The sequence below is a fragment of the Ornithorhynchus anatinus genome, chromosome 11 (genome assembly GCF_004115215.2).
Source record: "Ornithorhynchus anatinus isolate Pmale09 chromosome 11, mOrnAna1.pri.v4, whole genome shotgun sequence".
Lineage (NCBI taxonomy): Eukaryota > Metazoa > Chordata > Mammalia > Monotremata > Ornithorhynchidae > Ornithorhynchus > Ornithorhynchus anatinus.
Genome location: NC_041738.1, coordinates 11,745,876 through 12,311,293, shown reverse-complemented (window position 1 = coordinate 12,311,293; position 565,418 = coordinate 11,745,876). Strand labels below are relative to the sequence as shown.

The window sequence follows — 565,418 nt, the reverse complement described above, 5'->3', positions numbered from 1 at the left end:
AGCACTGGGGTAGAGACAAGATAATCAGGTTTGAATGCAGTCCTTGTCCCACATAGGGCTCACAGCCTTAATCCCCATTTTACAGATGAACTATTTGAGGCACAGAGAGGTGAAGTGACTTACTCAAGGGTACTCAAGACAGGTGGCGGAGCCGGGATTAGAACTCAGGTCCTGAATTTCCATGAGTGAGAGAGATAGAGAGACTCTGTGTGTGTGTGTGCACGCACGTGCATGTGTGTGTGCATGTGTGTGAAGTGAGTCTCTGTGGCTGGTGTCTTCCCTCAGTCTGACTAGGGCCCTGAGGACTCTTACAGGACACTCACGACTCAGGGAAACCAATCAATCGATTGTATTTATCGAGCGTTCACTGTGTGCACAGCACTGTACTAAGTGCTTGGGAGAATGCAAAACCACAGTGTTGGCAAACACATTCCCTGCCCAAAATGAGCTCACAGTCTAGAGGGGAAGACAGATATTAATAGATATAAGTAAATAAACGGTGGCTGCTTCCTGGTCGTGGGCAGGGAATGTGTCTGCTTATTGTTAGATTGTACTCTCCCAAGTGATTAGTACAGTGTTCTGCAGACAGTAAGAGCTCAATAAATATGATTGAATGAATGAATGAATGAATGAGTGGCACTCGGGGCTCTCCCATCAACGCAGGTCAGTTTCTTCTTCAGGAAGATTTGGGGAGATGGCTCCCCTTTCAACCTGGTCTCCTATCTAGAGCTTCCTGCTTTGAACTCAGAAGGCCGGTGCAGGTTGGCTTTTTCTGGAGGGGGGCAAGGGGGAGAAAAATGAGGCGGGGGACTCTCTGTCCTAGCCGCTACTCTCCAGACACGTGTTTTGGCAAAGCCCAAATGAAAGTGGCCTTCAGGGAACGGGCTTGGCCCATCTGTTTGGACTGATTGATGAGAGATTGGCACCGCGTTTAGGCCCGAACAGCAGTCGTGTGCCCGCTTTGTTCGGTGCCCGGGGAGTGGGGAGGGGGAAGGAAGGGAAGCGGGGGTGGTGGTGGTGCACATTCCCAACATAAACCCAATCCCATCAGGCCCCAGGAGGCTCCATCTCCCGGTGACAGGGATTGTATCAGAAGTGGGTGGCCCCTTCAGTCAATTTGGCATGTGATAGCTGATAGGCGGTGCAAAGAGCATAGTAAATATTTGGTGAAGTTTGCAGCCCAGACGGGGAAGAGAACATGGCCGCCTCTCCCGTGGCTGAGGAAACTGGGTGGCACTATTTTTACCCGGCTCCGGGTCCTCGTGTACCCCGGGGTGCCGCAGAGAGGTGGGAAAATCTGTGGACGGCGACATGCGGCCGCCCCTTCGCCGCCCCCGACCTGGAGAACTTGGGGGGAGCCGAATCCGCCGCCCTGATTCTGCCCTTTCTGTGGAGAGCTGAAGTTTTGGGGGAGGGATAATGATGCGCTTCTCCCCAACGCAGCGATTGTTCATGTTGTTGTTGTTCTTGTTGAGGTTTGGCTCTGAGACAGGGCCTCTGACGCCCCCAGCAGCCAAACCCAGGCTCTGGGGAGCACTGGCTGCACCTATATTGTGGAGCAGAAACTCTCTGGAGCCTCCAACCCACCCTCCTCCTCTTCCCTGACTCCCCGCCCCCTCTACCCGTAAGTCAGGATGCCTCTCGGGCCCTGTTGTATTCATGGAAATGGCAAGGGCACATCCGCTCCTCGTGCTTGAGCGTCAGCAACTTGTTGCTTGCCCCTTAATAACCCTCAGTTACTGAGCCGCCCCCCGCCAAGATTTGTCCAGCATGATTTTCAAGAAGAAGGGCAGCCTCCCTTTCCAACCACAGGGGTGTCGCTCCTCATCAAAAAAAAAAAACCTCTCAGAAGGTCTGCAGGGACACCTCCACACACACAAACACAGACCTCCCTAGGATAGGTGGTTCTGCTGCAAGAGTGCAGAGTGCACTCTTGTGCCCCTTTTGCAAGATGGGGTGTAGAGGTCCAGCCCGGAATTTGCGTCCGGCGGCTATGAATTACTCATCCCGACGCTGCCCCTCTGGACCAGTCTGCAGACACAGGCCCAGAGCCGGTCTGCAACTCCGTACAAGGAGCAGTTTAGGGAGCCCGCGGGACACCTCCCCCTGATCCCATCGGAGCAGCGGTCTCAGGCTCCGGGAGCCCCGGGGAGGAGTAGACGTTTACGGATGGCCAGATATTTCTTCCATTTCCGAAATCCACCCCCCACCCCGAAATTTGTATATAGCAAAGCTGGGTTTGCTTTAGGCACGACATATGTTTCATATTCATCCCAGTGAGCTTTTTCATTCTTTAGCATTCTGTTCCCTGAGACTCCGTCTGTTATAAATATCGCCGCTTCCTCTCCTCCACCTCTCCCCACCCCCAATCCAAACTCACTCACAGGCTGCCGCACTTTTCCTCTTCAGGTTTTCTGAGAAGAAACCGAAGCCCTGCTCACCAGAGCCGGAAGGAGACTTGTCTGTCTCGAAGGCCCCTGCTATGACTCCTCTGTGCTTTTCCAGGAATGAGAACTCTTGAATGGGTCAATCAATCAATTAGTGGTATTTACTGAATGCTTACTATGTGCAGAGCACTGTACTAAGCTCTTGGGAGAGTATTACAGAATTGAACGCTTTCGTTCTGATGTTCACTGAGCACCTACTGAGTGTAGAGCACTGTGCATCAGATACAAGCAAGGGCACTGCCCTCCAGGGGCTCACAATATAATGGGGGATTCAAGCTGACTTAAATTATATATCAATCAATCTAGCAGTGGTATTTTTGAGCCCTCTACACTATAAGCTCATTGTGGGCAGGGAACAACTCTACCAAATCTGTTATAGTGTTACTCTCCCAAGTGCCTTGTACATTGACCTGCACACAGTGCTCAATAAATGTGATTGATTGGTAGATTGATTATTGAGCGATTACTCCGTGCAGAGCGCTGTACTAAATGCTGAGAAGAGTACAATACAGCAGAGTTGGTATACACGTTCTCTGCCCGCAAGGAACTTACAAATAATGGGAGCAGGAAGAAGATCTAAGTTAATCAGTCCATCATATTTACTGAGCACTTATTGTGTACAGAGCACTGTACTAAGTGCTTGAGAGAGTACAATATAAAAGCTGGTAGACACGTTCCCTGCCCACAAGCTTCCAGTAGAGAGGCTATAATGGATGATAGCACCAGTGTACGTCAAGATGAGATAGAAGAATATCCAATTGAAAATGCATATGTCCGCAAGTGGATGGATGGATAAAAATACACAAGTGCTAAGTGTGGTTGTTGGGTTGTTGCGACTCGTGGTGTTGGGAATTCATGGGGAAAGTTTCCTTGGAGGAGGTGGTGGAATTTCAGGAGGGCTTTGAAGATGAGGAGAACAACAGCCTCATGTATTTGAAAGCGGGAGAGTTCCCAGCAGGGATGGTAGTGTAAGCATAGGATAAGAGGTGGCTAAACACAGTAAAAGGCAAAGTCGGATAATAATAATAATAATAGGAGGATTGTGCGATCAACCAGCAGCCTAGTGGGTAACATGGCTCCACTCTAAAGTTTTTCATCCTTCCTTCTGCAACGTGATTCTTGGTCTCTGCTCTGAACCCACATAGAGCTTAGTAGGAAGAGCCCAGGCCTGGTAGTCAGAGGACCTGGGTTCTAATCCCAGTTTTACCACTTGTCTGCTGTGTGACCTTGGGCAAATCACTTAATTACTTTGTGCCTCAGTTTCCTCATCCATCAGATGGGGATTAAATCCTACTCCCTCCTACTTAGACTATGAGCCCAATGTGGGGCAGGGACTGGGTCTGGCCTGGTTATCTTGTATCTATCCCATTTCTTAGAATAGTGTTTGGCACATAGCAAGTGCTTAACAAATTGAATGATAATAACGATGATGATGATGATGATGATAACGATGATTTATTCAGTTATTTCATCCTGATATGTGCTCTATATCCTGGTTTTCCTCCTGCCCCAATTATTCATAAATAGTTTTGGTGTTTATTATTTTCTGCTTCCCATTAGAATGGAAGCTTTTGTCAGACACTCCCAAACACTTAGTAGGTGCTTAGTCCTCAAAAAGTACTCAATGAATAGTTTTAGTTGACTGATAGATCACAGAAGCCCTGTAAGGAGAGGGGACAAGCAGCAGAAAGGCTTATAAACAGATTTTTTTTAAATGGTATTTGTTAAGTGTTTACTATGTGTCAAACTGGGGAAGGTACAAGTTAATTAGGTTGGACACAGTCAGTATCCCATATGGTTCTAAGTAGGAGAGAGAACAGGTATAGAATCCCCATTTTACAGTTGAGAGAACTGAGGCTCAGAGAAGTGACTTACCCAAGATCACACAGCAAGCAATTAGCAGAACTGGAATTAGAACCTAGGTCCTCTGACTCCCAGGCCTAGGCTCTTTCAATTAATCAGTGCTAGGGATTGAGCACTTACTACGTTACTCCTCTTCTAGACTGTAAGCTCTCTGTGGGCAGGGAATGTGTCTGAATATTGTACTCTCCCAAGAGCTTAGTATAGTGCTCTGCACACAGTAAGCACTTAAAAAATGTATATAACTGACTGACCATGTGAAGATCACTGTACTAAACCCATGGGAGAGTACAGTACAACCGAATTAGCAGATACGGTCCTGCCCATAACACCTCTTTCCACTCAGCCATGCCTCTTCTCCTCTTGCTGATTCACCTCATTCTCCCTAAGTATAATGGTTTGCCCAAGGGGTCTGGCCTAAGAACCACCCGGGGGAACTGTTAAGTGCCACAAGGGGGGATGGAACGCCCTCTCTCCTTGCATTCGACAATTACTCTCATCCCCTTCATGGTCTTACTGAAACCACATCTCCTTCCAGAGACCTTCCCTAAATCCTCCTTTCTTCTTCTCCCTCTCCCTTCTGTGTTGCCCTGACTTGCTCCCTTCATTCATCCCCTCCGCCCCACCCCATACCACTTTTGTACACATCAGTAATGTATTTATTTGTTTTAATGTCTGTCTCCCCCTCTAGACTGTAAGCTCACTGTGAATAGGGAATGTGTCTGTTAATTGTTGTATTGTCCTCTCCCAACTGCTAGGTTCAGCGCTCTGCACACAGTAAGTGCTCAATAAATTCAATCGAATGAACGAATGATTGAATGAACGAGTGTTGAGCCACAATGACTGAAAAGCAAAGGGTCAGATGGTTTTCCAGCCCCTCCTGGGGGAGAAAAGAGACTCCAGATCTGCCTGAACCAATATTTTTCTCTACCCGACAAGGGCTACCAGACAAACTGCCTCCTCCCAGGCAGTCAATTATATTTATTGAGTGCTGAGCTGAGCACTGTACTAAGCGCTTGGGAGAGTGCAATATGACAATAAACTGACACATTCCCTGCTCACATTGACCTTACAGTCTAGAAAGGGAGGCAGATATTAATATAAATAGATATATGACAGACATGTACATAAAGGCTGTGGGGGTGGGAAAGAAGATGAATAAAGGGAGCAAGTCAGGGCGATGCAGAAGGGAGTTGAAGAAAAGGAAAAGAGGGCTTAGTCAGGAAAGGCCCCCCAGAGGAGATGTGCCTTAATAGTAATAATAATAATAATGATGGTATTTGTTAAGTGTTTACTATGTGCCAAGCACTGTACTAAGTGCTAGGGTGGATACAAGCAAATCAGGTCAGGCACAGTCCCTGTCATTCATTCATTCAATCATATTTATTGAGCATTTACTGTGTGCAGAGCACTGTACTAAATGCTTGGGGGAGTACATTACAACAATAAACAGACACATTCCCTGCCCATAACAAGCTTACAGTCTAGAGCAGGGGAGACAGACATCAATACAAATAAGTTAGGGATATGTACATAAGTGGTGTGGGGCTGGGAGGGGGGAAGAACCAAGGAGCAAGTCAGGGTGATGCAGAAGGGAGTGGGAGAAGAGGAAAGGAGGGGTTTAGTCAGGGAAGGTCTAATGGAGGAGATTTGCCTTCAATAAGGCTTTGAAGTGGGGGAGAATAACTGTCTGTCAGATTTGAGAAGGGAAGGCGTTCGGGCCAGAGGCAGGACTGGACTAGGGCTCACAGTCTCAATCCCCATTTTCAGATGAGGCAACAGAGGCCCAAGAAGTGAAGCCACTTGCCCAAGGCTACACAGCAGACAAGTGGCAGAGCTGGGATTAGAACCCAGGTCCCTCTGACTCCCCGGATTGTGCTCTATCCACTAGGCCATGCTGCCTTCTGGTGCTGCTGCCCGGAAAGGGATCGGGCCGTGGTGGAGCTCGCGGCGCGCTCAGCTTCCCAGGCTCTGTCTCCCCCAGGATCTCGGGCTCCGGCTCCGGCTCCGGCATCCGTGGGAGGCGTTGGCAGAGTGCTCCCCGTGGGAGCCAGACGGTGAGTAATGGAGCGGCTGCCTTACATAAGCGGAGATCGGGGCTGAAGAGGACAGCCCCGGCCCTGCGCTGACAGCCGGGGCCTCTGGGCCCCCTTTGACCGTTCCCTGGAGGGGATGCTGCCCCCCTGCCGGGCCTTGGTTTCCCCCACAGTGACCTCCAGGCATCTCCTCTCACCTCAGATGACCCATCCCCGCTGGCAGGTAGGGCCACAGATCAAGGATTTATTGCTAATAATAATAATAATTATGGTATTTGTTAAGCGCTTACTATGTGCCAGGCCTTGTACTAAGCAATGGGGTAGATACAAGCAAACTGTGTTGGACACAGTCCCCTGTCCCACCTGGGGCTCTCAGATTCAATCTCCATTTTACAAATGTGGTAACTGAGACCCAGGGAAGTAAAGTGACTTGCCCAAGGTCACACAGCAGACAAGTGGCAGGGACTCCCAGGATCATGCTCTATCCACTTATGCCGTGCTTCTACTAAATCATGGCCTAGCATGAGCAGTGGAGTCAGAGGACCTGGGTTCTAATCCTGAATCCGTTGGGTGACCTTGAGCAGGTCACTTCACTTCTCTGGATCTCTGTTACCTCGGTTACCAGTACTTTGCACTTAGGTACATCTCTTTAAGGTCTATTACTTCCTCCTATCTACAACTGATTTTAGTGCCTATCTTTTCTCCTGGACTGAACATTCCTTGAGGGCAGGGATCGTATACTCTCCCAAGTGCCGCTCTGCAATCAGTCAATGCTACTGACTGATTCATTACAATTGAATAAGAGAGCCAGTCCCTGTCCCCAGTGGACTTACAATTCCAGCATCGTGGGCAAGGATGATGGCAGTTTGAGGCGCCATTAAAGACAAAGACAAAATTGTGACCTCGTGACTCCCAAACCTCCTCACCTCCCAGCTTGTGGGGTTCCTGGGCGGTGATCTGATGACCAGGAGGGACCCTACCATCCTACGGGAAAAGAGGTAGGAGGAAGCCACTGGCACAGCAGTGTAGCTTAGTGGATAGAGCATGGGCCTGGGAGTCAGAAGGACCTGGATTCTAATCCCAGCTCTGCTTATGACAGTGGGCAAGTCACATCACTTCTCTGGCTCTAAATTGCCTCATCTGTAAAATGGGGATTAAGAACATGAGCCCCATATGGGACAGGGATTGTGTCTAACCTGACTAACTTGTATCTATCCCCGTGCTTAGAACAGTGCTTGGCACATAGTAAGCACTTAACAAGTACCAATATTCTTATTGTAACAACAGTGCAAACCCAGGGAATCTTATAGGCTTGTCTGGAGGGTGTGGGGAGCCCCAGGAAACTTCCCACTCAGCCCTGATGAATTTTTCGATTGTTGTTTTTGAATGGTGGGGCTTAGTTTGCTATTTTGAAATCTCAGTAGACTTTTCCCTGGGTGCCTGAACCTTCTCCTCTAGTTCATAAACCGGGGGCCCCGTCCGAATCAAAGTCCACAAACACTTCCCAGCACCACTTGTTAAGGGCGCTTAATAAGCGACACTGAATTATCACCACCATCTTGGGGGAACGGCACTGGGCTCACTCCCTTCACCAACAGTCCCTCTTCCTCTGGGGCTAAGGTGGGGCCGGAAGAGGCTGTCACAGCCCCATTTCACAGATGGGGAAAGCTGAGGCCAGAGAAGGGAAAGAACTCTGCCCGGCTGCTCTCAAACTGGAAAGGAACCAGGCTATCTCTTACCACCGCCCACCTCCACGGGGTCCACGGCCTGTAGGGTAACTTGCCCTTTTGTGAGGGAGTTGGGGAGAAGGGCCAGTAGTCCCACCTTCCCCTCCACCTCAATCCCACCACCAGGGCCATCCTGCAGGGAAAATCACTTTTTCATGGTATTTATTAGGCGCCTACTGCGTTACAAGTTAATCAAGTTGGATACAGTCCATGTCCCACGTGAGGCTCGCAGTCTTAATCCCCGTTTTACAGATGAAGGAACCAAGACACAGAGAAGTGAGTGATTTGCCCAAGGTCATGCAGTGGACGAGTGTTGGAGCCAGAATTAGAACCCAGGTCCTTCTGACTCCTGGGCCTGGGCTCTATCCATTAGGCCAGGCTGTTTCTCTCCAAGTCTTGCCCTCTCTTCCTCTGCCCAACCACAAAGCTTCGCTCAACACCTTGGATGCAAGACAGCAGACCCTGGTGTGTTACCTAGATGAACACACAAACACACACACACGCGCGCATATGCATCTGGGCAGAGAAGGTGGTAATCTCACACATACAGGAGCCAGGATGATCATAATTATTATATTTTTAAGCACTTAATATGTGGACTGTTCTAAGCGCTAAGGTAGTTACTAGAAAATCAGGCCAGACACGGTCCCTGTCCTATTTGGGACTCACAGTCTAAGTAGGAGGGAGAAGGAGTTAATCCCCATTTCATAGATGAGGAAACTGAGGCACAGAGAAGTTTAGTGACTTGCCTGAGGATACGCAGTAAGCAATCAGCAGAGCCGGGATTAGAAACCAGGTCTTCTGACTCCCAGGTCCATGTTCTTGACACTAGGCCACACCGCTTCTCACACCATACCTGATTCCACGCCACAGGAATCTGGCCATTCCCAAATCTGAGATTCCGTGGGCTCTCCCAATTCCCCGCATCTCAAAGTGCTGCCCACTCGGGAGATGGGGCTGCCCTGTCTTCCCCGGCCCAGTCCGGCCCTCCGGCTTTCTGGCCCTTCATCCGATGAGGCAGGGCAGCCGTGCGGGACCTGAGGTCACCATCTCAGGCCAGGGGCCGGGGAGGCCGGAGCACGCTGGCTCCCGTTGCTAGGAGACCCTGAACATTTGCAGTTCCTGCCGTTTTGGATTTTAGACTGCAGCCTGGCTGCTGCAAGAACACGGGGAGTTTAAGATCGAGAGGGAGGGGGGAAGGCGAGAAGTGACAACTCTATCCCAGAGAGGCCTGGGGAGCAATTGGGAAGGACTCCCTCAATGATCTGACCCCCACATTGTATCCTGTCCTACCTCCTCTCCTCCCAGCCCCCTGCACCTGACTCCCATGACCCAGGGGGAGCCGGCCAGTACTGCAAACGAGCCGGGTGGTGCCCACCCCCTTCTTCAGGCATGGGCTTGGCAGTCCCACCCCCTGGCAGCCATATTTTGAACCCCACCCTCCCCACCCCCACCATTTTTTCCCAAAGCCCTCAGCTTGCCGCACAGCTGGCCCCCCCAGCAGCTCTGATTTTCTCCCTCCCTCTGGCTCTCTCCCTGCTCAGATCTACTCAGATCTACTCTCTCCTCCATCAGGAAAGGAATATAAAGCAATGCTGAGGATAATAATAATAATTATGATGGTGCCTGTTAAGCACTTACCATGTACCAAGCACTGTTCTAAGTGCTGGGGAAGATACAAGTTAATCGGGTTGGACACAGTCCTTGTTCAGCATGGGGCTCACAGTCTTAATCCTAGAACGAGTCGTCTACAATCGATGCTTAGAATTCCTTAACTCCCATTCTCTCCTAGACCCCCTCCAATCTGGCTTCCGTCCCCTCCACTCTACCGAGACTGCTCTCTCTAAGGTCACCCATGACCTCCTTCTTGCCAAATCCAATGGCTCCTACTCCATTCTAATCCTCCTTGACCTCTCTGCTGCCTTTGACACTGTCGACCATCCCCTTCTCCTCCATACCTTATCTCACCTTGGCTTCACGGACTCCGTCCTCTCCTGGTTCTCCTCTTACCTCTCTGGCCGGTCATTCTCGGTCTCCTTCGCTGGAGCCTCCTCCCCCTCCCATCCTTTAACTGTTGGAGTTCCTCAAGGGTCAGTTCTTGGCCCTCTTCTGTTCTCCATTTACACTCACTCCCTCGGTGAACTCATTCGCTCTCACGGCTTTGACTACCATCTCTACGCAGATGACACGCAGATCTACATCTCCGCCCCTGTCCTCTCCCCCTCCCTTCGGGCTCGCATTTCCTCCTGCCTCCGGAACGTCTCCACCTGGATGTCGGCCTGTCACCTAAAACTCAACATGAGCGAGACTGAGCTCCTCATCTTCCCTCCCAAACCCGGTCCTCTCCCAGACTTCTCTATCACCGTCGATGGCACGACCATCCTTCCCGTCTCTCGGGCCCGCGATCTCGGTGTCATCCTTGACTCGTCTCTCTCGTTCACCCCACACATCCTATCCGTTACCGAGACCTGCCGGTTTCACCTCTACAGTATCGCCAAGATCCGCCCTTTCCTCTCCACCCAAACAGCTACATTACTGTTACAGGCTCTCGTTATATCCCGGCTAGACTACTGGGTCAGCCTTCTCTCTGACCTCCCTTCCTCCTCTCTCGCCCCGCTCTGGTCTATTCTTCACTCCGCTGCCCGCTCATCTTCCCGCAGAAACGATCTGGGCATGTCACTCCCCTTCTTAAACAACTCCAGTGGTTACCTATCAACCTCCGCTCCAAACAAAAACTCCTCACTCTAGGCTTCAAGGCTCTCCATCACCTTGCCCCCTCCTACCTCTCCTCCCTTCTCTCTTTCTACCACCCACCCTGCACGCTCCGCTCCTCTGCCGCCCACCTCCTCACCGTCCCTCGGTCTAGCCTATCCCGCCGTCGACCCCTGGGTCACGTCCTCCCGCGGTCCTGGAACGGCCTCCCTCCTCACCTCCGCCAAACTGATTCTCTTTCCCTCTTCAAAACCCTACTTAAAACTCACCTCCTCCAAGAGGCCTTCCCAGACTGAGCTCCTCTTCTCCCTCTACTCCCTCTGCCACCCCCCCTTTACCTCTCCGCAGCTAAACCCTCTTTTTCCCCCTTTCCCTCTGCTCCTCCACCTCTCCCTTCCCATCCCCACAGCACTGTACTAGTCCGCTCAACTGTATATATTTTCATTACCCTATTTATTTTGTTAATGAATTGTACGTCGCCTTGATTCTATTTAGTTGCCATTGTTTTTACGAGATGTTCTTCCCCTCGACTCTATTTATTGCCATCGTTCTCGTCCGTCCGTCTCCCCCGATTAGACTGTAAACCCGTCAAACGGCAGGGACCGTCTCTATCTGTTGCCGACTTGTTCATCCCAAGCGCTTAGTAGAGTGCTCTGCACATAATAAGCGCTCAATAAATACTATTGAATGAATGAATGAATAATCCCGATTTTAGAGGTGAGTTAACTGAGAGCCTGCCCTCCGGATCCGGTCCCTCCCTGGCTCAGCTTCACCAAAGCTGGGGCCCTGCAGCCGGGCCCCATGGGCTTCCAGAGGTTGCCAGTTGACATCACCACATTGAAACCCAAGAACCCCCAGGGAATGGTGCATCAACCTTGATCCAAGAGCCTGGAGCACCCAGAAGTGGGTCTAAAACCCTGATTCTGGATCCCATAACTGAGTCCAGAATCCAGGAATGGGCCCCTAGTACCCTGAGACCAGAGTCTGGGGCCAGAATCCAGAATCTGCGCCTGAAAATCGAAACCCAGTGATCAAAACCCAAGGTCCAGAAGATGGATCTCAGTCTAGAATCCGGAGCCTAGAACCCTGAGTCCCGAAGTTGAGACTGGGAATGTGTCTGCTAATTCTGTTACAGTGTACGCTCCCAAGAGCTCAGTATTCTGTACATAGTTAGTGCTCAGTAATTACCAGTGATTGATTGGAAAGTGGAACTGATGCCCATCTACTTGTTTTGTTTTGTTGTCTGTCTCCCCCCTTCTAGACTGTGAGTCTGTTGTTGGGTAGGAATTGTCTCTATCTTTGCCGAATTGTACTCTCCAAACTCTTAGTACAGTTCTCTGCAATCAGTAAGATCTCAATAAATATGACTGAATGAATGATTGAATGAATGAACTGAGGGTCTGGAATCCAGAGCCTAGAACCCTGAGTCCACCGCTAATTCTGCTGTAGTGCACTCTCCCAAGTGCTTAGTACGTAGCTCTGCACACAGTAAGCTCTCAAAAAATACCATTGACTGATTGAAAAGTGGAAGGGAGAACCTGGAATCCAGAACCTAGAACCCCAAGTGAGGAAGCCAGGGAATGTGTCTGCTAATTCTCTGGTATCATACTGCCCCAAGCACTTAGTAGGGTGCTCTGCACGCAGTAAGCGCTTAATACACACCATTGATCGATTGACTAATTAACTGGAAAGTGGAAGGGAGAGTCTGGAATCCAGAGCCTAGAACTCTGAGTCCCAAAGCTGCAGCTGAAACCCGGAACCCAGAGTCCGGAAGCCAGGGCCTAGAAGGCAGGAAGCTGGCCTGCAGCCCGAACCCTGCCAGGGAGGCAGGAAGATGGCTCTGCCAGCACACCCTCTGGGGGATTATATTTAACCTGCTATTTTTAGTTTCCATGATCCCTCTGGGATGCCAAGGGGAGGTTGCATCCCTGCTGAGCTCCCCAGGGGAGGGGAGTGACGGGTGGTGATGTCAGCCCTCCCGCCCACCGGACCGGACTCACGGCAGGGCCAGGGGGCCCCCCTGCTGCCTGGATCTGTGTGGGGACAGTGGACAGTTAACCCTTCAGGCAGGGCCCCCGGGGGCAGCCTTCCCTCCCTCTGGCCTGGCTCTGGGCCTAGGCCGTGAGCGTCGGGGGAAGGGGCTGGAGCCTCGGGTCAGAGTCCCCTGCGGCCGCCGTAGTCTTTGCCAACATCGGGTTTGAGAGCAAAAGGCTCTCTCTGCCGCCCTTCTGTGAGCGACCTAGGGGAGCTGGGGCCGGGAGAGGGACCGGAGGGTGGCAAGATGTAAACAGTTTCACTCCTACCCACACTGAAGCCTCAGGAGCACTCGGGGGGTGGGGATAAGGGGGGACGGGCTGCCCGGTGATCCGGGAGGAAGCTGTGGAGCTGAGAGGAGCTTTGAGGGCAGAGGCTGGGGTGGAGCAGAGGCTAGCACAGGCTGCGGAAGGGCTGGTAAGGCTGCAGCTGAGGCTGGCAAGGCAGAACAGGGTGGCCTGAGGGTGTGGCACACCTGGCATTTCCACATCTGCCACCCTCTCAAGAGTTGGGGTAGAAGCAGCGCGGCTTAATGGATAGAGCACAGGCCTGGGAGTCAGAAGGACCTGGGTTCTAATCTCAGCTCCGCCACATGCCTGCTGTGTGACCTCGGACAAGTCACTTAACTTCTCTGGGTCTCAATTACCTCATCTGTAAATTGGGGATTAAGAGTATGAGTCCCACGTGGTCTGTGTCCAACTTGATTAATTCTACCCCAGCGCTTAGACTAGTGCTTGGCACATAGTAAGCACTTAACAAGTACCATGATAATAATGATTATTATTATAAGGCCCTCCATTCTGTACCTGCAGGGAAACGAGGTGGGATAAGGGCTGGAGGGCACCTCGAGGAGGAGCCATGGGAGTTGGGGCATGGGCAGGTGAGCAGTGTGATACCAGTGCTTAGTACAGTGCTCTGCACATAGTAAGCGCTCAATAAATACTATTGAATGAATCAGTATCCCAACAGGAGAGGAAATCGTGACCTCTGGGGAGGGGAATATGTGGTGCGACGGAGAGGAGGCAAAAATACAAGGACAGACTTCCAGAGGTTTCCCTGTCACTTATTAATCAGCCAGTCAACCGGTGGTATTTACTGAGGGCCTGTACTAAGCGCTTGTGTCAATACACTGGTGCAAGCAGGTTCCCTGTCCTAAAGGAGTTTACAATCTAATGGAGGAAACAAAGTCCTGACCTGTCTCCTCTGCAGTCTCTTATTTCCTTCTGCCTTCAGGAGATCCCTACCTGGGTGACTCGCTGACACCTCAAACTAAACATGTCCAGAAAAGAAATGCTCATCTTCTCACCCAAATCCTGTCCTCCCACTGTCTTTCCCTTCCCTGTTGATAATACCACTAACCTCCCTACCTCACAAGCCCGTAGCCTTGGCGTTGTCCTCGGCTCATCTCTCTCATTCAACCCACATATTCAATCCGTCACCAAATCCTGTAGGTTCTACCTCCACAACATCGCTAAAATCCACCCTTTTTTCTTCTCCTTCCAAACTGCTACTGAACTGATCCAAGCACTTATCCTATCCTGCCTTGTTTCACTGCATCAACCTCCTTGCCGACCTCCCTTCCCTTCTGTCTCTTCCTGCTCTAGTCCGTTAACCAGATCATTTTCCAAAAAAAACACCAAACCAACAAAAAACGTTCAGTCCATGTCTCCCCACTCCTCAAAATCTCCAGTGGCTGCCCATCCACATCTTTGTCGGACAGAAACTCCTTTCCATTGGCTTCAAAGCACTTAATCAGTTCACCCCCTCCAAAGCATACCTACCTGATCTCCTACACCCCAGCACGCACACTTTGCCCCCTTGGCAACAGCTTGCACACTGTGCTCCGATCTCGTCTATCTCGCCACTGACCGCTTTCCCACGTCCTCCCTCTGGCCTAGAACCCCCTCCCCCTCCATATATACCAGACCACCACTCTCCCCACCTTCAAAGCCTTGTTAGGGTCACATCACTAACGAGAGGCCTTACTTGATTAAGGCCTCTTTTCCCTGGCTCCCTCTCCCTTCTGCGTCATCTATGCACTTGGATCTGTGACTTTGGGGTATTTGGTATTTGCCCCACCCTCAGTGCCATAGCATTTACGTACGTGTCTTTAAATTCTATATTATACATTATTTATTTACTGTAATGTCTGTCTCTCACCCTAGAGTGAAGCTCACTGAAGGCAGGGAACATGTCTACCAAATCTGTTGTACTGTACTCTCCCAAGAACTTAATATAGTGCTCTGCACAGAGTAAGCGCTCAATAAATACCACTGATTGATTAATCGATAAGAGCTTCAGATCCTTCCCCTCTGTCCTTCTGGGGACTGAAATCCAGGCTTATCCACCCACCAGCCTGTCACCCCTGTGATTCTCCCCCTCTAGAATGTAAGCATGTCGTAGTCAGGAACTGTGTCAGTTTATTTTTATACTGTACTCTCCCAAGTGCTTAGTTCAGTGCTCCGCATGCAGTAAGCGCTCAATAAATAACAATTGCCCGAATGAATGAATCCTCACTCTAGGTTCTGGGGTGATCTGGGCCAGACTGGATCTCCAGGAGCTCTGGTCCCATTCTCACCCAAGCCGGTAGATTCAGGAGGAGCTACTTATATCTTCCCACCCAAACCCTCTCCTCCGCCTGACTTTCCCATCACTGTAGACAGCACCACCACCTTTCCTGTCTCGCAAGCCCTTAACCGTGGCATTACCCTCGACTCAGCTCTCTCGTTCAACCCACATAGTCAATCTGTCACTAAATCCTGTCGGTTCAACCTTCACAACTTTGCTAAAATCCTCCCATTCCTCTTCAACAGAACTGCTGCCACGTTAACACAAGCGCTTATCCTACCCCACCTTAATTACCGCATCAGCCTCCTTGCATCTCCCTGCTTCCTGTCTCTCTCCACTCCAATCCATCTTTCACTCCGCTGGCCAGATCATCTTTCCACAAAAACATTCAGTCCACTCCTCAAGAACCTCCGGCACAAAACAGAAATTCTTTAGCATCAGCCTTAAAGCACTCAGTCACTTTGCCCCCTCCTACCTCACCTCGCCGCTGTCCTACTACAGTCCAGCCCGCACACTTCGCTCCCCTAATGCCAACCTACTCACTGTACCACCATCTCCTCTTTCTCGCCGCCGACCTCTCGCCCACGTCCTGCCTCTGGCCTGGAACGCCCTCCCTCTTCATATCCGACAGACGATCCCTCTCCCCATCTTCAAAGCCTTATTGAAAAAGGACAAACCACACCTCCTCCAAGAGGCCTTTCTCGACTAGACCCTCATTTCCTCTTCTCCCACTCCCTTCTGCGTCGCTCTTGCACTTGTACTCCTTATTCGCCTCTCCCTCAGCCCCAAGTCAGTTGTGTACGTATCTATAATTTGGAATGTGTCTGTTTATTGTTGCATTGTACTCTCTCAAGCGCTTAATATGGTGCTTTGCACACAATGAGGGCTCAATAAATATGATTGATTGAATTAATTAATTAATCGTCTCCCCCTCTAGACTGTAAGTTCATTTTGGGCGGGGAACGTGTCTACCAACTCTGTAATACTATACACTCCCAAGTACTTAGTACCGTGCCCTGCGTACAGTAAGTGCTCAATAAATATGATTGATTGATTTACTCTAATGTTTAGTACAATTGTCGGCGTAGTAAGCATTAACAAATACCATGATCATTGCTATTATTATTATTTATTATTATTATTATTAACTGGACCCCTAAGATCATCAGCAGTGCCAATGGGCCAAACTAGTGGTCCATCTAGTCACATGGGAGGGGCCGGGGAAGGGGCTGTTATCCTGGAACACCAAAAGGCAGCATCTAAAACAGAGTCAGGCATGGTTACCGGCAAACAGATTGATGTAGCAAAGGGCAATTTTTACGTCGTCACGGGTAATCCCACATCAGTCTTTTCAGCAAAACCTGTGAATCTTACTGTCTGTAGTTGGGAGGGGGAGGGGTGTGGGGGGGTTGGGAAGGGGGTGTCCTCAGCCCTGCTTAGTCAATATCTATTAGAGGTGATAACCAATCAGCTCACTAATCAATAGCATTTATTAAACACTTATTCTGTGATGAACACTGTACTGAATGCCTGGGGGGAGTACAACAGTTAGTAGATATGACCCCCCTGCCCCCAAGGAGCTCACTATTTAGATGGGAAGACAGATAGTAAAATAAACTTCAGGTGGGGGAGCGAACAAGGGACTTTAAAGATACCAATCAGTGGTATTTATTGAACGCTTCCTATGTACAGAGCACTGTATTAGTCGCTTGGGGGAGTACATGCAACAGAACTAACAGACTCGTACCCTGCCGGCAACGAGTTTACTGGAAGCGTAACGACGGGGGGGGGGGGGGGGGGGGGGGCGGCTCTACCCAATTGTTCAGTACCCTAGTGGTGGTGATGAGGGTCGAAGCAGCGTGGCTCAGTGGAAAAAGTCCCGTCTTGGGAATCAGAGAATGTGGATTCTAATCCCAGCTCCTCCGCCTGTCTGCTGTGTGACCTTGGGCAAGCCATTTCACTTCTCTGTGCCTCAGTTACTTCATCTATAAAATGGGGATGAAGAGCGTGAGCTCCATGCGGGACAACTTGCTTACCTGGTAAGCAGTGCTTAGAACAACACTTGGCACATAGTAAGTGCTTAACAAATACCAACATTATCATTATTATTATTAGTGATGGGAGTGATGAGGATGATCGTGATGATGAACAGTTGAGGGTTAAAGGGACCAAACTACCCTGAACCACATGCCAAGAATGAACCCAGCCCGGAGTGCTGTTTTTGGACCTTTTCTTCAGAGAGGGCAGAGTGGGAAGGGGGCGGTGGAAGGGTGTGTCTTGCTGGGGTGGGTGCTGGAGGGGTGGGCCTGGTTGGGGTGGGTGCTGGAGAGGTGGGTACTATAGGGGTGTGTGCTGGATGAGGGTGTGCTTTAGGAGTAGGTGTTAGAAGGGGTGGTGCTATAGAGGTGTGTGGTGGAGGGATGTGTGCTATGGGGGTAGGTGTTAGAAGGGGTGGGTGCTGGAGGGGGTGGGCGTTTGAGGAGTTTGAGGGCTCCAGCCCGGAAGAAACCCTTTTAAACATATCCCCAGGCTCCGTCTCTGCCAGCAGCTGCTAAAAATACCGCCACAGCGAGAAGCTGAGATATTTGCAGTGAGAACAGGATCGGCTGCTCCCCCGAGGTGGGCAGAAGCCCCAGGCTCCCCCCTCCCACTAAGTGACCTCACCACAGGGCACAACCTCCGTCTCTCCCCCCCTCCCCCCCAAGAAGGACTCCCCTTTCCTTCCCCCCACTGCTAGGGCACTTGCTAAACGCAACTAGAAGCACAGTGCAGCCCACTCTAGATTCTTGAGACATCTCCTGTCCCTTCTCCTTTCAAACCCTCGCTCAGAGGCTCAGCTGGACCACAAGCCCCTCCAACCCTGCCCCTGGAGAGCTGTCCAGCCAGAGAGAATCATCATGATAATAACTGTGGTACTTATTAAGTGCTTACTAAGTGCCCAGCACTGTTCTAAGCCCTGGGGTAGATATAAATCAGTCAGGTCGGGCAGAGTCCCTGTCCCACATGGGGCTCCCAATCTCACTCCCCACATTACGGATGAGGTAACTGAGGTCCAGAGAAGTGACTTGCCCAAGGTCACACAGCAGATGTCTGGAGGATTTGGGATTAGAACCCAGGTCCCTCTGACTCCCAGGCCCTGGCTCTAGCCACTTTAGGAGAGGACCTGGGATAAGCCTCCCTCTTCCCCCTACCATCCCCACATCTTTGGCCGCTCCAAATTCCCAGCTTCCCTCCCTCTTCCCGGCTCCCTGTCTGCAAGGGAGGAATCTGAGTCTGCGTTTGAGGCCCTGAGGGTAAGCTCTGGACCCACATCTCCTTCTCTCCCCATCTCTTCACAATCACCCCAGTCCGTGCCCTGCCGCTGCCCTGGTTGCTGCCCCCTCCCTCAATTCCTTTAGATTCAGTCAGTCAACTGTATTTATTGAGTGCTTACTGTGTGCAGAGCACTGTACTAAGAGCTTGGGAAAATAGAGAAGAGGTGTGGCTCAGTGGATAGAGCCAAAAGTACCTTGGTTTCTAATCCTGGCTCCACCATATGTCTGCTGTATGACCTTGGACAAGTCCCTTCACTTCTCATCTGTAAAATGGGGTTTAATAATAGTAATAGAGAAGTAATAGAGAAGCAGTGTGGCTCAGGGGAAAGAGCCCGGGCTTGGGAATCAAAGGTCGTGGGTTCTAATCCCGGGTCTGCCACTTGTCTGCTGTGTGACTCTGGGCAAGACACTTAACTTCTCTGGGCCTCAGTTTGCTTATCTGTAAAATGGGGATTAAGACTGTGAGCCCCAAGTGGGACAACCTGATTACCTTGTATCTATCCCAGTGCTTAGAACAGTGCTTGGCACATAATAAGCACTTAACAAATGTCATCATTATTATTATTATTAATTATGGTGTTTGTTAAGCACTTACTATGTGCCAGGCACTCTATTCAGCTCTGGGTTGGATACAAGCAGATCAGGTTAGACACCGTACCTGTCCCAAACAGGGCTCACAGTCTCAATCCCCATTTTAGAGGTGTGGTAACTGAGGTCCAGAGAAGTGAAGTGACTTGCCCAAGGACATACAGCAGACATGTGGCGGAGCCAGGATTGGAACCCATGATATTCTGACTCCTAGGCCTGTGCTCTATCCATTATGCCATGCTTTCTCAGAGTGTGAACCCCATGTGGGATGGGGACTGTGTCCAACCTGTTTAGCTTGTACCTACCCCAGCGCTTAGAATAGTGCTTGCACGTAGTAAGTGCTTAACAAGATTGTTATTATTATTATTTCAATATAACAGACACATTCCCTGCCCACAACGAGCTTATGGTCTAGAGAGGGGGGACACTGACATTAATATAAATTAATAAATTGCAGATATGAACATAAGGGCAATGGGGCTTGCCTGCACTTTCCCCTGCCCTGCCCAGGCCAGTGTCTGGGTGAAGGTGAAGGTATCCAAGGGGAAATTCACCAGCCACGGATAAATGATCTCCCACCCTCCACTACAAAGTTCCCAACTCCCCATGGGGGATGCTGACGTGCAGCAGGAGTTCTGTGGTGGAGGGAAACTGATGCCTGCCTTCCTCAATTCTGACAGTTACTCTCCCTCCCTTCAAAATCTTATTGAAGGCTCATCTCCTCCAGGAGGCCTTCCCTGACTAAGCCCCCCTTTTCTCCCACTTCCTTCTGCATCACCCTGACTTGCTCCCTCTGCTCTTCGCCCATCCCAGCCCCATAGCACTTAAGTACATATCTTTTTTTTATAAATATATATTAATGTCTGTCTCCCCCACTCTAGACTGTAAACTCAGGGATTGTAACTGTTTATTGTTGTATCCTCCCAAGTGCTGAGTACAGTGCTCTGAATGCTGTCAGTAAGCACACAACAAATACGATTGAATGAATGAATGAACTACATATATTGGGGGGATAGCCTCTGGAGGGGCCTGGCTTTTGGGGAAATAAAGGACCCTTCTACAGTCTGATTAAGACTGTAAACCCCTTGTGGGGCAGGGATTCTGTGCCACTCAATTTGCTTGTATTCACCCCAGCGCTTAGTACAGCACCTGGTACATAGTAAGCACTTAACAAACACCACAGTTATTATTAATTATTAATTAACTTAGTACAATGCTCTGCCCATAGTAAGCACTCGATAAATACCATTGATTGATTAAATGGTTTATTCCTCCCCACCTCTGCCTCTCGGCAGTAGAGGAATTAGCTGACAGCTGGGAAACCAGACCTCTTGCCTGGGCTAATGGTGGTGGCTGTGGGTGAGAGATTGTGTGTGTGTAATTGTGGGGTTATTTAGGACTGTGCCTGCTGTTATATTGTACTCTCCAAAGCACTTAGTACAGTGCTTTGCACACAGTAAGCTCTCAATAAATACGATCGAATGAATGACTGGACTGGATGCGTGCTCTCCTGTAAGCAGCTGACTGTGGGTCTCTGTGGTTGTATTTGTGTCTGTGTGTCCACACGCGTGTCCGTGGGTGTGACTGTGGATCTCTCTGGGTCCCTGCCTCTATGGCCTCATCCCAGAGCCCCCCGCCCCCTTCCTGGGGCCAGATTGGCTGTCTCTGGCCCTGCGTGGGCACGGAATTGCGGGGCTGCTGTGGCTGTTGCTATGTCAGCGGCAGGACCGATGGACTCGGGGGGCCTCCCAGCTGCCAGCCCTGGGAGCCCGGGGAAGCTTCCCCCGGACTCTTCCCTTGGGGGTGGGTGTTGGGGGGCAGGGAGGGCTCCCTGGTTTTGGTGGGGCCGGGGGAAGGTCTCAGGTCTGGGGGAGACTCTACTCTGGCCAGCCGACGGGAGGCCGAGAGGCAGCGCAGCCGGCATAGGGAGGTTGCCTAGCAACTTGGAAGACTTTTTCCTGCAAACTCACCAAATCCCGAAACTCTTCTGCTCTAATTTGGGAAGAGAGCTGCGGCGGCGGCGGTGGTAGCACGGAGACCGGGGGATGCCAGCTCCCCTCCTCCCCTCACCCTCCCACGTCAGCTTCCCCAACCCTGTGCCCACCCATGCCACCGGGTCCTGCTGACCCTCGGCGGGGGGCTCGCCAGGGGGGCCCTGGGGAGGCTCCGGGGAAGAGGCCCAGGATCTGTGCCAGGGCCAGATTGGGGAACAGATTTCCAGGAAGGTGGGCGGGCAGGCGTCCCTCCTGGCAGGCGGGCAGGCCGAGGACACAAGCAGTCCGGAGAGCCAGCGGCCCGCTTGCTTCTGCAGAACAGATGTGAGACGCACCATGGCCTAGTGGAGAGACCCTGGGCCTGGGTATCAGAAGGACTTGGGTTCTAATCCCGACGCAGTTACTTGTCCGCTGCGTAACCTGGGGCAAGTTGCTTCACTGCTCTGGGCCTCATCTGGAAAATGGGGATTAAGACTGTGAGCCCCTTGTGAGACAAGGACTGTGTCCAACCCGATTATCTTGTATCTACCTCAGTGTTTAGTACGGTACCTGGCACATAGTAAGCACAAACACTATTATTATTATTATTGTAGTGAATTGTACTTTCCAAGCGCTTAGTACAGTGCTCTGCACACAGTAAGCACTCAATAGATACGATTGAATGAATGAATGTGGAAGCCAATTGGCCAAGTCTGGACCCTGACTTCCTGGCAGGGGGTGCTGTGGCCGGGGGATGAGGGGGGATGGAGGGAGGGGTGTTGCAGTATGGGGGAGGTGCCGCAGAATGGGGGGGCTGCAGCAAGGGGCAGCAGTGTGGCCTAGTAGATAGGGCCAGGGCCTGAGAGTCAGAAGGACCTGGGTTCTAATCCTAGCTCCCCCGTTTGTCTGCTGTGCGACCTTGGGCAAATCGCTTCACTTCTCTGGTCCTCCACCTCATCTGTAAGATGGGGATTGAGACTGTGAGCTCCATGTGGGACAGGGACTATGCCCCACCTGATTCGCTTGTATCCACCTCAGCGCTTAGTATAGTGCCTGGCACTTAGCAAGTGCTTGATGAATGTCACAATTATTATTATTAAGGGGCGCGGGGGCAGGGGGCGCTGCGGCAAGGGGCGGGGTGGACCGACGGGGAAAGGTATAGTGGGGTGCTCACCGGGCCCCTTGGTTCGGACCAAAGGTCACCCGCTAACCTGGGGAGGGTTTGACCTCAGCCCTCCGCCTCCCCAGACCCAATCCTGGTGTTTCTGGCCCCCTTTCCCTGTGTCCCTGAGCCCACCCCGCCCTATCTCTAAGGGCCAAACCCCTCCCTCAAGTCTAGACCCTTGCCCAGTTCTTGGGCCCTTTTCTGCAGGTGCCTTAATGTGTCTTCCACCTTCCCCTGCGATCCATTTCTGGCTAAGTTACCAGTGTGGGACTCCTCCAGAGGGAAAGAGGGAGATTTTGCCTTCATTCCTGCCTTCCTGCCTTCCTTCCTGCCTTCCTACCTGCCTGCCTTCCTTCCTTCCTGCTTTCCTTCCATCCCGCCTTCCTTCCTTCCATCGTATTTATTGAGCGCTTGCTGTGTGCAGAGCACTGTCCTGAGCGCTTGGGAGAGTACACTACAACAACAAACAGACACATCCCCTGCCCGCAACGAGCTTACAATCTAGGGGGAGGGGGAGAGGAGCCGCTCCAGTCTCTACCCCCCTCCCCATCTCCACCTCCCCCCCCCTCCCCAGACCCGCCTGAGACATTTTTCCTCTTTGGAGAGCAATAGGAAGGGGAGAAAGGGTGAGGGAGGTAAAGGAGCTGGGGTTGCTGTCTGGGGTCCTGTCTGGTGCGTCTGTCCTGCTGAGAGTTGAGGCAGGGATGCTGGGGACCCTCTCCTTCCTCTTCTGTGTGCCCAAAGTGTATGTGAGTGTGCAAGCTGAGTCGTGTGTGTGTAACGGAGAAAGGGCGCACATGTGTATATAAACCCGTCTCTGTATGCAGGGAGGCAGTGTGTGGGTGTGCAGGATGGGAGGGTATCTGTGTGGATCTGTGTGTGTGTGTGTGTGTGTGTGTGTGTGTGGAGTGTGTGTGTGAGAGTGGGTGCTGGAGGAGGTTATGACAGCTTCTGTTTCTGGGGTGTGAGGGAGGGCGAGGGGATGGGGGCTGCCGCCCCCGGGGAAGAGGGGGCTCGCAGAGGGGGCGGAGACCCAAGAGGTGGGATCCCCCCCCCTGCACCCAGCCCCTCCCCGCCCCCCACCCCCACCCCCAGGCTCCTCCTAATTGGCTGCCCAATCTCGGGGTTCGCCTTTACATCCTCCAGCGGCGCCGAGCGCGGGAGACACAGAGACACACACACACACAGACACGAGGCCAGGAGACCCACAGGAGCCCAGAGGACCCAGGACCCCGGACACCCCGCCGCCCCCTCCCAGATCCCCCGACCCCCGACCCTGCCGCCAGCATGGACTGCTGCACCGTACGTACACAGACCGATCCCCGACCCTCGGGACCCCTGCCCACCTTGGGGGCCAGCAAGAGGGTGCAGGAGGAGGAGGGGGATGAAGAGGAGGAGGGGGATGCAGAGGGGGAGGGGGTCGCCCCCCCCAAGGTCCGACCTCTTTCCGATTCCAAGGACCGGCTCCGGGGCGGCTTGGGTGGGCAGAGCGTGGGTGGGCAGAGCGTGGGTGGGCAGAGCGTGGGCAGAGCGTGGGCCCGAGGCTGGGGAGGCGGAATGGCTGCAGCATGAGGGACGGAGGTTAGACAGCAGAAGGAACTTTCTGGGGGCGAGACGCGGGAAAGGCTGGCCGAAGGAGGAGGCGGGGGACGGGGGACGCGGGGGAGATTGAAGGGCCGGAGCTCGCCCCCCGGAAGGTAGTGGATCAATTTGATCGATACCGGGATGGAGAGGAGCGGGGTGAGCTCCTGGGGAGGCAGGAGGGGACCGACAGGGCTTGGGAGGGCCGGGGAAATCAGGCAATTTGGGGTAGCGGGGGCGGCCCCTGATCCCCCACCCCCACCCCGGCTCTTGCCGCACCAAACAGATCGGACGATAATGATGATGGTATTTGTTAAGCGCTTACTATGTGCCAAGCCTGATCTAAGCGCTGAGGACTGTTGAATATAAAACCTTTCCCGGGACCAGAGGGGTCTGCTGCTGGAGTCCCCCTCTCCCTCCGAGGTTGAACCTTACCTTCAGCTCCCGCTACGGAAAGGGCAGGGGAGGAAGAGAGGGTGAATTGGAACCCCGAAATCTGGGGAGGGGGCGGCCATTGGAAGGAAGGGTCCGTCAGTCAACAGGTGTTTATTGAGCGCCCCCGAGGAGGCGTTGCGCTGTTTTCCAGGAGTTTTTCCATGACAAAAAGAGGAGGAGGAGGAGGAGGTGGGTGGCGAGTTGTTGCACGAGGGGGCTGCCAAGGAGAAGAGTCCCCCTTCCAGGTGTGTGGAGCCGGGCAAGGAAGCTCGAAGGTTTGAGGTGGGAAAAAGCCTTGAGAAATGGCTCTTGCAGGTCAGCTAAGGGTGAAAGGGGGGAATCATGTATTCCCTCTCTCATCTGCTCGTTGTGGGCAGGGATTGTCACTCTTTATTGCTGTACTGTACTCCCCAGGGCTTAGTACAGTGCTCTGCACACAGTAAGTGCTCAATAAGGAGGATCGGATGAATGAATGAATCTCTCCAGTCCTCCTCTTTCTCCCCCTCTCCCCCCGAAAATCAGGCGCCCTATTGGGGCTGAGAGGGAGAGGAGTTCAGAGGGGTTGGGAGAACCCACAGAGGGGAGTGGAGAGGTGTGAGAGGGGACGGGGAGAGAGGGATGGAAAAAGGGGAAGGGGAAAGGGTAGGCGTGACATTCGGGAAGGGGATTCAGAACCAGATCTGCCTCCACCTCAATCTCACCTGCCTGTTATGTGTGTAGTGGGGGAGGGAGGGCTTCTGCCTGGGATAGTGGACGGGGGTCTTTCATCTCCAGGCCGAAGAGGAGGGAGGTTGAGTTTGCCGAGAAGAGCCGATCTGAGGGAGAGTCTGAGGCTGAGTCCGGTGTGGAAGGGAGGCCCAGAGATGAAGAGGCTGGACTCCGGGCAAGGAGGTTGGAGGCCTGGAGGCCCGTGGAGGCCACTGAGGGAGCCCCAGCCCAGCACCCATGAGGGATGATGACTTCCAGGCGGAAGGAGGGACAGGGGAGCTTTTCCTCTTGTTGCTTGCAGGGACCAAGCCTGGTACAGCTTCTGAAAACAACCTCCTCCCACCCTCCTCCACCCCCAACTGCTCTGCAGTTTATAGAGGAATGAACCCCAAAGATGGGAGAAATGAAGAAGGTGGAGGGACAGTTTGGGCCAGGGCTGGGCCGGAACAGTTGAGAAGGGATCCCGGAATGGGAGAATGGAGTGGGTACAGATTCTAGTGGCTTAATGATAATAATAATAATGATAACTGTGGCATTTGTTAAGCACCTACTATGTGCCAGGACCTATACCAAGCACTGGGATGGATACAAGCAAATTGGGTTGGACACAGTCCCTGTCCCACAGGGGGCTCACGGTCTTAATTCCCATTTTACAGATGAGGTACTGAGGACAGAGAAGTGAAGTGACCAGCCTAAGGCCATATGACAGACAAGTGGCAGAAAAGGGATTAGAACCTATGACCTTCTGATTCCTAGGCCTGTGCTCTATCCATTACATCATGGGTTGAGAAGCATCGGGGCCTAGTGGATAGAGCCAGGCCTGGGTTCTCAATTTAGTTCTGTAGTTCATCTGCTGTGTAACCTTGGGCAAGCCACTTCACTTCTCCATTCCTCAATTACTTCATCTGTAAAATGGGGATTGAGACTGTGAGCCCCATGTGGGTATGGAACTATGTTCAATGTGATTAGCTTGTATCCACCCCAGCGTTTAGTACAGTGCCTGGGACATAGTAAGTGTTTAACAAACAAATGCCATTAGGAAAAACAGAGAGACTAACATTTGAGATTCTCCTCAGAGCCGTCATGCCCTTCCCTCTGTCCGCTGCTAGATGGGATGGAGGGGTCTCCCAGAGAATTGAGATGTTAGTCTGAAGATAAGAGGAGAGAGCTCAGCAATCAATCAATCAATCAATCATTAGTTATTGATCATCGTCTCTGTGGAGAGCACAGTACTAAGAGGAAAGTACAGTTAGCAGACATGATCCCTGTTCTCAAGTTTACAGTTTAGCAAAGAACACAGGTATTATGAGGAGAATGCAGTTGATAGACACAGTCTCTCCTCTTTAGGAGTTTGTAATCTAGAGGAGGATACAGATACTAAGAAGAGAATACAGTTAATAGACAAGATCGCTGCTCTCAATTTGCTTACAATCTAGTGAGGAATACGGACATGTAATTATTGCAGATTGGAGGAAGAGGAGGCTGAAGAAGTGGCCGTGAGCCAAAACTTGGGGCTGGAAGTTCCAACCTCCTGAACCCCAAATACTATCCTGGACCAGATCCTCTCCAAGTAGGAGGTGGGGGTGAGGGCTGGGAGCCCCCCTACTGGCTCGGACTTGGGCATTTTGAGCAAAACCCATCTCTGCCCTGTGCCTCTGTTTTCCTGTGGGCCAGAAGATGTGGTTAGGGAAGCAGTGTGGCCTAGTAAAAGGAACACAGTCCCGGGAGTCAGAGGACCTGGGTTCTGATCCTAGCTCTGCCACCTGCCTGCCGTGGGATCTAGGGCAAATCACTAAACTACTCTATGCTTCAGTTTCTTCACCTATAAAATGGGGAAGCCATATCTGTTCTCCCTCCCCTTAGGCTGTGAGCCCCATGTAGAGCAAGAACTGTGTCCAACCTGATTCACTTGCATCTACCCACCCCAGCACTCAGTAATAATAATACTAACTGTGATAATTATTAAGTGCTTACTATGTGCCAGGCACTGTTCTAAATACTGGGGTGGATATAAACAAATCAGACTGGACACAGTCCCTGTCCCATATGGGGCTCACAGTCCTAGTCACCATTTTACAGATGAGGTAACTGAAGCACAGAGTAGTGAAGTGATTTATTCAAGGTCACACAGCAGACAAATGGGGGAATTGGAATTAGAACCCAGGTCCTTCTGACTCCCAGTCCCATGTTTTATCCATTAGGCCATGCTGTTCCTCTAACACATAATACAGTGCTTGGCTCATAATACATGGCTCAGTGGAAAGAGCATGGGCTTTGGAGTCAGAGGTCATGAGTTCGAATCCCAGCTCTGCCACTTGTCAGCTGTGTGACTGTGGGCAAGTCACTTAACTTCTCTGTGCCTCAGTTCCCTCATCTGTAAAATGGGGATGAAGACTGTGAGCCCCACATGGGACAACCTGATTGCCCTGTGTCTACCCCAGCGCTTAGAACAGTGCTCTGCACATAGTAAGCGCTTAACAAATACCAACATTATTTATTTATTATTATAATAAGCTTATACCAAATACCACAATTAATATTATTACTGCCCAATGGCATATAATAATAATGATATTAATTATGTTAGTAGTTAAGCTCTTACCCTGTGCCAGGCACCGTACTAAGTTTTGGATATCGGGGTCCAGGAAAAAAAAATCACCGAAATGAGGTGAGTGTGAGGATTGGATTACATCAGGCCCAGTAGTGCTCAGGCATGGTCCTCAAGAAGACGTACTGAACCAAAATGCAAGTCTGGGATAAAAGAGGAAACAGTGTGGCTTAGTGGATAGAGCATGGGCCTGGGAGTCAGAAGAACCAGGCTTCTAATCCTGGCTCTGCCATATTTCTGCTGTGAGACCCTGGGCGAGTCACTTAACTTCTCTGTACCACATTTACTTCTCTAAAATGGGGATTAGAGTGTGAGCCCCATGTGGAACAGGGACTGTGTCCAACCTGATTAACTTGTATCATCCCTGGTGCTTAGAACAGTGTTTGACATATAGTAACGCTTAACAGGTACCATTATTATTATTATTTCTATGTGCCTGAGCTGTTAACTCAAAGGTAATACTGTGTTTGCTGGTTTACATTTTGGTTTGTACACAATTCGGGTGAGATTCATTTGGTGTGGAAAAGCCTAACTGCCTCTCAGTTTCCTCTAGGACCTATTCCTTCCCTTCTACTGCCCCTAGCTTGGCCAAATTCCTGGTTGGCTGGGTTTCACCTGCCAGAGGTGTTCTCCCCTTGCTCCTCCCAGTTCCAGCAAACAGTTCTTGGGACCTGAGGAGGGAAGAGGAAGAGTTGAAGCTTTTTAAATGGGAGAGGAGGGCACAAGGCTGAGGCGGGGAGTAGGAGGTGGGGAACAAATTGGATTTGTAGCTCCAGCTCCAGTCTAAATCCAACCTACGGGGGGGCCGTGGGAGTGGAGGGGGTGAGGTCAGAAGTAAGGGCCTCAGTCTCACTGGGGCAAGATCACCTCAGCCAACGCTGTCTCTGACTGCAGGAAGCCAGAAGCAGAGTGGCCTAGTGGAAAGACCATGGGTCAGGGAGTCAGAGCACTGGGTTCTAATCCCATATCTGCCACTCATCTGCTGTATGTCAATTCACTTCTCTGTCCCTCTGATAGCTCATCTGAAAAATGGGGATTAAGACTGTGAGCTCCATGTTGATCATCGACTATGTTCAACCTGATGATCTTGTATCTACCCCAGTGCTTGGTATTCATTCGTTCATTCAATCGTATTTATTGACCGCTTACTGTGTGTGGAGCACTGTATTAAGAGCTTGGGAGAGTATAATACAACAATAAACAGACAAATTCCCTCCCACAGCGACCTTACAGTCTAGAGGGGGATCATAACAAGCGCTTAAACAAATGCCCTAAAAAAAAAAAGCCCTACAGTCTTTGCATCACAATCATTCAGTCAATCAATCAATGGTATTTATTGATCACTTACTGTGAGCAGTGCAGCGTGGTGGTATGTGCTTGGGAGACTACAATACAATAGAATTGGTAGGCACTTTCCCTGCCCTCAAGGGCTTTATGGTCTAGAGAAGCTCCCAGAGGAGAGTTTGGCTCCCCCGAACCTCTCCCGTGGGTATCAGCTGGTGTAAACCCTAGCCAGCACTCCCAAGGAATTCAAAGTGGGTTTAGGGGGGACTAGGAGGTCTTCATCCTTTGATAGCTTCACGGAGGAAAAACCCTTTCAAGGTACATTGGCCTCCCGGGGAATGCTGAGTTATACAAGTGGCTGAGGGAGGGGCAAGTTGGGCACTGCCCTCTCCTCAGCTACCAGGACAAGTGCCTGGAAGGACACTTGACCACCCTTCGAGCTCTTGCTTGTGAGAGGGTCCAGGTTTGCCCCAGTAGGGCGGGGCAAAGGGATCCCAGTCCCCATTATCCTCAGCTGCCTGGATCTCCTTCAGTCCCAGCTCCCAGAGGTACCCACTCCAGCCCTCACCAGCCTGCACTCTGCTCCCACCTCTCTCTTCCTCTTTTTATATGTGTATGAGGTGGGTCGTGGGTGGTGGGTTACAGTTTGTTTCCTCCTGGTTCTCCACCCCCAAGAATCTAGGCTGGGATGTGCAGGGGTGGAGGCTGAGGGTGGGATAGGCAGAGATGCTTCATCGGAGTCACCTCCCTTTCCGCCTCCCCCTTCTCCTCCAGACTCAGGGAGGGCAAGGGAAGGGTGGATCACTTGGCTAAACTGGAGTTGGGAGGTTGTCTCCCCGCCACCAGGAAATTATCATTGCTATTTATTGAGCGCTTACTATGTGCAGAGCACTAGTATAGTACAATATAAGCGCTTGGGAGAGAACAGTACAAGAAAATTGGCAGACATGTTAACTGCCTGGAACGAGCTTACCATCTAGAGGGAGAAATGGGAAACAGGAGAAATGGGGTGGCGGGTGGAAGGCTCTCAGGATCCAGGATAATAATAATGATATTTGTGTTGTTAAGCACTTACTAGGTGCCAAGCACTGTGTTAAGCACCGGGACTGATACAATACAATCAGATCAGTCACAATCCCTGTCCCCATCCTGCCATCTCCAGTGGGATGGGTGGGGAGGGTGTCGGGGTGAGGGGGAGGCAGAGCAGAGATCAAGGACCAGGGGGTCCCCTGGGTTTGGGATCCTCCACCCACCTCTGCTCTGCGGCCCTAGCTGTGTGGGGGTTTTGAGATTCCCCCAGGAGAGGACTTTGAATCCCCCAAAGAGTCAGGTTTGCACTGGTGTCCCCCCATCCCTTGGCTCCCTGGCCCTGTAGATTCAAACTTCATTCTGCCCCTCTTCTGCCCAAGACTCAGCCATGGGTGCCCACATGCCATCCTTGGCATCCTTGCTGCTCCCCTTCCATCCTGCTCCTTGGTCCACAGCAGGCAGAGCTCTGGGGTAGAGCAGCGAATTGAACTCCGGGGATTATGAGCCCAGTTATATCTTGATTACCCCTGATCATTCATTCATTCATTCATTCATTCAATTGTATTAATTGAGCACTTCCTATGTGCAGAGCACTGTACTAAGCACTTGGAAAGTACAATACAACAATAGAGAGCCCATCCCTGCCCAAAACAAGCTCACAGTCTGGGGGGAGGGGGAGAAGAGACATTAATCCAAGTAAACAGGCATCAGTATAAAGAAATAAAATGACAGATATGACATAAGTGCTGTGGGGTGGGGTGGGGGGGAAGAGCAAAGGGAGCGAGTCAGGTTGACAGGGAAGGGAGTGGGAGATGAGGAAAAGTGGGGCTTAGCCTGAGAAGGCCTCTTGGAGGAGATGGGCCTCCAGTAGGGGTTTGAAGGGGGGGTGGAGTGATTCCCATCCCCATCCTCGGGCCCCCCGCAGCCTCTCCACCACCCGGGGGATTTAAAGAGGGGGAGAGGGGCAGGCGGAGGCTAGGGAGTGGGGAGTTGGAGCCTGAGGTGGTCCCGAGGGGGTGAGGTGGGGGGCTACCTCATCCCACTCCTCCTCCCACTCCGGGGCGGGGGGTGGGGGACAGGGGCTGCCTCTCTCTCCCCTGGTCCGCTGGGGGTCGGCTCCAGGGCAAGGGGAGGCTGGGGTGATCCCCCGGACCCCCTTCCTCTCCCTCCACCACCGCAGGAAAGCGCCTGCTCCAAGCCGGACGACGACATCCTGGACATCCCCCTGGACGACCCCGGCGCCAACGCGGCCGCCGCCAAAATCCAGGCGAGTTTCCGGGGCCACATGGCGAGGAAGAAGATCAAGAGCGGCGAGCGCGGGCGGCAGGGCCCGGGCCCGCGGGGGGCGGGCGGAGCGGGGGGCGGCTCCGGGGGCGCGGGCGGAGGCCCCAGCGGAGACTAAGACAGGTAAGGGCCCTCACTGCCTCACCCTCCCCCTGCCCTGGGGTCTCCAGCCGGGTGGGGGGTAATAGGTGGGGAGGTGGGCTGCCTAAGGTCGTGACCTCTACGGAACCTGAGGGGCGGGCCTTTGGTACCTGGCTCCCTATAGTAATAATAATAATAGTGGTATTTGCTAAGTGCTTACTATGTGCCAAGCACAGTTCTAAGCACTGGGTTAGATACCACTTGTTTTGTTTTGCCTCGCTGTCTGTCTCCTCCGTTTAGACTGTGAGCCCGTTGTTGGGCAGGGATTATCTCTATCTGTTGCCGAATTGTCCATTCCAAGCGCTTAGTACAATGCTCTGCACATAGTAAGCGCTCAATAAATACGATTGAATGAATGAATGAATAGCAGGTAATCGGGCTGTCCCATGTGGGGCTCACCGTCTGAATCCCCATTTTACAGATGAGGGAAATGAGGTCCAGAGAAGTGAAGTGATGACCAAAATCACACAGCTGACATGTGGCACGCTGCCTAGGAGGGTGAAGGGGAGGGTCTTTGGTTACCTGGTTGCCTAGGAGAGTGGAGGGGCGGGTCTTTGGTACCTGATTGCCCAGGAGCGAAGGTGCAGAGAAGCAGCGTGGCTTAGTGGCAAGAGCACGGTCTTGGGAGTCAGAGGTCGTGGGTTCTACTCCCGACTCCGCCACTTAGCAGCTGTGTGACTTTGGGCAAATCACTTCACATCTCTGTGCCTCAGTTACCTCATCTGGAAAATGGGGATTAAGCCTGTGAGCCCCACGTGGGACAATCTGATTACCGTGGATCTACCCCAGTGCTCAGATCGGTGCTTGGCACATAGTAAGCGTCTAACAAATGTCATCATTATTATTAGGAGGGTGAAGGGCCAGGGCTTCGGTACCTGGTTGCCTAGGAGGGTGGAGGGCCGGCCAACAGCTGAGCGACGTCCCGGGAAAGGGGCAGGTCATTCATTCATTCATTCATTAAATCGTATTTACTGAGCGCTTACTGTGTGCAGAGCTGTGTACTAAGCGCTTGGGAGGTACAATTCAGCAACAGATAGAGACCACCCCAACCCAAACAACGAGCTCACAGTCTAGAAGGGGCAGACAGACAGCAAAACAAAACAAGTAGATGGGCATCACTACCATCAAAATAGATAAATAGAACCATAGATGAATGCACATCATTAATAAAATAGAGCAATAAATATGTACAAATATATACATGTGCTGTGGGGAGAGGAAAGGGGTAGAGCAGAGAGAGGGAGTAGGGGGAATGGGGAGGGGAGGAGGAGCAGAGGGAAAGGGATATGCATGTGCTGTGGGGAGGGGAAGGGGGTAGAGCAGAGGGAGGGAGAAGGGGGAATGGGGAGGGGAGGAGGAGCAGAGGGAAAGGGAGGGCTCAGTCTGGGAAGGCCTCCTGGAGGAGGTGAGCTCTCAGTTGATCCTGCTCGCCTGGGTCCTGGTGGGGAAGGGCCCCGCGGAGGAGTCAGTGAACCCACATGACCCTCCTCTCTCTCTCTCTCTCTCTCCCTGCCCCCTCGTCCACCCTCCACGTTGTTCGGTCACCTTCGGTTGAAGATGAATGAGCCTTTTCTAAGGTAACTAATGACCGCCCGGTCGGGGCTGGAGCCGAGTGTGCGCGTCCATGTGTGTGGACTGTGTTTGCACGCTCTTTTGGGTCTCCTTCGCCTGGGGTTCGGGGGTCGGGGAGCTGGGAGCTACTCTTGGAGTCGAGACCCCCCTGACTGCCGCCCTCGCACACTCATTCATTCGATCGTATTTATTGAGCGTTTACTGTGTGCAGAGCACTGTCCTAAGCGCTTGGTAAGTACAAGACAGCAATAGAGACGATCCCTGCCCCCAGTGGGCTTACAGTCTTGTGGGCGGGTGGGGGAGAGGGAGAAGCAGACATCAAAACAAGGAAACAGGCATCAATATAAATAGAATGCTTGGTACATAGTAAGCGCTTATTATTATATACATATATACGTAACTGCTGTGGGGCGGGGTGGGGGTGGAAGGGCAAAGAGAGAGAGTCGAGGTGACGCTCACATACACACATACACACTCTGCAGTGCGGCATTTGTGAAGATCGTTGCGGGCCCTAAATACCTGGGGGGCCCGAGGTCAGGTCCTCCCTCGGGCCTGCTGGTCTCCCCAGCATCCCAGGCCCGGGGAGGAAGTGGACCCAATATGGGGAGGTTGGAAAGGGGGGAGAAAGAGGGGCGCTCTCAGGACCCCTTTCCCTGTAGTTCCCGAGGAGAGAGACGGAGGCCGCGTCCCCCCGCCCCCCGCAGTGACAAGACCATCCTGCCGTGTTTGTGACCCCCCCCTCGCCCTCCCCACGGCCCCCGCGCGCTTCTGGAGACCCCGGAGCCGCTCCCCGCGGGCGGACCCTGCTCGAGACGCTCCGTCTGACCCCGGCTGGGCTCCGGACCGGATTTGGGGTTGGCTTCCCTTTTTTTTCCCGCCCCCCGCCCTTGACAGCTTCTGCGCGCCTCGCCCCCCGCCCCCTTCCCCATCCATCCGCAGCCCGCATGCAGTCACAGCACTGATTCTCAGCTGAGCGCCACCTCCCCCTCGGATTCCCTCGCCCTCCACTCTCGGGACCCCGGACCCCAATCCGGGCCGGCCCGAGAGAGCCCCTCTTGGAGGCGTCTGCAGGACGAGGGGGCCGCCCCTTCCCCCGCCACCCCCCCCAATCTGCATGAACTGCCCTGAACGCTGCATGACCCTTTCCCTCTAAACTCTAGGATTTTGGTTCTGTCCCTTCCACTTTGCAGTCTCTCCAGGGGCTGCGCAACCCACCTTCCCCACCGCCCCCCTCCCTCCCCAATACTCTCGACCCCCCTCCTCCCACGCCATCTCTGTAAGGGGCGGGGGCGTTCGGCCAGTCCCATCTTCCTCCCCCTCTCCCCACCTCGAACCCTGTCCTCGGGCCCCAAGGAGGACGGGATCCCTTCTCAGCTCCCGCCTGCGCTCCTCGTTCTTCCCGGGAGCTGCCTCTCTGCCCCTCTCTTCTGTTATGCAAACTCCTGGGCGGGACGTGGGCCGAGAAGAAATGGGGGTGGGAGTGGGGTGGGGGGGAAGGGGGACACGTCTGACCACCGCCCCGACTCGCCCAACTCTCCCCGGGGGCGGGGGCGTGGGGGTTTTTAATCTCCGTGTGTGCATGTGACTGCGCCGGGTGGAATGTCAACAATAAAGAGGAATGTCCAAGTGTCCACCCGCCCGGCCCGGCGCGCGGGGAGGGAAAAGGGGGTAGGGGGAGGTGGGGAGCAGCTCCCGGCCGGAGATCTCACCAGAAGCCATTTGGAATCCTGGCCTCTCCTTCTGGGCGGTGGCCGCCCCTCTCCCGCCCGATGGGGATGCCGGGCCCTCGCCCCTCGCACCTCGAAGAGGTAGGACACCCTGCCCACTCCCGGTTTTGTCCCATGCCTCTTACCATAAGGAAGTCCGAGGGGCGGATGCCAGCAGGGGATCAAGAGCTTGATCTTGGCGACACCATGATGTACCAGCCTTGGCCTCTCCGGGACCAGGATTGTGCAGGTCCTACCGATCAGCGATGCCCACTAAATCTGGGGAAACTGGGTGAGAGTCCCAACCCTGGACCTGCTCTTGTCCCCAACCTCGGGGCAGCAGAGTGACCAATTGCCGCCCCCCCCCCCCAAGCCATCAGCTCTTAGTGCACGGGACCCTACAGTGCCCTAGTGAGTTTGTTGATCGACTGACCCCTCCCGACCCTCTGACCTACATGGAGCGCGTAGGTCAGCTCCCTCCTCGGGCATCCACACCTGCTTGAGCCTCCCCTCAACCACAACAACCGCCCCCCACTCCCCATTTCCAGCTCACTGTTCATTCATTCAATCGTATTTATTGAGACTCACTGTGTGCGGAGCACTGTACTAAACTCTTAGTTTAGTACAGTACGTTACGACAATAAACAGGCACGTTCCCTGCCAACAACGAGCTCAACCTTACTCCTCAGCTGCCTGAACCTCAGCAGGCAGAGCGACCCACCTTGAAGATGCCAGCATGATTGCTCCCTGCCCACACAACCCATGCATCTCCATCCACTGCCTAGTCCATAAGGCCCTGGGGCATCAGAGTCCCCACTGCCAGCCCTGGAGGCTTCAAATGGGCTTCAGCGAAGGTCCTGAGGGTGAACCCCATTAATCTGCAACTCCCTCCCTGGGTCTGGATTAGCAAAGCCCTTCTGAGGTCATTTTATCCATCCTCCTGCCCCCAGTCAGGGGAGGGCAGAGAAAGAGATACTTTGTTGGCATGGTATTGGAAGTTCTTCCTAGTGTGTAGTCTTCATCTGCCCTGTTGCAGTCTTCAATCCCGTCTCTCCCTTCTCCTTCCGTGGAACCCAGGTCAGGCTGTCCCTGGATAATAACGTCACTGATCTGCAGCCCAAATTAATTGTTCTGCAACCCTTCCTTCTTGAACGTGAACATTCCGCTTCCTTTCAACCCTTCCACCAACTTGGAAATGATACACACCACACACCTCTCTGCAAGACTGACAAACAGCATGGCCTAGTGGTCAGAGCATGGACCTGGGAATCAGAGGCCGTGGGTTCTAATTCCAGCTCTAATCCCTCAACTCCTTGGACAAGTCACTTCACATCTCTGGACCTCAGAGACCTCATCTCTAAAATGGGGATTAAGACTGTGAGCTTCAAGTGGGACATGGATGGCATCCAATCTGATTAGTTTGTCTCTATCCCAGCACTTAGAACGGTACACTAGTACACATAGTAAGCACTTTAGAAATACCATAAAAAAAGATTCCTGGCTCTAAGTTCCACCTTTGCCCCATACCTGATGCAGGTATGGATAGTTTCCAAGCCCCTATGGGTCCTCCTACCTCAGCTGGCCCTGGTCCTCTTTTCCTGTCTCCTGTGGAAGGGCCTGGTCCAGAGTGAGGGGGGTGGGAGGGAGGAGGGGTGAAGGATGTGGCTTGATGGTCGGTGCGGGGTGTCCTGGAGGGAGGAGAAGTGTGTGTGGGTGTGTGTGTGAAACTCCACCCCTGCATCACCCCAGGGCTGACAAGACAGTTTCAGAACAGAACGTGTTGGGGGGAGGAATAGGGGGCAGAGGCCAAGCCCCTAGATTGGCCCTAGCCCCTCTCTAAATAGCTTTATATTCAGATGAAAAACCCTTCGAGGGGAGGGAGAATGGGGAAGGCTCACTCCCTGTGTTTGAGTCCAGGTGGCCCCAAGGGCTCTTGGGGGCTGGAACCCCCTTCCCAGTCATACCTATGTCCTGGGGACCTCAGTCCCTCTCAGAGAGCAGGCCAGGAGAGAGTGAGAAGGAGCCGGCCCCCCAGGGCCCTCCCCTCACCACACTCCCGCTGCACCAGCTGAGGGATGGGCGGGCCAGGGAGCTTCCTCCAAGGAGCTACAGCTCAGACCCCCACGCGATCCCCACCTCGGAGATCTGCCCAGCTGGGGGTTGGGGGTGTTGGAAGGATGGCTGGAAGTGAGGGCAGGAAGCTGGGCCGGTAGGGGATGGCCAGGCCATCCTGACTGACAGCACAGAGCGGGGGCTCATCACCATCCCCGAGGCCTCTACACACACCCCCGCCAGGCCTGGGAGTCTGGACCCCAAAAGGGGAGAGGGGTGGCCACTTTGAGAGCTTGGTCAGCTCCAGACCTTTGGCGATGGAGGGTTTTTTAGTCAGCTGGCACCCCCCACCCCCACCCTGTTACCCCCGCCCCCCGCAGGAACAGGTCCCCAACTGGGAAATACAAGGTGGCAGGGTGGGGGACAGGGCTCTGTTGGGGTCAGAGACTCCACGGGGTTGGTTGATCCCCAAACTCTCCCCAGAAGTCAGCCCAGAGCGTCTGATTTGGGGGAAAGAGAGGTGAGACCCCTGGCAGAGGGTAAACAGGGGGGTTCAGGCATCTGGTTCTCGGGGGGTGGGGGCTCGGGGGTGTGAGCAAGGGCTGGGAGTCCCCCTGTTCCACCCCATTCCTTTCCCTCCTCACAGCTCCCGGTTCCTTGATGAACAGGTCAGGAGGGCAGGTGGCCTGGCCACAGAGCCGCGAGTGAAGAGACCCAGAGTGACTCTCCGTGACCCGCCCCACCCCCCCCAGCCCGGTCAGCGGGAACAGCAGAAATCCAGTCCGGCCTTGGGGCAGGAGAGGTCACCCACCCTTGACCCTCAGCCTTCTCGGGACCTGATCGGCATGGGGGGATAATAATAATTACGGTATTTGTTAAGCACTTACTATGTGATAAGCACTGTTCTAAGCGCTGGGGTAGATACAGGTTGTCCCACGTGAGGCTCAAAGTCTTAATCTCCATTTGACAGATGAGGAAACTGAGGCACAGAGAAGTTAAGCTACTTGACCAAGGTCACACAGCAGACAAGTGGGGTACAAAGAAGATTTGGCGTGCTTTTTCCACTGAATACATTCCCTGTGGGTTATGGGTTTCCTGTCTTCCCCCAGGCTCCGGACACCAGTCCCCACCCCCTCCCACCGTCTTGGCCCTCTCCTCTTCTCCGACTTCAACAGTAGCTTCCCCCAATGGACCCCCAGTCCATGGCGACCCCATCAGTAACTGAGGCGAGCAGCTTCCGTGATTCCGTCCTACTTCTAATACCCACCTGCACTCCCGGGCCCCTCTCCCCAGATAGGACAAGCCCCCAAGGTGGGAGAAGAGCTCTCTGCCAACTCTCCACCCCTACCTCAGTCACCAACAGCCTCGACGGGTCTCCCCCTTCCTCTTCTCGGACTGGCCGCTGCCCTCCGACTGCAGACCCCCTCTTCTTCCTGGGATCTTACCTGCTCCGGATCTCAGTTTCCCCCTGGGGATAGAGAGGAGGAGGAACCCATCCCCCGGAGGAGCCCAGCTGGGCGGAGGTACCGCGCAGGTGGGCTGGCAGTTGTTAACAACTGCCACCCCCACCCGATCGGGGTCCATCCAGATCCTCCGGATCCCTGCCCCTCTAGCCCCAGCGTCAGAGGCGGAGCCAGAACCCCAGAATTCCGAGACGGCCCCCTCCGAACCTCAATTTCCCTTATTAATAATAATAAGAAGAAGAAGAATGATGTGATATTTGTTAAACGCTTAATATGCACACTGTTCTAAGTGCTAGAGTAAATACAAAATGATTGGGTTGGATGCAGTCCCTGTGCCGCATAGGGCTCACAGTCTTCATCCCCACACTATAGGAAAATGAAAAGCGACTTGCCCAAGGTCATATAGCAGACAAGTGGTGGAGTCGGGACTAGGACCCATGACCTTCTGACTCCCAGGCCCTTGCTCTAGCCACTAACCTACGCAGCTTCTATTAAGGGGTGGCCGTTTTCCTGCCGGGAGAAGCCCCTCTGGATGGGGTGGGGAGGGAACAGGTCGGGAAGAGGCGGCCTCTATGGAGAGGTGATGACGATGGTGATGATGGTATTCGTTCAGCGCTTACTATTTGCCAAACACTGTTCCAAGCGCTCGGTTAGATACTAGGTGATCAGGTTGTTCCACAGGCTTAATCCCCATTTTACAGAGGAGGTAACTGAGGCCCAGAGAAGTGAACTGACTTGCTCAAGGTCACCCAGCAGACAAGTGGCGGAGTTGGGATTAGAACCCACGTCCTCTGACTCCCAAGCCCGGCCTCTTGCCACTAAATCACGCTCTCCGCCTGGGGTCTATGCCCATCCCTCCTCCCCACCGAGGGACCCGGCTGGGGGAGGGGTGGGGGAGAGGGGCGACGACTCTCATTCCAGGACCCCCAAAACGGGGAAGGGGACGGAGAGCTCAGCCTGTGTCTATCACTTGCCATACAAACCCGACTCGTGTCTTTATTGACTTTTACCAAAAAAAAAAACAATTCAATTTTATACATAAACCACCCCTCACCACTTGCCCGGCTACCCACAACCGAGAAACACCAGGGCCCCAAGCCAACAGGAAAGGGCGGGAAGGGAGTGGGAGACCAGTGAGGGTGGGCTCGCCGGCCGTGGGTCAGCCCCCAGCCCTGCTCTTTCCATCCCAGCGGCGTTTCAGCTTCAGCCCCACGGAGCCCCCGGGCCCCCGCTGCTGACCCCTACTGACCCCTGGCGACCCCTTTCCTGGGGGAGAGGGGCAGCGGGGCTGGAAGGGAGGGTCACACCAAGGAGCCCGCCTGGCTTTGGGTGGGCACAATGACGGCCACGGCGCCCATGCCGGGAAGGGCGGAGGCTGGGGTTGGGGCAGGGGCGGGGGCCGCAGCCGGGGCGGGGGCCTGGGCCGGGGGAGAGGCGGGGGTCACCGGCGGGGACCGTGCCCCGACTGTCCTGGGTGGCCTGGGGGGCATCAGGGCTTGGCTGGAGAGACTGGGCGTGGGGGTGAACGCGCCGGGTCGGGGGGCGGCGGGTCCGTGGGGAGGCCGGAGGGCGCGGGCGGAGGTCACGGACGACAGGGTCCCATTCTTGGACAGCGTGTCCGAGCCCTTGGGCCAGGGCAGTGTCCGTGGCGCTGACGCATCCTCCCTGCGGGGCCAGCGCATCTGAGCATCAACCCGCCCCCTGCCCACCCCGGCTGTGACCCTTCCCAATCCAGCGTCTCCCACCCTCTCACCCCCTGCCCACCCCGGCCTTGCCCCTTCCCAATCCAACTCCTCCCACCTCCCACCACCTGCTCAACCAGGCCCTTTCCCCTGTCAGCCTGGCTTCTCCCACTCCCCATGCCCCCAGCGCTTTAACGAAGAGGGCATCTGGTCCTCCCATCGCCCCACTCCCTCGGATCTGCTGGAAAGGGGTCAGGGGGATCATGGGACTCACTTGATGTCATTGGCCTGCTCGTCCTGACCCTTCTTCCGCCGTCCATACAGGAGGGCCAGTCCGGCCAGCAGACCCAGCCCGATGGCCGTACCCACAACGGCGCCGGTCACCATGGCCACCCCCGGCTCTGGAAGGACTACGGGATCAGGTCGGGCCACCCTGGACACCCCAGGGGCCCCGGGACGAGGAGGGGAGTGGGGTCTTCACTCAGGAACGCAGGGGCCCACAGTCTGTGCCCCTACCCTCAGCCACCCCAAGACAGAGGAGGAGGAAACTCTCTTCATTCAGTGTCCAGCCCTTCCCGGCCTCATGCAGGGTTTCACGGCCACCCAGCCCCACCCACCGGTCCCTCGCCATCCCGCAGGGTCACCCCCATCCCACTCGGGGACCTCCAGATGCCCCGGGCCCTCCGGGCTTTCCCAGGCCATGCTCTTGGCCCGCTCCCTTCACTGACCTGGGATGACCTCCAGCGTCAAGTTACACCGGGCACTGCCCACCTGGTTGGATGCAGTGCAGACGTAGACTCCGGACATGGCAGCAGTGAGGTTGGTGAGGGTCAGGGAGCCGTGGGTAGGGTCTGCGGACACGGACAAGGAGGACAGTCACCTGCCGGCCCAAACGGTCCCATCCCACGGGCCGCCCCACCCTCTACTCTCAGGGGAAGAGTGGGCAGGAGTTGGGATTCCTGCCCCCACCCCTATCTCTGCCTTTCCCTTCTCCGGACCTCAGTTTCTCTCTGAACCATGCGGAGGGAGATATGGGTCCCTGCTGGTGTCCTGGACAGGGATGAGGGAGGTCTTCCCTGACTAGGCCCCCACTACCTCTTCTCTGACTCCTTTCTGCATCACCCTTGCACTTGGATTTACTCCCTTTATTCACTCCACCCTCAGCCACCCCGCACTTATGCACATATCGGTAATTTATTTCTATTCCTGTCTGTCTCCCCCTCTAGGCTGTAAGCTCCTTGTGGGCCAGGAACATGCCTACCAACTTAGTTGTACTGCTCTCCCAAGCGCCTCAAGTATGGTGGTCTGCACACAGTGAGAGCTCAATAAATACGATCGATTGATTGAGGAGAGGGTTATTGAGGCGGGAGGCTCCCTTGGTGCCCCCCCCCCGTGTCTCCCCCAGGTGCCCCAGACCCCCTACCTTGGGCAGGCGGGAAGAAGACTTGGTGAGCCGGTGGGGTGCGCTCCCATTGGTAAGAAGGGCTTGGTTTGCTTCTGGACGACGAGCAGTTCAGAGTCACGTTGGTGCCCAAGCGGGGGGTGCTAAGGAGTTGGCACGAGGGCGAGGTCGGGGGCACTGGCGAGGGGGGAGGGGGAGGTCAGGCGACCAGCGGTTCTGCCCCCGGGGTTCCAGCCCCCCCACCCACCCAGGGGATGGAGAGGAGGCTACGGGGGAGGGATGGTCACTCACCCCGCACGTTGAGTTTCAGGGTGCTGATTCCCTTCAGCGCCTCGACCCCTGGCAGGTTGACGGAGCAGCCGTACTCCCCCGAGTCATACTCCTGCAGGTCTTTCAGTTTCAAGGACACGTTTCGGGAGGGCATGGGGTGGGCCAGCGAGACGCGGGCGTCGAAGGGGGTCAACACCTTGTTAATGTAGGTCAGCAGCTGGGGGAAGGGGCGACCCGTCGTGAGCTTCTCGCACACCCTCCCCAACGCCCCCAACCTCCCCTGGCCGCTTTTTCCCCCTCTCCCGGCCTGGGCTCACCATCCCCTTCTCACCTGCAAGGAACCGTTGTCCGGGCGCTGGAGGAACCAGATGACTACAGGCACTTCCTCCCCACCGGGGGCCGGGCCGCCGCTCAGGGTGTACCAGGCGGGGAGCACCGCCCCCTGACCCTCCACCGCCTCTACCAGGGAGCGCCCCATGTGTATTTTCATCTTCGTCCCTTCCGAGGGAGCTGGGAGTGGGTGGTACGAGGGAGGGAGGAATAATAATAATAATTGTGGTATTTGTTAAGTGCTTACTATGTGCCAAGCACAGTTCTAAGCTCTGGGGGTACTTTCCAAGCGCTTAGTACAGTGCTCTGCACACCGTAAGCACTCAATAAATTCGATCGAATGAACGAATGGGGTAGATACAAAGTAATCAGGTTGGACACAGTCCATGCCGCTCATGGGGCTCACAATCTTGATCCCCATTTTCCAGAGGAGGTCACTGAGGCCCAGAGAAGTGAAGCGACTTGCTCAAAGTCACACAGTAGGCAGGCGGCGGAATCCCCTGGGCTGGGGGCTGGGTCTGGGGGCCGGCTCAGGTTCTGGCCTCTCCCAGCCACCCCCCGCCCTCGAAGGGCGCAGGAGTGAGGATCCGGGGCAGAGCTGCGGTTACCGATTAACGCTCCGGTTTCGGTTACCGCTCCCCTCTGGGGGAGGGGGTGGGGCGAAGGAGAAGAGGGACGGCGGGGAAGGGGGCAGCCGAGGAAGGGGTTCACCTCCACTTTCGCCGGACCGCCTCGGCCCTTAAATGTTCGGTTCTCCACAGGCCAAGCCAGGAATAAAATCAGGGTGATCGGGATCAAACTGGGCCGTGGAGACCCGGTGGGGGAAGAGGACCGGGGCCGGGAGTTGGGGGTCTAGGACCTCTTCTGCAGCCCCCCGATAGTGCCCTCCTCCTGCCCCCCACTCTCCTCCTTCGATTAGCCCCCACCCAAGCCTCCCTGGCCAAAGGCAGAGATTTAGGGGCTGGGTGTAAGCCGGGGAAAGGGCATCCAGGGCCAGTTTTTGGTGGGATCCTCTCCAAGGGCTTCGCCTGGACTAATTCGGGGCTGGATCCCCCCAGGATTTTAGGATAGAGCCTGGGAGTCAAAAGGACCCGAGTTCTAATCCCACTCCTCCACTCGTCTGCTGTGGAATCTTAGACAATCACTTCACTTCTCTGGGCCTCAGTTTCCTCATCTGTAAAATGGGGATTGAGACTTTTAGCCCCACGTGAGACAGTGCGCTTAGTACAGTGCCGGGCGCATAATAAGTGCTTAACAAATACCATAGTTATTACGATTATTCTCTGTGCCCCAGTCTCTTAATTTGTAAAATGGGGATTGAGACTTTTAGCCCCATGTGGGACAGGGACTGTGTCCAACCCGACTGGCTTGTATCCACCCCAGCGCTTAGTACAGTGCCTGGTGCATAGCAAGGGCTTAACAAATACCATCGTTATTTCATCATTAGTATTTTCGGGATTGGATTTGCTTTCGCAGCGGCCAGGCCCTGGGCAGTGGCAGTTGGGGAAGGGTATCCCGGGCGAGGCGATCCGGGAGTTCTGACCCCACCATGAGGAGATGGACAGGGTGGGTCTAGAAGTCAGGACCCTCCCCGCCGTGGGCCTCGGTTTCTCGGCCGCCTCTTCCCTGTTTGGGCAAAGTGGCCGCTGGGATGGAGTTGGTGGCAAGGCCGGATACTCCCGTTTTATCTGGACCCCAGAGGGCTCTGAAGGGAGGGAAGGAAGGGGAGAGAGCGGATACTCGCTCCCCCCACCCTTGTTTTCAGTGGCCCCCACCCCTTCCTCAGCATCCCTAACCTCCCCCTCCTCCGCTTCCTGAAGGCGTCTAGGCAGGAGGGGCAGGAAGCCAAGGCCGGGGCGATAACTCCTAAGACAATGGGGTAGGGGGAAACAAGACGTGACAGGAGAACCCTCCTGACTCCCGGGCCGGAAGCATTCTCTGCCTCAAGGAACTCAGCCCCCCCGGTCCGTCCCCCCCCCCCCCCCTCCAGCCCAATCCCGGCCTCTCCCTGGTAGGCCTCATCTAGCCTTGCTGGGATGGGGAGGGGCTTCCCCCAGATTGTTCCAGGATCCGGGCAGGATGGGGGGTAGAGGTCTTATGACCGGGATGGAGGAGGTGAGGGTTCACCCCAACTCACAGTTTCCCTTCTTTGTCCTCTGGAGAGGGGCAGTGTCAGGGAGCGGGGGCCGTCTTTCTTGCCCTCCTCCCCTTACTCTGCGGGCAAAAAGGCCTGCGGCCTTCTCCCGTTCTTGCCCTCTCACCCCCAGGCAGCAGGGCCTCAGTGTCCCCTCATGAAGAGTGGGCAGTTCGGATGGGGGCAGGGGGTGGCACCCGGCTGTCACCCCCGGGACCCCTCTTCCCTGGGGGATGGGGGTCGCGAGAGGGGCTAGGGTTATACGTGCGGCCCCCAACCCGCTGCCCTCAGGATCACCAGGAGCTGGAGAAGGGGGTTCTGATCCCAGGTGCAGGGGATCACCGCACCCTTCGGCAGCAAGGAGGGGAGAGGGGCTTCGAGGCCTCGGTGTTGGGGGAGGGACGGGGGCTCAATGCTCCGACCCCCCCCCCCCCCGGCCTCTGATCCCAGGGGGACCTGGCCGGGAAAGCGCAGCCCCCACCCCCCACCCGGCTATTTTTAGTCTCTGCTTTGCTCTGGGAACCCGCCGCTTCTCACGCCCCGAGGGCAGCGCCGCTAGAGTCCCAGCGGGGGGGTGGGTGGGTGGGGACAACGGGGGCCATTCGGGCGGAGCCGAACCGAACCGGGCCATGAGCCCCACCTCACCCCCCACTTTTGCTGGCCAGCAGGGGGTCTTTAACTCCCCCCCCCCTCCCCGACCACCACCACAACGCATCCATCCATCCCTTCCGGTCAGGGTGGTAATAATAATAATAATTATGGTTATTCGTTAAGCGCTTAGTATGTGTCAAGCACTCTTCTAAGCGCTGGGGTAGATACAAGGTAATCAGGTTGGACACCTGATTAAGGCTCACACTCTTAATAGTCCCCTCCTCTCGGTTTATGGGGACTTGCGAAGTCAGGGGGGTGGGAGCTCTTAGGGGAGCCCTTAGGGGAGGGGTGGGGTCTGAGGATGAGTTGGGTCGGGGGCTAGGGGGTCAGGGGCCCGGGAAACAGGTGAAGAAGCAGCGTGGCTTAGTGGCAAGAGCACGGCCTTGGGAGTCAGAGGTCGTGGGTTCTAATTCCGACTCTGCCACTTGTCAGCTGGGTGACTTTGGGCAAATCACTTCACTTCTCTGTGCCTCAGTTCCCTCCTCTGTAAAATGGGGATGAAGACTGTGAGCCCCACGTGGGAGCACCTGATAACCTTGTTTCTACCCCAGGGTTTAGAACAGTGCTTGGCACATAATAATAATCGGCGGCCGGGAAACCGGTCTGTCATCCTTAGGCCGGGAGCCGCCCCTAAGGCGAAGGTGGGGAGTACTGGGGAGGGGACGAGGTGTGGAGAAAGGACCCAGCAGGTCGAGATGCCCTGGCCCAACCTGCCCACCGACTCCAGGGCTTCAGAGCTGGGGCGGAGGGCGACGGGATGGAGGGAAAAAGGGGGCGCATTCCCCCCATCACCAGCCTCCCTTCTCCACGCCTCAGCTCAGGACCCCTAACCGAGTTAGGCGGGGCAGAGCACCCCCCTCCCCTCCCACTCCCACTCCCCGAGAACAGCAGGGACGGACAAGGGGCGGCTAGTCTAGTCCTCTATCTCCAGGCCTCACACCTCCGTCCATCGAGAAGGAAGTGGGGTAGGAGAAGGGGCGACCCTGGGGAGAAGCGAAACCTTCCTCTTGTGCGAAAGCCCCGGGAATTCCCGGTGTGTGTGTGGGGGGGGGTCTCTCCCGGCCCCCACCCCTCCAGCCCCCCTGGGGTGGGGTTAAGCCCTTAAGCTCTTTATCTGGTTTCTCATCCCGGAGGCTCAGCTCATCAGACCCGCCTCGAGGCAGGGGGGCTTTTAACTCGGGAGCTGCCGGACACCCCAAAATCCCGGCCCCCCGAGCCAGTCCTCCCCTCGTGCTCCTAAAACGGGACGCTTTGGGGAAACTGAGGCGCTGGCCGGCCAAAAGGAGTAAATCTCAAGCAGCTGACACCCTACTCCCGGCCCAGTGAATACCCCCGACCCCGGGCTGAATCCTGAGCCCCCTGAGCCCCTCTCCCCAGGGTCCTGAGCCCCCTCACCCTCCTCCCCACAAAGTCTGAGGTCCCTGACCCCTCTCCCCCCGCGGGTCCGGGATTCCAGGGATCCGGAGCCTCCTCCCATCCCACCTCTCCGAGGGTCCCGAGCCCGGAGCCCACCTCGGCCGGACTCACCCAGCAGGGTCAACCCCAGACCCAAGAGCGGGAACAGGAACGGAGGCGTCTGAGGCCGAGGGGGTCTGGGAGGGGGGTCCATGGGGCGGGGAGGGGGGCAGGGAAGGGTGCAGGGGAGTCACAGCTCGGGGCGCATCCGGGGGGCGCCGAGGTCAGGGGCCCCTATCCGGGATGGCGCGGTCCTGGACCCCGGAGTCCGAGTGGTGGACACTGACCCTGCCGGCTGCGGCGGCTCAGCCCCGGGCAGGGCGGGGCCTAGGAGAGAGGGGGCGGGTCTGCATAATAAGGGAGGCGGGTCTGCATAATTGGGGGGCGTCAATCTCCCTGACTACCAAGGGGACACGATCCCCCCCAGGCTCCTGCCTGGGGAGTCCCGGACCCCCTGGGAGACGGACAGACGGACCCGTGGGGCCTTAATCGGGGAGGACTTCCCGGGGGAGGAAGCCAAGCAGCCTGGCATGGTGGTTAGATCACGGGCCTGGGAATCAGAAGGTCATGGGTTCTAATCCCGACTCCGCCACTGGTCTGCTCTCTGACCGTGGGCGAGTCACTTCACTTCACTGGGCCTCAGTTCCCTCATCTGTAAAATGGGGGTTGAGACTCTGAGCCCCACGTGGGACAGGGACTGTGTCCAACCTGATTAGCTTGTATCCACCCCAGCGCTTAGTACAGTGCCTGGCACATAGTAAGGGCTTAAAAAATCATTATTATTATTATTAGTGTTTGAGCTTGGGGAAATCGCGGTCAGAGAAGCCCACGAGACCTGCCGCAAATTAGCGCCCCGACCCATTCTCGCGCCAGGCACGGGCAGCATGGTCTAATGGAAAGATCCTGAGCTTGGGAGTTAGAGTATAATTACCTGGTATCTACCCCAGCGCTTAGAACAGTGTTTGGCACATAGTAAGCGCTTATCATCATTATTATTAATAGCCCCCCCCAATCCTCCTCCAAAGACCCCCAAACCCACGATTTTCCATCAGGAGAGGGGAGGAGCTGCGAGGAGAGGCTGAGAGCGGGAGGCGGGGGGGAGGGCGGAACAATAATAATAATAATAATAATGCTTGTATTTGTTAAGCGGGGGAAAGAAGGTAATCAGGTAATCGGTCAGTCTTAATCCCCATTTTACAGATGAGGGAACTGAGGCACAGAGAAATTAAGTGACTTGCCCAAAGTCTCCCAGGAGCCCGGGCGCCGCGCCCTCCAGCCAACCGGGAGGACAGAGGTTGCCCTGGCTGTGTCCCCGACTTTTCCCCCGACTCCGCGCTGCCCTGCTAAACTCTACTCCCTCCCTCTTCTCTACCCACTTCCCCTCCCCACAGCATTTGTGTCTATTTGTATATATTTATAACTATTTTATTAATGATGTGCATATATCATGGTAGAGAAGCAGCGTGGCTTAGTGGAAAAAGCCGGGCTTGGGAGTCAGAGGTCGCGGGTTCTAATCCCGCCTCCGCCACTTGTCAGCTATGTGGCTTTGGGTCAGTCACTTCACTTCTCTGGGCCTCAGTTACCTCATCTGTAAAACGGGGATGAAGGCTGCGAGCCCCATGTGGGACAACCTGATTACCTCGTATCTACCCCAGCGCTTGGAACAGTGCTTAACAAATACCACAGTTATTATTATCTTTGATTCTATCTATTCTGATGATATTGATGCCTGCCTGCTTGCTTTGTTTTGCTGTCCCCCCCTTTTAGACCGTTGTTGGGCAGGGATTGTCTCTGTTGCCGAACTGTACATTCCAAGCGCTCAGTACACTGCTCTGTCCACAGGAAGCCCTCTATAAATAAGTCCATAAGTAACTATGAATGAATGAATGAACAAAAGGGAGGGGCGGCTGGCGTTGAGCGAAAATGGAATTAGGAGGGCAAGGGTGCGGGCCGCTGGCGGGGCGCCCCCTGCCGGCCTCGCTCGGCCCACCCCCTCCTCTCGCCCCGGGATTCCTCGGATCTCGGGGTACCCCGGGGGGACCGGGCCCATTCCCGGACGAATCCCACTTCGGGGAGGCGGCCAGGAGAGCGAAGCTCGTCCCTTCTACCTCCCGCTCACCCTCTGACCACTCAAACGGCTCTCGTCTTCGTACATAGCCACGCTCCGCCTCCCACTACACCCCAGCTTGCACTCCTCATTCCTTTCAAGCCAACCCTGGGCCTCTTACTCCCTCCCGCTTCACGTCTGACAGAACGCCGCTCTTTCCCTCCTAATAATAATAATTATGGCACTCGATAAGCGTTTACTATGTGCCAGGCACCGTACTAAGCGCTGGGGTGGATATAAACAAATCGGGTTGGACAGTCTCTATCCCACGAGGGGCTCACAATCTCAATCCGCATTTTACAGACGTGGTAACTGGGGCTCTGATAAATTAAGTGACTTGGCCAAGGTCTCACAGCAGATAAGTGGCAGAGCAGGGCTTAGGACCCTTGACTTTCTGACTCCCAGACCCATGATCTATCCAGTAGGCCACGTTGCTTCTCTCCAGAGGTCTACCCTGATGACATTTTTTTCTCTCTCAACTAAGTCCTTCCCCTCCACTTAGGTTCTTTCCACCTCTGCCACCTTTCTGAACATACCTCTGCACTCCATTACTTCATCCTATCTGTAATTTTTTGTGTGATCTGTTTCATCCACTGGACTGTAATCTCCTTGAGGGCAGGGATCCAGTCTACAAACTCTCCAAAGTGCCTAGTACAGCGCTCTGCTCATAGTAGAGCTAATGAATATTGCTGAGGTGAATGCTAGATGCAGGGGAGCAGAGGGGTGGTGGTGGAGAGGAGAGTTAAGGTCAGCCCCTATCTCCATCTGGATTTCCAACCCAGACACTGCATGGGCTCCTCCTCTCCCGGACCTCAACTCTTCCATTTGAAAAATAGGAGCTGAGGATGTCAGGAGACAGCTGAGCCATCGGGGCAATCTTTAGTTGAGGAGAGAGGTTGCTGATGGTGACCTTAGCATCCCTTCTGATATCAACCAATCAATGATATTTATTGAGCACTTACTGTGTACAGAGTATTGTACTGCCTGGGAGAGAGCCCAGAGTGGGCAGGGATTGTCTTCCTTTATTGCTGAATTGTACTTTCCAAGTGCTTCGTACAGTGCTCTACACACAGTGAGTGCTCAATACATACAATTGATTGAATGAATGAATACAGAGAAGCAGTGTGGTCTAGTAGGTAAAGCAAGGGACTGGGAGTCAGAAGCACCTGGGATCTAATCCTGACTCTTTACCACTCGTCTGCTGTGTGACCTTGGACAGTTCACAATTTTTCTGAGCCTCAGTTCCCTCATCTTTCATTCAATAGTATTTATTGAGCGCTTACTATGTGCAGAGCACTGTACTAAGCGCTTGGGATGAACAAGTCGGCAACAGATAGAGACAGTCCCTGCCGTTTGACGGGCTTACAGTCTAATCGGGGGAGACGGACAGACAAGAACAATGGCACTAAACAGCGTCAAGGGGAAGAACATCTCGTAAAAACCGATGGCAAATAAATAGAATCAAGGCGATGTACAATTCATTAACAAAAGAAATAGGGTAACGAAAATATATACAGTTGAGCGGACGAGTACAGTGCTGTGGGGATGGGAAGGGAGAGGTGGAGGAGCGGAGGGAAAAGGGGAAAATGAGGCTTTAGCTGCGGAGAGGTAAAGGGGGGATGGCAGAGGGAGTAGAGGGGGAAGAGGAGCTCAGTCTGGGAACGCCTCTAGGAGGAGGTGATTTTTAAGTAAGGTTTTGAAGAGGGAAAGAGAATCAGTTTGGCGGAGGTGAGGAGGGAGGGCGTTCCGGGACCGCGGGAGGACGTGACCCGGGGGTCGACGGCGGGATAGGCGAGACCGAGGGACGGCGAGGAGGTGGGCGGCAGAGGAGCGGAGCGTGCGGGGTGGGCGGTAGAAAGAGAGAAGGGAGGAGAGGTAGGAAGGGGCAAGGTGATGGAGAGCCTCGAAGCCTAGAGTGAGGAGTTTTTGTTTGGAGCGGAGGTCGATGGACAACCACTGGAGTTGTTTAAGAAGGGGAGTGACACGCCCAGATCGTTTCTGCAGGAAGATGAGCCGGGCAGCGGAGTGAAGAATAGACCGGAGCGGGGCGAGAGAGGAGGAAGGGAGGTCAGAGAGAAGGCTGACACAGTAGTCTAGCCGGGATATAACGAGAGCCCGTAACAGTAAGGTAGCCGTCTGGGTGGAGAGGAAAGGGCGGATCTTGGCGATATTGTAGAGGTGAAACCGGCAGGTCTCGGTAACGGATAGGATGTGTGGGGTGAACGAGAGAGACGAGTCAAGGATGACACCGAGATCGCGGGCCCGAGAGACGGGAAGGATGGTCGTGCCATCGACGGTGATAGAGAAGTCTGGGAGAGGACCGGGTTTGGGAGGGAAGATGAGGAGCTCAGTCTCGCTCATGTTGAGTTTTAGGTGGCGGGCCGACATCCAGGTGGAGACGTCCCGGAGGCGGGAGGAGATGCGAGCCCGAAGGGAGGGGGAGAGGACAGGGGCGGAGATGTAGATCTGCGTGTCATCTGCGTAGAGATGGTAGTCAAAGCCGTGAGAGCGGATGAGTTCACCGAGGGAGTGAGTGTAAATGGAGAACAGAAGAGGGCCAAGAACTGACCCTTGAGGAACTCCAACAGTTAAAGGATGGGAGGGGGAGGAGGCTCCAGCGTAGGAGACCGAGAATGATCGGCCAGAGAGGTAAGAGGAGAACCAGGAGAGGACAGAGTCCGTGAAGCCAAGGTGAGATAAGGTATGGAGGAGGAGGGGATGGTCGACAGTGTCAAAGGCAGCAGAGAGGTCAAGGAGGATCAGAATGGAGTAGGAAATGGAGATTAAAACTGAGCGCCCCATGTGGGACAAGGACTGTATTCAGCTCAATTATCTTGTACCCACCCAAGCTTTTTGAACAGTGGTTGGCACTTTTTCATTCATTCATTTATTCAGTTGTATTTATTGAGTGCTTATCCTGTGCAGAGCACTGTATTGGGAGAGTACAGTATCACAATAAACTGGCATATTCCCAGCCCACAGAGAGTTTACAGTCTAGAGGGAGCTTCCAGACTCTCCCACTCCACACTCCCTCTTCAAAACCCTACTTAAAACTCACCTCCTCCAAGAGGCCTTCCCAGATTGAGCTCCCCTTCTCCTTCTACTCCCTCTACCGCCCCCCCTTCACCTCTCCGCAGCTTAGCCCTCTTTTCCCATTTCCCTCTGCCTTCCCATCCCCTCAGCACTGTACTCATCTGCTCAACTGTATATATTTTCATTACCCTATTTATTTTGTTAATGAAATGTACATCGCGTTGATTCTGTTTAGTTGCCATTGTTTTTACGAGATGTTCTTCCCCTTGACTCTATTTATTGCCATCGTTCTTGTCTGTCCGTCTCCCCCAATTAGACCGTAAGCCCGTCAAATGGCAGTGACTGTCTCTATCTGTGCCGACTTGTTCATTCCAAGCGCTTAGTACAGTGCTCTGCACATAGTAAGCGCTCAATAAATACTATTGAATGAATGAACTGGCTCCCACCAGCTGGCGGACCTGGCTGTTGTCGCCTGGCCTGGGTCCACTCCCCTGGCTGGATCCTTGTCTTGTCTCCCCCAGACCCTTCTCAGTGAATACAAACATCCTCTGCTTGTTTCCCTTCTTGTTGGTAGAGGGCATAACATCACCACAATACCCCCAACCTCACCCCACTACCACCAACACCCCAGAACCACAGAGATACCAAAGCCTGGGGTCTGGAGGAACATAGAACAATCACTAGTCTCAGCTCTGACCCCTGCAGCCTCCAGAAAGCTCTGGACCTAGGAGAACCAGGAGAGCTGCTGTCACTGCTAGACAGAACACATCTCTTCCAAGAGGCCTTCCCTGATTAAGCCCTCTTTTCTTTTTCTTCGACTTCCTTTTGCATTGCCCTGACTTGCTCCTTTTATTCACTGCCCCCCCAAGTCCCACAGCACTTATCTCCACATCTGTCATTTATTTATATTAATACCTGTCTTTCCCTCTAGACTGGAAGCTCACTGTGGGCAGGGAATGCATCTTTATTGTTATAGCGTACTCTTCCCAAGTACTCAGTAGAGTGCTCTGCACAGAGCAAGTGCTCAATAAATGACTGCAGAACAAGAGCCGGGTCTCCCAGGGCCTGATCTGGCCCCTTCTAGCTCCTTGTAGGACCGTGTCCCAGTCCTTCCCCAGATCTAACTTGGGTTTCTCCCTACTGGTAGCCACTGGCCCCAACCTCCTGGAGTTTAACGAGGACGCTTCCATCAGCTCACATTTCCACAGCACTGGGTTTGGGGGCCTTCAGGTTGCCCAAGCAAGGACTGAGATAGTGTCACCTAGGAGCTGAGCTCGCAGCCAACCTCTTGTCTGCATCCTTCCTCTGGCCTGTAATGTCCTCCCTCTTCCTATCCGATAGATAATTACTCTCCCCACCTTCAAAGCCTTTTTGAAATCACATCTCCAAGAGGTATTTCCACTTTTTCCACTCCTTTCTGCATTGTCCTGACTTGCTCCCTTTATACACCCCCCCCCCAACCCCTTAGCACTTAACATTACATTTATTTATATTAATGTCAGTCTGCAAGCTTGAGGTGGGAACGGAATGTGTGTTATATTGTGCACACTCTCCCTAGCACTTAGTACAATGCCGTTCCCTGTAAGCGCTCAATAAATACATCTGATTGAGTCCACTGAACTTGCCTACACATGCAGAGAACAGGAGAGAGGAGATCTGCAGAAATATCAACTCTGGCCCCAAGGACCTTGTGTGGCTCATGATGGGAAATGCCTATTAACCATTTTCCCCCAAACTTTGCCCAAATCAGCGAGGCCTAATGGATAGATTGTGGGCCTGGGAGTCAGAAAGAGCTGGGCTCTAGTCTTGGCTCTGCCATCTGTCTGCGGTGTGACCTTGGGCAAGTCACTTCACTTCTCTGAGCCTCAGCTACCTCATCTGTAACATGGAGATTAAAAATGTGAGATGTGGGATACGGACTATGTCCAACCTTTTATCTACTCCAGGGCTTAGTACAGTGCCTACCACATAGTAAGTACTTGAACACACACACAAAAAAACAAAAAACTGCAGCCCTGATGGATGCTAAGACTCTTCTCTGGGTCCTTCTGGCTGCCCAATCCAAGTTCAATCAATCAACAGTATTTGAGTGCTTACTCTAAGGGCTCGGGAGTATGGGTTTGGGAGAACAAGAGTTGTTAGACACAATTCCTGCCATCAAGGAGCTTTCAGATGAGCTACAATTTAGCACCCAACCCCTGGCCCAACCCATTCCCCGCAACCCCCACCCCTACAGTCACATCACAGTGCCCGTTCTGAACTCACATCACAGCTTCCTCACAGGAGCCTGGAGGCTGGGATCCCCCATCTGTCGCACCTGCAGCTTCATCCAGTCCAGCGCTGGTCTTCAGTAGAATGGAAGGGGACTGGGGGGAAGGAAGCAAGGAAGGAAGAAGCTCTCACCTGTGGGGTCCTGGATTCCCAATCTCCTCAGTCATTTGGGGGGGGGGGGGGTCCCCAAACCTGGCAGAGGCAGGCAAGTGAGCTGGGAAATCAACCCTCTAGAGATGCTCACCTCACAGTAGAGCAACCAAAGCTGCCATCTTGCGCACCACGTCACTCGGAGCGAATCAGACACAAAAAGCTTCCCGAACCTCCCCACCGCAACTCATGCTACAAAAAAACACATTCCCTCGGCAGACTCCCTGCTCTCCCCCTTGAGCCACGCAAAGCTTTGATGCCTACAGAGAGCAGAGAGAGATTCCCCCCAGCTAGTTGCCTGAGGTCAGAAGGAAAGGTTTTTAGGGTAAAAATCTGAGCCTCCCCCTCCCCTTTTTGGTTTCAAGTGCCCCTCCCGAGGCTGACGGGGCAGGTTTCTCAGTGCTCTCTGCGGACGATTAACCCTGCTGGCTTGCGGGGGTGGGAGCGATATCTCTGCCACAAAAAGCCCAGTTAAAACTCCGAGAGGCCAGGAATTTCTTTAATGTTAAAAAAGAATAAAAAAAAATTTTAAAAAAAGACGACCTGATATGGCAACGGAACTGGCAAAGTGGGTACACCACAGAAACAAAGGTCTTTGCAGGCAACACTGGTTTGAAATCGTAAAACACTTGATGGGTGAAAAAAGTGAGATTCTAAATTTTATATATATATATACACATATATATACACAATCATAGCTAAGGGTGGTACTGAAAAACAGTCTCTTTTAATGTGATTCAAGGTTTAACTTGTCATTATCTATTGCTTATTTATTCAGGGCTGTAAATAACACTTATAAGCGACAAAGAGATGTGTAAAAATGAAACATCGTGAAAAAAATACAGTTTTTCATTTCCATATGAAACTCAAAGTATAAGAGTCTGGTCCAATGTGGAATGTACCTACTGTTGTTTATAGTGGGGCTCTAAAATCCATTTTTTTATTTTTGTTTTGTTTCTTTTTTTAAAAAAAAACCCGGCTGCCCCGCCCCACAAGTTCACTTAAGGGGAGCGGACGGAGTGGGAGGGGGACGACAGGACGGGAGGACAGTGGGGGAAGTGGGATGGGAGGAACGTGTCTTCCTTGATCAGGACGACTCTGTCAACCAGGGTGGCGAAGGGGGTCTGTTGGCTTCTTTCTTGCTGAAGTCCGCTTTGATATCCATAAAAGTTGGATTGGTCCAACTGGAGAGAAAAGTGTGTGTGTGTGTGTGTGTGTGTGTGTGTTGGGGGAGGGGTCTGAAGGCAGGGAGGAACAAAAATGGGAGGGGAATCAGGGGGGAATAGGGGTCGGGACGACGCAAGAACCCGGATCCTTATGAAGGATGAGATTTAGTTGTTGAACTTCAAGGGGTACCCAATGGCTTTCTCCAGGCACTCGACTAGCGAGCCCGCGGAGAGAAAATCCCTTTCCACCTCCACAAATTTGATGTAGATGGACTTGGGGGACACGCCGGGCTGGACGAGGCAGTTCTGGGACAGGAAGCCATTGATGCCCAGCCAATCCTTGCTGAAGGTCTTGGTGTTAGCCTGAAAGTGGAGGAACAGGCACTGCTGCAGAGTCCGCACCTCGGCGATGCCCAGGTAGCAGTAGGTGATGCGGGCGGCCTCCAGCTCCGCCACCTCCTCCCGGCCCTCGGGCCCCAGGTCCCGGCCCCCACCCCGCTCCGGGGACGGGGGCCTCTCGCCGCACTCTTCGTAGCCGATGGCGTACAGGCCCGGGCTCTTGGGGATGCCCCCGGGCAATAAATACTGGACGACGTTGCCGCCGGTGGGCTTGGAATGGGCGATGGGGATCCAGTCCACTTCCATGTGCAGCTCCAGGCAGCGGGCCTCGCTGATGGTGATCTCCAGGAACTTGTAGTAGACGTTTTTCCAGTTCATCTTCTGCACGCGTGTCATGATGACCCGGCCCTCAGGCTTCTCCGAGTTGAAGTACTCACGCAGGCGCTTGCCCAGGGGCACCTGGGAGCTGATCTCGGCGTAGTGGTAGCGGATGTCTTCTTTCCAGCGGGTGTTGTAGCCGATCCCGAAGATGGCCAGTTTGTTGGACAGGTGGAGCCGCGAGAAGTCGGCCCAGCTCTGGAACAGCTCCCACTTCAGCTGGACCGACTCCAGGATCTGCACGATGTTCTGCATGCTGTCTCGCTTCCTGCGGAGAGCCGCCGCCGCGGCGGGGGGAGAGAGAGGGGGATACCGTCAGGGACCGAGACCTTTGGAGGTGTGGGCCTCCCCCTCCCCTGGAAAGCTCAGCCGGGGTCCGGACCTAGGGTCTGGACAGTGACCTGAATTGTTCCAGGGGTGCTCGAGAAGCTCTCCTAGAGGGGGAAGGGGTACCCATCCCAGCCCACCCGTAGCCAGAAAGAATCTTCTCCCTGAATGGCCCCCGGTTCTCCCTTCTTTGGGGATCTCCACTGTTTGACTCTGGCTGTCAGTTTCCAGGTCTCCCTGAGTCCCCGCCAGCGGCTTCCTTCCTCTTTACTGATCAAATTGATCGCATTTATTGAGCACTGACTGTGTGCAGATCACTGAACTAAGCCCTTGGGAGAGTACAAAATTGCAAGAGCTGGTAGACCTGTTCCCTGCTCACAACATGCTAGCTGCCCCTTCCTCCCGCTAGACTCCAGCTTCTGCTTTCTAATAATAACTGTGGTATTTGTTAAGTGCTTACTGTGTGCCAAGCATTGTTATAAGCACTGGAGTAGATATGAGGTACTCAGGTTGGACATAGTCCCTATCTCTCATGCGGCTTACAGTCTTGACCCCGTTTTTCAGATGAGGTAACAGGCACAGAGAAGTTAAGCGACTTGTCCTAGCTCACACCGCAAACATGAGATCTTAGCTCCTCAGCTTCAACCAATCGCGTTCTCCTCAAAGCTCCGGACTGCTGCCTCCATGAAGCCTGCCCTGGCTAACTCCATTCCGACCGGCCATACTTTCTCTTGGTCAACTCAGTACTTGGTTCACAGCAAAATGGCCTAGTGGACAGAGCATGGGATTGGGAGTGAGAAGATCTGGCCTCTAATCCCGGTTCTTCCGTGTCTGTTATATGACTTTGGGCAAGTCACTTCACTTCTCAGTGCTTCAGTTACCTCCTTCGCCTTCTTAGACTGTGAGATCCATATGGGACAGGCACCGTGTCCAACCTAACCTGTATCTACCCAAATGCTTAGAATAGTACTTGGCACATAGCAAAAGCTAATCTAGTACCACAGTTATTAATATGATCCCATTAATATTTCCTCAGCCAACCCATCAATCAATGGCATTTACTGAGCGCCTACTGAATACTAGGCACTGTATTAAGTACTTGGGTGAATACAACAGGTGCAACGGTATTATTTCTTAATTCCGTCTTTGTTACTTTCAACTCACATGCTAGTTTCTTTCCATTCCTTCTTATCTATGTTTGTCTTCTGTTTACATGTCAGATTGGCAGCTCCTTGTAGGCAGGGAATACGTCTCAAGCCTCTTTTGGATTTTCCAAGTGCTTAGCACAGTGCACTGCACCCAGAAGGCACTCCAAGAATACCATGATTATTACGCCTGTGAATCTTGATTGGGCAGGGGTGTTTGGACACAGCCTTTTCCCTCCTTTAATTTCCTTAGTGCCCTGTGCAGTGCTTTGCACATGGTGGGTGCTCAATACGCTCTGTCGCTGCAGATGAGCTGCGGCCGTGAGGGGGAAGCCCGTGACTGGGAGTCAAGAGAACTGGGCGAGGCCCAACTCTGCCCCTTGACTGCAGTGTGATCCGGGGTAAAGTCACTTAATCTCTCTGGGCCTCGGTTTCCTAATCTGTAAAATGGGGATAAGATCTCTACTCGCCTTTCCTCAGTCTCGGGTGGGGCGGGGACCGTGTCTGATCTGATTCCCTTGTGTTTCTCACAGTGTTCAGCACAGAGGAAGCGCCTAATGCATGCCGTGATGACGACGCTAGGAAGCCACGGAGTTGAGCAGCACAGCTTAGTTCATTCATTCAATCATATTTACTGAGCACTAACTGTGTGCAGAGCACTGTACTAAGCACTTGGGAGAGTACAATATAACAATATACCAGACATATTCCCTGCCCACAAGGAGCTTAAAGTCTAGAGAGGGAGAGAGACATTAACATAAATGAATAAATGACAGATATGGACAAAAGTGCTGTGGGACTGGGAGCGGAGACAAATAAGGGAGCAAGCCAGGGTGACGCAAAAGGGAGAGGGAGAAGAGGAGGGGGGGCTTAGTCAGGGAAGGCCTCTTGGAGGAGATGTGCCTTTGATAAGACTTTGAAGGTGAGGGAAGAGTCATTCTTAGTCAGATTTGAGGAGGGAGGGCGTTTCAGGCCAGAGGCAGGACGTGGGCGAGAGTTCAGTGGTGAGATAGGCGAGATAGAGGCACAGTGGGAAAGAAGGTTGGCATTAGGATGTGTGTGTGCACGGGTGACACCTCTGTGCTATGAAAAGGGGCAGACTGGCTCCATAGCGAAGAAGGACTAAAAGTTTGTTGCAGGCAGGAAATGTGTCTATTATTCTTCTGTTCTCTCCCAAGCGCTTAGTACAATGCTCTGCACACAGTAAGTGCTCAATACGACTGAATGACTCCTCCTTGTAATTATTTTAATTGTCTGTTTCTCCTGCAAGACTGGAAGTTCCTCAAGAGCAAGGAGTGTGTCTTCTAAATCTACCGTACTCCCCCAAGTGCTTAGTCCAGTGTTCTGCCCATGATAGGCACCTAATACCAACCCGATTGGCCTGTATCAACCCAGCACTAAGTACAATGCCTAGCACAAAGTGCTTAACAAATGCCATTTACAAAAAGGAGAGATGGCCACGACTTACTGTGCCTCTTCAGAAGACTCTTGCTTGATTTTTAATGTTCTTTTTGTGGCAGGCATTTCATCTGAAAGACATTTGGAAAAAGAATTATATTTGGCTAAGACAACACCCTTATACATAAGTCACGGTCTTTGCCAGCCATCCGGCCGCTATGGCTTCCCTCCTGGGCCCCAAAAACAAGGCGCCTCTCGATGCCTGATTTCGAAATCTAGCTCATGAATAATGAGGCATCAGCAGTTGACATGCAAGATCAGGGCCGCCGCAAGATGCCTCAAGGTCATCAGTGGATTTCCAGCTGGCAGATTAAAGTCTCATTTTGTGGAAAACATGATTTTTTAAAGCCCGGGGAATGAAGCGGCCGTTTTCATTTCCCTGGTTCACTTTTCAGGATGATACTCCCCAGAGTTGTTGGCGTTTCTAGTTGACTTACACCATGTGGGTGAGGTATGTGTGGGTGGGGGAGCGGAAGTGGGGTGTGTGTGGGTGTGTATGTATGTGTGTCACCGGATGCCAAGTTGTTTAAACTTTATCAATGGGTGACTGAGGCACTACACTGTAATCTCGTCTCTCTACTGTAAGCTTGTTGTGGGCAGGGAATGCGTCTATTTAGTGGACTCTTAGTGGAGATTGGACTCTTCTAAGCACTTAGTACAGTGCTCTGCGCACGGTGAGCACTCAGAAAATACAACCGAGTCTCCATTCTGGAAATGGTGAAGTCCCAGAGGTTTGATGAACCCCTCTCCCTCAGCCACCCTTGCCATTTTGAAGTTTAAAACATTCGCTTTGCAGCGAACGCCCATCGTTCCTTTTACATGCCTGGCTCTCCCCGCACAACAACTTGATCTCTTGGGGATTTCTGTCTGGGCTGCATCGAGCCTGTTACTGTTACCGTTTTGAATTTATTTCTGAACTCTGTAGCTCATTGTCCTGTGGCTGCACTCGGACCAAAGTTTGAGCTCGAGTTAGACTCCTGGAAGGGAATGGATTCCATCTGTGACGTCTCCCAGTTCTCGCTCACAGTCCAACATTCATAAGAAACATGGCACTGGCCCTTCTGATTTGATCCCGGGGATCGAGACTAAATTGAGGTGGTGGGATGGAGTTTTCTGCTTTTGTTTCCCAGGAGCAGCCAGAAGGTCTTAGATTAACGGCAGTGAGGCCTAGTGGATAGAGTATGGGCTTGGGAGGCCAAAGGATGGGGGTTCTAACCCCGGTTCCACCATTTGTCTGTCTGACCTTGGGCAAATCATTTGACTTCTCTGTGCCTCAGTTACCTCATCTGTAAAACGGAGATTAAGACTGTGAGCAACACAATTAGCTTGTATCTATCTCAGCGTTTAGTACAATGTCAGGCTTAATAAATTTTTTTTTTAAAAAAAAAAGAGGGGACACAATGTCTGGACCTCTGGGCGACGGGGTACACTGAAGGAGTGGGTCCAGGCTGTCCCGCTTGGCCAGATCTCCGCTACAGCTGAACTGCGGAGCTCAAATCTCCCGACTGGGACAAAGCCAGATGGGGATGCAGAGTCCACTTCCCATTCACGCATTCCCACAATTCCCCATCCTGCTGGGAATGCACCCGACTTTGGTGGGCCGGCCGGAGGAGGAAGAAGAAAATCCCTTGCCCAGAGCCACCGGGAGGGCTTATTGGGGGGGAAAGCCCACCCACTGGTGCCAAGGGTCCACCCTGGTGCCACTGCCTTGGGGGAGCCCACAACCTGAAACGTCCTTGGCAGTGGGGTGGGCCGACCGGCTGATCGGCTGTAGCAACTCGGCGAGCTCTCCAGGGCGGTGGGTGGGTGCGCGGGTACGACCAGCGGAGGAGGTGGCTCTCTTACCCAATTCCTGATCAGTCGGGTAGCCATGGAGCTCCTGACTGTGGTTTCCCCAGTCGTCCTGTGAATAATCTTCCATGGTGCTGCCGTCTGATTCCAGCTCCTGGTACAAGCCACTACTGTTAATAAGTACAGGCTGGCAGGGCTGAGAATCCCATCCTCCCTGACCAAACACCTGTTCCAACTGTTCAAATGTGTAACTGCTCTTTCTTTTCCCAACACCATGTTCTTTCACCCGACTGTAACACCTGCGGAGGGTCTAAGACACAAAGTCTTTTGTTATTCCTTTAAATCTGCACTTCCTCTTCCAGGTATGGACCACAGATATTAATCACTTTCAGACAGACACAGACGGACAGACACACAGACACATTGTTACAAGAATGCGCCATTTCATTTTCATTCATTATATTAGAAAAAAATAAATCGATAAATTCAACATTTATTCAAACGCATTACAATTTAAACAACAGTTTGGCAGTTAATAATCCATTGTCAAACAGATAACATTACAGCATTGCATATTTCCAACAATACACACATTCCACCACCCCCCCCCCGCCTCCACCCCCGCCCATCCCTCCGCCTCCCCGCAACAAGATCCCTCCCCCAAAAGCACCAGCCAGCCACTAGGGAGGGATACCTGCCACAGAGGAGAGGGGGCCAGCTGCCATTTGTGCCCAGAATTTAGGACAGGTGAGAGAGAAAGAGAGAGAGAGACAGAGAGGGGGAGGACAGAGAAAGGAATCCTCAGAAGCAAAGTGCTAAACCTTCCTTTCTTTACACTAAGGGGGAAATACGCTAAACTAGCCTACAACAATTAACTGGTTAAAATCTTTTACTTACATAGTCTGTCTTCCTTACTAACTCACTGCCTCTTGGGAAGCTGCTGCAATTTAAAATAGAAGGCGAATCAATAATGCGCTCCATTCTCCAACTGCAAAGATCAACTATCCCGAAAGCAGCAGTTGGCTCCCAGGCCTTTCGGCACTTCGGACTAAGCCGGCTCCCCATACCGCCACCAAAACGGGCCAACAGTCAGAGATGCTGAATTGCTTTTGGGGTGGGGAGGGTGGTGTGTATGTGCTGTCCATCCCTCGAACCCTGCCCTCCCACTCAGGTTCGGAGAGAAAAGCCAGCTTGCATATCCATAGATAAAATTCACACCTCTTCCTTCGTCCTCACCCCCTTCCACCATGGTCCATTCTAATCCTTGCCTCTCAGGACCCAGTGCACTACCCATCGCCCGCTTTCCCCACCAAACCATTTAGAGGGAGAAAAGCAGGACACCCACCTCGGCCTCATCCATCAGTTTGGCTGGACCTCGGCCCCTGGAGGGAAAGATGTCCCCTCCGGGGGCTGGGGGGAAGACTGAGGGAGAGGCTGACACTCCCTGCACCTCCTCCACCCCCGGGACCAGGGCGACCAACCTCGGACTTGACGAGGGCATGCTCGGGGCCGTCTAGACTGGAGTGGGTGGGTGGATCTGAATTCCAGAAATTGAGAGAGCACTGACTAACAAAATATGTGGGAACCTTCCGGATAAGACCCTCGGCAGATTTATTATTTATAAATAACGGTCTGACTGATTACTTTGGGAGGCTTGACTGTTAGCCGTACAAATCTGTCCCTTGAGACTGGAGATAACAGAGAGGCAACTCTAAACATCAAGGCGTCATTATTATCATTAGTGTTGTTATAATTATTAATTACTATTATTGTGATGATGATTATGATGCTGAAAAAGTGCTCAGGACTTTGAAATGCGTGGAACCTCCTGGGCCCTAAAAAGCACCTCATTCTCTCCTTGGTCACCACTTGTCGCTTTTCGTCAGTGAAATGATTTCTCCGATAAAATGATGTCTGGCTCCTCAAGCCCTTGCCCACCTGGGTCTCCCATATCCCTTCTGCTTCTTCCTCCCATCTAATTTATTTAATGTCCACCTTCCCTGCAAGCTTCTTGAGGGCAGGGATCCCATCCACTAACCTTACTGTACTCTCTCTGGTGCTCAGTATAGTCCTCTGCACACAGTAGATGCCCACAATACTATCCGTTGGGGCTCATCTTCCCTGCAAGACTGTCAGCTTCTTGAGGGCAGGGATCGTGTCCACTAACTCTACAGTAGTCTTCCCGGTGCCTAGTCCACACAATAGGGGTTCAGTCAATATAACTGATCGATGGATACAAATGACCAGGCGGGGATGACTTGCTGTGGCACCTCAGAAGAGCGGGAATCTCTGGAGTCCACTACTGTCCTGCTATTGGATCGACTTTCCTCTGGGTCTCCTCGGTAGCCCAAGGAGGGGCTTCAGGGCTGGAAGTGGCCAGCCAGAACCCTTGGCTGCTGAAGCCTCTTTGTTAATAATGTTAATAATAATAATCAAGGATTTGCTAAGTGCTCACTATGTGCCAGGCACTGTACTAAGCACTGGGGTGGATACGGGCAAATCGGGTTAGACACAGTCCCTATCCCACATGGGGTTCACAGTCTCTATCCCCATTTTACAGATGAGGTAATGAGGCATAGAGAAGCAAAGGGACTTGCCGGAGGTCACACAGCAGATAGCGGAGCCGGGAATAGAGCCCAGGTGCTTCTGACTCCCAGGCCCATGCTCTATCCACTAGGTCACGCTGCTTCTCAGGTTCACTTTGGCAAGTTGATGCGCCCCCCCCCCCCAACCCCCCGAAAATGGATCACCCCCGTACAACTCTCACCCTGCTAAACTGGAAGCTCCTTGAGGGCAGGGATCATGTCTATTTATTCTACTGCACTCTCTTAAGCGCTTAGTGCCAGGCTCTGCCCACAGCAGCTGCTTGGGGAAGATTTCTGATTGACTGACAGCCATTCATCAATGGTATTTATTGAGCACTTACTATGTGCACAGCACTGTACTAAGCCTTTGGGAGAGTATACTACAAAGAATTAGTTGAATCAGCAGAGATGGCCCCAGGGTAAGTGAGCTGCCTCTTCTTGAGACCCCCCTGGTCTGAGTGCCCCCTTTCCCCTCCACACACACACACCATCCCCGGTTTTCTTCCTCTGTCCTCCCCACCAACATTCTTATAAATCTTACAGAGGCTTGGTCTCTGCTGCTGAGAACCCTCCTCCTACCCCCCGGCCATTTCACCCCTACCACTCTCCGAACGGCCAGTGACCCTCAGTCCTCGGCTCTTCTGGACTCTCGGGCCTGGCCCGTTAGTGGGAGACTCTTGGGCAGACTGGAAAAATCCCCAGATAGTTACCGGCAGTTTGTTTTCTCGCCACATGAATGACGAAAGGAGAAGGGTGGTAGGGGAGCAGAAGCCCACCATTTCCACCCGCTGCTCACATTCCTCGTGGGCTCCGAATGGCTCTTTATTCATTGCCGGCTCTGAGCAAGATGCCTCTCAAGGCTAAGCGTGGCCCTGACGGACCCTGCAACATGCTGGGCACCAGGATCTCCCCACTAGAGTGTGAGCTCCTCCATTAGAGTGGAAGCTCCTTGTGGGCAGGCAATAATAGTAATTAAGAATAATTATGGTATTCGTCAAGCACTTCCTATACGTCAGGCACCATTCCAAGCCAGGGCAATTACAAATTTATCAGGTTGCACACAGTCTCTGGGGCTCGCAGTTTAAGTAGGAGGAAGAACCCCCATTTTACAGAAGGGGAAACTGAAACACAGAGAAAGTAACTTGCCCAAGGTCACACAGGTGGCAAGTGGCAAAGCTGGGATTAGAACCCAGGTCCTCCGATTCCTAGGCCTGTGCTCATTCCATTAGGCCTTGCTTCGATGTGTCACTTGCTTGGTTTGCACTTCCCTGATATGTACTTCAGGGCACCCAGTGGGTGCTTAATAAATGCTGCCACTCTCCACTACCACCACCACCAGTCCGGTCTTGGTTCTGGAGGTCTGGGCAGCTTCAAAGTCCTGGGAAACCCCCAGGAGTTCAAATCGTTAATTCACAGCCCCAGGACTCCTCCAGCTCTGCTTAGGCAAGTGGCACCTAAGCCAAAATCCCCAAGGGGCCCCTAAATGATACTAATTTCCCCCTGGGGCCTTGGGGGTGGTCTGGCCCTAGCTTAGACAACAGAGGCTGCCTCAAACTTGAACCAAATTGACTCTGGGGAAATTGGGCCCACACAGAGAACTGCTGGGAGCTAAAGAATGGGTAAAAGCCAGTCACCTCCCTGCTGACCAAAGAGTCCTTCCACCCCAAGGAAGGGGCTGAAGGTGGGGATGCTAGTGGCATCACTTTCTGTCAGCCAACCGGAGAAGTTCAGAGCCGTCATCGATCCTGACTCCAGGAACATCACCCAATGGTTTCCCCGTAGTGAAGGGGGACTCTGGGGCCAGCAGGCTTCCTCGCCCATCCCCCAACCTTAGCCACAGAACTATATCACAGAAAGCCACCGAACACGTGTCCTGCCTCAGCTGAGGAACCACCGAGTGGCAGCCAAATGGAGGCGGTGTGTGATAACAATGAATAATTAGGGTACTTGTTAATGCTAATTTACTATGTGCCGAGCACTGTTCTAAGAGCTGAGTTAGTCACGAGTTTACAAGGTTGGACACAGTCCCTGTCGGTAGACACGTGGTGGAGCCAGGATGAGAACCCAGGTCCTCTGACTCCCAGGCCCGTGCTCTTTTCACTAGTCTACGCTGGGTAATGGGGGGAGGTCGCTGGGTTCCAGCCCCTGCTCTGTCCTCAGGCCAGGGTCCCGGAACCTGTCTGCAAATCAGTGTCTCCATCTGCCTCAGAAGGCGAACGTTTTCCGCCTGCCTGCTTTGAGTCTGAGCGTCCCAACATTTAGTAGAGAGATTTAAATGACTGTTTTCAGTGGGAAGAATGTGACATTCGTAATCAGGCCGTTGCCCCCGGTTGCTAACTTGGTTTGCATTCCCCGATGGGCCCGCTCGATCCTCAGTATCGAGGCCCAAAGGCCTGGCCAGGCACCGGGCCCAGAGAGGGCGGAGGGAGCGTCTCCCTCTCCATCTTACTCTAACCTGGCTTTTAGTTTTGGAAGACAGAGAAGCCCACCACCAGAGGACCCGGGAGATGGCTCAGGGGGCTTCCCGCTGGGTTTGCGCCCCGTCCCACTCCCCATCAAGAAAACTGAGCCTTCTGCCTACCACTTCAAGACCGAGCTAGCCGGGACCCATAGTCAGCATCCCCGAATCCCTGTTTTGGGCTTCATTCATTCATTCATTAGTATTTATTGAGTGCTTACTGTGTGCAGAGCACTGCACTAAGAGCTCGGGAGAATACACTATAATAAAAATAATAATTGTGGAATTTGTTAAGCGCTATGTGCCAGGTACTGTACTGAGCACCGAGATGGATACAAGCAAATCGGGTTGGACACAGTCCCTGTCCCACTTGGGGCTCAGTCTTTAAGCCCCCATTTTACAGATGAGGTAACTGAGGCATGGAGACGTGAAGTGACTTGCTCAAAGTGTCACAGCAGATCTGGGATTAGAACACAGGTTTTTCTGACTCCCAGGCCTGTACTTTATCCACTAGGCCATGCTGTTTCTCAGTAGACACATTCCCTACCCACAACTAGCTTACAGTTTAGACATCACCGACTCTGGTTGTCCCTGGGGACGGTGTCCTTTCCGAGGACCGGATCTCCGAGCAGCACCAGGCCCGGTCCTGGGTCGGGATGCAGGCCATGACTCATCACCGCTCTTGCTATCAGCCCAGTCAAACCCAACCATCTCTAGACTGTAAGCTCTCTTAGGATGGGGAACATGTCTGTGTATTGTTACCCTGCACTCTCCCAAGCACTCAGTACTGCACTCTCCCAAGCACTCAGTACAGTGCTCTGCACACAGGAAGTGCTCAATAAATACCACTGATTGACTGAAGAGACCTATCTCTGGCTGGCTCATGGGAGGCTCCGCATTCTAGGATTTCGGGAAGAGGTTGCAAGCTTGAACTATAGGAGTTGATTCCCTCCAAGCACGCAACACACTCTCTCATGTCTGACTTGTTAAAAATTCCCGGCAACATGGGGACGGGAGACGGAAGCTGCCGGGCGATCCCATTTAAAACTGCACACCTATTACTGCTCCCTTGGGAAGAAGCTACAATTATCACTTCGCGGGTCTTTCAAAAGGGCTCACTCCCAACTCCCAAAAATGATGGGCAAGGGGAGGCCGATTAGAGCAGCTAGCCAAATCACAGGTATCTGTGCCAAGCATGGAAGAAACACCTTGCAAACAGTGCCAGGATCCACCCTGTCGAATCCCGGATGGCCGCCAAGAGGGAAATCGCAGAGAAAGCACTGGATGAACACAGAGGAAAAGTCCTAACCTTCTTCAGAGCCTCACCCGGTTTTTAAGATTAGTGGGGCAGAAAAAACAAGAGTTTGAGATGACATTCACTGGGGGAGGGAGGGTGACTGCAAAGCGGTCTTTTTTTTGGGGGGTCAGGGGGGTGAAGACAGAGGCAGGAGTTTAGAGGGGTCTGAAATGGGACTATGGGACACGTACCATGAAATTCAGTGCGCGATGGAATCCCCTTGCCCCAAGAGCCCCCCAAAACCCCAAAGTCAATCCAGTATTGGGTAGGACAAGCAGAGGAATCCCATGTAAGCTATGAAGGTGGTTCTTCCTGTCTATTCAGCACCGGTGAGGCAACAGTTGGAGAGCACAGCATTCAGTTCTGGGCATCGCGCCGGCTACAAGAGAGGGAAATTGGAGAGTTCAGAAAAGGGCAAATTCCATAATGAAAGGTTCGGAAATAAGAACGACACGTGAGGGCGGGGGATTCTTCACAGCCCCCCCCCCCGATCTTACCCACTGATTGGTTTTGGGGGCAGGCGGGGGGGGGGGGTGTCATGAGACCATCTCCCCCGGCCACAAGATGCACAGGGACCTTTTCCCTTGCGCTCGGGAAGCGGAAAGAGGGTCTGTTCTCTGAGAGGGCACGTGGAGAAGTGAAGAGATACGTGGGCTTGGGATCCTGAACCTGCTTCCGCCGAGGTCTGCCCTATCCTCCGGACGACCTCGTGGTCATCGTCAGGGCAAAACCCTGCTTCCATCAGAAATGGCTGCAGGCGAGTCAGGGCATAAGGCAAGAGAGTGCGAGGAGGCAAGGCAGGGCTCTCGGCCAGATGCTGGGAAGCAGTATGGCCTAGTGGAAAAAGAACAGGCCTGGGAGCCAGAGGACTTGGGGCTAGTCATTCACTTCTCTGGGCCTCAGTTTCCTCAAATGCAAGGTGGGGATTCAGTACCTGTTCTTCCTCCTGCTTAGTCTGTGAGCCCCGTGTGGGGCAGGGACTGTATGGGCCTGATTAGCTTGCGTCTATCCCACTGGTTAGGACAGTGCTTGACATGCAGTAAGTGCTTAACAAATGCCATTAAAAAAAAGAATGGGACAGAGATGGGAGGGAAGAAGGGGCATAAGAGGCTGTGCTAACCACTGACGTTAACGTGAGACAGGAGTTCTCCAGGGTGGGGACAAAGAGGGCTTGGGAACCAGCAGCCGGACGAGAACCAGACAAGTGAGAGGCAGCGAGGCCTAGTGGAAAGACCACGGGCCTAGAAGTAGAGATCATGAGTTGTAATCCCAGCTCCGTCACAGGCCTGCTGCGTGAGCTTGGGCAAGTTACTTAACTTCTCTGTTCCTGCTACCTCATCTGTAAAATGGGACAAAGACTGTCGGCCTTAACTGGGACAGGGACTGTGTCCAATCTGATTACCTTTTACCCACCCCAGCACTTAGAACAGTGTTTGGAACATCGTAAGCGCTTAACAAATACCATAATTAATAATTATTATTATTCAGGGTCAGGCTGGCGGCTTCTTTACCTCCGGCCGGACCCCACAATCGGATCAGTGATATTCACTGAGTGCTTACTGTGTGCAGAACACTGCACTAAGCGCTTGGGAGAGTCTGATATAAACGAGTTGGTAGTCACGTTCCCCGCCCACAGCGAACTTACAGTCTAGGAAGGGAAGGCAGGCATTAATATAGATAAATGACCGCTTTGTGTAAAAATGCCGTGGGGCTGAGGGAGGGGTGAATAGAGGGTGCAAATCAGGGTGACGTAAAAGGGAGTGGGAGAAGAAGAGATGAGGGCTTTGTTGGGGAACGTCTGTTCCCCTGATGGGCGGCTGGCATATCTTTCTTTGTGATGATGATGATGAGCAGCATTAATTGCACTGACTGGGCACCTACTGTGTGCAGTGCACTCTGATAAAATAAGGGAGGAGGGTGAGGGGAGCAGCTGTGGATCTAAGCAGCTGCTTTGATTTTGGGTTACTCTAAAGCTGCAGTGGGAAAGGCTAAAAGGGGCTGAAGAAAAATCACAAGTTGGCTTGGGTCAAGGGTGTTTGCAAATCTCTACTACATTACATCGTGCCAACAGGGGCGATGAGCAAAACATTGTTCACTGATGTTTATAAACTGGTCGGGCGTAAGTTGGAGATGTGGGGAAAACTCTGAGTTTTCCAAACAATTCCCCACTTGAAAATTTGTTTGGGAAAAGTGTTGCTTGGAATAAGTCTCAATCACAACATGACATTTAAAATCTGCCACACTGAAAATACACAAACACAAACACACACACATACTTTTGCCAAAGCAAAAGTAGTTTAGGGTGCCTCCAGCCGAAAAAGTTTGGTCCAAGATGCCACGTGAAAAATGCAACCGTCAAATGCCGAGAGGAAGACTTAGCTGTACTAGCAGTAGGTCAGGGCTCTGACTGCTGGACTCTAATCCGTGAGGAGCCTGAAATTCTGCTCCTCTCCCCATAACGCCCTCTCCCTCTTAGTAGATAGGGTATTGTCCTTGGGACCTATTTGTGCTTTTATGGTTTCACCCATCTTATGGGGCTGTTGCCCACCCCCTCATTCTTAGATGGTCAGAATTCGAAGACCAGAGACTGTGTCTAATACTGTGCAATTTTTCCCAGCACGGCGGAGCTGGGATTAGAATCCGTGATCTGCTGACTCCCAGGCCCATGCTCTATCCGCTAGGCCATGCTGCTTCTCGATGGTCCTTGGGGTTATCCAGTTTTGCAGATTCATCTCGCCCCAGAGGGAGGGAATGAAGTCTAGTGTGTGAAAACTGAGAATGGCCCAGGCAACCACTGGGTACTGGCCAACAGCCTGGCCTAACCAGGCCTGCCAACCCCGCTCACCTCTCTTTACTCTTCAAGGTCCTTCCCTGATGCCAGTCAGAAAATCCCGTCCTAGCTCATAACTTCTGCTGATTTAAAGCTCTTCTCTCTGCAGCCTCTAGAACTGGAATGAAGAAGGTGGGGCAGGAGGAAGAGAGAGAGCCCCTTTGCTTATTGACAAGCCAATTCGGTATATGTCTCTGGCCCACACTTTCTCCCCCATCACCTGCACTCCTGGTTCACGCCATTCCCTTCCCGCATATTTTCACTCACTTCCCCTTCCGAAGCAGAGACCCGATTCTCACAGCAGTAACCCACTGTCGATACGTAGCAGCAGTACTTATTGAGCACCTTCTGGGAGCAATGTGTTGTACCAAGCGCTCGGAAGGTTCGATTCAATTCAATTGTCTTTATTGAGCGCTTTCTATATGTAGACCACTATACTAAGTGCTTGGGAGAGTACAATATAACAGTATAAAAGACTCACTCCCTGCCCACATCGAGCTTACAGTCAAGAGGGCAGACCCAAGTTGTGCAAAAGGGGCCAGCCAATGAGGTAGGTAGTCCCCTCTAGGGCATTCTGGTCCTTTCTGAAAGGCAGGAAGTCAGTTAATGCCTGGCACATAGTAAGCGCTTAACAAATACCATAATTATTATTATTAATGGTGAGAGAGAGGCAGTGAGCACATTACCTTGCCTCCCAGGGTCCCTGGAGCCATGTGCCTACAACCTCATCCTTCTCGTGACTTGCCCAAGCTCACAAAGCAGACACATGGTACTGCTGGAATTAGAACCCCGGTCCTCTGACTCCTAGACCCGGGCTCTTCCACTCAGATTGAACAAGCCCTGTCCCATGCAGGGTGCGTTGTCTAAGAGGAAGAAAAGACATTTGATCCCCATTTTATAGATGAAGAAACTGGGGCACTGAGAGGGTAAGGGAGTTGCACAAGGTCACCCAGCAGGCCAGGGGTGGAACAAAGATTGGAACTCGGGTCGGTTGACTCTCAGTCCCGTGCATTTTCCGCAGTTTAACCGTTTCAATTTAGCCATTTTCTCTGTTCCCCCTGGAAGATCTTTTCCAACGACCTCTCCTGCAACCTTTACTCTAGGGAGGGCCTCAAGGGTAGGGGAGGAAGGGGAGATGGAAAACAAGGAAGAGGAGGAGGAGGAGGAGGAAGGAGAGCATGTCCCGGTTTTTGTATGACACGCTGAGAATTACAGAACGAGAGGGCACTGCATCAGTAAAACTGCAGGCTTCAAACTCTTTTTAGAGACTGGGATCTTGGTTCCCCTTTTCCCCTTCCAGAGATAAGGTGGTGAATTAAAACTACTTAGGAAAGGGATCAGCAGACTCAGTCTCACCTTACTGACCAACCAAGGTTACCCCAAGGACTGTCTCATCAATCAATCAATAGCAATTACAGAGCATCTAAGGGCTTGGGTGAGTACAACATAGTAGACAAAATTCCTGCCCTCAAGGAACTTTCTGCCTAGCAGGGGAGACAGAAACAAAAACAAATTACAGGGAGGGCATTTAAAGAGCATCTAAGATCCGTACATAAGTGCTGTGGGGGTCAATCAGTCAAGTGTATTTATTGAGCGCTTACTGTATATACAGCACTGTACTAGGAGCTAGGGAGAGTACAATATAACAATAAACAGACACATTCCCTGCCCGCAATGAGCTGCTTAGCTTTCCAAGAGGCAGGAGGGGGGAGGAATAGGAATGACCACAGATTCGTGACTCCTAGAAGTCTGCAAAGCTCTAACTCCAGACCCCAGCAGAGAGCAAGGACACACGGGCTGCTCACTTCTTGCCCCTTGCAGATTTCTTGGCATTCATATCAGACACTTCCTTAAGCAGCTTTGCTTAGTGGAAAGAGCACGGACTTGGGAGTCAGAGAACGTGGGTTCTAATTCAGGCTTCACCACTTGACTGCTGTGACCTTGGGCAAGCCACTTCACTTCTCCATGCCTCAGTTACCTCATCTGTAAAATGGGGATAAAGACTGTGAGCCCCACGTGGGACAACCTGATTACCTTTTATCTTTCCTAGGGCTTAGAACAGTGCTTGGCACATAGTAAGCACTTAACAAATACCATCATTATTACTGGAAGGTCACTCTCTCTCACACACACAAACCCACCCACCCACACACACTGCTTTCAGCATTACTGCGGTCAGCGGGAACCAAGGGCTACCTGGATGGGAGTCTTGGTTGTTTTTTTGACAGGGATGTTCACTCACTCAACCGGTCAATGGCATTTACTGAGCACCTGATGAAGGCGGAGCATAGTACTAAGTGCTTGGGAGAGTCCAACAGAAGCAAGACACATTCCCTGCCCTCAAGGAGCTTCCCTTCTAATGGGGAGGACGGGCTGACAGAAATTATTTACCAATTGGAGGGAGCAAGAGAAACACCAAGGATAAACTAAGAAGTCGTGTGCAGCCCATTTCTCTGGGATAGATACCAGAAGTCTCTTTCACGGAATCCTCTTCTTCTTGCAGCTCCCTAACTGTGGGGGTCCTTCAAGGTTCAGTTCGGAGTTCCCGTCTATTCTCCATCTACACCCACTCACTCGGAGGACTCATTTGCTCCCATGGCTTCAACTACCACCTCTTTGCGGACAATTCCCAACTCTACATCTCCAGCCCTCATCTCTCTCCCTCTCTGCAGTCTCACATTTCCTCCTGCCTTCAAGACATCTTTACTTCGATGTCTGCCGTCACCTCAAACATGTCCAAAAAACTACTTATGTTCCTGCCCAAACTCTGCTGACAGCACCACCATCCTTCCTGTCTCACAAGGCTGTAAACTTAGCACTATCCTTGACCCCCCTCTCTCAATCCACATAATCAATCCATCACTAAATCCTGTTGGTTCAATCTACACAACACTGCGAAAATCCACTATCCTCTTGATTCAAACTGCTGCCACATTAATCCAAGCACTTATTTTATCCCATTTTGATGACCGTATCAACTGCCTCGCTGACCTCTCTGCCTCCTGTCTCTTCCCACTCCAGTTCACGCTTCACTCTGTTGTCTGGATCATTTTTCTACCAAAAAGCTCAAAACTTGGTTCTCCACTCCTCAAGAACTTCCAGTGGTTGCCCACCCACCTCCGCATCAAACAGAAACTCCATACCATTGGCTTTAAAGCTGTCAATCACCTTGCCCTCTCCTACCTCACCTCGCCCCTTTCCTGCTATACCCCAGCCCACACATTTTGCTCTTCTAATGCCAACTACTCACTGTACTTTAACCTTGTCTATTTCTCTGTCGACTTCTCGCCCACGTCCTGCCTCTGGTCTGGAACGCCCTCTCTCTCCATATCCGATGTAGAATTAATCTCCCTCATATTAATGTGTGTCTCGCCCTCTAGACTGTAAGCTCACCGTGGACAGGGAATGTCTCTGGAATTTTGTACAGTAAATGCTCAATAAATGTGATTGATTGATATGCCAAGCTGAGGCAGAGTGAATTCTATAGATTCTATAGATTGATGGCCAGAATCATGTCTACTAACTCCATTATACTGTACTTTCCCAAGCGCCGAGTGTAGTTCTCTGCACACAGTAAGAGCTCAATAAATATCACTGACTGATTGAATCACTGGATGCATAATTGATTACACACCCCCAAGAACTGAGAGAGTATACATGTGTAGTGTTAAAGGTCACTGCTAGGTTGCCATGCCTGGGGCGGGGGTGGGGGAGGGAGGAGGCATGGGAGGGGGGCGCCCTGGGAATTTAATCAGGGAAGACTTATTGAAGGAGGTGGGATTTTAAGGGGTTTGTGGGATTTTTTTTTTTTTTAAGGGCTTTGCAGGTGGGGAGGGCTGAGATCTGGTGAATTGTAATAATGATGATGGTACCTTATAAGCGCTTACTATGTGCCAGACACTGTACTAAGCGCTGGGATGGATAGAAGTAAATCGGGTTGGACACAGCCCCTTGTCCCATATGGGGTTCACAGTCTCAATCCCCATTTTACAGATGGGGAAACTGAGGCACAGAAGTCAAAGTGACTTGTCCAAAGTCATACACCAGACAAGTAGAGGAGCCAGGATTAGAATCCATGACCTTCTGACTCCCAGGACCATTTTGCCATGCTGCTTGGGAGGGGGTGTTAGGTGAGGAGAAGAGCATCAAGGACGGTTGAATTTAAAAATGGGGCTTGGGAGGAATGGAGTGTGAGCTGGGGAGCAACAGGGAAAGAGAGTGGATAGGTATGATAAGGAAAGCTGGTTGGCAGGGAATGTGTCTATTTATTGTTATTTTGTACTCTCCCAAGTGCTTAGTACAGTGCACACAGTAAGCGTGCAATAAATATGACAATGAATGAATGGTGGGCAGCCTTGACTCTTAATGATCCAGAGCTCTTTGCCGGTGTGGAGGGAGAAGGGTAGCCTTGGGGCCAATTTTTAGTCAGCTAATTGTATTAATTGAGCGCTTACTGTTTGCAGAGCACTGTACTAAGCACTTAGAAGAGTACAATATAACAATAAACAGACATTCCCTGTTCACAAAGAGCTTACAGTCTAGAAGGGTAATCTAAGGAGTGGGAAGACATAGGTCAAGTGAGGTTTTGAGAAGATGTCTGGGCAGCAATGTGGGGGATGGACTGAAGCGGGGAGAGGCTATCGGCTGGGAAATCGGCGAAGAGGCTGATGCAGCAGTTCAGCTGGAAAAGATGAGAACTTGCTCCAGGATGGTGGCCATTTGGGGAAGCAGTGTGGTCTAGTAGAAAGAGCACAGGCCTGGGAATCGGAAGACCTTGGATCCAATCCCAGATCTACCCTTTGCCTGCTGTGTGGCCTCAGCGGAGTCACTTTACTTCCCTCGGGCCTCCACTTCCTCATTGGTACTTCGGGTATTTAATTCCCGCTCTCCTTCCTACTTAGACTGTGAGGCTAATGAGGGATGGGAATTGTGCCCAACCTGATTATCTTCTGTCTACCCCAGGGTTTAGTACAGTGCTTAACATACAGTGTCCCAAGTATTATCATCATCATTGATCAAGGAGAAAAGGGTGGCTTGGGGGAATGTTGTGGAGGAAGAACAGCTAAACTGATTAGGAGGGAGAGCCAGAAGATGAAGAAGGAGTTAAGGATGATGCTAAACTTGTGGACCTCTGGGACGGGGAGGAGGATGACGGGAGATTCAGGAGGGGAGATGAGGAGTTCAGATTCAGACACTGAGCTGAAGCTGCCGGTGGGACAACCACATGGAACTCTCTCGGATGCCAGAGGAAATGTGAGTTTGAAAGTCTAGGGAAAGACTGGGGCTACAGAATCAGTGGCTGACGCTCGGTCAGTGCAGACGAAGTGGAGAGAGAAAAGAGTAGGAGACCTAGAACGGGGAGTGGCCTAGTGTCTGTGGGACCTTGGGCAAGCCTCTTCACTTCTCTGGGCCTCAGTTCCCTCATCCGTAAAATGGGGATTAAGACTGTGAGCCCCACGTGGGACATGGACTGTGTCCAACCTGATTAGCTTGTATCTAGCCCAGTGCTTAGTACAATGCCTGGTACATAGTAAGTACTTAGCAAATACCATAAAGAAAGTACCACAGGGGAAAAAGCATGGGTCTGGGAGTTGAAGGACATGGGTTCTAATCTTGGCGCAGCCACTTGTCTGCTGCATGACCATGGGCAAAATCACCTCACATCTCTGTGCCTCAGGTCATCTGTAAAATGGGGATGAAGACTTGGAAGCCCCATGTGGGACATGGACTTTTCCGACCCGATTAGCTTGTATCTATGCCAGTGCTTAATACGGTGCCCGGCACATAGTAAGCGCATAACAAATAACATAAAAAACGTAACAACAACGGGGCCTTGTGGGATCACCACAGTCAGGAAATAGGAGGACAGGCCGGGTGACCAAGCCACTTTACCTCTCTGGGCCTCAGTTCTCCCATCTGTAAAATGGGAAGGAGCTCCCTGTTTTCCCTCCCTCTGAGAATCTAAGCCCCGGGGGAGATCGGGACTGTGTCCAATCTGATTATCTTGTATCTACCGCAGTGCTTAGCTCTGAAGTAAGCGCTTTGTAAATACCATAATGATAATTACCATCATTATAAACGCAGTAATCATTCCATGGAAATATAACAGAGCACACCGAGCTGACAACCCATAAAAGAATTACAAGATTGGTCTGGGAATCCTAACCTTTTTACTTACACATTTTACATATTATGCAAACATACCATCTCACAGGGCTGTTTTCCTGCTCTAGAAAGCCAAGAAAAGCACCTTCACAACTGAAATGATGGCTACAATCTCACCAGCAGCAGTGTTGTCTTTGAACTGAAGGATGATCTCCAACTACTAGAGGTTGGGATTGAATGAGTAAAACAGTGGTTTTACCGTCTCGGTCTTCTCCGCCTCAGATGCCGAAGCTAACTTGAGACGGTAAGCGTCTCAAAGCTAGGGACCTTGTTCTATTTTACGCCCATAGTAATAATAATAATGATGATGGTATCTGTTAAGTGCTTACTATGAGCTAGGCACTGTACTAAACGCTGGGGTGGATACAAGCAAATCAAGTTGGACACAGTCCCTGTCCCAGGTGGGGCTCAGAGTCTCAATCCCTATTTTACAGATGAAGGAACTGAGGCACAGAGAAGTGAAGTGACTTGCCCAAGGTCATCCAGCAGACAAGTGGCGGAGCCAGAATTAGAACCCAGGACCTTCCGATTCCCAGCCCCATGCTCTATCCGTTAGGCCATGCTACTTCTCCCTGCGCTGGAGTGTAAGGTCCTTGCCGGCAGGGAATGGGTCTCATGTTTCAGTTATACTTTCCTAAGCGTTTAGTACAACAAGCTGCACTCAGGAGATGCTCAATAACTATCACTTCTACCCAAAATGGGGCTTGCAAATGGAACTTGCTGTGAGACTGACTGACGGGAAGAGAGAACGCACCACCTGTCTCATTCAATCATATTTATTGAGCACTTACTGTGTGCAGAGCACTGTACTAAGCCCTTGGAAAGTACATTTCAGCAACAGATAGAGACAATCCCTACCCAACAACAGGTGCACGGTCTAGAAGGGAGGGGGGGAAACGCTCGCACGGCCACAACATGAGTGGGGGGTGAGCACATTTGGGTCAGAGGGTGGAAATCGGGGCGTCCTGGGGACCACCTGATTTTTCAACCTGACCTCCGAATCCAGGCCATTTGGAAACAAAGCTGCCTTCTGGGCGTAAAGATATCCAAGTGGACACTGAGGCTCTCTCAGATGCCCTCAAGCCGGATCAAAAAGGAGGGTAATAATAATAATAGTAATAATAATAACACTATTAATAATTATGGCACTTGCTGTAGGCCAAGCACTGTTCTAAGCACTGGGGTAGACACAATTTATCAGGTTGGACCCACTCCATGGAGTTCAGAGTCTTACTCCCCATCTTCCAGGTGAGGGAACCGAGACCCGAAGAAGTGAAGTCCGAGGTCCCACAGCAGAAAAGTGGGGGAGCCAGGATTAGAGCTCAGGCCCGGGCTCTATCCACTAGCACCAGAGCAGGGAAGCAAAGCCGGGCAAGCGCCCGCGGCAAGAGGACACAGTAGACCACCACAGGCACAGATTCCGACGGCCTTGGGGGGACCGACCCCATGCTGAACCGAGCTTGCCAGACTCCCATGGAAGAAGGGTCTTCCAGAAATGGAAAAAAAGTCCCATGAGCACAAGAGAGAAAGGAATTCAACCTCGGTATTCTGCAGGCAAAGGCTGCTAAAACAACTCCGGCAAACGGTGGGCATTTCTACGGCAATGGGTTTTCCAGTTGGAAATGTGGCCTGGGGGTATGAATCGTGCAGATTTTCGCTTTTCCTGACTCGCTTTCTTCCTTCTTGTTCTGTCATGGGAGGTGTTTTCTTCTCTTTTATTTGCGGGGTGGCAAGGCCTAGCGGGCAGATCCCGGGACAGAGGGTCAGGGAACCTGGGTTTGAGTCCCAGCTTCACCACTGGCCTGCTGTGACCCTGGGCAAGTCACTTCACTTCAATGGCCCTCTGATTCATCTATACAACAAGCCCGCTAGGTGAGAGGCAAGAACTGCATCTACATTTATTTATATTAATGTCTGTCTCTCAGCTAGACTGTAAGCTCATTGTGGGCAGGAAATGTGTCTGTTCATTGTTGTATGGTACTCTCCCAAGCGCTTAGTAACTTGCTTTGCACACATAAGGACTTAATAAATACGAAGGAATGAACTGAATGATCTCATTACCCTGAAGCTATCCCAGGGCTTAGTACATAGTAAGTACTTGATAAATGCCACCGTGGTCATCATGACTAGCCCACGACAATCAACAGGGCAGGCTGTAAGACAACCCAGTTACTTCTTTGTCCCACTGACCAAAAACTGCTTCCAATGGGAGTCCAACCTTTATACGCCCGTGTGGGCAGGGAATGCGTCTGTTATACCGTCCAAGCGCTTGTACAGTGCTCCGCACACAGTAAGTGCTCAAAAAATACGATCGACTGCCTGACTGACTCAGCTGAAATATTTATCAACCTCCTTCCCGTCCCAAATCCCTTCCTTTGGCCAGTCTAACTGCAGACAGTTCCCATGTCACTCCTGGGCAGCTTGGCCCAGTGGGTCGGGCAGGGGTCTGGGAGTCAAGAGGACCTAGGTTCTAGTCCCAGTGCTGCCACTTGTCTGCTGTGTGACCTTGGGCAAGTACCTTCACTTCTCTGTGCCTCAGTTATGTCCTCTGCAAAATGGGGATTACAACAGAGAGCCCCACATGGGGCTGTATCCAATCTGATTACCTTGTATCTACCCCCCACTAAGCAGCGTGGCTCGGTGGAAAGAGCACGGGCTTTGGAGTCAGGGCTCATGAGTTCGAATCCCAGCTCTGCCACTCGTCGGCTGTGTGACTGTGGGCAAGTCACTTCACTTCTCTGTGCCTCAGTTCCCTCATCTGTAAAATGGGGAGTAAGACTGTGAGCCCCACGTGGGACAACCTGATTCCCCTATGTCTACCCCAGCGCTTAGAATAGTGCTCGGCATATAGTAAGCGCTTAACAAATACCAACATACACCTGGCATAGAGTAAGCGCTTTTAACAAACACCATTAAAAAAAAAAGTTAGAGCAGCACAGTCCGCAGCATCTCTTGATCGAATCCTCTCATCTGCCCCATCTCAAAGACTGGACCGGGTCGGGCTGTGCTCGTTTCTGAATGGGGATGGTGCGCTAGGATTCCTCAAAGCTTGGAAGGGATCACGTTATTTGTCTATATTGAGCCCTGTGTGCAAAGCACCGTCCTAAGCACTTGGGAGGGTACAATCAGCTGTGTGACAGTCATTTAACTTCTCTCTGCCTCAATTACCTCATCTGTAAAATGGGGAATAAGCCACGTGGGACGACCTAATCACCTTGTACCTACCCCAGTGCTTGGCACATAGAAAGTGCTTAACAAACACCATCGTTATTATTATATAACAACAAACAGACACAATCCTTCCCACAATGAACTCAGAGTCTAGAGGAATAGAAACAGTCTGGAGGGGGAATTGACAGAAATTCCTCTTTTCTGGGTTTCTGGTACACCCAGACTCGAGGGCTTCCCCCCCTCCCCACCCAGTCCAAGATTCCCAAAGGCAACTTTCCTCATCCTGCTCAATAACTGCTATTTGGGAGCTGACTAGGCTAAGCTCACCCAAACTTGAGGTTGTCATTAGGGTTAGAGGATTCTAGTCCTGATGGTTGAATGACCAGTCAGTCCTCTGTTTCCTCCGGGGAAGATGATTTAGCTGCTTCCCCTGCAGGGCTTGGGGCTCTCCCATGTTGTCCCAAAATGGGCTGCATCCCGAGGGAGGTTGAGGCCAGGAATAAGAGCAGGAGGAGGCCCCTCAAGTAGAAACTGGTAGGGCACGTTTCCCTTCATCTGAGGCAGAAAGCCATCCCTTTGAGAAGGGCAGAAGTGGAGTCGGCTTTAACTGGCCAGGCTGGTCCCAGGGGCCAGTGCCCCACAGCTCCAGGGAGGGAAGTGTCCTCCCATAGCTTTGGGGCAGTGAATTACCTAACAGCGAAGAACACCCGATTATCAAAAACCCATCCCTTGGGGAAACATCAAGGAAGAAAGTGAGTCACAGGTACAATGCTCATTAATGACTTAATGATAATCTCATAAAAAACAACCAAGACACTAGCCCTAAATGTTCAAAGCCTTGGGAGGCTTCAATGACCCCGGCTCTTTAAAAGCACCTTCATGCACTCAATTTCCAGAAATAATCCTCTGATTTCTACCAACCGTGGCCAAAATCCTCTTACTGCCCCTCTCTAGAGAAACCGGGACCCCCTACAATCTCCAGTACCATTTCATCCCCTACAATCTCTAGTATCATTTGCCCCGGGCCCTCGTGGCCAGCAAATCCTGGCGGCCTGACCACCTCGGACTCGGGAGGGAAGAAGTGCTCGGCAGAGCGGGACTTTTGAGCGAGCGGGTCCGGGGGCAAGTGCGGAAGAGAAAAAGCAAAGAGTCCCAAGTGGGGAAAGCCAAATTCGAGAAGGATCCGATGCCACGTCCATCGGAAAGATGCCAGGGGCACTTGAAAGCGGGCGCAGCTGCCCTCCTGCATCCCCTGCAGCAGGTTGGGAGGTTGGATTTTGCAACCGGGGATGGGGAGGGGGCTAGTGGGGTGTGGGGCTTGTGGACCCCCACCCCGGGCCTCTACGGAGCTTCCAGGGAGGGGATGGGAGAGGGATGGGAGAAGGGGAGTCGCCCGGGCGGGTGGGGAGAGAAAAGGAGGCCTCCGGGCGCCAGTGAGCCCGGGCCGCGGGAACAAAGCCCGGGCGGCCTGGGTCCCCTCCGGAGCATCTTCCTCGCGGGTGGCGCCGGAGACAAAGGCCGGGCGGCCGTGAGCGCTTTCTTGGCGGCTCCCCCGCTCCCCGGGAGCCCGGGCTGGCCGCGACGCCCCTCCGCCTCCCCCTCCCCCGGCGACCCCGCCCCCGGCCGGGGAAGCCCCTCCGCCTCGAACAAAGCCAGGGGCCGCCGCTCGGCGCACAATAAGAACGGCGGGACACTAAAGGCCCGGCTAGGCAAGGGGCAGGACCGGGTGGGCAAGGAGCAAGGGGCGGGACCCGCCCGGGGTGGGCAAGGACCGGCCTGGGGGGGGGGGGGGGGGGGGGCAAGGAACAGGACCGGAGCCTGGTGGTGGGAAAGGGGCAGGGCTGGCCTCGGGTGGGCAAGGAGCCGGGCCCGCACCGAGTGAACAAGTGACAAGGGCCGGCCTCGGGTGGGCAAGAAGCAGAACCGGCTTCGGGTGGGCAAAGAACAGGGCCAGCCTCGGGTGGGCAAGAAGCAGAACCCGGCTCTGGTGGGCAAGGAGCAGGATCAGCCCCTGGTGGGTAACAGGACCGGTCTCGGGTGGGCAAGGAACAGGCTCGGCCTCGAGTGGAGAAGGGACCGGCTCCAGGTGGACAAGGGACAAGGACCGGCCTCGGGTGGACAAGGGACAGGACCAGCCTCGGGTGGGCAAGAAACAGAACCGGCCTCTGGTGGGCAAGGAGGACAGACACCGAATGGGAAAGAAGCCGAACCGGCCTCGGGTGGGCAAGGAGCAGGACCGGCCTCGGGTGGGCAAGGAGCAGGACCGGCCTCGGGTGGGCAAGGAGCAGGACCGGCCTCGGGTGGGCAAGGGATAGGGACCGGCCTCGGGTGGGCAAGGGATAGGGACCGGCCTCGGGTGGGCAAGGGATAGGGACCGGCCTCGGGTGGGCAAGGGATAGGGACCGGCCTCGGGTGGGCAAGGGATAGGGACCGGCCTCGGGTGGGCAAGGGATAGGGACCTGCCCCGGGTGGGCAAGGGATAGGGACCGGCCTCGGGTGGGCAAGGGATAGGGACCTGCCCCGGGTGGGCAAGGGATAGGGACCTGCCCCGGGTGGGCAAGGGGCAAGGACCGGCCCCAGGTGGGCAAGGGACAAGGACCGGCCCCAGGTGGATAAGGGACAAGGACCGGCCCCAGGTGGACAAATAGCCGGACCGGTCCCGGGTGGATAGGGGACAAGGACCGGCCTCGGGTGGACAAGTAGCAGGACCGGTCCCGGGTAGACAAGGGACAAGGACCGACCCCGGGTGGACAAGTAGCAGGACCGGTCCCGGGTGGACAAGGGGCAGGACAGACCTCAGGTGGGCAAGGAGCAGAACCAGTCCCGGGTGGACAAGGGGCGGGAGCGACCTCGGGTGGGCCAGGAACAAGGACCGGCCTCGTGTGGACAAGTAGCGGGAACGACCCCAGGTGGGCAAGGAGCGGGACCGACCTCGGATGGGCAAGGGGCGGGACCGGTCCCGGGTGGCCAGGGGACAAGGGCCGACGGTCCCGGGTGGCCAGGGGACAAGGGCCGACGGTCCCGGGTGGCCAGGGGACAAGGGCCGACGGTCCCGGGTGGCCAGGGGACAAGGGCCGACGTCGGGTGTCCAAGGGACAAGGACCGACCCCGCGTGCACAAGTAGCAGGAGCGGCCCCGGGTGGCCAAGGGACGAGGACCGGCCTCGGGTGGACACAAGTAGCAGGACGGGCCGCGGGCGTCCGAGGGAGCGGGACCGAGCCCGAGCGCGTGTCCCTGGCGTCCCGGGGCCGCCCCCCGGGCCGGGCGTTCCCCGGGGGGTTTGGGTGCGGGTGTGTGTCCCCCCCGGGGAGGGGCCGGGCCGGCGTGGCGGGCCCCGTGGGCGGCCGCAGGCCCGGGCCGGGCGGCCGGTTACCTTGATGCGCTCCCGGCACTGGGACGGGGTCCGCTCGTAGCCCAGCTCGGCCAGGGCCCGGGACACGCGCTCGTACATGGCGGGCCCCGGGGCCTTGCTGCCGAACACGGTGCCGGCTCCCTCCAGCTGCTGGTAGCGCGCCTCCACCAGCCGCTCGTTGCCCCACACGGCGATCAGCGCGTTGGTCTCGGCCGGGGTCCACGACATGCCCCGGCAGGCGGCGGCCGCGGCGGCCGCGGACCCGGCCCCGCCGCCGGGGGAGAAAGACACGGACGACGAGGACGCGGCCATGGCGGCGGCGGCGGCGGCGGCGGCGGCGGAGGAGGACGACGACGAGGTGGGGGCGGCGCGGACCCCCGGCCCCGCCGCCGCCCCCGTCCCCAGCGGAGACGCCCCGCTGGGCGTCGACGGGTCGGACAGGGACGGGTTTCCGTCGCTGAGGCCGCCCGGGGAGGCCGGGGACAGCACCTCCATCTTCGGGATCTTCAGCGGCGAGTCGGCCGCCGCCGCCAGCTCCGACCCACAGGGCGCCGCCATCTTCCCGCGCCGCTGCCGCACCGCCCGGAAGTGACGCACGCGCGCTTCCGGCCAGGCCCCGACGACGCGGCGCCCCCCTCCGGCCGGGCGACGCAAACGCCCCGCTACCCCCGGGACCGACCGGGCGGGAAGTGGTCGGCGCTCAATAAATACCAGGGCGTTCACTTACGCATGCATTCATTCGTCCGTTCGTTCATTCATTCATTCAGTAGTACTTATTGAGCGCTTCCTACGTGCGGAGCACTGGACTAAGCGCTTGGAATGGACAATTCGGCAACAGATAGAGACAATCCCTGCCATCCATTCAGTCGTATTTATTGAGCACTTACTGTCTGCAGACCATTCATTCATTCAGTCGTACGTATTGAGCGCTTACTGTGTGCAGACCATTCATTCATTCATTCAATCGTACTTATTGAGCGCTTACAGTGTGCAGACTATTAATTCATTCAATCATACTTATTGAGCGCTTACTGTGTGCAGAGCACTGGACTAAGCGCTTGGAATGTACTATTCAGCAACAGATAGAGACAATCCCTGCCATTCATTCAGTCGTACTTATTGAGCACTTATTGTGTGCAGACCATTCATTCATTCATTCAATCTTACTCATTGAGCACTTACTGTGTGGAGGCCATTCATTCAATCGTCCTTATTGAGCGCTTACTATGTGCAGAGCACTGGACTAAGCGCTTGGAATGTACTATTCGGCAACAGATAGAGATCATCCCTGCCCAACGACGGGCTTACATTCATTCCTTCAATCGTACTTATGGAGTGCCTACGGTGTGCGGGACACTGGACTAAGCGCCTCGAATGTACAATCCGGCAACAGATAGAGACCATCCCTGCCAATCGTTCATTCAGTGGTATTTATTGAGTGCCTACTATGTGCAGAGCACTGGACTAAGCGCTTGGAATGTACAATTTGATAACAGATAGAGACAATCCTTGTCATTTATTCATTCATTCATGAATGAATTCAATCGTACTTATTGAGTGTCTACGGTGTGCGCAACACTGGACTAAGCGCTTCAAATGTACAATCCGGCAACAGATAGAGACCATCCCTGCCATTCAGTCATTCATTCTGTTGAATGAATGAATGAATTCAATTGTACTTATTGAGCACCTACGGTGTGTGGAGCACTGGACTAAGCACTTGGAATGTACACTTCGGTAACAGAGACAATCCCTGCCAGGATGAATAAATGAATTAATTCATTCTAATGAATGAATGAATGAATGAATGAATGAATGAATTCAATCATATTTATTGAGCACCTACTGTGTGCAGAGCACAGGACTAAGCACTTGGAATGTACAATTTGACAATAGATAGAGACAATCCCTGCCATTCATTCATTCAATGGTACTTATTGAGCACCTACTGTGTGCAGGCCATTCATTCATTCATTCATTCATTCATTCAATTGTATTTATTAAGTGCTTACTGTGTGCAGAGCACTGGACTAAGTGCTTGGGAAAGTACATTACAGCAACAGATAGAAACAATCCCTGCCATTCAGTCATTCATTCATTCAATCAATCGTATTTCTTGAGCGCTTACTGTGTGCAGAGCACTGGACTAAACGCTTGGAATGTACTATTCCTCAACAGATAGAGACAATCCCTGCCATTCATTCATTCAATCGTATTTCTTGAGCATTTACTGTGTGCAGAGCACTGGACTAAACACTTGGAAAGTATAATTCAGCAACAGACAAACCCTACCCAACAACGGGCTCGCAGCCTAGAAGGGGGGAGACAGACAACAAAACAATTAGATAGGCATCACTACCATCAAAATGGATAAATAGAACCATAGATAAAAGTCCATCATTAATAAAATAAATAGAGCAATAAATATGTACCAATATATACCAGTGCTATGGGGAGGGGAAGGGGGTAGGGCAGAAGGAGGGAGTAGGGGCAGAGGGAAAGGGAGGGCTCAGTCTGGGAAGGCCTCCTGGAGGAGGTGAGCTCTCCTCCAGGAATGAATGCATGAGAGCAGGGAAATCCCGAGTGGGGATGGGGGGAGCGGAGAGGGGAGGTTCGGGATGGGGATTAGGGGGAGAGGGGAGACCCCAGGTGGGAATTAGGGGGAGAGAGGAGGGCGGGGAGACCCCGGTGGGGATGAGGAGAGGGAGGGGACCCCGCATGGGGATTGCCTGTTTCCTTGTTTTTGCTGACTGGCTCCCCCCTTCCAGACTGTGAGCCCATTGTTGGGCAGGGATTATCTCTCTGTTGCTGAATTGTACTTGCTCTGCATACAGTCGGTGCTCAATAAATATGATTGAATGAGTGAATGAATGATTGGGGGGAGGGGAGGGCGGGGAGACCCCGGGTGGGGATGGGGTGAGGCGGGACCCCGGGTGGGGATCGCCTGTTAACTTGTTTTGCTGTCTCTCTTCCTCCTTTTAGACTGTGAGCCCGTTGAGCCAGGGATTGTTTCTACTTGTTGCTGAATTGTACTTTCCAAGCGCTTAGTACAGTGCTCTGCACACAGTAAGCCCTCAATAAATACGATTGAATGAGGGAGAGGTGAATGCAAGGGGTTGCTTGGCAGCAACTGCTCAAGAAGAAATTTGGGATTCACCTCAGGTTTTAGGGGCAGCAGAGCTGGATGGAGCTGGGGGTCATGGGAGGCCCCCCTCCCAGGCCTTCCTGAGCCGGCCGGCTGGGGTGCCATCAATCAATCGATTGCATTTATTGAGCGCTTACTGTATGCAGAGCACCATACTATGTGCTCGGGAGAGGACCGTAAAACAGTAGACACGTTCCCTGCCCACAGTGAACTGATGGTCTAGAGGGGGAGACAGACATTCATAAAAATAAATACCAAAAAAAAAAAATTGAATAATATCAATAAACTACAGATTAGTACATAAGAGCTGTGGGGCTGAGGGAGGGGTGAAGAGAGGGTGCAAATCCAAGTGCAAGGGATGGCCCAGAAGGGAATGGGAGAAGAGGAAATGAAGGCCTAGTCAGGGAAGGTTTCTTGGAGGAGATGGGCCTTCAGTAAGGCTTTGAAAGTGGGGATAATAATAATAATGTTGGTATTTGTTAAGCGCTTACTATGTGCAAAACACTGTTCTAAGCACTAGGGGGATACAAGGTGATCAGGTTGTTCCTCATGGGGCTCACAGTCTTCATCCCCATTTTACAGATGAGGTAACTGAGGCCCAGAGAAGTTAAGTGACTTGCCCAAAGTCACCCAGCTGACACGTGGCAGAGCCAGGATTAGAACCCATGACCTCTTACTCCCAAGCCCCTGCTCTTTCCACTGAGCCATGCTGCTTCTCTAACCCAATTAAGACTAGCAAGGTGGGCCTTCCCGGGGGGCTCAGGAGGGGCCAGGAGCTAGAGGACAGTCTCACACTCACCTGGGTGGTGAGAGTTGGGAGGGGGACAAGACCCCGGGGTTGTCTGCTGTCTACTAGGGAGCTGGGTGGATCTGGTCACCGTACCTGGGGGCTGGGGCAACCGGCTTTCCTTTCCAGAGGCCCCAGGTGGGGTTCGGCAGTCCTCCCTACCAAAAGGTCCAGAGGCGGTGGTCCAGGGCTGGAGACACAAACTACCAAAATACAGACATGCTGCCCACCTCTCTCCCACATCCCGCCTCTAGCCTGGAACACCCTCCTTACTCAAATCCTTCAATTTCTCTCTCCCCTTTCAAAGCCTATTGAAGGCCCGTCTCCTCCAAGCGGCCTTCCCTGTCTAAACCCTCTTTTCCACTAATAATAATGTTGGTATTTGTTAAGCGCTTACTATATGCAGAGCACTGTTCTAAGCGCTGGGGTAGATAGAGGGTAATCAGGTTGTCCCACGTGAGGCTCACAGTCTTCATCCCCATTTTTACAGATGAGGTAACTGAGGCACAGAGAAGTTAAGTGATTTGCCCAAGGTCACACAGCAGACAAGTGGCGGAACCGGGATTAGAACCCATCCCCTCTGATTCCCAAGCCCGTGCTCTTTCCACTAAGCCACGCCGCTTCACAATGACTCTCCCTGCTTTTCGAAGCCTAATCGAAGGCACCTCTCCTCCAAGAGGCCTTCCCAGACCTAGCCCCCCTTTCCACCTCGCCCTCTTCTTCTCCCCTCCAAGCTCCACAACACTTATCCACACTTATCCACTTAACACTTAGTCCACATCTGGTAATGTATTTAATTGTATTAATGTCTGTATCCCCCCCATTTGGACTTTAAGCTCGTTGGAGGCAGGGAATGTGTCTGCTTATTGTTGTATTATACTCTCCCAAGCACTTAGTACAGTGCTCTGCACACAGAAAGCGCTCAGTAAATACGATCAATGAACGAATGAATGACAACGGAACTTCTGCCCGGAAGCACTCTCTCCTCCCTGAGTGCAACCCAGTATTACAAGGCAGGCTAAGCCGAGCCAAAATTTGGCCTTAGAGCAGACGATCGGTACAATTTATTTAGAGTATTCGCATTGTTCTCCTGGGTGAGAAACAAGACCTCGAGGTAGGCAGAACTGAAAGGAGAGCCTGCCAATTCTATGGTTGCTTTTGTGACCTCCAGGAATAAATTAGCATATTACTCACCTGTGAACACACCTCACTACTTTGGAACTGGGTAGTATCTGGTTACTTCACAAGCCGTCTTTCCACCGTAATCAAATCTTGAAAGTGAACACGCTGGAAAGGTTGAAAGGATACAGCCAGGTTGACGCCGCCAGATATTTCAGAATTTCCTCAATAGGGACCTCCCTCCCCTTTCCCCCATTCTTCTGCCCCCCCCCCCCAGCTTTCTTCAGTCAAGCAAAACCATTCCAAGTACCTTATTTCTACCTCTCAGTCTCTTCACCTTATTATTTATGGTATTTGTTAAGCGCTTACTATGTGTCAAGCGCTGTTCTAAGCACAGAGCACCTTAAACATTTTTAGACGTTGAGAAGCAGTATTGGCTTAGTGGATAGAGTACGGCCCTGGGAGTCAGAGGTACTGGGTTCTCATCCCGGCTCTTCCATATGTCTGCTGTGTGTCCTTGGGCAAGTCACTTAACTATTCTGGGCCTCAGGTTCCTCATCTGTAAAGTGGAGATTAAGAGTTTGAGCCCCATGCTGCCCGGATCATTTTTCTACAAAAACGTTTAGGACATGTCACCCCGCTCCTCAGAAAAGTCCTGCGGTTGCCCATCCAAGTCCGTATCAGACAAAAACTCTTCACCATTGGCTTTAAAGCACTCCATTCCCTTGCCCCCTCCTACCTCACCTCACTTCTCTTCTACAACCCAGCCCACACACTTGGCTCCTCTAGTGCCAACCTTCTCACTGTGCCTCCATCTCACCTGTCTTGCCTCGGACCCCTAGCCAGGACCTCTGGCCAGGAACGCCCTCCCTCCTCAAATCTGACAGATGATTACTCTCCTCTCCTTCGAACCCTTATTGAAGGCACATCTCCTCCAAGAGGCGTACCCAGACTAAGCCCCGCTTTTCCTCATCTCCCACTCCCTTCTGCATCACCCTGACTTGCTCCTTTTGCTCATCCCCATCCCACCTCCAGAGCACTTATGTGCACACCTGTAGCTTTATTTATTTGTATCAATGTCTGTTTGTCCCCTGCCCCCTCCAGACTGTAAGCTCATTGTGGGCAGGGAATGTCACTATTCATTGTATTTACTCTCCCAAGCACTGACTCTGCACACAGTTAGAGCTCAATAAATATGATTGAATGAATGAATGGAGTCCCTGAGGGGTCCTTGAAGGGGCCAACAGGCAGGAAAGCCTGAAGCCATTGTGACCCTCCCTGCAGAGGAGAGATTGACCCCTCTTCCCCCCAAAAAAGATGTGAAGGTGAAGTGTAACTGCATATCAAAAACGGGGTGGATGAAGGTTAGAGGCAAAGTCAGATCTTGGTGTTTGCCCTCTTCTGGATGCCGTTGAGGCTTTTTCAACCAATTAACCAATTAGTTAACAGAGCACTATACTAAGCTTTTGGGGAAACTCCATAACAATAGCACTATTATTATTATCACCAGTGTATTCATTAAGGGCTTACTACGAACCAAGCACTGTTTTAATGATAATAATAATAATGTTGGTATTTGTTAAGCGCTTACTATGTGCAGAGCACTGTTCTAAGCGCTGGGGTAAACACAGGGGAATCAGGTTGTCCCACGTGGGGCTCACAGTCTTAATCCCCATTTTACAGATGAGGGAACTGAGGCACAGAGAAGTGAAGTGACTTGCCCACAGTCACACAGCTGACAAGTGGCAGAGCTGGGATTCGAACTCATGAGCCCTGACTCCAAAGCCCGTGCTCTTTCCACTGCGCCACGCTGCTTCTCAGTGCTGGGGTTGATACAGGTTCCACAAGAAACTCTCAGTCTAAGAAGGGGAGGAGAAGAAGCGTTGAATCCCCTTCTTACAGATGAGGAAACTGAGGCTTGGGATAGTTAAGTAGTAATAATAATAATGGTATTTGTGTCAGGCACTGTTCTAAGCACTGGGGTGGATACAGGCAAATCAGGTTGGATAGAGTCCCTGTCCCACATGAGGCTCACAATCTTAATCTTCATTTGACAGATGAAGTAACCGAGGCACAGAGAAGTTAAGTGACTCGCCCAAGTTCACGCAGCAGACAAGTGGCAGAGCAGGGATTAGAATGACTGACTTTTTCATTCATTCAATCGTATTTATTAAGCGCTTACTGTGTGCAGAGCACTGTACTAAGTGCTTGGGAAAGTACAATACAGCAATTAAGAATGACAACCCCGGCCCATAATGCTCTTACAGTCAGGGTGGGGTGGGGAGACATATATCAGTACAAATAAACAGACATTAATATCTATAAATAAAATGACAGATATATACCTAAGTGCTGTGGTGCTGGGATGGGGAGAGAGCAAAGTCAGGGCGATGCAGATGGGAGTGGGAAATGAGGAAAAGTGGGGTTTAATCTGGGAGGGCCTCTTGGAGGAGATGGGCCTTCAGTAAGGCTTTGAAGGAGGTGAGAGTCATTGGCTGGTGGATTTGAGGAGGGAGGGCATTCCAGGACTGAGGCAGGACATGGGACGGGGGTCAGCGGTGAGACAGGAGGGTTGGAGGCACAGTGAAAAGGTTAGCACCAGAGGAGCGAAGCGTGCGGGCTGGGTTGTAGAAGGGAAGAAGCGAGGAGAGGTAGGAGGGACCTTCTGATTCCCAAGCCCAGGCTTTATCCACTATGCCATGCCATGACGTGCCCACGGTCATCCAGCAGGCAAGTGAAAGAGCTGGGATTAGAACTCAGGTCCCCCAACTCCCAGGCCTTTCTTCTTTCCACTAGGCAATGCTTCTCCTGTAAGAGTTGGTAGACTCGATGCCTGCCCACAAGGAACTTAGAGTTAAAAGTTTGTAAGAATTTGGGGTGTCTCCTTCTCTGGGAGATTCTCTCCTTGGCCCAGGGCTCATTTGTAACCTGAGTTCTAATCCTGGCTCCTCAATTTGTCTGCTGTGTGTCCTCAGGCAAATCATTTAATTTTCTGTGCTCTCAGTTACCTCACCTCTAAAATCGGGATTACGACTGTGAGCTCTTTGTGGGACATGGACTGTGTCCAACCTAATTCTCTTGTATCTACTCCAGTGCTTAGGGTAGTTCCTGGTATATAATAAGCATTTAAGTACCACTAAAACTGAAATAAAATGGGGATTAAGACTGTGAACCCTCTGTGGGACAGGGACTGTGTCAAACCTAATTATCTTGTATCTACTCCAGCATTTAGAACAGTGCTTGGCACATAGTAAGTACTTAACAAATACCAGAAAAAAAAAAGAAATTGGTAAAGCTGGTATTAGAACCCAGGTCCTCTGCTTCCAGCCCCAGGCTCTTTCCCCTAGGGCATGCTGCACCTTCCCTCATCTGTGTAATTTGACTTTCTGAGACATTAGAGAAACAAGATTTGCTCACTGTCTTTGAGAAGCTGAGAGCTTCCTCAATCAATCAATGGTATTCATTCATTCATTCATTCATTCATTCATTCATTCAACCAAATTTATTTACTGCACTTACTGTACTAAGTGCTTGGGTCAATACAGAACAACAATAAACGGACGCATTCTCTGCCCACAGTGAGCTTACGGTCTAGAGAGAAAAGGATCTTGCATTTTCCAGGAAATGAACCCTTGTTTCCCATGTGGGAAGTGAGAATTCTGTCACTGAATCACCAATGCAAGTTTAGGATAGAGAACGGGCCTGGGAATCAGAAGGACCTGGGTACTAATTCCGGCTATGCCACATGTCTGCTGTGTGACCCCGCAGGACATTTAACTTCTCTGGGCCTTAATTACCTCATCTGTAAAATGGGGACTAAGAGTATGAGCCCTATGTGGAACAGGGACTGTGTCCAACCTGATTAACTTGTATCTACCCCAGCACTTAGAACAGTGCTTGGCACATAGTAAGTGCTTAACATGTACCATTATTGTTATTATTATTACTATTAATAATAATAAGTTTATACACAGGATCCACAGGGGCAGCCATAAGAAGGAAAGAGGGAGTGGAGTAATTTTAATGGTCAGGGTTGGTGGAGCAGTTCATTTGAGGAGACTTCATGGAGGTGGTTGGGAAGGACAAAATAATAATAACGATGGTATTTGTTAAGTGCTTACTATGTGCCAAGCACTGTTCTAAGCACTAGGGTGGATACAAGGTTATCAGGTTGTCCCATGTGGGGCTCACAATCTTAGTCCCCATTTTACAGATGAGGTAACTGAAGCACAGAAAAGTAAAGTGACATGCCCAAAGTCACACATCTGGCAAGTGGCAGAGTCAGGATTTGAGCCCATGAGACGGGGGGGGGGGCATTCCATGTAAGTGGGGAATTGGGGAGGGGGAGAGAGGGAAGGGAGTAGTGAGCAGGTTTGTTTAGCTCCCAGGGAGGCCAAGAGAGGGGATGGAGAGAGAAGAGGATAGAAAGGAGCAGGCAGTTCAAGACAGTCTTGAAGCCATTAATAGGTATGCCCTTGCACAGTGCTCTGCACACAATACACTTGTCTACTCTGTAACCTTGGGCAAATTTCTTCACTTTTCTGGGCTTCAGTTCCCTCATCTGTAAAATGGGGATTGAGACTGTGAGCCCCACATGGGACAGGGATTATGTCCAACCAGATTTGTTTCTATCCGCCCCAGGGCTTAGGATGGTGCCTGGCACATAGTAAGTGCTTAACAAATACCATCATTATTATTAGTAGCAGTAGTAAGTGCTCAATAAATACCATTGACTGATCTCTTGCTTGATTGTCTAAGGACAAGGGCTTTGATTTCCACTGCTCCTCCAAAGTTACCATGCAGTCGCTGGGTGAGAAGCAGTGGTCCGCCATCGGGGGTGGACAGCAAAGGTCAGCTAGGGTTCTGGAGAGACCAAGAGGGTGAGCAAGGAGAATTCTTTCGGGAGAAAGGCTAGAAATGTGTGACCCTGGTCATTGTTTAAATGGATTTTCAATGAAGTGTGAAGACCAGCAGGCTGCACTCATTGGGTGCAATAAATACTTTTTGACAGATGACTGACTGACTAGCCCTAGATCTGGAATGTTCTTTAGTCTGGAAGCTCTTTATGGGCAGGGAAAGTGGCCGCTAGCGGGGACTCAGAGACACAATAGCTAACAAACAAACCACTGGAGGTAGAGGAGGAGTGGAAAAATATTCTCCCAGTAGATTCTCCCACCTCCAGCCCCTTGCTCACTCTGTTCTTCAGACTGGAGCTCTCTCCAACTCTTTTCAACCACATAGAGCACAGACTTGGGAGTCAGAAGGACCTGGGTTTTAATCCTGCATCCACCACTTCTGTGCTGTGTGTGATCCTGAGCAACACTTCACTTCTCTGTGTCTGTTACCTCATCTGTAAGATGGGGTTGTGAGACTGTGAGCTCCATGTGGTGCCGGGACTGTATCCAACCCCATTTCCTTGTATTCACCCCAGAGTTTAGTACGGTGCCTGGCACATAGTAAATACTTAACAAATACCACAATTATTATTATGATTATCATTCAAGTAGAGTGAGGGGAAATTCTAGGGAAATTCTAGTGACTTCGTGGTGTGGAGGTAGGAGGAGGGAGGAGGAGGAAAAGGTTTCCTAGTGAGGGAAGCGGCTTCCATGTTAGGAAATGGGCAGAGAAGTTGGAAGGCGACATTCTGGGGCTAATTTTAACCCAAAGGAGCAGGTGCGACGGCTTCTTCCTCCCTGTCCTGCTCCCGGGAGGGTAGAGGACTCTGTACTAGACGGGAGAGGGATGCAGGGCCGGCGGCCCATTTAGGAAGGAGAAAGGCCGCCACCTGGTGGTAGGAAATGAAATGTCCCTTTCCGGGAGCCGATCCCCCATCCGTCTTTCCATCAAAAGCGAAAGAATATTGATAAAAATAATAACAATAATGGTATTTGCTAAGCGCTTACTATGTGCCAAGCACTGCTCTGAGCGCTGGGGTAGATACATGGTCATCAGGTTGTCCCACTTGGGGCTCACAGTCTTATTGTTACAGATGAGGTAACTGGGGCACAGAGAAGTTAAAGTGGTTTGCCCAAGGTCGCACAGCAGAAAAGTAGGAAATGGGGAGGCGGGGGGCGGGGAGGCCGCGCCGTCTAGGTGTCGATTTCCAGCTCCGGGCCTGGGCACCCCTGGGCACTCCTCGGGCACGCTTAGAGATCACCCCGATAACCAGTCAGCGAGTGGGCCCCGGATTGAGCTGGGTGTTCTGGCTGGTAACCCCTGAACTTCATCCAGATTTAACGTCACCCCTTGCAGCTGCTACTGGGGAAATTTAGGAGGAGGGATGGGGGGGGGATGGGGAGAATAATAATAATAATAAAAATTATAATTATGGTATTTGTTAAGCACTTACTACATGCCGGGCACTGTACTAAGCACTGGGGTAGCTACAAGCAAATAGGGATGGACATAGTCCCTGTTCCATGTGGGCCTCTCAGTCTTAATCCCCATTTTACAGATGAGGATACTAAAGTCCAGAGAAGTAAAGTGACTTACCCAAGGTGAAACAGCCGACAAATGGCGGAGCCAGAATTAGAACCCATATCACTTTGGACAAGTCACTTAACTTCTCTGTGCCTCAGTGACCTCATCTATAAAATGGGGATTAAGACTGTGAGTCCCACATGTGACAACCTGATTACCTTGAATCTACCCCAGCGCTATGTGCTTGTCACTTAACAAATACCATCGTCATTATTATTATTATTCTCAGGGCCTCAGTTACCTCATCTGTAAAATGGGGATTAAGACTGTGAGCCTCCATGTGGGACAGAGACTCCGTTCAATCCGATTTGCTCGTGTCCACCCTTGTGCTTGGTACTGTGCCTGGCATATAGTAAGCCCCTAAGAAATATCACAATGATTATTATTATCACCTTCAGCGTGGGCTGGACCGGGCCATTCCTTGGTGACCCCCGCCGGAAGAAGCCGGCAGCTGGGGAAGAGGTGAGGGTGTTGGGGGTGGTGAGAATGGATACGGATTGTGTTCGACTGGGTTTGCTTGTATTCACCCCAGTGCTCAGTATAGCGCCTGGCTCAGAGTAAGCACTTTACAAATGTTATTATTATTAGTCTCTCCCTTCCCTTTTTTCTTCCCTCCCATCTCCTCCCCCTCCCTTTCCCTCCCTCTCCCTCTCCCCACCCCCGGCCCGGGGTTAGATGACTGCTGGGCCGCATCTGCTCCAAATTTATGTCCTCTCTTGGGCGGCTTGGCCTCTCCAAGGCCTCTTTACCAAGTGCAGCCCCAGCTGAGCCCCTCCCGCGGGGTGGGCATAGATGCGGGGTGGTGGGCGAAGCAGGTGTGGAGCGGGGGGCTCAGTCACTCTCCACTGCACCGCGGAGACCCCCCGAAACTTCTCTCCCCATGCAGGAGGGTGAGGGGGGCTTGGGCCGGGCTTGAAGGTGGGGGCCCAGCATGGTGGAGTGGCTAGAGCTCGGGCCTAGGAGTCAGAAGGACCTGGGTTCTAATCCCCACTCTACGACTTGTCTGTTGTGTGGCCTCAGGCAAGTCACTTCACTTGTCTGGGCCTCAGTTACCTCATATGTTAAATGGGGATTAAAACTGTGAGCCCTCTGCGGGACAGGAACTATGTCCAACTCGATTTGCTTCTATCCACCCCAGCGCTTAGTATAGTGCCTGGAACATATTAAGCATTTAAGAAATACCAAAACTGTTAACCCCCCCCGGCCCCATCCCCCGGATTGTGAACTTGTTGTGGGCAGGGATTGTCACTCTTTATTGCTGTACTGTGTTAGTACAGTGTTTAGTACAATGCTAGTACAGTGTTCTGCACACAGTAAGCGCTTAATAAATATGACTGAATCAACGAATGCTTGAATGTCCAGCCAGTGTGAGGGGGGAAGGGGATGGGGGTGGAGATGGGGTGACTGAGGGGACAATTCTCCCAGACCGGTCCCTCCTCAAGACCCCTGGGGCCCCCCTTCTGTCCCTCAATGGGCAGAGAGAATAAAGTGGTGTCTCAGAGGAATGGGGAAACTGAGGCACACCAGGAGGGGTGGAAGGCACCGTCTAGAAAGGAAGACCTATCCCTCTAGACTGTCAGCTCGTCGAGGGCAGGGAATATGTCTACCAACTCTCTTACACTGTACTCTCCCAAGCACTTAGTTCAGTGCTCTACACACAGTAAGCATTCAGTAAATGTGATTGATTGAGGATAATAATAGTAAAAATAATAAGTTATGGTACTTTTTAAGCACGTGCTATGGGCCAACCACCGTTCTAAGCATGGATACAAGTTAATCAGGTTGGACACAGTCCCAGTCCCACATGGGGCTCACAATCTTAATCCCCATTTTACAGATGAGGTAACTGAGGCCCAGAGAAATGAAGTGACTTGCCCAGAGGTCACACAGCAGATATGTGGCAGAGCCGGGATTAGAACCCAGGTCCTCTGACTCCCAGGCCCGTGCTCTCTCGATTCGGTCACGCTGCCACCTGCTCAGGTACAACGCGATCCACATGATTCCTACAGCACTCTCTGTTGCAACACGAGCTGCAACTTGGCACAGAAGGATTCGGCGCAAGACTGAACAGATGTGCATTTTTGCATGGCGAAGGCGGAGAGGTCTCAGTTTCTGCCTCAGCGTGGCTGGACTCGCCCATTTAGGACTCCATCTTTCTACAACTTTCCAGGATTAAAGGCAGCCTGCGGCTTCCCCCACACCGCCCTGCCCCCTGACCCGACGGAGAAATAATGAATAAGAGAAAGGTATGTGCAGGAACCACAAGGAAGGTGAAGAAGAGTTGGCTGGTTGCAGTTCAGCCGGCTCTGGTGTAAACTGTTCTGCTTAGGCAGATGGCTACTTGGGGTGCTAACGGGACTGTGGGTCTCTAGAGCAGGGAAACAGTGTGACCTAGGGGAAAGAACACCGACCCGGGAGTCAGAGGATGTGGGTTCTAATCCCAGTTCTGCCACTTGCCTGCTGCATGACCTTGGATAAGTCACTTTTTTGCCCCTCAGTTTCCTCATCTAATAATAATAATAATAATAATAAAAATAATGGTATTTGTTAAGCACTTACTATGTGCCAAGCATTGTTCTAAGTGCTGGGGTAGTTTCAAGGTAATCAGGTTGTACCACGTGGGCTCACAGTCTTAATCCCCATTTTACAGATGAGGTCACTGAGGCACAGAGAAGTTAAGTGACTTGCCCAAAGTCATTATAAAATGGGGATTCAATACCTGTCCTCCCTCCTACTTAGAGTGTGAGTTCAATGAGGGACATTCATTCATTCGATCATAATTATTGAACACTTATTGTGTGCAGAGCACTGTGCTAAGCACTTGGATGAATACAATAAAACAATGAACAGATACATTCCCTGCCCACAAAGAGCTTCCTTCTAGATGGTGAGCCCGTTGTTGGGAAGGGATTGTCTCTATCTGTTGCCAAATTGCACTTTCCAAGTGCATAGTACAGTGCTCAACACACAGTAAGTGCTCAATAATTATGATTGAATGAATGAGTGAGCTTACAGGGACTGATCATTTTGGGGAAATAACATACCCTAGAGGAAAGATCATGGGCTTAGGATTCAGAGGACTTGGGTTCTAATTCCAGATCTCCTACTTCCTTGCTGTGTGACCTTGGGCAAGTCACTTAACTCTTCTGTGCCTCAGCTATAAAATGGGGATTCAATACCTGTTCTCCTTCCTACTTAGATTGGGAGCCCTGTTTGGGACAGGAAATGTGTCTGACCTGATTTTTGTGTCTTCCCCAGTGCATAGAACTTTGCTTGGCACATGGTAAACACTTCGCAAATACCACAAATATTATCTTTTATCTATCCCAGTGCTAACAAATAATAACTGCTTAACAAATACCACAATCATTATTCTCTTTTATCTACCCCAGTGCTGACACATAATAAGCACTAACAAACTCCACAATTATCAGTACCGGTCCCTTCGGGCCCACATACACTCAGGTGAGTTTTATAGTGGCAGGCAACTGTATGCATACGAACATAACAATAATAAAGCAATTGCTATCCAAAAATGTCCATCTTGTAGCATCTTCAAATCGTCTATCACCAATGGTTATGCTGAGGAGATTTCCCCAGGGCTTGGGATTTTTCAAGAACACGACTCAGGGTTTCTAGAACTGGGCATCTCCTTCAAGAAGCCTTCCCTAACTAAGCCCTTCCTTCCTCTTCTCCCATTCCCTTCTGTGTTTCCCCGACTTGCCCCCTTTGTACTTCCCCCTTCCCAACCCCACAGCCCTTTTGTACATATCTGTAATTTATTTATGTCTCTCCCTCTAGGCTGTAAGCTCATTGTGGGCAGGGAATATATCTGTTTATTGGTATAGTGCACTCTCCCAAGCGCTTAGTGCATTGTGACCTTGGACAAGCCACTTCTCTGTGCCTCAGTTACCTCATCTGTAAAATAGGGATTAAGACTGTGAGTCCCACATGGGACAACCTGATTACCTTGTATCTACCCCAGGGTTTAGAACAGTGCTTGGTACATAGTAAGCGCTTAACAAGTACCAGTATTACTGTTATTATTTCAGTTCTCTGCATACAATAAGCGCTCAATAAATATGAATGAATGAATTGAATGAATGAATGAAGGGGCATAGTGGCAGGATTGATCCCCAGGTGCAGTAGTGACTTGCATTCGTTCAAATAGAAGCTCCTCTGCAGTTTCCTCTGCTCCATGCAGTACTTTCCCATTTCCCCCACCCTAAGAGCCCAGTGCCATCTGCAGATTTAGAGTTTTCACTGTGCACTCCCTTGCTCAGGGCATATGTAATAATTGTGGCAATAATAATTGTGGTATTTGTTAAGCGCTTACTGTGTGCCAGGCACCGGACTAAGCGCTGGGGTGGCTACAAGCAAATAGGGAATATATGAAGAAGCAGGGTAAGCCGTGTGGCCTACAGGAAAAAGCAGGAGACCAGAAGCCAGGAGTCTTGGGTTCTAGTTTTAGTGTTGCCACCGGCCTGTTGTGGGATCTTGGGCAAGTCACTTAACCTCCTCTGGGCTTCTGTTTCCTCATCTGTAAAATGCAGAGGAGATCTGTGCTTTCTCTGCTTACAAAATTTTGAGCCACGGGTGAAAGATCCTCTGTGTTCGATCTGGTTATCTTGTCTGGTCGCCAGCGCTTGTTGTGTAGTAAGCACTTTAAAATGACCGCTGTTCATTCAGTCATATTTACTGAGCGCTTACTGTATGCAGAACACTGTACTAAGGGCTTGGAAAGTACAGTTCAGGAACAAATAGAGACACTCCCTACCCCAAAATGGGCTCCTCTCCCAGCAGGGCTCTGCAGCCAGTAAGTGGTTAATAAATACTATTACTTCTTTAGCTAGCTCCCTCCAGCCAACCTTAAAGTACTGGAAGAAGCGGTGAGCAGGGACAAGGCCAGGAGGTGACAAATAATAATAATGATAGCGATGGTATCTGTTACTGTTCCCACGTGGAACAAAACCGGTTATTCCCTCAGGACCCAAGATTACAGTTTGTTCAAGTAATATAGGAATCGCTAACCAAAAATGTTCCGGCTTCTCTCCTCGTTCCCAGACCTCCTCCTCTCCCCTAATCCGTTTCATCCCCTCATCTCATCTCCGCTTTCTTCCCTCATTCCCTCTTCGTGTTTCCCTCCCCCATCGGGTGATGGAGAATACTGGGGGTGGGAGATGGGTGGCGAAAGGGGAGAGATTGCCCACCGGTGTGTGTGTGGGGGAGATGAAAAGGGGTCTCCATCCAGAGTGCTGAGCCAGCACCGCCCCCCGCCCCCCGGCTCATGGATGCCCTCTGCCCCCTTCCTGTTGCACTGATTGCGCTATTGTGCGGCCCCATGGTGGCAATCACTGAAGAGCAGAGAAACCTAAATGAGGTTTCCTAAATGAGCGGTTGAAGCCGGAAGACACGAGCAGCGGGGAAAGGGTCAGAGCCTGGGGGGAAGAGGAGACTGAGATGGCTCGGGCCCTAACTGTAGGGACCCACTTTGCTCCCTCCCCTTGTCTGTCTGGCGCCGGATTCGGGGGGGGAATTGGGGGGAGCAGGAGGACTCTCCCCCACCACTCCACTATTCCCCATGCGTTGCTTTCAGAACTTCACCCCTCCTCCCCACTCCAGGGAGAGAAGAGTCTCATAACTCATAACCTAACTCCCTCCAGCCCAGATTCTAAGCCCGTTGCGGGCAGGGATTGTCTCTATTGCTGTATCGTACTTTCCAATCGCTTAGTACAGTGCTCTGCATCACAGTAAGCACTCAGTAAATACGATTGAATGAATTGAATGAATGAATGAATTCTGGAGTCCTGAGCCCAGCCCAGCCCCTCCCTCAGAACCCCGTTGCTTTCCCCCCTAATTGAAGGCCCATCTCCTCAGAGAGGTCTTCCCTGACTAAGCCCTCCTTTCTTCTTCTCCCACTCCCTTCTCCGTCGCCCCGACTTGCTCTCTTTATTTATCCCCCTTCCAGCCCCACAGAACTAATGTCCATATTCGTCCTTTATCTAAATTATCTGTCTCCCCCTCTAGACCGCAAGCTCGTAGTGAGCGGGAAATGCTTCCATTTATTGTTATGTTGTCCTCTCCCAATCGCTTAGTACAGTGCTCTGCACAGTGTAAATACTCATTAAACATGATTGACTGATTGGTCCTCCTCCCCATCCTCACCCTCTCTCTCCTGATTGCCCCCCTGAGCCCCCCTCCAGGGGAGAGACTGGGAAACTGAGTCAGAGGGGTCAGCGAGCCAGATTGGGGGAGGGACAAGAGGGCAGGGGCCTGGGTCCCGCAGCCCACTGTCCTGGCGCATTCATTCATTCAATCGTATTTATTGAACGCTTACTGTGTGCAGAGCACTGTACTAAGCCCTTGGAATGTACAATTCGGCAACAGATAGAGACAATCCCAAATCAACAGAACAAAACAAGTAGTCTGGAGTAGATATTATCAAGATAAATGGAATCATAGATATAGACATATCATTAACAAAATAAATAAAGCAATAAATAATATACACAAATATGCACAGTGCTGTGGGGAGGAGAAAGGGGAAGAGCAGAGGGCTGGAGAAGGGGGAATGGGGAAGGGAGGAGGAGCAGAGGGGAAGGGAGGAGGAGCAGAGGGAAAGGCAGGGCTCAGTCTGGGAAGGCCTCCTGGAGAAGGTGAGCACATGGTCACTGACTGGAGGGGCAGGGGCCTTCCTAGACCGGACGGCCTCCTGGGTCGGTCTTGGACAGGCGCTGGCCGGTCACGACCTTATGATGAACGTTCCCTCGGGAGAGTGTGTGTGTGTGTGTGTGGTGCCCAGCCCTCCCGCCGGGAGGATAATTAAAGCGCCTGGCGACGGAGGGGTCGGGAAGGATTCCCGGGGGCGCGTTTCATCGGGGCTGATTAATGAGGCCGCAGAGTTAATGAACAGAGAGCTAAACGGAAGAAAACAGGCCGGGGGGGAGGGGCGGGGGGCGCTCTCCGAAGGCATCTCCTTCCCCGGCCGAAGCTGCTGGGGACCGGGATCCCCTCCCCCCACCTTCTCCCACATCCCCCCGGTCCCTCTCCCTTCCCCACTCTTCCCTTTTCTTCCCTTCACCCCCTCCCCAGTCCTCCAGGGCTCCCCGGCCGGGAAGGTCTCCGCTGAGATCAGGCCCCTTTCCAACAGAGGATCATTCGTTCATTCATTCAGCCGTATTTATTGAGGGCTTACTGTGTGCAGAGCACTGGACCAAGCTCTTGGAAAGTGCACTTCAGCAACAGAGACAATCCCTGACGAACAACCTTGCCCCCTCCTATCTCACCTCACTACTCTCCTGCTACAACCCGGCCTGCACACTTGACTCCTCGATTGCTAGACTTCTCACGCTACCTCGATTTCATTTATCTCGCCCCCGACCTCCCGCCCATGTCCTGCTTCTTGCCTGGGACGCCTCCCCCGCTTCATACCCGACAGACAATTACTCTCTCCCCCCTTAAAGTCTTATTGAAGGTACATCTCCTCCAAGAGGCCTTCCCAGACTAAGCCCCATTTTTCCTCATCTCCTAAATGGTGGTGGTGGGGTTGGGGGGTGAGGGGGAGGTGGGCAAACAAGATGTACTGAATACCCCCAGATCTTCCCTCAGCCTCGCTGCCAAGGTCAGCTTGCCCAGCCACTGCCTCCATGTGGGGTCATTTGCACCTAGCCCGGGCAGACGGACTTTCTACCCTCTTCTTAAAGATCTCCAAGGGAGGGAGATTCTACCACTTCATTCAATCACCAGTGACCCAATGTCCAACCTCCTTCCCTATCGGAAGATCTTCCTGGTACCTAACTATAGTCCCCCTCCCTGCTGAGCAAGGAATGTGTCTGTTTATTGTTGTATTGTACTCTCCTTAGAGCTTAGTACAGTGGACCGGACACAGTAAGTGCTCAGTAAATACGGATGAATGAATGAATTAAATGCAGCTTCAACTCACACCCTCCACCCACGTCAAGAGTTTCCTTCTGGAGTAATCCTCCTCCTCCTCCCCTTGGGTGTGTAGGGTTGGTATATGTTCCCTGTGAGGGAAGGGGGTCTCTGCTTCCTGCTCTCTGTCCTCCTTCCTCCTTCCGGTCCTCCCCAGCCCCCGGGGCTCAGCAGCTGTGTTAGAGACAGCACCTTTCTCACTGCCATCTCTCCCCTTGTCATCTCTGGGACCCACAACCTCCCTGGGGGTCAGAGGACTGCATGTCCAAGGGATATATTGATGCCCGCTTACTTGTTCTGAAGTCTGTCTCCCCCTTCTAGAATGTAAGCCCGTTGTGGGCAAGGATTTCTCTACTGCTGTATTGTACTTTCCAAGAGCTTAGTACAGTGCTCTGCACAAAGTAAGCGCTTAATAAATACAGTTGAGTGAATGAATGAAAGAAACGCCTGGCCCCAGCTCAGGACGATGGGTAGGGGGTTGGGGGAAAGTCTGGGACCATTAATTCAATCGTATTTATGGACCACCATTTAAGGGAGTTTTGAAGGTAGATGGGCAAAGGAAAGGCCACGTGGGCAGGGCAGATCTGGAGATTCCAGTCCTTGGCGATTCCTGGAGGGTTGGGACAGTCCTCGACCCTGAATCCCTCTCCCACCTATCCCAACTCCAAGATGTCCCCTTGTCCTCTCCCCCCGCTGGCCCCGGGCACCTCTTCTCCCCAACCCGGCTCCCCTTCGAAGGCCCTGACCCTGAAAGCAGAGAGAGAGGGGGTGGCTGGGTGAGGACGACGTGGGCCAGAGAGGATCGTGGTCCTGCGGAAGCCAATATTTAACATTCCATTTACATAGGAAGCGTGAGTCCGATTATGAGATGGTAATGAAGGGATTAAGCTGGAGAAGAACCCTCCCCCCCCAGCCCCCCACCCGTGGGCTCACTTGGGGAGAGGGGTCTGGGGAGCTGCAGGGAATGGGGGGAGGGCCGGGAGACTCCTGCTGGAGGAGCTGCGGATTTCTAGGGGCAGGGGGTCCCCCTCAACCCCTTCCCCCAACCCTCTCCTCGCAGCCGAGGACAAAGTGGCTCTGAATAGCCGGTTCTATCCCAAGTCACGGCTGAAGGTAGGGCTGCTTTTCTCCTAAGGGAGAAATGTCTTTCCTCTATCTCTGCTCCTTCTCCTCAGACCCCCGCCTGAATCTCCCGCCCTTTTCCTCTCGCCTCTGCCCCTTCCCCCCAGGTCCCTGCCTGCATCCATTCATCCAATTCATTCAATCGTATTTACGGAGCACTTGGTGTGTGAAGAACACTGTGCTAAGGGCTTGGGAGAGTACCATATAACAATAAGCAGACACATTCCCTTTCCACAACGAGCTTACAGTCTAGAGGGGGAGGTAGACATTAATAGAAACAAATACATTACAGATATGTACACAACCCCCTCCCCTTTCCCCTGCCTCTGTCCCTTTCCCCCTCAGAGCCCTGCTTGCGACTCCCACCCCTTTCCCCTGCCTCTGTCCCCTTCTCCCTCAGACCCCCGCCTGCATCTCCCGCCCCTTTCCCCCTTCTGCAGTCCCTTCTCCTCCCCCCTCCTCCAAGCCCCTTAACCAGTCTACAGAGCGGTCCACTTCCCCGCCTCTTTCTCCATCTCTGCCTTGTGAGGGCAGGGGGGAGGGGGCCGGGGGCTGGCCCGGGGGGGGGGGTCACCCATCCCGCGGTCCCGCTTGTCGAGCGGACAATGGCGCTCAGGCGGGATAATTTGGTGTGTGATTGTGGACACGCCTCCCCCCTTTGTGCCCCTTTCAGAGCCAATCTCCTGGCCCCAGATGGGTTAATCCATAATGCAGACGAGCGAATAATTGGCTGTCAGCCCGGCCCGGGCGCCCCCTCCCCTATTAGTGGCGAGGCCCTAATGAAGCCCAGCTTGGTGGAGCCCCTTCCCAATGAGGCGCCGGGCCCAGGCCGGCCATGCACACATGCGCCTCGGCCTGTTCCGCCCGCAGCCCAGCTCCCGTTGGGGACCCCCAGCCCGGTCTCCCCGGGGTGACCCAGCTGCTGGGGCTGCGGCGGGCCTGGGGGGAGCTGGTGATGGATGGAGGGGTTATTAGATCTCAGCACACATGGGCCCCAGCCCCCTTGTCCCATCCCCCCCACCCCTCCAGTACCCTTCACCAACCCCTATCGTCTTCCCAGCCTCCCCCCCCCACCCCGCCCCAAAGCTCTTGCCAGTCTCCCTGGCTTCTAGATGATGTCTCCGAGGCTCCAGAAAGCAGCTAAGATGCCTAGGATGAGGGGAAACAAGGCAGAGGGGAAGGGAGAGGCCGCGGATGGTGGGGATCGTCACCAGCCCGGCATTGGGCTCTGGACGCCGCACCCCCGGGTTCCCGGGTTTAGACAGGGACGGGCTTGAGAGGAGAAAGATCTTAGTGACCCATCCCCAGCCCCTGGCCCGGATCAAACTCTGAGGGACTGGGGAAATGAGGGGCACAGGACCCACTTGTCTCTTCTCTGACTCCTTCCCAGTTTCGTTTTCCCTTTCCAGCTTTCCCTGTGCCCCTCTCCCCTCTCTGGCCCCTAGCCTGGGCTGAAGCTTGTTTCTGGGCTGGAGGTTGCAGGGTTGGGGGGGCACTAGATGTGTGGGGGAACCAGAGATGAGTTGGGGTTAGACCTTGGAGCTCAAGGAGGGAGAGAGGGAGGGGAGAGGGTTAGAGCCCCAGATTCTCCAGGAAAACGTTAGGGAGAGGCTCAGCTTGGACTCCCTTTGGGGGCCTCTCCAGCTTCACCCCCATCCCATTGTCCCCAGAGGGGGAAACTGAGGCAGGAAAGATAGGTGATCTGAAGGAGAGAGGGAGATAAACCACAGAATATGTCTCACGAGCAGCCCGAAAGAAACATAGAGAAGAAAAAGGTTAATGTATCTCTGCTTTCTAAACATCCTTTATCCCAAGGGACCAGACCTTCTGGATGCTGGGTCTCTCTTGAGCTCACAGCAAGCTGCCCCAAGCCCATTTCACGGGTTGGGAGACTGAGGCAGAGACTGGGGAGGGGCTGGATTTGCCTGTAACATCTCCTCTGGGGAGAGATCAGAGATCGAGCTCAGAGGAGCACCAGGAGTTCAGGTTCTCAGTCGTGAGTGGACATCTAGCCTGGGGCAAGTCCTGAATTTGCAACCTAAGAATCCGGATTGCTTGGAGTGGGATTTTCCAAGATTATAGGGGGACTTAGCACCACCCACCCTGTCCCCTGAGCTTCCTTCTTCCCGGACTGGGATCCGGCCCCTCTCCACCCATCTCCATAGGGAAGCTGCTCCATGCCCATGCTTCCCTCCTGGCAGCAGTCCTCTGTCGAGTCCCAGCCCCAAACTTTCAGCGTCTCACTAGAAGAGAGACAGCACGTAGGCACATTTCCTCCAAGAGGCCTTCCCTGACTACAATACAACAATTAACAGTCACATTTCCTGCCCAGGAGCTCACAGTCTAGAGGAGGAGACAGACACCAATATAGATAAATTGATGACAGATATGTAGATAAGTGCTGTGCTGCTGGGAGTGGGGATGAATGAAGGGAACAAGTCAGGGTGATGCAGAAGGGAGAGGGAGAAGAAGAAAGGAGGGCTTAGCAAGGCTTAGTGAAAGTGCATGGGCCTAGGAGTCTGAAGGACCTGGATTCGAATCCTGACTCTGCCACTTATCTGCTGTGTGCCCTTGACCTCAGTTCTTCTTTGTGCCTCAGTTACCTCATCTGTAAAATGGGGATTAACCCTGTGAACCCCATGTGGGACAGTGACTGTGTCCAATGTGATGAGCTTGTATCTGCCCCACTATTTAGTACAGTGCCTGGCACATAGTAAGCACTGAACAAATACCATACAAAAAGTTCCAGGCTTCCCGGACATGGTAGATTAAATTCTATAGGGTTAAGTGCATTTAGGGTCCTCCAGACCATCACCCTCTCCACCTTCAAAACCCTATATTTAATCCTAATCCTATGCCGGGTGGGAGTGGTGCAGAGTTGAGAGGGGAAAGTGGAGGAGGGGTGGAGGTGTCCCAAGGGGCAGGGAAGGGCCTTGGCAAATTCCACCACCTCCATTGGCACCCATGGGGAACGGGCACAGCCCTGCACTTATTTATGGTATTTGTTAAGCACTTACCATGTGCGAAGCACTGTTCTAAACAATGGGGTAGATACAAGGTAATCAGGTTGGACACCGTCCCTGTCCCTCGTGGGTCTCAGAGTTTTAATCCCATTTGCAGATTAGGTAACTGAGCCTGAGAGCAAGATCACACAGCAGACAAGTGGTGGGGCTGGGATTCGAACTCAGGTCCGTGCCTTATCTACTAGGCCTTGCTGCTTCCGAGACACAGCTCAGACACACACCTCTGGGTGGGGCTGGCCAGTGCCCCAACCCCAAAACCGGAGGTGAGAGGGGCAAGGGGAAGGACCATCCCCCCGCTTCCAGCTCACCACTTTTTCACTGCTCAATCAATCAGTCAATCAATTAAATTTATTAAGTGATTTTTGTGCTCAGAACACTGTACTAAGTAAGCACTTGGGAGTGGACAATACAACAGAATTGGAAGACATATTCCCTACCCTCACGGAGTTTACCGTCTAGAGGGGGAGACAGACATTAAAATAAATGAATTCTCTGGGGACGGGGTCGGGGGTGTGGGAAAGAGGGCCGGAGGAGGCAAAGTTGTTTTTTTTTTTAATAGTATTTTTTAAGCGCTTACTCTGTATCAGGCAGTTTTCTTAGCACTGGCTTAGAGATACCAGATAATCAGGTTGGACACAGTCCCTGTTCCACATAGGCCTCACAGTCTTAATCCCCATTTTACAGATGAGGTGCCCGAGGCACAGAGAAGCAAAGTGACTTACCCAAGGTCACACGGAAGACACGTGGCAGAGCTGGGACTAGAACCCAGGTCCTTCTGACTCCCAAGACGTGCTCCACCCACTATGCCATGCTGCTCTTTGTGTGTGTGGTGGGGAGAGATAGCAGATAAAGCCCTCCCCTACCTCCCAGCCCCCAGGTTTTTTCTCCCGCTAAGGCCTTAAGGCCTGCAGGGTCGGAGGAGGGGGCCAGAGGGCAGCGAGCCACGGGTCAGAAATGGGCAGGGAGCAGGGGGCTGCCCGGGCAGGGGTCCCGGTTCATTATCTCGGTAGCCACGGGGTAGAGGCAACCGGCCCAGCTCCCGCAGTGGTGCTGGCTTCTGCTGCCGGCTTCCCAGCTGTTGCCTGCTCTTTGGTCTCTGATCCTCCCCCTCCCAGCCCCCGGCCCAGCCCCCAGTTCCTGCGACCCGCCTCTCTGCTCCCTCCCCACCCTCCGGGAACCTCGTTCTGAACCCTGGAGACCTGCTGCTACCTGGCAGGGAAGGGGAAGTGGAAGGGGAATGGCGTTTCCAGCCCCAGGTGGCTCTCAGTACTTTGGCCAGTGCTGTCTTCTCGTCCCACCCTCCGTCCCTTTGCCCTGCCCTGCCCTGCCCTCCCCTGCCAGCCAGAGCCAAGGCTCTTTGCCAGTCCTGGCCAAGCCCCAGTCCAGCTCCCGGCCCAGTGCCCACCGCCTGACCCGAGTAGCCTGAGTGGAAGTGAGGCTGACTGAAGCTGGGCAGTATTGTGACTAGGGCTGAGGCCCGGTTGGCAGCTATCAGGCCTGGGCTCTGGGCGATGGTTGGCAGCTACCTGACCCCACCAGGACTTCTCACCCACACCGGGCCTGGCTGCTGTGTCCCTCCCTCCCGCCCCCCCTGCCCCAGGCCCCAGCTGCTGGGCTTCCTTTCCCAATAAGCCACCAGATGGGAACAAGCTGTACTGACCACGGGATTCCGGCCTCCCCTCCGGCCTGAGGGCTGGTCTGGCTTTGCCTGGCGATACCCCCAAGAGCCCTGGAGCCCTGACCAGTTGGGACCCAGGGGACTCCAGGAGGGCAGCGCTCCTGGGCCCTGCTGCCAACTCCCAGCCCTGTCCCCCTGGGAATCTCTAAACCCCTGCCCCAGTGATTTGGGGGACAGGGAGACCCCTGGGCAGATACAAGCTAATCAGTTTGGTTACAGTATCTGTCTCACATGGGGCTCACACTCTTAATCCCTAATTTACAGATAAGGTAACTAAGGCCCAGAGAAGTGAAATGACTTGGTCAAGGTCACCCAGCAGATATATGGTAGAGTTGGAATTAGAATCCAGGTCCTTCTGACTCCCAGGCCCCTACTCTATCCACTTAGCCACGCTGCTTCTCTGCCTGCACCATGACCCAAACCTGAGCTCTGACCCTTACCATTAGGAGCTGGTGTGTCTTTGGGACAACAGCCAGGCTCCTAGACACCCTGGAGTGAGGTTCTGGTGGCCCAAAGGTTTCTGCCCTGCGGACCCCTCCCCCACAATCCCTTCTCTGCTCTTTCCCAGAGCCCCCCAAATCCAGAGATCTCCAGGTCGCTCAGACCCTCCTCTCTGCGTTCATTTTTGTCTCTCAGTTTTGCCCAACTCTGCCCACCAACTCACTGTCCCTGTCCCTGTCCTGCCCATAGTTCCCTCACCTCGGGCTCACAGGCTCCATTTGTCAGGAGAGTCCCTTCTTAGTTGTAGTGTCCCCCATCAGACCTCCCTCCCTCTCTGTCTCTGTCTCTCACTCTTTTTCTCTTTCTCCCTGCCTGGGCTGCCTACAATCTCTGCTTGTCTGACCCCCGCTGTCCGCTGCCCCAGCTGCTGGCTTCCTTTCCCAATAAGTCACCAGATGGGAACACACTGTGGAGATTCTGGGTTTCATGGATGTCTCATCGGCCTCGGGGCCAGTTTGGCATGTGCCAGGGGTCCCAGTGTGCATATGCGTGAGTGCGTGTATGTGGTGTGTGTGTGTGTGAGAGAGAGAGATAGATAGGTAGATTAGATTAGATAGATAGATAGATAGATAGATAGATAGATAGATAGAAAGATAGATAGAGACCACTCAGGGCCTAGAGAAGTTGGCCCAGGAGACTCTAGGAGGATTCAGAACACTGCATCGGTCCTTAGTAATAATAATAATAATTGTGGTATTTGTTAAGCGCTCACTCCGTACCAGGCACTGTACTAAGCACTGGGGTGGATGAAAGCAAATCGGGTTGGATATAGTCCCTGTCCCACGTGGGGCTAATCAATCCCCATTTTACAGATGAGGTAACTGAGGCCCAGAGAAGTGAAGTGGCTTGCCCAGGGTTACAGAACAGACTAGTGGCAGAGCTGGGATTAGAACCCACAAGTGAACTGGTTGTGGGCAGGGACTATCACTCTTTATTGCTGTAAGGTACTTTCCCAAGCGCTTAGTATACAGTAAGAGCTTAATAAATAAAATTAAATGAATGAATGAATGAACCTTCTGACTCCCAGGCCTGTGCTCTATCCACTATGCCACACTACTTCCCTTGCCCTTGCAGGACTAAGCCCTGCCCCTCAGGTATCAGTCAGCCAATCAATCATCAATCATTGGTATTTACTGAGCACCACCTGCGTGCAAAACACTCTATGAAGCGTAGTAAGGGAGTTAGGGTTCTCAAGTTAAAGACTCTAATAAAGATCTCAGAACTCTGCACAACCTCCCTCCTATAGTGGGGACCCCAGAATCATTCAATCATATTTACTGAGCGCTTATTGTGTGCAGAGCACTGTTCTAAGCGTTTGGGAGGATACAATACAACAATAAGGCAGTCCATGTTCCACACGGGGCTTACGGTCTTAATTCCATTTTACAGATGAGGATACTGAGGCCCAGCGAAGTGAGTGACTTGCCCAAGGCCACCCGGCAGACAAGTGGCAGAGCCAGGACTAGAGCCGGGATTCTCAGGCCCGTGCTTTGTGCCCAACCTGATTAGCTTGTATCTACCCCTGCGCCTAGTACAGTGCTTGGCACATAGTAAGAGCTTAACAAATACCACAATTATTAGTAGGCTCCGCTGCTTCCCCACAGCACGTGGGAGATGATAGTACAACAGAGTTGGCAGACACGTTCCCTAACCACAACGAGCTTTCATTCAGTCATTCAATCGTATTTATTGAACGTTTAACCGGATCCCTGGGATATTGGGGAAGGGGTCGGGCCGGGCTGGGGCAGGGGGAAGTGGAGAGAGACATTTTGCAGTTAGACTCTGTAAGGTTGAGGCTTGCTTTTGCTGGGCCGGTACCCCAGGGGTCCCTGGGGGGCATAAATTGGAGCGGGGACAGAGACGGAGATCCAGAGTGGAGAAAAAGAAGAAAGAAAGGAAAGAGAGAGTGTGAGAGAGAGAAGGGAGGGAGGAGGGAGAACGGAGAAAAGAGGAGAGATCGAGGGGAGGGAGAAAGAAGAGAGAAAGGAGAGAGGAAAGAAAGAGTGAGCGATAGAAGGGAGAGGGAAATCCAAGGTAGGGAGAAGGAAGAGAGAAGGAGAGAGGAAAGAGAGTGAGAGATAGAAGGGAGAAAGAGAGAGAACGGAGAATGGAGAGGAAGATCCAGGGTAGGGAGAAAGAAGAGAGAAAGAAGAGAGGAAAGAGAGCATGAGAGATAGAAAGGAGAGAGGAGAGAACGGAGAAAAGAGGAGAGGGAGATCCAAGGTAGGGAGAAAGAAGAGAGAAAGGAGAGGAAAGAAAGAGTGAGAGACGGAAGGGAGAGAGGAGAAAGAACGGAGAAAGGAGGCGAGGAAGTCAGGGCGGGGAGATTTCGGGGTCACAGGCTTGAGGGGGGAGAGGAAGAAAGGATAGGAAGGAGGACAGGGGAGAGATAGGGGAGAGATAGGGGAAATACGGGGGAGAAAGCAGGGCCTTCCCGTCCCCCTCCCCACTTTAGTATGTGGGATTAGGGACCCCCCGAGGCCGGGACTGTGCCAGCAGCCGGCGCTGAGCCCTCGGCCCTGTCCTGGGAGCGCTGAGCAAATAAGGCTGATCCCCGGATAAAGGGACAATTAGCCGCGCTGTCTCGGGGACAAATCTGCTAAAAGGCGACAACCCCCCAGACACCGGGCGGCTCCGTGTTTGCAGAGAGGCCAAACGGGAACGAATCCCCGGAAACGTCCGGCGGCGAGCCAACCTTCACCCTCACCCCATCTTCTCCGGACCCTCTCCCTCTGCAGAGAAGAGGTGTCCCTGGGTGTCAGAGTGGGGCACCGGGGATCTGGGGTAATAACAATACTAACAATAATTGTGGTATTTGTTAAGCGCTTACTACGTGCCAGGTACCTTACTAGCGTTGGGGAGGACACAGTCAAGCCGGATTGGATACTGTCCCTGTCCCACGTGAAGCTCATAATCTCAATCCCCATTTTACAGACGAAGGAACTGAGTGAAGTGACTTGCCCAAAGTCACATAGCAGACAAGTGCCAGAGCCAGGACTAGAACCCAGGTCCTGCTGACTTTCAGGCCTGTGCTCTAGCCACTAAACCACGTTGCTTCTCTGAAGGAGGATGGCTCCCAGGTCTTCTCGAGGACCAGACAACCAATCTCGGAGGAGAGGATGGGCATGGGAAGTGGATCCCTGGCTCTGCCCTCCTCGCCCTGGTTCTGCTCTGTTCTGTCGGGCTCTCCTCAGTTCTGCTCTGGTTTTTCCCTTTCTTCCCCGCTCTCCCGGCTCTTTTCTGCCCTCCCTGACTCTTTTCAATTAATAATAATAATAATGATATCAGTGGTATTTGTTAAGCTCTTACAACGTGCCAGTCACTTGTATTAAGAGCCGGGGTGGGTGCAAGTCCCTGTCCCACATGGGGCTCACAATCTTAATCCCCATTTTACAGACGAGGTAATTGAGGCCCAGAGAAGTGAAGTGACTTGCCCAAGACCACACAGCAGACAAGCGGTGGAGCCGGGATTAGAACTCATGACCTTTCGACTCCCAGGCCCTTGCTCTATCCACTACGCCATGGTGCTTCAGTTTGGCTTTCCTCAGTTCTCCCAGGTCAGCTTTCCTAGCCCTCCCTGGCTTTGTTCAGTTCTGTCTCGTTCTCTCCAGTTCTCCCAGTCGGACTTTCCCCAGCTCCACTGGGTCTTCCCTGTTCTCCCAGCTCTCCCCTGCTTTTCTCGGTTGGTCTCCCGGAGGCGGTGCTGAAAGAACAGTTCCCAGGCCGGCCGCGTCGCCCGCCCCTCTATCCAGATTTCCTCCTCCCTCCGAGAAGCCTCGGGCCCATCTGTCAATCACTGAGATCGTTTCAGCGCTTACTGTGTGCAGAGCACCCTACTAAGGACTTGGGAGAGTACAGGACTCGGGGTGCCTTGCATAATTCGCTCTGGCTGTGAAGCGCACCCGTCTAGGGGCTGAAGCTCCTCTGGGGACGTGACACTTCACATCTTACCGTAGCTGCCGTCTCATGCTCTGTCTCGGTGTGCGTTTCTGCCTGTGTCTCTCGCTGTCTCGGCGTCTCTGTTCATCTCTGTCCCCCGTCGCTGTTTTTCCCCCCAACCCAATGCGCAGAGACTCTCCTCTGCAACCCTTCTGTTGCCACCCCCTGCCCAACCCTGACTTCCAGGCTTCCAGAGTGGTAGGATGGTCCACTAGAGCAACCACGGACGGGGCAGTCAAGAGAGTTGGGCTTTAGCCTCGGCTCGGCCACTGGCCTGCTGTGTGATCTTGAACAAATCACGTAACCTCTCTGGGCTTGTTTCCTCATCTGGAAAATGGGAATGACAGACCCGGTCTTTCTCCCTAGATCGTGAGCCCCGGGTGGGACGGTATGAGATCCTCTTATCTGTATCTGCCTCGGGGTTTGGCACGTGGCTTGGGAATGTAGGAAGCACTTAAGGATGCGGGGTCGGGGAAAGAGGTAGGGAGGAGGAGAGGGTAGGAGAATAAAGGAGAGGAAAGGAGCAGAAAGAAAAGGGGCGGGGGGCGGGAAGAAGGGGTCAGAAAGAAGGAGAGTGAGGGAAAAAGAGGAAGTAGAGAGAAGGAAAGCGAGGGAGGAAGAGGACAAGTTCTTCCCACTGGGCCACTTCTTCAAAGAGGCCAGAATCTCTCCTTTCGCGACCTCTGGCCCTCTCCATCCCTCTCCGCCTCCCTTACTACATGCCACACTACTAGATTTGAGAAGCAGCATGGCCTAGTGGGTAGAGCACGGGCCTGGAAGTCAGAGGACCGGGGTTCTACTCCCAGTTCCGCCATTTGTCTCCTGTGTGACCTTGGGCAAACCACTTCACTTCTCTGGGACTCAGTTTCCTCATCTTTAAAATGGGGATTAAGACTGTGAGACGTGGATTTTGTCCAACCCGATTATCTTGTATCTACCCCACCGCTTAGTACAGCGATTAACCATTGGAGTCGACGACCATTGTAAGCGTCTAACACATACTGTATACATAAAACCTCATCGTGTCTCATGGTGAAACGCACGAGAAGAGTGCAGACGGAGGCATGGCGTATCCAAATAGAGTGGTACAAGTCTCGTGGAAAATTGGAGGGAGCCTGAAATGGCTTCAGACAGGACTTCTGGGTCCTCTTCCTGACTGGTTCATTCCTCTCCGGTCCTCAATTTACCTTCTGGGATTGAGGAAGAGGAAGTGGGGGAGCGCTGCCTGCAGGACCGTCTAGAGAAGAGTAGAATAATAATAATGATGATGATGATGATGGTATTTGTTAAGCGCTTACTGTGTGCCAAGAACTGTTCTAGGCTCTGAGCACTGTTCTAAGCGCTGAATTATGGTATTTGTAAAGTGCTTACTATATGCCAAGCACTGTTCTAAGCGCTGGGTTAGATACAAGGTCATCAGGTTGTCCCACGTGGGGCTCCCAGTCTTAATTCCCCAATTTAGAGACGAGGTAAGTGAGGCACAGAGAAGTTAAGTGGCTTGCCCAAGATCACACAGCGGGATTAGACCCCAGGACCTCTGACTTCCACGGCCCGGGATGCGGGGCCACTGTCCACTAGGCCACGCTGCTTCTCTCCTGGGGGGCGGTGCCCCGCTCTCCCCTTCCCTCCCCTCCCCCCTAACTCTCCCCGCCATCCACGGCGGCTCAGTCCCCCCCGTCCGAGGTGGAGGGAGTAGCGGGGAGGTGGGCGGCGGCGGGGAGGGGGGAGAATTAATCCCTTAATTACGGCGCGATGGTCGCAGCACCTGCTTTCGGCGGCTCCTCTCCCAGGGGAGCTTCGGCTGGAGGGGCGGGGGGTCGGACAGGAGGAGGCCCGGGACGAGGCGGGAAGAGGAGGGGGCGTTGGGGACGGGGACGGGAGGGAGGGAGGGAAGCCGGGAGAGGCGTCGAGGCCGGGGTGGCACCCAGAGGCAGTGGAGGAGCGCCGAGCTCCGGGAAGGAGCGGCTCCCTCGCCGACCCCCGCCTCCGCCCCCGGCCCCGACCATGCTGCGTTACTTGCTCAAAACGCTGCTGCAGATGAACCTCTTCGCCGACTCTCTGGCCGGGGACGTCTCCAACTCCAGCGAGCTACTGTTTGGCCTCAACTCCTCGCTGGCGGCCCTCAATCAGAGCCTGCTGCCGTCGGGAGACCCTGGGGGCTTCAATGGTGAGACCCCCGGCAGAGGGGCTGGGGGCTGCGGGAGGACTGAGAGATTGGGGGGGGGGCGGGGGAGTCTGGAGGCTAGGAGGTTGGCAGGGGGTGGGAGGATGGGGGATTGGAAACCAGGGGGATTAGGGGGGTCGGGGGGATCCAGGATTGAGGGGTTTGGGGGTCGGGGGGGCTTGAAGCTTGCGGATGGGGGCCGGAGGCCAGGGGGACTGAAGGGACTGGGGGGTGGGTGGGAGGAGGGGGGATTTGAGTTTGGAGAGCTGGGGCAGGCTGGTGGGTTGGAAGGTCGGGTTTGCTGGAGGCTGGGGAAATTGGGAGGATGGGGGATCGGGAGGTCAGGGAATGTTGAAATTGGGGGTCGGGGGAGTTGGGGATCTGGAAGATTGGGGGATTGAGGGCAGTGGTACTGGGGTTGCGGGTGGGAGTGAGTGTATGTGTGTGTATGTGTGTGTTGAGGTGCTTAGTGTTCCCCCCCCCCCCATGCGTGTAGTTTGGGACTGAACTTTCAGTTGAGGGGTCGAGGGCGGAGAGGGCCCGGCTGACAAGCTGGGGTCCGAAGCCGGGACAAGGGCACGGGACCCCGGAGGGGGCACTGACCCACTCCCCGGTACGAAAGCCTCGGAGAGCGGCTGCTGAGGGCAAGTCGCAGCCGGTCTGGGGAGGGGGGAACGGGTGGGCGTCCAGAACTAGGTTTGGGTGATGTTCTCTAGAGAAGCAGCGTGGCTCAGTGGAAAGAGCACCGGCTGGGGAGTCAGAGATCATGGGTTCAAATCCCGCCTCCGCCACTTGTCAGCTGTGTGACTTTGGGCAGGTCACTTAACTTCTCTGTGCCTCAGTTTCCTCATCTGTAATCTGTAAAAAGACTGTGAGTCCCGCTTGGGACAACCTGATTGCTTTGTATCCTCCCCAGTGCTTAAAACAGTGCTTTGCACATAGTAAGCGCTTAACAAATGCCATTATTATTATTATTGTTCTCGGCGTCATTCCCCGTGATTAAAAGGGGCAGGGACAGGCAGCGTCCGGAGAGGGCAGGCGGAGAGGCCGGGGCTGTCGGGTCGGCTTCGCGCCAAGCAGCGTGGCTTACTGGCAAGAGCACGGGCTTGGGACGTGGGATCTAATCCCGACTCCTCCACTTATCAGCTGTGTGACCGCTCCGCCACTTCATTAATTGTGGTATTTGTTAAGCGCTTACTATGGGCCGAGCAGTGTGCTAAGCACTGGAGTAGATACAAGGTAATCAGTTTGTCCCACCTGGGGCTTACAATCTTCATCCCCATTTTACAGATGAGGGAACTGAAGCCCAGAGAAGTTAAGTGGCTTGCCCAAGGTCACACAGCAGACAAGTGGCGGAGGCGGGATTAGAACCCACATCCTCTGAATCCCAAGCCCGGGCTCTTGCCACTAAGCCACGCTGCTTGCTGTGTGACCTTGGGCAAGTCACTTCACTGCTCTGGGGCTCGGTTACCTCATTTGTAAAGCGGGGATTTGTAAAGTGTGAGCCCCTCGGGGGACAACCTGATTACCCCGTATGTTCCTCAGCTCTTAGAACAGTGCTTGGCACATAGTAAGGGCTTAACAGATGCAATTAATTATGATTATTATGCCCTCGGTCCCGTTCGGGCCCGCTGCCCCTCGGTGTCCCGGTGTGGCCCCGTGTAGCCCCTTTGCCGGTCGGAGTTTCCTTTGGCCCAACGCCCAGGTTGGCAGAGGCTGGCAGAGGCGGGAGGTGCCAGTGGGCGTGAGCATGGAGCACAGCTGGGAAGCAGAGGGGCCGACGGAACTCAGGGCTCTATTGGCATGACCGGACCCCCCTCCTCCGCCCCCCTCTGCCTGGCGCTCATTAGCATGACCATCGGCTATTCATTAGGCTAATTGGGAAACTTCTCTGGAGACGGGGAGGGGGAGATGACTGGAGGGGACATTCCAGGGCCCGCGGTCCTGCAGCGGCAGCTGGAGGCCGGAATACGGGCCCGGGGAAGACGAAGCCTGGAAGCTGGCTCCTTCCCGCCCTCCTCCCTCCTCCCGGGGAAGGGGCTCCACCTCCCCCTCCCACCTGGGATAGCAAAGAGCCGAATAATAATGATGGCGTTTGTTGAGCGCTTACTATGTGCCAAACACTGTTCTAAGAGCTGGGGGGATACAAGGTAATCCGTTTGTCCCACGTGGGGCTCACAGTCTTCATTCCCATTTTCCAGATGAGGTAACTGAGGCCCAGAGAAGTGAAGTGACTTGCCCAAAGCCAGCTGACAAGTGGCGGAGCCGGGATCAGAAGCCATGACCCCTGACTCCCAGGCCCGTGCTCTTTCCACTGAGCCAAGCTGCTTCTCAAGTCTCCGGCTCGCCCCGGCCCCATTCCCATTCTGGGGGCTTACCTGGAGTCCGGTCCGAGGGGAGCTTCATTCATTCATTCAATCGTATTTATTGAGCGCTTACTGGATGCGGAGCATTATACTAAGCGCTTGGGAAAGCCATTTGTCTGCTGTGTGGCCTTGGACGGGTCACTTAACTTCTCTGTGCTTCAGTTACCTCATCTGTAAAATGGGGATGAAGACTGGGACCCCTTTGCGGGACAGGGTCTGTGTCCAACTCTGCTTGTATCCATCCCAACGCTTAGTACAGTGCCTGGCATATAGTAAGCGCTTAACAAATACCATAATAATTATAATTATTACAATACATCAATAAAGAGAGACAATCACTGCCCACAATGAGCTCACATTCTAGAGAGGGGGAGACAGACAACCATACAAGTAAACAGACATAAATATAAATAAATAAAAGTGCAGATCTATGCATAGGTTCTGAGGGGAGAAGGGAGGGAGGAAGAGCAAAGGGAGCAAGTCAGGGTGACACGGAAGGGAGTGGGAGATGAGGAAAAGTGGGGCTTAGTCTGGGAAGGCCTCTTGGAGGAGATGGGCCTTCAGGGAGCTTACAGGGGCTCTGGCACCAGGAAGGTGTTTTAGGAGAGGATTTGGGGACTAAGTGGTGAAGTGGTCACTCGGAGGTGAAGTCCCAAGGCCCGGAGCATACCTCTCCTCACCACGTGTGGGGGTCTCCCATCCCCGCCCCTGAACCACATGATCGCTTCAGTGTCTCGGTTTGCGCTTAGTACAGTGGTCTGCACACAGTTAGCTCTCAATAAATGCGATTGAATGAATGAATGGGCACAGGAAGAGCTCTAATTCAGATTCCGTTTGACTCTGAAAAATCGGGGACTGCCGCGACTGGGGGTGAGGGGCGAGGGGATAGGGTTTTTTTCCATGGTATTTGTTAAGCACTCATTCTGTGCTAGGCACTCTTCTAAGCCCGGGGGCAGATACGAGCTAATCAGGTTTGGCACGGTCCATGTTCCAGGTGGATTTCAGAGACTTAATCCCCATTTCACAGGTGGGGTAACTGAGGCGCAGAGAAGTGAAGTGATTTACCCAAAATCACACAGCGGACACGTAGCGGATCCGGGATTAGAACCCAGGACCTCCGCCCCCTCCCTCCCCCCCCCCCCAGGCCCGGGCTCTTTCCATCAGGCCACGCTCCTTCAGTGCCTGCTTTATCCCTGAATCTCTGAGCTCAGTGGGATTGGGGGGGGGGGAATCTCAGGGATCGCGGGGGTCTGCGAGGGCGGGGGCTGCTCTTTCTATAGGGAGGTCCCGGGGGGAAAAGGAACGACTTCTCGACTCTGCATTCCTCGCTCCCATGTGCAAATCCCATGTCCGCCCGGCGAGCTTCTCCAGTGCCGAGTCATGCCACCTCTCACGGTGTAAGAACCAGGGAGCTGGGCTGGTCCTGCCCGTGCCACAGCTTGGGCCCTGCGTGCCCAAGAATAAGAGCTGGGGCAGATTGTAGGCGACTGCGGACTGTAATAATAATAATGGTATTTGTTAAGAGCTTACTATGTGCCAAGCACTGTTCTAAGCGCTGGGGTAGATACAAGGTAATGAGGTTGTCCCACGTGGGGCTCACAGTCTTCATCCCCATGAGGTAACTGAGACACAGAGAAGTCAAGTGACTTGCCCAAAGTCACACAGCTGACAAGTGGCAAAACCGGGATTAGAACCCACAGCGTTTGACTCCCAAGCCCGGCTCTTTCCACTAAGCCTCGCTGCTTCTACACTTCAGGCGGTAGTCCTCTAGACTCTAAGCTCGTTGTGGCCAGGGAACGTGTCCATCAACTCTGTTGCATTGTACTCTTCCAAGCACTTAGTGCAGTGCTCTGCACACAGTAAGTACTCAACCAATACTACTGATTTACTTATATAAGAAAATCAGGTGGGGCATGGTCCAGCCCACACGGGGCTCACGATCTAAGGGAGAGGAAGAGCCGATATTGAATCATTAGTTTAAAGATGGTGAAACTGAGGCAAAGAGAAGTTGAATGACTTGCCCAAGGTCCCACAGCAGGCAAGTGGAGGAGTAGGGATTAGAACTCAGGTCCTTCCAGGCCAGCGCTCTTTCCATTAGGCCACGCTGTTTCTCCGGGAGCCAAATGGGCCCAGCCAAGAGCCTCGGGTGCCCTGTGGATCTCACATGATCGGCGGGGGAGATCCCCGACCCTGAGGGCCACCTTATATGCGGGCGGAGTCGCCCTTGGCACCGCACGGGAGGGGGAAGGGGCGGCTACTTGCTGGGCACACGGACCGTCTACTTGCCTATTTGTTTTGTTTTGCTGTCCGTCTCCCCCTTTTAGACTGTGAGCCCGTTGTCGGGCAGGGATTGCCTCTCTCTGTTGCCGAATTGTACATTCCAAGCGTTTAGTACAGTGCTCTGCACACGCTAAGCGCTCAATAAATACGATTAAATGAATGAATGAATGACCGACGGCCCCGCAGTGACCCCTAGTGGCCAAGCGTGGGAAAGACAACATCCCGTCTGTGAGCGAGTTCGGGTGTTTGCCTTCGTATCACCGCGTGTGTAGGTCACAGTGTGAGTGTGTCACGGTGTATGTCTGTGACTCGAGTGAGTGTGTCACTGTGTGTATTCGTTTATTCATTCATTCAATCGCATTTATTGAACGTTTACTGTGTGCAGAGCACTGGACTAAGCGCTTGGAAAGTACAATTCGGCAACAGAGACAATGCCTACCCAACAACGGGCTCACAGTCTAGAAGCGGGAGACAGTAAAACAAAACAAAACAAGTAGGCAGGCATCAATACCATTAAAATAGATAAATAGAATCATAGATATATGCACATCATTAATAAAATAAGTAGAGTAATAAATATGTACAAATATACACAAGTGCTGTTGGGGAGGGGAAGAGGGTAGAGCAGAGGGAGGGAGTAGGGGCGATGGGGAGGGAGGAGGAGCAGAGAGAAATTATGTCATTGTGCGGCTGTGTCACAGTGTACGTAAGTCTGTGACTTCAGTGAGTGTATCATTGTGTGACTGTGAGCCCGTTGTTGGGTAGGGATTGTCTCCATCTGTTGCCGAATTGTACTTTCCAAGCACCTAGTCCAGTGCTCTGCACACAGTAAGCGCTCAATAAATACGATTGAATGAATGACTGTGTCACGGTGTACGTTTGTGCCTTGCTTGAATGACTCTGTGGTTATTAATGGTATTTGTTAAGCGCTTACTAGGTGCCAGGCACTGATCTAAGCGCGATATGTGTACGTGTCTGCGAGTGTAGTACCGTGGGTGTTTTTTCCTGCCTGTGGATGTGACTGTGGGTAGGGAACGGGTCCCCCAACTCTGCCGTGCTGAACTCTCCTAAGCGCTTAGTATAGTGGTCTGCTCATAACCGTGGCTCAGTGGAAAGAGCCCGGGCTTGGGAGTCAGAGGTCATGGCTTCTAATCCCGCCTCCGACGCTCGCCAGCTGTGGGACTTTGGCCAAGTCACTTAACTTCTCTGGGTCTCCGTTACCTCATCTGTAAAATGGGGATTAAGATTGTGAGCGCTTAGAACAGGGCTCTGCCACATAGTAAGCGTTTAACAAATACCACCATTAGTATTACGATTATTGTTATAAGCGCTCCATCATTGGATTGATTGGTACTGTGTCAGTGTGCGACACTGACTGCATCCACTTGGGCTTACGTGCGTGTGTGTGTGTGTATGGTTAGCGGGGGGCGTGGGTGGGCAGGAGAGGGGTCGCCCTTTGAGATGCCGTATGGTGGGCACTGCCCGGGTAGGCCCAAACTCGGGCCGAGCCCACCTTTCGGGACCCCGCCAGCCGGGCCCGGGCCCAGGCCTCAGCCGGGGTCCGAGCCCACCCTCGACCCCCTGCCCTCCCACCCCGTGCCCCTCTGCCGCCCCCAGGGTCGCGGGCCGGGCCGGAAGACGCGGTGCCCCGCATAGTGGAGCAGCCGCCCGACCTGCTGGTGTCCCGCGGGGAGCCGGCCACGCTGCCCTGCCGGGCCGAGGGCAGGCCGCGCCCGCACATCGAGTGGTACAAAGACGGCGTGCGGGTGGCCACGGCCCGCGAGGACCCGCGGGCCCACCGCCTGCTGCTGCCCAGCGGAGCGCTCTTCTTCCCCCGCATCGTGCACGGGCGCCGGGCGCGGCCGGACGAGGGCATCTACACCTGCGTGGCGCGAAACTACCTGGGCACCGCCGCCAGCCGCAACGCGTCGCTGGAGGTGGCTGGTGCGTGGTCCCCCCCCCACCCCCGCCCCGACTCTTCCTAAGCTTTCCTGAGCGCTTAGGGTGTGCGGAGCACTGGACGGAGCGTCCGCACAGCACCACCCTCTCTGGTTGGCGCCCCCACCTCCCCGCGGCTGCCGTTTCCTCCCGGGACCCCCTTCCCGTCCCCTCCCACGGGGCCACCTCTCACGGGGCACCCGCCCGGCCTGTGCCCCCAGTTCTGCGGGACGATTTCCGCCAGCCTCCGGGAGACGTGGTGGTGGCAGCGGGGGAGCCGGCCGTGCTGGAGTGTGTGCCCCCGAGGGGGCACCCGGAGCCCTCCGTGTCCTGGAAGAAGGACAGCGTGCCGCTCAGCGTGCAGGCCGGGCGCATCGCGGTGAGGGGGCGCGGGCACCCACGGGGGCGGGGGTCTCCGGGTCGCAGGTGGGAACGGGCACGACGACGACCACCACCAGGAACCCGGGGGGGCGGGACCGGATTCATTCATTCAATCGGATGATGATGATGGTGTTTGTTAAGCGCTTACTATGTGCAAAGCACTGTTCTAAGCGCTGGGGGGGATACAAGGTGATCAGGTTGTCCCACGTGGGGATCACAGTCTTCATCCCCATTTTACAGAGGAGGGAACTGAGGCACAGAGAAAGTACCAAATTCTACTTTCCAAGCGCTTAGTACAGTGCTCTGCACACAGTAAGCGCTCAATAAATACGATTGAATGAACGAATACGTGCCAAGCACTGTTCTAAGCGCTGGGGTAGGTACAAGGTTCTCAGGTTGTCCCACGTGGGGCTCACGGTCTTCATCCCCATTTAACAGAGGAGGTAACTGAGGTACAGAGAAGTTAACTGACTTGTCCAAAGTCACACAGCTGACAAGTGGCAGAGTCGGGATTAGAACCCATGACCTCTGACTCCCGAGCTCGGGCCTTTTCCACTGAGCCAAGGGTTTAATAATAATAATAATGCTGGTATTTATTAAGCGCTTACTGTGTGCCAAGCACTGTTCTAAGCGCTGGGGGGGCGGGATACAAGGTGATCAGGTTGTCCCACGTGAGGCCCACAGTCTTCATCCCCTTTTTACAGAAGAGGTCACTGAGGCACAGAGAAGTGAAGTGACTTGCTCAAGGACACACAGCTGACAAGTGGTGGAGCCGGGATGAGAACCCACGACCTCTGACTTCCAAGCCCGTGCTCTTTCCGCTAAGCCACGCTGCTTCTTATTTATTGAGCGCGCAATCTGTGCAGAGCACTGGACTAAGCGCTTGGAATGGACAATTCGGCAACAGAGACCACCCCTGCCCAACGACGGGCGCACGGTCTAAACGGGGGAGACAGACCACGAAACAAAAAAAGCAGGCAGGCATCATGACTGTGAGCTGGTGGTGGGCAGGAATGTGTCTGTTCGTGTACTGAACTCTCCCAGTCGCTTGACCGGAGAAGCAGCGTGGCTCAGTGGAAAGAGCCTGGGCTTGGGAGTCAGAGGTCATGGGTTCTAATCCCGGCTCCGCCGCTAGTCAGTTGCGTAACCTTGGACGAGTCACTTAACTTCTCTGGGCCCCACTTACCTCGCCTGTAAAATGGGGACTAAGATTGTGAGCCCCACGTGGGACAACCTGATAACCTTGTGTCTCCCCCAGCGCTTAGAACAGTGCTTAGCACATAGTAAGCGCTTAACAAATACCAACGTTCTTATTACGACTACCCCGCAGATCCGCGGGGGGAAGCTGATGATGTCCCACACGTTGAAGAGTGACGCCGGGATGTACGTTTGTGTGGCTTCCAATGTGGCCGGAGAGCGGGACAGCGGGGCCGCCAAGCTCGTGGTCTTTGGTGGGTAGCCGGGGGGTGGGCGTGAGGTGATATTAAAGGCTGAAGGCCAAGGTGGTGGACCCCCAGGAGGGAGGGGGCTTTACCTGCTCAAGCAGCTGACTTGACCTCCCCAATCCACCACACTTCCAACTTTTCTCCCTGCTCCAGATCCCCTCTCTTGGTCTCCTTGGTCCTTCCCCGAATGACCCCAAGACCTCTTATAATGCCCCCCTCCTCCACACACACACCTCCCCTCCTCAACTGACCCTTGATCTCTCCCCTGACCCTCGTCCCCCCCCCCCCCGACCCCTTCAACGCAGAGCGCCCCTCCTTCCTGCGCAGACCCACGAACCAGGTGGTGTTGGCCGACACGCCCGCTGACTTTCCTTGCGAGGTGCAGGGGGACCCTCTGCCCCGTCTGCGCTGGCGTAAGGAAGAGGGGGAACTCCCCCCCGGAAGGTGAGAGATTCCTCCTCCCTCTCCTCCTCCTCCTCGTCAGCAGAAGGCTCCCAGCTCCCTCCTCCCCTGCCCAGGCAGGGACGTGTCTAATAGTAATAACAATATTAATAACTGTGGTATTTGTTAAGCGCTTACTATGTGCCAGGCTCTGTACTGCAGGCTCTGTACTAAGCGCTGGGGTGGATACAAGCAGATCGGGATGGACACAGTCTCCATCCCACGTGGGGTTCACAGTCTCCATCCCCGTTTTACAGATGAGGGAACTGAGGCCCAGGGAAGAGAAATAGCTTGCCCAAGGTCACACAGCGGACAAGTGGTGGAGCTGGGATTAGAACCCACGACCTCGACCTTCTGACTCCTAGTCACATGCTCCATTCACTAGGCCATGCTGCTTCTCTAATACTTATGCTATTTCTTAAGCACTTACTATGTGCCTGGCACTGTACTAAGCGCTGGGGTGGGTACAGGCAAATCGGGTTGTCCTACGGAGGTCTCACAGTCTCAATCCCCATTTTACAGAAGAGGTAATTGAGGCACAGAGAAGTAAAGTAACTTGCCCAAAGTCACACAGCAGATGTGGTGGAGTCGGGATTAGAACCCAGGCCCGGACTTTAACTACTAGGCCCTGCTGGGGCAGGGGAACTCGGGGCCCCGTGAGGGTCCTTGTGCCGGGCCAAGTTGGTGGGCCGGTGTGTGTCCGGGGGCGGAGCTGGCCTCAGGGCTCTGACCAGCCCCTGCGCATGGGGTGGGGGGGCCGCGGGGGGCCCGCAGATACGAGATCGGGAGTGACCACAGCCTGCGGATTGGGCGGGCCAGCGCCGAGGACGAGGGCACCTACACCTGCGTGGCCGAGAACAGCGTGGGCCGGGCCGAAGCTTCCGGCTCCCTCAGTGTCCATGGTGAGGTCCGGGGCCTGGGATCAGGGGGACCAGGGGGACCAGGGGGACCAGGGGGACCAGGAGGACCAGGGGGACCGGGAGGACCAGGGGGACCAGGGGGACCAGGGGGACCAGGGGGGCCGAGGGGACAGAAGCCTTGGGAGGGAGAGGGGAGATGGAGGAACTAGCCAGAGTGCGTGGAGGTGTGTGTGTGGGGGGGTACTTGGGGTCATTCGGGGAAGGACCAAGGACCAAATCTGGGGATCTGGAGCAGGGAGTGGAAGTGTGGTGGGTTGGGGAGAAATGGGGCTAGGGGATCGTGTGTGTGTGGGTGAAAATAAGAGGAAGGGTCTAGAAGCCAACGAATTAGACTTGGGGGGGGTCACCTCTTTCCTGAAATTCAGGGTCCCCAAGACTCCCCTTTCCCACCTCCGTGCTCCCAGTTCTCCTGCCCCGCCTCCCTTTGCCAATCCCACCCCTTCTCCCCGCCCTCATGCCCCCGAGATCCCGTTAGCTCCGTGTCTGTGCCCGGCTTGACCCCAGAGGGGTCTCAGCCCGCACCCCCTCCCCACCCAGTCCCTCCGCAGCTGGTGACGAAGCCCCAGGACCAGACGGTAACCCCGGGCCGGACGGTAACCTTCCAGTGTGAGACCAAGGGGAACCCCCCACCTGCCGTCTTCTGGCAGAAGGAGGGCAGTCAGGTAAAGTAGCCTCCTCTCCCCTCCTGGGCGGGGGACTTCTCTCAGCCCGGGCCCCCTCCCCAGCCCCAGGGTCTCTCCTCTAACCCCTCCATCCCCTGAGGTCAGCAGTGCCTGCCCTGTCCACCCGGGGAGGATGCGCTTTCCTCCGGAGGACAGGGTCCCCCGTGACTCTGAGGGATGGGCAGTGTAGCTCAGTGGAAAGAGCCCGGGTTTGGGAGTCAGAGGTCGTGGATTTTAATCCCGCCTCTGCTACTTGTCAGCTGGGTGACTTTGGCTAAGTCACTTCACTTCTCTGTGCCTCAGTCACCTCCTCTGTAAAATGAGGATGAAGACCGTGAGCCCCACGTGGGACAACCCGAGAACGTTCTACCTACTCCAGCGCTTAGGACAGTGCTTGGCCCATATTCATTCATTCAATCGTATTTATTGAGCGCTTATTGTGTTCAGAGCACTGTACTAAGGGCTTGGAAAGTACAATTTGGTAACAGACAATCCCTACCCAACGAAGGGCTCAGGGTCTAGAAGGGGAAGAGAGACAACAAACCAAAACTAATAGACAGGCTTCAATAGGCATAGTTAAACGCTTAACAAATACCATTATTATTATTATTATGGGGGTGGGGGTGGAGGTCTGAGGTCCCTGCCTCCTCCATGGAATTGCCGTGCCCGGTCGTCTCTGCCCCCTCCTCTGTCTCGGCCCCTGTCCTCGCCCCCCGCAGATCCTGCTCTTCCCCAGCCAGCCCCCGGCACCTCTGGGCCGCTTCTCGGTGTCCTCCAGTGGTCAGCTCAGCATCGCGGCCGTGCAGAGTGGCGACGCCGGCTACTACGTGTGCCAAGGGGTCAGCGTGGCCGGCAGCATCCTGGCCAGGGCCCTGCTGGAAGTAGAGGATGGTGGGTGCTCACCGGGGGTCGGCCACGGATTGCGGGGGTGGTGGACAGGCAGCATGGACTAGTGTCAAGAGCGCGGATTCCAATCCCGGTTCCGCCACTTGTCTGCTGGGTGACTTTGGGCCAGTCACTTCACTTCTCCGTGCCTCAGTTCCCTCATCTGTAAAATGGAGATTAAGACTGTGAGCCCCACGTGGGACAACCTGATGACCTCGTATCTACCCCGGCGCTTAGAACAGCGCTTGGCACATAGTAACGCTTAACAAATGAGCATATCCCGAACCTGACTTCTTGATTCTATTTATTGCTATTGTTCTTGTCTATCCGTCTCCCCCGATTAGACTGTAAGCTCGTCAAAGGGCAGGGAATGTCTCTATCTGTTACCGATTTGTACATTCCATGCGCTTAGTACAGGGCTGTGCACATAGTAAGCGCTCAATAAATACTATTGAATGAACAAATACCATAATTATTACAAAAATGGAGGTTAAGACTGTGAGCCCCGCGTGGAACAACCTGATGATCTTGTACCTACCCCGGCGCTTAGAACAGTGCTTGGCACATAGTGAGTGCTTAAAAAACCCCTAATTTTTATTAAAGTGGAGGTTAAGACTGTGAGCCCCACGTGGGACAACCCGATTATCTTGTACCTATCCTAGCGCTTAGAAGAGCGTTTGGCACATAGTAAGCGCTTAACAAACACCATAATAGTAATAATAATATTAGTAACTCCTGGCCAGGTGGGGGTAGAGCCGGAATTCCGAGCACAAGACCCCTGTCCTTCGATCGGGCAGAGGATCCTGAGGGGTGGGAGCGGGTGGGGCTGGGTGGGAGGGGGGATATGGGACTGTTGGACCCAGGAATCCCCTCCCCTTCCCCTCGTGCTGCCCAGCCCTCCTGAGTCCTGCTTCTTCCAGCTTCCTCAGAGAAGATCCCGCCCATCATCCGCCGCGGGCCAACTAATCAGACCCTGACCCCCGGGGCCACCGCCCTGCTGCCGTGCCTGGTGGCCGCAGACTCCCAGCCCACTGTCCAGTGGCTGAAGGATGGGCAGCAGCTGGAGGACGGTGACCCTCGGCTCAGCGTGCTGGACAACGGGACCCTGCAGATCCGCCTCCTGCAGGTGAAGGGCCTGGGGGCACTGCCCCTTCCCACCGCTATCCCTTTCCCCACGGACCATGGCTAGGCCCCCTCTGCTGACCAGCCCCCTCCCTGGCGAGGTACGGCCTCTCCTTCGCCTTCCTCGCCCCCTCTCCAGAGACCCTTCTCCCCATCCCTCCAGGATCCTCCCTTCTCTTGCAGGAAGCTGATTCGGGTCTCTACGGGTGTGTGGCCACGAGTTCCACGGGGGAGGCCTCGTGGAGTGGCTTGTTGCAGGTGCAGGGTGAGTTGCCGGCCTTATCTTCCGGGTAGTCCCGGCTACAGAGGCCTCCGCCTCCACCCAGAGCCTCTCTACTCCCCTACGGCCCACTTCACCAGCCCCAGGTCCAGAGACTCCAGGGAGAGGGCATTCCGTATCCCCTTGGCTCAGGGGAGACCCCCGTGCAGAGAAGATGAGGTCACGCACCCTCCTGAGGCCCCCTCCCCACCACCCACCCATCCCCAGCCATCCAGCCGGCTAGCCAGCCAGCCAGCCAGCCAGCTAGCCAACCTCCCCACCCCCCTGCTCCTGGAGCTCTTCCTGCGATGTCCTCCTGCAGCGGGCAGGGCAGACCCTCCGAGATCTCCGCCTGGGGCTCCCACCCAGCCTCGGGTGACTGACATCACCCAGACCAGCGCCACCCTGGCCTGGCAGCCCAGCGCCGATATCGGGGCCCCGGACGCCTCCACTTACGTGATAGAGGCCTTCAGGTATTCATTCATTCATTCATTCAATCGTATTTACTGAGCGCTTACTGTGTGTAGAGCACTGCACACAGGTTTTGGAGAATTCAATACAGCAACTAAAGAGAGACAGTCCCTGCCCACAACGGGCTCACAGTCTGGGGTGGGGGAGACAGACATCAATACAAGTAAACAGACATCAATATAAATACATAGAATTATAGATATATACCTAAGTGCTGTGGAGCGGGGAGAGGGGGGAAGAGCAAAGGGAGAGAGTTAGGGTGACACGGAAGTGGGGGAGCTGAGGGAAAGTGGGGCTTAACCTGGGAAGGCCTCCTGGAGGAGATGGGCCTTCAGTAGGGCTTTGAAGTGGGGGGAGAGTCATTGTCCGGCGGATTTGAGAAGGGAAGGCGTTCCAGGCCAGAGGTAGGATGTGGGCTAGGGGTCAGCGGCAAAAAAGATGAGATCGAGGCACAGTGAGAAGGTGAATGGGGTGTGGTATGGGATATGAGATGTATGTGTGTGTGTGTGGGGGGGGTCTCTGCTGAGCCCTGCCCACCCCACCGGCCTCCTCCCGGCAGCCCGGCGGCAGGCAGCACGTGGCGGACAGTGGCCGAAGGCGTGCAGCAGGAGACGCACACGGTGGGCGGCCTGCAGCCCGACACCATCTACCTCTTCCTGGTCCGAGCGGCCAGTGAGCAAGGCCTCAGCGAACCCAGCCCCGTCTCCGAGGCCATCCGCACCCGAGGTGGGGGGCAGGAGGGGGGCCAGGGAGTGGGGGGCAGGAGAAGGGGCCAGGGACCCACGCAACTCTTCCTCCTCCCCTTCCTCTTTCTCCCCCTCCTCCTCCAGAGTAGCAGCGGGGCTTAGTGGAAAGGGCAAGGGCTTGGGAGTCAGAGGTCGTGGGTTCGAATCGCAGATCTGACACTCGTCAGCTGTGTGACTTTGGGCAAGTCACTTCACTTCTCGGTGCCCTCAGTGACCTCATCTGTAAAATGGAGATGAAGACTGTGAGCCCCATTTGTGACAACCTGATAACCCTGTACCTACCCCAGCGCTTAGAACAGTGCTTGGCACATAGTAAGTACTTAACAAATAACCATTATTATTATTCCTCATCCTCAATCAATCGTATTTATTGAGTGCTTACTGAATGCAGACCACTGTACTAAGGGCTTGAGAGAGCACAACATAAAGTGTAGACAGTCCCCTGCCCACAAGAAGTTTCCTCTCCCTCTTCTTCCTTCTCCTCTTCCTCCTCTTCCTCTTTCCTCCCCTCCTCCTCTTCCTCCTTTTCCAGAGAAAGCTTGGGCTGCCCTCCCACCTGCTGCCCTCTGGCAACAGGGGACCCCTTGTCGGGGAGCTGGGGGAGCTCAAGGGTTATGGCAGCTTGCTTCTTTCCCAGGAAATTCAGCCCAGGAATTGTCGGGGGTGAGGGGAAGTTGTGTATATTGGGAGTTAAGGCCCCTATCCCCTCCCACCCTGGAATTCCCAGACTGCAGCACTGATTGTTACAGACCCTCTTGTTCTTCCCAGGGGTTGGCATACATTCCCTGTCCCCTCTACCTCCGGACCCTTCCCCAATAGCTCCCTGTGGGGCACTAGGTGGAGAAACTCCCCCATTCCCCACCTCAGGACTCGAGAAGCTTTGCAAAGAAATGGAGAGCCACAATCTTTACCGAGAGCAATAATAAAAGAAGCAAAATTAATAAAATAATTATTTTAACCGAGAATAATAAAATAAACAAAATCAATAGAATTATTAACAACCAATTAATCGATAATTAACAGAATATATCCTTATTTAATAAGTGCTTTTTCGTGCCAAGCACTGTACTAAGGATCGGGTAGACACAATACATGCAGCTCGGACTCAGTCTCCGCCCTACATGGGGCTCGTGGTCGAAGGGAGAGGGAGAACAGGTATTTATTCCCATTTTGCAGATGAGGAAACAGAGACACTGGAGAATTAAGTGATAATCTGAGGTCACCCAGAAGGCTAGTGCAGGAGCGGGGATTAGAACCCAGGTCTCCCGTCTCCCTCGTCAGTACGCTCTCTAATGGGCCATGGTGCTTCCAGGAATAATGCCTTGATTTTATGCAGTGCCTAGGTATTACTTAAGTCATTTCTGTCTTCACAATATTGTCAGGTAGGGCAGGTATCATTATGTCCTTTTCTCAGATGGCGTCACTGAGACAGCAAGAGGTCAAGTGGCTTGCCCTAAATCAGCCAGCGGGCAAGCAGTACAGCCAGGATTTGAGCCCCGGTCCTCGGCCCCTAAAAGTCGTTTCGATTCCATTGCATCAAGAGGCCACAGCCTCCTCTCCCTGAAGCGCCCCTCCCCTCGTCCCCCACCCCACCCCATCCCATCCCAATCTCCATTCTTGCTGCCTTCCTGTCTACAGAAGCCGATGCTCTGGGCCCGGGCGAGGATCGGTGGCGACAGGGCCAGCGGGAGCTGAGCGAGGTAGCCTTGCGCCTGCAAAAAACCGAAGTCCTGGGCCCCACCACCCTGCAGGTGTCCTGGACCGTGAGTGGGGCTGGGGGCTGAGGCGGGAGAGAGTCAAGGGAGTAGGGGTGGAGGGCTAGGCCGCAGTTGGAGTCCGGGTCCTGGGTGGGGTCACAAGGTCGAGGTTTGAAGGGTCTGGCGTCCCCCCGGCCCCTCCTCTCCCGTGCTCCTTTCCCCTGCAGGTGGAGCGGCCGTCCCCGGCCGTGCAAGGTTTCCGGGTGCTGTGGCGGGTGGCCGGCTCGGGGGACTGGGCGGCCCTGGATGTGGGGTCTCCGAGCCAGCGCAGCGCCGTGCTCAGGGGGCTGCCCCCTGGAGGGAGGATCCAGACCAAGGTGCAGCCCTACGGCAGCGAGGGGCTCGGACCCGACAGCCCCGTCCTGGACACCAGCATCCCGGAGGAGGGTGAGAATGGCCCGGGGCTGGCACGGCGTCCCGGGCCTGGGGCTCGGGTTGGGGCCGGGGCCGCAGCCCAGAGCCGGTCCACAGGCTATGGAGCCGTTGGAAAGGCCCCTCCCTGCAAGGATCTCTGAAGCAGCGTGGCCTAGTGGATAGACCACCGACCTAGGAGTCGGAAGGTCACGGGATCTAACCCTACCCTGGCCACTTGTCTGCTCTGTGACCTTGGGCAAGTCACCTCTCTGGGCCTCGGTTCCCTCGGCTGGAAAATGGGGATGAAGACTGTGATCACCTTGTATCCCCCCAGCGCTTAGAACAGTGCTTTGCACATAGTAAGCGCTTAACAAATATCAACATTATTATTATATCAATGCAAATGAGGAAAATTACAGATATATACATGTGCTGTGGGGAGGGGAGAGGGGATAAGAGCCAAGGGAGCAAGTCAGGGCGATGCAGAAGGGAGTGGGAGATGAGGAAGGGAGGCCTTAGTTAGGGAGGACCTCTTGGAGGAGGCTTTGAAGTCGAGGGGTGGTGGGGATTAGCCTGGGAAGACCTGATTGGCGATGCGGCCTTCTCGCCAGCCCCCAGCGCCCCTCCTCAAGCAGTGACCGTGACCCTCGGGGGCGACGGCAACGGCAGCATCACCGTGTCCTGGGCGCCGCCGCCCCCCGCCCAGCGCAACGGGATCATCCTGGAATACCGGGTAGGGGCCGCGGCCGCCACCAACGGGGAGCCCCCGGGAGGGACAAGGCGGGAAAGGACAAGGTTCCCGGCAAAGGGGGAGGGAGGGGATGGGGGGTGTTTCGGACCGCAGCCACCCCCAGGGGGACGGGCGGGCCAAACCACCCCCTCGCAAGTATGCGGGGCCACAGCGCGGCCAACCCCACCCCCACGGGATGAGCGTGACCGGTCCTCGGCCACACCCACGGGATGGACGAGGTCGGACCCGTCACCTCCACGGGATGGGCGTGACCGGTCCTCGGCCACACCCACGGGATGGATTTGGTCGCACCTGTCACCCCCGCGGGATGACAGCTACAGCCACGTGGTGGGCGCGGTGGGACCTGAGTCCCGGCCCCGTGGTGGGCGGGTCCCTGAGGCCTCCCCCGTCCCCATCAGGTGTGGTGCCTGGCCAACGACAGCCGCTTCCACATCAACCAGTCGGCGGCGGGCTGGGCGCGCTCGGCCGTGCTGCGGGGCCTCCTGCCGGGCCTGCCCTACCGGACCCAGGTGGCCGCGGCCACCAGCGCCGGCGTGGGAGTGGCCAGCGCCCCCGTGACCGTGCGGCTCCGTGAGTGCGGGGGCCGGGCGGCGGGCGAAGGGCCCCGCCGACGGCCGCGGGTCCCCCAGACGCACCCCTCTCTCCCCGCAGGGGCCCCGCGGGCGGCGGAGGCGGAGGCGGGGCTGTGGGAGCGCCTGGCCCGCCTGCTGCGGGAGCCCGCCTGCATCGCCGCCGCGGGGGCGGCCGGAGGGGCGCTGCTCCTCGGACTCAGCGCCGCCCTTTACCGGCGACGGAGGCAACGCAAGGAGCTCAGCCACTACACGTGTGAGGGGGCGGGGCGGGGCCCCGATGATGACACGCCCAATCTCGGGGGGAGGGGCGGGGCCTGGGCGACCGCACCCACCTGGTGGGCGGGGTCGGATCGCACCCACACCCACGTGATGGGCGGGGGGCAGACCGCAGCCCCTCCCACCTGACGGGTGGGGCCAGACCATAGCCGCCTCTATATGCGGGGAGGGGCCAGAAGGTAGCCACCCCCCACGTGACGGGCGGGGCCAGACCACAGCCGTCTCCATCTGGAGGGCGGGGCCCCGCGCGCAGAGACCGCCCGCCTGAGAGGGCGGGGTCTGGCGGGACCTCGAACTCTGCTCCCTCTCGTGGGAGGGAGCGGGACCGCGAAGGCCGCAAAGTGCTCCTGCAAGGGTACGGAGCGTGGCGGACGGTGCTCTGCACACAGTCAGTGCTCAGTAAATACCATTAATTGCCAGGTTGATGGGAGCCCGGGAAAGAGGGAGTAGAACCGGGGAGGGAGAGGGAGGTGCGTAGTCTTCCCGCTCCAGGGATTCCGGGATAGGGAAGGTGGCAAGGTGTGCCTGTCACCTGCTTCATCCTTTACCAGGGTCCCCTCTCACCCCTGCCCTCTCTCTCTAGCCTCCTTCGCCTACACCCCGGCAGGTAAGGTGGCTCTCATTCATCCATCCATCCATTCATTCATTCGTATTTATTGAGCGCTTACTGTGTGCGGAGTACTGTAGTAAGCGCTTAGGGAAGAAGTGTGGCTTAGTGGCATGAGCACGGGCTTGGGAGTCAGAGGACGTGGGTCCAACCCCGGCTTCGCCACTTGTCTGCTGTGTGACCTTGGGCAAGCTACTTATCTTCTCTGTGCCTCAGTTATCCCATCTGTACAATGGGGATAAAGACTGTGACCCCCCACGTGGGACAACCAGATCACCCCAGCGCGTGGAACAGTGCTTGGCACATAGAAAGCGCTTAACAAGTACCATTATTATTATTATTGTGATTGGGAGAGTACAAGATAACAATGAACAGACACAGGGAAGGGTCTAGGGAAGGGTCCAGGTTGCGGGGAGACCTTCACTCTTTCTCTCTCTCCCTGTCTCTCCAGTTTCATTTCCTCATGCCGAAGGCCTCTCCAGAGCCAATGCAGGTAACCTAGCTCTTCTCCCCGGCTGGAAAGCAGGGGCTGGATCAAATGACTTCTTGAGGTCCCCTCCCTGTTCTGAGTTTCTATGAAACCTCAAGTCCGGAAATCTCGATTAGTTCCCCTTTCCTTTCGCCCCCTTCTCTCCTCCCCTCCTCAGGGGAGATCCCATTCCCGGTCCCCCAGTCCCCTGCCCTGCTTCCCCATCCCAACTGCGAGACTCTCAAACTCACCTTCAGGTGGCTGTCCACTCTGGCGTGGACCTAGAGACCGGTTCATCCATTCCGTTGTATTTGTCGAGCGTTGTGTGCGAGCGTTGTAGGAAGCGCTCAGGAGAGTACACGTTAAAGGGACACATTCTGGTTCAGTTCAGTGCGGTTCAGTTTATGGCTGGACAACAGCCTCCTCCTCCGGGCTGATCTGGAGCTAAACCGGCCTCCGAGCCTGGAAGAGGGGGTGTGGGGCCGGGGCAGGGGCGGAGAGTTGGTCCCTCACTCCTCAGAGCCGGTCCCGGGTCGTCTCTGGCCTTCCTCCAGCCCACTCGGGACCAGGACTCGTGGTCGGGCAGTCGGGACCCCTCGTCTCAGATGGTATTTGTTAAGCGCTTACTATGTGCATAGCACTGTTCTAAGCGCTGGGGTAGATACAGGGTAATCAGGTTGTTCCAACTGAGGCTCACAGTCTTAATCCCCATTTCACAGATGAGGTAACTGAGGCTCAGAGAAGTGAAGCGACTTGCTCACAGTCACACAGCTGCCGAGTGGCAGAGTCGGGATTCGAACCCATGACCTCTGACTCCCAAGCCCGTGCTCTTTCCACTGAGCTGCTCACTTGCATGGGTCAGTTCTGACTCCTGCCCGGGGAAGAGGCATAGCCCTTGCCCGCCCACCCTCCCCACCCCCAAGCCTCTTTTCGCTTTTTTGAAGCCCCCCTGCCCATCTTTCACTTCCATAGTCGCCCACAGGCCTCGCACTCTCTTCCAGGCAGCCGGTGGGCCTGGGCGCGGCTCCCTACCCGTGGCTAGCCGACTCGTGGCCCCACCCGCCCCGCAGCCCCACGGTCCCGGAGCCCAGAGGGAGCCGCTGCCCCAGCAACCCTGACCCCGATGACCGATACTACAACGGTGAGGACCCTTCTGCTCCCTCTCACCTCCTCTCCCGCTCGATCTTCCCAGGAAAGTCAACACCCCTTAGATCCAGGCCTCGGTATTTCTCCAGGCGGGCTCAGGCCTTGGGGGAGTGAGGGGAGAGGGGCAGAAGGTTTGGGGAGGGGGTTCTCTTGGGCCCGGTCTCTGCATGGACCCCCAGCATGGGCTTCGGAGTGCTAAGGGGGTGGGGGAGAAAGTCATCATCTGTCCCCTCCATCCTCCCATCTCCCTTCCCACCCTGTGCCTAGAGGCTGGCATCTCCCTGTACCTGGCCCAGATGGTCCGGGGGGCAACGGCGGCGGCCCCCCCGGGGGACGGCCCCATCTACAGCACCATCGACCCCGAGGGCGAGGAGCTCCGCACCTTCCACGGGGGGGGGTTTCCCCCCGCAGCCCCCCGGAGACCCCGGCCACTGGCCCAGTTCCTCCCACAGTCAGTCCGCCCAGGCCGAGTGGAGCCAGGACAGCGGTAGGATCCCCAGACCTCTACCTGCGTGTCCCCTCCCCTCTTCTCTCCCCTCGCCCCCAAAGGCTCCTGCCGCCCCTCTGACTCTGTCCCCGAGACCCCGGCCCACCCTTCTCCCTCCCCACGCCCCCCACGGATCTCTGCCCTCCTTCACCCCAGGCCCAAGCGCGGGGAAAGGGAAGCTGGGGAAGCCCGTGCAGACCCCGTCTCTGAGTTGGTCCGAACCGCTGCCTCCCCCGCCTCCTTCCTGCGAGCTGAGTCGCCTGGGGGAGGCCCAGAGCGGGGTGGAGGAGGAGGAAGAAGAGGAGGAAGAGCTGCACCGCAGGTCAAAGAAGGGGACCTCCCCCCAGCCCCCCTCCCCCTCCCCCAGATCCCCGCCCATGAGCGTTCCCCGAGGGTGCAGAGGGCGGGGGGCGGGAGGAGGATGGAGGGGGTGGAACTTTGGTCAAGCCACTTAACTTCTCTGTGCCTCAGTCTCCCCAACTGGGGATTAAAACTGTGAGCCCCAGGTGGGACAACCTGATTACCCTGTATCTATCCCAGCGCTTAGAAGAGTGCTTGGCACGTAGTAAGTAAGCGCTTTAACGAATACCATAATGATAATAATGAGAGCGACCGAGAATGGAGCCTCCACGCCCTTCCGTCCCACCCCTGCCAGCGTGGCTTAGTGGAAGGAGCACGGATTTGGGAGTCAGAGGTTGTGGGTGCTAATCCCGCCTCCGCCACTTGTCAGCTGGGTGACTTTGGGCAAGTCACTTCACTTCTCTGGGCCTCCTCTGTGAAATGGGCATTCAGACTGTGAGCCCCACGTGGGACAACCTGATGACCTTGTGTCTACCCCTAGCGCATACAACAATGCTTGGCACATAGTAAACGCTGAACAAATATTATTGTTATTATTATTATTATTATATTCCCCCAGGGTGGAGGGAGAGGGGAGGGGAGGAGGATGGTGTTAGCCTCATCCTGTCGCTCCGTCCCCGTCCCCCAACTTCAACTCAATGAGCGATGTCCAAGGTGGAGGGGCGGGCTCCGTTTGATGGGGCGGGGGGCGACAGAGTGAGGCTTCTCCCTCCCCCCGCCAACTCCTTCCCCCTCCTCCTCAGCTCGGAGCCCGAGGAGTGGTGCCCCTCGCTGCCCCAGAGGAGCCATCTGACCGAGCCCGGCCCACCGCCCCCGGCCCGCGGAGAGAGTCCCAGTCCCACCCCATCCTTTGGGCAGCAGTCCACTGCCACCCTCACCCCTTCGCCCCCTGAACCTCCCCGACCCCACCAGGCGCCTAGGTAGGAGATTTCGGGAGGGCCGGGATGGGGGGGGGGCGTCGGGGAGAGGGGTCCTCGTGGCTGGGTGGGTGGGGGGTGCTCAGAGCGTGGGCCTCCCTTGAGGGAGAAGTCTCTATGCGGGAGGGGGGCTCCAACGGAGTCCAGGGGCCCCCTGGGGGGCTCTCTGATTGCAGGCAGATGTCTCCCAGGACGAGCCCCCCTCTCAGCTTGTCCCAGCCCAGCCTGAGCAGCTTGGAGAGGGGGGGTCCGCCCCCTCCCCGACACCTCAGCCCCAGCCCCGCTCCCGGCAGCACCAGCGGGGCTCCAGGTGAGTGGAAGGTACCTGTCCCCCCCCCCCCCCGCTCCATTCCCACCCCCCCATCCCCGCTGTCCTCCCAGACCCCAGACCCCAGCCCGCCTCCTCTTCCCGGTCTTCCCAGCCCTTGGCCCCAGCCCCCTCACCTCCCCCCACCTGAGCCCCTCGGTGCCCTTCATCCCCCCCTCACCCCGCAGGAAGAGTCCGGCTGGTGCCCGGGGAGACGACGCCCCCGCCCCAAGGACCCCGAGCCCGCTCCAGGAAGAAACCGAAAGCCCCTCCCTACCGGAGAGGGTGGAGCCCAGGGGGTGAGGGGCTGCAGACCGTGTGGGGGGGTGAGGGGGGAAGTGGGTGGGGGGTATTGGGGGCGTGATGCACGCAGGGGGTGAAGATGAGTGGTGGCCTTGGGAGACTTGTTCACAGCATGGCCTGGTAGAGCACGGGCCTGGGAGTCAAAGGTCATGGGTTCTAGTCCATCACTTGTCTGCCGTGTGACATTGGGTAAGTCACTTCACTTCTCTGTGCCTCGGTTCCCTCATCTAGAAGAAGGGGATTAAGACTGTGAGTGGGACAGGGACTGTTTCTAACCCGATTATCTTGCTTCGAACGGTGCCGGGCGCATAATAAGTGCTTAACAAATAACATTATTATTATTCTTCACCAGAGGACTGGGGAAGGGATGTTGGGAGGTGACCCCCTCCCCGGCCCATTTAGTGCTGAAAGTCCCCTCCCCACAGACCTGCCACCCCCGCCCCTGCCCCCGCCAGAAGGAGAAGCCGAATGGACCATGGGGCTGCGGGCGGCGGGCAGTGTCCCCTCCCTGGAGCGCGACCGGGGTCGAGAAAGGAAAATCGCCCGGGCAGCCCCCCCCGGGGGGCATCAGCACCCCCATTCTGACGGTAAGGAAGCCCGGGGGCGGGGAGGGCCCAGGGCCGCCAGCGGGGGGAGATGGGGACGCCCCTGATCTGACCGATTTCTAGATTTCCCCATTTTCCCCAAGAGACCGGTTTCGGGGTCTCCCCACTTTCCCCCCTCCCGCCGGCCCCTTACCTTCTCTGGTTGGTCAAACGGATTGATTTCCACTTCGAGTTCCCTTGATTATTCAGGTGAGGCCTGGAATCTCCACCCCTCATCCCAGCTAGGCCGGGTCAGCTTCAGGGCCGACAGAGCCGGCCCATCCCCCGCCACTGAGGCAGGAGAGGAGAGCCCGAGACCCCCCCACCCTCTACCCTTTCCTTTCCTAGCCGGAGTGTCCCCTTCCTCCCCGCAAGTCCCCCCCGCGTCCCTGTCCATCAGGTCCTCACCCTGCCCTTCCTCCCCCATCAGAAGGCCCCTGGCCATTGTACAGCAAGCCCAGTTTCCTGCAGCCGAGGACCCAGGTGGCCGGAACCTGCTCCACTACGGACAGCAACTCCTCCCGCGGCTCGGGAAGCTCCCGGGGAACGGCCTGGAGCCGCCGGCCGGAGCGACGAGAGGTGAGCAGGCTGCCCAAGACGCTGGGTTCGGCGGCGGGACGTCGATTTCCCCCCGGCCAGTCCTCTTTTCTCACCCACGCGAGTCTCCTCTTTCCTTGGACCTAGCTAGGGGCCTTGGCCCACCTCGCCTCCAGCCCCGGAGCCTGCCGGGAGGCGAAAGGGAGGGTCTGGGTGAGAACGAAGCAGCTTGGTTTAGTGGAAAGAGCACGGGTTTGGGAGTCAGGGGACCTGGGTTCTAATCCCGGCTCTGCCACTTGTCTGTTGGGTGACCGTGGGCAAGCCACTTAACTTCTCTGGGCCTCGGTTACCTCATCTGTAAAACGGGGTTTAAGATTGTGAGCCCAAGTGGGACAACCTGATTACTTTGTATCTAGGCTTGGGAGTCAGAGGTCGTGGGTTCTAATCCCAGCTCCGCCACTTGTCAGCCACGTGACTTTGGGCAAACCACTTAGCTTCTCTGGGCCTCGGTCACCTCATATGTTAAATGAGGATTAAGACTGTGAGCCCCAAGTGGGACAATTTGATTACTCTGTACCTACCCCAATGCTTAGAACAGTGCTCGGCACATAGCGCTTAACAAATACCCTCATTATTATCTACCCCAGCGTTTAGAACAGTGCTTGGCCCATAGGAAGGGCTTAACAAATACCATAATAATAATAATAATTATTATTATTATGAGTGTGTGAACTGGGACAGGATCCAGGAGTCCAGGCTCCCGGCTTGGGGCGCTGCGATTTTCCCTTCCTCCCGGGTTCCTTTTGTTCGTCCCCGCCCCGCCCCGACCACCGTTCCCGGTCCCTTCGTGCTTCCAGGCCCAGGCTGTGTTCGTCCCGCTTCAGGAGCTGAGATGAGATCGTCTCTGGCGGCGAGTATGGCGGGAACCTTCGCCCGAGCCGAGGGGCGTCAGAGAGTCAGAGCCCTCGGCTGACCCAGTCCGGAGCTGGCGGGGGGTGGGGGGTCTCGGGGTCGGAGCCAGAACCCCACCTCCCCCCAGTCGGGGGAAGGAAGAGGGGTGTCACTTAGGGACGATGTGGGGTTGGTCGGAGGACGGAGAGGCCCCCCCCCCACCCCGCCACAAGAGGGTCTGGTCAGTTTGTGGGTTCCTCCCTCCGTGCCCTTGCCCTGCCCCTTTATAGCTGAGTCATTTGTAAAATAGGAAATAAAAGCCTTGAACTTTATCCATCCTCTTTCTGGGCTTGGGTGAGGGGATCGGTCCGGTTCAATCCCCTCCTTCCTCAGTCTTGCCCGCTCCTGGTATGGAGTGGGGGGGGGGGGGGCAGTGCGGCTCAGGCCCCCCTGGTCCTCAGGGCTACCTTTTCCTGGGGCGGGTAGGGGTCAGTTAGCCTCAGTCAGCCCCCTTGTCCTCAGGTCTGTTTGTTCCTGGTGGGGAGCGGGGCATCACTCTTGCTCAGTTTCCCCTAATCCTCAGTCCTGCCTGTTCCTGGTGTGGAGTGTGTATGGGTGTGTATGTATGTGTGTTTGGGGTGGGGGTGGTGGGATCAGTCCTTCTCAGTCTCCCCTGGCTCTCCGTCCTCCCTGTTCCTGTGTGAAGCGGGGCCAGTTCTCCCCCACAGGGATGACCTCCAGGATTGGAACGACCCTGACTCCTCGCTGACCCGGACCAACTAATCGAGAGTAAAAACTGTTTTCAAGTAATGAGTGGCTTGTCGCCGGGAGCGGGAGATGACAGGGGCAGATCCTTCTCACCCCCAGGTTCTTGGGTGAGGAGGGAGAGGGACGAGACAGACAGACTTACCTTTTCCCCGCTGAAAGTTTGCCTCCCTCGTTAGCTGGGCTCTAACTCTGCTCCTTTTACGAACTGGTTCCCCAAAGGGGTCCCTCTGTGACCAACAGGGTAGTTTCATCCTACACTATTTATTTTCAATCCCCACCTCGGGCTTCGCAGCCGGCGAGGCCCCTCTTCGGTCCCGTGTTCCTCACCCCCAGATTGTCTCCAGGGGTCAACCTCATCCTTTTGATCTGGCTTGGAGCTTCTTTTAGCCTAAGGTCCAGGCAGGGACGGTGAGGGAGGGGGCTGGGGAACTGAGGGTTTGGCACCGCCCAGGAGACAGGGGAGGGGCCAAATTTCCACGGGTACCCCCCCTTCAGGTGGGCAGTGTGGGGTTCCCAGCCCCATGACTCTGTTGGGCAAACATTTTAGGTGGGCAGAGTAGGTTTCCATGCCATAAACCGTCCCACTCCAATCTGAGGGAAGTAGCCCTGGAGTCTGGAGGGGTGGAGGTACCCCACCCTCAACCAGACCCCAACTGGCGCCAGAAGGACATCCCATAGGCAAAAGTGCAGATCCAGGGGAAGGCCCAGCTGGGCGTGACTATGCCCGTTTCCATGGGAACCCGATTCATGAGGACTCCCGCCTCTGCAGAGCCTGGTCCCCAAATAGTTTATCAATTTCCCTCAACACCCCTCCTCACTCCCCGCCTCCAGACACAAATGGTTATAAAGCCCACTGCTTCTTCCCTTTCCCCTCCGGAAATTCCTTCCCATTGTCTGCTCCCTCCTCCATTAGAAAGTCCCTTGATCCCGACTCCGGGCTGGCTCCAAACCCCCAGCTGCCTCATTGTCTCTCGGACGTTTCCGCCCCATTTCCCTTCTCCACCCCTATCTCTCTCTCCCAGTCCGCCTTTAATCTCCCAGCTTCTGGACTCTGGCAAGGAAAGCGAAGCAGCGTTGCCTAGTGGAAAGAGCACTGGAAGTTAGAGGACCTGGGTAATCCCGATTCCGCCACTTATCTCTTGTATGACTTTAGGCAAGTCACTTCTCATGAATTGCCCCTTAGTTCATCTGGAAAACGGAGATTAAAACTTCGGGTCCCATGCGGTACAGTGACTATGTCCAACCTGATTTGCTTGTGCCTACTCCAACGTTCAGTATAGTGCCTGGCACTTGGTAAGCGCTTATACTATTTTTTGAAAAAGGGTAAGTAAGGAAATAAGGGATCCTGGTTAGTCTAGTGCGAAGTCCTGCTTCAGCACTACGGTGTGAGGCCAGCGTCCAGCCACAGTCTGGTTGTGCTCGGCCTGGCGTCCCCTCTCCTCCAAGAGTCCCCAGCTGCTTCGGCTCCTCTGCCCAGCTCCCCTTCTGCTGCCTCTCCCCGGTCTCGGCTGAAGCGGCGGGATCGTTGGAGCGGTGCCCACTTGTCTGTGCCCATTGGCGAAACAGCCGGGGGCAGCTGCCTCCCTTCTCTCTGCCCATAGTGGCGGGGGAGGAGGCCGATCCCTCGCGAGCCCTGGCGCTGGCATCCTCTGCCAACAGCAGCTGCTCCCCAGTCCACCTTGGGCGTGGAATGGGCATCCACTCCTTTCGCTCCGTGTGGAAGCTGAGACCCTGGAGATGTGGCCTGGAGGAGCAACTTTCTGGGGCCTCTGGGCGGACTTCAGGGTGGACCACTGGGGAGACCTTATTTTAAAATGGTATTTGTAAAGCGCTTACTATATACTAGATACTGTCCTAAATGCTGGGGAAGATACAAGATAATCAGGTTGGATACAGTCCCTCCTCTATATGGGGCTCACAGTCTTAATCTCCATTTTACACATGAGATAAATGAGGCACAGAGAAATTAAGTGACTTGGCCAAAGTCACACAGCAGATAAACGGCAGAGCTGGGATTAGAAACCCAGTCCTTCTAACTCCCAGGGCTGGGCTCTATCCACACTGGGTCATGCTACCACTCTAGGTTAGCCCTCTGGGTGAACCTCTAGGGTGGACCTTTAAGGTGGACTTCTAGGGTGCACTTCTAGGGTGGACTTCTTGAGGGACCGCTAGAATGGAATCCCCCCCCCCCCCCCCGCACCCAGACTGTGAGCCCGTTGTGGGCAGGGATTGTCTCTCTTTGTTACTGAATTGTACTTCCCAAGTGCTTAGTACAGTGCTCTGCACACAGTAAGCCTTCAATAAATACGATTGAATGAATGAACTCTAGGGTGGACCTCTGGGAGGACCCTAATGGTGGACCTTTAGGGGGAACACCTGGGGGAGCGGCCTCCGGGGAGAAATCTAAGGTGGACCTCTGGGGGGGACTACTAGGATGACCTCTGGTGTGGAACTCTGGATGGACCTTTATGTGGACCTCTAGGGGACTCCTCTAGGGTGAAATTCTAGGGGCACTTCTGAGATGACCTCTGGGGAGAACTCCAAGGGGACCCTCCAAAGTGGACCTCTGGGGAGAACTCTAGGGCGGACCTCTCGGGGGGAACCACTAGGATGGACTCTGGGGAGACCACTAGGGCGGACCTCTAGGGTGGACCTCTGGGATGGACCTCTGGCTGGACTTCTGGTATGGACTTCTAGGATGCACATCTGCGGTAACTTCTAGGGTGGACCGCTGTGGTGAACCTTTAGCGGAGGGACCGCCGGGGTGAACCTCTGGGGAGGACCTCTCGCTCTCTGCAGGCAGAAGACCTCAAAGGTAACACATAAGGGAACATCAGGAGGGAGGGGAAAGATGACCAGCGAACAAATCCTTTATCCTGGAGACCCCGGCCAAGGTGGTAGCTCTCACGGTCTCTTGAGTAGATCTGCTAATTCTGTTGTATTCTCCCAAGCGCTTAGTACAGTGCTCTGCACATAGCAAGCGCTCAATAAATACGATCGATTGAATCGATAGCACCCCCCCCACCCCGCCCCTTCTCCTCCCCCCTAAGTGCACGATCCCCTCATACCTCTTTCCAGAGTGCACGCCCAGTACCTCTCCCCCGCAACGCAACGACTCCAAATCTGCTTCTTTGGACCACTCCCCCGGGGGCTCACCCCCGATCTTCCCCCCGCCGGCAGCCGATCCCAGTCCCCCGCCTCTTCTCCGGGACCGCTCCCCCCAGGGCGCCCGCCCCCTAAAATACATTTCCCTCCCCCTTCCCAAAGAACCTCTCGAGGGCCCCAGGGAGGAGCGTTGACACCTCATGTATTAACTCCAGTTGTGCTACGGCGGGGTGGGGACGGGGGCACACAAAGCGGCGGGGGAGGGGCTCCGCGGCAGGGCTGAGCGGGGGCCGAGCGTGGGCGGTGAAGTCCCTCGGCACGCCCAGGCGCCCTCCCGGCGTCACCAATGTCCGACCGGACAGTCCCGGGGAGGGGCCGGTCCTTCCGGCGCGGCCGGGGAAGGTTTCGGTCCAAAGACAGAAGGGCAATAGGTCGGGGCACGAAACACCAAACGGAAAGAGGGGGACCCTCCAGCCTGGGCCCGGGGGCACGGTCTCGGGGGGCTCTGGGCGGCTGGGCCCGGGGCCGCCCCCTCCCCCGCGCTCCCGGCTCTGCGGGCGGCGGGGCCCGGGGTGACGGTTGGAGGGCGAGGGATCTGGGTGCCCTCTCGGCGTCGGCAGAGCCGCCCGCTCACCTCGGAAGGCAGAAGGGCCAGGGCAGGCGCGGGCATCCGGCGGGCACCGCTTCCGGCTCAGACCGGGCGGCAGTTTCATGAAAGCAGAGTGGCACGGCCCGCGGGCCAGGCGGGAGAGGGGCTGGGGTCCCCGGGGAGCAAAGGGCAGGTCCTGCAGGGGGGTGAGGGGGAGCGTGTGTGTGTGAGCGGAGGGGGTGGACCTCCCCTCGCCCCTCAGTCTCGAGTCCTGTTCCATCCTCAGGCCCCGGCGCGGCCTGTCCGGGGAAACAGGTTTGTGCTTGGAGCGGGCACCGGCTTGCGAGGCCTGGCGGGTCTTGGGGTGGGGGTGGGGGGAGAGGGGGGGACCCCTCCCCTCCCCGACGGCCCCTCAGACGTGAGTCTGCATCCTCCGCTGGAGGGGCCGGCTGGGGTCGGAGTTCTGCGAGGAAGACTGGGAGGGGTGGGAGGAGGAGGCCGAAGCCTTGCTGGCCTTATCGAACTGCGCGTAGCCGTCCTGCTTGCCGCTGCTGCTGACGCTGCTGTCGCACTGCGTGTCCAGGAAAGAGCTGCTGTCGCTCAGGGAGCCCCTCTGGAACTCCCTTTCGCACAGCTCGATGGACGAGCTGCCCGTGCCCAGCACGAAGCGCTGCCCGTAGTCGTACAGGCGGCCCTGCCCGCTCAGGGTGCTGTATAGGTTAGTGAAGGACACGCCCGTGGGCACCCGCTGCTTGCCGGCCGGCCGGTCGGGCTGGCAGCTGGACAGTGAGATGGTGGGAGTCGAGTGGTGCTCCTTGAAGGTGTTGACGCTGTAGTAGCCGTTGGTCGGGTCCTGCGAGGGGGTGGGGGAGGGGGGGAGGTCGGGGGGAGGGAGAGGGCAGAGCTGCAGCCTGGAGCCAGGGCCGGGCGGGTGGCCGTATCTTCTTCACTCATGGGTTCGTTCGATCGTATTTACTGAGCGCTTACTACTACTGCTGGTGACGGTGCTATTTGTTAAGCGCCTACTGTGTGCCGAGCACTCGTTCGAAGCCCCGGGGTAGATACGAGGTCATCAGGTTGTCCCACGTGGGGCTCACAGACTTAACCCCCGTTTTACCGATGAGGTGACCGAGGCCCAGGGAAGTGAAGTGACTTGCCCAAAGTCACACAGCTCATAAATGACGGAGCCGGGATTAGAACCCACGACCTCTGACTCCCAAACCCGGGCTCTAAGCGCACGAGGCCGGGCTGGCTGGGACGGGGGAGGGGGGTGGGGGACCGGGGTGGGACGGGGAGGTCTTCCCCCCACGCGCTAAGAATAATCATAGGACAACTACAAGCCATATTCAAACGATTTCATTTAGGATATTGCAGTGCTCCCTCGATGCTTACTCCATGCCAAGCCCTGGGGGTGGGGGTGGGGAGGGGTGTGTGGTGTGTGTGTGTGTGTGTGTGTGTGTGAGGTGCGGGGGTAGGGGGAGCGATACGATATGATCAGAATGGACACGGCCCGTATCCCAGTCGGGGCTCCCAGGCTGAGGGAGGGCCAGCAGGAATCATATTCCCCCCAAGTCACACAGTGGCAGGCCGGTGGCAGAGTTGAAACTCGAAGCCGGGCCTCCTGGCTCTCTGTCCATGCTCTCTCCTCTCGCCTGTGCTGCCTTCTTCCCTACCCTTCCCACCTCCGGCCCCCTGTTCTCTGGGCAGCCCCCTCTCCGGCCTGCCCCTCCCCGCCCCGGGCCTCACCTTTAGGTTCTGGAACTCTTTCTCCTCTTCCTTGAGCACTTCCAGCTGCTTCAGCACCGAGTCCTGCTGGAACTCGCCCCGGTCCATCTGCAAGCCAAGGGGGCCATCAGTAGGACCACTGACCCGTTCCCCAGGGAGAAGGACCGAAACCCCTACTGGTTGCTTCCAGGGGTTTGAGCCGGTGTGAGGTTCTGTCTTAGGGGGCAGGGCTGGGAGGGACTATGGGAGGATTCCATCCTGGGGTATGGGGTTATAGTGGGGTCCTATCCTGGAGTTAGGATGACAATCTGTCCAGGGGGTTAGGCTATGGAGAGGTCCTGTCCTGGGGGTGGGGCTATGGGGAAATCTAACTCTCGGGGAGGGGCTGTGGCTGTTCTGGGGTAGGCAGCAGGAAGGGGCCAGACAGTGCCCCAGACACCCCCCAGCAGGTGCCCGAGGCCAGTTTTCACCCCATCGATCGGCCTCCTCGTGCTTGGCAGGAAGCTCTGATCACATTTCTTGCCACCCGGCAGGCCCAGGCTGGCTTCTTGCCTCCCACCGTGCCCCCTCAGTTTCCCTTCCCTTAACCTTTTGGGAGAGAGCTGCCTTTACACACCGATCACCCCACAGGGGGCAGCATGGGAGCCTCTCTGTGCCGGAGGTCCAGAGGGCAAGGGGCGGGGGGTGGGGTGGATAGATGTGCTCACCATCAGCTGCTTGATGGCGGGGTGCTCCTCGGGGTCCCGCCCCGCGGCCGGCTCCTTGTGGACGATCTCCACGCGGATGTCGTTCTTGGCAGACACTACGCCTTTCAGATCTGGTGGGCGAGACCCCAGAATTGGTGGGAAGTTGCTGAGGCCTCCGCCCCCAGCCCTCCCACACAACCTGTGACCAACTGGGAGAGGGAACAGACCTCTGAACACTCTCCCCTTGCCGTCTTGGCCCAGGGTCTCAATCAATCAATCGACCAATCAGTAGTATCGATGGAGGACCTACTCGATGGTGTACTAAGTGTTTGGGAGAGTCGAGTAGAGTTAGTTAACATCATCCTATATCCTCAAGGAGTTTACAATCTAGAAGACATAGACACTGAAAGACATTACAGGAGAGGTGTGGCCTAATGGAACGAGCTAGGGCCTGGGAGCCAGGGGGCTGGGGTTCTAAACCGAGCTTTACCACTTGTCTGCTGTGTGACCTTGGGTAAGTCACTTAACGTCTCTGTGCCTCAGTTCCTTCATCTGCAGAATGAGGATTCAATACCTGCTCTCGCTCCTAAGGACTGTGAGCCCCATGTGGGACCTGATAATCATGTATCTACCCCAGTGTTTAGCACAGTGCTTGATACACAGTAAGCGCTTAATGAATAGCATTATTATTATTGTTGTAGGTAGGACAAGCTAACAGAGAGTACAGATATGGTCATAGAGATACAGGGATGTTAGTACCCAAGTGTTGAGGTGTGGAAGGACTGAAGTGTCAATGGAGACATAGAGCGGAAAGGTGAGAGAAGAATCAGGGAAGGCCTCCTGGAGGAGGTATGACTTCAGAGGGCCTTGAGTATGGGAAGAGCGGAGGTCCACTGGAGGAGAGTTCCTGATTGAAGGGAGGTGTGAGCAAGAGGTGGAGAGCAGGAGAGACAAGAATGAGGCCCAGTGAGTAGGTTGGGTGGAGGAGCAAAGTGTGTGAGCTGAGGTGTTGTGGGAGGGGAGGGAGGATAAGTAGAAGGGGGAAAGCTGGTCGAGCGTGATGGCCAGGAGTTTCTGCTTCACGCAGGGAGGAATGGGAAACTACCGGAAATTTTAGAGGTGTGAGGAGAGGTGCACAGAATAATGTTTTAGAAAAATGATCCAGGTAGTGAAGTGGAGGATGGACTGGAGAGGGGAGAGACCAGTGGGCAAGGAGGTCAGTGAGGAGGCTGATTCATAAGACTGTAAGCTCCTCGAAGGCAGATATCACGTCTTCTTCCTCTATTACATTCTCCCAAGCACTTAATACAGGGTTCTGCCCACAGTAGATGCTCGATAAATTCCACTGACCGACGGACTGACAAGCAGCTAGCAATGCTACAGGATTACTTTGCTGCTTTCTGGATATCTGTTCCCAGCTAGGCTATGTCCTTAAGTCTAATTCCCAGGAAACCAAGAGAGCCCTAAGGGACCTCTTGGGCCTCCTGGGTCCTCCTTATATACAGCCTGCTGGGCAGTGGTGGTTACCCTGGATGGCCCCTGGCAATTCCTTACTTAGGCCCTGTTCACCGCCCCCAGGGGGAAGGTGTTGGTGGTCAGAGGAATCTGTGAGGATGTCCTTTGGAGGCGGGGGGGGGGGGGGGGGGGGGGGAGCATTCTTGGAACCACAGGGACAGCTCAGAACTGGTTAAGGGGGGAACAGAGAGTGGCAGATCGGGGGGGTGTCACCCGAAGAAAGGGGAGGACTGCACCCCATAATGCATGAGGAGCAGACCCTGGCGGGGGGTGGACACAGAGGATTGGAACACCCTTGCTTGTCCCAGGCTCAGTTCCTAAATGTGCCCCCACTGGTGGGTCCTGCCCCATCTGAATCCTTTGCTGCAAAAATAGTAATTATATTAGTGGTGTTTGTTAAGCATTTACTTCATGTCAGGCACTGCGCGAAGAACTGGGGTGGATACAGTTAAATCGGGTTGGTCCCTGTCTCATGAGGAGCTCCATAGTCTCAATCCCCATTTTACAGGTGAGATAACTGAGGCACAGAGAAGTGAAGTGACTTGCCCAAGGTCACAGAGCTGACAAGTGGTGGAACCAGGATTAGAACCCATGAACCTTCTGACCTCTGGGCCCATGCTCTACCCACTATGCTGTACTGCTTCTCAACCAGCAGGCAGCAGGGAGGCTGGGACCTGGAGAAACTGGCTTTGGAACTCCTGCCTCACCGGATCTCCAAACCCTTCTCCCAGACCCGCTTCTGGCTGGCTGGGGGGCCGCCGGGGCACGTGGGAGGAGGTCTCCTGGGTTCTAGTCCCTGGTGGCCTGGGGCCATGGCCCAGTGCTTCCTCTTGTCAAGCAGAAATGTGTGAGAGTCTGCCCTCTGGAGAGGTCCTCCAGGGAGGGAGAGGATGGTCAGGCGGGGACACACTGTCCAAAGCAGCCAAGATGCCTGGTTTGCCTCCTGCTCTGAAGGCCTCGGGGAACGGGTGAAGGTGGTTCTGCTCTTGCATTTGATGGCTTGACCCTTTCGATCCCACTGCCACTGGTCCCAGAAATGCATGCCCCCCGGCAGACCTCTGGGCAAAGAGACAATCTTCCTTCTAGACTGTAAATTCATTTTGAGCAGGGAGCAGGTCCACCGACTTTTTTTTATGGTATTTGTTATTAAGAATAATAATAGCAGTAATAATAATAGCACTTGTTAAATGCTACATAGCAAGCACTGTTCTAAGTGCCACAGTAGTTACAAGTTAATCAGATTGGACAGAGTCCCTCACAATCTTAATCCCCATTTTATGGATGAGGCATCTGAGGCCCAGAGAAGTTAAGTAACTTGTCCGAGGTCATATAACGGATAAGAGGTGGAGCCGGGTTTGGAACCTAGGTTCTTCTGACTTCCAGGCCCAGGCTCTATCCACTAGGCCACGGCATCTCCGTTATATTGTACTCTCCCAAGTGCTTAGCAGAGGGCTCGGCAACACAGTAAGCGCTCAAAAAATACCACTGAGGGATTACGGGATTACTCAATGTCTCCCTGCCCCAGACCCACCCCTTGTCCCCCCACCCCCAACTCAGTGTCATCCCCCCGCCCTTCCTCCGCCGGCCTGGACATACTTCTCTGGGAACGGGCACAGCAGAAGGCCACGATAGTGGCCATGAGGACAAGGAAGGCCACCCCGGCTCCCACGGCGACCCCGATGATGACGGCCATCGGCACGGACTCTGCAGGACACAGTGGGTTGGTCAGGGGGTGGGGGCAAAGGTTGGGGTGATAGTCCCCACTTTCTGCCCCAGCCCCTCCCCTCGCCGTTCCCCGGGGTCCCTTCCCCTGTCCCTCCCATGACTGCTGCCTCTGTAGCTCCCCTTGTGGCTTCCCTCTATTACTCCTTAGGGTCTTCCCCTGTTGCCTCCCATCGTCCCTCCTGCTCCTCCTACAGCTCCCTCTGCGCTCCCTCTGCAGCTCCCCCTTCCACGCCTTCTGACCTTCCTCTCCTTGCTACTCCCCCATCCCTTCTGATCCTACTGTGGCTCCACCTGCAGGTCCCCCTACCACTTCTTCTGAACTTCCTCCCCTTACTGCTCCTCCTGTCCCTCCTGATCCTCCTGTGGTTCCCTGTATAGCTTCCCCCGAGGCTCCCTCTACCTCTCCTTCTGATCTTCCTCCTCTTGCTGCTCTCCCATTCCTCCTGATCTTCCTGTGGCTCTCCCTGCAGCTCCCCCTGAGGCTCTCCCTACCACTTCTTCTGACCTTCCTTCCCTTGCTGCTCCCTCTACCACTCTTTCTGACCTTTCCCTATCCCTCATGGTCCTTCTAGAGCTCTCCCTCACCCTCCTCCGGGTGGAATCAGCCCAAACTGGTCCTGCCGCCACCCCTCAGTCCCCTCTGTCTTCCCTAGGTCTCCCCTCAAAAACCACAGTCCAAGGCCACCTCCTCCAGGAAGCTTTTCCACATTAACCGCATCCTCTCTCCCACCTGCCATCACAACCGAGGACCCATGCTTCTTGTGGTTACTACATTTCTCCTAACAGTCTCCTGGGGACTGTGTGCTTGTGGCCTCAGACTGTAAACTCCTTGAGGGCAGGCACCATGGCCATCCTCTAACCTGGAGTCCCAGGCTAGGCTTCTTGTCCCAGAGCGCTCAGCAGAGACTGGCTGACTGACACCGACTGACCCCATGGGGCTGTGAGTGGTGGAGGAAAAGGAGCAGAAGAGGTGGGGGCGCTGAGGGTTTGAAGAAAAGGAGGGGGTGGGGCACCTATGCAGGGAGAGGGCTCGTAGATGCATTTTGACATTAGATGAATATCATGCAAACCATATGTAAAACAACATGCAAAGAAGCATCCGTCATTTTTGAGTCAACAGCTCAGGCACGTGGGGCAATGGAGCTGCAGCATTGTGCCAGATGCTGTACTGGGAATCGACCTCTGGGTAGCTCACTACAATGCACAAACCCTGGAAGCCTTCCTGGAGGAGGTGTCCTTGCCTCACCAAGGGGAGGTGTCCTTGCCTCACGCTCTGCATCCCTCCCCCAAGGTGTTTTCAGAGCTGATCAGGGGAGATGGGGGAGGAGGAGGAGAGGAGAGGGAGTAGGTGAGCAGGCCCAGACCAACATGACCAGGCTCTCTTTTGCTGACCCTGACCCCTCTGCGCTGTCCCTGGGTCCCTCCTTGGCCCCCAAGCTCTCTCCCTGCCTCCTTCAGTGCCCCATCTTGGGGGAGAGAGAAACCCTGCTTGCTCCCGACAGGTGCCCAGGCTAGGACTGGGTTGGCATCCCTCCCCGGCCCATGGTCAACCAGCCCTGTCAGGAACCCCTGGGCTTCTTGCTGGGCCTTGAGGGGTTGGTGAAAATGGTTCAGGGTGAACTCCAGGCCTGGTCTGCCCCAGTTCGGGGACTCCGACCACTGCCTGCCTGGCACAGCCCGAGCCCACTAGCCGGAAGCACCAGGGCCCTCCCAAGCCTCCCAGCCGGGGATGACCGGCCTGCTGGGGACCCTTCCCCATCTGCTCTCCCTCCTCATTTCCCCTTTGGCTGAGGGGCTTTTGTGCCACCAGAAGAGAGTGGTGGCCGAGGAGGGGCCCCCGAAGCAGATTTGGGGTGAGGACCTCCCCGAGGTGGTCTGCTGGGGACCAGGTTTGATACTGTAGCTTTTACTTGAGCTGAGAGAAGCGATCTCTCCGCAGTCCCCCATCTAACCCTCCCTGCCTGGGGTCTGGGGCCACTCTGGGCTGGACAGTGCCCGACCTGAGGCCTGCTAGCCCGGGGGGTTTTCAGCAGGGTAGCTTTTCAGGGGGCCAGTTTGGCCTTTATAACAGTAGAGTCGAGGGGTGGGGAGGGGTCTTGGCCTGAGAAGTTGAGCGTTCAGCCCTGCCCTAGGCTGGGAGTGGGCCCTGGGGGCGGGACTGGTGCTCTGGTGCTCTGGCTGCTGGTGTGTGTATCTCTGTGTGCGTGTGTGTGGCCCAGGCAGCAACTGTGGGAGTCCTGCCTGCCCCCACAGGGCCTCCATTTCCCTGACCCCCTGCCTCAGCCTGGCTAGGCTCCTGGGGACCCCATTTGATCCTGCAGCTCAGGACACCATACCTGCTTCCTGCCCAGGTCCTGACTTCATCCCCGGACCTGTTTGGAGATAAAGCAAGCATCCTCAGCAGGCTGGAGGCCGGCCGAGGGGCGGGGGGAATCTCTGCTGAGCCTTTCTGACCCCCTACCCACCTCCAGTCTGGGAGCAGGGACAGAGCCCAACCGGGACCTTTCCAGGTGGAGAGAAACCACGCAGGGACTGGGGGGACACTGGGGGGAAGGGGCAGAGGAGGGGAGAGCAAGGGTGGGTGGGGAGGAGGAGTGGGAAAGGTCTTGGCATTATATGAGTGATATGCTAATCATAAGCAAGAGCATGCAAGTCACCAAAAGGTTGCCGGGACATGATGGATAATGGGATAAGGAAGATGGGGGAAGCCTTGAATGTGCGGCTGAGCACTGCAGCTGAGCACTGCGGCTGAACTAGGGGGAGTCTCGGTGGGGTCTTGGGTCTGTTCTGGTCTGACCCCTCAGGGTTTCACACGGTCCAGGATCCATCAGTCGACTGGTTCCCTAGGCGAGCACTGGAGAACACCGTTCTTGAAGCCCCCTCCCCCCGCCATCTCGTGCCCCTGTCCGCTGATCCCTGTTGCTGCTGGGTGTGGCCTGGGGCTCCTGGGACTTGCCCGGCCCGAGACTGACCAGGCAGTGAAGACCGGACCACAGGCCCTGCAGAACGAGGACCCTCATCTTGCTGCCCGTCCCCCTCCCCTGGGGAGGTTATCCCGGGCCTCTCCCCCAGCACGGCCCCCATCCTTCCAGCTGTCCCCAGGAGGAGCTCTGGGATGTGGGGAGCACGATGATAGGGGCTGTGGCACTGTCACTGGCAAATCACGGGCCAGGTCCTTTCCCTCTGCGGACCCCTCGGCCTAGAGTAGCACTCTTTTCTACCTCCCACCCGTCGGCCAACCTCCTCTCTGGGGTGATAGAGCCAGGCTCAGTCCCTGCTGCCCTGTCTCCTGGTGCCCTGGGGCCACTGGGGCCACTCTGACCCCTGATTTCTGACCCCATACAGGAGCTGGCTGCCTGACCAACCCCTCCCTACTCCTGACTGCCACTTCCACCAGAACCTTGGGCTGCCCCCTCTGCTTGTCCTCCACAGGGATAGAGGAGAAAACAAGCTCAGAGAGGGTGAGTGATTGGTTCGAGCTCACTCAGCATCTCAGGAACAGAGGCAGGAAGAGAATCCAGAAATTGGAATGCTCCTCTCTGCTTCCTGCCCCAATTGTGGTGCTTCCCCGGCCAACAGTCCCTGCTTGGAGATCCCTCCAGCCCGTGGCCCCCATTCCTGAGCTCCCCTGGCCCTATTCTTCCCCTGAGCCCCCATCTCGGTGCTCCCCTGGTCCCCCTTCTGGAGCTCCCCCTGTCCCGTGGCTCCTGTCTTCACACTCCTTCTTGTCCCGGAGCTCCCCATGGTCTCCACCCTGGAGCTCCTTTTGTCCTGCAGCCCCATCTACCTGCTAACCCCAGTCCCTTGTATTCCCCCCAGGCCCCCGTCTCAGAGCTCCCTCGGTCTTTGTGCTTCCCTACATGCCCCCATCCCGGCGTTCTCCCTGATCCCCTTACTGGAGCTCTCCTTGTCCTGCGACCCCTGACCTTGTGCTCCCCCTGTCTCGGAGCTCTTCCTGGCCGAGCTCCTCCTGGGACCCCATCCCGGTGCTTCCCCTAGGTCCTGGTCCTGGATCTCCCCCTGCCCTGTGGCTCCTGTCCTTGGCACGCTCCCTGTCCTGGAGCTCCCCACGGTCCACACCCTGGAGCTCCCCTTGTCCAATCACCCCATCTGCATGCTACCCCCAAACCCAGAGCTCTCCCTGGTCCCCGCCTTGGAACTCCTCCTGTCCTTCTGCCCTGTCTGTGTGCTCCCCGTGTCCCGGAGCTCCCCCTGGCCCAGAGCTCTTCCTGGGACCACGACCTAGTGCTCCGCCTAGGTCCTAGTCCTGGAGCTCCCCCGTCCTGCAGCCCCTATCCTCGTGCTCCCTCTGTCCCAGAGGTCCCCCTATCCCGGAGCCCCTTGCTGCTCCCCCTAGGTCCCCATCCTGGAGGCCCCCCGGCCCCATGGCTCTCATCCTCGTGCTCCCTCATCCTCGAGCCCCCTCATCCTCGAGCCCCTGGCCCGGAGCTTCTTCCCCCATTCAGGATGTTCCCCTGTCCCACGGCTGCAGCCCCCAAGCTGCCCTCTCCCGTGTTCTGACCCGGCTCTCCCCAGCCCAGGTCCCGGAGGTCTCCTCATCAAGGCTGCCCCTCCCCCGGGGCTCACCTTGCTCCTTGAGTCGGATGATCTCGGTGTCGGAGCCGAAGCTGTTCCAGGCCGTGCAGTTGTAGATGGTCTGGAAGTCGGCCCGCACGATGTTACTGATGGTCAGCGTGGAGATGACGCCCTCGTCGGTGCTGACCGTCTCCACCGTGTAGCGGCCGGAAGTCCCCGACTCCAGCACGTTTTCCTTCCAGGACCAGGCCTGGCCGGCAGGACAGACAGAGTGGGGAGGTCTGGTGCCGGACCCCCACCTCTCTCCACCCGCTCTGACCTCTTGCAGTGGAGAGCTAGGTCGGACGCCTCTCTGGAAACACTCATTCAATCATTCATTCGATCGTATTTATTGAACACTTACTGTGTGCAGAGCACTGTACTAAGCGCTTGGGAAAGTACAATACAGCAGTAAAGAGTGACAATCCCTGCCCACGACGAGCTCACAGGTTAGAGACACACACATACACACAACAGATGATCTTCCAGCAGGCCCAGAGCTGACCTCCCCCATCGCCCAACACACACACACACACCGCACCCCGACTTGGTTGTGTGTGAATTCTATAGGGGGCGAGGGGAGTTAGCCCGTGAGGGTCAGCGGGGATGGATGAGGTCACATACGGATGCAGCGGGTCCCTGCCTACTGGGGTCTAGGTACAGAGGCAAGCTGGAAAGGGGTGACCGAGGGTTGGCTTTGCCGAGGAATCAATCCATCCATGAGTATTATTTATTGAGACCCGGGGTGGCCAAGGGCTACTCACAATGCGGTCGGGCGGGGGCGTGCTGCGGATGAAGCACTTGATCTGGCCTTTCTCCCCGTGCAGAGCGTGCTGCGTCTGGGTGCTGGAGATGATGGGGGGGCCTGGAGGAGCAATGAGTTGGGATGGGTGGGGGGCAGGTTGGGGAGTCTGGGAGGCCGACCAGGGGTCAGTTGACGCCTTCGCAAAGTAGGGCCCTGGTAAACCCTGCACACACACGGCAGGCGCCATCCCTTCTTTGGACACAAGAGGGCGCGCCAGCCCAAGCAAACGGACGCCCTCCCGGCGGCGCAGTCAGCCCTGATTAATAATAATAATAATGATGGCATTTGTTAAGCGCTTACTATGTGCAAAGCACTGTTCTAAGCGCTGGGGGGATACAAGGTGATCAGGTTGTCCCACGTGGGGCTCACAGCCTTCATCCCCATTTTACAAATGAGGTAACTGAGGCACAGAGAAGTGAAGTGACTTGTCCTAAGTCACACGGCTGACAAGTGGTGGAGTTGGGATTTGAACCCATGACTTCTGACTCCCTAGGCCGTGCTCTTTCCACTGAGCCACGCTGCTTTGGCCGGGCTTTCGGCGCGCGACCCCAGGGCCAAGCCTGGCCTAGGCGCCCCTTGTCAGGCTGGAGGGACGTCGAAAGACCTGGCTATAGCCCACCTTCGTGCACCTAAACCAGCTCAGGGATGTTCAGAGAGGGTTAGTTTTCCTCCTCCCTCCGGCGGGGTCCTCCAGCCCTCCTCCTCTTTCCGGCTGTTCTGGGGGTTTCTAAACTTCGAACCCAAGGCAAAGCAGGGAGCCGATTCCTCAGAGCGTGGCCAGGCCCTGGTCTGAGCTGAGCGTTGGGGGCTGCTGACAGCCGTGTGGGGAGGGGTCTCCTTGCCTCCTCCCCCTACGGACACACCCAGGGCTCCCTGTTCCAGCCCCAGGGGTATTTTTCTTCTCCCCATCCCGGTAGGGACCTCAGGAGATGGGGAGCAGTGCCAGAGTCTTTGGAAAGGGAAATGGGGACCCAGCCAGAGTCCCCCTCCTCTACCTTTCTTCAACCTGAATGGGGGGATTTCTCTTCCCTCACCGTGCCCAGTCTGCCTCTTCAGCAGGAGGATGGCGGGTGACAGGATTTGGGGCATGGGGCAGCAAAGGGTGGGCCAGACTGAGCGAAGGAGAACCCAGAGTTCTCCCCTCCCTTGCCCTTCCCCACCAGACTGAGTGCCCCCTTGGGGGAAGGGTTCTGAGAACACTGTCTTCCCCTCTAGTCTGCATGCTCACTGTGGGCAGGGAATGTGTCTATCATTATACTGTACACTCCCAAGTGCTTAGTATAGTGCTCTGCACACAGCTAGTGCTCAACAAATGCAATGGACTGATTGAGTGGTGGGCTGACTGAGGGCTCGCTCCATTGCTCCAGTGGGCCTAAATGGGTCTGCCCAGATCCCAGAACCAGGGAGCTGTGAGGAAGAGCTGATGGCAGCTGAAGGTCCTGGTCAGGATCAGGAGAGCTGGTTGGGGGTTTTGAGTTCATCCTGCTAACTTGGGAGAGAGCAGTCAGGAGCAGACCCCTGCCCCCTGCCATCCTCTTCCATCTCCTGGCCAGGGTTCTTCCCCCACCCATCCGCTGGCTGCCTGAAACTGTAGGGCGAACAGTGGTCCAGTTTGAAACTGGACAGACTAGTTCTCAGCCGGCTTGTCCCTTGTCCAAGCAGATCAGGCACAGGATGCCCATGGAGGCTAATGTTTTTAGATAATAATAATAATGGTACTTGTTAAGCACTTACTATGTGCCAAGGACTATTCTAAGCACGGGGTTAGGTACAAGTTAATCAGGTTGGACCCAGTCCCTGTCCTACATGGGACTCAGACTCTTAATCCCCATTTTTTACAGATGACGTAACTGAGGCACAGAGAAGTTAAAGTGACTTGCCCAAGGTCACAGAGTAGACATGTGGCAAAGTCAGGATTAGAACCCCGGTCCTTCTGACTCCGAGGCCAGTGCTCTTTGTGTGTGGTGGGGGGAGATAGAAAATAAAGCCCTTCCTGACCTATCCACTATCCACTAGTGGCCCGCCTCCCTCCACCACTATGGCTCCTGCCACCAAGTTCCAGGGCTCAGAAGTGGTGCCCCTGTGCCTGGGGCTCGGGGAGGGGAATACAGTGGCGGTTCTGGATTCAGTGGGGGTCCAGGAGTCCCCCTGGGAAATGCTCTGGTTTCTGTGGATTTTCTCAAAAGGTTCCAACTACCATCATGATGTACCACTGAGCAGCCTTCGTGTCACACTCTAGCAGTTCATTCAAGTGGCACTTTTGGCCAGCAGTGGTCATGGTCTCCCCAGGAAATGGCTAGGCAAAGAAGGCCATACACTGGACTCAAGGGCTGAGAGAAATCCGGCAGACAAAAGACAAATCAGGCCATGGGCAAAAGAGTGATTCTAGGGAGAAAGAGAAGTATGGTTGGCCTGTCCCTTCGGGGTCTCTGGTCCTGAAGGGGCAGTGAGTGGTCACTCATGATTTTCAAGTTGAACTTGAGAAGCTGTGTAGCCTAGTGGAAAGAGCACACACCTAGAAGTCAGGAGATGTGGGTTCTAATTCCAGCTCTGCCACTTGCCTGCTGCTTCACTTCTCTGTGCATGTTTCCTCATCCGTAAATGGGGGATGCAATACCTGTTCTCTATCCTATTTAGACTGTGAGTCCTATGTGGGAAAGGTACTGCATCTGTTCTGATTATCTTGTATCTGCCCCAGTGCTTGCCACATATTAAGAGCTTAATTAATGAGGCTAATATTATTTTTATATCTATTTTACAAATGAGAAAACCTAGAACCAGTGAAGTAAAGTGACTTACCCAAAGTCATGGAGTGGGCCACTGGGAGGACTGGGGCTGGAGCTTTGGGCTTCCCCACCATGGGGCATTTCTTGGTCTATAGGGAATCCCTAGATATATAGGCTGGAGGGTTCATCCTCCCCTCCAGGACCCTGGTTCCAGTGGTCCCGCCCCTGGGATGGCCAATCGGGGGGTGGCTTTAACCTGGACAGGGGCAGTGGCTGGGCAGCAGAGCAGGGCAGGGCAGGACTCAGGGCTTCATTGGCCAAGACCCACAAAGGCCCCAGTGGGCACAGTTTTTCTGGAAAGTGGCTCTTGTCCTTGGGTGGGTGAGGGCTGCCAGCCTGCTGTGGCTGGGTCTGGGGTGCCCAGTCCCACAGGTCTGCAGAGAGTTGTCATGGAGACCTGCGTGGTGCCCTCCCAGGCTATTTTTAGTGCCTGAGGCCAATATCTCATTGCCTTCTGGGGGATCCATGCTAGGCAGGTGGGAGGAAGCCAGACTAGCCTGAGGGCAGGCTGAGCTCCCTCCCCTTCTTCTGGGTCCTCGGGGCTGGCAGAGATGAGGGCTGCTGGGGGTCCAGGGCACCAGAAGTCTAGGGGTCCAGCACCCCTGAAAAGTCTGTCACAGTGGGAAGGCCCTTATACCCAGTAGTGAGGTGCCCCTAGCACTAGGTGTAGGGTTGGACATGATGAGGAGCAGGCAGGGTGAGAGACACAGGGCAAGGCCCAGGGCAAATGGAGCAGGTGCAATGGGTTGGGGGTGAGGGGAGAGGCCCACCCCACTCCCCGGACAGGAGAGGCAGATCTTACCATTGACGGTCAGAGACACTTCCCGTTCTCCGGCCCCGACACGGGGCACTACGGCTCGGCACACGTACTTCCCAGCATCTTCCTGGCTGACGGCCTTCAGGGTCAGGACATTCTCGTTGCTCAGAACCTGGTTGGGTGTGGGAGTGGCAGAGAGGCTCAGGCCAAGGCTGGAGGACTCTGGGGGTCCCAGCCTATGCCGGGTGGTGGGGGGCAGGTGGACTGCACCAGCAGCCCAATGGGCCCTAGGACAGGCTCCTTTTGGGGGAGGGGGCGAAGGGGGTGCTCCCACCCCATTCCTGGGACCCCCAACCCCACCTCACTCCTCAGCCCCACCGACTCTATTCCCTCTTCCTCCACAGCCCAGCCTCTCCTGAACATGGTTCCTGGATATCTCAGGAAGCCTCTGAGCGTCAGTTTCCTCATCTGTAAAATGAGGATAAGATCAGTCCTCTTCCTACCATTTAGACTGTGAGTCCTGTGTGGGTCAGGGACTGATCTTTGTGACCTTGACTGAGTCATTTAACAGGGTGTCTAACCTGATCATCCTGTGACCCAGCTAGGGGAACAACTTCCAGGTGGCTGGGGGATGCTGGAGGCGAGAGGAGTGGGGGCTCCTGGGTTCTGAGTCCTGGACGAACGGTGGCAGGAGAGTGCCAGCCAGGACTCCTTGAGGCTCCCAACTCCTCCCAGCTTCCACAGGCGGTGGCAGGACATTTAGCTGTCTACAGGCTGATCCATCCCACCCCACCTGGCAGAGGCTTCTCCTCCCCTGGCCTAGCAGAAGCCCCCTCCTCTTCCCTCACCTGGCAGAGACCTCTCCTCGCCCTGGCTTTGTAGAGACCCCTCCCACCCCGTCACCGCCGGGTAGAGACCCCCACAGCCGTGGCCCCCAGCTACCTACCACCCCGGAGCCGCGCTTCATCCAGACGATGGTGAGAGATGGGTTCCCCGTCCAGGCACAGTTGAAGACGGCATCTGAGCCCAGGTCCACCAGCAGGGACTGAGGTTCTGTGGTCATTCGAGGCCCAACTGCACGGGGGTCCGGAAGAGGGAGAACACCCAGGTAAGTGGGGCAGGGGAAGGGGTGGTTAGGCCCAGTGCCCCCCAAAACCCCATCCCTTCCTGGAAGGTGGAAGGGGGAGGCTAGGGGTGCCAGGTACCCCTATGCCACCCTTAGATTAGGCCTTCAGGCCCTGAACACCTCTGGCTGGAGCCTGCCCCTCCAGCAGCCTAGATCTGCAGAGGCGGGGGTCTGAGGGGATGGGTACACTCAATAAGTATCCTTTGGGCACTGGATATTCTGCCACCTCCAACTCCACAGCACATATATCTTTAAATTATATATTATAAACTACTTAGTTATTCACATTAATGTCTGTCTCCCCTTCTAGACTATAAACTCTTTATGGGCAGGGACCATATCTGTTAATTTTGTTGTAGTGTTTTCTCCCAAGGACTTTGTACCATGCTCCACACATAGTAAGTGCTCAATAAATACCATTCATTGACTGATTGATATTTGGGGGGTGTTAGATGGAGTTAACTGGGAAGCAGCATGTCCTTTTGGATAAAACAAGGGCCTGGGAGACAGAAGGACCTGGATTCTAGTCCCAGCTCTGCCATTTGTCTGCTGTGTGACCTTGGGCAAGTCACTTAAATTCTCCATTCGGCAGTTACCTTATCTGTAAAATGGGGATTAAGACTGGGAGCCCCAGGTGGGACAGGGACTGTGTCCAATGCAATTATCTCATATCTACCCCGGAGCTCAGAACAGTGTCTGGCACATAGTAACTGCTTAACAAATACAATACAAATACAATAAAAAAAGCTCCGGAAGTTGGCAGCAGAGCTTGGGGTGCGGAGGGCCTAGGCCCGGGAGCCAGGCAGGGGTTGGGCCCTGGAAAATGGGGAGCGGCTGGACCTCAGGGTGGTGGGGAGAGGCAGGGACTGGACCTGGAAGAGGGGGGAGGGCTGGATCCGAGGGCACGATTGGTCCCAGGGTGGGGGCAGCGGGAGTGGGTGGGCCCGGGGGTGGGACACTCACAGTAAACATCCACTGTGCGGCTGATGTTGGTGCTGCCCAGGGCGTTGGTCACCTCGCAGGACACGGGCTCAGAGAAGAAGGTGTGATCCACCACTGTCTCATACCAATCACTGGATGCTTCCTTGATGACCTGGCCCCGCTTGGCCCACCTGGGACACAGGGAAGCCAGCATGCTGGGATCGCTGGGGAGACCACCTGTGCCCCACTCCCTTGTATCCACTGAGGGAGAGGTCCCACACTCCACTCTCCTCCTTCCCTAAAGGGAGAGCACCCCCTCCCAACTCCCCTGCATCTCCTGAGGGAGAGGTCCACCTTCTACTCCCCTCCTTCCTTGGAGGGACGGCCCCCTCAACCCACTCCTCTCCATTCTCTGGGGGAGAGGCCCCCACCCCACTCCCCATCCCTTCATTTGCTGAGGGAGACGGCCCTATCCCACTCCCCTCCAACCCTTAGGGAAGAGGTCCTATCCCGATCTACTCAATCCCCTGGGGGAGAGGATCCTATCCCACTCTTCTGCATGGCTCCTCTGCATCCACCATGGGGAAGCCCCTGTCCACTCCCTCCACTGCGGTGAGGAAAGTGTTCACAAATCTGTCAGCTTCCCGTCATCCTGACAGAGAAGTGGTTCCCTTTTAATCTACCCCAACCCCACCTCCAAAACCAGGCCCCTCCCATCTGCCGATGTAATTCCCAGGTTTAGCCCTGCCAGATTCTAGCTGCATGCCGGTGTCTGCCTTGCTGGCCTATGTTCTACTCTCCGCTGACTTCCTGTCTCCACAACTCCAGGTTCAGAGCTCTTCTCCCCAGGCCCCACTGCCTGAGCCACAGAGCAGGAGTGGGGCCACCCAGCAGGGCATTTCTTCCCCCTCCCTGGCTCAGACTGGCAGGTCACCCTTGCACTTGCACCTTGCACTTTATTCCCCTCTCCCTCAACCCTACAGCACTCTTTACATATCCATAATTTATTTACTTATATTAATGTCTGCATCCCTCTCCAGACTGTAAACTCGTTTTGGGCAGGGAACATGTCTACCAGGTCCGTTTCACTGCTATACTGTACTCTCCTAGGTGCCTAGTATAGTGCTCTACACACAGTAAGCATTCAATAAATACCACTAATTGATTGGTTGATATCATCTCTTGGCCCACTTCCAGGACTTCTCAGCCCCAAACCAACCCAGGCCTCCCCACCCCTCACAGATCTCCAGAGAAGGAAGCTGTCCTGTCGCTGTCTCCTCGGGCACCCTTCCCAACCCTACCGACCCCTCGCGTCAGGAAGGTCTTCCGGCCGTCTCATCTAAATCGCTCTTGCTGCAGCATAGAGCCATTTCTTCTTCCTCTATTCACTGATAATTTTTTCTGGCTTCCATTTAGAGTAGAAGCTGCTGGCAGGCAGGGCATGTCTCTTCATTCTCTTGTACTCTCCCAAGAGTTCGTTATACTGCACTGTACCCAGTAAGTGCTCAATAAATACCATTTTTTCTACTCCTACTTCTGGGTCTGCTACTACTTCTGGGGCTGCTACTGCTGAGAAGCAGGATGGCTTAATGGGTAGAGAACAGACCTGGGGGTCAGAAGGTCATGAGTTCTAAGTCTTTTACCACTCCCATGGCTGTTATTATTCTTGCTATTTTTACTATTCTGCTATTATTACTTCTGCTGTTGCTACAACTATTACTGCTCCTATTTCTGCTACCGCTTTTCCTTCTACTACTACTCATGATGACATTCATTAAGCACTTACTATGCGCCAGACACCGTATTAAGCACCGGAGTAGATACAAGAAAATAGGGTTGGACACAGTCCCTGTCCCTCATAAGGCTCACAGTCTTAATCCCCATTTTACAGATGTGATAACTGAGGCGCAGAAAAAATGAAGTAGTTTGCCCGAGGACACACAGCAGACGAGTGGCAGAACAGCCATGACCTTCTGACTGGCAGGCCCATGCTTTATTCACTAGGCCATGCTGCTTTCCAACTACTACTACTACTAATCCAACGATTACTCCTACTGTACTGCTGGTCTTTCCTCAGTACATTGGGTGAGCAGTGGGGTCCCATTCCTCCTAGAATAATCTGAACGCCACCACTCAGCCTCCCTCTTGGCCCTTCTCCTCTCCCGGTTCAAGAACCCAGTCCCTGGTCCCCACTGCCCAGCCTCTGGCTGGCTTTCCTGCTCTGCTCAGGACCGCCTCCAGATCCTCTGCTGCCCTCTGGGCAGCCGCGCATCTGCCCTGGGCCAACCGGGCCTGGCACAGCTCCGCTTGTTGGCTGTGGAGCGGTAATTATTCAGAGCCCAGAAACAATAGCCTGGAAAACTGAGCCATGTGGAGCAGAATGGACCCACTCAAACATTTCCCACCCACTGTGAGATGAGTAACTATCGAGTCATTCCCACAGCCATTTTTCCTTAAATGGTGAAATAACCCAGCCTAGGCCCAAATAGTCCTGGGTCAGGCCTGATTTGATGCCTCCTAGAGGAAGAGTTGGGACACAGAGAGGGGAGAGAGGGTGGGAGACCACCAGAACTGAGCCTTCCAACTCTGCCCATGTCTCTGCTCCACAAGGGAGATGGGGGTCCAGCTAGGGGCATGCCCAGTGGCCAAAACGGGGTTTGGGCAACGTTGGTAATAGGAGTAGGAGGAGTAGGAGGAGTAGATTTCAAGCTTCTTGTGGGCAGGGATTGTGTCTGCCAACTCTATTGTATTGAACTCTCCCAAGCCCCTAGCACAGTGTTGTCCACACAGTAAACTCTCAATAAGCATGACTGATTGAGTGATTGGCAGTAGTGGTAGCATTTACAGAACACCCAGTGGCTGTTCTGTTCCCAACTGTGCTTAGTACCCACTAAGCAACATGGCTTAATGTAAAGAGCACGGGTTTGGGAGTCAGAGGTTGTGAGTTCTAATCTCGGCTCTGCCACTTGTCAGCTGGGTGAGTTTGGGCAAGTCACTTCACTTCTCGGTGCCTCAGTTACATCACTTGTAAAATGGGGATTAAGTCTGTGAGCCCCACATGCGACAACCTGATTACCTTGCATCTACTTCAACGTTTAGAACAGTGCTTGGCTCATAGTAGTGCTTAACAAACACCATCATTATTATTAGTGCACTTGGGAAGATGCATGGGTAGTTCCAAACAAACAAAACACAGCCTTCAAGGGGCTTCCACTCTAATGCGGGGGAGACAGGCATAAAAATAGTTATAGTAGAGTGATGTCTATGTCTCTTGAGACCCAGTAGGGACTCAAAGTCCTTCCTTGGTACTATAATATAAAAGCCACCTGTTCCACTGACTTTCAAGCCTCAGGAAGTTCCTCCTGGTGTCTTATCCAAAATCCTCTTGCTGCTGTTTAAATCCAGAACTTGGTTTTGGCCTTCTGTTGTCTTGAGTTTGGGAGTGGAGGCGCCTCCCCTCCAGGGGGATAGAGGATCCATGTGAACAGTGGGCTAGTAGGGGAAACCAGAGCCTGGGCCCCCATATTGTGGCATGGTGCCAGTGCAAAAAACGTGCCCAGGAGAATGGTCATCGATTGGCTTCTGGGGCCAAAGCTGAGGCTGCCAGGAGGGTCCCTCGTGACTGGTTTGAGAGTCAGCTGGGCTAGACCCCAGAACTCCAGGGGGAGTGGGCGAGGTCTGAGGGAAGAGTGAGGGCAAGAAGCGAGGGAGGCTGGGGGCACCCGGCCTTGGCTTCCCTCCAGGCAGTGGGTCGTGTAGCCACAGTCAATAGTTGCTGGTCATATGACTGGAACCCCTCAACCAGCTGGACCCTGGGCAGCTTTGGGGAGACCAGCTCTGAATTTGGCTCCACAACCTCTCATCTCTTGGCTGTTTGGTAGGGGAACGTTGCAGGGGGAATGGGCAGGAGCTCGCTGCTGGATACCAACAGGGGCAAGTTTGGTGGCTTCCTCATCCTCTGTCTCTGCGACTTTCCTTCCTCTCTCTACTCTCCTCCCTCTTCTACCCCTCCCCTTCCCCAGTGGCATCATAAACACCATCACCACAGTCATCATTCTGGCCCACACCATCACTCCCACCAGGGCCAGCCTATCAATCAATCACTGGCCTAGTGGTGCAGACCACTGTACTAAATGCTTGAGAGAGCACAATAAGGATATATTGTACTCTCCCACGTGCTTAGTACAGTGATCGGCACACAGTAAGTCCACAATAAATATGAATGATTAATTGATAAAAGACAGGAATCCTGCCCTTAAGAAACTTCCAGTCTAATGAGGAAAAAAGGCACAAATTTAGACAGGAAGAAGAGAATGGAAAGATGTATCACAGTGGATAAAATAAGTGTTTGTGAAGTAAAGTTTGATTGACTCTGGTGGTAGTAATTAAGGAGTCATCGGTATCATTGTCATCCTCACCATCCTTGGTTCATCATCCTTGATCGTGACCTTATTAGAGTCACCGCAATCCCCTTCATCCCCATAATGATCATCCCTGTCCCGCCCCCAAGATCACTATCCTTGTCACCTCCATCAACATCAACAAAGAGAACGTGTTAGCCCCCCTATCCGGTGCTTAGCCCTTTGCTAGACCTTCCAAAGGAGCAGTGCCTGCCTTCTAGGGGCTTATAAGCCAAGACGACAAAAGAGAGGATTAGAAACTATTAGAAACACCAAGAGTCTTGTCTGAAAGTTGATGAATCCTTTCTCTCTCCAAACCTTGGTTTCTCCTCCTTTCTCTCCACAAGTTCTGACTTTTTTTTTCTCCCCAAGCCTTGGCTTCTCCTTCTCTGTTCCCAAGCTCTGGCTTCTCCTCTCTCTTCCCAAGCCCTGGCTTCTCTCTCTCTCAAACTCTGGCTTCGCCTCCTTCTCTCTCTTCTCAAACCCTGGCTTCTCCTTCTCTCTTCCCAAGCCCTGGCTTCTTCTCTCTGCACAAGCCCTGGCTTCTCCTCCTTCCCTTTCCCCAAGTCCTGGCTTCTCTTTCCTTCTCCCTAACAATAATAAAAATTATGGTATTTGTTAAGTACTTACTATGTGCCAGACACTGTACTAAGCGCTGGTGTAGATATAAGCAAATTGGGTTGGATACAGTCTCTGTCCCACGTGGGGCTCCCAATCTCAATCCCCATCTTGCAGATGAGGTAGCTGAGGCACAGAGAAGTAAAGTGACTTGCCTAAGTTCACTCAGCCAATAAGTGGAGGAGCAGGAAATAGAACTCATGACCTTCTGACTCCTAAGATCTGGCTTCTTCTTTTCACTCCCCAAGTCCTGTCTTTTCCTTCTCTCTTCATTCATTCATTCAATCGTATTTATTGAGAGTTTACTGTGTGCAGAGCAGTGTACTAAGCACTTGGAAAGCGCAATACAGCAATAAAGACAGGCAATCCCTGCCCACAATAAGCTCACAGTCTAGGGTTGGGGGGAGACAGACATCAGTCAATACAAGCAAACAAGCAACAACATGAATAAATAGAATTATAGATATATGCATATATACATAAGTGCTCTGGGATGGGGAGAGGGGGAAGAGCAAAGGGAGTAGTCAGGGTGATGCAGAGAGGGTGGGAGCTGAGGAAAAGAGGACTTAGTTTGTAAAGGCCTCTTGGAGGAGGTGTGCCTTCAGTAGGGCTTTGAAAGGGGGAGAGTGATTGTCTGGCAGATTTGAGGAGGGCGGTGTTACAGGCCAGATGTAGGATGTGGGCCAGGGGTCAGCAGGATTGAGGCCCAGTGAGAAGGTCAACACCAGAGGAGTGGAGTGTGTGGGCTGGGATGTAGAAGGAGAGAAGCGAGATGAGGTAGGAGGCAGCAAGGTGATGTACAGCTTTAAAGCCAATAGCGAGGAGTTTTTGTCTGATATAGAGGTGGATAGGCAAACACTGGAGATTTTTGAGGAGCCCCAACCTTTGGCTTATTCTCCTTCTCTCTCCCCACTTTCTGCTTCTCCCTCCTCATTCTCCTTGCCCCCACTTTCTTTTTTCCTCCCCTTTGGCCCTCAGAAAATGACTCAGTTATGTCACTGGAGATCAATGTCTAATTTCTTTGGAGCAAATGTGGGCAGTTTCATGAGTGGTCAGTGACCAAGCCCGGCCTGGGGAAAACCTTCTGGATAGCCTCAGACCTTTCCGAGGCTGGTCTGGGGATTCCTGCAGGAGCCACACAGACCTGGGGCAGAGAGGGATCAGACCTGGGAGTGGAATGGGGAGGGCTCAGAAAGGTGGGACTGGCAGGGTCTGGGACCAGGATCCAGGATGGGTGGGGTTAAGGGCACCAACTCTTCTACCTGAGGGAGGAGGCAGTGAGAGAGGGGCAGGAAATACAGCATCTCCTGAGTATCCCTGACGTACCATGTCTTCCTGCCTGTACATTAGCCCTTGGATGGTGGTGGGGCCCTGCCCCCTGCTCCCCTTCCCTAACTCCAGCTGGACACTGCTGTGTCCCTCAAGCCTGGTCCAGGGACCCAACTATGAGCAGCTAACACTGCCCCTTCTGGCTTAGAGACCACAAGCTTCCTGTAGGCTGTGCCAAGACTGTCAGCACCAAGCCAGGGCACCTGTCTGCTGGGGGTCCCCATCTTGTGAGAGACCCCCCTCGGTCTCTCAGGACCCAGAGGAATTTATGGTGACTCAGTTGCTCCTTCCACCACTCCACTACCCACTCACTCTTCCCGCCTGAATCCCTGTGAACAGAGGCTCCCATCGGCCAGTCCAGCCCGGTGTCCACCTGATGCCCTCAGCCGTGCCCGTGGAAGAATGCCTCTTTCTGCCACATCTCTGTCGCATCCTTCCCTGGCTCTGATTTCTGATCAGAGCCTACTCTGTGGCAGGGAGGGAGCGATAGAGAAGAATGGATGAAAGAACATGCTATAATCTTGTAAGAGGCAGTTTGGGAAAATCAATTTCCTTGTGGGACGAGATTGGCTTAAGGCTCTTTGCTCACGGAGCCCAGAGCTCAGAACCTGGACACTGAGCAGCTCAAGGAAAGTCAGTGAGGGGGTCCCGTCTCTTTGCAGGAGAAGACCCCCTTCCCGAGCCCTGGTGTTGTGTTAAGATGATATTTTTTGGTGTCCCATCACCCTATCCTGCCCAGGGGAACTCTCGTTGGCTCAGGGGGCAGAGAGGCTCCAGTCCAACATGACCTGGGGGCTTGAGTACAAGGAGCTACCAAGGCAGGGGTGGGAGAGGCTGCTGATTGCCTTCATTTTTTTACTTTTCTCTTTCTGCCGATCCACTAGGTCATCTGACGTTAATTGATTTTGCAAATTAATAACTGATGTAGGAGGTAGGGAAGGCAGGAAACCACTTTTCTAGGCTGATTGTCGGTAGGGGGTGGGAGGATGCTGGACCAGTTGCTGAGGAGCAAGAGGACAGGTCGGGCAGGGGGGTAATAAGAAGGCAAGCCTTGGAGAAGGGGAGGGGAATGGGAGGGTAAGTCCTGCGACTAATTAAGTGGGAAAGATAGCCAGAAGTCAGGCACTGCCAGGTCTATGAGGAAGTTACCTTTCCAAAGTATGTGTGCATGTCTTTTCCCTTTGGGAGTGAGGGTGGGGGCTGGAGGAGGGAATCAGGGAAGGATAAATGGGTTCTAGCTGAGCTGTTTTCCTTCCCCCAACCCTATCCCCGCCCCCATCCACCAATCCCAGTATCAGGGCTAGACCATGGACTGGCAGTGGCCTGGTGCGTAGTTGGGGGCTTGGAGCTGAGCCCCTGTAGGCCTCTGCCTCCCCAACTGCATCCTCGATCAATCATCATTGACTGAGACCCTTCAGAGTGCAGAGCACTGTTCTAAGCCCTGGACAGAGCACAGTCGAGTTAGAGGACAGGATCCCTGACTGCAAAGAGCTTCATATCTAGAGGAGGAGGCAGGACACAACACAATTTATGAGGGGATACCTGGCCCCAGGGTTCTTACTGGTACTGGGCCCACCAGTGGGGTGGGGTCGGCTGTTACTCATAATATGCCCAGTGATGGGGGCGAGAATGGAAGTTACCCATACTGATATAGGTAGCAGCATGACACAGTGGATAGAGCACAGGTCTGGGAGTCAGAAGGTTGTGGGTTCTAATCCTGTCTCCACCACTTGTCTCTGTGACGTTGGGCAAGTCACTTAACTTCTCTGTGTCTCAGTTACCTCATCTATAAAATGGGGATCGAGACTGCAAAACCCATGTGAGACAGGGAGTGTGTCCAACCCAATTTGCTTTTATCCATCCCAGTGCTTAGAGCTTGGTGCATAGTAAGCACTTAACCAGTACTATATTGTTGTTATTAATACTGGGGCCTCTGGTGGGCATGGGGTTAGCCATTATCCATACTGGAGCCTCCAGTGGTGTTGAGGTGGGCGTTGGCCCCTGCCCGTACTGGGCCTTGGAGGAGAGGAGTCGGGTCTTACCTGTACTGGGTCACGGCTGGATTGGCCTTGGCCGCGCAGTGGAACCTGACCGTGTGGCCCTCCAGCACCGGCTGCGGCTCCAGTGACAGGTTGACGAGCGGCGGGTCTGCAGGAGACAGGGTGATCAGCCAGGGAGGTCGGCGTGGGGCTGGTGGGGTGGTGGTGGGGGATGGGGAGGACAGTTGGCCTGGGGCCAGTGGCAGGGGCTGGGGGGTGGTCAACTGGAGGCCATTGGGATGGTCAGCCTGGGGCCAGCAGGGAGGTGCCGGGGGATGGTCAGCCAGGAGCTGCGGCGGTGGTCAGCTGGGGCTGGTGGGGTGGACAGCCTGAGACCAGTGGGACAGCGCTGGGGACCGGGAGGTTAGTTAGCTGGAGATGGGTGAGGGGGTCAGCCCGGGGCTGGTGAGGCAGTCAGCCTGGGTCCAGTGGGGATGTGGTGGGAGCTGTGGGTAGGTGTTTCCATGAGAGGAGCTTTGACTCTGACCCTCCAGAGGAGAGGGGAGGGGGTTAAATCTCAGGGGAGCAGAGATTGGAGTGAGGGGCCTTTACTCATTTTGTGGCTTCCCTGCCTTGCACAAGCCCTCTCAGACCCCATGGACACTCTCGGGTGGGCACCACTGTCCTTTCTTGTCCCCACTCTGGCCCCTAGTGTTCCCCAATTCTCCTCCTTGTCCCCGCTCCACCCCCTAGCGTCCTTCTGACCCCTTATGATCTTACTGTTCTCATCTGGCATCTCTGTCCGCAAGTGCTCTTTCTGCCTCATAGGACTAGTTCTGCTTCCCCATCCAGCAGGACGAAGTGGGTCAGGCATGCTACCCAGCTTGTTGGCAGATTCACCACCAGGTCAGAGCCTCCAGGGCCTTTGGAGGCTGCAGACACCCAGCTTCTGCGGTCACGCAGACCTGGCTCCACCTCGAGGGAAGCTGGGCCGGTCAGCACCTGTCCGCCTCCCAGGACTGGGGGCAGAATTAGCCTCACCCTGGCTGGAGGCCCAGCTCTCCTGAGTCCATTTCCCCGGGGCCCAGCTGGACAGTATCCTCAGCCTGCAGGTTCAAGGTGGCATTTGGCAGGAGTTCTAGCACCTGTTATTTTAGGAGGCATCACTGACTGATAAATGAGGAACACCCCACTAAAACCACATGCTTGGGGGACAGGAGGCTGGGCTGGGGTTCAGAATCCTTCTAAAGTGAAGCTTCCTGGCCAGGTCTCAGAGAGCACTAGACTGTCAGACAGATCTCAGAGAGGTCTGGACTGTCTCCTGCTTCCTGCTCCTGGCCTCAGTTCACCCACTGCAGTAGGGACAGGTGAGGACTGAGGCACCTCAAAAATGCCAGGGAAATGTTTAAACACTCAATCAATAGTATTTATCATGCATTTACTCTGTGTGAAGTGCCTGGGAGAGTACAATAGAGTTAGGAGATGCCATCCCTGCCTTGGAGGTGCTTACAACCTAGCAGGGGAGACTGATGGGAAAATAAATGACATTTAGGGAGAAACAGCTGAGCATAAAGATATGTACCTAACTGCTGGAAGCGGGATGGGGGTGGGGTGTGAACAGGGGTGAGTACTTCAGTGTTTAGGGGGGTGAGGCCTCAAGGCGATAATAATAATAATTAATAATTATATTTGTTAAGCACTTACTATGTGCCAAGCACCATACTAAGTGCTGTGGTGGATATAAGCAAAGTGGGTTGGATACAGTCCCTGTTCCACATAGGGCTCACACTCTTAACTCCCATTTTACAGTTGAGGTCACTGAGGCCCAGAGAAGTTAAGTGACTTGCTCAAGGTCACTTGCCAAAGGTGATCTTGGCAAAGACTAGTCTTCATGTCCACCAAGGCCAGGACAAGCAGAAACAAGATTAGGTGGTAGAAGGAAGGATTGAGGTTAGGCAGCAGTGGGCAGTGTTGAAGTTAGGTGGCAGCAGGCCAGGTTGAGGTTAGATGGCAGGGGGAGGGTATCGATGGCAGCAGGAAAGGTTGGTGGTGAGACGGCAGCAGGAGGGATTGAGGTTAAACAGCTGATGTTAGGTGGCAGCAGGAGGAACTGACATTAGATGGCAGTGGGAGGGTTTGAGGTTAGACGGAAATGGGAGAGGTGGGACAGCAGAGGTTAGATGAGTGGGAGAGGTTGAGGTTGGTGGCAGGAGGGGCAGAGGTTAGACGGCAATGGGAAGGGTTGAGGTTAGACATTCAGGGGGCCTGCAGAGTCCACTTTCCTCTAGTTTTTCATAGCCAGCCAGCTAGAAATGGTGGTGCATCCCTGCCTTGGGACTCATTTAAGTTCAGTCTTGCTAGAAGACAGGGACCTGGATCCTTTGACTTCTCAGTGCTCAGAGGTCTTGGAGACTTTTGCAGAAATACATCCTCCTCATCCCCTTCAGAATAATCTACAGGAAAGAGCATGGGGCTGGGAGTCAGGAGACCTGGGTTCCATTCCCACTTTGGACACTGGTTTGCTGTGACCTTGGGCTAGTCACTTAACTTCTCTGAGCTTCAATTCCCCTCTCTGGAAAATGGGGATAAGATCTCCCAGCTCTCCCTCTCTCTCAGTCTGTGGGCCCTGGGGTAGATAGGGACTGTGTCCGATCTGATTGCCATATGTTTCCCCTAAAAAGTGGCAGTCAGGAGCATTTGATAAATATGACAACCAACCAGTCTCCCCCAGTCCCCACCAGCTCTCTGCTGGGTCCATTGATGCTCCTCTTATACCGAAGACCAACCTCCGTCCCTCCCGCAAGGGGCGGTAGATCGGTGCAGCCTTGGTAGCATCCCAGCCCCTCTCCCCTTCCCCTTCCTTCCTGCCGGATATGGGGTTTTCTAGCAGCCCCTTGGCTCTGGTAGTATAAATAACTTCCGGCACATCCAACCATCACATACGAGTTTAATCCCACTTGTGTTGTTGCCTGTCGAACTCAAGGGAGGGCAGCTTGGATGGAGATGGAGGAACGGAAATCATTTGGAACAATGTTCTAGCAGCAAGTGGGTTGGCATTCCTGACTGCAGCCTGGGCTGGGGGTGCCATAGCACTGCTTTTGGGTTGTGTCAGGGCTGGGTGTGTTGGGAAAGATGGGCTGCACCGTGGAGGCTGGAGCCAGACTTGTGGGGGTGTGTCAGGGTGGGGGAAGGAGAGAGAGAGATGATGGCGTGGGGTTAAACCTTCCATTTGGATGTTGAGGCTGGGGAGAGATGCTTAAATTAAGAGCCCTTTTGCCCTCTGACCTCCCAGCCCCACACTTGTGCTCCTGAGATGGCTTGTTTGCTGACACCTGGAGCCCCTCAGAAGATGTGGGAGGAGGGGAGTTGGGGGCAAGGGGAGCATATCTCCTTGCCAGATGGAATGAGGCTGGGCACCAGGGGTACATACACACACGCTCTCTCTCTCTCTCTCTCTCTCTCTCTCTCTCTCTCTCTCTCTATCTCAGGACTTCAGTGGGGTGGGGACTGTGCTAAGCGGGTTGGATCAGGCAGCCTGACAGAGCAGAGGCTGAGGGACACTGGAGGGAGAAGTGCAAGATCTGGGTGTAACTTGTCGCACCTGGAGATTTAGTAAATTATGTAAATCACATGCAAAACAATGCATAGCTGCAGCTATTCTCTGAGTCTCAGTGGTCTTCCTCTGCCAGCTCCAGGCTTGATATTTTCTAGGCTAATGCTGGGCACTACCTGAGGCAAGACTTTGCCTCCCCCTAACCACCGCTCCTTCCCCACCCACCCCATGATGGGGCTGACTGGACATTTCTCAGGCAGATCCCGAGGCTGAAAAGCATCTCATCATTCCCATCTCTCCCCGTGTGGCCTGGGATGAGATACCTACCCTCTCTGGTTACGTGAGAAGCAGCATGGCCCAGTCAAAAGAGCAGGGGCCTGGGAGTCAGGGGGCCTGAGTTTTAATTCTAGCTCTGTCCCTTGTTTCTTTTGTGGCCTTGGGCAACTCACAATTCCTCTGGGGCTCAATATCCTCATCTGTAAAATGGGTATCTGATCTTTATTCTCCCTCTCCCTTAGACTGTTAAGCTCCTTATTTTATAGGGACTTTGTCCTCTCTATCTTGTGCCATTCCCAGTGCTTGGCACATAGTAAGAGCTTAACAAATGCACAGTGATTATTACTAGAATTCCTGAAAAAATGGACAACTACACCCAATGGGCACCACTCTCTGGTGGCCAAATGCCCCCCACCCAAGAATCCCATTTTTTTGATAGTTGCCCTCCCACTGAACTCACTCCCCACCCTGCCATGTCCCACCTCCTTCACTGTATATCAACTCTTGTACTTTGATTGTTTTAACAGTTGTAGCATGATGGAGCTCTCAGCTGCTACCGCTGTTTCCCCCAGTCACGTTCGCTCTGCACCTGGTTGAGCTTCCCATCCTGGGGGTTCACGGTGGCCGGGAAGAGGAGTCAGGCTGGCAGGTGGCCCCAGGATGGCCAGGAGGGGCAAAGGACAGCTATAGGCACGGGCAGGTACTCACGTTGGATGTCGATAGTGACTGATGTCTCCTTTCCATTGGGAGCGGCCTTGTTGGTGGCCCTGCAGACGATGCGCTGCCCATTCTCCACGTCAGCGGGTGACACGAAGAGCGTGCTGATGATGCTCTCCCGTTTCCCATCCCGCACGAGCGTCTGTGGGGCGACAGGAGAGGGGCTGTCCTCGTCATTCCTGGCAGAAAGCCAGGAACCGGGATGTAATAATAATAATAATAATGGTGGTATTTATTTAGCACTTACTACTTGCCAAGCACTGTACTAAGTGCTGGGGTACATACAAGGTAATTGAGTTGGACCTAGTCCCTATCCCATATAAGGCTCACATCTTTCTCTTTTTACAGACTAGGTAACTGAGGCACAGAGAAGTGAAATGACTTGTGCAATGCCACACAGCAGACAAGTGGTAGAGCTGGGATTAGAACCGATTAGACTGTAAACCCGTCAATGGGCAGAGATTGTCTCTATCTGTTGCCGAATTGTACGGTCCAAGTGCTTAGTACAGTGCTCTGTACATAGTAAGAGCTCAATAAATGCTATTTAAAAAAACCACCTATGACCTTCTGACTCTTGGGCCCACGCTCTATCCACTACACTGTGCTGGGATGTGGTCACCGGGGGTGCAGACAGGGAAGTGGAGACTGAAGAGAGAGGGGAATGTGGGCAGCAAAGTGAGGAAAACCCAGGTATGAGGGCCAGTCAGATTTTTCTGACTCCTCTTCTCAATCTGGTCCTGGGGTTTAGTTTGCGTGGGGCTGGGCCTGGGGTGGGCAAGCCGAGTTGTGGAGCAGGAAGAAGAGGGCTTTGAGGAGTAGGGGGAGGTCAGCTTCCCTGGCAGGATCTGGCAGGAATCAGGTCCCAACTTGATTCCACGCATTTTTTTCCAGAGGCTACTGGGAGTTGAAGTGGTACCACTACTCCCTAGAGGAGACAGGGACAAATGAGACTCCCCATGGTTCTCCACAAACCCTCTTGCCTCGCTGGCTACTTTTCTTTATCGCTGACCTCCGTGCCTCCTCCTGCAGTTCCCTTCCATGCCCTCGGCCCCCCTCACCTTGGAGAGAGACCCCAGATCTGATCATCCTCCCTAATGAGGGGAACCCCTCGGGGTGGCGCGATTCCACAGGAGGCCAGCAGGGGGCGCGACGCCCCCGCACCGGGGACATCGACTGAGCGGGGTGGTGGCTCCCAGCATCCCCCGCGGGGACTCCCAGTAGCCAAGCGATAATAAAGACAATTTCCTGGCCGGAAATCAGACCCAGCATGTGGGGGTTCACTAACTCGCATTTCTTTGTTGAAATTTTGCACACTGTACCAGCCATGCGCTCCCTTGTCCTAGGGCTGGGCGTCCACTCTGCCGCAGAGAAAAAGGGAGGGATGTGAGGTGGGGGGCTCTGGGCTGAGGGTTTAGGGCTGGAAAATGATTACCATTATTAAGTTGGAACCATGAGCCTCTGGATCTCAGGCCCCTCACACCCTCTTCTCTCCACTGTTCCCAAGCCCCCAGTGATGCTCTCCGCTCCAATGGTGGCCAATAACTCACTTACCGCACTGGGCAGCCTTCTCTGCCCAGACCCCAAATCTGGATCAGGGATCCGAAGAGTAAAACACTTGGGACCCGGCCCTCCCCACCAAATGTAGGCAGGCCTGAGGCGGGCCCCTCGACCTCTGCTGTCCCCGCAGGAGCAGGGCAGGCTGCCCGGGGCAGGGGCTATTTAACCCAGCAGGGGCTGGATCAGGGAGGGTTTCTGGATGGTTCTGCAAATTGCCAGCCATTAAACTCCCAACAGCTGGGCCTTGGACCTAGAGAAGAGCTCAGAAAAGAGTCAGGGAAGGCACTGGGGCAGGTCAGTGTGAGGCAGGGGTATCATCTCATTCATTCAATCGTATTTATTGAGAGCTTACCTTGTGCAGAGCACCATACTAAGCACTTGGGAAAGTACAATACAGCAATAAAGTCCTGTAGACTAGCTCTGTAGGAATAGAGTCCTCACACAGGGCTGATCCCTCAGTCCTCCCTCCCTTCTCTCCTTCCATTGTCTGACTTCCCCAGCATCCTCTCCTGGGTGACTTCTCCCTGCTCTCCTTCCTTGCTCTCCCGCCATTCTCTTCTCTCCCACCCTGCTTTCCCTCCCTGTCCTGACCTCCCTCCCCGTTTTCCCTCCCTGCCCTGCTCTTCCTCCCAGCTTTTCCATCCTGGTCTTTCTCGTTGCTTTCCCAGTTTTCCAGGGGGGTAAGTCTGCTGGAAAAGCTCTCTGGGATCGTCAAGTCCTGGAGAAGGGATGGTTGACAGGCTCAGTTCCACCATCCTCCTGTTGGGGGAAGAGGGCAGCCTGGGGTTGGCGACTGGCTCTGGGGAGACTTGGAGGCTTCCTGACCTCTCCCCATCTCTATTTGTCCTTAATTAGTCACATCGAAGCAGCACCCCCCAGAGACTTCCCTACCCCGGGGAAGGAAGGGCAGAGTCCCACTGGGCTTGGAATAACTAGGGCCAGGTTCTGGGGGACCAGGCAAAGAGAGTGTGGGTGGCTCAGTGCAACTCATCATCACTACTGCAAAAATAACCAGTGTTTGTCCTGCTGGCAGTGGGGCATGCCTTTCCCCTCTTCACCTCTAAAGCTTGAACAACACTGGCCCGGATGGCGAGAGACCAGAGAGCTGTGCTACTAATAAACTCCCTTCTCCCCACCTCTCCCCCCCTCTTCCTTTCATTCCTTTGTCCCTTTATTGGCTTTTTGGAGGGGACCAACAGTCAATTTCACAGTCAGGGAACCACAGCAGGGAGCCAAGCGTTCAAACCGGCAACTGATAAGGCATGTGCCCAGCCTCGGGGCGTCCCTCCGGGGCTGGGCCGGGGGAGGGAAGGGAGCAGGTAAAGGAGGTGATCTTCAGTCCTGCTCTGGGCCGGGGAAGAAACACTCTTGTAACTACTGTATCGTCTCCTTCGGCTGCAGCAGGCAAGAGCTCAGTCTCCAGAGCTGGGACCGGTCATGCAGGATATTTAATCCCCAGAATGGTTGCTGAGCCTGCTGCTGGTGTGTGCACACAGACACACACACTATCTCTCTCATACCGCCAACACACACACACACACACACACACACACACACACACACACACACACACACACACACACACACCCATCCCCATACAAAAACACACGCATCCTGTCTCATACCACCCACCCCTACACACACTCCTATCATCCGCATACAAACCATTCATTCAACTGTATTTATTGAGCACTTACGTGTGCAAAGCACTGTACAACCCCTTGGAAAGTACAATTTGGCAACAGATAGGGACAATTTCCACCCAACAACAGGCTCACAGTTTACTCAACAGCAGCCCTGTTCATGACCTCCCCCAGCTCTGCCCTGCCTGGTCAAGCCCTTCACCACCTGGGTCCACCCTCACGCCTCACCTTGGAGTAGGCGGCTCCATTCATGACCTCTCCTTGGCGCAGCCAGATGATGGTGGCCGCAGGCTTGGCGTTGTCTGCGTGGCAGGTGAGGTTCAGGGGGTCTCCGGCACGCAGGCTGATCACCGGCCCCCCCATGATGACAGGGTCGTCCGGGGGCACTGCAGACAAATACAGGGTCAGGCTGATTGCACTGGGGGCTGGGGCTGGGGGTCGAGGGGGCAAGGAGTGGGGCTCTGAGGTGGAAGAGTGCAAGTTAAATCTCCATACTGGGCATCTTCCTACCTGTTGAATCATTCACCCTTCCTAACCGCCCCCCACCCTTCCTCTGAAATAGCAAGGTTGCCGGGCTAGGGGTCCCATCTCCCCTACTCTCCCTCGGACTGTGCCCCGGCCACCTGACCTCTTTCCTGCTTCCCAGACCAAGCAGGGAAAAGCAGCCACAATCCTGTCCTTCTTGCTGGTGGCACACTGGGCTATCCCGGGCAGAGGTTAGAGGTAGGACAGGGGAGTGGGGCAGTTAGTTGGTTGGATCAGGCAGGAACCCTCAGGAAAGTTGAGGATAAGCAATCTGAGAATACAAAATAGTAGTAAACTGGGCTGGGTAGTGAGAGCCCACTCTCTCAGTTGCACACACACATGCATGCTCACATATACACATACAAGTTTGCAAATGTGCTTATCATATGCACTCTCACATGTACACATGAAAGCAGGCTTAGCCACTGACAGACTAATCTGCACACACCCCAGCCAATGTACACACACACACACACACACTCCACAGAGAATGGGCACTGATTAGCTCTCCCTAAATATGTAGTTACCCTGCCAGTTATTTCAGGAATCATACATTATTGATTAGCTCTTGGTTCATTACCCTTCCGGATGGGGGTGGGAGAAAGATTGAGTGGTGGGGGTGGGGGTTGGATAGGGAGGGAGAAGGGGGTGGGTGGGAGGGAGACACGGGCCCCAAGAGAAATCCCAGCAGCTCCCAACAATTGTGTCTTTTGCTAAAAGGAGTCTCTCTCTCAACACCCCTCCATTCATACTGGAGTGGGGTGTGTGTGGGTGTGTGTGTGGGGTGAGCGGAGCTGGTGGCGTGGGAAGGGGAGAGGAAGAGAGAAGCAGGCAGAGAGGAGTGAGGCCGAGATCTATTATTCATTTGGCACTCTCCCTGGATTGGCTGTTAAGAATGCCCCACGATAGAATCTGGGCTCCTAATGTTTAATTGCAGGGAAGGGGGAGTCTGTGGTGATTAATCCAGGATAAAAATAGACAGCTGTTTGGGGGGTTTGCCCTTAACAGATGGGTGGCAGGGGGTGGGGGAGGGAGACCCCTCCCTCTTTCAAGGCATGTGAGGATAGGGACATTTTACCCCCACCCTCTCATTGCCCCCCACCTGACGAGATCCAGGGGACACCCTCCCCCACCTCTGGACTGATTTACAGAGACTGTCCTCTTCTGGTTTTCTTCCTACCTCTCTGGCTGCTCATTCACAGTCTCTTTCATGGGCTACTCCTCTGCCTCCCACCCCATAACTGTGGGGGTACCTCAAGGTTCAGTTCTGTGTCCTCTTCTATTCTCCATCTACACCCACTCTTTTGGAGAACTCATTCTCTCTCATGGTTTCAACTACCACCCCTATGCAGATGATGCCCAGATCTACATCTCCAGCCCTGATCTCTCTCCCTCTCTGCAGTTTCCCATTTCTTCCTGCTTTAAAGACATCTCTACTTGGAAGTCCTCCTGTAGACTTAATGTGTCTAAAAGAGAACTTTTTATTGTCCTACTCACACACTGTCCTCCCCCTGACCTTCCCCTCTCAGTAGATGGTACCACCATCCTTTCTTTGTCACAGCCCATAACCTCAGTGTTATCCTTAACTTCTCTCTCTCATTCAACCCACTTGTTCAATACATCACTAAATCCTGTCGGTTCAACCTTCACAACATCACTAAAATCCGTCCTTTCCTCTCCATCCAAGCTGTTATCACGTTAATCCAATTACTTATCATATCGTGCCTTGATTACTGTATCGGTCTCCTTGCAGGCCTCCCAGCCTCCTGACTCTGCCCACTCATTCATTCATTCATTAAATCATATTTATTGAGCACTTACTGTGTGCAGAGCACTGTACTAAGTGCTTGGAATGTACAGTTCGGCAAGAGACAATCCCTGCCCAACAATGGGCTTACAGTCTAAAAGGGGAAGACTGACAGTAAAACAAAACATTCCAATCCATACTTCACCTTGGTGCACAGATCATTTTTCTACAAAAATGTTCAGGACATGTCTCCCCTCTCCTCAAGAACCTCCAGCAGTTGCCCATCCACCACTGCATCAAACAGAAACTCCTCACTACTGGCTTTGAAGCATTCAATCACCTTGTCCCCTCCTACCTCACCTCACTACTCTCTTACTATAACCCAGGCCTCACGCTTGGCTCCTCTAATGCTAACCTTCTCCCTTGATCTCATCTATCTTGCTGCCAAACTCTCACCCACATCCTGCCTCTGGCCTGTAATATCCTTCTGACTCATATCTGACAGACAATGACTCTCGTCCCCTTCAAAGCCTCATTGGAGGCACATCTCCTCCAAGAGGCCTTCCGTGACTAAGCCTGCCTTTCCTCTTTTTCCACTCCCTTCACCCTGACTTACTCCATTCTTGCATTCATTCAGTGGCAATTATTGAGTGCTTACTGTGTGCAGGGCACTGTACTAAGCACTTAGGAGAGTACAATATAACAATAAACAGACACATTCCCTGCCCACAACGAGCTTACAGTCTACAGGGGGAGACAGACATTGATATAAATTACAGATGAGTACATAAATGCTGTGGGGCTGGAAGCTCAGAGGAGGGATGAATGATGCCCCGATCTGGTTCCTAAACAATGGGGATCAGGGGAGTCTTGGAGAGAAAGCCGGGGGAAAGCTTTCTACCAATCTTAATGCCTCTGTAGCCTAAGGATCCCGAGGATCCTGAGGATCCAGTCATTCTCTAATTTCACCAAGGGTGAAAGAGTTGAGTGCCAAATTGGGAAACAGGGTGGTCTAATAGAAGGTGCATGGGACTAGGAGTCAGGAGACCAGGGTTCGAGTCCCAGCTCCTCACTGACTTGTTGGGTGACCTTGGTCAAGACTCTTTACCTCTTTGGGCCTCCTCTGAAACATAGAGATGATGCCCCACACTCCTTACCTCTTAGGCCTTGAGTCCCGCGTGGGACAGGGAATGGATTTGATCTCATTATTTTGCACCTTCCCCAGCGTTATGCACAATGCTTACTTCATGCCATTATGTTTCAGTGGAAAATCAGCTTCATCTGCAGCATGAGGGCTGTAAATAGGCATAAAGTAGAACTTCCTGGCCTGAGATTGCTAGATCCTAGAGTGGGGACCTGAAGATGACTGCAGGGGGCCTTTAAGCAGCCTGCAGAATCCCACCTGTCTGTAGGGTCAGTCCTGTGTCCAGTCAGGGGAATGGACTAGATGACTCTGCAAGGATTTTATCGGGGGATGAGAATGGGGAGGGATCTGGCTTTATCAATCAATCATTCAAGCAAGCAAACATATTTATTGATCACTTACTAAATTCAGAGCACTGTACTAAGCGCTTGGGAGAGTACAATACTACATAATTAGCAGACATGTTCCCTGCCCGTGATGTTTACAGTCTAGAGGGGGAGACAGACATTAATATGAATAAATAAGAAATTTATAATATATAATTTAAAATTATGTATGTAAGTGCTGTGGGGTTGGGGGGGTGGGGTGAATATCAAGTGTCTAAAGGTCACAGATTGAAGTGCATAGGTGATGCAGAAGGGAGAGTGAGCTGGGAGCTACTGGAGTTAATAGGGCCCAAAGCCACCATTTTGAGTCTTTTTCAGCTCTCACTGGAGATTCCATGTCCTGTCCCAGCCCAGGGATGAGCAAGACTAAGAGACTAGTTCAGAAATGGAAATGTAATAATAATAACAATGATTATAATAATAACGATAATAATAAGAATTGTGGTATTTGTTAAGTGCTTATTATATGGAGAAGGAGCATGGCCTCATAGAAAGAGCACTGACCTGGGAGTCAGGTGATCTGGGTTCTAATCCCAGCTCTTACATATGTGTGTCCATGGACAAGTCACTTAACTCCTCTGTGCCTTAGTTATCTCACCTGTAAATGGGGATTAAAGCTGTGAGCCCCATATGGGACATGGACTGTGTCCAACCTGATGATCTCAAAGGCTTAGCACAGTGCCTGGCTCATAGTAAGTCCTTAAAATATATTATAAAAAAACAAAACAAAACAAAATTGTAGGTGCACAATAATCCCATTAGAGGCAGTCTCTGTCCCATATGGGGCTCACAGTCTAAGAAGGAGGGAGAACAGGTATTGAATCCCCAAGAGGTAATTGAGGCCCAGGGAAGTGGTGATCTTCCCATGGTCACACAGCAGGCAAGTGGTGGAGCTGGGATTAAAACCCAGATCCTCTGACTCCCAGGCCTGTGCTCTTTCTACGAGGCCGTGCTGTTTGGTCATCTCATGGAGTGGTACTCCTATTGTTGGGGTGTCATGGGGCCACAGACAGTGGTATGGATGAAGAGGGGAGCCCAGAAGTGGTGGTGAGGGATCGAAGATGGAGGTGAAGAGGATGGTTACTGCTGGTCCTGTTAATTGCTACCTGTCAGGCTACAGACTCTGTCTTTCTGGCCCAGATCCCACTGCCAGAGGTTGTCAGCTTGGGGAGAGGGAGAAAGTACTTTATAGTTTCCTATCAAGCTGTGACGAATTAGATCTGAAACGGCCTTTCTTTCTAGCGGTTGGCGGCTGTTAAGGGTAAAATGTTGGAAGGCAGCAGGGACTCTGGGTTAGGTTGGCGCCACTCTAGACTGTAAGCTTCTTGTGGATAGGTAATGTACTCAGTAAGTGCTCAAAGTGCCATGGATGATTGACTGGGGCCCGCTCTCGTGGGTTGGCCAGCTGCCAGAGACGGTGAGACTTCTGGTAGCCTACCCAGAGATCTTCTAGGGGGCCGGAAAAGAGGACTGTGGAGTTGGGGGCTGAGGGAGGTCGTGGGATTCCCTGGTCAAAGGTAGAATAATAACAATAATAGTAATTGTAGTATTTGTTAAGCGCTTACTATGTCTCAGTCACTGTACCAAGCACTGGGGTGGATACAAGCAAATCAGGTTGGACATAGTCCCTGTCCCGCATGGGGCTCATGGTCTTAATCCCCATTTTAGAGATGAGGTAACTGAGGCTCAGAAAAGTTAAGTGACTTGCCCAAGGACACAAAGCAGAAAAGTGGAGGAGCCGGGATTAGAATCCATGATCCTCTGACTCCCAAACCCCGGCCCTATCCACTGAGCCATTTAGTCTGGGCTGGCTTGGGTGGAGTCCTGACCAGAGGCAGAGGGATGGATGAAATGACCTCTTAATGTCTGATCTGGTTTTCAAGTGTTACCAGCCCGGGGCCTAAATAAGAATAATAATGATAGTATTTGTTAAGAGCTTCCTGTGTGTCAAGCACTGTTCTAAACTCTGGGGGAGTTACAAGCTAATCAGGTTGGACACAGTTCTGTCCCACATGGGCTCACAGTCTTAATCCCCATTTTACAGATGAGATAACTGAGGCCCAGAGAAGTGAATTGACTTGTCCAAGATCACACAGCAGACAAGTGGCTATGCAGGGATCAAGACACAGGTCCTTTTGACTACAGGCTCATGCTCTATCCACTATACCATGCTGCTGTGACACCGAAGCCTGCCTTGTGATGTGGGTGGAAGCAGAGGGGAGAAGCAGCCGGGCTCAACCTGCCCTGGATGGAAAGGGATGGGCTTTCTGCCCAACCTCAAGCCACTGCAAACAATTGAACCCTGGAGTGAACCTAATTTTGTACCCCAAGTGGTCTTGAAGCCAAGGGTTGCTCCTCAAGGGCATCAGTCATGTCAGGCTGCCCCACGGACAATCTGGAAGAGACCAAAGAGGTCATCTGTTCCACCCCCCTGCCTCCATGCAGGAGGGCAACCAAACCACCTCTGATGGTGGTATGTATCTGTTCTTATGTCCATATCTGTAATTTATTTATTTATGTATATTAATGTCCATCTCCCCCTTTAGACTGTAAGCTCGCTGTGAGCAGCTAATGTGTCTGCTTAGTGTTAACAATATTGTTATATTGTACTCTCCCAAGCACTGACTACAGTACTCTGCACATAGTAAGCACTCAATACATATGACTGAATGAATTAAATGGGCAAGACTCTTGGTTGTTTTACTGACCTCCAGGGTAGGGGTGGGAGGTCTCAGTTCTTCCTGATATCTTCCTTAAAAGGCTGAGGCTTCAACTTAATTACAAATCCCTTTCCTTCCTCCCTCCCTGTTTCTCCCAGCCTCCAGCAGCTGGCTTTTGGAGCCCTAGGAACCGGAGTCAGGTGCTGCTAACTGTTTTTAAGCCCAGACTGATCACTGCCGAGAGTCCCCGATGACATTAGAGGAGCAGGCTGGCGGCGAGAAGATGGATTTCCTGGGGAGGCTGTGCAGATAGAGATACTCCTGGCATTAGCCAGCCCATCTATCACGCTTCCCGGTCTGCCTTCCAGGTCCCGATCCCTCTGGGTGGTCCATTCTGTGGGGCCAGTGGGGATCAGAGTGGCTCCATTGTTGAAAAAACAAAGCTAGGCGAGGTGGGGGCTTGGGGGGTCCGTGGAGAGAAAAAGAATAATTGCAGTAGTCCCTCGGACCTTGCTCAGCTGTGTCCTCAGTGACTTGGTCACAGTGTGGCGTATTGGGTAGAGCACAGAAGGACCTGGGTTCTAGTCCCGGCTCTGCCACATGTCTGCCGTGTGACCTTGGTCAAGTTGCTTCACTTCTCTGGGCCTCAGTTCCCTTATCTGTAAAATGAAAATTACAACTCTGAGCCCCATGTAGGTCATGGACTGTGTCCCACCTGATTACCTGAGCATCTAGAACGGTGCCTGCACATAGTAACTGCTTAACAAATACTACACAAAAACCAAACAAAACCTGCACTGTGGGCCAGGACCTGGAGCCCCTGCTGTATCTGTAGCTGGTACAGGTGAGAGGGAGGGAGGAGATTGGGAGATGAGGATCCAGGCCTGAGGGAAGGTTTTGACGTACCTCCTGGGAGGGGATCTACAGCTTCATTCATTCATTCATTCATTCATTCATATTTATTAATAATAATTTGTGTAATTGTTAAAGCAATTACTATATGCCAAGCACTATTCTAAGTGTTGAGGTAGATTCAAGTTAATCAGGTTGGACACAGTCCCTTTCCCACATAGGGCTCACACTCTTAAATCCCCATTTTACAGCTGAGGTGACTGAAGCCCAGAGAAGTGAAGTGACTTGCCCAAGGTCACACAGCTGATATGCGGTGGAGCCAGGATTAGAACCCATGACCTTCTGACTCCCAGGCCTACGCTCTATTCACTAAGCCCTGCGTCTTTATTGAACATTTACTTGTGTTCAGAGCCCTGAACTAAGCACTTGGGAGAGTACAGTATAACAGACACATTCTCTGCCCATACTGAGCTTCTAGATCTGCTGCACCTTTCCTCGCTTCAGCCCTTGGACCAGTGGTACCCAGCTCCCCCCAAATGAGGCTGGGGGAAAGGGGTGTAGATTGGGTGGTTTGGGATGGATACAGGGAATGTGAAGGGGTTGGGAGGGGAGAAGAATGAACCTGGCACAGCAGTGTTGGCAGTGAGCGGGCAGGAGGCAGGTGAGGCGGTAAGGGAGTGAGTGTTTCAGAGAACGGGGAGCAGGGAGAGAGAAAAGAGCCTGGGGGAGAAGCTTCCCGAAGTTTCTCAACTTTTGATAAAGGATCACAACTTCTCCCCTGCATGCTGAGATGGCACCCAGACTAAGGGATGAAGCCTTCTGACCCCCTCCCTCTCCTCGGAGGCCAGGCCCTGACTTCTTATGTACCTATGTACTCATGCATATAGACACAGCATGTATACCATGTGCCAGGCACTGTTCTAAGTGCTGGTGTAGATGCAAGTTAGGTTAGACAAAGTCCCTTTCCCACACAGGGCTCACACTTTTAATCCCCACTTTATAGATGAGGCTCAATAAATATGATTCAGTGAATTTTGGGAAAGTCACTTAACTCCTCTGTGCCTCAGTCCCTCCACCTGCAAAATGGTATTTCAATATTCTGTGAGCTCCATGTGGGACCTGATTATCCTGTATCTACCCCAGCACTTAGAAAGACTAAGCCCCACTTTTCCTCATCTCTCATTGCCTTCTGCATTGCCCTGACTTACTCCCTTTGTTCTTCCCCACCACCCAGCTCCAAAGCACTTATGTCCATATCTGCCATTTTATTTAGTTGCATTGATATCTGTTTCCCTCACTCTAGATGGTGAGCTCATTGTGGGCAGGGACTATCACTGCTTATTGTTGAACTGTACTTTCCCAAGCACTTAGTACAGTGTTCTGCTCTCAGTAAATGCTCAATGCGATTGATTGCTTGACTGAACAGTGCTTGATGTATAATAAGCACTTACCAAATACCACAATTATTATCTTCACCATCATCATCAGTAGTGGGAGTAATAGTAGCAGTAAGTGCTCAATAAATATTATTGATGATGATGAGGTTAACGGGGATGTCCCATGGAAGGCTCAGTGGGCCAAAGGAAAGCCACGCAGGGCTCCTATCCCACGGGGCACCACCACAATCTCATGTCCATCCAGGGTGCTGCACCCCAACTGGATTCCTGTCTGATGCAGCCAGAGGGGAAAATGAAGTTCTGTCCTATCCCTGAAAACACCAACTCTCAGGCCACAGGGAGGCCAGGAAAATCGAAAGTGCCACTGGGTCCCTAATGAGATTTTCTTCCCGGCTCTGCATGCAAAGAAATACCATTATAGGGTCGAATTCACTCACATCTGCTTGATGTGAGAGGGAGCAGGTTAGAGAAGCATCATGGCCTAGTGGAAGGAGTATGGGCTGGGGAATCAGAGGAGCTGGGTTCTAATCTTAGCTCCCCCACTTGTCTGCTTTGTGATCAGGGACAAGTCACTTCACTTCTCTGTCCCTCACTTGCCTCATCTGTAAAATGAGGATTAAGACTGGGTACCCCATGTGGGACAGGGACTGTGTCCAACCTGATTTGCTTGTATCCACACCATCACTTAGTACAGTGACTGGCACAAAGCAAGTGCTTAACCAATACTTCAGTTATTATTCTTAAAATGGGGATTAAGACTGTGATCCCCATGTGGGATATGGACTCTGTCCAACATGGTTAGTGTGTATCTATCCTAGTGCTTAGTGTAGTACCTGATACATAGTAGGTACTTAACAAATACCTTTTTAAAAAATCAGTCAGCAAAATAGTCCATGGGAGAAATTAGGGAGGGGGAAACACATCTCCACCCACTGGGGAGTGAATTCAAGGAACCATTCACAGAGGAAGCTGGGTAGCTGGGTATACAAACAGGTATCAGGAGCGTTTGGATAGACTCGTGGTTGGATGGTCCATACTTGTTTCTGGGAGGAGTTGGGATGGTGAGGGAAGAGCTAGAGGAGTTGATTAGTCCATACTGGGTCACTGGAGGGAGAGGCAAGGAAGAAGAGGGGAGAGTTAGAGGTGTTGGATAATCTGTGCTGGGTCTCTGGGGAGAGTCAGGGATGTAGAGGGGAGAGTTAGGGGTGTTAGATGGTCTACACTGTGTCATTGGAGGGAGAGTAAGGGATGGAGAGAGCAGAGTTAGTTGTGTCACATGGTCCATGCTTGGTCCTTGGGTGAGAATCAAGGATGGAGATTAGAAAGTTAGGGGTGTTGGATGGATCATTCTGGATTGGGAGCCGTGTAAGGGTCAGGATCTTGCTCAATTTGATATACCCGTATCTACTTTAATTGTTACCACATAGTAAACACTTAATAAAGACCTTAATTATTACCACCTTGTAGGAGTGCAGTAGGGGGGAAGGAGTCAAGACAGCGGTAGGGTATGAGGTAGCAGGACAGGATGCTGGGGGCTCACTGCCCTGGACCTCAGATGGCCAAAAGGACATAGGGTCAATGATGGAGAAATTCTCCCTGAGGTGGGGGATGAGGAAATTGGGATAGTGGGGTCCCAGTGAATGTACTGAAGGGGAAGGGGGGGCACAAGCCATCAAGACTGAGCCCAGGGGGGCTTTGGGAGGGAGGGGGCAGGGAATCTGGAATGAAAAAAGAATGGGAGGGTGAGAGAAGGTCTTACTGCTACCCCACAGCTTTCCGAGGAGGCTCCTAAAAGTCTGTCCAGGCTCTAAATAGGTCTCTGTTATACTCAGCCTCTTTTGAATCCTAACTTTCTCCCCCCATAAAAATAGGAGGAGGATAGGTACTTTGCATTTACCTCCTGCTGGGTGGTGGGGAGGGAAGGGGTGGATATGAAATGGGGAGAGGTGTAGGAGTAGATGAAAAGGAAAAGGGGGAAAAATGGGAGGGAATAAGGGGAGAAGAAGGAAGAAGTGGGGAAGGGAGAAAGGGAGGAGGAAGAGGGAGAAGGAAAAAGGGAGAGGAGAAAGGGGGAGAAGGAGGAGAAAGGAAAAGGGGGAGAAGGGAGAAGGGGGAGAAAGGAAAAGGGGGAGAAGGGAGAAGGAGGAGATGGGGAGAAGGAGGAGATGGGGGAGAAGGGAGAAGGAGATGGAGGAGAAAGAGGGAGAAGGTAGAAGGGGGAGAAGGGAGAAAGAGGGAGAATGAGGAGGAAGGCGGAGGAGGAGGGAGGATGGTGAGAAGGGAGAAAGATGGGGGAGAAGGAAGAAGGATGGGGAGAAGGGAGGAGGAAGGAGAGAAGGGAGGAGGAGAAGGGAGACGGGAGAGGGAGGAAGGAAGGGAAGAGAGGGAAAGGGACGGGAGGAGGGGGTTAGTTGGGGAGAAGGGGAGGGCGGATCCCTGGGCGGCTTGCCGTTCCGTCCCAGGCTGTAACGGAGGGACTCATCATTTGAACAGTCAGTTCCCAGCGGGCGCTAAAGCGAGCCCCCGTGGAGAGCATTTTCTGGCTGGATGTGTCAGTCCGCGGGGCGGGCGCGGAGGAGAAGCGTCCTCTCTTTCTCCTTCCCGTGCGCCTTGCCTCCAGTCCATGAATAAGTGGGAAATAAAGAACTGGGGAGAAAAGAGCCTGCAGTCAAAAGGTAAACTGTGGGCTTAAAAGCCCCTCAGGGACGGGTTCCAGGCAGAAACAACCAACCCACGAAGCCTTGGCCTGCCTGGTGCTGGCTTTCGGCGAGGTCGTTGGCATCTCTGGAAGGAAATTTTTTAAACCTGATTTCCCTCCCGATTCAGTTTCATCGTGAGGGAGAGAAACAGCCGGCTGCATTACAGGAATAAGAGCTACATCTCAGATACCCACCGTCTCCTTAATTATTTTTCTGTCTTGCCAACAGGACCCGTTTAACGAGATTTATAGGAGATGGGGAAGAAGGGTGAGCGGGTGTGGGGCTCAGATAATCTGCGCAGTGGATTCCCCTTTGCCTGTCACCCAGATAAAAAAACATAAACCTACAGCTTTGCAGCCTTTAAGTAATAATAATGTCCACACATCACCCCTCTCTCCCTTAATTCTCTCTCTCTCTCTCCCATCTGCACACACTAGTGCCACCTGAACGGATTTAGATAAGATTGCTCCAGGAGGTAAATAGAGGACTCTGAGGGCCCTCTCCTGATAAACTGTTTTTGGGGTGGGAAGGGAACAGAAATGGTGGGGCTATGGGACAACATTTGTTGTACTTTGCCAAGCTCTTAGTACAGTGGTCTGTACACAATAAGTGCTCAATAGAAACCATAGATTGGTAATAGGGGGAAAGGTGGATATTGAGCCTGGGAATTCTGGCTCCTCCACAGGAAACAATGGGATGGGAGCAAGAAGGAATAATAATAATAATGTTGGTATTTGTTAAGCACTTACTATGTGCAGAGCACTGTTCTAAGCGCTGGGGTAGATACAGGATAATCAGATTGTCCCACGTGAGGCTCACAGTTAATCCCCATTTTACAGATGAGGTAACTGAGGCACAGAGAAGTTAAGTGACTTGCCCACAGTCACACAGCTAACAAGTGGCAGAGCCTGGATTCGAACCCATGACCTCTGACACCCAAGCCCAGGCTCTTTCCACTGAGCCATGCTGCTTCTCAAGGATGGCTGCAGCCAGAAGGGTTGGTTTTGCTGAGTTGAGGCGTGGGTGGGACGTGGTCAGCAGGACTTTCTCTGGGCCTGATCTTTTGGTATTTTTCCCCTTCAATGGAGTGGGTGGTCACAGGGGGATCGCGTTCCCTGTTTTGGGTTGGGGTAGGTTTCTTGAGGCTTGTTTCCCCATCTGTCAAATAGATTCATCATTCAATCAATCATATGTATTGAAGATTTGCAGAGCATTGTACTAAGAGCACTGTACTAAGAGCTTGGGAGAGTACAATATAATAGAGTTGGTAGACAAGTTCCCTGCCCATAAGGACCTTTCAGTCTAGAGGGGGAGACAGATATTAAAATTAAAATTAGAGATGCAGAGCGGCTTAGTGAAAATGGCACAGGGTTGGGAATCAGAGGAGGTGGGTTCTAATCCCTTCCCCACCACTTGTCTGTGTGGCTGTGGGCAAGTCACTTAACTTCTCTATGCCTCAGTTAACTCATCTATAAAATGGGGATTAAAGCTGTGAGCCCTATGTGGAACAACCTGATTACCTTGCAACTATCCCAGTGATTAGAACAGTGCTTGGCACATACTAAGCGCTGCACAAATTACCATTATCATCATTAAAATAAATTACAGATATATACATAAGTGCTGTCCTCAGCAAATGACACCTTGATAGGAGAGTGAAGAAGTGTTGGAGAAGCAGGGTGGCTTAGTGGAAAGAGTACAGGCCTGGAAGTCAGAGGCACTGGTTCTAATCTGGCATCGGCCACTTATCTGCTGTGTGAACTTGAGCAAGCCACTTAACTTCTCTGTGCCTCAGTTATCTCCTCTATAAAATGGGGATTAAGACTGTGAGCCCTCTGTGGGGCAGGGACCGTGTTCAACCTGATTATATTGTATTTTACCCAAGTGCTCTATATAGTGCCGGGAACACAGTACGCACTTAACAAATATCATTAAAAAGAGGGTGTCTGACATCTGCCCCTCCCTCTCTCTGGGCTTCTTGTGGGGTTGAAGGGGCAGGGGAATGGGGGGCTTGGGTGGTAACTGTCAAACTTGTTGGGAAGACAGGCAGGCTCTCCTCTCCCCTTTCCCCCCTCCCTCCCCACCCCCTTCTCTTTGCCTTTCCAGCTGTAGAGCTCGTCTTCGGAATCCTGGCAGCCGGAGCCCTCTCAGATGCCAGAGCGTTTTTTGACATATTTGCATATGGAAGACTCTTGCTTTTACATAAACATTTACAAACACCTTGATCGACGTGTGAAAGTGTGACATTTTTGGGGAAGCTGGTCTTCCCAAGCGGTGGCAGGCTCAGTTTTGATGGAGAAAGAAGCAGAGCTCCGTGGGGTTATGAGTTTTCCGTGGTGCAGATTCTGGTGGTTGTGGCGGAAGAGGGAGGACCCTCGAGGGTCCCTGGAGAGGTCGTGAGCAGGAGTGGGGGGCACAGGGAGAGACGATGGGGAGTGAGGATGGGGGGTGAAGAGCCAAGAGGCTGAACCCCCTGGAGGCATCGGGGGGCAGGGAGAGACTGGTCATCTGAAGCAGCATGGCCTAGTGGATAGAACATGGGCCTGGGAGTCAGAAGGTCATGGGTTCTAATCCTGGCTCTGCCACTTGTCTACGTATGACCTTGGACAAGTGACTTCACTTCTCTGGGCCTCAGTTACCTCAGCTGTAAAATGGGGATTGAGAGTGTGAGCCCCACGTGGGACAAGGTACTGTGCCCAACCCGATTTGCTTGTTTCCCTCCCAGTGGTTAGTACCATGCCTGACACATAGTGCTTAACAAATACCATAATTATTATTATCCATCCACAGCCAAGATTGATCAATCAATGTATTTATTGAGTGCTTATTGTGTGCAGAGCACTGTATTAAGGGCTTGAGGGAGTTTCTTCTCTGCCCCACTGGCCTAAGCCCAGATTCCAGGTCCCCTGGTGATGCAATCAATAATAAGAATGATATTTGTTAAGCGCTTACTATGTGCTAAGCACTGTTCTAGCACTGGGGTAGATACAGGTTATCAGGTTAACCAAAGTGGGGCTCACAGTCTTAATCCCCATTTCACAGATTAGGTAACTTGAGGCACAGAGAAGTTAAGTGATTTGCCCAATGTCACACAACTGATGAGTGGTGGAGCTGGGATTAGAACCCATGGCCTCTGACTCCCAAGCCCGTGTTTTTTTCCACTAAACCATGCTGCTTCTCAGTGAACAGCTGGACCCACGTTCCACACCGGGGGGAGCCTCACTCCCCACCTCCCTTCCTCTTCTTCCTCTGGGGAGGGTCTACACGCTGATTTGCTTCCTTTATTCACTTCCCACCCTGCACCCTCCCCCAACAGCCACTTCTGCACTTCCAAGCCTCCGCCACACTTTAAGCACCCCCAGCACTTACATACAGTTGAGAAGCAATGTGGCCTAGTGGAAGAGCACAAGATGGGGTATCAGGGAACCCAGGTTTTATTCCCAGCTCCATCACTTGCCTGCCTTGTGACCTTGGGAAATCAATCAATGAATGGTATTTATTGAACACTTACTGGGTGCAGAATGCTATGCAGAGCAATTAACTAAACTCTGTGCTTCAGTTTCCTCATATGTAATTTGTGGATGTCACCTGTTTTTCTTCCCCTTTAGACTGTGAACCTCATGTTGGGCAGGTACTGTGTCTAATCTGGTTGTATTGTATTTGTCCCAGCCCTAGGCACATAGTAAGAGCTTAACAATTAATCAAGAAATCAATCAATCATATTTGTTGTGCTCTTGGGATGGTACAATATAATAGAGTTGGTAGACAAGTTCCTTACCCACAAGGAATTTACAGTCTAGAGGGATAGAATTACCAAATAATAATAATAATAATAATAGTGGTATTTGTCAAGCACTTACTATGTGTCAGGCACTGTACAAAGTATCTAGTTAAAGAAGCAGCGTGGCTTAGTGGAAAGAGCATGGACTTGGGAGTCAGAGGTCATGGGTTCTAATCCCAGCTCTCCACTCATCTTCTGTGTGACCTCAGGCAAGTCGCTTAACTTCTCTGTGCCTCAGTTATCTCATCTGTAAAATGGGGATTAAGACTGTAAGCCCCATGTGGGACAACCTTGTATCTCCCCCAGTGCTTAGAACTTGCTTGGCACATAGTAAGCACTTAACAAATACCATCATTATTATATGAGATAATAGAATTAGACACAGTCCCCATCCCACATGGGACTCATGGTCTTAATCCCTATTTTACAGATAAGGAAACTGAGGTCCAGAAAAGTTAAGTGATTTGCCCAAGATCACACAGCAGACAAGTGTTGGAGAGGGGATTAGAACCCAGGTCCTCTGACTCCCAGGTCTGTTAAAATTTATACTCTATTGCTTCCTCCTGCTGCTAAATTCTTCCCCAGATGGATAATAAGGACATCCAGGGCAGGGATCAATTCTGCTCTTTCCTTTGTACCCTCCCAAATGCCTTGTACTGTGCTCTACACATATTTGGCTATAAACGCCTTTAGACTGTAAGGTCATTGGAGGCAAAGAACATGACTACCGAAACTCTGTTGTGTTGTACCCTCCCAAGCACTTAGTATACTGCTCTGCACACAGTAAGTGCCAGATAAATACCATTGCTTGATTCATTAGGCATTCAGTAAATAGGATTGATGGACTGAGGCTCATTAGAAGGCCTGAGAGCCCATAGCGGAGACTCTGGGGATCATTCCCCTCACCCATCTTCCTCCTCCTCCCTCCTGGGCAAGAGGGGAGGCACACCCTCTTGCCTCCCCCTCCCATACCCACCCAGTGGGGAGTCCGGGCAGGCTCAGTCCCTGCCTTTCCCTTTCCTTTCATCTGTCATTAGCCAGATCAATAGTGAAGCCAGGCTTCAAGCCTCTCATTCTTCTCTGCCAGCTGGCAGGGGGGAAGAGTCAATATTTTTGTCAGGTCACTAACAACCCACCAAGTTCTCCAGTGACTGATTTCCACACCACAGCCCATGCGCCTGGCGCTGCGGCGAAAGCTGCGCTGTGCTGAGCGCTAATTAGGGGAGAGGGAAGGGGTGGGGCCGGGCCTGAAGAGGGAAGGGGAGGAGCACGTGGTGCGTCAGAAGTGTGAAGGGATCTACCTATTTGTGTGAATGTAGCAAGGAATCTGGGTTCTGTCTCTGCCGAGTGACCGTGGGCAAGTCATTAGCCTCTCTGAGCCTCGGTTTCTTCATCTGCCAAATGGAGATTAAATACACATTATCCTTCCAGTCTCTCAAAGGAGAGGCCAAAGTCAGTGACGGTGGTGGCAGCTGGAGGTCATCCCAGGACTCCAGCTGAAAGGGGGCTCTAGAGGTCATCAAGTCCATCCCCCTGCCTTTAAGCAAGGCCCTCACAGGCTAGGACCTCTCCTGCTTCTAACAGCTCCAAAGAGAATCCACCCATTCTGATGGCAAGTCAATCCAGCATTGTGTCACACTCTGGTTTGACATCCTTCCCTGAGCAGGGATGGACTGCCCTCATCTGGAGCACTGTTTCTCCCCCAGAATCCCAGAATCCCAGCTCCCATCCTCTGTTTCCCTGCTAAAAGATGCATCTGGGCTTGAAGACAGCTTGGGGATCGAGAGGCCTACTGGCAGGGAGCAAAGAACAACGAGGAGGTGGCAGTCTACTACTGAGGTTGCCATGTTAATCACTAAAACACAATCCATTTCCTGCCCAAGCCCCCTCCCCAGCAGACCTTCCCCACCTGTCCTAATATTAACTCTGCCTCCTTGCAACTCCCACTAGACAGAAAGCTTTCTTAAGCTAGCATGAATTATTTAATGATTGAGAAGTCACGTCGAGCTGAGAGGGAGCATCTCTGTTCCCTCTCCAAATGATATCGAGCCCCAGAGGATGACTGAGGGGTCTACTGTCTGTCAGTCAGCCAGTCATATTTACTGAGTGCTTACTATGTGCAGAGCATAGTAATAAATGCTTGGGAGAGTATAATACACTAAACAGTCACGTTCCCTGCCCACAGTGAGATTGTAGTATAGGGGGGAGACGGACAGAACCGTACATAAATATACATAAGTATACATAAATTACAGATATGTACATAAGTGCTGTGGGGCTGGGGTGGGTGAATAAAGAGAGCAAGTCAGGGTGTCGCAGAGGGCGTGGGAGAAGAGGAAAGGAGGGCTTAGTCACGGAAAGCCTCTTGGAGGAGATGAGCCTTCTGTAAGGCTTTGAAAGGGGAGAGAGACATTGTCAGCTATGAGGAAGGAGGGAGGTGTTACAGGTCAGAGTCAGGATATGGATAATAATAATAATAACAATGGTATTTGTTAAGCGCTTTCTATATGCCAGGCACTACACTAAGCTCTGGAGTGGATTCAAGAGAAGCAAGTTGGATAAAGTCCCTGTCCCATGTGGGGCTCACACCCTCAATCCCCATTTTACAGATGAGGTAACTAAGGCACAGAGAAGTGAAGTAATGTACCCAAAGTCACACAGTGGATGAGAGGCAGTCTCCAACACTCAGACACAAACTTGTCCGTGCTTTGTAAATGCGAGCCCCACATGGGTCAACCTAATTACCTTGTATCTACCCCATTACTTACAACAGTGCTTGGCACATAGTAAGCAACAAATTCCATCATTTATTTATTTTTCCCTTCCAGTCTATGAGTCCGTTGTGGGCAGGGATTGTCGCTATTGTTTGCTGAATTGTACTTCCCAAGTGCTTAGTACAGTACTCTGCACCCAGTAAGTGCTCAGTAAGTAGAATTGATCGATTGATTAATTCTCTCTCCCTCTTAGATGTTGAATCTCATGCAAGCCAATGCCTATATGATCTGATTGTATTGTGTCTACCCCAATGTTTGGCACCTTGTAGGTGCTTAACAAATACTATCATTTTTACTAAATAATTTGCAAATATGGGAGCAGGAGAAAGAACAATGATATAACAGTTCAAATGCAGCAAGGTGAAACAGTAGAATAAACAAATAAAAGGCAAACTCTACCTAGGTGGTAAGGATGAGAATAAAATACATCAGTGCTAAACATGGAGGTGGGTTGGGGCAGCTGGGTTCTGTCAGTTTGCAGGGAAGGCTTTCTGGAGGAGATGGGCTCTCAGAAGAGCTTTGAAGGTGGGGCGAGCTGTGGTCAGGGTAGGGAGCGGATTTTGAAGGGGAGGGAGTTCCAGGTTGGGGGAACAGCAGGAGTGGGGGGGGCGGGAGTGGAACAAAGTCCTGGTATCTGAGCGTGGCCGAGCCCCGTGGCCCAGTGGAAGGAGACACCAGAGGAGCCCAGATGTTGGCTTAGACATGCAGGAGATTTGCAAATGCAAATGGCGGCCCCTTCCTGAGCCAGCTCCTGCGGCTTCAGAGGGGTTGGCAGCCGCCGACTTGGCACGGAACAGGCAGTTTCTGGCCACCCGTGAAATCTGAACAAGTCAGCTGTGACCTCCCAGGCGAGGCTGTGTGGGAGGAGGCCTGCACATACACCTGCGCCCTCAGCACATGTCTTTGAACACCGGTGCCTCCTCCCACTGCACCCATGGCTACTGCGAGGCATGCTGGGAATCTCCCTGCAGCCCTGACTTCTGCTGCCGCTGTTCAGAGAGATACTGGGTTGGGGTGAAGGGGAGGGTCATCAAAGAGACACCGGAGGTGGGGTGAGGGGGGCACATCCGGGAGGTCTCAGTCTCAATCCAGAGTCGCTCCCACAGTCGGACTCCAAGGTCAACCCCCATCCAGAACTTGGAGATGGCTCTCTAGGCCTGCTAGTAGGTCTGCTTGGAAAACTCCCCATCCCTGAGGGCAGGAGTAGATTACTTCAAAAGCACTTGCATTTATAGAGTAGTTTTCTCTATTCTAAAGCACTTTTGCGCCAATCTCCCAACATCCCTGTGAGGTGGGGTGAGACGGATATTGTTATTCCCATTTTATAGGAGAAGAAACAGAGGCAGAGAGGGGTTAACTGAGTTGCCCAAGAACACACAGCAGGTTGGTGGCAGAACTGAGACTAGAAGCCAGATCCCATCATCATCAGAGAAGCAGGGCAGAGAAGAAGAGCTCTTCTCAGAGCTTCAACAGAGCTGTTTCTTATCAGAAAAGCAGCGTGGCCTAGTGAATAAACTGCAAGCCTGGAAGGACCTGGGCTCTAGTCCTGGCTCCCCCACTTGTCTGCTGTGTGATCTTGGGCAAATCACTTTACTTTTCTTTGCCTCAGTTACTTCATCTGTAAAATGTGGATGAAGATTGTGAGCCCCATGCGGGTCATGGACTGTGTTCAACCTGATTGTCTTGTATCTACCCCAGTGTTTAAAACAATGCCTGGCACATAGTAAGGGCTTAACAAATACCATAAAACCAATCTCCTGACTCTCATACTCTGGTTCTTTCTCCTAGGCCACCCCACCACCCACATCCACCCATCATCCCCTTCCCTGCATCTTATCTCCCTTCCCTTCTTTATCCTTTCTGTCACCTCTCTGTCCTTCCCTTGCTCAATCAGTACCCAAGACCAGCCAGCTGTCCCAGGTTTGCTCCAACTTTCCCTTCCACCCAGACACAAAAAAGAATGAAATCAACATGGCCTGTCATCTTCCCAGTTTTCCTGTCACTGATTTGTGCACCAGAATCAATCAGGGGGCAGATTTCAAGGTTGCCCCATGTAGCGAGGTGTGTGCATGCATGCATATCCAGGCAGATACAAACAGGCTGGAGTACTTGCAGACACATTGCACAAGTGACCATTCACATCTATGATGATAGGTAGGTGTACAAGAATTCATGGGTCTGCAATGGGCACGCAAGACATGCCCCCCCGCCATGGAGCCCCACTACCTCCAATGGTGGCCAGACCAGTCTGCCCAGGGGCCAGTTGGTGGGGTGGACGGGAACAGAGGCAGGGTGGCAGGGTGGGATGCTGCGGGCCTCTTACCTAGGACGGTGAGCCGGGCACGGCGTGAGCGGATGGCCGCTTGGATGGCCTGACACTCATACACGGCATCGTCCTTGAGCTCAGCACTGAGGATCTTCAGGTGATGCTCCCCGGACAGGTGGTTCCCCACCACCAGGTATTCGGGGTAACCTGCGGAGAGAGCACACAGTCAGACCTGGGTCTGGTGGGGTGGGGGACATGGGGGTGTTGACCGGGCTCCTGCAAACTCTGTGTGGGACAGGGACTGCGATTGACTTGATTGCCTTATCCTGTAGACTATAAGCTTGTTGTGTGCAGGGAACATGTCTACCAAATTGGTCATACTGGACTCTCTCAAGCACTTAGTATAGGATTCTGCAAACAGTAAGTGCTCAATAAATATGCCTAATTCTACTGTCTCCATCTCTGACTCTCCCCCAGATTGATTGATTGATGGATTGAATGACCACCTGACACTCGTAACTCTCCCCTCTCCATCCCTAACTTTCCTTTCTCCACCTCTGACTCTCCCCCAGTGACCCAGTGTAGACCATCCAACACCTCTCATCCTCCCTTCTCCATCCTTGACTCTCCCCCTGTGTCCTCCTTCTTCTCCTTTTCCTCCTCCTCCTCCTCCTTTTTCTCCTTTTCCCCTTCCTCTTTCTCCTCCTTTCTTCCTTCTTCCCTTCCTCTTCCTCCTTTTTCTCTTCCTTCTCCCTTTCTTCTTCCTCCTCATTCTTCCCTTCCTCTTCTTCTTCCTCCCCCTCCTCTTCTTCTTCCTTCTCCTCCCCCACATTACTCTGGTCCCATTCCTGACAAGCCCAAAAGGGTTGAAAGTGGGGGAAAAGGGAAAACATAACAAGGTCTGTTTCCTACTTTCCATGTGCATCGGCCTCACCTACCCGCTGAAACACTCGATCACCTTGTACAGTGGTTACTTGCTGGGTGGGGTCAGAGGTGAGTGTGCTGTGGCAGTGGGCAGAAAGGGGACATCCAGGCTCACACCAATAGCTTTTGGCCAGGCACTGCTATTTGTTCATGCCGCCCCAGGACCCTAGCACTGGGGGGGCACATAAGGGGCCTGGAGGGATGACTACCCCCCACCCTGGACCCTGTCCTAGACTCTCTCAACCTGTTTGTTCTGGAAACTTGACTGAAGAATCCTGGAGGCTGGAACCCAGGATCCATATCCTCATCTCAGCAGGTCTGACCTAGCATGCCCTCCCCAGTCCAAACTTCACTCCGATGCCCGGATCAGCATTCTGAGTCATCGACGGGAGGGACAGGGACTGTGTCTGTTCTGATTATCTTGTACCCAGTACTTAATATTGTACTTGGCACATAGTAAGTGCGTAACAAATACCATCTCCCCGCTCTTTGAAAACTTCCAACGGTTGCCCATCCATCTCTCTATCTATCAGAAATTCCCGGCCATCAGCTATAATATACTCAACTACCTCTCCCCTATTATCTAATCTTGCTCCTCTCCCACTACAGCTCAGCCAGCACACTTCACTCCCTTAAATCCAACCTATTCACTGTGCCTTGTTTTCTTCTCTCCCAACACCGGCCTCTTGTTCACAGTCTCCTTCCATCTATCTGGAATTCATTCATTCAATCGTATTTATTGAGCATTTACTGAGTGCAGAGCACTGTACTAAGTGCTTGGGAGGGAACAATACAACAATAAACAGACACAGTCCCTGGAAAGCTCCTTGTGGGCAAGGAACCTATCTATCAAATCTGCTATACTGAACTCTCCCAAGCTCTTAGTATACTGGTTTGCACACAGCACTCAACAAATACGACTGATTGATTTACTTACATAAATATCTTTACTGTCTATTGATTCCTCTTACCAGTAATTTAGTTTAATGCCTGTCTCTCCAACTAGATCCTTGAGGGCAGGGAACCTGCCTGCTACTTCTATTATACTCCGCCCTGTGCTATCTATGTACAGTGCTCTGCACACAGTGGGTACCCAATCAATACTTCTGATTGATCCACTGGGTCTTCATGGGAGGAATTACTTCCTGTTCCTAGGTAGCTTGAATTACCCAGATTTTGACACCTGTGGAGACTCAGTCTAAGGATGCTTGAAAAGCATAGAAGTTTCTTCTCCACTTTTCTTTCCCACTGCAGCCTATTGGTTTCCCTTGTGCTCTCCCTGATTCACCCCCTTCTCCCCTCTGCAATTCTCTGTCTTAGAAGACCAGGTGAGCAAATTTGGCAGCCTAGTGGGGGATCGTTGTTATTCTAATCCATCTTTGCAGCTGTTCTCCCTTCAGCAATCGCACAGCTCCCCTTTTCTCTCCCCCCCACCCCCTCCCTTTGGTGCCCCCACTCCATCCCAGACCCCATACCAGTATCTTGGCACCTCTCCCTGATCTTGTTGTTTTGCAAGCTATCAACAGCAGGATTTGCTCTCGTGAGCCAGAGAGAACTCCAGTGATGGGTTTGTTTGTACTCTGTTAATTAGGAGACTAGCTGAGCTGCGATCCCCAGAACTGGCAGTCACTCTCACTAATATGGGATCTCGAAGCACATTCGTGGCTGAAGAATTTCCCACCTGCCAAACCCTCCAGCAAGTTGTCTAATCCCCGTCTGGACACCAGAAGGTGCATTGCAGAGGTGCGGACACCACCAATCAATCAATTATATTTATTACTATCATTAATAAAAACAATAATTATCATATGTGTTAAGAGCTTACTATATGCCAGGAACTGTACTAAGTGGTGGGTGGATACAAGCAAATAAGTTTGGACACAGTCCTGCCCCACATGGGGCTCACAGTCTCAATCCCCATTTTACAGATAAGGGAGCTGAGGCACAGAAAAGTGAAGTGACTTTCCAAGGTCACACAGCAGACAAGTGGTGGAGTCGGAATTAGAACCCATGACCTTCTGACTCCCAGGCTTGTGCTCTATCCACTATGCCATTTATTGAGTGCTTACTGTGAACAGAGCACTATATGAAGCACTTGGGAGAGAAACAGAGTTGGCAGGTCACTTTTAAAAAAAAACTGTATTTAAGTGCTTAGTATGCACCAGGCACTGTACTAAACACTGGGGTAGATACAAGATAATCCAATTAGGCACAGATCATTTCCCACATGGTGTTCACAGTCTTAATACCCATTTTGCAGTTGAGGTAACTGAGGTACAGAGAAGTAAAATGGCTTATCCAAGGTTGCACAGCAAACAACTGGTGGAGCTGGGATTAGAGCCCAGGTCCTCTATGATTTCCAGGACCATGCTGTATCCACTAGTCCAAATCATAATATATCAGTCATCTTCCCTCTAATCCTCTCTTGACCAAATGGGAAATGGAGACCCAAAGAGGTGAAGTGACCCACCCAAGGTCATTCTGCATGCTTGGGGTAGAGTAAAGGCAGGAACCCTGGACTGCCAATGATCTGCCTTGGCCTCTTGCCTCTTCACTACACAGCCCAGGAAGAGTGTTGGTTCTTCGATATCCACTTTAGCCATAAGAAGGGGGTGCTACCGGGACCCCACATGACCAGCAGCCTAAAATTTCAAAGCGATCTGGGGAAATGACACCCATCTTGTGACCCCATCCCATCTCCTAATTAGCAAAGCCCAAGTCGGGCCAACTCTCTGAGTAAAGGATTCAAGGATGAGAAGGACAGGGAGTCTTCCCTGAGTTTTTCCTGCAGAAGAGCAAAAATCATACTTGGGGTATCTGTTGAATGCTTACTATGTGCCAGGCACTGTACTACACAGTGGGTGGATGCAGGAAAATTGGGTTGGACACATTCCCTGTCCCACATGGGGCTCACAGTCTTAATCCCCATTTTAGAGATGAGGGAACTGAGGCCCAGAGAAGTGAAGTGACTTGCCCAAAGTCACAAAACAGACTGGGGCAGACCTGGGATTAGAACCTATGTTCTTCTGACTCCCAGGATTGCTCTATCCACTAGGCCATGCTGCTTTTCCAGTTATCCACACACACCAGAATTGGCCACTTTTCATTAACATTTAAACTTTAGAGCCAGGCCCAGTATATTTCAAGGATATTATTATATATTTTATCCACGCTCGGCTGGACCGTGACACTTTAGCATAGCGAATATTCTGACCAGCGCTATAATGTTTTAATACACATTTTGAGCAAGTCATAACTCACATTTTTGAATATGAATTTCTCAGCCTTGTTCCAGTGTGCACTTCTAATTTTATTTTCTGCCACGGTACACATGCTAGTGGCAGAGAGCTCTTGTGACCCAACAGCATCTCCCTGCTCTTGTCCATCCGCCTCCAGATGAGACCATCACTGCCATTACCTGGTAGTGCAGATGAAAGCTTTATACTAGCCTTGCAAAAAGCCCCTTGTCAACTCGCCCAGGGTCAGTGGAAACACTGTGAACCTCTTTAATTCTATTTTTGAATGCTTTTTGAGGGGGAGGATGGCTGGCAGATGTTCTGGGTGTGTTACACAAGCTGCTTCCTGGGTGCTTGAAGACTCTCAAGTCTTTGACTGACTCCCTTGTGAGGTTGCTAGAAAGGGGCTTTGTGGGCAGAGAATTTGTCTGTTTTTTGTTATATTGTACTCTCCCAAGTGCTTATTACACACAGTATGTGCTCAATAAATAGAGTGAATGAGTGATTGAATAAAAAGTGGCCAGTGGGAGATGTAGATAGGCTCAGGCGAGATGAGTGGGGGATGCTGGAGGGGGAGACCAGAAGGGAAGGTCGGTGGGGAAGTTTGGCAGGAGAGAACAGATGGGGAGGTTCGCAGTAGGGGAAATTGGTGGGGGAAAGTGGGGGCTGGTGCAGGAAGCTAAAAGAGGAAGCTGGCGGGGCAGGCTGAAAGAAGTGGCTGGTGAGGAAGCCTGAAGAAGGAGGCTGTGGGGGAGGTATGTTGGGAGGGCAGGCTGGCAGGGGAGGCTGAAGGATGAGGCCGGTAGGGGATGCTGGATGGGAAGGTTAAAGGATGAGGGTGAAGGAGGTTGATGAGAGAAACTGAAAAAGAGGAGGCTGGTGGGGGAGGCGGGACAGACAGGTTGGCAGGGGAGACTGAAGGATGAGGCTGATGGGGGCGTTGAAGGAGGAGGCTGAAGGAGGAGACTGACGGGAGAGGCTGAAGGGAGATGCCAGTAACGGAAGCAGGTGGACCTGGCTGGCAGGGCAGGTTGAAAGATTAGGTTGGCAGGGGAGGTTGGAGGGGAAGGCTGAAGAAGAAAACTGAAGGAGGTTGACTGGGGAGGCTGAAGAAGGAGGGTGGCAGGGGAGGCCATCTGAGGAGAGGAGAGTCCTTTGCCAGCTGAGCCGGAGAGAGCACTTACGCGAGAGGTCACGGCCCACGCCCAGGGCCAGGCCGTCCTTTATCCAGAGCACGAAACCGTCATAGTCGGGGATGGTGCAGAGCAGGGTCACTGGTTGGCCCGATACCACCACCTGGTCCTGCGGCTCCTGCTGGAAGCTGTACACCTGACCTGATGGTGAAACAAAAAGCAGGGGTCATGGGATGACCGTGTAGCAGAGGGCCCCTGTGACCTCCTGACAGTTATCAAGGTAGTTGTAGTACTCCAGATATGTACTGAGAGCACCCTGGGGGCAACATACTGTACTAAGTGCTTGGAAAAGCCCAAATCTGAGCCATGGTTCCCAGCCCACAAGGAGCTCACACTCTACTGGTAGGTCATCTAATCCAACTCGCCTAGGTCCAAGCACCCAAGTCAGGTAGTCAGTCACCAGTCTGCCCTGAAGTCGGCCGAGGGCCGAACCCTGTCCTAGAGCACTTTGGGAAGGAGAAGACCCCGTCCCTGGTGAGAGCAAGACTGACACCAATACCTCCCTAGAGACTTACCCATAATTCCACAGGGGTCTCTTGGCCCCTGTGGCCCCTGCCCAGCACACTTAGGGGAGGGCAGGTGAGAGTGGGAGCTGGGCTCTGAAAATCAATGCCACCACAGTCCCTCCAAGTGCCCTTACTGTTGGCGGGCACCGTGCTAGCCCCCCCGCACCCCCCCCACCCCGTTCCTGATACAGCTTCTGAAGAGGTAGAGTTGGGGAGCTCTGGGGCAGGGAGAAACCAATCAAGAATCCCTGAGGTCGCTAAGGGGTCATGTCACAGGAAAGAGGAGTTGGGGGGCAGAGTGGGGCCCCTGCCAGCTGGATTGGCAGAAGGGTCACTACGACTCTTGACCCTCTGAAATCTGGGCTCAGCCTCTGAGAAGTCTCATTAAACATCAATTTGGACTGGAATGCTGGAGTCACACATCAGATTTTAATGGCTGGTTTCTTCAGCTCTTCTTCCTCCTTACTCTCCCCTAGTAATTGTGATATTTGTTAAGCCCTTACTAGGTATCAAGCACTGTGCTAAGCACTGGAGTAGATATGAGATCATCAGGTCAGACATAGTCTCTGTCCCACATGAGACTCACAAGCTAAGGGAGAGGGAAAATCCTCATTTTACAGATGAGGAAACCGAGGTCCAGAAAAGTGAAGTGATTTTCCCAAGGTGACACAGCAGGCAAGCAGTGGAGCTGGGCTTAAAACCCAAGTCCCCTGATTCCCAGGCCTGTGGTCTATCCACTAGGCCACCTTCCTTTCTCTAAGTTCTGGGGGTGAAGAGCCCGGGCTCCCAGCACCAGGATAAACACAGAAAGCGACAGAAAAGAGCCTTCGGGGATTGTCTTCTCTCTTCGTCCTGACCGACGATTTCACAGCTCTCTGCTTCGCCTCCACGGCTCTCGAGGGGAGAGGATGCAGTGGGCCTGACCGCTGAAGATTGTGTTTCCGGAAAGAATTATCGGGCTGTCAGCTGAGAGCGGCGGGAGTCGTTAGGAGAACGCAGGGAGCAAAGTGGAGGCTCCTCTCACTGAAAATGTCCACGGGGAGGGATGTCGACGGGTAGTTACTGTTAGAAATAAGACTCACCCTGCCTCCACTGCTTAGGCTGGGAGTGCCGGGGAGGGAACGAGTTCAGGGGTCTGGGTGTGGGGAAAAGACAGCAGCTCTGATGGCTGATGCTTCTCTCTGCTCAGTGGCCAAGAACCCAGTCCCAGCTCTAGTTCATGCCTTTGTTGACCCATCACCCCACGTCCTCTGTCTAGCCTGGAACTCCTTCCCCGTTCATATCCGACAGATTGCCACTCTCCCCACCTTCAAAGTCCTCCCCAAATCACATCTCCAAGGGGCCTTTCCTAAGGCCTCATTTCCCCAATTACTTTTCCCTTCTGCATCATCCTGCCACTTGGATTTGTACCCTTTATTCACCCCACTCTCAGTCCCACAGCACTTATGTTCATTATCTATAATTTATTTTAATGTCTGTCTCCTCCAATAAGGTCCAGTGGGCAGGGATCATGTCTACCAAATGTCTTTCATTGTAGTTGTCCAACCACTTAGTACAGTGCTGCACTAAGCCCTTCCCAGCACCACAGCACTTATGCATGTATTATCATTATTTATTCATTATTTATCTATTTATCTGTATCCTCACTCGCCCCCCCCCCCCCCCCGCCCCTGAGATTGTAAACTCGCTGTGGACAGGAAATTTATCTGTTTATTATTGTATTCTACTCTCCCAAGCACTTAGTACCGTGCTCCGCACACAGTAAGCTCTCAGTAAATACGACTGAATGAATTGAATGAGGATGATGCTCTGCGCACAGTGAGCACTCAGTAAATACCACTGACTGAAAATTGATAGTCCTGAAGTGTTATGGGACCTTGGGCAAATCACTTTTCCTCTCCAGGAGACCAGAGATGCCAAACCTATCATGACGTGGGAAGGTCAACTGAGGCAATGGTGGGGGACCTCCTGAGGAGGAACTCATGGGAAGAGGGATTTTAACTTAGTTTAGTTTAAATTATTTATTTATTCATATTTATATCTGACTCCCCCTCTAGACTAAACTCACTCTGGAAGAAAATTAGAAGAAATCTTCTAATTTTGTTGTATTGTGCTCTCCCACCCACTTAGTAAAGTGCTCTGAACATAGTAAGTGCTCAATAAATACGATTGTTTGATTGAATGATTTAGCTGACAACTCAGTGGTCCATCCATCCTCCCTCAGCTAATGCCTGGTCTACTAGTGGATCCCAGTGGAACTCTTCTGTGCCCTATGGGAGACACCCAGGGCTGTGCTCTGATGTCTTCCTGAGCAGAGCTTAGTACAGTCCCTGGCAGTTAGTGCTTAACAAAAGTCACAATTATTATTATGGTCTAGTAGATAGAGCATGGTCTGAGGAAGAGGGAGGAGGAAGAAGGAGGAAGGAAGAGGAGGGAAAGGGAGAGAGGAGGAGGGAGGAGGAGGAAGAGGGGGAGGAAGGAGAAGGAGGAGGGAGGAGGAGCATGGCATAATGGATAGAGGACAGGGCTGGAAGTCAGAAGGACCTAGGTTCTAATACTGGCTCCTCCACTTGTCTGCTGTGTGACCATGGGCAAATCACTTCACTTCTCTGGGCCTCAGTTCCCTCATCTGTAAAATGGGGATTAAGACTATGAGCCCCACATGGTACAGATATTAAGTCCAACTGATTACCCTCTATCTACCCCAACACATAGAACAATGCTTGATATATAGTATGCCCTTAACAAATACCATCTTTATTATTATGCTTAATGTGTGCAGAGTGCTGCACTAATCTCTGGGAAAGAGTATAATTATGGTATTTGTTAAGCACTTGTTATGTGCCAAAGCCCTGGGGTAGATTCAAGACAATTAGTTTGAACATGGTCCATGTCTCACATGGGGCTCACAGTCTAAGTAGGAGGGAGAACAGGTATTGACTCTACATTTTAAATTGATTCTACATTTTACAGATCAGGAAACTGAGGCCCAGAGAAATTAAGTCACCTGTCCAAGGTCACACAAGAGACATGGGACAGATCTGGGATTAGAACACAGGTCTTCTAACTCCCAGGCCCATGTTATTTCTACTAAGTCATGCTGCTACCTCCAATGTTGAAAGAAAAAAAAATTTAAAAAAATCTAATGAGACTCCAGCAGTCATCCCCACTGCTACAAACCACTCTCTCTAGCCCGCCCCTGCTCCCGATCAACTGTTCTGGGATGTTCGGAGTCAGAAGGTCATGGATTCTAATCTTTCTATGTGATCTTGGGTGAGTCACTTCATTTCTCTGTGCCTCAGTTACCTCACCTGTAAAATGGGGATTGAGACTGTGACCCCCAGGTGGGGGTCCTGATTTGGTCTGTATTAATCCCAGCACCTAGTTCAGTGCCTGGCACATAGTAAGCGCTTAACAAATACCATAGTTATTCATTAAAATTATTATTACCAGTGCCAACTCTGGCTAGATCTGGCTCAGTTCCAACGCTGGAGGATGTGTTCTCCCATTTGTCAGATGAGGGGGTGATTCGGGCCCAGAGAAGTTAAATGTCTTGCCCCGGGTCACCCAGCAGGGTACAGTTGGAACTGAAATCCAGGCCCCAGCCTCTTTTCCAGAGCCTGTTTGGCTCCAGTTTCTGAGTATTAGCACCTCAAATCTGCCGAGGGCTCTTATTTTTCTGAAGTGCTTTCACACCAATTATCTCACTCTGTCTCTACATCCCTGAAGTAGGTGGAAGGTAGAAATACAGAAAAAAGAAGGTTCATTATTTCCTCGAGACCCTAGACCCCTGCCCCGGCCTCTCCCTCCAAGACTCCAGGACCCCTCAGTGGGGGGATGAGAGGGACAGCTGGCCCTGATAGCCCCCAACAACTCTCTTCCTCGCCGCAGTTCTGGCGTTGGGCCCCCTAGGCTGAGCATGGAGACAGGGGACCGTGACCTCAAATGCCAGATGACTTGGTATTGACTGGAAAGAGAGAGAGGAACGCGCTTGTAATTAGTAACAAATTACTTATCGAAGAGACAATTTCTCACTCAAGACAAGGACAAAACGCTCCTTTCCCCCGAGAGGCAATGGAATTGAGTTGGCTTTGTGGTTTCAGATCTGCTGCAAAAACAGTTGGGATATATATATATATATAGATATAGATATAGATATAGATATAGATATAGATATATGTGTGTGTGTGTGTATGTGTGTGCGCGTGTGCACCTCTGTAGGGGTGATTTTTTTGTTTTAAATGGTATTTGTTAAGCATTTACTATGTTCCAGGCACTGTACTAAGCGCTGGGGTAGATACAAGCTAATCAGGTTGGACACAGTCCCTGTCTCACATAGGACTCACGGTCTTAATCCCTGTTTTATAGATGAGGTAGCTGAGGCCCAGAGAAGAGAAGTGACTTGCCCAAGATCACACAGCAGGCAAGTGACAGAGCTGGGATTAGAACCCAGGTCCTTCTGACCCCCAGACCATGCTCTATCCATCAGGACATCAGAACAAGCTCTCCCTCGAAAGTGGAGACAGTAGAGTAGAAACTCCTTAAGTCAACTGCACCCTCCCAAACAGTACAGTTTTCCGTACACAGAAGTAGATGCTTAATAAATACTGTTGACTAATGGACTGGATGAATAGGGGTGTTGGGAGTGAGCTGGGAGGGTAAGGGCTGGGGTTTAGGCGGGGACCCGGCAGTGGCTCGGAGGGGACACGCTCTACGGTCAGACTCTGAAGAGTCGTGAGAGCATTTACTGAGCCCCTACTTGGGGTGGTACACTATACTAGGCTCTTGGCAAATGCAGAAGGGGAAGTACCCCAAGGGAATTGGATTGGTAGGAGAAAGGGTGACCAGCCCTCTCATGGCTTGCGTAGGTGGGAACGGCACTGGGATCTCAGCCCAGGGGCTAGGCGGTGGGGGCAAGAGCCCTGATTAAGGTCTGAGATCTGCCTCAGTTGGTCCACAACACTGCCTCTTCAGTCCCATTGGGAACTTCTGGGCTGGATTCCTGCTCCCTGAGGGGAAGACCCCTGGCCGGCAGTCAGGAAAGACCCCTCACCCTCTCCCTGAAACACCTCCCCACCTCAAGGTTGCCAGACCACCACCACCCTCCCATGCTTCAAAGTCCTCCTAAAAGCCACCTCCTCTAGGAAGCCTTCCCTAATCCTCACCATCCTGTCATGTGTATAGGGTAATTTATTAATTCTTTTTTTTTGCTTTTATTGTTACCATTTGCATTGCTGGTTTTCCTTTGTTTATTCAATCATTCATTCATTCAATAAATGGGCCACCACTGGAGTTTTTTGAGGAGTGGGGTGACATGTCCTGAACATTTTTGTAGAAAGATGATCCGGACAGCAGAGTGAAGTTTGGACTGGAGTGGGGAGAGTCAGGAGATTGGAAGGTCAGCAAGGAGGCTGCTGTAGTAATCCAGGCGGGATAGGATGACTGATTATATTAGCGTGGTAGCAGTTTAGATGGAGTGGAAAGGGCAGATTTTAACGATGTTGTGAAGGTGGGACCGGCAGGATTTAGTGATGGGTTGAATATGTGGGTTGAATGAGAAAGAGGAGTCAAGGATGATGCCGAGGTTATGGGCTTGTAAAACAGGAAGTACGGTGGTACTGTCTACAGTGATGGGAAAGTCAGGGAGAGAACAGGGACGGGGGAGGACTTTGTATGGCTCTTCTCTTTGTCACCTGTTTTCCTAAGCTCTCATAGTCTTGTATCTACCCCAGTGCTTAATATAGTGTTTGGCACATAGTGCTTAACAGAGATCACAATTAGCAGCGTGGCCTAGTGGAATGAGCATGGACCTGGAAATCAGAAAATTGGGAGTTCTAATTCTGGCTCCACCACATGGCTGCTGTGTTACCTTGGGCAAATCACTTCACTTCTCTTTGCCTCAGTTTCCTCATCTGTAAAATGGGGAGTAAGACTGCGAGCCTAGTGTAAGACAGGGACTGTGTCCAACTTGATTAGCTTGTATCTACCCCAGCGCTTAGAATAGTGCCTGGCACAAAGTGAGCACATAACAAATACCGCAGTTATTATAAGCACTTGATAATCCCCCCCCACCCTCAGCTCCGCAAGCTTTGTAGACATATCCTTATTTTCTCTCATTCCTGGCTGTAATTTATTTTAATGTCTGTCTCCCCCTCTAGACTGTAAGCTACTTGTGAGTTGGGATCATACCTATCATCTTTGTTGTACTGTACTCTCCCAAGTGTTTAGTACAGTGCTCTGCACACAGTAAGCACTCAATACAACTTACTGACCTAGTTGCCATTCTAAGAATTGGCTACCAGGCCCGCTTGTCGGCCTGACTCAAAGCCGTACCCGAGACTGCTGTGGCAGAGAAAATCACTTGCAATTATTGTGCCGCTCTTTGTTTTGATCGCTGGAAACAGAAATGTTTGTAAATAAGGGATTACAGGTGGGGAAACACTTTATGAAGAAGAGGATTGAAAGAGCGGAGGCTGGTCAGAGTGAGAATTGGGATCTAAGATTCTGGCTTCTCCTGGCTCTTCATTCTCATTCCTCCTCAGTCAACTAGTTAGTCATTCATTTGCATTTATTGAGTGTTTACTGTGTGCAGAGCACTTTACCAAACGCTTGGAAGAGTACAATACAACAAATTGGTAGACATGTTTCTGCTCACAATGAGCTTCCTTTTCTTCTTTCTCCCTCCCATCTTCCCCTTCCTCCTCTTTTTCAATCTTCTTCTCCTCTTCATTCTCCTCCTCCTCTTTTAGCTCCTTATGCTCCTTATTGCACCTTCTCCTCCTCCTCTCCCTCTCCATCATCTCTTCTTTCTTCTACCCCTCTTCCTTTCCCTCATTCTCCTTCTCCTCCATTTTCTCTTCTCCACCCTTTTCCTCTTCCTCGTCTTCTCCTTTTCCTCAAGAACCTCAAATGGCTGCCCATCTACCACCACAACAAACATAAACTCCCCAGGAGGAGGGAAAGGAGGCAAAGGAGGAGGAGAAAGGAGAGAAGGAGAAGAAATGGAGTGGGGAGGAGGAGGAGGACAGATTTTAGAAGAGTTTAGAGGAGTGAGCACTTTACTAATACCCCAATTATCTGAACTAAAGCTTCCTCCATTCCTCCACTTCCTAGCCCTGGACAGAGGTGGTTGCCTCAGGACCATGGGTTGGCCCCTCCACTCTCAGAAACGGGCTCCCGAAAGCCTGAGCCTCAGCTGAGTTCCAGGTTCTGGAGCTGGCACCAGTGTCTGCCACCCTCAGTGGCTGAGAGGGAACGCTCCCCCATTCTCCCAGGGAAGCTGATCCTCACATCCAAGTGTGCCTTGGCCCCTGGACTCCTCTCAGACGAAGCCCCCTTGCCATTTGCCAAAGGGAGAGATGCCCTCCGCTTCACTCAGAGAGCACAGAGATGCCTTGTGAGGCCCCGCTGGGCTCGGGGGAGAGAATTCATGGCCGCAATTAGTTCCTGCAGGCCCCAGTGAGCGTCACGGGCGGACGCCGTTTAACTGCACAATCACTACAGGCTCTTGTTGCTTAACGGGTAATTTAGGGAGGCTGGGAGAACCGAGCCAGCCCGGGCCAGCGAATCCCCTTGAATCAAACTTTATGAGCACGGGCTTGGTAGAGAGAATGCTTAGCAGTCCCAGCCCCCCAGCCCCGAGGGCTTCGATGCACCAAGCCCTGGGATAGATCCAATACAATTACATTTGTCCCTGTCCCACATGGGGCCCATGACCTAGGGAGGAGGGAAGGGCAGGTATTGAATCCCCATTTTACAGATGAGAAAACTGAGGCCCAGAGAAGTGAAGTGACTCTCCCAAGCCATCGTTTCCCCTACTGCTTTTCAATTCTGTGTCACTAATGCACTTGCATCTCTCTCTTTTACACACTTGGTAGTTATCCCTCAGCCCCACAGCACTTATGTACATAACCATAATTTATTTTATTGTCTGTTTCCCCCTCTAGACTGCTAGCTTCTTAAGGGCAGAGAACATGCCTACCAACTCTGTTATATCATACTCTCCCAAGCACTTAGTACAATGCTCTGCCTGCAGTAAACGCTCAATAAATACCACTAATTGATTGACTGACGGATTGCCCAACATCACACAGCAGGCAAGCGGCCAAGCTGGGATTAGAACCCAGGTCCTCCTGGTTCCTAGTCCTGTGAGTTTGCCACTAGACCATCCTGCCTCACCCTCCTCCTCTTTACCCTCTAAATTCCCCATCTTTCTGGGGTTCCATGTTCCTGTCCAGGAATGTAGGGCAGTGGTTCTGGGTGGGAGGAGAAGGGGCAAGGGGAGAGAAGAAGGGAATAGGGTGGTGAAGGGAGGGAGGAAAGTTGGAAACACTTAACTATCCCTGGCTGAAGACTTGAGATAATTGCAAAACCCATTATCCTCTTATGGGGACGCGGCTGGTCGTAAAACAGCGTTTTCTGGACACTTGGCAGGCACAGTCAGCCGCATCTGCTTGAGCAAAGTCCGTCTTTGTTTGGGACCGGCTCCGTTCTAACTCCTCTAACCCGTTTAGGCCTCGGAGAGAGAAAGAGACACAATAATGAAAAACCCACCGTGCAACATTGCCTTACGCAATCCAATAAATTACTCGAGACCCGGCTGCCAGAGCAGGCTAAGCCCAATATTGCCTGCAGTAATTATTTGGATCAAATGCAGTTTATCTGCTTCATATTTGTGTTTCTGTGCTCTGTGGTAACTTATAAATGTCAGTGCGGTGTTTATTTGTTCTAATGAAAGTTAATGGCATTGGGAGGCAGGAGCCGACGGGGGGCTCTAGGTTTGCCAGTTGTCTCTCCATCTCTGGAGTCGGAGGGGCAGATGTGGCCTGCCATTTCCCGGGAGGGAGGCAGTGCTGATACGCTGTGGGCATCCTGGGGAGGGGCCTGGGGGAGGAGCTCACCCCATCTGGGGAGGGGGTGCTCTGGGGAGCTGGTGCGGCATGAGCTGGGACATTTTTCCTTCTGTTCTTGCTCCACTTTGGGATCTCTGAGTCCCCCATGGGGGCTTCCAGCAGGTACCTTGGGCTGGCACAACCCTTGACATGACCCTTGCCACATCAGGGAACACTCTGGAGCTGGATCGAGGAAAAATAACAATAATAATGATAGTATTTGTTATGCGATTACTCTGTGTCTGGAACTCTTCTAACCGCTAGTGTAGATACAAGCTAAGAATGTTGGACACAGTCCCTGTCCCACGTGGTGCTCTCAGTCTTAATCTCCATTTTACAGATAAGGGAACTGAGGCACAAAGAAGTGAAGTGACTTGTCCAAGGTCACACAGCAGACAGTGGTGGAGCTGGGATTAGAAACCAGGTCCTTCTGACTCCCAGGCCCAAGCTCTATCCACCAGAAGCTGAGGGGGTGTGGGGAGGACGGGTGGAGGGCTTGGGAAGGCAGCTTCTTAGATGTGGAGGAGGACTGCTGGGAGTGGTGAGGCCATCTAAACCGTGCTGGTGAAGGGTCAGCAAGAAGGGTCATTTTTGCATTGAATGCAAGACAGAGAAACAGCGTGGCCTATTGGGAAGAGCAAAGGCCCAGGAGTCAGAAGACCTGGCTTTAAACCCAGCTCTGCCAATTGCTTGCTGTATGACTTGGGCAAGTCATTTAGCTTCTCTGTGCCTCAGGTCCCTCAACTGTAAAATGAGGATTCAATACCTGTTCTCCCTCCTACTTAGACTGTGAGCCCCACGTGGGACAAGGACTGTGTCCAACCTAATTAACTTAGAATGTTGTTTGACCCAGAGTAAGTGCTTAACAAATACCATAAAGAAAGACTGCTCAGGGTATGGGGCTGAATGTTAATAATCCTGATGATAATAATGATAAAGGAAAAGCCTCAGGTAATGTTCTAGCTTAGGTGAAAACTTGGAGTTAATTGCTGAGGACAGACTTGCATAGCTCACTGCCAGAAAGAAGGGAGTTCTCTTTGAGCAAAAGCTTCCCATGGAAAAAGTCCCGAGGAGGTAAGAGAAGGCAGTGAGGAGGCTGCCAAGGAGATCCAGGGCAGGGGCCACCTAGGGTTCTCCTTCCTCAGGAAAGGACAGCACGAGAAACAGTGTAATTAATTAATTAATGTTGGTATTTGTTAAGCGCTTACTATGTGCCGAGCACTGTTCTAAGCGCTGGGGTAGATACAGGGGAATCAGGTTGTCCCACGTGGGGCTCACAGTCTTAATCTCCATTTTACAGATGAGGGAACTGAGGCACCGAGAAGTTAAGTGACTTGCCCACAGTCACACAGCTGACAAGTGGCCGAGCCGGGATTCGAACCCATGACCTCTGACTCCAAAGCCCGGGCTCTTGCCACTGAGCCACGCTGCTTCTCTAGTGTAGCCTAGTGGATATAGCCCCAGGCCTGGGAGTCAGAAGAACCTTGGTTCTAATCTCGGTTCCGCCACTTGTCTACCGTGTGATCTATGGCAAGTCATTCATTCATTCATTCAATTGTATTTATTGAGTGCTTACTGTGTGCAAAGCACTGCACTAAACACTTGGGAGTACAATACAACAACAGACACATTCCCTGTATATAGCAAACTCACAGTCCAGAGTCACTTCACTTCTCTGTGCCTCAGTTCCCTCATTTGTAAAATAGGGATAAGACTGTGAGCTCCATGTGGGACACAGACTGTGTCCAACCTGATTAGCTGGTACCTACTCCAGCGCTTAGTACAGTACCTTGCACATAGTAAGTGCTTAACAAATACCATAAAAAAAGAGAACACAGTGCCAAGCACTATAAACATTAGCATAACAAGGTCAACCATTTTTGTATGCCCATTGTGCCTGGAATTGTGGATCCTGTATTGGGCTTTTCAGCCTCACAGGTGTCTTCAAATGCAATCAGAAACAGTCCCAGTCACACATGGGGCTCACAGTCTATGAGGCAGGGACAACAAGTCCCCATTTTACAGATGAGGAAGTGGAGGCACAGAGAAGTTATGTGAAAGGCCCCAGGCAACCCAGCAGGCAAGTGGTAGAGGCAGGATTAGAACTCAGGTCTCCTACATCTCAAGCCCAAACTCTTTCCACTAGGCCACACTGCTTCTCATGTAGCAGGTGATTCTAAGAGATGACAGCAGTGGTGTGGTAGGAGAAGAGTCATACCCTCCCTCCCATTCTTCCCTGGTATTCTCCCATCTATGGGATGAGAAGAGATCTTGAATGGTGTTGAGGCTCCACCCCTGAGCCCATATGACTCCCTTATCCTCTCTCCTTCCGAGCCCTGGTCATGAACCTGGAGGTTGGGTCATGTAATAATAATAATTAAGTGCTTACTATGTGTCAAACACTGTACTAAGTGCTGGGATAGGGGATAGGTACAAGCTAATCAGGGCAAACACAATTCAGGTCCCACATGAGACTCTCAGGCTGTAGGCCAGATATTCAATCCCCATTTTCCAGATGAGAAAACTGAAGCACAGAGGAGTAAAGTGATTTGCTCAAAGTCACACAGCAGATAAGTAGCAAAGCCGGAATTAGAACCCAGGCCCCTTGACACCCAAGCCCACATTTTATCTGTAAGGCCTCACTGCTTTCATGCGACCCATTTCCTGCCAGCCTGGTGGCCTTCAGGGCCCAGGAGGGTGTAGGGGGACAAAAGGGGAACCTAGCACACCCCTTGCCTGCTGGCAACCAGTTCTAGGATCAGGAAAACCCAGCAACCAGGAACATTCACCCCAACCCCTCTAGATTGTAAACTCCTTATAGGCAGGGAATGTGTCTGTTTATTGTTGCACTACACTCTCCCAAGAACTTATACTGTGAGAAGCACTCAATAAATACGATTGAATGAACCCCAGCAAGCCTGCCCCCTGCGGCTTACCCATTTATCCTTTCTCCTCTTTCATCTGGAAATTATCTTGCATCATTGTCCTCGATTTATCCTTTCTCCGCTTTCATCTGGAAATTATCCTGCATCCATTTTCCTCTCTAGACTGTAAGAACCTTGAGAGAAAGCAATTTTTTCTTCTAACTCTATTGCACTCTCTCTCCCAAGGGTTTGGCACAGGGCTCTGCACGCAGTAGATATTCAATAAATACCGCAGATTGATAGAAGTGTGCAAAGTGAGCAAAAACCGTCCTTCCTAGGAAATAGAATCTCTCTCCTGATGTGTTTTTGACAGAAGCAGTTCCAGGCTATCATTGACTTTGATGCATTTCTTGCTTTTCCTCAGTGTCTTGGTGCTTTGTTTCTTTGGATCCCCAGTAAAATGGTTTAAAACGTGAACCACAGATGCAGGGTCTCTTCATTTTGTACTCACGGTTAAATAATTTCTTGCTAGACCCTGCTGTGGGTCCAGGGGAAAGAGCACTAGAGAAGCAGCTTGGCCTAGTGGAAAAAACAAGGACCTGGGTGTCAGAGGATCTGAGTTCTAATCTCACCTCCTCTACTTGCCTGCTGTATGACCTTGGGCAACTCAGTCAGTCAGTCAATCGTATTTATTGAGCTCTTACTGTGAGCAGAGGACTGTACTAAGCGCTTGGGAGAGTACAGTGTAACCGACACATTCCTTCTCCAGGCCTCAGTTCCCTCACCTGTAAAATGGGGATTCAATACCAATTTTCCCTCCCACTTAGGCTGTGAGCTCTATGGGAACAGGGACTGCATCTGACCAGATTATCTTGCCCCATTGCCTACTACAGTGCTTAGCAAGTACCATTAATATCATCCCTTCTCTGGGAATCAGGAGCCCTGGGTCCTGGCTCTGCCTAGAACTGTCTAACTTGGGGAAGATCATACCCACACTCGGTGCCTCCCACTTCACATGCTCATCACACCCCTGGTACCAGCGAACATGACGGGCAGGGATAAGAGAGTGCAAGGGGAACCACACAAGCCACTAATATTAGAATCAACTCCTCCAAGCGGGTCCACAGTCCTGGAGAATCAGAACCAAGGTTCGTCTGCGATTCTGGAAGGGAGACTCCATTAATTTCCCACCACCTTTTCCCAGGCCAATCTACTCCTGATCTGAGGCAGAGCTTCTCTCATGGCTTAGTGAAAAGAGCCTGGGCTTGGGAGTTAGAGGTCATAGGTTCTAATCCTGGATGCAACACTTGTCAGCTGTGTGACTTTGGGCAGGTCACTTACCTCTCTATACCCTCAGTTACCTCATCTGTAAAATGGGGATTAAGACTGTAAGTCACTCATGAGACAACCTGATAACGTTGTACCTACCCCAGCGCTTAGAACAGTGCTTGGCACATAGTAAGCGCTTAACAAATATCATCATAATAATAATTATTATCTGTTCACAAGCTCCCATGGGCGACAGTGAGTCACAAGACCATGTCTTCCTCTGTCATGCTGTGTGGGCTTGAGAAATCCCCTTTCCCTCTCTGGGCTCCAGTGCCACCATTCCCCAGCCCACTGCCCTAGAAAAAGGGGAGTCACAGCCCAGGGTGTCAGCAGATGATGGGAGCTCAGTGAACTGAGATCTCCAAATGAACAAAACCTCCCAAGTGCTCCTTCAAGCTATTACTGTGCCGTCTGACTCTAGGATATGTAAGCCTGCTATCAAGTAAAGCACTGGCTTATTTATCCCACTTTATGGTGGTGGTTGCCAGTGCTGCCACCGAGGTATAGACTTCAAATGCCATTATATGTATTTCACACCTCTCTATGCATTGACTTTATTCATTGCTTTTGAATGTCATTAAACTCCACCCAGGCCAGTAACAATACTGTTTCCATAGAAACTAACACACTTCAAAAGGGAAGAGTCAAGAGGGACCAAAGGAACCGGGAAGCAGGCAAACAGAATGGGAGAAAAACATGATTACCACTTATGGATTATTGGCTAGAAAGATACCACCTCGGCCATACAATCTAAGAATGGTGGCACTTTCAAGTTTTTATTGCTTCTTCTTTGAACACCATCCTGCCTAATTCATCTCAGTTGGAAACTGCCAATTACAATTCACAGCGCTAAAAACTTGATGGGCTTTTAGGTCATCAGCTATTCCCTATGTTACAAACAATGCCTTGTGCAGGTTGGGTCTGTGAGGAAAATGGGCATCCAGGTTCTGGTCTGTGAGTGGACAACTGAGACTGATGGAAAAGCTGGGGGGGAGGGGGTGGTCAGTGGGTGTGGATGGATGGAGGGGTTCCTGGGTGTAGGTGGAGGGGTGGGGTGGGGAGATCCTCTGTCTGGGAGGATTGGTGGTCCCTGGGGTTGAATGGGTGGATGGAGAGATCCCTGGGTGTGGATGATTGGGAGGAGCGGTCCCTGGGCGTGGACAGATTGTTGGGGTGGTAGCTGGGTAAGAATGGGAGAGTGGAGCAGTCCCTGTAAGGTCTTTGTGGTCAGGGAATGTATCTACCAACTCTGTTATATTGTACTTTCCCAAGCGCTTAGTACAGTGCTCTGCACGCAGTAAATTATCAATAAATGAGATTGATTGATTACAGGCCTAAGTGCATAAGTAATACAGAAATGAGGGAGAATAGGGAGGGGAGATTTGTTAGGGAAGGCCTGTTAGAGGATATGTGATTTCAGAAGGGCTTTGAAAATGAGGAGACCAGTGGTTTGCTGTGTGTGAAGTGGGAGGGAGTCCCAGGCAGGGGGGAGGATTGAACAAGAGTCAGCGGGATAGGAGAGACGAGAATGAGCCACAGTGAGTAAATTGGTGTTGTAGGAGGCAGCTGAATGGGCTGGCTTACAGTGGGAGAGGAGCAAAGTTAGGTGGGAGGGAGAGAGTTGTGGAGTGCCTTAAAGCTGATGGTCAGTAGTTTCTGCTTGATGTGTCCACATCTGCCCTATTCTGCCTCCCAGATGCAAATCTGCTTGCTTTGGTCATAAAATCCTCCAGGTTCACCTTCAAGGAACTCTGGAATAATTGCCCACTGAATCCTTGTGGCAGGAAACATAGGCAGAAAGAAGCTGAGGAGACCGTCTAATGGGATTGGTGGGGAAGGTACTGGCTCATTAGATTGAAAGCTCCTGGAGGGCAGCAATCGGGTATCTCGGTGTCATCCTTGACTCGTCCCTCTCGTTCACCCCACACATCCTATCCGTTACCAAGACCTGCCGGTTTCACCTCTACAATATCGCCAAGATCCGCCCTTTCCTCTCCACCCAAACGGCTACCTTACTGTTACGGGCTCTCGTTATATCCCGGCTAGACTACTGTGTCAGCCTTCTCTCTGACCTCCCTTCCTCCTCTCTCGCCCCGCTCCGGTCTATTCTTCACTCCGCTGCCCGGCTCATCTTCCTGCAGAAACGATCTGGGCATGTCACTCCCCTTCTTAAACAACTCCAGTGGTTGCCTATCGACCTCCGCTCCAAACAAAAACTCCTCACTCTAGGCTTCGAGGCTCTCCATCACCTTGCCCCTTCCTACCTCTCCTCCCTTCTCTCTTTCTACCGCCCACCCCGCACGCTCCGCTCCTCTGCCGCCCACCTCCTCACCGTCCCTCGGTCTCGCCTATCCCGCCGTCGACCCCTGGGTCACGTCCTCCCGCGGTCCTGGAACGCCCTCCCTCCTCACCTCCGCCAAACTGATTCTCTTTCCCTCTTCAAAACCCTACTTAAAAATCACCTCCTCCAAGAGGCGTTCCCAGACTGAGCTCCTCTTCCCCCTCTACTCCCTCTGCCATCCCCCCTTTACCTCTCCACAGCTAAACCCTCTTTTTCCCCTTTTCCCTCTGCTCCTCCACCTCTCCCTTCCCATCCCCACAGCACTGTACTCGTCCGCTCAACTGTATATATTTTCGTTACCCTATTTATTTTGTTAATGAATTGTACATCGCCTTGATTCTATTTAGTTGCCATTGTTTTTACGAGATGTTCTTCCCCTTGACGCTGTTTATTGCCATTGTTCTTGTCTGTCCGTCTCCCCCGATTAGACTGTAAGCCCGTCAAACGGCAGGGACTGTCTCTATCTGTTGCCGACTTGTTCATCCCAAGCGCTTAGTACAGTGCTCTGCACATAGTAAGCGCTCAATAAATACTATTGAATGAATGAATGAATGAAAGGGTATCTTCCTTCTGTTAAACTCTCCCAAATGCTTAGTAATAATGTTGGTATTTGTTAAGCGCTTACTATGTGCAGAGCACTGTTCTAAGCGCTGGGGTAAACACAGGGGAATCAGGTTGTCCCACGTGGGGCTCACAGTCTTAATCCCCATTTTACAGATGAGGGAACTGAGGCACAGAGAAGTTAAGTGACTTGCCCACAGTCACACAGCTGACAAGTGGCAGAGCTGGGATTTGAACTCATGAGCCCTGACTCCAAAGCCCGTGCTCTTTCCACTGCTCCTCTGTATGCTGCTCATATGTACAGATGCTGCTCCTCTGTATGCTCTGTATGCTCTGTATGCTCCGTATGCTCCTCTAGTACAGTGTTTCACAGTAGGTGTCTAATTAATACTATTGATGATAATGAAAAAAGGGTCTCTGAACATTTTTCTCCTTAGTTCCCGGCAATTAGGAAAAATTCCTGTTGATCCATTCCAACCAATTCCATTCCATCCATTCACTCTCATCCTCTTCTCCCGTCTCCCCTCCCCTCTTCTATTCTATTCCATTCCATTCCTTTCCATTCTATTCCAGCTAGAGGGTGGGGATTATGTCTATCATTGACCTCTCCGGAGTGTAGGCAGGGAATGTGCCCATTATATTGTACTCTCCTAAGTGCTTAGTATAGTGATGATGATGATGATAGCATTTGTTAAGCGCTTACTATGTGGCAAGCACTGTTCTAAGCTCTGAGGTAGATACAAAGAAATCAGGTTGTCCCACTTGCAGCTCCCAGTTTTAATCCCCATTTTACAGTTGAAGTAACTGAGGCACAGAGAAGTGAAGTGATTTGCCCTAAGTCACAAAACTGATAAGCAGTGGATCCAGGATTAGAACTCACCACCTCTGACTCCCAAGCCCATGCTCTTTCCATTAAGCCACACTGCTCCTCTACAGTTCTCTGCACACAGTAAGTGCCCAATAAATACTACTGACCCAGTGACTGGCTGCTTAGTAGAGTGCTCTGCATACAGAAAGCACTCAATAAAGATCACTGATCAGTTGACTAGAGGTCAGGAGACCTGTGTTCTAATCCTGGCTCTACCACACTTTTGCATGACCTCAGGCAAGACACTTAAACTTTTGGGTTCCCCTTTTTCCTCAACTGTAAAATGGGGAAAAAATATCTACCCTCTCTCCATCTTAGACTATGAGCCCCAAGTGGGACAGGAGCCGTGACTGATCTGACAATCTTGTCCCTACCCCAGTACTTAGTACAATGTTTGGCATGTAGTAAGTAGTTAAGAAAGACATTTATTATTGTTATTATTATTAATAGTAATAAATTGGCCCATGAAATGCTGATGTCCACTTGGCTCTGCTATGGATATGGTGGTGCTCAGCGAGCTCCCTTGCTCCATCACATTCAGCTGTCAGAGTACTCAAACCACAGTCTCTCCTGACCCCCTCCCTCACCCCTCAAGTCTCAGGAGTGGGTGGACAGACCATCCCATTTTATAGGTGAGAAAAGGATGGTCCAGGGACCTTTTGACCCACCCACCTCCAGGGACCTTTCTACCCACCCACCTGTGGACTGTGGACTATCATCTAGACTGTAAGCCCATTGTGGGCAGGGATTGTCTCTCTTTATTGCTGTATTGTATTTTCCAAGTGCTTAGTACAGTGCTCTGCATACAGTAAGCACTCTATAAATACAAATGAATGAATGAATGGACCCATAGCTCACACCATCCCCCTGTGCCTGGATGTCCCTCTCCTCACAAATCCACCAGACCTCAGCCTTTCACATCTTCAAAGCCCATCCCCTCCACCAGATCTCACCTCCTCTAGGAAGCCTTACCTGATTAATCCTCTCCACACAGAATTGAATTAATATATCAGCCACCCCAAGACTTAACGTTTTCACCCATCTTCAGTATATATATTGTGTTGACACACATACATTTACACATATGACAATTTAATTGTATATTTAATTTTGATTTATTTGGATATTCCATCCTTAGTCTTCCTACTCTCATTCTTTGTAAAGGTTTTGAATGTGAATTGTAAACTTCTTACAGGTAGGGAACATGTATTTTGTTTCTGTTACACACTTTCAAGCATTTAATACAATGCATCTCTACTCAGCTGGCCATCAGTAAATATCGGGATTATTCATTCAATCGTATTTACTGAGCGCTTAGTATGTGCAGAGCACTGTACTAAGCACTTGGAATGAACAATTCGGCAACACTGGCCAACACCGGGCTCCCACTATCATTCTACACGGCGGCTGCTGCTGCTACTACAATGGTTGTGCATCTCTGTATCGACCAGACGTTCCTTGAGTGTACACTGTACTAAGCACTGGTTTCAAGGAACTTAATCAGCTCATCCTTCCTACCTTATCTTCCTAATTTTCAATCAGTCATATTTTCCTACTAGAATACAACCTGCATACTTTGCTCCTCAGTGCAAACTTACTAACTCTACCAAATCTTGTCTCTCTCATCGCTTGACCCCCTTTGCCCACATCCCACTTCTGGCCTGGAACTCCTTCCCCCTTTATATCTGACAGACCACTACTCTCCCTACCTTCAAAGCCCTGCTAAAATCTCTCCCCCAAAAGGCCTTATCTTATTACGCCCTCACTTCCCCTATTATTTGCCCTCACTTCTGTGTCACCCATGTCCTTGGGTCTGTACTTCTTACACACTTGATAGTCACCCCAGCCCCACAGCATTTATAATACGTATCCTTATACTCTCCCAAATCCTGCATCTGTAATTTAATTTTACATCTGAATCCCTTTGGACAAGGATGGTGATGACCAACTTCATTGTACTGCATTCTCTCAAAGTGCTTCATACAGTAGTCTGCACACAGTAAGAACTCAATAAACACCATTGATTGATTGATAGATTGAAGGTCACTTGCCTGCTGTGTGACCTTGGGCAAATCACTTAAGAGCTCTGTGCCTCATCTGTAAAATGGGGATTCAATAGCTGTTCTCCTTCACCCCTAGGCTGTGAGTCTCATGTTGTATAGAGTCTGTGTCAGACTCGATTATCTTGTTTCTACCCCAGTGGTTAGTACAGTGCCTGGCACATAGTAAATGCTTAACCAATCCCATAATTATTATTATCTCCTCACACACGTTCCTTCCTCTCCCATCTCTCACCCCCTCCCAGCTCTGCAGCAGAAAGTGGACTCTAGCAGAGAGAGGTTTATTCAATTCATTCAATAGTATTTATTGAGCGCTTACTATGTGCAGAGCACTGTACTAAGTGCTTGGAATGTACAAATCGGTAACAGAGACAGTCCCTGCCCTTAGACGGGCTTACAGTCTAATCAGGGGAGACAGACAGACAAGAACAATGGCAATAAATAGAATCAAGGGGAAGAACATCTCATTAAAACAATAGCAAATAAACAGAATCAAGGTGATGTACATCTCATTAACAAAATAAATAGGGTGATGAAGATATATACAGTTGAGCGGAAGAGTACAGTGCTGAGGGGATGGGACGGGAGAAGGGGAGGAGCAGAGGGAAAGGGGGGAGAAGAGGGTTTAGCTGCGGAGAGGTGAAGGGGGCGGTAGAGGGAGCAGAGGGAAAAAGGGGGGAGCTCAGTCTGGGAAGGCCTCTTGGAGGAGGTGAGCTTTAAGTAGGGTTTTGAAGAGGGGAAGAGAATTAGTTTGGCGGTGGTGAGGAAGGAGGGCATTCCAGGACCACAGGAGGACGTGGCCCACAGGTCGACGGCGGGATAGGCGAGAATGGGGAACGGTGAGGAGGTGGGTGGCAGAGGAGCAGAGCGTGCGGGGTGGGCAGTAGAAAGAGAGAAGGGAGGAAAGGTAGGAAGGGGCAAGATGATGGAGAGGTGTAGTTGAGAAAGCAGGGGTGGGCTTGGGCTTCCACTAAAGCTGGGGTAGAAGGGGGTCGACCAGGAGTGAGTGGTCTGGGTGGACTGTGAGCTTAATCTGACTCCCCTTGCCTCTCCTGCCCTCTGGCCCTGTCTCATTTTCTTTCTTAGGTCCCAATTTTCCCAGTTTTTCTCTGTCTATATCTGTTCAGAGTTCTGGATCCAGACTTCAAAATACACCTATACACACATACACACCTACACATATGCACAACCACTCAACACACCCATATGCCCTCCCATGAGCACAAACATCCTTGTGCACCTCCCACATGCAGGTACACACCCCAACGCATACACATGGCTGTACCCAATACACACCTGCATAGACCCCATATATACACGTGCACTCCCCCCACCACAGTATGCATATACCCCTCCTCCCAAGCATGCATACATTTTCCATGCACACACTCACTCACTCATCCACACATGCGTACACACCCAGTACCCAAGTGCATAGACCCCCTACACACACTCACCCTCCACATATGCCCCCTCCTCATACCCCCACATTCACGGCCAGCAGTGCATTCCCTCAAACTCCAGGCCCCTCCCCAGCAATGCCCACGTATCCTCAACCTCCACAACACTAGGAAGCCTCCAACCCCATCCCCGGAGTGGTTAAACACTTCCCTGGCAGAAAAAAAAACCCGTTCCTGGATGGCCACATGCCTTCTTAAATGGTCTTTGAATAGCATTTTCATTTTATTGCTTTGTGTAGTTTAACAGCTTCAATTGCGATGACTTCAGTTTATGATAAACCCCGGATCTATAAAGTTCCCGTTCATTCATCACTGCCCTCCTGCTCCTTCGCAACTTGTTATTTTTCGATACGAAAAATGTGGGGGGAGGGTGATGAGAAAAAAAAAAGCGATCAAATTAACGGGAAGACAAATGAAAACCAAGATCGATTCTCACGCCGGTGACAGACACCGTATTAGATACTGTTAAGCCAAACAAATAAGCTTTAATGCAGCACAAGTGGGGCTTTTACATTTATTTTAAATTGGAAACAAAATGATCACAGCCTTATCTTTAATGGAAGCAGCAGCTAATTGTTCTAATACCTCACGAATCCCAGCATCAGGGTGAAAAAAAGAATTTGACTATTGCGCCGATGGTTCAATTTATTCGGAGGAGGGGGAAGTGGCTTGGCGGGAGTCCCTGCACATTTTGCTCTTGTGATCTATGGGCTGGAGCTACTCTGCTTCAATTATTAATAGGCGGGAGTTATAATTATTCCGGGTATCGGTACGAGATAATTATGAACCATAAAAGCAGCTTTCGCCTGCCTGCAGACAGACCTCTTGTCTTCTTTGCAAATAGGCTGATGATGGGGCTCCCAGGTTTTGGAGAGGAGGAAAGAAAGGTGGGAATTGGGTGGGGAGCGCTTGGAAAATAAGGGTGGGACAGAATGGGGTGGTCAGAGCAGAACGGAAGGGGCTAGGGAGTGTTGAGAAGCAGCGTGACCTATTGGATAGAGCACAGGCCTGAGAGTTAGAAACATGAACTCTTATCCCAGCTCTGCCACTTGTGTACTGTGACCTTGAGCGAGTCACTTCATTTCTCTGGGCCTCAGTTGCCTCATCTGTAAAATGGGGACTAAGACCGCAGTCCTGTGTGGGACAGGAACTGAGTCCAACCTGATTATCTTGTATCTACCCCAGTGCTTAGTACAGTCCTTGGCTCATAGTAAGCACTAAATACCATTAAAAAAATCTTTCTAAACATCCATGCTCAGCTCCTTGTTCCTCCCAACCTTGGCAAAAATGGTCCCCTCCCATCTCCAGGCCTTCAGTCCGGGCCTCGTCTAGAAGCACAGTTTCCCATCAGGGTTGAAAAGACCCAAAATGGCAGCTTTCTGGCCTTTAGGTTCTTGGTGGTCTGTGCCCCAAGGACAAAATGCCTGTCCCCTTCTCACCTCCACACTGACAAAGAAAAGTTGGCAGTCATGCCTAGCAGCAGGAGGAGGAAGAGGAGGGTAATGGTGCCTACCTAGCATGTCCTGGAAACTTCAGTACCACCTGGCCCTCCCAGCATATGGTTTCTTTAAAATGGTATTTGTTAAGTGCTTATTATATGCCAGATGCTGTACTAAGTGCTGGGGTAGATACAAGATCATCAGGTTGGACAGAGTCCATGTCCCAAATGGGGTTTACAGTCTTAATCCCCATTTTACACAAGGTAATCGAGGCCCAGAGTAGTTAAGTGATTTGTCCAAGGTCACACAGCAGACAAGTGGTGGAGCCGGGATTAGAACCTAGGTCCCTCTGACTCCCAGGCCTGTGCTCTCTCCACTAGGCCACACTGCTTCTCTACCCTTCCAGAATGGTTGTTCCACTTCTGCCAAGCCAACTCCTGGTCTTTGTACTGCTGTGAATCCAGTGCACTTTGACCTCCACAGGCACCGTACATGAGTCAATCCCTGCACCAGGGCCTCCCAGGGACACGCTTGAGAGGCCACCCAGCCGACCAGGCTCTCCATCCGTGCATCGGTCCATCTGTTCCCTCAAACCTGTCTTCTCCCACACTGATCTGACTTCTCCTCTGGGCTCCATCCTCCGAGCCAACAGCCTCCTTCCTCCAAGCCAGGGCTCTGTCCCTGGGGGTGCTCAATTCAGCGCGAGGTACATACACATTAAGTGCTCAATATGTGCTACTGATTGATCAACCAGTGCTTATTCTTGCCAGCTGTGTGACTGTGGGCAAGTCACTTCACTTCTCTGGGCCTCAGTTCCCTCATCCGTAAAATGGGGATTAAGACTGTGAGCCCCACGTGGGACAACCTGATCACCTTGTATCCCCCCAGTGCTTAGAACAGTGCTTTGCACATAGTAAGCGCTTAACAAATACCACCATTATTATTAGTTACTGGGGCAGAAAATTGGCTGAGACGCTCAGTATAGTGCTCTGAGTACAGTAGGCTCTCAGTATAGTGCCCTGCAAATGGTTGTGTGCTCTCCAGGCAGCCGGTGCTCAGCACAGTGTTACACACATAGAGGTTCTTGACCCATCCTGGGATCATGGTGCTGATGATGAAGACAATGATTTTGTTGGCCAGACTGAGCGGTGAGCTCTGGGATTTTGCCCCTTCTGGGGTGTCAGTGCTCTCCCTGGTCTTTCCAATCCCCTGGGCCCCACCGACCTCCCTGGTCCCCCTGATCCCCCCACTTTCCCAGCCTTCCCGGTCTCTCAGCCCCTTGATTTCTGGTCGTCCCGGCCTTCTCAGGTCCCTTGGCCCCCCAACCTCCCCAGCCCCAGGACCCTTGGGTTCCTCGGGCCCTCAGCCCTCTGGCGTTCCCTGCCTTGGGTCCCTTGGATTTCAGACCTCCTGGTCCCCCTAGTTCCCTGGCCCAGGGCAAGCGCGTGACTTCGCTGACCTTCATTGATCCTCCGGAACTTGTCCTTGGACAGGTACCCCAGAACCAGGCAGCATCCTCTCCTCGGAAGCCCGAGCTCTGGAAGAGAAACACGCAGAGGTGAGATCATGGTGTCTGGGCAGACAGGGTGACACATGGGGCAGCCTGCCAGGTCTGCCCTGGGTAGAGGAGGTGTCGGGGAGGAGGGAGGGTGAAGGACAGGAGCCCTCAACACTCACGTGGAGAATTGGAGGGACTCTTTGTGCTCACATGGAGAAGGACAGGCCCAGGCTGGGATTGTTGGGACAGGGGATCCAGTGGGGGGATGGAGGCAGCTTGGGGTTACGTAGGAGCAAGGGGCTGGGGCTGAGGTGGGAGAGAAGAGCAGGGCAGGGGGAATGAAAGTGTGAGGGAGGGGTGGGGAAGAGGATGGGGAGGCAACAGAGTTATTATTATTACTGGGGGAAAGGAGCAGGGTGAGAGGCAGCTGAGGACACACAATAGGGAAGGAAGCGAAGCAGGGGTCGGGCAGGATGAAGAAGGGAAAGGGTATGAGGCAGTATGAGGAGGCAAGGCATGGAAGGAGGGAAATGAGGAGGGGGCAGGGCGGGAGGCAGTATGAGGAGCCACGTGGTTTAGTGAATAGAGCCCAGGGCTGGGAGTCAGAAGGACCTGGATTCTAAGCCCGGGTCCACCACATGTCTACTTTGTGACCTTGGGCAACTCACTTCACTTCTCTGGGCCTCGGTTCCTTCATCTGTAAAATGGGGATTAAGAGTGTCAGCCCTAGGTGGGACTGTGTTCAACCTGAATACCCCAGCGCTTAGAACAGGGTTTGGCACATAGCAAGTGCTTAATAAGTAGCATAATCAGTATTATTATCATTATGAGGAGGGAGCAGGGGGTGGACACAGTAGGGAAGGATGGAAGCAGGGGTGGGCAGGATAATAATAATAGTAATATTTATAGTATTTATTAAGCTCTTATTAGGTGCCAGAAACTGTTCTAAGCACCGGGGTGGATACAAGCAAACCGGATCGGACACAGTTTCTTTCCCACTTGGGGCTCACAGTCTCAATTCCCATTTTACAGATGAGGTAACTGAGGCACAGAGAAGTGCCGTGACTTGCCCAAGATCACACAGCAGACAAGTGGCGGAGCTGGGATTAGAACCCATGATCTTCTGACTCTCAGGCCCATATTTTAAGCACTATGCCATGCTGTTTCTATTATGCCATGCAGAGGGGACAGGCTGGGAAGCAGTATGAGACGGCCCATTAGGGAAGGAAGGGAAATGGGAGTGGGGTAGGATGGGGAGGGGGGCAGGTGCAGGTCGGAAATCTTGCAACTTGGGTGAGTTCTGGGCCCTATGAGATCCAAAGGTCCGGGCCACGTTCCAGATAGAGCCAAAGTCAACGCATGCTCCCTTGCCTCCCTCTATCATTCATTCATTCATTCATTCATTCATTCATTCATTCATTCATTCATTCAATCGTATTTATTAAGCACTTAATGTGTGCTGAGCACCGTACTAAGCACTTGGGAAAGTAGGATACAACAATAAAGAGTGACAATCCCTGACCACAGCTTGCTCACCGTCCCTCTGGCGCAGATGCTTTTTAGAAAAGAACTGCAGCTGCAGATTAAAGCGCTTGGTGGTCCTCCCTCCCCAGACCTGGCACTCATCTTTTTGTCCACGGGGTGATGCCCCCTGCCCGGCTCCTGGGGGACCTGATCTATGGTCTAGGTGAGTACCCTAGGGGATCTGGGGCCCTTATGTCCCGTCCCACATTTCCCCTGCCTTCATGATCCCCACCTCTTCCATAATGCTCCCCTCTCTGTGCCCATATAAATCTCCCTGCCCCTCCATCGCCCTCCTGCCTCCCACCCCCCCAGCTACTACCCCCAATCCCTCCACCGCCCCTCACCTTCCACGGCTCGACACGCCCACCCCCGGCCACTAACCAAAACCCCCGCACTTCAAACTGACTCAAAGCTCCTTGGCCTCCTCACCCTCCTCTCCGGGGTGCCGAGCTGTACTGAGCTGGCCGGCCAGATCCAAGTGGCTTCTTTGTCCGTGGGGACACAAGGTTGGCTGACAGCCGCCACTGGGCTCTTCGCCTCCGGGAATGCCGGCTGAGGTCAGAGCATCACTCCAGGTAAAGGGTGCTCCCAGCACCCTTGCCTGTGGCCTTCCCAGCTGACCATCCCCATAGCAGCTGAGCCCCATGCTGTCAACTGAGTTTTCTTCCAATGGCATTTTAGGATCATTTGGGCATTTGGGGAAGCAATATGGCCTGATGGATAGAGCATGGGTCTGGGAATCAGGAGGACCTGGGTTCTAATCCCAGGTCTGCCACTTGTCTGCTGTGAGAATTTGGGCAAGTCACTTCACTGCTCTGGTCCTAGTTACCTCATCTGTAAAATGGGGATCAAGACTGTGAGCCCCATGTGGAACAGGGACTGGTTCCATCTGATTAATTTGAATCTACCTCAGCACTTAGAAGAGTGCTTGCCACATAGTAAGCACTTAACAAATACCATCATTATTGTTTTAGGACAGACTTAGACTATGACACAGATGTATCTGCTTCCTGAAGCGGGACTTCCTAGAGTCACTGGATTCTACTTTGAGTCAATGTCTCAGCCTCCACCCAGAGTGAAGAAATTAACCAGGTCACTCTGGCCAGGTAGACGGTCCAATTGAAACTGAAGGGGGTCGTTTAGATGCCTAGATCTTATGTCTACACTGCTGGGATTCCCCAGTTTTTCACCCCCCACCCCCTTTGTTTTCTTGCCCATGGCTTTGTGTCCCAGCATTCTGATAAGATCTCTTTTGATAAGATCTCTTTTTGTACTAGAAATCTCACCTCCAAAGCCTGAGTCTGGCAGATGACCAGGAAAAGAGAATAAAAAACCCCAAATGATTCACAAAAGAAATAGAGGATGCTGTGATTTCTCAATGCTTTGGGCTCCTTTAATTCACCACGTGTGGCTTGGTTTAAATTATTTAGGCTGTAGCGTTACAAGGAGTTAATGCATCCACTGAAGAGGGCTAGTAAAACCCAGCAGGAAAACTTCCCCATCCCTTCAATCAACCAATCAATGATATTTATTGAGCACTTACTGTGTGCAGAGCAGTGTACTAAGCACTTGGGAGAGTACAATATAACAGAGATGGTAGATGTGATCTCTGCCCATGTAATTTACAGTCTGGAAGAGGAGACAGATGTTAAAATACATTATGGCTATGTCCGTAAGTGCTGTGGGGCTGAAGGAGGGGTAAAGATCAAGTGCTTAATGGGTACAAATCCAAGTGCAAGGATAGTGAGGAATGAGGGCATAGTCTGTGACTTTGGGCAAGTCACTAAACGTCTCTTCTGGTGTAAAACACTTTTTCTCCCTCCCTCTTAGGCTGTGAGGCTCATGTGGGACAGGACCTCGGTCTGCTCTGATCCTCTTGTATCTACCCCAACATTTAACACAGAACTTGACACATCATCTTGTTTTATGCCGTCAAGTTGTTTCCGACCCACAGTGACACCATGGACACATCTCTCCCAGAATGTCCCGCTCTCCATCTGCAATTGTTCTGGTAGTGGATCCATAGTTTTCTTGCTAAAAAATACAGAAGTTATCATTGCCGCCTTCCAAGCAGTAAATTTGAGTCTCCACCCTCGACTCTCTCCCACGCTGCTTCTGCCCAGCATGGGTGAGTTTTGACTTGTAGCAGATCGCCTTCCACTCGCTAGCCACTGACCAAGCTAGGAATAGAGTGAGTAGGTCTCTGCTTGATTCTTCCTCCCACAGCTGAGACTGGTAGAGTACTGGAAACTCTCCAGGTGCCACCCCGAGAGGGATTGACACATCGTAAGCACCAGTTAAATAGCAGAACTAACTAAACCCGATCTACAGCATCTAAATGGTAATAATATAGTAACTGTGGTATTTGTTAAGTGCTTACCATGTGCCAGGCACTGTTCTAAGTGTTGGGGTAGATACAGAAAATCAGGTTGGACACAGTCTCGGCCCCACATGGGGCTCACAGTCTCAACCCCCATTTTACAGATGAGGTAACTGAGGTACAGAGAAGCGAAGTGACTTGCCCAAAGTCTCACAGCAGACCAGGGGCAGAGCCGAGATTAGAACTCACGACCCTCTGGCTCCCAGGCCCCGCTGAGCTCTAGCCGCTAATTTGGAGGTCACAGCCAACGACCCCTGCCTGGGGTCGTTCCCAGCTCCTTGAGGGAGGGGATTGTTTCCACCAGCTTCATTGCACTGTAGTCTCCCAATAACGTAGTCCAGTACTCTCAGATGGAAAGAGCACGGGCTTGGGAGCCAGAGGTCATGGGTTCGAATCCCGGCTCTGCCACTTGGCAGCTGTGTGACTGTGGGCAAGTCACTTAACTTCTCTGTGCCTCAGTTACCTCATCTGTAAAATGGGGATTAAGACTGTGATCCTCACGTGGGACAACCTGATTATCCTGTATCTACCTCAGCGCTTAGAACAGTGCTCTGCACATAGTAAGCGCTTAACAAATACCAACATTATTATTATTATAGTAGGTGCTCAATAAACGGAGAAGCAGCGTAGTCTACTGGATAGAGCACAGGCCTGGGAGTCAGAAGGATCTGGATTCTAATCCCATCTCCTTCACTTATCTGCTGTGGGTCCTTGGGCAAATCACTTGACTTCTCTGTGCCTCAGTTACTTCATCTGTAAAATGGGGATGAAGACTGTGAGGCCTTTGTGGGACAGGGATTGTGTCCAACCCGATTATCTTGTATCTACCCCAGCTCTTAGTACAGTGCCTGGCTCTGAGTAAGTGCTGAACAGAGCCCGTTGTTGGCTAGGGATGGTTTCTATTTGTTGCCAAATTCTACTTTCCAAGCGCTTAGTACACTGTTCTGCACACAGTAAGCTCTCAATAAATTTGATTGAATGAACGAATGAATGAATGAAATACCATAGTTATCAGTATTATACCACTGAATCACTGATCGGCTGGTGGAACAGCATCATGCTTATCACCATCATCCCTGTTCCCTCTTTGGCATTGGTCTGCCGGAAGGGAAGCAGGGACAAGGATGATCACCTGCAAACCTGACAGGATGCTCAAGGCTGGACCATGGCTAGGGAGAGTGGGAGGGTGGCCAGTGTCTGATTCCCTTTTCTAATCCAGTGTGCTTTTGGTACCAGGTGACTGAAACCTGATGTTCTGATTCTCAATCAATTAAATTGTTTTTATTGAGCATTTACTGTGCATAGGTCACTGTATTCAGGGCTTGGGAGAGTACAAGATAACAGAGTTGGTAGACACGTTCTGCTTCCACCATCAAGTCCTGTGACCCAGAAGCAGACCTCATGTTCACATGGAGCCAGGGATGGGGGGAACACAGTGGCTCTGGACCAAGTGGGGAAATGCTCAAGGATTGGGGGGATTCAAGGGGGCTTCTGTCCACCACGCTATTTACTCTAACTACTTGATTTTATTGGACTCTCCCAAGTGTTTAGTATAATGCTCTGCTCACAGGAAGTGCTCAATAAACGCCACTTATTGATTGACTGATGCTTTGTGCCCAGAATGGCATGTGACATTCTGAGTATCTATGTGGCTGTGTTCATGTTCCCCATCAGTGGCCTTCTTAGGGACTGGTGTTAGTCCCGGGCTGGGCTGCTGAGAAAGTTGACATTGATGATAATAATAATAAATAACAATAAAATTACGGTATTTTGTTAAGTACTTACTATGTGCCAAGAACTGGGGGAGATGCAAGTTAATCAGGATGGACACACCCCCTGTACCACTTGGGCCTCACAGTCTAAGGGAGAGGGAGAATGTTCATTTGTTAATTCATTCAATCATCTTTATTGAGCACTTACTGTGTGCAAAGCATTTGGGAGAGTACAATATAACAGTAAACAGACACATTCCCTGCCCACTATGAGCTTACAGTCTAGAAAGGGAGATCGGGCATTGAATCCCTATTTTACAGATGAGGAAACTGAGGCCCAGAGAAGTTGAGTGACTTGACCAAGGTCACACAGCAGGCAAGTGACAAAGCTGGAACTAGAATCCAGGTCCTCTGACTCCCAGGCCATGCCCTTTCAGTTAGACCAAGCAAGCTGACAGCAGTTTATGCTTCCCCTTCCATCAGGCAAAGATCAAGATTGCAGAGTCTCCTCATTACAACCCCAATGCCCAAACCCAAAGGAGTAAAGGTGATTAATTCAGACCAGAGCACTATCCGGTCCCACAGGGGCTGCTAATAAATGTTTAATAGCCCGATGATACATGCTTAATAATTTTTGGAGCTCACACTCCAACTCCCTACAACTTCATTAAAGAACCATAAACTTTACGTTGCTGTAAAGACATAATTGGACTTTCATTGCTTATTTAATATCGAGATAATTATATTACAGCTAAGTTATTTTTTCCCATTCATATTAAGTATCAATTAGTTGTTCTAAACTATTGATTTGTATTTAATTAACCATGCTATTATATACCAATTAAATTGGGATAAGAGATTGAAGCAGCTGGGTTCTTAAATTAAGTTTGAAAACCAATAGATTAAAAAAAAATCTTCATGAACTTTGGCGGGGTGTAACTTTGTTCGGGAAGAGACGGGTAAGGGATCTAGAAAGAACTTACGTGTCAAAACATCCAACGCTGTTATTTTCTCCAGGCTCACTTTTGTGAGTTGGGGAGGCCAGATGGAAGTGGGTTTGAGTGGCAGAGGTGATACCTGGAGTTTGAGTCTTTTGCCTTTCCACATGGCGGCCTGTTTCCAAGCCTCAATCAATTGATCAGTGGTATTATTGGGTGTTTACTCCGTGCAGAGCGCTGTTCTAAGCGCTTGGGAGAGTACAGTACAACAGAATTAGAGGACATGTTCCCTGTCCATAATGAGCTTACAGTCTAGGGTGGGGAGAGAGACACTAAAATGAATGAATGAGGAATTTATCATATATAATTTAAAGCCTCCTATCAAGTCTGGGCTCTACCCATCCCCAAATCCAAGGGCTGCAACAGCAAGAAGTTGGGGTCTCCTCCTCTAGACTATAGGATCGTTGTCGACAGGGAATGTGTCTATTGTTATAGTGTACTCTCCCAAGCGCTTAGTACAGTGCTTTGCTCGGAGTAACTGCTCAATAAATATGACTGAATGAAAAAATGAATGAATGGAGGAGTGCCTGTTAGGGCTATTTCATCAGAGGGGAAAATTTCTGACCCAAGTACCTACTAGGATATTTCCCAGAGGAAGTCCGACTCTGCAGGAAGCCTGAAAAATAGCCAGCTAACTGACAGGGAAGGGAGTAGTGGCTACTGAGGGGCCCCCTTTGGTGGCTACTCACTGTGCTTGGGTGTTAAGGCCCAGTGCTGGCACTGTGCAGTGATCTCTTCAGCTGTAAATTTGTCCTGCCCATCCAAAACCTGTGCCCGCCTTTCACCCCTTGCTACATACCCAACTGCCTATTAGCTCATTATGTTCCCTGCCTCGGCAGGGAAAGTGACTGGCAGGGCCAGAGAGTGTGAGTGGGGCTAGGAGAGCCACAGGTACTATCATCAACTCCTCTATATTGAGTGTCCTCTTCTAGAATCTTCTCCCCTGCTAGACTGTAAGCTCTCTGTGAACACAGAACTGTCCACCAACTGTTTTATTGTAATAAAAATAAATGTGGCATTGCAAACGTATTTATTGAGCACTTACTGTGTGCAGAGCACTGTATTAAGTGTGTGAGAGAGCCCAGTAAACAACAGACACATTCCCTGACCGCAGTGAGTTTATAGTCTAGATGATAAGCTACAGTCTATTCCTTAAGTGCTTACTATGTGCCAAGCACTGTACTCTGGGGGTAGAATTAAGATATTCAGGTCCCACAAGAGGCTCCCAATCGAAGTAGGAGGTAGAACAGGCATTGAATCCCCATTTTGCAGATGAGGGAACTGAAGTCCAGGGACATTAAGTGATTTGCCCAAAGTCACGTAGCAGGTAGTGTTGGAGCAGAGATTAGGACCCAGGTTCTCTGACTCCCAAGCCCATGCTTTATCCACTAAGCTATGCTGCTGCTCTCAAGCCCTTAGTACAATGCACTGAACAAATAAGTACTCAATAAATACCTTTGATTGATAGATGGGAGAACACCAATAACATCATCACCACCATTAGGCCCTTTGATACTCACCCCAGCCCCAATTACTTATATAAAGATATCTCATATTCTACTATTTCCCGCTATCCCCAATCCATTTTAGTGTCTGTCTCTCCCTATAGACTGTATCCTCCTTGTGGGCAGGGATTGTGTCAACTCTGCTGTATTCCATTTTCCCAAGCACTTAGTTTAGTGCTCTGTCCACAGTAAGTGATCAATAAGTAACATTGATTAATTGATTGTCATCATCAAGCTGACAAGTGGCGGAGCCAGGATTAGAACCCACAACCTCTGACTCCCAAGCCCATGCTCTTTCCATTAAGCCACACTTCTTCCCCTTTATTGTTGTACTGTACTCTCCCAAACGCTTAGTACGGTGTACACAGTAGGTGCTCAATAAATATGACTGATTGAATGAATGAATAATGGGTGCTGATGCTTGATCAGGCCATCATCAATGAGTAGACTGTACTGAGCCGCTACTCTGTGCAGAGCACACCTTGCTAAGTAGTTGTGAGATTGCAATAGATGAAGAAGAGTTCCTAAGGCCTGTCAACAGGGAGCTTAGGGTCTAGCTAAGGAGCATATGGAGTTGGGTCCTAGGGTTGGAAGGGGAGAGGTCCAGGAGAGACCATTCCAGGGACTGTCAGCTCCACAGCCTTCCATTCAGGCACCCCAAAACCCAGTCTACACGGCAACCCCCAACATTAGAAAATCATTCAGTGAGGTGCCCCGACAACCCCCAACATTAGAAAATCATTCAGTGAGGTGGCCCCAAGCCCTTACTACAGTGTTCTGCACACCACAAGTGCTCAATAAATTCGATCAAATGATTGATTGATTCACTGGGCGGGTCAGGTCTGCACAGCAGGTGAAGGTCAGAATTACAGACCCTCTCAGATCTCTTAATTACAACCTCTCCTGGGGTCCCCGAGCCCCAGCCGGGTTTCCCATGACTTTGATTAAGGTAGCGACCAGAGGCAGTTCCGGGCGAGGGCTCTGAATCACCAGCCGTCAATTAAGAAGGACACAGAGGTTGAATGAGCCCAGGGCGGGCACTGCAGGATGCTGATTACTAAAATGCAGAGCAGGAACTGCACGAACTATACATCAATAGAACAGTGCCCAGAGGAGAAATGCCACTCTGGCTGCTGACTTCCATGGCTTTACTGGGATGAGGGGGGTCATGGGGTGGAGAGGCAGTGGGGTCTGAACAGGTCCAGCTGACACCTGAGAGTCGAAGCTTCACAGGGTGGAGGATCTTGGCTGGGGCACAGTTATAGATGCTCAGTGGATCTCAGAGCAGGAGCGGGCAATGGTGGTTGGTGGTTTCTCAGCACTGCATTCTAGGAGTTGGGGAAGGGAGAGACTATCAGCTTCTCCCCAGGAAACAGTCTGGCTCTTAAGGCTTTTGGGACTTCTTGGTTTGGAATTGGATGCCTGGGGATTGTGTTGGGAGGGGGTGGGGCGGTGGGAGAAGACAGAGAGAGAATACACAAGCACACTATGGACTTGTTAGTTCTGGCACTTGCAAAGTCAAGCACTGTGCTAAGCACTGGGCTAGCTGACTGTCTAGTCTGTAAGCTCATTATGGGCAGGGAAGATGTTTACCAACTCTGTTATATTGCTTAGTGCAGAGCTCTGCACTCAGTAAGTGTTCAGAAAATACTATTGATTGATCAATAGATCCAAGATCATCAGATCGGACTCAATTCTTGGCCGACATGAGGTTTGCAATCTAGAGAAGAGGGAGAGCAGAGATCTAATCCCCATTTTGCAGATGAGGTGACTGAGGCCAAGAGAGGCTAAGTGACCTGGCTGAGCCGAGCCTCGAACCTGGGTTGCCTGACACACTGGCCTAGGTTCTCTCCCCTGGGCCCCGCTGCCCCTCTTGACTGATGTATCTGAGGCAGGGTGGGAAGCTCTGGACATTGGAAGTGACCTTGAGGCCATGTCTAAGGGGAAAAAGATAAAGAAGGATGTCACTGTAGCAAAGCCTTCTTCCGATAAAAAGGCTGGCTTGGTGCTTGTCTCGGCAGAGTTTCCTATCGATCTGGTGTGTGGTGCTGGATTAGGGAACACCGTCAGATGGTCTTTGAAGGGATCAGCATCTTATCTGTAATCAATGAGGCAAGAGAAGTTCAGGGCGAACTTCATCAAAACGTCAGCTGAGATGAACCACTCCGGAGTGGGGCTGTGGTAGTCAATTATCCAGATAATTCTGCTTCTGCATCACAGTCGGACGTTCAGGCTCCAGTTATTTGGGGGGAAAGGGTTTTCTTCATTATTATCCAGATCCTTGAGGCCAGGGTGTGTTATGGGCCCTGAAACATCCAGACTATTCACCTAGGTGGACCCAGCCTTAGTATGGAATGACGGTGCACACTGCAGAAAGCATTCCGGCAAGCTGGGGCCTGGGGGAGGGGTGGTTGGGGCAGTGACAGAGGACAGGAATTTCCCACCTTTGCTATGTGGTTTCTGGCAGGACCAGCGATGTCACCTTTCTGGGTAGGAAACACGATTGGCTTGACTTACCCCATTTTACAGATGAGGAAACTGAGGCCCAGAGAGGTTAAGCGATATGCCCAAGGCCACACAGCAGGCCAGTAGCAGAGCTGAGACCAGCACCTGGGTCTCTTGTCTCCTATTGCTGGGTCTTGTCGACCAGGCCCTGCTGCCTCTTCCCATGTAGGTTCACAAGACCCCTGTCCAAGGGTATGCTTTCAAACCCTCAAAAGGACAGCAGCTCAGAGGGCCAGGTGTGATGGAGGAAGACTTCCCTGACTCCAGGGGGGAGATGAGTCCCTAGAGCAGGCTGAGAGAGCGTCCCCCCCACCCCACCTCGGAGAGCTCCAAGACTAAGCTAGGTGGGCTAGAGGGCCCAGTTGGGTTAGTTATTCTTTTCAGGAAGCGGGGCTTGACCAGGTAACTTCTTGGGGTCAGTAGATGAATCCAACAATGGAATTTATTGAGTGCTTACTATGTGCAAAGCACTGTTCTAAGCACTTGGCAGAGTACGAGACAACAGAATTAGCAGACATGTTCCTTGCCCATACCGAGTTTACAGTCTAGATGGGCAGGGGGAGGGATAGTTCCTGCCAGCTCCAGGATTTTATGGTGTTTTTAAACTGGCTTTCCCTACCCAAGGCTGATTTCCAAGATGCCGCCTGTGGGGTCAACATGGATGCTGGGTAGGATCGACCAGGCAACTCCGCCGAGATGGGATGAGGGGAGTGACCGGCAGTGACTGGCGGAAGGGGTGAGAACTCTCACCTGCCATTAGTTGCAGTTGGCTTCTCAGGTGCCCAGGGCCTGCAGCTCCTTAGCTGTCTAAATCCATCCGTGAATTGGTGAGGTTTTTATTGATCCAATTTATTGAATTCTTTAGATTTTCAATGGCATTTTTCCTCTCAAGAGCACAGAGGACTGTGAAGATAACTTGTCGATTCCATAAATGACTTTCAAAGAAAGTATTTCTAATGCGCTTGAGCATTCAGCCTGGTTTTGCTGCCTGTTGTCATTTCCCCATTCCTACAACTGGTTATCCTCCCCTATCCTCACTCCCCCCTTCCCCGTCCCCAATCCCCACTCCCCTGTCCCCCCGCTTCCCTATCTCCATCCTGGTCCCCCTTATCTTGTCCCCATTCTCAGTCTTCCCTTCCCCAGTGCTATATCGCTGGTCCCCCCTTCCCCATCTTCATCTTGGTCCCCCTTCTCCAGTCCCCCCTACCCTATCCCCATCCTGGTGTCCCCATTCTTTGTCCTCATTCTCAGTCTCCCTTTCCCCAGTCCCATCCTGGTCCCGACTTCCCTGTTCTCTTTCCTGTTCCACCTTCCCCAGTCCCCCCCCATTCCCTATCCCCATCCCTGGTTCCTCCTTCTCTGTCCCCAGCCCTGATCCCATCCTTGTCACCGTCCTGATCCCCCTGTCCCTATTCTTGGTCCCACCCTCCGTGACCCCATGTCTCCATGCTGCTAGAGAAGCAGCATGGCCTAGGGGCAAGAGCACGGGCTTGGGAGTCAGACGCTGTGGGCTCTAATCCCTGATCTGCCACTTGTCTGCTGTATGACCTTGGGCAAGTCACAACTTCTCTGTACCTCAGTTGTCTCATCTGTAAAATGGGGATTGAGACTTTAAGCCCCACCTGGGACAACCTGATCACCTTGTATCTACCCCAGAGCTTAGAACAGTGCTTGGCACACAGTAAGCACTTGACAAATACCATAATAATTATGTCCCCATCCCTGGTCCCACCCCTTTCCCATTGCCATCCTGGTCCTCATTTCTCAGTCCCCACCCCTACCCAATTCCTGGCACTGGGACTATTCCCTTAAGTACTAAGGCCATCTCAAACCCAGGAAGCAGGGATTGAAGGCAGTGTGACTTGGAGGCAAGACAGGAGAGGGGAGGGCTGGGCTCCAGGGTTATCTGGAAATACCACTCTCCTCGCCTCTGTGCATGTGCAGACTCCCACTCTGGCCAAACCATGTGAACAGTGGAGGCAGTGAAGAAGCGGCATGGAGAAGCAGCATGGCCTAGAGGAAGGAGCACAGGTCTGGGAGTCAGAGGACCTGCATTCTAATCTTGACTCTGGCTCTTGTCTGCTGTGTGACCTTGGGCAAGTCACTTCTCTGGGCCTCAGTTACCTCGTCTGGAAAATGGGGATTAAGACTGTGAGCATCATGTGGGACATGGACTGTGTCCAGCCTGATTACTTGTATCTCCCCCAGTGCTCAAAACAATGCTTGGCACATTGCACAAGTGCTTAGTAAATACCATTAAAAAAAGATGAGAGACCATTATCAGCAATAGAAGTGAAGACAGTGTCACTACCATTTACCTAGCATAAATGGTTATTCTGCCTGGGTCAGTAGTTGTTCGCAAAAGCATACAGCATGCATCCTTCAGGATATGGACAAAAGCAGGGATCTCAGCTCATTGGAGTGGGGAGGTAATAAGGATGTTGAGGTGGGAGTGGGGAATCAGGGAACCATAGAACAGTGCTCTGCACACAGTAAGCGCTCAATAAATGATTGAATGAATATGGTATGTGACAAGCAATGTGGCCTAGTGGAAAGAGCAGCAGCCTGGGAGTCAGAGGAGATGGGTTCTAATCCAGCCTCCAGCACCTGTCTGCCATGTGACCTTTGCAAATCACTTCACTTCTAAGTGCCTCTGTTGGTTCAATCAGTCAAGAGCATTTATTGAGTGCTCACTATGTGCAGAGCACTGTACTAAGCACTTGGGAGAGTACAAACTCAACTGTATAAAGGGGATCGAATATCTGTTCTCCCTCCTATGTGAATGGTGAGTCCCATGTGGGACCTGATCGGCTCACATCTACCCTAGCGCTTAGAACAGTGCTTGAAAGTACTTAACACATACTCTTAAAAAAACTCCTTTGACGCATAACAAATACCATTAAATGAAATAATCTCCTAGGCTGTTTGGACATCACATTCCATGATCTCAGAGCCTTCCCAACCCCACCAAAGTGGAGAGACTGGAAGAATAAGCATCTTGACCAATGAGGTCTCAGAAGAGATATCATGGAATCAGAGAACTGTATGATGGAAAGAGGCCTTTTGTGGAGAAGTCCAGCCCACCACCTCTTGCACGGAAGAGGTGAAGCAGCATGGTGTAGTGGATAGAGCATGGACCTGGGAGTCAGAAGGTCATGGGTTCTAATCCTGCCTCCTCCACTGGTCTGCTGTGGGGCCTTGGGCAAATCATTGCACTTCTCTGGGCCTCAGTCACCTCATCTTTAAAATGGGGATTGAGTCTGTGAGCCCCAAATGGGACTCTGTCCAACCCAATATGCTTCTATCCACTCAAGCACTTAGTATAGTGCCTGGCACATAGCAAACACTTAACAAATGCCACAATTATTATTATTATTGTTACCCACAAAACCCCCTGGAGACCCATATTGGTTTATCTTGCTCCTAAAAATCTCTACAGAAGGGGACCCCATCACTTCTCAGAGATACCCAGCCAGGAACTCAGCAGGCAGGGGGCTACCTGGTGGTTTTGAGGCAAGGGAGAATTCACCACCCCCTCCTGCTCAGCTTGCTGTTTTAGGCTACACTATGCACACAGGCTCTCCTGAAGGAGCACAGGGCACAACTCCTGCTTCCTAAGCATTGATGGGAAGGACAGGCTGATGTTAGTTGATATGTCTGCCACTGTTAAGGATGTGGGGGGAATAGAAATAAAGTGGACCCCTGAGTAGATCCCCACAAGAAAACTGTTAAATGTGGGACCTAGTGGAAAGAGAACTGGTTTGGGAGTCAGAGGACTTGGGTTCTAATCCTGGCTCTGCCACTTGCCTGCTGTATGACCTTGGGCAAGTTGCTTCACTTCTCTGGGTCACTGTAAGATGGGGATTCAGTAGCTGTTCTCCACCATATCGTGAGCCCCATGTGGGCTAGGGGCTGTGTCTGACCTGAATACTTTGTATCTACCTCAGTGCTTAATTCAGTGCCAGGCACATAGTAAGCACCTAACAAATATCACAGTTATTATAAATATGATGATTATTATTATGCACACATGTAGAGGGGATGGTATCACAGAGTCAGAGGGTGAGACGGTAGCTTCCTGGAAATGCTTTCTCTATAGACTGTAATCTCATTCTAGGCGTGGAATGTGTCTAAAACCTCTGTTACATATATTGTACTCTCCCAAGCACTTAGTGCTATACAACAGTAAGCGCTCAATAAATACGATTGACTGATTATTTGGAGGAAGGGAGGGAAGCTCATTACCTTTAAAATCTGCCTTCTAGTGAGGAGAGGATGCGTGTTGGTAAACTAAAAGTCAGCCCTGTGGCTGCCACAAAGGCAGCCTTGCTTGGGATACTGGAAAAATGAAACCTAAAGGAAAGAGGGAGTGAGAGAGTAAGAGATAGAGAGAGAGAGAGAGAGAGAGAGAGAGAGAGAGAGAGAGAGAGAGCGTGTGTGCACACATGTGAATGCTAATGGGAAACTAAAGTAGGAAAGGGAAAAAGGGATGGTGTAAGTTTCCTAGAACATAAGCTCTTTGGGGGCAGCCACCAAGTCACTTCTCTATGTTTTACATTCCCAAGTGGCACTTAGTCCAGGCTTTTGAATCCAAGGGTTGGATCTGCACTTGAATCTGCATCCATCAGGCATCTATTATTCACCCCACCCTCAGCACCAGAACTTATGTAAATATCTGTAAATTCAATTATTTATTTCTATCACTGTCTATCTCCCCCGTGGACTGTAACCACATCGTAGGCAGGGGTGGATCTACCAACTCTGTGCTCTAGTACTCTCCTAGCAGCCACCAAGCCCAGAGAGGGAGTCACCTGCCCTGACTAATCCTGAGTCTTAGGCAAGGAGAAGAAGAGGTTTTTTTTGCCATATTTGAAAAAAACCCAGGGAAGGGGGTGCCTCCTCTCAATAACGTCAGATGAAACTTCAGGCCCGAGGCCCAGTGCAGAAGTGGTGATGACAGGGATGGCACTTTGCAAGGTGCCACCTGCACTCTCTAGCTCCCACCCACTCTGTTTCCAGGGGGGAACAAGTGCAACAAGTGAGGAGGGGGGCAGGGGTGCAGCAGGGGTGCAGCATATGGCAAGGTTCCCAACAAGTTTTTTTTAATGATATTTGTTAAGGATTATGTTCCAGGCACAGTAATGAGTGCTACGGTAGATACAAGTTAATGGAGTTGGGCATAGACCTGTCCCAGGTGGGGCTCACAATTTTATCCCCCACTTTTAACACACCAAAGGCCCTCGGGACAGCAGTACAGTGTTGACGCTAGGCTGGAGCAGTGTGCTGTAGCAGGTGTTATTATTTCATCTTTATGTTATTTTATCAGGGGTTATGATGTGCCAAGCTCTGTTTTAAGTGCCCCGGGAGATGCAAAAAAGTCAGGTCCTACCCAATCCCCATCCCCTATGGGACTCCCAGTTGGACCACTAACAATGAGCACTAAAATCAACTCCTTCATGCAGATTCTCAGTTCTGGAGTCTCATTCTGATGGGTTGAGATTCCATCGCCATCATCTGGGTGAATGAATCCCTCTCCCCATCTTAGAAAAGTGAATGGTGAGGGGCGTCACCTGAGGCAGTTTAAGAGGATGCAGAAGGTCTCATCCCAAGCCCCATGTCCATCCATCTAATGACCTTCTCCCTCCTCTCCACCAGAGACCATCAAGGGTCTTTCCATTACCCAATCTCCTCTTACCACAGGGTCCCTCACCCAGCCCCTGGAGGCAGCACTGAATCTTGGGAAAATTAGATTCAGTGGTCACACCTGGCCCAGAACACCCCATCCAAACCACTGGCTCTTCCTGCTGTGTAATAATAATAATAATTTTTGTATTTCTTAAGTGCTTTCTATGTGTCAAGCACTGTACTAAGCACTGGGGTAATTACAAGGTAATAAGGTCCCACACGGGGCTCCCAGTCCCCAGGTGAACAGGTATTGAATCCTCATTTTACAGATGAGGGAATGGGAGCACAGAGAAGTTAAGTGACTTGCCCAAGGTCACACATTAGGCAAGTGGAGGAGATGGGATTAGAACCCATATACTCTGACTCCCAGACCTGTGCTCTTTCTATTAGGCCACGCTGCTCCTCAAGGCAGTCTGAAGGCCTGTAATTGGAGAACCCCATTGAACATATTTCTGCCTTCTGAATAGCTTTTACTTTTCACTAAATTGAAAGCGCAGTGCAATATATGTGAAAGATTAGAGACTGTAATATATTCCTGCAAATTTAGATTAGGAATGATTATGAGTGAAATAAAAGAGCCCAACACAATTCGTGGTACTATCTGTCTTCCGGCCGCTTGCTGACAGCCGGAGGAAGACAGTGGGGGGTGGGGCAGGGAAAGGAGGACTGGAGGGAAGTTGGGATAGTAGTTGAAGTAGTCATAGTATTCATTAAACATTTACTGTGTGCAGGACATTGTGCTGAATGAGAATACACAGGGGCGATTAGACATAGTCCCTGTAGCTCCGCAGGCTCGTGATCTAAGAGCGTAAGTGGGGAGAAGGACCTGAAGACAGGCACATCAGGAATGATGAAACAATAAAACATTAGGGAAGCAGTGTGATCTAGTGGAAAGGGCACGGGATGGGGAGTCAGATGGGTTTGCACCAAAGGGCTGTGTGTTTCTCTATGGCTAGCCGGGTCAGGGTCCTCTTAGTCCTCTTCCTGTTCTCTGTATTTTCCCACTCAGAACTGCATGGCAGGGGGGAGAAAGTTGGGACCAGGAGGGCGAAGGGGCTTCTGTCTGTTTGTCAGGGGAGGTACCCAGGCCTGGTTCTTCAGCAGGAGCTGGGGTTTGCCGGTTGGTGGGATCAACTGCTGGGGGAGGCTGGACTCCTGGGTATTGGCTTGGACCAAGGTGGACAACGTCCTCTAGACTGTAAGCTTGTTGTGGGCAGGGAATGTGTCTATTATTATATTTTACTCTCCCATGCCCTAAGTACAGTGTTCTGCCCACAGTAAGTGCTCAGTAAATACGACTGAATGAATGATTGAATTGAAAGGTAGGACTTGAACTTCGGCTCTTTCTGGGCGGGGTGACTTCCTCGATTGATTTCTCCTGGGTTGTCTCAGCCTGGCTCTGGATACTGTTATGTATTATAAGCTATTTCTATTAGTGTCTGTCTCCCCCTCTAGACTCTGAGCTCCTTATGGGCGAGAAACATGTCTGTCACCTCTGTTGCACTATCCTCTCCCAAGCACTTAGTACAGTGTTCTGCACACAGTGAGCATTCAATAAATACCAATTTTAATAATATTTATGGTACTTGTGAAGTACTCACTATATGCCAAGCACGGTTCTATCCACTAGGTAGATACAAGTTAAGCAGGTTGGACTGTCCCACATAGGACTTACACCCTTTCATCCCCATTTTACAGATGAAGTAACTGAGGCCCACAGAAGGTAAGTGCCTTGCCCAAGGTCACACAGCTGACAAGTGGCAGAGCTGGGATTAGAACCCAGGTCCTTCTGACTCCCAGGACTGTGCAATATCCATTAGACCGTACAGCTTCTTGAAATTTGGGAGGGTTAGAAGCAGAGTGGGGACTTCTGGGTATCCAGGCCCGAGGGCCTGGGCCCTGCTTCCTGCTCAGGGCCTCTCACTACTAGTGCATCCTGGGGCCTCCACAATTCCTTCAGTTCCCATCTGCTGCCTGTGACAGGCACTGTGTGTTTCTCCACAAGGACCAGAAGGATCACCCGGGAGGCGTGAATGAAGTTTCCTTTGCTGGCTTCTCTCCTCCTGCCGGACTCCACACTACTCATTCTCCCCAGCCTCCTCCTCCCGGTAGGGGTCTCTGTTTGGCCGGCCATGTGTCCTCCACCCCTCCGGGCCAGGTGGACCCTGTGACAACATGGGAGCGAGGGCTGCAGTGGAGGGGCATTGGGGGCATGGAGGTGACAAGCCAGAATGCCTGTCTGTGCCAAAAAGCCGACAGGTTTGTCTGGATTAAGTGCCCGTGTTCAGTTTTTAATTAAGCCCCCGCGGTCTCTGGAAAAGGTCATCGATGACACCGTCTCTGGGAAGGCAGGCTGCGGGGACATTTGCCGTCAGAGTTCTGAAATGCGAGTCTCGTTCCTTGAAATGTCACCGGAAGAAATCCTCAGGTTGGGGGCAGTGGCTGTCAAAACTTTCCTCCAGGGCCGCAGAGTTTTCTAGTTCCAAAGAGGGTCTATCCCCACTCCACCCACTCAGGTGCCTTTTCCCTCCACTTGCCACCAGGGCCTGGTGGCTTCTGGGTAAAGAATCCTGCCCCCACAGAGTGCCTGCTGCTGCTGTTGCTGAGATCTTGGTGTCATTTTGTTCCATGACCACAGACCATGCTTTTCTCCCTCTCAACTGCCTTGCTGTGTGTGCCTCTGGGTGCAGGAGTCCAAGGGAGTGTGGATGACTCAGTACAAACCTTCACCATTACCACATTATAATAATAAAAATAATAATAAAAATGACAGTATTTGTTAAGCGTTTACTATGTGCCAAGCACCATTCTAAGCACTGGGGTAGTTACAAGGTAATCAGGTTATGTGGGGCTAACAGACTTAATCCCCATTTTACAGATGAGGTAACTGAGGCCCAAAGTAGTTAAGTGACTTGCCCAAAGACACACAGCTGACAAGTGGCAGGGCCGGGATTAGAACCCATGACCTCTGGCTCCCAAGTCCATGCTCTTTCCACTAAGCCATGCTGCTTCTTGAGCCCATATTCTGCTGCTGGTAAGACATCCTTTTCACCTCTCACTCCCCAATAGCACCTGACCAATGCTCCCCCGAATAGCCAGAGGCCAGAAAAGGGGTCCGAACTACATCTTCAAGGACACAGTGTGCGTGTGTGTGAGGGAGTTTCAGGATGACCCGCAACTCATGGTTACAATCTCACCATCAGCAGTGTCATCTTCGAACTGATGAACAACCTGGGCAGTCTTCCCTAGTGCTGGGGGCCCAGGAAGGAGCTAGGGGGAGGTCAAGGGACATGCACTATCCCCAGATCCCCGGAAGGATCACAAAAGTCTCATATCTGGGCTATCTCCCCTCTGCCAATCCCTATGATCACTTCACCTCACAACCTGATCAATATATTGCCTATGCTAGAATTGGATCATTTTTCCTGATTGTGTATGGTTGAACTGTGTTCCAGCCAGGGGAGGAGGAGGAGGGGAGAAGGAGGAAGAGGAGGATGACCACATCCCATGTCCTGGTGATTTTCCATCACCCCATGGAAGCTGGCAGGAGTCAGCAGAAACCATGGAGTGGAGTGAAAGGGATGGAGCCTGGCGTCCATCAATCCTTCTTTGGCCCTGACTCCCAGAGCGGAATCTCACTGATTGGTCAGCATTAATCTCTGGTGCCCTATTCCACCCCCCAGCCCTGAGAAAGCCTCTCCGTATCACCATCTCCGAGCTATTCACTGGTCTCCTTGGTCTCTCTCTCGCTCTCTCCCTCCCCATCTTGTTCCCTGTTCCTGGCAGCCTCATCTCAACTCTGGTAGCTCTTCCCAGTCACACCTTTCCCCTCACACCTGCTCATTCCTCCATTTTCCTTCCCTTTCATTTTTAAAATGAAAAGGGATGAGGCTCCTTTGGAGGTGCTTGTTCTCAGTCGGGCTGACCCGTTGCCCCAGGGCTCCAGCTCTGGACACATAGCAGACAAGTGGCAGAGCTGGGATTAGAACCCAGGACCTTCTAACTCCCAGCTCCGTGCTCTTGATTGACAGATTGGAAGAGGCAGAGCAGAAGGATATGTGCATAAGTGCTGTGGGATTATGGTAGGATATCAAAGTGTGTGAGGGTTACAGGCCCAAGTGCCTAGGTGATGCAGAAGGGAAGGTGAATGAGAGGGAGTGTGAAATGAGAAGGACTGAACAGAGAGCCCTGGGGAATTTTCATCTGGACTCTTGGGCTGTTCCTGGTTCAAATGCCATGCCTTTCCTGGACTCTCTTGCAACTCTTTTGGGGTTCACCCCTTCCCAGAACCCCAGGGATGGAGGGATGGAACCTCCTCTGGTTGACTGGCCCCTCCTCCCAAATCAAAGGTGATTATCCCAAAGGACCTGAACCCATGTTAGTCATCACAACTCCGATAGAGAGGAATCATTCAATGAATCGATCAGTGGTATTTACAGAGCACCTACTGGGAGGGAGACACTTTCATTCATTCATTCAATCGGATTTATTGAGAGCTTATTGTGTGCAGAGCACAGTACTAAGCACTCAGAAAGTACAATTTGGCAATAGAGACAATCCCTACCCAACAGTGGGCTCACAGTCTAGAAGGGGGAGACAGAGAACAAAACAAGTTGACATGCATCAGTATTGAAAGCTTGGCCTCTACCCCATCCTAATCCTCCTCGACCTCTCAGCTGCCTTCAACACTGTTGTCCATCTCCTTCTCCTGGGGATAATGTCCTTTCTCCGGTTCGCTGACACTGTCCTCTCCCGGTTTTCATCCTATTTCTCTGGCTGCTCATCCTCAGTCTTTTTGGTGGGGTCCTCCTCTGCCTCCCATCCCCTATCTGTAGGTTACCCTCAAGGTTCAGTTCTGGGGTCCCTTCATTCTCCATCTTCACCCACTGCCTTGGAGAACTCATTTGCTCCCATGGCTTCAACTACCATCTCTATGCAGATTATTCCCAAATCTACTCCCAGCCCTGATCTCTCTTCCTCTCTTCAGTTTTGTAATTCCTCCTGCCTTCAAGACATCTCTACTTGGATGTTCCATCATCTCAAATTTAGCATGTCTAAAATTATGTCCTTTACCTGACTTACCCATCACTGTAGACAACACCATGATCCTTCTTGTCTCACAAGCCCCTAACCTTGCTGTTATCTTTGACTCCTCTCTCTCATTCAACCCACATATTCAATCTATTTCTAAATCCTGTCAGTTTGACCTTCACAACATTGCTAAAATCCACCCTTTCCTCTCCAAACTGCTTCCACCTTAGCCCAAGCACTTATCCTATCCCACCTTTATTAGTGTATCAGCCTCCTTGCTGACTTCCCTGCTTCCTGTCTCTCCCCTCTCCAGTCCATACTTCACTCTGCTAGATCATTCTTCTACAGAATCATTCAGGCCATGTTTCCCCACTCCTCAAGTGGTTTCCCATCCACCTCCACATCAAACAGAATCTCCTTACCATTGGCTTTAAAGCACTCACTCACCATGCCTCCTCCTACTCACATTTTGCTATTCTCCTACTTTAACCCAGTCCAAAACTTTGTTTCTCTAATGGTAACCTTCTCAGTGTACCTTGATCTCATCTATCTCACCACCAATCTCTTGCCCAAATCCTGCTTCTGGCCTGGAATGCTCTTACTCTTCATATGCAATAGACAAAGCCTTATTGAAAGCACATCTCCACCAAGAAGCCTTCTACGACTAAGCCTCATTGTTTTTTGTCAACTTCCTTCTGTGTCTCCCTGACTTGCTCCCTTTATGCATCCCCAATCTGAGCCCCACGTACAGCACTTATGTACATATCTATAATTTTTTATATTAATGTCTGTCTCCCCATCTAGACTGTAAACTCGTTGCTGGAAGGGAATGGGTCTGTTATAGTGTGCTCTCCCAAGTGCTTAGTATAGTGCTCTGTGCAAAGTAAGCCCTCAATTAATGCAATTAATTGACTGGGGCTCACAGTCAAGGTAGGAGGGAGTAGGATTTATTCCCTACTTTACAGATGAGGAAGTTGAGGTCCGGAGAAGTTAAATGAATTGCCCAAGGTCACACAGAAGAAAAGTGGTAGAGTCAGGATTAGAACCCAGGCCCTCTGACTCCTAAGCCTGTGCTCTATCTACTAGGCTAAACTGCTTCTCAAAAATCCTGCTAAAGATTGCTGGCTTTAGTCTCCACTCCTGAGCCCCAGCTCTGTCAGAGAGCACACACGAGCCGATTTCTCCAATCGAGGAAACCATAAAAAAATGTATTTATGTAGTGCTCCCTTTCTAAAGGGAGGGAATTTATGTCTACTCATGCTCCTGCCAACAACGGTAACTGATGGCGGCGTTGGTGGAATACCACATCATTTAGTACCCCCGACAGAACTGGGAGCACCAGGAATGAGCCATGGAGAAAGCGAGGGGGAGGGGTCACCTAAAGATCAGCCAGGAGACCCTACTAATGTCTTGAAGTCGTGGGCGAGCTGCTCTCACGCCACCTTGCAGCGCTGTTCCTTCCCGACCCTAGCTCAGGGGAGAAAAGCCAATTTGTTTGCTCTCTTCCTTGAAAGAGCAACTTCCTGTGCTCAATCAAACATTATTATTCCAATGTAAGTCAATTTACCTTTGAATTTGAAGGCTATTTTCTTCCTAAATGGCTAATTATGGGAGATGGATGTCTGCAAATAGAGTCTTCTACTTCACAACTCATCTAGATGTCTTTGCTTCAGTTCCCAGAGAGAGGCCGATAAAGGAAGATGTGGGGATCTACTTTTTCCTCCAGAAACCTCTAGCTCTCTCTCCCCTTTTTCTCATAAGAACAAATTGCTGCTGTTTTTTGGGGGGGTGGGGTTTGACTGAGAAAGACACCGGTGTCAACCTCTCCTTCCCATACAACAGTGCCCTTTGACCTCTTGGAGCCAGCATCCCCTGTGGGATCCATTCCACCAAAAGCTCCCCGTTCTCCCTAAGATGCTGGATGCCCAAGGAAAGATTGGGCTACCGCCTATGGGCAGAGGGGGAAAAGTCCCAGGGTGCAAAGCCACTTCCAGAGAGTTTTTTGGGGTTGGAGAGGGGCGCTGGGGCCGGGGTGGGTGGGGGATTTCCTGTGGGGAAGGATCCAGGGACTGTGATTTCTGAGGCGAAAGAGGAGGAGAGACTAGGAGCCAAGGGAAGCCGAGTAGAAAAGAGCACAATCTTGGGGGTGGGGGCATCTGGATCCTAACTTGAGCTCCACCACTTGGATGCTGTATGACCTTGGGTGCCTCACTTGACTTCTCTGTGCCTCAATTTCTTCATCTGCCAAATGAAAATTCAATGCTGGTTCTCCCTCCCCCTTATATTGTAAGCCCCATGTGGGACAGGGCCTATACCTGACTTGGTTATCCTGTATATCTCCCAGCACTTAGGAAGTTCTTGGCACATAAGTGTTTAAAAAATGCTCCTATTTTTTTTTGTGGTATTTGTTAAGTGCTTTCTGTGTGTCAAACACTTTTCTAAATGCTGGGTTAGGTTCAAGTTCCCCTCTCAGGGTCGACTTGAAGAGTTTCCAGTACTCTACCCCAGTCTCGACTACGAAAGGGAGAGTCAAGCAGAGGCATACCCATTCCATTCCTGGCTTGGGCAGTGCCTAGTGAGTGGAAGGCAATCGACCAGAAGTCAAAACTCACCCATACTGGGCATCAGTGGCATGGGAAAGAGTCAAGGGCTCAGACTCAGGTTTACTGCATAGAAGGAGGTGATGGTAAACCACTTCCATAACTTTACCAAGAAGACTCTATGGATACACTCCTAGAATGACTGCAGATAGAGGTGGGGCATTCTGGGAGAGATGGGTCCATGGTATCGCTATGGGTCGGAGATGACTCAACAGCATAAGACAAGACAAGGAGGATGGGAATGAGATGGAAGTGTGGCCTAGTGGAAGAAGCACAGCTCTGGGAATCAGTAGACTGGGGTCTAATCCCAGCTCTGCCATTGGCCTGTGTAACCTTGGCCAAATCACTTAGCCTCTCTGGGCCTCAGCTTCCTCATGTAGTTGTAGTAGTAGTAGTAGTAGTAATAGTATGTATTGAATCCCTACTGGGTACAGTGCACTGTTCTAAGAATTTGGGAAATGAAAATCCAGTGACAAGACAAGAGGTGCAAGTTGATTAGGTTGGACACTGTTCCCGTCCCACATGGGGCTCATGGACTAAGTAAGAGGGAGATCAGGTATTTAATCCCCATTTTACAGCTGAGGGAACTAAGGCACAGAGAAGTTAAGTCACACAGGAAGCAATTGGCAGACCTGGGATTAGAATCAGGTCCTCTGACTCCTAGGCCTGTGCTCTTTCCCAGTCCATGCTGCTACTCTATTTGGCCTGAACCCCCTGCCTCTTCATATCCAATAGACAATTACACTCCCCACTTCCAAAGCTTTACTGAAGGCACATCTCTTCCAAGAAGCCTTCCCTGACTAAGCCCTCATTCCCTTTTCTCCCACTCCCTTCTGTGTCACTCTGTCTTGGTCCCTTTAATAAAAAAATAATAATAATAGTGGTATTGGTTAAGTGTTTAGGAACCCCACCTCCACCAAACTAACTCTCTTCCCCTCTTGAAAACCCTACTGAGAGCTCACTTCCTCCAAGAGGCCTTCCCAGACTGAGCTTCCCCTTTTCCCTCTGCTGCCTCTCTGCCCCACCTCACCTCAGCTAAGCCTCTTTTCCTCCCTTTCCTTCTGTTACTCCCCCTCTCCCTTACCCTCCCGTCAGCACTGTGCTCATTTTTATTACCCTATTTATTTTATTAATGAGGTGTACATCCCCTTGATTCTATTTATTGCGATTAAGTTGTCTTGTTTTTGTCCATCTGTCTCCCCCAGTTAGACTGTAAGCCTGTCGATGGGCAGTGATTGTCTCTATCTGTTGCCAAATTGTACATTCCAAGTGCATAGTACAGTGCTCTGCACATAGTAAGCGCTTAATAAATACTATTGAATGAATACTAAAGACTAGGGTGGATACAAGCAGATCAGTTTGGACACAGTCCCTGTTCCACATGGGGCTCAGTCTTAATCCCCATTTTGCAGATGAGGTAAGTGAGACCCAGAGAAGTGAGGTAACTTGCCCAAGGCCACATAGCATACAAGTGGCAGAGTCAGGATTAGAACCCATGACCTTCTGATTCCCAGGCCCGGGCTGTATCTACTAGGCCATGCTGCTGGTCATGTGAGACAGGGAGATTAATAATAACAACAACAACAACAGTGGTATTTGTTAAGTGATAATAATAATAATAATGTTGGTATTTGTTAAGCGCTTACTATGTGCCGAGCACTGTTCTAAGCGCTGGGGTAGACATAGGGGAATCAGGTTGTCCCATGTGGGGCTCACAGTCTTACTATGTGCCAGCCACTATACTAAGAACTAGGGTAGATAAAAACTAATCAGGTTGGACACAATCTCTGTCCCACATGGGGCTCAATCAATCAATCAGTGGTGTTAACTGAATGCTTGCTATGCGCAGAGCACTCTACTAAGCACTTGGGAGGGGACAGTAAAACAGAATTAGCAGACACGTTCTCTGCCCAGCATAATCTGCCTAGACTGATAATTGCCCTACCCCACTTTAAAGATTTATTGAAGGCACTTCTCCTCCAAGAAGCCTCCCCTTACCAAGCCCTCCTCTCCTCTTCTCCCACTCCCTCCTGTGCCGCTCTTACTTTCTCCTTCATTCATCCTCCCACCCATCCCCACAGCACATATGTACAAGTCTTTATATATCCATAATTATTTATCTATATTAATGTCTGCCTCCCCCTCTAGACTGTGAGCTCATTGTGGACAGGAATGTGTCTGTTGGTTGTTATACTGCATTCTCCCAATCGCTTAGTGCAGTTCTGTGCACACAGTAAGCACTTAATAAAAACGATTGAATGAATGAATAATCTCAATCCCCATTTCACAGAGGAGGTAACTGAGGTCCAGAGAAGTGAAAGGTCTGTCTCACTTTGCTGGTGACCCCCAACTTTGCATGCCATCTGTCTCACTTTGATGGTGACCCCCAACTTCGCATGCCACCCCCCCCTTCAGCCTTGAGGCAGGCTCCATCCTGGCCCCCAGGGCTGCCACTTTAATGGGGGAGATGGACCTAGGTACTCAATCAGCTCTCCCTCTACTACAACCCAGCCTGCATACACACCTCCTCTAACACCAATCTACTCACTGTACCTTGATCTCATCTATCCCACCTCCGACCTCTGACATCCTCCTTCAGTTCTGGGACTACGTCCCCCTTTAGATCTGAATGTCCACCAATCTCCCCATCTTAAAACCCTTTTAAAAATCACATCTCCTCTAATAGAACTTCCCTGATTAAATTCTCGTTTCCTCTTGGTCCTCTGCATCAGCCAAGTTGGCTGTTTAACCCTCAAGCACTTGGATACTCGTGCCAGATCCAAAGCACTTATAATCTATTTCTCCTATCTGTAAGTCATTTTAAGGCACGTCTCCCTCCTTAGACTTAACCTCTTTGTGGGCAGGGATCACACTGTGCTTTCCCAAACACTTAGTATAGTGCTCTTCACACAGTAAATGCTCAATAATATTCAAAGAACCATTGTCAACCTATTGACATATTTGAAGTTCACTCCACCACCACAGCACTAATGTACATACCTTTAAATTATATATTATTACCTATATATTCATTTAAATGCCTGTCTGCCCCTCTAGCTTGTAAGCTTGTTATCATCAGGGAATACATTAACTAATTTTGTTGTATTGTACTCTCCCAAGTGCTTAGTAAGTTGCTCTGCACATAGTAGGTGCTCAGTAAATACAATTGATTGATTGATGGTAAGGTCTGATAAGCAATGGTAAGGTCTGATGGGCCGATGATTAGTCAGGGAAGTCTAGAGGAGGGAGACAGGATGGAGGAGAGCTTCCTGAAGGTGGAGGGGCTGGTTTGGACATGAATCCTCCCATTCTGGGGGGTGACGAGGGGTGGTAAATCTTGGATGCTCAAACTCCAGTCCCCTGGATGACAGAGCTCAGATGGGTGCTAACATTCCCTAAGGACTGGGGGAAAAGAGGGTAGCACGCACCTCAACCCTTCACAACAGTGTGGGAGACACTTCCATCTGCCAGACTCCAGGGCCCATCTCCATCATCATCAGTGGTATTTACTGAGTGTTTACTATGTGCAGAACACTGTAGTAAGTGCTCGGGAGAGTACGATACAGAGTTGGCCATCCTTAACACTCCCCAAATGAGTCTGGTGAGGTCTCAGCAGGAGAATTCCATTTTTTGGAACCTGATGTTCTCTTGGTCCTATATGGGGATTAGGGAATGGCTAATCCGACTGTCAAGGCCCCATCCACTTTTCGATTTCAGGCCCGGATCAGAGCGTTCGGCCGCCAATCAGGCGTCTTAATTTTTTCCACCCACTTTGCAATCATCTGATGGATGTGCAATTATCTCTGTAGGCCTGACGCTCATCCCCCCTCTTCTGCCTGCCATCCTCTGCCAGATCACCTTCTTCTTTTCCATTTATTTCGGGCGTGTTAGCTGCCGTTTGATATAATTATTTTTGCAATCATCTTCCATTAGGCAGAAGACGCCGACAGAAGAGGAAAAAGAAAAAAAGAGAGAAGAGGAAAATAGATGCCTTCCTGACAACTTCTAATATTTTATGTTCACAAACAATCTCCCAATATCAGAACTATAATTTTATTTTCTCAAAATGTGCATTTATTAAAATGTAAAGCAGCCCGATCACATTGGAAGTGGAAAAACCTGGCATTAGTGTAGCCAGGGAGTATCACATATTTATTTCATATTATTTTTCTGGAATTTTATACCACCTTCTTTTTCTTCTCTCTCCCCCCCCCTTCTCCTCTAGCTAGCAGGGGAACTACCTGTAGGGGTGATTTTGGAACAGCACTCCACACTGTGCTCAGGGCTTTAATTTAGTTTTAGGAACTGCTTTTGGCTCTTGATTTACAAGGAGGAATGTCTGCGGTATAATTTCCAGGGCTGGAAATGGCACGTAATTTTCCTGTCTCAGTGGAGCTCTGGGGCCGGGGGGAGGGGTCGTTTGCTGAGGTGAATGGGGAAGGGGTTCACCTTGGGTCTGGGGGCTGTGGGTGCTGCTAAGGAACTACCTACATTATTTATTGGGCTCCCACTGTGGGCAATATAAGCATGGTTCCAAACTCCTAGGAGAGGAGGACAGAGGTAGGAGACTCAATCCCTGCCCTCAAGAGGCTTTCAATTTAATTGGCGAGACAGTCCCAAGCATGATTTACGAATGGGAGGAAGCACACAAAGGGAATCGTTATTATTAGTTTTGGGGCTCTCCTGTGGGTTGGGGTTGGAAACCTGGCTGATGGCATGTAGGTCAGAGAGGGCATGAAAAAAACCTCTGGATGCTGGGAATTGAGAAACAGCATGGCCTAGGATTGAGCTTGGGCCTAGAAGTCAGAAGGATCTGGTTTCTAAACCTGGCTCCTCCACTTGTCTACTGGGGGGATTTGGACAAGTCACTTCACTTCCCTGTGCCTCAGTTCCCTCATCTGTCAAATGGGGATTAAAACTGTGAGCTCGGTTTGGGGCAGGGATGGTGTCCAACCTTATTAGCTTGTATCTTCCCCAGCACTTAGTACATTACCTGGCACATAGTAAGTGCTTAACAAATGGTATTTATTTAAAAAAAAACAAAAAAACTGGGATGCCCAGGTTCTGGGTGGAGACCTAGGGTGTCTTTTGCTCCCAAGTGGCTTCTTTTCCTCTGAGGTGCTGTCATCTAGGCTGCTAAGGAGATGGAAAGAAGACCCCTGGGGTGGTTCTTGGGTCCTCTGGAGGCAGGACCCAGGGAGTGGACTGACACTGGAGAGGAACTGATGTCCCTCATGACAGCAAACACCAGGGGTTGGGTGGTCCCCAACTCACAAATCCAGGTTCTTGCCCAATGAAGCCCTCTTTTCCCCAGCTCACGCTCTCTGAGTCATCTATGCATTTGGATCTCTGACCACTGGGCATTTGATATTCATCTCACCCTCAATCCCACAGCATTTATGCACATTTCTTTAAGATATATTATAGATTATATTAATTTCTGTCTCCCCCTCTATACTGAAAGCTTACTGTGGGCAGCGAACATATCCGCCAACTCTGTTGTACTGTTCTCTCCCAAGCACTTAGTACAAGGTTCTGCACATAATGACTGCTCAATAAATATTGTTGATGATGACCTGCATCCCACGGTGCAATGTGATGTCATAGATGTTATTTTTGCGGCAGTCCGCCCCATCCTGCTTCATCCCTTTTGTTCCTAGAACACTTCCCCGCGGGGAACCCCTTTCCCCCAACTTGCTGCAGAACTACCACATTCACCTCCTGGGTCCCTGGGAGGATGGGCACCTCCTCTGAACCCGGCACAGTGCTGGAGGGAGACTCAGTGCTGAGGATAAAGGGACCAGCTAAACAGGTACTCGGTGTCGGATCAGTACTGAACTGGGGACGGTCCCCTCAAACAAGACAAAAAGCCACCCTAATTGGAATCCCAGTCTCAAAGTCTTCTACCAGGGGCTGGGGGTAAGTTGAAGGCAAGGGAGAGCAAGAGAAGAAGGAAGGTGTGTTTTCTCCTCTTCCCTCCAAAGGGTTGTCAGGAGTCAGAAGCAGCAGCATGGATAGAGCCTAGGCCTGGGAATCAGAAGGACCTGTGTTCTAATCCCAGCTCCACCTCATGTCTGCTGTGTGACCTCGGGCAGGTCACTTCACTTCTCTATGCCTCAGTTATCTCATCTGTAAAATGGGGATTAAGACTGTGAGCCCCATGGACACAGGGACTGTGTCCAACGTGATTAAAATGTATCTACCCCAGTGCTTGGCACACAGTAAGGACTTAACAAGTACCATTATTATTAGCCAACCCAAGGCCAGCCTGACCTGAACCTTTTCCCTTAAGATAGGAGTCCAGGCTCAGGTACCTTTCTCTCTCTCTTCATCACAGCCTCTCTAACTCTTGGGTCAAATTGGCCGTGACTCTCACTCCACTGGGGAGAGATGGGGTGGAGTTGAGCTCCAGCCCCTCCTGCAACAATCTCTGATGTTTTGGGGCCTTAGCTCCGAGCACTTGTGTGGGGCATTGCTTCGCAGATGCTCAGTAATTCCATGAACATGTGAGGGGCTAGACACATGCACCTAGGAAATAGGGCTTTTATCCACTGCAGTCCTGTACTCTGGGCAGAAATACAAAAACAAGTAAAGCTGCACTTTCAAGCAGAGTTCAGAGGAGACAGAAAGCAGATCCTGGGTCACGTACCATTCTTCTCCCCTGAGAGTTGACATTCCTTACCAGTCCTTTATTTTATGTGTCACCTTCTTATTTACAGGCGATGAAGTAAATGCAACCGTATTTCATAGAAAAACTCAATTAGCCTGAATATTGGTGAGTCCAGACAGTCCTCCGTCTGGGTATGCTGGATAATTGAATTTTTATTGCCCTATGTCAGCCCTTAGCAATTCTCTCCTCCAAGCCACACAAACTGGCTCCTAGAACCTTTATTCATGAGGCTCATTTTTCATCTTTTGGCGGGGTTCTTCCTAGACATGATCCAGCTCTCTTCAACCCTCAGAGATAATAACGATGGTGTTAAGCTTTTACTATGTGCCAAGCACTATGCTAAGTGCTTGGGTGGACACAAGATAGAGAAGCAACATGGCCTAGTGGATAGAGCATGGGCCTGGGAGTCAGAAGGACCTGGGTTCTAATCCCAGATCTGCCATTTGTCTGACTGTGGGCAAGTCACTTCCCTTCTCTGTGCCTTGGCTACCTCATCTGTAAAAAAGGGATTAAGACTGTGAGCCCCATGTTGGGCAGGGACTATGTCCAACCTGATTAACGTGTATCTACCCCAACGCTTAATTAATACCATACCTGGAACATAGTAAGCCCTTAATAAATACTATTATTATTATGATCAGAACAGACCCACTCCATTCTCACATGATGCTAACAGTCTACCTAGGAGACAACAGGTATAGAATCCCCATTTTAAAGATGAAGAAAATGACTCAGAGGGTAAGTGACTTGTCCAAGGTCACACAGCTGGTATGTGGTGGAGCTGGGATTAGTACCGGTGTCGTTTGACTCCCAGGCCCATGCTCTTTCCACTGGCCCACAATCTTCTCTAGAAGTAATTAATCAGTGGTATTTATTAGGGCTTACTGTACACAGTAAGCTGTGCTTCAGTTTACTGTACTAAATGCTTGGGAAATAGAGTTGGTAGACATGATCCCACCCCTCACGGAGCTTACAGTTTAAATAGGTAGACAGACAAAATAAATTACTAAGAGGGGAAGTGGCAGAGGAGAGGGATATGTACAAAAATGCTGTGGGGAGGGGTGAGTATCAGAGTATTCACAGGGAACAGACCCAAGTGCAAGGAAAGCAGTGTGGCCTAGTAGGTTTAAATTTTTTTCTTGAATATGTTTCAAATGAGCACTACCTGGTGGCCATAAAGTGCAGTAAAATATTTTCCTGCTAAAATAGCGCATCTTTCCTTTTCTAAAAAACTGAAACACTCTATAAACCCTGAGTTTATCCCTGTGGTTAGGTAACCTTGTGAAAACTAGTCTTTCAATGCACCAGAGATCAACAGATTAAAAACTCTGGAACGCCCCCTCTCACAGTCACTGAACTGTTGTATTCCTTGGATACTGTTTAGAAAAGTCCCCGAAGTTTATATTTGAGATTCATTAGAAAGTACACAATTGATCTCAGATGATGTAGGTATTGTGAACTTGGGTGACTTTCTCTCATGACCATGATCTAAGCTATTGTTTAGCATTTTTGATTTTTGGATTTGAAAGTCAAATGCATTTTTGAGTGGTGGGGATAGCAGGAAAGAGGGGATGTTCAAAGTCATATTTGATCCGAGAAGGAGAATGGCCTAGTGGATAGAGCATGGACCTGGGAGGCAGAAGATCATGGGCTCTAATTCTGTCTCTGTCAGGTGTCTGCTGTGAGACCTTGGGCGAGTCACTTAACCTCTCTGGGCCTCAGTTCCCTCATCTATAAAATGAAGATTAAGACTGTTAGCTCCATGTGGGACACGGATGTGTCCTACTTGATTAACTTCTATCTACCGCAGCACTTAGAACAGTGTTTGGCACATAGTACGCACTTAAATGTCATAATTATTATTATTATTAAGGCACGTGCCTGGGAGACAGAAGGACTTGGGTTCTAGTCCCAGCTCTGTGAATCATCTGCGTGACCTTGGGTATGTCATTTCACTTCTCTGGTCCTCAGTTACTTCATCTGAAATTGGGGATTAAGACTGAGAGACCCATGTGGGACTTGGACTGTTGTCCAACCTGATTACCTTGCATCTACCCCAGAGATTACAACAGTGCTTTCACATAGTAAGTGCTTAAATTGACAATAGACAAACGATACACTCACACCCTTGACTTCAACTATCATCTCTATGTAGATGACACCCAAATCTATATCTTCTCCCCGGTTCTCTCTCCCTCCCTCCCGGCTCACATCTCCTCCTGCCTTCAGGACATCTCCACCTAGATATCTGCCCGCCACCTAAAACTCAACATATCCAACTCTGAGCTCCTTATCTTCCCTTCCAAACCCTGTCCTCTCCCAAAAACTTTCCCGCCACTGTAGATGGCACAACCATCCTTCCTGTCTCACCAGCCCACAACTTTGGTGTCATCTTTGACTCCGCTCTCTCATTCACCCCACATATCCAATTCAGCACCAAATCCTGCGGCTCTCACCTTCACAACACTTCTAAGATCCACCCTTTTCTCTCCATCCAAACTGCTACCACGTTAGTATAATCACTCATTTTATTCCAACTGCATTACTCCATCAGCCTCCTTTCTGACCTCCCAACCTCCTGCCTCTCCCCACTTCAGTCCATACTTCACTACCTGCATTATCTCTCTACAAAAAAATGTTCAGGGCATGTCACCTCCCTTCTCAAAAATCTTCAGTGGTTGTCTATCAACCTCCGTATCAAACAAAAACTCCTCACTATTGGCTTTAAAGCTTTCCACCACCTTGCCCCGTTTTATTCTCCTCTGGCGCTAACCTTCTCAGTGTGCCTCCATCTCACTTGTCCCGCTGCCCACCCCTGGCCCACATCCCACCTCTGACCTGGAATGCCCTCCCTCCTCCAGTCCTCTAAAACAAATCACACTTCACCCCTTCAAAGCTCTACTGAAGGTGTACCTCCTCCAAGAGGTCTTCCCAGACTAAGCCTCCTTTTCCTCAGCTCCCCCTCAACTCGTCCCTTTGCTCTTCCCCCTTCTCCCCGCTTCAAAACACTTAAGTATATATGTATATAATTCTGTTTATATTGATGCCTGTTTACTTGTTTTGATGTCTGTCTCCCCCCTTCTAGACTGTAAGCCCATTGTGGGCAGGAATTGTCTCTCTCTATTGTTGTACTGTACTTTCCAAGTGCTTAGTACAGTGCTGTGCACACAGTAGGCAGTCAATAAATACGACTGAATGAACAAATACCATATTAAAAAAGGTGCCTAGGTGAATCAGAAAGGAAGAAGGATTGAGTGGGGAGAGGGGAGGTTAATTAGGGAAGGCCTCCTGGAGGAAATGGTGATTTAACAGGTCTCAATACTACTTGGGCCTCTTCTGCCCTCCCCTCCTTGACTCTCCGCACTGCAGTTCCCAACAGCTGCATTTCCTGTGAGATCTCTTCCCTCCACTGGTCTGAGACCAAGAAATGAGGAAAATGAGTGAAACGCCTGGCTGCCTTCCTCGGGGAGGGTGGTGGGGGCAGATGAAAGCCTTGGACGGGGACGGGGGAGGTGTGTCAGCAGGAGGCGGAGGAATGGGAAGAGGTGAAGGAGGAATACATCCAGAGGATGATGTATTGAAAGCCCAGTCTGTTCCACTAATGATCACTGGAATAGGATGTTCTCAGCTGGGAATTTATGTGAGGAATAAGGGGGAAACTTCGGGAAGCCGCAGAGAGGATCAGTGGAAATGCCCTTCCCTAGGGGAAATCTTTAAAGGTGGGGTACCTTTGTGTAGTGATCCTAAGGATTTCTGGTGGAAGATTGGGAGCTGGGCTTGAGGGTCTCTTTCCTGGTGGGCAAATAGTGGCTCTTTATGGCTCCAACCCTCTCACCAGGCCCTGTGTGAGAATTGTGGTCCCCTTGAAAGCTCCTTTTGGGCAGGGAATGCGTTTGCTAATTCTCTTGTATTGTACTCTCCCTAGCACTTAGTACAGTACTTTGCACATTGTAAGCACTCAAAAATATGACTGATTGATTGATTGCTTTAAGCTGGAGAGGAGAGTCCTGCCTCTCCCTCCATGCCTCCTACCAGTCACTGTTCTCCTCTTCCTCGATGGAAAACAATTACTCTCCCCATTTCAAAGCCTTACTGAAGGCATACCTCCTTCAAGAGGCCTTCCCTGATTAAGGCCCACCCTTTCTTTCTATTCCCTTCCACCTAGATTGTGAGCCCCAAGTGAGACAGGGACTGTGTCTAAACTGACAACCTTGTAGCTAACCCAGGGCTTAGAACAGTGCTTGACATATAGAATATCATTGTTATTATTTAATAGCTTACTATATGCCAATTGCTGTTCTAAGCGCTGGGGTAGCTTCAAATTATCAGGTTGGACACAGTTGCTGCCCACATGGGGCTTGCAGTCTTAGGGGGAGGGAGAATAGATGCTATCCCCATTTTACAGATGAGGAAACAGGTACAGAGAGGCTTAGTAACTTGCTTAAGATCACACAGCAGGCAAGTGGTAGAGCTGGGATTAGAACCCAGGTCCGCTGACTCTCAGGCCTGTGCTTTGTCCATTAGGCCACAGTGCTTCTGTTTGCTACACTCCCCTCAACATTCATATATCCATATTGGCTCCGCTTATTTATTTTGAAAGTGCTGAAAATATTTTTATGTCTGTTTCCCTCAGAGCATAAACTTCTTGTAGGCAGGGATTAGGTCACTTTGTTTATCCCAAGTGCTTAGAACAGTGCATTATGCCAACTGGGTGTTCACTAAATGCTACCATTACTAAGTCCACAACACTTATGCACTTATCTATTTTTTATTAATGTCTGTCTCCCCCTCTAGACTGTAAGCTCCTTATGGGCAGGGACCATGTCTACCAACTCTGTTGTATTGTACTCTTCCAAGCAGTTAGTATAAAGCTTTGCATATGGTAAGTGCTCAGTAAATACCACTGATTCATTACTAGAGAAGCAGCGTGGCTCAGTGGAAAGAGCCCGGGCTTGGGAGTCAGAGGTCATGGGTTCTAGTCCCAGCTCAGCTGCTTGCCAGCTGTGTGACCTTGGTCAAGTCACTTAACTTCTCTGTGCCTCAGTTACCTCATCTGTAAAATGGGGATTAAAACTGTGAGCCCCACGTGGGACAACCTGATCACCTTTATCCGCCCCCAGCACTTAAAACAGTGCTTTGCACATAGTAAGGGCTTAACAAATACCACCATTATTACTACTAGAGAAGCGGAGTGGCCTAGTGGAAAGAGCAGGGGCCTGGGAATCAGTTCCAATCCTTGCTCACTGCACGATAGGTGCGTGACCTTAAGCAAGACAACTTTTGTCTCCGTTCTCTCATCTGCAAAATAGGGATTCGGAACCTGTTGTCTCTCTCCTACTTAGATTCTGAGCCCCATGTGGGATGGATATTCTGTATCTCCCTCAGCATTTAGTATAGTGATAGTAAGTACTTAAATGCAATAATTTACTAAGATTACCTGTCCAATACACCAAGAGCTCAATAAATGCTGCTGCTACTTGTGTAAACATCAAGAGGATTAAGCCCCTATTATAAGGAAAATCACTTCAATTTAAACTTTAATGAGAGAGGCGATGTGGCCTACTGCATAAAGCATGGAACCGGAGTCAGTAGGACCTGGGTTGCAGTCCTAATAATAATAATGTTGGTATTTGTTAAGCACTTACTATGTGCCAAGCACTGTTCTAAGCGCTGGGGTAGACATAGAGGAATCAGGTTGTCCCACATGGGGCTCACAGTCTTAATCCCCATTTTACAGATGAGGGAAGTGAGGCACAGAGAAGTTAAGTGACTTGCCCACAGTCACACAGCCGACAAGTGGCAGAGCTGGGATTCGAACTCATGAGCCCTGACTCCAAAGCCCGTGCTCTTTCCACTGAGCCACGCTGCTTCTCCTACCTCTGCCACTTGTCTGTTGTCTGACCTTGGACAAGTCACTTAACCTCTCTGTGCCTCAGTTACCTAATCTGTAAAATGGGAATTAAGATTGTGAACCCCATGTGGGACATGAACAGTGTCCAACCTGATTTGCTCCCCAGTGCTTAAGAGAGTGCCTGGTATATAGTAAGTGCTTGTCTTGTCTCATGCCATCGAATCATTTCCAACCCGTAGCGACAGCACAGACACATCTCTCCCAGAATGCCCCGCTCTCCATCTGCAATCCTTCTGGTAGGGTATCTAGAGAGTTTGCCTGGTAAAAATACATAAGTGATTTACCATTGCCTCTTTCTGTGCGGTAAACTTGAGTCTCCACCCTCAACCCTCTCCTGTGCCGTTGCTGCCCAGCACAGTTGAGTTTTGACTTGCAGTAGTTTGCCTTACACCTTACTAGCCATTGCCCAAGCTAGGAATGGAATGGACAGGCCTCTGCTTGACTCTCCCTCTCGTAGCTGAGACTGGTAGAGTACTGGAAACTCTCCAGGCGTGACCCCGAGAGGGTTAGTAAGCACTTAAAGACCATAAAAAATCCCCCCAAAAACCAGAACTCACCCCCAAAACTGACCTGGACTGTATGCAGGTAAAAATTGATCATTCCCTCTTGATTATTTAAAACAAAATTCAATCTCACTGTTGTGAGCTCTTCATTTAACTGTTGGGAACGGATCAGAATGGAGGGGAAGAATCCTCTGGAGTTCTTAAACAAGCGATTATGAACCTGCTAAACCTTTGTTGTGATACCTTGCAATGAAGTCCCAAGTAATGAAGATGTTATTAGCTCAGAGCCCCTCTCGGCATTTCTAAGTGCTTGCTTGTGCTGTGGGGTAGGAGATGGTCCAGAATAATATAATTCCGTTTGTTCAAAGACTCGAGAGTCTGCAGAGTGAAAACTGAATGGTAAGTGATATCTTAAAAGCATGTGAGGTACTCCAAAAGTGGATCCATATAGAAAATAATATACTATTATTTAAAAGAGTAAATTGTCGAAAATGACACTTCTGTAGGATGCACTCTTCCACAGAATCATCCTGGAGGAATCCTTAATGTGCATTTTTTTTTTTACAGCGACACTATAAAATCCTCAGAAATACCAAGTGATTAAACCATAGTCATTTATTATGGTTTTACTAGAACATTGTTTTCTTGGATCGTAGAGGTTTTATAGCCTCAGATATTACACTTTTCTCCTAATAATCCCTATTGATTTTACTACATTACCTTATATTTTTAGATTTGTTTTAGTGCTTGGCACTCAATCCCCATCTTAATGAGGTTTTATAAAATGAGATCCATCGGCACGTGTCTCAGACCTCATGAAGGGAATTATCTCTTCCATTTGGTTGGGAAACATCCAAGGAAGAGCTGCCTCGAGGGATGGTTTGGGGACCTGAGATTGGTCGTCATTTATTGTCTAGAAACGTGGCCACAAACTCCCAGGGAGAGGAGAGGAGCATGTTAGGAAGGCTGGGGAAGGAGGGGGGAGAGAGAGGGAAAGAAGCAGCCAAGCTTAGTGGATAGAACATGAGTCTGAGAATCAGAAGGACCTGGGTTTTAACCAACTTGTCTGCTTTGTACCCGTGGGCGGCAAGTCACTTAACTTCTCTGGGCCTCGGTTACCTAGCGTGTAAAATGGGAACTAAGAGTGTGAGCCCCATGTGGGACAGGACTGTGTCCAACCTGATTAACTTGTATTTAACCCCAGTGCTTAGAACAGTGCTTGGCACATAGTGAGCACTTAACAAGTATCATTATTATTATTAAGGAAAGAGGAAAGCAGAGAATTAGAAAAGGAGGAAGGATAGAGGGAGAGAGAGAAGCTTTACTGACATCTGTCCTCATTAGGGTCTCCTCCTATTTAACTGACTGCTTCTTAGTATCTTTCAGGAGATCCTCCTCTGCCTCCCACTTTTAACTATGGGAGCTCCTTAAGGTTCAGTTCTGGGTCCTCTTCTATTTTCCACATAGTCTCCCTTGCCACACTCATTTGCTCCTATGTCTTCAACTACCATCTCTACATAGATGATTCCCAAATCTACCTCTCCAGGCCTGACCTCTCTCCTCTGCAGTCTCACATTTCCTCCTTCCTTCAGGACATTGCTCCTCGGACATCTCACTGACATCTCAAACTTAATATGTCCAAAACAGAAGTCCTCATCTTCCCACCTAAATCCTGTCTTCCCCTTGCCTTTCCCATTACTGTAGACATACTCCATCACCTCCATCCTCCGTATCTCACAAACCCATAATCTTGGCGTTATCCTCGACTCATCTCTCTCATTCAACCCAAACAATCAATCTGTCACCAAATCCTGTTGGTTCTACCTTCACAGTATCACAAAAAAATCCATCCCTTGTTCTCCAGCCAAACTGTTAATCCAAGCATTTATCATATCCCACCTTGACTGACTGCATCAGCCTCCTTGATCACCTCCCAGCTTCCTATCTCTCCCCAATCCAGTCCATATTTCACTCCTTTGCCCGGATTTTTCTTAAAAAACGTTCAGTTTATATTTCCCCACTCCTCAAGAACATCCAGTGATTGCCTGTCCAACTCCACATCAAACAGAAACTCCTTATTTCAAAGCACTTTTAAGGCTCTGAAGCACTCAATCTTTTTCCCCCATCCTATTTTACCTCAAGACTTCCTACTACTACAATCCAGCCCACATGCAGCACTCCTCTAACACCAACCTACTCACTGTCCTTCAGTCTCATCTACCTCACTGCCAAGCCCCTGCCCATTGTCGTCCCTATGGCCTGGCATTTCCTCTTCCTTCATGTTTGACCGGTCACCATTTTCCTCACCTTCAAAGTCTTGTTGAAGTCACATCTCCTCCAAGAGGCCTTCCCTAACTAAACTCTCATTTCTCCTACTCCGTCTTCCTTCTGAATCACTTATGCACTTGGACCTGTACCGCTCTACTTAAGACTGTGAGCTCCATGTGGGACAGGCACTGTGTCTGACCTAATTGACTTGTACCTACCCCAGCTCTTAAAACAGTGTTTGACACGCAAGCACTCAACAAGTACCATAAACGGAAACAGATAAACTTGATATTCAGCCCACCCTCAGTCCCACTGCACTTCTGTACATATGCATAATGTATTTTAATGTTTGTTTCTCCTTCTAAACTGCAAGCTCCTGGTGGGGAGGAAACAGAGTTAGTCTGCTAACTCTGTTGTATTGTACTTTCTCAAGTGCTTAGACTAGTGCTATGCACACAGTAAGTGCTGATTGAGGGAGGCTGCTTTATTGTTTCTCCAATGAGGGGCAGAGCACTGTGTCATTGGTAATCTCTCTTCCCAGTTCTATATCACTTTCCAGCTCCAAAGCACTTCAAATACAATCCATCACTTGATAAAGCAGCATATGAGGAAAATTCCAGACATTGGAGCGCTAATGGAAGATTTCACAGCTTTGGGTGTCATTTTTGTACTCCCTTCTGAATACACCATCCCCTTTGCTGTTAGGAATAGTGACATTCTATACTGTATATGTTTTTTCCCCCCCATTCACAGATATACCTACATGTGTCTTGTTAAATACAGAATATCTTATACATTTATACACATACCAACATCTTGTTATATCTATGTGTCACAGATACATATAGATATGCATTGCTATATGTACACAGATAATCATCCTTTTTATGGTATTTAAGCACCTACTATGTGTCAAACAGTTTTAAGCACTGGGATAGCTACAAGTTTGTCAGGCTGGATAGAATGCTCATGGCACATGGGTCCTACAGTCTAAGCAGGCAGGGGAAAAGGTATTGAATCCCCATTTTGCAGTTGAAGAAACTGAGGTACAGAGAAGTGAAGTGACTTGTTAAAAGTCCCACAGCAAAGCTGCAATTAGAAGTACCCCTGATCCTTAGTTTTGCTAGTGACAGCAAGCCCCTTTATCTTGAGGCAAGTGAGGCCAAGACAACTACTATTTGACCAACATTCCCAGCTACCTTGTTTGCACTTCAGGGTAGACTCTATTGGACTTTCCCCAGTATTTAGTATAGTGCTTTTCACACACTAAATGCTCAAGAAACACTGCTAATTGATTGATTCCGAACAGATCCTGTGTCGGTTTTTAAGTTTGTCCCTGACACCTCACTTTTTATGACGACTTTGATCTAGGAAAGGCTACCTGAATAGCTCACTCATAATAACGTCTGTTTTCCCCTCTAGACTAAGTTCCTGTGGACAAGAGTCATGTATACCAGCTCTACTGTATTGCACTCTTCAAGCACTCAGTACAGTGTTCTGCACACATTAAGTGCTCAGTAAATTCAACTGATTGCTTGTTTGAGGGTAACCCCTCTCCCAAGTGCTGCCCATCTGGTTTGTTTGCTTCAGTAGTCTCCCATCAATCCACTGTTATTTCAACTTGTTTGAGATTGGCCTTCACCTTGTCTATCATATTTCTATGTTATTTGACTTTATGTTGACACTATATGTCAAACAATGTTCTAGGCTCTGAGATAAGTACAAGTTAATTAAAAAGGACACAGTCCCTGTCCCACATGGGGCTCACAGTCTAAGTAGGATGGAGAACAGGATAACTGAGGTACAGAGAAGTTAAGTGACTTGCCTAAGGTCACACAGCAGAGCGGTGGTGGAGCCAGGATAAGAACCCAGGTTCTTCTGACTCCCAGGTTTGTGCTCTATCTCTTAGGCCATGCCGCTTCTCTAGTAAGTTCTTAATACCGTGTCTAGCACTCAATAGATGCTCGATAAATGCCAATGACTGAGCAGGTAGGGGGTTACTAGCCTAGTTTAGCAGTCTGGCCCCTGTCTGACCCAGATATGGCACTAAGGCCTTTGGGTCCAGTGGTTTTGGGGTCAGTGCCCAACCTCTTTCCGCAGCGGCTCCTGCCGCCAAGTTCCAGGGTTCAGAAGCAGCACCCGTGTTCACATAGACCCGGGAGGGGGACGCAGAGGCAGCGCTGGGGTGACTCGGGGACCAGGTCCCCACACCCGCTGAAGATACATTCTGCATTCAGGTGAACTCAGAATGCTTTTGCTAAATGGCATGATATCATTCATTCATATTTATTGCTCTCTTGCTGTATACTAAGTGCTTGGGAGAGTACAATATAACAATAAACAGACATTCCTTTCCCACAAATTTACAGTCTAGAGGGCGACATCACACTGTGCTGCATGCACGCATTATAACATGTGGTACCCACTGCATTTCTCTGCCCGGGGGTCCACAAGCATGGTCAGTGTTCAGTGTAGTGGAATGATCCATGAGAAAGTAGGACTCAGATATTGGGAGATGCACATCTGTCTATAGAAGGATTTGTACTTAATCAATTTATGGTATTTCCCGAGGGCTTACTGTAAGCAGAGAGCTGTACTGAGCACTTGAATTTTAGATCTTGCTGGCTGACAAGGGTGGACAAAAGGCTGAAGGAGAGTATATCCCCTCCATGGGTTGAAGAGTATTAATAATAGTAACTGTGGTACTCATGTGCCAACCACTGTACTAAGTACTGAGGTAGAGAGAAGATAACCAAGACTTACACAGTCCCTGTTCCCCATGGGGCTTCCAGTGTAAAATGGGAATTAAGACTGTAAGCCCCACGTGAGACAGGGATTGTGTCCAATCTGATTAACTTGTATCTACCCCAGTGCTTAGTACAGTGCCTGGCACATAGTAAGCACCTAACAAACACCCTTTAAAAAATAGGAGGGAGAACAGGTATTGCACTCCCATTTTACAGATGAGAAAACGGAGGCACAGAGAAATGCCCAAGGTCACAGCAGACAAGTGGCCAAGCCGGGATTAGGACCCACGTCCTCTGACTCCCAGTCCTGAGGGGATCTTTCCGCTAGGCCGTGCTGCTTTTCACAGCCGGACTTTCTGGCCCCTGCCACTCCCAGTGAAGGAAATCGGATCTTGTTTCGGCTAGGTCCTCCTGCCCACTGACCCTCAGCAGACCCTCAAGGCCACAGGGTGGCTCAGCCAAAGAAGGGTCACCACCCCGTCAGAACTGGTTTTCTCTAGTCAGAAACGCCACGCCTGGCTCTCTTACTCCACGGTGACTGACACCGCCAGTTCTGCTGTGCTTTCAACATGTCAGACCCTGGTACATCATCTCCTAATTAACACATCTTGTCAGGTCCGGCAGTTGGCTTCAGTAAACATGTTTCTAGCATCTGTCACTGGGCCCCAGCAGAGGGCTGGCTTGCCTTGTTAGATCAGGAGAAACTAGGCAGGAGTTTGCAGTAGGGCAGCAGGGCTTGGGGGAAGACACAGGAAGAGGTTCATTTCTGTATCAAGCATATTCTTTGGGTTCTGCTGGGCATGGACTACTATACTGAGCACCTATAAGCGGGCCAGCATACTTCCCTCTAGATTGTAAGCTCACTGTGGGAGTGAAAGTGTCCACGATATTGTTGGATCGTACCCTCCCAACTGCTTAGTACAGTGCTGTGCACACAGTAAGCATTCAATAAATGCAATTAACTGATTGAGTAGTGTGCAGAGAGTTTCACTTAGCACTGTGTGCGGAGCACTGTCCTCAGTACTTATTCTTTGCAGAGCACTCTGAGGGTATACTGGGGACAGGGAACTGTCCTGAACTCCTACTCCCTGCAGAGCACTGTACTGTGCATGGAGTTTTTTTTTTTAATGGTAGTGCTAGGCACTATAATAAATATGGGGATAGATACAACCTAATCAGGTGGGATGTCCCACATGGGGCTCACAGCCTTAATCCCCATTATACAGGTGAGGTAACTAAGGCACAGAGAAGTGAAATGATTTGTTCTGTATTGAGAGTCTATTCAATGCAGAGCACTGTACTAGGCATCTGGGAACACACTAAAGAAGATACAACCCTGACCCTTGATAAGTTTACAAGGTACTGGGAGAGACTATAGATATAAACTAGTAAGTACACCATAACAAATAATAAATCCAATGAATGAGGAAATAAAGTTAATCACATCAAACACAAAAATCTGTACCAAATGGGACTCACACTATCCCCATTTTACTGATGAGGAAATTGAAGAGAGACAGAGAGGAGGCTGGCCAAGGTTACGGCCTGTACTAACGGCAGAGTTGGGACTAAAACCCAGAATCCTCATCTGTTCTCTTTTCCCTTTTGTGGGGCAGGGACTGTCAGATCAGTCAATGATATTTGAGCCCTCAGTGTGTGAAGAGAACTGTACTAAGTGCTTGTGAGAGTGTGACTGAGTTGGCAGGCATTCCCTGCCCACAAGGAGATTATAGTCTCGAGGGAGAGACAGATAATAAATTACAGACATGTATCTTTGTGCTATGGGGTGAATATCAAGGGTTTAAAGGGTACAACGCCAAGTACATAGGTGACACAGAAAGGAGAGGGAGTAGGGAAAATGAGAGCTTAGTTGGGGTTTGTCTCTTGGAGGAGATGTGATTTTACGAGGGTTTTGAAGCAGGGAAGAGTGGTGGCCTGTCCTACACAAAGCAGGGAGGGAATTCCAGGCCAGAGGGTGGGTGAGGAAAAGTGTTCAGCAGCAAGATAGAGGAGATAGAGGCACAATGAGTAGGTTGACATTAGAAGAGTGAAGGTGCAGTCTTGGTTGCATAGAAAGCAAAATAAGGTAAGACGGGGAGAGATGATCGAGTGCCTTAGAGTCAACAGTAAGAAGTTTGAGGCAGAGGTGGATGGGCAATCACTGGAGGTTCTTGAGGAGTGGGTAAATGTGGATGCAACCTTTTTTTTTTTTTTAAAAAAAAAAAGAAGAGTGATCCAGGCAGCAGAGTGGTCTATCTTGAATTAACCTTTGTGTTCAGTAAAGGTCTTGACGCAGGCTTGGGTGGGAATACATTCTATTTGTTTCCTAACCTCTGGATGAAGAAGTGTTTTCTTCTGTTTGCTCTGAACATACCATCTGCTGGTTTCAGTGCGTATCCCCCTCGTACCGATGTTATGGGGTTAGATGTACGGCAATTCCATGTCTGTCCTGCTCATTTTCCCGACCCTTTTCCTCTTCTCAAATGGGAACTTTTTCATCCTTCTGATCATTGTTTCTTTTTTTAATGGTATTTGTTAAGCAAGTACTATGTGCCAGACACTGTACTACATGTTGGGGTAAATACGAAATAATTAGGTTGAACAGTCCTTGTCAATCATTTATTGAATCCTTACTTTGTGCAGAAGAGTGTACTTAAGCACTTGGGAGAGTACAATACAAAAACAGACATATTCCCTGCCACAGCAAACAGGACTCAGAATCCTAATCCCCATTTTACAGATGAGATAACAGGCACAGAGAAGTGAAATGACTTGCTCAAGGTCAACTAGTAGACAGGTGGCAGAAGCAGATTAGAACCCAGGTCCTCCTGCCTCCCAGCCCTGTGCTTAGCCAATAGGTCATGCTGCTTCTCAAAATCTTCTTCAATCTCAGTGTTTGGCTTTATGACGCCACTCCCAGAACCATGATGAAGCAAACACCCAGAGATAAGGACAGGCTTCCACTTCGTTGGGACACCCACACCTCTGGGCAAGAATCCAGTTCAGCCAGACATGCTCACTTCATCTCAGATGATTTGGATTGGCTGTCTACACTGCCTGACCTCCAAGAATAAATAGCCCCAATCCCTCACCCCCAGGCACTTAGACATGCACTGCCCATGGAGGCATCTGTATGTAAACCCACATCTGTCAGGAAGACTGCCCGAGGCAGGCCCAGATCAGAGAGCAGCAGACATTCAATCTTATTTATTGAGCTCTTTTACTCTGTGCAGAGCACTGTACTAAGTACCTGGGAAAGTACAATAAGCAGACATTTCCTACCCACAGCAAGCTTACATTCTAGAGACGAAGGAAGCTGGTGCTTGAGAGGATGGGATCCAGATTCTTTGATGGTGGCCTCACTCACCCACCATGTGCTCCTCCTGCTCCATGCCCACACAGACATTACCCCACTCCTTTTTGCTGGGGGCAGCTGGATCCCTACTAGCCCATAGCCTCATCCTTCTGGTCAGAATGGACAGAGCCCTGCAGGATAAGCTCCCCTCCCCAATCCCTGACTCCTGGCCAGCCCAGGAGCCAGGGGGCAGGGGCTGGGGGCGAGTCACTCAGGGTCCAGGTGGTCTCCGCTCAGCAGGTTACACCTCCCATTGAGCAGGTCCAAGGATTACAGGCAATATGGTACCAGCCCCTCACTCATCCTGACCTTGAGGAAGCGGACCCTCTCCCCATTTTTCCCCCCTTACCTCCCACATCCACAGATCAGGCAGAGACCCTGGGGTCAATGGGAGAGGTGAATTGGGATCATATCTCACCCCTTTGCCTCCCCATGCAGGCTTTGGGTGTGGTTGGCAGGGAGCCAGCTACTAATCACTCGACCAATTGATAGCACTAATTGAGTACCCACTATATGCAGGGCAGCATATCCAGTGCTTGGGAGAATACACTAGTGTAAGTAGACAGGCACCTGAAAAATTAACCTCCTCCAGGAAGCCTTCCTTAATATCCTTCCTAGGTCAGGCCAATGGCCTCCCTTGGTATCCATATCCAGACAATTATTCATTCATATTGAATTTACACTTCCTTATTTATCTCCCTCTCACCAAATTCCTGTTAACAGCTACATCACTGGTCTTCCTCCTGCTCTTTCTAGTTGTAAATAGTTGGAGGCATTCTCCCTTCCTTGTTAGATTGAAAACTCCTTGAGAACAATAATGTTCAACTCCAACTACTCTTCCAAGCACACTGGACAGTGTCTAATGCCAAGGTGGCACCGGGCCCAGATCCTGGCCCAATAGCTTCCTCTAAACCCCCTGTGCTCCTCTGCTGAGGTATGGGCCGCTCCTCTCCATATGGATACTGAAGGAATAATTTGGAAATTCAGTAATTAGCACTTGAGTAGCATAGAGTGATCTGACTTACTCCTCGCCAGCCACACAGATTCTCACTTCTCTTTCCCTTCTGTCTCCTCCAAAGCTGGCATCAATGCTGCTTTTTCTCCTCCCCACCTCCCCCAATCCCCATGCCCTCACAGCCTGATTCTCCCCAAACCCCTACACTCCCTCACAACCCACTCCCCCTGGCCAGCTGAATCTAATTCCAGACCCCATCCAATCTCACTTTCTGAGAGGGGCCTGCTCTTCCTCACTCTCCCTCCCTCCTGCCTCTCCTTTACAAATAAAATCAGCGTAACCCTCACTGTCCTCCAACTGTGAGAACATAAACCAAAACAGCAACAGAAATTAGACCAGAGAGACCTTAGAAACAAAATGCCAGCTTACCTGCAGCTGTCCCCAGTCAACTGTTAAACCTCATTTTCAAAGATAGCAGCACCCACTTAACAGGATTTTTTTTCCACACAGAAACTTTCAGCTAAGCTTTTATTGCTTAGGTTCTGGATACTTCTAGGTCACAGATTCAACTTCATAGGAGAGCAGCAACCAGGATACCATCTCTGAGCTGATCCTTTAAACCCTTTCCCACCCCACCCCCTTTTTTTCATTCAATAGTATTTATTGAGCGCTTACTATGTGCAGAGCACTGTACTAAGCGCTTGGGATGAACAAGTAGGCAACAGATAGAGACAGTCCCTGCCGTTTGACGGGCTTACAGTCTAATCGGGGGAGACGGACAGACAAGAACAATGGCAATAAACAGCGTCAAGGGGAAGAACATCTCGTAAAAACAATGGCAACTAAATAGAATCAAGGCGATGTACAATTCATTAACAAAATAAATAGGGTAACGAAAATATATACAGTTGAGCGGACGAGTACAGTGCTGTGGGGATGGGAAGGGAGAGGTGGAGGAGCAGAGGGAAAGGGGGAAAAAGAGGGTTTAGCTGCGGAGAGGTAAAGGGGGGATGGCAGAGGGAGTAGAGGGGGAAGAGGAGCTCAGTCTGGGAACGCCTCTTGGAGGAGGTGATTTTTAAGTAGGGTTTTGAAGAGGGAAAGAGAATCAGTTTGGCGGAGGTGAGGAGGGAGGGCGTTCCGGGACCGCGGGAGGACGTGACCCAGGGGTCGACGGTGGGATAGGCGAGACCGAGGGACGGTGAGGAGGTGGGCGGCAGAGGAGCGGAGCGTGCGGGGTGGGTGGTAGAAAGAGAGAAGGGAGGAGAGGTAGGAAGGGGCAAGGTGATGGAGAGCCTTGAAGCCTAGAGTGAGGAGTTTTTGTTTGGAGCGGAGGTCGATAGGCAACCACTGGAGTTGTTTAAGAAGGGGAGTGACATGCCCAGATCGTTTCTGCAGGAAGATGAGCCGGGCAGCGGAGTGAAGAATAGACCGGAGCGGGGTGAGAGAGATCCTGTCTCGCAATTGGCCCAGTTCCAGATGATGCCATCACCCCTTAATTAATCAATCAATTGTATCTGTTGAGCATTTACCATGTGCAGAGCCCTACTAAGAGCTTGAGAGAATGTGATAGGTTTGGTAGATGTGAACAGCATAGTGGGGAAAACAGACGTTAAAATAAATTACAGAGAGGGGAAATGGTAGATTATTAGGAGATGGACAGAAGTGCTTTGGGGTTGGGTAAGCATCAGGGTGCTTAAGAGAGATGAGGGGGTAGGATAGGGAGGAACCCAAAGTGATTAGACCCCTCTAGACTGTAAGGTCATTATGGGCAGGGGACATGTCTGCTAATTCTGTCATATTGTACTTTTCCAAGTGACTAGTACAGTGCTCTGCCCATAGTAAGCATTCAATAAATATGATTGATTGCCTTAAGGGATTGACTTCAGAGAAGCGGCATGGCTTAGTGGCAAGAGCACAGGCTTGGGAGTCAGAGGTTGTGGGTTCTAAACCCGGCTCTGCCACTTATCAGCTATGCGACTTTGGGCAAGTCACTTAACTTCTCTGTGCCTCAACTCCTTCATCTGTAAAATGGAGATTAAGACCGTGAGTCCCACGTGAGACAACCTGATTACCTCGCATCTACGCCAGTGCTTAGAACAGTGCTTGGCACATAGTAAGTGCTTAACAAAATACCATCATCATTATTATTATTAAGGGATACAGACTCAAGTGCATGGGTGATGCAAAACGGAAGGCGAGTCAGTGGTGAAATGGGAGGTGAGTCAGGGAAATACTCTAGGAGAAGATGAGATTTTAGTCAGGCTTTGAAGATAGGGAGAGAGGTGGTCTGTCAGATATGAAGGGGGAAGGATGTCATCATGTGATACCCTAGTAAACGGCTCTTACCATCTGACCTCATCACCTGGCACCCGGGTGAGCCGGCCCTCCCAGTTGATGTCATCATGGCTCCTCCTGGGCAATGCCATCATGTTTGTGTGCCTTAGGTTCCTCATCTGTAAAATGAGCTCCCTGAGGGACAGAGACTGTGTCTGATATGATTGTATTTACCCTAGTAAAATGCTTGACACATAGTAAACTAATAACAGTTATTACAATTGTTATTATAAAGGCAGCATTTCTTAGTGGATAGAGCATGGGCGTGGAAGTCAGAAGGACCTGTGTTCTAATCTTGGCTCCAGCACATGTCTGCTGGGAGAAAAGTGCAAGTCATTTCACTTCTCTGTGCCTCAGTTCCCTCGTCTATAAAATCGGGGTTAAGATGGGGAGCCCCATGTGGGACAGGGACTGTGTCCAACCTGATTAACTTGTATCTAGAACAGTGCTTGGCACATAGTAAGTGCTTTAACAAGTGCTATAATTTTTATTATTATTATTATCATCAGTAATAGTAACAGAGTGCATTGAGCACCTAATGGGTGCAAAGTATTGTACTAAGTGCTCAGGAAGTATGAAATAAAGAAGGAACATATTCCCTGTCCTCTAGGAGCTTCAACTCCAATGGGAGAGATGGACATAAAAGTAGTTACAAACAGAGGTAATCAAAATCAGTATTCAAATGTGTGGTTGAATAATAATAATAATAATAATAATAATAATAATGATGATGGCACTTGTTCAGCACTGACTGTGCCAAGCACTGGGGTAACTCTAAGTTAATCAGGTTGGACACAGTCCCTGTCCCACATGGGGTTTACACTCAATCCCCATTTTACAGATGAGGTAACTGAGACCCAGAGAAGTTAAATGACTTTTCCAGGGTCACACAGCAAACAGGTGATGGAGCTAAGCACTGGGGGGAATACAAGTTTGGACATGGGTGGGTTCAACAGGTTGCTGGTACCATCATACCTTTGGGGTATGAAAGCAACTGTCCCTGAGGGCTCCGTCCATCCAATCGGGCAGGAGAAATCATAGTGGGGATGGGCTGTCTTTAAGGGATTTTCCAGGGGAGCAGTTGGATGGCTGAAATAACCCCCAGCCTCCGGTTCTCATCAAGCACCCCCAGATCCCAGGGCAGGAGGCAGGAGACGGAGAAGCAGCGTGGCTCAGTGGAAAGAGCACGGGCTTTGGAGTCAGGGCTCATGAGTTCGAATCCCAGCTCTGCCACTTGTCAGCTGTGTGACTTTGGGCAAGTCACTTCACTTCTCTGCGCCTCAGTTCCCTCATCTGTAAAATGGGGATTAAGACTGTGAGCCCCACGTGGGACAACCTGATTCCCCTATGTCTACCCCAGCGCTTAGAACAGTGCTCGGCACATAGTAAGCGCTTAACAAATACCAACATTATTAGGAGAGGCCGGCCGCCATGCACCCTCAGTGCTTGGGTCTGATGACTCCTCCTGGAAAAGCTGAGGTTTTCCCAGAATGTGCTTTGTGCTGATGTCCCCCGCAGAGCAGCATTTCTGCCTGAATGTAGTGAGGAACCTCGGCCGGCTAAATCAGATGAGGCAGCATCAGAGTAGGGCCTAGATTCCAACCTCAAGGTTGTTTCCACATCTTAAGCAGCCTCAGGTACTGTCCCTCTGGGTCCTATCCCAGATAAAACCTTCGGCAGTCACACCGCTTCCTGTTTGACATTTTAAATCTTTCTCTTCTCCTGTGGCTGCTTAAAGAAAAAGCCCCCTTGTTCGATCAAAACCTATTTAAGAGTGGTTTGTGTTTTTATTGTTTTAATGGGACTCTTTCCCTTATGTCTTTCAAAGCTGACCTGATCGTTTCCACCACATCCGTTTCTAATCTTGGCCGGGTTTCAGAAATCCAAAGCGGTGAAACGTAGAGTTACCCCTCCAGTTGGCTGTCTGGAGGTCTCAGGGGTTGAAACACATGAAGGATTAACTCGGTTAATCTAGAATCTATTTTCCACGTCCAATCCATGAACCTGCCAGCCCTGTGTAATTAGCCTTCTCCCCCGTGTTGATGTTGTTCAGACATATTGAGCCCATCAATCACCTGCTTCCAAGTCATCCAGACCAGTTAATTACAAAGTTATTTTTAAGCTGTAACTAGCCCTGGGATATGGTGACCGCTGATTTATTCATATCAATGTCTTTTTCCCCCTCTAGATCGCAAGTTCCTTGTGGGCAGGGAATGTGTCTACCAACTCTGTAAAACTGTACTCTCCCAAGCGCTTAGTCCACGGTAAGTGCTCAATAAATAAGCTTGACTGGTCGATTGACTGATTGACCTCATCAACAATATGCTCAGGAGAGAGACCTTGTTCTCAATGTCCACGGCCTTCGGTCTTGTCGTTTGAGTGGGAAGATCAGGCTTCTTGCTTAATTGAGAACGTCTCATTACAGAGATCCATAAACTTCTGCTAAATTATGGTAAAGCATCTAATGAAGAACATGAGGTGACACGTACACCAATGGTCAAATCAATTCGTTACAACCGGTACTGTGATGATGAATTTGAAATGATGGTGCTGTGAAAAGACAGTTACGATCTCCTACCTTCCCGAGCCACTTTTCTGTCTTAGTTCCCTATGCAATATCATTGATAATCAGGCTCAGAGTTCTGCTCTTTTTAGAGTCAATCAAATCCCTCCAGTGGTGGGAGGCTGGAGGGTCCTAGACTGCTTTCGGGGGATGGAATGACTTGGGAGACTCTGGGGAACGAGTGAGGATCAAAAGACTGGGATGTCTGGCTTGTGGCACTAGTTAAGCACATACGATATGCCCAGGTTGGACACAGTTTCTACCCCATGCGGGGCTCACAGTCTAAGGGGGAGGGAGAGCAGACACTGAATTCCCATTTTATAGGTGAGAAAACTGAGGCATAGAGAAATAAAGTTAGTTGTCCAAGGTTACCCAGCAGGCAACTGATGGAAACTGGAACAGAACCCAGGTATCTGGGCTCCCTGGCCTGTGCCTTTTCTACTATGTCAGCCTGCTTCCTTGGGAGCAAGATGAAAGGACTTCATGTTTGATTATTTATTAAGTGCTTATTATGTGCCAGGCACTACTAAGTGCTGGGGTAGAAACAAGCTAATCAGGTTGGACACAGTCCCTGTCCCACACGGGGTTCACAGTCTTAATTCCCATTTTACAGATGAGGTAACTGAGGCACAGAGAAGTAAAGTGGTTTGCCCAACGCACACAACAGACAAGTGGTGGAGCTGGGATTAGAACCCAGGTCTCTCTGACTAGGTCCATACTCTAGGCCATGCTGCTTCAGTTCTAAGCACAGATAGATTGTAAGGTCCTCCAGGTGGTCTTGGGATCCTGTCTTCTAAAACTATTGTACTCTTCTAAGCTTTTAATACATAGCTCTGCTACTAAGTGCGTAGTAGAGTACAATATAATAATAAACCTATCCACAGCCCGTGTGTCCATCATATGATGCCGGGGTAGTTGTCTTGGTAACGAGGTTAGGGGCCAGGGTGACACTGTGGACCAGGTCAGTTTGCAACAGTTTCAACTTCTGTCCCTAAGTTTCTGGGCCTTAGAACTGGGTTTCCCGATTGTTGCTCTTCTCTTAGCATTTGTTAAGGTCTCAGCCCTTTGTGGTTGTGTGGCTAGGGTGGCCACGGGTGGCTCTCAGGGACTCCCTAAATGATTCCTGCATTACCCCAGGTGCCTTAGAGTAATGTCATGACATCTCCTGCCCTATATTACAGAGCAGAATGGCTCAGAGGAAAGAACATGGCTTGGGAATCAGAGTACATGGGTTCTAATTCCGATCCGCCACTTGTCGCTATGTGACCTTGGGCAAGCTACGTAACTTCTCCATGCCTTAGTTATCTCATCTGTAAAATGGAGATTAAGACTGTGAGTCCCACGTGGGACAACCTGATTACCTTGTATCGACCCTAGCGCTTAGAAGAGTGCTTGGCATATAGGAAGTGCCTTTAGGGATTGTCTCTATCTGATGCTGAATTGTACTTTCCAAGGGCTTAGTACAGTGCTCTGCACACAGTAAGCTCTCAATAAATACGATTGAATGAATTATCATTATTATTACTGTTTTGCTAGATCATCCGATCTTGAAAAGGGCCTACTGGGGGAGCTGCTATCAGAAGCAGTTATGGCGTAGTGGGTAGAGCATGTCTGGGAGTCAGAAGGTTATGGGTTCTAATCCTGCTTCTGCCACTTGTTTACTATGTGATCTTGGGCAAGTCACTTCACTTCCCTAGGTCTCATCTGTCCCACATGGGACAGGGACAATGTCCAACTCGATTTCTGGTATCCATTCCAGCACTTAGTACAGTGACTAGCACATAGGAAGTGCTTAACAAATACCGTTATTATCATTATTCCCCCCTACTCACTCCAGAGCTGTCGCTGAGTTCCCCTCCCAGTTCCCCATGGACGCAGGTACTGCTTCTGAGCCGTGGAACGTGGTGGTGCAGGGAATATGTCTGTTAAATTGTTGTGTTGTAGTCTGCCAAGCCCTTAGTAGTGTCCTGCACACAGTAAGCACTCAATAAATAGTACTGATTAATTGAGTCACGGAAGTGGAGGAGGCCGGACGTTGAGAATTAAAACACAGGACTTAAATGCATCCGGTGCCTTCTCCGTATTGGACAGAGGACAGAACAGCTGAGAGCTGGACTCTCCGGCATCAACCTGGAAGACTGATCATCCTACCTGTAGTCCTTTGGAAAGCCATTAAACACATCTTGGCAAAATCAACTAACTCTCTCCAAATTCTTGTCTAACTGCAAAATCAATTTATTTTCCCGCACATTAGGCTCTGTGTCTGTAGTGTTTAAAATCACGATTTACATTGTCGATTTGAATTTCAATCCCTCAGTGCCTTCCGACGAAGCCGCATGAGTTATCTGCAGTTCCCCTTTCATTCTTGGTGCCGTAGCCACCCTCTTCTCCACCGGCTTCTGTAGACAGATTTCATGTCTTATTATTGATGATCCGATTATTTCAACTGTGGCCCCGTGTTCGGAAGGTAGTTGAAACTGAATTCTTATTTCGTCTGCAATTTAGAGTTGATGATGATGACCCACGAGCACTTAGTCTTTTTCAGCTTCAAAACCCTTGAATACATCCAAGGCTAGAATTTCCCCTGAGGTGCCTTCACGTACGGACAGACTAACTGAGGATTTCATTGTTATCATTAAAGAGCAGTAGTAGGTGCACTAGTATAGTAGGAATAATAATTATAGTATTTAAGCGCTTACTATGTGCCAAGCTCTGTTCTAAGCGCTGGGGTAGATACAGGGTAAACAGCTTGTCCCACATGGGGCTCACAGTATTAATCCCCATTTTACAGAGGAGGTAACAGGCACAGTTAAGTCAAGTGACTTGCTCAACATCACCCACCAGACGAGTGGCAGAGCTGGGATTAGAACCCACGACCTCTGACTCCCAAGCTCAGGCTCTTTCCACTAAGCCACATGCTTCTCATTAGTAGTAATAATGGTAGGAGTAGTAGAATAGTACTAATAATAGCTGCGGTAGAATAGTAATAATAATGGTCTTAGCAGTAGTATAGTATTAATAGTGATACTAATAGTAGATTCCCAGACCCATATTCTATCTACTTTACAATACTGCTTTTGATAGTGGCTCCCCCGGTAGGCCCTTTCCAAGTTCGGATGAGCCTGCAAAATAACAATAATAATAATAATGGTACTTGTTAAGCGCTTACTATGTGCTAAGCTCGCCATTCTGCTTCTGATAGTGGCTCCCCCGGTAGGCTCTTTCCAAGTTCAGATGATCTTGCAAAATAATAATAATGGTATTTGGTAAGTGCTTACTATGTGCAAAGCAATGTTCTAAACGAGGGGGTAGATACAAGGTTGTCCCATGTGGGGCTTACAGTTTTGCCAAAAAGTGTTAATAATAGTAGCAGTAAATAGAGTAGTAATAATGGTAAAGCAGTAGTATAGTAGTGATAATACTACTGAGAAGAGGCATGGCTAAGTGGTTAGCGTCAGAAGGACCTGGGTTCTAATCCTGGCTCTGCCACTGCTCTAACATCCCTGAGGGGTGTCATTTTGCTTCTCTGTGCCTCAGTTACCCCATCTGTAAAATGGGGATTAAGATGTGAACCCCAAGTGGGACAGGGATTATATCTAACCCAATCACCGTATATCTATCCAGAGTTTAGGACAATGCCTGGCACAGAGTAAGCTCTTAATAAAGAAACGAAGTAGTAGCAGTGGAGTAATAGTAATAACGAGTCTTTTGCCGAATTGTACATTTCAAGCACTTAGTACAGTGATCTGCACATAGTAAGCACTCAATAAATACTATTGAATGAATGAATGAATGAATAGTAGTAGCAGTAGTAGCTTGATGTCATCTATCTCACCGTCAACTTCTTACCCACATCCTTCCTCAGGGCTGGAACTCCCTCCCCCTTCATATCTGACAGTCCACCACTCTTCAAATGTTCAAAAACCTTTCCAAATCACATCTCCTCCAAGAGACCTTCCTTGACTGAGCCCTCATGTCCCCTATTTGTCAACTATTATGTCAACTATTCACTTGGCTTTGTACCCCTTAAGCATTTTGATATTCACCCCAGCCTCACCATTGCTGCTGACCATATCCTTTTATTCCTCTGTTACTCCTCTCTCTAATTTATTTACAGTCCGTCTCTCCCCTGTAGACTGTAAACTCCTTGTGGGCAGGGATCACATCTACCAAATCTATTATATCGTATTTTCCCAAGCGCTTAATACAGTGCTCTGCACACTATGTGTGCTCTAGAAATACCACGGATTGATTGATGGATGCCAGTAATAGTAGGAGTTGTTGTAATAGTAGCAGCAGTAGCAGTGTGAATGCAAAGGTATTTATTGAGTACCCACTGGGTACAATGCACTGTTCTAAGTGCTGGGGTTCCAAGCCCACAAGCAGCTTCCCCTCTGCTGGGGGCATCAAGTACACAGCCAACAGAAGCCTCCTGGAATCAGACACAGAATGGAAATGCAGAGAGACTGTCTCCTTGTGCCAAGGGGACAGTGTTGGAACCTTACAGAAGCAGCATGGCCTAATGCTTGGCACAGAACAGTGCTTGGCACACAGTAAGCGCTTAACAAGTACCATATTACTGTTATTAATATTGTCTGTACCCATCCCCAAATGCCATGCCTATGGCATGTCTGGGCCCAGGATCAATTGTTATGCACCATTATGTCCACATCTGTAATTTATTTATTTACATTCATATCTGTCTCCCCCTCTAGGCTGTAAACTCACTGTGGGCAGGTAATATGCCTGCTTATTAATAATAATAATAATAATAATAACAATGATGGTATTTGGTGCTTACTATGTGCCAAGCACTGTTCTAAGCGCTGGGGTAGATGCAAGGTAATCACGTTGCCCCACTTGGGGCTCACAATCTTAATCCCCATTTTACAGATGAGGTAACTGAGGCACAGAGAAGTGAAGTGACTTGCCTAAAGTCACACACCTGACAAGTGGTGGAGCTGGGATTAGAACCTACGACCTCTGGCTCCAAAGCCTGGGCTCTTTCCACTAGACCATACTGCTTCTCATTGCTTCTCACACCGCTTCTCACGCTGCTGTTTATTGTTGTATTGTACTCTCTCAAGTGCTTAGTACAGTGCTCCACACAGAGTAAGAACTCAATAAATAAGATTGAATGAATGAATGAACACCATTAACCTTGGTATACCTTGGCCCAACTCTACCAGTCAAGGGACCCTTGGGTGATTCAGCATATTCATCGCCAACTCTGTAATCAATTCGTCTGTTTTACTCCACCAAGTGCCTTCGTATCCAAGAAATTACCCCATTCCAAGAGAAGATTTTCCCAGGAATCGTGGCAGACCTTTTGCAGCTGCAGGATGGGGAAGCTAGCACGATTTCCAGTGGCTGATTTTACGAGCCCCGCCAAAGCAGGTGCCCGCAAATTCGGGGAGTCTAATCGAGTCTTTGCAATAACTCCCACTCTTCCGGTATCAGCTTAAAATAAGTGTCAGTAGTTCATGCATAATTACTCCTGAATTATCTAGGCGATTCATCAGGTTTGATTACGGACGCATAATGGGCTCGCCGAATTTGGGTGTTTTAGGGCACTATTAATTTCATATGAAATCTCACAAACCATTCACCTGCCATTTGTTTTCCTGCCTTTTTAAAAAAAAGAAACTAGCAAATTAGTTTAAATGATTTGTTCTTGTATGAGGTCTGGAAACACATATAAAGAATGATTATCCCATAGAACGCAGTAAGTGGGGAAATATTGAGACTTCATTAATTGTGATGGAGGGTTCATAAAGTATTCATATCTCTCAAACATCTCTGAGAGGCCTAGTGAAAATGGCACTAATCGCTACTCATCTATAAAGCTAATTGAAGCGGCAAACTAATGCAGCCGAACACGCTTGGCCAATGAGAGGTGGGGAAAGAGCGGAGTGTCCATCTATGTGACACCAGCAGACTCAAGGGGAAAGAACAGATTACTTTTGGCTAGGGAGCAGATGGAAAGATAATAATTATGCTACTTTTTAAGTACTTACTCTGTGCCAAGCACTGTGTTAGATGTAAGTCAATCTGACACAGTCCCTGACCCCTATGGGGCTCATTCTCTAAGAGGGAGGACAGTTGTCCTATCCCCAATTTATAGTTGAATAAACAGAGAGGTAAATGACTTACCCAGTGTCACACAGCGAGTCAGTGACAGAGCAGGGAGAAGGAGCCTGGACTCCTGACTCCCAGATCCCTGCTGTTTCCACTAGGCCACACTGCCTCTCTGAATCCATCACTAAATCCTTCCGCTTCCACCTTCACATCACTAGAGTCCGCCCTTTCCTCTCCATCCAAACTGCTACCACGTTAATCCAAGCACTCATCCTATCCCGCCTTAATTTCTGCATGAGCCTTCTTGCTGACCTTCATCCCCATTTTACAGATGAGGCAACTGAGGCACAGATAAGTTAAGCGGCTTGCCCAAGGTGACACAGCAGACAGGTGGCGGAGCCTGGATTTGTCATCTGTTAAGCAATTACTACGTATCAAACCCTATACTAAGCCCTGAGGTAGATACAATTTAATTTAGTAGGACCCTGACCCTTCCCACTCCGGGCTCACAGTCTAAGTCTGTTTGTTCTGTTTATTTGTTTCTCCCTCTCCTATCTGACTTCTTGCCATCCTTCCTTCTGCCTCCCAGATCATTTTTCTGGGATCATTTTTCTAAACACTGGGCATGTTTCTCCCCACTTCTCAAACCCTTTAACGGCTGCCCATCCCTCTTGGCATCAAGCAAAAGTTCCTCAACAGGGGCTTTAAAGCACTCAGTCAGTTCTCTCCCCACTATTTACCCTCACTCATCTCCCACTACAACCAAGAGTCACACTCTGCTGCTGTAATACCAACTGACTCTCTGAGCCTCGTTGTCCCATCTCCCTCCATCGGCCACTCGCTCACGTTCTTCCTCCTGTCTGGGATTCCCTCCCTCCTCACATCTGGCAGACTACGCTCTCTCCATCTTCAAAGCCCTTTTACATCTCCCCAGGAAGGCTTCTCTCACTAAGCTCTCTCCTCCCCACCCCACTTTCCCTCCTCAACTGCCTCCCCGGAACTCCCTCACCAGATAGGCACCTTTCAACCATAGCACTTTTTTTCCACAATTTATAACAAAGAAGAAGTGGATCCTAGTGGATCGTGTACTGGCCTAGGAGTCAGGAGGTCCTGGGTCTTGATCCCAACTCCTCCCTTGTTTGCTGTGTGACCCCGGGCAACTTACTTCTCTGTGCCTCAGTTCTCTCATCTGTAAAATGGGGATCAAGACTGTGAGCCCCATGTGGGACAGGGACTATGTCCAGCCTGCTTTGCTTATATCTACCCCAGCATTTATTCATTCAATAGTATTTATTTAGTACATTTAGTACATTTAGTACATTTAGTACAGTGCCTGGTAGTAAGCACTTAAATCCAATAAAAACAAAACCAAGTCTAAACCAAAACAAAACCAGTGTGCTTCACCCTGCCAGCCTACTTGATTGCTGCACCCCAAGTTCTAGTGGGCACTTGACTAGCTGGGATGAGAGAGACAGAGAGGCTGTGCATGTAATTATAATAATTATATTAATAATTATGTTAATAATTATTTAAGTGCTTATTACATGCCAAGCATTGTTGTAAGTGCTGGGGTAGATACAAGGGATCAAGGTTGCCCCACGTGGGACTCACACCCTCTTCAAAGCCCTACTGAGAGCTCACCTCCTCCAGGAGGCCTTTCCAGACTGAGCCCTCCCTTTCCCTCTGCTCCTCCTCCCCTCCCCACTGTCCTGATCCCTCCCTCTGCTCTACCCCCTTTCTCTCCCGAAAGCACTTGTGTATATTTGTATGTATTTATTACTCTATTTTATTAAAGATGTGTATATACCTATGATTTTATTTATCTATTTTGATGGTATTGATGCCTGTCTACTTCTTTTGTTTTGTTTTATTGACTGTGTCCCCCTTTTAGACTGTGAGCCCATTGTTGGGTAGGGATTGTCTCTGTTGCCGAATTGTACTTTCCAAGCACTTAGTACTCTGCACACAGTAAGCGCTCAATAAATACGATTGAATGAATGAATGAATCCCCATTTTACAGATGAAGTAACTGAGGCATAGTGAAGTGAATTGACTTGTCCAAGGTCACACAGCAGACAAGTGGCAGAGCCGGGGTTAGAACTCACGTCCTCTGACTCCCAAGCCTGGGCTCTTGCCTCAAGGCCACGCTTCATGCTACTGGTACTAGACTTATTTCTGTTACACAGGGTTTCAGGCCTGAAGTTTCAGGGCTGAGTTGCTCACAACAGGAGACTCCATCACCATCATCAGCAACACCAACATCATCATTACGATTATCAACACCTCCATCACCACTATCACCGTCCTAGATCATCAGTCATCATCGATCATCGCTGTACTCATCATCACCAACACTTCAATCACCACTGTCAACACTTCCATCATCAGCATCATCACCAGTCAGTCAATTGTATTTCTTGAGTGCTTACTCTGTGCTGAGCACTGTACTAACTGCTTGGGAAAGTACACTATTACAGACATATTCCTCACCCACAGTGAGTTTCCATTCTAGGGGGACCACCATCACCAGGGTAATAATAATAATTGTGGTATTTGTTAAGCGCTTACTATGTGCCAAGCACTGTTCTAAGTACTGAGGTAAATACCAGGTAATCAGTTTGTCCCACAAGGGGCTCACAGTCACAATCCCTGTTTTACATATGAGGTAACTAAGGCACAGAGAAGTTAAGTGGCTTGCCCAAGGTCACACAGCAGAGAAGTAGAGGAACCGGAATTAGAACCCACGACCTCTGACTCCCAAGCCCATGCTCTAGCCACTAGGCCATGCCGTTCCTCAACAATAATGATAGTATTTGTGAAGCGCTTACTATGTGCCAAGCACTGTTGTAAGTGCTGGGGTAGATCCAAGGTAATCAAGTTGTCCCACGTGGGGCTCATGGTCTTAATCCCCATTTTAGAGATGAGGTAACTGAGACACAGAGAGGTTAAGCAGCTTGCCCAAGGTCACACAGCTACAAGTGGTGGAGACGGGATTAGAACTCACATCCTCTGACTCCCAAGCCTGTGGTCTTTCCACTAAACCACACTGCTTCTCTTCTTAAGGTCATCCACATCATCATCAGCATCAACAATAATATTTCCTGTGGTCAGAATGGGAGCAGAGCACTGTATGAAACACTTGAGAGACATGGTCTCTGCCCCTAGGGGAATTATACTCTAATCTAAAATCCCTCCACCTCCCCCAGTGAATCTTTCCCACTGAATTCCCGATTCTCCAAGTTGTATCAACCCAAATCACATCTAGCATTTATATATTTATCTCTGCCCACGCCCAACATCTGTATATAAGTATAACAAATGTCTATCAGTTGAACATTCAATTTATTCTGATTCCACCATCTATAATTTGTGTCTGTTCACCCTGTTACAGTGGAATTTCCTTGTGGGCAGGGAATTTTTCTGGAGCTTCTGTTGTCCTTTCCCTAGTGCTTAATAAATGCCTTTACTAAGATGAGCCCCTCTCAGGGTCACAGCTGGAAAGTTTCCAGTACTCTACAAGTCTCGACCACGGGAGGGTGAGTCAAACAGAGACCTGTCCATACCATCCCATTCCTAGCTTGAGCAGTGGCTAGCGAGCGGAAGGCAATCTGCTATAAATCAAAACACCTGAGATGAGCAGCAGCGGCACAGGAGAGAGTCGAGGGCAGAGACTCAAGTTTACCATGCAGAAGGAGGCAATGGTAAACCGCTTATGTATTTTTACCAAGAAAACTCTGTGAATACACTTACAGAATGATTGCTGATGGAGGTGAAGTGTTCTGGGAGGGATGTGTCCATAGTGTCGCTATGGGTGTCGGAGATGACTTGATGGAATAAGAAAAGACTATGGCGAGCACTAATGGGGGAATAAAGCAAACAAATTATTTACAAATAGTTGGGGGAGGTGGGAGAACGAGATCTAACAGATGGAAGCTGGAATATTGTCAGGATGAATAAATTATTGAGTGTACAAGTGTGACTACATATGTACATAGTGCTGGGATAGGGTTGGTTACTACCTAAGTGCTCAAGGTGGCTGTTGGGTTGCTGTGACAGAGTGAACAGAGAGGACAGACAGCCATGACCATAGCAATGTAATAAAATCAGAGTTTTTCTAGAGCACTTTGATGTTCTAAAATGCTTTCATATCAACTATCTCATTTCATCCTCACAGGATTCCTGCAAGGTAGGGAGAGGCAAACGTCACCACCTCCATTTTACAGATGTGGAAAGATGAGGCCCAGAGCAGTCAAATGACTTGCCTAAGGTCACCCAGAGGGGCCTGGGACTAGAACTCAGATCTCCTGAATCCCAGACTCAGGCTTTCTAGACCTCTCTCCCTATTTTCAATACCTTATTAAAATCACATCTCTTCCAAGGGGTCTTCCCCAACTTAGCCCTCATTTCTCATACTTCCTCTCCCTCTGTTTTGCCCTTGATAAATCAGCTCCACAGAACATGTAAATATCAATCAATTGGATTTATTGAGCGCTTTCTCTGTACAGAGCACTGTACTAAGCACTTGGAAAAATATAATATAACAATAAAACAGACATATTCCCTGCCTGCATTGAGTTTACAGACTAGAGGGGAGACAGACATCGATATGAAAAAATGAATCACAGATATATATATAAGTACTGTGGGGATGAGGGGGATATAAACTACATATCTGTAATTTATTTTATTATCTGTCTCTGTTCAAGACTGTAAGGTCATTCATTCAATCATATTTATTGAGTGCTTATTGTGTGCAGAGCACTGTACAAAGCACTTGGAAAGTACAATTCAACAATTAAGAGAGACAATCCCTGTCTAAACTGGGTTTACAATCTAGAAGGGGGGAGAGAGACATCAAAACTAAATAAACAGGCATCAATATGAATAAATATACTTATAGACATATACATATCAAAGCAAGTAAACAGGCAATAATATAGATAAATATAATTATAGACATATACATATCAAAACAAGTAAACAGGCAATAATATAGATAAATATAATTATAGATATGCACCTATAAACACAAGTGTTGTGGGGCGGAGAGGGTGGGTAGAGGAAAGGGAGCTAGTAGGGGCTGAGGGGGTGCTGAGGGAAAGGGAGTCAGTCTGGGAAGCCCTCTTGGAGGAGGTGAGCCTTCAGTAGAGCTCTGAAGGGGGGAATTGTTGTTTGGTGGATGTGAAGAGGGAGGACATGGGCCAGGGGTCGACAGCGGGACAGGCGAGAATGAGGCACAGTGAAAACGTTAGCACCAGAGGGGTTAAGTGTGTGGATTGGGATGTTGAAGGAGAAAAGGGAGGTGAGGTTAGAGGGTACAAGTTGATGGAGAGCTTTGAATCCAATAGTGAGGAGTTTTTGCTTGATATGGAGGTAATGTGTCTAATCACTCTGTTGTAATGTACTCGCCCAAGCACTTAGTACAGTGCTCTGCACACAGTCAGTGCTCAATAAATAGGATCGACTGTGGGCAGGGAATTTGTCTGTTATATTGCTATAGTGTAGTTTCCTAGGAGCTTAGTACAGTGCTCTGCACAAGGTAAGTGCTCAATAAATACAATTGACTGAATGATAGTTGAGGCTGACTCCACAGCAAGGGAGGTCTAGAGGAATGCTTAGGTGGAGTTGAGGGAGGGCTGAAGGGCTTGGTGACAGGAGCATCACAGAAAACTGGCCCAAAAGCACTGCCCAAAAAAGGACTGGACTGGACCTCTGACTGAAAGAGAGCTGCTGACTCAGTGTCAACTGACCAACATGTAAAACACCAATCAATCCTATTTATTGAGCATTTTCCATGTTCAGAGGTGTGCTAAGCTCTTGGAAGAGTATAGTACATATGCATATATTATATATTTACACATATACTGAGGATGGGCAGAGATAAGTATATAATAGTTGAGACTGTTAGCTCACTGTAGGCAGGGGACGTATCTACCAATTTTGCCGTGTTGTACTCTCCCGAGCGCTTAGTACAGTGCTCTGCACACGATAAGTGCACAATAAATACTATTGTTTGGTTGACTGATATAAAGTGACTTAGGTTGTTACGATTCGGGGTTTTGGGAAGTAGCTGGGGAAAATTAATAGTAGTGGGGGAAGGGTGATGTGTGGCCAACACAGAGGGGTGGGAGTAGGTGGGTTTGAATTCCTCCCACATAACTCCAGTCAGAAACGCTGCTCTTCCTCTCCAGACCCCTTCAGAGTCGAACGTACAATCCCCCACAATGGAAAGCGGTCTGACGCTTTGGACACGATTGTCAGGAGCCGCAGGGGATGGATTCCAAAGACGTCAGTGGATTCTTTCAGGCGTTTCCCACGCTTGGAATGCTGTGGACACAGCAAGGGGCCCTTTCCACCCTTCCATCAAACATCACTGGTGCCTGTCTGAGCCTCCGCTCCCAGCCGGGCACACCACACTCCCCCACACTTCTCCCTCCAAATATTCCAATTCCTTTCCATTGTTCAAGAGCAGTCTGGTTGTTGGGCACTCATTATGCTATTGTCAAGAGTTGGGGGGGGGGGGGGGGGTGGATGGGAGAATGTTGTACTGGAAAAGAGGCTGGAGAGCAGCAGGGAATCCAGGACTTAGCAGGTAGGGCTGGGGACCCAGAGTTCACAGGCAAGGATTCTTGAACTTGGGTTCTAATCCTGACTTTGCCACTTGTCTGCTGTGTGACCTTCAGCATGTCACTTCACTTCTCAGTGCCTCAGTTACCTCAACTGTAAAATGGGGAATAAGATTGTGAGCCCCATATGGGACATGGACTGTGTCCAATCTGATTGGCTTGTATCTACCCTAGCGCTTAGTACAGTGCCTGGAACATAGTAAGTGCTTAACAAATGCCATAAAAAAAAGACCAAGGAGCAAGCTGGGAAAGTGGAATTTTGTCTGATGGTACCCGTCCCCAGATGGAAGATCCTAGGAAAGATTCTGGTAATTTTCCAGAGGCTGGTGGCTGTATCTTTTCAGAGTAGGAGTGGGACACAGCACCTTTGACCTCATCTTAGTTCCACCTCCTTGTGACATCACACCGGATGTGGCCAATCCTCATGGCTTCACCCCTCTGGTGCTAATGTTTTCACTGTGCCTCATTCTCGCCTGTCCCGCTGTCATCCCCTGGCCCATGTCCTCCCTCTTCACATCCACCAAACAACAATTCCCCCCTTCAGAGCTCTACTGAAGGCTCACCTCCTCCAAGAGGGCTTCCCAGACTAAGACTCCGGCCATCCCGGAATCTTGCCTGTTCGACTGGGAAGACGTAGTCCTAATTCTTATTTAAAATTGCTTAAAACTATCTCCCTAGAGCCCCCCAAATCCATCATCCCCAGGAAAGAGGAAGCAGAATACATTTTCCTTCTTTGTTGAACTTTCTCCATCCCTTATGCTGGTGTAAACCTGGTAGTGATGAAGGCAAAATTGGATTTCCAGGCACTTGGGCTGAAAATGTTTTAAATGTAGGTATGGCAGGGGAATGACATATTTAAACCAGGAACTAAATCATCTGGTTCATTTGTTTAAGCGGACCCAGATCCTGTCGAGGGCAGGAAGCATGCCTATTGCATATTGCCAAGTGCTTAGTATAGTGTGCTGGACACAGTAAGGTGCTCAATCATTACTACCCCTCGATTCAAGTCTTGGGTTTTGCCCATAGATTGTAAGATTCTCATTAGATTGTAAACTACTTGAGGGTGGGGATTCATGTGTTTATTGTACACTCCCTTGTGCTTAGAACAGGACTCTGCATCTAAAAGGCACTCAGTAAATGCTATTAATTGGTGGATTGACTGATTGATTCAAGCCTCCTGTTGTGCCTAGAGATTATAAACTCCCCATTAAATGTAGGTTCCTTGAGGGCAAGCCTTCCCAAACTGTCTTGACACCCTCCTTGCTGACCTCCTTGCCTCCAGCCTCTCGCCTCTCCAGTCTTCACTTCGTCCTGCTGCCTGAATCACTTTATTAAAACATAGTTCTGCTCCTGTCTCCCCATTCCTCAGAAACCTCCAACCGCTGCCCATCCATCTCTGCATCAAGGAGGGACTCTTATTCGTCAGCTTTTAGGCACTCAATCAGCTCTCTCCCCCATACTTATCCTCTTTCCTCTCTACTTATACTCACTCCTATTCCACTACACCTGGCCTTGTGAAATTGGTTCCTCTCAAGCCAACCTATTCACTAGGCTTTGATCTCATCTCTCTCGCCACTGATCCCTTGCTCACCCTCTCCCTGCTGCCTGGAACTCCCTCCCACTTCACATCCGGCAGACCATTGCTGCAGCCTTCTTCAAAACCCTTCTGACAGCACATCTCCTCCAAGAAGATTTCTCTGCTTCATCTCTCATCTCCCAGTCCTATTCCCCACTTTATTGCCGCTTTAGCACTTCCACTTGGGTACAAATTCCATTCCCCCCATTAACCCTTTATGACCATAGCTTTATACTCTATTGCTTCTTTCTACCTGTAATATATTTTGGTGTTTGTCTCCCTTGCTAGACTGTAAGCTCCTTGAGGGTAAGGATCATGTCTTCTGGAAGTGGAAGCAGGAAGCTAGCCTTGGGAGGGCTCTAGCTCTCCTGCAGGACAAAGGACCTGCAGTGAGGGCAGAATGGAAGGATGCAGTGTCAGGGGAGGGTAGAAGGATGAGGCATACTGGAGAATAGGCAGATATGAAGTAGGGGGAGAATGGGCAGATGCGACATGGAGGGAGAATGGAGGAGATGGTGTTGGGAGAGAATGGGAGGACACAGTGTGAGCAGAGAATGGGCAGATGTGGCATGAAAGGAGAATCAGAGGACATGGCATGGGGAGAATGTGAGGATATGTCATAGGGGGAGAATGGGAGGATGAGGTGTGGAGGGGGAAATGAGAGGACGTGCCATGAAGGGAGAATGGGAGGATATGACTTTGGGGGAGAATGGCTAGATGTGGAGTTAGGGGAGAATGGGCAGACATGGCAGGGAGGGAGAATGGAGGATATGGAGCTGGAGAAAGAATGGGAAGATATGGCATCAGGGGAGAATGGGAGGATATGGTGTTGGGGAAGAATGGACAGATGCAGCATGGAGGGAGAATGGGAAGATACGGCACTAGGGGAGAATAGATAGATGTGGAGTTGGATAAGAATAGGCAGACGTGGAACGAAGTGAGAATGGAGGATATGGCATTGGGGGAGAATGGAGGACACGGTGTTGGGGGAGAATGGGAGCATGTTGCATGGGAGGAAAACAGAAGGATATGACGTGGAGGGGTCTGGCACTGGGGGAGAATGGACAGATGCAGAGTTGGGCAACAATGCGGGGGTGTGGAATCAGGGGAGAATGGGAGGACACGGTGTGGGAGAGAGAATGGGTGGATGTGGTGAGGGGAGGAAAATGGGTGTATGCAGGTTGGGCGGCAGGATCCTGTCTTTCCACCCATCCTAGCGGTCCAGCAGTGGTCCGGCAGCCTCCAACCGCTGCTATGAGAGGTTTGGCAAGAGAAAGGGGACAGTAAGATGAAGATGATCTTTTGCCAGGATAATGTTTCTGGGGAACTTCTAGGCTGACTCGCTTTTATCTGAAACAGAATCTGAGTGGCAGTTCTCAGAATTGGGTCAGCGACCGCAGGGCCTACCAAGGTTCTAAATGCTCGAATCCCACAGGGGGTTCATACAGCCTTCCACGTTGACAATTGCCGGCTTTTGTTCCGCGCAAGCTTTGACTTTGCTGCAGAATTTTCATCGGCTTTTCCTGCCCCTTCCCCCAACCCCGGCCTCTCCCTTTACCCAACTGAATCACAAAGGTCAAAACTGCTTTGCCTGCCAAGCCAGATGAGGGCTCCTATCCACTACCACCCAGTACTGGGGAAAGAACTGGAATAATAATAATAATAATAATGATAGTGTCGTTTGTCAAGTGCTTACTATGTACCAGGTACTGTTCTAAGCACTGGGGTAGATACAAGATAATTGGGTTGGACACAGTCCCTGTCCCACGTAGGGTTCACGGTCTTAATCCCCATTTTACAGATGAGGTAAAGGAGGCCCAGAGAAGTGAAGTGATTTTTCCAAGGTCACACAGTAGGCAAGTGATGGAGTCCGGATTAGTGCCCAGGTCCTTCTGACTGCCAGACTGGTACTCTATCTACTAAGCTATGCTGCTTCCTTAGGAACCCGGTACCCTGATCCCCATGCCAGGGCTTTTTCTGCTAGGGCACGCTAATTCTGGCCTCTTGCTCCCGGAAGTATGGCGCTCACCCTTATCTTTTTTCTTTTTAATGGCATTTGTTAAGCCATTACTATGGGCCAGGCATTGTTCTAAGAAGTGGGATAGATTCAAGTGTCTCAGGTAGGACACAGTCCCTTTCCCACATGGGGCTCACAGTCTAAGTAGGAGGGAGTAGGGTTTAATTCCCATATTACTGTTGAGGAAACTGAGGCATAGAGAAGTGAAGTGACTTGTCCAAAGTTACACAGTAGACAGTGGAGGAGCTGGGATTAGAAACCAGGTTCTGTGGCTCCCAGGCCCACAATCTTTCCACTAGGCCAGGCTGCTTCCCAATCTTGGCCCCACTTTGAGGCCTCAACAGCCATTTTGCTGCCTCCCCATCCGATGGAATTCCCAGCAGGCCCTGCCACTGGCTCCCTTAATTTGCTTGATAATGATGGTGGTGTAATATTTGATTTGTGCTAAGTATCCGATGAAGCAACATAAAGCACTTAACCTATTGATCTTTCACACCTCACCAGCCTGACATTCCCCGGGAAGCTTTAATTACCAGCTGACAGGATGTTGCATCTTGTTAAGGCCTCACGGGGCTCTCCTCTCCTTTGGGCTCATCAAAGGCTATGGACCTTTCCTGCCTTTTCCCTGCCCATGTTGGCACAGTTATTTTGCCTTCTGCCCAGGAAGGTGAAATGACTGCTAAAGAGCTCAGTTCCGGTGCATAGGTGAGGCCACAGAGGAGTAGAATTGGTTCCCTAGCTGGACCTCTACTTCAGGGATCGTGAGTTCTAGTGGAAAGAGCCCGGGTCTGGGAGGCAGAGGATCTGGTTCTAATCCCAGTTCTGCGATTTGCTTGCTGAGTGATCACAGACAAGTCACTTCACTTCTCTGGGCCTCAATTTTCTCTTCTGTAAAATAGCTGTTCTCCCCAGTATGTAATAATAATAATAAGATGTTATTTATAAATATATAAGTATATAAGGCTAGACACAGTCCATGTCCCACACGGGGCTCACAGAATCAATCCCTATTTTTGCAGATGAAGTAACTGAGGTACTGAGAAATTAAGTAACTTGCCCAAGATCACACAGCATATAAGTGGCTGAGTCCTTCTGACTCCCAGGACCGTGCTCTATCCTATAGGCCACACTACTCCTCATGGCATCTAGCCAAAGGGTTAATGAGATGGAATCATTTGGGCATGCCAATTAACCGGCTAATTGATCTATTCTGAATCTCCTCCTAGATCATCACTGCAAAGCAGATTGCCTCTTCTGCCCGCAGGGCAGGTGAAATGTAGCGTTCACTGTGTGCTTAGTCACCACCATCTCCAAACTGGACAACAAACAGCTCCAGACAGGCTGAGTGCAGTTTTATTCCCAATCAATCAATAGATTGACCTCTAAACAGTAAGGAAGTTGAGTGTTCTAGTGAGAAGACCTGGGTTCACTCATTCATTCAATCGTATTTATTGAGTGCTTACTTTGTGCAGAACACTCTACTAAGCACTCAGGAAAGTACAATACAACAATAAACAGTAATCCCAGCTCTGTCATTTGCCAGTTGGGTGACCTTGGGTAAATTGCTTTACTTCTCTCTAGATTGTACGCTTCGTTGTGGGCAGGGAACGTGTCTGTTTATTGCTCTGTTGTACTCTCCCAAACGCTTACTTCAGTGCTCTGCGCACAGTAAGCACTCAAAAAATACAATTGAATGAAAGACTTCTCTCTGCACCTTCATCTGCAAAATGAGGATTAAATGCCTTTTAAATGGCCCTACACCACCCTGTTGGAAAATGAGCCCCAGGTAGGACAGGGAGTCTGTCTGACCTGATTATCTTGAACCTGATTATCTTGTAGTATGGTTCTTAGCACATAGTAAACACTTTAACAAATACCAGAATTATCATTATTAATAGCAGTAGTAGAAATTTAACTCCACTACCGCTAAACTCTTGGGAGAGGACAATAGGATAAGTAAGCCAGATCTCTCTCTTGAAGGAACTTACAGTTTCGAAGGGGAGTCAGGTCCTGAAATAAATTACAGATAGGTGGAAGTAATAGGGAACATGAAATGGGTTTCTAGCAGCTAGAGGGGAGTGGTAGGGGAAATCAGGTGGAGAAGTTATGTGCTTAGGTAAGCCCGGGAGCTGTATCAGACTGGAGCTTCCTCACCACTGCACATGCTTTTTCAACCTGGAGTCATCTCCTTGATTACTCCCTCCAAATGGAGCGGCCCCTGGTCTCTCAAACTGGAGCTGTCTCACCTCTGTACCAGCCCTCTTAAACTGGGCATGTTTTTGCATCAACCCTGGAAGCAGCAGAGAATTGGGCAATGGAGAACATCACAGGAGGATCAAAAGGAACATCGAGGATAAAGATGCCATTAGCAGCACAAACCTGAGCCTTGAAACAGCATTTTACTTTGGGAAATCTCCCTGTTGAATATCAAAGGGCCTGGAAAACAGAATATTCAAAGGCTCCAAACACCTGTGTGACTAAGTCAGAGAGGACAAAGCAGAGCTTGGGTTTGGGAGGGCAGGGCCTGGAAGGGAGGGAGGAAGGAGTTCAGGTGAAATGGGATATTATCTAGTTAATCCCTCAAGCCTCCCAGTGAACCGGAATTGCCCCCAAACTGAATTGCCCCAAACTGTGGTTTAATTCCATTTCGGGAGTTAATAATAACAATGGCATTTGTTAAGCGCTTACTATGTTCCAAGCACTGTTCCCTGCCCCTAGTTCCCCTAGGCTACTCTGAAGTGAAGTAGCAGCTGTGATCTTGAAGGAAGGAGTTCTGGAGACCTGGGTTCTAATTCCAGTTCTGGCCCACTGTGTGACCTTGGTCAAGTCCCTTAAACTCTCTGCCTTTTTTTCTTCATCTGTAAAAAGGGGATAACATACCTGTAACATAACATAGACTGTAAGCTCATTGTGGCAAGGGAAGATATCTGTTTATTGTTATATTGTACACTCCCAAGTGCTTAGTACAGTGATTAATAAATATGATTGAATGAATACCTACTCTTCCTCCCTCTTAGATGGTGAACAGTGACAGTGTGTGATCTGATTATCTTGAATTTACCCCTGTGCTTTGCACTTAATAAGGGCTTAGTACATACCATAACTAAAAATGCAGAGAAGCAACATGGCCTAATGGATAGACCACAGGCCTGGGAGTCAGAAGGATCTGAGTTCTAATTCTCGCTCTGCCACTTATCTGCTGGGTGGCTTTGGGCAAATCATTTAACGTCTCTGTGCCTCAGTTACCTGATCTGTAAAATGGGGATTAAGTCTGTGAATCCCATTTGGGACATGGATTGTGTCCAACATGATTAGCTTGTATCTAGCCCAGGCTTTAGTTCAGTGGCTGGCATTTAGTAAGTGTTTAACCAATACCATAATACAAAAACGAAAAAGAAACCCAGGAGTTCCCTTTTCTCAGTCCCTTGGGGATGAGGTGTCTATGACATATTGGCCAATGGGATATTGATTTTTGCTCTTTGTTTGTGGGTAAGGGCTCCTTATGGACAGGGAACTTGACTGATTCTCTTCTTTTGTACTATCCCAAGCTCTTAGCACCTAGTAAAGTCCTCAATAAATGCCACTGATTGATTGGGGGAAGGAGGGATAGAAGCATAATTATTTCCCCATGCAATAGGTCTGCTCCTTATATAGTCCTCCTGGGACAGAGCCTGTGAGCTGGTGGTTCCAGGGACTGATTTGGTCCCAGAATGACTGGGGTCTCCTGGACCAAGTGGCCTTGTTGGTCAAACGTCTGGGGCAGAGCCCCCAGACAACCTCCTCTACCCTTCAGAAAGCCTGAGCCCTCTCCTTTAACAATAACAATTGTAGTATTTTTTAAGCACTTACTAAGTACTGTACTAAGCGCTGGGGTAGGTATAAGGTCATCAGGTCCTATATGGGGTTCACAGTCTAAATAGGAGGAAGAGCGGATATTGAATCCTCAGTTTGCAGATGAAGGAACTGAGGCACAGAAAAGTGAAGTGACTTGCTCAAGGTCACAGGAGGTACAAGGCAGATCCGGGATTAGAACTCTGGTGCTCTGACTAGCAAGCCCATGCTCTTTCCACTAGGCCACGCTACTTCTCTAGAGAATCCCAAACCCACTACTCTGGGAAGTCCGGGACAAAGCAGATCCTCAGATTCTTATCACCTCTTCACTGGTCCTCTGTGCAGGTTGTACAAGAAATTAATAATAATAATAATAATGTTGATATTTGTTAAGCGCTTACTATGTGCCGAGCACTGTTCTAAGCGCTGGGGTAGACACAGGGGAATCAGGTTGTCCCACGTGGGGCTCACAGTCTTAATCCCCATTTTACAGATGAGGTAACTGAGGCACCGAGAAGTTAAGTGATTTGCCCAAAGTCACACACCTGTCCCGCCCACTCCCTTTTCCCAATTCTAACCTCCTCCCTAATTGTAATGGGAGCTGGGCTTTGGGGGACCCATCAGGATCTGTGACCGAGATAAACTCTGCTTATTATCTCCAGGCACATTAAACAAATACTTATCAATCAATCAGTCATATTTATTGAGCGCTTACTGTGTACAGAGTACAATATTACAATGTAATACAATATAATGGAGTTGTAGACCTATTCCTTGCCCACAGTGAGTTTACATTCTAGAGGGGGAGTCAGACATATGTATCTAAATGCTGTGAGCCTGATGGAGGGGTTAATAAAGGGAGCAAATCCAAGTGCCAGGGCAATGAGGAAGGTAGTGAGAAGCGGAAATAAGGTTTAGGGAAGCCCACTTGGAGAAGATGTGCCTCTCATAAAGCTTTGAAGGGGGGAGAGTGTGTGTTGACCCCACTGTTGGGCAGGGATTGTCTCTATATGCTGCCAAATTGTACATTCCAAGCACTCAGTACTTGAATATGAAGAGGGAGAGTGTTCCAGAAGAGAGACAGGACATGGGTGACTCTTTTGGAGAGGTCAATTTCTCCTTCCTCCTTTAATCTGTAAATTATTCCACCCTCTGTTCCCCCTGCTATACTCTAAACTCTCTGGGGGCAGGGATTGTATCACTGTACTCTCCTGAGTTCTTAGCGCAGTGCTCGTCACACAGTAATGATGACATTTATTAAACACTAAGCACCAAACCGTGGGGCTGGTACCAGATAATTAGATTGAACACAGTCTCTGTCCCACGTGGGGTTTAGCGTCTAAAAGGGAGTGAGGTCAGGTATTTTAACAACATTTTTAAAGATGAGGAAATAGAAGCCCAGAAAAATTAAGTGATTTCCCCAAGGTCACACAGCAGGCAAATGGCGAAATTGGGACTAGAACCCCTATCTTCCTATTCCTAGGCCAGAGATCTTTCCACTAGGTAATAAATACCCTTGATTGACTGAACTCCATGCAGGGTAGAAGCACTTTGGGGCACTCTCTGCTTTTTCAGTGAGACCTTACAGGGTGTATTTAGTATTAGTATTGTGTTATTTATTCAGTGCATACTCGGTGCTAAATAATGGGGTAGATACAAGATAATCAGATTGTATGCAATCCTTGTCCAACCCCCAAGGACATAATCCAAGAGGGAGGGAGAACAGGCATTTTATCTCCATTTTCCAGATAAAGAAAGTGAGGCCCAGAAAGGTTAAGCGACTTGCCCAAGATCAACCAGCAGGCCAGTGGTCCAGCTGGGGATAGAACCCCCATCTCCTGCCTCCTAATCCTACACTCTTTCACTAGTCATTGCTGATTTATCTCTTTTTAATGGTATTTGTTAAGCATTTATTATATGCCAGGCACTCTATTAAGCACTGGGGTAGATACAAGGTAGATACTGGGTTGGACACAGTCCCTGTCCCACATGGTTCTGATAGTCTTAATCCCTTAATCCCCATTTTACAGAAGAGGTAACTGAGGCACAGAGAAACAAAGCGGCCTGGCCAAAGTCACACAGCAGAGAAGTGGCACAGTCCGCATTAGAACCCAGGTCCTTCTGACTCCCAGGCCCGGACTCTATCCAATAGGCTTCTAACGCTGCTGATCTGAATTTAGGGTCAAGATTCTCAGCGGAGGAATGGAAGAAAGGACACAAGAAGATGCTGATCAACTGGCATTTGTGTTCCAGGACCATTTATTTTGGGTTTGATCCCGGGAAAATGCTTGCAAAAAACTTCCTGGATCTATTGCAGATATGACTGTCTCTCTCCACCTGATAACCCTAAACCAACGTGACTCACGACCCAAGGAGCATTCTGCGAGATGGTGCAGGTAGGGCACAATGCTGTTTGGGAAACATTGGAGTGCTGCTGTGATGGCGTGAACAACGTGATTTAATTGGTCAATATCTCTGGGCTTCTGTTCCGCTGCCTTCAAATCCAGCCAAGATACCACCTCGCTTAATGATGTTTGGACAAAGGACTTCCAGAAAATAACTTTGCCAGTGGACGGTGAAAGAAAATCAAAAGCAATCAGCGGCCACACAGCTCGCAAACTCAATCGCAACACAGCGCCCGTTTCCATTTGATGGGGTTGGCATTTCTAAAAACAATTTCCAGTAGCAAGTGTCTTAGGGAGGTACTGTCTGCACAATGTCAGATAGTAAACTGCTTGACAAACAATTCAGCATCAAAACCCAAAAGCCGGGAAGCGTCTCGTGGCATGATGAGGCGGTTTGGAGGAGAGGGAGCACGACAGGGATAATGATAATGATGATATTTGTTAAGCATTTACTATGTACAAAGTACTCTTCTAAGTGCTGGAAGCCTGCCTGGTAAAGGAATCTGCCGAGGAGACCAAGGAATACTGAGGAAGAATATGACCCATTTGTTAAGGATGTGCTTAAGCAATTTACCCTGCTTTTTTTCTTATGGCATTTATAAAGTGCTTACTCAGTGTCAGGCACTGTACTAAGCACAGGGGTAGATATAAGCTAAACAGGTTGGACACAATCCCTGTCCCACATGGAGTTCACAGTCTAAAAGGGAGGGAGAAGCAGCATGACTTAGTGGAGAGAGCATGTGCCTGGGAGTCAGAAGGACCTGAGTTCTAATCCTGGTTCCCCACTTGTCTTCTGCTTGGGCAAGTCACTTAACTTCTCTGTGCCCCAGTTACCTCATCTATAAAAATGGGGATTAAAACTATGAGTCCCATGTGGGACCTGATTATTTTATAACTACCCCAGTGCTTCAAACAGTGGCTGACAAAGTGTAAGTGCTTAACAAATATAAAAAGCAACAACTAACCAACCCCCCCCCCCCGCCAAAAGAGGTATTGAATCCCTATTTTATAGATGAGGAAACTTAGGCTCAGAGAAGTTCAGTGACTTGTCCATGGTCACCCAGCAGGCAAGTGTTAGACCTGGGATTAGAACGGAAGTCTCTTGACTTCCAGTCCTGGGCTGTTTCCACTAGACCAGGCTTCTGAAGCATCCTGAAGGGCTGCAGAAGTGGGAAGGAGAAGCAGCTTAGCCTAGTGGATAGAGCACGGGCCTGGACATCAGAAGGACCTGGGTACTAGTTCGGCTCTGCCACCTGTCTGCTTCACTTCTCTGTTGCCTCAGTTGCCTCATCTGTAGGTTAGGGATTAAGTCTGTGATCCCCTTGGGGGACATGGACTGTGTGCAATCTGATTAGCTTGTATCTACCCCAGCGTTTTGCACAGTGCCTGGCACACAGTAACAAATACCCTAAGAAGAGAAGAAATGGACCTGGATAAATAAGAGCTAAAAAACCGCCCCCAAAATAATGCAAAAGCCAGAACATCAGTCCCAGAATAATCAGGTGTTGGCTGCCTTTGTCTCTTCTGTGGAGCCAGACACATCCATTATCTAGAACGGAAGCAAACGAAACCAGAGGAGGCCCCCCAATCCTAGCCTTGGCAAGGAGGCCCTCCAGACAAGACAAGTTCAGTCAGCAGAAATCTGGGCTTCCCTCGTCCCATCAGAAGTCCAGGCCAGGGAGACGGAATCAAAGATTTATGGACGGACCTTCGGCCCGCTCGGCCTCGAAGCCCAGTGGTCCTGAAAATTAGGTCCCGAAAGATCGCGCCTTGATAGCGACTCGCATCTGTATAACTTGACGGGAGATCCAGCATCCTGCTGGGAGGAAGGGCCCTGCTACGGAAGGCGAGGACATCATAATTGCTTTTTAATATATTCTCCAAACTCATCTGCCTTGCACTAGGTACCGGAGACAGAGTGGAAGAGATAGAGAGAGAGGAGGCTGATGTCTTTGGGGCTGGGCTTTGTCCAGGCTTTGTTAGACTTGTTTTCAATTGAGGAACAGTACGATAAACAGTTTGGGAGGAAGGCCCCTAAGATAAGAAAATAATTCAAACTGCAGGGCTGGAAAGTCTCTTTCCACTGGGGTATCTCATTAATCATGGCCAGGCTCTGTTTATTCACTTAAAGAGGCCCTAAATGAAGGGGGAGATTTTCTCCTCACGGTTTAACTCCCAGGAGAAGTTGGAGGAGAGTTGCAGAACTGTGGCTTTTAATAATAATAATGGTATTTGTTAAGCACTTATTACATGCCAGGCACTGTTCTATGCGCTAGGGAGCATACAAATTGGGTTGGACATAGTCTCTCTCCCACATGGGGCTTACAGACTTAATCCCCATTTTACAGATGAGGTAACTGAGGCTCAGAGAAGTGAAATGAGTTGCCCAAGGTCACACAAAAGACAAGTGGTGGAGCTGGGTTTAGAACCTATGGTCTTCTGACTCCCAGGCCCATGATCCGTCCACGGCCCTATGCTGCTTTTGCAGGTAAAACCTGTGGCTACTCCTTAGGTTCTAAGCTCTTCCTCTATACTGTAAACTCCTTGTGGGCAGAGAATGTGTCTTCCCACTACATTGTATTGTACTCCTCCAAGTGCTCAGCACAGTTAATACTGATTTAAGGTCATATCTTCAACAGGCCTTAAGCCCTCTTTTCCCTGGCTCCCTCTCCCTCTGCATCATCTATCTATGCACTTGGATATGTGACCTTTGGGCACTTGATATTTGCCTCACCCTCAACCCCACAAGGTCAATCAGTCAATCATATTTATTAAGCGCTTACTGTGTCCAGAACACTGTACTAAGTGCTTGGGAGAGTATAATATATTAGACATACAATAATAATAATGGTATTGGTTAAACATTTACTATGTGGCAGGCCCTGCGCACAATGAGTGTTGGTAACTATGGTCCCCACAACTGTGAGAGCTGGACCCCAAGTTTTGCTTATCCCAGGACTCTGACAAGACCTACGTGTTTTCCATCAGGCCCGAAAAAAGCCAAAATGGGGGTTTTCCGGAAGGCTGTGCCCTCTTCCAGCTCACATCTCCCCTAAAATCCCTCCCCTAGCTTGTTCCCCCCCTCAAAATGTAAAGGTGGAAACTCTGCCTAAAACAAATTTATACACAAACTTTTATGTTACTAGACAATAAGCGCCTTGAGAGCAGGGTCTGTACCTAGCCTCCAACTTAGCTCCATAGTCCTAGGAAAAGCCATGTCCCTTGTGGAGACTAAGTATGCCCACTTGAGTGTGGCCTGCTGCCAAGTCAGTCACCTCAGTTACCTCATCTGTAAAATGGGGATTAAGGCTGTGGCCCCTATGTGGGTCAGGGACTATATCCAACCTGATTTGCTTGTTTTTAATAACAGAGCATAAGACAACAACAACAATTTATTAAACACTTACTATGTGTCAAGCACTGTTCTAAGTCCCGGGGTAGATACAGGCCTATTATGTTGGACAGTCCCTATCCCACATAGGAGTCACAGTCTTAATCTACCCCAGTGGTTAGTAAAGTGCCTGGCATAAAGTAAGGGCTTAACAGATCCTTATAATACATAACAAATGTTTAATAATGGTATTTGTTAAGTGCTTACTATGTGACAAGCATTGTTCTAGGCACTGGGTTGGTTACAAGGTAATCAGGTTGCATACAGCCCCTGTCCTACATAGGGCTCGCAGTCTTAATCTACTCCAGTAGTTAGTATGGTGCCTGGCACATAGTAAGTGCTTAACAATACCATAAAAACAAGACAAATCAACAACAAAAAAACTGGAGTTTACCATCTAGAATCACCCCACCATTTTTCAGTCACTTCACCCCACCCAACCTTGAGGAAGGGACTTTGACTCCAGCCAATGTGTAATGGCCACAACTGCCACTGAAGAATTCCACCTCTGCCATTTCTCTGCTGTGTAACCTTGGCCAAGTCACTTCACTTCTCTGTACCTCAGTTATCTCATCTGTAAAATGGGGATTGAGACCGTGAGCCCCAGATGACACTGTGTCCAGCCCAATTTGCTTGTAACCACCTCAGGACTTAAAACAGTGCCTGGCACATAGTAAGCGCTTAACAAATACCTCAGTTATTAAGTTGCCAGGATCTGGGAGGGCTGGGCTCAGCCCCAACCCCACACTAATTTCTGCAGGGTTGAGTGGTTAGCCGTGTTTCTGTCTATTTAGGGAAACTTTATCATCTCTTTCTAAAGGATAAAACATATTTTTTTTCAGTGTGGTTGCATGCGGTAATGAGGCATGCAGAAAACCTCACAAGATAGATGGTGGCTTTCACCAGTGAAGCCGAAAACTTGGTTAACTTAATAGTCTATTTATTACCTCCACTCCCCGAGCATGCAGTTCCTGATTAATATATCCCATCTTCTCCCTGGATATACAATTAAAACTAGTAATATGTGATTGTAGGCTCAGACGCAGATGAACTCAGCCTTTGAGTTTCAAAAAGAGGGGGAAGAGAAGAGAGGAGGAGGAAGTGTTACTTACAGTTATGTGAGCGGGTAAGAGTTTGAAAAACAAGCTAGGTCAAGTATGACTTTGTCTGGATGAATTGCCTTGATTACAGTCCCCCAGGGCTGGAAAGGATACTGTAAAGTCATTTTGTCCATTCCCCTGCCTTGGCGTGGCACCCCAGTCACTTCTGGGAAGGACGAACAAGTGACCACTGGAAGGAGGTGGTGGCTTTGGTTCAAGTAGAGAAACTAGGGAAACACTGCTAGGAGATATTTTGGATTCTCATTTCCAGTTACTGATGTTTTGATGTTTTCCTCTTTGTAGTCTAGTCTATCTTTATAATCTATCTATCCATCTATCCTTACAGTAATCCATTCATCCATCTGTCCATCCATTCATATATCCATCCATCATCCACCTGTCTATCCATCATCCTTCCAACCATCCATCCATCCATCCATCTGTGGAACTTACTGAGTGTTTACTGTGTGTAGAACACTGTACTGAATGCTTGGGAAAATACAACAGAATTGGTAGATACATTCCCTGCCCACAAGTAACTTACAGTTTAGAGAAGGAGATAGAAATGAAAATAAATTATGGATAAGTGCTGTGGGGCTGAAGGTCGGGTGATTATGAAGTGCTTAATGGGTACAGAGCCAAGTGCAGAGGAAAAAGGAAGGGAGAGTAGGGGAAATGAGGGGCTTAGTTGAGGAAGATCTGTTGGAGGAAATGTGATTTTAGATCCATCCATCCATCCATCCATCCACCCATCCCTTGTTTTCAAAGATAATGCTCCTAACGGTGAGATCCTATCGAGAGCTGTGAGGGTGGCTGAAAATATCAATGGGGACTGACACTCCCTTCCAGATTGTTTGCCCATAAGGCCAGATCCTTACTGCTTTAATTAGTTGATCCAAGCTAAAAACCAAGGCTAGATAAGGCTTAGATCTTTACTGCTTTAATTAGTTTATCCTTCACTAGACTTGTCTGTGTTTTCCAGCGCGCTTCTTGGAATCCTGATCTTCACAAAGTCTCTGTTCACAGAGAGCAACCCTTCTCCTGACTGCTGTCTGTTTGGTTGTCTTCCTGCTGCAGTGGTCTCCCAGCAGTCCACTGTTCTGTTTCTTTGACCTATTCAGCGGGGAGACTGGGGTCAGAAGAAGCTTCACCCCAAAGAAGTGCCTCTTTAACCCATCAGTGGCTTTAGAGACAATCACCCTGAGTCAGTCAAGCTAATGGGGATTTGCCCAGGACACTAGCCATCCCATGAGAGGATGGTCCAGGGCACAATGGACCCTACAATACTAATCCACAGCCTGGGATGGCTCGTCCTTAAAGCTCTGACCCGGCTCTCAAATTGACAAGTTAGTTAGGGTATTTATAAAGCCCTTATTATGTGCCCAGCACCGGGGTGGATACAAAGTTATGAGATTGGACACAGTCGCTGCCCTTTGTGGGACTCAAGGTCTACCCATTCTACAGTGGTGAAAACTGAGGTTCAATGCCTTGCACAAGGCCCCATAGCAGGCCAGAGCCAGGATTAGAATCCAAGTTTCCAGGCTCCCGTTTCCATTCTCTTTCATTCATTTACTTATTAATTCTTTCAATTGTATTTATTGAGCACTTACTGTGTGCAAAGCACAGTACTAAGCACTTGGGAGAGTAAGATATAACCGTAAAGAGACACATTCTCTGCCCTCAACTTTCCACCAGATCATGTCACTTCCCTGTCAAATTATTCTTCTTTTCTCCTTGCTTTACAGTATTTATGTGCTTACTATATGCTAAGCGCTGGGGTAGGTACAAACTTATCAGGTTGGACAGAGTCCCTGTCCCTCATGAGGCTCATAGTCTTAATCCCCAATTTACAGATGAGGAAACTGGAGGCACAAGGAAGTGAAGTGACTTGCCCAACGTCACCCAGTGAACAAATGAAGGAGCTGGAATTAGGACCCAGGTCCTTCTGACTCCCAGGCTCATGCTCTATCCATTAGACCACACTGTTTTTCTGCCTCTGGATCTCTGTCAAAAGCCAGGATAACGGGGTTGAGTGCCTCCAGGCTGGAGCTCCTCGGAGGGGACAAGGGAGTCGAGGGTGGTGGGACCGCGGGGGCTCTGAGAGAATGTGGCTTCGGCTGGCCATCCGGGAGAGAAGCTTCCTGGATCGTTTCATGAATCCAGAAGGAAAAAGAAAAATTGGAGCTGAAAAATGGGAGCAGGTTCAAGGCAGCCCTGTATCTCTCTGAAATGACTCTCTCTCTCTTCCCTAGCAGGGGGGCGGGGGGCGATCAATTTAGGCAGAAGAATGGAGGGAAAAGTGTTCTCATAATGAAGCATGATTCTTCCTTCCTCTCCCCAGTGGAAAAGGGAACATTAGTGGTTCCCAAGATAGCATTTGCAGACGAGGAAGCTATTTATAGTCCGCGAGCCAGTTATTGATCTGGCTTCTTTTTTGCGAGTTCACCAGCCCAGTGTTTTGAGTGCAAGCAGGGGGTCCACGGCAGAAATGTGGCTACAGCAGATTCTCCTTCTCCCCTCTGTCCTCCTGGTGTGGAGATTCAGTCAGTCAGTTGTATTTACTGAGCGCTTACTGTGTGCAGAGCACTGTACTAAGCACTTGGGAGAGTAGAGTATAACAATATAACAGACACATTCCCTGATCACATTGAGCTTGTAGTCTAGAGGGGGAGACAGACATTAATATAAATAAATAAATTGCAGATATGGACATAAGTGCTGTGCGCTGGGAGTGGGGATGAACAAAGAGAGCAAGTCAGGGTGTTGCATAAGGGAGTGGGAGAAGAGGAAAGGAAGGCTCAGTCAGGGAAAGCCTCTTGGAGGAGATGTGCCTTCAAAAAGAGTTTAAGTTGGGGGAGGTAGCCGGAGATGGGAAACTGGAAGACCTGGGTTCTAATCCCAGCTCTACACCTGCTCTGCTCTCCCCACCTTCAGTGCCTTATTAAAAGCACATCTCCTCCAAAAGGCCTTCCCCGACTGATCCCTCATTTCCTCTTCTCCCACATCCTTCCGCTTCATCCTTGCACTCAAATTTGCACTCTTTATTCACCCCTCCCTCAGCCCCACAGCACTTAAGTTCATATCCTTAATTTATGTACTTAGATTCATGTCTATGTCCTCTTTAGTCTGTAAGCTCGTGGTGTGCAGGGAATGAGTCTACCAACCCTGTCATATTGTATTCTCCCAAGTGCTTAGTACAGTGCTCTGCACAGAGTAAACAATAAATACGATTGACTGACCTGTTGATTGAATCCTGTGGGACTTTAACGTCTCAGTTTCCTCATCTGGAAAATGGGGGTAAGAGATATTGTGAGAAGGGGTGGGACGACGACTGGGTCTGATCTCATATCCTTACATTTTACTCAGCGTCTAGCACATAGAGAGAACTTGGTGAATGCCATAATTACTATTCTCATTCATTCTTTCTTTCATTCAATTCAATCACATTTATTGAACCCTTACTGTACTAAGCATTTGGGAGAGTACAAAACAACAAAAAACGGATCCATTCCCTACCCACAACAAGCTTACATTCTAGAGGGGGGAGACAGACATTATCTACCCTGAATACAAAAAAACCTCCTCTCCAGCTCACCGCAGGGTGTAGATTGTCTGAAGAGCAAAATAATCTGATAAATAAACATATGCAAGATTTGGGGTTGAAATATCCCATGAAGATTAAGGTATCTGCTGTAATTGACTTAAGTAGGGATTTTTAATGCTTTTCAAGGTTTTTTAGGAGGATGAAAAACACACACCAAGTGTGACTTGTAGCAGCCAACAGAAAAGCTCCGAAGGAAAAGAAAAAGTTGCTTCCAGGGGAAGCAGGGAGCGAGGAATTTCTAAGGCACAGATTCTAGGGGATTTAATAAGGATGTAATTTGTATAATTAACCATTCATCAATGTCAATTTCATTAAATGAATGCCAGAAATATTACCTTCAGCAGCATCATCTAACAGGATTGGAATATATTATATGAAAAATGAACACTTAGTGGATTTTGTGGGGGGACTCTGTCTATCATACCTAGATTTTTTCACATGGAGAAATCATTTAGAAGGGGATAAATGAGAGAGAGCAAGGTAAATGCAGAGGTTTATGACAGAAGGCACTGTAGCCTAATGGAGACCAAATGAGACTGGGAGTCAGATCTGGGTTCTAATTCCGGCTCCAACACATGTCTGCTGCGTGACCTTGGGTAAGTCACTTAACTTCTCTGGGCCTCAGTTACCTCACCTATAAAACGAGGATTAAGCGTGTGAGTCCCATGTGGGTCAGGGAGTGTGTCCACAGAATGGTAAACTTCTATTTATCCCAGTTCTTAGAACAGTGCTTGGCACATAGAGAAGCAGTGTGGCTCAGTGGAAAGGGCACAGGCTTGGGAGTCAGAGATCATGGGTTCTAAACCCGGCTCTGTCACTTGTCAGCTGTGTGACTTTGGGCAAGACACTTCACTTCTCTGTGCCTCAGTTACCTCATCTGTAAAATGGGGATCAAGACTGGGAGCCCCACGTGGGACAACCCGATCACCTTGTATCCCCCCAGCGCTTAGAACAGTGCTTTGCACATAGTAAGCACTTAACAAATACCATCATCATCATTATCACATAGTAAAAGCTTAACAAGTACCATTATTATTATTATTCCCAGACCAACCACTGACCTACAATGTGAAGATAGCAAAGTCACGTATTCTCTCTGGACCTCAGTTTCCTCATCTGTAATATGGGGATAAGATAGATCGTGACCCCATTGTGGGAAAAGGATCACATCCAATCTGACAGCTTTGTGGTCCAGTGGCAAAGGTCGTGTGTCTGGGAGTGAAATATCCAATCCAGTGGATTGGAAACAATTATGGCATTTAAAGCAGTTACTCAGTGCTAAGCCTGGGGAAAACACAAGATGGATACCAGACACTGAGATGCATATGAGGTCACACCTGTTGTACAGGGCATGCAGGATAGAGCAATGGCATCATTTGTGCAGTTTTGCACAACTATACCTACCCCACATGACCCTCCCTCCACTTAGTTCAAAGCCCTGCTGTGTCCTCCTCCAGCTCTCCGTGAAGACAGGTGCCGCTTCCAAGCCATAATAATAATGATGATGATTATGGTATTTGTTAAGTGCTTCCTATTGCCAGGCGCTGTACTAACCACTGGGGTGGGTAGAACCAAATCGGGTTAATAATAATAATAATAATAATGTTGGTATTTGTTAAGCGCTTACTATGTGCAGAGCACTGTTCTAAGCACTGGGGGAGATACAGGGTCATCAGGTTGTCTCACGTGAGGCTCACAGTTAATCCCCATTTTACAGATGAGGTCACTGAGGCACAGAGAAGTGAAGTGACTTGCCCACAGTCACACAGCTGACAAGCGGCAGAGCTGGGAGTCGAACCCATGACCTCTGACTCCAAAGCCCAGGCTCTTTCCACTGAGCCATGCTGCTTCCCGTTGGACGCAGTCCCTGTCCCATGTGAGGTTCACAGTCTCACAGCAGACAAGTGATAGACATGGGATTAGAACCCATGACCTTCTGACTCCCAGGCCCGGGCTCTATCCACTACGCCATACCATTTCATCATGGAAGTAGGAAGTCGGAGTCGTGGCAGAGGGAGATATGGAGCTCAAATAAAATCGGGGACGTAAAGACATCCGGTGTCGAGTCCTTCCAATAATAACAGTAATTATGGTACTTGGCGCTTAGTACAGTGCCTAGCACGTAGTAAGTGCTTACAAATATCATAATAATAATAATATAATGGGGATTCAATACCTGTTCTTCCTTCCCCTTGGACTGTGAGCCCAGTGTAGGGCAGGGACTGTATCTGATTGCCTTGTATCTACCTTAGTACACTAGTACACTTAGTGCACTATTTGACACATAGTAAGCACGTAACAAATACCACAATTATTATTAGACTGCAGCTCCTTGAGGGCAGAGGTTGAGCCTACTGACTTTAATGTATTATACTTTCCCGAGCACTTAGTACGGTGTTCTGCATACAGTAAGCACTCAATAAATACTACTAAGTGATTGATAGTGTTGTTTGGAGTAGTATAGAATCTTTTAGGTAGAATTCACATTTCAGTCTACTGCAGCGGCTAAGACCAATATTGGAGAAAGACTCTCCTCCAAGCCTCTAATAATAGCAGTGATTACTAGTAATATATGCAATTAAAATTAATAATTGTTTGAACGATGACATTCTGATCCCTCCTCCCACAGTAGGACAGGGTCAGGCTTCATACCCACTGAGCGCAATAATCATGGTAATAGATAAACCTTAATTAAGACTTCCCCAAAGACAATGGCTGAATGAAAATGCCTCTGCAAGCAGTTTCCATTTCAGTTTGAAATCTCTTTTAAGAGGGAGGATGTGTGCCGTTCCTCCCCCACCCCTGGCCAGGGTTGGGGGCTATCCCCTCTGACAGCAAGTCTCCAGTAGTTGCCCCCAGTCAATTAGTCATATTTATTAAGTGCTTACTGTGTGTAGAACACTGTACTAAGCGCCTGGGAGAGTACCACATGCACATTTCCTGTCTACCACAAGCTTACCAGCCCCCAGCCACGAGCATCTTTACAGTAGCAGAACTGAACTTTAGTCTAGTGGGAAGAGTTCAGGCTAGGAGTCAGGAGACCCGGGTTTTAGTCCTGACTCTGCCACCTGCCTGCTCTGTGACCTTGAGCAAGTCACTGAACTTCTCTGGGCCTCAGTCACCTCATCTGCGAAATGGGGATTCAGTACCTTTTCTCCCTCCGTACGCCCCATATAGGACAGGGACCGTGTCCAATCTATCTGTCTTGTGAGAAGCAGTGTGGCTTAGTGGAAAGAGTACGAGCTTGGAAGTCAGAAGTCATGGATTCTAATCCCTGCTCTGCCACTTGTCAGCTTGTGACTTTGGGCAAGTCACTTAAGTTCTGTGGGCCTCAGTTACCTCATCTGGAAAATGGGGATTAAGACTGTGAGCCTCACATGGGACAAACTGATAACCTTGCATCTATTCCAGTGCTTAGAACAGTGCTTGGCACTTAGTAAGCACTTAGCAAATACCACCATTATTATTTTATTATTATTATTATGATGATGAACCCTAGTGCTTAGCAAATTCAATACTTATTAAATACCATTATTGTCATTATAATTATTATTTTCATTAAGACATAATAATAATACTAAATGTGGTATTTGTTAAACTCATTCTTTGTGCCAAGCCCTATACTAAGCACTGGGGTAGATACAAGATAATCAGATAAAACACAATATATGTACAGGTACACGTCTCCATAATGTACATATGTATATAGGTAGCAGCGTGGCCTAGTGGAAATAGCATGGGCCTGGGAGTCAGAGGACCTGAGTTCTAATCCCAGCTCTGCCGCTTGTTTGCTGTGTGATCTTGGACAAGTTACTGAACTTCTCTGTGCCTCAGTTCCCTCATCTGTAAAATGGGGATTAAGACTATGAGCCCCATGTGAGACAAGGACTGTGACCAACCTGGTTATCTTGTATCTATCAAGTGATTAATCAATCGCATTTATTGAGCGCTTACTATGTGCAGAGCACTGTCCTAAGCACTTGGGAGAGACCAATACAACAGAGTTAGCAGGCACGTTCCCTGCCCATAAGAAGCTTGAAGTCTAGAAGGGGAGAATCTACCCCAGCACTTAAAATAGTGTCTGGCACATAGGAAGCTCTTAACAAATACCATTAAAAAAAAGTGAAGCAACCCCAATCAAGCCTTCCATGGAGTAGCATGGCCTTCATTCACTCATTCATTCTTATTTATTGAGCAATTACTGTGTGCAAAGCAGAAGCACTGTACTACGCGCTTGGGAGAGTACAGTGTAGGAATAAACACTGGCAAGAGCACAGGCCTGGGAGTCAGAAGACGTAGGTTCTAATCCCTGCTCTGCCACACGTCTGCTGGGTGACCTTGGACCAGTCGCTTAACTTCCCTATGCTTCAGTTACCTCATCTGCAAAATGGGGATCAAGACTGTGAGCCCTAGGTGGGACAGGGACTGAGTCCAATCTAATTACCCTGCATCTACCCCAGCATTTAGAAGAGTGCTTGGCACATAGTAAGCGCTTAACAAATATCACTGTTATTATTATTATTACTGGGGCATAGGCCAATTGTACCCATCTCCTGTGGACTGAATGATTCAGAGAACCTCCGTCTCCAACCCTCAGGGCAGATGGAAGAAGAATGCCCTTTGTAAAAAGGTCTGACAAGTTTACGGCCACAAGCGAGGAGTTCAGCGGCACCGCTCAATTTGAGAGGTAAATAATTTTATTTATGACAACGTCAGGGCCACGAGATACATAACTTCCTTAAGACAAACTCCCATCCAGGAGCGCATCAATACTCAGAGGGCTGTAATGATTTTTTGCCTTAAGATGAATGCGGCTAAATGGTGTCGTAGAGTCGTCGCCATAAATTAGCCTGAATAAAAGACCGGCCTCTGTCTCTGCTGTCTCTCCCTGCCTCTGTCTGCTTCTTCCCATCTCCACCCATTTCTCCCGCCAACCTCTTCTTCCCCAACGACCCTGTCCAACACTCCTCCGTCTCCATTTTGAACACGATCGTGTGTGAGTGTTGTACATAAAGGGTATCGATTGTAAATTTGCTTCTGACTGGGATACATGTCTCTGTGGAAATGTTCGGGAAGGGGAAAAAAATACAATTAAAAAAGAGACGGAGGAGCACGGATAAAGACCACCCCCTCCCCCCAACAAGCCTGCCTGTGCCACTGTTCTTTTTTCCGGAGGCCCTAAATGCCAATATTGCATCTATCACCGAGCAACCCGAAATCACAACAAATATAATCAAAGGAGAGAATAAACTGTGGCTTGCCTCTGAGAAATGATCGGCGCTTTTTATGTTCCCGGTGGCTTTGCTCAATACTTCTGCCGCCGCAGCTCGTAATTAAATTGTAAAAGAGGAAATTGTTCTCTGCTCTATAAAAAATATATATATTTTGGGAGAAATCAGTCATCCGAATGGGGAGGAAAAAGCATATATTTGGCCTGGGATGCGGCTGTCGTTTCTAATCTCAATTGAACGGCTCAGAAATGTCAGAAGCGATGTTGGAGGGAATTTCCGCTTAATAAAACCGAGCACAAATGACCCAGAGCAGTTTAGGCCCTAAAGAAAAGAGGGGGGGAAAAGGAGAAAGCCAGAAGGAGAAGGTTGGATGGATAGATACATTTCTTTCCGCTTAATAGTTCGTGTTCTTTGCTTTCTTTCCTGCTGCTTGATCTTCAAGGATTTGCGTATTGGGGTGGGTTTGTAAGTGCAGAGAGGGGTGGTGTCGGTGTGCGTTCAACTCCTTGGAGTTAGTGTATTCTTGTGGGCTTGAGTGTATCACTGGGTGTTGGGAGAATAATAATTACTGTGGTACTTAAGTGCTTATTATGTGCCAAGCACTGTGCTAAGTGCTGGGGTAGATACAAGTGAATCAGTTTGTTCACAGTCGCTGTTCCACCTTGGACTCACAGTCTAAGTGGGAGAGAGTGGGATTTAATCCCCATTTAACAGATGAGGAAACACAGAGAAATTAAGTGACTAGCTCAAGGTCCTCTAGACTGAAAGCTCACTTTGGGCAGAGAATGTGAATGTGTCTACCAACTCTGTTGTACCCTCCTACCGCTTATTACAGTGCTCTGCTCACAGTAAACACTCAGTAAATATCACTGATAATAATAATAATAATGATAATGTTGGTATTTTTTAAGCATTTACTATGTGCAGAACACTGTTCTAAGCGCTGGAAGAGATATAGGGTCATCAAGTTGACCCAAGTGAGGCTCACAGTCTTAATCCCCATTTTACAGAGGAGGGAACTGAGGCACAGAGAAGTGAAGTGACTTGCCCACAGTCACACAGCTGACAAGTGGCAGAGCCTGGATTCAAACTCATGATCTCTGACTCCTAATCCCGGGCTCTTTCCACTGAGCAACGCTGCTTCTCTAAGCATTGATGATTATGATGGTGATGACTGACTCACAGCAGACAAATGGCAGAGCTGGGATTAGAACCCAGGTGCTCTGACTCCCATTCCTGTGATCTTGCCACTAACCACACTGCTTGTGGTGGTACAGCAATCACTAGAGGTTTTGCTCTCCTTGGAATTTGTATTAAAGCAATAATAATTGCAGTACTTGTCGAGTGCTTAATATGTGTCAAGCACTGTGGTAGATCCAATACAATCAGTCCCTGTCCCACACGGGGCTCACAGTCTCAAGAGAGAGGGAGCACAGTTATTGAATCTCCATTTTACAGTGGAGGTAACTGAGGCACAGAGTAGTAAAGGCCAGGGTCACACAGCAGAAAAGTGGCAGAGCTGAGATGAGAACCCGGGTCCTTCTGACTCCTCGGCCTGGACTCTTTCTGGTGGGCCATGTCACATTTGTGTGGTGAGGTGGGAGTTGTGGAAACTTCCTGGGCTGTGAAAGGTATCTGAGAATCTCTGCTCCAGGAAGGGACTGCCTAATTATTGAAGGTGTGTCTCCTTCAAGAGGCCTTCCCTAAGCCCTCCCTTCCTCTTCTCTCACTCCCTTCTGTGTTGCCCTGACTTGCTCTCTTTATTCACCCCCCACCCAGCCCCACAACACTTATGTCCCTACCTGTAATTTATTTGTTTATATTAACATCTGTCTCCCTGCTAGATTGTGAGGTCGTTGCGGGCAGGGAATGTATCTGTTATATTGTTGTATGGTACTCTCTCAAGTGCTTAGTACAGTGCTCTGCATACGGTATTGGACTGACCATCTAATAACAGAGCATCTTGGTGTTTCTCAGGAGGGAGATGGAGGCGGCAGAAGAGGGAGTTTTTAGAAATGCGGGCCAAGGAGTCACGGGAGTGTTGGATGCTGAGTGCCGCCGGGCTTTCGGGGCATTCTGGGTTGGGGGAGCAAGTGAGCACCTGTGGGGGGATTCCCCCACTGTCAGTCAATTATATTTATCGCGTGCTTACCGTATGCAGTGAGTACTTAGTACAAGCTTGTACATAGTACAGTGGCTTGCACATATTAAGCGTTCAATAAATACGATTGATTTAATGAATGAATGCAGAGCACAGAGCGTATAGTTTCCCATTGCCAAGTATAGTGCCAGCGCCTGGCATATAGTAAGTGCTTAAAAAATACCATCATCACTATTATCATCACAATATGACAATAAAATCATTCCCTGCCCACAGTGAGTTTACATTCTCAAAGGAGCTTCGTTGGTAGAAGCTGCTGCCTGAGACAAAATGAGGATTCAGGAATCCAGAACAAGCCCCTCTCCCCCCAGCACTCCTCGCACCCCTATGTCAGGCCTTTGTAACTCCCACAACTCCTTGATTTACTTCCAGGGCACAGGAAGGATCGAATCCTGCAAACTCTCAGGGCCCCATTAATGCTAATCATGGTATTTGGGAAGCTGTTACTGCACATCAAACACTGTACTGAGCACCGGGGTATATCCAATACAGAGTCTTCAGGCATATCCTTGTCCCATAGCTTAAGGGGAGGGCAAGGCATCGAATCCTCATTTTGCAGATGACGAAACTGAGGTCCCGAGAAGTGGGGTGACTTGCCCAAGGTCCCACAGCTGGTCAGTGGTAGACCTGGGAGGAGAACCCAGGCCATTTTTAAAAATTCATTTTTATGGTACTTGTTGAGTGCTTACTATATGCCAGTTATTGTACTAAGTGTTGGGGTAGAGGCAAGCTAATCATATTGGACACAGTCCCTGTCCCACATAGGGCTCACAGTCTTAATCCCTACTTTACAGACGGGGTAACTGAGGTCCAGAGAAGTGAAATGACTTTCCCAAGTCACACAGCAGACAAGTGGCAGACCTGGGATTAGAATCCAGGTTCTTCTGACTCCCAAGACTGAGCTCTATCCACTAGGCTATGCTGCTTCTTCTGATTCTCAGTCTCAGACTCTTTCCCCTAGGTCACTGTGTTTCTTGGCCTAGTTTCTGGCTGTTGGGCCTCATTCCAGGCCCAGAGATGGAGAAAGAGATAGAGAGAGAGAGAACCCTGCCCTCGTAGGATGATGGCTTCCTTTTTGGCCATTTGGTCCCATTTCCCAGGGTAACCATTGGGCAGCATAAGTTGGCAGCTGAACCACAAGAACCTCTCCAGAAAAACTTAAGGCTACTACCAGGCTAGGTTCCCTGGGGTCTATGGACACTCTGTCAAATCTTGATGATGGTGGAGGTGGAGGTGGTGGCGGTGGTGATGGGGTTGACAGGGGTAGGAATGGTGGTGATGGTGATGATGGATGGTAGTGGTAGGAGTTGAGAAGATAGTGGTGATTTTGGTGGAGAGGGTAGTGACATTGTTGAAGATGGTGTTAATGATGATGGTGATGATGAAAGTACAGATGGTGATGGAGATAGTGAATGATGGAGGAAAGCAATTATAGCTCCCTCTTCCCCTATCCCTGCTCCTCTTGCCTCAGGGTCCAAACTACTTCAGTACTGGCATGGCACTGGTGTCGGGGATGGAGGGGTCGGAAAGAGTCTGAGCAGCCTATCTTTCTGGTACCATCATTTTCTTAAAAATTCCATTCTCAGAATCCCCATAAAGTTTCAGTGGGGAATTTGGGTACACACACGTGTGTTATATGCACAACCATACCCATATGTACTAGTATGCATACCCAACCCGACCTTTATCAATCCGGGAGTCTCGACCTGGCATGAATCATATAAACCACTGTACTAGACACTTGAGAAGTTCAAAACAAAGAAGTGACCCACTCCCTGGCCACAAGGGGCTTCTATTTCTCCCTCTTCCCTGCTAGATTCTCAGCTCCTTGAGGGGAAGGATTGTCTCTTCTAAACCTAGTGTACTCTCCCAAGGGCTTGGCACCACGCTCTGCCCGCAACAGTCATTCAATGAACACTATAGGTTGATGGATGGAGGCCAAAGCCTGGATGAAACAGGGGCGAGGGTACAGCATCAGTGAAGACAGAGTCCAGACTCTCCTGAAGACAATTCAGAAGCCGGGTTTCCCACTGATGTGAAAAGGATCCTGTTGACAAGCCGAGTTTTCCCTTTCAAAACCATCAGGCTGTAAGAAGGAGATTGCAGGAATGGTGAAATGATGAAAAAGGTGCTTTGTTTTCCCTTCAGTCTGAACTCTTCGCTCATGACACGCTGCAAGTTCTCTCTGTGAAGGCCCCGTCCTGTTCTATTGTTTAGTGACGGGTGTCTATTGAGAGCAAATGGCACTTTTCGGCTGCCTTCCAGGAAGTCCTAACCGAGGCCGTCCTGGCCTGACCAGTATGGACTGCAGATTCTGTCTGTCTGGCTCAGTGTCAAGGACCTGGAGAGGAAGTCTTTTTTTAATGGTATTTGTTAAGCTCTTACTATGTGCCAGGCATAGCTGGGTAGATACACTGTTATCAGCTGGACACAGTGGCATCACATGGTATCATGTGCTTTACTTTTTTTTTAAGGTATTTGTTAAGCACTTACCATGTGCCAGACACTGTACTAAGCACTTACTAAGCACTGGGGTAGATACAAGCTAATCAGGTTGGACACAGTCTGATAGGCCACATGTTTCTATCCTTGTACCTCCCTCCCTGTGGTTTTGTCTCTGACCTCTGCTCTGCCAGGTTCTGGGGTCACAGCAGAGCTACAGACTCATTCCCTGTCCTTCCTCTCCCTCCTCTTCTTCCTCCACACTCCGTGACATCACACACGGTGACCAGTCAGCGGCTGGAAACCTCACAGGCAACCCAGAGCCTCTGTGAGAAAGCAGTGGCTTTGAGAGAGAGGGGCAGGGGCAGAGAGACAGAAAGAGAAAAAGACAGAGAAAGAAGGAGGCAGAGACAAAGTGGCAGAGACAGAGAGAAAAAGAGAGAGAAAGAGAGGGGCAGAGAGAGAGTCAAAGCAAGAGACAGAGAGTCAGACATAGAGAAAGGGAAAAAGAGTCAGAGATAAAGTGACAGAGAGCCACAGACAGAGAGACAGAGAGAGAAGGAGAATGATAGCAACAGAGACACAGAAAGAAGCTAAGAAAGTGTAGCACAGACAGAGAAAGAGGAACAGAGACAGAGAGACTGAAAGGCAAAGGGACAGAGAAATGGTGACAGAGACATAGAAAAATGTTGATATTTGTTAAGCACTTACTATGTGAAAAGCACTGTTCTAAGCACTGGGGGATACAAGGTGATCAGGTTGTCCCACGTGCGGCTCACAGTTTTAATCCCCATTTTACAGATGAGGTAACTGAGGCACAGAGAAGTGAAGTGACTTGCCCAAAGTCACACAGCTGACAAGGGGCAGAGTCGGGATTAGAACCCATGACCTCTGACTCCCAAGCCCGGGCTCTTTCCATTAAGCCACGCTGCTGACATAGAAAGACAAAGAGACAGAGAGAGAGAGGTGTGTGGAAGGTGGGGGAGCTGAGGGAGAGGCAGAGGGTTCTGGGAAAGTTTGAACAAATGCAAAGTCAAGCACAACACTAATTTGGGTAAAATGGCAAACAGCCCAGCCGAGGAGGAAATAGCATCGCAAATGTAAAAACTCTGAAATGGAGTGCAGATGGGAGGGAAAGTGTAATCTTCCGGAAAAGCCTCTAATTGTCTGCCCACACCAATAATCCTGGCCCAGCTCCCCCTCTCCCTCCCGCTCCTCAGTGTAATTACGCCACGCCATCTGTCTAGCAGCAGGGTTTCCTCGGAGCCGAACGGCCACCACGCTCCCGTCCTTGTGGAAAGATGAGGTTTTCCGAAGATTTAAGAACCTTCTGACACAGATCCTGATGAAGGGAGACTCGGGAGACACTCAGCCCTCTCCCAGGCCCACTCGGAAGTTGGGTAATCGCTCCGAGCTCTGTTAGTGTAGCAAAACAGGGGGGAGGTCCCCGGGCACCCCCGTCTCCCCCGCCACCAGCCGCTGCCCACTCCTCTGCCATGTTATTTTCTTCCTTTTTTGGGGGGGAGGGTGGATGCATCTGGGAACTCTGTGGTTATCCCTCCCACCTCACCTCACTGATCTCTTACTACAGGCCAACCTACACATTTTGCTTCTAAAGCACCAGTTTGCTCAGTGGGCCCCGATCTTGTGAATCTCACCGCCGACCCCTTTACCACATCCTTGCTCTGGTCTGAAACTAACGCCCCCTCCACATACACCAGGCCACACTCTCTCCACCTTCAAAGCCACATTAAGGTCACTTCTCCTCCACCAGGTCTTCCCCAGTTAAGCCCTCTTTTCCCCCGGCTTGCTCTCCCTTCTACGCCGACCATGCATTTGGATCTTTACCCTCTGTCCAGTTGGTATTCACCCCACCCTCAGTCCCACTGCATTTATGTACATAGCCATAAATTATTTATTTATATTAATGTCTGCCTCCCCCTCTAGACTCTAAGTTTGCTGTGGGCAGGGAAGGTATTTACCAACTGTTGTACTCTCCTAAGCACTCAGTACAGTGCTCGGCACACAGTAAGTTCTCAATAAATACCATTGACTGATTGATTGGTTTGCTGGCAAGACTTTAATCAAGATGATATCAGGAAGGCTGGGAGAGCAACGTTCTGGAGCAGAATCTTTAGTGAAGCTCAAGTATTCAGGGGTCAGGGAAGGTGATTTAATTGAATAATCATCATAATGATGGTACATTTACTAAGCCCTTTTTATGGTATTTGTTAAGCACTTACTATGTGTCAGGCCTTGATCTAAGCACTAGGCTAGGCACAAGATAATCAGGTTGGACACAGTCCATGTCCTGCATGGGGCTCACAGTCGAAATCCCCATTTTACAGATGAGTTAACTGAGGCCCAGAGAAGTTAAGTGACTTGTCTAAGGTCACACAGCAGATATGTGGTGGAGCTGGCTTCTGACTCCTAAGCCCATGCTCTATCCACTAGACCATGCTGCTTCTCAGTGATTATTCTATTATTATTCACACCACCTCAACCCCATAGCACTTATGTACATACCTAAAAATGTTTGCATTCTCATCTAGACTGTAACTTCACAGCGGGCAGGGAATGGATCTCCCAACTCTGTAATACCTCCAGTGGTTGCCTATAAACCTCCGCACAAAACAAAAACTTCTCACTCTAGGCTACAAGGCTCTCCATCACCTTGCCCCCTCCTACCTCTCCTCCCTTCTCTCTTTCTACTGCCGACCCCGCACGCTCCGCTCCTCTACCGCCCACTTCCTCACTGTTCCCCTTTCTCGCCTATCCCGCTGTCCACCCCTGGGCCACGTCCTCCCGCTGTCCTGGAATGCACTCCCCCCTCACCTCCGCCAAACTAATTCTCTTCCCCTCTTCAAAGCCCTACTTAGAGCTCACCTCATCCAAGGGGGCTTCCCAGACTGAGCTTCCCCTTTTCCCTCTGCTCCCTCTGCTGCCGCTCTACCCCCCCCATCTCCCCTCAGCTAAGCCCCCTTTTCCCCCTGTTTCCCTCTGCTCCTCCCCCTCTCCCTTCCCCTCCCCTCAGCACTCTGCTCGTCCGCTCATTTGTATATATTTTTATTACCCCATTTATTTTGTTAATGAGACGTACATCACCTTGATTCTATTTATTGCTATTGTTTTAATGAGATGTACATCCCCTCGATTCTATTGATTGCTATTGTTTTTGTCTATCTGTCTCCCCCGATTAGACTGTAAGTCTGTCAATGGGCCGGGACTGTCTCTATCTCTCACCGATTTGTATATTCCAAGTGCTTAGTACAGTGCTCTGCACATAGTAAGCGCTCAATGAATACTATTGAATGAATGAATGACGCCCTCCCAAGCACTTAGTACAGTGCTCTGCACACAGTAACAGCTCAATAAATATGATTGATGGATTGATTGCTTATTCTAATTGTAAATATTTTATTGTGTCTCTCCCAGTTAGAGTTAGAGAGCTCCTTGGGAGAAAACATTAAAATTAGTAGACATGTTCCATATCCTCAGGGAGCTTACAATGCAGTGGGAAGACAGAGAGTATAAGCTATTTGAATGCAGGAAATGGGTTACTAATTTGCTTTGGCTCCAACACTAGCCTGCTGGATGATCTTGGGCAAGTCACTTAACTTCTTCGGATTTCAGTTTCCACATCTGCAAAATGGTAACAAATGCCCATTCTCCCTTCCTCTTTAGAGCTCTGTGTGGGACAGGGATTATGTCCAACCTGATGATCTTGTATCTACCCCAGTGCTTAGAGCAGTGCCTGGCACATGGTAAGTGCTTAACAAATACCATTAAAAAAAATGGGCCAGATTTCACGAAGGCCATCCTGCCCGCATCTTCCTGTCCATCACACTCCGGCCCAGCGGGCAGATCCCTGCGCGGGGGACTCCGGCTTCGTTTCACTTAGCACTAGCCTACAAAAGCTGTCCCCGTGGTCTATTCATCCCAAAATAGCCTCTGAAAGCCTCTGCGGATGTCAGCGGCTCTCGGTCGGCCCTCCCCCTCGCCCCCTGGTCCCCTGCCACCCATCCGTGGGCCACTGCCCCTCTCGCCAAGCTGGACCGGCCTTAAGTCATCTCCGTGCATTTCAATCATGCCCCACCAGCAGGGTTCATTTTTCAATATCACGGTCCTTTTGACAATCAATGAATTGCATGATTTGTGAGTGTTTTCTTAAGCTCCCTTTCATGATGAATTTCTAGATGAACCTGGTCGCAAGTGATTGGGCCATCAATCCATCCGTCGACACCAAACCCTGACAGCAGTATGTCACATGGAGAAAGGTAGGCCGCTTCCCCCTTATTCAAGAGGGCCCCTTCCTGCTGGATTCCCTCATTTGCTATGGGGAGAGTAGGGTGAGGGGTTGAGAAGGTCTTCCCCAGCTCAGGGGAGCAAGAGACTGAAACAACAGCCGCTGATGGTAGAGAGGTCAAGGATAAATAGACAGATACACAAGTAGATGTTAATATAAGTCAAAAGTGAGCAAGAGAAGAAACTAGACTCTAAGGGCAGTTGTTGGATGAACAAGGACTGGGATGATGGCTTTGCAAGGGGGGAAATCTTCCTGGAAGAGGGGAGACTTGAGAGGGCTTTGGAGAAGGGGAGAGTTGTGGCTGGGTGGATTTAATAATAATAATAATAATGATAATAATAATAATAGTAATTGTGGTATTTAAGTGCATACTATGTGCCAGGCACTGTACTAAACATTAGGATAGATGCAAACTAATCAAGTTGCACACAGTCCCTGTCTCACATAGGGCTCACAGTCCTATTCCCCATTTTACAGATGAGGTAACTAAGGCACAGAGAAGTTAAATGACTTACCCAAGGTCATACAGCAGACAAGTGGCAGAGCCAGGATTAGGACACAGGTCCTTCTGACTCCCAGGCCCTGGCTCTATCCACTGGGCCATGCTGAATGGAGAGTCTGTGGCAGGAGGAGGGATGTAAGTTGGTGGTCTGAGGAGGGAGAGTTGAGGACAAAGCCCAGTGAGAAGCTCAGTGAGAAGGCGAGCTTGAGAAATGTGAAGAGTGAGAGCTAGCAGGTAGTGGGAAGCAGTGTGGCCTAGTGGATAACACTCAGGCCTGGGAGCCAGAGGAGTCGGGTTTTAATCCCAACTCTGCCACTTATCTGTTGTGTGATCTTGGGCAAGTCACTTAACTTTTCTGGGACTCTTCCCTTCAATTGCAAAAATGGGACTCAATACCTGTTCTACCTCCTATTTTTTTTTTAAAAATAGTATTTATTAAGTGCTTACTACATGCCAGACACTGTTCTAAGCTTTGGGGTGGATACCAAGTCCGCTAGTCAGTCAGTGGAATTTATTGAGTGCTTACATGTGAAGAGCACTATACTAAACATTTGGGAGAGTACAATACAGCATTAAACAGACACATTGCCTCCTCACAGCGAGCTTACAGTCTAGTTAGGGCCTATTCAGGTAGGATACAGTACATGTCCCACACGGGGCTCAATATCTTAATCCTCATTTTCCGGATGGGGCAATTGAGGCACAGAGAAGTTAAGTGACTTGCCTAAGTCACCCAGCAAACAAGTAGCTGAGCCAGAAATAGAATCCAGGTCCTTCTGACTCCCAGGTCAGTGCTCTATCTACTACGTCACTCTGCTCCTACTTAGGCCTTGAGCCCTATGTGGGACAGAGACTTTGTCTGACCTGATGAATTTGTACCTACCCCAGAGCTTAGAACAGTGCTTTATTCATAGTAAGTGTTTAACAAATACCTTAAAAAAAAAGAGAGGGGGGATAGTAGTAGGGAGAGATTGTTAATGCAGAACCTTAAAGCTGAAGGTCAGGGGGGTTTGCTTGATGCTAAGAGAAATGGGTAACAATTGAAGGTTTTTGAAAAGTGAAGAGATCATGGTGAGTCTGACATTTGTGCTGAACCATGGCAGATTCTGAAGCACTTTAACCCTGCCTGGGGTCAGAGTGAACCCTTCTGCCTGGGAAATGCTGGGAAACATCAGCTCTGGATGGAGAATCACAGACTGGGGCATGGGGGCCCAGGAGCGAGGCAGCACGGCATAGTGGATAGAGCACGGGCCTGGGAGTGAGAAGGTCATGGGTTCTTATCCTGGTTCTGTCTTATGTCTGCTGCAAGTCATTCACTTCTCTGTGCCTCAGTTACCTCATTTGTAAAATGGGGATTTCGATTGTGAACCCACATGGGAGAGGGAATGTGTCCACCCTGATCTGCTCGTATCCAGCCCAGTACTTAGAACAGCGCCTGGCACATAGTAAGCGCTTAACAAATACCAAAATAATAATAATTGTTATTAAAAGTATTTCTCTGGACCTGGATGGAGAAATGGACTTCAGAGGGAAGACTAGGGGCAGGCTAGGACCCTCCCATGGAGTCCTGACAACTCCCCCACAGTCCAGGGACACTCTCCCCAAGAACATGACTACCCACCACCTCTCATTGCATTATCCCATGCCTCAGTTTCCCTATCTGTGAAACGGAGTCCTGTCTTAGGCTAGGCTGGAAAGTTCACAGCTACTTCATGGCTTAATGTATTCATTCATGTGCTTCTTTATTTGTTTGTTTGATTTAGAAAGCGGCACCCTTTGCTGAAGCAGCCTCCGGGTGCCAACACAGTAACACAGGGCTAATTAAAGCATGGAACATCCCAGCCCTGCTGCACAATTAAAGACAGGCCAAGTCGAGGCTCATCTTTTTCCAGAAGTCACAGTGGAGAGCCGGGGCCCTGGAGGAACAGTTCTCTGGGGATCTGAATCTGCGAGGGGAAAATCTTATCCTCGGCCGGATCAATCAGTCAATCGATGGTATTTACTGAGTGCTGACACTGTTCAGAGCTTTGTACTAGGCACTTGGAGGAATACACGGTGCCTGGCCTCAAAGAGGATACAATTTAGCTGAGTGGTCAGAGTTGCCATCCATCTAGGGGGCTGGAGGGAGGGCGCACTTGGACCGTCTAGTGTCCATGCCTCTGTGACCGGCCTTTGTATTTTCATCAGCAAACCAATCTTCACCATGTCTCCCGCTGCTGGGTTCTGCAGCTCTGAGGTGGCATGAAAGTCCACGTGGGCCCAAAATGAGGGTAGCTATTGTTGTGGAGAGAAGCAGCATGGTGTAATGGATAGATCACAGGCCTGGGAGTAGATCATGAGCCTGGGATCAGAAGGACCTGGGTTCTAATCCTGGCTCTGCCACTTGTCTGCTGAAAGACCTTGGGCAAGTTGTCAGCGCTTAGTACAGTGACCGGCACATAGTAAGCACATAAATACCAATGTTATTACTTCTCTGTGCCTCAGTTACCTCATCTGTAAAATGGGGATTGAGACTGTAAACCCTATGTGGGACACGGACCGTGTCCAAACTGATTTGTTTGTTATCCACCTCAGTGCTTAACACGGTACCTGGCACATAGTAAGCGCTTAATTATTATTACTGTGGGGCAATTGGGGCAGTTAGGGGCCTGTCCAGAGAAAAGCTCTAAGATAGGGCCACAAAATGGTACATGACTTCATCAGGCTGTTTGTCACGCTGGGGGTAGTGGCAGTGATGTCATGTGTATCTCATTGTCCGCAATTGGAGAGGAGTTTGGTGCCCCAACCCCAGCTATCAGGATAGCTTAGTGGAAAGAGCATGGGAATGGGAGTCAGAGGTCATGGGTTCTACTCCCGCCTCTGCTACTTGTCAGCTGTGTGACTTTGGGTAAGTCACTTAACTTCTCTGTGCCTCAGCTACCTCATCTGTAAAATGGGGATAAAGACTCTGACCCCCCACGTGGGACAACCTGAATACCTAGTATCTACCCCAGAGCTTAGAACAGAGCTTGGCACATAGTAAGCACTTAACAAATACCATCATTATTACTGACCCAGGGAACGGAATCACAGTCTACCTTGTTTTCCTCAGTATGTCCTCCTTGCACTCCGACACCACCATTCCAATCAATGGACAAATATTACTTTGAGCTTTCCAAGCCCCTGGCTCTGTTGTCAGCCCCCTGATTAGAGAAGGCTCCCAGCAGAAATGGGGTAGGATGTCACAGTGGGTGGGGACTTGGGCAGAGCTCTTAGCGGTCCTATGCACAGCTGTCATTCAGTCTCCACGGCCAAGCAGAGTGCTCTCCTGGCCTGCACAGACTCAGTGCAGCCGCTTCCCATCTAACCTGACAGAGAACTACGAAATGGACTACCTGCCAATCCCCTCGGGAACAACAGGGTATATTTTTAATGGGATTTATTAAGCATTCAATAGTTCAATAGTATTTATTGAGCGCTTACTATGTGCAGAGCACTGTACTAAGCGCTTGGGATGAACAAGTCGGCAACAGATAGAGACAGTCCCTGCCGTTTGACGGGCTTACAGTCTAATCGGGGGAGACGGACAGACAAGAACAATGGCACTAAACAGCGTCAAGGGGAAGAACATCTCGTAAAAACCGATGGCAACTAAATAGAATCAAGGCGATGTACAATTCATTAACAAAATAAATAGGGTAACGAAAATATATATAGTTGAGCGGACGGGTACAGTGCTGTGGGGATGGGAAGGGAGAGGTGGAGGAGCAGAGGGAAAAGGGGAAAATGAGGCTTTAGCTGCGGAGAGGTAAAGGGGGGATGGCAGAGGGAGTAGAGGGGGAAGAGGAGCTCAGTCTGGGAAGGCCTCTTGGAGGAGGTGATTTTTAAGTAAGGTTTTGAAGAGGGAAAGAGAATCAGTTTGGCGGAGGTGAGGAGGGAGGGCGTTCCAGGACCGCGGGAGGACGTGACCCAGGGGTCGACGGCGGGATAGGCGAGACCGAGGGACGGCGAGGAGGTGGGCGGCAGAGGAGCGGAGCGTGCGGGGTGGGCGGTAGAAAGAGAGAAGGGAGGAGAGGTAGGAAGGGGCAAGGTGATGGAGAGCCTTGAAGCCTAGAGTGAGGAGTTTTTGTTTGGAGCGGAGGTCGATAGGCAACCACTGGAGTTGTTTAAGAAGGGGAGTGACATGCCCAGATCGTTTCTGCAGGAAGATGAGCCGGGCAGCGGAGTGAAGAATAGACCGGAGCGGGGCGAGAGAGGAGGAAGGGAGGTCAGAGAGAAGGCTGACACAGTAGTCTAGCCGGGATAAGCACTTACCGTGTGCCAGACACTGTACTGAGTTCTGGAATAGTCACAAGCTACTCAGGTTGGACACAGTCCCTGTCCCACACGGGGCTCACAGTCTTAATCCCCATTTTACAGATGAGGTCACTTGAGGCACAGAGAAGTGAAATGATTTGGCCAAGGACACACAGCAGACAAATGGCAGAGCCAGGTTTAGAATCCAGGACCTTCTGACTCCCAGGTCCATACTCTATCCACTAGGCATTACTGCTTCTCTTCTCTAGGGTTGTGATGCTGGCACTGGACCAGGGTATGCTGGGGAGAGAGCAAGAGAAGCACCTCAGGTTCCCGATCCGATTGGTGTTCCCAAAGCTCGTCCTGATTCCTCTGCCCGCTGGAAATCCGGCCCTGGGCCTCGGACAGAAGCTGACACCCTTGACGGTTTTCCTGATATCCGCTCTGTCTGCCCAGCTCTGACAGAAATCCCCTCCGCCCCGGTGACCTCTCTGCGTCTCCACATTTATATTTCATTATTTTTAAAATACGACACCCCGGGAGCTGGGGGCAGGAGGCGAGAACTCCGATCGAGCAGATAATCTCCTAATGAAAGTCAGACAGGACTTAGCCACCTCTCATGCTCACCGGGCTTGCCAGAGGAAAGAAAAGGCTTTTTGAGGAGAAGAAAGGCCATCTCTCTCTCTTTCTTTCTCTCTCCTTCCCCTCTGTCAGAGACATACCAAGGAAGAGTTTTTAGTCCTGCTGGAGGAATTTGCAGACAATTGTCTCCATTTCCTGCTCTTTGTCCCTCTCTTTCCCTCTAGACATCAGGTGACAAAGAGGACAGACTCCATGGAGCTGCAATGTGGAGAGAAGGCAAAGACAAATGAAGCAGGGGACCAGAAACTTCCTAAGGGCAGGGCCTGTGTGTTCTCTTACTCCCTCCGAAAGGATTAGAGACAGGGGGTGTGGAGTGAACCCCGGTAACTCACTGTCTCTATTTCCTGTGCCTAGACCTTGAGACAAGGAAGCAACAGTAAAAGCAGTGCAGGACACTGCAAACAACAAACACAACAACAGACGACCTTTGTACACAAGATGTCTTCCCTGAAAAGCCCTCATTTCCCCTACTCCTTTTCCCTTCTGCGTTGCCCTTACACTTAGATTTGTACCCTTTATTCATGCCACACTCAGCCCTGCAGCACTTATGTATCTATTCGTCTGTCTCCCGCCTAGACTTCTTGTGGATAGGGAATGTGTCTAATCAACTCTGTTATTTTGAACTCTCCCAAATGCTTAGTGTAGCGCTCTACACACAGTAAACATTCAATAAACACAATCAATTGACTGATTATTTGATTACAGTCTTGCCAGTCCTGTGGCCCCTGCATTGACCTTTTCGGACACAGGCATACCTATAGGTGAATTTCACCATATGTGTTTTTTCTTTGAGTATGAAGGGCGGATATATATGTATAATAATCAAGATGGTATTTATTAAGCTCTTACTATGTGCCAAGCGCTGTTCTAAGTGCTGGGGTAGATACAAGGTAATCAAGTTGCCCCACGTGGGGCTCACAGTCTTAATTTTCATTTTACAGAGGAGGTAATTGAGGCACAGAGAAGTTAAGTGACTTGCCCAAAGTCACACAGCTAAGTGGTGGAGTCGGAATTAGAACCCATGACCTCTGACTCTCAAGCCCATGCTTTTGCCACTAAGCCACGCTGCTTCTCTAAGCATGTTCATATGACACTTATGTACCCAGCACTTAGTACAGCGACTGGCACATAGTAAGTGTTCAACAATTACATAATAATAATAATAATAATAATAATAATAATTATTATGTATTTGTGTATAGATGTATGTACCTGTAATAATAGTGATGGTATTCATTAAGTGCTTGCTACAAGCTAAGGGCTGGGATAAGCAGTAAGATAACCAGATTGGACACAGTCTCTGCCCATAATGGGATCACAGCTTAAAAGCAGGGTGGCCTGATGGAAAGAGCATGGGCTTGGGAGTCAGAGGACATGGGTTCTAATCCCTGCTCTGCCACTTGTCTGCTATGTGATGCTGAGCAAGTCACTTAACTAAGCACTGGGGTAGATGCGAGCCAGTCATGTTGGACACAGTTCCTGCCCAACATGGGGCTCAAATTCTTAATCCCCATTTTACAGATGAGTGCACTGAAGCCCAGAGAAGTTAAGTGACTTGCCCAAGATCACAAATTTCAGGAAAGCTGGGGTGATCCGGCCAGCAGAACCCAACCCTTGGTGTGGAACATAAACCTTCAACTGAATTAGCTGTCTCTGTTTGTCATCAATCAAATTTATTGAGTGCTTACTGTGTGCAGAGTACTATATTAAGTGCTTGGGAGTGTACAGTATATAACACTGTAACACTCACATTCCCAGCCCACAGTGAGTTTACAGTCCAGAGGGCGAGACAGACATCAAGATAAATAAACTGTAGATGGGTACATAATAATAATGGCATTTGTTAAGCACTTACTATGTGCCAGGCACTGTTCAAAGCACCATGGTGATACCAGTAATTCGGGTAGAATATGGCTTCTGCCCCACATGGGGCTTACTCTCTCAATCCCCATTTTAAAGCTGAGGTAACTAAGTCACAAAGAAGAGAATTGACTTGCCCAAGATCACACAGCAGACAAGTGGCAGAGTGGGATTAGAACCCACATCCTTCTGCTTCCCAGGCCAGTGCTCTATCCACTAGGCATCACTGCTTCTCACAGTTCATGTGGGGCTGGGAGCAGGGATGAATGAAAGGAGTAAATCAAGGTGATGCAGAAGGGGGTGGGAGAAGAGGAAGGGAGGGCTTAGTCAAGGAAGACCTCTTGGAGGAGATGTGCCTTCTTTGCTGCATTCTGTATTTATTGTACAAAGCCTGCCATTTTTTATTAACGGTATTTCTTACTATGTGCCAGGCGCTGTACTTAGCATCAGGATAGACATAAGCTAATCAAGTTGGACAGAGTCCATGTCCCACAGCTGACAGCCCTGCCTGGTTTGTTTCCCAGCAAAGACATCCAACACCAAGGAATTCCTCCCTAGTGCCTGCCAACCAATCAGTCAATCAGTTGTATTTACCAAGCACTTGCTGAGGCAGAGCAGAGCACTGAACTAATCTTTTGTGGGCGTAAATAGAAGGAAAAGTTACTGTGCCTGCCCTGAAGGAGCTGACAATCGAAAGGGGGAATGTTGTCAGGTCATCTCTTTATAAGGACCTACAACTGCTTTGCCCAACTTTCTCTTGTTCTCTCTCTCTCTCCCTCTCTCTTTCCCTCTTCTCCTTTGCCCCACCCATTCAACAGCCTCCTGAAACCATCCCTGTGGCTGAAAATAAGCAGTGAAAGAGGACAAAATCCTGGACCTAATCAAGAAAGGCAACAAAAATGAAATCAAAGATAGCATTTTGCTCATCCACAAAGTCAAGGCTGGTCCAACCTGCTCTGCTGAAGTCAGATCTGCCCTCTGTATCTTAGGAGGAACACAAACAGACCTGAAGATGGACAGACCAGAGGAGGACACTCAAGATGATCTCAGGGTCCTGAGGAGGAAGATCGGGGAGAGGATTAAGACTCTTGGATTTGGAAAGTCTTGGGCTGAAAGGGACAAGATTGAAGTTATGAAAAATGAAAAATACTGGGGCATTTGGTAAGCTTATACTATGCACCAAAAATGTGTTAGGTGCTGGGATAGCTACATGATAATCAGGTAGGTCACAGTCCCTGTCTCAAATGAGGCTTACAGTGTAAGTAGGACGGAGATCAGGTTTTGAAAATCCATTTTGTAGGTGAGGAAACTGAGGCATAGAAAAGATAAATGACTTGTCCAAGATCAGAAGATCTAGCAGAGAAGAAGCACAGCCTAGTAGATAGAGCATGGGCCTGGGAGGCAGAAGGAACTGGGTCTAATCCTGGCTCTGTCAGTTGACTGCTGTGTGACCTTGAGCAAGGGGAGGAGGGGAAGGAAATAGTGGGGTTTGTCAAGATGAAGAACCGGGGTAGCCGCCATCTCATAATTGCTGGAGTTAGCAAAGCGGAACTTGGAAGCGCAGGTAAGACACCATCCCTCAATAGAAGCCGTCGGACACCCCAGGCCAGGAATGAGGAAGAAGATATCCCTTGCCCCCATGCCAACCAAATAAAGTATGAAGGAGCGAGGGGGGAGGCAGGAGGAGGGTTCAGAGATTGGACAAGCAGAATCTGGAAGACTGAACTGATCGGAAGGCCAGGTGATAGGTACCTGCTGCCTCTGACATCATGGGCAGCAGAATGAGACTTGCAGCATGTCATCTTTGCTCAGAGTGTGGGATGCCTGCTCTGTATGCACCAAGTGAGGAGCTGTGTGGCAGGTGAGTGTCAAGCTGAGCTCTCGTGGGGCTGGGAGCTAGGTGCTTCACCAAGTGTGTGTAACCACATAAGTGTATTTCTCCCAAGAGGGAAGCTTTCATGGGCAGGAGCTACGTGCTTTCGCCATGTATGACTAGCAAGAAATAATAATAATTACTATGGTACTTCTTAAGTACTTACTCTCAAGCACTGTTCTAAACACTGGGGCAGATACAAGTTAATCAGGTTGGACTCAGTTCCTGGCCCACATGGGGCTCACACTCCTAATCCCCATTTTCCAGATGAGGTAACTGAGGCCCAGAGAAGTGAAGTAACTCGCCCAAAGTCACACAGCAGACATGCGGTGGGGTCTAGTTTAGAACTCAAGTCCTGATTCCCACGCCTGTGCTCTATCCACTAGGCCCTGCTGCTTCAAGGCCATAAGTGTATCCCTCCCGAGTGGGAAGTGTTTATTAGCAGGAATTAGCTGCTTTGCCAGGTACGAGTGATGCATAAGTGTATTCCTCCTGAGAGGAAAGTGTTCATGGGGCTGGGAGCTAGCTGTTTACCATGTGTGAAGAACACATAAGTATATCCCTTTCGAGATAGACGTGTTCATAGCGCATAACTAAATATGTGTATTCCTCCCAATCCATCAATTGAGCACTAGTATTTATTGAGCGCTTACTATGTGCAGAGCACTGTACTAAACACTTGGGAGAGTACAATGCAACAGAATTAGCCCTCGCTTTTCCCATCCATAACAAGCTTACCGTCTAGAGGGGGCGACACATATGATAGTTGAAGTACTGAACAAGGACAAGTGCAGAATCTTGCCTAATTTTGCAATCCATTTTGCCTGGAAAATGGGCAGCTAATTGCAATGAAGGATCCACCTGGAAGCATAAATCATTAAGAAATCCCTCAGTGTGGGCTGATCTCTAAGATCATCTATGGAGAGAGCGTAGTTGCTTGAATCCTATATTCTTGGAGCCTGAATTCGGCCACTCTAATCCCAGTTGCTCCCGAGAGGGAAACTTTCAGTTTGAGTGGACCCAGGGCACAGGATGCCAGCCTAAAATAAGCATATTCCTCCCGAGAGGGAAGTTCAATTCGCCACATGGAATAAAATTTGCATGGCTCAGCATTTCTGACTCTTGGCTCACTCACTCTCGCCATGCTGATCCTCGAACTTGTCCCTGCTTGATGAGTGACTCGAGGGTGTTCAGGAGGGGACTGTCCTCCTGCTTGGCAGGCTTCTTACAGGTGTCAATGCAGATGGGCTGGCCCGACTCTTCCTCTGTGGGTTAATCAAACTCGGAATCGCTGAGACCTTAATGTTCTGGGCCCTGCCAGAGCAGACTGGCCTCTGAAGGAAAGTTTTGTCCCAGTAAGCAGAGATAATAGGCCCTGAGACCCTCAGGTGAAACAGCTACTCTCTGGGATCTATCGCCAGCTCCTCCGGGGCAGAGACCGTGTTTCCGTATGCTGGCTGGAGGAGGCATGTGATGCCACGTGTGTTAACACAGGGTGAACGGCGTAAGTGTGATGTGTGATAAGGGTGATACGGCATAAGGTCCCTGTGAACACGGGGGCCACTTCTGAGCCATGGCACTCAGTGGTGGGACACCGATGCCCTATCCATACAAGATGGGGGACAAGCCAGTTGAAAATCGAACGAGTGGCCACTCTCCCCAGCCCTCCGCTTCTCAGTCAATCATGTTTTTTGAGTGCTTAGTTTCTGTAGACCATTACATTAAGGGCTTGGGAGAGTATAATATATAACAGAAACATTCTCTGCTCACAATGAGCTAAAAGTCTAGCGGGGTCTCACCCTGCAACCAATGATATGAGCGGGAAACTCTATTATTAAAGAGTTATTTAAATTTAGATTTAAATTTAATAGAGGAGCTATTAAATTTAGCTACTTATTAGATGACCTGGGTTCTTATTCCAGCTCTACCACTTGTCTTCTCTGTGACTTTGGGCAAGTGGCTTCACTTCTCTGTTGCCTCAGTTTCCTCATCTGTAAAATGGGGATTAAATCCTACTCCCTTCCACCTAAACTGTGAGCCCCAAGCAGAGCAGGGACTGTGACTGACCTGATAACCTTGTATCTACCCCAGTGCTTAAAGCAGTGCTTGGTGCATAGTTAGTGATTAACAAGTAGAGTAATAATAAGAATAGTGATAATAATAATAATAATTGGCACAGACCATCCTCTGTCCAATCAGCAGAAAGCTAGACTCCCTCTGAAATGCACGGGGCAGAGAGGAGCACTGCTTTTTGCTCGTAAAGCGATTTTTCTTTCTCTCTCTCCCGAGTGAGTCAGAGTTTGTTTGAATGTGAATAATTTGCCATAATAAAAGCGTTACACCAGCTGGCAGCAGCCCAGCCGGAAGCCACCTGCATCTCCAACCAGAGAGGAGGAAGGGGCTGGGGGAGGAATGGGGAGGAGGACATCCTCAGGAAATGATGGCACCTTCGAATGCAGCAGGATGCGGGAGCTTAATTTATTTCTCTATTTGAGCCTCCCAAATCCTTGCCCCCACCAGCTATATCCTTGCTCCTTCTAGCCATAGATCATTTCTGTCTGGTTGTCTCCCTGCTTTGACTAAAAGCTCTTTGAGGGCAGGGACCATGTCCTTATCTTCTATATTCTCTCTCAGATGGTAAATGTTTTTGTCTCTCCTCCTCAACTTTTTACAGGATTAATTAAGCACTTACTATGTGCTGGGCACTGTACTAGGCACTGGGGTAGATAAAAGATAATCAGGTTGGACACAGTCCATGTCTCCCACATGGGGCTCACAGTCTTAGTCCTCACTTTACAGATGAGGTAAATGAGGCCAAGAGAAGAGAAGTGACTTGCCCAAAGTCCCCTGTAAGAGTTCAAGCTTCCTGTGGTCAGAGAATTGGTCATTTTTTTGTTTTTTCCAAGCACCTAGAACTGGGCACCTCCCCAAATGGATGCCTTATAAATGCTACTTACTACAGTGCTTTGTGCTTAATAGATGCTCAAGAAATATCTTTAGTTGGTGTTGGCCAGCTCAGCAGTGTGTCATGTTACTACCCCTGTTCCTGTTGATCCAGTGGCCTTCCATACCAATAAATTCTACTACTTCCAGTACTAATACTACTAATGGTATTTGATAAGCGCTAACTATGTGGCAGGTACTGTTCTAAGCACTGGTGTAGATATAAGTTAATTAGGTAAAACACAGTCCCTGTCCCACATGGGGCTTACAGCCTCTACACCCCATTTTACAGAAGAGGTAACTGAATCACAGAGAAGTGAGGCAACCTGCCCAAGGTCACACAACAGACAAGTGGCAGAGCTGGGATTAGAACCCAGGTCTTCTGACTCCCAGGCCTGTTCTCTATCCACTAAGCCATGCAATAACTGGTCTCTCTCCTCCTTAGACTGTGAGCCCTGTGTGGAACGGAGATAGGGTTTAACCTGATTATACTGTATCTTCGCCACCTCTTGGTCCCTAGTAAGTGCTTAACAAATACTGCCATTATTATTATTGATAGTATTATAATATTATTATCATTCCTGTTTCTTTTATAGCTGAGTCTTGGCCCTCTGGCTGGCCCAGCCTCTGACACGTTCCTCTTCTAATATGCAAGATTTAAGCAAGCATTTGGCTCCATGGGGAGGGCTGACAGTTAAAGTCCGCACGTACTCAGCGGTGGGATCTTAAAGGCAGAAATGATCATGAGAAATGGCTCCAAGTGGAGATGAAAAGGCTTTTATGGTGACAGGGAAGAGAAATGGCCAGTGTGGCCTAGTGGAAAGAGCATGGGCCTGGGAGTCTAAGGATCTGGGTTCTGATATTGGCTCCATCACTCGTCTGTTGTGTGACCTTGGGCAAGTCACTCAACTTCTCTGTGCCTATTACCTCATCTGAAAAAGACTATAAGCCCCATGTGGGAAGTGGACTGGGTCTAACCTGATTAGCTTGTGTTTACTGCAGCGCTTAGTATTCATTCAGTAGTATTTATTGAACGCTTACTATGTGCAGAGCACTGTACTAAGCGCTTGGAATGTACAAATCGGCAACAGTTCCTGGCTACATAGTAAGTGCATAACAAATACCAAACAAACAAAACAAACAACCAGAGCTTGAGGAAAGATCAGGAAACCCAGAGGGATATGGGCGAGTACATAGTTGAGAAACAGGAGGGTGGCAGGCAGAAGCAGAGAGAAAAAGGAGAGAGAGAGAGGAAAGAGGGAGGTGAGAGGAGAGAGAGGAAAAGGAATAGGGCAGAAGGGAGAAGAGATAAAACAGAGATGGGAAAAAGACCAGGAAAGAGCCTGGGAGGAGCAGGGGAAAGAAGGGAGAAGGGGGAAGAGAGTGAGGGAGAGAGGGAAAGAGAGAGAATTGAGAGGAAGGAGAAGAAAAGAGGTCAGAGGGATTGAAAGAGGAGGAGAGAGCAGGGGAGGAAAGGGGAGAAAGGGAGAGAGAAGTCAGCAGGGAAGGGGAAATCAATCAATCATATTTACTGAGCACTTACTGTGTGCAGAACACTGTAACAAAGTGCTTGGGAGAGTACAATATACCAGAGTTGATAGACTCATTTCTTAGCTTACAGTCTAGAAGGGGAGACATTTTGAATATAAATAAATAAATTACAGATTATGTACATTGAGTGCTGTGGGGATGAGGAAGGGGTGAAAAAAGGGAGCAAATACAAGTGCAAGAGTAACATAGAAGGGAGTGGGAGAAGAGGAGATGAGGCCTGAGTCAGAGAAAGGGGAGCAGACAGGGAGAGCGAGAGGAAAAGAGACAGAGAGAAAGCCAGAGAGAAACAGAGACAGAGAGAGAAACAGCGACTGTGCAGGTAGCTGAGGAGATGAAGACAGAAGGGGAGAGAGGACAAGGGTAGAGTTTCCAGTATATTGTTTAAGGAAACACCTCTTTTTCTTCTGACAAATCCAGGAGCAATCACGGGGCTACTGTCTTGTGGTAAAATGGATAAATCACCTCCTTCTCCCTTGATTTATCATAGGTCTCAGTTTTTTCCAGCGAGCACCTTAAGTATTTGAGACCCAAAAATGCCCTGCTGGGATGGGGAGGGGCCAGAGGCCCAGACAGAGAGGATCAACTGGAAACTAAAAGGAGAAGGATGTTTTAAGGTGAGGTTGAGAGTGTTTTCAGGGGTGGGCAGGAGAGAGAAGCTTGTAAGCCCGTAACCTTGGCCCGTTACAAGCCCGTTGGTTACAAGCTCATAATCTTGGCGTTATCCTTGATGCCACTCTCTCATTAAACCCACGTAACCAATCTGTCACCAAATACTGTTGGTCTCACCTTCACAACATTGTTAAAATCTGGCTGCTCCTCTCCATCCAAACTGCTACCATGTTAGTACAATCACTCAACCTATCCCACCTAGATTACTGCATCAGCCTCCCTTCTGACCTCCCAACCTCCTGCCTCTCCCCACTTCAGTCCATACCTCACTCCGCTACCCATATTATCTTTCTACAGAAACATTCAGGACATGTCTTGTTTTTGTTGCTGAATTATACTTTCCAAGCACTTAGTACAGTGCTCTGCACATAGTAAGCACTCAAATATGATTGAATGATTGTCACCCCCACCCCCCCAAATCTCCAGTGGTTGCCCATCCACCTCCATATCAAACAAAAACTCCTCACCATTGACTTTAAAGCAGTCCATCACTTTGTCCCCTCCTATCTCACCTCACTTCTCTCCTTCTACAACCCCAGTCCACACACTGCACTCCTTTGATGCTAACCTTCTTACTGTGCTTCTATCTCGCCTGTCTCACCGCTGACCTACATCTGGCCTTGAACACCCTCCCTCTTCAAATCCGCCAATGAGTCTCCCTGGCTTCAAAGCCTTACTGAGGGCCCATCTCCTCCAAGAGGCCTTCCCAGACTAAGCCCCACCTTTCCTCATCTCCCTCTCCCTTCTGTGTCACCTTGACTTGCTCCCTTTACTCTCCCCACCCCCTTCCACTCCATAGCACTTATCTGTAATTTTGTTTATTTATATTGATGTCTTTTTGTATTGATGTCTGCCTCCTCCCCTGTAGACTGTGAGCTCACTGTGGGCAGGGATTGTCTCTATTGCTGCACTGTACTTTCCCAAGTACAGTGCTCTGCACACAGTAAATGCTCAATAAATGTGATTGAATGAATGAATGAATTAGCCTCTGGGATCAGAGGAGAAGGTAAGCTCTTTGTAGGCAGGGAACACACCCACCAACCCTGCTGTAATGTACTCTCTTAAGTGCTTAATACACCACTCTACAAGTAGTAAATGCCAAAAAGTACTATTAGTAATGATACTCAGTAGGACAAGTGTCTGTTTGATGTTGCATTGTATTCTCCCAAACGCTTAGCACAGTGCTTTGCACAGAGTAAGTCCTCAAAAAATATGATTGAATGAACAAATGAATGCTGAAGCTGAAGATCTAGGCATCTCCTTCCCCTAGTAGCTGAAGGCTTCATAGATCTTCAGTAATTATGGCTTTGCTCTGCCCTAACTTCAGAGCCCTCCCTCATGTCTGCTGGTGAGTGGGTACAGGGTGGTTTCCTCTCCAGAGGCAGATGTAGATATGAAAGGATCAGATCGGACACAGTCCTTGTACCACAAGGGGCTCAAAGTCTAAAGAGAAGAGAGAAAAGGTATTTAATCCTCATTTTAATAATAATAATAATAATGTTGGTATTTGTTAAGCGCTTACTATGTGCCGAGCACTGTTCTAAGCGCTGGGGTAGACATAGGGGAATCAGGTTGTCCCACGTGGGGCTCACAGTCTTAATCCCCATTTTACAGATGAGGGAACTGAGGCACAGAGAAGTGAAATGACTTGCCCACAGTCACACAGCCGACAAGTGGCAGAGCTGGGATTCGAACTCATGAGCCCTGACTCCAAAGCCCGTGCTCTTTCCACTGAGCCACGCTGCTTCTCATTTTACAGATGAAAAAACAGTGGCACAGAGAAGTGAAGTGACTTGCCAAGGTCACACAGCAGATAAGAGGCAGAGCCTGACTCCCAGGCCCACGCTCTTTCCACTAGGCCACGGTGCTCTTTAAGGGGGAGAATTTTACTTTTTATTTTTGTCTGTTCACGCAGGGGCTAGTAGAGTGTTCTGTTCACTGAAGGTATTCAGTAAAATATTGACACTGATAGTGAATGGTGTGGATGAAAGGAGCGGGGAGTAGAGCACAGCATTCTGGGAGGTCTGTCTGGGTGGGAACTTATCACAGATGGGCCTTGAGGCTGATGATATGGGAATTGACTCTCTGTGTAGTCTTGTGATGCCAACACTAAGCAGATGGCAGCACAATAATAATAATCTAATAATCAGGATATTTATTAAGTTCTTCCTATGTGCCAAAGCACGGTTTGCAGGATTGGATAGAAGATGATCAGATCAGACCCAATCACTGTCCCATTCGGAGATCATAGTCCAAGACGGAGGGAGAGCAGGGATCTCATTCCCATTTACCTGGGAGAAGGCTAAGAACCAGAAAGGTTAAGTTATTTACCCAAAGTCACACAGCAGGTCAGTGGGAAAGCTGGGATAACCTGGACTCCAGAATCCAGGACTCACGGTCTTTCCACTTGGTCCTGCTGCCTCCCTCAAAGACAGAAACAGGTCCCCCTGCCCTCTCAGCAAGGCACAATAAGGATTAAAACAACCCATTACTACTGAAGCACTTATTTATTTACTTAATCAACTTTTCAATCTCCTCTTCCTTCTATCTGAGGGCTATGTTATCTATCTCCCTTGTTAAATGGAAATTTCCTTGCAGGTGAGGATCATATGTTTTATCTCTGTTGCCCTCTCCCTAGCCCTTAGGGCAGTGTTTTGCACACAGTAGGTACTCAGTAAATATGACTGATTGATGGATGGATTGGACAGAGAATGCATTCAATCCATCAATCAATTCATGGCAATTTTCTTTAATTGGTATTAGTTGGTATATGTATCAAGTACTGTTCTAACCGCTGGGATAAATACAGTACAAGTGGATCAGACATAGGCCCTGCCCCAGATGGGGCTCACAGTCTACTGAACACTTATTGTCTGCAGAGTGCTGTACCAAGGGTTTGGGGGAAGAAAATCCAATAGAGTCGATAGACATGATTCTTGCCATTTCATAGGGTGGAGTCTAGAACATCTGTTTCCCATCAGTCTAGCTGTCTTCATGCCCTCTTTGTTCCCCTGTTTCCCAACTACCCCTTACCTTCAAACGTTGGGGGGACAAGTGGAAAACAGCTAAAGACTGCAGAAGACTGTGGCCGAAAATACCTCACAGGCCTAGACAGAACTCTAAACATGTTTTTCTCCAAAGGTTTGGGGATGGGAGGCCCTGCCTGAAGAGAGTCAATCCATAGGATCTATTGAACCTTTACTGTGTGCAGAGCACTGTGCCGAGTGCTTGTTCAAGGGCCTTGATCTCTCCAAAATGCTGAGGAATGGGGGACCTTCCAGTCAGCCCGGGCTTGGGAGTCAGAGGGCATGAGTTCGAATCCCAGCTCTGCCCCTTGTCAGGTGTGTGACTTTGGGCAAGTCACTTCACTTCTCCATGCCTCAGTTCCCCCATCTGTAAAATGGGGATGAAGACTGTGAGCCTATCTTGGGACAACCTGATTACCCTGTATCTCCCCCAGCGCTTAGAACAGTGCTCAGCACAGAGTAAGCGCTTAACAAATACCAACATTATTATTATTATTATTTATTGAGAGTTTACTATGTGCCGAGCATTATACTAACCGCTTGGGAGAGTACAATATAACAATAAACAGACATCTTCCCCACAAAAGAAGGCTCTGAGAAGGCTTTTCTTTCTTCCATCACATGCAGGATGACTTATTTCCCACTCTCCCTGGTCCAGATTCCTCCTCTTCCCCAGGCCTTTAGGCTGAATCCATTCCCAGTCCTGTTGTTCTATAGCAGCTTCTATCTTTCATCCTGCATCTGACTTAATAGTATTCGTAAAGCTCTTACTACATTCCAGGCACTGTATGAAGGACTGGGGTAGATACAAGCTAATCAGGTTGGACACAATCCCTGTCCCACATGGGGCTCAGAGTCTTAATCCCCATTCTACAGATGAGGTAACTGAGGCCCAGAGAAGCGAAGTGACTTGAAAAAGGTCACACAGCAGACATGTGGCAAGGCTGAGATTAGAACCCAAGTTCTTCTGCCTGCTAGACCCATGTTCTATCCACTAGACCAGGCTGCTTTGTGGTTGGGACCTTGGTGCCTGGGCCTGGGGGTGAAGTGGGGGTGTGTGTGGCTCTGGCCAGTGCCAGTGAGAGTCGCCCCAGGCTCAGCTTTGCAAGATTCTGCTCTTTGAACATGTTTCAGGGTCAGCCTCGGGGGCGGCGGGTGAAGGGAGCTCCAAAGGGCTGAATAGAAATGAAAAATTACAGCAGGAGGCTAAGTCAACAAACACACAACAGAGCACTGGGAAGAAGTGGGAGGGGAGAGGCCTGTTCTTGAAAAATGCTGCTTCAGCTGGGCGTGGGGTGGGGGGAGCCACCTGCCACCCCCAGCTGAGAATCTCATTCCACATCCCGTCAGCTGCAGCTGGCTTCCTCTGGGACTCCCGATAAGCGAGCGTATCTGGCCACGACGTCAGAGGGGACGGGCTCAGTGAGCATGAATTGAAACCCCCAACCCGGACAGAAGTGATTCCCTCATGAACGGCAATCCAGGAGGGAACAGACTAGCTCCGGAGACAGGGAGGAGATGTGGGCTGGCCCAGGACTGAGCCCATCGGGTGGCAACGATGTCTCTGGCCCACCCTCAGTTTCCCCGGCATGTGCCAATCACGACTTTTGGCAGGATAATGGGAGGACCCTGGAGGGAACCAGGTCACTGAACACTCCTTGGGATCAGTCTCTATCTCGAGTCTCCCTCCCTGAGATTGGTCCTGCAGGACCCTGTCCCTCTAGAATTGTGGACTCTGGGTGGATAAAAAGGAAAAGGAATGGAGACTTGAGTTAGGGCTTATGTATCTCCCTCTTTCTTTTCTTGCTCCTTCTCCTCCTCCTATTTCTCCTTCTCTTCCTCCTCGTTCTCCTTTTCCTATTCCTCCCTCTTCTCCTCTTCCTATCTTCCTCCTCCTATCTGTCTCCCCTTCCTCTTCCTATCCTCCCCATCTTCCCACCCATCAGCTTCCTCTCCTCCTTCCTTTCCCCCTTTCCACCTGAGCACAATTGTGATCTCCCCCTTGAGAAAAAAGGCCGAGCCTGGAAGGCCCCCCTTCCTAAGCCCTTCCAGTGCTGACCACTCCTGGGGTAAGACCGCCCTACCAGCGCCACTGAACTAGATAAGACAGGAATATGGGTAGTAAGCTTGGAGGCTGATGAGTCACCATGGGTGGACTGCAGTTTGTCACTGTCCATGAGCCTGCCGAGGCCACCGTGATCACTTATTCATACTTGGATGGAGGTCAGGGAAGGGGGCAGAGGAGAATTTGCCCAGGTCCAATGGTAACGAGATTCTTTTTCATTAAAGGCACAGAGGATGGGGGAGATTGTGAGGTTTCTTGGCAGCACCCACACGCCCCCCCCCCCCCCGCCACCCTCCAATCCTGGCACGTACCCCTCTGTCCCTCCTCACCCAGATCCCAAACTCCACCTGGAGCAGCGGAACAGATGAAGGATTCTTCACAAAACCACTGGGGCAGGAGCCTTCTGTGAGATGTGACATGGGCTGATGTATGGGAGAGGACAGCTTGGTGCTGAACATGCCAAGAAATATTAATCTCAAGGAGATGCTATTGAACTCAAGAGAGACTTAACATCAGTGCTGAAAGATCAAAGATATGATACCGCTGGTAGAGTGCGCTATCAGGAGTGATCAGAGGGAAACAAAAGAGGAGGGGGGGTGGGTCTTCAGAGCCCCGTGCATTAGCGGACTGACTCATCTACTCCAGGCGAGAGCAAATAGCAATTTTTCATGAACCGTATCACCACACATTGAAGACTTTTTGACATTCCTTTACATCTCATTGTCTCCTGTCCATAAACGAGAGGATCATCAGAATACGCAATGGTTTGCCGCCGATCACCTCCGACCCTGCTCTCTGGTATCTCTCCTTTCCTCTTCGTTTCTCAATAGCTTTGCCGGTTGCCCCGTCACTGCCCACCTGGGCCGCGGAACCTCTTGGGATCCTGCATGGCCACTGTGAGACTGTGAGACTTCAGTTTTCCTCATCTGTAAAATAGGGATTTGATACCTGTTCTCCTTCCTCCTTAGACTATGAGCCCCACGTGAGATGGGGACTGATTGTCTTGCATCTGCCCCAGTGCTCAGTACAGTAGCCGGCACATAAATAAGCATGCAAATACCACAATTATTATTTAAAGAGTAATCTCTCTTGGGGCTGGCCACTCCTCGCCCAATCCCCGAACTCTTTTGACAATGGTGATATTTTTTAAGCATCTACTATATGACAAGCACCTGGAAATCCCTTTCTCCACACATCCTTCAGGTCTTAGCCTTCCCCACCTTCAAAACCTTCCTAAAACCCCACCTCCTCCACAACCCTCCAGGGTGGACTAATGGATAGAGCCCGGAATGGGAATCAGAAGGACCTGGGGATCTAATCCTAAACTCTGAACTTGTCCGATAGGTGACCTTGGGTAAGTCATTTCGCTTTTCTGGGCCTCAGTTACCTCATCTGTAAAATGAGGATTAAGACTGTGAGCCCCATGTGGGATGTGGACTGTATTCAACCTGTTCATCTTGTATCTACCCCAACGCTTAGTACAATGCCCGGCACGTAGTAAATGCTTAACAAATTCCCTAAAAACAAACCCCCCAAAACAAATGAAACACCATTCCCCAGTTTGCTCCCAATATTTCTAAGTCATATCAACACAACAGTTGCCTCTAGCATTTATGGATGTCTCTTTCTGTGCGACTCTATCATTTATTCATCTCTCCATCCATCTTTCCATATACCTATATATAATATATAGTGGAATCAAAACAGATAACTGAAAGTGCAACTGTGCTGACATTATACCTACATATCGCACCCTCAATTACTTATCCCGATTCCACTAGTTGTAAATATTTTATGCTTGTCTCCCCTGCCAGAGTGGCAGTTCCTCGTGGGCAGGGACTGTTTCTCTTGCTTCTGTTGGACTTCCTTAAACCCTCGGTACAGGATAACACACCAGTGGGTGTTCAATAAATAGCATTACCACTACTACTGCTGCTGCTACTACAGTGATTTCTACAGCTACTGGTACTACTACTACATCTGCTACCAGTATTATTACTGGTGCCACCGGCATGGCGTAGTGGATAGAGCATGGGCCTGGAAGTCAGGAGGTCATGGGTTCTGATCCCGGCTCCACCACTTGTCTGCTCTGTGACCTTGAGCAAGTCACTTATCTGGGCCTCAGTTCCCTCATCTGTAAAATGAGGACTGAGACTGTGAGCCCCAGGTGGGGCAACCCTATTTGCTTGAATCCACCCCAGCGCTTAGAACTGGGTTTGGCACATAGTAAGCGCTTAACCAACATTACCAACATTATCATTATTACTACTCTACTCCTACCACTGCTACTGTTCCTCCTGAGATGCAGTTCCCTAACTGTACAGGCTATGCCTTGACCAGGGTTGAAGAGTTGGGGGCCAGCTCTCATAACTGGGGAGTATTGGTATTTTGTTAAGCGCTTACTATATGCTGAGCACTGTTCTAAGCGCTGGGGTAGACACAGGGCATTCAGGTTGTCCCACGTGGGGCTCACAGTCTTCATCCCCATTTTACAGATGAGGTCACTGAGGCACCGAGAAGCTAAGTGACTTGCCCAAAGTCACACAGCTGACAAGTGGCCGAGCCGGGATTCGAAGTGCACTGTTGGGGGAAACCGAGGGAAGGAAGACCAGTGTTTGCCAAAGTTCGTTCAGTCTTGCCTGCCTCCCCGGGCTAGGGCAGGAGCTCCAAGGTGGTCCCTGGGTCCGATCCAGATCCTAGCTCCCGCTGCTAAGTCTTCCCCTCTCCACCCAGGCTGCAGGGACTTTGACACCCACCAGGAGTCAGATACTGAGGACAAAGAGACAGCTTAGTGAAGAGCTAGAAATGACATGGTCCTTACCCAGTAGAAGCTGTCTAATTATAATAATAATAATAACTATGGTATTTGTTAAGTGCTTACTTTGCTAATGAGATGTATATCACCTTGATTCTATTTATTTGTTATTGTTTTAATGAGATGTTCATCCCCTGGATTCTACTTATTGCTATTGTTTTTGTCTGTCTGTCTCCCCCGATTAGACTGTAAGCCCATCAAAGGGCAGCGACTGTCTCTATCTGTTACTGATTTGTACATTCCAAGCACTTAGTTCAGTGCTCTGCACATAGTAAGCACTCAATAAATACTATTGCATGAATGAATGCCAGACACTCATCTAAGCACTGGGGTAGATACGCGACAAATGGGTTGGACACAGTCCCTGTTCCACATAAAGCTCACAGTCTTAACTCCCCATTTTACAGATGAGGGAACTGAGAGCCAGAGAATTGAAATGACTTGCTGAGCCCACAGCGTAGACGAATGGCAGAGCTGGGATTAGAACCCATGACATTCTAACTCCCATGCCCGTGCTCCATCCACTAGGCCAAGAGGGAGACAGACATTACTATAAAGAAATTACCAATTTCTACGTAAGTGTTGTGGGGCTCTAGAGTGGGGTGAATAAAGGGTACAAATCCAAGTGTCAGGCTGACATAGAAGGAAGTGGGAGAAGAGGAAATGAGGGCTTAGTTGGGGAAGACCTGTTGCAGATGTGTTTTTAATTTACAAGGCCTCGAAAGAGTCCTGCACTGTTATTTTTCATCACTACCTCCCCGGGTAGGGAGTGCGAAAGATGTTGGGGGAGAGAAGATACTGCCAGGCACCAAGTTCCTCTCATCTCTTCTCTACCCTGGAGTAACATTAAAACAAGACCAAGGCAGGGCAGGACACAGTGACCTTGCTTAAAGTCTACAATATTGAAATTGTTTGGTTAGATCTCAAAGATAACAATAATAGTAATAATAGTAATAGTAAGTGTTAAACACTGAGATAGATAAAATATAAGCAGAGCAGTTGCCATCCTTGTCCTGCACAGGGCTCACTGTCTAAGGGAAAGGGAAGGTGGGTATCATACTCCCATTGTATGGATGAGGAAACTGAGGCATGGAGAAATGAAGTGACTTCTCTCGCAGCAGGCCAAGAGCACATCTGAGATCGGAACCCAGATCTCCTCACTCCCAGGCCAAATGCCACTGACTGATGGATTGATTCCATTAGGCTAAGCCACTTCCCTCCAGTTTAAGACCCAGGCCAGGCCAGGCCAAGACAAGTGAGTTATCTGGCTAATTCAGATTTCTGCCTGGAATATTCCTATAATCAAGAGTCCAGGGTAGTTTGGGTGCCAGATCATCTGATTAATTTGTTAGGGCAGACCTGACTGGTGCTTAACGAAATGTTTCCCACACCCCAAAGAATAGTAAACTCCTTGAGGGTGGGGGACATTTTTGCTTGTTGCTATTTCTCAAGTACTCAGTATTGCACTCCGGAGGTGCCCAGTAAATATAGTCCATCGCCTGACTGATGGCCTCTTGCCACTTTTGGCCTGCAGACAAATGCTATTCTCATTGAGCCTTTGGTTCTCAGGAGCCCTGTCACCCCTAGGAGGAGAGGGATCAAATCAGCTTGCTTCGAAAAGATCTAGACACTCTCCTCCCTCCCCAGCTGTGGCTTGTTGTGGAAATGGTTCTTGATATCCAGCCATTTTAGTTTCATGATCATTAATATTCTTAAAAGGTTCTTGGAAACACATTTATCCATGACTCCCTGATCAGCTCCTACATTTACTTTCAATTTAAATAATGGTTTTAGTCGGGCTTTTGATGTGCTGTTTACTTTAATTATTGTTCTGACCCTATCTGTGTCTTGACACAGTGTCATTCAATATTTGATGACTTTTCCTTAGTCTTGATGTGGGTGGGCTTTTCTTTGGTGGGGGGGAGTGGGTGGGGGTGGGAGAGCTTGCGCTGTTAACTTTTCCGGGCTTGTTGAAAACAAGATGTGGCATGCCGCTGGCTTCTCATCCCCTGGCACTAGAATGCAGAATAAATAATGCTGAAGAAACAGTTGCTTGACCAAGCTGTCTGAGAGAATGCAGAGAAAAGTGGAGTCTCTGAGGGACAGACTGGGAATTGGGGTGGGCGCGCCCTCTTGGGAGTGGCTGAGATAATGATCTCCTGCCCCTGGGACTGGGGTTTAGAGCCTGGAGGAAAAATGGGATTTGAGGGAGAGAGCATGAAGGGGAAGGAACCATGGAGGAACAGAATTCTGTCTAGGCCATCCTTGTCTTGTTTTAGGCTGTCGAGTCGTTTCCAACCCATAGCAACTCCATAGGGGAGCGGGACCCATCTCTCCCAGAATGCCCCAACTCCATTTGCAATCGTGCTGGTAGTGTATCCATAGAGTTTTCTTGGTAAAAATATTGAAGTGTTTTACCACTGCCTCCTTCCATGCAGGAAACTTTAGTCTCCACCCTCGACCCTCTCCCATGCCGCTGCTGCCCAGCACAGATGAGTTTTGACTTGTAGCAGATTGCCTTCCACTTGCTAACCACTGCCCAAGCTAAGAATGGAATGAGTAGGCCTCTGCTTGACTCTCCCTCCTATAGCTGAGACTGGTGGAGTACTGGAAACTCTCCAGGTTCAATCCCGAGATCCAGGCAATAGTAGAGTCTAATAATAATGTTAATAATTGTGGTATTTGTTAAGTGCTTACTATGCACCTTGCACTGTATCAAGTGCTGGGGTGGATACAAGCAAATTGTGTTCGACACAGTTCCTGTCCATCATGGGACTCACAGTCTTAATCCCCATTTTACAGGAGAGGTAACTGAGGCCTAGAGAAGTGAAGTGACTTGCCCAGCAGACAATGGCAGAGTCAGGAGTTGAATCCAGGTCCTTCTGACTCCCAGGCCTGTGCTCTATCCATTAGACCACTTTGCAGGAAAGCGCTGGCTCAGTGTCACCCTTCCACACCTCTGCCCTGTGGATTGGCAATGGTCAAGCTGTCCAAGGGTCATGGTGGTAGGTCACAGGGGGTGCGGGGTGTGGCCCTGGCAACCAGAATCCCAGAGCCAACCTTGCCCAATCAGGCCTGCTCAATCCTGAACCCCAGGCAGACCCTGTGGCCTCTCCTCAACCCCAGTTTCCTCATCTGCAAAATACTTGTTTTCTTTATGAAGTAGCACTGCCTAGTGGATAGAGCAAGGATCTGGGAGTCATAAGGACCTGGGTTATAATCCTAGCTCCATCGCCTGTCTGCTATGTGACCTTGGGCAAGTCATTCACTTCTCTGGGCCTCAGTTACCTCATCTGTAAAATGGGTTTAAGGCTATGCGCCCCATGTGATACAGGGACTGTGTCCAACTTGATAAGCTTGTATCTTTCCCAGTCCTTAGAACAGTGCTTGACACATAGTAAGTGCTTAACAAATACCATTATTATTATTATTTCCCCCAGTGAGCCTTGTGAGGGACAGGGACTGCATTTGACCTGATTATCTCACTCTAGGCTTCAAGGCTGTCCATCACCTTGCCCCCTCCTACTTCTCCTCCCTTCTCTCTTTCTACTGCCCACCCCGCACACTCCACTCCTCTGCCACCCACCTCCTCACCGTCCACCATTCTCGCCTATCCTGTTGTCGACCCCTGGGCCACGTCCTCCCGCTGTCCTGGAATGCCCTCTCTCCTCACCTCCGCCAAACTAATTCTCTTCCCCTCTTCAAAGCCCTACTGAGAGCTCACCTCCTCCAAGAGGCCTTCCCAGACTGAGCTTCCCCTTTTCCCTCTGCTGCCTCTCTACCCCCCACCCCTTCACCTCCCCTCAGCTAAGTCCCCGTTTCCCCCCCTTTCCCTCTGCTCTTCCCCCTCTCCCTTCCCCTCCCCTCAGCACTGTGCTCATCTGATCATTTGTATATATTTTTATTACCCTATTAATTTTGTTAATGAGATGTTCATCACCTTGATTCTATTTATTGCTATTGTTTTAATGAGATGTACATCCCCTTGATTCTATTTATTGCTATTGTTTTGTGTTTGTCTGTCTCCCCCGATTAGACTGTAAACCCGTCAGTGGGCAGGGACTGTCTCTGTCTGTTGCTGATTTGTACATTCCAAAAGCTTAGTACAGTGCTCTGCACATAGTAAGTGCTCAATAAATACTATTGAATGAATTATCCTGTTTCTACCTCACATAGTAAGTGCTTAACAAATGCTATTATTATTATTACTACTACTACTAATAAAATGACACTACAGATGTGAAAGTACTTTGGCCAAAAAAAATAATGAACATTTGTCATTACAAAGTATTGTCATATTTTATATCTCTGCCTGTATATACAGGCTCTTCTCCTCCCCTTATTTTGTGTCAAGGTAATTGTTGGATTTGGGATGGTGGCAAACTCTAACCCTGGAAAAGTAAATTTTCCTAGAAACAGGAAGAAAACCTGCCCCTATTCAGAGGTGAGGAAATAGAACAGGATCCGTTTTGTGCACTGAAGGATCGGGATGAGAAGAGGGATTTTTGAGACTACGGCATGATCAGTTTGATGGGCTTAATATTATAGAAATGTTTCATTGTTTCAGCAGAGATGCGGAAATCTAATCATCTATCCAGCTGAATTTCAGATTTGTCATGATTCACTGGAGAGCGAGTGAGAGACACAGAGAGAGACAGAGAGAGAGAGAAAACTGATTTAAAACCCAACTTAACCCGAGGTAATTTGGGCCATTAGTTCAAACTGTGTGGTTGTTTCTCTTTTTTTATTTAAGTCATGGCTCTGTTTTCAAGATATTATTTAACAAAAGTGGCATCTAATTATATTTTCTCTCTGCATTCATTTTGAGCAGGTAATGAGGCCTGCAGAGCAGAGTTGTACCAGTGATTAATAGAAGAAAATGCAGATGGGGTTGAGTTGAAGCTACAGAGTAAAATATGTTTTCTTAAGCAGGATTGAAAGGAACTAAAGGATTTTTAAGACCTTTTGGGCAGGGATCATGTCTACCAACTCTGCCACGTTGTACTTTCCCAAAAGCTCAGTGTGGTCTTTTGCACACAGTAAGCACTCAGTAAGTACTAGTGATGGATTAATTGATTGATGGTGGTACTAGGTGGACCTGGTTTTCTTTGGGCAGGACCCTAGCAAGGAAGCGAGGAAGGCAACTGGCTCAGGGTAGAGGCTTTACCAGAGAGGGTGGGGGCACAGGAAAAGTCTTCCACTTCCATCCTCCCTTCCGCACAGGTCTGTTGGAAAAGGGTTCTGGGAGGGGCATGCAATGGTTCTGGAGCCTGTGGCCAGAGATGAGAGGTCAGTAGTCTGAGAGAAATGCCCCAAGTTTAGCGGCCCAAGAGGGTGCAGCTGGACTTCTGCAGGATGCCATTATGTAATGGAATGACTTCCTACAGATCGCAGGGGAGGAGTGGGGGCCGTTTTTCCCCTGGCTCTCAGCTGCCAGATATCTGAATAATAATTGTGGTATTTGTGAAGCGCTTATTACGTGCCAGGCACTGTAGTAGATACAATCAAATCGGTTTGGACACAGTCCTGGTCCCACATGGGGCTCACAGTCTTAATCTCCATTTTACAGATGAGGGAACTGAGGCCCAGAGGAATGACGTGACTTGCGCAGTCACACAACAGACAAGTGCTGGAGAGATTAGAACCCGGGTTCTTCTGACTCCCAGGCCTGTGCTATCCACTCTATCCACTAGGCTATGCTGCTTCTCAAGCAGGCCCTGCAAAAACTTCTCTTTCTGAGCTGAGGTGGTTTGGGAACTGACTAGGATGGCTAACCTCTTCAGAACGCTGGCTCCCTTTTGGGTCCAAAGGGAATGAATGGCATCTGCTGTGTGAAAGATCCAAGTTTGGAAGAAGTCAGTGTCGTTAAAGGAAAATGTCTCCCACTGTCAGTTTGAGTCTCCCTGGGACCTTTACCAACAGATCCATCAGAAGTGGAACATCAGGACTTATTTCAGGCTGCTTGTAGCATGGGATGGAGTTTGGAGTGGGTGATGGGGGACTGATTAGTACAATGCTCTGCACACAGTGAGTGCTCAATAAATTCCACTGATTGATTGTTTGAAAGAAAACCAGTCCATTTCTGGCAGTCTCAGCCCTTTCTCATATCAACCATCAATACAGTCCCGAGAACATTTCAACACCTGACTTCTTCCAGCCAAGAACCAACAACCATCATTTGGGAGGGTCAAGCAAGGCTAACTTAACTACCTTACACGTTCTTAAGCATGTCCAGGTGAAAAGACCCGGCTCTGCCACTGGCTTGCTATATGACATTGGGCAAGTCCCTTCGATTCTCTGGGCCTGTGTCCTCATCTGTAAAATGAAGATGAAATAAATGCATGTTGTCCCTCCTCCTTAATGCATGAGTCCCATATGGGGCAGAGACTGTGTCCGATTTGATGCACCCACTGTGGCCCTTTGCTAGTGGTTGGCACAGAGTTAGTGCTAACAAATATTATCAGTAATGATTATAGCCCAGAACAGACAACACTCATATTGAGCTAGCATGACCCTTGTGTCTTCCAGTCGAGAATGGACAACTATCAAATGTGGACAACGCAATACAGCCCCCGTGTTCTCCAGCCAGTGACAGATTGGCTTCTTCTGTGGACTGTCCTCTCTCTCCCTCCTAAAATCTATTCCCCAAATTCTGTTCCATCCCTGGGGAAACCTCCCCTCCCTTCTTCCACTCTGATGTCACCACCCGTAATACTGATGCCATTACCATCCTTCCTGTCCCAGAAGCCCACAGCTCCAGGCAAACCATTTCTCCGGGCCTTAATTTCCTCCTCTCTAAATTCAATCCCAGTTCTCCCCACTCCTTACAATGGGAACCCCATGTGGAACAGGGACCTTGTCCAACCTGATTAACTTCTACCTACCCCAGTGCTTAGAACCATGCTTGACCACTGTTCTAAGTTAGCACTTAGCAAATACTTCTAATTCCAAGGCCCAGGCTCTTTCCACTAGGCTACACAGCTTCTTAATTATTATTATTATTATTACCTCAAAAGCCACACCACCCTCACTCAGCTCTTATATTTACACTAACCCTCAATTTGTCTGCCTGTATGGAGAGTCAGTTGTCTACCAATTTTTTTTCTCTGATATTTTTTCCTGTTCTTCCTTCTACTCCCATTATATGGAAATTATTTCTGTCTGATTTCTCCATTAGATTGTAAGCTTCTTGAGGGTAGGCTATGTGTTTTTCCTTCTTCTGTATCCTCCCAAACACTTTGTACAGTGCTCTGCACTCAAAAGGCACTCAATAAATGCTCTTCATGACTAGTGGAAGGAGCAGGGGCCTGGGAGTCAGAGGACCTGGATTCTAAGTCCTGTTCCACCATTTATCTGCTGTGTGATCGTGGGCAAATCACTTAACTTCTCTCTGCCCCAGTAACGTCATCTGCAAAATGGGGATTCAATACCTGTTCCTCTTCCAACTTAGACTATGAGCCCCTTATGGACCTCACTATTAGGTAGCTATCCCAGGGCTTAGTACTGTGCTTGCCATATAATAAGTGCTTAACAAATATCACAATTATTTTTTTTCTTTGTGATTGATCGATAAAGCAGAAGCTCTGTGATGGACACTGATCATCAGGAGGGAGAGAATATTTGTCTTTGAAACAAGGAGCAGAGGAAAGAAAGGAAAATCTCCATTAATATATCCAGTAGTAACACCTCACTTTGGTACAGTCTGCCACACAGAGGAATCCCAAGGAGTTGCTGATGTTGGAAAGAAAGGGAAAAACATTTAGAATTCATCCAAACTTCATTAACATTCCACTTCACATGAAACCACGGGTTTTCCAGTTTCCATTTCAAGAAAGCAGCAGTAAAAATCTGGCTCGCTTTCATAAACCTTTAAATAAGCCTCCAGAACAAATGAAAATGGATTTTTCAAAGAACAATATTTTGATGAGATCTGGGCAAATGCTTCAAAGTCCCAGAGCGGCCCATATTTTCCCACAGCCATGAGGGAGCCTAAATTCCGAGCTCTCTGAATGTGTTGCACGTTGTGCTAGCGTTTATCACCCAGCTACTGTGCTTAGGGCTCTGTACTGGGTGCCTATTGGGCAGAAAGACGTACTGAGCACGAACTGTGTGCAGACCACTATACTGGGCACCTACTGGGCGCAGAGCACTGTACTGGGCACTTACTGTGGACAAAACACTGTACTGGGCACCTATTGTGTGCAGAGTGCTAAACTCCCTCTCTTGACTGTGCTCCTTGTGGGCACAGATTATCTGTACTTACTCTTTTGTACTGTGCTCTCCTAAGCTTTCAGTACAGTGCTCTTCAGTCTTTCCTCACTGATTTCCTACTGCAACCCGGTCCACACATTTTGCTCCTCTAACACCCACCTACTCACTGTACCTCAATCTCGTCTATCTCTCTGCTGACCCCTCTCCTGTGTCTTCCTTCTGGCCTGGAACTCCTTTCCCGTTTATATATGACAGTTCACCACTCTCCTCATCATCAAAACTCTCCCAAATCATATCTCCTCCAAGAGGCCTTCCAGGATTAAGCCTCATTTCCCTTATACCCTTCCCCTTCCGCATTAACCTTACACTTGTACCTTTACCTTTAAGCACTTGATAGTCACCCCTCACCCTCAGCCCCACAGCACTTACATATACACACACACACACATATATATATGTTATATATCTATAATTTATTTTCATGTCTGCATCCCCCTCTAGACTTTAAACTTCCAGGCCCGGGCTCTTTTCTCCAGACCACAGGGCCTCTGAGGTGCCTTCAACAGGTTAAAGGATGGTGTGAAGCTGGATCCCTTGACCCCCCTCTACCCCCCCACCCCCACTTCCAGGAACTGTGTGACGAGGGGTCCTCTTTGGGGTGGAGTGGGCAAATTCCCTGTATGGCTGCGGGGCAGGGGGAGCAGGCGGGCTCGGACACTTCAGCCACTAACAAACCCGGACCTCCACCTCTGGGAGCCGGGCAGGTGGATGGGGCCTAGCCGGTCCAAACTTTATCGATCAACTTCCTCTTTAAATTCCCCTGGTTGCCTGGCAACGTGGCCCCCTTTCTGCAGAGAGGCATGAAAGAGATTTGGAAGAAGATGAATTTGCATGAAGCCAAACCTGAATTCAAGGCCCTTTAAGGTCAAAGTCTCAGTGGGGAGACTTTTGATGTGGCAGGCTTTTGGCTGGCTGACCAGGGGCGGGGGGAGGTGAGCTAATTTGCAGTTAGGCTGCAGGACGGCGGTCAGAAAGAGAGTGGACACCCCTCTAACCAACTGGCTTGCTGAGGTGACTCACCTCATAGCTCAGCTCCAAGGGTCAGCAGAACTGGACTCACCTTGGAGAAGAAAAATGGGGCAACGTTCCTCTGATGAGGGGAGCCTGGGACTCTGTTGGCCTGATAGAAGGAGATGAGCACCAGGAGCCAGGAGACTTGGGTTCTAATCCAGACTCGGACACTTCCCCACTGTGGGACCTTGGGCGGGTCACATAACTTCTCTGTGCTTCAGTTTCTTCCTCTGTAAAATGGGGATTAGGTACCTGTTCTCCCTCCTGCTTAAGCTGAGAACCCCGAGTAGGACAGGGATTGGGTCTGATCTGATTTTTACCTCAGTGCTTAGCACACAGTGTTTAACAAATATCACAATCATTATCATTATGCTAGCTCATCTCTAGACTGTCAGATCATCTCTAGATTGTAAGTTCATTGTGGGCAAGGAATGTGTCCGTCCATTGTTGTACTCTCTCAAGCGTACATGAAATTACAGATTACAGTGCTCTGCACATAGTAAGTGCTCATTCAATCTGATTGGATGAATTCTCTATAACTAATAATAATGTTGGTATTTGTTAAGCGCTTACTATGTGCAGAGCACTGTTCTAAGCACTGGGGTAGATACAGGGTAATCAGGTTGTCCCACATGTGGCTCACAGTCTTAATCCCCATTTTACAGATGAGGTAACTGAGGCACAGAGAAGTTAAGTGACCTGCCCACGGTCAGCTGACAAGTGGCAGAGCCATAGTACTGTCCCCATGATGTCAACTCTAGGTCATCTCCTCCAGGAAGGTTTCCCTGATTAAACCTTTCCAAACTGCTACTTGCCTGCACACTCACTCTGCAGCTCACCCCTTCCCATTAACTCCTTCTGAATCTTCCTGTCTTTTTCTCTCTTCTCAGCTCCCATCATTCAGGTCTCATTTCCCTGAAAAAACACCATCCTTTTACACCGTGGTTCACTTAAATATTTAGTTACCTACATCCTCAGCACTCTTAAACATAGGTTTATTTGCATGTCTATTCAATTATTTATTCTGATCACTCTAGTTGAAAATATTTTTATTCCTGTGTCCATTAGAGTGTCAGTTCCTTAATAATCAATCAGTGATATTTATTGAGAGCTTACTGTGTGCAGAGTACTTTATTAGGTGCTTAGGAGAGTACAGTTCAACAGAGTTGGTAGATTTGATCTCTGCCCTCAAGGAGCTTATACTCTTGAAGGGGAGACAGGTATTGAAATCAATTTGGGGCGGGGGAGTGTAAGGATAAGAACCTTATGGGCAAGGAATATGCCATTTGAATTTTCCCAGTTGCTTTCTACAGGGCACTGCACCCTGTGGGCACTCAATAAACCCTCAGCTTCACCTCTTCCTCCTCCTCTCCTTTCTCCTTCCTATCCCTCTCTCCTCCTCCTTCCTTTCTCCCTCCTCCTCCTCTTTCTCCTCCTTCTCTTCCTTCCCTTCTCTTCCTTCTCATCGTCCATCCTCCTCCCCTTTACCTCTTCTCCCTCCTCCTTTCCTTCTTCTTCCTCCTCTTCCTTCGCTTCGATGAAAGCAAAACTACTATAACATTATTGCTAGTGCCACCACCACCACTATTAACTACCATCACCACCACTTCTACTACTACTCAGACTTGAATTCTCTCATGGGTTGGAGGTGGCTGACAAAAGCCCTGTGGAAATTGCAGGCTTTAAGCCAAAGCAGCATCGCACACCCAGAATCTGCTCAAGATAAAAAAAAGAAGCCCAGTCAACGCCTAAGCTTATAAGCAGAAACATTTTGTTTATGTTTCAACATCCAAAAAAAAAAAAGGTCCAAGTGGAATTTTACAATGTATTCACACACTCCTCAATCGGTAAAGAATGCTATACTGACTCAGAACCTCTCATGGTTTTATCAGGAATGATCAATCAAACTAACAAACAGTGGTATTGATTGATCCTGTTCTACATGCAGGGCACTGTACGTTTTTATTAGTAGTGATAATAATAGTAGTAGTATTTAAGTGCATACTATGTGCCAAGCACTGTACTAAGCACTGGAGTAGAGACCAGATAATCAGGTCAGACATGGTCCCCATCCCACATGGGGCTCATGGTCAAAGCGGGAGGGAGAACAGGTATTGAATCCCCATTTTACAGATGAGAAGACTGGGAAACAGAGAAGCTAGGTGACTTGCCCAAGGTCTTGCAACGGTCCTTTCAGTTTGACCATGATGGTGGAGAGGTCCTATCCAATGCAACTGTGGTTAAAAAGACCCAAGGGGGATCGATAGGACCTCCCTTCTCGGGGTTTGCCCCCTATCGGCTGCCCAACATCCGGGCTTTTGGAAAGCCTCTGTCCTAGGAGAGAGGACCCTTCCCCACGTGCCCCATCTCGGCCAAGCTGTTTGCTGGCGTGGGGTCGGGGGGAGAGTGTCTCCCCACCACCTACGTTTAGGGCACATCATCCTCAGTCATCTTTAATGGTATTTATTGAGCACTTACTGTGTGCAGAACACCAAAGTCAGGCAGTCAATCATATTTACTGAGCACTTACTGTTTGCAAAGTACTGTACTAAGCGCTTGGAAGAGTACAAGTTTGCTAATTAAGTATTATTTATTGTTATATTGTACTCGCCCAAGCACTTAGTACAGTGGCCTGTACACAGTACACCCTCAATAGATACAAGTGACTAAATGAATGAATACAACAGAGCTGTAGACATGTTCTTTGCCCACAACGCTTACAGTCTAAGAAGGAGAGACAGACACTAATATCAATAAAACGACAGATATGGATTTAAGTGTTGAGGGGGGAATGAATAAAGGAGCAAGTCAAGGCAACATAGAAGGGAGAGGAAGAAGAGGAGAGGAGGGCTTAGTCAGGGAAGGCCTCTTAGAGATGTTTCTTCAATAGGCTATGAAAGTGGGGAGAAAAATTGTCTGTCATATATGTAGGAGGAGGCATTCCAAGCCAGAGGCAGGACGTAGGCGAGAGGTCGGTGGTGAGATAGACGAGAACGAGGTACAGTGAGACGGTTGGTGGTAGAGGAGCAAAATGTGCGGGCCAGGTTGTAGTAGAAGAGTAATGAGGTGAGGTAGGATGGGGCAAGGTGATTGACGGCTTTAAAGTCAAAGGCGAGGAGTTTCTGTCCGATGCGGAGGTGGATGGGCAATCACTGGAGGTTCTTAAGGAGTGAGGAAACCTGGCCCGAATGTTTCTGTGGAAAAATGATCCAGGTAGCAGATTGAAGTATGGACTGGAGTGGGGAGAGACAAGAGGGCAGGGAGATCAGCAAGGAGGCTGATACAGCAATCAAGGAAAGATAGGATAAATGCATAGGAGCGTATAATACAACACAACAGGGTTGAGAGACATGTTCTCTGCCCCCGACAAGCTAATCGTCTAGAGGGGGAGACGGACATCAATAAAAATGTCTGATTTCTAATATAAAATTATATTATAATTATAGTCATTTGAGACATCATTTGAGATGGGCTTCACTGCATCTTGTATATTTGGCTCCTCTGGGCTAGTGTGTGCCTCCTTTCAGATCTCCATACTGCTGTTGCTTGGCTGTCCTGCTGTCATCCATTCTCCTCCCACATCCTCCCAATCAATCAGTGAATGGTATTTATTGAGGTCTTACTGTGTGCAGACCACTGTACTAAGTGTTTGGGAGAGGACAATACAACAGAGTTGGTAGACGCATTCCCTCAATCGGTCATATTTACTGATTGCCGACTGTATACAAAACACTCAACTAAGGACTTGGGAGAGTAGTTTAATTAATTGTGATATTTGTTAAGCTTTTACTATGTGCCAAGCACTGCTTTAAGCACTTGGATAGATGCGAGGTAATCGGGTTGGACACGCTCCTTATCCTACATGGGACGCACGATCTTATTTTACAGATGAGGTAACTGGGCCCAGAGAAGTGAAATGATTTGCCCAAGCTCACACAGCAGATAATTGGTGGAGCTGGGATTAGAACTCAGGTCCTTCTGACTCACAGGCCCCAGTTCTATCCACTAGGCCATGCTGCTTCTCATGAAGAATTCAGCATACTGGAGTTGGTAGACATATTCCCTCAATCACTGGTATGTACCTAGACTTATTGTGTGCAAAGAACTGTGCTAAGTGCTTGGGAGAGTACAGAATAAAGGAGTTGGTAGACATTCCCTGACAACCATTTGCTCCTCAGTATAGCTGGGACACTCAGAGCATTGCACCAGTGTTATTGGCTGATCGCTCCAGGACCTTATATGGTCATAAGGGTGTCCACTCTCTGACTGGCGTCTTGCAGTCCAACTGCAAATCAGCTCACCTCCCCCTGCCCCCGGTCAGCCAGCCGAAAGCCTGCCACATCAAAATCTCCCCACTGAGACTTCGACCTTAAAGGGACTTTATCCCCCTTATACAGATGAGGAAACTGAGGTTAGGGAAGATGCTCCTTGCCCCAGATCATACAGCAGCCTGGCCTAGAACCCAGGTCCCTCAACTCCCAACTGGGCACCTTCTACCAGGTCCGGCTCATTCACGTCAGAGCCTTCGCCTCCCAGAGCTGTTCTCCTTCTCCTAGCTTCAACCGGTTCCCTCTCAGGATTGGCTGCAGCTGTTCCAAACCAGGAAGCTCACCCAGGAGTAGGGGAGAGGAGGTTAACAGCCCACATTATCCCAGGAAGGGGGACTCCAGGGGGACCATGAACGTTTTTCAGCCCCCACAATGTTTCCTCTTTGGTCTTGTTGCTTCTGTTCCAGGGATGGGGGTACTGCTGCAGGAAGGGAAGAGGCAGAGGGTAGGCAATACTTTTTCTGGGTGGCAATGGAGAAGCAGTGTGGCGCAGTGGAAAGAGCATGGGCCTGGAAGTCAGAAGGAACTAGGTTCTAAACTCTACTCCACCACTTGTTTTCTGTGTGAACTTGGGAAAGTCACTTAACTACTCTGTGCCTCAGTTACCTCACCTGTAAAATGGGAATTAAGGGTGTGGATATGGACTGTGTACAACCTGATTACACTGTATCTACCCCCAGTGCTTAGTACCATGCCTAACATATAAAAAGTGCTTAACAGATAACATTTTTTTTTAAAGATGGCCCCTTCCCACTCCTAATTCTGGCTATCTCCATCTTTATAAGACTATTGATGGGCATTTAATTATTTTTAATGGTATTTGTTAAGTGCTTACTATGTGTCAGACACTGCTCTAAGCACTGGGGTAGATACAAGGTAATCAGGTTGGACACAGTCCATGTCCCACACGGGGCTCACAGCCTTAATCCTCATTTTACAGATGAGGGAACTGAGGCACAGAGAAGTGAAGTGACTTATCTAAGGTCACACAGCAGACAAGTGGCGGAGCCAGGACTACAGCCGGGGCCTTCCAACTCCCAGGCCCATGCTCTAACTACTAGACCATGCTACTTCACAAGTATCATTACGGTTATTAAGGGTCAAAAACATAATCAGATGGGGACACAATCCCTATCCCACAGAGAGTCTCCAAGAAGGAGACCAGATGGTTATTTTAACCTGCATTTTACAGATGCGGAAACTGAGATCCAGAGAGGGTAAGTGTCCTGTCCAAGGTCACACAGCAAGGCAGTGGCAAATCTTGGATCTGGGTCTCCCAACTGCCAGCCCCTTTCTCCTCCCACTAGCTCACACTGCCTCACGCTTTCCACTTGGGGAGGATTTGAATAAGAAGCCCAGAGAATAGTCTCATACTCCAAGGAAGACAGCGCTGTCTGTGGCATCGAGGAACCAAAGATTAATGCCAGCAGTGACTCATGGGTTTGGGGGAGTCTGGGCTTAATGTACTAATGATAATTAATGAGGTTAATAATGCTAACAATAGGGATGATGATTTGGATTTAGAAAGCTTTCATCCCCAGGGAGCACAGGACATTTGCAGAGTTTCACAAATGAAATTAAAAGTTCCCCATCTGATTCAGAACTTGTCTGATGTCTCCATCTGATGTTTTCGGTCCAAGAAAAGTAAGGTCGCTGGTGGTTTGGGGCAGTGCAGACAGTAGTAGAAGTAGCAGCAGTAATAGTTATTGAGTGCTTACTGTGTGCAGAGCACTGTACTAAGCGCTGGGAAAGACAGCACAGGTGTAAATTAGACAATGACCCAGCTGCCCTAGAAAATGTGTCCAACTCGATTTGCTTCTAAGCACTCCAGCACTTAGTAGGGTGCCTGGCATACAGAAAGTACTTAAATACTATGATTTTTAATTTTATTGTTATGAGAGCTCTTCAGAATGAGCGTGATTGCTTTACATTATAAACTCCTGCCTCAAATGGGAGCTCTTCCATTATCTAGTAGAGTATGGGCCTGGGAGGCAGAAGGACCTGAGTTCTAATCCCACCTCCACCACTAATCTGCTGGATGACCTTGGATGAGTCACTTTGCTTCTCTGGGCCTCAGTTACTTCCCCTGTAAAATAAGGATTTCGACTCTAAGCTCCATAAGTACTTGTGGGCAAGGAATGCCACTGCTTATTGTTGTACAGTACTCTCCCAAGTGCTTAGTACAGTGCTCTGCACACCATAAACTCTCAATAAATATGATTGAATGAATGAATATGGACTGTGTCCAAGCTGACTAGCTTGCATCCACCCCAGTGCCTGGCACAAAGTAAGCGCTTAAATTCCATGGCAAGCTCCTTGAGGGCAGGAATCATGGCTTTGGCTTGACGTTGTGCTCCCCCAGGTGCTTATGTAGTGCTCTGCATTCAGCAGGTCCTCAGTCACCCCACAGATGGATTCATTGTGGAGCACTGGAATCCACTGGAATGGTAAAGGTTCCATTTTGATTTGTTTGTGCAGACCTGGCCTCCAGGGGGCAGTAGCGGGGATGGGGGTAGTGGACAAGGGGTCCCGTCTATTTACTCTATTTTCCTCTCCCAATAATAATTAATATTCACTGTGGCATTTAAACGCTTACTTTGCACTAAGCACTGTACTAAACTCTGGAGTACGTACAAGATTATCAGGTTCCATATGGGCTCACAGGCTAGGAGGAGGAAGAACGGGTACTGAACACCCATTTTGCTGATGAGGGAACTGAGGCACAGAGAAGTGAAGTGACTTGCTTGAGGTCACAGAGCAGGTAAGTGGTGGATTCAGGATCAGAATGCAGGTCTTTTGACTCCTGGGCCAGTACTCTTTCCCTTAGGCCATGCTGCTTCTCAAATGCTTAGTATAATCTAAGCAGTGCCTCTTTTCTGCTGAGTGACCTTGGGCAAGTTACTTCACTTCTCTGTCAATTACTTCATCTGTAAAATGAGGATTAAGACTGCGAGCCCCACATGGGACAGGGACTGTGTTCAACCCGATTTGCTTATATCCAACCTGGGCTCTCATATCCCGGCTAGACTACTGTGTCAGCCTTCTCTCTGACCTCCCTTCCTCCTCTCTCGCCCCGCTCCGGTCTATTCTTCACTCCGCTGCCCGGCTCATCTTCCTGCAGAAACGATCTGGGCATGTCACTCCCCTTCTTAAACAACTCCAGTGGTTGCCTATCGACCTCCGCTCCAAACAAAAACTCCTCACTCTAGGCTTCGAGGCTCTCCATCACCTCGCCCCTTCCTACCTCTCCTCCCTTCTCTCTTTCTACCGCCCACCCCGCACGCTCCGCTCCTCCGCCGCCCACCTCCTCACCGTCCCTCGGTCTCGCCTATCCCGCCGTCGACCCCCGGGTCACGTCCTCCCGCGGTCCTGGAACGCCCTCCCTCCTCACCTCCGCCAAACCGATTCTCTTTCCCTCTTCAAAACCCTACTTAAAACTCACCTCCTCCAAGAGGCGTTCCCAGACTGAGCTCCTCTTCCCCCTCTACTCCCTCTGCCATCCCCCCTTTACCTCTCCGCAGCTAAAGCCTCATTTTCCCCTTTTCCCTCTGCTCCTCCACCTCTCCCTTCCCATCCCCACAGCACTGTACTCGTCTGCTCAACTGTATATATTTTCGTTACCCTATTTATTTTGTTAATGAATTGTACATCGCCTCGATTCTATTTAGTTGCCATTGTTTTTACGAGATGTTCTTCCCCTTGACGCTGTTTAGTGCCATTGTTCTCGTCTGTCCGTCTCCCCCGATTAGACTGTAAGCCCGTCAAACGGCAGGGACCGTCTCTATCTGTTGCCGACTTGTTCATCCCAAGCGCTTAGTACAGTGCTCTGCACATAGTAAGCGCTCAATAAATACTATTGAATGAATGAATGAACCCAGTGCTTAGAACAGTGCTTGGCACATAGTAAATGCTTAACAAATACCACAATTATTATTATTAGTGTTTGCATCTCAGTTACCTTATCTGTAAAATGTGGATGAAGACTGTGAGCCCCACATGGGACAGGGACTGTGTTCAACCCAATTTGCTTGTATCCAACCCAGGGCTTAGAACAGTGCTTGGTGCATAGTAAACACTTAAATACCACAATTATTATTATTAGTGCCTGCATCTCAGTTACCTTATCTGTAAAATGGGGATGAAGACTGAGTACCATGCGGGACCTGGACGGAGTCCAACTTGAATAGCTTGTATCTATTCCAGGCTGAGTACAGTGCCTGGCACACAGTATGAGTTTAACAAATACCATTTTAAAAAAGTCCAGTTTCCCTGAACTCTGAGGCTAAGCAATGTCGGTATGTATTTCTAGGAACTTTTGCTGCTATCACCACAGCTGTCCCTTTACCTCTCCCTGGACGAGGTGGGCATCTGATCATTCTTGGACTCCACCATTAGAGTGTAAGCCCTTTATTATTATTTGTGAACAGAGAAGGTGTCATTTCTCCTAGTCGTACTCTCCCAAGGGCTTAGTCCAGGGCACTGCACCCTTTGGAAGCTCAATAAAATATAACAACGATGGTATTGGCTAAGCGCTTACTATGTGCCATGCCTTAATCCCCATTTTACAGATGAGGTGACCGAGGCCCAGAGAAGTGAAGTAACTTGCCCAAGGTCATACAGCAGACAAGTGGCGGAGCAGGGATTAGATCCCAGGTGTTTCTGACTCCCAGGCCAGCGTTCTATCCACTAGGCCATGCTGTTTCAATCACAGTACTTGGCAGCAACCTTCCCCAACCAGCCTTGGGAAGAGAGCTGCTTCAAGCGGCAAGCCTGGTTATGGAAAGGAGGCCCATGCTTGGGAGAAGAGTCACAAAACACAAACACAGTCTCTCTCTCAAAACAGACTACGAGGAGCAGGTGCGAGATCCCCTGTGAGGCCCTGTAATCGCTTGTTAATGCTTAATCCTGTCATCTTCTCTCAAATGGGTTTGCTAGCTCCCACAGAGCTAGAAATGGATTCATGTGTGAACCGTTTAGGGAGGGGTAGACCAACCAGGAGGATGAGTCCAGAGAATCCTCCAAGAATTGCGATGTCAGGGGTCACGCCCACTGGATACCTCTATGACTAAAGAAAGGCCAATGGAATGTGGTTCAGGATGGGAAACCCTTGTGTTCTCATCTTGACTCCTCCTGCTGTGTGACCTTGAGCAAGTCACTTAACTCCTCTGGGCCTCAGTTTCCTCATCTGTAAAATGGGTACTCAATACCAGGTCTCTCTCCCACTTAAACTTTTGAGCACCTTGTAAGACAAGGGCTATATCCTTTCTGATTATATTGCATTTTCCCTAGTGCTTGGCACATAGTAAGTGCTTAATACTGTATTTTTTATTCTTCTTATCACCATCCTCACTAAGACCTGAGTCACCAGGGTGGGATTTGAATTTGCCAGAAAATCAGGATGGTTTGAGTGAGAGAGTGAGTGAGATAGGGAGAGAGAGAGAGTATGTGTGTGTATATGTGTGTTTTCCAGAAGATCTTGTTTGCTTTGCAATTCAGAGCCAAATTCTAGCATAAAAGCATCCCCAAAGCCACACTGCAGCCTCAAAAAAGTCTGGACAAACTTCTTGAATGTGGGTGTGTTTGGGAGTCTGGTGGTTGATTGAGCTAAGAAGTAGCTTCTCTTGTAGGGATCCATCAGTTGGCATCAGAGAGGGACAATTGGATATTCTTTATGCCTGGAAACGGGAGGATGAAGATGAAGACTTTGAACACCTCAAACCACCAATGCAGACTTCCCTCCACCCCGGCCTTTCTCTTCACAGTGGAGGGAAGGTGTTAGCTAATTTAGCAACTCTATCGTTACGGTAATGGGCCTGGCAGGTTCATATTAGAGCCCTGGAGCTGTCAGAAGCAGGTGATATGCTGCCAGTTATGAACTCCTACTGTCCTCTGCCAACTAGAGACACTGAGAAGGGGTGGAAAGCTGGGGGGGGGGGAGAGAGGAGGGAGAAAGAGGCGGGGGGAGAGAGGAGGGGGAGAGAGAAAGAGGAGGGGGAGGGGGGGGAGGGGGAGAGAGGAAAGAGGGAGAGAGAGGAGAAGGGGGAAAGGGGGGGAGAGAGGAGAGGAAGGGGAGAGAGAGAGAGAGGAAGGGGGAGAGAGAGAGAGAGAGGAAGGGGGGAGAGAGAGAGAGAGAGAGGAAGGGGAGAGAGAGAGAGAGAGGAAGGGAGAGAGAGAGAGAGAGGAAGGGGAGAGAGAGAGAGAGAGGAAGGGGAGAGAGAGAGAGAGGAAGGGAGAGAGAGAGAGAGGAAGGGAGAGAGAGAGAGAGAGGAAGGGGAGAGAGAGAGAGAGAGGAAAGGGGAGAGAGAGAGAGAGAGGAAGGGGAGAGAGAGAGAGAGAGGAAGGGGAAGAGAGAGGAGAGAGAGGAAGGGAAGAGAGAGAGAGAGGAAGGAGAGAGAGAGAGAGGAAGGGGAGAGAGAGAGAGAGAGGAAGGGGAGAGAGAGAGAGAGAGGAAGGGGAGAGAGAGAGAGAGAGGAAGGGGAGAGAGAGAGAGAGAGGAAGGGGAGAGAGAGAGAGAGAGGAAGGGGAGAGAGAGAGAGAGAGGAAGGGGAGAGAGAGAGAGAGAGGAGGGGAGAGAGAGAGAGAGGAAGGGGAGAGAGAGAGAGAGAGGAAGGGGAGAGAGAGAGAGAGGAAGGGGAGAGAGAGAGAGAGGAAGGGAGAGAGAGAGAGAGGAAGGGGAGAGAGAGAGGAAGGGGAGAGAGAGAGGAAGGGGAGAGAGAGGGAAGGGGAGAGAGAGAGGGAAAGGGAGAGAGAGAGGAAAGGGAGAGAGAGAGGAAGGGGGGAGAGAGAGAGAGGAGGGGGAGAGAGAGAGGAGGGGGAGAGAGAGAGGAGGGGGAGAGAGAGAGGAGGGGGAGAGAGGGGGAGGGGGAGAGAGAGGAGGGGGGAGGGAGAGAGAGGAGGGGGTGAGAGAGAGAGGAGGGGGTGAGAGAGAGGAGGGGGTGAGAGAGAGGAGGGGGTGAGAGAGGGGGTGAGAGAGAGAGGAGGGGGTGAGAGAGGAGCGGCAGAAAGATAGAGAGGAGGGGGGAGAGACGAGGGGCAAAAAGATAAAGGGGAGGGGGAGGAAATGAGGAAGAAAAAGAAAGGGGGAGAAAGGGGGAAGATAGAGGAGAAAGGGAGGTGGAGAGGAAGTGAGGGAGAAAGAGGAAGGAGGAGGAAGGGGAAAGAAAGAGGGAAGACGGAGAGAGAGTGAAAAATAGGGTAGATAGAGAAGAGAGGGAGGATAGGAAGTAGGAGAAAAGAAGGAAGAGAGGGAAAAATAGGAAGAGGGAGGGGGAAAGGGAAAAATGGATAGCCGAAAAGAGCAGAAGAGAGAATGAGACAGCGAGAATGGAGAGGGAAAGAAGAGAGGGAAAGTAGAAGAAATGAGAGAGAAGGGAGAGGGGAAAAACGACAGAGAAAAAGAGAGCAGTTTTGGTGCCTTAGTAATTGATCACTTTTTACCCACTCAAAATATTAAGGCTGATAGAATACCGGGCACCACCCCGGAGGACTGGAGTGAGCAATGGGCTCTGGAAAATTGGCTATAAACAGCAACTCGAGGAGGTCAATATACTCAGCCAATGCAGCCTTTTAAGGCCGTCTGGCTCAGAATACTGAGGATCAAATCGGGAGAATAAGGGTCCACCAGAAATCACGGAGCCATGGGCGATGGGGGTACCTCACCTCCCCCGCCGGTCGACGCATTGGGAAAAACAGCTTTAATTGGGGGAAGGAATGGCCAACTTTCAACCCTGGGCCACGGCACTTCCTTACCCGGTCCAAGCGTGGATGATGGTCTCCAGACCAATTAGTCGCCGGCTGTGCCATGTGTATTTTTAACTCAGGGCTGGGCTCCGCCATCCCTCCAACCTCCCACTCCTGCCCCATGCCTTCATTAGAGCGAGACGGAGAAGGAAATTACAATATCAGGCTGCTTCAGTGGGCCGGAGGCTGCTTTTAAATACAGTAGTAGAAGAGTAAATAACAGTGACCGAGCAATTATCAAAACATTGTTTATTCCACGACTGAACGCAGAAGCCACAGAGCTGTGAAGATGCAGCCTTACGGAAGAGACCTGTAATGAGGAAGATTAAAGGCTGGAAGTCTCTGGGAGACAGAGCAGGAGGGGGAGGGTGGGGGACATGGTTGGTTAGGGGGTCCCAAGCCTTGCCACCTGCCTGGTTGCTCTCTGCATTCTTGGCCTCTCTGAAAAGACTTTTCTAGGCTACGTCTAATCATTGGAAGCAGCACGGCCTAATGAAAAGCGCGTGGGCCTGGAAGCCAGAAGACTGGGGTTCTAATTCTTGCTCCACTGTTTATCTGCTGCATAACCTTGGGCAAGTCACTTAACTTCTCTGGCCTCAGTTCCCTCATCTGAAAATTGGGGATTCAATACCTGTTCTCCCTCCTACTTAGGCAAGGATCCCCACTTGGGAACTGATGATCGCACATTTACCCCTGTACTTTGTACAGTGCTTGGCATCCAGTAAGTGCTTAATAAAAACCACAATTATTGTTTATTAGTTTGGCTGAGAGATGGGGACATAGCACAGGCAAGGACTCCAGTTATACCCATCCCAAACATCCCTTCTGGTGTGTAATGTATTTATTTACATTCACCCTCAGCTTACTCTCTCAAGTGCTTACCAAAGTACCCTGCATACAGTAATCGCTCAGTAAATACAATGGAATGAATGAGCAAAGGAGTGAGCATCTCCAACTGTAAATACATCTGTCTTCCCCCATTAAAGAGGAAGCTCCTTGTGGGCAAGGAACATGTAGCTTATTGTTTAGTACTTCCTTAGGGTTTAGGTCAGCACATTCTACCCTTTAGATACTTAATAAATCCTGATATTAATCAATAATATTTATTGAGGACTTACTGAAATTACAATAATAATAGTAATTATCTTTTTACAGTGTCTGGTAAGCACTTACAATGTGCCAAGCATTATTCTAAGTGCTGGGATGGACACAAGATCATTGGATTGGCCACAGCTCCTATCACACATGGGATTCACAGTTTTAGGGGGCGGAGGGAGATTGGATACTGAATTCCCATTTTATATATGAGGAAACAGGAGGCCCAAAGAAGGTGAGTGACTTGCCCAAGACCCCTTGGCCTTTACTCTTTCCACTAGCACTGTATTAAGGTTTTGGGAGAATACAGTGGGTTCAGTAAAGTTGATCCCTGCCCTGAAGGAGCTTACATTCTAGTGCAGGAGACAGACAGTGAAATAAATTATAATAATGTTGGTATTTGTTAAGCGCTTACTATGTGCCGAGCACTGTTCTAAGCGCTGGAGGCAAACAAAAATAAAGACAAGTACAAAAGTGCGTAGGGATTCCATACCTGCTCTAAGAGCTTTAAGGGTACAAGCACCACTACTATTATTGCTGCTATTATTCATTCAATCATATTTACTGAACACTTACTGTGTGCAGAGCACTGAACTAAACGCTTGGAAGAGTACAATATAACACGACAGACACAACCCCTGCCCACAACAAGCTTACAGCCTGGAGGGGGGAGGCAGACATCAATATAAATAAATTAGAGATACGTACATAAGTGCCGTGGGGCTGGGATGGGGGAAAAGCAAAGGGAGCAGGTCAGGGCGACCCAGAAAGAAGTGGGAGATGAGGAAAGGTGGGGCTTAGTCTGGGAAGGCCTCTGGGAAGAGATGTGGCTTCAATATGGCTTTGAAAATGGGGGAGATTAATTATCGAATGATGGGGAACAGTGTTCCAGGCCAGAGGCAGGACGTGGGCTAGGGGCTGGCTGTGACATAGATGAGATTGAGGTACAGTGAGAAGGTTAGCACTAAGGAGTGATATTCATTCAATTGTATTTATTGAGCTCTTACTGTGTGCAGATCACTGTACTAAGTGCTAGGGAGAGGACAATACAACAGTAAACAGACACTTTCCCTGCTCTTACTACTAAAGCCTGGTCTAATGGAAAGGAGGACATGGGTTTGGGAGTCAGAGGGCCCAAGTTCTAATCCCAGTTCTGCCACTTACTTGTCTGAGGCTTCTCAGTGGCTCATTTTCCTCATCTGTAAAATGGGGATTCCATACCTGCTCTCATTAGACTGGAAGCCCTATGTGGGACAGGGACCATGTCCGACGTAATTATTGTATATCTACCCCAGCACTTAGTACAATTCTTGGCACATACTGCTTAAATAACATGATGAGTTAATTACTACTTCTATAAGTAAAATAATTTATATTAATACCTGTCTCCCCCTCTAGATTATAAGATCCTTATGGGCAGGGAATATATCTGTTAATTCTGTTGTATTGAACTCTCCCAAGCACTTAATACAGTGCTCTGCACATAGTACACACTCAATAAATAGTACTGATTGATAGATAAATAGGATTGCTGGGAGCCTAGTGTGTATGCAAACATGCCTCCTAAGGGTTGACACCCTTTAGTGAGTGGATGGGAAGTTTATTTATAGACCCAAAGTCAGAATTTACCCCCTGGCCCAGGACCTGCTCTTCATCGAGCCCGAGGCAGTGAAACTAAGGTGGTGGGTGGGCAGAGTCAGAGATCAGAGACGGGCTCCTGGCACCTGCAGTGCCAGCCTGCTGAAGGGGCCGCCCGCAGGGTGCGACAGGGCTTTCTTCCTGCCCTGGGGCCTGCGGGCCAGACAGGAGGGAAGGGAACATTTTATTTGTTCTGATCTGAATACCTTTTAAAGCTCAAATGGCATGAATAATTTTCCCATTAATTAGAGCTTCTGAAATATCACTGGGCTTCAGTTCAACCCCACCTCTCCTCACCCTTTGAAAAGGGTAAAGACGGGGTACTTCAGACAGACGACGGGCCCGGGGAGACGGAGGGGGAGGAGATGAGGAGGAGAGAGAGTGGTGGATGGCTCGGAATTCCAGAGGGAAACTGAGGCGACAGACTGGGCCACACTGGGGCGAGGGAGGAGATGAGAGTCAGTGATGCTACTTCGGACAGGAAGCAGGGTTGTAGCCCTTTCTGGGGTTGGCTGGTTGAGAGACAGTGTGGCCTAGTGGAAAGAAAATAGCCCTGGGAGTCCAGAGCATTGGGATCTAATCTTGGCCTTTCCACTGGCCTGCTGTGTGACCTTGGACAAGTCATTCTAACTTTCTGGGCCTCGGTTTCCTCATCTGTGAAATGGGGGTAAGATACTAGCTCTCCTTTCTGCTTAGGCAGAGCCCTGCATGAGACAGGAACTGGGTCTGATTTGATTATCTTGAGTCTATCCCAGCACTTAACTCAAAGTACTCAATAATTCCTCTAAATAAATGATATGGAACCATTCATTGTGCGGTGCCCAGGCTGACTCCAATGGGACTTTGCCTGGAGGAATTACTAATAATAATGGCATTTGTTAAGCACTTACTATGTGCTGAGAACTGTTCTAAGCACTGTAGGTAGATACAAGGTAATTAGGTTGTCCCACGTGGGGCTCACAATCTTAATCTCCATTTAACAGATGAGGTAACTGAGGCCCAGAGAAGTTAAGTGACTTGCCCAAAGTCACACAGCTGATAAGTAGTGGAGCCGGGACTAGAACCTAGACCTCTGACTCCCAAGCCCGTGCTCTTTCAAAATCCCAGCTGAGCCAGGTGTCGGCCAGGGAATGCTGGGGGTGAATTCTGACAACAGGACTGCCCAAGGCACCTCCCATGCAGCTGCCCTCCTACCCGGGGTCTTCATCGTGGGAACAGGCTGATGATCCATTTGGGCAGCGAGGATGAGTTCCCTGGCCAGTCCTTGAAATATCCGCCACCCTTGGACCACGTGGACCTCACCACTGGCTCTGTGGGAATAGGGTAGCGGACCCTCATTGGCATCTCACACAGGCCGGGAGGGAGAGGCTGAGGCAGCCATGGGGAATTTCATAGCTGGGCTCCAAGAGATGGCGCTGGGGTCCAGGCAGGACATTCCACTTGCGGGGTGATGAAGGGCCTGGGGTGCTGGCCAGGAGCGTGGTCAAGATCACAGACCACCGTTCCAATGGGCAGCCTTCGGAGAAGGGGGAACCAGCTCTCCTGATCAGGCCTTGGTGAGGCAGATATCAGAAAGCGGGACCCATCTTCCCTAGGCTGTGTCCACCCCCCAGGACAGGGACCCCAGCAAGTCTTCCTCTGGTTCCCAGATCTGCGAATACTGAACCTGCATGGTAATTCCATGCCAGAGATTAGTTAGCATTAAGAGTTACTAAGTCCTCAAGTTATAACTCTATAACCTGCTCTAAGAGTGAACCCTTATTTACTTTCTAAATCCTCTTCCCATTTACTAATCTTGTCACTTCGGGGCATTCACATTAAATGGTCAACAGCCAGCCGGATGTACTGGAGAGGGAGGGAAGAGGGAGTCGGGGGGGGGGAGAGTGTGAAGACAGACACACACAGATAGGCACACACACCTACACACCAAACCCACACAGAGACACCCATACACACATCATCACCCATATCCACACACACACACACACACACAGACCCACCTTCATATAGACACACAGTATCACAGATCCACACCATACACTCACACAGACTCATTCATATTCATTCAATTGTACTTATTTAGCACTTACTGTATTAAGAGCACTCTATTAAAAGAAGCAGCGTGGCTCACTGGAAAGAGCCAGGGCTTGGGAGTCAGAGGTCATGGGTTCGAATCCTGGCTCTGCTACTTGTCAGCTGTGTGACTGTGGGCAAGTCACTTCACTTCTCTGTGCCTCACTTCCCTCATCTGTAAAATGGGGATTAACTGTGAGCCTCATGTGGGACAACCTGATTACCCTGTATCTACCCCAGCGCTTAGAACAGTGCTCTGCACATAGTAAGCGCTTAACAAATACCAACTTTATTATTAAGCACTTGGGAGAATACAATACAATAACAAACAGACACATTCTCTGCCCACATTGAGCTTACAGTCTGGGGATGACAGACACACCCTCAAGGAGACATACAGACCCACACTCAGACACACACATGCACACAGTTACACAGACCCACTCATATACAGAAATACCTTCACACAGACCCACAATCTCTCTGCTTGGGCTTCCTCAGAGGACAAAGCTCCTGGCACTGCCTGGGCACAGGTGGGCAATCCACAGCTGTGCAGATGGCCAGGGCAGACCTGTCACACCAGTCCATCACTGGTGAAGCCCTGGGGATGTGGCTTGGTCTCTCTGGAAGAGAGGGACACTTCACTGCTGACCTGTTCCCTGGCAATGTCCAATGGGTCCTGGTGGTCTGACTTAGAAAGATGGCCTCCCTCCCTTCTCACTCCCCTCAGCTCTGCATTGGTCATTTGTCTCATCCCCTTGGTCCCCAGGACCACCCTCCACCCCTCCATCTCCCTGGCCCAAGGAGTAGAGTGGGTACTTGCTTAAAGGGGGCACCTCGAGCAGGAGGGAGCTGGTTGGGCTCCAGGCTAGGAGAAAAGGACAAGGTGGAGAATCCTATATTTCCTCAAACACTTAGCACAGCACTTGAAAACAGAGTAAGCAGTTAATGAATACCATATGATGATGATGATGGAGGGTATGGGGCATGGGAGTGATAGGGTGAGAGAGAGCAGGAGAGTTCTCATCCACCTCTCCCCCCCTGCCCGGTCCAGCTGAGCCAAGGACTCATTGGGGGGGGGGGGGGGCTTTATTTTCAAAGAGCCCAGCGGAAATCATTTTCCTACCTCTCTCTCCACCCTCACAGATGGTGGTGACCAACACTCCTGACTGAGAATGGGGGAGGAAAAAAGACTCTGCCTCTCCAACAGTTGCCACTAACCAGTAGGATCCATTGGGCATCTACTGTGCACAGAGCACTAGGTTAAATGCTGGGGAGAGTACACTAGAAGGAAAAAAGACAGTCTCTACCCTTGGGAGACTTATAATCAAATGGCATTCCATGCTTCCTCTAATAATAATAATGATTGAGTAGGAGGGACACTGGAGAGAATTAATAATAATAATGGCATTTAAGTGCTTTGTGCCAAGCACTATTTTAAGCACTAGGGTGGATACAAGGTAGTCAGATTGGACATAGTCCCTGTCCCACATGGGGCTCACAGTCTTAAGACCCATTTTACAGATGAGGTAACTGAGGCACAGTTTCAGTGAAGTGATTTGCCCAAGGTCACACAGCAGACAAGTGGCAGAGTCAGTATTAGGACCCAGGACCTTCTTATTCCCAGGCCTGTGCTCTATCCACTACACCATGGTGCTTCTCCTGCCCTCAAGAAGCTTACATTCTAATAGAATTGATTTTCTGCAGGCAGAACACTGTACTAAGTGCTAGGGAGATACAGCTTATCAGCAGACATGGCCCCTCCCTGTCAGGAGTTTACAGCCTAACGAGATGATGATTATGATTAAGTCTCCTCTAGACTGTAAGCTCCTTGTGGACAGAGAACATGTCTACTAATTCTTTTATACTGTAGTCTCCTAAGTGCTTAGTACAGTGCCCTGCACACAGTAAGCACTCAGTAAACACCACTGATTGAATTCTGGGTGCTTCGGTTTCTGATCTCATGCAGGCCTCTCAGGAGAAGCCCATATCCATATAGTCAACAAGCACTCTGAAGGGCAAAGTCTAAATGAACAACCTACCTAGAGAATAATCATAATTATTCTCATTATGGCATTTACATCTACTAACTGCTGGGGTAGATATAAGGCTCTCAGAACAGATACAGCCCCTCTCCCACACAGGACTCCCTATCTAACCCCCATTTTACAGAGGAAGAAACTGAAGGCCAGAGAGGTAAAGTGACTGGCCCAAAGTCACACAGCAGGCCAGTGGCAAAGATGGGATTAAAACTGGGGTTTCTTGACTTGGGCTTTCATCACTGGATCTTGATGAGCCGAACAGGGAGGATTATTTATAATCGTGCACTAGCAGAGGGTGGGGGGTGGGGAGTTTCTCTTAGAAAATCCAGAAAACTGTTCCATTTCATTCAGGGTTACGAAATATAACCATCCATGACCATTCATCCCAGTCACAGCGATTTCTGCAATGGAAGCAGTTCTGAAAAAGGGACTCTATCATCTTGCCCTCCAGTTATGCAAATGTGACAGTTATTTCTGACATTGGTAAATAATAGTTTGGTATGCACAGACACTGTTTTCTTACCTTATCATGCAAGGTCTCACACGATCATTTAGCTGATCCTAAGCCATTAGCATTTGGGGATTTTGGCAAGCCCTCGGTGATGCTTCCAATAGAGCTTCAGCCTTGAAAAAATACTCATTATCACTTTGGGGCTGGGGGGAAGGAAGAGTACCTAACAAATCAGTGTTCTGATCAAGGGAGAACCAGCCACCAGATAGGGTGATTGGCTGACTTATATACCAAACCATGCCCCAAGCTAGCCCAGAATCAAAGAGGAATTAACAGCAAATGGCTTTTCCCAGAATTGCACCTGGTTTCTATTGAAATGCTGTGAATAACTTATCCCTGCTACACACCTTTGCCATGAAAACAATTATTATTAATAAGCACAAATAGAATGGGAATGTGAATAGAACGCTATTAAGACAATGATAGAAATATAATGATGTGAAAAATAAGCACAACCACAAAGCCTTTCTATCTCAATGCAATTTGCAAAGAGTAATTAATTAAGTCAGATATCATTACACACATGTTCCCAATGGCCAGAAAAACTCTCTACAAAAATCCATCCGGTTCTGTTTAACTCTTCAAGGTTCTGGGTGGCCAAGATGGGAACTCACTTCTAACCTTGAGCTAGGGAATGATTCCCGAATGGCTGTCGCTGACCTCTGCTAATGAATCAATCACCTCTATTATGCAAATGAGCACCTTCTGACTGGCAGTTGCTGATGCCTGAGGCCTCCCCCACCCCTGCTTCCCTTTACCTGGAAATTCCATTCTCAAAACCTCACACACCCCCATTGCTGGGAAGGTGGGAGGGGAGTGACCGATCAGGAACAAGGGGTGGTCCACCAAACCAATCAGGAACAAGGGGTGTTCCACCCAACCAATCAGGAAAAAAGGGATGGTCCACCTAACCAATCAGAAACAAGGGGATGGACCACCCAACCTGTCAGGAAATAAGAGGTTGTCCACTCAACCAATTAAGGACCAGAGTGGGAACAGGACTCAGAGACTGTCCTTTAGCAATCTTCCCTACCCACCAGGAAGCAACTGGGTGGTTTCTGATGTCACCAATCAGAGGGAGGAAAGGGGAGTTTTTTTTCTAGAAGCATGAAAACTCAGTTTCCAGTCCCTAACATAAATCCCCACTCCTAACCTGACAGCCACAGGTCCAGAGAAAACAATTTTTGTAATGAACCTCTGCACTCCTGAATTGTTGGGGCTGGTTTTTCTTTTTTTTTTTCCCCTCCAATTCCCTTTGTAATAATCTCAAAGCCAAGTGCTCATTTCCACCAGAACTTTAAACATTGGGCCTTTATGTAGCACAGCTTTTAATTTTCCTCCCAACAGAAGTGATTGTTTATGTTGTAAAGGCCACATTAGTCTCCATGAAATGGAGATGGAATTGATTTTCATTTCAGAGATTTCACAGCTTGCCCCAGAACTTTATGCTTGATTGCCAATGCTCAGATACACATGAGTTCAGCGAGGTTCAGAAATGATGTGTGTAACGTGGCATATAAAAATGGGAGAAGTCGAGCCAGATTTACTGGTGGGGGAGGGTGCCTGGGTCCATGGAGTTGTAAACTACCGGGCTTGTAAATGTCCCTCTAGATTGTAAGTTCATTATGGGCAAGGAACGTATCTGCCAATTCGTTTGCACTGTACTCTCCTAAGTACTTAGTACATTGCTCTGCACATAGTAAATGCTCAATAAATACCACTGATTGACTATTTAGGCAGAAAGCTCCTTGTGGAAAGGGATCCAGTGTTTAATCAGTCAATCATATTTATTGTGTTTAACCATTTAAGCACTTGTTTAATCACAAGGGTTTGTTTATTAGAGAAGCAGCATGACTTAATGGATACAGCATGGGCCTGGGAGTCAGAAGGACTTGGGTTCTAATCCCTGCTCTGTCTTTTGTCTGCTCTGTGATTTTGAGAGAATCACTTCTCTAGGCCTCAGTTACCACATCTGTAAAATGGAGATTAAGACAGGACCATATAGGACATGGACTGTGTCTAACCTGAATAGCTTGTATCTACTCCATCGCTTAGTACTGTGCCTGGTACCTAGTAAGCGCTTAACAGTACCATAAAAAAAATGATTGTAACAGGAACCAGTTCACTATTCAGGTGAACTCCTTCCAAGTCACTGGATCTATTCAATTAGTCAATCAATCAGTCAAGCGATCGTATTCATCAAGAACTTACTGTGTGCAGAACCCAGTTCTAACAATTTGGAAGTGGACATGACATGCCAAAGACACAGTTTCTGCCTTCAAGGAAATTTCCTTGGAGAAGCAGCTTGGTCTACTGGATGGAACATGGGCCTGGGAGTCAAAAGGTCACAGGTTCTAATCCCTGCTCCACCAGTTGTCTGCTGTGTGACCTTGGGCAAGTTGCTTCACTTCTCTGGATCTCAGTTCCCTCATCTGTAAAATGGGGATTAAGACTATGAGCTCCATGTGGGACAGGGACTGTGTCCAACCTGATTAATTTATGTCTACCCCAGTGCTTGGCACATAGAATGTGCTTAACACATACCATGACTTTTTTTCCCACCTAGTGGAAGAGATGCACAGAATGATGTCTAGGAAGAAGGAAGAAGAAACTGGAGATGAGCATGTCAAAACATAGATGCTTAAAATGTGGAGGGCAGAAATCAGTATATGCAAATGTCCTTTCCCTTCTTGTGAATGTCCAAGAGCTGGAGTGGTAGTTGAGATAATTTGAAAGTAAGCACTCAGTAAGTAATGATGATGATGATGGTATTAAATGCTTACTACGCATCAAGACTGTTCCAAGTGCTGGGATAGATAAAAGGTAATCAGGTTGGACACAGTCCCTGTTCCACATGGGACTCACCTCCACTACTTACCTGCTGTGAGACACTTCATTTCTCTGGGCCTCGGTTTTCTCATCTGCAAAATAGGACTTACCTGTGAGCCCAAATGGGAGAGGGATGGTGTAATACAGCCAGATTACCTAGGATCTCCTCTAGCACTTAGTACAGTGCCTTGCACATAGTAAGTCCTTAACAAATACCAAAATTATTGTTATTATTCTAATCCTGGCTCCTCTACTTACCTGCTGTGTGACCTTGGGCAAGATACTTGACTTCTCTGGGCCTCAGTTCCTTCATCCTCTACACCATGAGCTCACTGTAGGCAGGAATGTGTCTGTTGTTATACTGTACTCTCCCAAGTGCTTAGTACAGTGCTTTGCACACAGTAAGCGCTCAATAAATACGAATGACTGACTGAATGAATGAATCTGCAAAATGGGGATTTCATCCCTGTTCTCCCTCCTCCTAAGACTGGGAGTCCCATGTAGCACCTGATGATATTATCTCTATCCCAGCCCTTAATACGGGGCTTGACATGTAGCAAGTACTTAACAAATACCACAATTATTAAGGAAGTGGCACAGAAAACAGTACTGAAATGGAGCAAAAGCTACATCCTGACAAGGAGAGAGAGATAACTTTGCCGGGGAAACCATCTCCTCCAGCAGAACTGATGATCGCACCCCAAAACCACACAGTCGTGGTTGGCCTGAAAACCCCGAGGCGACAGATTTTTCATTTTCCTTTTCCTTTTTGTTGTTTTCTCAAAGGAGAGAAGAGGATAAAAAGGCCAGTTTTATCAAGCCTGGGCTTCATCTTGTATCAGAGAGTCCTATTGATTTTTCCAACCCGGCCTGTTGAAAATTAGAATTTCTTCATAAAGCTGAGCTCTTTGCTGGTCATGACCCTTATCTTTTTAAATACGATTACTCACACTTCACCATTTCCTGGTTCAAATCTTCATAAACTCCTCCCTCCAGAAATGTGTCCAGTGATCAGGTGTTTAGCAATCCCCTAGAATCACCACTGTCCTGGTAACTCGGCTGCACTTGTGGCCTTATTGACTTTCTATTAATTTTCTTGTCAGGATCAGTCCTCCAATCAAGATTTAAAACAAACTGGGAGGTTACTAGAGTGTTAGGAGATTAAAGCCTAATGCTCTCTTATTTGATTAAGATCCCCTCTTATCTCACTCTCACTGGCCTAATTTTCCTGGGGAAAAAAGCTTGCTTAAAGGGCCAAAGATGTTTGGTTAGCTGGAAAGGCCTAAATGCACTCTGCATCCTTACTGGGTTTGCACTCGGGAAACAGAAATAAATGACTCTTGGTGCACCAGCTACGGGCGGTGGCCCAGAGCAATATCTTTCCCTGTCCTAATTCATTAATTACTACATTTATTAAGCCCTTTCTACATCCTAAGCACTGAGGTAGGCACAGATAATCAGATTGGACACAGCCTCTTTCCCACATGGGGTTCCCAGTCTAATAATAATAACAATAACAATAATAACAGAAAAGCAGCATGGTCTAGTGGATAAAGCACAGGTCTGGGAGCCAGAACGATCTGGGTTTTAATCCCAGTTCTGTCGCTTGTCTGGCTGTGTGACCTAAAGAAGTCATTTTACTTCTTTGGGCCTCAGTTCCCTCATCTGTGAATAGGGGATTAAGACTGGGGACAAGGACTGTGTCCACCCTAATGAGCTTGTATCACGCTGAGAAGCAGCGTGGCACAGTGGAAAGAGCACGGGCTTTGGAGTCAGGGCTCATGAGTTCGAATCCCAGCTCTGCCACTTGTCAGCTGTGTGACTGTGGGCAAGTCACTTAACTTCTCTGTGTCTCAGTTCCCTCATCTGTAAAATGGGGATTAAGATTGTGAGCCCCATGTGGGACAACCTGATTCCCCTGTGTTTACCCCAGCGCTTAGAACAGTGCTCGGCACATAGTAAGCGCTTAACAAATACCAACATAAATACCTCAGCTTTCAGTATAGTACCTGACACATAGTAAGCGTTTAACAGATACCACAATAATAATACCGTAAATACAAATAAATAAATAATTAGAAGTGTCAGTGTCCGGGCCCACTGTTTTCTCCAGTTTAACAGCTTCATTTTCCATCGAGTTTGCTTCTAATCTCTCTTTCTATTAAAAGTCTTCTCGAAGCTAATGCAATAAATTTAGATCTGTGGCCAGATGCAGAGCAAAACTTTTGGCAGCCCACACTCTATCAAAAGACATGGCAAATGGAAAACACTCTCCCTTGGGGATTATTCTCCAGTTTAATTTAATTTGATATTTCAAATTAAATTAATTCAAATGGTTATGCCATTCCCTGGGAAAACAGACTTCATTTATGATGTTCTGCCACCAAATTGTTGAGTGGTTCTCATACATCTTACATTGTTAACAAAGAATGAAAAATAGTGACAAGGAAAGTGGTTTTCTTCTTGTTGCCCATCTCCTGTCTGAAACAGAGCTTTGGGAATTCATTTTTCTTTGTCGCACTGGGGTAGAAATTTCTTTCGAAGAAAGGTGCTCACTGTGTCAGAGGACCTGGGTTCTAATGCTGGCTCCACCACAGCTCCGCTGCGTGACCTTGGACAAATCACTTAACTTCTCTGGGCCTTAGTTACCTCATCCAAAAATGGGAATTAAGACTCTGAGCCCTATGGGAGACAGGGACTGTGTCTAATCTGATTAGCTTGCATCTACCCCAGTGCTTATTACAGTGACTGTCACATAAGTATCATAAAAAAAAAAGGTAGTATTAGTGATCAGCCCTACCCCCTCACCATTCCAAAACTTGTTAGGAAAATTCAGCCATCTACACCAGGGGAAACTGGCTTTGGGATTCTAATGGTTTAGTTTAAATGACAAGAGGGGCAGTTGGAGATGTGTCATCTTGCTAGTGGTGATATTTATTGAGCACTCTCTGGTTGTAATGCACTGTACTGAATGCAGTAGAGATTTGTGTAACCATGCGAGGAGTGGTATTTATTGAGCAACCTTTGGATGTAATGCCCTGTACTGAGCACAGCGGAGACCTAATTGTGCTCCTGGTGGTATGCATTGAGCATCCTCTGGATGCAGAACAGTTCTCTACAGTTCTCTGAAAGCCCTTAATAAATACAATTGTATAATTGATGGCATTTCGGAACAGTGGCTACCCACTGCAAATCCTGGGGGGTCTGAGGAAACGGAACTGCCTCCATCTGCCTCCTGCTTCTGGCCGCCCCCTGGCCTTGAGAGCGGCTGCCCAGTGCTGACTGTTCTGGACCAGCTTCCTCCTCTCTCCCATCCCGCATCGCCCCCTCCCTCCCCCCAACTCCCTTGACATCCGGGAAAATATTCCTCACCTTCACCCAGGCTCTTTGCTACTTCTCATTACTCCTCGAGGTGCCACCTGTCCCGAGTGGTGGGAAAACCAAGAAGCAGGTGGACAGAATCCCAGGATCTTTCTGCTGTGCCGTGCTCTAAAAAGAAGCACGTGAGCTGTGGGAGTCAGGGGGAAGGAGCTGTTTTTCCAGATGCACCCACTTAGGCTTCAACCGATTTAAGAACTTTCAGATAGCTGCTTTGGGAAGTTGGCTCCAGAAAGACCAATGGAACTCTCCCCAGTCCTGCTGAGTTAAGCACCACATTCCCCATCTTTCTGTCAGGCACAGAAGCCTCCTTTAAGGGGAACATCGTGGCCGGGATAAATGTTGACTGTGACAACGCTTTGGAGGGCCCGAACTGATGATTATGTTTCCCTGGAAAGCCCCTTCTAAACCTCCCTCCCCGCCCCCATGCTGACTTCGGAATAGCAATAGTAGCGATGGTCTTTATTAAGCCCTTACTATGTACCAAATGATGGGGTAGCCACAAGATAAAGCAGAGCAGACTTAGTCCCTGTCCCACACGTGGCTCGCAGTTGAAGAAGGTGGAAGAAAAGCCATTTGTCCTCATTTCACAGAAGAGGAAACTGAGGCACAAGAAGTGACTTGCCCAAGGTCACCAGCCTAGAGGCAGAGCTGGGGCAAGTTTCCTGGTGTTCTCCTTCCAATTCCTGAGCCCATTCTACATGGCCCAGGCCTGGATCTTGCCCTGAACAATGTCTTCTCCACCTCAAGCTCTTCACTGATGATGATGATGGTATTTGTTATGTGCTTATTATGTGTCAAGCACTGTTGTAAATGCTGGGCTAGATAGAAGCTAATAGCAATAGTAATTCTGGTATTTGTTAAGCTCTTACTGTGTGCCAGCCACTATACTAAGCACTGGAGTGGATACAAACAAATCAGGTTGGACACAGTCCGTGTCCCATATGGGGCTCACAGTCTTAATCCCCATTCCACAGATGAGGCAGCTGAGGCACAGAGAAATCAATTGACTTGCCCAAGGTCACACAGCAGGCAGGTTGTGGAGGTGGCATTAGAACCCAGGTCCTTTGGCTCCCAGGCCTGGACTCTTTCCACTAGGTTATGTGACTTGCCATATAGTTTGTAATCTACTTACTTGCTAATTGATTTATATTCAGGTTGGACACAGTCCCTGTCCCACAAGGGGCTCACGGTCTTAACCCCCTTTTTACAGTTGAGGTAACTGAGGCCCAGAGAAGTGAAGTGTCTTGTCCGAGGTCACACAGCAGACACTGGTGGAGCTTGGATTAGAACCCAGGCCCTTCTGACTTCTAGGTTTATGCTCTTCCATTAGGCCATGCTGCTTAATAATGATAATGATAATAATAATAATTGGTATTTGTTAAGTGCTTACTGTATGCCAGGCACTGTACTGAGCCCTGGTGTAAATACAAGTTTATCAGGTTGGTCACAGTTGATGTCCCACATAGGTTTCTCAGTCTTTATCGTCATTTTACATTGAGATAACTGAGGCACAGAGAAGTGAAGTGACACAGATAACACAGCAAGGTCGCATCAGACAAGTCGCAGATTCAGGGTTAGAACCCAAGTCCTTCTGACTCCTAAGCCTGTGCTCTCTCCACTAGGTCACACTGCTTCTGTCTCTAAGGTTCATGCTCTTTTGACTAGGCCACGTTAAGTGAGGCCAGGTCTGCCTCACACAGCTTTGGGGGCCACCATCCCCATTGCCCCTCTAAAATTTGTTCTTATTGTTTATACTGGAGTACCATGAGGGAGTCTGGAACCTGAGAAATGAGTTATTGCTTCATTGTAGACTCAGTCCAAGAGAACTAAACATCTGAATAGGAAACTTCCCAGAAGCTCTGCAAATTTCTGGGACCACAAAGACAGACTTTAGACATGTCCATGTCAGTCCGCAAATTCAGTCAGTCAGTCAATCAATCGTATTTATGGAGAGCTTATAGAGCATATTTATTGAGCATAATTATTGAGCCAGGGTGAGTGGGCCATACATGTACATGTATATTTAAATTTGTGTATTCAATGACTTATTCAGCGATTGCATTTGGACCTACTCTCACTATTTCTTGCTCCAGCCTCATTCTTCTTCCTGCTCTCAATCAATCAATAATATTTATTGAGCACTTACAGTGTGCAGAGCACTGTACTAAGCACTTTGGAGTACAATACAACAGAGTTGACAGACACATTCCCTGCCCACAGTGACCTCACAGTTTAGAGGGGGAGACATGCATTAATATAAATAAATAATGAATATATACAAAAGGGCTGTGGGGCTGAGGGAGGAGGGAATAAAGGGAGCAAGTCAGGGTGAAGAGAAGGAAGTGGGAGAAGAGAAAATGAGGGCTTAGTCAGGGAAGGCCTCTTGGAGATATGCCTTGAATAAGGCTTTGAAAGGTGAGGAGAGTAATTTTCCATTGGATATGAGGAGGGAGGGCATTCCAGGCCAGAGGCAGAATGTGGGCGAGAGGTCGGCGGCGAGACAGGCGAGATCGAGGTAGAGTGAGAAGGTTGGCATTAGAGGAGTGAAGCGTGTGGGCTGGCTTATAGTAAGAGAGCAGCCAGGTGAGGCAGGAGGAGGCAGTGTGATTGATTGTTTTAAATATAAACAAGGGTAAGGAGTTTTTCTCACCACTAAAATGCTTTTCTACTTAATGCTTTTCCCTAAAGTTCACCTCCTCCAAGAGGCCTTCCTAGACTGAGCTCCCCCCCTTTTCCCTCTGCTCCCTCTACCCCCCCTTCACCTCTCCGCAGCTAAACCCTCTTCTGCCCCCTTCCCTCTCCTCCTCCCCCTCTCCCATTACACCCCCTCCCCCTCAGCACTGTACTTGTCCGCTTGACTGTATATATCTTTACCACTCTATTTATTTGGTTTATTTTGTTTAATGAGATGTACATCACCCTGATTCTATCTAGTTGCCATTGTTTTTATGAGATGTTCTTCCCCTTGACTCCATTTATTGCCATTGTTCTTGTCTGCCTGTCTCCCCCAATTAGACTGTAAGCCCGTCAAAGGGCAGGGACTGTCTCTATCTGTTGCCGACTTGTTCATTCCAAGCGCTTAGTACAGTGCTCTGCACATAGTAAGCGCTCAATAAATACTATTGAATGAATTTTCTCTGTTCCATCTCCCCCACAAGACTGGAAGTTCCTTGAGGCCTGCCTTACTTCTGCCATCGTTTTCCAAGCTCTCGGTACGGGTCTTCTCCCTCGGTAGGTGCTCAGAAAATACCATTGATGATGAACAGGAGGAGGAGAAGGAAATGGAAAAGGTGCCAGAGAGGATGAAGAAGGGACCGAAGGAGAGAAGGAAGGAAGAAGAGGAAGATTGGGCGGAGGAGGAAGAGGTGAAGGTGATGGATGTTGGCTCCATCCTCAATCAGTCAATTAACCGGACCTATTTATGGAGTGCTTACTATGTGCAGAGAGGACAATGCAGTAGAGTGGGTAGACATGATCCCTGCCTACATCCGGTGGCCCTAAGCTGCAGTTAGCTCCTAGTGGAGGCTGTCATCCATGGAGGACTGATGACCCAAGGAGCTAAAGATCTGCTTCGGATAAAAAGCATCTAAATGATGACCATTGCTCTCCGCATCTTCAAAGCCCTACTAAAATCATATCTCCTCCAAGAGATATGGGGTGCAGCATGTGGGAAGTGGGAAGAGCATGGGCTATGGAGTCAGAGGACTTGGGTTCTAACTTGCCTGCTGTGTGACCTTGGGCAGTTGCTTCACTTCTCTATGTCTCATGTGACCTTGGGCAGTTGCTTCACTTCTCTATGTCTCAGTTTTCTCAGTGAGGATGGGGATTCAATACCGGTTTTCCCTCCTCCTTTCAATAGTATTTATAATAATAATAATGTGTGTATTTGTTAAGCACTTACCATGTGCAGAGCGTTCTAAGCGCTGGGGGAGATACAGGGTAATCAGGTTGTCCCACATGAGGCTCACAGTCTTAATCCCCATTTTACAGATGAGGTAACTGAGGCACAGAGGAGTTAAGTGACTTGACCAAAGTCACACAGCTGAGAACTGGCAGAACCGGGATTTGAACCCATGACCTCTGACTCCCAAGCCCGGGTTCTTTCCACTGAGCCACGCTCCTCCTTAGATCATGAGTACCATGCAGAACAGGGACTGAGTCCAACCTGATTAACTGATATTTAGCCCAGCACTTAGAACAGTGCTTGATACATAGTAAGTGCAAATTACCCTGTGTCTACCCCAGCGCTTAGAACAGTGCTCTGCACATAGTAAAGCGCTTAACAAATACCAACATTATTATATAATAATAATAACAATAATGTTTTCCTTGGCAAAATCAACACCGCCGCTTCAACTATTCACCCTCTTTTCTGCATCACCTATGCACTTGAGCCTGTACCCCATTAAGGGTGTGGATATTCACCCCCACCCCAGTCCCACAGCTCTTAGGCCATAACCTTATACTCAGACCTTCTCTGCTCTGAAATTTGCTTTAAGGTCTGTCTCCCTGATTAGACTGTACTCTTCTTGAGGTCAGGTCTCATGCCTACCAACTTTATTAAATTGCCCTCTCCCAAGTGCTTAAGTACAGTGCTCCAGATACAACAAGAGCTCAGTAAACCAGTTAGTCATTCAAATTTATTGAGCACTTACTGTGTGCAGAGCACTGTACTAAGCACTTGGGAGAGTACAATTTAACAATAAACAGGCACATTCCCTGTCCACAACGAGCTTACAGTCTAGTAAGTGCCAGTTATGGAATGATTGATGGATTGATATTGTTTCATTGATGAGTCTTGGGTTCCTCCTTCCAGGAGCGTCCACCTGTTGTAGCAGTTCTCTGGGTCGAAGCTGGACAATCGGTCAGATGAGTACATTATAAATTCCAGGGGAGCCGTCTCTCTTAGCACAAGTGCCTGGCACTGGGTATCCCCCTCCCACATTCTCAGAAAAGCCCAGATAGACAGATAGACACGCAGACAGACAGAGAGGGCAGAGGGGCTGGCTCAAATGATAAGCAAGGAAAGCAGCACAGCTTAGTGGAAAGAGCATGGACCTGGGAGTCAGAGGATCTGGGTTCTAATCCCGACTCTGCCAATTGCTTGCTGTGTGACCTTGACTTAACTTCCCTGTGTCTCCGCTCTCCTTTTCTTACTCAGACTGTGACCACAATGAGGGACAGGGATTGTGTCCAATCTAATTAACTTGTAGCTTCCCCAGCAGAAGAGTGTTTGATGCAAAGTTCCCATCCCCCATGGGGCTCAGAGTCTTAGTAGCGCTTGGGCGAGTCCAATATATCAGAGTCGGTAGACACTCTTCCTGCCCACAAAGAACTTACAGTCTAGAAGAGTCAGAGAGGCACAGGGACGGGCAGGTGTAGGAGGCAAGGGGAAGATGGGTCTTGGAGAAACCGAGAGAGGGAAACAGAGGAAACATCAGCACAGGATGGGTGAGCGGGGAGAGGCATGGAGGGAAGGAGAAGGAATGTAGGAGGGAGCCGGCTGGTGGGAGAAGGATGTAATGTAAACGAAGCCGCGTGGGCGGGAGCCCACGAAGGGGTCAGGATACGTCTCACACTGCAGACACGCAGTGCGGGAGATGGCACCGGCTCTTTATTCAATGCCATTAATTACTTTGGGGTTTGGGGAAAAAAAAAAAAACCTAGCTCTTCAAGGGGAAGTTTGACAAGGTTTCTTTTCGCTTACTGTTTGCTGAACCATCCTTTCTATTTCACTTACCTGATGTGGAACATACGCCGGGATCAGAATGACAGTGAATAAATCACCAGATTTGCTTGGCTTCTTTGAAAAATGAATTTGGGGCTGAGACTTCTCATCAGCATATTCATCTCCCTCCAGCGGTCTCCCAATGGGGGTCTCAAATTGGGGGTGGTGAGGGGGATGGAGTAGGGGGCGGGCTTTCCAGAAGTGGTGTGGGTTAAACAGCTGGAAAATCAGCCAGCGTGACGAAGCTCATTCTTCGGAATTAGTTGTGAGGGCAGGGACTATGTCTTGTTATCTCTAGGGTTAAGGATCTGGCACTGGGAGTCAGGACATCTGGATTCTAGCTTCGGCTCCTGCTGTGTGTCCTTGGGCATGGTGATTTACTTCTTTGTGCCATGGTTTCCTCATCTGAAAAATGGGGATTCAACGCCTGTTCCCCCTTCCCCTTTGACAGTGACATCCATGTGTGACAGGGACTAAGGCCGATCCACTTATATTGCATCTGCTCTAGAGCATATCACAGTGCTTGGAGCATAACAGATGCATAACAAATGCCACCTTTATTGTTTATTGTTATTATTTATTGTTGCTCAGTCAATAAATCCCTTGTATTTATTGAGAGCTTACTGTGTGCGGAGCACTGAACTAAGCACTTGGGAGAGAACAACAGAGTTGGTAGACACGTTTCTTTCCCAATGACAGCTTACATTTATTTTTTCAATGAACATATTTATTATTATTAACACTAATATTAATAATAATGATAATTATGGTATTTAAGCCCTTCCTATGTGCCAAGCACTGCTCTACACGCTGGGGTAGATACAAGGTAAGCAGGTTGTCCCACTTGAGGCACACAGTCTTAATTCCCATTTTACAGATAAGGTAACTGAGGCCCAGAGAAGTTAAGTGGCTTGCCCAAGGTTACAAGGCAGACAAGTGGCAGAGCCAGGATTAGAACCCATGACTTCTGACTCCTAAACCCATGATCTTTCCACTAATATGTGCCAGGCAGTGTTCTGAGGTAGAAATAACCTAATCAGACTGGACACAGGCCATGTCCCACATGGGGTTTACAGCCTTAATCTCCATTTTACAGAGTGGTGCTGGGAAAGAAATACATGGATGAGGTATAGGTAGAAACAGCATGGCCAGAGGACGTGGGTTCTAATGCCGGTTCCACCACTTCTCTGCTGTGTGACCTTCGGCAAGTCACGTCACTTATCTGGTCCTCAGTTACCTCATCTGTAAAATGGAGATGAAGACTGTGAGTCCCATGTGGGACAACCTGATTACCTTGTATCTACCCCAGTGCTTAGAACAATGCTTGGCACATAGTAAGCACTTGACAAATACCAACATTATTATTATTATTCCTTGCCCCTGAGGGGCTCACAATGTAAGAAGGAGGAGGGAGGAGGAGGAGGAAGGGGGGTGGGGACATATAGATTAATTTGGATAGTCCTTCAGCCATTCCATTGTGACATATCTGGACAGCCTCCTGTTACACCTTTATTTTCCTTCTGCTCCTTCTCTTTGTAAATGACTCACTCCCACTCCCACCTATATCCCCACTTAGATCGCAAACTCTCAGAGGGCACGGGTTGGTGGGTCTCGAGTCTGATGGTCTCTGCCAAGGGCTGGGCACAGTCCTCTGCACACAGTAGGGGCTCAACGAATGCTATCACTCAGGAAGGTGACACCGGTGATGATGACGCTGATGACGACAGTGGCGATGACAATAATGATGCCAAAGATGATAATAGTAATTATGGTACTTGTTAAGCATTTACTATGTGCAAGCACTGTTCTAAGAACTGGGGTAGATACAAGTTAGTCAGGTTGGACCCAGTCCATGTCACATATGGGGCTCACACTCTCAATCCCCATTTTTTAGATGAGGTAACTGAGGCCTGGAGAAGTGAAGCAACTTGCACAAGGTCCCACAGCAGACATGTGGCAGAGCTGGGATTAGAACCCATGACCTTCTGATTCCTGGGCCTGTTGCTCTATCCACTAGGCCATGAAGATGATGATGATGAATGATGATGGTGGTGGTGATGATGGCCATAATAATGAGAAACTTCAAATCCAGCCTAGACAGGAGATTCTCTTTCCCCCATGGAGGCAACAATATCTCCACCAGCAAGCCTTTGTCATTGGCATCATGTAGGGGGTCTCTGAGAGCTACTGAGTGGTCCTGAGGACATGTGAGACCAGATTTCCGGGTTTCCAGAGAGGGGCTCAAGTAAGGCTTTCCCAGGAAAATGAGAGGCGACGGAGGAAGCCGACCAGGTCTGGTTTTTTTTATGGTATTTGTTAAACGCTTACAGTGTGCCAGGCATTGTTCTAAGAACTGGAGTAGATACAAACTAATCTAGTTGGACACAGGCCCTGTCCCACATTAGGCTCTCAGTCTTAATCCCCATTTTACAGATGAGGTAACTGAGGCCCAGAGAAGTAAAGTGACTTGCCCAAGGTCACACAGCAGACAAGTGGTGGAGCCGGAATTAGAACCCACGTCCTTCTGACTCCTAGGCCCTTGCTATCTCCGCTATGCCATGCTGCTTCACTGACGAACATCCAACAGCTGCCAATGCCCCAGGGAGCAGATCACCGGTGTCCTCGTCCTCTCTGACTCTCCACATCCAGAGAGTCGGGTGTCAGTGCCGAGCACTGGTTTGGGTTCTGGCAGAAGGTCAGCGCCGGACTAATTTTAGCCAGGGAGCGGGACGGTGCCAATATGCGATAACGGAGGGAGGCAAGATGATCAGCAAATGGTCGCATTGTATTTATGGCTCCCCCTGCCAAGCCACCACTCCGGGGCCTGTGGTCTGTGCTGGGATGGGCATCGGTGCGGAACAGACTGGCGCCGAGGGGGCAGTTAGCGGGAACGATGTGAACGCGGCTAATAATAGGCGAGAGAACATTACCATAGTGTTGTTTATTACCCACTGATCTCTGCCACTTGCCAAATGCTCAAAAAAAAAAAGACGGAGCCCATCAACAAAAAAGCCTTCAGAGCTTCCCCACAGAATGTTTTCCGCCTGGGTCCACTAGCTCCGGGGGCGGGTCCAGAGAGACTGCTTCCTGACCAGTGCCTGGTTCCTGGTTGAAAGCCAGTGGGAGGGAGGATGGTAGGACAGCAATCACTCAGAGGATCAGCAGTCGGGGTTGCCGCGGTTTCCTCCTCGGGCCTCAGACCCAGAAGGAAAGACCCCTTGGGCCATAGCCTCCTTCTATTCCCCCTTGGGTCCAATCAATCAGTATTTATTGATTGCTTTCTGTGTGCAGAGCACTGTACTAAGTGCTTGGGAAAGTTCAACATAGTTGGTAGACACATTCCTTGCCCACAGCGACTGACTGTGGGTCGGGCCTGTCCAAGCCAGGCAGCCCAGAGCAGTATTTGACCGAGGTCTTTTTCCCCTTGAGTGCCCTTGAAGCCGGAAGCCTGTGCCACTCCCTGGATTTTGCCAAATTCGCCGTCCGATGAGGAACCATGGAGTAGACTGGTGGCCGATGTGGTGGCCAGAGTCCCAGGACTCCAGGATTCCTTCCCCTGGTGAGGTCACGGGTCCTCTCTGGGAAAGCGGAGAAGCCCCTTGGGCCTCACCTCTAACCAGGGACTTAGCCGGGGCAAGGCAGACTGAGCACCTAGTCACTGGGATGTCTGGACATCTCTAGGGACTGGCTCGTTCCAATAAAAAGAATTGTGGCATTTGTCAAGGTTTACTATGTGCCTCACACTGGAGTAGATACACTACAACCAGATCCGAGTACTAAGCCTACAATACTCTCCTTAGAGACTGCTCCTGCTCCTTAAAACCTTCTGATCCCAGAATTAGGATCCCAGCAGTTTCCCGACAAATAGCGTTGATGGGGAGGAAGATGTTCGAATGAAATCTCAATGCCAGGATGGCAGGGAAAAGAACTTCTCCCCCTCCTGCATCTCCCCAAAATGTGATAGATGTTCTCTTTGTAAAACCGATCCATCCATCAATCAGTGGTATTTGCTGAACCTTCACTGAATGCTAAGCACTGGACTAAGCACTAGGGAAAGGACAACAGGAGCAAAACATATGTTCCCTTGCTTTAAAGGAGTTTCCTCCACTCTAATGGAGGAAACAGACAGAAATGATTTTCAAATAATTGGAGCAATGATTACCTTGTGTCTTCCCCAGTGCTTAGAGCAGTGCTAGACACACAGTAAGCGCTTAACAAATACTATTAATTGAATAAGATCAGACACAGTCCCTGTCCCACATGGGGCTCACAGTCTAAGAGGGAGGGAGGACAGGCATTGATTGCTTTCATTTAACAGATAACAGATAAGGAAACTGAGGCCCAAACACATGAAATGACTTGTTCAAGGTCACTCAGCAGGTAAGTGGCAGAGCCAGAATTAGAATCCAGGTCATCTGATTCTCAGGCCCATGTTTTTTCTAAGCCCCGCTGCTTCTAATGGGCCTCAGGCTCATCTGGGCCTCAGTGTTTGTCAGCTTCAGCAGGGACTTTTACCTCCACTAATAGAGGCCATTAGAATTGTGGCCAGGTACTAATTTCCCTCTGGCCTGCCCCTTGTCCAGCTCCACTGTGGCTCCTACCACTGGATTCCACAGCTCAGACTCTGTGCCAGACTTGTCAAGGGTGTGAGGGGGAGGGAGGGCACAAAATGAAGATCTAGAAGACTGCCATAGGATCTTGTGAAATCCACCAACTTCTGCAAAATGGCATCCACAACATCCCATGCTACCCAGCACACCCCATGTAATGAGTAAGATGTCACTTATGTGGAAAATGAGGGGCTGTCAGTCCCCCTCTCCCAGCTGTTGCTGAAGTCTTCCTTAAGGAATTCAGCATCTGTTTGGGTTTCTTCCTCTGGAGCTCCCAAATTCTCTCTGGACTCCCAACCAGACCCTGGAGAATTTCTCCCTGGCCCAGGAGGCCCTGCATCCTGACTGCAAAGGGCCATGTCTCCACACTGCTGGGAAGGAAGGGCGCAGAGAAGAGTTCTTGAGAGGCAGTATGGGCTAGCGGGAAGAGCACAGATAATTCCTCACAGTCTACAGGGCAGAGGGCTAGCCAGGCAGGCCCAGCACTAGCCAAAGCTCACCTGGTAGGGCTAACACTGGCCAAAGGTCATGAGGCTCACCCCCCACCTTATGCATTTTCCCAGGTTTAACCACCTACTTACAAGGCTTCTCTCAGCAGGGTGTGATACATTAGTGTCAGGAATCCGAACAAAGCCGATTGTACTCTGCTTAGAAACTGCGCTTGCTCCTTAAAACCCTGTGATCCCAGCATTAGGATCCCAGCAGTTTCCTGACAACCCCAGTTGATGGGGAGGAGAAGGTTCAAGTGAGAACTCGACACTGGGATGGCAGAGGAAAGACCTCCTCCTCCTCCCCCTAAATGTGACAGATGTTTTCTGTTCATTGAATTGATCCATCCATTACCCAGTGGCATTTACTGAGCCCTCACTGAGGGCTAAGCACTTTACTAAGCACTTGGAAAAGGGCAACAGGAGAAAAACAAATGTTACCTTGCCCGCAAGGAGCTTCCACTCTAATAGAAGAGACAGACTGAAATGATTTACAAATAGTTGGAGTAAATATACAGTGGGATGTGACTCTACTATATCAGGATGAAATGACTAAGTCTATCACTAAAAGTACAAATATAATCAGTAAATGCATACATAAGGGTAGAGGATAGGAATAAACTACAGACATAGAAGCAATGAGGCCTAGCAGAAAGAACATGGGAACTGGGTTCAGGAGTACTAGGTCCTGATTTTACCTTCACCGCTGGCCGACTGTGTGATTTTTGACAAATTGCTTAACTTCTCTGGGTCTCAGTTTCCTCATCTGTTAAATGGGGAATAAATACTTGCTCTCCCTCCCCTTTAGACTGTGAAATTTATGTGGGACAGGGACTGTGTCTCATCTACTGGCATTATATCTCTCCCTATGCTTAGCATAGTGCCTGGCATATAATGAGCACTTGACAGGGAACGTGTCTACTGTACCCTCCCAAGCAGTTAGTACAGTGTTCTGCTCACAGTAAGTGCACAATAAGTACACTGATTGATTTATTGATTGACAAATACCACAGTTATTTTTACAATTCCATAGATGTTAAGGGAGGGTATTGGGTTGACCTGCCTGGGGAGTGTAAAGGAACTGGGGAATTCCACTGAAAATGGTTCTGTTTCGAAGAGACTTTAAAGCAAGAAAGGAATCGGGCTATAGACCAATGCTTTGGTGGGGAGGGGTCTTCACAGGGAGAAGGCCTTCTGGCAAACAGAACTAATTTTCACTTGCCACAGCCACTTTGGGAGCTCTTTGCTGATCTGATAAGGAGGGAAACATTTTTTATTTTAATTATATTTGTTAAGCTCTTACTATGTACCTTTTATGCACTGTATAAAATGCTGGGATAGATACAAACTAATCATATCCTGTGGGGCTCACAGTTTTAATCACTTTCCAGATTAGGTAACTGAGGCACAGAGTAGCTAAGTGACTTGCCCAAGGTCACACAGCAGACAAGTGGCAGAACCAAGATTAGAACCTACGTCCTCTGACTCCCAAGTCCGTGTTATTTATATTGTCTGTCTCCCCCACAAGGCTGTAAGCTCTTTGTAGGCAAGGAATGAGTCTATCATTATACTGTACTCTCCCAAGTACTCAGTATGGTGCTCTGCTCGCAGTAAGCGCTCATTAATTACAGCTGACTGACTGATTGACTAGGCCATGCTGCTTCTTGGTTCTGAAAGCCTGAAGAGGAGGTGTGGAGGAGGGATGGAGATCATCCCAAACCAGAGACAGGAAACCCAGACCACAGGGAGGAACAGAACTCCCTTCAGGATTTCTAGTGGGCTGTTAGGCACAGGTTTCTCCTAGCTGGTTCTGGGGGTAACCTGGAGATTGGGCCGAGGCCTCAGGAGGGGCTCGGAGACACCCCGCTGCTTAGTACAGCATCTGACATATAGTAGGTGCTTAAAAAATACCATAACTATTATTATTGCCTGCCTGCAGCCCCCGCCATGTGAATCTGGTTTCCCCTTGTGCCTCTTCTTCAGGACAAATGGATAGACTGGAGACTGAGGGAAGCAATTGATCGATGAGCCCACTGGGACGAGGTCCAGGAGGGACATCTGCCAGCATGATAATAATTATGGAATTTGTTAAGTGCTTACTATGTAGCAGGTACTGTACTAAGAGCTGGGGTGGATACAAGCAAATCCGGTTGGACACAGTCCCTGTCCCTCGTGGAGCTCAGAGTTTCAATTCCCATTTTACAGATGAAGTCCCTGAGGCACCGAGAAGTGAAGTGACTTGCCCAAGGTCACACAACAGACAGGTGGCAGAGCCGGGATTAGAACCTATGATCTTCTGACTCCCAGGCTTCTGCTCTATCCACTATACCATGCTGCTTCCATGCTGCATCTTGCCATGCTGCTTCTGTTCGGGTCTCTGAAGGACCCGTCCCCCACTTTCCCAACACTGTAGACGGCACCACCACCCTTCCTGTCTCTCAAGCTCTTAACCTTGGCATTATCCTTGACTTCTCTCTCTCATTCAACCCACATATTCAATCCATCACTAAATCGTGTCAGTTGACCTTCACAACATCGCTAAAATCCACCCTCTCCTCTCCATCCAAACTGCTACCACCTTAGTCCAAGCACTTAATCCTTTCCCGCCTCTATTACTATATCAATTTCCTTGCTGACCTCCCTACTTCCTGTCTCTCTCCTCTCCAGTCCATACTTCACTCTGCTGCCCAGATCATTTTCTACAAAGACTTTCAGGCCATGTTTCCCCACTTGTCAAGAACCTCCAGTGGCTGCCCATCCACCTCTGCCCCAAACAGATAGTCTTTATTATCAGCTTTAAAGCACTCTGTCACCTTGTCCCCTCCTATCTTACCTCCCTGCTTTCCTACTACAGCTCAGCCCACACGTTTTGCTCCTCTAGTGCCAACCTACTCACCGTTACCTCCATCTCGTCTATCTCGCTACCGATCTCTCAGCCACGTCCTGCCTCTGGCTGTAACACCTTCCCTCTTCATACCAACAGAGGATCACTCTCCCCACCTTCAACACTTGATTAAAAACATGCCTCCTCCAAGAGTCCTCCGCCAAATAAGCCTTCATTTCCTCTTCCCCCACTCTCTTCTGCCTCAACCCGCACATGGATTTATACCCTTTATTCACCCCTCCCTCAGCCCCACAAAACTTACATATGTATCTGTAATTTATTCATTTATATGAATATCTGTATCCCCCTCTAGATTGTGAGTTCGTTGTGGGGAGAGAATGTATCTACCAACTCTTTTATTTTATACTCTTCCAAGTGCTTCATACAGTGCTCTGCACACAGGAAGCGCCCAATACATAAGATTGATTGATTGCAGAGTACTTAGTACAGCTACTGTAATGATTGTCGTATTTGTTAAATACTTGCTGTGTTCCAAGAGCTGAGTTAAGTGCTGAGGTAGGTAGCTGGACACAGTCCGTGTCCTACGTAGGGCTCACAGAGGGAAATGCAGGTATTGACACTTGTGCCTCCCCACTTCCCCATCCAGGGGCACAGACAATCTTGCTGAGGCGCAAAGATCCTCCACCTGGACCCCCTCACTTCAAGCTCATCAACTCCCCCCCCCCCCCCCCCCCCCGCCACTGTAGGGCCTCCCTGCTTTCTTGGAGCTGAGATTTCCCAGATTCCAGGCTCATGGAGAGGGGCTGGGAGGAGAAGGAACTGGAGGTCTGGGGGGTGGGGGTCGTGGGGCCAGGAAGGCAGGGGACTTCAGCAGAGCCTCTCTGGTCAAGCAGGAACACAGGACACTGACCAGAGGGCTGCAAAGAAATCAGGCAGCAGGACTACCATGAAGGTTTGGTTTTCTTGGGAATCGTGATTCAGGGGAGATTGAAGGGTAGGGACAAAAGGGGGTGTGGGAGAGGAACTGAGCACTGGCTGTTTCCCAACTTTCCCCTTCTTCCCTCTTGGCCCTTTTCCCTTGTTCCTGTCCAGCTCACACTCTTTGCTCCTCCCAAGCCCTTCTTCTGTCTGTTCTCCTTTCTCAACTCCCAATTCTGACCCTTTCACCCCACTACTCTCCTTGCCTGGACCTCCCTCCCCAGCCCCAAAGCAGCCAGACCCCCAGCTCTTCTTGACTTTAAAAAGCCTTCCTAAAACCTCATCTCCACCAGGAAGCCTTCCCTGATTAATTCACCACACCCTAACCACATCCACCCAGCAGCTGTCCTAACCCTCTAGTATTTAATGCCTATCTTCCACACTTAAGTTCAGTGTTCTGGACTCTATAGATGTTCAATCAGTACTATTGATTAGTTGTTGGATTTGTTGAGTGGCTCTACTTGGCAGAGGAGGAGGGAGCTGGGTGGGCAAGGGGTTCAGGGACATGGGAGGTCACTGCCAAAGACCCATCAGCACTTCTGAGGGTTTATCCACTTGGGGACAATACAAAGCTCTCCCGCAATGCCCACAGCCCACCACCACCTTGTCCTACAACCACACATTCGCCTTTCTCCCCAGTCCATTCCCACCCCCGAACCTTGAAATCTGACTTCTCCCCCCTGAGGTGGCATGTCGAGAATTATGTTTGAACCTCTTCCCTAGCCTTTTATTCTTCCTCTGGGAGAAAGAAAGAAAAAAAAAATACTTCCCAGGGACTCACACCTGCTCCTGAAGGGGCATGAATCAGGAATGACAGCGCATTTTTCTTCCTGAACTACTACCTCGCCCCGTTACTTCTCTATTCATACCAGCTATAATGAGCCGCCCCTGCCACAGCTCCTCTGTTTAATTCAGAATTTAGGCCAGCCTTTCAGGAGACCGTTTTGTGTTCACAGGGGGGTCTGGAGGCCTGGATCTTTGTGGCCAATGTGATAGAGAAGTGGGCACATGTAGCTTGCAGCCTCTGAGGTTGGGGGAAGGATACTGGGCACTGGGGACAGTGACCAGATGAGCACAATGGTAGGGTGGTGGGGTGAAGGGACCAGCAGCCAGAATACATGCAAGGGTAGAAGATGATCAATTTATTACCAGTCAATCAATCGAAAGCTCATACTGACTGGCTTCTGAGAGCTTTCCGCTGTATAACATCTCCTCCAAGAGGCCTTCCCTGACTAAGATCCTAGTTCCCCTACTTGCCCTCCTACTCACCTATGAACTTGGCTGTAAAAATAACTATGGTACTTGGTAAGTGCTTACCAAATGTGCTAAGCACTGTTCTAAACTCTGGGATAGATACAGGTTAATCAGGGTGGACACATCCCTGTCCCACACAGGGCTCAAACTCTTTATCCCCATTTTACAGATAAGGTAACTGAGGTAACCAGAGAAGTGAAGTGACTTGCCAAAGGTCACACGGCAGACATGTGGCAGAGCCAGGATTAAAACCCAAGCCCATGGTCTACCCACTAAACCATGATATTTTATACCCCTGAAGGACTTTGATACTCACCCCAGCCCCACAGAACTTATACCCATTTCCTGATACTCTTCTATTTCCCATCTCTGTAATTTATTTTTTAGTCTTTCTTCTCCTGTAGACTGTAAGCTTGTGGGCAGAGATCATGTCTAACAACTCTGTTGTATTGTACTTTCCTAAGTGCTTTAGTAGAGTACTCTGCACACAGAAAGTGCTCATAAAATATCACTGATTGATCAATTGGTTGCTTGGTAGAGCACAATAGAGTTAGTCAAGATAATAATAATAATAATAATGTTGGTATTTGTTAAGCGCTTACTATGTGCATAGCACTGTTCTAAGCGCTGGGGTAGACACAGGGGAATCAGGTTGTCCCACGTGGGGCTCACAGTCTTAATCCCCATTTTACAGATGAGGTAACTGAGGCACCGAGAAGTTAAGTGACTTGCCCACAGTCACATAGCTGACAAGTGGCAGAGTTGGGATTTGAACTCATGACCTCTGACTCCAAAGCCTGTGTTCTTTCCACTGAGCCACGCTGCTTCTGAAGAGGACCCCTGCTTTGAAAGAGCTTACAGTCTAGAGAGCGAGACCTGAAATGAGGTGCAGATAAAAGGGAAGCTGCATGGCCTAATAGATAGAGCATGGGCCTGGGAGTCAGAAGGACCTGGGTTCTAATCCCGGCTCTGCCTCTTGTCTGCAGTGTGACCTTGGGTAAGTCACTTCAATTTTTTGGGTCTCAGTTACCTCATCTGTAAAATGGGGATGAAAACTGTGAGCCTCATGTGGGACAGGACTGTGTCCAATCTGACTAGTTTGTATCTACCCCAGTGCTTAGAACAGTGACTGGCACATAGTAAGAGATTAACAAACACCATAAAAAAAGAAAAGCATAGATAAGTTTATGTGTTAGTGTTTAAGGAATGGAGTGTGTAGGCTAGTGTCTTCAAAAGTGATACAGATGGTTGTGAGCACACAATTATGTCAGTGGAGCAAAAATGCTGAAAGAGTTGAGAGTATTGAGGAGTTTATCCTCCCTGTGACCTGACCTACTTTCTCTTACACTACTTGTTTGGTATTCAGACCTTCTAGTCAGAAAGGGCAAAGGGGGCACAGTTACCCCCATTTTAAGAGTGACTGTGAGTCCTGTGCCCAGTGCCATAACCTTTTATCTATCCTGGGAGCTAAGCATACAGAGTAAGTGCTTAATAACTCCTGCTGTGAAGGGGTAGGAGAAGGAGGAGGAAAAAGAGGAGGAGGAGGAGGAGGAAGAGGAGGAGGAAGAGGAGGAGGAAGAGGGATAGGAGGAGGGGAGGGTGAGGAAAGGAGAGAGAGGAGGAAGAGGAGGAAGAGGAGAAGTTAGGAGGAGGAGAAGGAGAAGGAGGATGAGGAAGAGGAGGAGGAAGGGGAAGGAAAAGAAGGAGATAGGGGAGGGAGAGGAGGACAAGGAGAAGAGGGAGGAGAAGGAAGAAAGAGAAAAGAGGGAGCAGTAGGAGGAGAAAGAAGAAAAGGAGAAGGAGGGAGAGGAGGAAGAGAGGAGGGAGAAGAGGAAGGGGGAAGAGAAAGAGGAGGAACAGGAGACGAGGAGGAGGAAGATGTCCATCTGTCTTCCCCTCTAGACTATAAACCCATTATGGGCAGGGAAGATGTCTGCTAATTCTGTTATATTTTACTCTCTAAAGCATCTAGTACAGTGCTCTGCACATAGAAAGCGATGAATAAATACAATTGTTTGATTTATAGGAAGAAAGGAAAGAAGAGAAGGAGAAGAGGCAGAAGGGGAAGAGGGTAAGGGGAGGAAGAAGAAGGGCAGGAGGAGGGGGAGACCAGGGTGACTCCCCCCAAACTGACTCACACAACGGGCCTCGGCTGCAGCCTGGGAGGAAAACAGAATCATATGGTTGAAAAGAAGCGTAATTGCAATGGAAATTCCAATCACTTCGCCGAGGCGGCTTTCTGCAGCTCCGTTTTTGTGGTGTAAATCAGGAGCACCGGGACCAATTTATTTCCCCACATCCACAGTTCAGAATGGGAAGGAAAATGAAATAATTGTATTTTGATGCGTTTCAGGCAATCCATCTGCTCCTTCGGTCCAGGAGAATCCGGGGGGAGGGGGCTCGCCACGCGGAGTCAGTAGCACCAGGCAGGGAAGGAGAGACCACCGGGAGGACCGCAGGCAAGGGGAGCCTCGGATTTGTGGGAGAGGCTAGACTAGAGGTATTTGTTGCCCTGCACAGGATGGTCACTGACCTTGAACTTCTCTCCCACTTCTTAGGTGCCCAGGATACTCCTGCAAATACGGGAAACAGTCTCAGGTATCATAAAGAAGCAATGTGGCCTATTGGAAAGAACATGGGCCTGGGAGTCAGAGGACCTGGGACCTAGCTCTGCCACTTGTCTGCTGTGTGACCTTGGAAGATTCATTTACCTTCTCTGTGCCTCAGTTCCCTCATCTGTAAAATGGGGATTAAGACCATGAGCTTCATGTGGAACATGGACTGTCCAACCTGCTTTGCTTATATCTACCCCAGCATTTAGTACAGTACCCGGCATGTAGTAAGCACTTAACAAATATTATCATTATTGCTATTATTATTATTATTCCCATTATTCACATGAGGAAACTGAGACCAAGAGAGGTGAAGAAGATTTCTCGGGCTCACACAGAAGGCCAAAGACAGAGCTGGGGGCTAGAGCCTTGATCTTCTGTCTCGCATGCTCTTTCCACTATTTCACACTACCTAGGAGTTTGTGATCTTATACTCTCAGGTGGATTTGGTCAATCACACTTATTAAGGTTAATCCCCCAAAGTGTGCGGCATTTCCCAGGAAGATACTTGATGATTCTCTTCTGGTTCCAGGCTCGGGTCCCCATGGTTGGTTTGGGGAGGGGGTGATAGGCTGGTACTGTTCCCTAGATCTCCATGGGTAGGTCGAGCACCCAAGAAGTGGGTCAGCAGCTGGCAGTTGACCCTGAGGTGGGAACTGGAGGATCTCTGATGCAGGGAGATGGATAGCCCTAGCCTCGCCTTCTCCCACAAACCCCAGATGAAGGGCAGAAGACAGAGAGTAGAGGATGAAGGGCAAAGAAATGAGAGCAGAGTGAAGGACAGAGGATGGAAAGGAGAGGATGAAGGGTAGAGGATGGAGAGACGAGGGTGAAGGGCAGAGAAAGGAGAGCAGAGGATGAAGGGTAGAGGAAAGGCAGCCTAGAATGTAGGGCAGAGGACAGGGAGCAGAAGATGGAGAACATGGGGATGAGAGCAGAGGTCTGAGACTCCCAGGTACCCCCAACCTCCCCCACCCCAATCCATAGCTGCCTCAATGAGGGGAGCAAGGGCAGATGGGAGGGGATGGGAGGTGAAGCCTGTGAAGGTGGAGCCTGCAGACCCAGCTAGGCAAGGAAATTGAAGAGGTTTTGAAATGCAGCATCCCCTGTATAGCGGGGATTAGAGGAGGTGACATTCATTCTTTCCCACAGTGCCCATGGAGGTCACGTACCCCCAACTGAGAAATGCCAGTCTAGAAGATCCCTTCTACCTACAGAGCAGGGAGAAGTCTGTCAGGAAGCAGTTTGCTTTGCCCTTATAAACGTCCATTTCCCTCTTAAATACACAACAGAAGGAAGTAAGTGACTAAAAGCAGGATTTCACCCACAAATCACATTTCATGCTTGGCTGAGAGGAATGGGGATTCTTGGAAAATTAACCTGATGATCTTGTACCTACCCCAGCATTAGTACAGTGCTTGGCACACAGTAAGTGCTTGACAGATAATATTATTATTTATTATTATCAATCAATGGAATTTATGTGCACATCACTGTACTAAGATCTTGGGAAAGTACAATATGACATTCATTCATTCAATTGTATTTACTGAGTACTTACTGTGTGCACAGCACTCTACTAAGTGCTTGGGGGAGTACAATATAACAGCAAACAGACACATTCCCTGCCCACAACAAGCTCACAGTCTAAAGGGAGAGAGTCTATCAACAGAGTTGATAGATGGGTCCCTGCCCACAGGGAGCTTACAGTCCACATTTCAGATATAAAAGCAATTCTCTTCCCCAACAGCAAGACCCAGGGTTGTGCAATTGGAGTTTCTGCCAGGGAAATGAAAATTACCCAGAACAGTCTGGGGAATGGCAAATCCTCCTCTGGAAGAGGAAGGGAAAGAGGGTTTTTAAAGGGCCTTCTTGACCCTGGTCCCACAAAATCTTGAACCTCCCAAGTTCCAGGGCCTGGATTATCCTCCCAATATCATTATTAATAATACTTTTATTATTCATAGTCATGTCCATTTGGTTCATATTAATGTCTGACTCCCTCTGTAGACTTAAAGCTCATTATGGACAGGGAACATGTCTGCTAATTCTGTTGTTTTGTAATTTCCCACATGCTTAGTACAATGCTCTGCACAGAGTAAGTGCTCAAAAAATATCACTGATTGATTGAACTTCCACCTCTAGCCCTTACCTACTCATCTGTATCCACCCAGCACTTCTGGTCTTATGCAAATTCAACTGCACATTCACTGATTCTTTCTGTTTCTGTGATTTGTTTATGGTTTTCAATCTGTCTCCTCTTAGCGTTAAGCTTCTCTTGGTCAGGGAGTTTGGGTTGGGATCTCCCAAGTGCTTAGTTTACTGTTCTGCAACTAATAGGCGTAATAGTCCAGCGGTTAGGATGCCTGGTTTTCAGTCAGGAGGTCTGGTTTTCACTCCAGGTATAGGAACGATTAATTCTTCCTCTAGACTGTGAGCTTGTTGTGGGCAGGAAACATGTCTACCAATTCTGTTATAATGAACTCTCCCAACCACTTAGTATAGCGTTCTAAACACTGTAAGCACTCAATAAATTCGATCAATTGATTGATTGATTGAGAAGGTGCTCAATTAATACCAATACTATGACTCTAACTACTACAGCTACAGCTGCTACTGCTGCTGCTGCTACTAAAGAATCCTTTTTTTTCTTGTTCCCTCTGCATCGCTCCCCAGACATGAATCCAGAAGCCAAAAGTTACGGAATGAAGCATTGACCCAAACTAGTAGTAAGCCTGACTTTCCCCCTGGACCAATCAATAAATCAATCAGTCAACTGATGGTATTTGTTGAGTGCTTACTCTGTGCAGAATACTGTACTAAGCACTTGGGAGAGCACAGTGTCATTGGTAATTACAATCCCTGACCACATAGCTCTCTGACATGGGGGTAATGCTACTTGCAACACAGATTCCCTAAGAGGGATAGATCTGTTTGGTGACCAGAACAATCCCAGGATTTTTAGAGTCTCTTCTGCTATCAGAAGAAAAAAATGTTTTTTAAAATAAGAAGTTCAGTGGGGTTCAGTGAGAAGGAAGTTCCCTGTGATAACAGCATTTTTTAATGCCTGCCAATCAAGCAATTAATAAATCAATCAATATATTTATTGAATACTTACTGTGTGCAGAACACTGTACTAAGAGCTCAAGGAGTTTACAACTTTGAGTTTTGTCAGAAATTGGCTAATTCCTTCCCATCACATCTCTTTTGGATAGGTCAAGGGCAGGGATTTCCCACCTCATCTCTCAAGGAAAGAAACTTGAGGATCAGAGAGGGAAATCAGCTAACCTAAGGTAACACAACACCTTCCTTTAGGCAGGTCGGTTGACTTCTCTGGACCTCAGTTTCCTCATCTGAAAACTGGGATTTGGTAGACTGTAAGCCCCAGATAGGATAGGAATTGCATCTGACCTCATGGGCTTGTATCTTCCCCAGCACTTAGCACATAGCAAGTGATTAGTAAGTCCCATAATTATTAAGTATGAGGAGAAACAGTGTGGCCTGATGGATAGAGCAGGATCCTGAGAGTTAGAAGGACCTGGGTTCTAATTCCGGTTCTGCCAATTGTCCGCTCTGTGACCTTGGGCAAGTCACTTTGCTTCTCTGAGCCTCAGTTACCTCATCTGTAAAATGGGGATTTGGAGTGGGAGCCCCTTGTGGGACATGGACTGCGACAAGCCTGAGTAGCTTGTATCTACCCCAGTGCCTACTACAGTACTTGGCAAATAGAAAGTGCTTAACAAATACCATTAAAAAAAAAGTCAGTGAAGAAGACACGTACTCAAATCCAGGCTTCCCGACTCCTGATTTTGTGTGTTATTTACTCGACCGTGCTGCCTGTCTGAGATAAAACCTTTCGCTTTTCAACAAGAAGAAGGCTGGAGCCGCCACACTGCTGCTGCTTATATTTTTAGAACATCAATAGCGCGTGGATTTGCCAGATTGCTGGTTGAACTCTGTCTGAATGGGCACGCACGGAAAAGATCCAATGAAAAAAAGATCTCGCTCCCATTGTTGTCGGGTTACGCGGCCTGTCCTTCTTCACTTTTCCTCGTTGCCTCCAGTTTTTTCCAAAATACCAATTCTGGAGATGGTCCAGATGGCTCTCTATGTTGAATCCAGAACTGCAGAGCCTGGGAAAAATCCTCATTCTCTCCCCATTTTCTGCCCTTTTCCTATTCCGGAGGGCCTTCTCTCAGTGCTGCGCCCCTGTCTGCCTCCTTGCTCATTGTTTTCCGGACCCCGGGGGAGGAAAACAATGGGCCTACATAGCTTCTCCCCTCCCGGAGTTGTCACACAAGATAATTATAATAATGATGGTATTTGTTAAGTGCTTACTGTTTGTCAATCACTGTTCTAAGCCCTGGGTTAGATACAAGCTAATCAGGTTGGACACAGTCCCTGTCTCTCATGGAGCTCACAGTCATAATCCCCATTTTACAGATGAGGGACATGAGGCACAGAGAAGTGAAGTGGAGCTGGAATTAGAACACAGGCCTGGACTCTATCAAGTGGGCATACTGCTTCCCCACTCACTCCCCCCAACTCCCTGCTCTGCCCATCGTATTTATTTAGCACTTAATATATGCAGGGCATTGTACTAAGCTTTTGGGAGAGTACAGTCTAATAATATAAGACACATTCTCTGCCCACAGTGAGCTTAAGTAGTAATAAATCAATTACTATGTGTCAGGTACTGTTCTAAGCGCTAGGGTAGATACGAGTTAAATCAAGTTGGACAGAATCCCTATCCCACATGGGGCTCACAGTCTAAGTAGGAGGGAGAACAGGTATTGAATTCCCATTTTGCAGATGAGGGAACTGAGGCACAGAGAGGTTAAAGGAGTTGACCAAGGTCACACAGAATATATGTGGCAGAGCAGGGATTAGACCCTGGGTGTTCTGACTCATAGGTCCATCCTTTTTCCACTAGGCTACACTGCTTCTCCAACTTCAATTAGCTTGACTTCTAAGGAATATCTGCCCTCAGGACCCTAACTAAGGGAAGACGATCAATCAGGTACATGTGTCTTGTCTTATGCCGTTGAGTCGTTTCTGACGCTAGCGACACCACTGACACATCTCTCCCAGAATGCCCCGCTTTCCATCTCCCATCGCTCTGGTAGTATATCCATAGAGTTTTCTTGATAAAAATATGGAAGTGGTTTACCACCACCTCCTTCCGCACAGTAAACTTGAGTCTTCATCCTCGACTCTTTCCCATGCCGCTGCTGCCCAGCACGGGTGAGTTTTGACTTGCAGCAGATTGCCTTCCACTCGCTAGCCACTGCCCAAGCTAGGAATGGAATGGACAGGCCTCTGTTTGACTCTCCCTCGTGTAGCCAGGACTGGTAGAGTACTGCAAACTCTCCAGGTGCGACCTTGAGAAGGGATAATGTGTATTATCCACCAATCAATCAATCAACAGTATTTACTGAGCACTTATTATGTGTAGAACATTATTCAATCAGTGACATTCCCTAAGCAGCTGCGTTAGGCAGAGCTTTCTACTAAGCCCTTCAGAGGGCACATTGGAGAGAGTAGATATGATCCCTACCCTCAAAGAGCTGACAATCCAGTGGGGGAGATGGACACAATAATGAAAGACAGGTTGAGAAAGCAACCCAGGCTAAAGACATGTGCACAAGTGCTGTGGGGGTGAGGAGATGGTGAGACCCTCCCCCCAGTGCAATTTACAGTTCTGTCTGGAAGTCACACTTTGTTCTTTTTTGGGGGCCCTGACCACCTCCATTTATTCTGGAGCCATTTTGTTCCACTCCCCTTCTGGATTGTAAGGTGAGCAGGGAATCTGTTTATTGTTATATTGTACTCTCCCATGTGCTCAGTACAGTACTCGGCACACAGTAAGTGCTCAGTAGATATGATTGACTGATGATTTACTCCCAGGTTCCTGAGGAAACCAGCTGTGGGATTCAGTGGAGGTGGCTGGGAGCAAAAAACAATCAAGCAGCCAATCATTAGGATTTATTGAGAACTTACTGTGTAAAGAAAACTGTACTAAATGTGAAGCCGCATGTCCTAGTGGATAGAGCACGGGCTTGGGAGTCAGAAGGGGCTGGACCTGGGCCAGGGCCTGGGTTCTTGTCTCAACTCTTCCACTTGTCTGCTGTGTGACCTTGGGCAAGTCACTTCACTTCTCTGTGCCCCAGTTATCTTATCTGTAAAATGGGGATTAAGACTATGAGTCTTTTGTGGGACAGGGACTGCATCCAACCCGATTTGCTTGTATCCACCCTGACATTAATAATGTTGTTATTTGTTAAGCACTTACTATGTGCAAACCACTGTTCTAAGTGCTGGAGGATACAAGGTGATCAGGTTGTCCCATGTGGGGCTCACAGTTTTAATCCCCATTTTACAGATGAGGTAACTGAGGCCCGGAGAAGTTAAGTGACTTGCCCAAAGTCACACAGTTGGCAAGCGATGGAGCTGGGATTGGAACCCATGACCTCTGACTTCCAAGCCCGGGCTCTTTGCATTGCACATAGTAAGTGCTTAACAAATAACATAATTATTACTAGTATTATTATCATATAAATAAGTTAGTAGATACATTTGCTGCCCACAACACACTTACAGTCTAGAGGGGCAAAACCACAGGGCAAAACCCCTGCTAGCCCTGAGGATTGGCTCCTTCCATATTTCTCAGGGACCTCTCTTCGCCCTCTTAGTCTCTTGCTAGCTCAGTTAGGAGATAACAAGTCTCAGCCAGCAGAGGTCTCAGATCCCCTGGGGACATATCCATACTGGGTAGCGGGGAGACTGACCGAATGGCGGACTGTCCGGTGGGGAACCAGCCCAATGGTCACTCGGTAATTTTTGGAAATTCTGCCAAGGCTGGGTGGGCCCTGCTCATAAAGTGTTGGTGACTGTTGGGTGGGAGGCATTAAGTGACTCCTTAGTCGGGGGATGGTTTTGGAACTCCCTTCCCCCCTAAATCTCATTGGCCTTGGTACAGTTGGGAAAAATCCTTAGGCTGCTCCCCACTTGTGGAGACATTTTCTTATTTAGAATTGCATGTCTTGCATTCTGATGGCAGGAATTTCTGGGTCATCTTGGTGGCTTTGGTGGGGTTTGGTGGAGGTGGTGATGACGGTGGTGGTGGTGGTGATGGTGGTTGGTGGTAGTGAAGGTGATTGCCAAGGAGGCGATGTAGGTGACGGTGGTGGTGGTTATAATGGTGGTGTTGGGGCTGGGGGAGGCAGTTCTAGCTTGTTCTCTGCAGAAGAGCTTTAGGGTCGGTAGACGGGTTGATTAGGCTGCTGACTGGAGCAGGCCTGCGGACTGAACAGTGAGTGCAGTCATCAAGGTCTTTCAGAAACACTTCTCCAGCCCTTTTTCCCAGGGACCCTTCAACAAAATAATATCCCTCTGGTTCACTCGGGGTTGTAGAAGGAGGTATTTTGCGACCCGTGCCTTATAAATCAGTTTTAATTATAACAACAACAACATCAGCGGACAAAACTGAGCCAGAGCTGAGGCCCCCTCCCAACCCCCCACCCACAAACCCCAACTCCACCCCCAGCTCCCTAACTATCTCAAATTAAATGCTGGATTGTACTGTGGTCCAGGCATTGTCATGCAAATGAAGAAAAACAACTAGCTTTCCAATTTCCACATGCAAATACTGAGCGAATTGTTGAGAGAGGGAATATGTTTTGCCATCTCAGTGGTTCTGGGGAAGATAAGGGGCTTTTGCAAAAAGTTCTGCCATTTGTGGAGCTGGCAGCTTATTAAATTCCCCCAAACAAATGTTTATATAACATTAGAGGGACAACGTCAAGGTCGGTGGGGCCCCAAATGGACCCTCTCCTTTTTTTATTCCGTAACTGTTTGCAAAGTCTCTGTTGTTTTTCTTGTTTTGTTCTTTTCCTCCAAACAAATGCATCAATTTGTTTTCAGCTGCCTGAGGAAAACCAGGCAGAGAGCCAGCAGGCCCGTGAACAGGACAGTAATAACCAAGTGAGGCAGGCAGTGCTGCATTAATGAGCACCCGACAAAAACTCTGCTTTGAACGCCTCCTCCTCTACTCCAGGCCTTGGACCCCCCTTCTCAAAACTCCTACAGTGGAAGCTCCTGGTGTCGAAAATTCACTCTCTTCCCAGACCCTTGCAGGAGGAAAGGGGTTGAGATGGGATATGTTGATTTAAGGAAATCTGAGGCCATTCAGAGGTTCTGAGCCAATGTCAGGGGCTTGAACTGGGGGAGGGAGAGAGACAGGGAGGGCCCATCACACCCCCTGGTTAACTAGGTCAGCCAGTAAAAAGTATCTTATTTTTTTTCTTCCATTGCTCCCTGGGTGGCTGAATGCATTTTTCTTTCATTCATTCATTCATTTCATTCCATCGTATTTATGGAGTGCTTACTGTGTTCAGAGAACTGTACTAAGCACTTGGAAAGTACAATTCAGCAACAGAGACAATCCCTACCCAACAACGGGCTCACAGTCTAGAAGGGGAGAGAAAGACAACAAAACAATTAGATGGGCATCAATAGCATCAATATAAATAGAATTGTAGATATAGACACACCACTAATAAAATAAATAGAACAATAAATATGTACATATATACACAAGTACCGTGGGGCAGGAAGAGGGGTGGAGCAGAGGGAGGGAATTGGGGTGACGGGGATGGGAGGAGGATCAGAGGAAAAGGGGGCCTCAGTCAGGGAAGGCCTCCTGGAGGAGGTGAGCTTCTCTGTAGTCTGTAAGTTCCATGTAGGCAGGGATCGTCTATACCTACTCTTTTGTATCGTACCTTCCTAAGCCCTTAGCACAGTGCTCTGCACACATTCAGTGCTCAGTAAATACAAATGCAAGAGATTAATCCATCATATCTATCGAGTGCTTATTGTGTGCAGAGCACTATAGTAAGTGCTTGGAAGAATAGAGTGTTACAGAGTTGGTAGACATGCTTCCTGTCCACAATGAGCTTACAGTCTAGAGGGGGAGGCAGACAATAATTTAAATAAATAAATAAGGGATATGTACGTAAGTCCTTTGGGGCCGGGGGAGGGGTGAATATTGGGAGCAAATCCAAGAACATGGGTGGTGCAGAAAGGAGTGGAAGAGGAGGAAATAAGGGTTTAGTCAGGGAAGACATCTAGGAGGAGATGTGCTTTCAATATGACTTTATGGGCACCAATCATTCCATCCACTGGGGTATTGACTGAACCCCTATTGAGGGAACAAGGTGGTGAATGGAACACCGGGGAAAGTCCAGCAGAAGAAAGCCACCTCTCCCTGTCTTTAAGGAGCTTACAAGCTCTTCAAGCACTTAGTAAGTGCCATAATACAGTCCTTTAGACCGTAAATTCATTATGGGCAGGGAATATGTTGTACTGTACCCTTCCAAGTGCTCTGCACATACAGTAAGACCTCAATAAATACCTCTAATTAATTGATTGATAATTATTATTAACTCTCACTAAGAATTCATTCATTCAATTGTATTTACTGAGTGCTTACTGTGTGCAGAGCACTGTACTATAAACAGACACATTTCCTGCCCACGACAAGCTTACAGTCTAGAGGAAGAGACAGACATTAATATAAATCAGTCAGTGACAGATATATGGACATAAGCGTTGTGGGGCTGGGATGGGGGATGAATAAAGGGAGCAAGTCAGGGTGACACAGAGGGGAGTGAGAGAAGAAGAGAGGAGGGCTTAGTCAGGGAAGGTCTCTTGGAGAAGATGCGACTTCAGTAAGGCTTTGAAGGAGGGAGAGTCGTTGTCGAAATACCATTGATTGATCGGATTTGAGGGGAGGCCTCTCTTTAGGGACTCACTGGGAGGATGTAAGTCAAAGCCCGGGATATCCCGGCTCCCTTGGTAACTGTTTGGAAAGAAGGACCCAAACAAGCCCTGAGCCAACTTAAAAATAAATAAGCTAGTATCCGTTCCCCCTGACTGCTCCTCTGTCCTCCTTTGCGCGGGGTAAACCCAGTTGGGGGATTTTTCTGATCCTAGCCGCTGACTTGGCAGGAGAGGTCAGGCTTCATTTGTCTTGGTGTGAAAAAGTCAGGCGGTGCTGAAGATAGTTTTCCGTGACCGTTGGACCTTCTGAATTTCATTCCGGTCCTCAGCACTTATGTATATTTAACTAGCCCTCCAGCTGTTAATCTAACCACTTTATTCTGGCTTGTTCCTATTGCTCCCTGTTATTGCCTCCTTACTCCTCCTCTTGCCTTTTTTTTATGGTATTTGTTAAGGACTTACTATGTGTAAAGCTCTGTTATAAGCGCTGAGGCATGTAAAAGGAAATGGGTTATAGACAAGGTAATCAGGTTGGACACAGTCCCTGGCCCACATGGGGATCACAGTCTTAATCCCCATTTTACAGATGAGGTAACTGAGGCACAGAGAAGTGAAGTGACTCACCCAAGCTCACACAGCAGACAAGCGGTGGAGCTAGGATTAGAACTCAGGTCCTTCTGATTCCCAGGTCCATGCTCTATCCACTAGGCCATTTACCATCCATTTGGTCTAGACCTGCTGCCAGTGACCTGCATGAGGAAAATGTAGTGATGGGTTGTCTTTCTCCCAGTGACCTCTAAGAGGTATAATAATGATAATACTACTATTAATAATAATTATGGTAATTGTTAAGTGCTTACTATGTGCTAGGCCTTATACTAAGCGCTGGAATGGATACAAGGGAATCAGGTTGGACTCAGTCCCTGTCCCTCATGGGGATCAATTTCAAACCCCATTTTACAGATGAGGTCATGGAGGACCAGAGAAGTGAAGTGACTTGCCCAAGGTCGCCCAGCAGACAAATGGCAGAGCTGGGATTAGAACCCATGACCTTCTGACTCCCAGGCTTGTGCTCTATCCACCACGCCATGCTGCTTCTGCAAGAAGAGAGAACTAAGGCCTGATAGAGCCAGAGGACCTGGGTGATAATCCTAGCTCTTCTTCCCTGCTGTGTGACCTTGGGCAAGTCACTTAAATTCTCTGTGTTTTAGTTTCCAATTGCAAAATGGGGATTCAATACCTGTTCTCCCTCCTATTTTGACTGTGAGTTCTATGTGGGACAGGGACTACATCTGATCTGATGAACTTGTGGTCTACCCCAGTAATTACATCAGCTCTTGACACATGAAGAGGTAATCAGTGTCATCTTCACCACTGCATATGTCCAGTGGCTCTGGGCCTAGTGTGGGTCAGCTACTGTATGGTCAGTTCCACCTACTTCCCCATGTGCTCCTCATCAATTTCCAGTGGGTGCCGGTAAGTCTCTCAGTTTTGTCTGGAGGTCTCCTCAGATCTTTACACACAACACTTATGTGATCTAGGGGAGCTGGACCCCTAGAAATGGGAAAATTTGCCCATCGGGGGCATCTCAATATTAATCCTTTCACCGCCCCCCAACACACTTGCTTGTGCCATGGCAAAAAACCTCCCATACAATGGCATGATGCCCTTGACTCAGCGGGCAAGGCAGTTTCTAAAGCCCAATCTGACCTATTCTAGCCCATCTTCCTGCCTCTGCTTCACAAACCCTCTGCCCTCCCTCTCCCCATGATTCAATCAGACAATCAATCATGTTTATTGAGCACCTATTGTGTGCAGAGCACTTGGGAGAGTGCAAAATGATAAGAGTTGATAGACACATTCCCTGCCTACAAAAAGCCAACAACCTAGAAGGAGATACAGACATTAATATAAATAAATTACTAATATGACTATAAGTACTGTGGGGTTGAAGGAGGGGTGAATAGAAGGTGCAAATCCAAGCGCAAGGGTGATGTAGAAGGGAGTGGAAGAAGAGGAAATGAGGACCTAATAGGAGAAGGCCTTTTAGAGGAGATATGCCTTAAATAAGGCTTTGAAGCTGGAGAGAGGGATCATCTGTGGGATATGAAGAGGGAGGGCGTTCCAGGCCAGAGGTAGGACCAGGGCGAGAGGTCGGCGGCTAGATAGATGAGATAGAGGTACCGTGAGTAGGTTGACATTAGAGGAGCGAAGTGTGCGGGCTGGATTGTTGGAGAACAGCAAGGTAAGATAGGAGGGGGGGAGTTGATGGAGTGCTTTAAAGTCGAGGGTAAGGAATTTCTCTTTGATGTGGAGGTGGATGGGCAACCCCTGGAGGTTCTGGAAGAGTGGGGAAACATGACCTGAATGATTTTGTAGATAAATGATCCAGGCAGCAGAGTGAAGTATAAACTGGAGGGGGGAGAGACAAGAGGTGGGGAGGTCAGCAAGGAGGCCGATACAGTAATGAAGGTGGAATAGGATGGACGCTTGGATTAATGTGGTAGCAGTTTGGATGAGAAGAAAGGGTTGATTTTAGTGATGAGACGGTTGCACTGACAGGCTTTGGTGACAGTTTGAAAATGTGGGTTGAATGAGAGAGATGAGTCAAGGTTAATGCCAAGGTTATGAGCTTCTGAGACAGGGAGGATGGTGGTGTTGTCTCCAGTGACAGGAAAGTCAGAGGGAGGAGAGGATTTGGATAGGAAGATAAGGAGTTCTGTTTTGGACATGTTAAGTTTGAGGTGTTGATTGGACATACAAGTAGAGATGTCCTGAAGGCAGGAGGAAATATGAGACTGCAGAGAAGGAGAGAGATCAAGGCTGGAGTTGCAGATTTGGGAATTATTCATGTAGAGATGGTAGTTGAAGCCATGGGAGTGAATGAATTCTCCAAGGGAGTGAGTGTAGATGGAGATTAGAAGAGGAACCAGGGCGGAGCCTTGAGGGACACACGTAGCGGGTGGAAGGGAGAGGAGAAGCCCACAAAAGAGACTGAGAATATGCAGCCAGAGAGATGGGAGGAGAATCAGGAGAGGATGGTGTCACTATAGCCAAGGATGGAGAACGTTTCCAGGAGAAGGGGGTGATCATCAACAGTGTTGAAGGCAGCTGACAGATCGAGAAGGATTAGGTTAGCATAGAGGCCACTGGATTTGGCAAGAAGGAGATCATTGGTGACCTTTGAGAGGGCAGTTTCTGTGGAGTGAAGGGGATAGAAGATTGGAGTCTGTTGCCGACTTGTTCATTCCAAGTGCTTAGTACAGTGCTCTGCACATAGTAAGCATTCAATAAATACTATTGAATGAATAAATGAATGAAAGGGGGTGATGAAGAAAACCAGAGGGGAGTAAGTGGAGATAGCAGATGTAGACACCTCACTCTAGGAATTTAGAAAGGAATTTTAGGAGGGTGATGGGGCAATAACTCGAGTGAACCATGGGGTCAAGGGAGGGCTTTTTAGGATAGGGAAGACATAAACATGTTTGGAAGCAGTGGGGCAAAAGCCACTGGAGAGCCAACAGTTGAAGACAGCGGTCAGTGAGGGAAAAAGGGAGGAGGCAGGTGCGAAGGGTTGGTTTCAGAGGTGCAGGTGGAAGGAGTGGATTTTGAGAGAAGGTAGGAGATTGCCTCTTGAGCTACTCCTGGCAAAGATGAAAGAGTCGAAGATGGGGAAGGAGGAGGGAGGGACTGGAGAGGACCCGGAGAGATTTTAGCGCCGTCACACCAGATGGTTTCAATTTTCTTAACAAAGTACCTGGCTGGATGATCAGGGCAAGGGATGAGAGATGCAGGGGGGCAGGGGTTTGTATTCACAACCAATGAAATATTTTTTTCATAAAGACGTTTTAATCACCTCAAACACAGTTCTTGAGATCCCAAACCCTTGTCTGGACCCTAAGAGGAGAGGAAGCACCAGTGTAAGTTTTGCATTTTAATGGATAAATGACCTCCTTCTTTATTATTTATCTGCCTTCAAAATGTCATGGCATGGTCTGGTGATCATTATTGAATTTTCAACATTTACAGAAAAACAGCACATACAATGCGTGCATAATTGCCCCGCTGGGTTCTTAGGAAGGATCCGGTTTTCTATAAATATGGGGATTTGGTAATTACCACTAGAGCTACTTGTTAAAATTAGAAAGGAGGTAAATAACAAATAAGAGCAACATTTATTCATTAAAATTCAAATACACGTTAGCTCAATTATCTTACAATTGCACCGGCTGGCGGTGAATTGTTTGTTCTCTGGTTCTGAGGATTTTCATTTTGTGGCGTGGGGCAAAGGTACGAGAGGGAAGTGGTAACAGAAGCAGAGGTAAAGCTTTGGGTGGGAAATGGACTAAATTACCCATTTTCTGCAGGAGCTTTGATGGAGGGCAGGTGGGGCTTGCTTTTTGCTTGATTGTACTACTGGAAGAGCTCGAATCTTATCCAGTTGAGATGGGAACTGGGATGAAGAGAGGCGACAGAAGGTAGAGATAGCGGAAAGAGATAGCACAGAAAAATTCCTTTATGCTCAGTAGTACCCAGGTTTTTTGTGACAATCAGTCAATGGTATTTATTGAGTACTTACTGTGTGCAGAGCACTGTACTAAGAATTGGAGAGAATGTCTACTGGGTGTTATGCAAGGCTCTAAGCGATTATCAGGTTGAAGAAACCCAACTCTGCATTCCTAAATATGATCGAACGATCAGACAATCATTAGTATTTATTGAGCGCTTACTATGTGCAGAGTCCAGTACTAAGCACTTGAGAGAGTACAATACCACACAGTTGACCAACAAGTTCCCTGCCCCCAAGGAGACTACAAGCAGGAAACCTCAACTCCCAAGAAGACTGGACCAGGTGACCTTTGAGGTCAATTCAATGAATCAATTAAATATATTTATTGAGTGCTTACTGGGTGCAGTACACTGAACTAAGAGCTTGGAAGAGTCCAGTAGGGTTAGTAGATATGATCCCAGCCTTCAAAGAGCTTACAATCCATTCATTAAATCATATTTATTGAATATTTACTGTAAAATTGAGAGAAAGTAAATTAGCGGTCTGGGAAGTAACCAATATAACTATATGTACTTAAATGCTGGTATGGGTAGTGAAACGTCCCCCTTTTCATTAGTTCCCCTTCCCCCCAACATCGCCCTGACTCTCTCCCTTTGCTTACCCCGTCTCCCTGCCCCACAGCACTTGGGTATACATGTAATGTATATATCTATAATTCTATTTATTTATTTTAATGGCTGTTTTACTTGTTCTGATATGTATTTAGAGCTCTAATTTTATTTATTTATTTATATTGAAGCTATTGATTCCCATTTACTTGTTTTTGAGACCTGTCTCCCCTGTTCTAGTCTGTGAGCCTGTTGTGGGAAGGGATTTTCTCTCTTTGTTGATGAACTGTACTTTCCAAATGCTTTGTAGAGTGCTCTGCACACAGTAAGTGCTCAATAAAAATGACTGAATGAATGAATGAATGATGTGGGGAGAATCTAAGTGTTTAGGGGGTATGGATTTAAGTGCGTAGGGAATGCCCCTCTAGACTGTAAGCTCGCTGTGGGCAGGGAATGTGTCTATTATTGTATTGTACTTGTCCAAGCACTTAATACAGTGCTCTGCACACAGTAAGTGCTCAATAAATACTCTTGAATGAATGAGAAGGAAAGAAAACCAATAATCTACAGATGGCTGTGGGAACTTGGTCAAGTCTCCCGAAGCCCTGCAAAAAATTGGCAGTCATATTTATTGAGCACTTACTATGTGCACAGCACTGTACTAAGCACTTGGGAGAGTACAATATAATAGTAAACAGGCATATTCCCTGCCCACAATGATCTTACAGTCTAAAGTTGAGAGCATGGGGAAGCAGGATGGCAAAGGGGAATTGAGCACGGGCCTGGGAATCAGAGGACCTAGTTCTAATCCCAGCTCCACCACTTGTCTGCTGTGGGACCTTGGATGTGTTGGAATTAGAACTCATGACCTGCTGACTTCCAGGCCTGTGCTCTATCCACTATTCCATGCCACGTCTCTAACACTGAGTACTGAGTGCTTCTGAGAGTACAATAGAATTACTATCCTCTGCCTGCAAGGAAATTACAGTCTACTGTTTGCAGAGCACCATTCTGAGTGCTTGGGAGAATACAATCAAATTAGCAACCTCTCCCCTTAAGGAATTTACAAGCTACTATGTGCAGAGCACTAGGCTAAGCACTTGGTGGAGTACCAGAGTTAGAAGTGATGATCCCTGAACTCAAATAGCTTAAAATTTGCTGTATGCTGATCACTGTGTTAAGCCATTAAGACAGTACAAGAGAGCCAATAAACATGATCCCTGCTCTCAAGAAATTTGCAATCTACTGTGCACAGAGCACTGTACTGACTGCTTGGGAGAGTACAAGAGAGTTAATAGACATGAACCTTGCCCCAGGGAGTTACAACCTGCAATGGCAGAGCACTGTGTTAAGCATTTAGGAGTGTAATATAAAGTTAATAGACATGACCTCTGCTCTCAGAGAAGCAGCGTAGTTTAGTGGAAAGTGGAAAACCACTTAACTTCTCTGTGCCTCAGTTATGTCATCTGTAAAATGGGGATTAAGACTGTGAGTCCCACGTGGGACAACCTGATTACCTTGTATCTACCCCAGGGTTTAGAACAGTGCTTGGCACATAGCGTTTAACAGATACCATAGTTATTATTATTATTATTATTTACAATCTCTTGGCAGAGCACCGGTTCTAAGCATTTATCATTATTATTATTACAAATAATAATAATAGTATTTGTTTAGCATTTACTACATGTCAAGCACTGGGATTGATACAAGTTGTCCTGGTAGGACACAGTCCTTGTCCCTCATGGGGTTTGCAGTTTAAGTAAGAACGAGAACAGGAATTGAAGCCCCATTTTTACTGAGAAACTGAAGCACAGAGAAATTAAGTGACTTGCCAAATGTCAAACAACAGACAAGTTACGGATCTGGGATTAGAACCTAGGTTCTCTGACTCCAAGGCCTAGTCTCTTGCCACGAGGCCACAGAGGGTCTGTACAACTGACCCTTCTTCTCAGGGAGCTTACAATCTGCTGTGGCAGAGCACTGTGCTAGGTACTTGGGAGAGTAACAGAGACCTAGGATAGAGCTTTCTCAGAACAGAGGCAGGATACCAGAGAGAGTTGAGGAAGGCGGCTCTCGGTGGGACTGGAGATGTTTGCTTTCTCATTCGACTCCCCAAATGAAGGGAAGATGAGGATTTACCCAAGTCAGGGATCAGGTTTCCGGGGAGAGAGGACGTGCTGGCAGGAAGCGTGGTGGAAACCGGAGAGACGGTCAATAAGGGCTTAGCGGGACTTAACACTGACAAGCAGCTGGAAAGCCGGGAGCGGCAGGCAACCTGGCCGAGGTCTTAGAAGCAGCCGGCTCCGGACAGAGCCCGCTACATCAGGCTAAAGCAGCGAGGCCGGTCTCTGGTGTTCTCAAATACGGGCCTGGGGTCCCAGGCAGGGGCCCCCACCCTCCTCATTTCTCACACAAAGCTAAGGTACTGGCATGACCGAGAAACAGTGCGGCCCAGTGGAAAGAGCAGAGGCTGGGGAGTCAGATGACCTGGGTTCTAATCCCAGCTCCTCTGCTTGCCTGCTGTGTAACCTTTGTCCAGCCACTTCACTTCTCTGGGCCTCAGTTTCCTCATCTGTAAAATGGGGATTCTATATCTCTTCTCCCTCCCCTTCAAATTATGAGCCCACTCTGTGTGGGGCAGGGACTGAATCTGACCTGATTATCTTATGCCTACCCCCGGTGTTCAGTACAGAGTAAGACATTAACAAATTAACAAATACTATAGTTATTATTAAGTAAAATGACTTGCCCAAGTTCACACAGCAGGACAAGGAGCCAGGGTGAGAACACCCCCCCCGACTATTCTGTTTCTGTCATATGTTCTGCTTCTGTCCCTTCATTCATTTGTTTATTCAATTATATTTATTGAGTGCTTACTGTGTGCAGAGTATAGTACTAAGTGCTTGAGAGAGAAGGGTTGGTAGACATGATGATCCCTGCCAACAAAGAGCTTACAGTCTAGTCGGGTAGGCAGGTATCAAAATGAATTACAGAGCGGGAAGAGGCCAAATTCAAAGATCAAGGGCTTCATTCAGTGTGTGTGTTTTCCGTTTGAACCTCGACTTCTCATTCTTTGTAAGGGAGATTTCTTCAGCAAGTCTCACTGTGGCACACAGAACAAGCCAGGCAAAGAGAGGGTTAACTGCCTGCACTAAACTGGGAAATTCAGGGTTTAAGGGCTGCCACACCATCTTTAAATCAAGTTAATGTGTCCATGTGGGGCTGAACACAGACTCTCCTCACTGCTGTTAGCCCCATAATAGGATCATTCAAGTGCTCTTATCAAGTCTTCTAGATGCTCCATCCTGACTCTTTCCAACAGAGGCAATTTGTCACCTAGAAGCACCCTCAAAGAGGACCAAGACACAGCCGTGCACCTTCAATTTCCAGCCCGGAGAATTTCTTTCCCTGTCCACGTGGGTCTGTGCTCTGGAGTGGTGATGGGCCTTTGTTGTATAAGTGTTCCTCTGTGCCCACGCTCCCACTCACCCGCGGGTTTGAGGTAGATTCATCAGACGGTTCGGAATTCCATCCTCGCTGCAGGGAAAAGTGTCCCCTCTAGACTATGTGGGAGGCTTTCACTGATTTCCATGCTGTGACCCAACCATCTGTGCTTCTTTCCAATGTGGGGGTGGCCAGAGTTGTAGCCTAAGCACATTTCACTGTTCCAAAGAAACAGTGTTCCAAGGAAAATCGAATTCCAGGAAAATCGATTTGATATTTGCCAGAGTACACGCAGAGTAACCTAAGCTGGAGGATTCCCCTGACGTCTTCCTTTGGATCCTGACCAGTGGCAGTTGGATAGGCGGGCTCAGACTGTCATCATTCATTCATTCAGTCATATTTACTGAGCGCTTACTGAGTGCAAAACACTGAACTGAGCGCTTAACAATTACACACACCATTTTCTTGGGGAAGACAAATGTTGATAAGTTCCTCTGAGCAGAGTGTGTGCAGGCTCCCTCTGTGGGCAGGGAATGTGCCTGTTACATTGCTGTACTCTCCCAAGTGCTTAGTACAGTGCTCTGCACTCAGTAAGCACTCAATAAATACTACTGATTGACTGGCTGCCCGTCTTCCAGGTGGCTGAAGTCAACTATCGGCCACAGAAGGTGTTCTAGCCATGTCCTGAAACAAATCATTTAGTCACCCCCTGTATCCACCCCAGCGCTTAGAACAGAGCTCTGCACATAGTAAGCGCTTAACAAATACCAACATTATTGTATGTATTGAGCACTTACTGTATGCACAGCACTATACTAAGCGCTTGGGAGAGTACAATATAACAACCCATACTCCAGTTGCCTTGACTCCTCCCAGTCAATCAATCAATGGTATTTATTGAGCACCTCCTGAGTGCAGAACACTGTACTAGACACTTGGGAGAATGCAATACTACAAAGTGAATAGATGCAAACCCTGCCCACATGAGCTTATGATCAAGAGGGGGCTTTTATCCTTATCCAACGGCTCCCTTATCCTCACTATTGATATTACTATGGTCAATCAATGGTATTTATTCATCAATCAATTGTATTTATTGAGTACTTACTATGTGCAGAGCACTATACTAAGTGCTTGGGAGAATACAATATAGCAATATAATACATTCCCTGCCCACAACGAGCTTACAGTCTAGAGGGTAAGACAGACATTAATATATAAGTAGATGAATTATGGATACACACATAAATGCTGTGGACCTGGGAGTGGGGATGTATAAAGTCAGGGTGACCCAGAAACGAGTGGAAGGAAAAGATAAGAGGGAAGGAAAAGAAAAGTCAGGGCTTCTTGGAGGAAATGTGCCTTTACTAAGGTTTTGAAGGGGGAGAGAGTTATTACCATTTGTTGGATACAAAGAAGGAAGACGTTCCAGGCCAGAAGCAGGATGTGGGTGAGAGGTCAGCAGCAAAATAGATGAGATTGAAAAATGGTGAGTAGGTTGGCATTAGAAGAGTGAAGTGTGCAGGTTGGATTGTGGTAGGAGAATAGTGAGGTGACGTGGGAGGGGGAAAGGTGATTAAGTGTTTTAAAGCCAATGGTAAGGGGCTTCTTTTAATGTAGAGGTGGATGAGCAACCAATGAAGGTTCTTGAGGGGTGGGGAAACAGGGACTGAACATTTCTGTAGAAAAACACTTTGAGTAGCAGAGTGAAGTATGGACGGAGTGGGGAGAGACAGGAGACAGGAAGGTCAGCAAAGAGGGTAATACTGTAATAGAGGCAGCATAGGATAAGTGCTTGGATTAACATGGTAGCATCTTGGATGGAGAGGAAAGGATGGATTTTAGTGATGTTGTGGATGTTGAACCAACAGGATTTAATGATAAATTGAATATGTGGGTTGAATGAGAGAGGAGTCAAGGACAACGTGAAGAGTTATTGGCTTGTGAGACAGGAAGGATGATGGTTCTGTCTACAGTGATGGGAAGATCAGGGGGAGGATGGGGTTTGGTTGGAAAGATAAGGAGTTCTGTTTTGGACATATTAAGTTTCAGGTGTCGGCAGGATAACCAGGTAGACATGTCTTGAAGGCAAGAAGAAATGCAAAACTGCAGAGAGGGAGAGGGATCAGGGCTGGAGGTATAGGTTTGGGAATCACCTACAAAGAGGTGGTAGTTAAAGCCATGTGAGCGATTGAGTTCTTCAAGGGAGTGTGTGTAGATGGAGAATAGAAGGGATCCAGAACTGAACCTTGAGGGACCCCCACAGTTAGGGGGTGGGAGGCAGAGGAGGCCGTACAAAAGAGAGTGATAGTGAGTGATAGGCAGAGAGATAGGAGGAGAACCAGCAGAAGACAGTGTCATGAAGCTGAGGTATCAGTTTGGATGAGGAAGAGAGGGCAGATTCTGGAGATGCTGAAAAGGTAGAACTGAGAAGAGTTCATAACAGATTGAATGTGTGGGTTGAATGAGAGAGATGACTCAAGGATATAACAAGGCTATAAGCTTGTGAAGATGGTGATGTTGTCTATTGTGATAAGAAAATGAAGGGGAGGGCAAGATTTGGGTGGGAAACTGAGGAGTTCTGTTTTGGATATGTTAAGATTGAGATGCCACTGAAATATCCAAGTAGAGATGTCCCGAAGACAAGATGAGATGTGAGACTGAAGAAAAGGAGAGAGGTCAGGGCTGTAGAGGTAGATTTGGAAATCATTTCTATGGAGATTGTAATTGAAGCCAAGGGAGCTAATGAGTTCTTCAAAGGAGTGGGTGTAGATGGAAAATAGAAGGAAACCCAGAATTAAACCTTGAGGAACTCCCACAGTTAGAAGGTGGGAGGCAGAGGAGGAGACCACGAAAGAGAATCAGAATGAATAGCCAGATAGGAGGAGAATCAGGAAAGGACAGTGTCAGTGAAGCAAAGTTTAGATAACGTTTCCAGGAGAAGGGGGAAGTCCCCCATATTGAAGGCAGCAGAGATGTCAAGAAGGATTAGGATGGAGTAGAGGATGTTAGCTTTAGCAAGAAGGAGGTCACTGGTGACTTCAGAGAGGGCAGTTTCCATCGAGTGAAGGGGGAAGAAGCCAGATTGCATAGAGACGAGGAGAGAGCTGGAGGAAACGAAATAGAGGCAGCGGGTGTAGACAACTCATTTAAGGAGTTTGGACAGAAATGGTAGGAGGGAGATGAGGTGATAACTGGAGGGTGCCATGGGGTCAAGGGAGGACTTTTTTTAGGAGGGAGTCATGTGCATGTTTGAAACCAGCGAGGAAGGAGCCATTGGAAAGTGAGCAGTTGAAGATGGTGTTCAGGAAGAGAAGAAGGAAGGAGCAATTGCTTTGATAAGGTGAGAAACGATGGAGTAAGAAACACAAGTGGAGGAGTAGAATTTGAAAGCAGGTAGGAGAATGCCTCTTGAGAAACAGCTGGGAAGGATGGGAAAGTCGAAGAGGGGGATGAAGGAGGAGGGAATGGAGAGGAGCAGGGGAGATTTTCAGCAGACCATTCCTAATGTTTTTCAATTTTATTAACAAATTATATGATCAGGTCACTGGGGGCAAGAAATGTGGGGGCTGTGGGGGACAGGGGACGGGGGTTGAGAAGGGAGTTAAAAATCTGAAACAGCTGTTCTGGAAATCAATAAGGATGGAGAAGTTGCTGGGTGAACGAGTGGGCAGAATTATTACAGGCTGCAGTATTTGTTAGGTGCTTACTGTGTGCCAAGCACAGTACTGAGTGTTGGGGGCAAATTAGAACAGTGCTCGGCACATAGTAAGCGCTTAACAAATACCAACATTATTACCATATGAAGAGATAGCTACTATCTCCAGCACCTACCTGGATGAGGCTGGGATGAAAACCCAAGTCACTTCTCTTATGCATCTAATTACTCCTTAAGATTTTTCTGCTTGGAGCAAGGGAAGGGTTTATCTTTGTAAATGTCAGCTGGGATTACCTTCAAAGTATGAATCCTCCTTTTCTTCCTCCTCCTCATCACCTTCATCGCTGTCATTCATCATCATCAATCTTGTCACTGTCATCCCCATCATTCTCATAGTCTCCATTATCTATTAAGAACCTATTTTAGGCTAGGCCCAGGGGTTTTCACCATACCTTTTCTCTGCAAGACCATTTGCTCTCCACTATGCCTAATGCATCCCTTAAGAAAGGAAAATAATCCGGGTGAAAGTTGCTTCTTGCCGATTCAAGCCTTCTATTCTCAGTCGTTACGTGCTTGGGGTAGCCAAAGTGCAGTCCTCTAGCGTGCTGCAATTCACCCAGAGGTGGCTGGAGGCCAGCTCCTCTGTAAGCCCAGCTCCAGTCTCCTGGAGCCTTCAGAACCCCAGCTTGCAATGCTCCACCTTGGTCTCTGCCTGCCTCTGCATTGCAGGCTGGGTATTGTAGTTTTGCAGGGCTGAGAATCTCTGGCAAACCTGACGCTGTTTGATCACAACAGGGTGGGGTCAATCAATCAATCAATTGTATTTATTGAGCACTTGCTGTGGGCAGAGCACTGTACTAACCACTTGGGAGGGTACAATATGACAGACACATTCCCTGCTCTCTACGAATTTACAGTCTAGAGGGTCCTGTGTCCATTCAAGGTAGACATAGGGTCTGAGAAAGTCAGCCAGAACAGAGAGAGATTTGATTCAGGGACGGCCAAGCTCTCCTTCAGGGGGCAGAAGACGTGCGCTTGCCACAACATCAAGAGATTTTGTTTCCAACTTTAGGAGGCCCCCAAAGCTCCATTTTGGGGGGATTGGTTCACAGCAGACACCACTAAAGTAGGCTAATGACACCGAAGATCATTTCAGCCAGTCAGTTTCAGGAAGCAAATGGGAAATTCGACCCTGCAGGAGCACTGGGGGCATTACAGCTGAATCTCATTTGTAAACTCTGCAGGCTGGAAATTCTGCCACCAAATTCCTTCGGTTGGTCTCAAGTTGCAGAAGCCAAAATTTCGAGTCCTGACATGATTCCTGAAAGGAACTCTTCTTTCCTCACATCTGTTGCCCCATCATCATCAATCAATCATATTTATTGAGCACTTGCTGTGTGCGTAGCACTGTACAAAGCACTTGGGAGAGTACAATATAACACAGTTGTAAGACAGGTTCTGTGCCCAGAAGGGGCTTAACGTCAAGAGGGAGAGGACAACATTAATACAAATAAATAAATTATGGCTATAATAATGATGGTATTTGTTAAGCACTTACTATGTGCCAAGCACTGTTCTAAGTGCTGGACATGTACATAAGTGTGATGGGGCTGAGGGTGGGTGACTAAAGACACAAAGCAGTCTTCAGGGTGACACAGGAGGGAAAGGGAGTAGAGGAAATGAGGGCTTAGTGGAGGAAGACCTTATGGAGGAGATTTGATTTGAATAAGGCTTTGAAGGTGGGGACAGTGATTGTCGGAGTTGAAGTGGGAGAGAGTTCCAAGCCAGAATCAGGTGGTGGGGGAGGGGTCGAGAGAGACTGTAAAGACTGTAGTCAGGGAATGTGTCTGTTTATTGTTGTATTGTATTCTCCCTAGCACTTAGTACAGGCTTTGCACACAGTAAGTGATCAATAAATATGATTGATTGATTGGTAAGCTCACTGAGGGCAGGGAATGTGCTTTTGGCCTCTGTTATGCTCTCCCAAATGCAAAGTACAGTGTATAGCACTTGGGGAGTGCTCAGTAAATTGGTCAGTTGGACTGGTGACCCCATCTTGGAGACCTTGGCTAGCAGACACCCGCTTACAGTGGATAGACCATCAGTCAATCAATAGTATTTATTGAGCACTTACTTCCTGAGATCTCTGTACTTAGCACTTGGGAGAGTACAGTAAAGTTAGTAACTTGTTGGAGTCTCTTAATTGCTCAGTACAGTGCTCAGCATACAGTAAGAGATCAATGAGAACCACTTATTAACACAGTCCCTACCCTCAAGGAGATTATGGCCTATTGTGTTAGAAATGGGGTGAAATAACGGTAATAGTGGCATTTGTTAAGCACTAACTTTGTGTCAACCACTGTACTAAGCACTGGGGTAAATACAAGATAATCAGGGCCCATTTGGGGCTCACAATCTAAGAAGGAGGGAGAACAGGTTTTGAATTCCCATTTTGCAGATGTGAAACTAAGGCATAGAGAATTGAAGTGACTTGCTCAAGAGCCAGCAGAGCTGGGAATAGAACCCAGGTCCTCTGACTCCCAGGCCAGTGCTCTTTCCTCTAGGCTGCACTGCTTTCCTGCTCCAATCTTTAACTTGGGCCCCTCTCCCCCACCATCAGCCCTCCCTCCAATTCCTTTCACCCTCAAACTGGGAACAATGGCTTGCTGTCTCTAGAAGGTGGGGGGGGACCTGCCCCCCCAAGGGCTGTCACCCCATAGTTTCTTCCCCATCACTACTGATGGAAACACATCTAACACCACATCTGCACCATCTAACTCTCCTGCCGATTAATCGCTCTCCCGAGGTCACCCAGATCCCAGATTATTTACTCTGATAACCCCCTTGCCAGCCCTCCAAGTCATCGCTCGACATTTCTGTAACAAATAATGAAAATAACCCAACAACATTCCATTTGGACATCATCTGTCGGAGGGGTAATAAGATACGGCAACTACAATGATTGAAATGAAGGGAAAGATTGTTAATATAATCGAGGTTTCTACCAGGCCTGCTTTAAATCAATGTGCCAAAGCAATTTAAAGAACCCATCCTCTCATCATGTTTAAAACACATTGATTTCTTTCCGTTTTTTGCTTTGTTTTTTTTTTTCCTTCTAGCGTTTTCCTCTCTGGGAATGGGGGCAGTGAGCTAAAGAAACAGTGAAACCAACCTGAAGTCAGACTGAAATAACTCAAATGACAGGCTGCCCCGTTTAGAAGGTTCCTAATAAATCACCCCCCAAAAAATCGCTTCTGCACTGCCAGGTTTGACAAATTGAAAATAAATTGCACTAACTCTGGGGGACCCAAGATGTGACCCATTTCAATATCTCTCCCCGAACCCCCCATCTTCGTGTCCCTGCCCCCCAACCCCCAACCCCATCACATCATCTGGCTAACAGGTGAGTGGAAGTCTCTGGGTTTTTAAAAACTCTGATCCATATTTCCTGTAGACACCTCAGGCCTCCACACCCTCGGCCCCCCTTCCCCCACTAGCTCTCCACCGACCCCTCCCCATTTTATCGTTGGAGTTCAGAGGATCACGATAAATGCGGTTCACACAGAGGAATCTGTAAATTTGGCTCTAATTCTGAAATTATTATCTTGGAGAGGGTGGTAAATGGATTTTTTGGCTGGCAGTGAATTCTCGGTGTTATCAGCTGTCACGCAAGAAAAATGTATGGCAGTAATAAAGGGGGCAGGGATATATGATCCATAAATAAAGAAAAACCGGCCTTGTTTGGCATTATAAAGTTTTAATGCCTTTAGGTAGCAAAGAATCCAAACAAATTTCCTTCCTTTAAATCTTCCCAAACTCTTTTGAGATTAAGTCTCCTATTCCTGCTCTGAAGGACCTAATCCCAGAGCCAAGGTTGGAGGCCCTGAGAGCAGGAATTGGGAATGTACCCAGCCTCTTTGTTCTGCTTCTGGAACTGTTAGGTTTTGCATGTTCCCCAAACCCCACACCCCTTTACAGTGTTTCAAGATGAGGCTGATGCAAAAAGGCATGGGGAATGGAGGGGATGGAAGTGGTTTGGTTTCAGTGTAAGGTGCCCTGGGGGCTGATGGGATGCCAGGAGAAATGGGGATGTCTGGAGTGGCAGTGGGGGTGCACCTGGGGATGTAGGGATCTTTATCAGGGATACTCTGAAATGTAAGGAGCTTCCACAAGGGCAAGGGGACAGAGGAAGGTGGCAGGAGGGAAAGGGGAAGAGCAGAAGGAGATGGAGGAGGAAGAAGAGGAAGGGGAAGGGAAGGGAGAAGAAAAGAATGAGAAGAGAAGAAGAAGGAGGAGGAAGAGGAGGGGGGGAGGAAGAGAAGGAAGGACAAGAGGAAAAGGGGAAGGATGAGGCGGAGGAGGAGGTGAAGAAGGAGGAGGAAGAAGAGGAAGAAGAGGAAGTGGAGGGAGTGGAGTAAGAGGAGAGGAGGAAGAAGAAGAGGACAGAAGGAAGAGGTGGGTAGAAAGAGAAGGAGGAGGAGAGGAGGACGAAGAGTGGAGGAGAGGAGAAGTAGGAGAATAGGAAGAGAAGCATAAGGAGGAAGAGGACAGGAGGAAAAGGAGAAGAGGAGGAGGAGAGGAAATGAAGAAGGAGGAGGAGAAGAGAAGGAGGAGAAGAAGAGAAGGAGGAGGAGAAGGAGGAGGAGAGGAGGAAGAGAATTCCTCACCCCAGACCCTGGCTGCCCTCACCCAAAACCAGTCTTGAGGTTTGCCACGCCACCGCTCCCGATCCTGCACGCCTCAGTCATGTTTTATGTATTAGACTCCTTATATCTGCCAATGTACATGCACACTCCTGCAAATTTAGGTAAATTATGAATAAATTAAAGCTTATCTAAATAAACAAGTGTCTTGTTGAACTGGAATGTGAGCTGTCATGAATATTTAAGTGGACCAGGCTCTGTGTCTTGATACTCTGTTACCTAACAAGCCTTTCCCAGATTCTTGATGACAGGGAACAAGAACTCTGGCCCTGGGGCAAGATCCCTCCTGGGGAGATGGGGGGGGGGGGAGACTGAGTCCAGAGTTGAGGGGGACTGTTTCTCTCAGATCTCTGGAATTGTGAATGAGGTTTTTTGTTTTTATGGCATTTGTAAGCACTTACTATATGCCAGGTACTGTACTAAATGCTGGGGTAGCTACAAGCTAGTCAGGTTGGATACAGTCCCTGTAATCATAATAATAATTATACTGTACTAAGCACTGAGGTGGATACAAGCAATTCGGATTGGGCACAGTCCCGGTCCCATATGGGGCTCACCTTCTCAATCTTCATTTTACAGATGAGGTAACTGAGGCACAGAGAAGTGAAGGGATCACACAGCAGACAAATGGCAGACCTAGGATTAGAATCCAGGTCCTCTGACTCCCAGGTCTGTGCTCTTTCCACTAGGCTCCATGACTGTTTCTTTGCATACACCGAGCTTACACACACAATTTAAGCGCGTCTGGCTCAGGGGAAGACATACCTTCCTCCTTTTCCACAACTAGTGTCCAAGCAGTGCCCACCTGATGAGCTGGGATATAGTCCCTGGCAGATGGAGACCCCCCAGGTGGAAAGACCCTCAACACACCCACTGCCATTTGATCCAGTCCCCTGCCTGCCGGCATTCTTCCCATCCCAACAAAATGTTCAACTATCTAATTCTTAAGTATCTCCCATAGAGGCATTCCAAAGCCTCCCTCATCTCCCCATCCAAAGACTGGTCACCCTTCCTGAGATGATGGCATTGCTTCTACCTAACCTGAATCCTTCATGATGCAATGCAAATAGTCTACTGTCTTATTCTTCAATGTTTCCAGTAGAGGGATTTCCTCCTTCACCTGCCCATCCCAAGGCTGGCCAACCTTCCTGTGACAGTGGTTTTGCTTCTGCTTAACCCTAACCCTTCATACTGTAATGTAAATGGTCAAACATCTTATTCTTAAATGTTTCCAGTAGGGGCATTCCACAGCCTCCCTCATCTGCCCATCCAAGGACTGGCCCCCCTTCCTAAAATGATGGCATTATTTTTACCTAATCCAAATCCCTTTTGCTGCAACACGAATGGTCAACTGTCTTTTTCTTAGGTGTTTCCAGCTGGGGGATTCCACAGCCTTCCTCGTCTGGCCATCCAAGGACTGGCCACCCTTCCTGAGATGATAGCATCACTTCTGTCTAATCCGAGTCCCGCATTCTGCAACCTAAGGCTCTCTGTCTCTGATGCTCCTCTGCCCCCACCCTCCTCATAAACACCCTGTATGTGCTTAGTGACCACCAGGCCATCTCTACCCATGTAGAAATCCTGGAGCCCCTAGGCACAAACCCCATGGCACAAACCCCATGGCAGCCCCAGAGAAGGAAGAGATCAAAAGTTAGCCCGTTAACCCCGGAGGAAGAGGTGGTCTGGGAAAGATGAAGAGCTGGCATTAGAGAAAGGGATCAGAGAGGAGGCAAATAGCTCACTGGCATAAAGACTATTGTTCCCATACAAGTGACCATATCTTTCAGACCTCTCAACACCCCCGAAGTTTGGCCTTTAGATCAAAGAGAATGTGAAAAACCTTTAAGTCGAGTAGGAAGCATCTGTGGAATGCCTGAGGGTGCTAGGTCCAATGGAAGGGGTGATTGGGTCAGGTATGCCTGTTTCAGATCCAGGGGAATAGTAATATTAATAATGATTGTATTTGATAAGCACCTGCTATGTGACAATCACTGTTCTAAGTGCTAGGGTAGTTTCAAGTCAATCAGATTTGACATAGTCCCTGTTCCATGAGGGGCTCACAGTCTTACTCCCCAATTTACAGATGAGGCAATTGAGGCACAGAGAAGTGAAGTGATTTGCCCAAGGTCACACCGCAGACAGTTGGCGGAGTCTGGCATAGAACCCAGATCCTTCTAACTCCCAGGCCTGTGCTCTTTCCACTAAGCACTCCAGTGCTTACCCTCCAATAAAGGCTTAATCAATGCCAGGATCATGATTACCATGAACGGGAGTCCCAGCCACGCACGGTCTCTCTCTCTGGGAAGAGCCGAGGCTGAAACTAGAAGCAGGAAGCAATGATTCTGTTCCCAAATCTATGGGCGAGTAGCAGCGCCACCAAGTTGATAGAGCATGGGCCTGGGAGTCAGAAGGATCTGGGTTCTAATTCCGGCTTCGACACTTGTCTGCTCTGTGACCTTGGGCAAGTCACTTCTCTGGGCCTCATTTACCTCCTCTATTAAACGTGGATTAAGACTGCGAGGCCCTTGTGGGACATGGATTGTGTCCAACCTGATTACCTTGTATCTACCCAGGTGCTTAGAACAGTGCCTGGCACATGGTAAGCACTTAGCAAATACCATTACAAAGAAAAAAAAAAGGAAAGAGAAGGGTAATCACAATACAGTCAGCTATGTGGCCCAAGACTGACAGCCCTGCCAGGAGCCAGCCCGGGGAACTTTTCTTAATAAATCAAAGCTGACAACTGTTCCCTCACTGATCTGAAAAGCCTCTTTAATGGTTGAGATCTGCTTCTACTTTATTTGTTTTGCTTCCTAAAATCCTGGGTGACAAACCCCCACACAAACCACCTTTTCCCACCCAGGTGGGCCCAGATTGACCTCTTTTTTTTTTTAATGGTATTTTTTAAGTGCTTACGATAGGCCAGGCACTGAACTAAGCCCTGAGGTAGAAACAAGCTAATTAGATTGGATACAGTCCCTGTCCCATATGGGGCTCACAGTCTTAATCCCCATTTTACGGATGAGGGAACTGAGGCCCAGAGAAGTGAAGTGATTTGCCCAAAGTCACACAGCAGACAAGTGATGGAGCAGAGATTAGAACCCAGATCCTTCTGATTCCCAGGACCATGGTCTATCCATTAAGGCCTTGCTGCTTCCCTAAACTAATAGTATAACAGAGTTTGTAGATAAATTCCCTTTCCACGAGCTTACAGTCTCGTGCCCTTTCAGCTAAGCATTGCTGGGAAGATCCTGAACCCAAGAGAGAGAAGTGAGACGTTGAGAGGAACTGAGAGTTTCAGGTACACCCTGTCCATGTGCCCAATGCAGGTGGGGCTAGCAATCTGTCAATCTGAAAAGCAGTGTGGCCTAGTGGAAAGAGCCTGATCTTGGGAGTCAAAGGACTTGGTTTCTAATTCCGTCTCCACCATCTGTCTGCTGGGTGACCTTGGGCTAATCATTTTAGTTCTCTGTGTCTCAATTACCTCATCTGTAAAATGGGTATTAATAATAATAATAAAGTAATTATAATAGTATTTAAGTGCTTACTTTGTATCAAGCACTATTCTAAGTGCTGGAGTAGATGCAAGCTAATCAGGTTGGGCTCATGGGGCTTGCAGATGAAATCACTTCATCTGTAAAACCCTATTTTACAGATGAGGTACCTGAGGCACCGAGAAGTTAAGTGACCTACCCAAAGTTCACCCAGCAGAAAAGAGGCAGAGTAGGATTAGAACCTAGATCCTTTTGCCTACCAGGCCCATGCTCTATTCACTAAGCTGTACTGTTTCTTAAGTCTGTGAGCCCCATATGTGACATGGACTGTGTCTTTCCTGATTAGCTTGTAACGACTGAAGCACTCAGCACAGAGTCTGGCACGTAGTAAGTGCTTAACAAATACCATAAACAATAAAAAACAACCCACTGATCCATTGAATTACCCTCGATGAAAACACACAGCTCCCAACCCAAAGTGTTCTCTCTCTCTCCCCCCTCTTTCTCCCCACCTTTCTCTCCTCCCACTCTGTCTCTCCCCCCACCATATTCATTAATATTTCATATAAATCACTGGGTACTACATCTGAGGTCACAGTGTTTCCAGCAAGTAACTTTGCCCTCTCTTTCAAAATGAGGAACTGAGGCCCAGAGAGAGTAAGTGCCTAGCAGAAGGTCACACAGCAAGTCAGCACTAGGGCCCAAATTAGAAAGCAATTACTGGAGCATGCGAGGCCAGCAACTCTCTAGAGTGAAGCTGTGACGGCTTCTGCCAGAGACAGGACAAAGAGAGACACTCTCAGAGACTCAACTCCCCCAACCCCCACCCAAAGGGTGACATGCCAGGGGAGGAAGTTGGTCTGATCTGGGTGTCTTCCCTTCAAAGGTATTAGTTCTCTCTTTCTCTTTCTCTCTCTTCTCAAGTCAGAAAGTCCTTCTGACCACAAGGATTTAATGCTGCTCTATCAAATGTTTTTTTGTTTTAAACAGGTGAATAAAATCATTTTTTTCAACTACCAATTTCAATCAAATTATGCAGAGCGTGAGACAACTCAAGGCTGCTTAAATGGCTGTGTTTTTTCTCCCCCTTCCCTGCAGTAGGTTTCTAGAAGAATTAAGGTTTGGTCTTTTCATATGTAAATTAAGCAATTTGTGAAATATGTATTTTGGCATATAGGCAACTTGACTTTCCAAACAAGCTGGAGTTTTATTGATTCTGTGAACTTCCCCTTTGCCATTATCTGCTGCTTGTCATTTGAGCCTCCAGTAAGAAGTGAGCAGTTCTCCTCTGCTCATAGCCTAGTGGATAGAGTTGCAGGACGAGAATGGGGGAGAGGGGAGAGTCACAGTTTCTTAATCAGTTTTGTCCAGATCCTTTTTCACAAGTGATATTTTCCCACGATGCTTTTTTGTCCCAACAGGTCCTGTCCTTTCCACCTCTGATCCTAGAGGTTTCCCTACTTTTTATATTCCAGATAAAGCTGGACTGACCTAGTGCTGGGAGATCATGTGCTTTATCCCCCTGCCTCCAGACTGCCCTTAAATCAACTCCAGCAAGGCATTTCTTAAAGGCCTTAAATTAATTCCAGCTACTAATTTATTTTATCTGCTACTTCCCCTAGCTGAGGAGATGTGATCTACACTGAGCAGAGGGAGTTTGGCTCTGGGTTTTGAGGGGACACAAGGAATTTCTGTCCCCTGAAATTGTCTTTGGCTTTATGGACCAGTTGGACCTAGGAGAAGCTGTCATTGTGAGATCATCCCAGACGGGTTCTCGAAGCTGAGGATGATAATGATGATAGTGATGGGGAAGAAGGTAGGGGTGACTCCAGGCTCAAACTCAGGTCTGGGCAGCTGGCTTCTTTAGGGAAGACCATTCACACTCTATTATCTTAATTTTTTTATTTAGTATTTACTCTGTGACAAACACTGGGTATTAAGTGAAGCAGCATAGTCTAGTGAAAATAGCATGGGCCTGGAAGTCAGAGGACTGGGGCTCTAACCCCAGCTCTGCCAATTGTTTGCTTTGTGACTTTGGACAAGTCACTTAACTTTTCTGTCTCAGTTTTCTAAACTGTAAAATGGAAATTAAATACCTGTTCTCCCTCCTACTTAGACTGTGAGCCCCAAGTGGGAAAGGGACTTTGTCCAACTTAATTAACTTGTATCTACCCCAGCACTTAGAACAGTATTTGACACATAGTAAGCGCTTAACAAGTACCCTGAGGAAAAAAAAAGTGCTGGGGTAGGCACAAGATATCTTAGACTGTGAGCCCCATGCGGGAAAGGGATTGTGTCCAACTAGATTATTGTGTCTCTATCCCAGTTCTTACTATAGTGCTTGACACATAGTAAACACTTAATAAATACCATAATAATTCTTCTTATTATGAATAGATCAGATGTAACCCCTGAGTCATAAAGAAACAGTGTCATCTAGTGGAAAGGTCATGAGCCTGGAGTCAGGATAACTGGGTTCTAATCCCTAATCTGCCACTTCTCTGCTATGTGATCTTGGGAAGTCACTTAATTTATTTGTATCCTCAGTGTTCTCACCTGTAAAATGGGGTTTAAATTGCTTTTCTCCTTCCCGCTTTGGCCGGAAGACCCAGGAGGGACAGGGACTGATTCTGGTTGGATTGTATTGCAACTACTCCAGCTAAAAAATAAATAAAAATAAATGCCGCATTATTATTGTTAGCTCTGTCCCACATGGGCTCCACAATCTAAGAGGGAGAGAGGCCAGAGATCTTATCCCCATTTCACAGATGAGTTAACTGAGGCTCAGAGAGGTTAAGCGACTTGTCCAAAGTCACTCAAAAGGCCAGTGGCAGAACCGGGATTAGAAGTCAGTTCTCATGACTCCCACTCCTGGGCTCCTTCTTTTTCCTCTGCCACTGCCAGAGATGCAGAACTTCCCTCAGTCCCTCTTTCTAGATCCTGAGAGATCCCGATAGCGTGCCTAGGGTGTCTCGTCTCATCCCCCCAGTGGGCAGGATGGCATTCACGGCAGCCGGATAGAGGTGTATGGTAGAGGAGGGGGTGGGACGACCCTGGAGCCCACCTTGAAGTTTCCCAGAGGACTCAGCCGTGGATGTCATTCTGCCTGAGGGGGTGGGGGCAGGAAATGATAGGGGAGGGGGCGGGGCCACCCTTGGGCCGGCCTCAAAGCTTCGCAGAGGAACCAGCCCGAGCCGGGCCCTGGCTCTGCTCCAGACAAGCCCAGGGTGCCAGTGTGCCCTGGCAGTGATGGAAGAGGCAGACGTGCACACCCACCCCACTGGCCCTCTGCCAAGGGTCCACTCTCCTCGCTCGCCCAGCGGAGCCCGGGAACTGTTACAGAGGCTCCCGCTGGGAAGCAATTCGATCCATTGCAGCTCTAATGTCATGGCAGAGAGATGCACAAACACAGTCTATCCTCATCTGCAGACGGCCTTCCCTCATGAACCTTGCAGGAGGCACACACGCACGCCCCCACCCCCCGACTCAAACACACACACACACACACACACACACACGTACATGGTCCACCTGCTCTCTTTCCCCCTTGGCCAGAGTGACTGAAGCTTCAGAGGCGGCTGGTGGCCCATGGGCCAGAGAAATGGGCAGAAATGACTCGCATAAGTGGCCCACTCATCACCAAGCACCTCTCTTGTCTTGTAGCCCCAGGGTGTGTTTGAGGGCTGGGGATCCTGTGGGTCTGATCTAACTTGGGATTAGTAAAATAAGAGACATCTTCCTCCTCTCAAGTCTTTCCTCTCCCCTCTCCTCTTCAGTCTTCCTCTTGTCTCTCCTTTTCCCTCTCCTCTCCCTCCTTCCTCTCCCCTCTTCTCTCTTCTCTCACTTCTCTCTTCTTTTCTCTCTCCTTCCTTGAGCCTTCTTCTCTCTTCTCTCCTCACACCTCTCCCTCTTTTCTCCTCTCCCCTCTCTGCACTCTTCCTCTCCCCTCTTCTCTCCCTCCTCTACTCTTCTCTCCCCTCTTTCCCTCCTCTTCCTCTCCTTTTTCTTCTCCTCTCTCTTCTTTCTCCTCCTCTCTTTTCTCATCTCCCCTCTCTTCACTCTCCCTCTTCTCCCCTTTTCTCTCCCTCCTCTTCTCCTCTTCTTTTCCCTCTTACTCTCTTTTCTCTTTTCCCCCTCCCCTCTTCTCTCCTCTCCTTTCCTCTCCCTCTTCTCCCCACCCCACCCCTCTCCTTTCTCTTCTCCCCTCTTTCTTCTCCCCTTTCCTTCTTCCTCTCCCCTCTTCTCTTCCCTCCCTCCTTTCCTCTCCCTTTTCAATCAATCAATTAATCAATGGCATTTTCTAAGCACTTACTATGTGTTGATCTCTGTACTAAATGCTTGGGAGAGTACAATATGACAGATTTAGGCTTCCAGGCTTCTCCCTGATCTCTGTCCCAACCCTCCCCACTACAAACACACACACACTCTCTCTCCCCGGGGCCAGGAAAACTACATCTTGTGTCTTGGGGCATGGAGATTGGGAAGGTCTGTAAGACTCAGCTGCCATGGAAAGGGGCCACTAGCCACTTCATCCTCTGGGAGATCTTCCCTGACAAACCTCTCTAGCTCCCTTTCACATTATCTCAGCACTTAGTTCTGAACCTCTTTAGCAAGTTGATATTTTCCCTACACCTACTTTCTACCCCTTATCCTTGGTTGCTTGTCTGCCTCCCCCTCTTTGATTATGAGCTCCTTGAGGTCAGGGGTCATGACTACCCACTCCACTGAACTCTCCCATGTCTGCACCACAGAAAGCCCTTAACAAATACCAGTGATTGACTGATTGATTAGATCACTACCCCCTCAGCTTATCAATGTCAGACCCTTTCTCGGCTTCCTGTGAGCTCCCTGCCTGGCCCAAGGCCCAGGGAGTCAGGCCAGACAGGGCTAAGATCTCTGAGGTTGCCCCATCAGCTTTCTGCCCTGCCAATATTACCAAGCTTTTTCTTATACTTTAATCTGGCCTCTCTGTGTTGGGAAAGCCTCCTCTCCTGCAGTCGGTAGCCTTGCATCTCCCCTCCCAGCCCCAAAGCACTTATGGACAGATTCGTAGTTTAATGATTAAATTAATGTCTCTCTCCCCATCCAGGGAGCATGAGAAGCAGAGAGGCCTAGCGGAAAGAGCATGAGCCTGGAAATCAGAAGACATGTATTCTATTCCTGGCTCTGCCACTGCTGTGTGACCTTGGGCAAGTCACCTCACTTCACTTCTCTGGGCCTCAGTTCCCTCTTCTGTAAAATGGGGATTTATACTATGAGCCCCATGTGGGACAGGGACGATGTCTGATTTGATTACCATGTATTTATCCCTGTGCTTAGAACAGTGCTTGGCACATGGTAAGCCAAATATTGCCATTAATTGTAATTATCATTAGACTGCAAGCTCATTGCAGGCAGGGGATATGTCTGTTAAATTGAGTCACCCAAGTGCTTAGTACAGTGCTCTCCACCCAGTACATGCTTTTAATATGATTGAATGATTGATTGCTGGCCCCCAGTTCTTCCTCCGGCTGCCATGATCTGGAGGTACTATTTGGTCATTTTCACCATAAGACTGGAAGCTCCTTGAGGTCAGGGAATGGGTATCTTGCTCCTCGTGTACTCTCCTATGTGCTTAGTACAGTGTCAAGAGCATCTGAGGTCTGACTTCAACCAATTAATAATAAATGGAGTATTCTGTTAAACACTTACTAAAAGCCAAGCACTGTACTAAGCCCTGGCGTAGGAAAAAAATAAGGCTGGAGCTTATAGGGGCTCACAGTCTAGGGAGAAGGGAGAACAGATATTGAACTCCCATTTTGTAGATGAGAGAACTAAGGCAGAGAAAAGTTAAGAAAATAATCAGGACCTGAATGAGGCTCACAGTCTAAGTAGAAAGGAGAATACTTCCCATTTTGTAGATGAGGCACAGAAGAGTTAAGGGACTTGCCCAAAGTCACTCAGCAGACAAGTGGTGGAGCTGGGATTAGATGCCAGGTCCTCTGACTCCCAGACCTGTACATATTCTATTAAGTCATGCTGTCTCAATCAATCAGTGCTATTTACTGGGCGCTTACAGTGTGTAAAGCACTGTACCAAAAACTTCGGAGAGCACTTAACCTTTTTCCATCTGCCTTGCTCAGATGAATGCTGCTCCTCTCTCATTTGAATTTACCTCTTAATTTAGCTCTATCCTTGCCATCATTTAGCTCTATAGCTGTGTTAAACTCTGTCAAGAGGTTTCATAATGTGCTGCTGTAGGAAAATCAGCCGCCAAAATAAAGGTGTGTTATGTCACCTGCTACAAGGCATTCTTCTGAGACTCCGGGTGTCACCAAACACTCTGAATAATAAGTCAGTCACATCTGAAACATGAAGAAAAGGTCTGACACGAGGTAGGAGCCAAGGAAATGCTGTGGGGGAGGAAGGGTTATGGGGAGCAGTGGAGTACGGGGGGAGGTCTGAGTTATATAAACGAAGCCTGTGGGCACAGATGAGACCCAGTGCAAATATAATGTAGCCTTGTAAATAGCTACTTGCCTGGGAAGAGTAGCCTTGCCCTACAGGTCAGTGGTTGAGAATGCTGCTTCTAAATTTTAGTCCCACACACCCCTGTGGTGAAAGACAAGCTGGTAACTTTGTTTCAATCAGTCAATCAATGGCAGTTATGGAGTGCTTGCTGTGTGCAGAGCACTGTACTAAATGCATGGGGAAGTACTATACAACTGAGTTGGTAGATGTCACCCTTGCCCACAGGTAGCTTACAGCCTGCCTTTTTCTGGGCTTTCACATTGTGAGGCGGCACTCCCTCTGACCCACAGAGGAACTTCTCCGGGGCCAGTAGGTTCACGGCAGACCAGTCCGTCTCCGGAATGAGGAGGTCCTCCCCGACTAAGGCCTGGATGGCCATCCCAGGAAGACTGCTCCTTTCCCGTTAGCCCCAGGCCACCCTAGTCTACTGCGGCACAGCCTGTTGGTATTTTCCACCCACGCTGGCCTGGATCTCTGTCACTGGGAAGCGATTATCGATAAAGCAGTAACGAGCACTTTTCCCCAGCTCCGCTCCTCTTACTGGAAACCCAGCCGGACGTCTATTGAGGTATTGACCATCGCTTACTTCCTGCTTTGCACAAACTGACTGGCCCTGGTGGCTTCTTTTTGCCAGCTGCCTTACGACTCTCGAGGGTGAAAACATGGTTGACTTGCAACCTCCCTAGTTGTGCCCAGCTTCTATATGCTCCTGCTTGAGGGCAGAGCTGGATGGGCCCCTGTTGTGTGTTGGGGCGGTGGGTCACCGGGAGACATTAACAAAGTTCACCTTGGCACTTGGACATTCACCCCCAAACCCTCTCACTACAGCACTTATTCACCCATCTTTGTAATCATCCATAATCTTTTAAAAATCATTTTGGTATCTGCTAAGCCCTTATTACATGCCAAGCACTGTTCTAAATGCTGCAGTAAAAAATGTTGGTATTTGTTAAGCGCTTACTATGTGCCGAGCACTGTTCTAAGCGCTGGGGTAGACACAGGGGAATCAGGTTGTCCCACGTGGGGCTCACAGTCTTAATCCCCATTTTACAGATGAGGGAACTGAGGCACCGAGAAGTTAAGTGACTTGCCCAAAGTCACACAGCTGGCAAGTGGCAGAGCCGGGGTTTGAACCCATGACCTCTGACTCCAAAGCCCGTGCTCTTTCCAGAGAGCCACGCTGCTTCTCAATGCTTCTCAGTATATACAAGTTAATTAGTTTGGGCACAGTCTCTGTTCTACAGAAACTGGCTGGTGGTTTAGTGGCAAAAGCATGGGTTTGGGAGTCAGAGGACCTGGGTTCTTATCCTGGCTCTGCCACTTATCTTCTGTGTGACCTTCTCTGTGCTTCATTTCCCTCATCTGCAAAATGGCAATTCAATTCCTGGTCTCCCTCCTACTTAGACTGTGAACCCATGTGGGACCTAATTATCTTGTATGAATCCCAATGCTTAGTACAGTGCTTGAAACATAGTAAGCACTTAACAGAAACCACTATTATTACTATTATTATTATTGTTATGCTACATGGGGTTCACAGCCTAAGGGAGGAGAACAGGTATTTAATCCCAATTTTACAGTTGAGAAAACTGAGGGGCAAAGGAGTTACGTGACAGGCCCAAGGACATGCTGAAGACAATTGGCCTAGCTGGGATTAAATCCCAGCTCATATGACTCCCAAGCCTTTCCACTAGGCTACATTGCTTTCTCACACTCTATTGCTTCCTCATCCCTGGAATTTACTGTAGTGTCTTGTTCCCTTGCTAAACTGTAATGTCTTTGAAGGCTGGGATCATATCTACTGACTCCCTTGTGCTCTTCCAAGTGCTTAGTATAGTGCTCCACAGGGACAGTAGGGGTTCAATCAATGTTGTCAGTTTATAAGTTCCTTGAGGGCAGGGATCTTTGTCCACTAACTCTGTTATACCTTCCCAACCAGTACAGTGGTCTACACGAAGATTCTATTCTATTTAGTTGCCATTGTTTTTACGAGATGTTCTTCCCCTTGACGCTGTTTAGTGCCACTGTTCTTGTCTGTCCGTCTCCCCCGATTAGACTGTAAGCCCGTCAAACGGCAGGGACTGTCTCTATCTGTTGCCGACTTGTTCATCCCAAGCGCTTAGTACAGTGCTCTGCACATAGTAAGCGCTCAATAAATACTATTGAATGAATGAATGAATACACAGAGGAAGGTCTCACTTCAGTGTGATCTAGTGGATAGAGCATGGGTCTGGGAGTCAGAAGGACCTGGGTTCTAATCCTGATCTCCCCTTTGTCTGTTGGGTGACCTTGGGCTAGTCACTTCACTTCTCTGGGCCTCAGTTACCTCACCTGTAAAATGAAGATTAAGACTGGGAATCCCATGTGACAAGAGACTGTGCCCAACCCCATTTGCTGGTATCCTCCCTCATGCTGAATACAGTGACTGGTGCATAGTAAGCACTAAACAAATACCACAATTATTATTATTACTAAACACTGCTGATTGATCGAATTCCTTGCTCTGCATGTTCCTCCAACTGAGGTTTCTCATCTGGTTAAAGTGAGACATGTGTGGTTGTGTCCGGAGACAGGGGGATGGACTAGAAGACCTCAAACTTCCTCTCTAGGACCTGAAGATTCTAGAATTCCATAATCTCCAGGTCCTCAACTGGTTCAGCCTCTGACTCCTTCTGGTTCAGCCTCTGTATTTATAGGGGCATCTCCCCAACCCTAGGGAGTCAAACTTTAATTAATTTATTTCAATTAGTGCCTGACTCCTCCTCTAGACTCTAAGCTCATTTTAGACAGGGAATGTGTCTGCTATATTGTTACACTGTACTATTCCAAGCGCTTACTAAGTGCTCTGCACACAGCAAGCACTCAGTAAGTACAAGTGACCAACTGACTTTAAGAAGCACTGGGAATTGGGGGACTCATGGCTGAACCTGGGGCCGGGACTCCTGGGAAAGAATCTTGATTTTTGCCCTGCTGTCTTCTTGGTCTGAGAGCCTCAGTTTCCCTCCCCTTGAAAATCCTTTCCAACTTCTGCTCAGAGCTGGCAGGGGAACAAACGGGATTTCGCCAGCTCTCTAGACTCCTGGGAAGGGGGCACTGAGCAAAAGTATGACGGTAATAGCTCAGAATAAAACATGAAAGGAAGAGGCGGCTGGTCGATGCGAAAATAGAGCCAGACCACCAAGGAGACCGGAGTTGTCAGCGGCCCTGCAGTGGAGCTGACTCTCTTGGGGACAGCCCCGGGATGCAAACTGGAGAATTGGAGGGGGTGTGGGGAGGAGAGTGTGGAAGGGTGGGGGAGGAGAAGGAGGAAAGGAGGAGGACAGAAAGGGGAAGAAGAAACACAGGAACAAGGAGAAGGAGAATGAAGATTAGTCAGTCAGCCAGTGGTATTTATTGAGCATTTTACTGTGTGCAGAGCCCTATACTCAGCACTTGGGAGAGTACATTATGGCAATGGAACAGACACATTCCCTGCTCACAGCACATTGACAGCTTTTACTTTCTTTACGGTAGCTGCATCTTTTCTCCTATTCAATTGCTCTGAGCCTTGCACACATTTAGGAAGAGAAGGGCCAGGAAGAGGAAGGAAAGCAGAAGGAGGAGGAGGAAGAGGAGGGGGAGGGGAAAATGAGGAAGAGGAGAAGGTAAAGGAGGAAGAGGAGGAGGAAAAGGAGGAAGAGAAGGAGGAAGATAAATACAAATAGGAGGAAGAGGAAGACCCCTCTCAGGGTCACACCCCTAGAGTTTCCAGTACTCTACCATCTTGACTAAAGGAGGGAGAGTTAGGGAGAGGCACATCCATTCCATTCCTAGCTTGGGCAGTGGCTAGCGAGTGGAAGGCAATCTGCTACAAGTTAAAACTCACCTGTGCTGGGCAGCAATGATGTGGAAGAGAATCAAGGGTGAAGACTCAAGTTTACTGCATGGAAGGAGGCAATGGTAAACCACTTCTGTATTTTTCCTAAGAAAACTCTCTGGATACACCACCAGAATGATTGCAGAGGGAGGTGGGACATTCTGGGAGAAATGTGTCCATGGCATCGCTATGGGTCGTGGACGACTCGACGGCATAAGACAAAACAAGAAGAGGAAGAGGAGGGTGAAAAAGAGGGTAAAGAACAGGAGAAGGGGAGGTGCAGGAGAAGAAGAAGGAGAAGGAGAAAGAAGAGAAAGAGGAAGAGATGGGGAGAAGAGGAGGAGAAGAAAGTAAAGGAGTATGGGAGCAGGAAGAGAAGGAAGTACTGGAGAAGGGGAAAGAGACAGAGGGGAGAATGGAGGAAGCATTAACAGGGTGAAATTGCTGCGGGGTGGGCGTGGGCCAAGCATCAAAGTGCTTAGGGGGCTGGACTTAAGTGCATAATGACAAGGTAGGGAGGGAAACAAGGATGAGGAGATGAGTGATTAATCAGGGAAGCCCTCCTGGAGGAGATGTGTTTTGGGAGGGCTTTGAAGTCAGTGGGAGTGGTGGTCATTCGGATATAAAGGAGGTGGGAATCCTAGACCAGAAGGAGGAATGAGGGGTCATTGGTGACAGAGATAATAATGATAATAATAACTATAGTACTTGTTAAGCACTTACCATGTGCCAAGCACTGTTCTAAGTACTGGGGTAGATACAAGGTAATCAGGTTGTCCCCTGTGGGGCTCAGAGTCTTAATCCCCATTTTACAGATGAGGTAACTGAGGCACAGAGAAGTTAAGCGACTTGCCCAGGGTCATACAGCTGATAAGTGGTGGAGGCAGAATTAGAACCTACAACCTCTGACTCCCAAGCTCTATCCACTATGCCATGCTAGCGAGGCACGGTGAGGGCTATCCTGAGTCACATGGCTGCTCGCTGGGAGAGAGAGCCAAAGCCCAGACTAGGACAAGCTATTTCCCACTTAGGCTAAAACTTCTACCCAGCTCCCCCGAGCCAAGATTAGCCGTAAATCAAGACGTCAATGATTATTTCATCGGCTAAAAGCAAATTGATCAAACCAAGCAACTCTAAAGACTCACAGGGCTCTCAGGCTATTTGTGGCTAAGGTTGATAATCAAGGGTTTGCAGCCATGTGGAATTTGCATGTTGCTCTCTGCACATTCTCTCCAGAATCCTTGGAAGGTCCAGCAGCAGGCTGGGAGAAAACCAGACCTTCTGGACGAAGGGAAATGCCTTTCATTGACTTTCACCTTGCAGTTCAACCCAAGAAGAGATTTCACTTGGTTGAATTTGACCAATGTATAAGTTTGTTAGTGTGTAAGCTTGTTGTGGGCTGGGAAGGTGACCTGTGCTTCTGGTGTACCTCCCACATGTTTAGTTCGGTGCAGTGCACTTAGTAGGTTCCTAATAAATATCATTTCTGCCATACTACACTGTCAGGCCTCCCTCTTCTATTTTCCCTCTCTAAGGAGTGGTATTTTGGGGGTCTGTATGAACTGATAAGGATCAACTTGCCAGTCGGTTTCGGTTTTTGATGAGGACACTTGTGGGACATTTATTTTGTGCCAAGCACTGTGTTAAGCGCTGGGGAAGATGCCAGGAAATCTGACCAGACACAATCTCTGTCCCATATGGGGGTCACTATCATTCAATCAATCAATCAATCAATCAGTCGTATTTGTTCTCAATACCTGTTCTACACGGGGCTCACTATTAAAGTGGGGCCTCACTTTGGGGCTCACTGGTATTTGTTTAGAGCTTACCATGTGCAGAACACTATACTAAGCACTCAGAAGAGTACAATAGAGTTGATAGACTCAATCCCTGCCAAGGAGCTTAAAAATCGAATAGGGAGACAGACAATATAATGAATTACAAAAGGGTGAAGGAAGGAGGAAGCAGAGCAGAGTATACGGTGATATACAGAAGTTTTCTGTTTATATAAGAGCTCGGATGAGGGTGGGGGGCCGGTGGGGGTCTCCTTGGGTGGGGTTAAAGCTGGTGGTCCTTTGCACATGGGACCCTTGCCACGTCACACCTATTTTGCCCAGACTGCGCCAGGTTGTAATGACATCACAGCTACCATTTGGCACCATGAATCTGATCCCAGGCAAACCCAGAGGATTTCTCAAGTTCACGACTTACTCCAGAAAGTCCGGTGAGGTTTCCGGGCCACGGCAGAGGGAGATTCGGAGAGTCTCAAAGCAAGAAGCCTAGATGTAAAGGAGCATGTCACCATTTTGTACCCAACCAGGGTTAGGTCAGCAGAAAATGGACAAGTAGCCACCCTGGTCTCAAGAAAGGTGGCTTGGCTTGTATCCCGGACTGTATTTAGGGGTGCTGGACCCACAGTAAATGGGAACCCCTTTTCTGATTCCTTTGCCCTACCAAATCAACCAAATGAAGTAGGGAGGCAGTGTGGTCTGGGAATCAGAGAACCTGGATTCGAAACCCATCTTCATTGTTTCTCTGCTGTTGTGACCTTGGGCAAGTCACTTCACTTCTCTGTTTCCTCATCTGTAGAATGGGGATTCTCCATCCTCCTTAGACCGCGAGCTTCTTGTGAGAAAGGGACTGTGTCTGAACTGATTGTATTGTCTTCAGCACAATGTGGAGCACATAGTAAGAGTTTACCCAGCACCACAATTATTATTAGGTTCAAACATGGGAGCATTAGGTGGCTTGGGTTTCAGAGAGAAAAACAGGAAAAGCAGTATATCCCATAGTTCTCTTGTTCAGTGGGCAAAGGTGGGTCTTTCAACCTCACTTTTACTTAGCCAGTGAAGTCTCTCGGAAAAGAGAGAAAGAGAAAGAGGGGTGCAGTAGAACAGTAAAGAGCAAAAGAGCAACAGTAGAGACAAGGAGAGAGAGAAAGACAGCGGTGAAAACAAGGAGGGAGAAAGACACACAGTAGAGAGACACAGTTGAGAGAAAGACAGAAGAGAAAGACAGTCAGAAGCAAAGGCAGGGAGGGAGAAAGAGAGAGGTACAATAATAATTGTGGCTAACTGTGGTATTTGTTAAATGCTTACTATGCACAAAGCTCTGTACCAAGTGCTGGAGTGGGTACAAGATAATTGGGTTGGCCACAGTCCCACATAGAGCTCACATCTTAATCCCCATTTATGAGGAAACTGAGGCATAGAGAAATTACATGACTTGTCCAAACTTGCACAGCAGACAAGTGATGGAAACAGGATTTGAACCCAGCCCTTCTGACTCCCAGGCCCATGCTGTATCCACTAAGCAACACTGCTTCTCACAGTAAAGAGGGAAAGAGAGAGACACAGTAGAGAGAGATGAGGAGAGAGACAGAAAGAAGTAGAGAGAGGGAGAGAGAAGAGAAAGAGAGAAAAAAGAGAGAGATGAGACAGACATAGGGATTGGGAGAAAGAGAGAGACACTAGAGAGGGACAGTAGAGAGAAAGACAAAGAGAGACAGAGAGAGGGAGACACAGTAGAAAGAAAGTCAGAGAGACAGAGAGAGAGACAGTAGAAAGACAAAGAGAGACAGAGGCAAAGACAGGGAGAGAGGCAGTGTAGAAAGAGAGACAGAGGCAGAGATGGAGAAAGAAACACAGGAGAGGGAGAGGGAGAGACAGGGAAAGAGAAAGAGAGAGAGCAGAATGGTGGTGGTGGTGGAGTGGCAACCTTACTTAATCGGGATACAAGGTGGTGAGTAGAAATGGCACAGTGGGATTTCCAGAGCTGCTGCGGCAAAAACCACCAACCAACAGTTTAGTCAGCAGAGGGCATTCAGAGCTTCCCCAGGGGAAGGAGAGACATCCCCATTCATGAGGAGCTGTCCCTGTTCTGTCATGGGATTTCTCTCCTGGGCTCATTTGGTGCCATAATAATAATAATAATGATGATGATGTTGGTATTTGTTAAGCACTTACTATGTGCAGAGCACTGTTCTAATCGCTGGGGTAGATACAGGATAATCAGGTTGTCCCACGTGAGGCTCACAGTTAATCCCCATTTTACAGATGAGGTAACTGAGGCACAGAGAAGTTAAGTGACTTGCTCAAAGTCACACAGCTGACAAGTAGCAGAGCCAGGAGTCAAACCCATGACCTCTGACTCCGAAGCCCAGACTCTTTCCACTGAGCCATGCTGCTTCCCCTCATGAGGGGGGCCATTTTGTTTCTGTCATGAGGGGTGTTTCTTGCCCTGGGGCTAGTGGAAGGGAGAAATGATTGGAAACTCCTCAAGGTGAGGGACATTGTATTCTGCTTCCTTTATACTATGAACTTGCCAGTACCTAGTACAGTGCTCTGCCCACAGAAGGCACACAGTAAATACCCTTGATTGATGCACATTATAACTAATCAAAGCTTAAGTCATATGAAAGTACACCAAAGATGATATATTACTGGCTTTCTATTAATCAATCAATTATATTTTTTGAATGCTTACTGTGTCCTCTGGATTGTAAGCACCTTGAGGGCAGAGAGCATGTCAACCAAATCTGTTATATTGTTCTCCCCCAAGCGCTTAGTACAGTGCTCTGTGTATAGTAAACAGTCAATAAACATGATTAATTGACTGACTGTAGGGTGATGTACCAAGAGCTTGGGAAAGTACAATACAACAGAGTTCGTATACAAGACCTCTGACCATGAGGAGTTTACAGTCTACAAGGGGAGACGGACATTAAAATACACTAGGGATAGGGGAATTTATAGAGCCTAAGAATAGGCACTCAAGTATTGTGGGGATGGGGTTTCAAAATGCCTAAGGGGCAATCAGCCAAATGCATTGTCGACACAGAAAGGAAGGCAGTTATGGGGCATACGGAGAATGAAGAAAAGTGTCCTCTGCCCAAGATAGATGTTCACGGTCAGAGAAAGGGTGAGGGCTGTTGAGGAAAACAAGCCTGGTGGGTTTTTTTAAACTTCATTGCAAAAGGTCTTTGAATTCAGGAAAGATTTGGGGCAGTTCCAGATTGAATAATACAGCAAGAGGCCCCACAGAGACAGCCCAGCCAGAGGAGGCAGAGGAGGAGAAGGAAGAAGCTCCCAGTGTGTGAGTAGATGGAAATATTCATGTCATACATCATTTACACCCTGCGGCACGGATTTACCAATGTCAGTCTGGCTTTGGAGCACGGAAGGAAGAAGAAAGAAGAATCTCGATGGGCCGGTTGGTGGGTGGGCTGGTGCTCACCGGGACTCGTGGTCCCTGCTCGGCCCGCACCAGGAGGAAGGGCGAGGAGTCAGAGACCCCATGTGGCCGAGACTGGGGATCATCAGGGGTTCGACCGTGGGGTCACGGATCTGATGGGCATCGAGATCTAAGTGTCTGTTCGCAAAAGTGGAAATAGAGCTGTCTATGGGTCACTGGCATGTTCTGTGCCCTTGTACGCCTCTGCTCGTGGTGGCCCTTCCCTTTCCTAGAGTGCTCCATGTCTCATCTCATTTCCCCAATCCTCCCTCCTCTCTGCATCAACCTTGCACATGACTGTGTACCCCTTAATCACTTTGATTCTCATCCCAGCCCCATAGAACTTCTGAGCATAACCTCATGCTCTATTATTTCCTCTCTCTTATTTCTTTTAATGTCAATCTCCCCCCATGGACCTTAGGCTCTTTGTGGGCAGGGATTCTGTCAACTGACTCCATTATATCATACTTTTCTAAACACTTAGTACAGTCCCAGGAAGCACTCAATAAATACCATTGATCGATTGACTGATCTTTTCCTTGCCACATCTAGGAGAGCCAGACGTTAGTATCCCCCTATTACAGGTATGAAAACTGAGGTCCAGGAAGGTTAAGTGACTAATAATAATAATAATAATAATGTTGGTATTTGTTAAGCGCTTACTATCTGCCAAGCACTGTTCTAAGTGCTGGGGTAGATACAAGGTAATCAGGTTGTCCCACGTAGGGCTCACAGTCTTCATCCCCATTTTACAGATGAGGGAACTGAGGCACAGAGAAGTTAAGTGACTTGCCCAGGGTCTTGCAGCTGACAAGCGGTGGAGCCGGGATTAGAACCCATGACCTCTGACTCCTAAGCCCGGGCTCTTTCCACTGAGCCACACTGCTTCTCCATGCAAGGCTCATCCCAAGGCTCACCATAGGCCAATCAATTGATCGATCGATGATATTGATTGAGTGGTTACAGTGTGCAGGGTGCTGTATTAAGCGCCTGTGGATGATCTGGGATTAGAACTCAGATTCTTTGGCACCAGACCCAGGGTCTTTCCACTTAGGCCACTCAGTCTCTAACCCTTAATTGGACCCTCAGGAAGGCCTCCAGGCCCCCCTATTTTTGAGCTACTACTCACCTGGATATAACAGAATCACCCAATCAAGTCATTCCCCATCTTGTACCTAGAGGTTCGCCATCTTGACACAAACCAGCAGTCCAAGGCAGGACTTTTGTCCTCAGGATGGAGTTTCCCGTTGGGAGTGACAGATGAGCTGCAGTTCAGGACTGAGAATCTGCATGAAGAGATTGATTCTAGTGACAGCAGTTTGTGTGCCACCACACTCATTCTCACACCTGCCCATTGTGTTTGCCCCTGGGCACAGAGCTTAATGAGAAAGGCAGGGGCGTGGCACCCGACAAAAGGCCCACAGAGGTGTTTCACACCCAGGGCACATTTACAACTGAAGTGACCGCGGCACAGTACTGGTGCCGTGTTGTAGCACTAGGACCCAGCAGGCTTGGTGGTCACTCTGGGGTCCTCTTAACCCAAGTGAGTCAGTTGTTTTCAGGATTCCTGCTGGCCCATCCACTCGGTGAGATGCCCTAAACAAATTTCTGGTCAGAAATCTTCCCTGGGCAGACTGTCCTCTATCTCTAGCCGTTTCATCTTCCAACTTGCTCACTTCATGCCCCAGTGGGAACACTACCGGAAGGGATGGGAGAGTGTGAGTGGAGCGGTGCTAACCCTTAACACAATAATTCAATTCTTCATGCCCATTTTTGGTTCCAAAGTCTTCACGATCCTCACGATCATCACCATCATCTCAATTATCACCTTCATCATCATCTTTACCGTCATCTTCATTACCATCCTTATTCTTAGCTTCATCTTTATCTCTGTCACCACCACCATCTTCATCACCACCCCTATCAACATCACCGCCATCCACATCCTCTCCATCATCGTCTCCATCACCACAATACTTATCATCATCATCATCATCAAAGAGGGAGTCATCATCCTTGCAGCCTCTGCTGTTATTGTCCTGACTCCTAATTCACCATTCCGCCCTCTTTATCACAGCTTTGGGTGGTAAGAGAGTAAAGCAGTGGCCTCTGGGGAACTGTGAGGGAGTGATCATAGAGTGGCATGGGGGTGGTGGTGGTAGGACAGTGAAAGAGGCAACTAGCCCCTAAAAATCAGTTTGTGTATTTTCAGGGTCCGGGGGAAGGGGTCCCAGGACTCTGGAGCAAGGAGGGAAGACCTTGAAAAAAGGCTCTAGTTTCAGGTGTGCAAATAGATGTCCTCTCCATGTCATTCCACAACTCTGCAGGTATCTGCAGCTCAACAGAGCAATGTCATTTGGAACGGGAAGGGGACAGAGGAGGAAGGCGACCCCATATTTGAAGCCAGTCTGGTTTGCACACTCACACAGGTTTTTATTATTTTATCGTATTTGTTTAAGGGCTTACTATGTGCCAGGCATTGTTCTAAAAGCTAGGGTAGATATGAGGTAATCAGGTTGGACACAGTCCATTTCTTGTGGTAACTGCAGCACAGAGAAGTAAAGTGACTTGCCCAAGGTCACACAGCAGACAAGTGGAGGAGCCAGGATTAGAACCAGGTCCTCTGACTCCAAGATCCGTTCTCTTTCCTTTAAGCCATGTTGCTTCTCTTACATGTCTTTATACTTTATACCTCCTCCTCTGTAATTTGTTAGAGCCTGTCTCCACCATCAGATGGTCAACTCTTTGAGGGCAGGGATGATGTCTACTTTAGTGTATTCTCCTAAGCACTTAGTACAGTGTTCTGCACACCATAGATGCTCAGAAAATACCAGAGGTTGGTAGATTGATTTGTCGATTGATCGGCTGGGAAGGAAAACCTCAGCTCCAGTTCCCTAGACATACTGACTTCTTGCTTCAGGATGCCAACCAACAATCCATGGTGATTACTGAGCAGTGTGCCTAGTGGTTAGAGTATACACCTGGGAGCCAGAAGAACCTGATTTCTAGTCCTGGCTCCATCACCTATTTGCTATGTGACCTTGGGTAAGTCACAACTTCTCTGTGCCTCAGTTACCTCATCTGTAAAATGGGGATTATGACTATGAGCCCCATGTGGGACAGGGACCGTGTCCAATCCGATTATCTTGTACCTATCCCAGCACTTACTATAGTGCCTGGCACATATTAAGCACCTAACAAATACCATAAAAAAGAATGTTTGATGGTGCAGCAAGGAAAGCGGGGAGGTGGAGGAGGTGCCTAAGTCTGTTCTGCCCCAGGGTTCTGCACAGTGCTCAGCACTTCATAGTCACTAAATCAATTCCATAACTCTAACTAAAACCTTGCTCTTTCTACCCTGGACTAGCACTGAAATCCAACCTGCTCTCCGTTTTCTCTGATCACCTCACCTGCTTAGAAAATTAGAACAGCCACCTACCCACCCACTCTCTCTGAATAAGCATCCGGGTGTGCAAATGAATAAATTCCCCCTGAATCTATAACAGATACATCTTTGTTGAGCACAGAACTTTGATATAAATTGTAGCTTTTTAGGACAGCCCTGTCAAAAGAGTAATGCATCGTGGAACGGCGGATACAAGTTCAAAAGTACATATAATAATATAATTAAGATCGCTCGACAAGAATGTATTTTAAAAGTGTAAAATACCTGCAGGTATAATAGCTTCATAAAGCCTGTCAGATTTACTTCTTTGGGGGAGAAATTTAAAATGTTTTACCTTAATGTGATGCAAACGAGGGCCGAGATATGCATAAAACACCATTTTCCAAAAAATAGGTAGGGAGAAAAAAGGAAAGTCAAGTTTAGGCCAAATAAGACATTCAACTTTCCAGATGATTGGATAATAGATCAAACAAACAGATCGGGAGCGATGCTGGATTGTTGGAGGAAAACACCCATTTCACTTTTTCTTTTCCTCTCCTCTCTCTCCATTGACTGCAGGAAAATAAGGGTTTTTATTCAAAATTAATGATTCCCCGGGCACGTTTTTCTTCCTGTTCAAAAGGTTCGGGTATAATTCTTGTTTAAAGCCAAAGCAATTTTTATATAATTACCGGTCTGTGGGAAATTATTTTCCTGTGTGTGAAAAGCTAAAAGAAGGGGAGGAATTGGCGAGCTGCAGGAATTAGCATAGGGCCACACGGGTTCACAAGAAGTCAAACTGGTTCCAAGCCAGAGCACCACGATCTCTTCTCCATTTCTGGGTTGCTAGAGACCCTCTGCCCTTCCTAAACAACCAGTCTACCCTGGGGCCTGGGGGCAAGAATGCAAGCGGGGAATGTGGGGAGAAGTGTATCGTTTTCCTTTCATCTACCGCCAATGATGATATTTTTGTTCAGTCGAGACTCCGTTAGCTACACTTTTCATTTTCTCGGTCCCTGCTGGGATCAGAAGAAGAAACATCAGACCATCCAGCGTTCGGGCTAAAGCCCTGCCAAGGCAGGGAGCTCTTGAAAGCCCCCTCAAAAAGCTTTAAAGTGGAGGACGCTCCTCGAAAAGAGGGCACTTGTTCTGAGTGGGCATTTCTGAGGGTCCGCCTCGCAGACGGGAGGAACCGGCCACCTGATAATAATAATAATAACAATGATGATGGTATTTTTTAAGAGCTTACTCTATGTCCAGCACCGTTTTAGCACAGGGGTAGATACGAGCAAATAAGGTTGGACATAGTCCCTGTCCCACATGGAGATTGCAGTCTTAAACTCCATTTTTCAGATTAGGTAACACACACAGAGAAGTGAAGTTACTTGTCTAAGGTCATGCAGCAAATGGCAAAGTTGGGATTGGAACCCAGGTTCTTCTGAATCCCAGGCCCGTGTTTTATCCACTAGGCTACGCTGCCTCTCTAATGCGACTGACCTGCGAGAGCTGGCAAAGTGAACATACTTTTACCACCATTTAGCTCATTTGCATTCCACTGTGACTGAAATTAGACTAAACGGATTTTAAAGAGAGTTGAAAGTCTTCCTCCAACTGTGGAGCTGACTTTATCCATCTACCAAACAACGTGAGGCTGTCAGAACGAATGCCAAGCCAATCCTGGATTGAGAAAATGGTTGGACCAGACCAGTCGACTCTGCCGTCCCTGGCAGTGGACTCTTTGGACAAATTGCAGAAATGAAGATTTCCCAAACATGGATTTTGAAACCGTGGGTGTCAGCCACCTCTGGCCCACGGGCAATTGCATGAGAAAGTCATGCTTAGACAGAAGCAGCATGGTTTAGTGGATAGAGCACAGGCCTGGGAATCAAAAGGGTCTGGGTTCTAATTCCGGATCCACCATTTGTCTTCTGTGTGACCTTGGGCAAGTTACTTCACTTCTCTGGGCCTCAGTTACCTCATCTGTAAAATGGGGATTAAGAGAATGTGCCCCATGTGGCACAGGCACTGTGTCCAACCTGATTAATGTGTATCTACCCTAGTGCTTAGAACACTGCTTGGCACATAGTAAATATTTAACAAGTACCATAATTATTATTAGTAATTATTATAAAGTCCCGGGGATGGATAAAGTGTACTGCAGTCAGGGAGATGCTCATTAGATACCACTACTCTACACTGTAAACTCATTCTGGGCAAGGAACATGTGGGCTAATTCTATTGTTTGTTCCCAAGAGCTTAGTACAGTGCTCTGTACAAAGTAAGTGCTCGATAAATACGATTGATTACTTCTAGTTACTTCTCCCAGGTTCGATGGGATGTGATGCTAGGAACAAAATCTCCAATGGCCCCGTGCTCATATGTGAAGAAACTCGGAAGGAAGGAGGAAAATCTAGTGGGAAGAGGCGGGGCTGGCAGTCAGGAGAGCAGGGTTTCTAATCCCAACTCTGCCACCGGCCGGCTAAGAGACCTGGGACAAGTCACTTCACCTCTCTGAATCTCGGTTTCTTCATTTAGAAAATGGAGAGAAACTATGTGCTCTACTTTCCTTTTTTGATTAAGACCCCCTTGTAGCCAGGGGCTATGTCTGATGCGAGTATCATGTAGCACTGTGTAGAAGCAGTGTGGCCTAATGGGTAGAGCACAGGCTGGGAGTCAGAAAGACCCGGACTCTAACCCCGGCTCTGCCACTTACCTGCTCTGTGACCTTGGGCAAACCACTTAACTTCTATGTGCCTCAGTCATCTCATCTATAAAATGGGGATTCAGACTGTAAGCCCCTTGTGGGACATGGACTGTGTCCAACCTGATTATCTTGTAACTACCCCAGAACTTAGTAGAGTGCCAGGCACATAGTAAGTGCTTAAAAAATACCATTTTTTTAAAAAACAACAACTAGAGTATAATCTTTACCATTTAAAATTTTTCAAGTTCACATCACTAACCTCTTGAAGGAAACCACTGCTGGCAGAAAATGTGTCTGTTAAATAGTTATATTGTACTCTCCCAAGTGCTTATTACAGTGCTCTGCACACAGTAAGTGCTCATTCAGCTTCGTTCTTTAAACTTCAATGCATCGGCCATTCCTCTTCCCTTCTCCTTGCCCTGCTGGAGAAATCATTTCAAGGCCAGTAGAAAGCCTGAGACATTTAAGGGTGAGCTAAGCGAGGGACCTGTCTTTTATCAGATAATTAAGATGTGACCCAAGTCCAAGCTCTAGTAGAGCAAGACTCAAATAAGTCTCTTCCTGTGGAGGTTTTTATTTTGTTCCTGCAGAGTATTCAGACAGACAATGTTCTGGAGAAGAGTGAGCTTTAAAAATTGCCTTTCTGTTTTTCAACTTTTATTGACAATCCATTCTCATTATACCCGGCGAATTTGTCTTCATAATATGCACTTCACAATTACACTATCAAAGAGTTTGTATCTACATAATAAAAATGATCTATAGAAATAGCACAGGGAAACATAATAACATTGTGTGATTGTGGATGGAACGAGCCACTGGAGAGAGAGGTTGTCCTCCGTGGGGAGTGCTGGCTGGGGCAGAGATGGAGGTGGAGCTGAAAAGAGATCTCGGCTTATCCAGAGACAGAGAGACTCATCTGGCAAAGGCTGAATCTGGCAGAGGCCTGGGTTGACAGAGTGGGTACCCCAGATTGGATATTGGAGCCACCTTTCCCATGAGGTTGCTTAAGCTCACCCTGCTTTTTAGGTCTGGGGCCTGGTATCTCTCCTGAAGGGGAAATATTCCACCTCTGGCCATTAAACACATCCTTTCCCATGAGAAGCTGTGTAAAAGGAAGATGTCCTGGTTGCAGAAGGGTTGGGGTTGAAGGCCTGAAATGGGTGATAAAAAGGAAACATAAGGAAATGGTAGATGGTGTTTCATCCCTAGCCTTCGGAATGGGTTAAGGGCAGCAGCCATTACCTTTCCAAGTCTCCCGTGGCCTGTTGGCTCATGGGAAGGAGAATTCTGGACTGGATGCATCATGGGGCTGATCCCGTAATGGTGCTGCTCATGAGATGAAGGTGACAAGCAGAGAAGCAGTGTGGCTTAGTGGAAAGAGCCTGGGCTTGGGAGTCAAAAGTCATGGATTCTATTCCTGGATCCGCCATTTATCAGCTGTGTGACTTTGGGCAAGTCAATTGACTTCTCTGGGCCTCAGTTACCTCATCTAGAAAATGGGGATTAAGACCATGAGCCCCACGTGGGACAACCTGATTACTTTGTATCTATCCCAGTGCTTAGAACAGTACTTGGCACATAGTAAGCTCTTAACAAATACCATCACTATTATAATGACAATGGTACTTGTTAAGTCATCTGTCTCCTTGGTCGGTGCTCTTTCCACTGTGGCAGCTGTGATGAAGCCAATATCAGTGCTCTCTGGCCAACCATCTTGCTGTAGAAAGGCCGGACTGAGTGTGGCTATGACATCTGGGGAATGCAAGCCCACTGGGGGTTCGTATGGTTTAGGGAGAGGATCCTACCAGTTCCCCTTAGACTCAAGGCTGGTACAACTCAGCATGGCCTAGTGGAAAGCAGTGAGCAGCGAGAAGCAGCATGGCCTAGTGGAAAGAACACAGGCCTGAAAGTCAGAGGATCTGAGTGCTAAGCCTAGGTCTGTCCATTGCTTGCTGTGAGACCTCGGGAAAGTCACCTAACTTCTTTGGGTCTCAGTTCTTTTTTCTTCCTTCTACTTAGACTGTGAATCCCATGCGGGACAGGAATGGGGTCCAACCTAATTAATTGGTAATAATAATAATAATAATTGCGGTATTTGTAATGTATTTACTATGTGCTTGGCACTGTATTAAGTGCTGGGCTGGAAGTAAGCAAATTGAGTTGGACTCTGGGACTCACAGTCGGAATTCCCATTTTACAGGTGAGATAACTGAGGGATAGAGAAGTTAAATGACTTGTCCGAGTTCACACAGCAGACAAGTGGCGAAGCTATGACTAGAAGCCAGGCCCTTCTGATTCCCAGGCCTGCACTGTATCCACTAGGCCATACTGCTTCTCTACCTACCCCAGCATTTAGAATAGCGTTTGACACTTAGTAATCACTTTACAAATGCCATAAAAAACAAAAACCAAACTCAGCCCTACTTCAGAGAACTAAGAGAGCCCATGGTCCATTTGGAGGTGAAGACAAGGTGAGACCAACAGCAGTGCATGCAAAAGACTGTTTCTAAAGAAAACAAACTCCCGCTCCATCCTCCTCCATCTGGAATTGTGGACTGGAGCGTTGTTGGCACAAGACGGAGTCTCCCCTCAGAATCGTCAGGTGAGCTTTGGCCCTGAGACATCAGAATCAAGAACTCTGTGCAGAGAAATCTGTTCCGGCACCTGTGGCTTGCATGGTGCCATGTGCACTCTCTCCCATCCCTACCAGGTATTGCATGGGCAGGAGCGGGGTACGTTGCTGTTAATGGCGAGCCCTTCTGAGCCAGCTACCAGAGCCCAGGTTTCCTAGTTCCCAGAACTGTGCTCTTTCCACTGGCCTGGCAGGAGAAACACCAGGCTGACCAGAAAGGTAGACATCAGATGGAGGGAATGCTGTAGGCTCTCTGACTGTTTGCCCGTGCCCCCAGTGCAATGCTTCTGGATTGCCCAGAAATGGACCTAGCCTGCCTAAGGGCATTAAGGGGAGTTAAACTATGTCCAGACTCCAGAACAAGGCTCTGGACAGTGAAGTTCCCTTATGAAACTTCGATGGCTCAAAGCAAATGAAAGGATAGGAAATGAAAGGAAGGCTCAATATATCTTAATGATCTGGCGATAGATTGATTGGTTGGGTGATGATCATACTGTTCTTCTGAGCACCTTTTTGACACAAGTAGAGACAGGATTCTGGGCTGGGCAGACCACTAGTTTGACCCAGGAAAGACATATAGTTTTATGTGCTTATGAAAGGAGATGTTTGAGAGATATATGAACAGAAGTGTTGTAGTAGTAGTAGTAGTAATAAGCAGTGTGGCCTAGCAGATAGAGCATAGGACTGGGAGTCAGTAGGACCTGGTGTCTAATCTCGGCTCCACTAGTTTGCTGTATGACGTTGGGCTAGTCACTTCACTTCTCTGTGCCTCAGTGCCTCATCTGTGAAACGGGGATTAAGAGTGTGAGCTCCACGTGGGGCAGGGACTGTGGACGGCCTTGTTTCCTTGTATCAACCCCAGTGCTTAGGATGGTGCCTGGCACATAGTAAGTATTTAAGAAATGCCATTACTATTGTGATTAATAGTAGTCTTAGAAGTAATAGCCATAATAATAGTGGTGGTGGTGGTAATAGCAGCAGCAGCAGCAGCAGCAGCAGGATTTATTGAACTCTGGGTGTGGTGATTATTGAGCACTGGTCTGTGTGCTTGGAAAGTACAGAATAAAAAAGCAAAATGTTCCCTGCTCACAAGCAGCTAACCCTCTAAGGGGGGAGACAAACAAAGAATATACAACTAGAGTGATAAAAATAATTGCAGTGTTTAAGTGCTTACTCTAAGCCAAGCTCTGCACTAAATGCTGGAGTAGATACAAGTTAATCGAGTCGGCCCAGCCTCTGTCCTGCACGAGACTCTCAGTCTAAGTGGGAGAATCTTCAGAAGCAATCATCTGTTCTCCCCATCAGCTCATTGTGCCAAAAGATCCATCAAGAACTCTCTGGAGCCCATTTAATGTCCAACATCTTGCAGTCCCAAATCTAGAGAGGGCTGAGTTCTCCAGGCAATTGCCGCTGTTTAGATGGAGCTTGGGGAGAGAGAGGTTGCGCCCCAAGTGACTAATGGGGTTCTCCCCGCCCCTTCCCCCACCCCCCAGTGAACACACCCTGACACGCATCTAAAAAAGGAGCCTGATATTATCTCCTGCATCTGCTGACTACATTTCTTTCCCTGCAAACTGCATTAAAACTTTCTTTCGTAAGAAAAAATGGAGAAAGAAATCAATAGAGCATGAAAGGACATGAAAAATGCATTTTAACCCACATTTTTTTTTCTGTGTATTTTTTTTTCCTAACAGTGCACTTAACAAAAAAAGGGTAAATGTGATTTTTAGAAGGAAAAAAACTACTTGAATTAGGCAGCAAAGGCAAGAGTCTGGAATAATGAAGACTCTTGTCCGCTCACTTTAAGACAAGATAAGACACAGAGGGTCCTGGCCACCCTCTGTGAATGGCAGGTCACAGAGGGCAATCAAGTATGATATGGAGCTATTCTGTTCAGCTTGTATCTCTAATAAAGCTTTTAAGCCTTCCTGTTCCCTGAAATGGCTCCCGGGAAGTTCCCGATAGCTTCCTCTCCAGAGCTTCTCCGGGTTTCTCCTCTCTTTCTCTCCAAGATTGGGAGGCAGGGATTGAGCCTGGGCTCTCTCTGACAGGAAGTGGGGGAAGCAAGTTTGAAAAAGAAGAGCAGGTTAAATGTGTTATTAAAACTAGCCGCCCCTGACCAGAGTCACGGCACACAAAATATCCCTTCCCTAATCTCTGCCTCTTTTCTCCTCACCGCTGAGAAATCTTACTCGATTACAGGACTCAGCCAGCCGTTTTGACCATCAAAATGGCACTTTTCCCTGTCACCAGGGGTGACGGAGGGTGGGATGCAGCAAGCCCACCTGAACAAGGTGTGATTTCTCAGCTACCCGCTGGCCTGCTGCCAGCTGGGATTACAGATGTTTTGAACAGCTGTCATGTCAAGCACGGCATTTCACCATCTTTATCGAGTCTACTGGGAGAGCTGAGGTGATACGGATTTCCTGAAAACATTCCTCCATCCCAACTTGGCATTATCCATCCATCACAGACATCTCTGGGCCAGAAGCTCGTTGTGGGCAGGGATCGTGTCCTTTTATTGTTATTTTGTACACTCTCAAGTGCTTAGTACAGTGTTTTGCATACAGTAAGCCCTCAATAAATGATTGCATGAATTTCCCTTGCCTTTCAGAACACATCCCTCTGACCCTTTTCCTGCTGATCTCCTTTGCCCCAAGTCAAAATTCCCATTGACCGGGTCAAGGATCACCCTGAATTTCAATATTTTGACTATTCCAACTATCAATAAATCATTCATCCAGTCAAGAGTACCAAGTGCTGCACTAAGAGGAAATATACAGACACATTCCCTCACCAAAACAAGCTTACCGCTTAGAGGGAGTGCTTAGTACAGTGCTCTGTACATAGAAAGCATTCAATAAATACTGCTGATGAAAAAGGAAATAGTAGCCAAGAAATACGCTGAAGATTAATGTTAGGAAGACTTGTTTTGAAGAGCCTGGAAAAAGTCACGAAAAGGTGATATAACTATTGCCACAAAAATACAAATCGTCACTTCTATGGGGTTTCCAGTGACAATATATGGATCTGAAAGCTGGATGGTGAAAAAACAGGATAGAAAGAACATCGACTCTTTTGAAATGTGGTGGTGCAGAAGGCTTTTGCGAATACCATGGACTGCCCGAAAGACAAACAAATGGATTTTCAAGTAAATTAAACCAAAGAGGTCTTTGGGAGGCTAAATGACTCGATTTAAATAAGCATATTTTGGACACAACATCAGGAGGACTAATTCTCTGGAGAAGACACTAATGCTAGGAAAAGTCCAGGGAAAAGGTGAAAGAGGCAGACTTGCAGCTAGATGGATAAAGACCATAACGACGATAAGGGAAGAACATTAGAAAGGTTGCAGATTATGGCAGAGGACAGGACCTTCTGGAGAAAGCGTATCCTTGGAGTTGCTATGAATCGGAAACTACGACATTTATAATAATAATAATGATGACGATGATGATGATGATGAGAGAACCGTCCACATCCAGGTTGTCGGTCCCAAGCAAACTCTGAGGTGAAAGTCATCAGGGCCGTGGGGTTCTACCAGGTGGTGTTCTCTGGTGTCCAACCCCTCCCACTGCGCCCACAACTCCCGCTGCGGGAACATCAGTCAGAACATCTCTCCGCTCAGGGCTTCAAAGTGCCTTGCAATCATTTGTACTTTCTTTCCGAATACCACTTTTCAGAGCCACATCAGAAGAGCCCTTTAAAAGCTAACAAGAACCAATATTTTAGATTCTGCTGCCAGGCGCCTTAGCTCATGTCAGTTCATTGTAAAATTAGATGTCATTGTGAAAAGCACTGATATAAATATAAGTGCAAAAGGCCCTTTTTTAAATGCAGAAACCAAGGTAACAATATCCTATTTTTCCTCAGCAGCCAAAAGTTGTTGTTGGGTTTTTTGGGGTTTTTTTTTGGATAACTCAGCCGCTATAATGCACTGCTTATTTACCCTTGGCATTAAATAACTATTACACAAAAGTACTCCACTGTAATATCTAAGCATATTTATGGAAAGCAAAATTATATTGCTGAGTTTATTTTAGCCCAAGGAAGCCCCTGGGAAAGGATACTGGATGTTTTAAACAGTAAACGTAAACTGTTGAAGAACGGGGAGCTTTGTCGACAGTAACTCGTTTTACCCAGGTAAATCGTGGTACAATTACACAGTAAACTTTTCTTTGATGAGACAGTGAAGTGATGACATGTAATTACTTTTCCAATGCGGCAGCGTGTGTTTATCAAAATGTTAATGCGGGCATAATAACAGGCTGCATGTTTGTACCGAGAATGTCAGAGCCATCCAGATGTCAATCACTGCTGAAAATAAAATCGCAAATAAGCAGGCAGCTTGATAAGTGGGGTGACAGCCAATACTCACTCCGCTGACAAGAGCTCCGCTCTCCTCCACCAATCACTGTGTCAGTGTAATGGACCTAATAGGAGGAATATATTGTTTATTAGCTAGCATGGAGGGGAGGCAGGTGTCCCTAGTGGGCCACTAATGGTGGCCTGGAATGGGCTGACTTCTCCTTGCAGGCTGCTGATGGCAGCTTGGCACAAGCTGAAGCCAGTCTTTATCCTTGGGTCCTTCCAAGGAAAGGCCCTTGCTCACAGATTTTTCTTGAGCGGTGTTATGCTGGACCCCCAGGATACCAGTGGCTTTAATCCATGAAGCATCAAAATCTAGTGGGTAGAGCACTGGCCTGGGAGTCAGAAGAACCTGAGTTCTAAACCTGGCTCTGCCACTTGACTGTTGTGTGACCTTAGGCAAATCACTTCACTTCTCAGTGCCTCAGTTACCTTATCTTTAAATGAGGATTGAGACTGTGAGCTCCATGTGAGACAGGGACTGTGTCCAACCTGATTAGCTTGTTTCTACCCCAGCACTTAGAACAGTACCTGGCACATAGTAAGTGCTTAACAAATATTATCATCATCATCATCCATCCATTGACTTCCTCTGAGTCAAAGCAGTCTGGTCTAATGAAAATACTGACTTGAATTATATGCTTCTAAGGGCTTTAGTACAGTACCTCCTACTTTCTCCTCTCCGTTGCAGGCATCAGGCTAAAGAATGGGAAAAGCCATCATTTCTATCTCGAGACCCAGATCCCCAAATCTGTCTTCAAAAATTAGGTTCTGGACTCTGGTCCTCAGTCACTGGGGTCTCCTGGGGAGTCGGGGGAGAGTCAGAATATGGGCTTAGAGAGAGACAGAGGACTTGTTGGCCCATTAATCAATCGGAAGGATTTACTGAGCACAAACTGAGTCCACAAGTCAAAGGAACTGGAAAACTCAGTGACACGCTAAAGACATCCATCGATGGACAGGCATACAGTCAGACAGACTTCCTAATGCATGTCGGTGGATCGGGGAAGCAGTAGTTATAGTAATAGTGGTGGTGGTAGAAGTAGTAATAATAGAAATAGTAGTAGCGAATAGTAGTAATAATAGCAGGGTGGCTTAGTGGAGAGAGCTCGGGCCTGGGAGTCAGAGGTTGTGGGTTCTCATCGCCGCTCCACCACTTGGCAGCTGTGACTTTGGGCAAGTCACTTAACTTCTCTGGGCCTCAGTTACCTCATCTGTCAAATGGGGATTAAGACTGTGAGCCCCACATGGGACAACCTGGTTGCTTTGCATTTACCCCAGTGCTTGACACCTAGTCAGCGCTTGACAAACCCCATCATTAATTAATAGTTGTAGTAATAATAACGATAGTAGGCATAGTAGGAGTAGAAGTAGTAATAGTATTAGGACAGTATTAATAGTAGTAGTTGGAGCAGTGGAAATAATAATAATAATGTTGGTATTTGTTAAGTGCTTACTATGTGCCGAGCACTGTTCTAAGCACTGGGGTAGACACAGGGGAATCAGGTTGTCCCACGTGGGGCTCACACTCTTAATCCCCATTTTACAGAGAAGCAGCGTGGCTCAGTGGAAAGAGCACGGGCTTTGGAGTCAGAGATCATGGGTTCGAATCCCGGCTCTGCCACTTGTCAGCTGTGTGACTGTGGGCAAGTCACTTCACTTCTCTGTGCCTCAGTTACCTCATCTGTAAAGTGGGGATTAAGACTGTGAGCCCCACGTGGGACAACCTGATTCCCCTGTGTCTACCCCAGCGCTTAGAACAGTGCTCTGCACATAGTAAGCGCTTAACAAATACCAACATTATTATTATTATTACAGATGAGGGAACTGAGACACCGAGAAGTTAAGTGACTTGCCCAAAGTCACACAGCTGGCAAGTGGCTAAGCTGGGATTCGAACCCATGACCTCTGGCTCCAAAGCCCGTGCTCTTTCCACTGAGCCACACTGCTTCACAAATACTAGTTGTGACAGCAGATGTAATAATAGAAGTAACGGTAGTAGTAATAATTCATTCAATTGTATTTATTGAGCGCTTACTGGGTGCAGTAGTAGACTATAAACTCTTTGTGGGCAGGGAAATTGTTTACCAATGCTGTTGTATTGTACCCTCCCAAGCATTTAGGATAGTTCTCTGCACACAGAAAGCACTCAATAAATACCACTGATTGGTAGTAGTAATAATAGTAGTGGTAGGTGTAGTGATAGTATTAATAGTAGCAGTGTTTATAGAGAAGCAGCGTGGCTCAGTGGAAAGAGCCCGGGCTTGGGAGTCAGAGGTCATGGGTTTGAATCCCGGCTCTGCCACTTAGCTGTGTGACTGTGGGCAAGTCACTTGACTTCTCTGTGCCTCAGTTCCCTCATCTGTAAAATGGGGATTAACTGTGAGCCTCACGTGGGACAACCTGATGACCCTGTATCTACCCAGCGCTTAGAACAGTGCTCTGCACATAGTAAGCGCTTAACAAATACCAACATTATTATTAAATACTTACTTTGTGCAGCGCACTATACTAAGCACTGGGACAGAATCCACAGGTGGGAATTAGACAAAACCCCTTCCCAAGACTCCCAGAACTTCCCAGGTAAAGGAATGCATGGCAGCTAAATAATCTGACAGCAGCAAACTAACACAGGGGTCACCCAGAAGTTGGAGGGTGCCCTGCACACAGTAAATGCTCAATAAATAAGACTGATTGATTGATGGATTGATTGGAGATACACGTAGGAATCAGGGAATCTGTCAGGATGAAAGGAGCCATGAATCTCCCTCCTTGCCCAGGCAGAGGGGCGGGAAAATGGTATCTGAAAGGGAGCGGCACTCACATTTTGGAACAGAGGGCCAGTCGGCCACAGGCCTCTGAGAGACAGAGCCAATGGTTGCTTGGCAACAGCTGTTGGAGAGATCTTCAGATGAGACAATAGGTGTATGGCAGTGTATGCACAGTTTTACATTAGCTCAAATCAGTAATTTAACTTCATCTTCAAAGGAAAGAAGGGAAAAAGAAGGTTAGGCGCTAAGGGCCTGTCTTTTAAATATATCCAAAAACCTCTTCCACCAACATGCAGGGGAAGAGTATCCACATCTGATGGGAGATGGAGCTGGTGGAGAGAAGAGGCAGTTCTGAAGAGAACTAAATTCTCTTCAGATGGTTGATTTCTAATGGTGGTCTTGGGTTTCTCTTCTTGAAAATTGTTTCAGTGTCTGTTTCCTCTGTTAGATCCTGTATTCTCATCCAGTAGACTCTCAATAAATACTACTGACTGATGGGAAGAAAACTTTCAGCTCCAGTTGTTGAAATATGCAACTTTACTACTTTGGGGCATCAATCACTGAATGGATGATATTTATTAAGTGCTTAATCTGTGCACTCAATAAAAAAGCAGCGTGGCCTAGGTAAATAGCTTAGGCCTGGGAATCAAAGGACCTGGGTTCTAATCCTGGTTCTGCCACTTATCTGCTGTGTGACCTTGGTTAAGTCAATTCACATCTCTAGGCTTCAGTTCCCTTAATCAGTGGCATTTATTGAGCGCTTACTATGTGCAAAGCACTGTACTAAGTGTTTGGGAGAGTCCAATACAACAGAATTAGTAGACACATTCCTTGCCCCTAACTAGCTTACAGTCTAGAGAAACATCTTCAAAATGGGATTCAATCCCTGTTCTCCCTCTTGTTTAGACTGTGAGCCCCAAATGGGACCTGATTATCGTGTACCTACCCCAGGGCTTAGTACAGTGCTTGACACTTGTAAACCCTTAACAAATACCACAATCAATATTATTATTACGATACAACAGAGTTAGTAGAGCCAACAATCTAGACTGTAAACCCCGTGTGGGCAGGGACTGTCTCTATTTCTGAATTGTACTTTCCAAGCTCTTAGTACAGTGCTCTGCAAACAGTAAACGCTCAATAAATACAATGGAATGAATGAGATGCCAGGATGGAGAAGTGGACTTCAGCATCCTCCCTCTCATCTATTCCACCTCCGACTCCTCGCTCTCAGGAGTCTCTCTCTCTGGAACACACTCCTGTCCATCCTCTAGTACAACGCTCCCCATCTTCACAGCCCTCCTGAAATTCCACCTCCTCTAGGAAGCCTTCCCAGATGAATTACTGGTATTGCTCCCCGTCGCTCTGCCAAGATGGAGCGAGAAGCAGCGTGGCCTAGTGGAAAGAGCACCCTGAGAATCAGAGGACCAGGGTTCCAATCTCAGCTCTGCCACATATCTGCTTTGTGACCTTAGACAAGTCATTTTACTTCTCTGGGCCTCAAGTACCTCATCTGTAAAATGGGGATTTAGACTACGAGCCCCATGTGGAACATGGACTGATTAGCTTGTATCTGTCCAAGTGCTTTCTACAGTGGCTTGCATCTAGTAAGAGCTTAACAAACATCATTAAAAAAAAATGATAGAATGACTTCTCCCTCGAGACTGTAATCTCCTGGTAGACAGGGAACATGTCTACAAACTTTGCTACAGTGTACTCACCCAATACTTAGTACAATGTCCAGCGCTCATTAAGCTCTCAATAAATACCATCGATCGACTGATCAATTCCTTTCCCCGTCACTACGTCCCCCATTCCTCCTCTAGCTCTCCCTTGCCCTCCAACCATCCATGACTCATATGTCTCTCCCTCACCCTTCCCAGTCCTTCTGCCTCTGTCAATCAATGGTGTTTATTGTGTGCTTACCATATGCAGACCACTGCCCTAAGCTCTTGTGAGAGTCCACCGTCGCAAGGTCTCAGAGAAACATAAGGAATCGCTTGGACACAAATGATGAATTTCCCTCTCCTGGAGCATTTCAACCCCTCTCAGGAATGCACCTGGAGAGTGTCCAGGACTCTACTAGTCTTGGCTACAGGAGGGAGAGTCAAGCAGAGGCCTACCCCTTCCATTCCTAGCTTGGGCAGTGGCTAGCAAGTGGAAGGCAATCTGCCCCAAGTCAAACTCACCTGCATTGGGCAGCAGCAGCATAGGAGAGAGTTGAGGGCAGAAACTCAAGTTTACTGTGTGGAAGAAGGTAATGATAAACCACTTCCATATTTTTACCAAGAAAATTGTATGGATTCACTACAGAACAATGCAGATGGAGGTGGGGTGTTCTGGGAGAGATATGTCCATGTAATCTCTATGGATCAGAGATGACTTGACAGCAAAAAAAAACAAGATGAGAAACCCTTCAAAGTCTGTCAACCCCACAGCAGCTGTGTGAAGTCTAAACCAGAAGATCCAGCATGGCCTAGTGGATAGAGCACAGGCTTGGGAGTCAGAAGGACCTGGGTTCTAAGCCCGGCTCTACCACTTGTCTGCTGAATGACCTTGGGCAAATTACCTAACTTCTCAGGGCCTCAGTTACCTCATCTGTAAAATAGGGATTAACACTAGCAGTCCCATGTGAGACATGGATTGGGTCCAACTGATTAATTTATATCTAACCCAGATCTCAGAATAATGCCTGGCACATAGTAAGTACTTAACAAATCTCATTAAAAAAACCAAAACACATACGTGAATGACTCCTTAATTATCTCCTTTCACACCACTCAGTCCAATCTGGCTTGGATGCCCAAACTCCTGTTGCCACATCCCCTAAAAGAGTGATGGGTTGACCTGACAAGACCAAGACCAGCTTCCTGGCTCTCCTCCTCCTTCTCTCCCTCCTCTCCAACCAACTTGTTTCTAAAACCCCAAGCCCTTCCTCCTGAAAATGTAGTTATGTGTCTGTGCCGCCCTCCAAAGCAGGTGCTGGATAATTCGGTAATTAGTATGCACATCTAACTCCATGTAGCCTCTGTTGATCTCTCAATTACAGTTAGCTGGGTCCTCTGAAGTTTGCAGTAGTTAATTAGAGCATTATTGAAAAGCTGGGCTTGGGAGCTGGCTTTGGGTTCAGTTGATGGTCTGGTGGTCCTCCTGTTGCAGCAAGAGAGGATGGGAGTTGGGGGGCTGCCCGGTGGAAATGGGGGACACAGAGGTGGAATGATTGAAGGCAGATATCAGCAGGGCCAGGGCGGAGCCTCCGGTGGACAAGATTTGGAACTGAGAAATAGCGTGACCTAGTGGAAAGAGCAAGGGCCTGGGAGTCAGAAGGAGCTGGTTTTAATCCTAGCTCTGCCACTAGTCTGCTGTGTGACCCTGGGTGAGTCATTTAATTTCTCTTTGCCTCAGTTACCCATGTGGAAAATGGGGATTAAGACCGTGAACCCCCATGGGACATGGACTGTGTACAACCTGATTAGATTGTATCTACCCCAGAGCTTAGAACAATGCCTGTCATATAGAAAGTACTTAAAAAACACCACAAAGCAAATAAACAAAAAAAAAATTGAAGTACCACCTAGAAAGTTCCTAGAGGCAGACAGCCTCAGGAGAACTTCTGGATATAGTTGGCAGACGAGGGCGGTGGACACTTTAGTTGCCCCCGAAAAGGCTACCCAACCCGCCCCCGGCTGATCTACAGTGCTCAGAGTTGGCCTTGCACTTGACTATGGTCTCATTAATAATAATAATAATAGCAACACTGATGATGATGATAATAGGGGTATGTGCTAAGTGCTTACTATGTGCCAGGCACTGTACTAGGTTCTGGGATAGATAAAAGCAAATCAGTTTGGACACAGTCCCTGTCCCCCGTGGGGCTCACAGTCTTTATCCCCATTTTACAGAAAAGGTAACTAAGGCACAAAGAAGTTAAGTGACTTGCCCAAGGTCACACAGCGGGCAATTGGCAGAGCGGTGTTTAGAACCCACGTCCTCTGACTGCCAGGTCCATGCGCTTTCCACTAGGCCATGCTGCTTCTCAGTGCAATACTAATAGTAGAAGTAGTAGTACAATAATACTTATAATATTTGTTTATAATAATATTAATAATAATAATGGTGATGGTGATGATGGTACTTAATAATAATAATAATGTTGGTATTTGTTAAGCGCTTACTATGTGCAGAGCACTGTTCTAAGCGCTGGGGTAGACACAGGGGAATCAGGTTGTCCCACGTGGGGCTCACAGTCTTAATACCCATTTTACAGATGAGGGAACTGAGGCATAGAGAAGTTAAGTGACTTGCCCACAGTCACACAGCTGACAAGTGGCAGAGCTGGGATTCGAACTCATGAGCCCTGACTCCAAAGCCCGTGCTCTTTCCACTGCGCCACGCTGCTTCTCTAAGCACTTGTACTTGTTAAGTGCTTACTACGTACCAAGAACTGTTCTAAACCGTGGGGTAGATACGAGCTAATCAGTTTGGACACAGTCTCTGTTCCACTTGGGGCTCGCAGTCTTAATCCCCATTTGACAGATGAGGTAACTGAGACCCAGAGAAGTGAATCGACTTGCCCAAGGTCACACAGCAGACAAATAGTGGAGGCAGGATCAGAACCGAAGCCCTTCTGGCTAAGCACTGGCTATATGCCAAATACTGTCCTAAGCACTAGGGCAATAAAAAATGGTATTTATTGGGCTTCCACTGGGTGCGATGCCCTGTACTGAGTTCCTGGGAAAGAACAAGAGACACCTAAAGCATGTCCCATGACCACAAGGGGCTTCCATTCTAAAGCGGGCGACAGGCATAACTATACTTCCAAGAAGTGGAGTTGGAATAGTGTGTGCTCCTTCCTCACACCTCCCAAAATGGCTCTGGAGGGGCTTTCTACCTAATGATGGAAGGGACCAAATTCTCCCTCATGGAAGACCCATGCTGGGAAAGGCCTCGGTGAACTCCAGGGTTGGTGACTGATAGATAGTATTAGCAGCTAATTATTACCGGTGCGATCATTATCATTATTGGGTGGAAGAGACCCGCTGGTTGGTTAATGAGGCCCCAGCTGCCAGTGAGAGGCTCACGGGGTGGGGGGGGGGGCAAACATGATAATTTCCAACCAGATCTTGGCACATGAGGTAAATCTTCTGAGACTGGGCTCAGGTCCTGGATTGATGACTCTCTCTCTCACTCTCTCCGTTTCTCTCTCTCCTCTCTCTCTTGCTCGCTCTCCCTCCCTCCCTTCCTTCCCCCCAACTCTCTCTTGCTCACTCTCTCTCTTTTTCTCTCTCCCCACCACCCCCAGCCAACTCCCAGGCCCCTGGTACAGGGGCGCATTGATTCTAGGGAGAAGTCGGAAGACAAGCATCTCTCTCAATTCACCCTTTCTGCCCAGAATCAGCTCATGTACCTGACAAGAGCTGAACTTCCACACACCTGAAACCACATTCCTTTGAGATTTTTTTAAGACTGTAGTATTAGGTTGGCGTCATCCAAAACCAGTGTGAGCTTCTTCAGTCAGTCAATTGTATTTATTGAGGGCAAACTGTGTGCAGAGCACCATACTAAGTGCTTGGGAGAGTACAATAAAACAGAAAACAGACTCATTCCCTGCCCACAACAAGCTTATGGCCTAGAAGGGGAGACTTCCTTGAACCTTTTAAGGAGAGAGGGATCGGGAGAAAAAGTAGAGCATCCTAGCAATCTGTCTGTTTTCCCCTGTGGACTGTAAGTTCCTTGAGAGCAGGGCTTATTTCTACCAATTCTATCATAATGGACTTTTCCAAGCACATAGTGTACCCTGCTCTGCTCAAGGTGAAAGCTCAGTAAATACCATCAATCGTTTGGCATTGAGACAGGCAAGATGGTAATAATAATAACACTAATGATAATAATTGTGGTGCTTGTTAAGTGCTTACTAAGTGCCAGGCACTGAACTAAAAATTGGGGTAGATGAAAGGTAATTGAATTGGACACAGTTCCTGTCCTACACTGGACTCACAGTTTCATCACCATTTTACAGATGAGGTAACTGAGGCCCAGAGAAATGAAGGGACTTGCCCAAGGTCACCCAGCAGACAAGTGGCAGAGCCAACTTTAGAACCCAGGTCCTTCTGACTCCTAGGCCCGTGATCTATCCATTAGGCCAGATAGTTCAAGACAGGGCTATGTAGTATGAGATAGAGTAAGACAGGCTGACCAGTGTAGCCAAGACTGTTGAATTCCTGGAATTTAGATGTTTTTTCTGCAATTATCCAGAACAGTCTGGGATTATGCCATTATATTGGGACATACAGTCACCGTGAGTTTGCTAATCAGTGAAGCTCAAACCTGGTCACATCACAGGTTTAGCTGAAGTTTGGGTTTGGTCCCTCCCACCAGGTCCTAAACAAAAGACACATTTTCCTATCTAGACCAAATATATGACAAGCCATGATGGAATTTATCAGCCCTGCTGTGGGAGAAGAAGCATGGCCTAGTGGAAAGAGCACAGATCCGGGAGTCAGAGGACCTGGGTTCTAGTCTTGGCTTTGCAACTTGCCTGTTGTGTGACTTTAGGCAAGTTATTTCGCTTCTCTAGGCCTCAGTTTCCTCATCTGTAAAATGGGGATTCAGTACCTGTTGTTCCTCCCATTTAGACTGCAAGTCCATATGGGACAGGGACTGTGCTGACCAGATTATTTTGGTATCTACCCTTGGACTTAATACAGTGTTTGGCACATTTCAGCATTTAAAAGATGCTATTATTCTTATTATTCTTATTATGAGCAGTGCTCTGGACATCAGGAGACCTGGGTTCCAGTTCTGGGTCTGTCTATAACTAATGTGGGCAAAGACTGCACATGCACAATGCCATGTCCTCTTCGCCTCATGTGCCTCTCTGTGCTCTGGTGGAAACTTGCGGGCAGGGATTAGAGCATGCGAGTAGCACTGAACAAGTCACCAGCACAACAATCTACAGTCTCTCAGTCCTGAGGTGTCAGCGTTGAGGTTCAGCCATCATTCCCGATGGGGCTCTGTTGTAGTGTTCTCTCCCAAACACTTACCACAGTGCTCTGCATATAGTAAGTGATAAATAAATGCCATTGATAATGATGATAATGATGAGACTCCATCATAATGAGAAGTAGCATAGCCTAGCGCAAGAGCACGGGCTTGGGTGTCAGAGAACATGGATTCTAATCCTGGCTCTGCCATTTGTCTGCTATGTGACCATTGGCAAGTTGCTTAACTTCTCTGGGCCTCATCTATAAAATGGGGATTAAGACTGGAAGCCCCATTGAGGCAGGGATTGTGTACAACCTGATTACTTTGAATCTATATCACTCCTTAGAACAGTGCTTAGCACATAGTAAGCACTTAACAAATACCATTATTATTATTATTATTACTATCATCAATGGTTTCTACTAAGCTCTCGCTACAAGTCAAGAGCAGCTCATAGGAGCAGATCCAGTACCTGTCCTTCTGATCTAAGAGAGATGGGGCACTCATCTCCATTTAACAGATGAGGAAACTGAGGCCGAGAGATGCTAAGTGACCCTTCCCCTTTTCCTTCCCTCCCACTGATCAGTCAGGGGTCTCTACTCAGACTTTGTTCTCCTAACAAGCTCGGGCCCAGCAGGCAAACCCCATGCAGTTTGGATTTGTCTCAGATTCTCACACCAGAGGAGCCTTCTCCCAGGATCTTTCACAGAATCTGCAAGCAGCTTCTTTGCATGTCTAAGCATTGAGCTCTGAAAGGCATAAACAAAAGGGAACTTTGGAAAAATTATGGGAGCAATTTGGAAGTGGATAATTAGATATCCTTCGTGTGCTGTTAGGGAAATTAAATTAGTTTTTTCTTCAACCGAAGGTTTGTGGGTATCACTTCATAAAAAATATCAGTGACTTATTATTTTTCTAATATTCTTTGCCTTTCTTCCTTTCATGACCAAGGATGTGGTGCTTTTAGCTTATAGCTATGGCAGCCTATCATAGCCCATAATTGCATTTGCTGTGCAAATTGTCAGTGTCGTGAATGATACAATTACTTTAAATAAATGCCAAGGCGCAGTTGCAGCAGTCTGTGGGGCTCTGAAGGACCCTAAGAGGGTTCAGCATGACCCCTGCCATTAATAGGTTGCATTTCAATGAAAATATGGTCCAGTCTGAATGGATCAGTGGGAAGGGAGGCGGTGAGATCCAGGGAAGGGGGAAAAGGGCATGAAAAGGGGGAAAAGAGAAATAGCGTGGCCAGGGCACGACTCTGGCATCAGAAGGACCTGGGTTCTAACAGGGACTTTGTCCAACCAATTATCTTGTACCTAGCCCAGCTTGGCACATAGTAAGTGCTTAACAAATACCACACACAAAAAAAAGAACTGTTGGAGACTTTACTTCATCAAAGGAGAATCTGATTCCTAACCACGTAATCACATAAAGTAGAGGGAGGTGGAGGCTTAAACCTTGAAACTTTGAATGATTGGTCAGAGACCCAGCTTCTCTCTCTCTCTCCCACTCTGTTGCCCCATCACTTACCTACCACCCCATGAATTCTGCCTCACTCTTGAGCCTGCAAGAGGGCAAGGATCAAATATTCTACTTTTTGGGCATCTTCCCCAAGGGCCAATGTCAATGGTGATGACACTGTTGAAAATGATGGCAACATGATTTGTTGCTAGAAGCATGAAGGTGCTTCCAGACAAGTGGGCTTCTGGAACATTCACCCATGGCTGTAATAGTATTCACTGAATTTCCCCTGGGTATGATGTACTGTCCTTAGGGCTTGCCAAGAGAGTGGAGAGGAGAAGAGAGACCTTGGTTGGGAGAAGAAAGAGGGAAGGAGAAAAAGAAAAACATAGAAGTGAAATGACTTATCCAAGGTCACACAGCAGAAAAGTAGAAGAGCCAGGGTTAGAATTCAGGTCCTCTGACTCCCAGGTCCATGCTCTTTCCACTCGAACATGGACTTCCAGGTACTAAGCACTGCTTTTTCTCTCAAGAAGCAGTATGCCTAGTGGAAAGAGAATGGACCTGGAAGTCAGAGGACCTTGATTCTAATCCCAATTCTGCCACACATCTGCTGTGTAATGTTGGCCAAGTCACTTCACTTCTCTGGGTCTCAGTTCCCTTAACTGCAGGAAGGGGATTCAATCCCCTACAAGGGTCACAGTCTAGCTAGGAGGGAGAACGGGAACTGAATCTCTGCTTTACAGATGAAGAGACTGAGTTTCAGAGGTTTGTCCAAGGTCACCCAGCCAAGCAAGTGATGGACCCAGGATTAGAACCCAGGTCTTCTGCCTCCCAGGTTTGGGCATCGCCCACTGCTGAAGCTAGCCCTCTGCTAGATTTTTTCAATCCCATGTCTCCAAGTTGGATTTCCGTGCCGTCCCGATGGAGCCGAGTGAGTTTCTGAGCAGTGCCGCCCTTTTTGAAAGGGCCCTTAGATCCCTCTCTCGCCGGCGAGGTGGGCTTTTGAAGCTGCCTTCATTAATTTCCGCTCGGGCTTCTGCATTTAACAGCACATGAGTTTGAAGTGTGCACAAGCCGCGGCAGAAACATCTGAGAAGAGTCCCAAGGCCCAGTGAATTGTAAAGAGTGATTAGGAAGGAGCGTGGCGTTGGTTCGTGTTTCTCGACGACTTCATCCTCACATCAAAAAGATGTGGCAGGAAACTCAAGAGTCTGTCTTCTCTGCCACCCCCGCCGCCCCGATAATGACTTCCCCCCTGTTCCCGCCATCAATGAATAAAGATTTCATGCTAATTATCAACACTTTGATTTTAGGGTGAGGGAGTGAGGAGGATGAAGAGGAGGAAGAGGAAGAGGAGGAGGAGGATGAGGGGGAAGTAGAGGAGGAGGAAGGGGAAAAGGAGTAGAAGGAGGTAGAAGAGGAGGAGGAGGAGAAAGAAGAGAAGAGGATGAGCAAGAGGAGGAAAAGGAAGACTAGGATTAGGAAGAGAAGGAGGAAGAAGAAAAAGAGTAGAAAAAAGGAGGAAGTAGAGGAGCAGGGGGTGAAAGGAGGAAGTAGAGGAGCAAGAGGGGGATAAGGAGGATTAGAAGGAGGAAGAGGAGGAGAAGGAGAATGAGGATGAGCAGGAGGAGGAGAAGGAAAACTAGGAGCAGGAGGAGAAAGGGGGAAAAGAGGAGGGGGAAACGAGGAAGAGGAGGAGCAGGAGGAGAAAGGGGGAAAAGCGAAGAGAGAAACGAGGAAGAGGAGGAGCAGGAGGAGAAGGAGCTGGAGGAAGATGGAAGAAGAGGAGGAGGAAGAAGAGGAGGAGGAAGAAGAGGAGAAGGAGGGGGAAGAAGAAAGGACGAGGAGGAACACCGGGAGGAAAAAATCAAGCCCTGGGCCTTAGTGTCCATGCATCTCTCATTGGCTGTTTACAGGAGTGGGCTGGGGGCTTTGAACAACACTGACCCTGGTCCTAGCTCTGTCCATGCTTGGGCTTTCTTTGCCAGATAGCTGGGCCAAGGGCCTCTGTCCACGACAGAGATCCAGAAATCTGAACCCCCAGGCTCAGGGCAGCTGACCAAGGGCAACGGTTCTAACCCCACTCAGCTCTAACCCCTCGCACCAGTCAACACTTGGGTAGCAGGGCTCCAATATGGAAATCCTCTCCCTGCCCACTAGAGGAGGAGCGACATGGCCCCCAGCGTGGTGGTGAGGTAGGTTGTGGGGCAGTGAGGAGACCTCTGGTTAGCAAACAACCCACTGGTGGTATTCCTTGAGTGCCCTCTCTGTGCTTGGAGGAGTCAGCCAAAAGAAAATGGCACTGCCTTGCCCTCAGTGGATGTACAATCTAACTGGGAAAGACAGGCTGACATAAATTAATTATAAGCAGTGGAAGCAGGTGGAAAGCAAGGACACAAGAGTGAGGAGGACAGGTTTTTCAGGATGAAACAGTAGAATAAACAAGTGAGGGCATGATTGAACCTACATTTTTCTATGTTAAGCGTAAATGATTTACTAGGTGCCTGGCACTAAGTGATAGGGTAGATACAAGGTAATCGGGCCGGACACAGTCCATGTCCCACACGGAGTTCGCAGTTTTAATCCTCATTTTACAGATGAGGGAACTGAGGCCCAGAGAAGTGAAGTGATTTGCCCCAGGTCACACAGCAGACAAGTGGTGATCCTGAGTTCCTCTGACTCCCAGGCCTGTGCTCTTTCCACTTGGCCAGGCTGCTTGTTCCTTCCCTCTTCTTCCCCTTGTTTCCATCCTGGGAGCGGGCTTGTCGGAATGAGTCGGAATTGGCCGACAAGGCATTTCTTGGTACTTTCAATGGCCCTTTATCCTGGGGGAAATTAAGGCCTCCACCCCCAGGGAAAATCCTTCTCCCTCCGACTTGTTTAACTCCTTCCACACAGCAATGACCACTGGGAGAGCTAGAGGTCTGGGTAGTCTCCCTAATGGCTCCACTTCGGGGCCTGAGCCATGGTGACAACTCTGAACTTGGCTTGTAAGAAAAATAATGATTGTATTTGTTAAGCACATACTATGTGTCAAGCACTGTTCTAAGTGTTGTAGTAGATCTCCATTAATCAGTCCCTGCTCTTCATGGGGCTCACTGTTTAAATGGGAAGGAGAACAAGTATAGAATCCCCATTTTACAGCTGAGGAAACAGAGGCACAGAGAAATGAAGTCAGTCAGTCAATCATATTTATTGAGCGCTTCCTGTGTGCAGAGCACTATACTAAGTACTTGGGAGAGTAAAGTATAACAATATAACAGACAGTCCCTATACACAAGAGCTTACAGTGTAGAGGGGGAGACAGACATTAATATAAATAAATAAATTACAGATATGGACATAAGGGCTGTGGGGAAGTGACTTGCCCAAGGTCTTTCAGCAGTCAAGTGGAGGAACTGGGATTAGAACCCAGTCCTCTGGCTCCAGACCCTTGCTCTATCCCCTAGGCCTTGCTGTTTCTCTGCCTTTGGGTTTTCCGTTGGGGAATAGACATAAGGAGGGAACATTATCTCTCCCAAATGGGCAGTCTTGCTCGTAATCCATCCTGTAGCATAATAATCACCATGTTATATGATAAGCACCTACTAGGTGCCAAGCACTAAGATAGAGATGAGCTCATTATGGGCAGGGAACAAGTCTGATAATTCTGTTGTCGTATACTCTCCCAAGTGTTTAGTACAGTGTTGTGCACATAGTAAATGCTCAATAAATACCACTGATTAATGGATTGATATAGGGTACTTAGATGGGATCAGTTCCTGTCTCACAAGGGGCTCATAGTATAATGGGGAGGAAGAATGGATATCCCCATTTTACAGATGAGGAAACTGAAGCACAGAGAATTTAAGTGTCTTGCCCAAGCTCACACTGCAGGCAAGTGGCAAAATCAGGATCAGAAGCCAGGTCTCTTGACTCCCAGCTCTGTGCTCTACCCATTAGTCAATCGTATTTAATGAGCACTTACTATGCGCAGAGCACTGTACTAAGTCCTTGGGAGAGTACAATAACAATAAACAGACACAGTCCCTGCCCACAATAAGTCTAGAGGGAAGCCAAGTCTGACCTGGAATCCACTATCTTCTTCCGCTCAGGCTGGATCCCTTTATCATCAACATCTTCATCATAAATGGTATTTACCGAGTGCGTACAGTGTGCAGAGCAATGTACTAAGTGCTTGGGAAAATCAGTGCTGTTTCTTTCTGGGCTTATGCCTACAAGGCAAATTGCCAATGGAATGTGCCATTGTACTAGCCTGGCACAGCTGCCTGTGGCCTGGTAATGATAATGATAATAATTACAACAATAATAATAATAATAATAATGATGGTTTTCAAATGCTTGACTATTGCCAAGCATCATACTAACCACAGGGGAAGAGGCAAAATAATTACATTGAACACAGTCCCTGTCATTCTTGGGGCTCACAGATTAAGAGGGAAAGGAGTACAGGTATCTTATTTTCATTTTACAGATGAGAAAACTGAGGCCCAGAGAGGTTAAGTGATTTGCTTATGGTCACACAGCAGGCAAGTGGCAGAGCTGTGATTAAAACTCCAGTCCTCTGTCCCCCAGGCCCAAGCTGTTTCCACTAGACCTCATGGCTTCTCAGAACATACGAACCCCAAAAATGCCCCCCTCCAAACGCCCCCCACGAACATCTTCTCACTCCCATCTCCAGCCTTAGGCGACTCATCTCTAATTCTCCTCCCTCTCTCCCTTCTCCCCGCCACCACTGACGGCAGAAAGCCCCAGGACGTCCATCAAGTCCTTATTTTATACCGCTCTGTGCGAGGTGGCAATTAGCAAAGGTAACACTAATTAGGTTTTACATTGTAATATGTGTCCCTCTCAACTTAAGTCAGAGCATTTTAAGCGTCTAATGATTGCAAGGTCATTTTGGTATTCCTCGTAATCGCCCGGCTGCTAATGAGAGCATTTGGTATGCATGGGGCTGGTCTTCGGTGTTCTCCTGGGGGTGATTAGCATTTATCAGAGGACACTTGGCCGAAATTGTTGCTTAGTGCCGAGCTTAGTACCGAAACAGCCGTGTAGGGAGAGGCCCAGACTTTGGTGAAGACAGCCTTAGAAGGGAGCTGATCTGGTAACAATAACAATGATTGTGGGATTTGCTAAGTGATTACTATGTGTCAAGCACTGGGGTATGTACAAGATAATCAGGTTGAATCCAGTTTCTGTCCCATATGGGATCCCTGACCTAAATAGGGGATGGAGAACAGGCACTGAATCCCCATTTTTGAGGTGAGGAAACTGAGTTCCAGAGAAATGCAATGACTGGCTCTAGGTCACCCCGCAGGCAAATGGTGTAGCTGAGATTAGAACCCAGCACCTCTGACTCCCACACCTGGGGTCTTTCCACTCGGCTATACTGCTCCTCACCATGTCCACTGAAGGTTGCTTAAGCAAGGACAGGTTGAACTGGTTTAGTTTGGTCCTGACCCCTGGCATGGGAGCCATTGGCAGAAATCCTGGGGGTAGGCAGCGTGGCCTAGTGGATAGGGCAAGGGTCTGGGTTCTAATCCCAGCTCTGCCACTTGTCTGCTCTGTGACCTTGGGCAAGTCCTTTAATTTCTCTGTGCCTCAATTCCCTCATCTGTAAAATGGGGATTAAGACAGTGAGCCCCATGTGGGTCAGGGACTGCATCCAAACTGATGAGCTTGTATCTACTTCAGCACTTATGGCAGTGCCTGGCACACAGTAAGTGCTTAACAAATACCATTAAAAAAGCAACAGAAAAGGAGGAAATGAAGATTCAATCACCAGCCCTTGTAGATCCTAAAGAGAGATCCCTAGATAGAGCTGTGTTAACACCCCCTTTTCCCAAACCCAGCTCCGGTTTGCTGACTCGGCATTCCAGTCAGCTCCCAGCTAGGCCCGGGTCCCCGTGGCATTGATTATCAGCGGCCTGGGCCTCTGCTCGCTCTCCTTTCCAGGGGGCACCACAGCCCCGGCTCCATCTGGGCCTCCCCAGATGCCCCTGGAGGGAGCTTGGGGTGGGCATGGGGGTGGACAACCTGGGACGGGAATCCCAGCTCCGCTCCACGGTTGTGTGGGCAGGCCTGTGGGGAGGTGGGGGCTGAGGTGGTAGAAGGAAAATCCTAGCCCATCTCCATGGCCAGGCTGCCCCTTCTGCCCCTCAGGCCTACAGCCAGGAGTGCCCGAAGGAGTTCCCTGTACCTACTGTGGGTGCCAGCCAGTGGGCCATTAATGTCTCTCTCCCCCTCTAGACTGTAAGCTTGTAGTGGGTGGGAAATGTGTCTGTTATAGTCTACTCTCCCAAGAGCTTAGTACAGTCGTCTGCACACAGTAAGCCCTCCATAAATTCGATTGATTGACTGACTGACCAAATTCATTCATTTATTCATTCAATCATATGAATGAATCGTATTTGTATTCAAAGCCAGTGAGATTCCCAGGTCACCCCCCGTGACACGAGACATCATCACACCAAGCTGCATCCGATGACATTGGAGCTGCTTCTGCAATTTAAATGATCAGAGTCCGACTGAATACTTCCTCCAAACCCACGCTGGCTGCCCCTTCCTTCCCCCTGCCCCCGTCCCCTGTCCCCTGCCCCCTCCAGGGCTAATGTTCCTGACCCAACTGACTGATAGCAGCTTGACTTAGTGTAAAGAGCAAAGACTTGGGAGTTAAAGGTCTTGGGTTCTAATCCCCGCTCTGCCACTTGTCAGGTGTGTGACTTTGGACAAGTCACTTACCTTCTCTGTGCCTCACTTACCTCTTCTGTAAAATGGGGATTAAGACTGTGAGCCCCACATGGGACAACCTGTTTACCTTGTTCTTACCCTAGCACTTAGAACAGGCCTTGGCACATAGTAAGCACTTAACAAATACCATAATAATAATTATTATTATGTCATGTGTAGGCCCCAGATTTCACTACCATTAACAATTACAACTTTTATTTCTTTATTGTATTTGTTAAGTTCTTCCTATATGCCAGACACTACCAAGCACTGGAGTAGATACTAGCTAATCAGGTTGGATGCAGTCTATGTCCCACAAGGGGCTCAAAGTCTTAATCCCCATTTTACAGATGAAAGAACTGAGAATAATAATAATAATAATGGTATTTGTTAAGTGCTTACTATGTGCCAGGTTCTGTAGTAAGCACTGGAGTAGATACAAAAGAATCAGGTTGTACATAGTCCCTGTCCCATATAGGGCTCACAGTCTTAATCCCCAGTTTACAGATGAGGGAACTAAAGCATAGAGAAGTGAAGTGACTTGCCCAAGATCACACAGTAGACGAATGGTGGAGCCGGGATTAGAATCCATGATCTTCTGACTCCCAGGCCCATGCTATATCCACAAGGCCATATTGCTTCTGAAGCAAAGTAACTTGTCCAAAGTCACACATCAGACAAGTGGCAAAGCTGGGATTTGAACCCAGGGACTTCTGACTCCCAGGTCTGTGCTCTATCCACTAGGCATACTGCTTTACTTGCTAACTATTGGTTATTATTTCATTATTGCTATTGCTATTAGTAGTAGGTCAATTTTATTTATTAAGCGCTTACTGCATGCAGAGCATTGTACTAAGCACTTGGGAGAGTACAATATAGTGATGTAATAGTCCCTGCCCACAGTGAGCTTCCTATGCTGCTACTACACCTTGACCCTGGCAACAGACCAGAGCTACACAGAGTGTGGGGAGTTCTGCTGTAAGTCATTACAAGTCACTTAACGTCTCTGTGCCTCAGTTTCCTCAACTGTAAAATGGAGATTCAATACATGTTCTCCCTACTACTTAAGACTGTGAGCCCCATGTGGAGCAGGGACTGTGTCCGACCTAATTAATTTGTACCTATCCCTGTGCTTAGAAGAGTGTTTGATTCATAGTAACACAACAGGTAACATTAAACAAAATGAATAAGCAAGCACAAACAACCTGATTGCCTGTATCTACTCCAATGCTTAGTACAGTGCCTGGCACATAGTAAGCTCTTAACAAATGCCGTTCAAGAAAGCAAAAAAACCCCAAAAAAACTTCTGTAGAGAGCTGGATTTACTTGCTCATCTTGGAGAACAGACACTGAAGCCTGGCCTGATGGGTACCCAGAATCCTCAGGGGCTGTCCGGTCCTGTACCAACATGTAGCTCATTGCCCGCAGTGGTGGAGATGGCAGAGACCCTAGTGCAGACCCTCTGAAGAGCCACTCTTGGAGATCTCAGTGGGTGAACAAGCATAATACATGAAGAGAAGGAACTGCAGTGGATTTGTCAGCGGACTGAAACGCACATTCTCGTAGCCAGATAATGCAGAAATAAAGTGCATTTGTAACAGACAACAAAAGGATTATCCCCCATTCATTTCAAAGCACCCTTCATTCCACTCAGGGATTACATTTCTCTTCACTTATCTTGCAAATGGTTTTTCTGAAGAGCTCCCGGCTTACAGAAAATGCCAAAACGAGACTGGGGCTTCAGAGACCCAGAGACCTGGAGGAAGGGGATGGCTGGAGGGTAAGAAGACTCCTCTCAGGATGTCTTGAGAAAGAGCTAGCTCACTTGCCCAACTCTGCCATCTCTAATGCTCTTCTGAAACCCCACTTCCTCTAGGAGGCCTTCCCTGATCCATCAGTCACTCAATGGTATTTTTTGAGGACTGAGTGTATTTGAGAGTCCAAAAAAGTTTGTAGACATGATCTGTACCCTCAAGAAGCTTCTTTTGTTTTTAATGGTATCTGTTAAGTGCCATGCACTAAGCACTGGGGTAGATACAAGCTAATCAGATTGGGCATAGGCCATGTTCCACATGGGGCTCACAGTCTTAATCCCTGTTTACAGAAGAGGGAACTGAAACAGAAGGGAGTGGGAGAAAAGGAAATAAGGGCTTAGTTAGGGGAGGCCTATTAGGAAATGTACCTTCAATAAGGCCTTGAAAGTGGGGAGAGAAATTGTCTGCTGGATATGAAGTAGGAGGGCATTCCTGGCCAGAAGCAGGATGTGGGCAAGAGGTTGGCAGTGAGATGGACGAGACTGAGGTACAGTGAGTAGGTTGGCATTAGAGGAACCAAGTGAGCAGACTGGGTTGTAGTAGGAGAATAGTGAGGTGAGGTAGGAGGGGGCAAGGTGATTGACGGTTTTAAAACTGACAGTAAGGAGTTTTTGTTTGAGGTGGAGGTGGATGAGCAACCACTGGATGCTCTTGAGGAGTTGGGTAAAATGGATTGAACATTTTTGTAGAAAAGGAATCTGGGTAGCAGAGTGAAGTTTGGACCGGAGTGAGGAGACCGGAGGCAGGGAGGTCGGCAAGGAGACTGATATAATAATCAAGGCGGGGTAGGATAAGTGATTAGATTAACACGGTAGAGTTTGGATGGAGAGGAAAGGGCAGATTTACGTTATATTGTGATGATTGAACCGATGATATTTAATGATAGAATGAATATGTGGGTCCTTTAGACTGTAAACTCCTCTAGACCATAAGCTCACTGAGGGAAGGGAATGTGTCTGTTAAATTGTACTCTCCTAAATAAATATGAATGATGGGGATTGAAAGGAGTCAAGGATAAAGCCAAGGTTATGGGCTTGTGAGATAGGAGGGATGGTGGTGCTGTCTACAATGATGGGAAAGTCAGAGGGAGGACAGGGTTTGGGTGGGAAGATAAGAAGTTCTCTTTTGGACATGTTAAGTTTGAGGTGACGGCAGGTCATCCAAGGATGATCAAGATGTCTTGAAGGAAGTGGAAAATGCGAGACACGAGAGAGGGAGAGAGATGAGGCCTGGAGATGTAGATTTGGGAATCACCTGCAGAGGTCGTAGTTGAAGCCAAGGGAGCGAATGAGTTCTCCAAGGGAGTAGGTAGAGTTGGAGAATAGAAGGGGACGCAGAATTGAACCTTGAGGGCCCCCACAGTTAGGAGATGGGAGGCAGAGGAGAAGCCCATGAAAGAGACTGAGAATGAGCAGCCAGAGAGATAAGAGGAGAACCAGGAGAGGACAGTGTCAACGAAGTCAAGGTTGGATACTATTTCCAGGAGAAGAGACGTGTAGAGGGTGTCAATTTGGTCATCAAGGGAAGGTAATTTGGGTATGGAGGCTAAATGGGGCATGGTGACTTGAGAATATTGAATGGGTTCAAAAAGATCAGAGGTCTCTGTTGGGGAACAGAACAGATTTCTGGAAGGAGATGTCTATGATGGTCTGAAATCTTCGTTTAGCAGGAAGTCTAGAAGTTGCAAATAGCATTAATCATTAGGCAATTGGAATCCTGAAATCAAAATCCTAGATTAAAACCCCGGACTTTCCCTTGCCTGACACATACCCTCAACTTAGACTGGGGTTCCAAACTCTTTCAAATAATAGTAGAAGTAGTAATAGTAGTCAGTCAGTCAATTGTATTTATTGAGCACTTACTGTGTGCAGAGCACTGTACTAAGCATTTGGGAGAGTATAGTATAACAATAAACAGAAACATTCCCTGACCAAAATGAGCTTACAGTCTAGAGGGGGACAAAGACATTAATATAAATGAATGAATTACAAATATGTACATAAGTGCTGTGGAGCTGGGAGGGGGGATGAGTAAAGGGAGCAAGTCAGGGATACAGTTAGGGAAGGGACTGAAGAGGAAAGGAGGGTTTAGTTAGGGAAGGCCTCGTGTAGTAGTAGCAGCAGTAACAGCAACATTTTATTAAGTCGTTACTGTGTGAGTGAGTCACTCCTGAATGCAAAGCTCTCTACTAAATACTGGGAAGAATAGAAAGTACTTAATAGACACAATCCCTTCCTTCAAGTGCAGGGAAAGAACCCACGGGTGGGAATTAGAAATATTGCTAAATTCCATATTTCCACATGTTCAGGCTTCCCATATCCTTTCCAGCCAAAGTTTGGGTTCCAAGTTAAACTCGGTTCTGAATTCGGGGTCAATGACAAGGTCATCTTCCCCCTACTTGGCTGTTGACCCTTTTCTTGTTCCCCCTCAGCCACCCCCTTTGCCCCATTCCTCTTCTGGAATGGCTGAACTCCAGGTAGTGTTTGAGGGCAGAACAGCTTGCAGAACTAGGCTTTCCCTCCCCCAGACCCCTTTCCCAGGTAGACACCCCCACACCACTAGGTTGCACGTGGCAACCCTGGCCTACAAGGGGTTAACTCTGATTTGAAGATGGTCAGGCCAGTAGGATATTTTTATTTCTTCCCTCCCAGCCGCACAATACCAAATCCAAAATCCATTTGCTGGGCAGCTTATTTTCTCAAGATGGATAATTTGGTTAAATCTCTTCCACTTTGATTTCAACTCCAGTCTCAGGTGAGCAGTACTACAAAACGCAGCAGCAAAAGCCCATTTCATTGTCGTAGAGAAGGATTTAATGACCGCCTGATATAAAATTGATTCTCCAAAAAGGTGCCACTCGTGTCCGGAAAGGTGAAGCCAAGGGAGTACATTATGGTCAGGGAACGTGTCTGCTAATTCTGTTGTACGGTACTCTCCCAAGCGCTTAGAACAGTGCTCTGCACATAGTAAGTGCTCAATAAACACAAATGAGCTTACAGTGTAGAGGGGGAGGCAGACATAAATGAATGGATAAGTAATCAATATATCATTTAAAGATATGTACATAAGTGCTGTGGGGTTGAGGGTGGGATGAATATCAAATGGATACCTAAGATCACAGATTCAAGTGCAGAGATGATGCAGAAGGGAGAGTGAGCTGGGGAAAAGAGGCTTAGTTGGGGAAGGAGGGGGAGTTGTGACCTTATTAATGCTTTGAATGTGGACCCAGTGGTATTCTGGCATAGGAGGGGAGGGAGTTCCAGACTGGGGAAGGATGTGGGGAAGGGGTTAGTGAGATAAATAAGATCTAAGTACAATGAATAAGCTGACTCTAGAGGAGTGAAGTGTATAGGATCGGCTGTAGTAGGGGATGAGTGAGGTGAGGTAGGATGGGGCGAGCTGATTGAGTGCTTTAAAGTCGATGGTAAGGAATATCTGCTTGATGAGGAGGTGGATAGGAAGCCATTAGAGGCTTTTGAGGAGTGCGGAAGACATGAATGGATGTTTTTGTAGAAAAATGATCTGGGCAGCAGAGTGAAGTGTGGACTGGAGTAGGGAGAGACAAGAAGCCGGGAGGTCAGCGAGGAGGCAAATGTAATGAAAAGCAATGTGGCTTAGTGGACAGAACATGGACTCGGGCGTCAGAGGTCGTGGGTTCTAATCCTGATTTCACCACTTTTCAGCTGTGTGGCTTTGGGCAATTCACTTAACTTCTCTGTGCCTCAGTTACCTCATCTGTAGAATGGGGATTAAGACTGTGAGCCCTGTGTGGGACAACCTGATTGCCTTGTATCTACCTAGTGCTTAGAACAATGCTTGGAACATAGTAAGCTCTTAACAAATACCATTGTTATTATGTAGTAGTTAAGGTGGGCTAGCCTATGTGATTGGATCAGCATGGTAGGAGTTTGGGTCTCCAGTTCTCCTGGTCAGCTCAGCGCTCAGGCCAGCTCCGAGTGAAGCCGGCGGGCTCAGGACCAGGGGGGTCTAGCAGGTTGTGGAATCTAAAGGCTGCCTCTCTCCCCCTCCCCCTAAAAATTAATCCATCGTATTTACTGAGTGCTTACTGTGTGCAGGGCACTGTACTAAGCACTTTGGCGAATACAACTCAACAGTGTAACAGACACATTCCTTGCCCACAACAAGCTTACAGGTTAGATGGGGAAGGAGTGGGTTTTGGAGTTCTAGCTTGACCCAAAGGGGAGCCCTATTCCCCTCAAGATTGCATCTCACACCACCAGATCAGCAGCTTGGCCTAGTAGAGGAAGCCTGAGCCTGGGAGTAACAAGACCTGGCTTCTAATCTCAGCTCCGCCACTTGCCTTCTGTATGACCTTGACCAAATCCCAACTTTTTAATGCTATGGTTTCCCCATCTGTAAAATTATTCATTCAATAGTATTTATTGAGCGCTTACTATGTGCAGAGCACTGCACAAAGTACTTTGAATGTACAATTCGGCATGGGGATTCGATACCTGCTCTCTGCCCTACTTAGATTCTGAGCCCCACATGGGATGGGGACTGTATCTGATCTATCTTGTAACTACTGAATGGTTAGTACAGTGCTTGGTGCATAGTAAGCACTTAACAAATGCCACAGTTACTATTGTTAACATCCCCTTGGAGACTCAGGCCCAAAGTGAGAGGGTCCATATTCAATTCCGGCTGCTAGGATCACCTCTTGTGGGCTTACTGTTCATTCATTCATTCAATCATATTTATTGAGCACTTACTGTGTGCAGAGCACTGTACTAAGCTCTTGGAAAGTACTATTCAGCAACAAAGAAAGACAATCCCTGCCCACAGCGGGCTCACATTCTAGAAGGGGAGAGGCAGACATCGAAACAAGTTAACAGGCATCAATAGCATCAATATAAATGAATGGAATTATATATACATATATATATATACATATATATATACACATCAGAAGAAGTAAGACAGGCATTAATATAAATAAATAGAATTATAGATCTGTACATTTATACAAAAGTGCTCTGGGGCGTGGAGGGAGGGTTAGAGCAAAGGGAGCGAGTCAGGGAGAGGTTGGGGGGGAGAGGGAGCTGAGGAAAAAGGGGGCTTAGTCTGGGAAGGCCTCCTGGAGGAGGTGAGCCTTCAGTAGGGCTTTGAAGGGAGGAAGTGTGATTTTTTGGTGAAACAACTGTTTGACTTTTGACTGAGGACAATGAGAAGACCCCAGCGGACAATCCCACACCACAGCACAGAGAACGGCGGAGACATGAGCAGAACAGGTAGTGGTCTCCCGAAGCCCCCGCCGCCGGTCCTGCTAAGGGTTAAACTGAAATGTAATTAAACAGTGATTTCTTTATAAGAGTCGGACTTCTGAGATGCGTTTCCTCCAATAGAAGCAAACCCCCATAGATTTAAGATAACGGCTCTTATTCTCCTCAGAATACATTAAGCTCAGAGATAAAGAATTCCATTATTAATGCCTTTCAGCAAAGCCCCAGCTTCCTTTAAAGTCAAACTTTAAAGCGTAATGTGCCGTGATCTTGTTCAAATCTTTCCTGTAATGATATTTAAGTGCCAGGCCGGGGTATCAGTGGTGTGGGAGAAGTATCAACGGGGTATCTTTAGGAACCACTCACCAGCTCAGATGTTGCCTTCGGCGATTTTTCATCGAGGGTGGGTGGTGCGTGAAATGACCCCCTGTCTTCAGCTCCTGTTGCCTCTCTCTGGATCAGAAGCTAGAGGGGCAGGTGGCCCAGGGTAAAGAGTTTGGACCTGGTAGTCAGGAGACCCCAATTTTAGTCCCAACTTTGCCCCGGCCTGCTCGGCCACCTTGGACAAGTCATTTCACCTGCTTGGACCTCCGTCTACTCCTCTGTAGAATGGGGTTAAGATTCCTGCTCTTCTCCCTTCTTAGATGATGAGCGTTTGGTTTGATCTGATGATCTTGTTACTATCCCAGTGCTTGGTACATGGAAGCAGCATGTTCTAGTGGAAAAAGTACAGGCCTGGAGTCAGAGGGCCTGGCTTCTAATCCTGGCTCTGGCACTTACTTGATGTGTGACGTTGGGCAAGTCACTTCACTTCTCTGTGCCTCAGTTCTCTAATCTGTAAAATGGGGATTTGATACCTGTCCTCCCTCCTACGGACTCAGAGTTCCACATGGGACAGAGACTGGGTCCAACTTGACTAAATGGGATCTACCTCAGTGCTTAGACTAGTGCTTGACACATAGAAAGAGCTTAACAAATACCATTATTTTTTTAAAAAGTACTTCATAAATACTCTGATGAGCAGCGTGGCTTAGTGGAAAGAGCATGGGCTCGGGAGTCAGAGGTCGTGGGTTCTAATCTCGGTTCTGCCGCTAGTCAGCTCTGTGACTTGAGGCAAGCCACTTAACTTCTTTGTGCCTCAGTTCCCTCATCTGTAAAATGGGGATTAAGACTGTGAGCCCCACCTGGGACAACCTGATTACCTTGTATTTACCCCAGCATTTAGAACAGTACTTGGCACATAGTAAGCACTTAACAAATATCATCATTTATTATTATTTTTATTATTATTACAGAAACCATCTCCACAGCCGGGTTGAGGAGGTAATTTTTCTCCTTGCCTGGGCAGAACCAGGAGGACTTGGAAGAGCCTCCCTTCTCTGCAAGAGAGAAACCCAACTGTCAGGAAGCGGGAACAGACTGAGGATTTCTAGGAAGAGGTATGTGGTTGGCTGAAGAGAGGATGGGGTGGGGCTGGCTGATTGTACTGTCCCAAGCGCTTAAGAGTGCTCTGCACACAGTAAGTGCTCAATAAATACATTTGCTTTGAATGAATGGTGAGCACCCTGCTGGAGGGTGTCTCTCACATCGTGAGATGTTTCCCTCCAAACCTCCTGCTTGATTTTCCTTCCCACGTTCAGTTACAATAATAATTCCAAGAATTTATGGAGGGCTTTTTTCTCCTCCAAAGTGCTCGCCCATCAGTTGCCTCATTTTTCCTCCTAATATCCCTGTGAGGAAGGGAGAAACTGGCTTTACTCTGCCCATTTTGCCGCTGAGGAAACAGAATCCCAGAAAAGTTAATTGAGTAGCCCAAGGTCAGCCCCAAGACCCCTAACGCTGGCAATTCCTGCAATTCTTCACTCCAGAGTGGGAAGAGTAGTAGTGGCAACTGTAGTAGCCTTGACTGAGCACTGGTCTGAGCCGCTATTTTTGTAAAGCACCGTACAGAGGGATCTGTGGAAAACACTAGAACTCAGTCCTGGGAACTTATTGTGTGAAGAACACAGAAAAGCAACATGACCTAGTGGAAAGAACCAGGCTTGGGAGTCAGAGGACCTGGGGACCTGGGTTCTAATCCTGGCTCTGCCAGTTGCTTGCTGTGTGACTTTGGGTAAGTCACTTGACTTCTCCATGCCTCAGTTTCCTCAACTGTAAAATGGGGATTAAATCCTACTGTCTTCTACTTCAACTGTGAGTCCAATGTGGGAGAGGGACTGGGTCCAACCTGATAAGCTTGTAATTACCCCAGCACTTAGAACAGTGCCTGGCATATAGTAAGCACTTAACAAACACCATAAAGCGAACAAACAAACCAACTGTAATGAACATCTACTGTGTGCAGAGTACTGTCCTGGGGTCTGTTGTGGATAGAAAACTGTACTAAGTGCTTAGGAGACCTACAGTAGGAGGAAGAAACATTTTCTCTGCCCTAAAGTTAAGTAGAAGAGACAAGTGGACCCAGATTGCCAGATCTTCCCCCTCTAGACTGTAAGCTCTATGTTACCAAGCACTATTAATAATAATAATTATGGCATTTGTTAAGAGCTTACTATGTGCCAAGCACTATTCTAAATGCTGGATTAGATACAAGGTAATCAGGTTGTCCCAGTGGGGTTCACATTCTTAATCCCCATTTTACAGATGAGGTAACTGAGGCACAGAGTAGTTAAGTGACTTGCCTAAATTCACACAGCTGATAAGTGGTGGAAGCGGGATTAAAACCCACAATCTCTGATTCCCAAGCCCATGCTCTTTCCACGAAGCCATGCTAATTTACTGTTCTAAGCTCTGGGGTAGATACAAGGTAATCAGCTTGGACACAATCCATGTTCCACATGGGGCTCACAGTCTTAATCCCCAGTTCTTACAGATCAGGGAAGTGAGGCACAGAGAAATTTAGTGACTTGCCCAAAGTCACACAGCAGACAAGTGGCAGAGTAGGGACTAGAATCCAGGTTCTTCTTATCCCCAGGCCTTTGCTCTATGCACTAGGCTGTGTTGTGAGCTGGGAATGTGTCTGTCATATTGTTATGCTCTACTCTCCTAAATACTTACTACAATGCTCTGCAAACAGTAAGTGCTCAATAAATGCAATGGATTGACTGATTTTCACTAGAGAAAAGAGAGGGATAGTACCAACTAGCTGCAGATCATCAAAAGCAAGGCATTTGCCTACCCGTTGCCTTGAACACCACAGACCATAATAGTTTCAGTCTGTGTTAAGCTCATACTACATGCTGAGGGCTCGGCTCAACACTGGGATTGATACAAGATAATCGATGGGATACGGTCCTTCTCCCACCTGAGGCTTGCAATCAAAGAAGGAGGGAGAGCGGGTATTCTATCCCCATTTTACAGATGAGAAAATTGAGGCTAGGACAAGTAAACTGACTTTAGTCACTTCACCCAAGGTCACAAACCAGGCCTGTGATAGACCTGAGATCAAGACCCGGGTCTCTTGATGAGTGGGTGGAGTGATCATCGTCAATGATATTTAATCAGTGGGATTCATTGAGCACTTACTGTCCGCAGAGCACTGTAGTAAGCATTTGATCATCCTTAGTAGCTTCAAAGCAGGGACCATCACTAGCCTAGAGAAACACAATGTGCCAAAGGGTTGTACTTAAAATCTTTTTTAAAATGTTGGTTTCGGCAGCATTAAAAGCTGCTTAGAATGGCATCCCTTCCCCGCTTCCCACCAACAACAAGCAGGTGCCACTGTTGAGGCACACTGTTACAGAGGGCAAAAAAAAAATCTAGAAATCAGGAACCAGGAAGCAGTTTAGCCTAGTAGTTGCACTTCGTGGTTGTAATTAGTGATTCTTCCGCTTGATAAAACTGGATGAACTTGTGGATGAAAGACTGTCCACCTAACCCTTTTCTCTAGGGCCACAATATTACCTTTTGCCTCTTCCCTGGGACTAGTGACCTCTCTGCCTGACACATCTCTCGATCAAAAAGAAGGCTGTTAGCACCCTTGTTCTCTGCCCTTCGATCCATAGCCTGATGAGGCACTGCTGCCAGACTCCACCTCCGCATCAAACCAAAACGCCTCACTATTGGTTTTAAAGCACTCGTCACCTTTCCCCTTCCTACTTCACCTTGCTACTCTCCTACTACATCCCTCACCGCGCACTTAACTCCTCTAATGCTAACCTTCGCACTGTACCTCGATCTCATCCTTTTCACCGCGGAATCTCACCCACATCCTTCCTCTGGCCTGGAACTCCCTCTTTCCCCAATTCCAACAATGACTCTCCTCCCCTTCAAAGCGTTAATGAAGGCACATCTCCTTCAAGAGGCCTTCCCTGACTAAGCCCTCCTTTCCTTTTCTCCCACTGTCTTTTGTGTTTCACTGACTTGCTCCCTTTATTCATCCCCACTCCCAGCTCCACAGCATTTATGTACATATCTGTAATTTGTTTACTTATATTAATGTCTGTCTCCCCCATCTCTAAACTGTAAGCTCTTTGTGGGGAGGAATGTGTCTATTTATTGTTATATTGTACTCTCCCAAGTGCTTAGTACAGTGCTCTGCACACAGTAAGCACTCAATAAATAAGATTGACTGTCTGATTGATTGCTAGACTCTGTCCAGCCCCTTCCAGGAGCCACAACCCACAGCAGGTCATGGGTCGACTTAGCATTTACCCTTATCTCGCCAACCTCATTGTGACTGCTGGACCTTCCACCCTGCCACAGGGCTGAGGGGATTGCATTTTCACCAAGATGTCTCCTGGGAAAGTGTCGCCTGGGGCGGCTTGAAATGAACGGGCAGAGTCTCTGCCTCTGGAGCAGAGAATTTGACTTCTCAGTGACCTTAGACCCCTCTCGGCCCACTGAAACCACGCGAGGAAGCAGGACTCTGTGACCTTGCGAGATAAGCAAAATTCTCTCTCCACCCAGCCGCGGAGCTGCCGGGGCTGCCCGCGGAAACCTGCGTCAGCTCAGAACAAAAAAATTGCAGAATATACATTTCTTAATGAAACGGCAGGTGGCAAGCATATGGGATCCACATAGCACAGGAAGTTAGGCTCACGGGAAACATCAGTAGGTTCAAAGGAGGTCTTGGATAAACTTCTGGATGACAGGCAGGGTAACGAAGAGGGGGGAACATCGAGGGGAGTGAGTAGTTCCTTTTCCTCCCCATCTGCCATTTTGACTGTACGCGTGACCCTCGCAAAGTCTATATTGTAGCAACCGGTCAAGTGATTTGCCACTAGTAACTGTAGCTGCAGTTCTACACTGAAAAGCATCGTGTTGAGGCTGTAAGAGGAATTTTTTTAACCTCCTCCAATGTGTCTCCTATCTGGTGCAGGAGCTGGTCAGTGAGCAGCTGCCGCTTCTCTCACCTAAACAGCCCTGTTTAGGGGCTGCTCTGATTCCCCTATGGTGGCAAGGAATGAATTGAACAATCACTGTTATTTATCGTTGAGCGCTTACTGTGTCAGAGGATCTGGGTTTGGATCCTGGCTCTGCCACTTTGTTCATGGACTGATCTGGTCTCCCTGGGTCCCTCTGGCCTGGAGTTGGTCCAGGACAATGATGGAGCTTCCTTTTTTTGTTGTATTTGTTAAGTGCTTACTATGTGCCAGGCATTGTACTAAGTGCTGGGGTAGATACAAGCTAATCAAGCTGGATACGGTCCCTGTCCCACAAGGGGCTCACAGTCTTAATCCTCATCTAATAGATCAGATAACTGAGGCTCAGAGAAGTGAGTGATTTGCCCAAGATCACACAGTAAATGTGTGGGGGATCCTGGATTGGAACCCAGGTCTCCTGACTCTCAGGCGCATGCTTTATTTGCTAGGCCACCCTGCCTCTGAGCCCACTCTTGGGGTAGTAGTAGTAATAATAATAATAACTCAGGCATTTGTTAAGCACTTACTATGTGCTAGGCACTATACTAAGAGCTGGGTTGGATTCAAGCAAATCGCGTTGGACACAGTCCCTGTCTCACATGGGGCTCAGTCTCAATCCCCATTTAAAAATGAGCTAACTGAGGCACAGAGAAGTTAAGTGACTTGCCCAAGGTCACACAACAGATCAGTGGCAGAGCTGGGATTAGAACCCGTGACCTTCCGACTCTCAGTCTAGTGCTCTATCCACTATGCCATGCTGGTAATACTAGTAGGAGTAACAATAGAATTAGTAGGAGGAAGAGGAGGAGGAAGAGAAAAAGTAATAGTAGTAGTAGTAATAGCAGCATAATTTAGTGCCCTCTGGATACAATGTACTGGGCTAAGTCCTAAGGAAGTATAAGACAAGCGACACATCACCAATATTGTCATCGTCCCAATCACTATCTGATTATTGTAATTACTATCAATAATAGATTGTAGTGTTTGTTACGCACCTTCTATGAGCCAAACACTGAGCTATGCACTGGAGAAGATACAATATAATCAGATCAGACACAACCCTTGTCCCTCATGGGGCTCACCGTCTAAGGGGGAGGGAGAACAGGCATTTAATCCCCATTTTACAGTTGAGGAAACTAAGGTGCACAGAGAGGTTAAGTGAGTTGTCCAAGGCCACAGAGCAGGTAAGGGATGGAGGGAATTAGTCTGTTATGACGGAGTCTATTTTCACCTTCATTCTATCATCATCATCATCATCATCACCATCACCACCATTAAAGAATCAGCATGGCCTGTAGATGGAGCATGAGCCTGGGAGTCAGAAAGAACTGGGTTCTAATTCCGGTTCTGTCTCTTATTGGCTGAGTGACCTTGGGCAAGTCACTTAACTTCTCTGTGCCTCCGTTACCTCATCTGTAAAATGGGGATTAAGGCTGTGAGTCCTACGTGGGATAGAGATGGTGTCCAACCCGGTAATCTTGTATCTACCTTAGCACTGAGAATGGTGACTGGAACATAGTAAGCACTTAAATACCACATTAATTATGAGTCATTATTATTATCATCACCACCACCACTATCATCATCCCATCATCACCATCATCATCCTGTTGGTCATCATCCTTGTCTTTGCCCATCATCGAGTGCCCAGAGAGTGCCTGCCTCTGACTCGGGCACCAGATGTGGTTCAATGCAGGGATGAGTGTAACCCTGTCCTCAAGGAGCTTCCACTCGAGGGAGTGGGGGTTGCAGGAAGCTATTGACTCCCCAACACTAGGCCCATGGCTGGACCCTGCTCTCCACCGAGGTCACAGCCCCCTTCCCAGCCCCTCGCTCTTCGGGCGATAAAGCATTCAGGACTATTTTCGTCGTTTCCTGAACTTTTGTCCCATCCATTTCAAGGCTCATTTGGCATAAAATTGAGATGGTCTAAGTCAACATTCAAGGTAGACGTGGGCATTTTTAGGGTCCAAAAGCCCTGAACTTATTATTTGCTGCTGAGCAAATTGGGCCTCAGATAGTTGACGCGTCTTCGACTCTAATCAGACCGATCTCTGGCCGGGACTTGATAGCTGGAAAATAGTGCTGGCACTGAAGCAATAAAAGGGTAACAAAGTCCTTGATAAACAAGAGCTTCTCTCTGTTATATTTACTTTAAAACCCAGTCTTGCCTTCTCTGCTCAGACACCACTGTTACTGTAAATATTGATCAGTCAGGAGGATTTACTGAGCACTCACTCTGGACACTGTAGTAAATGCCTGGGAGAGTACTGAAGTGTTAGTCGACTTGAGTCCTGTCCTTAAGTAAACAATGGTATTTCCTAATGGAGGGAAAGGAAAGCTGGCTCACATATAAAGAGGATCTTTGTATAATGATAGGATGATTTTTCCACAGGACCCTCTCCAGTCTAAACTGCCCCAGATTAGGGCAGGAGGGGGAGGGGACCAAGGTGGAGTATGTCCAAGAAGGGTGGGAAAACCTCTGTAGAGTGCTCTGTCAGCACTGGTCAATGTCACTGATTGATTGATTGATTGATAGATCATCCCCAAAGATTCCAGAATAGGTGGGTTCCTTAAGGGGTAGGGGGAATAGAGGACATGTCAGGAAGCGGCTCGTAAAGCAGTGATTTAATTGGTGGAATCTGAAAAATACAAGTCAATCAGAAGCCATCATTTTTTATTTAGATCTAGCATTAGAGAGCTGGTCCTTTTCATGTACCCTTATGTTGTTGGCGGAAGCAGCATAATTGGGAGGAAAGAGCACGGTACTGGGATGCAGGAGCTCTGGGGCTCGAGTCCCTGCTCCATCACTGGACTGCTGTATGACTTGGACAAGTCACAGCCTTTCTAGGCCTCAATTTCCTCATCTGTAAAATGGGGACAAAATAGACTGTGTAGCCACGTTTTATTGTATCTACTCCCAGTGTCCATCCTATCGTAAACACTCATCTGTTAGCAGTGCTGCCTAGTGGAGAGAGCACAGGCCTGGGTTCCAATTCCAGTTCCTTCACTCACCTGCTATGTGACCTTGGGCAAGTCACTTAATTTCTCTGGACCTCAGCTTCTTCATCTATAAGATGGGGATTCAATACTTGTACCTCCTCCGACATAAGTCTCTGAGCTGTGAGACATTTGACTGTACCCAACCTAATTTTCTTGTGTTTACCCCAGAGCCTAGTCTAGTGCTTAGCACTTAGTAAGTGCTTGACAAGAACTATATAAAAAAAACCATTTGTCATCAGTCACGCAAGGGAGTCGGAGTCAGCGATGTCACCAGTTCCTTTTCTAATTGCTAATGTCACCCTGCTCGTTTGAAGCAATTTATCTCTCTTTTTTGTTTCTGGGAGAGATTTATCTTTCCTGTCCACTGGCCAATCTTGCTCCACTGCTGACCCCTCTGGTGCTCTGAGAATCACCCCAGCCTCAGGAGCAGAATATGATAATGCGATTTCCCTCGCTAATAGACATGGCACCATTGACTAATCTGTCTGGCTGATAACTCTTCACAAAGACTTCAGGGACCCAAGGAGACAGGGGAATCACCACCAACCTCCTGGAGCCCGGTAGTTAGCAGACCTTGGATCCATCAGCCTCTCCGGATTGGACTGCTATAGAGCAGGGAAGTTTCCGGCACCATTACACCTCCGTGGGGATCAAGACAGGGCCGGGGACTTCCCCGGAAACACATCTTCCAGTCGGCCCCTGTGGTAAAGCCGATCGGCAGATAAGGCTCAGGTTGGTCTGGGAGAAGCCACTTTATCCGCTTGGGTGGCTTCAAGGGGACTGCGTGGGGGTGGTGCACAGTTGTGCTGTGAGAGGCAGCTGGGGAATCATCAGTGTGGCCTAATAGATAGATCACTGGCTTGGGAATCAGAAGGATCCTAATCCTGGCTCTGCTGCTCTCTGCTGTGTGACTTTGGGTAAATCACTTAATCAATCAATCAGTTAGTGGAATTTATTGAGCACTTAGGTCCAAGGAGTCGCTATGCATCGGAAATGATTTGACAGCAATTGACTGAACTATTACATGCAGGACACTGCACTAAGCACTTGGGTTAGTCCAGTACAACAGAATGAGCAAGACATGTTCCCTGCCTAAAGTGGCTTATCTTCTCTGTGCCTCAGTTTCCACAACTGTAAAATGAATATTCAATATCTGTTCTCTTTCCCTCTTAGGTCATGATTCCCATGAGGGAAAGGGACCATGCCTGACCTGTTTAACTTGTATTTATCCTATCACTTAGAACAGTGCTTGGCACAGAGGAAGCATTTAACAAACACAATATTTTTTTAAAAAGGACAGCCTAGTGGAAAGAGCATGGACTTGGGTGTTAGAAGACCTGGGTTCTAATCTTGACTCTGTCTGCTGTGGGACCTTGGGCAAGTCGCTTAATTTCTCTCTGAAACTCGGGTTCCTCATCTATAAAAGGGGCTTTAATTACCTCTTCTTCCTGCCCCTAAGATTGTGAGCCCCTAATGGTACAGGCACTATGACCGATCTACTCATCGATTAGTCAATAAATTGTATTTACTGAGCCATTACTGTGTGCAGAGCGCTGTATTAAGCCCTTGGGACAGTACAATATAGCAGAGTTGGTAGATAAGTTCCCTATGTTCTATCTATTCCACTGCTTGGTACATAATTAGCACTCAAGAAATTGTATAATTGAATAACTAATTGAGGGGCAAAAAGGGAAGTCGGGGGGGATAGGAATCAAGCCCAAGACTCCTGTCTCTCAGTCCTGGGTCCTTCCAAATGGGAACTGGGATCCACGGAGACTCAAATCAGAGCAGGCTCATTCCTGAGAGATACAGCGAGACCACTTAGGTTGATTTTAATGACTTGATTTTTTTTCTCTCTCTTTTTTTTTTTTTACCTTTTACAACCTCTGGAGCTGCTGCTGTAACTGCTGTTGCACATTGCTGGCTTTCCACTCATCTCCCACCGCCATCTCCAGTTAATGTAGCTCCATTATGGCACGGGAAACTTATTACAGCAATAAAAATATACATCCTGTCCCCATCACAGGCCATAGATCTGAGTCTTGCAGAACACACTCTCTGGGGATGATCCATATTTTAACAAAGTGTTTTAGAATTGGGGCCTTCTGTAGAATGACAGTTCCTTGAGGTCAAGGAACCTATGTAGTAATAATAATAATAATAATAATGATAATTATGGTATTTTGTTAAGCACTTACTATGTGCCAAGCACTGTTCTGAGTGTTGGGGTAGACACAAGGTAGTCAGGTTGTCCTATGTGGGGCTCACAGTTTTAATCCCCATTTTACAGATGAGGTAACTGAGACACAGAGAAGTTAAGAGGCTTGTCCAAGGTCAAACAGCAGACAAGTGATGGAGCCGGGATTAAGACCCATGACCTTCTGACTCCCAGGCCCTTGCTCTATCCACTACGCCATGCTGCTTCTCTGATACTTACTCTATTGTCCCCTCCTAGCACTGAGTATAGCTCTCTGCACACAGTAATCACCCAATCGATGGTATATATTGAGTGCTTACTAAGAACAGAGCACCGTATTAAATGCTTGGGAGAATAGGATTCAAGAGAGTTGGTAGCCATGATCCCTCCCTCAAGAAGAAATAAATGCCATTGGTTGATTGATTGGGAGAATGACAGCCTTTTGTGAGAAGGGATCCTGTCCTCAGCTACTTCAGTCAATCAATTGCATTTACCGAATGCCTGCTGTGGGTAGAGCACTGTACTAAACGCTTGAGAGAATACAATATAACTAGCTTTTTTAAATATATTTGTTAAGCCCTTACTACGTTCCAGGCAGTATGCTAAATGGTGGGATAGATACAAGATAATCAGATTAGACACAGTCCATATCCCACAGGAGGCTCTCTGCTTTAATCCCCATTTTAACAGATGAGGTAACTGAGGCAAAGTGCTGTTAAGTGTCTTGCCCAAGGTCACACATTAGACAAGTGGTAGAGCAGGGATTAGAAGCCAGGTCCTTCTGACTCCCAGACTCGTGCTCTAACCTCTTCTCTGGCATGACCCCTGCTCTCCAGGAGCTTAGAGTCTCGCAGGGGAGATGGACTTGAGTTGTAGCTAGAAAGCCTCATCATGCTTTCTCCTTTTCCTAGTTTTCTAGGTGCCTGAACAAGGACCAGGTCTTCTCTGTAAGAGTGTAAGCTCCTCGGGGGCAATGAGGGAGGGAGGGCAGGGAGCGTGAGGTTCGTATCTGTTGTACCTCCCATATCACAGGTTCATATGTGGGAATTACCATAGAGGTCCCCAGATGGCATATGATAGGTGAGTTGAGGTGATTCTGGGTTTATCAAGGAAGCTTCCTGGAGGAGGTGGACTTGGAGTTGAGCAGCAGCGGAATAGCAGAAAGAGCCTGGGAGCCAGAGGACCTAGGTTCCAATCCTAGCTCCACCACTTGTTTGCTGCGTGATGTTGGGCAGGTCACTTAACTTCTCTCTGTCTCATTTTCTTCATCTGTAAACTGGGGATTGAATACCTGTTCTCCCTCCCACTTAGAATGAAAGCAATATATGGGATTGGGTCTGGCCTGATTATTTTACATTAACCCCAGTCCTTAGTAGAATGTTTGGCACATAGTAAGCGCTTAACAAATACCACAGTTGTTATTATCATTATTTGGCCTGTGGCACATCCTTGGACAAGTCAGTTCCCCAAATCTGGGCCTTGATTTCTTAACCCCAGATGGGAACACCAGTGGCCAGTAAAACGAGGCTTCTTGAGGGACAGCAGGGAGCTGGGACTGGTGGCTGCTCTGATCTGACAAGCTTCGGGCCTTCCCCATTTGTGAGACCAAAAAAGAATCCTCCCCTTCCCTCGAGGCCCCACCAAGATCAATATATCAATCAATAGCATTTATTTTGTGCTTACTATGTGCAGAGCACTGCACTAAGCACTTGGGAGAGTACCAAACAACAGAATGAGCAGAATTCTGTTTAGAGCATGGAGTTTCCACACTGGAGAGAGGTCTGCCGCCAAGCCCAAAATACATCCCCCCTTCCCCAACCTTCTGCCCCGCCTAAAACACTGACATTTGGCTAATGCAAAGCCCTGATGGAGCTTTCGTGGACCAAGGCAGGCGGCTGGCGTCGGCCGAAGCAGGGTCCATCTGGTCCGTGGTTTGGGTTTGGCTCTGCTGGAACTGGGCACACGGCCGTTAAAGCTGCCCACGCGTTAAATGACCCGAGCCGCCCCTCTGCCCATCGGAGAACCTCTTGCCAGGAACCTCTCGGCTCTCTCCCCCTCAACCCCCAGCTGCTGGCTGGAGCAGGGGGAGAGAGGGGAGGGCTGGGGGCGGGAGTGAGGGTTGTACCACGGTGGGATTTCCCAGGGCAGTCCTGGCCGTCTGTGGGGTGACTTTGGGCCATCGACTATGGTGGGGGTGAGGCCTTCCATATAGTGGGGGCTCTGGGACAGCATGGCTTGGGGGTGGATGGATCTGAGCTCCCTGCCAGACATTTCCAGCAGCAGCGGGGCCTCCAGTGATATGTTCGGTTGGAGCCCACCATTTTGGCTGAGTTGTCTCTAAGCCAGTCTCGGCTTCAGGAGGACCAGGGAGAGGGTGGAGGTGGCAGGAAACAGAGACCCCCTCACAGCTCTGCCTGGACCTGAATCCCAGCTCCGCCAGACCGGCTGGTCTGGACTGGGGGCCGTCAGTCTTCCCACTTCACACCACTCCCCATCACCCCTTCAAACTGCAGCTGCCCTCCCTGCCTCAGTCCTTCTGTCTCTCCACCACTTTCCCCAGCTCTGCCCTTGTTCGATGGCTTCCCCAGCCCAGTTTCCTCTGGCACTTTCCAATCCCCAGCTCCCTTGTGCCAGCCCTGGGGCACAATTTATGTTACTTAAAGAAGGGTGTGGCAATGACATACCCCAGAAGCTTCTCTACACAAGTTCCCAGAACATAAATAGGGGCAAGTGCATCTCCAGTGGACCCCCTGACCTCCCTTCCCTGGCTCCAGAGCTGCTGGACTCCTCTTCCCCGTCTCTGGGAACATTGGCGCCGCTTCCGGGCAATTGAACTCGGAGCTGAAAGTCAAAACACCAAGTTAAAATGTGTCCGGATCCACAGTCCCACCCATCTTGCTAAAACCTGGGCTGATGAGGAAAAATGGCTGCCCTTCTCACTTCACCTGCTCAACTCTCTCCCTCCATCCTGCTCATACTCCTCTGGCTCTTTGTCTCTCTTTCTCTCACTTGAATCAATTATGCCACACCTCCTCCCTCAGCCCGTCTCCCCAGCACTCCTCTCCAATGAATGCTGGGGAAAACTCCAATATCTTTAGGAGCACCTCTAGGTCATTGGTCGGAATCCAAGCCAGAGACTCCAGTGTAATGGATGAGAGGGGAAAGGCGGGGAATCCAGGGTTTGGAGAAGTGGCCAGAGCCAAGGGTGAGGGGAGAGCTCCCATACCCAACCCTCATTGGATTTCCAGGGTCTTGGCTTGCAGTTTGAGGCTCCTGAAGCTTCCTGCCACACCAGCCTAATTCTGGGCCTTTCCCTGGGCTGATGCGGACATCACTCCAGGAATGATGATTGTGGGGGATTTTTTGCGATGGCACATCTTGCTGAAAAACAGTGCTCACCACTCCTGGCCCCAGGTGAGCATGAAGCCGTCCTGTCAGGGAACATGTCGGGAGCTGGCAGGTGATGGAGGAACAGACAGATGGACAGGCCATCATGGAGGCGGAAGGTTCATCTCCAGCTCCAGCTGAACCCAGTCAATTCTCCAGAACTGGGTGAGGATGGGTCAGATTCCGGAGGCTGTTCTCCAGAACCAGTTCAGGATGGGAGAGATCATGGAGGCAAATTCTCCAGAATGGGGTATAGGCAGGGGAGATTCCAGAGGCTGTTTCTTCTGAACCAGCTAGGAACACGTGAGATTCTGGAGATTGTTTCTCCAGAACCAGGTCTGGACCGATGAGATTCCGAAGGCAGTTTCTCCAGATAAAACAACACCCAAGGCAAATCTCTTCCTTTCACCCATCTCTTTCTGGACCATCTAAAAGCTTTAGGTTTTGGACTGGGTGGTCGTTCAGGGGTCTGCCTCCAGGAAACTTTGGGGGATGTAGAAAGAGTGTAAGGCTGAGAGTCAGGAGGCCCAGATTTTAGTGCCAGCTCTGCCCCAGCCTGCTGTGTAACCTTGGGCAAATCAGTTAACCTCTCTGATCCTCATGTTTCCTCATCGGTAAAGTGAATAAGCTCCCTTCTCTCCCTTCCCCATGAGCAGTGAGTCCCAGGTGGGATAAGGACTGTGTCCCAGCTAATGATCACCTATGGATCCCAGTCCTTAACAGACTGCTTGGCACTTAGTAAGCCCTGAATACTTACCATAATGAAGGGATGATCGAGTGAGATGGGAAACGTTTACTTCACCATTTGGTTAGGATTCCACACTTTCCCAAAGAGACCCGACATTGCTCCTCCCCACCCATCATTCACTCGATCAATCAATCAATGGTAATTATTGAGCACTTACTGTGTACTAAATGTTTGAGAGAGTACAATATGAACCAATTGGCAGACATGTTTCTTGCCCGTGCGGAGCTTACAGTCTAGAGGGGGAGACAGACATGAATATAAGTGAATAAATTAAGGATATGGACATAAATGCTGTGGGGTTGAGGGTGGCATTAATAAAGGGTACAAAGACCCAGTCCCCAAGAGCATCATTCTGCCACCTGGCTGTATTGTGGCTCATTTTATGGGTAATAATGATAATAATAATAATAATAATAATTAAGTGCTTACTAAGTGTCAGACACTATTCTAAGTGCTGGGGTAGATAAAGGCTAATCAGTTTGGACACAGTCCCATGTCCCACATGTCCCCATTTTACAGATGAGGTAACTGAGGCCCAGCTAAGTGACTTGCCCACAGTCTGAGATTAGAACCCAGGTCCTTCGGACTCCCAGGCCCATGCTCTATTCATCCACTAGGTCAATAAGCAGGCACGGAGTCTCTAAATCACTTTGGGAGTGGTGGGGGTTCAGTAAATACCACCACTTGTTCTTTTCTCTCTCCTGCCCAATGCAAAGGCCGCTGGTCTCTCATCTTCTAGTCTGAAGCAAAATATCCCCGAGTAGCAATGATCCCTTTACAATGAATTTCTCAGAGCGAGCAATGCACCGGAGACCCCTATATTATGACAGTTCGTCAATTGGTGACTTCGGAACTTACTAAGCAACAAGTCGTTCCATAGAACTAGTGCAAGGAGTATGAGAAGAGACAATTAATACCGCAAAACGCATTTCTTCCCCTCACACCCCTGATTCAACCGACTTAAAGTTTAATAAACGCAGCTCCCGGGGCAAACCCTGACTTTAACATCATCATTCGTTAATGAAATCTCTCCCTTCCCTGCTCTCCCTGAGCAGGTACTGCTTTCAGGTCCCTCATCCGGTGTGGGTTTAATGAAAAAATGAAATGGTTTGCATTTCTCTCGTCTTTCGTCCCTGAATCCTCTAACCACGAGGGCTCACGGAGGGGAATTTCATCTGTACATTTCAGATTCCTTTACCCTTGAATCATTAAAAGATGTTTAAGGGCTTTTGATACCTTAGAACCCTCTCCGGATTTTTCTATTTTTCTGATCGGCTTTTTCACATCTCTTAATAAAAGTTGGGACATGGAGCTGTGCCTTCACCAAGAGCGGATGAACATCAAAGGTGTAGTCTTAGTAGCAGCGGTATTTATTGAATGTCTACTGGGTGCCCTGCACTGTACTAAGCGCTTGAGAGAGAAGAAGCAAGTGATTCAGTCCCTCCCCACAGGGGGCTGACAGTCTGTCAGAGGAGGCAGACCTAAAAGTTTTTACAAGCAGGGTAATCAAAATAAGTCATTGAAGGTACAGTTGAATAAATAATTGTGAAACCCTTACTATATGTAAAAAACTGTACTAAATGCTTTGGGAAGCGGCATGGACTGGTAGGAAGACCATAGGACTGGGAATCAGAGGGGGTTCTAATCCCTGCTCCATTAATCTGCTGTGAGACCTGTGGAAGTATTGTACTTTCCCAAGAGCTCAGTACAGTGCTCTGCACACAGTAAGCACTCAATAAATATGATTGAAGGAACGAATGAATGAGAAATCCCCCCCCCTTTCTCGTTTCTGAAGGTAAATTTTTGTTTTGGTTTTTCTTATGGTATTTGTGAAGCTCTTACTATGTGCCAAACACTGTTCTAAGCGCTGGGGTAGGTACAAGCTCATTAGGTCGGACACAGTCCCTATCCCTCATGGAGCTCCCAGTCTAAGCAGGTGAAAGAACAGGTATTTAATCCTCATTTTACAGTTGAGGAACCGAGGCACAGAAAAACTATAAGACTTGTTCAAGGTCACACAGCAAGTGATTGGTAAAGCCAGAGTTAGAACCCAGGTCCTCTGACTCCAGGCCCAGGCTCTTTCCACTGGGCAACACTGCTTCCCTAACCCTAACCCTAACCCTAACCCCAGTTGGTTTTTAGGGTTAGGTTATGTTAGGTTATGGTTAGCTTAATAATTTTGGCATTTATTAAACTAATGAGAATGGAGCCAGCCAGTCCAGCTAAAAGGGAGGGACAGCAGTGATCTTATTCCCACTTTACATATGAGGAAATGGAGGCCCAGAGAGGTCTAGGGGCTTTTCCAAGGCCCCACAGCACACCAGTGACAGAGCTGGGACTGGAACCCGGGTCTTCTGACTCTCAGACCCGTCTCTTTCCATAAGGCTACGGTGCAATCTTTTGGAAAAGGATTGCTGTCAAAGTGAAGCATTCCCGGGAGTCTCTGGAAGGAATCTGTCAGGCTTATCCTCTGTTCTTCCAACAGGTCGTGGATAAAATAGCTGTGACAGCCTCCATGGGATGCAGGAACCTGGCACGATTGCCTTTTCTACTGCCCCCTGGGGACACTAATTCCTCCACCTCGCTACCCTGACCTAGATGATCATTTCTCCATAAACGTGTGTCCGCTCCTCCCATGAGGTGGAGCCTTGAACAATCTCAGCCCCCTGGATGTACCCAGAATGCTGCCCGGCAGCCCTGCCCCAGCCCCCGCCATCTCCCAAGCACTTTCCCTTAGGTTAAGGCCGGGCAGGGACTCTGCCTTTTCTCCACTTTCTGACCTGTTTGCTCCTTGCCAGTTTGGGCAGTAGCGAGGGGTTGAACAGAGATTCAGCCTTGCATCATCTTGCCTGGCTCTTTCTCCAACCTAACGTCCCAAACAGACTGAGGTTGACCCGGTGCTGGGTTCATCAAGAATACTCTTGGATGTATTTATCGCCGTCAGGAATATCTGTCTCCCCAGAGGGTGGGTGGTTAAACAGAGAGAGGTTCAGATGCTCTCTGAAGGACAGAAACGCCTTCTGCCAATAAACAAGAGTCAGAGTGAAATTTCTCCTGCTACAGGAGAAAGACTTATTGAAGGCACATCTCCTGCGGGAGGCTTTCCCTAAGACCCCATTTCCTCTTCTCCCACTCCCTTCTGCATAGCTCTGATTTGCTCCCTTTTTTATCCCCACCCTCCATCCCCATAGCACTTATATACATATCTGTAATTTACTTATTTATATTAATGTCTGTCTCCCCCACTCTGTAAGCTTGTTGTGGGCAGGCAAGGTGTCTGTCTATTGTTGTACTGTACTCTCTCAAGCACTTAGTACAGTGCTCTGCACATGGTAAGCACTCAGTAAATACGATTAAATGAATGTTTGCCTCCCTAAGAGCTCTGATAGCAGATCCTAGCCCTGGTCTCTCCTGAGAAGTATCTGTCTCCCCTTTCTTCACTCAAGTGTCATGTGAGAAGCAGCATGGCCTAGTGGATAGAGCACAGGCCTGGGAGGCAGGAGGACCTGGGTTCTAATCCCGGCTTTTTCATGTGACCTTGGGTAAGTCACTTCACTTCTCTGTGCCTCATTTCTCTCATCTGAAAAATGGAGATAAAGACTGTGAGGCTCAGGAAGTACATGGACTGTGTCCGACCTGATTATCTTGCATCTACTCTGGTGCTTAGAAAAGAGCTTGACACATAGAAAGCACTAAACAAATACCGTAAAAAAATGGCAGTGCCACTCTTGGACATTCTGAATGGACCATGAGAACTTGGTGAATGAAGGAGCCAGGATTAGAACGCAGTACCTTCTGACTCCCAGGCTCAAGCTCTATCCATGGTTGGCCAACTCGGTCCTAGCTGAGTCCAGTCCTGCCCCAGAGGAAGCCCGAGGATGAGAGCAGGGAGGGGCAGTAACTGATGCGGGCCACCTTTATCCCAGTGTCCGGTGACTGTGGAAGGCGGGCCTCTCTCCCTGCTCTGAAGATGATGGCATTTGTTAAGTGTTGGGGCAGATACAAGTTAATTATGTTGCACAAAGGCCCCACATGGGGCTCACAGTCTAAAGGGAAAGAACAGGTATTGAACCCCCATTTTATAGATGAGGAAAATGAGGTCCAGATAAGTTAAATGAGTTGCCCAAGGTCACTAACAGCAGGTAATTGGTGGTATTACAACCCAGGTATTCTGACTCCTAGGGCCCAGCTCTTTCCACTAGGCTATGCTGCCTTCTTGGGCTTCCTCCTGAGGACCCAAATCTGGAGTGGCCTGGTGAAGACAACACAGGGCTGTGAATAAGGAAAGTCAGACTCTCCCAGATTTGTCTTTGTCTTCCTGTGTGTGACCTGGGGCAAGTCTCTGAACCTCTCTGGGGCTCAGTTTCCTCATCCGTCAAATGGGGATAAGAAGCTAGTTCTCCCTCTCTTTTAATAATAATAATAATGATAATGGTGGTATTTGTTAAGCGCTTACTATGTGCAAAGCACTGTTCTAAGCGCTGGGGGGATACAGGGTGATCAGATTGTCCCAAGTGGGGCTCACAGTTTTAATCCCCATTTTACAGATGAGGTATCTGAGGCCCAGAGAAGTTAAGTGACTTGCCCAAAGTCACACAGCTGACAAGTGGCAGAGCCGGTAGTCAAACCCAAGACCTCTGACTCCGAAGCCCAGGCTCTTTCCACTGAGCCATGCTGCTTTCCTGGGCTCTTCCTATTGCTTGCCATGTGGCCCTGGGCAAGTCATTTAATTTCTTTGTGCCTCAGTTCCTCAGCTGTAAAATGGGGGTTAACTAACTGTTCTCCCTTCTACTTAGACCGTGAGCCCCATGTTAGACAGGGACTGTGTCTGCCCTATTTAGTTTATACCTTCCCTAGCTCTTACAACAGTGTTTGAAACATAATAAGTGCTTAACAAATACCACAGAGCTGGATCCCAAAATTCTCTCCTCTGGGCATCGTTCTCAGAATGAAGTTCAACTTGGCGTGAAGGAATATCGACAGGTAATTTTCAAAGAAGCGACAGCCCACTCCGTAATAACAATGAAAATAATAATAATTGTGGTTTTTGTTAAGCACTCACTATATGCCAAGTATTGTTCGAAACCCTGGGGTAGATAAAAGATAATCAGGTCCCACATGGGACTTTAAGTAGTGTAAGTAGGAAGGAGAGTAGATATTGAATCCCCATTTTACAAGGAGACTGAGGCCCAAAGAAGTGAAGTGACTTGCCCAAGGTCAACCAGCAGGCAGGTGGCGGAGCCAGTATTCACGTTCCCCAGTCGTCGCCATCCGGCACACAGGAGAGGGGAGAGTTAATTTGTTCATGCCTTCCATTTGGGAGATGCTTCACTTGTGCTCCACATAATTATTGTTGTGCTTTTTCCTGCTTCCCATTTGCTCTGTTGAAAAATCTCTTCAGTCCCCCCACCACCCGCACTTCCCTTAATGCATTAAAATTAATAACTCGTAACACTGACCTAAATTGCTATTAGTGGCTCGGCTTTTTCAGATCCTGCAAAACTCTTGACGTGTTACTGTGGCAACAGGAGCAACTTGGAAAGTTCATGAATGAAGCCTATTGTAGCTCCCCTCTAGACGTCTCCCCCGCTTCCCCTGCCACATCTGGGTCTCGCTCTTTCAGCCACCACACCGACTCTTCCCAAAGTCACCTACGGGTAGGGCGAGATGGTGCCCGTACTGCTCTTGCTGCCTGGGACACAGCTGAACTTTATCAGGCCTTTTCTCGCCCACTTCGGTCTCTCCTTGGAAGTATCCTAATGGTGCTGCGTTCCTCAGTGGCTGATCTGTCTTGCCTCTCTGGCTCTCTCCCTACCCCCTTTTCCTATCTTTTCAGTCCATTAGTGGATCAGTCTGAGCACCCACTGGATGCATTGAACTGTACTGAGCGGTTGGGAGAGTCCAATAGAGTTAGTAGACACGATCTCTGCTTTTGTGGAGCTTACAATCTACTGTGTGCGGTGCACTGTACGAAGCGCTTTTTTAAAAATAGTATTTGACAAGCACTTACTATGTGCCAGGCACTGTATTAAGCACTGTGGTAGATACAAGAAAGGTTGGACATAGGCCCTGTCCCACATGGGGCTCATGATCTTATTCACCCATCTTACAGATGAAGTAACTGAGGGCCAGAGAAGTGAAGTGACTTGCCCAAGGTCACACAGCATACAAGTGGTGGAGACGGGATTAGAACCAGGTCCTCTGGCCCCAGGCCTGGAGGCTTTCCATTAAACCACATTTTTCTCAAACACTTGGGAGTGAATGATGGAGTGAGACGACACAATCCTTACCTCAAGGAATTTACCAACTAGCAGTGTATTGCAAGGTCTTTTAGGGCTGGGGTTCTGCCTACTCTACTGTACTCTCTCCTAGGCATTTAGTGCTCCCAAGATAGTGCTCTCCAACCAGTAGACATTCAATAAATGCCATTGATTGACTGACTGAGGGAGCTTCCCTTTTAAGGTAGAAAGTTACACTCGGAGAGGAGGCAGTGTGGTCTCTTGAAAAGAGCATAGGGCTGAGAGTCACAAGGCTAGGGTTCTAGTCATGACTCTTCCTCTGGATTGCTGTGTGACTTTGGGCAAGCCATTTAATGTCTCTCGGCCTCAGTTTCCTCACCTTTACAATGGAGATAAGATATTTCTTCTCCCTTTTAGACTATGATCCAATCAATCAAGCAATGGCAGTTATTGAGTGCTTCCTATGTGCAGAACACTTTATTAAGCACTTGGGAGAGTACAATACAACAGAGTTGATAGACATGTTCCCTGCCTACAATGAGTTAGAGTCTAGAAAGGGAGACAGACACTAATACAGATAAATAATTTATAACATATGACTTACGAATATGTACATAAGTGCTTTGGGGATGAAAGTGGGGTCAATATTAAATGCCCACAGGTCACAAAATCAAGTGCATAACTGATGCAGAAGGGAGAGAGAGCTGGGGGAAAAGAGATCTTAATTGGGGAAAGCCTCCTGGAGGAGATGCGACCTTAATAAAACTTTGAAGGTGGGGAGACTGTGGTCTGGCCTATATAGAGAGGGAAGCAGTTCCAGGCCAGAGGGAGGATGTTGGAAAGGGGTCGGTGGAGAGATAATCAAGATGGGGGCACAGTGAGGAAGCTGGTGCTAGAGGAGCGAAGTGTGTGGGCAGGGCTGTAGTAGGAGATCAGAGAGGTAAGTTAGGAGGGGGCTTGCTGATTGAGTGCTTTAAAGTCGATGGTAAGGAGTTTCTGTCTGATGCAGAGGTGGCTGGGTAACCATAGGAGGTTCTTGAGGAGTGGGGAGACATGAGCTGAATTTTTTTAAAAAAAAAGATACGGACAGCCGAGTAAAGTAAGGACTGGAATGGGGAGAGAAGGGAGGCAGGGAGTCAGCAAGGAGGCTGATGCAGTAGTTAAGGCAGGATAGGATAAGTGCTTGGATCAGAGAAGTAGCAGTTTGGATGGAGGGGAAAGGGTGGATTTTAGTGATGCCATGAAGACAGAACTGATAGGATTTGGTGACCAATTGAATATGTGGGTTGAATGAGAGAGGTGAGTCCAGAACAACACCAAGGTTATGGATTCATGAGATAGGGAAGATTGTAGTAGTGTCTACAGTGACGAGAAAGACAGAAGGAGGACAGGGAAAGACACATTGCCACTTGAACTCTCTGGTCTGGTCTGAGAAGCGGCTGACTTAGCCGATAGAGCATGGGCCTAGGAGTCAGAAGGACTGGGTTCTAATCCTAGCTCTGCTGCTTGTCTGCTGCATGAACTTGGGCAAGTACTTCTCTCTACCCCAGTTACTTCATTTGTAAAATGGGAATTAAGACTGTGAGCCCTATATGGGGCAGGGACTGTGTCCAACCAGATTATCTTGTATCTACCCCAGCGCTTTGAACATAGTAAACGTTTAACAAATACTATCATTATGGTCCCTACCCATGTGGTACCGCCAAGCCCGGGTGCCACAAGCAAGGAGACAGGCAGGGGCACAGAGCACAGCAAAGTGCAGGCTTAATCTTCTCCCACGTCAGCCAGCTTCCGACAGATCCCAGACTAGAAGAACCCAGGCTTCCCGATTCCCAGAGCTGTGCTTTTTTCCACTGAACCCACGTCAGGACTGAATTTCATTTCCAGAGAGTGGAACAGCTTCGCTCTCTGCTCTTAAAAAATGTTGAATTTCTAATTGCCAGAGAGTTCACCTCTCTGCCACGCTTGTCTGGCTGTGGAGTTATTAAACCTCACACTATACGGTCTGATCATTTATTAATAGTCAACAAAAGTAGATAAGGACTTACAGCTTTGTAATACTTACTGCTTGTTAATAATAAGAGGAAATGATTCAAATGGCACACCACTGGCTAGTGGGAGACATTATTGTTAAAATGGAGGGGGAGGGTCATCGGTTGAGTGGGGACCCCAGGTGGGGAGATTATCTCAAAGGGCTGCTTTTGGGGTTCTGATTCTTAAAAAACGGGCACGGGCAGCCTTCTGTATCCCAGTCTTCGGGAGCGGAAGGGGAAGCCTCAGCTCTGGGACTGGCAGCAGTAGAAGGAAGTGTTATAAAGGTTGATGGGGTCCTATGTCCAATCTTGGGGTACTCAAACAGTACTTATGAGGGGTACTGGAAGGAACAGGAGAACAGGGTGGGGCAGGCAGTTCTTTTCAGTACCATGAAAATAGTAAATAGAATACAAAAGGACGCGATAAGGGCAATTACAAGGGAAAATAGGACTAGAATCTATTTCTATAGAACAAAGAATAGTTTGTCCCATCACTACCAGGAAAACTATTGAGATCGGTGGTATTGATGGAGCTCAGACAATCAGTCCAAGAAGGTCACACTAGCTGACCCAGCCATGACCTTTTTGCAAAAACTGCACAGACTCCCCACTAGAGGATACCCCGAAATATGCAGACACCCTTCAGGAATTCCCTAGACCATTTTGACATCAGAGGTGAGGATGGCCCATCTCTAGGCAGAACTGGGGAGGAGTGAGGAGTGTTGAAGGGCATAAAAGGGGTCCAGAAGAACAATGGTCTCTGCTTTGCAGGCAGGAATTCACTGGTCCCTCTATCACTGTAAAGGCAAAGCAGAAAATTGCTTCGTTGTGGACCTCTTGACGTGTCATCTTGTTCTCAGATCAGTAATTATACTGGGGCAATGGTGGGTCCTTTCCCTTTTTGGAGTGTTTTCTTGTAGGAACCCCTGTACTTTGCTGATGGGAGGTGGTCATCAGTAACAGAAAGCCAACAGGAAGCAGTAGGGAGGCTTCATTTTCTGGATATTTTCTCTCCACCTCTCCTTTCCTCTGTTCCTTTTCTCCTCCTCTCCTCCTTCCCTTCTCTCCTCTTCTCTTCTCCTTCTCTCATTCTCTCCTCCTCTTCTCTTCCCCCTCCTCTCCTCCTTTCCTCCTCTCTTCTCCTTTCCTCTTCTCCTCTCTCCTTTTTTTCTCTTCTCCTCTCTTCTTCTTTTCCTCCCCTCCTCTTTTCCTCTCCTCCTCTCTTCTTTTCCTCCTCTCCTTTTCTCCTTTCCTCCTCTCCTCCTCCCCTCCTCTCCTCCTCCCAGGAGAGATGCGACCTCTCTCTACCCTAGGAGAGAAGTGAATCACTACTCCCCCTTCCCTCTTCTCCAGGAGACATGGCCAAGTGGTTTAGTGGAAAGTGCCCAGATGTGGGTGTCAGGAGACCCAGGTTCTAATCCCAGTTTGGCTCCTGGACTGCTTTGGGACCTGGAGCCAGGCACTTCATTTCTCTGAGCCTCAGTTTCCTTCTCTGAAAAATGGTTAAATGATACCAGTTCTCTCTCCTTTTTAGTCTGGGAGTCCCTGAGACAGAGACTGTGTGCAGCTTGGTTTTCTCATATCCACCCTGGTGATTGGCCTATAGAAAGCTTAGTCAGTGGCACTATGTCTATGCATGGATTTGTGGATTAAAAGGTTGTTGTTGACCCAGGTTTGCCGTCTGTCGCCTGCCTGCCCAGCCTCTGATCTCCAGGAGGGGTATTGATTCAGCGTATCTATCTGACAAGCAAATGAGATGACAGTGAGAGCTCAATAAATATGATTGAATGAATCAATGGTTAAGCGCTTACTGTTCTAAACACTGGGTTAGATACAAGCTCATCAGGTCAGACATATTTCCTATGCCACTTGGGGCTCACAGTCTTATTCCCCATTTTACAGATGAAGGAACTGAGGCATAGAGAAGTAAAGTGACTTGCCCAAGATCACACAGCAGACAAGTGGCAGAGGCAAGATTGAAACCCAGGTCTTTCTGACTCCCAGCCCTATACTCTATGCTTTAGGCAATGCTGCTTCGCTTTTAATTTATTGAGTGCTAACTCTGTGCAGTGAGAAAGTTGTACTAAGCGCTTAGTATACCCACCCAGGCAGAAACAATAGTCTCTTCTTTCTCCTCTCCAGTGGGGTTCTGGATAACTAAAAGATTTATAATTAAGCCAGTTGATTTCCTGTTGCCATGCTGCCTTGGATTATGAAAAAGTCCAATTCTATGCAATTAGGAAACAAACAGTATCGCTTACCCGAGCAAAGCTTTAAAAGTCATTATGAATCCATTAGCCCAGAGGACCTTTCAGCCTGATGGCCCTTCAGTGCACTGGACTTGGCTTAGGTTTAGAGTGGAGAGAGGTACCTTTTCTGCATCCCCCTCCTTTATGGAGGCAGCAGGGAGAGGGAGGGAGGGAGGGAGGGAGGGAGGGAGGGGGGGAGGCCAGCCAGATAACTCAGGCTGTGAAGCTGGGGCTGTCCCAAATGGACACATTGACTACCACATTGTTTGGAATTGACTTCCTGTGGTATTCTGGGGCTGGAAGGCTTGGAGGGGGCTAGACGGGTGGGGCTTGGTTACCCTCTTGGTATTCCCCACTCCCCCACCTTGTGCTGAGTGGCTGGGCAGAGACTTGTAGGCATTGTGGGCAGGGAATGTGTCTGTTGTATTATTATATCGTACCCTCCCAAGCACTTAGTATGGTGCTCCGCACACTGTAAGTGCTCAATAAATACAATTGACTGACTGACCTGTGAGATGCCAGGTGGGGCTTTCTACCAAAAGCCTCATGGTCAGGGTCACCTCAGAGAAATCAGCCCTGCCACCACCACTTCAGTTGTGCCAGCTACTTAATAACACTTAATAATAACAACAACAATTAGAATATTAATAACAATAAGAACATATTATGTGCCAGGCACTGTGCTAAATGCTGGGGTAGATAGCAAATACCCTTAAAAACAATCCATCTTTCCATTATTTTGTTCCTGTGGTTTATAAATTAATTTGGGGCACTCATCCCTGTTAAACTTTAAAGTTCTTGAACACGGGGAGCATTTTTTTCTACCTCAGTTTTACAATCCACATGAGGCTCACAATCTTAATCTCCATTTTGCAGATGAGGTAACTGAGGCACAGAGAATTGAAGAGATTTGTGCAAGGCCACACAGCAGATAAGTGATGGAGTCTTGATTAGAACCCATGACCTTCTGACTCCCAGGTCTGTGAACTATCCAGTATGCCATGCTGCTCTTCTGTGTGGAGAGCACTGTACTGGGAACTTTCTGTGTGTAAAGACTGAACAGTGTGCAGAGCACTGTACTGCTTGCAGAGTGCTTTACAGGAAACCTATGGCAGAATAGAGCACTGTTTAGTGTGCAGAGCACTGAACCTGGTCTCTACTGTGTGCAGAGCGCTGAACCGGGCACTGAAAAAACTGTGGTCATTATTTAATAAGAGGTGTTAAATACCAAGCAGTCACTAAAACACATATTATTTGATGCTTAACCACCATGTAATTGATTTTATATCCATTGCCTTGTGGTTAACCCTCAATAAATGTTTTTCGTAATCAACTCAAATTAAGTACAATACCTCCCACGTTCACGTCCGTCTCTTGCAGTTAAGCACGGCCCAACTCCATATTATTGAAATTGTAATTGATTATCACAAACTGGTTTGGTTTTAGCTTCAGCAAGGGGGGCTAGCTAGACTCGGAGATGATGGGAGCACAAGGGAGGTCATTCGTCCACTTTTGTACTGGACAGTCCTGTTCGCATCTGGGCCATTGTCTTCTGCCTAGTACAGACATGGCTCCGGACTGCCTTTCTGTCTGGTGTTATTATTCTTGGGACCTGGCCTCCCTCCTCCATGACTCCCACTGCTGAGTGCCATGGCTCAGAAGCGGCACCAGTGTCCCTGGGTTCTGGGGATGGGAACGTAATAGTGACATTAATAATTTTGGTATTTGCTAAACTCTTACTATGTGCCAGGCACTGAACTTAGCTCTAGGGTGGATACAGCTAATCAGGTAGGACACAGTACCTGTCCCACATGGGGCTCACAGTTTTAATCCCCATTTTACAGATAAGGGAGCTGAGGCACAGAGGAGTAAAGTGACATGCCCAAGATCACATAGCAGACAAGGGGTAGAGCCAGAATTAGAACCCAGGTTCTTCTGACTTCCAGGCCCATGTTTTATCTGCTAGACCATACTGCTTCCCAAAAAAAGTATACTAAATGCTTGGGTTTAGCACTTTGATACTCAACCCAGCCCCACAGTACTTATGTCCACTATTTCCCCTATTTCAATGTCTGTCTCCCCTAGTAGACCATCTCCCAACTCCATTACATTTAACTTTCCTGAATACTTAGTACAGTACTCTGCTCATAGTAAGCACTCAATAAACACAATTGATTGATTGATTGATTGAGAGACAGAATGCAACAAGAAACCCAATTCCTGCCCTCAAGGAACTTAGCAGGGGAGACAAACACTAAAATAAATTATAGACAGGAAAGGCAACCAGGTATAATGAAATGGGCATAAGAGCTGTGGAGGTGGGGGTTGGGAATAAGTACCAAAGTGCTTAGAGATATGGACTCAAGAGCATGGAGGATGTAGAAGGGAGGAGGAGAGGAGAAGGAAGAGAAGAGGAGAGGAGGAGAAAAAGAGGAGGAGGAGGAGAAACAGGAGAAAAGTAGGAAGAGAGAAGGAGGGGGAGGAGGAGAGAAAGAGGAGGAAGAGGAGGAAGAGGAGGAGGAGACGAGATGAAGGAGGAGGAGGAGCAGAGGAGGAGAAGGAGGAAGAGGAGGAAGAAGAGAAAGAGGAATAGGAGGAGGAAGAGGAGGAGGAGAAAGATGATGATGAGGAGGAAGAAGAGTACAGTGCCCTGCTTAAAGCCTTAGCCAGGAACCAGGGGCCTGGGGCAGGGCTGGGGTTGGAACTCACAGAAGATGGACGGGCAGGAGAGGTGACAAGACAAAAGGCTGAGTGCAGACAAGAAAATCATCAGATTGTCCTCTGATTTCTTGGAAAGCAATCAATCTTCACTGTGAGCGAGATGGCCATGATTTCTACTCCTTTCCGTCTCCCCTAACACCCGGTCTGAAATACGGCAGTTCTATACATTCTTACATCACTTTCCAGGCATTATTACTTGTTGAGGTTTTCTGCTGCCTGCCACTGGCTTATTGATATTATCCTGGCTAAATCTTGGCTTTTCCGCTTCAACAGCAGCAGTGGGAATTTTCATGTCAGTTCTGCAGAGTGGCGGGGAGGATTAATTTTTTGCACTTTCTGGAGTTATCTGGACAGAGCTGACCTGGAGGTTTATCAGGTTTTGGAGTTATCAATCAATCAATCAGTCGTATTCATTAAGCGCTTAGTATGCACAGAGCACTCTACTAAGAGCTTGGGCGATTACCATACAACAGAACTTACAGCCTAGAGGTGGGGAGAAAGGCATTAAAATAAATCATGGATATGTACATAACTGCTGTGGGCCTGAGGGTGGGGTGACAATCAAGTGCTTAAAGGGGACAGATCCAAGAACATGGTTGATGCATTCATTCATTCATTCAATTGTATTTATTCAGTGCTTACTCTGTTCAAAGCACTGTGCTAAGTGCTTAGGAGAGTACAATACAACAACAGACAGAGTCCCTGCCTACAACAAGCTCACAGTCTAGAGGGGGAGACAGACACTAATTGTATATATATATATATATATATATATATATATATAAATTACAGATATATACAAAAGTCCTGTAGGGATGGGAGGAAGAATGAATGAAGGGAACAAATCAGGGTGATGTAGAAAGGGGTGGGAAAAGAGGAGAGGAGGACTCAGGGAAGGCTTCTTGGAGGAGATTTGCCTTCAGTAGGGCTTTGAAGTGGGGGGAGAGCAATTACCTGCCTGGTATGAGGAGGGAGGGCACTCCAGGCCAGAGGTAGGATGTGGGCCAGAGGTCAGCGGTGAGATAGACGAGATCAAGGTACAGTGGGAAGGTTAGTATTAAAGTATTAGGTTAGTAAAGTGTGCAGACTTGGTTGTAGTAGGAGAGTAGTGAGGTGAGTTAGGATGGGGAAAGGTGATTAAGTCCTTTAAACCAATGGTGAGGAGTTTTTGTTTGTTGTGGAGGTGGATGGGCAACCACTGGAGCTTCTTGAGGAGTGGGGAAACATGGTCTGAAAGTTTTTGAAGGAAAAGTATCTGGGCAGCAGAATGGAATATGGACTGGAGTCAGGAGGCAGGGAAGTCAGCAAGGAGGCTGATATAATAATCAAGGAGGGATAATAATAATAATGTTGGCATTTGTTAAGTGCTTACTATATGCCAAGCACTGTTCTAAGTGCTGGGGGAGATACAGGGTAATCAGGTGTCCCACGTGAGGCTTACAGTCTTCATCCACATTTTACAGATGAGGTAACTGAGGCACTGAAAAGCTAAATGACTTGCCCAAAGTCACACAGCTGACAGGTGGCGGAGCCAGGATTAGAACCCATTAGCGCTTGCATTAATGTGGTAGCAGTTTGGACAGAGAGGAAGGGGTGAATTTTAGCGATGATGTGAAGATAGAACTGACAGGATTTAGTGATAGCTTGAATATGTGGGTGGAACAAGAGAGAGGAGTCAAGGTTAGCACCAAGGTTATGGGCTTGTGATACAGGAAGGATGGTTGTGCAGTCAACAGTGATGGAGAAAAGAGCGGGAAGACAGAGTTTAGGTCGGAAGATAAAAAGTTCAGTTTTAGCAATATTAAATTTGAGGTCACGGGAGAACTCCAAGTTGAGGTGTCTTGAAGGCAGAAGGAATTGTGAGACTGTAAAGAGGGAGAGAGATCAGGGCTGGAGATGTAGATTTGGGTGGCATCAGCATAGAGGTGGTAGTTGAAGCTGTGTGGGTGAATGAGTTTTCCAAGGGAGTGGGTGTAGATGGAGAAAAGAAGGGACCCAGAACTGAACCTTGAAGGACACCCACAGTTAGAGGATGGGAAGCAGAGGGGGAGCCTTTGAAAAAGAGTGAGCAGCCAGAGAGATAGGAGGAGAATCAGAAGAAGACAGTGTCAGTGAAGCCAAGAAGGGAGAGTAGGAGAAATGAAGGATTAATTGGGGATGGCCTCTTGGAGAAGAAATGCATAGAGTACAGGCCTGGGAGTCAGAAGGACCTGGGTTCTAACCCCGGATCTGGCACAAGTCAGCTGTGACCCTGGGCAAGTCACTTCACTTCTCTATGCCTCAGTTACTGCATCTATAAAATGGGGATTATAACTGTGAGTCTCACTTGGGACAGGGATTGTATCCACCTTGATTACCTTGTATCTACCTCAGGACTTAGTACAGTGCTTATCACATACTATTTTTAAAAATTCTGATTTTAGGAGGGTTTTGAAAATGGGGAGAGTAGTGGTCTGTCAGATACAAAGGGGATGAGAGTTCCAGGCCAGAGGGAGGATGGGGACAAAGGGTCAGCGGCAAGATTGAGATTTATCTAGAGGGAGTTTGGCAGGGGGAGGGGATCTGCTGGTTCCGGAGTGATCCAGATGGAGGACTTTCCCAAGTACCCGGCAAGCTTGTCCTCGGACCAAAGAACCGCGGTCTGGATGGGATGGTGGTCCTCTCTCCGTTAATAATTATGGTACTTGTTAAGCGCTTACTATGTGCCAAATACTGTAGTAAGCACTGGGGTAGATACAAATTAGTCAGGGTGGACACAGTCCCTGTCCCAGATGGGGCTCACACTCTGAATCCCCATTTTTACAGGTGAAGTAACTGAGGCCCAGAGAAGTCAAGTGACTTGCCCAAGATCATACAACAGACAAGTGGCAGAGTGGGGATTAGAACCCAGTTCCTTCTGATTCCCAAGCCCGTGCTCTATCCACTAAGCCACACTGCTTCCTTTTCTGAAAGCTCCTTGTGCGTCTCTGCTGTCCCCTCCGACAAGACCCCTCCCCATCTCTCCATCTCCGCATATCCTGGTTAGCCTGTTTCCACATGTTTGACCATTTTAATGACAAATGGTTGTGGAGGAGGTGGGGGCAAAAGGGAGCTATCTCAGAATGAGAGGAAATTAGCAACTAACTGTGCTTACTGGACTGAAGAAGCTGAATAGGGGAGTTGTGGGAGAGGGGGGCTTCTTTAAAAATACCCCCATGGAGCAGCGCCGTAGAGATATGACTCCGATGAAGATAATTTTATTTTTGTTAGGGATGGGGGGGTGGATTATCCTCCACTTTTTCCTTTCTGAGGGATGTGTCACAGTCGTTAATTTGTTTAATTTATTTTCCGTCTCTTCTCTAGCGAAGCGGTACTCTCTGCTGTCGGCCCACCCTTCAGAACAAATTACCCTTCAGATTTCCAGACGCCGCGTTGGGGAATCAACTCGCTGGGGTCCCCAGACTCCTGAGTGCTTTGAAGAGTGCCGAGCACCGGGCTGCGAGCAGTGTGAACTGAGCACTGTGCAACGAGCACAATGTACCGAGCCCCATACACTGAGTACTACATTGAGGACTTGGGAGGGCACACAAAAGACAGAGTTCCTACCCTCAAAGAGTTTATATTCTGATGGGGATTGTATAGTCTGTAATCTACAATTAGCTACAAGACCCTTCTGTAGCTGCCCCATGGAACCCTACAGTGTTGAAATCATGGTTCTCCTTGCCCCCAAGGGGCTTTCCTCCAGGAATATTCATTCAACTGAGTGCTTACTATGTGGACAGCACTGTACTAAGTGCTTGGGAAAATACAAGACAGCAACAGAATGACAATCCCTGCCCACAGTGAGCTCACAGTCTGGGGGTGGGGGGAAAGAGGGGAGAAGTAGGAGGAAGGGAAGCCCATGGTAGTTTGATGGGAGTTGGCCAGCCTGGATCCTCAGGGTCTGGCCCGCTCTTGGGGATGGAAGGGGCAGTGGTTGAAGATGAAGCCAAGGTGGCACCTCCACTCCTTGCCCTGTGCCAGCAGGATGCAGTCTCCAGCCCAATCTGAAAATCTGTGGGGAACGGCTGCCTCCCACTCCTCTGGTCTTACCAGCACCTCCCACCTAACCAATGACCACTGCCATTGCCCGGGTTAGAATTCCACTGACTTTCACTCCCACAGAAACCCTGAGAGGAGCTGGAAAACAAGGGCACTGAAGACATTATGGATTGCTACAACCCAGCATTGCCACCTTATGGTGCTCACTTCGGCCTCCAATGGTCACTGCATATGCCAGATTGTCAGATTTGCTCTGCCATGTGCCCTGTTCTCTCTCTTGTCACATCCCAGGCTCTGGCAAGAACATGGTGGAGAGGGGATGAGAAAGCTTGCAAGGTGCTGGGTAAGTTTCCAGCACTAGAATAAATTCTTCCTAAAGGAGAAGCAGTGTGGTCTAATGGATAGGGAAAAGGCCTGGGAAAATCCCAGCTCCGCCACTTGTCTGCTGTGTGACCTTGGGCAAGCCACTTCACTTCTCTGTGCCTCAGTTATCTCATTCATAAAGTAGGGATTAAGACTGTCAGCCCCAAGTGGGACAGAGACTGAATCCAACGCAATTACCTTGTATCTACTCCTGGCACATAGTAAGCACTTAACAAATACCACAGTTATTATTATTACTCATCTGCTGTGTGACCTTGCGCAAGTCACTTAGTTTCTCTGTGCTTCACTAATCTCATCTGAAAAATGGGATTAAGACTGTGAACCCCACGTGGGATATGGACGGTGTCCAAACTGATTAGCTTGTATCTACCCCAGTGCTTAGGACAGTGTTTGGCATATAGTAAGTGTTTAACAAATACCAAAAACCCCACAGAAAACAGGACTCAGGCTTGTCCATCACTTACTCTGGCAGAGTTCGCCATCCACTTCATTTTGGGAAAACTTTTCCTTCTGGAGCTAGGAAGCTGCCCCCTTCCCAGGGCATCCCCTGCTCCCTCCCCAGGGCATCCCCTGCTCCCTCCTACCTCACCTCCCTCTCTCCTTCTACATCCCAGCCCACACACTCCACTCCTCTGGTGCTAACCTCCTCACTGTGCCTTGTTCTTGCCTGTCCCACCATCGACCCTTGGACCACGTCCTACCTCTGGCCTGGAATGCCCTCCTCAAATCCACCAATCACACTTACCCCTTTCAAAGGCCTACTGAAAGCTCACCTCCTCCAGGAGGCCTTCCCAGACTAATTCCCCCTTTTCCTCAGATCCCCCTCCCCTCCTCGTCGTCCCGACTTGCCCCCTTTCTGCTACCCCCCTTCCCTGCCCCACAGCATTTGTGTATATATGTACATATTTATAATTCTATTTATTTATATTAATTCTCTTGATGCCTGTTTACTTGTTTTGATGTCTGTCTCCCCCCTTCTAGACTGTGAACCCGTTATGGGGACAGATTCTCTTTGTTGCTGAATTGTACTTTCCAAGCACTTAGTACAGTGCTCTGCACACAGTAAGTGCTCAGTAAATACGATTGAATGAATTCCCCAAACTTCACCCCTGGGGGCCTTTCAAACCACTCATGTGATCAACTCCACAAACAAGGCCGCAAAACGTCCAGAACTGAGGTATTGGAGACTCCACTTCTAGGGAGATAATGACTTTTGAGGAGGTCATCACTGGGATTTACTGACCCAAGAGATAAATAATGATCAAGGCTCAGTGGGTCAATATTTACCCCAAGGCAACAGTACATCTTCTCAGCAACCCCCAAACTGAAATCTGTACAGAGGGCTTGGGCTACTAGAATGAATTAGCTGTGACAGAGATTAAGATGCCACTTCACTGCCGTCTTGGGGATTGGAAAGCAATATTAATACTGAGCACTTTACTTCGTCGAGGCATTTCCCAAACATTAATTAAAGCTCGCCACCCCCTGCCTGATGCATAAAAGGGTTATTATTCCCTCTCCACAGGCAGGGAGTCAGAGTCATGCAGGGTTTAAGGGAGTTTTCCCAGGCTGTGGGAGAATTGAGTGCCTAAATGGAAAGGGAGCCCAAGGAGACCTGAATTCTAAACTCCTAAGAGACCTGATGGGAAACCATTGTTTTTAATGATTTGCAGATAGCTACTCGCCCGTTTGACTCGGGCAACGCCCGTTCGACTCGGGCAACGCCCATTCGACTCGGGCAATGCCCGTTCGACTCGGGCAAGTAATGTGCAGCAGGTGAGGAAGAACAAATGTAGATGACGTCTGCTTTGAGCTCCTCGTGCCTTCTGGGAGAGGAAGCAGATTGGTCGATGTGCTGGTGGTGTGACAGGATCCTAAAATACTGAGCTTCTCGGGTGGATTGCCCAGTTGGACCCTGAGGCCTCGAGGTCAGCATTGAGGGGTGGCCAATGGCATTCTCGAGGACTGTCGGGCACTGAGACCCTGTGACACCACCTGGGATGCATTGGGCATGAAGTGCAAAGTAATGACATCACACGTGACATCTCAAAGAAGAACACCAAAATGGTCCAATCCTCTGGGGAGGATCCCTGACCTCCCTCCCTGACTTGTTCCCAACCCATTGTATCCATTTGACAGGTGAAGAATCTGGGGGAGAGAAAAGTTGAGTGACTTTCCCAAGGATATGCAGTCTAAGAAGGAAGGAGACCTGAAGGACCTGGTTTCTAATCCAGCTCTGCCACGTACCTGCTGTGTGACTTGGGCCAAGTCACTTCATTTCCCTGGGCATCAGTTTCCTCAACTGTAAAATGGGGAGTCAATCCTACCCCCTCCTACTTAGATTGGGAGCCCCATGTGGAACAGGGACCGTGTCCAGCAGGAATACTGTGTATCTATCCCAGTGTTTAGAACAGGGCTTGGCACATAAAAGCACTTAAAAAGAGAAATGTTTAACACAACTAGTAATAATAATAATAATGACAACCAAAATATAAAAGCTCAGAAATAGGGCATGCAGGAGTTGCTTTTACACAGGACAAAGGACAGACCAGCTTCAAGCAGTGTGACCTAGTGGATAGAGCACAGGCCTGGGAGTCAGAAGGACCTAGGCTCTAATCCCAACTCCTCCACTTATCTGCTGGGTGACCTTTGGCAAGTCACTTAACTTCTCTGAGCCTTAGTTCCCTCATCTATAAAATGGGGATTAAGGCTGTGAGCCCCATGTGGGATGAGACTATGTCCAGCTTGATGGCCTTATATCGACCCCAGCCCTTAGTACAGTGTCTGACATATAGTAAGTGCTTAACAAATACCATGATTATTATTTTTAATAAAACTGGACCTCAGCCACTGGAGAAGTGTTGGCTGGTTGGGATCAAAGCCTCAGCTTGATTCTCCCTTCTGTCCTGTGCAGGAGCCAGCTAAGAGCCAGGATGGATTTTCCACTCGCTCCAGCTTTGGGATCCAGGTCTCTTCCCTGGATCCAGCCATGTCCACCAGCCCAGCTTCCCTGCGCCCCGCCCCCCCCCCCCCCCATGCCGGTCCCAAGCAGGTGGTAGCTCTTCTGGCAGCACAGGGTGTGAGGGCCACCTGGGGGTGGTGTGGTCAGTCTTCCTGAGTCAGTCCATACAGGCGAATGCTGGGGGGATGAGGGGGAAGGAGGTGTCAGATGCCCCACCTCCAGGTCAGAGCTAGGACAGCCAGTTGTCTCTGTCCCTCCCTCTTTAGGAGGTGACAACAACCTTTTTTGAACAACCACTCAGTGCAACACTCTGGACTAAATGCTTGGGAGAGTAGGACACACAGAGGCACTTGGTTTCTGCCCCAGAGGAGACCCCCGTCTTGGTCTTTCCTATTTTAGTCCCCCATCAGTATTCACTCCCTCTTACTTAGACTATGAGCCCCAGATGGGACAGGGACTGTGTTCGATCTGAATATCCCATATCTACCTCGATGCTTAGTACAGGGACTGGCACGCAGTAAGTGATTAACAAATATTATAAAAAAAAATTATTGGGTGTCCAAACACCTGAGTTCTAGGCCCAGCTCTACCCTTTAAATGTTACAAGTCAGTCAGTTGTATTTATTTAGTGCTTACTGTGTGCAGAGCACTGTACTAAGCACTTGGGAAAGTAAGAATAAGAATAAACCAACACATTCCCTGCCCACAACGAGCTCACAGTCTAGATGTTAATTTAGATATGTACATAAGTGCTATAGGGCTGGGAGAGGGGATGCATGAAGGGAGCAAGTCAGGGCAATGCAGAAGTGAGTGGGAGAAGAGGAAAGGAGGACCTATTTAGGGAAGGCCTCTTGGAGATGGGACTTCAATAAGGCTTTGAAGGCAGGGAGAGAAACTGTCTGTCGGATGGACTCGGGTAAGTTTCTTAACCTCTCTTGCCTTGGTTTCCTCAACTGTAAAAGGGGAGAAAACATTCCTCTTTCATGGTGATGTTGTGAGAATAAAATGAGGCTCTTTCTCTGCTCATCCACTTCTTCACCAGAAGCCTTAATGGAGTGCCTGCCGGGGCCAGAGCTCTGTGCTGGGCAATAGCAACAGACAAGCAGCATGGCCTAGTGGATAGAGCACGGGCTTGGGAGTCAGAAAGACCTGGGTTCTAATTCCGGTACCACCATTTGTTTGCTGCATGACCTTGAGCAAGTCACTTAACTTCTCTGGGCCTCAGTTCCCTCATCTGGAAAATGGGGATGAAGACTGTGAACCCCCTGTGGCACAGAGACTGTGTGCAATCTGATTAACTTGTATCTTACCCCAGCGCTTAGAACAGTGCATGACACATAATAAGTGCTTCACAAATGCCATTATTATTATTAATACAACAGATGCAAAGCTCCTGCCCAGAAGTACCTTTCTATCTAATGGGGCAAAATGAGTGAGGTCAAATTGCCAAACATCCAAAGGAGCTTCCTAAACATTCCCAAAGGAGTTTGGGAGTTCTTACAAAAAAAGTTACTAGCTAAGTGTAGCATTCTGTTTCTGCTAAGATGCTGGTAAAGTTATTTTTATTTTGCTTTTCAAATTACTTTGGGAGTTGGCGCTCTTCTTTACATAATTACAAGCTGACAAACATGCTTCTGTATTTTTTTTAATTAACAGATATTTGTATTCAAGTTTTCCAAATTACATAACACAGCTTGCACATTACAGGACAGCTGCCGCGCTCCAGATGTGTGCCCAAATCAGAACAGGGTGATGGCGAAACGCAAATAAGGGGAAGGAGACAGACACACACAGCGACAGAAACAGAGATAGCGGCGGTGAGGCTGAGACAGAGAGAGACAGAGAGGCAGTGAGAGATGGGCAGAAACAGAGAAACAGAAAGAGAGACAGGTATGGGCCCGGAGAAACAAGAAAAGATAAGCAGAGACAGGCAAGGACAGAGAGACAGAGAGAGAGAGAGGCAGAAATAGAGACAGCAAAACAGTGTGGAACGAGTGTAGTCCTGGAAGGCAGAGGATGTAGGTTCTAATCCTGGCTCTGCCACATATCTGTTGTGTGACCTGGTTCAAGTCATTTATCTTCTCAGCGCCTTGGTTTCCTCAACTGTACAAAGGGGATACCTATTCTCTCTCCTACTTATTCATTCAATAGTATTTATTGAGCGCTTACTATGTGCAGAGCACTGTACTAAGCGCTTGGGATGAACAAGTCGGCAACAGATAGAGACAGTCCCTGCCGTTTGACGGGCTTACAGTCTAATCGGGGGAGACGGACAGACAAGAACAATGGCACTAAACAGCGTCAAGGGGAAGAACATCTCGTAAAAACCGATGGCAACTAAATAGAATCAAGGCGATGTACAATTCATTAACAAAATAAATAGGGTAACGAAAATATATACAGTTGAGCGGACGAGTACAGTGCTGTGGGGATGGGAAGGGAGAGGTGGAGGAGCAGAGGGAAAAGGGGAAAATGAGGCTTTAGCTGCGGAGAGGTAAAGGGGGGATGGCAGAGGGAGTAGAGGGGGAAGAGGAGCTCAGTCTGGGAACGCCTCTTGGAGGAGGTGATTTTTAAGTAAGGTTTTGAAGAGGGAAAGAGAATCAGTTTGGCGGAGGTGAGGAGGGAGGGCGTTCCAGGACCGCGGGAGGACGTGACCCGGGGGTCGACGGCGGGATAGGCGAGACCGAGGGACGGCGAGGAGGTGGGCGGCAGAGGAGCGGAGCGTGCGGGGTGGGCGGTAGAAAGAGAGAAGGGAGGAGAGGTAGGAAGGGGCAAGGTGACGGAGAGCCTTGAAGCCTAGAGTGAGGAGTTTTTGTTTGGAGCGGAGGTCGATAGGCAACCACTGGAGTTGTTTAAGAAGGGGAGTGACATGCCCAGATCGTTTCTGCAGGAAGATGAGCCGGGCAGCGGAGTGAAGAATAGACCGGAGCGGGGCGAGAGAGGAGGAAGGGAGGTCAGAGAGAAGGCTGACACAGTAGTCTAGCCGGGATATAACGAGAGCCCGTAATAGTAAGGTAGCCGTCTGGGTGGAGAGGAAAGGGCGGATCTTGGCGATATTGTAGAGGTGAAACCGGCAGGTCTTGGTAACGGATAGGATGTGTGGGGTGAACGAGAGGGACGAGTCAAGGATGACACCGAGATTGCGGGCCTGCGGGACGGGAAGGATGGTCGTGCCATCCACGGTGATAGAGAAGTCTGGGAGCGGACCGGGTTTGGGAGGGAAGATGAGGAGCTCAGTCTTGCTCATGTTGAGTTTTAGGTGGCGGGCCGACATCCAGGTGGAGACGTCCCGAAGGCAGGAGGAGATGCGAGCCCGAAGGGAGGGGGAGAGGACAGGGGCGGAGATGTAGATCTGCGTGTCATCTGCGTAGAGATGGTAGTCAAAGCCGTGAGAGCGGATGAGTTCACCGAGGGAGTGAGTGTAAATGGAGAACAGAAGAGGGCCAAGAACTGACCCTTGAGGAACTCCAACAGTTAAAGGATGGGAGGGGGAGGAGGCTCCAGCGTAGGAGACCGAGAATGATCGGCCAGAGAGGTAAGAGGAGAACCAGGAGAGGACTTACACTGTGAGCCCCATGTGGGAGAGGAGCTGGGTCTGACCTCATTAACTCATACCTACCCCAGCATTCAGAACAATGCTTGCCACATAGTAAGCAATTAACAAGTACCACAAAACAAAAACACAAATGAACAGAGAAAGAGGGACAGGCAGAGACAGGCAGAAACAGAGAAACGGAGACAGAAAGACAGGCAGAGTCAGAGAAAGAGAAACACCAAACCCTCTGATTATCTTGTAGCATAAGGCTTGGCACATGGAAAGAACTTACTAAACTCCCCGGCTAGCATGTGACAAAAATAGGGGTGGTGGGTGGCTAGTTTCACGGAGGGCCTTGTCTCTCCCCTCACACCCTGCCCCACCCTACTCCCCCCTGTCCCGGCCCCCATCTTAGGTTTCCATGGGAACATCAGAACTGGCTCACTGTGGTCTGGGATTGTCTCTCTTTTGCTGTATTGTACTTTCCCAAGCACTTAGTACAGTGCCCTGCACACAGTAAGCACTCAATAAATATGATTGAATAAACTAATGAATGAATGAACTGGGAGAGGCTGGGTTCTAGATTTAGCCACTGTGTGAATTTTAGTGCTAAAACACAGAATTTGATCTGCCACTGGCCAGGCAGAAGGAGGGTGAGTCGGGGAGTCGGAAGAGCCGGGGTCTAGTCCCTGCTCTGGCTGCTCTGGCAGCCAGGCCCTCTGTACTCTCCGAGAACCTCTGGGACATCAGGTGAGGTGGCCCAGCCTCGAAGACATCCTGGAAAGCACCAGCCAATGTAGGCAGGAAAGACCACGGTGGTTGTCCCGGTCCCCTGCCTGCCTGCTGGGTCACCATGCCCTGGCCTGCCATTGGCACCAGGCTGCGCTCGGCTTAGGCTACCAATGGGTCCTGTGGCAATAGACCTCTGCATTCTTTCAGCTGTCTGCTACATCCCTGCCCTCCTCCTCGCTCATTGCTCCTCCGGTCCCGGTGGGAACACAACGGGCGGGGACAAGAGAGGGCCAGTGGACCTGGCCATGGAGACTCCGAAGGACTTGAAGGGAGAGGCCATGAGGAGCCTCTCTCTGGCCAAGCCACATCCCTTAAATCCAAGTTCTTGGCTCAGCCAATGCCAAGTGTGGAGAATCTCCATTTCTCCAGAGCCAAAGTCCTGGCTGGAACTAACGATCCATCAATCACTTGGTACTTATTGAGTGCTTACTGTGGGCTGAGAACTATATTAAGCGCTTTGGAGACCATACTGTAACAGAGATGGAAGATACGTTTCCTGCCCACAGCTAGCTCAAAGTCTATTGTTATAATGTGCTCTCCCAAGCGCTTAGCACAATGCTCTGCACACAGTAAGCGCTCTATAAATGATTGAATGAATGATGAATGAATGGAAGGAGAACTTACAGTCTAGATAAATTCCAGCCATGAAATACTCCCTTCCTGGATAATAATAATAATAATTGTGGTATTTGTTAAGCGCTTATTACAATAATGTTGGTATTTGTTAAGTGCTTACTATGTGCAGAGCACTGTTCTAAGTGCTGCGGTAGATAAAGGGTAATCAGGTTGTCCCACATGAGGCTTACAGTCTTAATCCCCATTTTACAGATGAGGGAACTGAGGCACCGAGAAGTTAAGAGACTTAATAATAATAATAATAATAGTAATGTTGGTATTTGTTAAGCGCTTACTATGTGCACAGCACTGTTCTAAGCACTGGGAGAGATACAGGGTAATCAGGTTGTCCCACGTGAGGATCACAGTCTCAATCCCCATTTTACAGATGAGGTAACTGAGGCACAGAGAAGTTAAGTGACTTGCCCACAGTCACACAGCTGGCAAGTGGCGGAGCCTGGATTTGAACCTATGACCTCTGACTCCCAAGCCCAGGCTCTTTCGCTCACAGTCACACAGCTGACAAGTGGCAGAGCCGGGATTCGAACCCATGACTTCTGACTCCCAAGCCCGTGCTCAGTACTGTACTAAGTGCTCAGGTAGATACAAGATAATCAGGTCCCACATGGGGCTCACATCCTAAGTAGAAGGGAGAACCGGTACTGAACCCCCATTTTACTAATGAAGGAACTGAAGCTCAGAGATGTTAAATGACTTGCCCAAGGCCGGCAGCGAGTAAGTGGCAGAGACGGGATTAGAATCCAGGTCCTCCGGCTCCTCTGACTCTGATGGCTTCTGTTGTCAATACCCTGCATTTCCCATCAACTCCGGGAAGGGAATGGCCTCGGAGAAGTCTGGAGTCTCCTCCCAGCTTATTTTTGGTACGAATCAGCTAATCTATTAAACACTGATATTAAAGTCATAATCACCTTTGCACACATTAAACTACCAACTAGCACAAATAATAGGTCTTAAGAACAGCATTACAATCGCTACTAACACAGAGCACTTACAACATCCCTATAAAATAAGAACTACATCCAGGATTGATTGGAGGGAAGCTCATTGTACTGGGGCACTGGAGCCTGACCCGTAGGCTCCGGAAGCCGGGATTGGGTGATGCTTCAGGGGCGGTAATGACAAATTCAGAGGACCATTAGATCTGGGAGGGAAAATCTTGGGTGTCGGGGGGAGGCGAGACTGTCAGGCAACTCCCAGGAGAAGCATGCACATACAAATAGGGGTTTGAACTATATTATTTCTCATATCCACCCCTCCATCAGTCAGTCAATCATATTTACTGAGTGCTTTCAGTGTGCAGAGCGCTGTACTTAAGAGAAAAGTTCCCAGCCCACAGTGAGTTTACAGTCTAGACACAAACACACACACACACACTCTAACAGTCATACAGACCTTAGACAAACATGCTTGTGCATTCTGCTAGTAAGATTTGGCCTTATAATAATAATAATAACAATTACAATCGTGTTATTTAAGTGCTTATTCTATGTCAAGTACTGTACTAAGTGCTGGGTAGATAGATCTTTTTTATCATCTTTATTGTAGCGTATTCCCTCCAGGGTTTAGGATGGTGCTCTACATACAGTAAGCACTCAATAAATGTGATTGATTGATTGATATTGCATTGTGTGGCCTCATGGGAAGTCCCTGGAGCCTGTGAGACAGGTGACCTGGGTTCTAATCCTGCTCTGATACTTACCTGTTGTGTGAACTTGCTCCAGGCTTTTAATTTCTCCTCATCTGCAGAATGGGTATTTAATGTTTGTTCTCCCTTCCACTCAGACTGTGAGAGCCATGTGGGATAGGGACTATGCCCAACTTGATTGTCTTGCTCCTACCCTAGGGCTTAGGACAGTGCTTGGCATGTAGGAAGTACTTAACCAACACCAAAAGTGTTATTTTACAAGACAATCAGATAAGGCACAGTCCATGTCCCTCATGGGGTTCACAGTCTAAGGAGGAGAGAGAACAGGTATTGACTTGTCCATTTTACAATGAGAAAACTGAGGCACAGAGCAGTCAAGTAGCTTGCCCAAGGTCACACAGTTGGCAGATGTCCTAGCTGGGATTAGAACCCAGGTCCTTCTGACTCCTAGGCCTGTCCTCTATCCATTAGGCTATGACCACTTACTATGTGCCAGGGACTTTACTAAGTACTGGGGTAGATACAAACTAATCAGACTGGACACAGTCCCTGTCCCACATGGGGCTCACAGACTTATTCCCCATTTTACAGATGAGGCAACTGAAGAAGAGAGAAGTGAAGTGACTTGCCCAAGGTCACTAAGCAGACAAGTATCAGAGCCAAGATCAGAAGTTAGATCCTCTGACTCCCAGGCCACTGCACTTTCCACTTGACCACACTGCTTCTTGACATCAGGGAATGTGGGTCTCACTTCTGGTGCACTCAGTCAAACACTTGGAACACTGTTCGGCGCTCAGTAAATATCATCGGTGGTCTGATGGACAGAGAAGAATTTTGGGAAGAGACCGCCATGCCTGCCCTGGTCCTGGGTCCTTGGCCCCTCAGAGGGCTGCCTGGTACTTCAGGGGAGGACTAGGGTTGAAGCCCGGCCCTGAGGATCAGGGTGGGCAAGCTTTGGGGTCACAAATATCCTAGGAGCCCACGGGATAGGCAGCATTAGGCCTTTGGGAAAAGGAGGTCAGCCAGTGAGATCTAATGGTCCTCTGATGCCAACCTACTCACTCTACCTTGATCTCATCTGTCTCACCACTGACCTCTTGCCCACGTCCTGCCACTACCTCCCTCTTCATAAATGACAGATGATTATTCACCCCATTTTCAAAGCCTTATCAATAATAATAAGGATGATGATGGTATTTGTTAAGTGCTTACTATGTGCCAAGCACTGTTCTAAGCACTGAAAGCACATCTCCTCCAAAAGGCCTTCCCTGACTAAGCCCTCATTCTCTTTTCTCCCACTCCCTTCTGCATCACCCTTGCACTTAGATTAGTTTGCTTTATTCACTCCTCCCTCAGCCCCACCAGCACATATCCTTAATTTATCTATATTAGTTTCTGACTCCCCCTCTAAGCTGTATGCTCGCTGTGGGCAGGGAATGTGTTTACCAACTTTGTTATATTGTACTCCCCCAAGTGCTTTAGTGCAGTGCTCTGCACTAAAGTGCACAGCGTAAGCACTCACTAAATTCAATTGATTGATTGGTCTAGTGAAATGGCCATGACCCTAAGAGTCAGAGAACCTGAGTTCTAATCCCAGCTCTGCCACTTGTCTGCTGTGTGACCCTGGGCAAGTCATTTTACTTCCCTAAGCCTCAGTTTCCTCTTCTGTGAAATGGGGATAAAATAGCGGTTCTTCTTAGAATATGACCCTCCTGTGGGAGAGGACTGTGTCTAACATGATTGTTTTTTATCTTCAACACTGGTTGGCACAGAGTAAATTCTTAGCATCCCACAATTATTACTCTATGGGTGAGAACTCCTAGCTAGAGCAGTGGTAAGGAGCAGGTTTCGCCCGACTTATTCATGGAACTGCTTCACTCCCCACCCCCTTGCAAGCATGGTCTTATTCTGGCTTGCTCAAACTGACGGGCTGCCTTGTACCTTTTCCATTACTTATCTCACTGTCTTCAAAACATCCCTATAAGGTAGGGAGAAGCAGGTGTCCTTATCCCCATGTTCCAGGTGAGGAAAGAGAAGCCCAGATAGGTTAAGTATCTCTCCAAGGCCACGCAGCAAGTCAGTGGCAGAACTGGGACTTGAACCCAGGTCCTCAGACTTCAAGGGCTAGACTCTCCCCACGCTACAGTCTCCCCACCAAACCTTGTGGGATCTGGGTCATAAAGAATGACTCTTTAGAGCCTACTCCCCATTTGCCACCATTAAAATTTCAGCCCAACTGCTTGGGTCCTAGAGATCACCCTGGGCCACCCCTGACTTTCAAGGGAACCCATGCTAGCTGGCCCCCTTCTCTTCAGAAAGCTCAACGTGGGGACAGAACAGGAGGAGGGAGCGGGTGTATCTCAGGCCCAGAGCCAGCTGCACCCTCGATCTCCCCCAACTCCCACCTGGGGGGCTTCTATTTCCTTCAGTGGCCTCCCCCCGCCTCCAGAGATGATCCCAGAGACTTGCAGGACCTGGACAGCCTTTACACACCTCATTAACATTCAAATCTGCTCATGCCTGCTTCACTTGGAATTCCATGCATATTATCAGATAGAACCAAATGCAAATATATACAAATTCACCCACTTGAAGAAACCAACAGGAAAGCTGTAGGATGGGCCTGGCTTCCTGCAGGACCGGTTTTCCCTGTGTTTTCAGGCTGTGTATATGATGGTGGACGCAAAAGAGGCCCTGACTCTTGGGAAGGGGAGGGGGCTTGACCCCCAGATCCATCTCTGCTCAGGTCACCTCAGCCATGCCTCTGCCAGATTAACTTCTTACATGACCAACCAATCTGATGTGTTATTCTTAAAGAGCTTTGTGGAGGAAGGGTCAATTCCAACATTTCAGATCTGACCTACAGCCCTCCCACTGCATTTCCTCTTTGCAGAGCTGGAGGGATTCTCAAATGCTCATTGGGATACCAAATCCACCTCTTCCCTCAGTGAATGCCAAGAACCCTAAAGGGCTTTCCGCTTATCGGTCTTCGGCCCCTCACGTAGGGAGAGTAGGGATTTTCGGGAGAAAGTTGTGACTCTAGCTTTGACAACTTCCAGATGGGATGGTCTGATTTAACCATCTCCCTGCTGGTTCTCCAGGATATTGTGGCATTTAAGTTCTTACTAGGTGCCAGGCACTGTTTTAAGCACTGGGGTGTATATAAGCAAATCAGGTTGGGTACAGTCCCTGTCCCACATGGTGCTCTCAGTCTCTATCCCCATTTTATAAGTGAGGTAACTGAGGCCCAGAAAAGTGAAGTGACTTGTTCAAGGTCACACCACAGGCAAGTGGCAGAGCCAGAATTAGAACCCAGGTCCTTCTGACTCCCAAGCCCTTGGTCTATCCACAAGACAATGCTGCTTTGATTGATTGGTTCTTCCAGTGTCCTGGAAAGGGACAGAGGTGGGTGTAACCTTGGGCAAATCACTTTGCTTCTCTGTGCCTCATTTCTGTTCTCCCTCCTACTTAGACTGTGAGCCCTATGTAGGACAGGGACTGTGTTCAACCTAATTTCCTTTTATCTACCCAGGCAGTTAAAACAGTATTTGACACAAAATAAGCACTTAACAAATACCCTTAAAAAAACAACTGATTAATCTGTAATATTCACTGAGTACTTACTTGGTGCAGGCAGGGAATGCTTCTGTTCAATGTTGTATTGAACTCTCCCAAGTGCTTAGTACAGTGCTCTGCAAACAGTAAGTGCTCAATAAATATGATTGACTGACTGATTGACTAAGCACTTGGGTGAATACAAGAGACTTAATGGCTATAACATTTGTCTTCAAGGAGTTTATAATCAGGTGGGAGAGACAGATGCTAACATGAAATAGAGGTAGGGTGAAACAGTGTATAAAGATCCGTATATAGATGCAGTGTGGGTGGGGATGGATGCAGGGGTGCCAGTTGGTTAGGTAATGTGGAAATGACAGTCAGGTGAGGGGTAATAGGGTCAGGGAGATGAATGATGAATCAGGGAAGGCCTCCTGGAAGAGATAGGCTTTCAGAAGGACTTTGAAAGTGGGGACAGTGGTAGTCTGCTGGATGTGAAGGTGAAGAAAGTTCCAAACAGGAACATGAGCAAGGTGTCTTTGGTGGAAGAGTCAAGATCGAGGAACAGGAAATAGCATTAATGAGAGAAGGTATGTGAAGCCCTTTGGAAGTAAAGACTCTTCTTCATAGGCAATCCCCTTGATCCAGACTGGGTTGGGACCGAGCTGTTGTCTGGATGAATGGGATTTTCCAGAGACATGGATTTTTTTTTAATGTGCCAGGCACTCTACTAAACATTGGGATAGATAAAGCTAAACTGTTTGGAAACAGTCCATGTCCCACATAGGGCTCAGAGTCTAAATTCCCATTTTACAGATGTGGTTAATGAGGTCTAGAGAAGGTAAGTGACTTGCTCAAGTCACATAGCTGACAAGTGGCAGAGCTTGGATTAGATTCTGATTCCCAGGCCCGGCCTCTATCCATTAGGTCAGACTGCTTTCCTCAAGTGAAGGAAGAAGGCTACCTTGCTCAGGTGAATGAGGCTTGGAAATTCCACCTAACTCGTATCTGAAGAGGTATCTGTGCAAAAGTCAAAGCTGAGAAGTCCCTTCTGGGTGTGCTGGAAAGTATAAAGAACAAAGACCAGGCTAAGCTGGTTCTTGAGCTCTCTGCAGTGACGATGGGGCTTAGGCCCCAAGTGCCTGAGACCCTGCGAACATCTTCAAGTCAATGGGACACTCGCTCTGTGCCATGCTCCCTTCCCATTCCACCCGTTAACACTCGGAGGGTCCCGGCCTGCCTGGGAAAGAGCGAGGGGCCGGAAATGAGGAAGACTAATTTTAGCATCTGTTTGCTTTGCTTTTTCAGCATGCGAGAGAGCCACAGAAGCACTTTGGCGCCTTGATTATTAAAGAAACCGATGTCGGGGATATGGTGGCTTGTCTCAAGTGGCGATGGGAAGGGGGAAGTGTATTTGCTTCCTCTCGCCCCTCTGGACCAGCCAATTCATTCGGAGTTGCTGAGGGAGCAATCGAGCCACAAAGCCCTGCCCAGCAGAGCGTTGGAATCAGCTGGAGAGTATGTTCTCTGTTCACAGCAAACCACCAGCCCCCAGTTCTGAGCCAAACCACATAGAGGAACGGGGAGTGACAGACAGAATTCTGTAAGGGTAGAGTTTGCCATGACACCAGGGAAAAGGGAGGTTTTTAGCCCAAGAACGCTAGGGCTTTCTGTGATGTGGACCAGTCCAGAGGGAACCTGGAAAACATGGGTGAGAAAGACCAAAGCAGCTACCCTGCCCACCACCTACTGGGTCACGATGATACAGCCTAGAGTCAACACTGGGCTGTGATTGCTTTAGGCCTAAGAAGGTTTTGGTCATCAAATTTTGGCAGGCAAATGGCCATGTGCTACTCCCCTGTCCACCTCCTTGCTCGTTGCTCTCAGTGCCTTGAAGGGAACTGTACAAACAGGAACCAGAGAGCATGAGGGATGCCATACTGGCCACTGGCATTAGAATCAACTCCTCCATGCAGGTTCTTGCACCAAAATCTTTGTGACTGGAGACCAAACTCCTCACCGTTTATGATGGAAGGTGGGTGGAGGTGGGGGACACTCATTATCTTTACAGCTCCTTTTTTTTTAAGCCCAAGAGGCAGGCAGTCCTCAGCAGACCTGGGGTTCCTCTGACCTGTCCTCCCTCAACCTCTCACTTGGTAAGGGAAGGACACCCCCACTTCCTCACCACCTCCTAGGTGGCAGCAGCTGGACATCAAAACTGTTGGCAGCTGCCACCTGATCCGGTCACTGCCAGGTGGGCACTGATGGTACTCAAGGATACCAGATATCTTTTTGACAACTTCCACCATTACAGCACACACACACACACACACACAAATCCACATCCCTCAGCACATACACAATGCTGAGCACACAAACAACCTCTCAACACATTTAAATCCCTCAACACACACAAGCCTCTCAGCACATACACACACATATATAAACCCCGCAACACATCGTTTAGACTGTGAGCCCGTTATTGGGCAGGGATTGTCTTTATCTGTTGCCGAACTGTACATTCCAAGAGCTTAGTACCGTGCTCCGCACATGGTAAGCGCTCAATAAATATGATCGAATGAATGAATGAACATGTACACACTTCTCAGCACTTCAGCAGACACACGCACCCTCAACTTACACTCGCACACACACACCCCTCAACACAAGCACACTGTAACGGTCAGGGACAGCATCTAAAATCCAGATGGTCCAATAGGGAATTGGACAAATGATCACCCTCATCAGAGCTGAGAGTTTCTTCATGGAGCCAGAGGAGCTTTGAGGATTCGAACCAGAGCTTGAGTAGGTCTTTGGATCAAAGGAGCCCAGTTTGAATCCAGGAGCTGGGAGCCTCAGATTCTTTCTTTTTCTCCTTGTCTCCCTCCTTCCTCTCACCCCAAGCCCTCCATTTGCAAGCGCTGCTGCTGCCCCCATCAGGCGCGCTGGAGAACTGACAGCTGGTCCCCGCTAACTCTCCTGTTTTAACATTTATAATACTCGGAGGGCTTCTGGTGGGACTGGACTGAGAGGGCAGCCAAGCCCCACTCCCCTCCCCGCCTCCCGCTCCCAATACGCCCTGCTCTCCTTGCTCTTTCTTACCCTCCCCCCTAGACTCTAAACTAGTGTTTTAGCTGTCCATAAAGAGTCCACTCTTAGAGGATAGGAGCTTTGTAGCCTGTTACTTGCTGGGGGTTAGAATTTACTGAGCTCGTATAGAGTGCTAGGCTCTGTACTAAGCATTCTGGAGTGAATTTCAGGAGCAAAACACACGCCATGCTGAGGGTTGGAATAGACTGAGCTCACATAGAGTGCTAGGCCCTGTTCTAAAGCGTTCTGGAGTAAATTTCAGGAGCAAAGCACATGACCCCTTTCCATCAGGAGGTAACACTTTAAATAATGTCCAAGGGCAAAGGGCAACAGGGTTGGAGGAAATCTTTCCGCTATGTTAATAATAATAATGTTGGTATTTGTTAAGCGCTTACTATGTGCAGAGCACTGTTCTAAGCGCTGGGGGAGATACAGGGTCATCAGGTTGTTCCACGTGAGGCTCACAGTTAATCCCCATTTTACAGATGAGGGAACTGAGGCACAGGGAAGTTAAGTGACTTGCCCACAGTCACACAGCTGACAAGTGGCAGAGTCAGGATTCGAACCCATGACCTCTGGCTCCCAAGCCCAGGCTCTTTCCACTGAGCCACACTGCTTCTCTAGTGGATGGAGCTTTGACTGCAAGCCCTGTGTGTCGGACTTGATCATCCTGTACCTTCCCCATTACTCAGCACACTACTTGACACATAGTAAGTACTGAACAGATGCCTCATTTATTCTTATTAATAATAATAATCATAATCATTAGGCTCAGTGGAAAGAGCATGGGCTTTGGAGTCAGAGGTCATGAGTTTGAATCCCAGCTCTGCCACTTGTCAGCTGTGTGACTGTGGGCAAGTCACTTAACTTCTCTGTGCCTCAGTTACCTCATCTGTAAATGAGGATTAAGACTGTGAGCCCCACGTGGGACATCCTGATTCCCCTGTGTCTACCCCAGCGCTTAGAACAGTGCTCAGCACATAGTAAGCGCTTAACAAATACCAACATTATTATTATTATTATGGTATTTGTTAAATGTTTACTATGTGCCAGGCACTGTACTAAGCGCTGGGGTGGATACAAGCAAATCTGATAGGTCACAGTCCCTGTACCATGCGGGGCTCACAGTCTCAATCCCCATTTTACAGATGAGGTAGCTGAGTCACAGAGAAGTGTGACCTGCCCAAGGTCACACAGCAGACAAGTGGCAGAGCCAGAATTAGAACCCATGACCTTCCGACTCCCGGGCCAGTGCTCTATTCCCTATGCCAGGCTGTTTATTCTTCCTCTTATTCTTATTACTATCATTATCACTGGAAGTTAAGACCACAGGTGTTCGTGTTCACTTGAAACCCTTTCAAAATGGCTCAGCTCTAGGGGCAGGGGTCAGTTCAAGGGGTGGTGAGTCTGGGAGGGGGTCAGAGACTGCCATCTCCTCCTTGCCAGCCTGCTGTAGATTCTCCCCACAGGAAGAGGGAGCCTAGAGCTGGTCAAACGAAGATAAGGCCAGGCTCCTGTGGAGCCTCCCTGCTCTGATCACTTCTGCCTGGGGACAGAGGAGGTGAGAGGGAGTGGAGCACATCAAGCAATCAATCCATCTGTCAGTGATGTTTATTGAGTGCTGACTGTGTGCAGAGCACTGTACTAAGCACTTGGGAAAGTACAAAGCAAAGGAGACTGTGAGTCCCTCTAGACTGTGAGCCCATTTTTGGGTAGGGATTGTCTCTATTTGTTGCTGAATTGTACTTTCTAAGCACTTAGTACAGTGCTCTGCACACAGTGAGCGCTCAATAAATACGACTGAATGAATGATTTCCCTGACCAGAAGGAGTTTACAGTCTAGAAGAGGAGATGCATCAGGCCAACCAGATTGGCTGCCGCTGCAGTCACCAATATGCCCCCTCTGAGGGTCTACAAGTGCCCAAGTGGCCCCAGTCAGGGTAAGCGAGTGGTGTCCAAGGTGGCCCGGGAAGATGGAGTGACTATCCTGATATCTTTGCTCACAGACAGGCAGGGATTGACCCTGGGTGGAACTTCCAATGTTCCAAGATTATGTTGGGGTCGGCAACTTTGGACAGCCGGTCAGTAGGGCCAGGCCATGAACTGGATCTTTGGAACAGGAGGTACCCCGATATGCAGTGCCCCCCGACCCGAGTCATCGACCTCATCCTGCCCCCACAAACAGCCAAGGGGTCCCTGAGGCGACTAGTGTTCTACTCACCTTCTGATGACATTTACTGCTCAGTGGTCAGTCTCCTGATTGACGATGGCCTTTATGTAGCACTTACTAGACACTAAGCACCATGCTAAGACCCAGGGTAGATCTAGAATACTACGAATAATGATGGCAGGCCCTTTTCCTCTGCCCAGATCCTGCTGGCGGACCACCTCCCTCACCGCTGGCTCCGGAGTCCCCGTCCTGAGATCCAGATCAGGGCCAGGGCCCCGGACCAGCTGCTGATGCATTTCTGATGCAAATCTGCAGCCTCAGCACAGCTGCCTGCAGCCAAGGGGCCATCGGGGCCTCGGCTCCTTCCCAAATCCCTCAAACGGCTTTTCCCCCCCGGCTCCCTCCACTCCTTAACCTCTGCTTCGCCCAAACCCTGCTGTCCGGCCTGCACCGGCAGCCCTACTGGGTCCGGGACAACCACCCCGGCAGGCCACTGGGTCTCACCCTCCAACTCCCAGGACACTGGTACCTGGTTCTGTGCCACCCTCCCCATCTCTCTCCCTCCCTTTCTGCAGCTTCCTCAGCCTCAGATCTCGGAACCAGTGAAGGGAAGAGTTGGTTCAGCCCCTCACCTCCCCAGGCCTACGTGTCCTCTCCCTGGCAGACTGGCTTCCTGCCTGTCTGTGCAATCGATCAGTGGTCTTTCCTGACCGCCTCCTGTGGGCAGAGCACTGTGCTAAGAGCTCGAGGGAGAATGATAGAATACAATCCTAGCTGATTTCCCTCCCGCTGGAAGTATGTCCAGACCAGCAGGCCCCAAATTCCTCCCTGCCGCCCCACTGCAGACTTCTGAATTCACCTCAGGTCATCCCCTGCTCCTTGCCAATTCACCACCTTGCCCAGACCCTGGGTGTGTCCCCACTCGGCACAGAGGGCCGCAAAGACTTTCCTTGGCTGCTCAGAGTCACAGTGGCTAATGGCCCATGGCAGGGAGGGTGGCCAGCATCCCAGGCCCTCTGTCCTTCAAGGACAGCTCATGAGGTGCCAAGTCAGCCTCTGGTCTGCAGCTGGGGCTGCTGGCACCCTGGAACCTGGTCTCCTATAACATGGAAACACTAGCGGCCTCTCAAAGGCCCGAGCTGAAGAGGGAGGGCCAGAACAAGGCCACGAGTGGGCTAATCCGGGCTCCTCTGGCCACTGAAGCCCTCTTGGACCAAGACCTACCAGGACGAGCAGTGCTGCCCACCCTCCGGGTCAGGGTCACCCTGGCTGCACCCCTGACCCAGAGCAGAATGGAGCCAGAAGCTGATGAATGGGGAAGTGAAACAGTCAGCCTGTAGAATTCAGCCCCAGGCAATGCACCCTCCTTCCAGGTAAACATGTGGTTAATTCATCCACTCCCTATGCCTGGAGGGGCAGCCTCTGCTTCAGAACTGGAGGAGCTGACTCTTTCTTCCCCATACCCACCAGCCCTGCCCAGGTAAACAACCACTTCATCTGTCTCGGTGGGGCCCTTTGGAGAGAGCATGATATAAAGAGTGAGGAGACCCAAATTCTGCCATTATCCTGCTGTGTGAACTTGAGCAAGTCACTTACCCTCTCTGGGCCTCAGCCTCCTCAACTGAATGATGGGGATGAGGAAGAGTCGTCCCAGTTTTCCAGAGCTGCCTCTCCCCTGTTTAGACTGTGAGCCCATTGTTGGGCAGGGATTGTCTTTATCTGTTGCCAAATTGTACATTCCAAGTGCTTAGTACAGTGCTCTGAATAAATATTATTGAATGAATGAATGAATGAGGGAGAAAGTCACCAGCAGCCAGGGTTCTCCATTCTCCCACATACTCCCTAAAGGGATCTAATTCACCCCCTCCCCCTTGGATCCAACCAGGACTAGTTCCAACCCTGAAATTAGATGCTTCTCCTGCACTGAATGCTGTGGCCAGCCATCACCAATCAATCATATTGATTGAGCTCTCAATCAGAGCACAGTTCTAAGCACTTGGGAAAGTACAATACAACAGAGTTGGTAGACAAATTCCTTGCCTACAATGAGAAGCAGTGTGAGAAGCAGTGGAAAGAGCACGGGTCTGGAAGTCAGAAGGACGTGGGTTCTAATCTAGGCTTCTCCTCTTGTCTGCTGTGCAACTTTAGACAAGTCACTTCACTTCTCTGGACCTCATTTACCTCATCTGTAAAATGGGGATTAAGAATGCGAGCCCCGTTTGGGGCAGGGACTGAATCCAACCTGAGTAACTTGTATTTATCCCAGAGCTTAGTTTAGTGCCTGGCACAAAGTAAGTGCTTAACAAATACCATTAAAAAAAATAAAAAAGCAAAAAACGAGTCAGGACCAAACCCAGCCCGTGCTGGCCAAGCTGGGCACTGAACCCGTGCCACTGTTTCCACTGTTACCTCAGGTACCCACCCGCCGAGCTGACATTTATTTAATCCTCATAGTAATGTTGACTGTGTACTTACCGAAACACTGTATGCCCATGGAAGACATTTGTTTCCAAGCAGCTTATGCTAAATTGCAGAGATATAAAGGAAACACTTATCCCATATTGACATTTACTGACTTCTGGCAGTTTACAGACAGAATCCACATTATGCCATGGGAAGGGGGTGGGGGTGAGATAAGAAGAGAATCAAACTGTTCCTCCTTAGTGTTGCTAATGAGTTAGAAAAGGTGAGTTAATGGAGGACACTCAGCTGGCTTCTAAGAAGGGGTAGGGAGGGGCCCAGGCTGGGGACTCAGGATAGGCTGGTAAACCAGGGAAGCCATTATCTCAGTGTCCACCTCTAGAGAGCAGTGGGGGTTGTGGTGTTTGAAAGGATCCAGCTCAGTTTGGAAGTGGTACCTGGGTGGGCAGGGGCTCATAAAGACTAGGGAAGAGGCAATGAGAAGAGGCAGGCTCTGTATGGCAAGGGTGGTAGAGATGGTGGTGGTGAGGGTGGTGGGTGGGATGAAGACACTGATGGCAGTGAAGGTGGAGGTGGTGATGAAAATGGTGATGGAGTTGGAGGTGGTGAGGTTGGTGATGGTGGTGGTGATAAAGGAGATGGTGGTGATAGCGGTGGTGGTGGTGGAGATGGCAGTGGTGAGGATGGTAGAGGTGATAGGGATATTGTTGGTGGGGAAGATGGAGGTGGTAACGGAGATTGTGGTGGTGATGGTGGTGGTGGTGATAATGGAGGTGGTGGTGGTGGAGAAGGCGGAGGTGATGGAGATATTGATGGTGGTGGTGAGGATGGTGGAAGGGATGGAAATATTGATGGTTGTAGAGATAATGGAGACGGTGGTGGTCAGGATGGTGGTGGTGATGGAGATGGGGTGGTATTATTGGTGAAGCAGCGTGGCTTAGTGGCAATAGCCCGGGTTTGGGAGTCAGGGGCTGTGCGTTCTAATCCTGGCTCTACCACTTGTCAGCTGTTTGACTTTGGGCAAGTCACTTAACTTCCCTGTGTCTCAGTTCCCTCATCTGTTAAATGGGGGATTAAGTCTGTGAGCCTCATGTGGGACAACCTGATGACCTTGTATCTCCCCCAGAGCTTAGAACAGTGTTTGGCACATAGTAAGCACTTAACAAATACCAACATTATTACTGGTGGTGGTGGTGGTGGTGGTGGTAGCAGAGAAAGGAATGCCTTTTTCCAGGACATATGGGGCCCTCCCTGCAGCCCCGAATGTTCCCATGGATGCCACCTCCTTGTGGCATTGAAGCTGAAAAGAAAGTCCATAGTAACGGGGAGCTTGTATGGAGTGGGAGGAGCTCGTGGGGCTAGAAGTTGTTGGAGTGATGAACCTTCCTGAGCTCTAGCCAACGTCACTGGCCATGCTGGCGAAGAGAAGTTGGAGGGGGCAGGCTTAAGACTCTCCAGGCTTTTGTTTCTAGAGTCCCAGGTGGAGTCGGAAATGCCTAGTCTTTGGACTCCGGAAAGAAACTCTCAAAATTATAAATTCCCATTCTCTCACGCATAAACTCTCCTAAAGCTGTCCAAAAAAGCACAATCCTTTCCAAGTCTAGAAGGAGTTAAAAAGCCACTGAGGTTTTACGGAGGTGGTGAGTGGTTACAGAGTTAAAGGATGGATGCAGTTGAGGACAACCCCACCCCCATCCTTTAGAACCAGTCCCAAGTGACAGTCAGCATCTCCCCTCCTTACATTTTCCCCCTTGTCTTGGGCTTCCAAGTAATTTATCTTTTTACCTTCTCAGAAGGGGAGCCAAGGTACCCAGAACACGATTAGTATTTATTATTATTATTGTTATTATTGTGATTATGTTTCTGAAATCCTTTGAATTCTCTCTGGATTATTCCTGGGCTTTTTTTGGCCTGCGTGGAACGTCGCCTGTCACCCCCACCGTGGGGAACAAAAAGGAATAAATTGCATCCTCAGGGCTAATCCCTGGTCCTACCCCTGCCCCTGCCAACTCACCCACCTCCAGGCCTGTGCTCACCGGGGGCAGAGCTGCTGTTTGGAGCCAGGCCTGGCAGAGTGCTGGAAACTTTCCATTCCTGGGGGTGCCGGCAGGGCCTCCCCGGAACAGAGTGGGGAGTTGGGATGCCTTTGGGCTTCGCCCTCCCCACCCTGCACACTGATGGGGGAGACAGCATCCTTAGATTTGTGAGGAATGAAGAATCCTCCCACCACCCACGGGGAAACGACCAGGGGCCTTGGCTATAAGCAAGACAGGCCGGCTGGCATTTCTGCTATGCCAGGCCTCCAGAACTCAGTATTTTGCTCCTCATTGCTGAAGGGCATAGAAAAATCAAGGACCCCTTTTCTCCCACCTTTTCCTCCCTCAGTGCCGGGGGATGCCCGCCACTCTAGGCCCAGGAAGGTCCCAGGAAGCTGGCAGGGCCTGGCTGGTGTGCTGGCATGGTGACAACCATTTCTCTGATTCTTTCCTCAGGAGGCAGAAGTGGAATCTTGTCTCCTCCTCATCCTCCTGGAGTCTGAAGTGGGGTCATTGAGCAGAAAAGATCACATGGAAGGGTCGGGCAGCCCCTCTGGAAGCAGCCACAGGTGCCCTGGGTGGCTGGCCACCCTCCCCAATCTAGGGGATTGACCCGACAGGAAGCTGGTTGGGGGAATCAAAATACAGTTCCATTGAGGGCTGGGGTACAGATACCGAGGAAAGGCAGGGAAGGTTTTTGGGAGGACGGGGGGAGTCTGGCTTCAGAGACCCTGCTGTAAACAGAGATGCTAAGTGGGCGGGGGCGCAGAAGGGAGGGCTTCTCCACCTCCAGTTCACTGGGAAGACTCAGGGGAGAGGTTATGGGGTAGGAGTGGCCTGCAGATAACCCTGGAGGTTCTCACTGGGTGTGAATGGATCACTGGGGATAGGAAATGTCACTGTTGCCATAGTACTGTCCCACGTTTATTGTTGCCATCTTACTTTCCCAAATGCATAGTGCAGTGCTCTGAACACAGTAAGTGCTTAATAAATACGATTGAATGAATGAATGGTCTGTCTGGACATGTGTCCAGTGCGTGTGATCGGTACGCCTGTTCAGTACATGTGCTGGGCCATGCCTGCAACACCAGATGAAGCCAAACCCTCAGGGGACCATCAAAGAAACGTACTGAAGTGAACTCCTGACTACCAAGCTAATGACCCCCTGGGCCCCGGGTTAATCCACCAGAGAGGGACCAGGTCACAGGGCGCCTGCTGGTCAGTGCACTTCCTGGGCAGGGCAGCTGGCCAGCAGGGCGGGCTGGACAGGAAGGGCGAGCTGGGCCCTTCTGTCCTCGGTCCAGCCCAGGATAAGGATGGTTGGGGATGGGCAGGTAGGTACGCCTCACCCCAGCCAGCCCCGGCGTGAATCCTCTAAACTGCAAGGAGGCTGGGGCAGCGTAGACTAGTGGGAAGAGCACGGGCTTGGGAGTCAGAGGTCGTGGGTTCTAATTCCAGCTCTGCCACTTGTCTGCTGTGTGATTTTAGGCATATCACGTCACTTATCCGGGCCTCAGTTACCTCATCTGTAAAACGAGGATGAAGACTGAGAGCCTCATGTGGGATAACCTGATTACCTTGCATCTACCTAAGGGCTTAGAACAGTGCTCCGCAAGTTAGTAAACGCTTAACATATGCCATTATTATTATTATCTACCCTAGTGCTTACAATGGTGCTTAGCACATAGTAAGAGCTTAATAAAAACCATCGTTATCACCCACCTCGGCCGGACAGTTGCCCAAGGACGGACGTCCCACCCCTTCCGAAGCCCTAGTCCAAAATTCCCGGGGCGGGTGGCGTCCCCACTCCTTGAGCTTTGACCTGCTTTCAGGCCACTAGCCACCGTGGACTCCGGCCAGAGGCTCCGGGCAACGGGAAATCCCCCAGAATATGGCACCTCCTCCTGACTCTCCCTCTGCGCCAAGGAGCTACAGAGTTCGTATTCCCGCCGCCTGCAACCTTCGAGGGGGGTGGGGATTTATCTTCCCGTTGCTGCCCGGGCAGGCCGAAAAGCTAGACGTGCGTGTCCGCAGGGATTCCCCGGGGGGGGGGGTGTCGGGGGAGGGTTGAGGGGTGGGAAGGGGAAAGTGGACCCCCAACTCTCCCAGCCACGCAGGGCCAGGCGCGGGAAGGACCGGCATGGGCCGGGGGCTGGTGTCTTCTTCTCTCCCCTCCGCGGGTCGGACATCAGACCCGCCTTTTGCCCTTCACCCGCCGTCTCCAAGAAAACTTTAATAATAATAATGATATTTGTTAAGCCCTGATTATGTGCTAAGCCCTGTTTTAAGCGCTGGGGTAAATTCAAGGTGGGGCTCATTGTCTTAATCCCCATTTTACAAATGAGGGAACTGAGGCCCAGAGAAGTGAAGTGACTTGCCCAAGGCCACACAGCAGACAAGTGGAGGAGCCGGGATTAGAACCCACGTCCTCTGACTCCTAAAACCGGGCTCTTTCCACTAAACCACGCTGCTTCTCAACTTTTCCGTCCTTCTTTAATCAACAGATGGATGCGGTCCAGTGGGTGGTCGCCCCTCGGGGGTGGGGGTGGGGGGTTTGTGTGCCAGTCCTACCCTACCTCGCCGGGACCCGGAGGACGGTGGGCACCTGGATTATGGGAGGTTCCCCCCTCCTCAAACTCCCCTCGGTCAGGATTCTCTGCCACCGTCCCCAACCCCAACCCTGGTCCTCCCGAGGATCAGCCGGGGGGTGGGAAGGGCCGGGGTCGAAGAAGGGGATGCCGCCCGAGGATCCGGGGCTGACCGAGCTTTCCGGGAGAGCCCCCCCCGAGACCCTCTAGCCCCCCTTCCTGGGTCAGCCAGCGGCCCTTGCCCAGGCAGGACCGGCCCCGATGCCTTGTCCAGATAATAATAATAATGATGATGATGGTATTTGTGAACCTATTACTACGTGTCAAGCACTGTTCTAAGCGCTGGGGTAGATCCAAGGTAAACAGGTTGTCCCACGTAGGGCTCACAGTCTTGACCCCCATTTTACAGACGAGATAACTGAGGCCCGGGGAATTGAAGTGACTTGCCCAAAGTCACACAGCTGTTAAAAAGCGTAGACGGGATTAGAACCCACGACCGGTGACTCCCAAGCCCGGGGTCTTTCCACTGAGCCAGGCTGCTTCTCTATGCTTCTCAGACGGGATCCTCACGGCAGAGCCTTCGGTGGAGAATCGCAGCCACTCAGTGAAACTCTTTTTAATCTCCCTCTCGCCCCCCAAGGAGGGACAATGGGAACGGGGGGCAATCTCAGAGCCCCTTTGGCGACCGCTCAAACGCACGCACCCACAGAACCCCACGATCACAGACTTGTTCACACACGCTCTCCCCCACTCTTTCTTTCAGCCGCGAACCGAGACACGCAAAACGCTCCGTCCAGACCCGGCAGCCCGCCGAGGGAAGACGGGCGGAGAAGTTCCGAAACGCGAGGCATCCACTTACAGCCCCGGCACAAAGCTAACACGCTCCCGACCCTGGCGGGCTTTTTGCAGAGAGCTGGGGCCGGGCGAGAGGTTGGGGAGGGGGGTCTATCCGCCTTCCTACACTTCCTCGGGGAAAGGGACGGTAGCGTCTGTCCAGACAAGGGGAGCTGGCTTCTCCGGGCGAAGGGGCGCCTGGGTCTTCCAGCCCATCTCGACTCCAGGCGTACGGAATCCCAGCACATCCCTGGTTTCAGGGGTCTGGAATCCCAGAACATCCCCGGCTTTAGGCGTTCGGAATCCCAGCACATCCCTGGCTTCAGGGGTCCGGAATCCCAGCACATCTCTGGCTTCAGGAGTCCGGAATCCCAGAACATCCCTGACTTTAGGGGTCCGGAATCCCAACACATCTCTGGCTTCAAGGGTCCGGAATCCCAGCACATCCCTGGCTTCAGGGGTCCAGAATCCCAGCACATCCCTGGCTTCAGGGGTCCAGAATCCCAGCACATCCCTGGCTTCAGGGGTCCAGAATCCCAGCACATTCCTGGCTTCAGGGGTCCGGAATCTTAGCACATCCCTGGTTTCAGGGGTCCGGAATCCCAGTACATCCCTGGCTTCAGGGGTCCGGAATCCCAGAATATCCCTGGCTTCGGGGGTCCGGAATCCCAGCACATCCCTGGCTTCAGGGTCCGGAACCCCTGCCCTCCTCCGGCTGAAGTCGTTCGCACCCCTTGCCCATCCCGGCTCGAGTCGTCAAGGCCCTGCTACCCTGGCTTCAGGCGTCTGTTCCCCCAATCCACCTCCGGCTCCAGGCGTCCGGAGTCCCAGCCACCCCAGCTTCAGGCGTCCGGACCCCCAGCCCACCCCGGCTTCCAGGGTCCAGACCCCCGACCACTCCGGCTCCAGGCATCTAGACCCCCAGCCCAACCAGAGGTTCAGACCCCCAGTCCACCCCCAGCTTCAAGGGTGCAGACCCCACCCCAACCCGGCTCCAGGTGTCCAGATCCCTAGCCCACCCCCAGTTCCAGGCGTCCAGACCCCCAGACCACCCCCAGCTCCAGGAGTGCAGACCCCCAGCCCACTCCCAGCTCCAGGGATGCAGACCCCAGCCCACTCCCAGCTCCAGGCGTCCAGACCCCCATCCCAACCCGGCTCCAGGCGTCCAGACCCCCAGCCCATCCTCAGCTCCAGGGGAGCAGACCCCCAACCCACTCCCAGCTCCAGGGATGCAGACCCTCAGCCCACCCCCAGCTCCAAGAGTCCAGACCCCCATCCCAACCCGGCTCCAGGCGTCCAGACCCCCAGCGCCCCCCCCCAGTTCCAGGGGTGCAGACCCCCCAACCCTCCTCCAGGTCCAGGGGTCCAGACCCTCATCCCACCCCCAGCTCCAGAGCTGCAGACCTGGGTCCAGGCGTCCGTCCCCCCAGCCCACTCCTGGGTCGAGAGTCCCGTCCCCTGTGCCCCCCACCCCGCCCCCCGAAGCGTGTGCCCAGACCCTACCTGGGCTGAGCAGGAAGGCGCCAAGCAGGAGCAGACCGAGCTCCAAAGGTTTCATTCCTGAGCGTGGACGGAGGAGGGCGAGCAACTTGGCGTCCAGTTGGTGGTTCCTTCGCCCCCGGGGTCTCCCCCGTTGCCTTTCCTGCCCGTCCCTCGGTCCGTCCGTCTGTCCGGCCGGGACCCTGCCCCCTGCCCTCCTTGCCCACCCCCCACCGCCCCCAATCCTCCTCGCTCCCTTTCTAATATTGGGGTCCGGCTGGGACGGGGCGGCGGGGATTCAGCGCCCACGGCAAGCCCGGCGTCTCGGAGACCAACTCACTTCTCGCAGACCCGTCCATCCCCCAAGCTCCCTCGACATCGCAGACACACATACACACACACACACATGCACAACACACACACACACAATACACACACACACCGCGTCCTCGGGCGGCTCCTCTCCGGGCGGGAGATAGGCGAGGCGATCCGGTCGCCGGCGGGGAGGAGGAGGAGGAGGGAGGGAGGAGGAGGAGGGAGGGAGGAAGAGGAGGAGGAATGGAGGAGGAGGAGGAGGAGGAGGAGGAAGGGAGGAGGAGGAGGAAGAGGAGGGAAGAGGGAAGAGGGAGGGGAGAGGGGAGGAGCGAGGGGGGAGGGGGGAGGAGCAAGGAGGGAGGGGCATCAGCATCCAAGAGGCCCTAAGCTCTCAACACCTCCCCCTCCCCTCCTCGTCCCGTCCCCCCACCCCCAAATCCGAGGGGTGAGGGAAGGGTGCGGGGAGGGGGCTGATCTTCTTTTGTCTCCCAACAGGAGGACGGACCCCTCGACTGCCGCCTCTGCATTGGACACCCACGAGTCACAGGTAGGGAGAGCCAGAAGGGCGATGGGTCTGTCGACAGGCTGCTCTCCCATCGTTCCGGCTGAGTTTTCTCTCGCTTCCCCTGCCTTCTGGGGGGAGAAACAGCAAATTGGGTGGGATGGGGGTGCGGGGAGGGGTGGGGAGGGAGAATGGAGAAGGGAAAGATGGAATGGACCATGACATGTGGAATCTGTGTGTGTGTGTAGCATGAATGTACATATACACACACACACACACACACACATATATATATATACACACACATATATATATATCATCTAAATCTACAGCTATCTTTGTATAGTTATATATAGATACATGTCAATTATATATTATTCATAAGTATAAGTGCTATTTATACTTGTATATGCATATGCCTATGCATATTCAATTATTCATTCAGTTAGTTCATCCCACTTAACTGTCAACTCATGTGGGCAGGGATCATGTCTGATAACTCTTGCATTGTACTCTCCTAAGTGCTTAGTACAGTGCTCTGCACATAGTGTGTTCAATAAATCCCACTGTTTGATTGATTGATATTGACTTAGTCATACAATTACCTGCTCTCTCCTTGTACTTCCTCCTGCTCCCATTCCTTGTAATTGATTTTAGTGTCTGTCTCCCCCTTTAGATTGTAAAATCCTCACAGGCTGGGATCGTATGATTTGTCGGCAGACTATTCTCCGAAGCACTTAGGACAGTGCTCTGCACAGAGTAGATGCTCATTAAATGCTTTTGGAAGATGGATTGCTGGATGGGCACCACCTGTTTACCAAGAATGGGAAAAATGTGGAAGGGTCTGAGATGGGAAAAGAGATAGGGATGTCTCTAGAGACCTTAGAAGCTTGTCCCTTCTGGGTGAGGATGCAGGGGGTAGGTTTTGGGATGTTTACTCTTCTGTAGCCGAGAGGAAAGCCAGGCAAGTAGAACAAAGCAGCCAGAAGACACAGCAACCGCAGTAGTAGTAATTAGTTGGAGTAGTAGTAATAGTAGTAGGAGGAGAAGTAGCCGCAGCAGCAATAGTAATATTCATTCATTCATTCATTCATTCATTCAATCAATCGTATTTACTGAGCCCTCACTGTGTGCAGAACACTGGACTAAACGCTTGGAATGTGCAATTTGACAACAGATAGAGACAATCCCTGCCCAACAACGGGCTCGTAGTTGTAGTGATAGTAGTAGTACTAGTAGTAACAGTAATAAAGTAGTAATCACATTTATTAAGCACTTGCTGAGTGCAGTGCACTGTACTAGACCCTTAGGCGAGGACAATACAAAGTGACATTCTCCCTGGCCACAAAGAACTTTAACTCAAAGTAGGGAGACAAACATATACATATTTACATCTTTAATAATCAGAAGAAATAATTGAATGGGCAATTAATATTATACATATATACACCAGGATTGAAGGTGGGTATAAAGGATGCATTAGTATTTGAAAGGGCTGTTGGGGTAGTCAGTATAGCATGGAATGTTGAAAATCACTTGGAGAGCTCCTGGTGGTCAGGGAATGTGTCTACCTATTCTATTTGTACCATACTGCCCCAATCGCTTAATACACTGCTCTCCACACAGAAAGTGATCAATTAAGTCCACTGATTAACTGATTGACTGAAGGCTCTTGGGGTGTCGAGAATTGCAGTGCATGCCAAGGCAACCTCCTGCTGGGTCCTGGTGCCACAGCCCAGTGGTGACTGGGCTGGGTCACCTGGATCACTGGTAAGTCCTGTACATAAAACCCCTGCGTGTGGCTTTTTGTAGGATGCTGCACCTTCACCCTTCTTCTTAATCGTGGCACTTAGTGCCCGGGAGGTGGGGGTGGGGGGCGGGACACGACAGGGAGAGATCAGAGAGTGTGAATTGTGCAAACCACTGGTACTAGAATCAACTCACAGGTTCTCGATCTTGAAGTTGTCACAATGAAGCTCATCGGTCACTCTCGATAGGAGGCCATTAAAACTACAAGCTCTTTGAGGGCAGGGATTATGTCTACCCACTCCAATGGTGCACTCCTAAGCGCTTAGCACAGTGTTCTGCACAGAGTAAGCACTCCGTCAATAGTATTCATTGATATAAATCATTCTCAGCAGTCAACGACTCTGGACAGCTCCCTCCTTCCTCCCTCACTTCCCTGCCCCCTCCCAGCAAGCTAAGGGTGGTTTTACTTTGCTTATAACTCAAGCAAATGGATTTGGATTTGAAATGGATTTCCCTATCAATAACGATGATAATAATAATGATAGTGGTATTTTTAAGTACTTACTCTGTGCCAAACACTGTACTAAGCGCCAGGGTAGATACAATATAAGTAGATTGGACACAGTCATAATCTATTGTAATGTTTGTCTCCTCCTGTAGACTGTAAGCACCTTTATTTTTATGATATTTGTTAAGCACTTACTGTGTGCCAGGCCCTGTACTAAGCACTGTGGTTGATACAAGCTAATCAGCTTGGACACAGCTCCTTGTGGTCATGGATTCAGCGTGGCTCAGTGGAAAGAGCACGGACTTTGGAGTCAGAGGTCATGGGTTCGAATCCCGGCTCGGCCACTTGTCAGCTGTGTGACTTTGGGCAAGTCACTTAACTTCTCGGTGCCTCAGTTACCTCATCTGCAAAATGGGGATTAAGACTGTGAGCCCCACGTGGGACAACCTGAATGCCCTGTGTCTACCCCAGCGCTTAGAACAGTGCTCAGCACATAGTAAGCGCTTAACAAATACCAACATTATTATTATTATGGATTGTGTTTATCCATTCTGCTGTACTGTACTTTCCCAAGCACTTAGTACAGAGCTCTGTACAGAGTAAGTGCTCAATAAATATCACTGATCATTTGCCTGAGGGCATTGGACTGTGCTAGGTTCTTATGGGGGTCTAACTGATGCAGTTGTCTCCCAGATTTGAAGGGGTCCAGATTAGGGTGGTATTCAGCCAAGCACAGTGGAGAAACTCTCCTAAGGTCCCTAATGTCTTGCAAGAAACCGGGGAAAAAAAATTCCCTCCTAAAATGTCACCGTCTCCTTCAATAATGTTGACTATTTATATTTGCTCTCAAGTTTATGAGAAGCAGCATGGCCTAGTGGGAAAAACACAGGTGTAGGAGTTGGAGGTCTTGTGTTCTAATGTCGGTTCTGCTACTTACCAGCTGTGTGAACCTGGGCAAATCATTTAACTTCTCTGGGTTTCAGTTTCCTCATCTGTAAAATGGGGATTCATTGATTCTTCTCCCTATTACTTAGACTGTAGTAATAATAATAACCGTGGTATTTGTTAAGGACTTACTATGTGCCAGGTTCTGTACTAAGTACTGGGGAGGGTACAAGCAAATCTGGTTGGACATAGTCCCTGTCCCATATGGGACTTACAGTCTCAATCCCCATTTTACAGATGAGGTAACTGAGACACAGAAAAGTGAAGTGAACTGAGACACACACAGCAGACAAGTGGTGGAGCCGGGATTAGAATTTATGACCGTCTGACTCCCAGGCCCGTGCCTTACCCACTGTGAACCCAGTGTGGGACAGGGACTGTGTGTGACCCCACTATCTTATATCTATCCTGGTGCTTAGTACAGTACTTGGAACAGAGTAACAAATACCACAATATAACTTTCACTTGTCTTTATCATTAGAAGGTAAGCACTTTGAAGAGAGGGACATCTCTTAGAATTCTACTGGCTGCTCTCCATATGTCTAGTCTAGTGCTCTCCTTGTGGCAGAAACTCCATTAACCCTAGTGCCAGTGTGATCAAGGGGTGGTCTGTCATTTAAATGGTAACCACAGTCTTTATGTCTCCATGCTCCCCCCCACCCCCAGCTGTTTCTGGGACCACCAAAGTGGACATGCCCCCCTCTGAAAGTTGCTCTGAAGAGTCCAGACATCTTAACACAGTGACTGCCTCACCATCACTACGATGACCATTCTCCACCCCTCCTCTCAGCCAATCAGTGGTATTTATAGAACATTTTCTGTTTGCAGAGCACTGTACTGAGCACTTGGGAGAGTACAATGCAACAGAGTTGGTAAATACTATCTCGGCACAGCCCTAGAGGCTGGAACACTATTTTTATCTCTTCCACATCATTCCACACAAAGATCCAATTCTGCAGCAGCAGTAGTTAAGAACAATAGACCTGTTTAGCCCTGACCTAACCATGCTTACGGGGCAGCGGACATTCAATTTATATGGGAGGTCCGTGAGAACCTTTCATATAGGCTGGAAAACTGCTTCAATAAGAAGAGAAGAAATGAGATTCACCCAAAAGGGAAGGCTTCCAGACTGGGTTGGGTGTGTGGAGGGGTCATGCTTGGGGTCAGTGGGGAAAATCGCCCGTTCTTGTGCCCCCCTCCCCCTCCCCCATCCCATATGAAGCTTCAGGGGATGGCATCCGTGCCAACTTCCCATTTCCAGCCTGTCCAATTACTACCGTCTTGGTGGGTAAGAGAGAATGTGAGTTACTCTATTCCTGTAGTGCCTACTGTGTGCCAAGCACTCATCTCTAAGAACAGAGGGCAGGGGGTGGAAGGGAGGTGGAGCCTGGGGTTTAATACCAAGCCCTGGGATGGATGTAAGATAATCACCTGGGCCACCATCCCTGTACCACCTGGGGCTCACAGTCAAAAAGGGAAGGGGAGTGGGGAATCTTACACTCAAAAATGGACAAACTGACACCCAGAGAGTTTGAGTGACTCTCCCAAAGACTCTCAGTCAAAACAAGCAGCCAAACATGGGTCTGCTAGTTTGCAGTCCCATGCTTTGTCCACTAGGATACACTACTTCAAATTAGTGGTGTTACCCTGGAAGATAGTTTCTGCCTGGGATCTGGGAGACACCTTGTCTTTCTGTGACAGCGGCAGTGATCACCTTCCTAAGCAGAGTGGCTGCAGTGCCCGTCAGAACCCTGTATTCCAACTTCGGAAGGTCCTAAGGTGGGAGTGGTAGGGAGGAGGGCCAAAGCTTCCTCTAAGTCTACACTTCATCCCAGGACCTCGTGCTGTCATTGCCAAGGGCAAATCCCCTTCCTCCTATCCTCAGAGATCAGAGCCCAGGCTCCGGCACTCCTCCACCCCCTGCCCTCAGTCCTCAGAGATCAGAACCTCAGGATCCACCACCCCACCACCCCCTGCCTGTCCTCAGACCAGGCTCTGGCTTCCCTCTACCCACTCCTCCTCCACCATCTATATTCTGATGTTGGACAGTTTGGGTGTGGGGGGGCTCGATCTCAACCTTCCCTGGGCTCCATCTTCCCCTTTCACTCTCCAGCTCTCAGTCTGGATTTGATGAGTCCTTGGTGCACTTTGTCCACACCCCTCCCTCCAGCCTCCAGCACTGGCTGGGGCTCAGCGGAGGTCCAGCCTCCCACCTCACCTCTGCCCTGGACTCTGGCCGCATGGCAGCAGCGAGCCCAAGATGGCAGGTGCCGAAGTGCCCCACCAGGAAGAGCGGCAGACTCAGAAGATGGTGACCGCTGACTGGCTACCGAACTGGATCGACAACCCAGCAACCAGTGACAGGCCACAGAGGATTGCTACCGGTGGGACTGCCAGGGAGTGGGAAGGTGGGGACTGACTCTGTCTACCGGGGATAGGAAGATGCAAGTGAGAAAAGAGATAAAACCCAGATCTGCAGGCAACAGGCGCTCAGCACCTGGATCTATGAGTATATGCTGAGACCTCCAGGGAGGGAGTGGGAATAAAGACTACTGACGTACCCCGAACTACTGTTCCACTAGTTTTATCACTCCGTCTTCCTGGGGTGAGGGAGCCGGTGTTTCAGACATGGCTCTAGACTGTACGTTCATTGTGGACAGGGAATGTGTTCTGTTACACTATCATATTGTGCTCTCCCAAGCGTGTAGTACAGTGCTATGCACACATTAAGCGCTCAATAAATATGATTGACAGACTGATTGATGGGGTGTACCATCCAGTCTGCCCCTCCTGTTTGACCCTTTAACACTGCTCCCCCAAAGCTTCCTTGTGGCCTCTGAGTCCTTTAGCACTTAGCTACTGTGTAAGCACTGATCCTTCTTACACTCGGTTGTCTCCCCTACTTGTACTATATTTTAATGTTTGTCTCTTTTTTTGGTAATGGCATTTGCAGGCACTGTACTTAGTGCTGGGGTGGAGATGAGCTAATCAGTTTGGACTCAATCCATGTCCCACATGGGGCTCATAGTTTTAACCCTCATTTTACAGATGAGGAACTGAGGCCCAGACAAGTGAAGTGACTTGCCCAAGATCACACAGCAGACAAGCGGCAGAGCCAGGATTAGAACCCAGGTCCTTCTGACTCCCAGGCCCGGGCTCTACCCATTAGGCCTCACTGCTTTTCTCCCTCGTTGAAAGCAGTAATTGTGTCTATTGACTCCAGTGTACTCACCCAAGTGCCAGAACAGTGCTCCGCAACAGTAAGTGCTCAATAAATACTGTGGATTGATTGATTGACTTTCACTTTGTGAACGGCCATGTTTGCTCCCAGACCTGAACAATACCTTGGGTCTAGGCCATCCCTTAGTACAGGACTTTGTCCCAAAGCATAGAAAACCAGCACTACCTGATTAATTTATATGAGGCGGAATCTTGGAAGTCCGCAGGCTCATTGGCCCTCATTGTTCCTTATTTCGTCCACCTGTCCCACTCCGTTGCTGTTCCAGGATCTAAAGGGAAGCTGAAACATCTCCGTTTCCCCTGGAAACGAAGCAAGCCTTCCTCCGCTGGCCCTACATGGCTTCGTTGTTTTTCGGGACTGCAGGAGACTTGATGTTCTTTGCAAGTTCCCCTTGGTGGCAGATTAACCTTATCTGCCATCCCCGGAGTTGTGGGCCCCAAGCCAGGAGATTCAGATCAGCTCTGTGCCCCAAGCCCCCGACCCTCCTGAACCGAAACTTCTCTTTGAGCCAGGCCTGAAGGTTCTTTTCCATTTCTCTATCTCCAGGTACCTGAAGACTTAGGGGGTTAGCTCATCCTGGCTACCACAGACAGAGTAGCTGAGTGGAAGGCTTATGGGACGGGGAGTCAGGGAACCTGGGTTTCAGCCCTGGCCCCATCACTTCCCTGCTCTGTGACCTTGAGCAGTTCACTTAACCTCTCTGGGCCTCAGTTTCCTCACCTGTAAAATGGGTCTAAAATATTTATTCTCTTTCCTACTTAGACTGTGAGCCCCATAGGGGGCAAGGACTGTGTCCAACCTGATGATCTCATATTTATCCCCATGCTTGAAGCCTAGTAAGTCCTTAATAAACACCAAAATTATTATTATGGGAGATAGAAAGCAGTGAAATGGAAAGTGTCTATTCCTTAAGCATCACTGAGGTCTCTGCCATATTTTCCGGCTAATTACAAATATTAGCCTAAATAACCGAGGTATACTGGCTGAGCTTGTGGAGTTAAACCACAGGCGTATTGACCAGTTTCTAGATGTGTGGCTCCTGTTGGTCCAGGCATTCTCATGATTGACAGCTGATGCTCCAACAATGCTGGCAGGCCTGGTCTTCCCTCCCTCATGTCTCCCTGTCCATCCAACCCTGGGTAGTCATCTAGGCTACCAGTCTGGCAACCATATAAGTGGACAAGGATGGGAGGCCGCCAATCCCTGAGATGTCCTCTGTCAATCAGGGTCCTGGAGGTGGGCTCGGAGCTGAGACTAGTGGCTCAATGGGAAACTGCTGCATCTCTCAGACCTGAACACTTTGTTAGCTGGAGTGACGCCATGAGCTGTGACACCATTTTGGGTCAAGAGAACAGATCGTGCGGACCGGGACTCTCCAAGCAGCTGGATGCTTGGAGATCCATGGGAATGTTACCAATGGGGACTGCCAGGAAGAAGCCTAAATTTCTGCTAATGAAACGCTGTTTCTGAGCACCAGTCCAGCCCCTACTTCACCCATTGGCTACTGGAGCATTATATTTCTCTAATCAGGAGCTTGGGGCTCCCCGGGAGGGAGTTCCACAGCTAACCAGGCTCCCCTACCTGAGAAGTGGCAGGGGATTTCATCGAGACCTAAGTCTCTCCCCTACTCAGACAACTAAGTAGTAATCTCCTTGAGGACATGGATCATGTCTACTGACTCTATTACACTGTTCTCTCCAGAGCACTTAGTACAGTGCGATGCACACAGTGAATGCTCAGTAAATACCACTGATTGACTGCTTGATTCACAACCTGGAGGCGAAAGCTGGCACTTGCAGGGAAAGTGATTTGATAACAAATTCAGCAATGTGCCAGAAGAGGGAGGGGAACCGCTACATTGGAGAAGTGTGGCCAAGTGGAAAGAGTGTGGACGGAGGAGTCAGAGGATCCAGGTGCTAATCCTAGCTCTGCCACTGGCCTGCTGTGTCACCTTGGGCAAGTCACTTAATAATAACAACAATAATAATAATAAAAACTTCTCTGTGCCTCAGTTTCTTCTGCAAAGTGGGGATTCAATACCTCTTCTCCCTCTTATTCAGATTGTCATCCCACTGTGGGATAGAGACTATGATCTACCCATTGCTTAGTACAGTCCTTGGCACATAGTAAGCACTTAGCAAATACTAATATTGTTGGTATTGGTTAAGCACTTATTATGTGCAGAGCACTGTTCTAAGCACTGGGGTAGATACAGGGTAATCATGTTGTCCCACATGAGGCTCACAGTTAACCTCCATTTTACAGATGAGGTAACTGAGTCACAGAGAAGTTAAGTGACTTGCCCACAGTCACACAGCTGACAAGTGGCCGAGCCGGGAGTCGAACCCATGACCCCTGACCCCGAAGCCCAGGCTCTTTCCAGTGAGCCACGCATATTAATTTATCTAGAGTAATTTATCACCTAATGATGGTTTTCAGCCCACCCAGTCGGTTCCCACCCTAAGCCACGTCTCCTTCCTGGAGTTTAGAAGCGACAATGAATCCATCTTCCAGCTGAATTGCCAACCTGAGATCCAAAATGTTTTTCGCATCTCTGCTGGTTCTATCTGGAGAATGAGCAGTCAGTGTGCCATCTTCCTGAACCAGAAGGGAGCTACCTATGACCAGCAGAGATGGCCCTTGCATTTCCCACAGGCTATCACCTCTTCTCTACAGTGTAAGTTCATTTTGGGCAGAGAACATGTCTGCTAATTCTGTTAGATCATACTCTTCCAAGTGCTTAGTTGTTTATGGTGTTGTTAAGCACTAACTACTACTAGTAATAATTGTGTTATTCGTTAAGCGCTTACTCTATGACAAGCCCTGTACTAGGTGCTAGGGTATCTAGTAAATAAATCAGGTCACACATCCCTGTCCCTTGGGGGGCTCATTGCCTCTATCCCCATTTTTCAGCTATGGTAACTGAGGCACAGAGAAGTGAAGTGACTTAACCGAAGTCACACAGCAGACAGGTGGCAGATCCTGGATTAGAACCCAGGTCCTTCTTTCTCCCGGGCCCATACTCTAACCACTAAGGCCATGCTGTTGCTCTGAACATAGCAAGGGCTCAATAAATCCCATTGATTGATGGATGACTGTGGATCGATTATCCACGTGGATGTCGGTCAGGAGCTGGGCTATGCTCCAGGTTTGGGGTCATGCCTGTGGCTAAATTGTGAAAAGTAGTTTTACATTTCCACTGAAGATCTTCCCTACAGGGCAGAAAGAAGGATCTCAATCTGCTCTGAGGAAGAACTTCAGGACCGCAATCGATCAATCAATGTGATTCACTGGGCTCTTCCTGAGAAATAAGACACATATCCCCTGTCCTCAGGGAGTTTACAATCTGATGGAGTTGTGAGACCTCATGGGTTCTGAGAACGGTTTAATGAGGAAGTATCTGGCCATTCGAGAGTTCTTTCAATAATATAACCACACAATGGGTTGAGAAGCTTGGAATAGAGCTAAATACTTTAGTTCTTCAATCGATCTCACTTCCATTTGATTGTAAGATCTTTGTGGGCAGGGATGCTATCTTTCACTTTTATTGTTCTCTTCCAAGTGCATTTTTAAAGTACTTGGCACACAGTAATAATAATAATGACGGTCATTTGTTAAATGCTTACTATGTGCCAAGCACTGATCTAAGAGCTGGGGTAGATACAACCGGAGATACACGGAGAAGCAGCGTGGCTCAGTGGAGAAGCAGCGTGGCTCAGTGGAAAGAGCACGGGCTTTGGAGTCAGGGCTCATGAGTTCGAATCCCAGCTCTGCCACTTGTTGGCTGTGTGACTGTGGGCAAGTCACTTAACTTCTCTGTGCCTCAGTTCCCTCATCTGTAAAATGGGGATTAAGACTGTGAGCCCCACGTGGGACAGCCTGATTCCCCTATGTCTACCCCAGCGCTTAGAACAGTGCTCGGCACATAGTAAGCGCTTAACAAATACCAACATTATTATACAACGTAATCAGGTAGTCTCACATGGGGCTCACAGTCTTAATCCCCATTTTACAAATGAGGTAACTGAGGCACAGAGAAGTTAAATGATTTGCCCAAAGTCACACCGTTAATAAGTGACAGCGCTGGGATTAGAACCAATGACTTCTGACTCCCAACCTCATGCTCTTTCCACTAAGCCACTCTGCTTCTCAGTAGGTACATAGTACAGTGCTCATCTTGCAGTAGGTACTCAGTTTATAGAAGCAGCATGGCTCAGTGGAAAGAGCACGGGCTTTGGAGTGAGAGGTCATGAGTTCGAATCCCAGCTCTGCCGCTTGTCAGCTGTGTGACTGTGGGCAAGTCACTTAACTTCTCTGGGCCTCAGTTACCTCATCTGTAAAATGGGGATTAAGACTGTGAGCCCCACGTGGGACAACCTGATTCCCCTGTGTCTACCCCAGTGCTTAGAATAGTGCTCTGCACATAGTAAGCGCTTAACAAATACCAACATTATTAGTTCAGTGTTTTGCAAACAGTTTGCACTCATCCAGGGCTCTGCACACTGAATCAGTCAATCAGTGGAATTTATTGAGTGCTTATTGTGTGCAGACCACTATATTAACCATTTGAGAGGGTACAATACAACAGGAGTGGTTGTAAACATTGTACTTACAGTCTAGAGGATGAGCTTACAGGCATCCAGTACAACACTCTCCACACAGCAGGTATGCAGTGAACCCCACTGAATGAATGAAAGAAATGTTGAAATTTTTTATGGTTTTCATGAAGCACTTACTATGTGCCAGGCACTGTACTCAACACTGGGGTAGATACATGCTAATCAGATTGGAAGCAGTCCATGTCCCTTGTGGGACTCACCACCTTAATCCTCATTTTACAGATGAGGTAACTGAGGCACAGAGAAGTGAAGTGACTTGCTCAAGGTCACATAGCAGACAAGTGGCAGAGACAGAATTAGAACCCATGTCCTTCTGACAACCAGACTCGTGCTTTATCCACTATGCCAGGCTGCCTAGTTGACTTCACCACCCTCTTCCTGCCTCTTGTTCATTTTTTCTCCCTTCAGCGATTTTTGTTTCTTCCATATTTCTTCAGGCTTTAGCCTAATGGCACAATCATGAGAACGATTTGCATTACTACAGCACGCTCAGTTCATAAAACTGAGACGTTTAAACCTGCTTTCCTGACGAATCGTTACAAACTCCATATTGCACAATGATAGAATAATCAAAGGGAGACGGCACCTTGCATGTCTATGTCGGTTTGCAGTCAGGAATCCCAAATTGCTGCACACAGACACACACTCACCAGGCTGATCGTGAGGATTGTGGGCCAAAGGGGGCTCCCTTCAGGGGAAAGAGTGGAGGGAGGGTAAATGGGCAATACTGCCATTTTAAAGATTGGTAAACTGAGGCCCAGCTGGGTTGAAATGAATCAACCAAGGTCACGCAAGGAGAAAGAAACAACTCAAGGAATCAAAAAGTCTGAAAGCCTGAATCCAAATCAGAAAAGGGAGATGGAAAGGGAGACAGGGGAAGAAAGAGTCAGAGACCCTTTGAGAAGCAGAGAGGCCTAGTGGATAGAGTGTGGGCCTAGGAGTCAGAGGACCTGGGTTTTAATTCCACCTCCACTGCTTATCTTCTATGTGACCTTGAGCATGTCACTTATTCATTCAATCATATTTATTGAGCCCTTACTGTGTGCAGAGCATACTTATCTTCTCAGTGCCTCAGTTACCTCATCTAGAAAACGGGGATTAAGATTGTAAGCCGTGCCTGGGACATGGACCATGTCCAACTTGGTTAGCTTGTATTTACCCCAGAGCTTAATACAGAGCCGGCACATAGTAAGTAATTAACAAATACCATAAGCAAAAGAGACAGTGAGAGACTGTCAAAGAGAGACATGGAGCTGGAAAGTTCGGGAGGGAATTTTCCTTTGGAGATGCTTTCCATTACACCCTCAACTACATCTATCCCATTCATGCCTAAATATACATCGACAAATCAGCCAGTGGTACTTGGCTGAGAGCAAAGCAGTATACTAAGAGCTTGGGAGCAAAACACATGATCCTAGCCCACAGGAAGATTATGAAATGATTCTTCTCCATAAACCTCCTGCACCATATGTGTAAATGTGATTTATCTTGACACCCGGGGGTAGGAATGGTATTTACTGAACTCCCACTAGGTGTGATGCAGTGAGCTAAGCAGTTGGTTCAGTCAGGTTCAGTTGTGAACACCAATGTAGGTTCGATGGGTTTCACTGACCCTGAGAGAATAAAAATGGCCTGATACTGACAGCCTGTGTCCTCCATAAAGACGAAGTAACAGAAACAGTGAGATGGATTTAGGGCAGACCAAAGGAAGAACTTCCCAATAGCCAGGGCTCAAGTGGGCTCTTGAAAGAGGAGACCAAATCTTAGTAATGGTATATAATAAGTACTTCCTATGTTCCAAGCACTGTACTAAGCACTGGGCTTCTAGTCAGAAACTGTTCCTGTCTTACTAAAGACTCACCATATAAGAGAGAGGAGGGGAGGAAGTGCGGTATAGTACTTCTCATGCAGCAGGTGCTTTCAATAAATTATATTGCTTCTTTACTAAGAAGAGCAGAGGTCTTATCCCCATTTTAGAGATGAGGAAACTGAGGGAGGTCCAGAGAGGTTAATTGACCTGCTCAAAGTCACACAGGGACTCATCTTCCTGGATCCTCTTCCCCTCCTTGTCACAGTACAGTTCTGCTCTTGGGAGTGGAGATCCTGAACCTCTTTTAATACCATGCTGGTGACACCATAGGGAGATTGGGTCAGGAAGTGAAAGGGAAAAGGAACTCTAGTTGGAACTGCTTGTTAAATTTGGGATGTAAATCTAAGGCACAGTGAAGAAATAGTGTCAAGAGTAACTAGCTGTTAATGCTGCCTTTACCTTCAACTATCTGAGACTATGGTAGGTAGCATGGCCTAGTGGAAAGAGTACAGGCCTGGGAGTCAGAGGACTTGGGTTCTAATTTCGGCTCCTCCACTTGTCTGCCGTGTGACCTTGGGCAAGTCACTTAACTTTTTTGTGCCTTAGTTACCTCGTCTGTAAAATGGGGATTAAGATTGTGAGCCCCATGTGGGACTCGGAGTCTGTCCAACCTGATTACACTGTATGTATCCAGGCAGTTAGAACAGTGCTTGACACATAGTAAACACTTAATTTTAGAGAAGCAGTGTTGCTTAATGGAGAGACCATGGGCCTGGGAGTCAGAAGGACCTGGGTTGTAATCCTGGCTCTGCCACATGTTTCCCGGGTGACCTTGGGAAAGTCACTTAACTTCTCAGTGCCTCAGTTACCTCATCTGTAAAACGAGGATTAAGACTGTGAGCTCTATGTGGGACCAGGACTGTGTCCAACCTGACTCTATTGTATCTTATCCCACCACTTAGTACCGTGCCTGGAACATAGTAAGTGCTTAGCAAATATCACAAACCTTATTGTTATTATTATAAGTTAGTTCTGGCCGATGGTGGGGATGAGGAAAGCAGTCTCACTGAGCACATCTGTCCTGCCCCTCCCTGGCTCTGCCTGGCCTCCCCTGGCTCCTTTCCTTCCCTCCTGCCCGCTATGGAAAGGAGGAAGGAGGCAGCATGGGGTAGGTTGTTGATGTGGATGGGCTTAAAGCCTGCAGGTGCTCCTGGAGTTGTAGCCCCAGGCAGAGCCTGGAGCATGTGCAGTGGGTGTTACGCATGCTCACTGCACATGCTCCAAGTCCCAGTCTCTGAATGTCAAACCCAGGCACCAGGGATGTGGGGCACATGCTGTGCCCAGAGGGGGTTCCCCAGATTTAAGCAAGGCACCCAGAAACACAAAAGCCTTGGAAAAGAGATCCTGGATGACCTAGTTATAGTTTCAGCCCAGCCTTTCCCTGTTTTAGCCAAGAGCAAAGGAGAGAAAAGAGAAGGATTTGCAGAGGTCAGCCAAGGACAGAGAAGGGAAGCAGGGTGTTGAGAGGAGACAGGGAAGGAAAGACTAAGAAGCTCTGACATTTTGGTGAGCTTTGACCAGAGCTGAATGTCCAGCAAGAGATAATGAGAATGGAATGAGGAGGAGCTCATTATGAGCAGGGAACGTGCCGGCTAATTCTGTTGCACTGTACTCTCCCATATGTTTAGTACAGTGTTCTGCATGTAATAAGTGCTCAATAAACACCAGAGATTGATTGAGTGAATGGAGCAAGTAGAGAGAGTATCAATCAATCAATTAATGGTATTCATTCATTCATTCATTCATTCATTCATTCGTATTTAATGAGCGCTTACTGTGTGCAGAGCACTGTACTAAGCACTTGGAAAGTACAATTCAGCAATAGAGACAATCCCTGCCAACATCGGGTTTACAGTTTAGAAGGGGCGAGACAGACATCAGTATAAGTAAAGAGGCGTCAACATAAATAAATAGAATTATTGATATATACACATCAAAATGAGTAAACAGGCATCAATATGAATAAATAGAATTATAGATAGGTACATAGATACACAAGTGTTTTGTGCTTATTGTGTGCCAAACACTGTACTAAGTGCAGTGAGAAGCAGCATGGCCTAATAGGAAGAGCATAGGCCTGGGAGTCAGAGGACCTGGGTTCTAATCCCAGCTATGCCACTTATCTGCTGTGTGACCTTCTCTGTGCCTCAGTTCCCTCATCTGTAAAAGGGGGATTAAGCCCGTGAGCCTTAGGTAGGATGAACACCATATCCAGGCCAATTTTCTTGTAACTTTGCCAATGCTCAGAACAGTGCCTGGCACCTAGTAGGCACCAAAGAAATACCGTAAAAAAAAGAAAAAGAAAAAGTGATCCGGACATTCTCAAGGAATGCCAAGATGGGCTCATGGGAAGTAGTCAGTCTGAGTGGCAGAGATCAGGATGCTAATAATAATAATGATGCGCTTACTATATGCCAAGTATTGCTCTAAGCACTGGGGTAGATACAAGGCAATGAGGTTGTCCCAAGTGGGGCTCACAGTCTTCATCCCCATTTTACAGATGAGGTACCTGAGGCACAGATAAGTTAAGTGACTTACCCTAAGTCACACAGCTGATAAGTGGCAGGGCTGGGATTAGAACCCAAGACCTCTGACTCTCAAGCCTGCGCTCTTTCCACTAAGTCACACTGCTTCTCCCAGTTTATACTGTAATAATGATAATAATAATAGTGGAATTTGTTAGGTGCTAACTATGTACTAAGCACTGTCCTAAGAGCTGGAGTAGAAACAACAGAAGCCCATCAGAAGCAGCCCCTGTGCTCCGTGGGGGCTCACAGTGTAAGAGGGAAGAGGGAGCAGTTATCTCCATTTCCACAGTTGAGGAAACATAGCTTAGGGAGGTTAAGTGACTTGTCCAAGGTCATACAGCAGAAAAGAGGGAGGGTCATGATTAGTACCCTATTGTCCTGGCTCTATGCCTTTGGTTCTTTCCACTAGGCCATGTTGCTTCTCTGGACATGGTGCAGGCATTTCCAAAACTCATTACGCTCCCCCAGCTTCCCACTGTCTCCATGCCCCCTGCCCCACTACCCTGCAGCCTGTACAGGTTAGAGGGAGGACCAGGGAGGTACAATAGTGGTTCTGAGGCCCGCAGAGCAGGTGGGGTAGAGCCGGGGGTAGGGGCCGGGGTTGGGGTTGGGGGGGGGGGGGTCCTTCTGGTCATAGCTACTGGACTTTCAGTGGTTTGAGCCTCATTCCCCTGCTGCTGCCCTTCTTGGAGGCTGAATGTGAAGTTGGGGAGCTAATCCCGGGGCTCAGAGGCCAAACTCTGCTTGGGTCCTGGCTGGACTTGGGCCCTGTCTGGGCTGGCAAACCTCAAGCCCTAGCCCGGCCTTCTTTTTCAGCCCTGTGGCTCCAGACAGGGGAGCTGGGCCTCACAATAGAGGAACTGACAGCCTAGCTGAGGAGACAGATGTGAAAGTAAACAACAGGTAGGGGAAGCATCTGTGTTCAAGAACTGCACATCTGTGCTGTGTGGATGAGGATGGGGTGAGTACTTCCCTAAATCTCTAGGGGCAGAACCCAAATCCCTTGTGGTAGACCAGAACACCACTCTGAGAGGTGGCTGGGTTGGACTCGGGGAGGAGTTTTTGTCCATCCAAAAGCTAGGAAAGCAACATGGCCCATGGGCAAGAGACCAGATCTGGATATCAGAGGACCTGGATTCTAATCCCAGTCCTCCTACTGTAAGAACTTGGGCAAGTCACTTTACTTCTCTGGGCCTCGTTTCCTTATCTGTCAAATGGGAATTAAAACCTGTTCCCCCTCCTAAGTAGACTAGAAGTCCCATGTGGGAGATAGTCTGTGTTTGACCTAATTATCTTGTATCTATCCATGCTTAACATAGTGCTTGACCCATAGGGAATCAGTGAGGTCTCCTGGAAAGAACAGAGGCCTGGAAGTCGGAGGACCTAGGTTCTAATCTCACCCTCTAGACTATAAACTCACTTTGGGTAGGGCACGTGTCTGTTGTATTGTTATATTGTACTCCCCTAAGATCTGAGTATAGTGCTCTACACACAGTAAGTACTCAGTAAATGACTGACTGACTAATTCTAGCTCTCCTGGTTTTCGCTATGTGACCTTGGGCAAGTCACTTAACTTCTGTAGGCCTCAGTTCCTTCATCTGCATGATGGGGATTCAGTATCTGTTCTCCCTCCTACTGATAAATTGATCCTCATGTGTGAGCTGATCATCTTGTATCTACCCCAGCACTAAGTACAGTTCTTGGCACATAGTAAGCATTTAAGAAATACTACAATTATTATTAGAGAGCACTTAACAAATATCATCATTTTTCATTAATAATCCTATATCCTTCCATCCCCAGCATGCCCTTCTACACCCATCCTCCCCAGCCTTCCTGCCTGGAATTCTTATTTCTCTGTTCTCTCCATCTCTTCCCACCAGCACATTTGTTCCAGGAGGACAACCAGCTTCCAGCCTGCTGCTAGTTCCTCTGACAAACAATGGGGTATAACTGGCATATTCTCATCTCAGAATGGCATCCTAAAGCTATTCCACAATGTTGCCAGGCAAGCACTTTTTAAAGCATCTGACTGTATTAATTTTGCTTCTCTTTCCTGAGGTTTGCAGGAAACTGAATGGTAAAGGGTGTGCTGGCAAAAAATTAAAGTGGGCAGAAAAAGAAGGAGAAGATTGACAGGAAGTAGAGTTTGAATAGGACAGCTTGCGCTGACTGCAGAGGCATGTGGGGCTGTCCTGCTCTTGGTATTTCAAGCCTACTCTGTGCTCCACTCCTGGCAGTTCAGTGATTAAAATGAGGTTTTGCCTACACATTGCAGGCACCTGACAAAAGCACTAAATAGCCTCAGAATACAATTTAGAGAGCTGGTTTTGGATCTATCTTAAGTTTCCTAAATGATGGCCAACTCCAGAAAGAGGCTGTTTAGCAAACACACCTGACTCTCATCTTTCTCCCATGCCTTTGAGTTTGGGGTGAGGGGAATCCCTTAGGCACCTAGAAGTAGTGTTAACAATACTGATAAAAATAACTGTGGTACTGGTTAAGTGTTTGCTATGGGCTAAGTACTGAGCTAAGCTTTGGGGTACATAAAATACAATCAGATCCGACACAGTCCCTGTCCCGCTTGAATCTCACAGTCTAATGAGGAGGGAGAACAGGAATTTTAACCCTAGGTTACATTTGAGGAAACTGAGGCCCAGAAAAGCCAAATGGGTTGCCCAAGGTTGCACAGTGAGCAAGTGATGGAGCTTGGGTTTAGAATTCAAGTCTCCTCACTCTCAGTCCTGTGCTCTTTCCACTAGGCCCTGTTTATTGAGCCCCTGTTGGATGTAATGTGCCATACAAAGTACTTGGGAAGATATCACAACTACATGAGCTATAATCCACACCCATGAGGAGAGAAAGGCGTAAGAGTATTTGTGAATCAAGTAAACAGGATCGATAGGAGAATTGATTATGCTTATGTAATAACAATTGCAGTATTTGTTAAGCACTTACTATATGCCCAGTGCCGGGGTAGGTATAAGGAATCAGGTCAGACTCAGTCCCTTCCCACACGGGGCTTGCAGTCTGAGAGGGAAAACAGGTATCGAATCCCCATTTTGCAGATGTGGAAACTGAGGTGCAGAGAAGTGAAGTGAATTTGCCCAAGGTCACAGAACAGGCAAGTGGCAGAGGCATAATTAGAACCCTGGTCCTCTGACTCCCAGGCTGATGCTCGTTCTAGTGGGTCCCATTACTCGCTACTCTATAATTCTGCCTCCCACCTCCTAACTGTGGGGGTCCCTCAAGGTTCAGTTCTGCTATTGAACCCTATTGTCCATCTACACCCAATCCCTTGGGGAACTCATTCGCTCCTATGGCTTCAGCTACTACCTTTACTTGGTTGATACCCAAATCCACATCTCCAGCCCTGATCTCTCTCCCTCCCTCCAGACTCACATCTCCTCCTGCCTTAAAGACATCTCTACTTGGATGTCCTCCTGTCACCTCAAACTTAACATGTTCAAAACAGAGCTCCTTATCTTCCCACCCAAACTCTGTCCTCCCCCTGACTCTACCATCACTGTAGATGACACCAGTCTCACAAGCCTGTAACCCTATCATCCTTGACTCCTCTTTCTCATTCAACCCATACATTCAATCCATCACTAAATCCTGCCGGTCCCACCTTCACAACATCATTAAAATCCATCCTTTCCTCTCCATCCAAACTGCTACCACGTCAACACAATCACTCATCCTAACCTACCTGGATTACTGCACCAGCTTCCTCGCTGTCCTCCCAGCCTCCTGTCTCTCTCCATTCCAGTCCAAACTTCACTCTGCTGCCTGGATCATTTTTCTTCAAAAAGATTCAGGACACGTCACCCCGCTCCTCAAAAAACTCCAGGGGCTGCCCATCCACCTCCATATCAAACAAAAACTCCTCAAAAGTGGGTTTAAAACACTACACCATCTTGCCCCCTCCTTTGCTTTTCTCCTTCTACACCCAGCCCGCACACTTTGCTCCTTCTCACCGTGCCTCAATCTCATCTGTCTCTCCGCCAATCCCTAGCCTCCATCCTGCCTCTGGCCTGGAACTCCCTCCCTCTTCAAATCCGACAATTATTCTCTCCCCCTTCAAAGCCTTACTGAGGGCACATCTCCTCCAAGAGGTTTTCCCAGACTAAGCCCGACTTTTCCTCATCACCCACTCCCTTTTGCATCTCCCTGACTAGCTCCCTTTTGCTCTTCCCCCCTCCCAGCCCCACAGCACTTATGTACTTATCTATCATTTTATCTATTTGTATAGATGTCTGTCTCTCCAACTCTAGGCTGTAAACTTGTTGTGGGCAGGGAATGTGACTGTTTACTGTTGTACTCTATTCTCCCAAGTGCTTAGTCCAGTGCTCTGCTCAAAGTAAACGCTCAATAAATACAATTGAATGAATGAATGAATGAATAAGCATTGCTAATGGAGTACTAAATAGGTCATGACTCGAAGTGGCTGCGGATTGGTGTGACTCGGTGTGCTGGGAGTGAGGAGGTGGAGAAGATGGGATTCTGGGAGGACTTTGGACAGAGCTGTGGAATGTCAGTTTATCGGGGGAACTAGTGACAGACTCTAAGCGGAGAAACTGTTTCTCCATTCCTCCCTCAGACCTGGAAAGTGGGGAAAGTTTCTAGCCAATAGGAGTGCTTCCCTCAAGAACATCCAGTGGTTGCCCATCCACCTCCTCATCAAAAAGAAACTCCTTACCAACCATTTTAAAACAGTCACCTCGCCCCCTCCTGTCTTACCTGGCTGATTTCTTACTACAACCCAGCCCACACACTTCGCTTCTCCAACACCAACCTTGATCTCATCTATCTCACCGCCGACCCCTCGCCCACAACCTTCTTTTGGTCTGGAACTCCCTCCCCCTTCACATCCAACAGACCACTGCTCTCCCCACCCTCAAAACCTTATTAGAATCACATTTCCTCCAAGCAGTCTTCCCCAACTAAGCCTTCATTTCCCCTACTCCCTCTCCTGTCTGCATCACCCTGGCACTTGGATTTGTCCCCTTTATGCGCTTGATAGTCACCCCACATTCAGTCCCTTAGTACTTAGGAGAAGCAGCGTGGCTCAGTGGAAAGAGCATGGGCTTTGGAGTCAGGGCTCATGAGTTCGAATCCCAGCTCTGCCACTTGTCAGCTGTGTCACTGTGGGCAAGTCACTTAACTTCTCTGTGCCTCAGTTCCCTCATCTGTAAAATGGGGATTAAGACTGTGAGCCTCACGTGGGACAACCTGATTCCCCTATGTCTACCCCAGCGCTTAGAACAGTGCTCGGCACATAGTAAGCGCTTAACAAATACCAACATTATTATTATTATTATTATTACTTAAGTAATAATAATGATGATACTGGTCTTTGTTAAGCACTTACTATGTGTTGAGCACTGTTCTAGGCCCTGGGGTACATCCAAGGCAATCAGGTTGGACACAGTCCTTGTCCCATGTGGAACTCGCAGTCTTAATCCCATTTTATAAATGAGGGGATTGTGGCACAGAGAAGTGAAGCGGCTTGCCTAAGGTCACACAGCAGACGAGTGGTGGAGCCAGGATTAGAACATCGGTCCTACTGAATCCCAGGCCCGAGTTCTGTCCACTAGGTCATGCTGCTTCTCCAGTACATATCTGTATTTTATTTTAATGTCTGCCCCCCCTCTAGAATATAAAATCCTTGACTGTAGGTAACATGTCTACCAGCTCTACTGCACTGTACTCTCCCAAGGGCTTAGTATAGTGTTCTGCATGCAGTAAACACGCAGTAAATCCAATGATTGACTGATTACAAGAGGTCTTCCCTGATTAAGCCCTCCTTTCCTCTTCTTCAACTCCCTTCTGTTGCCCTGACTTGCTCCCTTTATTCATCTACCATTCCCACAACACTTACATCCATATTTGTAATTTATTTATTTCTGTTTATGTCAGTCTCTCCCTTTAGACTGTAAACCCACTGTGGGCAAGGAATGTTCCTGTTAAATTGTAATGTGACTGTTACTGTTATATTATACTCTCCCCTGTGCATAGTACAGTGCTCTGCACACAGCAAGTGTTCAATAAATACGATTGACTGAATGACTGATTAACTGAGGCTCGTTTCTGCCTCTCCCATGGAGGCCCTTTTGTAGGCTCAATCCCCCACCACCCAGTGACCCACCGGTCTGCCTGCTTCCACTCTTCTCCAGCAGGTGGACGCCATCGTGCTGTGACCCCTCTGGAAGGACCAGCAGAGTGATCCAAGGCAGGCCGGGTGACAGAGAGAAGTCCCAGAGAAGTCTGGTAACCAGGATGTGTCTGTAGGAGGCGACGACGCATCTGAGGAGGGGGCGGTTCAGGCTCCCTGAGAACGAGTGGCTTCAGCGGGAGAAGAAGGGAGCACAAGTGGTCGTGATGCCACTGTTCCAGACTGTGTGTCGCTCATTTCCATATCCTCTCCCAGCCTGCTTTGCTTGTTGTCATGGTTTTTGGAGTGACAATGGAAGCGTGTGGTACCAGGGACTGGCATGGAGCCTGGTGCCCGGGGGGCGGTCCGGTGGAGCTCAGTGTGTGTGTGGGATTCTCTGGGCCAGGTGGCATAGGGCCTGGGATTCCGGATCCAGCTGCCAGACCTTCAAGGGGCTGACATAATAATACTGATGACTGTGGTATTTGTTAAGTGCTTACTCTGCACTGTACTAAGCCCTGGTTCAGATACACGTTAATTGGGTTGGACACAATCCCTTCCCCAGATAGAGCCCTCAGTTTTAATCCCATTTTGCAGATGAGGGAACTGAAGCACCGAGAAGTGAAGTGACTTGCCCAGATCTACACATTTGATAAGTAGTGGAGCTGGAATTAAAATCTGTGACCTCTTGACTCCCAGGCCTGGGTTTCATCCACTAAGCCATGCTGCTTCTCTTATATTCATTTATTAATTCATTCAATCTTATTTATTGAGCACTTGCTGTGTGCAGAGCACTGTACTAAGTGCTTGGAAAGTACATGAAACAGGGCTGATGGGCTGAGGTGTGGTGCGTGAGGGAGAATGTGGGCTTCTGGGAAAAGCAATCTGAGATGGGAAGCCTGTGTCCCCAGTGGCCAACAGCTGGCTTCTGGCCTACATTAGAGCCTGTACAAACCGAGTGGATTTTTTATTACTGTGAGAAAACCCCCTCTGATACATGTGAAACTTTTTTTGTTGGTGTTAGGTGTTCTGGGAAGGGGCAGCTGCAATTCACAGCTGCTTGAGCTGGTGGTGGTGGTCCCAGTGTAGATGGGGAAATGGCTTAAATACAGTTTGAAAGAATGCCTGAGCCCATCTGGAAGATCGTAGGCTAAACAATAACTGTAACTGGACTATGAGCTTGTTGTGGGCAGGGAATGTGTCTGTGTAATAATAATAATAAATAATAATTATTATTGTTGGAGTATTTGTTAAGCGCTATGTGCCAGGACTGTACTAAGCACTGGGGTGGATACAAGCAAATAGGTTTGACACAGTCCCCGTTCCACGAGCCGGGATTAGAAATAGATTCTCCTGACTTCCACTTGGCAAACGGACCTGTGCAAAAACAAGTTCTTACAGACAACTCTGACCAACACTTGTGTACCTGAGACAGGGATGGTGGTGGGGAAAACTGCTCTCTGGTTGGTGTTGGAGTCTCGCCTCATCCTGAAAGCCTCAAGGAATGGAATTCCTTTGAGAAAAAACACTGGGAGATTTGGAAAGTTGGAAGGAATCTGAGACTTCTTGTGCACATACGTTCAGGGTTTAGGCTAGCAGGCACGGCCGTAAGGTGGCCATTCTTCCAGTTTGAATCCTGTCAGCCCAGTTTTCACTAGTCTGACCTGCATCTAGCACAGATATGGCACCACAACACTCTACAGAAGTAACGTGGCTTAATAGAAAGAGTATGGGTTTAGGAGTCAGAGGACATGTGTTCAAATCCCAGCTCTGCCACTTGTCTGCTGTCTGACCTTTGGCAAGCCACTTAACTTCTTTGTGTCTCAGTTACCTCATCTGTAAAATGGGGATTATGACCATGAGTCCCACATGGGACAAGCTGATTACCTTGTATCTACCCCAGCGATTAGAACAATGCATGGCACATAGTAAATGCTTAACAAATACCATTATTATTATTACTATTTTGTCTGCTGTTTTCATCCTCAGCATCTGCTGTTGAGTTCGGTAGCTTGGAAGGAGTGCCCGTGTTCAGGGGGACCATGAGGGAATGCATTGAATTTGGATGGTGGAGGTGGGATTAGGAGTCCACCGGGAGACACAATGTAGGTTCAGACAAAGTCAGGGGCAAAACGACTTGTGTGACCTCATTGCCTGGAGCTGCCTGGAGCAATGACTGTGATATCAGAGGCATTCAGGTCTCTCATATTTTCAAATACAGTCAGTGGCCTCCATAAAACCCAAACCTGGGGTACCTCTGCTCCAAGTTCTAGAATTTGGAAACCGCTCAGTAAGGTGAACCTTTCCTGGGTTAAAAAAGCGAGCACTTACAACAACGGCACCATTTGTTAAGCGCTTACTGTGAGCCTAGCACTGGGGTCGATACATGATAACCAGGATGGACAAAGTCCCTGTG

General features: G+C 49.5%; 5 protein-coding genes, 2 long non-coding RNA genes and 3 other non-coding genes across 13 annotated transcripts; 5 read left to right on the top strand and 5 right to left on the bottom strand.

The window, feature by feature from the left end:
- Window positions 1-23,528: 23,528 nt before the first annotated feature.
- NRGN (neurogranin) lies at window positions 23,529-34,697 on the top strand. The gene is made up of 4 exons (XM_029074564.2): window positions 23,529-23,726; window positions 31,250-31,476; window positions 33,052-33,071; window positions 33,726-34,697. Exons 1-2 carry the CDS (start codon window positions 23,712-23,714, stop codon window positions 31,469-31,471), a joined length of 237 nt encoding a protein of 78 aa, XP_028930397.1. The 5' UTR covers window positions 23,529-23,711; the 3' UTR covers window positions 31,472-31,476; window positions 33,052-33,071; window positions 33,726-34,697.
- Window positions 34,698-39,251: 4,554 nt separating this feature from the next.
- On the bottom strand, window positions 39,252-46,510 carry LOC100086562 (endothelial cell-selective adhesion molecule-like). Its single transcript, XM_029074415.2, has 7 exons — window positions 46,284-46,510; window positions 41,973-42,151; window positions 41,663-41,858; window positions 41,393-41,548; window positions 40,698-40,820; window positions 40,244-40,370; window positions 39,252-39,952 (listed from the first exon to the last, which is right to left on the bottom strand). The coding sequence occupies exons 1-7, from the start codon at window positions 46,363-46,365 to the stop codon at window positions 39,589-39,591; spliced, it is 1,227 nt and encodes a 408-aa protein (XP_028930248.1). The 5' UTR covers window positions 46,366-46,510; the 3' UTR covers window positions 39,252-39,588.
- A 7,745-nt stretch (window positions 46,511-54,255) lies between these two features.
- Window positions 54,256-82,817, bottom strand: MSANTD2 (Myb/SANT DNA binding domain containing 2). Of its 3 annotated transcripts, none has more exons than XM_029075483.2 (4): window positions 82,256-82,817; window positions 60,431-60,686; window positions 58,596-58,656; window positions 54,256-55,923 (listed from the first exon to the last, which is right to left on the bottom strand). In XM_029075483.2, the coding sequence occupies exons 1-4, from the start codon at window positions 82,790-82,792 to the stop codon at window positions 55,104-55,106; spliced, it is 1,674 nt and encodes a 557-aa protein (XP_028931316.1). In that variant the 5' UTR covers window positions 82,793-82,817; the 3' UTR covers window positions 54,256-55,103. The 3 variants fall into 3 exon arrangements, with proteins under 3 accessions (XP_028931316.1, XP_028931317.1, XP_028931318.1); XM_029075484.2 differs by having other exon boundaries at window positions 60,431-60,530; XM_029075485.2 differs by lacking the exons at window positions 54,256-55,923; window positions 58,596-58,656; window positions 60,431-60,686 and adding an exon at window positions 66,242-67,095.
- A 31,147-nt stretch (window positions 82,818-113,964) lies between these two features.
- ROBO3 (roundabout guidance receptor 3) lies at window positions 113,965-138,363 on the top strand. The gene is given in 30 exon segments (XM_039913477.1): window positions 113,965-114,127; window positions 120,388-120,714; window positions 120,930-121,087; window positions 122,420-122,540; window positions 122,840-122,978; window positions 123,750-123,877; window positions 124,433-124,557; window positions 125,277-125,448; window positions 126,363-126,568; window positions 126,748-126,854; window positions 127,153-127,296; window positions 127,854-128,020; window positions 129,679-129,803; window positions 129,965-130,184; window positions 130,763-130,884; window positions 131,301-131,472; window positions 131,554-131,727; window positions 132,334-132,357; window positions 132,809-132,850; window positions 133,809-133,967; window positions 134,240-134,364; window positions 134,366-134,459; window positions 134,616-134,781; window positions 135,563-135,739; window positions 135,913-136,046; window positions 136,232-136,342; window positions 136,772-136,933; window positions 137,361-137,509; window positions 137,615-137,680; window positions 138,325-138,363. Coding segments are annotated over 30 exon segments (4,218 nt in total).
- A 4,053-nt stretch (window positions 138,364-142,416) lies between these two features.
- Window positions 142,417-541,104, bottom strand: KIRREL3 (kirre like nephrin family adhesion molecule 3). Of its 2 annotated transcripts, XM_029076279.2 has the most exons (17): window positions 540,593-541,104; window positions 224,876-224,953; window positions 201,089-201,238; window positions 195,802-195,951; window positions 175,742-175,899; window positions 172,305-172,455; window positions 167,831-167,936; window positions 159,484-159,632; window positions 158,341-158,468; window positions 157,440-157,566; window positions 153,811-153,911; window positions 153,059-153,257; window positions 150,808-150,843; window positions 148,343-148,450; window positions 145,253-145,362; window positions 144,567-144,653; window positions 142,417-143,673 (listed from the first exon to the last, which is right to left on the bottom strand). In XM_029076279.2, the coding sequence occupies exons 1-17, from the start codon at window positions 540,645-540,647 to the stop codon at window positions 143,233-143,235; spliced, it is 2,334 nt and encodes a 777-aa protein (XP_028932112.1). In that variant the 5' UTR covers window positions 540,648-541,104; the 3' UTR covers window positions 142,417-143,232. The 2 variants fall into 2 exon arrangements, with proteins under 2 accessions (XP_028932112.1, XP_028932113.1); XM_029076280.2 differs by lacking the exon at window positions 150,808-150,843.
- LOC114815284 lies at window positions 228,577-228,714 on the bottom strand. Its single transcript, XR_003763048.1, has one exon. It is a non-coding gene; the product is annotated as a small nucleolar RNA SNORA7 (small nucleolar RNA).
- On the top strand, window positions 288,772-299,054 carry LOC120638696. Its single transcript, XR_005660569.1, has 2 exons — window positions 288,772-288,830; window positions 298,469-299,054. It is a non-coding gene; the product is annotated as an uncharacterized LOC120638696 (long non-coding RNA).
- Window positions 401,838-401,975, bottom strand: LOC114815359. Its single transcript, XR_003763122.1, has one exon. It is a non-coding gene; the product is annotated as a small nucleolar RNA SNORA7 (small nucleolar RNA).
- LOC114815325 lies at window positions 460,287-460,424 on the top strand. Its single transcript, XR_003763089.1, has one exon. It is a non-coding gene; the product is annotated as a small nucleolar RNA SNORA7 (small nucleolar RNA).
- A 158-nt stretch (window positions 541,105-541,262) lies between the features above and the next one.
- On the top strand, window positions 541,263-547,154 carry LOC114815125. The gene is made up of 2 exons (XR_003762901.1): window positions 541,263-541,430; window positions 546,701-547,154. It is a non-coding gene; the product is annotated as an uncharacterized LOC114815125 (long non-coding RNA).
- The last annotated feature ends 18,264 nt before the right edge of the window (window positions 547,155-565,418 follow it).

Coding starts and splice junctions, on each gene's coding strand:
- LOC100086562 (XM_029074415.2), bottom strand. CDS start 46,365: ATGGACCCCCCTCCCAGACCCCCTCGGCCTCAGACGCCTCCGTTCCTG. Junction 41,549..41,662: donor CCTGAAACTCAACGTGCGGG/GTGAGTGACCAT, acceptor CCCCCTCGCCAG/TGCCCCCGACCTCGCCCTCG. Junction 39,953..40,243: donor GAGCAGGCCAATGACATCAA/GTGAGTCCCATG, acceptor CTGGCCCCGCAG/GGAGGATGCGTCAGCGCCAC.
- MSANTD2 (XM_029075483.2), bottom strand. CDS start 82,792: ATGGCGGCGCCCTGTGGGTCGGAGCTGGCGGCGGCGGCCGACTCGCCG. Junction 58,657..60,430: donor CCCGACTGATCAGGAATTGG/GTAAGAGAGCCA, acceptor AATGTCTTTCAG/ATGAAATGCCTGCCACAAAA. Junction 55,924..58,595: donor GAGTCTTCTGAAGAGGCACA/GTAAGTCGTGGC, acceptor GGCTCTCCGCAG/GAAGCGAGACAGCATGCAGA.
- KIRREL3 (XM_029076279.2), bottom strand. CDS start 540,647: ATGAAACCTTTGGAGCTCGGTCTGCTCCTGCTTGGCGCCTTCCTGCTC. Junction 153,258..153,810: donor CGCCCCCGCCCGACCGCATT/GTGAGTAGCCCT, acceptor CCTGCCGGCCAG/GCCTGGTCCTGGAAGGAAAA. Junction 150,844..153,058: donor CATCCGACTCAAGGAGCAAG/GTGAGCCCCGGG, acceptor ATCTCCAAACAG/GTCCGGGGATGAAGTCAGGA.